Source organism: Leptosomus discolor, chromosome 1 (assembly GCF_034619465.1).
Source record: "Leptosomus discolor isolate bLepDis1 chromosome 1, bLepDis1.hap2, whole genome shotgun sequence".
Classification (NCBI taxonomy): domain Eukaryota; kingdom Metazoa; phylum Chordata; class Aves; order Leptosomiformes; family Leptosomidae; genus Leptosomus; species Leptosomus discolor.
Window position 1 is genome coordinate 72,243,046 of NC_141391.1, and position 478,965 is coordinate 72,722,010.

The following is a 478,965-nucleotide window of genomic DNA, read 5'->3' on the forward strand; positions in this document are numbered from 1 at the left end:
GCAGGATGTCATATAAAAGAGCTGCTAGAGTTACATGGATTAGCGATCTACCTTTTTCTTATATCCAGCCTTGCTCAATTTCAGTACCTCAGAGAAAAGAAAATTTACCCCCTTCTGAAAAGTCATCTCCCTACTGCTAAAGGAGATGGGATCAATCTCTGATTTTTCCAGTGATTCACTGCCATGGTGTCCCAACTAAAGAAATGCGCAACATTTGGGTTACCAATGGGGTGAGTTGGTAGCTTGCCAGGAGTAAGAATGCCACTTAAACTTGTGTACTTATTTTATGCGTTAAAAGAAGAAAACCAGAACTGAATGGATGCAGCCGTCATACTGCCCGTGCTTGCATTGTGTCTCGTAAAGACCAGTCTCTTAAACGTTTGAGTTCACCAGCAATAAAAATCTGTGTGCTGCCACCTCATCCCGCAGGCCATGGGAGAGAGAGGGACCACGTATCTGACGCAGAGGAACTGCTCTGTCATAGTGAGCATGTGAATTGTATTTTTAAAATCTTAGTCACAAAAGATTAATTTTCAGATCAACGTAATGTTGCTGGCTAGAAATGCTAATGATGGCCAGTGCTATGGAATCTGCTCTTGAATCCAGCCACAGCATGTTTTTGATAGCTTCCTGTATCAACACAGGGAAGCATCTTGCACTTGTGAAAACGCAAAGCTGTGCCAAGCTGACATGGGCTGCTACCCACAAAAAGGAAGCCTGTTGTAGCTGGAAGTGATTTGAGAGAGATCTCAACAGACTAATTGAAATAAGGGAGAATCAGTAACTGGGCATTGCTGGCAAGAGAATAGTCCAAGGTGGCAAAGCTGGAAGGTGGGGTTTTTAAATTTTTTTTTTTTTAAAGCAACAATTACAGTGCCCTAACTTGTTATTTCTTAACCAATGAGAAAAAGATGTTAACAGCTCCAGGTTGTTCTGTGGTTTTCTTAATATGGGAACTTAGCAAAATGTACTGTTAAATGCATTTTGGAGCTAATGAGCTGATTGATTACCTCTTTGCCGGTTTAAAATGTAACAGTGTGAATAATGTATAGTGAATTCAGGCCTTAAAGTTTAATTCTAATAAAGATGAAATAGAATTGTTTTCGTCTGAAAGCATAAGCTACTGATCACACAGAACGCAAATATATGTTTTTATTTTTCTTGGTAAATTACTTAAGGTATTGATTGCTTAAAAATTGCCAGGTGGAAAGTGCTACATAAATATTAAGTAATAATATTTTTTTCTAATAGCTTTCTCTGTGTTGAGTTCTCTCAGGCATCTGACATCAAATGTGGACAGAGCTATGGACTGACATAGGCAGAGGTGTGTACTACTCTCCCAGCTCCCTCTTCCCACGCTTTTCAGGCTGGGACTGGAACACTCGTTACCATTTCTTCAATTAAAACACAAACTTTCTCCTTTCAATGATACCCTTCTGAGCTATATCTTCTTTCCCAGAAGTGTGGTTTTTTTTCCTTCACATGGCTGAAGTAATGATGGCACGGTTTTGGCACAACTCTTACAGAAACTCGGATAACCTGAAAGCCCTTGGTGAGGTGTGGTAGGGTCCTCCTTATGTCAATCCAGTGCAGGTAGGGTGGCCAGAGCTTGCTGTGTCGGGAAGGAGGCTCTTGCCGTGCTAGTTATGAGGAATTAAATGCTTGTGTTTTGTTTTAGCTTAATGGTACTCTGTAGAAGGCTTTTATAAGTTTAGTCCCAGTGGCATGCATGAACGTCATTTGGCTGTTCGGATGTCATTTGCATACCGCTTTCAAACTGTGGGTGAATGTCATGTTTTGGGAACTGCTGGCCCAGATTCTTACTTCTCTTATTGTTGTTACAGCTTCAGAAAACAAACTCACATCCTTACTTCGTGCATCTCTGTCTTTTTGTTGTCCTCAGGAGCTTTTGAATCCTCTGGCCCATTTTAACCACATTTTACAAAGGAAAGTCAAGCTCTGGGGGATAGTGATTTGCAGTAATCTTCTTGAAAACAGGAGAGGAAACGTTCTTTTACATCAGAGAGTCCATGCTGTATGTTAGCTTTAGGGAACGTACAGACAGGAAACTGAGTTTTACTGCTTCGGCTCGTCATGGAGCTTCTTGTTTCTTGTGGACTGCCTTCCCTAGTGCTCCGAGTCTGGCCTCTGATCTCAGCTAACAAAGACAAAAGTCATGAATTAAAATATATTCCATGGGTTCGTTATCTTCATGTTCCTTATAAAATTAAGGACACTTCTAGAGATTAGCTGACTGGGTTTTTTTTTGAGGTCTTGAGGTTTGTTTTTTTCTTCCTTGTGGTGAAAATGGATCCAGAATTCACTTGCTTGTGAACCAAGTTTTAAGGGCAATGCCTATCCCCTTTTCTTTTAACTTCAGCACACAGTACATCATCACCGGTGTGCTTTCTGGTCACGTGCCATGAACATGTTTTCCTGTAGTTAAAATGTATATGCATTTTTTTATTTTGGGAACTGTTCCTTAAAAGAAGTAGCTATTCAAAAGTGGCCTGAAAATACAAATTTTTCAGATAAGCATGTCGTTTTCCTATTCGTGCTTAGATGTTGCCCTGTTTGTGCTGAGGATAACAGCCCTCTGCTGCTACCACTTGTCTCTGTCCTCAGATCAAGGAAGCCATCAGACAGCTCTGGCTTTTGTGTAACATTACTTTTTCCTTGAGGTGTTAATAACTTTGTTGGCTGGGAAAGCCACCTTTGATCTTATCTGTGCTCCAGAAAGTTTGCTGAGAGAAGAGTGATTATATAGGGATTGCTTAAGCTTATGTTCTCAGATGAAAAAGGATGTCTTGTCAGTGTATCTGCCTGTCTCTGATATCCCTTAATTGACAGAGAGAGGGTGAATGGTCTTTCTGCTTAATGCCCTTATCATGACTTACACTAAGCCCCCATCCTATTATTACAGCAGTGTGAAGCGAGCTGGAAGGAGGTGTAAATTCAACGTGTGCTTATTTTGAATGTGAGGATGTAAAGGAAAGTTGACACAGGAGTTGGGCCCTGAAGATTTATCATGGCTAATTGTTTGTTATATGTCATCTGCAGAAGCTGGTGCAGTTTCTTTGTGGTCTGCGCTTGAGAAGATTTATGCAAGGTAGAAAGAGGCTTGTGGGTGGTGGAAAATTCCCTTTCAGCCTAAGTTAGCTGTGCGTGTTCCTGGGCTGCTGCCGTGGGGAAGGTTTTAGAAGGAAATGATCCTATTAGCAGCAAAGCCTGCAGTGCTCAGGCTGGCGCGCACGGAGTGCCTCCCTCCTGGAGGAGTGAGTTCAGCTCACACTGATGTTTGGAGCTGACTTGTATAAATCTCTATTTTTGTGCTTTTAATGCAATTGTGTGCAGCTGAGCTGTCATCTTGCTTTCCTGCATGTGGTAGTAGCCTGAGGCGCCTCATCTCATCACCACCAGAGCAGCTTTGAAAGGTCTGCAGCCTGTTTTGCTATGCAGTAGGAGACGTTTCCCTTATGAAGCAAGGAGCATTAGGCCTGTAGCAGTGCAGCTGGTGGCGACGGGCTGGTGTAAGCACAGAAACAGTGCTGTTTGGGGCTAGCTACTGTAAAATCATCGGTTTTCCCTTTTAGTCCAGGCAGGAGTGTAAGGGAAAAAGGATGTGCGTTTGCTTTGAGTCATCAAAAGGAGCTGCGTTTGATAGAAATTCTGGACTGGTAAACACAGGCAAGGCAATGTCTGGGAGAGCGACGCTGAAAAAAGCTGTGGACAGTTGCTTTAAAGCCCCTCAGAGATGCTGGACTCCATGTTGACAGAAAGTTGCTGAAGCTTTATGGGAGGTGTTAGAGGAGCAAGTGTGCTCCCCCATATGGTGTATGTGCATGCCAGAGGAGCAGCTGCTGATGGGACAGCGTGCACATGGCAGGCTGAAAGCATGAAGCATCTGCTGCCGGTGTCTGAAGTCACAGAAAGGAGAGGAAAAAAAAAAAAAAGTGAAAAGGAAGTAGTGAAAAAATAAGCCTGGAGGTTGCACACTTGGAAAGGCAGTGCCCACTCTAACTGTCAGAAACACGTGGACCACCCTGGATGTGTACAAGACATTTCTGAGTGGTTTGTGGCACAAATCTGTAAATAGGAGGGTAAATGTGGACCATAGGGCATCTGGAAAGCGATTTAGTACTGAGAAGCTAGCCAAGGCTCTCAGTCGTGCCTAAGTAAATGGATCTCGTCTAGGAAAAATGTATAGCTATGCTAGAAGCATTCAAGGAGAAGAGAAAGCTCTTGTGGAATAACTAGCTCTTTCAACAACTACGTGTAACACACACCTGCTGTGAGTAAAGAAGTAGGAACATTTAGTCTTGCAGATCTTTTTTTCCCTCCTGTCTACAGCCTTTCTGATTTATTCAGGTTTTTTTCCCGTGTCCTGAGAGGTCTTTGGGTGGTATGCCACAGTACAACCTGTTACTCTTCTCTCGTCAGAAGGGCAGAAGAGGCTGTAAGAAATACAAAATGTTCTGCGTAATTTTGAGGAACACAGAAAATTAAGGGAGTTGTTACCAATCACGAATGACTTGCAGTGACTGTGAAACATCAAGATTGCATGAGCTGCTTCTTAGATGTTCCATGTGTTGGTCAGGAATTGACTTATGGAAAAATTATCACTGTTCTGTTCTGTATTTGGCATCTTTGTTCGTATGTTTTGAATGGCTTCCAGTAAGGTTTTACAGCAAGTAAATTTTGAAATCTCTCGTACCGCAAAGCTTCATTTTGGATCCACTTATTTTACTCTCATTCTATTTTAAGCATTTTGTAGCGTAAGAGTTGACTCTCTGCACTTACTCATTTTCCTCGGTTTCTGACTGTTCTTTGCAATGCTGTACCATTTGTACTCGTGATAAGGCAGCGAGCGAGAAGACTCAGCAAACACTCTGGAGAGAACAGGACTCTAAAGTAGACCTTTATTTGTGTGTCTCTGTCCACAATCTTCTTTCATCTGCCAGTTTGCCTTTTATTATATTTTTACTCTAGCTCTTTGCTGTAAAACCCATCGGAGTATGTATTTATGATTAAAATTAGAGATTTAGAGATGTGTGAGAGGAAAGGTATTAGGGGCAGAGTTGCAGCAAGAAGGAGAGAAGCAGCACGAGGAAGGGGCTTCCACACCCCCTTTCACAGTTCCACACCGTTTGCTCCATTTTATATACTCTTGTTTAGCTCCTTTTAGGGCCTGGGTTCTCAGTGTTTCGGCTAAGGTCAAGTGTAGTGTAGGTGGGTTTCCCATTGGTGTCTGTTGCATGCACGCATGCGTGCGCTTGCTGTTCTCTGGTGTCATTGGGATAGGTTTTTGGAGGCTAGACCTTTGTCCCATCAAGCATTACAGGACTGCATAGTAAAGATGGAGCAAAGGTGGTATTTCTGTGCTTTCTAAGCAGTGGCAGTGTGTTGCTTTGATCTTGACTACTAGACAGTATAAACATAATTTCAGTTTTCTGGAAGCCGACCAGTGATAACAACAGTGTTTTAATCAGATTTTAATCTCAGCACGCTGTTTAAATACATCTCTGTGAGAGCAAGGTACTGCAGTAAATTGTAATTGTTTTTTGTGGGTTTAGGGTTGACTTAATAGATTATTGGAAATGCCATGTTGATGGAAAACAACTTACGTACATTATTGCTATCTCCATGTAAGGCTCTATTATATGATTGCTTGCCAGTCAGAGAAAAATCACTTAATTAGTGATACTTTTTATTGTATTCCACTTATTGATGGATTTGGGACGTAAAATACAGCATAGTAGACTTGCTTTGTGCATGCCTCCCCTGTTCTGAAGTAGTATTGACAGAGTTTTCCTGCTTCGATTATTTTGGGGCCTCTTTTCTGCAGCTTCTGGTTGGAATTGTTTCAGGTTTAAACACTTTACATTGGAAAGTACGTAACTGGACTGTAGGTAGACCAGAAGGACAATCATAGCATCATAGACTGAATTGGGTTGGAAGGGACCTCTAAAGGTCATCTAGTCCAACCACCCTACAATAAGCAGGGACATCTCCAACTAGGTCAGAGATTGCGCAGAGCCCCATCAAGCCTGACCTTGAATGTCTCCAGTGTGAAGCTTTAATGAAGAACTATAAGCTGGCAGCGTTAACACGGCTGTGAGAAAGCTACCTCCTGATTCTGCACGCATCCAGCTAAACATTTCCAGTAATGGCCAATAAGTATGACTAGGGTGACCAAGGCTGTGGAGAGGCCTTGCCGTGACCCCGTTACCAGTTCTCATCAGTTGTGACTGGTGGGGATCTAGCAGAGATGCAGAGAGGGGCTGCTGGCATTTGAGCGGAACTGAGCGCCCACCTCTCAGGCAGCGAACAGAACTTGCTTGGCCTAAGAAAGGAGAAGGAGTATAACTGCTGTCTAAACCTGTACTGGGGAAAATGAAGGAGTGGGAGAAGCTCACATCCAGAGGAGGAGGCGAGCCAGAAGACGACGCAGTCACAAACAGAAACCAGTTTGAGTTGTCCAGGAGCCAGCTGAGGCTGGAAGCTGGGAGGAGGTTTCCTACCTTGAGGCTCTGTCATCATTTTGGTGTATATAAAGGAAGCAAATTAATACTAGGCTGCTATGCCACTGTCTGTTAAAGCAGCAGAAGCCTTGACTTCATGTACCAGCTGATCTTTCAGGTCCCACCTCTCCGACCAGTGAGCTGTGGCTGTGAGGATAGTGGAGCAGGGCTGTTGTGTGAGTGCTGAGTGATCCAGCTGGGAGGAGAAGGATCAGCAGAGGCAGGTGGGGCCACTCTCACGTGGCCACGTACATCCAGCCCAATTGTGTATGCCAAGAGATGAGCTATAGCTGGGGAGCTGTTGTCATCTCCTGCCTCCTTACCTTCTTTAGCGCATGTTAATCATGTTTGGAGATGATGGAAGAAATGACAAATTTTGTAAGGACCCAGGAGTGTGGAGTTAATTCCCTGACTTCATTTCTTTAGCGGAAAGCTTACAGTGCTTCCCCTTGTCAATGCTTGAGTTGGATGTCTGACACAAACAGAAGTGATCTGATAGGAAACAAGAGGGAAGGTAAAGAGTATCATGGAGTAATTTTTTCATTTAAAGTTTTTGGGACCCCCAGCCCCTCTCCCTTCCTAATCCAAGGGAGAGGTTGGGCAGCATGCTGAAACTAGACTTCTGCTCCAGGTCCAGCTATCCCATCCCTAACTGGCCAGACTGACTCAACTGTCAGCATGGGTACAGTGCACACAGATGTCTGTGCAGTGTCATTGCTCAGGAGGGCCTCTATGAGCCATTGCCACTGCAGGCTCTGCCAGTCCCACTCAAATAGGTATCACCTCCTGAAAATGAATCCTGAAGCTTCAATCCACGTCTTCTTCCCTGTCCCTGAAGGGGAGAACAATGAGTACTTTCTGCAGAGGGGAGCTGCCATCATCAGACATGAAGAAGCCATCACTGGGGGGGACAACATACCAAAGAAGCTTTATTGATGACTGCACCCTGTAAACAAAAGTTTTCCTATGAGGCTGGGAGTGCTGAAGATATTTCTAACATGTTTAGAGAAGGCGAAAAGTTCCTGCAGGAAATAGAGCAGGCATAAATACTAATGGCTCTGTTATCAACAGTTGCCTTTAAAAGACAATTGTAACCTCTGGATTCAATCATGCAGAGTGCACTTAGCATGTAGGCTGTCAGCGCTTACGGCTAGTGCAGGTTACGCTGAATACTGTCAGGAGCTTAATTTGATGCATTGTTTTAATTTTGTCTTGACGCATGAACAATCAGAGGTGTACGTGTTTGCAGCCAGTGCAGCAACCTAATGCTCTGGACTGTGAGCAATACTTCCGTTAGCCACCTGAAACTTCAACATGTAGTTGAGGGTTTTCTTGAAATGTATTCTTCTGAAACATACTGAGTCTGCTAGGCACTTTACTGGAGCTGAAGGCACAGAAAGATTGAGCGTAGTCCCTGCTCGGAGAGGGCAGGTGTGGGTGGGAGTCAGGGAACCTGGGGTTTCGTGGGGTTGCTTGAGTTTTGCTTTGTTTAACGCCTGTGTTATCTGAGGTGAGTTCTGCAAGTGTGACTGGATCCTCTTTCCATCAATCCTTGTCTTCAACTTGGAGGAGCTTACAAGCAGTTTAGGGCATTTGGCTGAGGTAGTTTCTGTTACAGGATGTAGAGCTGATAGTGCCAGCTGCAATTAGGTTTCCTAAATGCTTTCTTTATAAACCTTTGGCTTTGATTACTTCTAATTTTGCTGACTGTTAGAGCTAAAATGGCTATGCTGTTTCTGGGAATACCCTTTAGGAAAATTACTTAGGTTGTGCTGCGCCTTTGATGCGAAAAAAATCTTGGTGTGCTACACTGATCTTTTGCAAGGGATGAAGGACTTAAAACTCAGTGAGAAGGTGAAGTCGCTCTGTTGTTTGAAATGTGCCTTTTGCTGTTTGTGTGATAAAACCACTGGGAAAATGTCAAATCTATGAAGAATTCGGGCCACACAAACTGGGAAAAGCCCTACAGCTTTGGTGGCTAAATTCTTCATAAAGCGTATGACCTGTCCCAGCCTGCGAATGGTAAAGAGGGCTCTTCCATCAATCACTGCTCCTCACTGCAACAGCCTGCTGCAGTCTTAGGTGCTAACCTGAGCAGCAAGCCACTGGAGACTAGAGGGGCGAGGATAATTTGGAGGGAATCTGGGATATAGGCATGGATAAGGAGACTGAACACTTTGGGGAAGCTTAGGAGGGAAGAGTAATGGGACTGAAATCCAACAGCATGGGAGAAGGAGGAGAACCAAGAGATCGACTGCAAGAAGAAGACTTGCACTAAGAACCTGTGAAGGATGCCTGGGCTGACAAGACTTGCTTTGCTTTTTGCCTTTTTTTTTTGGCCTATGTCTAGACATTTACGTTCAGGAAGTGCTGAGTTTGCAACAGCTGGTAAAAAAAGGCTGGGAAACGTCAAAGTTAGGGGCTTCCCCCTGCTTTTCGCACCCACGCTTCTTAGCATAGGAGTTATTCTTGTTACATTGTCACATGCTATTTTTTCACAAAATTCATGTCTCATTTATTGTACTGGAGATATGGGGGCTCTGGGCCTGAGCAGGGTCTTGAAGTAAGATGCCAGTGGTTCTGCTTCGTTATCTCTTGCAGAAGATGGAAGGTGGGTACTGAGAGAGGGGAGAACTGCATGTAGAAAAAAAGATAACGTTACAATCTGCCAGCAGTTGCCACAAAAGTTTTGCATGATGCTAATTACGTCATCTAACCCAGACTTCTCACTGGTTATGGGTTCCTCATTCTCTAACCGCAAGCCTTGGGATATGACTTGCACGAGCCCTCTTTGTTCACAGCTGCAACTGAATTCAGGCAAGGCTGTAGTCTGAATATAATATTAAATCCAGTTTCAGGTGCCTCAGCTGACACTCCAAAATGGGTGGGTATTTTTTCCTTAGGCTTTCTGTACACCGCATCTCCACTTATAAAGCAGGTTTGATACATGTTGCTTCACCTCACAGACATTTTGGGAAAATAATTACTGGCTGGAAAACTCTATAGGAATAGAAAAGGCAGGGGTTTTCTCAGTCCTGCTCTGGGGAGTGTCATATAAACATGACCTAAAGAACAAAACGAAGCATGGAAAAGCTGCCATGGAGGAGGAGAGCCAGACGTAATGCATAGATGTGAAGGGACGAGTTAGGGAGCTAGGATGAGCCGGCACGTTTCCCTAGAGGACAGGGCAGTTGGTATGAATGTTGACTGTGAGGCTATGAAATCACGGACTGTCAAGCATCTGTCTTGATACCAGTTTTACTGTGGGTCAGGAGCATGACTGTGAAATGAAGCTCGGGACTGGCCACTCCTTTGATTCTCTGATTCTCTCAAATGCCTTGCTTCTGGGGCACGAGAATTGGGCTCCTCAGCTGAACATGAGCACCTGACGTGTCCTCCTGAAGGGAAACCCCTTGAGCGTGGATGTAGCTTCTTTAGTGCCCTTGGCTCTGCAGATCAGCAGAACACTTGCCAGGATGAATAAAGCCCTAGGATCTCTCTTTGTAAATTCACACCCATTTAGATCACTCTAACTTTAGTGCTACTGAACTTTTGACAGTGACCTTGCAGCCTTGGCACTCAAGGTTGGTTTTGGGCAGAAAGGGGTTGGTACGGATAAGGAAGTACACAAATGGGCTCGGCATGTTTCTTAAGGGACAGTCACACTAGTTCACTCTGGTGGTGAATATGTGAAGAGCATGTGCCAAAGCCACAGTACATAAATCCATTCATCGCTATCTTGATTCCAGGAAAAGTTTGTCTGTGTGATTCTGTTCTGTTACAGTACGTGTATTAATGCACTGCACAAGTCTTCATGCACTGTGCAAGTTTTCGTCACAGATGCTTGGGTCTGGAGGGTGATGTGAGTACAAGACTGCTGCGTATCAACAGTAGAAATCATGAAGTAGACAGTAGAAATCATAGGGACCTCCCTGTGTCGATCAACAGTAGAAATCATGGAGACCTCCCTGATGGTGGGGAGAAAGGTTAAAAATGGCTCAGTGTCCAGGTGGCACAGTGGAGCAAACAGAGCGTCCCAAGATCAATACAAGGGGTTGGTATTGTTCAATATGTTCATCAGTGATCTCTGATGATGAGCCAGAGTGCACCTTCAGCCATTTTGTGGGTGGCATTAGATTGTGTGTTGGGCAGGAGAAGGCTATGCTGGACAGTAGAGCAGCATTGAAAAACCTGAGGGTTGGGCCAGCGGAAACCTCGTGAAGCTCAGCAAGAAGTGCAGGGTTCAGCACCTGAGGCAGAACAATTCCAGGCATCAGCACAGGCTAGGGACCAACTTCCTGAGGAGCACACAGGATATAAACTTACCACCTCCTGCCCCTCTTATATACTCGGTGTTCCTCAGCTATATAGACTATGTTCTTCAACTGCCTGATGGGTGGCTGGCTATAGAAAAGATATTGAGGCTGCAAGGATGACAGACAGTGGTCACAAGTTTTGGCAAACTGTCTGGATATAAGAAAAGAGGCTCCTTACAGCAAGGGTGCTGGAGCAGATGCCCAGGGCAGCTGAGGAAACCCTTGGAGGTGCGAGAAACTTCATTGTACACAGCAATCTTGTTGAGTGAGTGCCTTCATCTAACTTTTCGTTTGGCCCTGTGTTGAGTGGGGCTTGGAATAGATAATCTTCAGAGATACTTTCCAAGCCACATTTTTATGTTATTATGGTCTGGGTAGGCAGTTTTCCTCAACTTAGAATCATAGAATAGTTTGAGTTGGAAGGGTCCTCAAAGATCATACAGTTCCAACCGTCCTGCCATGGCAGGGACACCTCCCACTAGACCAGGTTACTCAAGGCTCCATGCAGCCTGGCCTTGAACACTGCCAGGGATGAACCATCCACAACTTCCTTGGGCAAACTGTTCCAGTGCCTTGCCACCCTCAGGGTGAAGAACTTTTTTCTTATAGCTAGTCTAAACCTGCCCTCTCCTAGCTTCCAACCATTACGTCTCATCCTGTCACTGCAGGCCCTTTTGTAAAAAGTCCCTCCCCACCCTTCTTGCAGGCCCCCTTCAGGTGCTGGAAGGCCACTATAAGGTCTCCCCGGAGCCTTCTCTTTTCCAGGTTGAACAAGCCCAACTCCCTCGGCCTGTCCTCGTAGGAAGGATGTTCCAAGCCTCTGACCATCTTGGTAACCCTCCTCTGGACTCGCTCAACAGCTCCATGTCTTTCTTGTGTTGGAGGCCCCAGAGCTGGCTGCAGTACTCCAGGTGGGATCTCACGAGGGCAGAGTAGAGTGGGAGAATCACCTCCCTCGACCTGCTGGCCACACTGCTTTTGGTGCAGCCCTGGATATGGTTGGCCTTTTGGGCTGCAAGCGCACACTGTTGGCTCGTGTTCATCCTATCACCCGCCAACACGCCCAAGTCCTTCTCCCCAGGGCTGCTCTCAATCCACTCATCCCCCAGCCTGTCTCTGTGTTTGGGATTACCTCGACCCAGGTGCAGGACCTTGCACTTGCCCTTGTTGAACTTCATGAGGTTTGCACAGGCCCACCTCTCCAGCCTGACAAGGTCCCCCTGGATGGCATCCCTTCCGGCGTGTCGACCTCACCACACAACTTGGTGTCGTCGGCAAACTTGCTGAGGGTGCACTCAATGCCACTGTCCATACAACTTCTTACCTTTATCTTTCTCTCCTTTTTCTCTTGAAAACAGAAGTTACATGGAGTAGGAGGAGCCCATGGAACATCCCTGTTGTAGTTCCGTGAAGTGACTTACATGGAAGGTGAAATGCTGGCCAAATGCCATTCACTGCAAGCAGGCTAGAAAGGGACTCTTATGTGATCCTATCTGCTGCTAGCCTTTTTTCAACACCCGATTAACATTACTCTCTCCCTTCACGTGCAAGCAAGGCCCCTTGTAGAATTCCTTGCACTCAAAATCCCCTCTTTGAGACACAAATGAAGCAACGCTTGCTTGGCTGTACTCTTGACCTCCTTACTGTGTTTTCTGCCAGCACCTTCGTACCCAGACCATGTGATCTCCTGCTCACACGCTGTTCTCCAGGTAACATATACTGGGTGTGACGTGCTAAGCAAAACACAAACAGCAATTTCACTTGTCAGGAAGTTCCTCTGGCTTGACAGCTCATGCTGTTGACTCACTGGCAGGTTTTTAACCTGGAGCACCACTACTATGGACCCAGTTTTACTGGAGGGCAGTACCTCCAGCACACCTGAATGGCACTGTGCATATGCTGTGCTTTTCAGAGATATATAGTAAGTGTTTGATGGCTGCTACACATTGCCTTGGTTGAGGCTTGACACCCACATAGCAACTGGGGTGTTCAGTATGTGGTAGAAATGCAAACCACTCTGTTAATAATCCTTTTACAGCTGCAGAAGCCATAGGTATTTGTGTGAAGGTAATCAAATGTGCATGGAGAAAATCCTTGTAAATGGGTAATGGTTAGCTTCCATCATTATTGCTTATTTGGCCTATTATGGGGGCTTTTTTGGGTCATTTTATGGCTTGGGAGGGGGGCCAGTGTCAGACTTCGGAAACAAAGAGAGTATTTTTTGTTAATTAAGAAAAATTATGTTTGAGTTCTAAATTAAATCAGAATACCCTTAAGCTGCCCTGCTGTGAATGCTTTTACGCAGATCTTCTGGCAGAAAGTCAAGCGTTGTCACCACTCCTGTGCCTAGTATTTGTTATTTAGGCACGTACTCAGGGATTTCTGGTGAAGACAGGGCAATATTAATGCCGCTGTGCAAGCCCCGAGTGAAACTTCACCCAAACATGGGCAAACAACTCCAAGAGAGACTTTCCAACCAGAACGAGTGCAGAGAGGCTAGAAAAAAGTTGCGTTAGGGATCTGTGCCCTAGACTGGTTCATAGGTTGTGCAGAGACTCTGTAGTCATCTCTTCCAACTTTCTACATCTCACAGCCATTCAACAGTACTCTTGAATTGACTCTGTTTTGATCATGCGTGTACATTTAGGAAAGCGGGGGAGGAAGGAACTTGACCTGAATTTACAAAGATCCATTAATGGAGAAGTCATTACAGCCCTTAGTCTTAGTTTTAATTACATTCGCAGGTAATTGCCTTCCATTATCATCACAGTTAAATATTTATTATTTATTTCTACTCTAAACTTTCTTCAAGCTTTGTCTGTTCAAGTTTGGGATGCTTCAGTTCACTACAGCCAGAAGATTAGATGTGATGTCTGTTCTGGCACAGACGCTGGTGGAGGATCCTGCACCTTACCATAACGATCATTAGAGGTGGGAAGAACTGGGACTGACTTGTAGCAGTGGGGTTTCTGCCTTTCCTAATATTCTCACTTGCATCACCGCTCCTGTAACCTTCCATGGAATAAGGCTGTCTTACTGGCATGTACTGCAAAAGCACTGTCAGCTTTTCCACTTCTTTGACCTTGTATGTCAGTCCCATGATATGTGGGCTCAAGAGAAATGGAAAGGGATAAATGTAAAAAAAAAAATAAATTAATTGTTTTGTTTCTCAATCCCTGTTTCCAGAAATTTGGTTTAAGAATCAAATCAGGCTAACCAAGCCTGGAATAAAAGAGAAAGGCATTAGGAGCTCTTTTATGACCCTCGTGATGTAAGTCTAAACTCCTGGCACGGTATCCAGAAGACATTTAATTTTGCAGCAGTGTAGCAGCAGTCTGTATCTTTCTGTGAATCACCTGCATCTATTCACACTTAATGGCACTGGTGTTTGTTCTCTTTGACCTGACAAACCAGAGATGAGACGATTAGGTTTCCAGACACGGTGAGTCTTTTTCTTAGCGACTAGTTTGAATTTCAGTCTGAAATGAGCCAGTGGACTGCCTAGTGAGATATGGCAGACCTTGGAACTAATTAGTCTTGAATGTAGTTGTAAGTCATCAGTGACACCTGCCTGAATTACTTTACCTGGTTAGCTGGCATTGTCTCCATGGTACATGAAATCTGCTGACTTTATTGAAGGATTGGGCTTGCTGCCCCACCTAAAAAAATAAGGAAGTTGAAAGACACCATCTAAATCATGTTTATAGAGGACCTGGGCCAAGCATTCTGGAGACAAGAGACTGCTAGAAGAGACGAGAGCGGTGTGGAGTCTGCTGATCACTAGTTTAATAAAACCAGAAAATAGATGTGTGTATGTATGCAGGGAGAATAAAGGTAGACTATGTAAACTACGTATTGTGCACAGGTTGCTTGAGAGTAGGGTGGATAAAGGCTTATTCACGTGATAATATGTAGATTAATGGCCAGTTTTAGTGGTCAGCAGTGGCTATTCCATAGCAGGACTTTATAGGGACAACCATTTAAAATACATCTCCGTATAACTCTTAAAAGTACTGTGCGTTTCTGTGTCTGAGAAACTACAAAATTTTTACTTGTGTGGTTGCAGGAGTAGAGGAATGAGCTTTATGTATGAGCTTCACACACATTTGAAAGCCGTGTCTGGTTCTGCACAAACCTGCCAGCTGTTCAGAGGAAATTCCTTATTGGCTTTAAGAGATCTCATTCTGAGTATCTAGGTGGAAGATATTCTTAACGTGTTTTTACTCATTTTAATCACTGCTGCATTGATTAAAAAATATTTTTAATCAAAATGGCTACAAACTCCTTATGCTTATTTTTGTACTTTTTCCATTTCTGAAGGGTATGCTTGTATGCTAGCTAACACACTGCCATTGCAATTAATCACAGAAGTGTTTTTCCCCTCTCGTCTTAGTTCTTTCAAAATAATTAGTTTTAATTGGGGAGATAGTGATTATTACGCAGGCATTCACTTTCCAGTGCTCTTCTTTCGCTCCTGGACAGTGATTCACAAAATATCTGTCCATTTGTTTATGACAGAGCCAATACCTACATTTTGTTTACACAGTCTTTTTGATAGACAGAGTTGCTTTTAGATATTTCATTAAGGGGGCTGATCTCATCCTTTGAAGTTTTACTATTGGCTTCCTTAAAATCTGGATCAGTCTTAAAATTGATCAGTTCTTGACAGGATAACACTCCAGGAATCTGGAGGAAGATGTTTCATAAAGCAGCATAAAGGATTATCTTTGTTGCATCTGAACCAACCTACACGCACGTAACCATATCTTCGGCTGCCAACTCCCTAAAGTGATTTTGTTTTTCTTCAGTAATGAATGCATGAATCCAGTGGGCTGGTTAGGTTAAGAAAAAAATAATAAACAAAGCAAGTACTTTACTTTGTCTTCCTCTTCTTCTGTTCTACCATCTTTCTGGTCCTGAATTCAGTATTTTTTGCTCAAAATCCTTTCCACTCAGCATCTTTCTTCAAAGCTAAAAGACATACAAGAAAACATCCCAGCCGTTTGAAAAAGCCTGTTATGTTTTATCCCCCCAATGGCACTGCTGCCATGGAAGCTTAAAACTGCTTGCCATCTTCAGCATCTCTTTCCCCAGAGAGTGCAGCCTCTCACCTCCTGCCTTCTCTTACCCTTTACCTCATTCTTCCCCTCAGTTTCTCACCAGCCTACGTGGAAAATGTCACTTCTTGCAGCTGTCAAACAACAGAGTACTGCCCTTCCTGCCTGCCCACCCCTTCACCTCCAAACACCACCAACATGCTACCCAGAGCCGCTGACTTTTATTTTCCTCTAATTCTACTTCAGGTCTCCCCTAGTCTGTTTTTGTCCCCTACCCAATGTGTTTTGCAGTCACATCCTATCATCCATGGAAGTTTGTGACCATTGCCTTCTGATTCCCCTTTCTTTCTGGTCCTCATCCCTTCTGTCCTGCAGCAGAAGAATGCTGTCCCTCAGAGCTTTCCTCTCTAGTGACCCTCTGAGCAGTTAGCCCCAAACATAGCTTCAGCTATTATCTTTCTCTCCGCAGCTAAAGTAAGTCATGATGCATCCTCCTAACAGCCCTTGGGGTTGCCTAGCCGTGGCCAAAAGGCTAGATCTTTTCACACTTGATCGCAACCATCCGTACCACTGTACTTCTTGTTACTCAGACCTGTAATCTTGGTTTCCTATGGTTTGGCCCTAATGTTCTGGCTTTGTCTAAATATTTCTGTTCCTGCCTGCACTGTGTTTTCCAGATGAGATCTCATGTCTCTTCACACTCCTGTATTATTTTTCCTATCACAGCCATGCTGTTCCCCTATGACTGAAATGGCTGCTCTCCATCTCTGGTCTCTTCTCTGGTGGTGCCCATTCACTAATCAGTTGTTCAAGGCTTCTTCCCTTCCTGTTCATTAGTCTCTTAATCCTCTTTCAGGTGCTCTTACTGCCTCACCTCTTCTGTGTAAGTAGAAAATCACGAAGATGATCAGGGGGCTGGAGCACCTCCCCTAGGAGGACAGGCTGAGAGAGTTGGGGTTGTTCAGCCTGGAGAGGAGAAGGCTCTGGGGAGACCTCACTGTGGCTTTTCAATACTTAAAGGGGTCCTATAAGAAAGATGGCGCAATCTTTTTAGCAGGGTCTGTTGTGATAGGACAAGCAGTAATAGTTTTAAACTGAAAGAGGGCAGATTTAGGCTAGACATAAGGAACAAAGGTTTTGCAATGAGGGCGTTGAAACACTGGAACAGGTTGCCCAGAGAGGTGGTAGAAGCCCCATCCCTGGAAACATTCAAGGTCAGTTTGGACAGGGCTCTGAGCAACCTGCTCTAGATACAGATATCCCTGCTCACTGCAGGGGTGTTGGACTAGATGGCCTTTAAAGGTCCCTTTCAACCCAAACTATTCTGTGATTATATGATTCTACGAAAACCTCCCTCAGATTCCTCCATAGCTTTGTTCAGTCCTGCTTGCTTGGCTTTTTGGCTTCTGAGGTAGTGGACACTCCCTCAGTGAAGGCCATTTCTGTGGTGGTGAAGGTGGCCATGGTGCTGCTGCCCTCCCTGATCCCCAGCGATGGAGGCAGGTGGTGCTGCCTGTGTCCTGGTAGCTGAGTGTGGGGAGACATGTGCAACCGCACCTCCTGTCTGAGTGACACCATCCCAATGCTGTCATCACTGCTGACCCCGGCCATGTAACCTCACTCTTCATCTTATCTTGGCATCCTCCTTGCTCTGCAGGAGAGTCCCAGCACACAGGTTTTCACTCCTGGGGCAGCAAACATCCAGTTTGCCTTCTTGGCTGAGATGCTTGGAGCCAGCTCCCTCTCCAAGTCCCCCAGTGACCATCCAGTGATCTTGCCTGAGCACAAGTTTCCATGGAACGGCCCACTGAGTGGAAAAGCTGAAGGCTCTGACTCAGAAATAGCGATGCCCTGATTTGCACAGGCTGATGAAATTCATCCCCTCGGCCGCAACCCACAGAACAGGATGGCTGACCTTTCCGCTGAAGCAGCCTGCTCTGCTATGGTGACCCAAAATTAGCGTTTAATCAAAATACGAAAAACCCCTACACTCTTCTTCCAATTCTTGTCTCTGCCAAAAAAAAAAAAAAAAAAAAAAAAAAAAAAAAAAAAAGACAAACGCTCATTGTTTAGGAGGTGGAAACTTGCCTTGTCCTGTCTGCTCTTGACTGGCAAAGAACAACAGACATATTATTATTTTGCTATGTTCTCTCTGAATTTTGTCTTCCAACCTGCCTATGTATTTTGTGGGCTGCTAGACTTTTAGGGCCAGGGATGTCATTGGGAGGTTTCTAATACTGGAGCTGATGATAGCAATGAGGTTCAAGGTGACAGGTGCTGTGTGAGGGGCCCACACCGAATGCCTTACCGGGAATTGCTTTATAATTGAAATTGGATTGCTACAGCATGGACTCGCAGAGTATTCCTTGAGTGGGATTATGAAGACAGTTCCAAGGGGAACAAGACATTGCACTGCTCTCCACCTGTAGGAACACGATCTCTTTTCAGCCTTAACACTGTCAGCTCTTCACAGTGTTTTTCCCATCTGACCCACATTTAATTTTGTAAGCATAATGTCTGGGAGTTTCGTGAAAATGTGTCATAGGCTGACTCACAGTAAAGAGGCAATCAAAACAGGACAAGAAAGTTTCTTGCAGGCAAAACAGTATCTCATGCCATGTGTCTGATGATATTCACCTTTATTATGCTGGATTGCAACCGACCAAGAATTTTAAAGCAGGGAAAGAAATTCATGCTTGAGGTCCAGCTTTGCCTTTGGTGAAAGCTTTACCTTTGAGGTCCAGCTTTGCCCAGGCAGCAGTCCCAAAACAAAAGCCCCCACACTGCTATTAATGAGGGTACTACCTGGGCCTCAGCACACGAACCGTGGGAAGCTGTGACCGCTAACAGGATGCTTGAGCACAGCACTAGGATGTCCTTCTCCAGGCTTCTAGAAAATCTGTTCCAGAGCACAGTCTCAGAGAAGACTTGCTGGTGTGTGGTGTCACACTGACATTGTAAAACTGTAGGGGAATCCCTTCTGAAATGGGGCAAAGTGCTGCATTTCAATGGGTCCTTTTCCCACACTAATAGTAGTAGTCGGAAAACAAGATGTCTCTCAGTGAAAAAACACCGTGTGAAAAGAGAGATGTAAGATCATATGTACGCAAAAGTCAAGTGTGGCAAGAGTGAAATAAAACATTTGACAAGATAATGATGTCCTAGCAGAACCAGGAGAGCATACCTTGAGAAATGCTGATCCCCATCTGTATTTCCAAGGCAGCCCATCTCCCTGAAAAATATTTGTGCAGCACTGCAGAAACTAGAGAGGCCCCTGGATGCCAATAGATGTCTCCTGTACCCACAGAGATGCCACCTGCCGTGCCCACCATCCAGCTGGACAACCACCCACAGAGGTGGCTGGTAACAGAAGGGATTTGGGATGCCACCAACTGCAGTGTGCTATCCTGCTTTTTAAAATGAGCTCAATGCCAGATGCCAGAAGGGTGCCTTGCCGTGGTGTGTGTCATTCTCACTGAACTTCAGGATGCCCTGGCGTGACATGAGCCTGGGCAACAGCACTTTCCACCCATGCAAGGTAAATGCTTGGGCTGTTAGCTTTCAGCCTGGTCCAGCCGCTGCTGCACTTAAGTGTGTGCAGCAGTCTGGAGGAGCCACAGTTCAAACAGGGATTTCAACAGATGTGTAGTGTAACTTGACCCGTTTTCACCACGGATTTGCTTTCAGAACCCCCTCCAGCTCAGTGGGCAAACTGACCCTGGATACGTAGGGGTGGACGGAGATCAGTGCCCAACAAGAGGACATCCCACTGCAACCCTGTGCCTGCCAAAAGCCCTGATGGTGCCAGCAACAGAGAGGAACAGAGGTCTTGCTATTTCTTCAGGCATTTGAACCAGCACAATGGAAAACATTTGTGATATTCTGAAAATCCAAGCTGATGCTTACCGAAGGAGACTTAAAAAGTCCCTGACTCTGTGCTAGGAAATAGCAAAGCAACTGATGTGGAAAGAGACCTCCTTCAGATGAACTAGCTGTGTCCATAGCTATGTGTGCCAGGAAGGCAGCTGCTCCCCAGCCCACCAGGTGCTACTGCCAGCATCGCCCTCCCTGTAACCCTCCAATTAGCAAATAGGTGCTGTCACAAAAAATGGCAACAGGCCCATGCTGACTGAGGAGAGAGGCTGGACGAAATGTAGAGAATGACAAGAGTAAACGTGTATTCATATGCATGAGGTGTTCCCAGGCAAACCGGGGCACCCTCAGTGTGGTTTCACACAGGATTCTTAAGCCCTTCAAACGTTCAGGTACAACACTATTTGATTGATCACTAACATCCATGCTACCTAATCATAGCAAAACTTTGTAAAGCAACTGTATTTTTGCCACATTCTTGCTGCTTTTCTATTGATCCAGATGGCCCTGGGGTCAGTCTTGCTACAGTTACTTATCCTAGGAGGCTAGACAATGCTGGGAGCGTTTCAAAGACGTGTTAGAGGGGGTAGGGCGCTGGCGGTATCTTGGTTGTCCCAGGGTGTCCTTTATCCTTCATGGACAGCTCTAAGCTTCCAAGCAGCAAAGTCCTCATTTCCAGGGCTGGGCTGTCCTGCAGTTTGTTTTACTTAAGCGTGAACAGTACCAGTCTTTAGTAATATTTCACAACCTCATTACATTACGGTATGTAATGTGAACTAAACATATATTAACAAAGCTAATACACATTCATACTATAAAGACTGATGGATGTAATAGTTAGGGAAGGTGATTTTCTTGACAGTGCTTATCTTGGAGTGAGGAGCCGCTTGCTCCATGCTGAAGCTGTTGGAAGGGAATCCAGTAGTACACTTAATTAGCTCCTTTTGCATCATAGGATGTGTTAATGATTTGTTGGACAATTATTAAGCTATTTAATCTTCCAGTTAGCCCGTGCAGGATGTAGTTAAGAACAATATCTTTTGTACATGATACATGTGTGTCACGCTGAAATGAGATCTGGGATCTTGCAAGGAAGCATGAGAACCTCCAGAAACAGTCCTGGCTCCTGCGATTCGCAGCGGACAGATCAACAGATTACACGTTTTCCAGGGGAAAAAAAATAATCTTTGTTATATTTAACATCAATAGATTTTAGCTAGCACCTTTTTAATCACTGGCACTACCCTGCAACTTTCTTATAAAAATGATACTTCTGAAAAAAAGGCTTTCTTTTTAAAAAACGTAAAAATTTGTATTTCTGCTATTTCAGCTGGGGCAAATTCATTAAGCTGACAAAGACTTTAGTAGTAATAATCATACAGTGACCTTTTCTTTTGAAAGCTGGAAAGCTTGTAATAAATGAGGCAGTGATTAGGGAACGGGAAAAGCAGTTGAGCACTGGTTGGAAGGACTGCGTTCTGCGCTCTGCCATGGGTTTTCTTTGTGCCAAAGTGTGAGGCATTTACATCATGCCTTGGGAGGGGGATCGCTAATTACATAGCTCTCGTTTGCAGAGTGCTCAAGCTGAGGCCCAAACTCGGACCGAAGTCTCAGCAACTCCATCCTCAACCAAAGGAAGCTGTACTTCTGATGTAATCTGCATATCCACTAAATCGGGTGCCCCAAGTTAGTGGCCACTGGACTTAATTCAGCTGTACCTCAACTTCCCAGCTGCTAAAGAGTGTACTATTGTTCCTTTCGACTTGTGCTCTTGTTGAAAAGGTAAATGCGCAGGTACTTGTGAAATATACTATACCCTGAATTTTATAGAAAAGCACATGGGGAACTTTGTAATTCTGCTACTACAGCAAGGTATGATTAATACAAATTAAAAGGTGCAGGGGACTGTGCAGTGGCCAGGGAGAGCATTAGTGTTTGGATGCCCATTAACTGAGTATCTTCTTTCCTGAGGCACGCATCCTGCAGAGAAAATAGTATGTGATTAATTAAAATTGTATCAGGTTAATGCATGAAGGAGACATTAAATAAGCATACACAGCCTTAATTATGCTACATCCTATTTTTTGTGTCTTTGACTTTACAACTTTTGTAACATTTCAGCGTGGTATGTGTGTGTGCCTGTGCACTGATCATATCCTAATTAACATTCCAAAACAATAAAAGACAGATTTCCTCCACAAGATCATCAAAACAAACTGGAGTTTAACACTTCAAACTACCTTGGAATAAAAAAGTGTTAGAGGAATTAAAAATGCCCTCCAAATATGTAAATGCTGTCAATTCAAAGTTGCTTCATCTCTTCCTTTCCCCTTCAAACCTCAAGTAAAAATCCACCCTGGGGAAAACCCTGGAAAAGCTGGGCCTTGGGAAGAGGCTGAAAATTGGACTACAAACTGAAAGGAAACCTCGTCTCAACTTTGAAGTGTGTGACAGTGACTCAGTGCAGTAAGCACCTGTAATTCTCCCCTTGGAAAGCGGATGGCCTTCTGCACGTTGCTTGAAAGAGCGTGATGAGGCCACTCCTAAGTGAAGGCATACTATTAACAGGAAAATAATACTGCTAACGGGGAGCACCTCTAACAACCTGCCATATAGTGGCTAATTTTAGATGGTGGGGTTTTTTATTAAGAAGATGAAGCCAGCAAAAGTTTTGCCATGGTTTTGGTAAGTACGAGAGGAGGTACTTCATCTCCTGTGGTAGGTAACATTTCAATCCTATGCAGTAGCTACAGCTTTTCTTCTAATAAAAATTGTAAATCAACTTTGGTGTTTCAGTCGGCTTTCAGATCCCTTATGAAAAATCCGTTCTGCTTTGTGGCTGTCACAATCAGTCGCTCGTAGTTCATCCAACAACAATCCATAAACCACATGACCACATCGTGGGGCACCTGTTCCACTGGAACTTCTTGGCAGGAGTCTCCTCGGTCACATTCACTGAGTTAGGCATACTACTGACAATTTCAGTGAGAGGCATGAGCTTCTTAAGTATAGATCATTAATAATTTTACTTTAGCTTCTTTCCCTCTGTTTCTTGCTATTTCTTAGACTGTCATTCTTTCCTGCAAAGAATTATTACTTTGTGGTTGTTCCAGTGACAAGTCCACATTTTCGTCATCCATCCAAGATTCGTGGCTCAGTGAATTGTTATTGATGTTGCAAAAGGGAGCTGTATTGAAGTGGCTTTGTTGCTCAGACAGGAAAACAGCAGATACAAGTGCAGGATAATGCCATGGCCAGATGTACAAATGAACCACGTTCCACAGCAAGAAGACCTGCGAAAAAACATGGCCCCCAAAATAGGCATCAAAGAGAAGAGCGACGCAGGTGTACTCAGATGCTGGTGGCAAGCAATTCTGTACATGGGAAAACCAGGAAAAAATGGCACGCTGAGTCAGTCTGAAGAGCAGCGAGGTAATTTTGTTCCCTCGCAAATAGATGTCTTGAAAAAAATAGAGGCTGCATGCCAAGAGGCTATTGATTGCCTTGCTAAATAAAGTAGTAGCCTCACTTTGTGGTAGGTTCTTCTAGAAGCACCTGCTAAGTGTTGATGAGGAAAAGACTGCAGCCATCCCAGCGTGCCGGCACGGCACGACACAAGAGCAGCAGCAAATGGAGCAGCTGACTGGCCACGTTCAATGCCGCCACCTGAGCTGGTGTCCACCGAGCTGCTCATCAGAATGGACGACCAGAGGTGAAGGGCCATCACATAGCAATTCCAAGACATGTGGGGAAAAGCTTCGTGGCAGGTCTGACTCGCCTGCTCCCACCTTCCGCAGGAAAGCAAGGAGGGCTGCTTGGGATTTCCCAGCCAAAGAGCCTAATGGCTGGGGGAGTGGGATGGGAACAATCAGACAAAATGCTGCCGCTCCTTGTCAGGGTCCCAGGAAACAGAGGGTAATGCTGGGGGGTGGCTCAAGCGGTGAGTCTACGTTTTCATCATCTGTCCAACATCCTGTGGCTTGCCCTTGATACGGCAGAGCAGAACTAGCCGCACCACTTCTGTCCTCTATGATATGAATCGTGTCCCCAGGTGACTTTGATAAAATGGCAATGGATTCAATCCCATCCTAATTCCAAGTGAAAATGTCAAGAAACGGGATGATGAAATAGTGACAGGATGCTGAGGTCAGCTTCTGGATAGAAACCTTGAGCCAAGGAGGGCGGTGCAAGTGTCGGACCCATGAGCATCACTCAAAGAACCATTAGTAGAAACATTAATAGTGCAATAATGGGCAAGCTGTGGAACAACTTAGCGCAGATATATTACTGTTTTGCAAAGCAACTGTACATCCACAGCCGTCATCCGCCTGCGTCTTTATTGATCTAGACGTCCCTGGAGTCGGTCTTCCTGTAGTTACTTATCTATGATGCCAGGTCAGGGGCGGGTTTCACCGAGGTGTCGGAGGGGCTAGGTTGCTGCTGTTACCTGATGGTCCAGGGGTATCCTTTATCCTTCATCGATGGCTTTGAGATTCTAGGAAACAAAGGTCTTTACTTTCCTGGTGGGGCTGTCCTGCAGGTCCTCCTTGCCATGAGCTGGGTCTTTTGCTCATACTTACTTAAGCACGACTATGTAGTATGTGATGTAAGCAATAGTTATCTTAAGAAAGTTAACACAATTTTATACTATTAAGAAAGCTGGTACGATTTCATGCTGTAAAGACTAGTTGGTACAGCAGTTAAGGAATGAGGTTTCCCTAACACGGGCTAAGAGGTGGTCATTTGGCCCAGCGCGAGAGAGGCAAAACCCAGAGCACCCTCCCCTGTCCAGCTGCCACGCAGAAAGCAGCTGGACACGGGTGCCTCCTCGTACCACTGACAGGCTCTCCGCTCCACCAAACGGTTTGTTTACAACTGCGTCTAAAATAAACGTTGCCTAACTTTTTTTTTTTTTTTTTTTAAATTTATTTTATTTTTTACTCCTGTTATTCCTGCGGAGCAAGTTGGATTCCTCTCTGACTCACACATGATTAACTAACTTCCAGCTGCATTATCTTTATTGTTGCTGCCGATGCACACGCCAGCGCTCAGCACGACTCGCGGATCCCAAGCTGAGTTGGCAGGGCTGCCTCTTACAGAAAAGGATTTTTTTTCTGGGAGTTGTGGGGTTTGGGAATTTATTATTATTATTAATTTTTTATTTAAGAGAGAACACGTGCTTGCTTTCTCAAGGACCAGAGTAACACAACCAAACAACAAGCGGTAACATACCCCGACCCACCCCGCCCGGTGCTGCTCGACCCACGCCGAGGGGCCGCGTTCGGCAGCCGGACCGAGGGGGTCCCGGCGGCGGGAGGGGCGGGGCAGGACCGGGCAGCCCCGGCGAGGAAGCGGTTAAGGCCGGGCACCAGGAAACGGGAAGGAAGCGGCTGAGCCCAGCAGGGGCCGCACAGCGGAAACCCCCCCCCCCCGCCCCGCTCCCGCGGCAGCAGGGAGCCGCCGCCGCCGGTGGGCCGGGCGCACGAGCGGGCGGGGCGGGGCGGCGGCGGGCGGGCACGTGCGGCACCGGCACCTGGCGGCGGCCGCCGGGCGGGCCCGGAGGGAGGGAAGGAAGGAGCGCTCCCTCCCCGCCACCGCCCCGGGGGAGGGCGGTTGGAGGCGGCTTACACAACCGGCCGCCCCTTACATAAGCCGGGAGCCGGGCCCGTGGGGGCGGTGCGAGCCGCCCCCCCCCCCCCCCCCCCCCCATCTCCTCTCTCCGCCGTTGCTCGTTCCCCTCCCGCCCGGGAGCCGCCCCCCTGCTGCAGCGATGTGACCCGCCCCCTCCCTCCCTTCCGTCGCCGTCCCCTCCCAGGAAGGAGCCGGAGTCGGCAGCGCCGCGGGCCCGGCATGGAGTAGGGCGGCCCGGGGCCGGCGGCGCCGCGCGGGCATGGAGCTGGGCCCGGGGCCCTGCGCGCTGCCCCCCGCCGCCGGGACCGGGTCCGCGCCCGCTGCCGCGGCGGGACCCTGCGCCGAGATGCTGCAGGTGGCGGAGGAGGCCTTCCGCGGCGGCAACTTTGAGCTGGCGGCCGAGATCTACGGTTCGGAGCTGGCGGAGCTGCCGCAGCCCGAGCGGGGCCTGTGCCTCCGCCGCGCCGACGCGCTGGCGCGGGCCGGCCGCATGGCCGAGGCGCTGGACGCCTACGGCGCGGCGGCGCGGCTGGCGCGGCTGCGGCCCGAGGAGCTGCGGGAGCTGGCCGAGAGCTTCGCCCTCAGCATCCGTGACAAGGAGCTGCGCCTCCCGCCCTGGGGGAGCGGCGGACCCGGCGGCGGGGCAGAGGGCGAGGGGTTGGGCGACCCGGCGTGCTGCCGCCCGCCCGAGCTCTTCGCCTGCCCGTTGTGCCGGCGGCTGCTGTGCGAGCCGGTGACCCTGCACTGCGGGCACACCCACTGCCGCCGCTGCGCCGAGCCCGGCGACTGCGGCCGCTGCCACCGCCCGCGCCGGCCCGCCGAGACGACCCCCGCCGGTGCTGCTGCTGCCGCCGCCGCCGCCTCCTCGCCGCCATCGCCCGCCGCCGCCCGCCCGCGGGTCAACGTGGTGCTGGGCAACCTGCTGCACAAGTGGTTCGGCGCCGAGAGCCGGGCGAGGCGGCTCCGCGCCGAGGGAGACGCGCTGCGGGAGCGCCAGGAGCTGCCGGCCGCCCTGGAGAAGTACAACCAGGCCCTGGAGATGGGTGAGCGGCGGCGGGGGAGGGGGCGAGGAGGGCGGGGGGGGGGGAAAGGAGGGGGCGAGGCGGGGGCGGCGGTGCCCGCCAGCCCCTAAACTGCCCCCATGGCCTCCTCCCCAGAAGCCGGGTGGGAAGGGGATTTGTGGTGAATGGTGGGAGAGGGCACCTGGGGGAAGTTTTGAGAATGAATCCTCCCCGCGGGTCTCCTCTCCGCCCGCCCCCCCCTCCCCCCCGAAGTGAATGGCTATTTTTGTTCCGCTGTTATTTTTGTCCTTGCTCTGAAGGTGCCTGGCGTTTAAGCTGCCTGCAGTCGATGACTCATTATGCAGTATTTCCAGAAAACCCGCTTTCCTATTTGTGGGGAAACCATCTTTTAGTAACGGATAGGCGGTAGTGGTCGTGTTCAGCCCTACCGCGGCTTCGGGGAAGAAATTAGTGTGTGGATCGGATTCATTCAGCTACGTGCAGTTGCATCTTCAGCAGAACATAAGCCTTTGAAAACACTTAACGAAATATCAATAGCCACAAAGTCTCAGGAAATTTCCTTTTATCTTACACTGTGCATAATATTCAAGATAAATCTGCGTTTTGATCTCGCGGAGATCGCCCATGTTTTGAGTGTAACCTCTTTATAGGCATGCATTATTTCTGTGTGCAAAGTATTCTCTGAAGAGCCTGGGTTTAAGTAAAAATGGCACCGCCTGCCTTCCTCCTCTGCCAAACCGCTGGCAGCCTTAGTTTATCAAAACTAGGTTGTTTTCAGTCGCTGCGCCGAGTAGTAGGTGGATCCTGCTCGCTCGGTTGTAGCCTTATAGTAGTGCTTGTATGTGTGCGTGCTGCCGGCTTGTTTGCTCTGCAAGCGGTGGGGGTGGTACAACACCGGGAGTAAAAACGCCTGGAGAGAGAGGCATGGAGCTGGGAGGAGCCGGGATCTCGGCAAATCCCCCGGGATCTGCCACTCCTCCACGTCTGAGCGTGATAGATGTCCAGTTTAATTGAGGAGGAAGGGGGGAGATCACGTTAACAGAGATGAAATCCTGCGGGTAAATCTCTTAGGAAGGCAAGCGTGGAGAAGACTGTGCCTCTCCTTGGTGGAAGAGCTCCTTCCCTACTTTGAGTAAAATTGCTTTCCTTGTTCCTAGTTTTTACATCTAGGGATAAATGGCTGTGGTGGTTTGTTTTTTTTTTTTAATTATTATTTTACTGGCTGCTGTGGAGAGAAACAGCATTAATGCCAGTCCCTGACTTTCATTTTTTGCCGCGGTTGCATGATGAGCATCTAAGATGCAAGAATTTGGGATAGCACAGCATGCTATTGCCTTGCAGCTGACGCTGGCTGCAGAAACCATTGCTTCTCTTTTTTTCCACTTTTCCAGCTAGATGTGACAAGTTCTCAGTCCTAGTCGAGTCTCCCTGTAAAACTCTTACGCAGTTTAGCTGAAGTAATCTCTATTAAAGTAGGGCAGGACGGAGAGTCCAAGAAGGAAGGTGAAGCAGAGGCAGGGGAGAGGCCTGAGGTAGGTCAGTGGTGGATACAGTGAGTTTTCAGGAGTGGAGCCTCTTAATGTTTTGGGTTCAGGGTCCCACTGCTGGGGAAGATAGCATCCTTGATGTGATTTTTAGAGAACTGTTACTCACTGTTGTGTGTACTTCTTGCTGTGTCTGTGCGGAGGTGGAAGGCGAGGGAAGACTGTCGTGTGCTGCTAGTGCTCTTGCATAGCCCAGCGTTCCCCCTCCTGACCCTGCAGCACCTATCTCCTGCCGTGGCTACTGTGTGTCAGGGTCTTGAGATAACTCCCTTGCAGTGTCCTGATTTCTGTCTCCTGTAGATTTCCCAAGCACGCTGGGAAAATGTTCAGAAAATCCTTACTGTCAGCAACACTCAAATTGCTTAATATGACTTTAAAAAAAAATTCTAATTAGAAATAATAGCAGGTATCTTGCTAGCTTTTGAAATCCTGAAACCAGAGGCTGACATGTTGTGGCTTACCAGTAGCAGATCCAAATTCCTGGTGCTGAAGGACAGCCCACCCCCAAGCCATTCACCTTTTTTTCCGTTTTGAGTGTGCCAATGCAGTTTTTCACAGGTCAAACTGCTGTCTGAGTGTCATGTTCTGAAATTCTCGCCACCTGCTCATCAGGTGCTGCCTTTTGGTTTGCTTTAGTTGCCTTCTTGCTTTCCAGCCAAGTATTGCAGTAAATAGGAGGGGGGGAAAAAAAGAAAAACATGGCTGTTTTCTAACTGTTGAATACTTCTTAAGTGTTAGCATATGAGCGACTTGAAATGCTTATGAGCTGCTGTCAGGTATTTAAGGCTTTTAATGTGTAAGAAAATAATTGTGTTTTTTTTTTTAACCTCCAAATGCTTACTTACTACTATTGAGAGTCAAGGGCATGGGTGTCATTTTAATTTCTTTTTAGAGACTGAAGGCACATGAACACATTGATTATACAATTGCTGTATAAAGTTAGGTAAAACTGCAGGCTTCTTGGCAGTATGAGCAGTTCGGTAGGATTTTTTTACTAGTGTTTCTTGTGGACTGCTTTCCTGCTCGATCTGCAACAACTGACTTTGTGTGATGTAATACTAAAAAAGGTTTGCCAGTTACCACTTCTCTCGTTCTGCTTGTGACCTCCTGTCTTCTGATTTGCATCTTAGTTCTTGAGGTGCTTCAAGTCTGAACTACAAAAGGCTCCTGTCATGTAGCCAGGTATTTCCAATACGATCTGGAATATCTGCTCCTAATTTCAGGTCTCAGAAGAGGTCTGCATGCCTTTAAGCGGTCAACTTACTCCAGTTGAACTAGTTAGTCTTGCTCTTAGCGAGTGTGTTCGTCTTTTGCCCTTGACTATCGGATCTACAGTGCCAGCGTTGCTCCTGTGTTCCCTCTGAGCCTGCTGTGGATTCAAGTGTGGCTGTGTGTGGGTTTTTGTTGTTCTTTTTAAGGAAATCAGCTTTACTATTTGATCCTTCTGGTCCTTTTGAGATGGCCACAGTTTGGTGATCTCTGCTGTTTTAAACAGAGTCACTGTTTTGGTTTTTTTTTTTTTGCTGTCATAGACATTGGAATAGATCCCTCATTATTGCAAGGTATCTAATTACCACAGCTTCAAAGCAAGCACATGTCAGGCTGCTTGAAAGGAAGCATTTGTTTCCAGCTGGATCGCTCTTTGTGCCAAGCTTTATGCTGTTCAGCCATCATAATATCAAGTATTGTCCAAATCTTGCTCTCAGGGCTGTTCCACACAGAAGAAATGCAGAAAGCTGGGGTATCAGAGGTGGGCTTTCTCTCTGCTATCCCTTGTCTTCTAGCTGTTCTTCTGATTATATGAACTCTTAGGTCAATTAAACTGAAATATGTGATAATACATGCATACAGGGTTGGTTTGGGGTGGGGGTGGGTTGTTTGTTTGGTGGTTTGGGTTTTTTTGGGTGCAGTAGGTGCTTTCTGCACCCTTTTTCCTTTCATGTGCTGCTCTCTTATCGAGATGCTCTCTAGAGGGATTGTACCTGGGAGGAGTACAGTCGTTCTGTGTATCCAGGCTTACAGACCCTTTAGGCTGTGTGCCTGAAACTAAAGGAAGCTAGATTTCAGTGATAAATTAATGTGGGTATTTTGAGGAAGCGCTTCTGGGAGGATGTTTTGGCTTTGTTTTATTTCTTTCTGGAAGGCAATTCCCAGTTACAGAGTTAGCAGGTGGCTGTTACTGCATAGGGAAGACTATGAATAGGGCTTTTCCCAGGTACCATGTGTAACTTTATAAGGCCAAAGACTGTATTGTGGCGGGGGTGGCAGCGTGACAGCAAAGGTCCCTCTTAAGAAGCAAAAAATACTGTCTTATGCAGGCCAGGTAGGAGTGTATTGTACACTTTGTGCTAGTCTGCTGGTTTGAAAATCAGATGCTATACATCTCCGAAGGAGACTGAGCTCCTTGGGGTAAGGGTATGCTCGTAAGCAGGCACACACACAGTGTAAGAGGGTTTGGGTGGCAGTGGCTCATGCCTGCAGTTGGCGTTTCTCTCTGCGCAGACAGCCTGTGAGCATCCTGTGCCTTTTCCTGTAAATAAGCCTGAAGATGCCTGCTTGGAGATAGAAAAACACAGTGGTGCAGTCCTCTGGCTGCTGTCACCGCTGCCATTTTTGTAACACTGCTGGTTCCTGGGCTGTGTTGGCAGTTACAGATCGTGGGTGGTCTCTCAAGCCTGCACCTAGGGCTGCAGCTCTGCTGGGAAGGGCTGTGCCCCTGCCTGATGCTAATCTTGAACGAGCTTGTCTTGGTGGCAAGGGGTGGCTGTGCCTTGGCTCCTGTGGTGTGAAGAAGCAGGTACTTCCTTGCCTTCTGCATGCTGTGCAGTCGTGTCTGGCTCCCAACAGAGTGGCACACATCGATCTGGACACCGGTGTGCCAGGACACCTCATTTCTACATGAGGCATGTTGGCTCCGGTGTGTGATTACCCACCACTGCAAGTGTCCCTTTGGAGTCTGCCAAGCCCGAGAGGCGTCGCTGTTCTCTGGAGAGCAGTAAAAGCTGCAGCAATCTCTGAGTGGTTGTTTTTACTTCTGGTATGATGGGCGCTTTCTGAGCCGATACAGGTTTCTCCAGGGAGTATCGAGGGAGGATATCTGATGCACAGAGCTGCTCAAATTGCCCAGCATTTTAATTTTTTTCCCCATCCAAGGGGTTCAGAAAAAGTTTGTAAGAGGGAAAGCTGAGCTGTATCAAAGTTTTAAAAACACGGTGGAGTTAAGGATGGATATATGTGCAAAGGGTGCCTTTTCCCCAAGCCCTCTGCATGTATCTCTGTTTTCAGTGGGTAGAGAATCGTGTGGGAAGGGCCAAAGAGAGGAAGTGAGTTTGTATCAAGCCCGGCATAGTGTCAGAGGTAGCATGCCACAGGGCAAGTGAGGGAGATACTGCTGCCTGGGTGCTGGAGGTGCTCTGTCTTGCATCTCCTGGGGTGGAGAGCCATGTTCTGACCCCCAGCCCACAGGGTGGTGTTTGGAGCATTGCTAGAAACAAAATGTAGGAGCTTTCCTGAGCTTTGGTGGAAAGAAGAGGATCTGCCTCTCTTGGCTAGACCTTGGGGAGAGAGAGGTTTCTCCCTTCTCATCCCAGCAGAGGTTCACCATAAATTGGCCTGATACAAAGAAGGCTTAATGTGGCCACTCAGCACTAACTTATTTTGCGGTGAAGCAATTAATGGAAATTATCTGGCGCCTTCCAAATTCTCCCCTCATAAGAATTGAATTAAGGGGGCAGCACAGGCGAGGAGGCAGTAGAAAAGAGCCGTAAAGGGAGCATTGGGCGTGCGAGGACTAGGTCTCGGGCCAAAATACAGCTGTTCTGAGGCACACGGAGCCTCTTGGGCAGGTGTCCGTGCTGGCTTCTGTTCCCTAGCCTTGATCACTGGGCCATCTTAGGTAGTGTGCTGGGGGTTCACCTGCTTGGGGTCGCCATACCGCCGTCACTCTCCTGTACCAAGCATTGACTTTGCAGGGTGAGAGGCTTGGTGCTGCTTCTGTTCTCCTGAGCTTGTTTGTAGCTGCTTCTTTGCTTGGTTAGCAAGTGGGATGGTTTGACCTCAGCATAGAGTATCTGTAGACCGTTGTGGTGGTCTTGTCCTTTCCTGTGTTGTCTGGCTTTTATAGAGAGTTGTGCACATTGGTGTCTTTGAAAACAAATTTGTTTATGCTACTCTTGGCTACAGGCTGGGTAGGTGGGTAGTTGATGTGTATCTTTGGCTTTTGCTTCCCGTCTGCCTTCCCTTTACATTGGTATCTCTCAAATGGGTAGAAAAACCTAGCAGTGTTGCACACAGAAAATGTGTGTCTTGCTGTGTCTCTTGACCTTCCATACTGTCTCTTGAGCTGCTAAAGCTATAGACCTTCAGTGCCAGTTGATTCAAGAGCAACTCTGTGGATTTTCCTGCTAGGTAAATGCCAGGTTGTGGGGTTGCTTCCTGGAGAGCACGGCATATCTAAGCCTCCAACCAAGCATTCGTGGGAGCTGAGCTGAGTGCTTATAGCCACAAGTAAGCTAGCTATGGGCAAGTGTTTTGCCATGCCCCAAAAATTATTTGCTGGGGCATTTTCCTTCCAAGCCTTCTTCTGAGTTGTTTAAGGGGGAAAACAGTGATAGGAATTTCTTGGTGGGGTGGTGGGACATCCTCTTGGTGCTATCCTGCTGCAGACCTGGTGGTTGAAGGGTTTCTGTGTGAGTCGTGGGTCAAGATCAGAAGCAGCAAAGAAGAGTCCCTGTCTCAAAGGGAAGCTGCTGAACTCTCTTTAGAAAGCCATGCTTAAATGTTTATAAAGGTGTCTGATGCCATAGTATGTGTTTTATTAATTCTGCTGCTGTTTTCTAAGTATTTGTGCTCCTTAGTGTGATGCACTTGCACTGAAGTTGTGTTCAAAGAAAACTTCTAGAGTGTCCACATGCACCTGTCTGCAAATTATGTGTATTGAGTACATTTTAATGGTCTCTTCTTCTGTATGCTATTTCTAGAAGATTGCTGTTAGAAGATAAGGTCAGTTGTCTTTTTCTGATGTGGTAAAAAAGAGGTTGAGTGAGTCTTCCTTCCTTACAGGGTCTTGGGAATGCTTTCTGGTTTCCAGTAGTAGAGAAGTAAGTCTTTGATGTTGTACCAGCCATTTGAGAGGAAAAAAAAAAAAAAGCACAATGGTAGACAGCTGTCAGGAGTCCTGGAACAGCAAATGGTTCTGTCATTTTAATAATTTATCAGAAGAATATTTAATTTTGTAGCTCCTAAAGGGAAGTGTGACTTCTAAGTGAAGAATGAGAGGTAGTCTTTCTGAAATTGCATGCTACAAAAAATAGTAGATGCTTGCTGCTTAGAGGATTTGTGCTAAAAAAGGAACTTTCCCATCCCTCTGTAAAAGTGCTTTTTGGAATCTGCTTAAAGTGTGTCTCCAAAACCTGTTTGTTCTGTTTTACAGGGCCAGAAAAATGTGTGGAAGTAGGAGTCAAGGCTGGAGACTGTTGTAGTAGTCTGAGTGTTACTTTTAAACGTCAAATATTTTGCAGGCTTCTGTCCCTCAGCCCCACCCCCCCTTTTTTATTTTTTTTACTGAGGTAGTGCTTGAAAAACAGTAGTAAATACTTCATGTATGACACCACTGGAAACGTGTCAAGTACTTCGGGGCAGGAGCTGTTATTACTCTGGATTTGTAAAGAGCTTGCAGTTGAAAGCTCAGATCCTGTAGTTCGATCTTTGGAAGTTTTGCCTGCTTGCAGAGGGTCTGCTGAAGGCAAGGCCTTTGCAGGACTGTAAGACTAGGGCCATGGTGATCTGGAGGCTTATCGATCACAGGCACAAAGGGAAGGAGGCATTGTGCTGTACATCAGACAGTCTTTGGGTATGTGGTTTTCTTTTTTTAAGTAGGTAACATCGCTTACAGTTATGTACCATTTAAGATAAGGTGACTATTTCCCCTCTATGTATGTAACCCAGATGTAATTTCCTATAAATAATTGAACTACTTGAATGAACTATACCTACATATCAGGAAGTCTGAAGAATTTTTGAAGTCTCTTCAAACAGCATATTCTCTTTTTCTTTTGCTCTAATAAAGTATAACAGGATGTCTTTTGCTTTTGGAAGAAGACATTTATAGAACTGACTTGCACTTTGTAATCTTAAAAGTAGTCAGATACTGCACCACTCCTTTTCTCTTCTACAAATGTATTAAGTGATTGGCTCTCTTTGAGGACAGAAGCAGTGAGGTAATAACTTAGGAACAAGAAGGTCCTTTTTGCAACATGTGGAGTCAGAAATTCTGGGCTGAAAAAAGCTTTAACTGGAAAAAGAGAAAGTAATGGAGAATAACTGGTAAAAATGTAGCTTATGTACTGATTGTGACAAACAGGGCAACTAGGTTATCACCAGTAAAGTCATATTATGATGGAATATCTGGCTGTAAGTTGATCTTGTTAACTATGATCACAGCAGACCTACTTGGCTGGTCCTGCCTGGCTGTGAAGCACGTGTCTTTTGGAGTCTCCTTGCAGTTACAGGTTCATGTGTGCCTGGCACAGCTCTGTGTTTCTGTGAGAGTTCAGGGCTTTTGCTTGTGTGCTTTGAAGATCAGGTAGGGGGTTGACCTTTTGGGGTTTTTTGTTTTGAAGCTTGCTTTTTATATCTTTGTACTTCAATCTGTAGACATCTTGCTTTGGGACAGTCTCTGTACCTGCTGTTGGAGAGGATACTTCAGTTCTGAATGAGGCTTTTGTAGGAAACCTTAACGAACCCCCAAACTAAATGCTAGGAGAACTAGTAAGCATTGAAAATGAGTCACATTTCTGTGCTTAATGGTTTTAGTATGCTAGGGCCAAGTAGCCACAGATGGACTTGGGGTAAGTCACCCGAAGCAGTGCCCAAATATCCGAAGGGTAGAGTGGGAACTGAAAATATAGGGAGGAGGTGTTGATTCATGCTATTTTATCTGGAAAGGGTAGCATGTGTCTAGCAAAATGTTGGAAGATTAAAATTTGGATAGGAGGGAGCAATGATCTAATATGCTGGGGCATTCTTGAAATGAGGACTTTTGCTGTACCATGCAATTCATTGCTTAATGGATTTGTAAAGAACGTTATCATTGGTTTTGCAGATGTGGAAATGCAAACTAAACTGTAAGTTAATGTAATCAGGCTGGAGGTACAGCACGGAAGCAAGGGCGCAAAGTTAGCTGCACCTTCTTTGTTGTAGTTCTTCCAGGTAGCATATAATTTCCCTTATGGTGTTTCTACTGAGTAATGATGGGAGTAGTGATTAGCTGTGCTTAGTGGTGATGACAGTCCAGCTTTAAATAACGTATGGAGCTTCCTAGCTGAGGACTTACTGAGCCCAAAATAAAACTGCTGTCAATCTAAAGCATTTTGTCCAGCACACAGAAAAATTAGTTAAAATTAGTTCTTAAGTCTGGGCTTTTGAACAGCCAAAACACTGAGGACTGGAGGGAAGTTAGTTCAGTCTTAAAATTGTATGTTCTTAAGAATAATCCAGCTCATCTGTTGCCAGTGTCTTTCAGTCAAATTGATAATATGAGGGAGTTTCGTGATGTCTCCCTCTCCCCCAGACTAGAGAGCACCTAGGTAAGCATGCTGCAGGGCAAAGCAACAAGTGGGTGGATGACCTCTGTCTGTGGGTGGGAAGGCAAGGAGAGAGCATTGCAGCTTCAGTTCTGCTAGTGAAGTGGTGACTGTGTGATTTGTCCACCGCAGTTTAAATAGGTCTCCCCTGCTTTTTCATCTCTGTGTGCTGTGCACGTAGAGGTGAAATTGTGATCAGGCCTGGACTAGCTCTGTAGCTGCTTAGTGTGAACAAGCCATACTGAGGCTCTCTGGTGGTGTCTGAGTCAGCTTCCCCATGGAGGTGACGGGAGAGAAAACTTTGCTTGGGGTGGCTTTTTGAAATTTGTAGTGGACACTTCTGAAGCAAGAAAAATACGAAGAAGTATACTTCATATCTGCATGAAGATAAAATAAAATAAATAGAGCTTGATGTGAGCTACATCACCTCCTCTGATGGAATCTGTTTTATTTTGCTGGCTGTGGACAACATGAGTGTGGATGAGGAAGGAGGTCTTTGTGTGTGCAAACCAGCTGCTGCCTGGTGGTGTAGGCTCTGAGCAGAGGATGGTGGTGCCCCATGTTCCTCCTCGATGCAGCCTATTTCAGGAGCTCCTAAACTCGTATGCTGCTTTGTCTGCCAGCATTGGTCACCCAGGGGAAATAGGTGTGATGTTTGCCTGCAGAGTGCTGTTTGCAAGTGCCTGCTTTGTAATTGCAGTGGAAGGCTGCTTGGTGGTTAAGAGCGGGCTTACGGAGGAGGGGGCATCTTCCCTTGCATCCTCTGTGTGCTGAAACCTCTTGCACACTTCCTCTGGGCTCTTGGGTTCCTTCACCACCTGAAGACTGCCAGAGATGTAAATGCAGGGAGGAAAAGCCATAATATTCAGAAAATGTTATTTTTTAAAAAATGCAGTTATTAATCCAATTAAGGCAGACTCTTAAGTGAGGAAAATATGGTCTTGTTGATTGCAAGTATGCCCTCACGTTCATTGTCCCTTTTAATCAGTTTTGAGAAGTCTATACTGGTTTTCACCTTTGCGGTAGATTGAATGTCCTGAATGTCTTTACTACTTCTATTAATTGTTTTATCAAGTGTGCTCCTTCTTCTGCTCCCCCTTCACCCTGCCCCACAACTGAACAACCCCTGTGCATCCATTTTTTTGTCATGCTTGCATGAAGTCTGGAGGAGAAAAACTAGCTTGCTATTCAGTTAGTTACTAAACCTTGCTAATTTCTCACTGAAATGAGAAATAAGTGTTCCATATTATTCTTCAAGCTTATGAAAAGGTTTTCAATACCAGATTATTCGGAATTGAATATATAAGGTAACAAAGCAAGCCAAATTTCTTCTCTCCAGGGGCAGAAGTTTCTTTAAAATGTGGGAAAAAATTTTCCCTGAAGTCCTACGCGAGCTGACTTACTAGCAGGACTGAAGGGTGTTTTTGTGATGACACTCTTTCATTCAGTTCTCCTCATGCATTCACAAAATACGCTTAGGATTGAAATAGATTTGAATAAAACATGCTTTTCTAGGAAGAAACGTCAGATAAGGAGGATTAGGGAGTTCTAGCAACTTTAAACTTGTTCTTTCTGTGCTGAGTTCCTGGAAGAAATCTCAGCAGTAGTTTATTTCAGTAAAACTTTTATCATCATCTACGGTCAGTTTGGCGAATTCTCTTCATTGCTTTAATTGCCTTCCTGGTACCAGGAGATTTTTGGGGAGTCCTGTTCTCCTGTCAGCCTGCCAAACTCAAGCGACATAACTTGTTTGGTGGGTTGTGTTTTGTTTTGGGTTTTTGGGGGTTTTTTTTGTTTGGTTGGTTGTTTTTTTTTAACTTGAATGTTTGGCCGTATCTGGAAAAGTGATTTTTTAGGTGTTAGCTTCTGCATGAGTAAAAGCGCAATCTAACAAACATCTGCAAATGAGTGCAAAGGTGGTGTGAGCAGAAAGTTAACAGTTTTGGAAAATCCAAGCTGACAACTACTCTTGAGGTAGGAATACTTGGTGGTCCCAAGGAGGGTCCAGGAGGTGGAAAGCCTTCAAGCCCCTTGGCTCTGGGTGCTGCTTGGGCCAGGGTTTGTCTGATGCTGTGGGATTACGGCTGGGAGGGAGGGAGCTGCGTGGGAAGGCTCCCAGGACCTGCGGTTCTGAGGAAGTATCTCTCCCAGCTGCCTGGAGCCGCAGATCCTGGGAGCCTCAGCAGTAGATCCCTGATGCTGACAAGGATATAAATTTTGCTGTGCAGCTGCAGGCTCCCAGAAGAGTTTGATTCAGGAAATGCCATCTGCTGGTATTGTGGAAACCGTACAATTTTCTATGCTTTTCTTTTTTAATTTGGCCTGAAATAATAAAGCATTTCACAAAATAAATCTTGTTTTTTCTTTAACCTCCAGAAGAAAGAGTGGGTGCATTATTTTAAAACAAACTATTACCTATTGTGTGACTCTTTGGTTGTTTTTTTCTTTTTTTCAAATAAACTTGACAGTATACTGGCATCTAGCAGCATTTGCAAGCTCTGTATGTCCTCAAGCCCTCTCCATCCACCTTCTGTGGCTGTTTTTCGCCATGGCACATGAGGTGGCGTGGAATAACTCAATCTCATGGTGCTTACGGAAACCCTGTAGTTAATTAGGCTGTAGCTGGATATTTACTTTTACTTCCACACCTACCCTAAGTTGGAGTCAGCCAGCTGGTGCTATGGTTCCACTGACAAAGAATATGAGAGTTTCAGTCCATATAGCCTTGCTCTGGGACCAGCTGCAGACCTTCCTGGCATGGTCCCACCTGCAGCAGGGGGCTGGGGACAAGGGGACTGCGTGTCAGGTGTGAGCCGGCAAGTTTTCAGGCTGCACTGCCATGTCTGAGTAGGGTGAGTTTGACTGGAGGCGGCTGGGCACCGGTCCAGCTTACGGCATCTTGTCTAGCTGCTTCATCTCGCTATAGTATAACAGGTTTTCCATAGTTTCATAAATACTCCTCTCTTCAGTAAAGCTGTTGCGATTTCTTTTCTTTTTTTTTTTTTTTAAACCCTCTTTCTCTGTTAACTAAACATTCCTTGCCAGTTACTCATTAAGATGGGCCACACCTTACGCTTTCCGATTGAGACTCGGTAAACAAGAAGTGCAAGTCCTGAATACATGTAGCTTTTTCTGATTTGCCTTGGGGTTGGTTTTTTTTCAGTAACTTGTTATTTTCCCTTCATGTTGTGAGAGCCTTTGGACTTTGCTTCGGGAGGACTTGCAGCCTTTGCCACACCGTTGTGCTCTGCGGTGGCTTTTTTTGCTTCAGACTTTTGCAGTGGAGCCAAGATCCCAAAAAAGAGCCGACGAAGCTGTTCCCTCTCCGAGTCTGCTGAACGTATGAACAGTGCTCAATCATGTGCTGGGAAGCATCAGCGTGGCTGAAATGTGCAGTAGCAAACAGAAGCAGGAAGCTGGTTTGCCTGCCCCCTAATCTCACACTGCTTCCTTTCCCCTATGGTGCCAAAAAATACCTCACCCAGTGCTCTGCCTGGTTGCTCGGGCACCTACCTCTGCTTACTGCATCTACCCCCTCAATGTACTCTGCACAGACACCCTGCAGTAGATACGGTGATGGAAATCCAGAGTATGCATTCATATTTAATACAAAGAGAAGACACAGACTGCTTAAATGGTAGCTAAATTCAATAGTCTCATATTTGAGCATCTACTGCAAGAAAAAAAAGAGCTTGCTTCTGAAGATCTTAGGTTAATTTTTTTTAATTTAACTTGCAGTCTTTTAAAGAATTATCAGCTAGAGATGTGGATCACAGCTGCAGTTTGCATGTGTAATAGTCAAAAAAACCCAACCAAGACAAAAACAAAGAAACAAAAAACTGCACAGAACTCCACAGTGTCAACTAGCTTTTGCAGAGCTGCTTATTTTAGGTGTGGTCTCTAGCCATCACTGTCTGGGACCACTGGGGCAGTGCCACCCCTGGTATGTCATTCTGCAATTAGTGTATCTGGCATTGGTCCACGCTGCAGCCAAAAAAGGCATCAGTCCTTGCTGCCTCTTTCTTTCTCATCCCTTGTCCTGGCACTCGTGTTTGTGTGACTGTACAGTGAACCAGTTGAGGGGAAACTGATCCTCTTAAACCTTTTTATTTATTTGTTTTTATTGGATTAGCTTTCAGTCAATTGACTCCTCGTTCTGGTTGTCTGTTCAACCACGCGAGCCTGGTTTGCTGCACGGGCGCTAGTGTCAGCTCAAGGGAGGGGAGGAAGTGGAAGAGGGAGGCATGATCTTGGGCCATCCCTTCTGGTAGGTGCTTGAACTTAATGAGTGGTGGCACCTGCAGCAGTTAACATGCTTATTTTGTGTGTCCATGCACATGTGCATTTGTGCCCAGGCTTTGTATGGGCCATGTGCTCTTACAGAGGATGTGTTTAGGATGCTCGTGCTGAAGTGAGATGCAAACAGTGAAGCCAGAGCAGGCTGGAGAGAGCAGGAGAGGTCTGGAGACAAGAGCCCTGTGTCGGGATGTGCAGGAGACTGTAGCAAAAGTCTTGAGAGTGCTAGTTTGGAGGTGAAGTTTAAAATTTGTAGAAATGAGGCAATCCTGTCTCTCAGCACACCTTGGAGACTTTTAAAAGTTTAATCCCAGTTATGACATTGTTAACCAGCTTGCACTTGGGTAGGGGTTACTGCACTCAGCTGGCACCATCTAGCAGCCAGCTTCCGGCCCTCTAGAGGCCTTTCCCACCACGTGAAGGTCAAGAGTGACCAAGAGCAAATTGTGCCTAAATCTCATCTCCTGAGATGAGATAAATGCTTTAGTGGACAAAGGCAGAGCATTGTTTGGGGCTTAGCATGCTTCTGTAAAGGCTGCTGACGCAGCCTGCCACGGCATCCTCATGGCCAAGCTGGGGAGGTAGAGGTGGGAGGGGTGGAGAACTGGCTGGACCACGGGGAGCACAGGGTGGCGTTTAATGGCTTGAGGGCTGCTGGGTGGATGGCTACCAGTGGCATTGCTCAGGTGTTGGTAATGGGGCTGACTCAATTCAACACCTTATTAACAACCTCCATGAGTGGGCAGGGCGCACTGTCAGCGAGTTTGTCTGTGACACCAAACTGGGGGAGGAAGAAGCAGTTGATGTGCTGGAGGGCAGGGCTGCCATTCGGACTGACAACCTGGGACATGGGCTGACCTGTCTTGCCTACTTCAGCAAAGGCAAGTGTGCCTGGAACAGAATGACCCCCTGCAACAGGATGGGCTGGGCTGGGCTGGGCTGGACAGCAGCACTGCAGAAAAGACCTGGAGGCCCCAGTGGACAAGCTGAACATGGATCAGACAAAGTTTTACTGTGGTACAGGAGATTTTATGCTGGAGGAAGTTCTCCATCTTAAAGTGTGTTATAGAGACCTTAGGAAAGGACAGAATAATAATGCTTGAGATGTTCGTAATCCACGCAGACCAAACAGTTCATCAGTGTGTGTGGACTGAGGCAATGTGTGTGATCATGAGGTTTGCCTGCCCTGAGGAGGGCAAAGGTACGTGGGTGGCAAGTGGATACAAAATGTGAAGGCTGCATGCATTTTTTTTTAACAAGTGGCTTACAGGAACGTTTTAGCTGCAGTCCTGGATTGGTGATTTCTCCCAAGCAATGCCACGCTTGGGGGAGAAACACTCGGGGCATTTTTTCCTTTTGCTTTCTTAAGTGTCCTGTAAGCAAGGTGAGGGAAAGAGCAGGTGGCGTCCTGTATGTGAGTATGAAATCTGTCCTGCTAGATAAAATGTAGAGGTTGCTTCCCAGCTGAGAGGGATGTATTTTAAGAAGGAAAGAAGAAAGGAATTGCCTTTTTTTTTGCTGTTACAGGAGAGTATAAATGCCACCATTGTTCAGTAGTGCTTTTTAGGTTGCTCTGGCTGGAAATTAGGTTACTGTATTTAGCATGTCCTAGTGCTTCTTTTAATGGAGTTCCTTGCAACCATTTTTGTTTTCCAGCTCCTTGCAAGTGTTCACTAATAGCACAGCGAGCAGAACTCTGTATGTTGATGAAAAACTACCAGCAAGCTCTTCACGACGCGGACATCCTCTGCCGAAACAAACCCCACTGGCCTGCGGTACGGTGCTTGCATTTTGTAAAGACTAAAATGAAAACTACTTGTTCTTGGGGCTTCTCTCTGGTGGGGACATTGCTGCTTAGGGTGTTGTTAGAAGAACGTCGTGGCATTAACAGGGCTGGAAATGTCTACTGAAAGCTAAGTTCTTCATAGGGCAAGTCTGGAAGGTCCTTGGTGTATCTTGAGAGTGTGGGATTTCAGTGGTGGGCAGCCAGTGATGCGGTTTTGTTTGTGCTGGTGCCCATTGATCTCTTAGGGCTAGTGCTGCAGCATGGCAGCAGAATCAGGTCTGTAAGGCTCTGGCAGCCCGGGATGGCCCTGCAGGTCCGTCTGGGATGGTGTGTCCCAGGCAGTGGGTGGCTTTGACAGCCTATTGGCCAATGTGTCTTTCTGAGGAGCACCCCAGACTGTATTTCAGGGTTATTTTTTTTCCCCTCACTTTAGAGTTCGTATCTGTAATTCCTACCTGTGTCACAGTGATTCATGGAGGGGGTTGCTGTTTTTTTTTCATAACAAAAGGAAGTGCTACAAGGAGCACTGGTTTGTGGGCAGTCTGAAGCAAGCATCAGAAATGATATTATGAGAGAGACATGGAAGGAGCACGTGGTGCCTGTCGGTACTGCTGGTTGCCTGAGGCTAGACTGAGTGTCCAACAGCTCGCCCCACCTAGGATTAAACCTCCAGTCAGTCCCTCACCCATCAGTAGCAAAACTGCAGCACAGGTTTGACCAGATAAAGGCTGTTGGTTCTATTTGGAGAGAGGGTAGCACAGGGAATTAGGGAAGGATTTTAGGCAGACCTTGGCTTCCCTGTGAAAGCTAAGGGGGTGTTGCGTGAACCCCTCAGCTGCCTGCCTCAGTATGGGAGGCTCCTGCTAGCCCTCTGTTTCCAGCTGGGGAAAATGTGGGGTGAGCAGAGAGGTGCTGTCTAAAGTATCTAGTTTCTGACATGTTAGATACTTTTTTCTGAATGCTGTCTGTTTTGTCACCCATTAAACCCAAGAAATTTGTCATTGTGGCATAACCGGTAGTGTCACAGACGCATTTCACTTGTGCTTGCGTGTGTGTGAGAACTTCCACATAAGCTGTGGTGATCCAGAATCCATGTTCTCCAGGAGTTCTGGGCACCTGCTTTGTTTTGTACCTTGTGGCATCCAGTGGCAGAAATTAGCTCAAACATGTGCTGTGTAGTTAAAAAAAAAAGATAGACCACAAACTTAAACTCATTCTGGGAGTAGCTCCTGGGAGGTAAGTGTTCACCTATGAGTACCTTTTGGCTTATTGATAACTGAACTGTAATGGCTTGCTGAGTTACTGGTGAAGCTCTTGGGTCCACTGTAGTCGTTAGAGCAATATGCAAGTTGTTTTCTTTTCAGTCGCTATGAAACCGAGGTCCTTGGACTCTTGGAAGCAGGGAGAAGTTTCCAGTTGTACTTCTATGTAGCGGATAGAAACAGATACCCTCCTGCCTCCATCCTGCTTGCTGCACAAGGTCCTGCCTGGACCTTACCTTTCAATCCGATGCTTATCAGGGCCATGTGAAGATAGGAAAGGGAAGGTGACAGCAGTACTTTCAGAAGTGTAGGGCCCTTGAGTCCCTGGGCCTAACTTCTGGTGTTGGATCTTCAGGCATTTTGTCTGTAGACAGCCCAGCTGTCCTTGGATAAGGAAATTACTCTTGTGGCCCCAAAGGACAAGGCCAAACAACCTTGTAGCCTCCCCATTGCAGTGGAGTAATCTTAATAGCGATGTCAGGCATGTTAGGACCTCTCTAAAAAGGTTTTACAGGGGCTGTGCAAGCATCAAGATAAGAAGATCAGGGTCAGGCCTTGCAGTATCTTTCTTCTTACTGCACGCAGGAAGAGAAAAATTTATCTCTCCTTGAGAGATTGGTGTGTACTGAGACTTCTTGTTCAGGTCACCAAATGCCATACGTTAACTAACCTGTCATACACAATGCTCGCTAGTTGCGTTTGGTACAAGTCTCCTTCTTCCCGACAGTAGAAAGGTAAAGATCTTAATGGGCCTCAGCTTGAAGGGCTATATTGAGTGAGGGAGGTACCTGCTCAGGAAGATTACGTGATACTGGATCTTTTGGCATTAGTATGATTATTAGTATTAGTTAGATAACCAGAAAAGTGTATCTGATTATCTAACCAGCCTAGTTAGACTAGTGAAATTGTACTTTCAGCACAGCCTAGGGGTATTCAGGTGGATCAGAGGTGCACTTGCAGAGCACACTTCTGTCTGATAAGCAAGAAGCAAATATTTAAGTGCATAGTTAGTTTCTTTTCATCGTTAAGGAAGTAATTTCTATAGTCAGATTTGAACTGTAAATTGGTATCCACGGTGAAATTCAGAGGTGAGGCATTCCTCTCTTGCTACTAGTAACAAGTAAAGAAGGACTTGTCCCCAAGCTGACTACCATTCCTGTTGGCCATGGATATGTTGTTCTAGGTTGTGGGAGAGGTAGGATGGGCTAAAAGGTTTCAGGTTAAGCATTGGTAAGTTACCCTAAATTCATAATGTTGTTGCTCTTCTCTAACCAAATGAAGTCAGTGAAAAATCATCTCTGTCCTGGTAAGACACCTAGGAGAGAAGTGAGAGTGTTCTGAACCTAAAATCTTTTGCTCCCTCAGCTGCTGTTCTCCTGGGTGTTAAGCCTGGTAGGATAGCAGTCTCTGTCCCTGTGGAGAGAAATGCCCCTCCTCATTCTGCATCAGGTCTCCCCTGAGGAAGAGAGCGGTGTCTTTGGCCGGGGGTGCGGCAGCAGGTTACTGGGGGTGGTTCTTTCAGCAGAAGATACTGACTTCCCTTCAGTCACCTGTGTCAAAGAGGTTGTAACCAAAAAAGCATCTTATTCTTCAGCTGCAGAATGGCGTCAGCTTCCAAATTTGTTTGCTGGTGTCTTGCTGCCACTTCAGAAATGATCTCTAGATTTGTACATTTCCTTTGTGTGAACAGGGCCATTATGTGAAAGCAAAAGCTCTTTCTGGATTGGAAAGGACTGAGGAAGCATTGAAGGAGTTTCTCTATTGTGTTGCCTTAAATCCTGAATGGAGCTCAATGAAGAAAGAAGCCCAAAAGGTATAAAATGTATTTACTGTCGTCCACTTCTTGACCATCACGCTGCTCTTACTCCTGCAGCCAAGTAAAATTCATGTTATTGCAGGTGATAGTAAGCAGCCGAAGGATAATTTGATTCAGTAGATTCTCCAGTAAACCTTATTAGCATTATGCTGTGCAAGGCACCTCTTGGGTTTGAATGATGCCTCAACAGGAGGGATTGTATATTTGTGGATTCCACTTCTAATCTGTAGGTTTGGCTGCTGTCGTTCGTAGATTACGCTTGAAATATGTTGGCCAGATTTGAGTACACCTGAATTTCATAGGCTGAAGGCTGCTAATTTTAGTGCCCGTTTTTAGTACCCAGAAAACCATTTTTAAGTGGGAAGTGGCAGAGGGTTGAGAAGGTGGAGCTATGTGCTGCCCTGTCCTGGAAAAACCCTGCAGTTGCTGTAGCAGTTCATCCCTTATGGGAAGTTAGGCACACTTAGTGCTAACCAACCATCATCAGATTCTACATGACTGTGGGCACTGGAGAATGCAGGATGTCCTGGTTATTGTAAGCTTCTTGGCATCCAGAAGCTGTGAAGTTTGTGTATCTGTGTTTGTATAAACATAAATACCTATATTGTAATTATTATTATTTTTTTTTCTCTAATTGACTAGATAATGTGTGAGATGTTTTTCCCAGCCTTTGAAAATGTGCATGGTAGTCTAACAGCACCTTTCTCTAGTCGAACATCCCATACAAGATTGAAACCTGCGTTTCTGAGTAGCATAAATACGCAGACAGCTGTGGAAGATAGCTCTGCTGGGTCCTCAAAGGTAAAGTAAAGCGCATTCGACATAAAAATACCAAAGTAGCACAAGGATCTGACTGATCTGTGTGACATTGTCTTTGTCTGCGCTCATGTAGGCTCTTACTTTCATGGTAAACCTGCTTTCTCCATTAATGTTGGATCTCTTGTTGAAATGTACTTCTTCAAAAGAGTAAGAGAATGAAACTCTTTCTTCAGAAAACACTGTGATGCCTTCACTTGGGGGTTGATTATGTTTGTGGGTGTGTTTTTTTCTGCTCAGGATTTTAGTATGACAGCAACATAATTTCTAGACACAGGAGCTGTAGGGAGAAGTGGCCCTATTTCATGCAACTGGAGAGTGGCCTTTGATATGAACCTTTCTCCCGTGCTAAGCTCATTGTAGGGACATTGATCTATTGCTGATGAATACAACTAATAGGAAAAACAAAGCAGAATTGTCTCATGCTGTATGCAACTGTTCTTAATTTTTTTAGGATACTGTGTTCAGGTTAACAAAAACCCCGTCCCAAGAATCTGATGTATTTAGAAGCACTGATTCTCCTGTTTCCCATCATGTTCTGGATCTCTATTTTGAAGACAACAAGAAGTCTTTGGGAGCTATTCTCTCCAGTTTACCTGGGGTTGGCTTGAAAAGAAAGCTGTCCAGTGATATGAGGGATTTACAAAGCTTGGATGTCTCCAATAAGATTCCTAAAAAAGGTTTGTGTTGTGACTTAGAAAGGGGATTTCTTTTGCACGTACTGGAAAACGATAAACTACCTTTTTCCTCCTCCTTTTTATAGCTGTCAATGAAACATTCCCTACAGGGATTGGAGTAATATTTTGTTGTCTGATGTGTCTTTTTCTGCTGTAACAGCCTACTTACCTTATTGCAGAGCAGTTTCAATTCATTCCATGAACACTGTATTTTTCTTTCTCAAATGGGTGATTTCCAATGTGTAATCAGCTAACAGTTTAGCCTTTGCGTTGCTGGTGCCGTTTCCGTTTTCTAAGTCTCGGAGGTATAGCTGAACTTCATTGTCTTTCTATATGAAGGAAAGATGGAGTAAGCCTGGAAACTAATCTTTCACTGGCATCAGAAACAGTCACATGCAACTTTACATGAAATTTTCCAAGCAAACAAAGAAGCCTTTTGAAGGGTAATAAGCCCCCCTAGTTTTCTGTCACTTGATAGCTGTGCTTGCGATTGGTATGCTTCTCAGGCTTCTAACAAAGGCCTCCAAAGTGGTTTTAGTACTCTGGGCTAAAAATGCTGAAGGCAATGTATTGCACTGAGTAGCAAACCAAATGGTTAAAACAAGACTCAGACAGTGCTGCAATACTAGTGTGCATTTTTTCACTAAAGGAAAAAACAACCTACACCTCCTTAACAAATCTGACTTCTGCCTTGAAATATTAAAAGTCTTCAGGTGCTGCTGTCTGTCTGCCACCTCTGCAAATGCTCAGTTGTATGGCCAGTTTCTGATCACGTTGCTGTGAAGGGAAAAAACCCTGTACTTGTCTGTGAAGTGCAGACTCAGTAAATAGATTGTGAAACCTGACCCGCCTGTATCTTCACAGAGAAGGCCAGAGATCACATTTTACCCATAACCATTAATTTCTGGTCTGTGCTAGATCCCGATGCCATGTTACTATTTGCAGAATTAACACAGTTAGGTTCTTGCTATTACTAAATGCTAACATGTGAGATGTAGGTTAAAGATAAGGCTGTTTTTCTTTGTAGGCCACCCAACACCACTGCGCCCTCCCCTATCCTGTCTGTGCTCAAGATAAACCAGATGCTGAGCATAAGTTTCCCTTTAACGAAACATGCTAGTGTTTTAACTTAACATAAAAAGATAAGCTTTATTTTTATTTTTTTTTAAATTATCAAGAATTTGGTTAATAAAAAGGATGTGGAAGCAGCATTCATGGTTCTGTTGCAACTCATCACTGAGCAACAAAGATGTGGATTGTAAAAGGAGCTGCAGAATCTGCTTGTATAAATGTCATCAGAAGCTCGAGCTGATAACTCTTGAACTTAAATGCTGCTCCTGTGAAGTTTGAAGCCCATACCCTTTAAGCAGGTTAACTACAGGCATATGTACCACTCCCAAAAAACTAGGGTGGGCAGAATTTTAAGTGAAGCATTTTGCTTCTATGTTTGCAGAGTGCTGAGCTAGTGAAATCAGTATTAGCTAATGCAACTCCGGTAGTCCTTAAACTTTAAGCTGTCTGAAACTTGGGATTTGCACAGCAGCCTAGTCTGGAAGAATGTAAGCTTTTTTTATACTTGTAAGAAAAATTACCCCTGCTGAGAAATCTATAATAAACACTGATGAAATAGTTTGACTGTGTGTAAACAAATTAAATTCTGGACTTGATGTACTTTAAAACATCTGGACTGGCTGATGTGGGAGTGGTGATGGTGGTGGGAAAGCAATAGCAGAGTATTTTAAAAACTAAACTTTAAAAAAACCCAGCCATTTTTGGAGAGGCAAATCATGGGTATTTAGCTCTAAAGTGCTTTCTCTGGCCATAGACATCATCCTTTGCACTCCAGAAGATTATCTACCAGGAAGTCTAAAACTTAGATGGAAAATATGTTTGTTTGGAACAAAGCTTCAAAAAAGAAAAGTGATAAATTTTATCACTTCTATGGAAACCTAACTTAAACAGCATCTGAAATTACAGTAATACTAAAATATTTATTATCATCATCTTCTTAACTACTTAGATGCAGATGTTTTACCTGAAAACACTGCCGTCACTTCAAGTGAAATACCAACAACTCTGGTGGATGCGTCGGATTTTGAGTGTTCCCTCTGCATGAGGTATGACTGCATTGACCTGGGATTAAGATCAGAAAGCCTTTCTAGCTTCTGAAAAAAAGTTTATATGCTGTCAGAAGGGAAACCTGCCAGCGAATGTCTAAATCATTACTCTGCTCCTTTTTTCTGAACCTTGCATCTGGTGAATCTTTATGTAGTTTTCTCCATTATGCATGGTTTTCTCCATTGTTTACTGCTTCTGAAAAATGAAAACCTTTTTTTATATCCCTAGATAAAACTGTCACCTGTATCACTTTTTTTTTAATACCAAAAACAGGAAAGGAAGAGATAGCTAGGTCTAGTCACTCCTTTCCACAGTTTGGGAATTTGTGTTGTTTGTGTTGGCAGCTTAGCTTCTCTGTTCCATGTTTTCATGTTCAGGTTGTTCTACGAACCTGTTACCACTCCCTGTGGACACACCTTTTGCCTCAAATGCCTCGAGCGTTGCCTTGATCATAATCCACATTGCCCACTCTGCAAAGAAAAGCTATCGGAAGTAAGTATGTCCTTGCCTTGCTTAACAAAAATGCACAAAGGTGTGTTCTTCTGAAAGCATCTACATGGGGATTTTCTGTGCTCTACTTGAAAGCTGCATGAAAAGCAATGTGGCCAGCAGGTTGAGGGAGGTGATTCTGTCCCTCTACTTTGCTCTGGTGAGATCCCACCTGGAGTGCTGTACTCAGCTCTGGGGCTCTCAGCACAGGAAAGACATTGACCTGTTGGAGCGGGTCCAGAGGACAGTCACAAAAGTGATCAGAGAGCTGGAACACCTCTCTCATAAGGAAAGTCTGAGAAAATTGGGGTTGTTCTCTGGGGAGACCTTACCGTAACCTTTCAGTACTTAAAGAGGACCTATAAGAAAGATGGGGATAGACTTTTTAGCAGGACCTGTTGTGACAGGACAAGGAGTAATGATTTTAAACTAAAAGAGGGCAGATTTAGCTAGATAGAAGAAAGAAATTTTTTACAATGAGGGTGGTGAAACACTGGAACAGGGTTCCCAGAGAAGTGGTAAATGCCCCATCCCTGGAAACATTCAAGGCCGGTTTGAATGGGGCTCTGAGCAACCTGATCTAGTTGAAGATGTCCCTGCTCACTGCAGGGGGGTTGCACTAGATGACCTTTAAAGGTCCCTTCCAACCCAAATTATTCTATGATTCTGTGAAACCAGAACAATACAATAGTATCCACAGCATCGAGCTGTGCAAAGACCTCATTTGCTCCAGAATATATTTTGTCATTCCTTGGAAGATAAGTGGGATTTGCTGGTGCTTAAAGGAATTGAGACTTCCAATATCACATCAGGCTCATGCCTGTGGAGTCTCAGCCATAGCCCTGTTCATACCACATCCCAGTTTCTGTATCTGCCTGTGGTGAACATGGAATGGTCACTCCTTGGTCAACGCTTATGCTCCAGCAGACATACTGTGTCTTGTGTGTGGAGTACTTCTTGCCAGTAACCTGGTAGCTCTAGATGAAAAGAATATATGTACCTCTGCAGAAGTGAGGAGGGACTGCCTCTCACTGGTGGTACAGCTTCTGCAAAAAAAAGGGCATGCAATTATAGTTAAATGGACACTGGAGTGAACCATGTATCCTAAAGTGGAAGTTTTGATGCCTGAAGGCTTGAGAGGAGGAGGAATCAGTACAATCCTGATGAACATGCTGTTTGGCCTTAGAAAAGGGATGGGTTGGGAGGGAGAGATGTTAGACCTGTCATCTTGTTATCCGACTTAAGAGTTGACTCTTCCTTGCAGTTTTTGGCAAGCAGAACTTACAAGAAGACTGTCCTTACAGAAGAACTGATAGTCCGTTACTTGCCAGAGGAATTATCTGAAAGGAAGAAAGTTTATGAGGAAGAAATGAAGGAATTGTCAAAGTAGGCTCTTTTTTTACTACTGACAGCTGTTATAAAAATGTATTTTTCAATCTAAATTACCGAAGAAGCTTCATTTGCTTATGAAAATGCACAAAATGAATGAATATGTTAATGAGCTGCCAGATATTTTGTATTTTGACATGTTGCAGGTAAATCTAACAATATGCTTGGATGGTAGAGGTGTGCAACAGTATTCTCTAAATGTAATTGGTTTTCCCTCTGAAACAATGTAATAGCTTTAAAAGTTATAATGGGATTTTTCTGTGAGTGGAGTTCAAATTACAAATGGGTTATACTTTGGGTTGGGAGAAGTTCAAAGATCCAGTTTTGTCAGTGACTTGTGGATCTTGTACTGCAACTCAACTAAAAAAGAAAAACATGCAATTAAGCCTGAAAAAATGGAGTTGGATTAGTGGGCTTCTTTGTAATTAAAGGGCTTTACTGAGCTTTGGAATTCTCTACTATGGCTAGTTCTTAGGTAATATATTACTGTGAGAAGTTATCACCAAAATCTTGCTATTTTATTTAATCTAGATATTTCGGTATGAACGCATTTGGGAAACAGGCTATTATTTCCTGACTTTTCCTCTATGAAAGCAGATTAGAAAGATTGTTTCCTGCTGTATTAACAGGAGTCCTGAAATATGTTTGTCTTGTAAAAATGACAAACCTCGACCAGATACGTGTTGACAAAGAATGAATCTAAGGAAACTGCTGGAATCAGTGTCTTATCAAGGGTTTATGCTGAATATAGCAGTACCCAGAAAAAAGCTGAATTTTTTTTTTTTTTCAACAATTATCTTACAGTTTGAATAAAGATGTTCCCATCTTCGTATGTACCATGGCCTTCCCTACCATCCCTTGCCCACTCCATGTCTTTGAACCTCGTTATCGTCTAATGATAAGAAGATGCATGGAAACTGGTACCAAGCAGTTTGGCATGTGCTTAGCTGATGAATTAAAAGGGTAAGGAGATGAGCTGAGAATGTCCAGTTGTTGCAAAGGCTGTTGTGACGCTAATGGAGTACTACAGCGCAGTATACTTGTCTCCCCAAACCACTGCAGTTCCTTCCAGTCTTGTATGAAACAATACTAAAGTTGCTAGCTTTTTAGTTTTGTATCTTTAACGTTCCTTTGGACACAAAGATGAAATTTTTATCGCTCCCCTGTTGGATGGATAGCAAGAATACAACTCATTCTGCTACTACAGGCTCCAAAAATAGCACTTAATTGTCTGTGTGGTTGGAAAGCTTTCTAGCTTGTTTGTTGTAGTGAAAGCTGACTGTCTGGATAAGGTTGCTCCCTCTGTCTATTCAGTTTTAAAAAAAACCCAAAAATAATGATAATAAAAAAACCCCAAACCTTCCATAGCTTTCCTGCATAGGTGATATCATTTGAATGAGACAAAGTATACCCTTGGCTGAAAGTTTGTTTTGCTGCTGAATGTTGAATTTTGATGTTTGTCTTTACTGCTGTGTTGCAATGTCTAAACTATCTGCAATGTGTGGGTTACATTGTCTTTCTGTATGATCTTACCTTTAATTCATTTTTGTGAATTCTGACGCTGGTGGTGTGTTTCCAGCTCCCTATGTGGAGACTGACTAGATGACCTTCAACGGTCCCTTCCAACCCGAACTATTCTATGATTCTATGAAAACCTTCAGGTTTTTAAGTCTTTTATAGATCATAGGTTTTTGGCTGAAGGGGGTAAGATGTTTGTGGGGAAAAAATGAGATGGTCTTAAGAGAGGTCTACCTAAAGAGATGTAATTGATAATTGCTGACTTCAGAAGGTACATTTGACATGATGCAGAGTATGGAATGGGTGATGAGCATGGGAATTATCAAGAACACATTAAACAGGCATCCTCAGGAGCAGCATTTTTGTAGGTGATCATCACTGGAGCTGAGAGGAGGGCAGTCATACAGGGGCTTGGCAGCCTTTCCTTGTCCAGTTCAGGTTTTTTTGGCGTGTTGTTTTTTGTTTGGCTTTTTTTCCCTCCCAGGCTGGACGGTAAGGTGACAGTAAGAATATAGGAGATGCTACAGCTTCCAGTTGGCTTTGACTGTGCTTCATGCCATTTGGTATGCTGTCAGTGCTGCGCTCAGTGGAGTTCAGGCTCCAACAGCAGCTGATGCTCCCTGGTCCCTTCCAGGCCTCTTACCAATTTTCTGGAAGCAAATACTTGTAAGAGTGAGGACAAAATGATGCTAGGACATAAGTAATAACTACCCTTATGTCTGTGAAGGCTTTTGGAAAAGCCAGACTTGCCTGGAGTCAAGTCTAATGCAGAGGACCAAGGGATTACAATCCCAAAACCACAAGAATTGGTTTATTAGATAGTGTTATAAAGGGTATTTTAAAATGCAACCAGTATGGTTAGACTTCTATGTCCTGTTTTAAGTTACTAAAATGATTAAACTTTTTAAGCGTGGTAAATTAAATCAAACACTGAAGCACAGGAAGCCTTCATTTGTAGATACATGGCAGGCTGTTGTAGCTTCTTACCCAAGTAAAGAAATTATTTTGTTTATTCAAAATTGCAAAATCAACTAGGAATACAAAAAGTGGGGAAACTTGTTTTGCCTCATCTACTAAGACATGGATACATACCTCCCTTGAAAAACACAGTGACAAGATGTTCAATACATTATCTTTGTTTTATTTTACTTTTTTAGTTATTTTATTTTAAGCTAAAACTGGGAGAAGAATATAAAATTTTAATTTGTCAGTACATTTTATACCCATCTCCAGGCACTTTCTTGTCTCTCTTGGATTAAAGTCACTTTCTATCCAAAACTAACTTCTCAAAGAATGACAAAATAGAAAAAAATCATCACTTCTAGATTAATTTCTAAATTCAGTATGAATGTCACTAAAATCGTCACTTTAAAACAGTTGTTATGTAGCTGTTTAAATAGTGTTTAGTCTAATATTGTTAAAATAAACTCACTTTTTGTAATCACACTGGTAGAGCACTGGGACTTAGCTGTGTGCAGCTGTATTCTTCTTGCTCTTCTTCAGTTTGTTCTGTACAATGGCCGGGAGAGAACGGTTGTTTACAGTGGTGAGCTTTTTTTTCCACTCCCAAACCCCTGACTTCTGGTAGAGTAGAAACAGGAGTTGTTTCCCCTCAGCGCTGCTGTTTCTTCATCACTCTGCTGTCAGAAATGGTAAAACAACTGTTTCACTGATGAAACATTTATCAGATCCTGCAGGGATTTGGTATCTTGAGATGAGACTAGATACAGTGCATGCTCCTGCTTAGCAGTAGGTTGAGGTGCAGAGCTGCCAATGCTGGCAGATCGATGTACCGTGGTAAAGAGTCATTGTGCAGTCAGCCTCTCTAGTGAACTCGCTACAGCACAAATGTAGAGTAGGTAAGCATGATAATTTAAAATAAAAATTTGTTGCATGCTTGTTTCTAGGGTGTGATTAAAACCTATGCCTACTTTAAATATAGCGGATACAAATGTGTTTTTGTCAAGATGATATTTTGGGTTTGGTTTTGGGTTTTTTGGGGTTTTGGTTTTGTTTTGTTTTATTTTTTTAACTTAAAGGAAACAAATGCAAGAAAAAATGGTGCTATGTAGAAGCCTTTTACTTCTTAAGCCTGTAATACTCTGCTTACACCTCGGATGATATCCTTCCCGGCCCTGCTTTTGTTCCTCAGTTTCTGGACTTCCTTATGGTATCTTTACCCATCGTGTTTTCTTTGCAAATCAGGTGAATTTGCCACCAGCAGCTGGCAACTCCCAGCATGAAACATACTCCGTTTAGTTTCCTGTCCCTTTCCAACCCTCCCACCCCGCAAATAATTCACTCTGAAAATGCTGCTGCACTGGACCTCTGAGGGAAGGCAGAAAGGGTGGGGGTTTGTGTGACTTATGTGAATAAGCAGAAATGTGTTGTCACCGAAGCAGGATCCTCTTTCAAATAAGAAGTGGTGAATTAGGCCCAGTATTTGTCCTAATGTGTATAAACACTTGTTGATGACTTCCACTTTTATGCCCTTCTGTCATTTCAGATTTGCAGATCATGGCTGTATATTAGAGATCAGGGACGTAAAGTTTTTTCCTGATGGGCGCTCAGTTGTTGATACAGTTGGTGTCCGTCGTTTTAGGGTCTTAAGCCATGGCCAGCGAGATGGATATAACACAGCAAACATCGAGTATCTTGAAGATAAAAAGGTGATCTATGGTGCAAAGTTATTCATACCCATGTATTGCTGGATTCACTTAAATAGCCTTTCCTTGTTGCATTTCAAGCTAGCTGTGCATTATTTTTTAAACCAGTATCATTATAAATACTAAAGCTCTATTTTGAAAACCATGGAACAAACTTTGTCTCTTCCTTCCCTTTCTTCCTTTCTGCCCTTATTATCTCTGCTTGAAGTGTTGCATTCCCTTCATGGACCTCAAAGTAGCTTCCGAGACTCAGGTACTGAGGTCTGTCATGATGTGTAGATGAGGTCAGAGTAACATTTTAAAACTGGTACAGGCTTGAAACCCTTTGAAGAGCACATACCCCTGTTGTTAGAGGACTGACTATTCTCTTCTTGCACTGAACAGAGAGTTGGCAGACTTCGTACAACTTCCAAGCTCTCATTTATAGAACAGGTCCTCAAACAAGTGTGGGAGTCCACTCTTAAAATGAGATCTTAGTGACGTGTAGTTAACTGTGCCTGTACAAGCATCCGTCAGAGCTGGCTGAGAGCAGAGAAATGCAGAGAGAGGAGTAGTTTTTAAAAACAAGTCCTTGTATAAAATTTGTATCAGGTGAGGTGCTTGCAATGGGTGTTGGCCAAAGGGTGGATTTTTGGCCATGCTTAATGATGACTTCATGGATCATCTTCAGAGCATGTCTGTAAAACCCCGATCCCTCTTAACATTGAGTTTAGTAGTAGTCTTGTGCCAATTGATGAAGTCCAGTCTGGTCATACAGCTCTTCAGCATGCTGTCATAGTTGAAGTGCAAGTCTGTAAAGTCTTAGTAGGGCTTTTCTTACAGGACGATGCAGTTGTTCACCAGGGCAGGAAAGGCAGATTGTATGGCGGTGCCTCCCCTGCAAAAGGTCAGAGTAGGTAGTCTGCTCAGAGTGAGGGCTCTGCTGTGTTCAAATCCCCAATGAAGGGTGGTTAAACACAAGTATCCAGGCATTGTTTGTAGATTGTGTCAGAGAACCCACCTCTTCATAAGAGTGAGATTTACCTTGTCTCACTTGAGGGGCTGATGTCTATGTTCAGCACCCTGTGTTCATGTTGTATCTGATAGTGAGAAATCTCAGTTCAAAGCTGCCTATTTTACCTGCTCTGTCTTAGGTACCTACCTTAAGATGAGATTAGTTGCCCTCTAGAGCTGTTCCTCCTCTACTGTGAAGGGCATCCAGAGCAGCTAGCTGAGATGTGTGTCTGAGCAGCACAGGTGAATCACACCATTGATGTGTACAGATGACAGAAAAAATAAATAAATTAACAACCCCAAACCAAAAAAAAACCAAACAAAAAAACCCAAGTCACCAGTTTGTAGTGTTTTTTTGCTTATGCTTTTTTCATTTCCCTGATAGCTAACAGTTAGGTTTGTGCAACTAAACCACTCTTTGTTTCAGCAAGGGTTTGTTGGTTTTTTTTTTTCTTTTTAAATGACCGTTCCTGGTATTGGGAAAGCATTTGCTTTCTCTGCTTCCTGCCTGCTCAGGTGTCTGCCCTCCTCCTCCTCCTCCACCTCCTCCTTGGCTGTCCTACCATGGCCTTAATACTTCTATAAAATACTGCTGGTCTCCAAGTGCCATAGACCTTCTGTCTCTGTGCTCGGTGGCAGTAGTGTTTCTTTTGTTTTGCCAGACGATATACCAATGTTCAGAGGTCCTTCTGTGAAAGGGACTCGAGGTTGTGGGTTTGAGATGATTAATACGATGTCCCAGGGTTAGAGAGCGGGTTCTTCTGTTGTGCCAGCATTTACAAATGGATATTAACGAGGCAGTAACTGCTCCAAGAAATGTCACTTCAGAACACCTAGGGGAGGGTAAAAAGACTCCAGCATCACAGGTTTGAAATCTGAGACTTGGGTACAGTTTGCTTAGATAAGGACATTTGAACAGCTGTAGTCACTGCATTATTTTGCTTTCGCTTGCTTCTGGGGAAGCGTATGGACTCCATGATATCAAACTTGTTTTGTTCCATCTCCCTTCTTTTGACAATAAGGTTGAAGGACCGGAATATGAAGAACTTGTCCGCCTTCATGATTCAGTTTATGATCAAGCCGTTGCCTGGTTTACTTCTCTTAAAGACAATATGAAAGTGCAAATTCTCAATCATTTTGGGTCCATGCCAGGAAAAGAACCAGAGCCACAGGTAATAAAACCTTCCTACTTATGCAGCCTTATGATATACAGAATTTTTACACAAGACTGTTTTCTGACAGGTTTTTGCTGTGACTTTGTACATTCTAAACTCTTAGTTACCCAATTTTGATCTGTTAGCACGAAGCATGGAAAACAGTTAATCAATGGAAAACGATAAATGTAAGTTGATATCTGAAGAGATCAGTCTTAATGATGTATATAGACCAGGAGAGCACCTGAAATTAAGTGTTTAGTTGTCGCTAGAACTGTTTTGTGGTGACTTTCTTAGCAAGTAGAAGGTGGGAAGGAAGGTGGTGTTCTTCATGGGGCAGTGCTGGTGAATACATGATTGCAAGTCTTTCCATCCTTTTGCAGAGCAACCCCAGTGGTCCTGCCTGGTACTGGTGGCTCTTGGCAGTGTTGCCTCTGGAAAACAGAGCTCAGCTGGCTATATTGGCTATGACCTCCCTTAAAGACCGTCTTATCGCCATCAGACGCGTATTGATATTTGTGACTCGCAAAAGACCCAGATAACATGGACTTCAGTTGTGAGTGGGCACCGAAAACATCTCACGACAAGTTGTTCTGGGGGACGGCAAAGGGGGAGGGGTTGTCTTTTGGTTTTTGTTTTTAAAGATTCCTTCAAAGAGGAACAGCCCTTTCTGACTGCGTCCAGCATCCATTGATTGCATCGGTTTGTTATCCTGGGTATTCATCAAACCTTGCACTTGCTCCTGTTGTCCTGGTGAAATCTGAGCCTCTACAAAGCTGTGCTACGGTTAGAGTGTAGCTGATAGATGTGGATAATTGCTTCAAAGTACTACGATAGAGTTGATGTTTCTAGCCTGCAAGAGAGTTAAGTACTAGAGTAGCACCATTGGCCTGCATGTGATTTGGATTTCCACTTGGTAGGAAAAGGAAACTGGACAGTGGATTGAAGAGGTGTTTCCTAGACTTTCCTTGAAGGTGGTGAACAGAAGAGGAGTTACGCTGCCCAGCAGAAGTGTGCATGAAGACTATAACCAACAGTACGCTCTGTTAGTGAATCAGTAGGCAGTCTGTCATACGCCCTCATCTCTCTCTCTTCAGCAAATACCAGTCTGTGAGGAAAAAAAAAATTAAGCCGTTTGTGGTGAAGGCATCTGGGGATGTTTATTAGAAAGAATAATAGCTACTGAATAAGTACTCTATTTAGTAGCCTTAGGTAATCCCTCGTGTGTGATTTATGTGTTGTAGCAGATTGAGCATGTACAAAATGTTTAGAAAGGTGTACTTTGGTTTATTTGAAAAGAAAAATCAAAGTAATCCTAGCTGGTCTTATCGCTAAATTCAAATCAAACCGGCTCCCTAAAGCATGATAAACGCTGCTGTGAAATAATGATTTCGCCCTAAGTACGAGGGAGGCGTGCTGCAGTTTACTCTGAACGCCTGCTCTGCGAGTGGGACCGGTGAGGAAGAAATGTGGGGAGGTTTCCATCTCCCTCCTGCCTGCAGTGTCATGCCAGCCTCCCGTTATGTTGGGGTGATCTCTACTGAACGTGTTTCAAACCGAAAGTATTGTAGTTTAGTACCAGTTGCTGTATGTGATGGAAATCAGTCCACAATAACACCGTGAAAGGAGGCACAAACTGAACCTATAAAGGCAAGTCTCAATGCAAGCTTAAGTCAGGTGTTAACCTTCATTTGTCTCTTTAATTATTTTTTTATGTATTGTTAATATCTAACTTTGATAGCTGTTAAATTGATCGCTTGTCAGTCAAATGATCAACATTTGCTCAACTGCCAATGAACTAACTAACAGTGTTACCAATTCAATTGGCCTAGTTTCCTATAAGTAGAACTGGTATTACCAACAGGGAAAAAACGTTGACTTGAATCTCTATGTGCTGCAAGCATAGCAAGACCAATGTAAAGACTTGTTCATGTGCAGAAGTCTGGTAAGGAGAAATGGCTGTTTACCTAAATGGTCAAAGTGCCTGGTGTCTCTTTTAGTTCTTTTGTCCTTATTTGTCAATGAAGATGTATTTAAAGTTTCTTTTTTCACTTTGCACATGAATTCTGGAAGAAGACTGCATTCAAATGCAGTGATTGAGATATATTACGTGCTCTCTTTGGGTATTGTAGTTATAACCTGTGTGGTCTGGAAAACAAAAGTACAAGAGTTTTTTTCCTTTCAGCAAATGGCTACCACAAATGGTTTCTGTAACATACCCTGAATGTACTGTAACTGCCTCTACCTTGAACACGCCTTTTCTATTTAAATAGTTCGTTAAGTATGTTCTCTGAATTGTGAAGTGCATAACTTACAACCAATGATGTCATAACCTCTACAGTAGCCTTCTGCAAGTTCTGCTACCATCACCAAAATACTCAAAATTCAAGGTGAATGCATTTCCTCCAGGATTTGAAGATCACGAAGAGGAGGTCACTAAAGTATAAAGGAATTGCTCTATATATGAGGGAGGAAATGTCAGTCAGTAGGTCTTCAGCCCACTGTCAGCTGAGCTACCGAAGAGTGGTTTCGCAAACTAATTCTCAGACCAGAAGATGGACTGTATTTGATCTCGCAATCCTTTCTGTTCAGCTTCCTGTTCTTCCCGTCCCTTTCCATGCTGTGTATTTCCTCTAGACTCACTCATCTCGCTCCTTCGTGTGTCTGGCCTAGTTTTGGGTATTACTAGTTTAGCTGCAAGGGGGTGCCGATGGTATTTGTATATTGCTGGTCCCTGATCTTACATGTGCTTAATTTTACCTATAGGAGTGCGTTTAAGAAAAAAAAAAAAAAATCAAGGTGCTAGTTAGTGTCTTCTTGGCTTTGCCTCAGTAACTAATGTGAATATTCTTTGCAAAAGTGATTTTTCAAGATATCTACTTTTGAGGTACTTCTGAGAGGAAACCCTATGGAACAAGAGAGATTGTTTACTGCTGTTCTGTAATGTGTAAAGACACATTTTACATGGAAAGTGACATTACTGTGTTCATGAAGGCCTGCATAATTAACGGAATGATAGTTATCGAAGAGAAAGCTGAACTGTAGAGGGATTTTTTTTTAGTCAAGGTTTAAAGCGGTTTGTGAATATTTCAGTGACTGATGTTTTGGATAAATGATAACAACGTAGGAATTGGCTGTGTATGGATGCAAATAATCATATTAGCAGCTCAAAGCTGACATTTCTTCCAAAACATTGAATGCTGATCGAATAGCAAAGCTTTAATAAGTAAACAAATAAATAAAAAATCACCACTGCCCTGTGGTACTTGCTTTCTAAGGGAAAGTACCAATTTCATTGTTACCAAATTCTCTCTGCCATATAATCTCTACAGCATCCAGTAGTACCTCATGGGAAAAGCTAGCTATCTCATTTCTCTCTAGAGGAAACGTCCACGTTACAGCTGATCTACGCTTAGGTGTAACTTGTCGCCAAGGTACATGTGGGAGCATTGGAGCTGAGCTCCTGGAAGAGATAGACAGGATTCGTTGCCTTTCTAGCTCATTACACTTTTCTTGCTTGCTGTCCAAGCAAGGATGCTGGGATATATGATGAGTCTTTTCACTGTGGTGAATGTGGCCCTTCTTTATACATCATAAAGAGGCCAAAAAAAAAAAAAAATCCCTCTACCTCTACACCTGTTGTTCACCTGTAAAGCTTCAAGCTACAAAATGATATATATATTTTAACCTTTTTTTGTCTTTCAGAAGCATACTAATTGTTTGCCACTGAGGCCTTTTATCTACTGTATTTTAATATGTTCATTTGATAGTCATCGAGATCTCTTTGTACTTCTAACCTGTAGATCTTGTCATGTTTCTTACTGCTCCTTTTTCCTCGTTCTCCAGTCCACTTTTAAATTGATAAATAGAAAGCTGTACACTCTCTATTCCTATTACATTTTACACTAGTGGAACTGGTATTTTGGTAGCGCCTTAATTTTGCAGTTGTGAAATGATTGTATCAACTCTTATCTGGGGCTTCTGACCAGATTTAAACGAGTATGTTTAATGTAGATAAACTTGAAACCATTTTTTACTGTTTTAAAGCTAGTTATGAAATGGAGTGTGTACATATGTATAAATATAAATTATTAATCTGCACCTTTTTGTATCTAGTAAATACAGGAGAAGTTCATGTTCTAACCACATTTGCCACTTCTTGTTTCATAAGCAAAGCCAAAACTTTTTTTAAAAATTGCAATGTTCATTTCATGTATATTTGCAATATTCATGGGAAATGTATTTAATTTATGTGATATTTGGAATAAAACAGATTGAATTTATAAGAGTGTGAGTTTATGGGAAAGCTTTATTGCTTTGTGAGGGCTAAGAGCTAGAGCTGCAGTAAATACGGTCTGAACAGAAACATGCCGCTGATGTGATGCTGTCAGAAGGGGGATGATAGATTGATTTCCCCGATGGGAGCCCCATGGCTGAGAGCTGGCCTCATGAGGTTTTAAGAAGCAGTGGTTAGATGTTGGAGTTCATGGCAAAGGTTTTAGCCCCAGTGTGAGAGAAGGTGGGGGGAGGCTGCAGAGGATGCAGCACGGGGGGGGCTTGCTGGGGACCTGAGGCAGCCTGTGGCACTGGGTGTAAGTGTAAAGGGTGGATTTGAAGGGGAGCTGGAGGTCCCCAAGGTGTGCGTGAGGTAAGGAGCCCTTGGCAGAGGTGGGACAGGGGAGATGAACCCTTAGCTCCCCCAGGAGTGGGTTGCAACAAAGATGGGAGAGGGTCACACAGAGGGCGCTTTTTTTGTAGCTCCTTGGATTGAGTATTTTTGAGCCCTAAGTGTGACCTGACTGGCCCACAGAATAAACTAAAAAAATATCGTTACAATTAAGAACACAAAATGCTTTTTTGACTAAGCCTGGTGACTAGGGCCAGAGCACCTCCCCTGTGAGGACAGGCTGAGAGAGTTGGGGTTATTCAGCCTGGAGAAGAGAAGGCTCCTGGGAGACCTTATAGCGGCCTTCCAGTGCTTAAAGGGGACCTACAGGAAAGGGGGGGTCAATCTTTTTAGCAGGGCCTGCTGCAATAGGACAAGGAGTAATGGCTTTAAACTAAAAGAGGGCAGATTTAAACTAGATAGAAGGAAGAAATTTTTTTGCAATGAGGCTGGTGAAACACTGGCACAGGCTTCCCAGAGAGGTGGTAGAAGCCCCATCCCTGGAAACATTCCAGGTCAGGTTGGACGGGGCTCTGAGCAACCTAATGCACCTAAAGGTGTCCCTGCGCACTGCAGGGGGGTTGGACTAGGTGACCTCTAAAGGTCCCTTCCAGCCCGAACTACTCTATGATTCTAAATAAAGTACCTTCAGGGTGCTGTGAGGTGGGGGTGGTGTTCCACACCACAGCACTGGACACAGCTGGCACTGGTGTGGGGGGCGGTGGGACACTGGCCAGGCTGCAGCAGCAGCAAAATGCAATTGTGGCTTGAGGGCAAAGCCAGATTCGAGAGAGTGTATCCCATCCCTCAGCTATGTCTTGCTGCCAGCTGGGCAAAACTGCATTTTTTGTGAATATTAGCCTTTTTAAAATTTTTTCTTCTTTTGGTGTTGGATTGACTTCGGCCTTTGTGCCTGTATGTACTGAATGTCTGAGCAGATAAACATCAGTTATAGGACTGCTCTTTTAGAAGAAGTTGCAAGTGTGTGTTGGAGTATGTGTGTCAGTGCTGCCTGAGCTGTTTTGATATGCTAGACAACAGCTTTCTGCAGGCATCGCTCCCTTCACCAAAGGAAGGAGGTGAGGAAAGATGACTGATCCACCTTTCCTTTCATTATCCAGATCCTTGTGTGCCTCAGGACTTTGAGAGCAATAGAAGCAAAATAGCTGCATGTGAAGTTAGTAAGTACTAACAGGATTTTTTTTCCTCACCCTGTGTATCTTTTGTTAGCTAATGTTGAGCCCTGGAAGGGCAGCGTATCAGAGCATTTCCTGGGCCTTGGAGTGATGCCATTCCTAGAGTGTGGAAACCTTGGTGGTCTGTTGTCCTCTTTACTTTCTGCTTTATCAAACTGGGAACTCAAAATAGCACTGCTTAGTTCTGTCCAGCAGCACTTGCATTTGGAAGGCTGAGCACTTGCTGGAAGCTGTTGGCTATTGAGCCGTAGAATAAGAAAACTGAGTAATCTGGACCAAAAAATCTGAGTGTGTGTCTATGGGGAAAAAAAGAAAAAGTGATCTATGCCAGCACTTTCTTTAGTTCCTTTACAAATGTGTATACTACACTTGCAGCTAAAAGACAGACATGTTTTTAATCACATTTAAGTTACATGGTAGGAACAAGTTGTTTCTAAATTGAGATGACTTTCACTTGCTGACAACTTTTATAGCTCTGTTCTGCCATATGTGGGATTCAGCCTTGTCTGCTAAATTTGGGACTTTGTGCATGCATGGAAGAAATGTCTTCACTTTTAAATGTCACTCACATTTTATTCTCATAAATATCTGCTGTTCTTTTTGTGCAACAGCCGCATTGGAGCCCTGCCCCTGGGAGGACCTGAATTTCGAACACAGAGCCCAGACCCAAAGCTGGTTCTGGGGACCAGGCCAGTTAGCCTCACCATAGACCAAGTTAGAGAAACAGCTCTGGTCCTCTTTCCTCTACCCAGTATATTCCAGAGGCAGAGCTGGAACTTCTCAAGTTATATGTCTGGTGTCCATGGAGGCTTGAGGATGGTACACTGCAAGTTCCCAAGAGCATAATTTTCTTTAACCAACCATAAAAACAGCTGAAGGGAAGCACCTCCACACAGCCCCTTCAGCCCATCAGCCCATTTATGTTTACTGCAGCATGAAATCCTCCCACCCTCAGTTCAGCCATTTTTTTGGCCAAAGCTGCAGTCAGAGAGTAGGGTCAGGCAGCAGGATCCCTCATGTCCTGTCAGAGAAGATCTGGCAGGGAAAGAAAGACACTTTTTAAGCAGAAGAAGGGAGGGATATGTAATGTGGTCTCCTTGATCATAAGAGGAAAGATACGCAACTGAGCCTAGGCTCAGCCTTGCCCTGGAGCAAATACCTCATGCATTCTGTTGGTGGCTGAGGCACCTCACAGTGCTAGCTGGCTGCCCTTGTTGGCTACAGAAGGTGGTTTCTAGCAGATGGACTTGCTGTGACTAAATAGTCATGGTATTAGAAATTGCCTTAGAGTGCTCCATGCCAGCTTCATTTTCTTGTATTTGTAATTATTTGGCTTGGACAGAAGGAGGCAAGATCATCTATTGCCTGAGTGGAAGTCCACCTAGCAAGCGCCCTTGCTCAGCACCAATGTAGTTTCTCCATTCCCTATCCCCGTGAGGCTGCATGGAGATCTGAAACTGCTACCAACATGTCTTTCCAGTTAAATCACTAGTGATCCGTGCTACAGAGAATAGGTCCTATATTAAGATGTGTAACAAGGCTGCCAAGTTAAATTTGGTTTCTGCAACTCAAGTACATGCCACTAGAGCCCAAGCTGCATCAGGTCTTTGCTAAAGGGTGACTCCATCCCCAACACCTTTAAGCAGATGCCTGGAGCCCTGCCTGTACCTTCAGCAAACACTCTGCTTGTTATAATCAGATCTGAATTTTGAATAGCTAATTACTTTTTGTTGATAATTAATTGTTTTTAATGAACAACTAACATATTTAATTATTTCCTGATTCAATTAATTTACGTTATGGTAAGAAATATAGAAAACCTCACTTATGCTAAGAGACAGCAGATGCAGGCCTTACGAAGATGGCCAAAGCTAAAGCTGCTACGGGTTGTGAAACTGTGCAGAACACAGAACAGGGAGGCAGGGAGACAGGTACGAGGGGTGAAATTGCACATTCTTAGCTAGTTATCCTATCTTATGTGATGAAACCATAGAAACAAGGAATGCTGCTGTGAAGACTCTCACATCCTCCCCATCCTGATTTGTATATCAGGGATTTTAATCAGTAAAATAACCAATGATTATATTAGTATAGGAATATTAATAAAGTTATATAATAGGGTGAACCAATCATTGTAAATACCAAAATTAATGGCGGGCATAACATATTAATTTTAACATATTATGTTAAAATATGTTAAAGATCATGACTTTGCAGAAAAAGGGTATAAAGATGCCCGATTTTTGATGTAACTTTGAAGCATGTTAGGTGGAGCTATCCCCCCTGCTTCCCAGCACTGCAATAAAGAAGTGCCGGTTTATCTGCAACTGTGTAGATAAATTTGTCATGATTGCGACCCTCTGCCAACATGCTGGATCATCTGGAAATGATGCTGTTCTCCACAGGCACATCAACAAGTGCTTCTTCATGTGGAGCTCTCTGAGATCAACTTCTATTTAAGTGAATCTGTGAGGTCCTGTGTGTAAATAGTACCCAAAGGATATGGACCCAAATCTTAATTGCCAATGGAGACTGATGTTCAAACAGCATTATTCAAAGAAAGCAGAAGTTACTTACCCCGAGCCAGAATTCACTGAGTATGTGTGCCATGTAGGTTTCCATCCCAGCCTCCTCCCCACTCCTCTTTGGTTCTATGTTTCTTTGGTCTCTGATGGAAGTGGAGTGCAGAAGGACACATAAACCCCAAGCACTGTATTCTGTGGTGGGACCAGAGTAATTCCAGAGGAACGGCTAATACTGGAGTATCCAGCCTGGTTTACTTAAGACACACCACCCCTGAAGTTTAAATTTGTATGTGGAAAAACTGTTTGGAAGAGATGAAGTTACTTTAGAGGAAGGGTTTATTCTCTCTTACTCACTGTTCTTATGAATCAGCGCTCTGTTCCCTCTGCCCCCACCCCAGGTGTAACTACGAAGCTCAGGATCAAGCATATTCAATCCCAGTGGCAAAGTAATTCCTCCATAGGAAGTGGGTGATGTTCCAAGTGGCCTAATGTCCTTTCTCAACGCCGACTAGTACCAGACACTTGAAAAGTACAAGAAATGCTTGAACAGAGGAAAGGAAAAGAATCTGGCAAGATATTTCTCCCAGATCCCTCAATGTAAGTCTTCTATATGTCCTGGAAAGTTTTTTCTTTTCCTCTTTCAAACTTGTGGTATACAGCATTGGAAGGAGGCTCTGACCTTTACCAAGTAACGCAGTATAGTCATGGCATGCATAAAAACTGCCCGTTCCTTCTTCTGCAATATTGTGACCTTGGTGCCACAGTATATCAACAAATTCCTCAAATTAATTGTGCAGAGATGTTTTTATTTCTCTTCTTTTTTTGGTTTTTGTTTAGTTTTGTCCAGTCTCAGAATTTCTATTATTGCTGGTACGTTCTCTTTTGCTAGAGAAGCGCAAATCAACCACACTTCCTTAAATGAAGGCATTGTAAAAAAATGTCTCTCCCACTCTTCACACATTTGAGTGGGTTTTTTTTCTGTGTAGATAGTTACGGGACTGCATTCAAAAGCTGTGTGTCTGAATTGCAGGCTCCTCATTTTGCAGAGGTGCCTCCTTACCAGATGGTGCTTTCAAGCAATTTTCTTGTTTACTTTGCAGCAATGCACTCTGCTTAAGTGTCAGCTTTGGCTGGACCTTTTCAAATACTGTCATTATGTGCTAATTCTACAGTGGAGAAGCTTCTTGATTTTATCTTTATGGGTAAAAACAGGTAATTTCTCTTGGAAGACGTGTACCAAGATGTTGGTAAGAGTTGATGTTCCAGTTATAAGACAGCCTGGGTGTATCTTGTTTTTTTAGTGGAAATATCTAGTCCCCTTTAGAGAGCCAGCTGCTGATTGCAGTTAGCCTTTTGCTCAGCACTCTGTTCATTCTGCTCTTAGTGCTGGAAAATCTCTAGGCATGGAGGAGTTAAATATTTCTGAGTTCTCGCTTGAGTCATCTGTCCCCGGGTCGGGAGTGGGTTTGCTTGCAAGCACGTATGGGATTGGAGCTCGTCCTGGAACAGGAGCGCACGGCTCACGTCTGACATGCACCCACTCTGGCAGAAACCAAGGAACAGCCAGTGCAAATGAAAACACCAAGAGGGGAAGCGACACGCAGGACTCGAGGAGGATTAGCTAAGGACGCTTCGTTGCTTTGCCTCCCTTCATTTGAGGTGGAAGAAGGAGTACAGGGGAAGCGGGGATGTTTTTGGCTGTGCCTCTGTTCATAAACTGCGTGTGAGATTGTTCTCTGGCACAAGCGCTGCCTGGCACAGAGCAGCTGTGTGTGTCCAGAGTGTTAAACCCTCTTTCCCACTCAAAATGTGCAGCTTTGCACAAACTACCTATTGGGAATGGTCCTTATGTTGTGCTAATTACTGAGTTGTGGCTTCAAATTTGGGGGGGCGGGTGGGGGTGGTAGCGTTATCTGGCAGGAGCCTAAAGCCTTCCTTATCTCCTCTTAAATTGCATGGGTTTTTAGGTAATGCAAAGTTTCATGACAAGGGACTCTGGCCTTGGGAGGGGGTAAGAACAGCCAGGAGAGGGGCTGTGAGGGAAGCAGTTTGGCTCTGGCTGGCTTCAGATACGATGCTGACAACTGGCACAGGGAATCCTAGCAGTCATCTTCTAGACAAGCACATACACAAGGCTTTACAGTGCTTTGGCTTGATCTCCCTAAACGGAGTATAAGGTCTTGGTCTGCTAAGGGGAAAGGAGCAAAGAATTGGAGAAGTGGTGATAAATTTTGGATAAAATCACAGGGAAGTGTCCTAAGGGGTTTATCTGTTTGGCGTGTTTCCCATTGAATGAGGACAGGATATGAGGCCAGGCTTGTGCATACAGGGCTGATGATGACCAAAGAGCCTGGAGTACACTGCATCAAAAAGGCGCATAAGGCCACCAGTTTGGACTGGAATAAAGGCTTGTCTGGCCCAGTGTCCTGTTTCCAGTAGCCAGAAAACCCAAGGGAGAAGAGGGCAATACTAATATTTCATCTCCCAGCTTCCAGCACCAAAGAGACTTCCTGAGCCAGATGTGATGTCTGTGTGTTTCAGAGCCCTTAGTAGATCTCTCTTCCATATTTTTTGGCACTTTTTGAACCCATGGGAAGTTTCAACATCCACAGCCTTGTTTGGCGAGGATGTCCAGGCTGACTGGAGGGTGTGTGGAGGACTACTTTTCATTTTGGACTAGGATCTTACTAGATTCCCTTTGTGCTCCCTAGCCCTTGTATTTGAAGGTTTAAAGGTAAACTCTAGGTGTTTGGTTTGTTTAGGGCTTGGGTGGGGGAGGATGGGCTAATGAAGGTAGATTTTTGGAAGAAGTCATGGGCAGGTGGCTTTAACAGCTCACTGTATCTCTCTTCTGATACAGGAACTAAGAGGCAGCAACAGGAGGCACCAGGAGCTGAACAAGGGAAGGGATTCTTCTCTCAGGCCCACAATCTACTACTTTTCTGCTTTTGTTCTGCTACTAGTGCTGGTATAGACCTTCATCAGACCAGAGTCCAGGCTCTTAGATCCCTCCTGTAATTCCTCATGATCAGCATTCACCCGTAAAACCCTGAATGACTCAGCGTTATCAGGAGAAAAGAGGCATCTCCATGCACAAAGTCTGTGGTGCGTTCATGAAGGCCCAAGTGAGGCAAGCAGCCAGGCAACCCCAAATGCAGCTGGACGGACACCATTGTTTGCCTTACATCCAGGTCTTTGCTAGAATAAGCCGGAGATGTTTCTGCTGGCAGCGAAGTTTGCATGATGTGATAGAAGCATGTTTTTAGCCTTTTTTTTTTTTTTTCTATTCAACAGGTAATTTTGCCATTTCCTTTGCCCACAGTTTTAGAAAGCCAAACGGCTAGCAATGCAGAACAGATGGTAGAGAGAAATCTGCCTGAAGCACCTGGATGACGTAGAAGATATTTCTGCTATTTGTAAGGGAATTGGCCACAAAATAACAGATGCTAATCCAACCGAAATCATGCATCTCAATCCCCTTCAATTCACCATAGGAAGGTGGCAGCTGAGAGGTCACCTCCAAGCTTTAGGAGTGTCAGCTGACAGCAGACAATGCTAGTATTATCAGCTAGGCACTGTAGGAATACTTGACTGTTACCTAGTATTTGGGAGAGGCAGAAATGCTCCCAGGTCTCACTCTGTTCAGCCTGGCTTTGTTCTGGCCAAGAGCTGGGCCCATCTTGCATGCTGGCTTCTTCTGCCCTTCCTCTGGATTCTGTGTTTCCAACACCAGTTACAGGCTGACACCTTTCTTCCCCCTCTCCCAACCTACCCAAAGCATCCCAGTGAGAGGGAGCTATTTGCAAGACAAGGAAAAGAGAATTAATGCTGTAAACTTTCCGGCATGGTTTGATTGCTCTGAGTAATGCTGGTTCCTCTGTGAGCTGGATGTGATCCTAGCTGGGTGGGAGGATTGGCAGGAGAGACCTTGATGACCACACTGTGCCAGAGAAAGCACATATTTTGCAGCTGGGGCTGCTCCCCTGGTTCTTTCTTGGGTACAGACATGCCTTTGGGAATGAGAGAGAAAGCTCAACAGAACAAGGTCTAGTAAAGTATTCTTCATTAGCTTGAGTAACCCAATCTCCTTCTATGACAAGATGACCCACTTAGTCGATGAGGGAAAGGCAGGGGATGTTGTCTACCTAGACTTTAGTAAAGGCTTTGACACCGTTTGCCACAGCGTGTGTTCAGTTTTGGGGCCCTCACTACAAGAAAGACACTGAGGTGCTGGAGTGTGTCCAAAGAAGAGCAACAGAGGTGGTGAAGGGTCTGGAGAATAGGTCTTATGAGGAGCAGCTGAGGGAACTGGGGTTGTTTAGCCTGGAGAAACGGAGGCTGAGGGGAGACCTTATCGCTCTCTACAGCTACCTGAAAGGAGGTTGTAGCGAGGTGGGGGTCGGTTTCTTCTCCCAAGTAACAAACGATATGACAAGAGGAAATGGTCTCAAGTTGCACCAGGTGTGTGGGATCTCAGCTGGACTCAGGCCCCTGGACAGGACGACTTTGACCTTGAGAGGATTCCAGTCTACCCGTGAGAAAACAGACAGGAGCAAGAAGAGCTGCAGCTGCAAGATAAGCAAGTCCTGAGAACATGTCGACTACAAGACAAGGCATACATGTCCTTTTGGCAGAAGAGCTGAGTTATAATGAACTGTGCAAATAACAAATGATAAGATTGTATAACAATTCTGAACCAACTAGAAAGAGACACACCTGGGAAAGCTAAGGGGAAAGAGAGTGTAAATGATCAGGCAATAAAGGTTTTGGTACTACCAGGCTTTCAAAAAGATTTGTTGTCTTGTCGCTTTGTCCTTCTCAGCCGCGACAACCAGGGGAGGTTTAGATTGGACATTAGAAAGAATTTCTTCACTGCAAGAGTTGTCAAACATTGGAACAGGCTGCCCAGGGAAGGGGTTGAGTCACCATCCCTGGAGGTATTTGAAAGACATGTAGATGATTTAGTGGTGGATTTGGCAGTGTTAGGTTAAGGGTTGGACTCAATGATCTTTAAAGCTCTTTTCCAACCTAAATGGTTGTATGATTCTATGATTCGTCAAAGTGCTTTTCCTTTCAAGTCCTTTGCCGAGTTCCCCTGCTCTTCTTTCCCTGCACCTTTTCTGTGTCTCTTTCCTGTACTGGCAAGCAAAGAAATTGTAGGGTAATGGAGGGGAGCAGAGGGAGTCTGAAAAGAAGCCAGAACTTGGGTGGTTTTGCTGAGCCACCTCACTGCTATCCCAGTCTGACTTACCACACTCATCCGCTCCCTCCAGCCACTCCTGAAAAACACAGGAGGTCGCGGAGCTGCGTGTAGCTGAGCTGTGTGTAGCTGTCCTTACGGCCAGCACAGTAAGCCTTTGTTTTGGTTACCACTGGTTACCCAGCTCCCCGTGTTGCATATCATCTGTCAGGAACACCAGGCTGACTTGTCACCCTGTCTTCTCTCACCTCCTCTTAGCTCTTGGCTCTTACACAGGCAAAAAGCCTGCTGCTTGTGCTGCATCGAGCCAACCCAAAGGCCTCACCCTCACCCCACCCCTTATCCACTCCCTGGTACCAGAGGAAAGAGCCCTACAGCAATCCTTCGCTCTGCACTGCATCCCACCAACTCTGTTGTTGCCAATAACTTTGTGTCTTTGAAGGCTGTACAGATGCAAGTATTCTTCATAGGCACATTTGTACCAGACAGTTATTGTCCATATGTTCTGTGTCCCTCTGGGGGTTTTAGTATAATATTTGTACTTTGGCAAAAATCAGCTTTTTTTTCTCCTCGGAGCCAGGAGTCCCCTGCACATTCCCAGAAGCATCTTGGGAACAGCCCTGCAGACCTGCTTACATCCACACATCCCGCTCAGCAGCCAACAGGGAAACTTGGTCCCCAATTGCTTCTAGAAAGACACACTGAGGCTCCTTTTAATGCTTCATTTCTCCTGCTGCATTTTTAGATAGGAAACCATGCCTGGGTGCAAGGATGTGCCTCTGCTTTCAGCCACACCAGTAAGCACCCAGGGCCAGTTGACTGAAACCAGCTTCCTCTCCCTACAGCTACTGGGAGGTATATGCATTACCCTGCCCTGTGCTGCAGACTGCCAGGACTGAACCACGATCAGCCACTGACAGAGACCCTGTTATGTTGTAATAGCTACTTATTATTGTGCTTAAAATAAACCCAGAGCACGTAAAACATGAAATATTCCCTCCCATTTTTCTAGAGGGCTCTGAGGGTCGCTGCCAGCAATGACAGCAACAGTGGGACTCCGTAAGGTCTTGTGGCTGGAGGAACAGTCCTTCCCACTGCAAAATTTTAAGCCACTTGGTGATTTCAGCAAGATTTCCCAGCAATACAGAAGTCTCGGTTCTTGTAACTTTGATGAAAATTGGTGGCCAAGCAGAGGAGATGCCCTTAATTCCAGTTCCAGTTCCTGCTATGGAAAGATCTACATTTTTAGATACTATCAATCAAGAAGAAGAAAGAAATATTGAGAAAACTAAGCTGGGATGGTTCTGAGAGCCCTGGGAACTACTTGTTTTAGTAGTAAATCTGCTGTGTCATCTTGTTCCCTCAGAGCATGACTAATCCCTACAGTACACATCAAGGGCCTGGCTGTCCCTCTGACCCAGCACCAGCCATGGCAGGCTGTCTGGCAGTGAGTCTGGGCTGTTGGCATTTTCATCTTGTGCTCAGGCCACTTGTCGAGGCGCTCAGAGCTCCTCTCCGACCCCATGTCGCCTGTGCCTGGACTCTTTCTTGTTAGTAAAGATTGCACCACAATTTTAAAGCTAAATAAGAGAGCAACGAAGAGCAGCACAGACTTTGTAGCTGCTGGCAGCATCACTTGTTTTGGCCTCAGTACCTATGAACAAGCATTCCCTTCTTGTCTCCTACAGTTGGACAGACACTTCTTATCTTCCTCTGCTCTAATTCTGCTGGTTTTTTCCCCTCTTTTGCTCCTACGGCAACTTCTTATAAGCCTGGACCGACTCCCTGAGCTCCAGCGGGTGTTCCAGATGTGAGAGCAGCAATTACATGTTGTACTGCTGTTTTCTCTCAGCAAACACGTTGTCTTTGGGGAAGGAGGGGAGTCAATGTGACCAGAGCAGTATTTGGCCTCTGGACTTGCGAGTGACTCAGCACTGCTTTTATCTTTGTAGGCTCCCAGGCAGGAGCCTGGTGATCCTGCCATTGCATCCCGCCCCCTCGCCCAGGCTATGACAGTTTTTCCTTTACCCTTTCTCCAAGCAGCAGGACACAGCGATGCCACTCTGACAAATGAGTGTTGCCTGGGGGTGCAGTGTGCTGCTGATGGCCGCATGCTGGTGGAGTGATTTAGCCCAGGAACCACGAGGACGCTGTGTCTCAGCCTCTTTTCTCAAGCAGAACTTCATGCCTCAGATGTTGTCCAGGACTATTATATTACTGTAAACAACTGTGCATCACTTTAAAGAAAGGTAATTAAACATCTGAGGGCCAGAGACTTGGATTAATGGCAAGAGAGCTCAATAAAAAGCTGTGGGGACAGTGACAATGCCTAGGTGAAATGCTGATCCCCTGGCTGTGCTGCTGCCATGCTGCTGTTTCTGAAACTTGAGAGAGAGGTTTTGAGACCTGTGGAAATTTTGAAATTATGTTAAGTGATGGATGTTAAGAAGTAATTAAAGAAAAAGAAAAACAAGCAAAATGAACAGTGAGTTTTTTCCCTTCCTCCCCCATGTGAAATGGTAATGGAATATGGTCTCCTGGTGTAGTATAATGCTTTAAGTACTGTGTGTCCCAGTTTCACAATGCTCGGTACAGTGTGTACAAAAACAAATATGAGTATGTTGTGGTTAGGCTGTTTATCAGCTGTCTGTTTTACTGAAGATAAATTTCTATATATGTGTCATTTTCACTGTGAAGTAACTGTATAAGTAAAGGAAAGGAAAAATCCATTACCAGTCAATTAAGTTTCATAAGGTTCTGCAAAAGGCTAAGAGCACTGTCAATGTCAGGAAGCTAAACTATTGCGTTGTTTTTCTTTTCTTTTCAATGGATGACATAATTCTTCTTTTTTTCTCTTTTTTTGGTGATGCTATTCATGTTAATAAGTAGCCCCTGGATAAAGAAAACAACTACAGTGTCATTTTGAAAAGCTTGCTGTGTCTCCTATCCTCTGCTATATCCCTCTGATTATGGGATTATTGTATAGTGTTGGCATCATTCAGCCAGCTCTAATAACTGAAATTGCCAGCATGTGCCAAAACTCCATTAACAAACACTGGTTCACATTTCAAATGACTGTTCATTTCAGCCAAACGTGTGCTCCTTTTTATTTGCTGTTCATGAAGCAGATTGCTTTTTTACATAAACGTAAATTGTTGCTTATGTCTACCCCATGATGTATATGGAAGGAGTATTATTCTTCCTTTCACTTCATGACATTCTGTTTGCAATCCCTTCAGGCTTACTCACATTATCATGGGAGTTACTTTGATTCTTCACCTACCGCAGACATGGACTGGTCAAAGCAAAGACTGCAAAAAGCTTCTAGGCTCAGTGGTTGGTGTATGCTTTGCAGATTTTCTTTTCCATGTCTTTCAGCCCAACTGCAATTGTACAGAGTAACCATAACCTTCCTCAGCCCTCCTTTAGCTAGCAGGAGCAGGACAGCTTCCTTCTCTTCCGTGACAGTCAAAAGTAGCCCATCTCTCCATTTGATCCTCTTTTGAGTTTTTAATATACATGCCTAGAGATACACGCTGGATTATTATACACCCCAGCATTTCCCTGCTTGCATGGGAGAGCCACACCTCCCTTGGGATATACCTCCCTCAAGACTGAATCTTCCCCTTAATGGATCCCAGTGCCTTTGGTGGGTCATGGTAAGCTCATTCTTTCTTTCTTTCTTTCTCTCCTTTCATGATTTCCAGGCACCAGTTCCTAACTTCCAGGTAAGTTTTCATTGCTAGTTCCAACATGTATTTTACATGGTTGAGTTTCACTTCCATTCAGTTCTGTCCTGTGGGTCTTTAGAAACAATATCCTTGTGCTCTTCTGTACTAATGCCTTTCAGCTTTGTAAAACACTCCCATGCTTACATAAACCTCAGGAGTAATTAAACAGGAAGGACTTCTCCCAGGCCCGATCCTTGAGGAAAAACACTAGGTATTTTTTCCCATCTCAAGCCATGTAATTCCTTTTCAGCTCACCACTAGTGCATCCCATAAGCCTTATGATTTGTCCATTCATCACCATCACCTTGAGCTTTATTGCTAGCATCCCATGTTGAACTGTGTCAAAACCAAATAGGAGTAATTAATTTCTTAGATCTAGGAGATGCAACAGTCTGATTAGTCTCTGTTGATTTTATCCCATTTTTCATTTAACTCCAAGTCTTTAGTTATCCTTTCATTGCAGGACTACTATAAAGTCTTACACACTTGTTAAGGTCAGCTTGCTAGGCTTGTAGATACCTAAATAGTTCTCTCTTCTTAAATATTGGCATTACATTGCTTTCAGAAGCTAACATTCCTAACTGGATAGAGATACATTAAAAAAAAACCATCCACCATAAAAAAAAAAAAAAAATAGGATGCATTCACTCCTTCAGGAATAAGGTAATTTGATCTCTGTAGTTAAGTGAATAAAGATCCATGACCTTTTTTTCTATGTTTTAAGTCTCCTTAACCATATCACGTGTAACCTCTGGTGAATATCAACATCCTTATTGAAAATTATGACCTTACCTAGGCTCTGTCTCCACCATCCTTAGCCACTAGTTCCTTTTTCTTCTATTAATTTTATTTATGAGGTTAAAAAAATAAAAGCACAGCAAGGTGCACAGATTTTGACAAGAGAGGTCTGCCAAATCTTCCAGTGTCAACTAGATGTTGGTGCCCTGTGTGTTTATTGATGCTGGTTTTCTGCAAAAGCTACCAGCCTCTTTAGCAGAGTATAGATGAGACACAGCTGCTCTGGTACAAACTTCAGGCCCTTAGCTAACTGCAGACCAGATGTCCATCTATGACTTTGACAGCCATGGCGTGAGGGCTAAACCCAAGTCTAAAATGGCACAAAATCCAGCTGAAAACCAAAGAAAGGTATAGTACAAAGCATCCTGTGACACTAGTCTGAAGATACCTTTTGTCTCTGAACTGATGACTAGTCTGAAAAGGCTTTGAAGTCAGAAGATGAATTTGTTAGTCCATTTGTGGTTATTACTGATATATTAGAAACCAACTTCATGCTTAGTGGCATTTTTAATTAAGGAAGCGCAAACAAGCTGATTTTGCTCAAACAGTTGTCATGGTTTTAATTGGAAATACCAAAAACTGTTCATGACTTCTGGATATGGTAGGATGCTTAATTACTAAACCTGAGGCCCATCCATTTCTTTTTTAAAACAACAAGTCTCTTCTAAAATAACAACATGTAGTTGTTATAAAATGTAGTTATAAAGTTGTTATAAATATGCAGTATTTTCCTTTCTAACTTAAAGATCTGGTACACTGAAATTAGGGACCCAGTCATAAACTTAGCTGAGGAAGAAGGGGTTACCTTAAATTGGTTATTCTTTTGTGAACAGTAACGCATGTATTAGAAATACCGAAAGCAAATCCAAAACTACAGCCAGGTTAAAATAACTTGTTAGAAAAGATTTCAGAAATTTCCACAAGAGGTCACTGTTATCATTAGCAATAGATAAATAGACCTCATTTTAGGACTCAAGAGTGGCATCATTTCTCCCTTAGAGAAAACCTAAGGTCATTCGGAATAACGTTCCCCACAAAATATTTCGCTCATCCGTCTTACAAAACAAATGCAGTGATCTAACACTTTTTTCGTTCCTAAATTTGTCATAAGCATCCTAGATTTTAAAGATTCTGAGACTATCTTACATCTTCCTTGTTAAAGAATGACCTTCGCAAATCAAGACATTTTAATGAAAAGGATTTTCAAGGACATGCTCACAGTTCTGTTCATGGTTTCTCATGGTACTACAGCAAAAAATATAAATAAATAAGCATCAAAATTTTGTCTTCCTTAGCTTGGCAGAGGATGGCAACTTCATTGTGTTACAGGTTCCCTGACCTAGCTGGGACCTTTTCTTAACTTAAAGGACACACAGATGGGGGAAAATGTGTGAAATTGCTACTAGAAATAAAAGCGTCCATTAGGATATCAGATCCATGCATTCCCTTACGGAGAGGTTATATGAAATAGTAACCCGATATCCCAACAGTAAAATTTGGTGGTAAAAAAGGGCTAGTTTTGAACTGGGACCTCAGGAATGCCAAATTTTCAATCACTCAGAAATATAGGGGCTGTCTGTAAATTCCACTGTGCCAAACACAAGGGGAGAGTGGCGTCTCTGTTGAGTATTCTCCTCTTTCAACAAAATTGCTTTCCATTACCTTGAAAGAATCTCCGAAAAGCAGCATATTTGAATGATTACCACGCACACAAGGGTGCCTTTCCTTTCTAGGTCCTCATGTGAAATGGAAAAGAAAAGTAGGGAGGTCACCGTAATGTACTGTGGACTGTAATTCGTAGCAGCAGTGCTGCCTGCTTAGCGTGATCGCTTCAAAGTATTCTGCTGTCAAATGGAGGCAGTCATTCCTCACAAAAACAGCAGTCCGCTGCCTCAGAGGGAAACAGGATGGAAAGAGCAGAGGGATATTACTTTAGGACAGATGCAGATCAAATGAAGCAGTGCTTTGACTTGGGCTTTCTGCCCAAATGACAGTGTAACTGCTGTGTTAATGGAAACCCTGGAGGTGGAATGAATATGGGCCCTTCTCTGGGCAGGCAATTGCTGGACCAGAGTAATTCTATACTGTGATTGAGGCACAGACGACAAGAGACAAAAATAGACTTTGCTCTTTTTTCAGCATCAATTGTGCACGTACGGAAAGAGCTTAGGTAAAATCTTCCACTCCATACCAAAGAAAATTGCTCCTTAACCTCCAGGTAAGTTGGTCCAAGAGCATTTCTAGTCAACACCTCTACTGACCTTCTCTACCTGAGCAAATTGGCTATAATAACTGCTGCAAAATACATCATCTCCCAATAGCTGCTTGGGAGTAATTCCCACTAGGGCATGCTATTTGAAGAAAAGCCACTGTATTTCCAGAGGGCTGTGATTATTCAGGAGAAAGAATCTTTTTCAGGAAAGCAAAGCCACCTGGTGAGCTATTCCAGAGCAGCTATTGCAGCATGTTTGTTTTGGAACAGCTATTCTAGTCTAAAAAGACCAGAGGATTACCAGTTATCCTAACGTTCACATCCCCTCCCAGGCTGGCTGGGAGTGTGCAATTGTGCACCTATTTAGGCAATTATGTGGATAAACTACATGGCCAGTCACCGAGAAGTTTTAGTGGTTATGTGACTGACTTTTTTCGCTAGCAAAAGATGTGCTCTGTACCTAGGATAAAATATTGGCCAAATTTTGTAGTGCCTCTTACACAGCTTGGACTATCTCATGGATAGAACTGGGTTCTCCCAACCTAGAATACAACCCAGTCATGAAGGAGGGGAACAAGGGAATAGGTTGTTAACAGGCAGTGCATTAATACCAAAATATCTCTCAGATGAGCCCTTTTCATGTGACTGTCTCAAATAGTTCAAGCAAAATGATTTCTATTACTGGCATATCTCAACCCACTGTGCTTCGGCCCTTGGCTATAAAATATAAGGCTGCTTTTTTTTATTGAAGTGGACAACTTCCATTTCTCCTTATGTGTCTTAAAATCTCTAAACCTCCCTTTTGACAAAGATCTTTGATATCTGTGACTTTTTCCTGTGAAAAAAAAGCGTTATTACAAACTGTGTCCACCAGTACAATTACTTGACAGTGACATGAAGTACTGCTTGTTTGTGAGCTTTCTCGTGAACAATTTTTACAGTCGCTGGAAAACACAGCAGCATCTGAGCTCAGGCATTGCAGGGGTAAAGCCTATGAATGAAAGAGAAGCAGGGACGGCAGCACAGCACAGAGCTAGAAATCCTTTTGTGGTGGTTTTCCTGTGGAAAGTGAAGACATTTGCTGTTGAAACACAATTCAGTGAAATTAAAATGTTAAAACTGGTGCTTTGAAAAATGAAGGTAAACCTTTCTAGGCCATCTGTTTCCTAAATCTGGGAGGCAATCCAGTCTGGAAGCCTGTTCCCAAACACCATTCATGGTCAGCAAGGGGTTTCTCCCACCTGAAGCTGAAATCTTTCCGAGGACTAGGTGCCCGGTAGTGCTTCGGAGCTAATCGTATTACCGTAGACAGAGCTAAAGGACAGAAACATGATTTTTTTTTTTTTTCTTCTAATTCAACTCTAAGGAAGGGAAATCTGTGGGGTGCACTCAGACATACCTTGTCATTGAAATCTGCATCTGTGACACAGTGTGATTCACAGTCACTAAATATTAGAAAGGCAACATTCATGGTAGTGATCAATATATGTGCCGCCGTTAATGGTAACGGTTCAGGTAATTAGGAAGGATGCCTAGAACGAAGCTGGCATCTGAAACCTCCAGGTTTCCCTTCAGAAAAAGGCATAAAGGAGTAAAGCAGGAGGAATTAGCAGATTTGTCTTTCAAGCCCTGCAGAAAGATCATTTTCACCAGCAGCAGAGGCTCTATCAAATGGAGGAGGAAAAGGATGCCGCCTTTGAACCTCTTTGCTTTCTTACCCCATAGAGCTTCAGATCATACCAAATGAGGGATGTTGGCAAGGATGTGTGCACACACTGAACAACAGCAGGTAAGGGCATTGTAGCCACGAGACAGAAAGGTTTCTTCCATTCAGCCCTTGTAATCCTGGGCAGGGCTTTATTTAGATGTTTCTAATTACCACAGTATGTTTAAGTAGATACCCAGAGAAATCAGCAGGGAGCAACAGCTCTCCTCACTCCCTGGCAGGGCTGATGATGACAAGGGTCATGTAATGGCTTAATATGATGCCACTTAATATCCTACTTAAGCAATGTAATTATGGGGTTTATTTGATAGAGCAAGAAGGTTTATCTCCTGCAGAAGGCATGAATGAGATTGCCAGATGCAGGTGCTGCTGGGTTACAAGATTCATTTTTTTATATTATATAGTTTTTACAGCCTTGACCACTCTGGCGATCTTCGTTTTCTAAATCCAACGCAGTCTGTCTCTTCAGTCTGTCTCAGTGGTGCTCCTGTATAAATAAGCCACTTTCCTCTAGTAGTTGGCAGCTCTCACTACAAATATTTTCTGCCAGCTGCTCTTGGAAGATTTCTTTATTTTAGCTCTTCACAACAAAATGGAGATCTCAGACATTCATCCCATGTTTTAACATAGTGTGCCTCAAAGGAAGTGACTCAGTCTTTGTACACAGTCTTAGTCGACAGCAAAGTTTTCATGCAGGAATATAAAAAAGAGATTTATGTAACTAATATAACACTGAAAACAAACAAGCCCTCCAACCAAGTTCAAAACACCAGGTTAACACGTACTTTCTAAATAAATATGATGCTTTCAAATTTGTCTAGACCTTCTGATCTAATCTTAAGATGCTCGAAGAACTTGGGGGTGTGGGGGGTGTGCCTGAAATGCCATTGGGGATTTTCTATAAGAATTTGCAAATGCTGAGTTCTTGCCCTATCTTCTGAAGGACTGGAAACAGAGAGGTAGGGTGCCTGTCGTTGAGTGCAGGGGGCAGAAGCCTCTAGGGAAGTGTACACCCATCAGTGCAACACCAACTCCTGCAAAAAATACTGAAGCAAATAATCAGACACCTGGAAGGGAGCAGGGAAGGAGTAGCTGCCAGCATGGATTTGTCAAACCGGTCTTATTTTCTTATGTGACAGGGTGACAGATCTCGCTGACAGAAGCAAATGCATGTCTGGTCACGGCGTCTCCCGCAGAGCACTCACAGGCAAGTGCAGCAAGTGTGTGGTCTAGACAGATCTATTGCATGGTGGGTGCAAAACGGGCTGGAAAACGTTACTCGGAGAGTACCGGTGATTAGCTTACTATCAAAATGGAAGTTTTGATCAAGAAGGGCTTGGCAGGAGGCTGCTGTGACCCTGTGATTGCTCAGTGTCTTTGTCAGCAAAGCCAGTGATGCCGATGTTGGACTTGAGAACGAGCCCATTGCATTTACAGACAGCAGCAAGATGTGAGCACCCTCTGTGGTGCTGGGGGCAGGCTTCAAATGGTTTGATATATTTGAGACATGGCCCCCAGAAAAGTGAAAGAAAAAATATGCCGTTTAACATGGAAATGTCCAAAGTACAAATGGCAAATGCTGTAGAGGGACCAGCTCTATTGCAAACAAATAGATCTATAAATCAAAAAAATCTAGAAACTGCAGTAGATCGGAGGCTGAATGTGAGTCTACTGTGTCAGGCTGTAATGAAAAAGATAAACCTCATAGTCCTACATGTACATAAGAACATGCAAAGTAATATTTTAGCTCTATGCAGCACTACACCGTCTCAGCTGGAAGGATACATCACATTTGGGGTACTGCTTTTAAAGAAAGGTGGGACCAAGCTGGAGAAAACTGGAAAAGGCAGAGGCAAGAAAACACGACCTGTTAGCCAAGTCTGAAAGAAATCGGTGTGGTTTAGCCTTAGGAGAGACAGCTAATCTGCCCTTCATGCTTCTCACAGAGGAGACAACTAGGACTGGATCAATGTTTCAGCAAAGGTGGTGTAGGTTAGACACAACATGAGCCCCCCCTTACTGTGGCAGGGGCTGGTGGGAGAGGTTGTCAGACCTTGCCTCTGGTGGCTGAAGAGCTGAGACAGGCATCTCTGGGGAGCAGCCCACATGCAGCAGACCCCAAAGTGGATCAGGGAGGTGGTAGCTGACCCTGCAAGGAGGCTGTTTCTGTGGGTGCCACCCAGCAGCTGCCAGCACCCGTGCACGGGTTTAAAGACATCCACAGTTTTGCTGAAACTGGTGGTCAGGGCAGTAACCCTTCTTCCATGCCACTTGCTCCCCCCACTAAGTGATGAGAAAAATATGGAAAAGGCTACTGAAAGACAAAAAAAGTTGTGCTTGGCACCTGGGAGGTGGCTAGGGCCAAGGGACCGGCTGCAAGTAGGGCCATTGCTATGCTGCCTGCCTTGCACGTGTGTCTGCGCACGAGTGCTTCTACCTAGAGGTCAATAATCTGTGTTTGGGTCAGCACCTCTCTCCAAATTTCTGCAAGACCTATCTGTATGTTACTCAAACAGCACAGTTAGAAGAAGGTGTTTTTTACAAGAAAGAGCCGGTTAAAGTATTTGTGTTCAAAGACTTAACTCTGGGAGGGAGAAGCCAATGAGTCATGTGCTGTGCAGAGTCCTGCAGTTTGAAAGCCTAAAAGATATTTAGGTATCTTGCGGTGAGTTGAGGCGTGGGACCTTAACATCTAACCTATCTTAAAATAGGCAGTCTGTTGCCGTGCTCCCTGTTCCTCCACCTAGTCAGAGGGCACATTCACCAAACTTCTTAGACTTTAAAAGGCAGCAGTGAAAAGAGCCTGCTACCATCCTCACCTCAAGAAGAAACAGCTTTCTATCCCCAGAGAGAACATAGGTTTGTGACAAACTAATGGGAAGGACGTCTCACTCTGCCTGCCAGCCTTTGAAAGCTGTATCGTGCCCTCCTGGCTGGCACGACCAAGGAACCGGTCCTCTTCATGTCCGCAGGGAATTAAGTCTGGCTGAAGGAATGTGGAAAATCTGAAGTGATTCAGACAAGCGTGACTCAGCCACCCTGTCACAGCAAGTTTATAATACTGAGGAAGAAATTTACTCTTGAACATATTTTAATTGACAAACCAGATTATATACACTGAAAGAATATCTTTCAAAATAAAAGATGACAGACTTTCAACATCTGGTCTAATTCCCTGCAACTGTACTAGCAGATGTAAACTGTTATGTATTCTATTAGCAAATATCCTTCCTTTATTTCCTTTTTCTAAGTATATGACTGTACTTATATGTATTCTTATTACAGCTATAATAATCTATCTTAATTTTATATATTCATGCTTGAATTCTGGATTTAAACAAAAACTGCTCATGATGCACAAAATTCTGCTCGTAGAAACGGGTAGGAGTTTTGCTAATTACTTATGTGGGGCTAGGATTTTGCTCAATAAGATTATGCATGTCTCAGGAGTTTCCAGAAGCAATATAAACTGTGAGACTAAAGCTGAAGTTGTGTTTATAGGCAACATAATTGCACCAGAGAAATTCTGGGGGTTTTGTTGTTGTTGAGCTTATTTGCATTTTTTCTGGAGCTGATTGAATGAGGACTGCTTCTGAGCCCTTGTTTTGGCTATATCATGGTGATCAGAGGATGACAGAGTGGAAGAGCTGCACTCACTGCACCCTGTCCCATGAGCCCTCAGGCAGGGCTTGCATGGATGCAAGGAGGGGCTCCCAGGACTGGGAAGTAAAACCTGCCAAGCTGCTGGTTGAACTGATTTTTTTTTTTTTCATTTTTATTTTTTCGTGCCTGCAGCAGTTCTGCCTGCAGAAGATGCTCAGCTTCTACCATCCTTGGACCTGCCAGCTCTCTGCTCCTGTGTGCACTCCCTAACCCCTATCAGCCTCAAAAGCTGACTGAGCAAAGGCCGACCATTTCTGGCTCATTTTCGTGTGGGTAGTTCAGCTGGTAGATTCGGGGGGGGGGGGGGGCAGTAATTTCCAGCAAATCAGTGATGACAAGTACTTGGGGCTGGTGACCTTAGCCACTGGAGCAGAAGCATCTTTTGCACTGTCACCCACTACAGCCGGTGTTAAAATTCCTGCTTTTATTGACCACACAGCATCGGTTTGGTAGGGCATTGCTCAAAGCATCCAGCACACTTTGCAGACAAAGTGTGTTAATGGAGTGGGAGGGGGGAAGCCAGCCTCTGAAACAGCAGTAGGCCGTCAACAGATGCATCACAGTGCTCACTCATCCAACATCAGCCTCTCCAAATATCTAAGCTAAAAAGTAAGCTTTGAAGCCAGCCTGGGAGGTAAAAATTGAAGGAGATGAGAAATTTGCATCTTTTTGTGCATTCAGTCAAAACTGCTCCTGCAAAAACACATAAAAGCCCCTAACCATTATGGATTTGTATATGCAGATTTAGTTCTTCAGCTGCTTTATGGTAAGACACAGAAACCTGTCAACAGAAGCACTGTCGCTATGTTCCATTAGCATGTATTTATTTACATGACTATCAGAAACCAACCACTTGAATAAATCATTGTTAGGGAAGTGGACTACTTAAAGAATGTGTGGCCCATTTGCCCATAAAATACTAATTATCACAGCAGCACCTCTCCAATGAATCACCAGTAATGAGACAGCATTATGGAAAGTATCAATTTTCGGTGCAACTCAGCCACACTGTACATGGTCAAGTAATTGTACTAAAGTGCCTAACAAATAAAACTTTTCCATGAAAATGCATTGTTCTCTGAGCAGTCATTTTCCAAGAGGGTTCAGTGATGTTTTTGCAATTTATATTATGAGCAAACCACATCTTGATCTGTGTGTTGCTTATTGCTGTTTGGAAACATGGGTAGCTCTTTACTTACAGCAAGGATTCTGTCAAAACCTGTCATCCTCAGGTATATGAGGTCACTTTTGTACATCTGTGCTTCTTACCAGGAAGGAAGAAGATTCACAAGGCCTTTAAAAGCAAATGTAATGTGATTTCATGACGTGGATAGGTAAATGAAAATATTCTCTGTCCGATACTTCTAGCCACTTCTTGGTAGCATCCAGAGGCAGTGTACCTTTGTCATGAGGCAGACAAAACCAGGTTTTTCAGATTTCCTGAAAGTCTTCTTAGGATTCCCATGGGGAGTGAATTTCCATACACTGAGGGGGAGAAGAGGCAGTTTAATACTGGTGCAGAATGGGGCAGGACTTTGATTCATGGAAAAAAATCTCCCTTTACTGAAAAGGAGATATCTATCTTGGATCTTCTACGTCAATCAGGAGTCCCTCCTCTGAAACAGCTGCTGTCTACATCTCTGCCCCTGACAGCCTGCGATATTATGGAGAATCAGGTCATTGCCACAGCTCATTGCAACCCCAGCTTCGTTTTAATGGGAGGAAATGGTGCCTCTTGCTGCGTAACATCTACAAGGGCTAGAAGGAAATCTGCACATCAGTTTGCCTCACCATCCTCCTTTGGGAGGAAAGCAAGCGAGGCGGGGAAGTCCATGGCTGCACAGTACTCAGAGGCCACGGGCAGGAGGTGGCAGCCACAGGCGGTGACAAGTTCATAAAGCAGGTGCCTTGACAGCGTATCAGGTAACCCTCACCAGCACTGCAGCTGGCAATGCTTTCCAGGCTGTGAAAGTAGGCAGCAAGGGCAGTGCTTGTGCTAAGCTAGGGAGCTTTTTACACTATGTGAAGCTGTGGTGTCAGAATGCACACAGCTGGGCAAAGGTACTATTAGGCCAACAAATTCCAGAGACTGGCTTCTTCCTATGTACATTAATGAGACAAAGCAGGTCCAGGCTGATATTCATGGTTAGTACTTATCGTGGGGGCTCTAGAAAAGAGAAGATACTACAGTTTTTCTCATTCTTGATCTGTGTGCAGACTGAGGGGCTGTTGTAAAGAAATATCCAATTATGAATGCGCGGCATCAGTCAATAGAGAGGATGGAATATTTCCTCCTGTCTGCTGCAGTTTCAGTGCCTGGTTTAATTTTGAAATGCATTCTGGCAGAGGCATGGATATGGGCTTCTCTCGCATCCTGTGAGGACCACATCTGCACACTCACATGCATCACACTTCTGCATGTCTCATGCACATAGACTGATTTCCCTGAAAAATCAGTTTTCTGGGTTGCTCCCTGTGTGTTGTCACTAGCTGACAATTTTGGTCACTTCTTGTGTTTTCAAGACCACCTCCTGAGTGCCCATGGGATACACAGCTATGCACTGCTTTTGTCTTGCAACATCTACATGAAGTAGCTTATTTTAGAGGTTTGATCTTGTGAGGGACCCTTGGCTACCTGTGTTGTAGTTGGGAACAAGATAATATGGCATTTAAGTTCTTCTCATGTTTCCTCAAGCAGCTGTCTCTTTCTGATCCTCTTGTGTGAACACTAGTTTTCCTGCCTTAATCAAATCTCCTTGCTCAAGTCTTCGTTGCTAAACTTCTTTTTGCTTTCTTCTCCTATACATATCTGTGCTAAGGATATAGGTGTGTCATAAGAGGACAGGTATTTACTAGTTTTCCAGGCTGAATGGACACTTAATGGGCATGCTGCTTGCTTCGCACCAAGTATAACCTTGGGAGTAGGATATTATAGGGTCTGATTTATCACAGGTTCATTTACAATGGATTCGAGCAGATGGCATGAGGCTGGAGTGGAGGGTGCTCTTCCTCTGGTGCACAGGGCTCCGTGGCCGCAGGCAAGGCAGGCCCACAGCTCTCACCCACGTCCTGTTCATGGGTGCTGCCTTTTGTGGCTGCTTAATTGCTTTTGCCACAATCCAATGCATAATGCAAAACTGCTGGTGGGCAGGTCTGGTTTTGGCAGGACAGGAGCCTTCTCTGATCCATGAAATACTTCTGGCTGTTGACTCTGTGCATCAGGTTTCTCCCTGCAGAAACCCCAAGGCTGCATTGGCTGTAGACTTTGTGGGTTGTTTTTTTTCAACCTTTATTTCTCACGTAGCTACCCCTTGTCGAGCCTGGTCCCAGTCCAGGGAACGAGACTCACCCCTACATTCTTAAAAAACATTATATATCTTCTTTTTGAATTATACACCCAAGTGAGCTATAAATGGAGAGTAACTGCCATACACAAGAACAAAGGGGTTCGCTGAGCAGTGATAAATAATAAATTGCCCAGGAAAAATGCATCCCCTACCTTGGGTTTTGTTTTGCTTTAGCTTAGCACAATTTCCACAAAATTTTGGCAATCACACTGCCATTATCTTTTCATGACGGAGGCCCTAGGAACTTGTTCAGCCCACAGCGAGAGCCCTTTATGTACCTACTAATGTGTTGGTTCACAGACAGACGGAGGGAGGCTGCTGATCTGAATAGCAATCAGATGCCAGCGTACACTGCCGCTCTATGAGAGCCGTGGACATTAATAATGTCTCTGGGGAGTGGCTGCAGCTGTAATAAAGAAAAGATATCTGCAGTGTTTGCACAGCTCTCTTCATTCATCCTGATATGTAGTGAAGTGTGATAATAAGGACTTTACAAAATCTAACTGACAGTCTTGGGGGGGGTATTCATCATGGGGGGAAAAAAAGGGAAGAAACATTTGTTTCTGCTAGACATAGTTGAAACATGACGGTATTTTTAAAAGTGACCCTCTGTTTTTTGGTGGTTTATTTTTTTTCGTACATGAGACAACAGCCAAAACATGGTCCTTTCTGAATATAACCTAGGGGGTTCTGATTTTGAGCTTTAACGCTGTAAAAATGTCACGTCACAGGCCTGCATGCATGCTTTAATCCTCCTTCCACAACAACAGTCATGATTAAAGCAAGCTGGGAAAAAATGATTGATTTTCCTCTGAACGCCCAGATACAACAAGGAATCAGTTACATGACGAAAAACTAAAACTGGTTATCGGATAGTTCTGACAATATTACAAACCAGCTCCTGCAAATGCAGCTTGTCCTGATCAGGCCCTTCGTGCCTTCTCCAAGACATCAGGATTTAAGGGACAGCCAGCGTACACAGGTGAAGCACTCGGGACTTGCACTGGCACATAACCTCCTGGGGCTTCAAGAGCTGCTCACCTTCACAGAGCAAAGCAATGCCCCACGTGCCCCTCGAGAGCCACAGGGGCTGAGCTGGGACGTGGTCCCCAGCATTTCCCTCCCCAGGAAGGACAGGCAGCTGCCCACGGGACCATGGGACAGGTCACAGTCAGGCTCCATGTCTCAGTGTTAAATCACACCTTGCAAAGAGTTAAGCAAACACAAGGGGAGACTCGAGGCACAGCAAGGCTGACTTTGCATTATGTTTACAAGCTAGTGTTTCTCTTTTGGTAGCTTTTGGACACTTAACTTTTCATTTTTAATGTAGCAGCAGCATACACTCATCTCCTTTCTCCAAAGACAAGGGAGAATTCAGAAGCACCAAGACAAAAGTCATCTGCCAGCTCAGTGACTCACATTTCTGACTTGCACAGCAGGTCTGTCTGAGCCCCAGCAAAGAGGAGTAGATACGTGTCTGCAGTGGCAGCCTAAGGAGCTGGAGATGACAAGGCACCTCAAGGTGCCCGGAGCACCGGAGAAACTCCTTACAGAACGGTTTAAAGTGCCTAAATGTTGGTTTCAGTGCAAAATCACCAGTTTCCACCAGCAGTATCACTGGGCACCACTAAGAACCTGGGGCAGCTCCACGGCCTCTGGCACAGGAGAGTTTTTGGTGACAGTAAATACAAGATGGGAAAGTGCCTGTGGATGACAGAAAGGCCACTGTAATTAAATGCAAGAAAACTTAGGTGAACACAAAAGTAAGCATGCATGGTGTCAAAATATGGAAAACTTAATGTCTCATAGCAGTGTTGCCAGCTCTTTTTAGAAGTTTCTGGCTAATTGAGACATTTTTTAAAAAGAAATCTCAGTTGCTGGAGTCTTTTGATTATAAGAAAATCCCATCTTACACTTCAAATAACTGTTGGACTGCTAGTCCTTTTGTCTGAGTATAAATATCCTGAAATTATGACTTACAGACTCAGGAACTAAAAGACAAATAAAAGAAATCCTGCATTTATTAATTTTAAAACTCTTTTGACTCTTAATTCAACTGACACTTTCAAGGCCCATGTTGCAATTTTGCGAACGCTTCAGTTATAGCTCATCTGAGCACCTTACACATGCTCAGTGTAAGATTTTTCTTCACATAGCAAGTCTATGACAGGCTTAAGAGTAGGAGTAATCCCGCATGCGCATATTAATGCCTTCCTACATTTTCTGAAGATATCAGGAAGGCAGATGTCAAAAAAGGAAGTCCCTAAGTATAAAAATGTCAGCGGTTTCTTGTACAGGTTGGTTGTTTTGGTTTTTTTTGTTTTTTTTTTTTTAGATTATGACAAGCTAAGATGTAGCGCTGGGCACGTCCTCAGCGCAAGCCACCAGGCTGCCTTTGAACTGCCTCAGGCATAGTCTGGGGCAATAAGAGCTGCACAAACCCGGTTTGAGATGAAAACTGATGCTCTCACAAAACTGCGAGCTGTTTTGCTGGCCAACGCTCCCGTCTGGAGGGCAGCAGCACTCCACCGCAAATGCTTTTCTTCACTGTCAATGAGCAATTCAGCAAACAACATGATCCCTCATCTGCTGGCTCATGTTTGACTTTGTTCCAACTCTCAATTATCCAGGCTTGGCTTAATTCAGAAAGTATGTCTGGAGCGCTCCACCAGCAGCAGTAACGGCAGCCGGGCAGTCGGGCTGGATGAGTGCTGTCAGTCGATAGCCTGGCTGTGCAGCGGGGGCCTTCACCCACACAGCCATCAGAAACGTCACCTTCCTCTCTACCACACAGAGAGATGTCAGAACAAGCCCAGCCAGGGTTGGGAGGGTGTGGGCAGGAGGATATTTAAGCCATGGCAAAGGGATCTCTCAATGGGGTGCCATCGGCAGCGAGCATTAATGAAAAACGGGATGCAAACCCGTCCGTCTTTGTTACGCGTTTCCCAGCCTCGGAGACAGTACCTGCTCTAATCGCAAGAGAGGGTTTGCAGGTCGTGTGGCAGAACGGTTGGTATTTGTTTACATTTACTTTTTTCAGCAGGTGGAGAGGAGATGAGCAAAGCCTTGGAGCCCCCATCGTCCTGCTTAAACCTGAGCAGATCGCAGGGCTGTTGCCGGTGCCTCACTCCAACTAAACATACCTGTGCCTGTGCCCGCCAGGCAGTCAGTTGCCTTTGTGCTTTCACAGCAGCACAGGCATCTGTCAATCCTCCAATATGTGCTTCAGGCCTGGCTTATATAGGTCTAACTGATTAATTAATCTCTGTGCAGCAACTGGAAAATGTAAAGTGCTACATAAAAGGTAAGTATTACTATTACTAAATCTGTACCCGATGAGTGTGACTTGACATAAAGTGGCAGGTTTTATCTTACTCGTTGCTACTATCTGAAAGAGGCCATTGAGAGTAAATTTCTGGAGCATAATTTATTCTATAGACATAGTGGGATAAGTGGTGCACGCGAGCAACTTACACTGCATGCACCACGGGAAGCGCTTTGCCAACAGAATACGTGATTATTTTTTTTTCACACTTTGCCCCACTACCTGTGACTCAGAGGCTCAAATGCAGGGGCATCAGATGGGTACGCTGCGCTCTCTCGGGAAATTTGGACTAATAAATCAATCACAGCATATGGTTGCAGAGCCCCCAGCAAGACGTGGAGGGTGGGGTGTTGTGGGAGTGTGGCAGACTGTAATGGCAGAGGCGTGACTGGAAAACAGCGACATTCGGGGTGCCACCGAGGGGGTGCTGGAGAGAATGAGAGGAGATGAACGGTGTGACAGTGGCCAATGGTGTGGCTGAAGAGTTGCAGTCCTTAACCCTCTCCGGTTGGGCATTTCTTACAGCGCTCATCGGCTGAGGGGAAGGAGCAAGGGTGATTGGGAAGGCAAACTGGGAAGTAATGTGACTGGTAAATACATATATGAACTAATATTTACATCTTGTGCACTTGTGGAGAGCCTAGCGCTATAGGGTGTGGATCCTGACTATTCCCTCTGGGCTGTATGGTAATATAAATATCTAATAATAACGATAATAATAGTAAAGAGCTTTGAAAATGGAGAACGCTGTAGGCAGTTATTTTTATTAATAGGAATATGGAGTATTTGTGACTTAATGGCTGCTAAACACTTCCAATTGATTTGAGTCTAGGAAGCCCACCTGAGCACATACACTGCAAATCACGGCTGTGTTGCTCCAGCAGGAAAACGGGTCAGAATCCCGCTCCTGGATAAACACTCATCACTCCAGATGAAGTAGACCACTGTTGTCCAAACACTTACCGTGTCTTGGATCTGAAATAGTGCAAAACTGTTTTCAATTTTGCTTAATTTGTCAGTATTCAAGTAAGTGAAATAGAAAAGCAGTGGGAACACAACCTTACTAGTTTTAATGTGAAAAGGCAGGAAGGGTGAGAGCTCCTTCTGCTGACATTGAACTCCTGCAGATACCCAGGTATGCCCTAAACTGTCTCTGAAAGAGCAATGAGATGGTGATGCTGCACAACCTGAACTCTTCCACTCCCTGCCTTTGCACTAAAGTCTGGCAGCTTAGTGTTTTACTTAATTTCTTTGAAATTTACCTTCTTTAAAGAAAAATATACTGTGTTACTGCTGCTGGCTTCTTTTTTGCTTTTTTCAACCTTTCCTGTTTCTTGGCATCTTTTTGCAAAATAATGAAGTAGCCTGTCCCGCTGCTTGCGCACAGAGGAACTGCTCACACAAACACAACCTCTGGCTTCTGCCCTTGCCCTAGTTTCTCAGACCCTGTAACCACAGCCTGAGAGCATGCACGCACTTGGCTGCTGTAATGTATGTTGGAGGGTGTAAATCCACCTGGTTAGCGATTTAAACCTCACTTTCTTAGTCAATCAGGTGATACAAGGCTCTGCTTAGGCTCAAGATCCCTCCCCTAACAGATGCAGTTCTTGGTTTCAGACTTCAAAGCTTTCCCCAGCGTTCTCTTCGGTTATTCCTGTTCCTTATCTTCCAGGCTTTCCCGAAGTTGTATAGAAAGTACCTCACTTTTAAAGGGATTTAAGTTAATAAATGATAAATCCAGCCACTGTCAGGTAATGTGTCATAGCCTAAGGAAAAGACAAAGGTCATGAGCAAACCTCAGACGCAAAATATGTGGTTTCCTTGAAAAGCCTCAAATACATCAGGAAAAATTTTTCTTCTTGTGCCAAGCAAGGTTTCTGGACAAGTTCCCGAGCATCACTTTCTTGTGGATCTCCTGCAAATCTGCGCTTAAAAAATTCAGCTGGCCTCTGAATTCACAGGAGAAACAGAAGTAAAGTAACTGTAAGGAGAAGGGGAAAGAGCCTCTGAGAAAATGTCTCTCTTTTTTCATTCTTAGTCAAAGCTACCAAGGGTGTGAGGAAGTGCTGCATAAAAGCAACAAGAGGGGGCAGAGAGTGTACTAAATGGAGGCAAATGCAGGGGAAGAGCAAGGAAGAAGAGAATCTGTGCTGCCAGTATCAAACTGGCATGCTCCTTCTCACCATATTCCACTCTTTTTCTCCTCATGTTAGCTCATTTGGTTATCATCCTAGTTGTCAGCAGCACTGCCACACAGGATTTGCTTGGCAGACAAAGCTGATTATACCAGGGAAAACCAGAAAGAAATTTTGTGTGATCCAAATTTAGCTGATGCACCAGAAACCCTGGCGTGCTATGAAGATGGTGACCCGGAGTTACTCTAGGGCCTTGGGGAATGAGCACAGAAAGGGTGCTAGTTTAACCTGGTGAAGGTCAAAGGTAAGTCAAGACCTTAAGAAGATCTTAATCAATAACTTCATTTATGCAAGATCTTGAACCAGTTCCTGAATTTCATACCAGGGTTTAATACAAAGCTCACTGACTCAATTTAGTTTTAGGTGAAACTTGCAGTATAAACATTTCATTCCCCTAGAGAGAAACAGCAGATGTGGCTCGAAGCTTCTCAGCCACCAACTTGGACTGAGTGTTACCCCCAGGTGGAGCTACATTTGGCCAGGCCGCTCCTTTAGCAGCTGAAGATGGGGGAACACTTGACTGAGGGCAAAGATGAAAGCCTGAGTGAGGAGGGCTCCCTAGACCCACTTTTGCTGGTGAAAGGGGATGGAAAATTTAGGCAAATTCTTTTGTTGGGCACATCTTTTCAACTCTGGTTGCAAAATTGCAGTTTCAAAACCCTTCTTTCTCCTAGCCATGATGCGTCCACTTGTCCAGCGCTTGGAGCAGGAGAGGCAGTGGGCTGTGGGGGATCGCAGCAGGCTTGCTGTCCTTGGCAGCCTCCTGCCCTGTGCCCATGCCTGCAGCTCATTGCTGAAAGCACTGCCTCCTGTGATGGGGCAGGAAGGGAATGCTAAACTCTACCTGCAAGTGGCTTACTTGTTCCCTGCAACCTTGCATCTCTTTAGATGCTGTTCAGGCATGCACACAGGGGAGAGATTTTTAGCTGTCTCAGCATCTCAGAAGATGTTTGAGTTGTGGGGTTATTTTATTAGTATTTTGGAAAGTTGTTCCACTTATTTTTTATTTTTTTTTAGTCAGTCTATGTGAGTACATTGCTAGCTCTCAGTTTGCAACGGACTGTAGGTGTTGTACAGGAGAGTTATTTGATTCAGTATCAAACTGTGCAATATAAAATTATTGAGTAGTTTTATTATTGAAATAACTCTTTCATGTCTCTTACATTCTGGTATTGGACCTCTTCCATTTATTTCTGTATAGTCCAGCATTTGGAAGTAATTTGTGTCTTGGAACAGCAACCTGAAATTATTGGCCAGCATTGTGTATAACGTAATGAGTGCTAGACATTTATAAGCTTAGCAGGTTTGTCAGGAGAATATCAGCTTCCGCTCCTCACCCTATTATTAAAGGTGTTTTGGCTGACCCTGCAGTTGCCCCAGAGTTTTAGTCATCTAGAAGTTTTGGCTTCAAAATCAATACAAGTTTCAATTACGTTTATATATCTTCAGCCATAATAGAAAACAGTGGTCTCTGCATCCATCTGAGGCTGGAGGAAATGTTATCTAACAGCTGACAGAGCAGACAAACTCTCGGCTGGTTTGGGCATGCTCTGCTGAAATAGATTTTGAGACTCTGAACAGAGCATTTAGTTTTTGTGCTTCTTTTGTGGTCCATAAAATGGGTGAGGTGGGTGTGAAGAAGATGGAGGAAGGAAGCAGGGAGAAAAATTCCTTCTTGAGAAGCTTCATTTATTATCATTTGCACAAAACTCTATACGAAGTGTGGTTGCATACATGGCAAATAGATGCTGCTGTAATAGACACTTGAAAGAGTGTCTGCCTAGAGGTGAAGTTTTGTGCCGTACTTGGAGATCTTCCTGATGGCAGATGAGAGAGGCAGGATCTGTTGTAATTGATGCAGTACAGACATGTGCACAAATTCTTGTTAGAAAGTCAGAGAAGCCATGCCATGGACTCAAATGCCCATCAAGGGGAGCGTACCTGAAGGATTCAAGCATACCATCTTGCTTTAGCTGGGCTGCTTCCAGTGTTATAGTTGTATATATATATGTTATTTGGAAACCACACACCAAAAAAAAAAAGGCAAATAAATGCATGTCAAATGTGATAATTGTTTCACTTCTCCAGCATGGTTTATTCAAACTAAGCAGCTGTGTTTAATTTTCCAGAGAAATCTCCTTTTCTTGCATTCACGGCTTGCAAGGCACCTTGATCATAAAACCAAGCCACTTGATGTGGAAAAGGAAATGTTATCAAAGAAGCAGGTTGGACGCTGTTTTGTTATAATTCTCTAAACATATAATAGTCATTGACCTACAATACAATAGTTATTGCCTTAATAGCATTTTTCAGTAGCATAGTTAAACATTGCTAGTCAGGAGTTGGCTTCCACATCGGGTTCTGTTGCGTTTCCTGGACAGATGATGGCATTGTAGCCCTGCTCTATTCTGCAAACCCAGCCAAGGTACTCCCAGAGTGAGATCTTGATTTGATTGTGCTATGCACGCTTTAGCAGCTTAAGATTTTGCCTTTTGCTTTTCATGTCTTCAGTGAAACAGATGAATGCTATAATAGCAGTACTTTCTAAAAGGAAGACATGAAATTCCTACATTTATAATAAAAAAGTGTTACCAACCTCATTGTAATTCAGACTTGAACTGTTCACCCTGTGCACGTCCAGAAACTCATTCTCTAATACTAGATGCAATGATCTCTGGAGGGAAGTTTTCCATCTGTTTCCTTATGATGTTAAGCTGTTAGTGCTGTTCATTATTTATTACATCTACTGGTGTATGTTAAGCTATGATTTTCTTCTTTTCTGGTATTAAGAATTCAACTTGGTTAGTGTAAAAAAACCCACTAGAATTTGCATATTACACGTTGATATTTAGAGTATTTGGGGTGAGGGGAGATAGGGGACTGTAATTGCTCCCAAGCTGCTTTTGTGCTGGCAGATAATTTATATTTAATTCAGTGATACAGAGCTAAATTAACCACTTAAAACGGAGATAAATATAGACATGCTATATATAGGTGGAATTTGCCACCCATACTCAGATTGAAGAGCATTATCTCTGCTTGATTTCAGTGGGACTGCTGCAGGGTAAGATGCCTCTCAGTATGAGCAAGGTAGGCAGAATTGGGCCCATCATGAATACATATGATTCACCTATATGAATGAAAGTGCCTATGTGAGAGAGCGAGCTTTTTGAAATATGAATATGTAGTTACCAGTATGCATATTAAGTGAAAGCTCACGTGTGTATGGTTTATTCTGTGTATTTTCACATCTTCTCCTAATGGAAGGTGCAGAGGACTTAGGTTATTATGTTGTTCTATGTAGAATAAGTTACTAATTCTCTCTTTGGAGTGAGGAATGGTTCAGCCCAATTCTCTGTTCCTTCACAGAAATTACCACCTTTTTCTGGAAATAGAATTCTCGTTGAGTTTATCCTATTTCATAGATAGTTGCATTAAATACTAACAACAGTTTAGGTGTCACGAAATAGCTGGGAGGGATAGCATTTGTGTTATTATTTGCAATTATTGTATCAGGAACAGCTCTTTACATTCAGCATCTTGCTCATAGAAATAGAAGATGTACAGAAATAAGATCAGTATCTTATTACACTGTAATTAAAGCATCAGTTTGGGCTGTGAAACATTATCTAGATCAGCCATTGAGGTTACTCTTAACAATGCCGATTCCTTTGGAATAAATATATGTGTTTCCAAACCGCATAATGGGAAGTTTTAGCATATCATTCTCACATGTAGTGTCTTTTGATGTGATAGAGAATTGTCGATGAACTGAAATGTTCGCTTTCCTGTCATGTAGCTGGTTCTTTATCATAATATAGATGTTATTAAGATAAAATCTGTCTCTCCATATTGTAGTATTATAAAACTCAGAATTAGAAATGCTTTATCATTTCTGAAGAACAAAGACTATGACTGCTTTAAGCAATATCAAAGTCAGACTACCTTTACCAGGGGGGAACATGAAGGAAAGCACCAGTATTTGCCAAAGCATAAGTTAATTCTTGTCAGACTTAACACAGGATGTTTGCAATTACCAGGCAAAATAATTACCAAATGATAAACGAAATAAGATTTCCTAGTGGTTTTTTAGTACTTTTAGTAAGTGGTAGCAGAAAACACCTACCTGGGAACAAGATCGCTTGATTCTACATCTGCTCTTCTGACTCCCAAGTCGGATGTTTATGTGGAGTAAATCAACACTGCTTTGACAAGCCAGTGGAGCTACGTTGACCTACACCTTCTAAACTGTATGTATAGGTTACTAGATTGATAAATATAAAGGTACTATTAAATTCTTGCTTTTGCACCCATTGAAGATTACCTCTGTAAGATTGCACCCATTGGAGCCACTTTAGAGAAAGTTTAGATACAATTATTGATAGATTGCAGCCTTTCTTCTCACAGTTTTCAGAAAAGGACCTGGCAATTGTGGGTAGTCCTCATACAGCCACAAGGCTCTCTTGTGATCCTCAAAACCTATCCTCTGTGCTGAGGATCTGGAGATCATCTCTATAAATGTCTCTTACAGAGACCAGCTTCCCACCCTGGTCTGGCATCGTTTGCTTTTCAGATGGTTTTAAAGGGAAGTTGTGGTACTAAATGAATAGAGGGGTGCTAAAATCAGGCAGTGGAAAGCCAGGAAATGTTGGCACTGGGGTTATGTATGCAGTCACTGAGAAACCATCAGTAACCATGGGAGTTACTTCTCATGCCCTGTGAGCAAAGCGTTGCAACCCTGATTTACTCAAAATCTGCAGCTTTATTAGTGGTTTTTCAAGCTATGAATTCTGTGTTAAAAGAGTTAGAGGCAACGTACATGTTTTGAGATAAAGCGTTGCTGTGATGCTGCCCCAGTATGGAACGCTGCCAGTTTGCAGGGCGAACAGGTTCAGGCCTTCTTGACCCAAAAATGGTTCTTTGGAGTCTGTTCCAGGCTCCCTTCATTGTGGGGAAAAAGAGCTGGTGAAGAAGAGGCTGATTCCCCTGGCTTAAGTGCCTATATTGGATGAGATGAATCACTGCCCTTTTTTTCGTCTATTTTTTTTTATTCCATTAACTACAAGGGAAGGTCAGAGTGATAGCTTAGAAGGAGACACATGAAGGTGGTACCTCCTGCTGGATTTCAGCCCGAGTGTGGCAGGCAAATCCTGAACCACATCTGTCCACGCTTTGCTCAGGCCAGTACTGCTGAAACAAGATGGAGCTCGCAGCCTCTCTGCTCTCCATGCAGGGCTGCCAGCTGCATGCAGAATTTCATACTGACCACCCAAATGAAAGGCATGGCCACTGTTGGTGCTCCTCTTAGTGTATGTTATGGCCAGGATTCTGCAAGCAGCATGTTTGGTCCAGCAAGTCAGCTAGCTTATAGTGGTGCAGTTGCCTTCTTCAGGTGTCCTTCCACTGCAGCTATTTTCTCTCTAAGTTGGACGCATTCTTTAGTCCTGGCTGGGTATAACCAAACCCTTCCAAGAGTTGGTGGCCCACTAATAGGTGCTCTGTGGCTGTGGTTCTCCATGGTCTTGCATGACTATATCAATGGATAGTTATACGTGACCATCTGGTTAGTGTTCAGGGGTGGTTCGGACATCTCTGGATCAGGCATTCCCACATGTCCAGGCACTTTGGCAACAGCAGTGTTCATGTCACTTCAACCACGGCCAGTTTCTGGAGCTCTTAAAAATAACCTTTGGTGTCAAAGTGAATCAGGTTTTAGTTTAAATGTCTTTAGGGTTTGGCTTCTTTTTTGCTGCACTTCAATAACAAATCAAACAGAAAAATGTAAGCGTCCACAATTATTAGAATAACAAAGATTATACAGTATGGTTTGTAAACTGCTCTTTCACAACAGAAGTACATCTGTTGAGACTCACTGAGTTTGCCTGAAACCTTTTAGAACATCTGATGTCAGGAAATGACGTATAAAAGTGTGGAGGCTGCTTCCCTGCTGCTAACAGCGATTTACAATATAACCTATGGCAATTCCTGCATATTGCCTTGTATTACACTGGATATGAAGCGATGTGACCTAACCACAAATTAAATGATTTTGATATTGTTTTGGAAGGATCCTTAACTGTCAATATAGATTTTTACTTTTTTTTACAGTCAGTTCTTCAGTATTTTGAGTTCATCCAAAACGCTAGCTCCTAGAATCATGTACTCCTGTAAAATCCAGTGTGCCAGTCAAAGAAAGAGAGAGAGAGAAAGAATGGGAGGGAGAATTCTAGCACTTACTGTTTCAGGAGTAAGTTGAATATATAATTCAAAAAGTTCCCGAACAAGTAGATAGAGTCCATAATGGATTCTAATAAAAATATAGGATTTTTAACCCTTACAGTTTGCAATGCTGCATGATATATTGTTACTGCAGAGAACTTAGCACTTGCTGGCAGCAGCTTAGGTGATCTAAAAGCACTTTGCTCAGCCCCTTGCAAAGGTGGAGCTACCTCTCACTGCTAATTAAAGATCCAGCCATATCACCACATTTGTAGATGCTGAGAGTGCCCTGGCTTTCTCAGCCTGAAGATGCTCAATACGTCATGAGTTCCTGACCATGTTAAAATGGGGTTGGGGAGGATGATGAGCTGGCAGAGAGGGGATAGCCAAGAGTGTGACAGTAAGAGCAGCTACATAAGATTGAGTGCTTCACCCACATGCTGGCCAGGGATGCTGAAGGAATTAGACAGAAGTTACCTAAGTTAACGCACTATTGAATGCTCACTTTCTATTTCTTCAGAAAGACATCTGGGAAGACCCAGAAATGAAAAGCCTGAAAATGGAAACCTCTGACCCACCCTTTCCTCCTGCTGTTTTCTAGCCAGAGAGCATGGCAGAGCATGACCACTGGTTCTGCTCAGGCCGAAATGTTTGATAACTCTGCACATCTTTGTGGTGGTCTTAGGAGACACATAATTATGTGAGAAATCTGAATGAGAGACTCCTTCAGAGCTTCCCAGAAAAGTACACTGTAAGGATTAAGTTCTGGATTTGTCAACTATATACTTGTGCATATATAAAAAGATGTATTCATTTTATCTTGTTAAATATGCTTTTAGCGGGTGGATTGCACCATCATTGCTGTAACACTCTGAAACTGCAACTAACATGGCACTTATGTTCTAAACCCTTATTTTCAGTTACTTATAACTTTCTGACAAAAGTAGCTTTTGCATTGATTTATTGTGCTCCACCTGGGACCAGACACGATCACTTTACAGAAGAAAGAGAAGTTTTATTAACATCCATCCAGTTACTTAGCCAATTCAGAGTTGTCTGACTGAGAAAAAGCCTTTTTCACTTTTAAATCCAGCACATAAATTCTGGGGGCTGAGAGATAACTCCAGACGTGTTTTGTTTAAAAAAAACCTCCACAGTTTCACCTGGGTTGAGTGGAGCCTTCAGCTTTCCCCTTTCTGAAGAAGAAATGACAAGTGTAAAAATAACAAAATAGCATCGTGCTTGTCCATGCTCACGTATCTGTTTCAAAACTGAATTTGCACAGGCAACTTCTTGAACACGGGTCCCAGGTATTGAAAGGATCATAAATGTGTGCCAGTTTTTAATCTTCTCCTCCAAACTGCCCACACACAGAGAGTGCTTAAGTCTGTGCTAAACTGGAGCCTTGATAACTTAAAAGAAGGGAGATATTAATTATGAGAGTTGACAAATCTCCTTAGCTTTTTGACTGTTACCTGCACAGCGGTTGATAAAATGTTCAAGCTAATGGTATAAAGAAGTCAAATAATGATATTGCAGACTTACAGGTTTATCCTGGGATTAATAAATTACAGGAGTCCACAGTGAGTTGCGTTTGAAGGGATAGCAGCTGGATCCTTGAAAACAGATGGCCTTCCTTGTCTAAGTAGGCTTGATCTTGTCTAATCTTAAAAGCTAAGCAGGTTTGGGTCTAAAAGATCCACCAGAGAATATCTGATGCTCTAGGTTGTTGCTTTTCTACAGCAGCAATTGCTGCTCATAAGGTGATATGAAATTTAATGAGAATTTTGTGAAAATAAATAAATAAATGCAAAAATTATAACTGGATTTTATGTTTTTCATATTATTCCTGGTAGCACATTGCTAGAAATTTGCTTTGTTCTCAGAATGATAGGAATTTAATACAAGCTTTTTTTTGCCTTAGTACACAATGCTTTGTTCAAATGGCAAAAAATTACTAGCCTGTTGCTGTGACATGCAGCACGAGTTTTGAGAAAGATTTCTCATGAAATGGAGAAATTTAAAAATTCCTAAAAATCCCAAATCCTCTGTATTTACATTATTTGTAGTTTCATGAGCAGCATTTTTGAGAATGGTTTGAATGTACTTTTCTTGTAGATTTTCTTAAAAATCTGAGCTGTTAACACACTACAGCATGACCATTTAATCTCGACCACTTAATAGCGACCTATGCATGTAATAGTCCAGTTCGCAGCTACCTATTTGCACTCGTAAGAGAGCTGTGTATGGCCACAGGAGGCTGCAAGGCTCTGCACAGCTCATTTCATGCCTGCCACGGAAGTCAAGAGGAGGTCAGGTTCCTCCTCCATCTCCTGAACCACTCTTGGGTGGGCAAGCTCCTGCCAGGCAAAATCCCATGCGGTCGACCTTAGGAACTTGGTGATTCAGCTTCTGAGGAGCAAATTTCCAGCTCATCTTTTTTTTTTCTTTTTGTAGGAAAGTGGCAGTTACTGAGCCAATGTTACTTGATTTTCTAAAAGCCAGGATCAGTAAAGATTTTGCCTTTGGCTTTGGTGAGAGCAGCATGAAGCCCTAAGGCAACTGAGGAGCGTTTATAGGTGACCGCTGTAGCTGGCTGCCGCTGAATGCTGACTGCTCACATGACAAACACTGGTGTTCAAGACTGATCAGACTAATTAGTCTGTCAGCATGGAAGGATCTGGTTTATAGCCACTTGACTGTTTGTTATGGGGCTTTTTCTCTGAGCACTGTTAACCAAATATAAATGCTTGAAAATTGCACTATTCATGAATCAAGTGAATATGGAGAGAATAATTGTCACTTCCTTAAAATGCAACAATCCAAAATGCTTTATATAAGCATCTAGGATTAGAAAAAAGCTGTTCTTTCCTGGTAATTTATTTTATATTGTACTGTATGATAGTCAGTGCGGTAAAGACCTGTATCAATTATAGCATTTCATTACACAGTAGCACAAAACATAACATTGTATAATAGTTTGCTTGCTCGAGAATAGGCAACTCTATCTCAGACAGTAAAACCCCCCTCAGAAATCCGCAGTTAAATTGCATCAAGTATCTCATACCATTGCAATCAAAAAAAGCATTTTTATAAAATCCAATTGAGCAAAATTAATTACTTCTACATAAGCCAGGTTTCAACAACAGAAAATTTTACAACCAGCCTAAAATCTCGTAAATGCTAATTTTATGCGTGTCATAGAATTTCTGATGACAAAATGAAACCTTTATCTTATAATAGTTTTGTACTGAATTCTTAAAAAAGACAGACTTACAAGCAAGGATAATATATAAATATTTATATAAACGTATTTCTGTATCCTGTAAGTACATAACTGTATATAGATGCACATGCACAACACACAGCTACTTGTGTGTGTGCATGATCACTTTTCCATTGACTTCAGTGTCCCTTGCAACCCATTTGCCCCACAATGTAAGTTCAAATATTTTCTAAGAATTGCAAGTCTCTCTGCAGATGGTGATAGCATTATACTAACTAGTGGTCACTTGCAAGACCTTGTACTTGAATTGCATGTGCCTTTATTTTCGTAAATATTTTTGTTGATATAACACAAGTAATTTTTATTAAAAATCGGTGTTCTTAAAAATAATCAGATCCTGTCCTCCGAGGTGATGTTGATCAATTTTAAAATTTTCATATCACGAGATAAAGAGGCAACCAATAAAACAGTAAGAAATCTGAAATTCTCTCCACTAAAACATCTCTTAAAACTATAGCTCACATAGGTTTCTGTTACAGAAATGCTTTCACAAGTATACACAAACTACCAGATAATTCAAGTGACTGATGAAATTGTACACATTAATAGAGCGGAAAAGCCATGAGTGGAATAGAAAAAATATTCTTTAAAAAGCAAACCTTTAGTGATTTTCTTAATTTTCGTCTTTATGGCAATAATCAGTAATGTGGACCAGGTAAAGTTATGAGTAGGTATTAAATTGACATCTGATTGCACAGCAAATTTATAAAGACAATTTTTAATAACAAAATCTTAATGTCTGCTGTATGTGTAAAATAAGATACGACAACAGTCTTCGTAGGAAGAGAAAAAATCAACTGTAGCTGTGTGTTTTGCCTCAAAGAAAAAGGTAGGTGACCCTACCAGCTCTGAGAATAGCTGTGACAGCAGCACTTTGCATTTCTACAGCACTTTCCACACCACAGTTTCAAGGGGGAAAAAAAAAAAATCGCTGCTTAATATATCCTCCCGTTGGGTGCTAAGTCTTGTCCCTATCTACGTTTGAGGAAATCTTTGAGTGCTCATTGGGAAGTTTAAACTCCTTTGGTTTTTGGGAACCTGACTTCAGCTGGGCAAGCCCATATGTTCCAAAGGTCCTGCGACTCCACCCATTCCATACATGAGAAACATCATGTTCAGGACTTCTAAAAATCAGTCTTCGCGAACTAAGAAAATATTAAGGACAATTTCAACTCTAGTCAAATTAGTAGAAACAACAAGTAGTGAGAACAAATGCAGTGAACCCCTTAATAATTTTTTTTTTTGACTAATTTTTGAGGCCTTCTTTCCAGCGCAATCTTCATTCACTTTGGAAACTGGTGGAAAAGGATTTCAGAAAGTGTCCCAAACGTTGCAAACATTTACTGGTCCATAAACCTTCCTGTGAGACCAGAATGAGTCCCAGCTCACTTAGGCAGCAGCATCAAGTCTTGAGAGAGAGATGAAGACTATGAGGAGGGTGAAGGAGAGAGAGAAACGAGTAGTCTGAGGGAACAGGTAGGTTTATCAGCCCTGAGCCCAGCTACTCAGGACGCTGTTACAAGCACTGTGTGGTACAGCATCAACAACTGCATTTGCTGCTTCCCTAAAGGGAGACCTTGATATAGCCGTTTGTGCATTGGTAGAGTAAGCAAATATTAAAATTGACACATTGTAAGAGGGTTTTCTCAGCTGCACTGAACAAAAGAAAAAAAAAAAAACCTAAACAAACCCTAAAGCTTTGTCAGGTTGAATAAACCACTAGGATGAAGGGAGCAAAGTGATAAAGACCTAGATGCAAGCTACAGAAACAAACATGAAAACACTTTTTTTTAAAGCGAATGGGATGTTGGGTCAGCCAGCCACTGTGTCTGAACTATGTTTTTGAACAAATGTGTGATCTTACAAAAACAGCTTCCCTGATGGAAAAATGGGGGGAAAAAGCTGTTGCACTTTCTAATGCAAAACAGTTTTGAATGGCAACACCAGCATTGAATGGGAACACCAATATTAGCATATTCATTTGAACATAGTTCAACAATTTTTTTTATTTTTTAAAAATAATTTATGCAAAAGAGTATAAATAAATGTTTTGAAAATCAGATTTGTACCTAACAAAGACCATTCTAAAACATACATAGCATTGGAAAAAATGTGACTGATTTTGAATAATCGGTCTACAAAATAGAATCATGCTATTGTTCACTTGCTTTAGAAGGGGAATCATATGTATATACATATTTCAGTCTGTCCTATACGTTATCATTCAACTCATTTTTATATATATATATATGTATATGCACTAGTTTGAAATAAAAATATGCATTAACTACCTCAGTTAATGGCTTAGTTTTTCACTTTCAACTGGAAACTCTAAAACATTTCCCGTATCTTTGGAAGTTATTTACCAAAAGGTAGGAAAGTGTAGCACAGAACAGTTACGTTTTCATAGTCTCTTTCTGTGTATTGCTACCTCATAGATTAATTAATTGCCAACACTTCACTTTCAAAAGAATTTACAACTGCCAAGATTATGCTTCCAGGAAAGTCAGTGAAAAAGTCGATTTCAATAGGAGAAACTTAGCGCAATGTTTAGCTTCTGTTTTTTTTTTTTTTTTTTCAAAAAACCCTCCACCCAAACTGTCAGATCCTGATTATCTCTGAGCTTAGCAAAATTTATAACATTATTTTTCTTTTCTGTCGTGGAATTCTACTGTAGCTCTTTGAGATATAAATTTCACCTGACGTCTCCCTGCTCTGGCTAATTAACACTGGCTTCATCATTCTGCGCTAGGATTATAATTGTCTCAACTCGCATAGTGAGCTTAAGAATATACTCTTAATTGTTCGACCTCATTTAAAAACTCAGTATTCAGCATTGTTTTCCTTTGCTAAAGAGATAAGTAAATTTTGCGGACATGTTCCAGCGCATCATTTAAGTGGGTTCACACCTTAAAATCTGTGAACAGCCCCATGGGCTTCTTCCATCTAAGTTATATTCATCACTGTGATATTTAAATGCTAAACAAAGTTATTTCATAAATTTGCTTTCCCTTTCCATCTTTCCTACTCATCTTCTCCTTCCCTTCACACATACTAGGTCTTCCTGTGCTTTACTGGGGGAAATCTCAATCCAGTAAAGCATTTTGTTTGGAAATCAGCTGAAATCATATTCATAATCTTACAGGTGATGCTGTAGGCATAGTACTCATGGGGTACCATGCCAGGAAAGGTCTTAGGGAGAGCTGCTGCCTTTTACTGCATCACTCAACATGGCTGGGAAAAGCAGGCAAGTTTTCAGCCTCTTCTAATATCCCCGAGACCTTTGCCCACCTTTTCCAGTAATGGCCCAAGTTCAATAGAGGGAATCCCCTTTCCCTGCAAGCCTTGTGTTTGTTAGGTTTGGGGTCGTTCTGGTACTTCTGAGTCAATTCTGTCAGTTTGGGCCAGACATGGAGATGTGGGCCAGCAAGTGTCTCAATTACCGTGCAAGTGCAAGGCAATACTTGGAGCCGAGGTTAAGACAGGCCTGTGCTGTGACAGGAGAGGCTTCTCTAGGCCCAGTTCTGCTCAGATTGCTCAAACAGGCAACAATAATGAAGGAGATCTGACCCATAACACATCTTCAAAGGTGCTGAGAGACCTTTATATGATGTTGCTTTCACAATGTTCCTTGGAGTTATTATTGGTTCCACCTACACTAATTCCTCTCACAGAGCCTGACCCAGAAAAGAACTAGTCCGTGTTTCATCTGACACTATCCTCAAAATTAATAAAAATGAGTGAAAAATAGCTGAAGACGTTATTTCCTAATGTCTGCCTTCAATTGGAAAAGGAAATGTAACTTTTTTTCTTTTAATTCTATCTGCTATTTTGCCAGGTGTAAGTCGTAATTCCATTCATTGAAAAAAAAGTATAATACTGTAATATCTGGGCACAAAAATTGCAAAGTGGAACAATCACATCCAGCAGTCTTTACTTGGTCTTGACACAAAGGTCCTTGTTAAAATGTCAGTAAGGCATTTTTAAAAGAACCAACTGAGGGACTGGGTCAAGTTAAGGTATTTTGGCATCCGTGAAATAGAACAGTGCTCTCAAAGCTCAGAAAAGGCTGTTGAAGCTTAACAACTAGCAAGATGTTGTGTAGGTGTGTTTGTGAAAGAGAGAAGCATGCAAGAAAATGCCCAAGGAAGTCTTGTTTGCCTGGAACTGGAAGCAGATTTAAAACTGTACGGGGCTGACAGACTCAGCAGGATCTCAGTAGTCTTAATAAGCCTGGAAAAATACTTGTCGTGCTCACCAAGCCAAACTGACCTCTGTTACCTCCTGGTTCCTTCTTGTGCCCGCTTATAAGGTCTAAGTTTTACACAATGATATCACTGCCAGGATGGAGACATGCTTTATTGTGCTGAAAATTCTCATCACTAACAATAGCAAACTTCTCTTCTCTGGCTGCATAGAGTGGTCACAACCTTGTTGCCTGTCCACAATGGCTAAAGATAGATTATGTCTGCTGCAGGAAAAAACAAATCAGGATCAACACAGTTCATTGATTTATTAACAGTACCTAATTAACCAGCAATCAGTGAACAATATTTTCAGGATCAATACCAGCAATACAACCGATAAACTACAGCACTAGACTCTCCCACATATGACATAGCATTCACATGACTTTAAGCACACTAGCAGCTCCTTTGAAACCAAATCTATTGCTACATCAAGGCTACACAGAACAAATTATTTGCTTTTAGCTCATATGGGTTAATTAATTCCTTGAAGTGTTATGAAATCATAGTAACTCTGTCTAGTATTACGAAGATATATGGAGATGCCTAGAACCAAAACCCTCGGGTTGAATCCAGATACGGAAGCAAAGCTTTTAGTGCCATGATCAGCTCTCTCTACATGTGGTCCTGATCCGTAATTCCTCTGCCCAGTTTCAGCCCATTCAAATGTAATGTGAGAAGCCTGCACCAGCAAGGATTGCCTTGTCAGATAGCTAATACAGAAACATATTTCATTATTTTTGCTTTTCCTTGCAAGAGCAAGCTTTCAAAGATACTGACCTGTATAATTCCAAGTCTAAGTCACTTGCAGATGTTGGGTTTTTTTGGGAGAGGGGATTTTTTTTGGAGTCAGGGGTAAGATTGCTTTGGAAGTGAATGACTTCTGCAGAGAAAAGGGCCAAGGGATGCAAGTGATACAAGGAAATTTTGAATGCATTTTCTTTCATCTATTTCCCGACAACACCACATGGAATTGAATGACACATCTTCATTTCTTTCTGTATTGGCATAAAACCTCTTTACCCTTCCTTTTCGCCGTCACTTTCTTCTAGTAATGATGAATGTTGTACAAACAGTGCAAGCATAATAAATCGGTTCTTAATTTCCTTCTAGCTGATCTTGGATTTGTCTGGTGGCTATAACTGAAGCAAATGTACTAGAAAAATAAATGGTAGGTTTTGAAAATAAGGATCTGATTGTCATAGCCAAATAGTCATTATGCGTGTTAATCACCAAAACTGAATTCCGGTGTATACTTAACTGCACACCTGTCTGACATCTGGAAAATTGAACTAATCCATTTTCTGAAAGGAACTCCAACTTGGAAATCACATTTGTGCTTGGCAGTGTTATGCCTACTATTGTTACAAATAGCCCTGAAGATGATTAGAATGGAAAGGAAATAAAGGCAATCTCCTTTGTTTTGTGGGCTCTGTATTTTGTGGGTTTGACAGCACTGGGAGGAAGTTATTTGCCTTGTTTTCTCAGTACATAGCTCACACGTGGCACCAAGAGGGCTTCTGCACTGCTTGCCCCAGGCTCTGCAAGCAGATAGTTACAGTACAGCTTTTGGGAAGGTGAAACGGCAGGAAAATCACCAGCAGGGCTGGGGAGGGGGAGCAACCGGGGATGGAGGAGCGAACCCCAACATTTGCTGTGTTGCTCCATCCCTTCCAACCGCTCTGGTGAAAGCAGAGTGAACTGGGGAAGGCTTCATGCTGTGCCTTTTGAAAGCGTTGCAAAATCCTCTGGAAGATTTTGTCACATTAAAATGGCCAATTTGTTAGCAGCACTGTTTCAAAATCTTCAAAGTCATCAGATGAGTTTGTCTGTCTTGAACAAAAAGGGGAGAACTTCGTCTCATACACCACCTAGAACTTCTCAGGACCCCTTGAGCCCACCAGCATCCAAATCTAGGTTTTGCTGGCAAACCATAAAAGTAGTGCCTAAGACTCAACGTGCCAGAGATTAAACGAACACATTCATCTTAATGTGAATCTGTCTTACATCAGCTGCTTTTTATTTTTTATAACTGCTAATTCTTCTCTCTCTAAATAAAACAGTATATCTTCTATCACTGGAAGTGGCAGTTATTATAACATAATGTTGTATTTCCTTTCTTAAAAAAAAATCTAGAGAGCCTTACAGGCCAATGTATTTCTTCCATATGTCTTAGTTGTGTTGTCATAATAGCAGTAACTAAAAAAAATTACACATTACAAAAACTGAATCAGGCAACTGATTTTAATTTTGGATTTTTTAGCCCTCTCATAATGTGTGATTGAAAGTTTGCGAGGTGCTCAGTGTGGTTTATAAAACCCTGTCAAGTGCTTGTAACTTTGGCAAAGAAAGACTTCTTAATACACAGTTTTTAATGTGAAATTACCATATTTTCAGCTAGCAAGAGAGGTCTTTTTCAGCAGCTAAAATTAACTGTTGAAAAACGTTGGAAATGTGCATGGTAATGAGTTCATTCCTGTCAAAATGAAATCATTAATATTAATTTTTACCCTACTTTGAGTGACTCCTGCACCATTTTTCAAGTTAGGAAAAAAGTTAACGAATTTGCAAGACCATTTCCTGCAATACAGGGTTAGCAGGTCTCCCACCACCAGCAAAAGTCCACCTCAAGTCTTGACTTCTTATTTCAGTGTTTAACTTTTCCTTTGACTATTTACAGGCAAACCTGTCAAAATTACTGTAAGCCTGTTTACTTCTAAAACATATAGGATGTACAGAACTTGAGACTGCCTTAAGATGGTCTTCCAAAAGGTTTCAGTTTTTTTTTTTTTGCCAGCTAAGTAGAGCAATACATCTCAGTTCAGACTGTTCCCAAAGGACCTGTTTTCATTGAAGTCAATGGAAAAATTCCCATTGATTTCAGCATGGCTGGATCAAGTCCAAAGTTCAGACATTTCCAAGAGGTCTCTAAGTACAGTAAAAAAAAAAAGCAGTATTTGAAGGCTCTTGATTCAGTAGAAGATTTTAGTAGGTATTTAACCTACGCTGATTTAATTACACTTAAGCATAAAACTACATATAAGCATGAATTTAAATGTCTTCGTTTAAAAGTTCTATTTATTTTAACAGAATCACACACTATACCACAGCTGCACTTACTAAGCAGGCAGGTGACATAGAGTGTCAGTGAAATTAGCTCTTAACGATAAATAGGTTTCATTTCTGTGTTAAAAAATAAAAATTTAATTTCACAGTACATTATAAAACTTTTAAAAGATAGCATTAACAGTGGTATCTTTTCAATTTAAAAATATCCTAGTATTTTTAACTGGATGTACCTTGTTGGCTTTTGTTTTAATTTGAGGGGAAGGGGAAATGATCAACTTTTATCCTCGTTTAATGCTAACTAAATATTCCTTAGCTACTGAAGTGACTTAATGACATGAGTATGTGGTCTTATCAAAGTCCCATTATTGTTCTGACAGTATCTCATTTGTATGCAAATCCACTTGCATGCAACTTATTCTTTGCCAAACGGTGCTAGCAAGCCAGCGAGCATCGTTTTAATTATGTGCATGTCTCCGCGTAGTATATTTGTTACTGCATAGGAACATTATGCTGCTGTAACAACTCCTGTACCTTATATCACGCTTATGAACAGTGGTGCAGATCATCCTGCAATTTTTATCGTGAGTGATAGACACGCTCTGTCAGTCGCTGTCACCCAAGGGTAATCTCAATACATATGGCATCTTTTTAAATAAAATATTAATGGGGCATTTTTTTGTGACTTCCCATCTTTTTCATAATGATGCCCACTGGATATCTGTTCAGTCGATGCCTTGCCTTCTCTCACTTTTTGTATTCTTGACCATAAAAAAAATAGTTCTGTTAGACACAAACTGAAGGGGATAGCCCCGTGCACCTGTACGTAAACTAGTGTCAGGGGATGACTGATGTCAGTAGATCCACAATGGGGGAGAGGAAGGGGGTGGATATGTACACCCAATAGTGGATGCCTACCCAAAAATAAGAGGAGTCTGCTAGGTGATTCACAGGGCCCCCTTCTGACAACCCTGAGAAGGCTTTCCAGGAGATGTGTCTCCTTGCCATGTTTCTGCAGTCTCCAGGATGGGGGAGACAGTCTCTTTCCTCAAGGCCCTATAGGCAAAGTCATACTTCTCTGTGCCTCATCTGGCTCACAAGATAAAGCTAACTCTGCTTCGTGTCATGAAGCCAGCTCGATCACTTGTGATACAATCCATGCTAGGGGAACGCTCTACAGGGATGAATATTGTCAGAGTTGGAAAAATGGCTTCAGAACTGCACGATTTCAGAAAAAAGAAAAAAAAAAAAAAAAAAAAGAAAAGGACTGCATCAATGTCCCAGCTTCGAGCCAGGAAAGTTTTATCGTGAATCTTCAGAGAAAAAAAGAATGAATCTATCAGGAGAAGCATAATGATGCAAGAGCAGTCAGAAGAAATACAGAGGCACATAGAAAGTGTAACATCCTCCTCTGAATGTAGCCCTAGCTTATACGGTTAAATATATGTGGATGTGACTCTATAGCACACCTACGTGTGGTGCTGTGGTTTGATCTATTTAGGAAGACAGGGCTGGAGGAGCTGTCTAGGTCATTATCTCCAGTGCTCTGCAATTGCATACGTCCCTGTATATGTTTCTGTACATCCCTGTGCACGGGAAGCATAACCTACAAAGTTACCTGCATCTAGAGAAATATTTTCTGGCAGGTGGGAAAGAGAGGCTCTAGTCAAACAAGACAATGAAACTTCTGCAATTACTAATAAACCTGACAAACTGATTTATGGCTGTTTTTCTTGCTTTGATTTGTTGACAGATTGTTCTTTATGCAAAAATTATCAAGGTTTAAATCTGTATCATATGGTCTCTAATTCAACTGACAATATGTTACCAATTAAATTCCGCTTAAGCTATCATCAACTAGCGAACCACAGACTGTGTTAAAGAGAATGACAGTCAGATAGCCAGTAAAATCATTTGTGCTGTGATTCTGAAGGCTGGCCTATAGAGGAGGGACATTAAATAACTATATGAAAGATAAAAAGAGCTTTATTTTTGTAGTGAAAATGAAACTGTTACCAGTTTTACACTTAATGTATCTCCTGTTGGAGAAATAGAGACGGGATTCCTGTCCTTGGTATCCCATACTGTCCTCACATGCAGGAGGAGTGGCACAGCAGGATCAGTGGTTAGTGGGAAGAGTATTAATGAAACTTTACAATTTGCCCTTTCATTTGATCTTAAATTACTCTTTGTCTTGATTTTGGCCCTTGCTCTTCAGTTTTGTTGTTTTCATTTGTAGGGAGAGGACACATTTACTGCCAGGCAAAAGAGTTGATCCTGTGAAAAAAAAAAAGAAGGTGTTTCTAAATGAGTTTCACTTCCCCAAGTAATTTTCTTCTCCACTAAGGTGACAAAAGGGCCCAGCGCACGGAGTGACATTGAACACCATAAAGAAGAATACAGGTCCTCACTCCAAATACTGACCTTGCAGCACACGGCATTGGGCAGGGCATGATGCCTTCCTTTCCAAATTCACATAGGCAACCTCACCTGGAAAAGACTCATTTTAAATGTTGCCATGAGATAAAAACATCTACATGTCAAGGACTATGAGAGCTGAAAAAAAAAAAAAAAAATCTGTTCTTTTCTGAGCAGCCATTTGCTGGGTATGTTCCAGGAGAGGTAACTTCCCCAGAGTCGGAGCTCTGCGGCGTGAAGTGGGCTGAGGTTGTCTTACATGGTGAAGGTGGGCTGATTCGCTTTCTTGGCTTAAATGCGGTAGTGCCAAAGCACGGGGTTTAAACAGTACGGTGGGAGCTTGTCTGTAAATGCTGCATTGTATGGAGCTTCCCGCTGTGAGTTTTATCTGCCTCCTTATCTCAGCTTTAATGTTGCGGTTGTGTATTAAGTGTTTGTGTACTCCAGAGAACGGGTAGTAATCTTTGTTTAGAAAATAGAGCCTATCAGTATTAACCCTAGTGAATTGAAAATTTACTCCTTTTCCCACTATATCTTCATCGCAGTCATTATTTACTTAAGAGCTTTTTAATGTTTTGCTGTCTGTGCTGATGACTGTGGTGTCCTAGGCAGGGACTAGGATTTGGGATCTCATCGTGAGGTGTCTCTAATGAATGCTTGAACTCCCCTTCCTTTCTGTACATTGCAATACAACATCATAAGCCAAAAAAACCCCACTGAGAAGCAACAAAAATCATAACACTTTCAAAAATACAAACATCCCTCTTACTGAAGATTACAATGTAAATCAGGCATCTATTATTTCTGTGTCAGTATAATAATTTAAAAAGAATTTGCACATGATAAGAGGCATCCTCTAAGGATGACAAATTAGGCATAATAAAGCAGTTAGGAGAGAACATAAATAAGAAGGCATTTGGGGCAAATCCTCTTCTTCCTCTGCAGTCACGCAAATAAACAGTTTGAGGGATGTATGTCCCAGCTTACAACATGATAGCCAGTCCCAGAGAGGCTGTTGGAGATCCCATCAAGTCCCTTGTCCCAGCTTTCCTCCACAGAAAGGAAGGAGGGGAGCAGCAAAGTCTTTGGTCTTCACCTTGCATCGTGGTCACGAATGTGAGGAGTCATGCTGCCATATTACACCTCTCTGTCATGGGATGGCATGCTGTGCTTGCTCTACGAGTGGCTGGGACAGAAAGACCCAGGGTAGAACAGGCTGCCCCTCCGGTCAGAAAACCAATATAATGATTATGTATAAAAATAGATCTATGTATCTGTAATGTCTGTACGCATTTCTGTGAGGGCTTCATCAGCTCTTGTCTGTACAAGAAGTGCAGGAATCATAGAATTGTAGAATCATAGAATGCATCAGGCTGGAAGGGACCTTTAAAGCTCATCTAGTCCAACCCCGCTGCAGTGAGCAGGGACATCTTCAGCTAGATCAGGTTGCCCAGAGCCCCATCAAGCCTGATCTTGAATGTCTCCAGGGATGGGGCCTCCACCACCTCTCTGGGCAAACTGTTCCAGTGCTTTACCACCCTTATGGTAAAGAACTTCCTAATAGCCAATCTAAATCTGCCTATTTCTAGTTTAAAACCATTGTCCCTCGTCCTATCAAGGATGAGGAATATTCTGGTCTAACTCAGCTGAACTCACTGCTCCTGCATGAACGAAGACTCAGTCCCTGCGCTACTCAATATTGACTCTTTTATACATCAGCATTGTCAGGATGTAATGGGTTTTGCCTATTTTGTTAATCTTACCTGGGCATCTGTGTGTCGTGCTGGAGGAAAAGGCAACCCTGCAACTGCAGGTGAGACCCTTGCCGACAGCTCTGCTACACTACATTTGTCAGTGCTTCCTGCTGCTCTGCCATCTCGTTCAGATTTTTTCCAGCTTATTTTATAGCTTGCCCTGCAGACCATGTAGGAATGCAGATCACTTCTGCTGAAGAAGATAGTCATGAGGGATGTCACACAGGAACAAGGATAGCTTTTTCTTCTCCATTTGCTTTTTAAAAATCTGACACTGCAGCAGCCCTCTGCACCTCAGGTTTCTGTAGCCTGACCAAGCAGATGGAAGAGCATGGTTTTTCATAAGCTGGATTGGTGGTGGTCAGTATTACAATTTAATTTGAATACTCGGGACTACAAGATTGCCACCATTCACTGTGATTATTGACAGTGATACAAACCCACCAAAACTTCATTAATGTCTTCCTGTCTCACACAGCAGATTTTTTTCCCTCCTTGCTTGATTTTTCAGGTGAAGCTAGATTTGGTCAGGGATTCACTGATAGTGAATGCTTGTATTAGTCAGATGTAATGTACAACAGGCTGCATGGTGTTTTGCAAGATTTCCCTTCCAGCTCTACCAGCAAACAACAGAGAAAACTGTTGCCTCTGAAATTTCCATACTCTGTTTCTTTCTGGGCCTGGATCAACTTGCACTTAAGCTAGTTGGGAAATTTCCATTGATTTTCATGGACTTTGGACCAGTCCCTTTTAAGAGAAAAAAAATTAATTTGTACCAGAGATGGACAATTACCTAGTGGCATCTAAGCTGCATGTGCACATAGTGAGGATATAGGGAAAACAGAATCTGCACCATCTAAAACGGTGGCACCATCTAGCCCCCAGCCAGTACATCTGCTACATTTCCTAATTTATGCAGTGATTTAACATTACAGTGGGTCCAGCTCATTGAAGCAAATTTATATGCAGGAGCACTATTTTAATCTTAGACTTAAAATAATTTTAATTAATAATAGCTTCCTTTTCCAGTCTGTCAACATATCTCCACCTCTTGGCTTTTTAAGAATTAAAGTAAATATAGAAATAAAAATATTTAATTATTACCAGGCAACCAGAACAAAGAAAACATCAGAATCCTCAAGTCTAGAGACGCAAAAAATGGCCTAGACTTTTCAACTCCATCCTGTCTACTCAACGCAACTAGACCTGGTTCCAACTTATTTAAGGCTTGCTAATTTAACTAAATATTGAAATGAAATAATGAAAAAACTATAATAGACCATCTCATCCTTTATTCTGTCAGTCTCTCAGGTGCGAAGTTTCTTTCTCAACATGCAACTGCTGACAAATATCACCTTCATGACTTTGCCTGTGGCATTTATCCTGCTATTACTATAATTTTGCTTCCTCTTTGCTGGAGACAGCTGCTCTACACAGGCAGCAGTTCTGCAGCATGGTAGGACATTATCAAAAAGCTTATTGCTGATGCTAATGGAGCTGGTCTAGCCGCCGACACAAGAACATATGGCTTTACTGGTTTTCAGATCCAAAATGCTGACCCTCTTTTGAGAGCAAGGAGCCTGGCATTCTAGAGGACGGGGCTCAGCCACCTACTTGCTGTAGAAGAGTGAGAGATGTACGGGCTATTTCATCCTCCTTGGCTCAGAAGGGAAAGCTAGCACATCTACACGTCCCTCATCCAACTTAAAGAGATCAAACAAACAAAGTTGTGTTCAGAAACCGCCATGCCGATTCAAGTGGGGTTAAAATTTCCCCAGCAGTGTGCCTTTTGGACGTTTGGAGTTTTTTAATATTACTTGGATAAAAAATGAATAAAGATAAGATACACATTTTTCTTTTTCTAAGGATGTACTCATTTAATGGTTAAACTTGAAAAGGGGCTACTAGAAGCATCCTGAATTACAGTTTAAACGAGTTTAAAACTCCAGTTGCTTATAGCTTAAAAAAAAAATGTCTTAAACCAAATGGTCTCAGTGGGGTGATGCATGGGCAAAATGTAAAATGACACATAATGAAATAAAGTAATTTTATTTGCAAACCTGTTCAAAAGGCTGGTACAGAATGTAACGAACAAGCAGAAGCAGTCTGGTATTTCTCTTGGTGTTCTTTTGCAGAATTATGTGACCCAAGAAAGAAAACATTAAGATGTTCTGATTTCACCCTATAGGACAGAGAAATACGCTTTGGTTAATGCTTACCATAATTCTATCTACTTGGCTCAGACAGTTATATTTTTATGAATCTTACGTTACTTTCTGTCACCCTCTAGGCAACAATATAGAGTTATTACAGTATAAAGGAAAATGCTTCCTGTTGAGCTTATACTTGAACAAGTCTTAACTAAGTGGAAGCTCTTCATAAAAGGGTAAATATGCTAAGGAATAAACAGGTAGAGTGAATAAAAAGGAATATGGGCTTTATGGATGCTCAGGTTGATGGCATAGACCAGCGAAACACAGCTGACTCCAAGGTAAAGCTGACGTGCTGAGCTACATCAGAAATCTGAGGGAGTTAGAATTTTGTTAAGTGAATTTAGTGCTCATTAAGGGATTTGTGGTGTCAGCATTATAAAGCAAAGTCCTCTCTCACCCTCAGAATTGGAACAGCACAGTGCAGCAATATTAATTCTGCGGCCGTTCCCTTCTCCAATAAAATTATTACCCAGGGACCCAATTGTTCGGCACTGCTCGGTGGGTACCTCCTCACGAGGAACTGAGCTGAAATCACTGCCTCTTTTCATGTGGCACACGGATTGCAGCGCCCTGTGTCACACCAGGCTTGAAACACAGACAACATCTACCTTTAGCTTAAAGGAAAATATTATCAATTACTCGTTTCTTTATTTAAGTCAGATGGTGCTTTACATCTCCCTGAAACACCCACACAAATTGTTTCCCTCTGCTTTACGTCTCTCTCCCATCATTTCCCCCCTTGTTCTCAGCCCAGTTATTTTGGCTAGAAGTTTATGTTTCACAGTATAGGAAATAGAGATCCATAAATACTAACCAGACTTGGGAAAAATATCAGTACGGAGGTTTTCAAACTAGTTATGTGGAGCACAGGTCTAATTGTACAGAAAACACTGATGAGGTTGAAAATACTGTACTTGCTCTCTCTGTTTGTGTATCTTACTCTCTTAGCCAAAAGACAGCTAGACACAGTTTTCATTGTACTGGAAACTCTTCATAATGAGTATACATGTGTATTGCAAGCCCTTTTTCCCTATGGCCCCATGTGGCTTTTTAAGCCCAGATATTAAGCCTTCCTCAGTATTACCTTATCCTTTCGTCCAGACATCATTCAAAGGTACAGTTGACTTTCTAAATTACATCATATGTAAGTAGATTTATTTTTCCTTTTCTGCAGATATAGTTTAATTTCCTTTTCCAACTTGCATGGGTGCACAGTCATAAATTTTAAATATATTTAACCTCTTTTCAAAAGATCCTTTGAATTTCTCTAAGGCCCGTGCCCTTTAACTTGGATACACAATCTTTGGTACATAAAAAAACCACTAAGACATCCAGAAATATTGCTTTAACCACCTTACTGCCTTTCCAAAAGGCCCTCTCTTTCCCTCATGAAACAAAACATTCCCCTGAATGACACTCCTGGTAGCCCAGAAATGAGGGCTTCAGCTGAGAACTATTTGCTGGGGCTTTGCTGAGCACACAGTTCATCGAGTATCAAAATAGTGAGGGAAGGTTGGAGAGGCTGCCATCCCAAACAGCGATCCTACAAGCCCAGGAACAGACCAGCATGTGCAGCTGCTAGAGGAAGGCAGAGGAAACATTTTGACACTGCAGTGATAGGGCTGACTTGCACCCATGGCAAGTCCTTCGTCACCTCCTGAGGTGTTACCAATTGATGAAACGTTCTCGCCCTAAACTGGTTTCTTTTTTGAAGCGCCTGCTATTTCTGAATAGTCACCTTGTCACCAGGCAGATCACGACCACCGTCGTCTCTTGTTCCTCACCATTAGATGATCCTTTCTAGGAGTAACCCCCCTGGGAAGTCCAGATCCACGCCTGCCAGATGATGATGTCGGACTATTTCCTTGACTCTAACAAACCCTTACCATGCAAGGCAAGGTGTGGGAGGTAAAGGACCTGTCTCCGAAGCCGTACACCTTTGTTTGGATTTGGAGAGGAGTAGGTGCCGGGGCCTTGTATTCAAACCAGATTGTGACAGCAACCTCCATGCCCAGTTTGGGTGACCTGTCTGGGACAGCAAGCAGGGCACAGCCTGTTTCAGACATCTGAGGAGATGACCTGGGGACTACAATGGGTGACAATGGGCCCACACAGGAATGTCATGTTGGCCATACAGCCATCCCCACCCCATGCCCCACAGCAGGTCATGGCTGCTGGTACCTAACCCCAGCTCACAACAGCTCTGGAGATCCCTGGAAAACACACACAAGCCCCTATGGTTGTTCAGCAAGGACCACCTGCCTCTCCTCCTTGTTTTGATTTGTAAACATAATTATCCCAAAACATACATATATATATATTTATATATCTATCATTGTAATCTTTCCCAGATGTCTCGACGCTGGCTTTGCTCAGGGCTTGTGGGTGCTGTGCAGGCAGCGGCTTGAGATGGGGAACATGCACAGTGCAGTCCCTGCCTGCCTCCACGCCAGCAGGCAGGGATTGCGCTGTGCACCACTGCCTTTGTCTCCAGCTTGCCTCTGCCTGCTCGGCAAAGGCAGCCAGGCAGCAACCTCAGTCACGCGGAGGTTTTCTTTAGGGAGCTGCTGCTCTAAGAGATGCTCTGAAAGGATGCAACCTTAAAACTGGCGCAGTCACCAAGAATTATAATTACGGCATTTATTAAAGCCGTTTACAAGGCAGGAACATAAGATAAAAGGCAATACATAGTAATCGCTTAACTGAATCTGACATTGCTCATAAATTCAGAAATCTTTGGAGGAAAGATGAAGGAGAGGTTAAAAACCTTTCTCTTTCAGGTCCAAGGGGCATCATGTGCTGCTGGCAGCAGTGGCCAGCTCAGGTCTCTGTCCGCTGCTCTCTTGGCCACTTCATGAGATGGCCCCTGACATCTGTTGGGGGGTGACTGCCAGGCATGGGCAATAGGGAGCTGTCATTGGGGACGACCTCTTCGCTGCCCCCCACACCCCCTGTGCCTGACCCCAACCTGCAGACCCCTCGCTGGCTCTGCTTTTGGAGGATGGTGTGTACCTGTCGTACTCATCGCCAGTGGGTCATGCCCTCCCCATCGCTGAGAAAGCCACCATCCAGCAAAAGGGCTTTGTTCGACCCAAACCCCAGGGAAAGCCCACTCATAGCATTGGGTTCAGTCCTTTTGTTTCCAGGTTAAAAACTTGACCTTCCCCTCCCCTGAGCCCGAACCAGCCTTCGTAGCGCTTCTGTTCAGCAATTACATTTTCTTTTTAAATCTTTCTTTGGGTCTCAGGTGACAAAAGCACTTTCATAATATAAATAGGCCTCACAGCCTTTTGTGTGGGGAAAAAATTATAGGAAAGAGAAAAACAAGAGAAAAAAAAAATCTGTGTCTCTCTAATTGGCATAATTCCTTCAGCCCTGGCTCATAATTTAAGATGGATCAATTCTGCAGCTGACATGATAGATGTTGTCATCAATACTCGGAAGCAGCGATTTATATTTCTTCGTTCGGGGACACAGCTATCCACCTACCTCTGTGGGGGTCCTATGTGTGAATCAAGAGCAATATGTGGCCAGTAGACTAAGACTTGACTTAGACTTCCAGCCATGCAACTTATTAAAATAATAAATATTTTCATTATCCAGAGAATCCATTATAGTTCTCTGTTTTAGCTATTGTTAACTAATAATTTGGATTAATTACCAAGTTAAATCATTAAAAATTAAATCCATATATTTCGCTTCTTTAAAAGAGCGATAGTTTGCAATCATTTGTGTATTATGCATGTTAAGTGGGAGGGCGATGAAATATGTTGTGTTAACTTAACTTTGACAGCATCTGTATCCATGCCATATTACGCTCTGGTCTTATCAAACCTCAGAAGCTACAGTGTATAAATAGACTGTGATGATATTTGCAGGAGAGAAATCATTCACAATATTTTTGGCACCTTCTGTACAACTAGAGAAGAACCACCTAGCAAATGCAGCAGATAATAAGGCAATAAAGGGGTATATAAGAGCATAGAATCAAGGAGTACTGACACATGCTGAGTCAGTTAAGGTTAGGCATACGTTAGCGATCAGACATAAAGACAACTTTCATCCTAAGGAATTTCAAAGCAGGTTGCAAGTTTAAACGAATAGGGAAACGCAATTCAGAGCTCATTCTGCTCACTGCTGAAGCAACATTGGCCATTGGGCTGGAACTTAGCGTTGACTTAATGAAACATTATCAGGTTGAAGACTTATAGATACAAGGGGAAAGTAGAGCTATTTAGAGAGTAAAATTATTTACAAATGTACATTTTATTATGTTAAGAGTACTAAACCACGGGCTGTGCAACTACTCAAACTGCAAGTTACTGAGCTCAATATGGGGAAAACAGTGAAACTGGATAGGCTGTGATATACAGGTGGCTAGACTAGATAATCCAGTGGGTTTGCCTTGCTGTAAACTACGAGGTTATGAAAAAAACCTACATTTAAAACTCTTTACACTTAAGCCTATAAGTATCTGATTCTAGTAAAACACTGTATTTAAATTTAGACAACAAAACTGTTATAAAGCATATTCAATAGACTACTTTAGAGACCCCTGGAGAAACAAAACACATCCTAAAGCACTGAGGGACTGAGTCTGCAGCACCAACTCTAGTTTAGGATCCCTTGCCCCTGTGGAGACAGTGCCTAGCTGAAGTAGGTACTACTCAGTATGGCGATGAGTTGCTGAAGCAAGGATAAACAATGCTTCTTGGCTTTTCCATCCTTTGGAAGAGGTTTTTGGGTGAGCTTTATGTAAACACCCACTGAGGAACAATGTATGTCCTGTCCCAGCCTATACAAGAGCTCAGAGCAGTTGCTGGAGCTGCCCTGGGCTTGCAATGAGTGCTAGAATGCATCGCACACTGAAAAACGTGTGACTCCGCTTGGTAGCCCTCCCCTTGAGCAATGTAGCAATCTGCCCTCCAAAGGAATTGCTGATCGATTAGGCTGTTTGGACAAGAGCAGGCATGGATTTACTGGAGTGGAGTCGTGAGATGTAACAGCCTCCAATTTGCCCCCGAAACCGCAAGGTGTGACATGTGCGGTCTAATTCTGCACCACGCTGTGTATACACGCCTGTGTGGCTGCCCTAGCAACTGCTGAAATCCACAGGCAAAAAAGCCAGGGTCTGACCGTGTCCCGCCACCCCTGTGTTGGTATGTCAAAAGTGCGGTAAGACGTAGAAAATCACGTTCTTGAGACACACTGTACTAATGCTCAGGAATTTCCTACACTGGCCACCTCCAGAACCACTCTCCTGTTCTTCGAAAGCATTCAGATGAGGTCTCAGAAATTGCTGGGAATTAATTTCTCGCTGGGTACATATTTTAAAGGTAGGTTATACCAAAGAGATACTATGGCGATATTTTGTGTAGAGGATGTTGACTAAGAATGTAGTATTTCTCACCTCCCCCTTATTTTATGTTGCATTAAAATTATCTTTACTCTTCCTCAGGCAGTTGCTATGCCACACTCAAGACAGAGAGTCTGAGAAGTGGGAAATGTCAACTTTCGAGATGATGTTCAGCTTTCTTGTTACATGCATTCTTTATGTAATGGATTTGAATTACATATTGTTCATAGGCCTTCAGCTCTTCTTAGAAAGTCTGCTTGACTGGGCACAGTTGCTTGTTTATTCTTAATGAAGAGTTGTTAACAGAGGAAAAAGCACAATGAGGGGGCAAGTAACGTCTACATGAATCATTAAAAATATATGTACAATGAGCAGGATTAGATAGCACACAGCATATTTTTATTTATATAACGCCACGCTTTCCTGAAGAGGCAGGCTTCACTCCCTACAGGAGCCGAAAATATGTTGACAAGTCACACAGCAAGGGATGACAGGGGAGAACTGGTGGCTGCGGGGAAGCCGTGGGTTGCAACAGGCAGCGTGGAAGGAGTTCCTTCAGGCACGGGCCTGAGCTCCTCTTAAACAGTCTGCGTTAATGCACTGTACGTTACGGTTATGATCATAGCGTGTGTGGTGAGAGATGGGACATTTTTAAGTTAGAAAGCAGCAGGTGAGGTTACTGGTCGATGGCTGGCAAGTGGAAAGGATGTGAGTGGGTGAGACTGTGGAGCACTGCTTCAGCCACAGGGACCGACCATGGTGTTACGCTGAGGAGTTAGCAGAGGAGCACAGCGAAGCCTGCCCGTCTGGGCACAACGCAGGGGAAGCAAAATCAGGGGTGTAAGGTTAACCTGCAGGTGAGGTCTCACGTACAAGGAGTTTCAAAAACGCCATCAAGGCCAGAGGAAAAAAGGGGAAACTTCCAGCACTTGGCAGCTAACCAAAGCATTTGAGATTTTCAATTGACATTAATTTCAATGCAATCAGTCTTGATGTTCTTTGCTCCGCATGAGAAGAGAATCATGGCCATGATGGGAAAGAAAAGAACATCACAATAGTAATATACATGCAAGGAATGTAAAAAAAAAATATGAAAAAAATCTCGTGTGTTAAAACATATTAAAAACATAAAACATGCTGCCTATGTTGCTATCATTATGTATTACTGTTTGAAATTTAATTCACTCAGTGCTGTTCATGCTGTTTGTTTCCTTTTTCTATTGATCTCAGTTTGGATGATGAATTCAGCCTACAGAATTTCACTTCCAAGTTTCCACACGTTCGTGAGCTGCCACTTGCGAGTATCGTAGTCCACCTCGTGCTTTGCAGAATGACCTCCGGTCAGCTCCAGCGCTGATGTAAAGGGGTTCTACCTCTAGTGATTTAGTCTCTAAAGACAGCCTAAGCCTCCCCTGCCGTACATACCATTTCAGGGGTGATTTAAGCACTTCTGCAAATCACTGCGTAAGCAGGTACTCAGGGAAAGAATCAGGGCCACACTGCGAAGTGGGCTGCAAAATCTCCCCTTAAAATAAGAGGAGTGAGGTAACACAGGCAGTGGCTTAAAAAGATCAGTGTAAATAAGCTGCCCTTCACTCCTCCACACATAAGTAATATATTTGTTGAGAATGTCGTCTGCTTTGCAGGCTCAACCTTCAGCCACGCTGAGCTTTACCCCAGCTGGCAGAAAAGGCTGTTTTCAGGTTGTTTTATATGTCTGTTAATACTGGACCAAGCCTGGCATCTGAACTGGCCTGATTTTTTTCATTTTCATCTTCATTTTCTCTGGCTAGACAGGGGGTGGCCGCAAGCCTTCCTGATCTGGGACACGTCCTTGTCCATCCTGCCGGGGAAGGTGAGGAGATAGACCTGGCAGGAGCCGGCTCCCGTGGGTCCCTCCAGGCTGAAGACATGCCACATCCACAGGGTCGGGGGACTTCAGGCAGTAGGAGGCAGCACCACCTTGGCTGTGCAAGGGAACAGAAGCAGCTCTGGAGTGGCTCGGGATTTTCAGATGACTTGCCGAGGGCTGTGTACAAAGGAACGGATTTTCAGACCTTTCCCTTGAAGTGCGCCTATGCTGCAGCCAAAGGTGTGGCTGCAGCTTGTGCGGAGTTACCAACCCTAAATTAAATCGAACTAACTCAGAAGCGAAAAACATACAGCCACAAAACCGGTCCAGAAGCCTGCACAAATAACTCGAGCCTGTGCATTGCTCTGGGCTGCCAGGGCAACACGCATGTCGGCATGCCACTAGTCAGCCGCAAGCTGGGTTGGGTTGGTCTCCAAGAGCCGGGATCTCCCAGCGTGGGATTGCCCTGTGGATGGATATTCACATTGGCGCTGCCACATGAACAGCACCCTCGTTTCATCACGGGTTTTGCACATTTCTTCTCCTGGCTGCAATGACATGGCACTTCTCTGGCAGCTACTCGCTGCTTAGCTGAAAAGCCCAATATTCTGGAAAGTATTTAATGTGTGTTAACCTCTTTTAATGTGATTCAGCAGCTACAAATCAGGAGAGCCTGCCTCCCCTGGCCAGCCAGACAGCACAGCCAGTGTTTCACACAGGCTGGACACTGTGAGGGGTCTTACTTTCTTTGGGTGGCAAGAAGTGATGATCGGCACTTCTATTTTTAACCAGAAATCACTCATTTTCAAAGGCTTCATGCGTACCAGGGCTCTAGGTAGACCTGTATACAGATGGAGCCTGTCGGAGCCGTGATTTGCACAGGTGCAGCTTCTTGCACATTTAAGGAGGAATCAGTGCAAAACCCCATTCACCCAACCTCAGACCCCGAACTGCCAAAGGGCCCGTGCTGGCACCCCCGGGGGGCTGCCGGCTTCCAGCGCTTTGGGACTGGGGCCGTGGCCTGTCCCACAATGAACCTGTCCCAATTTCTTCCCGGTGTTCTCTCCATCCTGGTGTTCACGAGGCGTGAGCTGCTGGCCAGCCAGTATGCCGAGGCCCACCCGAGGGCACCCGGCCGCCCCGTGCCCCACGGGGGCGAGGGGCAGGAGCACACGTGGAGAAGGGGGAGGAGGAGGGGGGGGGGGGAACCCCCAAAACCAACTTCGGCCGGGCAAACCACTGCGGGTGCAAGTTCCTACCAACTCTCCCCGGCGGCGGGCTGGGCCCGTCCCCTTCCTCCCCCCCCCCCGCACCGCGCCGGGCGGGCGCTGCGCGGGCGCTGCGCGGGCGCAGCGTGCGCGGGGCGGGCGCCGCCTCGGCCGCGCTCCCGGCGCGCAGAGGGGAGGGAGGAGGCGCGGGGGAGCGGGGCGGGAGCGGAGCGCGGCGGCGGCGGCAGCGGCGGCCGAGCCGAGCCGAGCCCAGCCGAGCCGCTCCGCTCCGCGCCGAGCCGAGCCACGCCGCGCCGCTTGCAGACGAGCGGTAGCACGGGGCTTTTTTTTTTTTTTGAGGGGGGGGGGGGTGTTCCTTTTTTTTTTTTTTTTATTTTTTAGGGGGAAGCAGGGGGGAAGGTGGTGGCGGGTGGGGGGGTGTCCGTCCCCGCCCGACGCGTGTGTGCGGAGAGGTGCCGGCGGCGGCGCGCCGGGGGTGCTCCGCGCCCTCGCCTTGCCCGCGGTGCAGTTAAGATGCGCCCCGGACGCTGTGCGGTTGCAGCGCGGCGGCGCTGACATCGCTCACCATGGACAGCTTCGACTTCGCTCTCCTTCAGGAGTGGGACCTGGACTCTCTGTGGTGAGTGGTGCCTCCGTCTCCCCCGCCCCCCCCCCCCCCCCCCCCCCCTTCCTGGGCTCGGGGAGCAGCAGCCGGGGCGAGGGGGCAGGTTCTGCGGGGGGTGCTATAACGGGGGAGTGCTATAACGGGGGTTGTGCAATAACTGGGGGATGTGCAATAATTGGGGGTGTGCGTGCAATAATTTGGGATGGGTGTGTGTTTACCTAGGGGGGTGCAAATAAACTGGGGGTGCAGTAATAGTGAGGGTGCAATAAGGGGGGGTGCAGTCGCTCGGGGGTGCAGTGGCTCGAGGGTGCAGTGAGTGGGGCGGCGGGTGCATTAGCAAGAGAGGATGCAGTACCCCGTGGGGGAGTGTCTCCCCTGCCACTTGCTCTCCCAGCATCGCTGGCCCGGGAGGGGCAGAGGGAAGGGTGCCCCCCTCCCCTGGCTTCCAGGGTGGATCCGGGAGGTGAATGTAGTCTTTGACTGGGGCAGTGTCCCCTGCACTCGCCCCCCCACCCCCGCCCCCTCCCCAAAATTCCCTGTGCTTACCCACTGCTGGCACCCCGGGCTGCGCTCCCATAGCTCATCCCCCACCCCTCCTGCACGCCGCTTTCACTCACCCCCACTTGCCCCGCAACTCTCCCCCTGCCCGCCTTTATTGGCTCCCCTCTCCCCGACGCCCCTCTCCGCTGCTCTCTCCTGCCCCTTCCCCCTGCCCCCCCCCCCCCCCCCCCCCATGCCCTTGACCTCCCCCTGCGCACCCCCGTCCCTGCCCGCCCCGGCGGCGGCTGCGGGGCTGCCAGGGAGGAGGGGAAACAATTTCTAGAAATGTCATTAGCGGCTGGAGGTGGGAAGCGCTGCCCTCCCCCCCCCCCCCCCCGCCCCAAGCCGCTGCCTCTGCCAAGTCCCGGAGTTTGCTGCGGGAGGCACCCAGACCCCGGGCGGCCGCCGCTCGGCGGCCCGGCCCGGCTTGGCACGCTCGGCTCGGCTCTCCTCGGCCCCGGGGCAGCGGGTCCCCCGTCGGGGCCGGCTGGGGTCGGCGGAGGTGGTGGGGGGGGGGGGCGACACGACGCCCTCCGTGGCCGTCACCGCCGGGGCCACCCGGTCTGCAGCGAGGCACCCCTGGGCACCGCCGGGACCCCCGGGACACACACACACACACGCGATCCCGGCGGACCCCCCAGCCCCGCGCTGGGAGGCGGGTGGGATGCCGCGGGGCCCCGCTGCCCCCCCCCTCGCCTCCCCCCCCCCCCCCCCCCCGCGGCGTGGGCAGGCGGTGCGTGCCGTCCCCAGCGGGGTGCGCTCCCCGTCGGGGCTGGGTGCGCTCCGCCCCGGGTGCTGTGCTGCCATCAGCCGGGGCAGCGGTGGCGATCTGTGGTTTGGCGAGCTGAGATTACTTTTGCCTGAAATAGGTTAACGGGATGCATTTTTATTTATTTTTTTTAGATCCTAGGTGATCTATAGCTTCTGTCAGCAGGGTGCGCGTTCGACAGCGCCGGCTTATCTCCTCGGTGGCAGGTGTAACAAAATAAGCCGGACCAGCGAGTCCCAGTAGTTGAGCCTCTTCTTACAAAAGACCTCGGGATGTCGAGAACAGCTTGCACTGCGTAATGCGGATGCTTATAAATGCATACATTGATAACATCCAGCCTAATAAAACTTTGATACTGTTATGGGAACTTTAAAGAGCACATATAATACAAAATTAGTTACTACCCCATAAAAGTTTTTAATTACAGTGTTTCTGCCTGTGACACAAGTTAAGGTTATGTCCTCCTTTCAATTATAAATACCAATATTCAGTTTATATCCAAACCATAACATTTCTCTCTGGCCTGATTTTAAGTTTTCAGTCCATATGCACAGTTTTACAATTAAATTACATGGTTTTTCTATTAACCAAGAGCAGGAGAAATAATACTTTCACACATTTGAGTGCTTTTCCCTTTCTCCTTGAACAAAGACAAACTTTGGGGGAATTTTTTTCTCCACCAAAAGCGTGCTGTTCATTAGTCTGTTCTGCAAGCTGGCTATTGGAGTTAATATGGAATTTGAAAAGCTAACAATGTAACTCTGGAAAGCTAGAGCTTTGGGCTGCGTCTGGCAATTGCTCCTGTTCATAACCTTTTTAGCATGCTTTTTGACTGTTGTGGAGCCACTTTCAGATGACCGTTGTCGACATAAAGCTTCCGTATGGGTCCAAAGAGACATCAGCCATTTCCCGGCTAAATTACCTGCTTAAAAATGTCTGTATTTGCATTACAAGCGATCTTGTGGTTTCATAGATCTTGTTGTTTGTTTTCCTCTGTAGTTGTTGCAGTTTAGAAGGTAGGTTCAACAGAAGAGCTTCAGATAGCATGTTAAAAGCCATTGCATAGTGTCAGGCCTGCATTCCTTGCTAAACTCTCACCCCTGTGTAGGGGTTGAACTCGCAAATGCCCAGAGTGCCTAGCAATGGGATCACACCTACTTTAAGCAGAGCTCATCGGGGGGAGCAGGGGGTTTGCAGGTGTTTACTGTTGCATGTTTGCGTCCCTTTGGGGCACTAGGTTTTGCTGAGGAGCTTTGGGTTGTAGTATCTGAGATCACGGGCTGGAAGTTTATTGTCGAGCAGCTGTTTTGGCAAATGGTTCGGAATAGTCATTTTGTATGAGCAGTGTCAAATAAAAACTTACTTTCACGTAGTGAAAACTTCCAAAGTCTGTCGTGCAGGCCAGCGGTGCCTTCGTGCTGTGGTGGCTGTGGTGGCTGTAGCAAAGGACCCTGGGTCGGTCTCCCATCGCAGGCAGGGTGCTTGTCTCACGCTGCCTGCCGGCCGTCCTGCCTGCTCACTGCTTGACGACAGGCAGGTTATGGACATTCTCAGGAAACCTGATGTGGATGCTGTACCAAACTGACCAAAACAAAACTGGTATGTTTATTTTAGGCTCCAAAGACTTGTCAGGGTGTCTTCAAAGGAGTGCAGTTGTTGCCAAAAAGGAAAATAAAATCTATCATGTAGATAGGAAGTGCTTCATGGCAAAGAGCAACACTTAGAGACTTAATTTTCTCTACAGCCAGAATGAGTGTTGTCCTTTATTCTTTTGAATGTAGTCATAATGGCAATTTGCGCACTTAATTTATGACTGAAAATCCACTTTTTGCAGCATTTGGTGAACGTTTTGCTTAAAAGTGCAGTAATTAAATATTAACGTACTGTTCTAAAGTGCTTTTTTTTTTCATTTGGTATGTTCTTGGAAAATCAAAAGGGGTTTCCAGATGAACAGCAGCATGCCGATCAATTGTCATTGATTGTTGCTTTTATACTATTAATGAATTTGCTCTCCAATTAATACGTGCTATGTCTTTTACTTTGTTGTACCATAGAAAATGTAATAACGTATCATGTCATGGCTATAAGACAGTATTTAACTAGTAAACGGCAATGGGAGAATATTGTAAGCTGTTTTCTACTAAACAGTCATTTTTCCAGGTTGTGTTGATGCCAATAACACTTCTGCTTCCCAGAAAACTACTATAATTCAAATAGTGAAAGCTGAGTACAAACTCAAATAGAAATTTTAAGAAAACAACCAATCTGTGGTGTAAACAAAACTGGTGCCCATTTGGTAAGCTCTTTCTGGAACACTTTGGGATGATCAGCCCAACTCAACTCAAGTGCCGTTACCGCTGACTAACACAGTTATCCCAAACACACAGCGCTAACAACTTTGAACCACAGCCCCATCTCCTGTTTTTCTTTCTCCGTGCATTTATTTGTGTGCTATGTGTAGTTTTACTTGTCCAGGCTCAAGCATATGCATTGTCCAGTGCCCTATAGCTTTGTATTTTTTTGCACTAGACAAAAAGAGATGAAAAATCTCAGTTAGAGGTGTTTTATGTACCACTTGTACAGCAGAAAACATACTATACATGATGGAAGGCAGCAAATAAGCAGACCAAAGGACTTAACTGGTGTACCAGGACTAGTTCTGGATTACAGGTGTTTGTGCTGTTATTCGCCTTATTTAACAAATTTAGATCAAAATTCAGCCAGGTCCTTAACTCTGTGCTTCGGTTTAGGCACAGCGATAGCCTTGGTGAAGACCACTTAGTAAAGGCTCTCCTCGCATGCTTATGTAAGATATATGTGTAGGCTGAGTTTTTCCCCGTTCATTGAAAACAATTAGCAGATTTATTAAAGCACTTACTGTGTTGTACCAAACAAGGAAACAATTTTGAGTGTAAGATGTTTATTAGCCACAAACAAAACACTGTTCGTTTAGGTAGAAGAAGCCAAGTATGTAATTGGTTTCTTTGGTACTTATCTGATACTTCTGGATATTTTGAGTTAGCATCAGTTTTGTAGGGGTTGGATAGTCATGTAAAAAATGTATAGCTATACAGCTTCCAAGTTGAGATCAATATCAAATGCCACAGTGTAAGGTGGCCCAGTGTGTTTTACAGACCGTGTATTGAATTATTAGTTCATTTGCTATCTTTGGGTCTGTTCCTGCTCTATTTGAAGTCAATGAGAGTTTTGTTTGGAAGTTGCTATTAACAAAAAGTGGCCAGACATCCAGCAGTCTTATAAATGAACCTTTTGTAACTTCTTGATCCCAGATTGTCTAGCTTTTAGTCACTACAGTTTATATTTGTGTAATTCAAGAGTTTTTTCTCATGTTGAGCGGTGTTTACTGGAGACAATTTTAGAAAGCTTATTCTGCAAATGCTTCTTCAGTCAAAGTAGAATATCAAGATGTTTATTTTCAGATAACAGTAAGCAGCTATTTTGGGGGGAGAAGGGTCATTCCAGCCATTCTCTCAGTAGAGTCTAGACCAGCTTACCCTTTTTACAGACAATACACAGCAATAATATCTTCCTCTCACGAAAAACAATTAAGTTAGTGTCTTCTTCTATCTCCTGTCTCCTTTACAACTGTACTCCGGCCTGCGTCTTGGACTTTGTCCCTTATTTCTTTCCTTTTAGCTCTTGGCCTCTTTCCGGCAGTAATGCTTGAAGTCCTATTTGTCTGCTTCTTATTTCCATCTTTGTGGTTCCCATTCTGCCTTCCTCCCAGTGTCAACTCACAGTTACCACCTTCCCCTCATTGAGATCCCATCTGAAAATTTGCTCTTTCTGTGATGATTACGAGTTGTGAGCAAACAATAACACAGTAATAGCTATAGACTGTTCCCTTCTCCAGCTTTCACAGCATGTTCTTTCTTCCTGATGCCTGTTTTTTAGGCTGGAAGCCCTTTGGGTCAGGAATTACTTTTATCGTTTGAGGTTTTTTTCTTACAGCACTGAAGAAATTGTATGTGCTAAATATTATAAATAATAAGAAGAGCAAGCTTTTTGTGGTTGTAATACTTTATAAACATCAGCTGAATAATATTTTAAAAATACGTCTGTTGTGCCATGTGAGTGCTCATTTGCTGGATGGAATATACCACATCTTCCTTATTTGGTTGAAGTCTTCACCAAGTCCAGAAGCTTTGCCAGTTTATATCAGATGAGGATCTGGGCCATCATCTCTGATTTGCAGTACTCAGTCACTTTTTGATAAGAATAATTACTTTTTTAAACTTCTGCTTTGTTTTTGTCTGATAAATGAAATTTGATACGCTGGTAGGACAATGAATGTGCTTTCATCTCTCTCCCCGAGGACTGTTTGAGCACCCATGCCCAATTCTGTGAAGCAGAAGAACAGCCCTTTGGACTTTCCTCCTGACACTCAGACTTGTAGATTTGTGCTCCTCTGGGGATGTTTTCCATCAGAAGTTGAGGCAGAAACCTTACTAGGTTATTGGAGAAAGATTCAGAAGAGGGCATGAGGTGCATGTGACACTTCCCTTTCTGCGTGAGTATTTTGAAGAAAATACCAGGTTTCTTAAAACTCTAGTGGGAAACAAATATGGGCCATTAATAAAAAAAAAGACAGAAAAAAACACTGGCCTTGGGAACATCTTGTCATCCATACGTTAGCAATAACATCACATTCATCTCCACAACACTCTCATTAGAGAAAGCAACTGTTTAATTGCAATGTTTTTAACCTCATGTAACAAATTAATCCATTGGCATCTTATTTATGACTAGGAAACAACAAAACATGGATAAAAAGAGTTCCAGCAATTATTTGCAGTGCATGTTCAGAGATACCTTAAAGTCTGTTTATAATTTTATTAACAATAGGAATGATAAAGTAAAATCAATAGAAATGAAGAAAAACTGGTATTACATACAGCTAGGAAGCAGGGAGGTTAAATTCTGTATGAGATGGTGTCTTACCTAACAGACTGATCAAGTTGTAACTTTGAAGTGACATCTTTACACAATGAGATTTCAAAAAGTTGATATTTTCTAGGGAACCCATGTAAAGTTTCTTTGTATATGGGCTGGTTAGCTGTAAGGATAATTCCAGTGGAAAACCACAAGTTCTATGTGAAAAACTAAACGTAGGAAGAGGGAAAGCTGTAACCAAGCTTCCTTGGTTTTGAACAAGACTATCTCTTTGTAAACCCTGCCCTTCTGGGGAATGGGAATTACCTTTTCAGTGCTGCTGCTAGGGGCTGGATGTGCTGGCTGGCTGCTCCCGGGAAGCCCACCAGTCCCCTCTCTGGCCAAACCCACCGTGTTCACATCATTACCAGCAGGGCTACTCACTGGTCTTCTGTCTCTTAAAATCAATGTTAAGACACTGGTTATCCTTGCTGATGCCGCTCGAGGCCCCAGGAGAGCAAAAATGGACACGTGTAGTTTAATAATCAGGTAATAGTCTATATAATTTCTGAATAATTTGTGGGTAACTACAACTTTGTATTTAGGCGAAAGAGTGAATGAACTGTAGCGACAGTTAAATGAACATGATGGCAATTATTGATATTCCATGCTAAACATTTTCTATGTCTTTTCAAAAGTAAAAATGCGTAACTTGTGTTCCTCTCTTACAGCTTGGTATCTCAGCTTTCCTAATACCTTAAGGAAACAAAAAGTGGTGTTAGTGACTTAAGTTGACTGTGTTTTATCCTCTTAGGAAGATTTTAACCTGCACAGTGTACCAAGGACCTGGATACAGATGTATCTTGGGAAATATGACAGTAGGAATGCAATTTAAACTTATCCTCAGAGATCCTTTATGTGTTTTTTAAAAAATAAATTAGTTCCAATGCAGCAGTGCTGGTCTCAGCAGTCAGGAAACACTTAAAATTATGCAGAAGGGACCAAAAATCTTTGCTAAGAAGCTTTTTGTTGCTATGTTTTGTTTCCCAATAAGGATGCTCCACAACTGTAAGTACTTAAAACCGAAAACAAGAGGGTTGTATCTGACAAAGCCACACAACTTCTTAATGTAACCCAGTCTTTCTGTGTGGTTGTTTTCACATGTTTTGGACCAAAGAAAGAGTCCTTTGTGGCTCAGCCTGATTTGGCTGAATGGCAGGAGTGGACAAATAGAGGATGAAGGTGGTGTCTTCTTACACTGAGTATGTTTTGATTGCTTTGAGCTGTGATCGCTTCCTATTGTGTGTATCACTTTTGAAATCCATTAGGGAGAAACTGGTGGCTTTCCTAGTTGGTGCATTGTCATGACGGTGCAGTCTAGGTGACAGGGTATTTGTTATGATGGCCTGTGGTGGTATGAGAAATGCAAATATGACAGACAGATGTATCAGGAGGAAAGAAGCATTGGTGAAGAAATGCATTTGCAGGGTTCACATTCAGAAGCCAATCCAGCAGTGGTCTCTCCTACCATCCATCTCCCTATTTCTGTTCTTGCCTTCTTTGCTTTGGTCACTGTGAAGGTTTTGGGGAGCCTGTTCTGATGTACGGGTGTTGGCAGATATCCTAAACCTCCTCTGGGGACATTTAGCTTTTGTTCTGATGTTGCTAAGTGGTATCTACCTCCTAGCAATGCACCAAGAGAAAGTCGATTCTTTCTGTCATTGACCACTTCTGATTGACCAGGAGGGTTCATTTCTCAGGTCTGTTGATTTTAGGAGGGAATGACATAATTTTAGTGGTTTTGTGCTCCTTTATCTTAGAACAGCAAGTGCAGTAGATGGTTAAACCACAGTCCAGAAAAAATGAACAGAGTTTATTGACAGAGATATTCTGGAGAAGATAATTATATTGATATGCATGCAATAGAAGACACTTTTGTAACATTTTTTTGATTCTGAAGTAGTCAAGGAGGGAACCTGTCAAGTCATCAGCTGTTTTTAAAGGACAAAGAACAATAAAAGCTAAGTGTGCATTTCTTCATTTGTGTTTGACAAGGAGAGTGTAACATTTTATGCAGGATGATGACCTTGAATTAACTAAATGTCACCAGTTTAAAGAGTAAATTAACGTTGCGGTGTGCTTTGTTTGTGGTTAGGCCTGAAGACTGTCAGGAATTTCTTAGTACAAAGGTGATTGGCTGCTAGTCCATTTACTCAGGCTCCCTGCAGGAAAACCACCGTGATCCCAACTGATCTGTATTAGTATCACCACCGTTGCCTTGCGTGTGGTGGCTAGCTTGTGGAGCTCTACCCTGTTCAATGTGTAGGTGCGTCCAAAAGGGCCACAGGTTCATACGTTTCTCCTGGGTCATTGAGTCAGACTGCTTCTCTCTCAGATAAAAGAACCTTTATCTAAGAAGGAGTAAATCCCTTCAAAACCCAGTCATGCTCTATCATAAAAGTGGCAAGGGGTTTGGGGTTTGGGTTTTTTTGTCACTGCCACTGGTTGTGAAAATTTTTTCCAAACCCATAGCATTGGTAGCAAAAACGTATGTCTTTCCAGTGTATGCGGCGTAATGGATCCCTGGCCATTTAGTACAGTTGATTCTGCAACATCTGAGGTTAAATGGTGTTGAGATAACCCCAACAAAGGAAAGCATCAAAAAATGCTGTTGCTGCTGGACCTGCACTGGCTTTTGTAGATCCAAGCAAATTATGTCTTTATAACACTCTTCAAGGCTTCGCACTGCACAAGAACTTGCTAGCTTGGGTGCGTGGCTGTGTGAACATGATTACATACTATGTGGTAGAAACGCAACCCTTTTTTTTGTTGTTCTTAGAAGTATGTAAGTAGCAATATCTTGAACTAATTACAGCTGATGTAAAGCACATTTAAGGAAACCCATTAGCGGAGAATTAGAACTTGAGCAGATTAGCTATTCTTTAATGGCCTTGACTGTAGATCTTTTGATGCCTTGGTAGCTTTTCTAACACTCATTGCTCATCTGTCTTGACTAAATGACTGAGAAGCTTCTTTCAAGTCACAGTCTGGTTGTAATGTGAAAAAAATCGCTGTTTTCAGCTGAAAAAATGATTATCTGGAAAGGTAAACTGTACTGAGTTCTGTACTGTATTTGTTGTTGAGATTTAAAGCATTATTTGACTGCTCAATGTGACTGTATAATAGAAAGAGCAATCTCTAATATGCTTCCTTGGAGCTATTAATTATTTACTTTCTTGAAATACAGATCATAGACAATTCTACATGACTTCTCTTCTTACAGACTTTCTTGTCTCTCTCTTTGTTTTTGTATGCTTTGCAAATGCCTGCAAATTCATTTTCACTGAAAGGGGAAATAAGTAATTTAGACTATTGCAGCCGTTTCATAATTAATTAATTTTAATTTAAAACAATCAAGTAGTGCCCGTCCATTGTACTGTGTGCTTTTCTGAGGCACTAAGGTTCACAATATCAAAATAAGTTCCAGATGGAAGTGCATACTGTATAATCAGAGCAAAAAAATCTGATTTTTGTCAAAAACCTGAAGAGTCCTGCCCTGATCAAAACAGAAAGTATTATGCTTGAGCACATTTTTCAAGTTTTGACCCATTACTTTAAGAATTATTAGAAGTACCAATTGGAAATGTTATATAGGGCATTAACTTATAAATAGAACTATAGAGTGAGAGAAGCAGTGCTGTAGGACTATTTATTCATTTGTTTTCTCAAATACTCCTGGCATCTGTTAAAATGTAACATGGCTTAGCACATTTTCCCATTTTTGGCACTCTGTTTTCTATGATAAAGAGAAATATTTGCCATGATAAATCATCTCTTTGCTAATAATCAATAAATAACACATTCTCCTGAGAAAAAATTTACGGTAAAATGAAATGAAAAATACTGAGCAGAAGGAAGGACGATCAAAATGGTACACTGAGAAAGTCCATATGTTCCGATACTTTAATAAATATTAGGTTTTGCAGAAGAACTTTTAACGTGGCAGTTTGCAGTAAGAATAAAAAGTCTTTTCTGAACACGAAAGACACTTATGTAAGAGGTTTATATTATGTAAATGTTACTGTTATTGGCGATAGCCCATTATAAAGGAACACTTTATATTCAGAAAAGCATTTGCAAATAATGGAATAGATGCAGCAGTCTCTAGTCCTGACTTGGACAACTTTCTCTTTGAAGTCAATGGAAGTTTTGCTTGAATAAAGGTGGAAGGAATTAGCCCATTCATTATTATCTGAATTACATCAAGAGCTGACTGCTAAACAATAAAATCATGATTCATAACATAACAGCTTCACTTAATTCTTTTGTAGTCTTAATATATCTCATTATATGGTACTTCTGTTCTTTCCTCTCTGTGCAGTATTCAAATTAATAACAACCACCTTTACATAACTGATGGTTAGAAATGTTTTGCTGCCTTAGCAAGATCAAAGGATTTTATATACCCTTTTTGGATAGATACCAAGAATGGGGTGATCAATCTCTTCTGTAACCATTAAGCACAGTGTAAATATCTCAGGGTACCCAATTAGACACAAGTGGTTTGCCAGATGCTGAGAGCATCACCAGTTGTCAAGAGCTTCCCAAGTCTGTGGGACAGTCCAGAATTTATTAGGGATTAGTGGTGGTCCAAGTTGTCACTCCACTGATTTGTGCTCGTTCAGCTGTGCCCTGCTGCAAGCAGTCTGCATGATATGTGGAGATAAGGTTCAAGCGACAGATACTTCGCTTCCCCCCAGGCACCTTTGAGTGGGAAGGGGGCAGGGATGAACACTTGTGCTACAGTTCCTCTACTGTGACCAGAGAGGGATGGGGGTTATAGTAAGTGAGATAGCAAAATTAGAAGGGCAGAAAAGAAGGAGACTGAAGAGAACAGCCCAAGAAAAGGGACCCCAAGAGGCTTTAATACGAAGCTGGAGTTAACCCCTCACCAGGAAGCCATCTGCAGCCTTCAGGCTTTAAGAATCCTTTTTATCTAGAGATGTAATTGAAACAAGATGTGTAACAGCTGCAAGATGTCAGGTTTGTCAAAGTAACTAGAAAAATGAGTTCTGTGACACACTCGCACACAGCAAAGTAACCTATAGCTGAAAAAAAAAGGAATAAATTATCATATGCGTTAAAAAGAGGAAGGAAAATAGTCAAATAATGAAAGTTGCAGTTAATTCTGGAGCATGGGTGATTTGAAATTAAACTACGATGAAGGTTTCCCGGAAGAGGAAACAACCTAACTCTTTACCCCAGTAGAAACAGTAGTGAAACTCCTCATGTTCCCATCATAACCATATTTCATTGATGGACTGGAATGGCTAGTGCCCTGCACTGACTCCAGGAAAGGGTGGCAGCTATGTTATTTTGCCCTTCTGCCTATTGCTGTTGTTATTCAGGTGCATTACCATTGGACTTCGCATCTGTAGGTAGGGATCCAGCTAGGTGCTGTTCAGACAGGGGACAAAGCCAGTCATGGGACCAAAATCTTTGCAAAGTGAAAGACAAAAGAAAATTATGGATATAGGCAAAACTGGTCAGAAAAGACAGTATTTTAATCATCCAAATAAACAGTGGTCACAGCAAACCACCAGCATGACAGTGCTGGCAAATGCATGAGTGTGAGTATGGTGGGAAAACACAGAACTTTTTCTGTTCAAGAACCTCAGAAAGAACAATGAGCGATTTTGTGCATGTTTATGAGGACTCCTCCCAAGCATGAGTGACAGCACAGGGACACCCTGAAGGTGTTTGTTGGAAACTTGGAGAGTGAATTGCCCTAATGGGTCAGGAGAAGACTGCAGTCAGCCTTTTTGTAATAACTTTCGGTAATGACTTTTCATAATGATGGGGATAGGCCACAAAGGGCCTTCATGGTGAGGAAAGTGGGAGCCAGTGAAAAGCTGTAAAGAAAAGGGCTCATAGTCAAAGCATCCTGCCTGGGACATGCTGTTTGCTGTGGCGTCACAGCAGAAGCTGGCTCTCATCTATGAAGTCCAGTTGTGCAAACTGAGGTGTGTGGTGCAGCAGAAAAACGCCCTTGCCCAAAGATCTCAGTAGATGGGAAAGCTAAGTCTCAGTCAGTAATGCATTGTAGTTTAGCGCTACCGTAATCTCAATGTGTTTGCATGTTTCTGCAGATTTCGTGGTGTAGGATGGTGTATCTTGGTGCCAGGGAGTTATTTGTGGGAGGGTTGGAGCCTGAGGACATACAAGATCAAAGGCAATGAGTGCACTTGAGCAATCTCCATGACCTGACACAAAGAAATGCTGCCTCCATGCACGCGATACTGGAACCTGCGGAATTACCAACAGAACTGCTGCAAAGTCAGATTGAAGGTAACAGGTTCAGCTGCAGGAACAGTGGGGAAGCCAGGCGCTTGTGCAGTGAAGGCACAAGAGAGTTTTCTGGGGGCAGAAAGCCACGGGCTGGGTGAATGAAGCAAGCCCTCTGCTCTGGGTAGGATCAGGAGGGATGTTACATGAAGAAGTGTCGCAGGGGTGTGGGAGAGCTCCCTGGAGATGCAGGTAACCTCTCTCTTGCCTGAGAGCCCTTCCACAATGAGTGAAGAGAGAAACTCCTCAGGGCTCAGCATATTGAAATGATGATAGCTGTTGGGTATTCTTCAAGGCACTCCAGCACCTCATCAGAATACATGTGGCACCAATGGGAACTAACTAAATACACCTATTAGAGTACTACTATGGAGTACTACTAGAGTACTGCTGCTTCGGATCAGAGTGAGTCTTGGAGCCCACACCTCAATGCCAGTCAAATATACCCTAATTCTCACTTTCAGAAATGACTTGGAAATGTATCTCTCTATCACTGAAAGCCTTAAATAAAATGAAATTCAGATTTTTTGAACAAATTCATAAATCAAGTGTTTTCCTTTCCTCAACTCATATTCACATGCAAAACCAGCTAATAAAATTTCAGTGGTGCTTATACTGTAATTTGGTTGGTGGAAGAAAAGTCATCTGTTAAAGCTGAAGTCATCATAACTCATTAGGTGCTAATGTATCTGCTGTGTGGTAGAGAAGCAGGCTAGCTCTATTGAAATGCTGCTAGTTCGCCCTTATCCGCTCACAGTTCCCTCTGGAGGATTGAAAAGTACAAACAAGTTTTCTCACAATACGCTCCAAGAGTATGCTAAAGTAGCTGCGTTTACGTTATCCGAGAAGTCTGTCTCTGCCTGCAGACAAGTATAGAAGCAAAGCGAATCCAGAAGTTTGAGTATGGTTCCTGCATTTCCTCCTAGGAAGTCTCAGGAGAAGAGGTGATTGTGTGCACTCGCAGATGTCCTGTGTACGTGCAGTAAATCCAATGTTCTGAACATGCTGCTGGCCTTGCTGCACCTGGTAATAAACCATGGCAATAAATCAGGTCATCTGCACATGCATAATAAATCTGATGCACCTGAATGCAAGCATACAGGATGGACATGCTGTGCACACACTGGCTGTTTTCCAGGTCTTCTGGATGTCAGGCTTCCACTGTGACTGGCTTGCCTGGGAGTCCTGGCAAAACTGCTGACTTCTTTTCATGTCAGCATTTCCAGAGCATGGCCAGGGGGAGTGGGACGTATGGGAGACTAAAGATTGAACATTAGTTTTCAGTGTGCCCATACTCATTCAAGCCAGGATACCACCCTGAAAGTATAAACAATGCCGCACCCCTAAAGATGCTCTTTCTGTCGACTTAGGCATTTTTTTTGCAAATTACATGTCAAATCCTTACAAGTTTAAATCTATTCTCCAATTTCTTTGCACAAAGGTTTTGGTGTGTCAGGTGAATGCTCTTACCACTTCAGGGCATCAGCATCCTGAGTAATCTCTCAGTTTGCACCAAAAGATTTACTTTTGTAGGAGAGAGCTTTAGTTTAAGAGCTTTGAATGCACAAGAACCTTCCTGAGGGTAATGGAGATCAGGGTGTCTCGGGGAGGGATCAGAGCCTGATAGCCCCACACTGCGATTGCGTATTCTCCTCCCACGTCTGAGGATGTTCAAAAGTGGTAAACTTCAGGCCACGGTGGAGATACTAAAATGGGCCAAGGGTTGCTTTCTGCCCTGTAGGCCAACTGGCTTGGCACAAAGTATCTCCACATGGTGGAAGACAGGGTGGACACATGCAAATTGCCTATTGGAAATCCTTCCTTGCCACTTGGCTATTTGAAACGCTAAGCGTAGGCACAAGGGTTTGAGGGTTTTTGGTCTGAGTGGGAGCAAGAACAAACCCCGTCAAGAAATGGCAGCAGAGAATCACAACTCTGACTGGATCAGTGCTTCCTTTACCGCCACCCCTGCGTTTGTCTCAGAGCAAAAGGACCTCAGCCCTGTAAGACTGGGTGACTTGATTTAATAAAATGAAAACATTCACAGAATCACAGAATCACAGAATGGTAGGAGTTGGAAGGGACCTCTGGAGATCACCTAGTCCAACTCTCCCGCCAAAGTAGGTTAACCTAGAGCAGGTCACATAGGAACGTGTCCAGAAGGGTTTTGAATATCTCCAGGGAAGAAGACTCCACAACCTCCCTGGGCAGCCTGTTCCAGTGCTCTGTCACCCTCAGAGTAGAGAAGTTTTTCCTCATGTTGAGGCGGAACTTCCTGTGCTCCATTTTGTGCCTGTCGCCCCTTGTCCTGTCGCTGGGCGCCACTGAAAAGAGCCTCTTCGCTTTCTCTGACAAATGAGCCTTCTTTACCGTCATGATACAGGCTGCCTAAAAATGAAGCTGGGGACTTTACTGGATTGTAAATCACTGCACTTGTGTTTAAATAAGGAGTATATTCAGAGCAAAGATGCTAGTATGATTTCAATAAACCAGAAAATGTTTGAGGTATTACTAGACCCTGTTGAGTTACAGTCATGCATCTCCCTAGGACTTTCTCACAGTGATTTTCTGTGCCAATTCAGGACACTACCTTTAAGCTAATTAGCAATTCTGAGCAAAGTTGGAGGGAATTCATGTTTTTCTTCGGCTGGGCGATGTGCTTATCAAGTCAGCTACCTCCAGTCTGATACAGCAGGCTGCCAACAGACTTGTCACAATTTATGAAGGGGGTTTGTGGTGGAGATGGAAAGTATAATGAAAACCACATCCACCAATTAAACACCTACATTTCCTTTTAAAGTCCAAACAATGGACAGCTTTCCTTTTGCAAAAGAGATTTCTCAAATCAAAGCAACTCATAGAAGAAATATAAATTAGGAAGGAAGCTTTGAGTAGATCTTTAATGAGTCTCTGGCACAATGGCGTAGTGAGGTGTGACACATTCATGAATATGATCTACTTGCAAAGATTCAGCTCTCAGCAATCAAGCAAAAGTAATGTAAGCAAATATGGGACACGTTTGGGTCAAGTCCTTCGTACATGTGATATATCTGACTTTTCCTGATAGGTAAAGAGTACACCTAATGCTTTTCTTAGTGTGTGATACATGGTTTCAACACCATAAAATTAGCATCAGTCATATTTTTACTCAAGCGAACAGAAACTGACCTTCTTTTAATCATGGCAAGACATAGAAAAGGATCTTTGACAATAACTGTGGACTTGTTAAGCAGAAATAGAGGGTGAGGTAGAGCCTGGATATGACACATTCGGCAGCATTGCTACTAGAAGGGTAGCAACAGGAGCTTGGGGAGCTATTTTCTCTGAAGAAAATGGCTGTTATCAAAACATTTCATTCCAAGGACACAGGGCAGAGCAGACGCTTCAGAGAAAGGGTGTCAAAATTAATTTTACATGATTTTACTGACAGCACTCAATTACCATACAGTTGATATGGGCCAGATGCATTGAAAGACATTACAAAAATACACTGGGTGATGATAAAAACAAATGATATTATTATTATTAACAGTGGGGTTGTATTTACCTCAAGTGACGCTCTGTGATATTTGGCATCAGTTGCACTGAGCATCTCGTCAGTAGGTCTGCAAGCAGTTCAGCTGTGTTCACAGGGAACAACATCTGAGTCGATCAGCTTTGTCTCATGTTTTTTTCAGGAGGCAAGACTAACCGTTTTGGGCTCAGCATCATGTGAGTAACAGCTATGCTTCTCCTCAGTCAAAGCCTGTAGGTCTTTGTGGTGCTGTATGTGAACCCCATTTGGTCTTTGTTAGCTTGGGGATCTCTGCCCTGCTGTGCTGTGTACACATGCCCAAAGCTTCCCGAAGGATGTGGGCCAGATGAACCTTTTTTTTGTGGGCACAGGCACCCAACAAGCTTAAAAGCAGAGGGGTGGAACCAGACTTATCTTTGAGACTATTTTCTAGGCATGATGGAAAATCAGTAGATTCCTCATTGTACAGTACTTCATACAGTGGTGCATCTAAACCTGCAGGCCGTAATCTAGGATGTGTGATTACTGGGAAAGTCAGTCAGTTAAGGCAAGAGACATACTTTTGCTGCTTATGGGGAGTGCAGACTAAGGGAGCACAGCAGAATCTTAGGTCTCCGGTGTAAAGAAGAAGCAAGCGTGTCTGGAAGGTCAAAGTATAGCAAGTAATCCACAAAGGATGAATCTTAGCTGGCTGGAGACATACCTAAGTTGGAAGCTGAATGCGGTACTAACATACTGGCTGTCTATCTATCTATCTATCTGAACTAAAAAAATCACTTTCATTTTATCATTTAATATACCTAACAATTGCCACATCAGCCAGAAATTCCTCTGAGTTATTTGGAGACTGGATTTTGATTTTGTTCGTTGAACCAAGCAATTCAAGTTTATGCCAGGAGATTAATTTAGCTGGTTGTGTGCCACCAAAGCAGATAGCTACTTCAGTCTTTGCAGCTCTTAAGAAAGGTTCAACGTAGTGGTTTATGTGCACAGTTTAGGCAGAATTAACATAGCAAAACCCACAATCCAGAAACCCTACACAACCCAACTAGGCACCCAAGATACCCTTGTTTTCTGGCAGAAGTACACTTAGACATTATCTCCAGCTTTGCTAGTGCACATGCCTAGAGGCAATTTGGGGATTAGCAGGCTCATTAGCCCGGTACATAAGGGTCTGGAGAAGCCCAAGATACACTGTGGCCACACGCTGTCTGTACTCCTTGAATGTCACACATCATACAGTTTTGGGATGATGGCACCAGGGAGGTGAGGGCTGAAACTCAGGATTCCTTTTTTCTAGCTGAATGTTTCAGCCACTTTCATCCAGGTCCCATGATCCCTCCATTCCCAGATCCATTCTGGGGACAAGCTCCAGGAAGAGCATTTGGCCTAATAAGTAGTGCATGTTCCGCGAGACTGAATCTGTGGATGTGAACCCCATGCTGGGGATATATGTGGATCTGGGCTTCCCGTTTTCTTATGCTGGTGTTTTAACCACTAGGACGTTATCAAAACAGTATACTTGGCTGTGTCCTTTGGTTTTCTTTTGAAAGGTGTGCCCCTGTTGCTGACCTAAATGCCCAAGAGGACTCATGGATGGGACTCAGGCTGTGAGTCCTGCTTTCATGGTGGAACCCATAAGTTCTCTTTGACATTTTCCTTTGGCAGGCATAGGATTTGGCTACCAGCGTAACCTCTGGGCATTGAGAAGCTGGTTATTGGGTGCCAGCTTCTCCCTACCCTCAGTACGGGAATCTTTGGCACCCAATGGCACTGTGAGATCTGTTTCAGAAGCAGGGTGCCTAACTGTGCACCCAGCTGTGCAGCTTGTCCCTGTACCCAAGTCTCATAGAAGAAGGTTTAGATCTTAATGTCATTACATTTATTAAGTTTAATCTTATCCCAGCAGATTAACTGAAGACAGCTGCTTCTCGCTAGCGAGGAATGGTAAACGTTATTTCAGAGGAGACAGGAACATTTGTCCTATCTTTTAGTTTTTCAGAAAAAGCATGTTTGCGTGGAAAATATACCCAGTTTTGTTGTTAATGCCAAGATGGTCTAAAAAGACAGAAGATAATTCTCATCTAATCTAATCTATTTAGAGTATTTCTGGAGAGCCCATTACTGGTGTCTGAGTGACAAATGAAGGTCTGGATTGCACCTGCCAGGTATGTGCCTGGGGAAAAGGCATGTGCAGTGCATAAGGGTAAAGGCATGCATGTCCTCATGCTCTCATGCAGGAACTATCCTCTATTCAATGTTTTCTGGTGAGGCATGTAACAATTCCCAGTAGACAGCAGGTCAGATTTCTAAAAGAATATCAGTAACTATGGGCTTCCCTATATGTGAACAACCAAAATACATGAGGATGTAAACTGAGTAGCCTGCTGTACAGTCTGCAGGGTGCTGGCATTGGTATGTGGAAAATTACACACATATGTGCAGTTATTTAACTGAATTTGCTTATATAGATTTATAATATAGCTAATGTAATGCCTGTACCAAATTCTAGGCATTTCTTATAAGAATGAGAAGTATGACTATATAGTAGAGCAGTCAAAATGAGCAGCTTCTATCCAAATTTTGAAGATAGCCTTTATCTGTAATTGGCAACTTCTGTCATACTCCTCAACCTGGTGCAGATATGAGCGTAATGCACAGATTTTTGTGTTAGCAGTAGCAGATGATTTCCTTCCAGAAAGAAGATGGGGACAAATAAGCGTCCTGCTCTGTTCCTGTTGGCAAGAACATCTTTATCTGTTCCTGCTGCAGTCGCACGTTCCTCAGGGCCACTCACACCAAACAACACTGAGGAAACAGTATGAGATTTCACACCTAAGGCTTCATCTGTTCCTCTGCAACCACCTCTAGGCTGTCACAGTGAAGTCTCTAGCTGGTCCAGCTTTCTGTTCCCTCTGTCAGTCTTTTACATAAGCTCCATTGACCACGAAGGGCTAGGACCAAGTCTAGGACTATGTGTGGTGATCAGGTGTGGCCATAGGGGAGAACAAGGATGCAGTGTACAGGATTCCCTGGGTGTGACAAAGAGTGGGAATGTGATAGTGTGAAATGAGGGTTGCTTAAGTCTGGGCCACCATGTAACTGTCTCTGAGAGGCTGGCAGCCTGCCCTCCTTGAGGGAGATGCCGACAGCTCCTCACAGCAAATGAGCTCAGCTCTTCTCCTGCTGCCCCTTACCATGTAGGAGTGGCATGGTCACAGAAAGGGGTTTATTCAGAGGAAGAAGAAAGATAAAAGGCTCCCCGTGCCCTTCAGGGTGCTGGCAAGTATCACTCATCAGGCAACCAGAGAAAACAGGGGAGTGAAGGGATCTTCAGATTTTATACCTCATCTCTACTCTCCTCAGGCTCAAAAGCAGGAGGAGAGGATGGCTGCCTGCAGAAGGTTAGTCGCCCCTCATGTCCCTCGGCTACTTGGCCCTGGCAAAAATGAGAGTTTCACGAGGGTGGCTGGTACTCAGTAGAGAATCTCGCCCATGGCTGCTGTGCTGCAGTGTGCCCCTCTCCTCCCACCCCTGATATTCAGTATTTTTTCATCAGTGAGAAGCAGGTAGGGAGCTGGGCAGCAGCAGAGCTTCCTCCTGGAGCTTTGTGCTGTCAGAAGGCTTCTTAGTGCAGCAACCTTTTTTTTTGCTGGTTGTGTCTGGTCTCTCTGAGTACAGAGCGAAATAGGGAATCTGGCTGTTAGCATGTATCCTCCCTAGACCCCAGCCTGCATTCACGGACGCCAGTTATTTCTGGAACTGGGTACAGTGCAACATGTATACATTAGCAAAATCAAGTCCTTATGCTGTTCAGGAAAATTTGGCTCTGAACTGTATAGCTAAAAAAGCTATCTATCTGTCTGAGCTACTTAGAATACTGCACAGTTTTTGCCAGCTGAATAAAACCAATAGCATTTCTATGAACAGAAAGCTTTTGACAACAGTCTTTGAATTATGAGTGGCAAGAACCATTCTCTTCATTTTTAACTTCTAACCCATGATGTATAACGCAGCCCTCATTTGAGGATAAGAGGTTAGTATCTTATTGACTTGGCTTTAAATTGCATTTCATTGTATTAAAGAGTATCTGTCATTTATTTTTTTTTTTTTCCTGTGGCGCAAGATATACAGTAATGTATGAAATATTTGACTTTCATGTAGCTGTAAGGCTAGACTTTGGAAAACATTCAGCCACAAAGCTAAGTTGGTATTTAGTGAAAACATCCCAGAAAATTATGATTTTACAATTACCTTATTGGTAGTTTGATTTTACTGTAGTTTTGCTGATAGCTACCTTTGTACTTAAGGACTGTAAATTAATTAGACATACTGCTTCATCTACTCAGGAGGCAGGAGAAGAGCTGAGCTAATAGCTATGGGAGTGCTGTACCAATTTGAGACTGAGGCTAAAATGACATGATAGAGGGAGAGGTTAGTCCTCTCCCAAGGTTGTCACTCCTGGTCACATTTTAATGTGAATTTATTGGACTGAAAGAGGTTAAAGAGGTAATTCTGCACAAGAAGAGAGAAATTTCTAACATAAAATGGAACTCATCAATAGTCCTGATGTCTATGGGGAGTTGTCAGATTCCATAATATTAACCATGTAATTAACAGGATATATAAAGTGATGTGCTTTCAAATAATTTATATTTCAGATGCCTTTCGATGTGCTAATAATACCTCTCTTTTTTTCCTCCAGTCTCTTGGAATCGCTGCATTCCTTTTTTTTCCCCTCGTCTGTATAAAAACCCTTCACATCTATCAGAGAGTTCTAACTAGTGCTCATTCCCAAGGGTGACTTAATGGACAAAGTATGGATAAATCCACATGACAAATCCACTTTACAATATGGCACAGCTGGCATTCTCTGCTCAAGTTCAGCTCACAAATAAACTTGTACGGAAACTGCATCGATGCAGAGTGCAGGTCAGTGCATATTGCTTCATTGTGTCCTGGAAATGACCTCTCATACGGGTGGTGGTGATGCACCAACTCCTGCATCTCCCTTTCAGATGAGTCGAGGTGCAAGGGGTCATTTGCAGAGTACTTTGCAAGAGAGTGTGCGCTTGTTGTTGGCATTTTTGTTGCTCTTCAAAACCTTATTGAATACTTATAGGGTCTAACTGACAATTGTTAGAACTCAGTTTTATTACTATTAATTTTTTTGTAATTATTTTTTCAATATCAGTGATCTAGGTAGGTAAAATAAGCTTCCCTGAGCAGTGGAATTACAAAAACTAGGCCATAGCGCTGTGTCTTGTAACCCAGCAGCCCCACTGCATAAACTCTTTGCCAGTGATTGCATCTCCCCCGTGCTCCTCTTCATTGACCTGGGGAGAAAACACCAGCAGCTGGGGTGGATTCAGAGCTGTGCCTGAACTGAACGGTGCTTGCATGCTGATGGACGGCTGGCTGCCGTCAGCTGGCACGGATAAACGACCGAGTTACCAGCACTGCGTAAACAGCTGCTGATTTTCAGTAGGACTTTTTAGAAACCTATCAGATTTGGCTGAAATCGATTAGCAGGTTCAAAGTAACAGCTGGGTAACAGGGAGTAGATGATGGGGAGACACCACAGTCTGACACTTTGCTTCCCAAGGAAGCGCCGATGACCGTGCAATGTATATCAATCTGTGCAACAGCCCTGGGTTAAAGAGAAATTAAAAAAAAAATCTTTCTTGTTTCAAAACCATATTTACTTGGTAGATGGAAAAAAAAAAATGCAGGTTGAGTATCTGGCGCAGAGCCCAAAACACATGCTTGCAGGAAAATTCTTCCTGGAGTAAATGAGGTCTTTTAGGCAAGGCAGTGGGGGAGGTAGATGTAGTCTGAAGGGCAGTCGCTTGTGCCTGCACTGGAGCCGGTGCAGCATCTTGCACCAGAAGAATCCTGAACTCTGGTATTTACAGCTGATGAAGGGGAAAGGAGGGTGAAGCCTGGACCTCAGTTGGAGACAGGTCCACTTTGCCAATGCATATTCAGCAGCATGACAAGGGCCAAGCCAAAATCTATACCCGCACACCCCGCATGTCTGAATGTAACATACTGGATTTATATGCTGACTTGGCTGCTGGATAGTCTAGTGATTACGTTTCGCTGTGAAGAGGAAAATGCCTGGTCTAGTTGCAGGATGCTGGCCTAAATGTAGACCCATGTAGGAACGTGTATCTGCTTAGTGGTATCTGAAGGGTTTCAGCATAGTTTGCCCTGCTACATATAAGTAGCATATGGGGAAAACCACCATTTCCATGCTCATTTACCAGAGTAGAAACATTTTTCTCTTACATCCTTAATATTTGTAACTGATAAACATAGTGTAATGGCATTTTAGACGTATTCTAATAACTGAGTGTATTTCTATCAAATGCTCTCAAAGGGTGATATTTTATAGTAACATTTACAGCTTATCAGAAATTGAAGAGTTTTCTCCTCCTGTGCCCTGGACATACTATTGTGAAAATTCACTTACACAACTGTTTACAGGAACCGAACAATAAAACGTTCCCAATCACCCTACAAGTTCATTTTATAATAATTTAAAAACACCCATTACAACCAGTAACTTTGGTGCTAGAAACCAGTACAGCAGTTATAAAGTCCTGACATAAAACTTCTCATGGAAAGCAGTGGTTTTATCACAGCCATGAACACGCAAGTGACCTGGAGCATAAAATTACTGCTCAAAAGAAAAAAAAAAAAAAAGATTATCTCCAGAAAATGCTCAGATATCTACTTACAACAATTACAACAATGATGATTTCACATCTGTTAGGCAGACAGTTTTAATCTGTAAAAGGTTAAGTATTTGACAGTTACTTGTTCTTACATACAGATTAGCTGCTTGAAGGTTTAACCTTTAGATGTACTTAAGCAACTACTCTTTAAAATTTATTGTGTAATACCACCCAAATACAAACGGTCTCATCACTTGTAACTGAAGAATACAGAAGGTCTGGGATATTTTTCTCTCCCTTCTTACCAAATTGCTCAGCTGGCTTTGCTTCTTCCTTTGTGCCTGAAAATATTTACAAGCACGCCGCTTTAATTTCGGCAGGCACTGCTTCGTAATTAGAGGATAAAAGGAGGATTCTGCGATTAAATGTGTGGAATCAGTTATTTTTACTCAATAAAGGAGTCTGCTGAAGAACATGATTATTCCTGCACATTGAAGTGCCTTGAAAAGCTGGGAAGGGGGAGAGGGAAGGAGGGGATGAAGCTTCATATGGCCTTTGCACTTCACTGGGAGTGGAGGAAGGGGAATTATTTATGTAGCAGCAGAAAGATATCCAGACTCCTGTAGGCTTTTATTAATATTTCCTAAGTATCATAAAACATGGGATGTTTTAAATCTCTCGCATGGAAATGAATTAAATTAAAAACTATCATGTGGAATGTTTGTTTGGTTGTTTTTTTCTTTTCAGGCTGGCATTTACAGTGTGTCAGTGGGAAGGGCTTTCTCCTTCACAGAAACATGGCTGCCTGGCCCTCACTTTTTCCTTGAATAGCAGTATCAGACTATCTCAGTCTTTCTTCTACAATCATGAACTTCTTGTTCTCCTGAAATGGCCAGAATTTGGATCCCCAAATGGGGGATCCAAATGGCCTTGATGGCATTGAAGGGACAGTTTTTTATGGAAAAGAACAACTTCGCTAAACAAGTTTTGCAACATATTGGGCGTGAATATATAGTGGATTCTTGTATCAGGCACAGAAATGTTCTATATCTGTGATTTTGGGGGGGATGTGGAAGGAGGAGACAAACCTTTCCTGTGGCGAGTGCATTGCTTTCCCATTTTTTCCTGCATGGCGTGCCGTGACTCAGAGCCCAGGGTATATGTTGGGTGAGTGCTCCATATAGGAAGCAGTCGTGATGTGCATACAGCTCATGGAGTGGAAGCAAGCCCCAGCACACACACTGGGCAGCAGCTGCATTGTTCTGCAGAGCTGCTCCTCTCCTCTCCTGCTATCTACACACTCTTGTAGACCTTGTTTTGGTCATCTGCGCTTCTGGACACTGGCCCTTGCCCATGCAAAACCATCCATAAGGATACACGCTGGAGGAACTGGAGGAAGCTTTTTTTTTTAATTATTCTTGCAATGACATTAACAATCGTGTTTTTATGCCCCACTTGCCTTGTGTCATTGTAAATGTGACTGTGGTAGGTCTGCCAGCTCCATAATACTGTAGACCATTTCAAACCTATTAAATTCTAATGGATATCTAGTGACTGCAAGTGTGCTGTATGCCAATTAGAATGTTTAAACTGGGCAATAAAAAGGAGTTAATGAAATCACCTTAGAACTTGAAAATATGATTGAAAGTAATGCACTGTGTTTTCTTCAGGTGTTTGAACAATAAGATACTTTTTAAAACAAAATTGATCTGTCATTTTTTAAAGGCCAGGAAACATGCAGAAATATGTTTTCTTTCCCTATTTTCTCAATATATTTTGCTGTATATTTAGTAATCTGGAGAGTCTTTTCCCCCCTCACATTATAATGAACCCTTTCAAAACTGATAGCTAGTGGAGTCATGTGCTTAACTATAGGTTTCATTCCATATATAGAGCGAGAACTTCACTGAAGGTACAGAATGCCAGTGGCATGAATATTTAATAGTTGCACTTTTAAAGTTTTTTCATCCTTCTTTCTCTCTCTGGGATTGCCAAACCCATCTGTCTGGCCTCTAAACCTGTATACAAGTATCTAAATTTAAAAATGAAAAACCCCCTTAGTTGCAGTTTTGGAATTTTAAGATGGAAGGAGGGAATGCTCACCTTATTTGTTAACTGAAAAGTAAATAGAACGATTTATTTTTTGTTCTTTTGGGTTTCTGGTGGCATGCAGAATATTATATTTCAGTTTAATGTGAGACATGCAGTTAGTGGGGAGCTACAAGCGAGATGCATACTGGTATAAATTGGTAAAGCTCTATTGAATTCCATGGAATTAGACCAGTTGGTTGATGGTAGCTATGGCTGTGGCCTACATCTTCATCAGAAATCACAAAATTCATACGCTAGCTGTAGTTGTCATGTGTGGAAGCTATTATTTAGGTTAATTGAATTAATTAAAATAAATATTTATGTTTTAAGCAAAACAGTTTATGTTCTAATAAGATAACAGACACATTTTACGCATCCTTTTCTTTGCTGGATTTTCTTCCCTGCAGATAATGATCTTTCAATCTCTGTTCCATAAATATGCATGTCATGTTCAGGTTTCTATTTAATGCATGCATGAGTAAGTAGCACTGAATTTGATTAACTTCATTAATGATAAATAATGAAGAATACTATTTTAACTGTTTTAGGACAAACACTTACTTACCTGGCTAATGTTACTTTCTTGAGTAACCTTTTTTATCCTAATGGGATTGCACACAGGGGTAAAGTTACTCAGATATGTATGTGTAGGTTCAGTCTTTTATTATGTAGCAACCTTTAGAGCTTTTACTATCTGGCAAGCAATCATTTATATCCTTTTTAAAAAATATTTATGGCTTCTTTGACTAATTGCTTCTTACATGACTTAGAGCCTTTTGCATTGGTACCATTTGTTAAAACATATCCAGAAGCAGGCAGAGCAGAATAATTTTTCAACTTTTTAGTGTCATTTTTATAGACAAATAACACTTGTAAATGATGGATAATAGCCAGCAGAATGCTGTGTTGTATAAAATGAGCATGAATTATATTTGCTGGGAGATAGAAGGTTAACTTGCCTATGAACTAATTGAGGAGCCTCATGGTAAATGCAAAGTGGTGCGTGCACATTATAAACAAGACTTGAACTAGCTAAAAGGGGGATTTAGGTTAATTCAGTATTTAATTTATTTTTTTGCATGCTACCTGGTGTATTCTTAACAAATAAACCCCAAAAGCCCTAACAAATCCTAATGAGCCTGTAGAAGGTCCAGAAGGAGAGAAATAGCAGGTGTGTTTAATAAGATGAGACGTTAACCTGTCACAGTCTTGGGGAGGGGGTCGGGGGAATCTTGTGCTCCTTCAAGTCCAGTGCAGGCTTGATCACTTCCATTTGCGGTTTTGACCTGAACATTTGTTTCTTGTCTTGTAAAATACTGCTTGCTTGGCCAGTATTTGAAAAAGTCATACATTTTTTTGTGTTCTGCAGTTCATAGTTTACACTTATGCTGTGCTTTATGGCAGAAATCAAAATAACTGCCTTTCCTTTACCCAAGTAATATATGCAGTTGCATAGTACAAATGTGTGCAACTGAATAACTTTTTTATAGGAGAGTGCTTGACAGATGCCAGTTAACGTCAAGGGATACAAATGCTCAGTGCCAAGCGATGGCAGGATATACAAATCAATCTGGTTACAAATTTTTTTCTGCATAAACAGTGCAAGACTGTGACCTAAGAGGACCCTGTGCAAGTGTTTAACTTGATGCACAGGAGGAGTTCCAGTGATTTAAATGGAATTATTCAAGTTTTGTAAATCTATGTGCTTATGCATGCACAAAATGGGGGCTACAGGAAGTAAAATGAGAGTTTGGGCTTGCAGATTCAATAGAGACCTCTGTAGATGTTCTTTCACTCACCCTAAAAATCCAAATATTGTGATCACTTTCTTTCTTATTAGGGGGGCTGGATCCAGTTTGTCAGTGCTATGTCATGGGACGTTGCTGCAGAGGAGAGGTAGTCGACCTTTGGTCTGTGCACTGCTTAGAGACTCTTCAGCTCCTTCATTTTGCAGCTTGTTACTTGCAGGCTGTTTACTTACCTCATTGCATTGACTTTTTCAGGTATGAGAACAGAGAAGGCTGTAGACCATCTAAACTGTTCTGATGGTCTACAGCTGGCTTCTGTCTCAAGGGTGGTCAGCATCTCTTCCATGATATGATCAAACATGCCTGCAGCACAGATGAAACAAAGGCATCATTCTTGCGTGACAGCCTTGTGCCAGCTCCTATAATGGGCTGAGCTTTCTTGCACTGGGGCATGTGTAGGGCCTACAATGTGGCAGGTGTAACCCATCGTGTGATTGGGATGAGCCATGTGCCTACTGTACTTGGTGGGAGAGGAGCTGCATAGTCCTCCTGTGCCCACCCTGGCTGCAGGGACAGGCACCACTTCTATCAACTCAGTCATCACAAGTCCTTCCTTGGGGACTCTGCGTGCTCTCTGAAGCCCAGCTCAAACAGTGAGTTTGGGATGACCTCAGGTCTTTAATTCATGTTCCCAGAGCGTTTTCCAGTACTTTGGTAGGGCTAACTTGCCCTTGTGGGTCATTGTAAATACTTAACATTGTATTTACACATCCTGTCTTTAATTTTTGCAATGGTTTCAATTTAACTTTTAAATAAATATTTAGGGTGGGGATAGAAATTAAACAGTTGAGCTCTTGCCAGCATCCATTTTTTTGTCCTTTTTCAAAGGCACTCATGAGACTCAGATGTAAAACTCTGGATAATATCCTTCCAGTTATGGCATCTGGCTTCTTGGCAGACTCTTTGAGAAGTTGGCAGGCTTGGTGTTGCCTTTAGATCCAAAACTAGCTCTCTGGTAATTTTTTTAAGATGCTTTCTCCTTCTGCTTGTCATTTTTGCTCGCTTTACCTTTGATTCGGAGGAATTCATGCATTATTAATCGTTTGAGTCCACAGTGCTTGTCCAGTTTTCCATGCTAGCCAACATCCTATGGTAAAAAGACGTTTGTTAATGGTTTTAAGATGGGCACGTATATCTATTTTAAAGTGGCCTCCAACTGTGTGCAAGAATCTGTTGGTCTGGATTTTTTTTTTTCCTGAGTGAATCAGGAATAAAGGTAATCTTAACTCCACTGGACTAGGGTAGCCTGAGTGTTGTGTTTCAGTAGCTTCTTTATCACTACAGTAGCACTCAGGTCTATATTTTTGATGTGTCAGCTCTTTGGAAGATAAAGTAATAGTTTAGTAAAAAAATCGTTTGTGTAGGGAATATTTGAATACAGCCACTTTTCAGGTCCCTCGCTTGCCTTTTTTTTCTTTTTGCCATTTTTTTCAGCTTTCAGGATCCCCATGGACCCTGAAATCTTTCAGTCTCATGTAACTCCCAGTTTTCTCTATTTTTTCCCCCCCATTGTGTGTAACGCTTAGTGTATGTGTGAGTTTGTGTCTCTGTGTGTGTGTATGGACCAGCGTTGCCTCAAGGTAGCTAGTGAGCTTGTGGAGGGAAGCATGTTTGTGCACACGCACACACTGTGGCCTGCTACTGGTAGCACCAACTTGATGTAGTCCTCGTGCATAGCAAATATTCAAGAAATCAGTGTCTTTGTTTTAGTTTGTGCTACTGTGCTGCTCTTTGATGTGCACCCTTTACCCAGGTGGGTCCAGGGGAGGTGAATCTGGCATGGCACAGTTTCACCCCAGTCTCGGAGACAGAAGGCCTTTCAGTCTGTGATATTTCCTTTCCCACCCAGGGAGAAATAGTCCCATGCTGAGGTCAGTTCTAATTGAAGCCTTTTGCACAACAGCAGCAGGAGCGAGCACTCGGCAGGCTCCCCGGGCAGCAGCCTTGGCTTTCAGATAGTGTCAGATCACAGGCATGGCTTAATGGAGGCGTCGCTTATCCAGCAGCCCCAAATTGAGGATGAGTGCATTTCCCCTTCGTGCTCTGTGCCTGGGATGCTGGGTTAAAATATTATTACTTTCTTCTAGGAGTGATAAAGAACATACGACTGTGTCATGTATTATCTGTCTGTTTGTGATGGTGGGTTTCCACTGGATGCAATACCTTTGGATCATCCCCTTCTTCTTTTGGAAAAGGCAGTCATATCTCAATTTATTTTTTTTAGGGGCAAGAGGAGGAGGAGAAGAAGGGTGTAAATGCAGTGCCCCATAGTCAGCTGGTTCCCAGCTGCACCAGCAAGACAGGGTGCCTGGCTGGCTGCGCAGAACCGGGGCTGATGCGCTGCTTCCCACTAAGCGAGACTAAGTGAAATTACCTGGTGGATGTGGGCTAAAAGTAATCACAAAGCTCTGATCTGGCTAGTATTGCAAGCATTGAGGAAAATACCAGGCTATGGGTTTTTTTTTTGTGTCAAAATACGTTGTGGTGGAGCAGAAAGGATTAGACAAGGGTGCATATTTGATCGGAAAAGCAGTATCATTGCTCTTAGTCAATTGTTGCAGATAAGAAAACCCTGTTGGTAGGATCCATATTGAACAAGTCTAAAAAGAGTCAGCCCACGGTTAAAAGAAGGTGTATGTCAGAGAGAAAATATTAGAGTAAATCAATATATTTTTCTTACAAATTAAGGTTCTTTTGAAGTCTGCTTAATTTAACACCTACAGGCCCCTTTTTAAAAGGCACTTACCTGATTTGCATGTATATATCCTAGCACTTAAGAGCTCAGATTCATTACAACTCTATGTACTGTGCAGGTACACATGTAAGTGTATTACTGACTTGAGCAAAATAATGCAACCAGCATTATTTCAGTTTTAATTGCTGATGCCTCTTCTCTGCTGTTGCAAAAAAGTAACCTACTCACAGAGCCAGTAACAACATACTGTGGTCAACTTTTTCTGACAATGTCCCAGCAAAGATAACTAATTTCATCTCATCAGTTTCTTCTTTGCAAAAAAAAGAAACCCAACGTTTATAGTAATCCAAGTTTTCTGAAAGCAGAGATATTCAAAACCAAGACACTTGAAGAAAGGCCAGAAGTTGCTTGTGTATGGGCTTGATTATGTTAGAAAACACTGATTTCTCCATTTTAATTACTGACTTTATAATAAAGGCGCTGTTCAGAAATTTTGACTAATTGCATTCACTTTCAATTCCCATTTCTTTTAATTAGTTGTGACTCAGACTTGATTTGTTATCTTACACTTCATTATTAAAGATAGTTAGCTATTAGAAATTGCCAGTGCACTTCGTATAACCTCCCCTTCCCCTTCCCTGCACCTCGCATGTAAATAAAAGAGAAGGTGCTATTAGTGAAAGGTCAGAGATGGGGTCCATTGAGTCAGCCTTTGTTATCAGTGACCACGCAGGGTGGATAAAGGCAGTGCCAGAGCAGGGGAGGCACTAAATGCATGAAGTCAGTGTGCATACCTTGAAGTTTGTTAAACCCTTACATGAACATGCTTGGTCCATCCTCAAAGTGATCTTACATCAGTACAGTTGATCCCTTTTCCTCTTGTAGGAAGGATAAGCTGCGACAATGTAAGTTCATCTGACTGGGAACTGACTTCATTCCCTCAGTTGTTTTGCCTTGACTTTCCTGAGAACCCCTGTGAAGACAAATCTTCAATTGCAGCAGTATTTCTCTCCTCTTAACCTACAAAATAATTGCCTCAGCTGAGATGTGTCTCTGTTAGCTTTTTTAAAATGCTGACTTTTTAATAGCAGCTTTTTCTGAATTACATCAGGCTTTCTATTTATGCAGTGTTTTCTGTGTTGCAGTGGGTTGGGAGAAGGTAGGTCTATGATCTTTGGCCACACAGGATACTGGCTTAATTCTTATTAGAAGTTTAGATTTTCATCATTCTTGTTACATTCTATATGTTAAAAAGAAATTAAACTAGGAATGAATTCCCTTTGTGGTGGAAGGTATAAAACGTGGCCCATGAAGTCCAAAGTGTGATCATCTGAATTAATATATTTGATTGTTGTATGTAGCATTGCTGATACACAGAGCTGTTGCACATCATTCCACAGGCAATGGTTGCCCCTGTTTGGGATGCTATAGACCCATTGTAGTCACTTTGAGTGTCATACAGCTGCTATGCCCATGCAGTGGCCATGAGATAGTATAAATGCATTAACCTTGATGGCTGAATGAGACAGAGTGCCTTGCGATGTAGAACTCACTCGGGTTTCCCTCTGGCTTGTACAATTTTATCTTCAGTTTTATTTTTCAGAGTAATGAATTTTGTTGTAAGTACTGAAATAATGTTATTTGAAAGCATCAGTATGTCATACTACCTGCCAGTATCATTTACATAGATTAGCAGCTACCAATTAGAAACGTAACTCTTTTGTGGGTTGTTTTTTTTTTTTTTAATCCTCACTTCAGGTTTAAAACATAATACTAGGTATGAGCTTCAGGGAAGTAATTTGTAAAGAATTTTTATGGCTCTCCTTTTTAATCTGTGAGAGTGGATAGATAATACAGCTTTCACTGGAAAAAACTACTCGAAGAGTCGTATTTGAAAAGGATAAAGACATTAACTTTTTCTTCCCAAGAAGTTTAAATTGCACTTGATTTGCAAATTTATAAATCACTGTGTAATACATGAGACTAGCTCTAGATATCAGTGGATGAGTATCAGTAGTAGTTTCACCTTGTGCGGGTAACTAAATGAGCCGAATGCTTATCTTGTATTGATTCTGAGTTTATGAATGCTAAAGATGGTTCTCCATGTCACTGGTTTAAAATCTTTGATTAAAACAGTCGGGCTTGTTGTTTAAATAAAATGTCATTCTGGTAATCTGCAATTACTGAATAAGCATTAGCAAAAATGGGAGAAAGCAGTGAGGTCACATAGAAAGCGATACCCAGTCACCATATGTATTTATTAGTGTCACCTATGAAATTTATGAGGCAAAGTAGTGCTGAAAGAATTTGCTGTCTTTCTAAGCAGTGCTCATTTGAGGAATTGCTTAAGATAAATGGGTTTGGATAATTGAATCATACACTTTCATAGTGTGCTACATATAAAACTAGACTAGGAAATAAATATAATTAAAGTAAACATGCCCTTCTAATTAGTAATTGTTTCTGCTGTTTTAAGCAAATTTCAATGGCACAAAGTAGCTGTTCCAGTGTAAACCTAATAATGGAGGCTGTAATAACAGGTGTAAATTAACACAATGGAAAACATTTACAGTGTAACATTCTAAATTAAAAATGACATTAACAAGTCTGATTTTTAAAAAGCTGTATAATTAACATTTATTCAACCCCTGACAAATTAGTGCAATACAAATACTAGATGATTTTATTTATAGCTTATAACATTTTTCATGCTTTATTTCTGTTAAACAGTAAATGGAGCAAATGTGGTTCATTTTTGCAAAAAAACATGCCATGTAAGGGCACCAACAAAAGAAAGGCAAAGAAAAAGAGAAAGCAAATATATTTACCCAAAGGCATTATTTTTGTAAGTAAGTGATGTGCAGGAATTGTTTGAATACTTAACAATATCACCCCAGTCAGTGTTCTTGGTTATGTATGCTGAGAAATAAAACATTGTGAATAGTTTAAGTTTGGAGGAATTCAAGTACAAACAGAATAATATCTATTGTGCAATAAAATACTTTGATTATGAGTGCATCCTCAAAAACACATAATGTACTGCTAAGTGCTTAGCATTGATGTTTGTCTCTACAAATAAATATTGCCAAAAGTATTTTCTTTTTATGATGGACCTTAAAGAATGCCGTGAACAAGCAAGCAAAAATATGCAAAACAGTAAAAAAAAAAAAAAGTTTACCTTAATTTGTGACAAAAGATGCTATAATTTTCACATGATAGAAGATGTCTCATCAGATCCCACAACCGACTGTTGTGTACCTGCACCATACAGACAACTTGTTTTCCTCTTTTTAAATTTTTTTTCTAAACCTGTAAAAGTAAAAGAATTTTTCTGACAGGGGCTGGGGTTGTTGCAATTTTTTTTAGCTTGCCTATCAAAAGGAATTCAGCATTGTTTAATTTCTTTTTTGTACAATGTCTTCTGATGTGTCATAAATTGTGACACATGGTAGGAGAATTCAAATATCATGACTTCCTATTCCAAAAGTGAGTGATAGACTGTATTTGCCTCATAGTTGCAAATCCTGAGAGAAAATGAAAAAGTAGTCCTTTTAGTGTACAGTCTACAGTGAACTTAAACTCCAGGACTCAGGTTTTGAGGTGGTTAACTTCTTGCCAGCTGTGATTTTCAACCATGTATCCTGGGTGTCCCCAAGGTCCACACTGATTAGAATCTTCCTTAGCTGGCTCTGAATGGCTGGTGCTTTGTGTTTGGCTTTATATGTATACAGTTGGGCATAATTAAGATCTTACTCCATTCTCATGTGGAATAAATTAAAATAGCACCCTTGACATGAGTAGAGTTATGCCATTCACATCACCTGAAGATGTTAGGAGTTTGAGTTTGGTGACTGAGGGAGCAGTTGTGATGTTGGGTCACAAAATCATCTTGCTCATCCCTTGCCTTTTCTGTCGTTGTAAAAGAGGATTCAGATATTTTGTGCGCCACCGAGTTTGAGGGATCAAAAGTAAATTTCTAGTAGCGACTACAAGCTGCTGTGAGTAGCACCCCTTCTGGAATTTTTAGTGTCAGAGATTGCTTAGCGTTTTTGATCACCAATGCATGGTATTTTAGAAAAGCTCTACTTGTTTTTTGCATATATGCCCCTTGCAGGCCCTGCATGTCTCTGTATCAGCTAAACATGGTTCGTTCGGAAATGATGGAAAAGATGTTCCTGCTGTTACATCTTGCAGATTAGTTTCTGAATTTGGTGACTGAATAGAAGGAAGTCTCTCTGTCTTTTAGCCTGTATTAAAAAAAAAATAATGAAAACAAACAAAAGTTATTCCAAATGCTGGACTGCATAGAACCTTTATTCCATCTCTCAGCTCTAAGGCTGGACAAGCAAACCTAGGCCAGCCTGATAGATAAGAGTCTAACCTTTGTAGCACATATAAGTCCCTCAAGATTGTGGGGTAGCTGCATAGGGACTTCCATAGGTCCCCGGCTCAGAAATAATCTGTATTTCATGCATGTTCCTCATGGAAAGGTGTCTTAATTGTTAGGGACAACTAGTCTTACTTTGGTAAGTGCTAACAGGCAGGTACTTATGAAGAAAAGGCATGCCATACAATACTGTAAAGCACTGTCACTCACCTGGAAGGAGGGAAGGCCGCTGTGTTGTTCAATGGATGAAGATTCCCTGTTCTTGTTTATTTTGTGTATTAAACCTGGCTGAGAAGGAGCAATCTTAACAATAACTGCCTGCTGGTGGGGACAGGGTCAGGGCGAGGACCTGTTCTGAAATAAAGAAGCCGTGAAGGAGGCTGTGGAGTAGATAGCCAGCCTCTTCCAGCCTTTCCTTTTTAAGTTAGCTAGCATTTCTAAAATCATATCTAAATCTCCTCCGCTGCAAATTAAGTTGTGTGACCTAGCAGACTGAGAACACAATTCATCATTGTCTGCTCTGCAACAAGTTTTTATAGGTGGGAAGATCATTATCATGTGTCTCCCAGTCTTCTCTTTTCTAAACCAGACAAACCCAATCTGTCCTTTCTCATACCTCACTCCTGTATCCATCGGTCTCTTCTCTTCTGAGCTACACTGCCTCTTTCCTACAGCAGAGGTCCCCAGGGCAGACACGCCACTCACTGTGTGCATTTTATCAGTGCCCCAGCTGTAGGTCAGTTTGGGATGAAGTTTGCTATCAAAAAGACATGGGCAACAGGAATAGAGTAAAAGGAAGACCTGGAGGATAGGAGGCGTTTTGTGTGCTAGGCTTGCTAAAATGGGACCCAAATGGGACCATGAATGATTCAGCTGGTTCTTCTGCGGCAGGATGCTTTCTGGGTCACATCAGATTCAGGGAACCTGCTGCCTTATACCTCCTCCCTAAGACCAATGTAGCTTTACATGCCTGTTGTATTTTAGCTGGAAGTTCTGTGTGGCTTTGAAGCTGCGTACCAAAGAGATTGCTCCTCCTTGCACGCTTTCGTGACAACGGACATCAAATAGGCTGCGCAGTACAATGGTTCCCACATTGGAAGTGGGAGGCTGTTAATGACAAAGTGCTTTCCTCTTTGATTTCAGAGAACCAGTTAACATTTTAGAGTTATACATTTTCACAAGCATTCAAGCAAGTAGATTAATTAAGGGAGGTGAAGTTCTGGAATTCTGTTTAGTTTAATTTGACCCTGGGGAGATACACAGAGCGATATTAGTTTTTCTGTTTTGTGTATTAGAATGAGATATGTTGGAAGATGGTAAACCTAGGCTTTTAAATGGCTAGAGATCAGATTAATTTGGAATTAATAAGTTTAAATAATATTATCTTCAGTTGATAGATACATCTACCCAACTGGACAATTCCTTTTATCTAGTGCATTATCCTTTTCATGTTTTCTTTCCTGAGATTCTAATAAAGTTTTATTGGTCTTTCTCATGGTATGTCATTAGTATCAAATTAGGTAGTCTAGGTAATTCCCATGTCAGGAACAGCAAAACGTTCTTTAGGATTACCTAAAAACTCAGGAATCTTTGACAAACCTTTGTCATTGAGTTACTGAGATATTATTTTAGTTCACAGCAAAATTGAACATGTGTATTACACGGTTCCTCAAGAAACAGTCCCAAATTGGAAACTGAAGCTTATTTTCTTTTACTAGTAGTAAAAAACCCCAAATGGAGTATCTTTACATAAGTCTTTTGCTTTTCATTGCCTAGAATGAAATAATTGTCTGCCATTTCCTTTGTTACTGAGAAGCTGTATCAGCGTTGCTACATAGGAAAGTTTTAAGGAACGGTAAATGTAGTAGCAGTTTTCTGCTTAACATGGCATGCTAGCAACAAAATATTCTCTTGCTAATAACAGCTTCTGTTTATTTTTTGCACTGGGATATTCCAGTAGCAAGTGTGAATTATACTGTGCTTTGTTTGGAGTCAAATAAAAATAAAGTTCACCTGCAGTGGTCTAGTTTTGTGCTCTCTCCCACCCTCATCCATGTCATTTTTTCCCCACCATGGGGCCATCTAGCAGGGGTTGGAGAGGGGATAGCAAGCAGCTCTTTTGCTTTCTGTTCTGTGCTATTTCAGGTTTCTGCCAGCAAGTAACACTGATGGAGTAGTGACGCTGTTTGCTGGTGTTACAGCCCACTCCCGGGACACCACCCCTCCGACGTGCAGAGATGTGCTAGCTTTTGGTGGGGAAAAAATGTGCTATTAGTTCTACCAGAGTCGTCCTGTGTCTTTAAAATGTTAAACTCCTTCCACGAGGTTCAAATGTTACTCCTTAACAAGAATTTGGGTATCTACTGTGGGGGTTATGATTGTCATCACTTTTAAGACTGGAGAGCCTGAGAGTGTGTGATCAGCTAAATCCAAAGTGCATGATTAGCGTTCGTGTAAGTGCTGGATTTTTAGCAATGTGAACTTCATGGATAGTGGTCAGGGCAGAGCTTGCCTTGTCTTCAAAATCTTATCCATTCCAATCCTGTCCCATCCCCAGAGGACTGTGTGATCATCGATTGATAATCCACCAATATGAAGATGCAGGATATGTTCCTCCTGTATGGATTTTTTTTTTTTTTTTTCCATTGGAGAAGTTCTCCTATCTTAAGCATCACCATTTTGTTAGCTTTTCTGAACTGGAAAATCAGGGGAATTTCCTTCAGCCTTTTTTCCCCCACCTTTTTTTTTTTTTTAAATGTGTGTTTTAACTCCTTTTGGTTATATTTTATTATCTTAGTGAAACAGGAGAAAATGAAATTCTGGCATTTTTTATGCATGACCTGTCAGAGAAGGATTTTAGTCCTCCTAAGTCGTTTCCATGAAACCAGCTTTGGTGGGCTTTCTATGAAGACACACAAATTCGATGTTCTTGAATGGAATGAGAGAAGGTCAAACTGAAGTCCAGTGTTTTGAAACATTTAAAAAATTTCCAGGAAAAATTACCCAGAGATTTCTAAGATTCCTAGCATAATAAAAGGGGATTTTTGTTATGGAAGATTCAAATAGAAATGTTGTAGACATCTCCCAGACCTGTGCTTTTAGAATAATACATACAATTTAGATCCCTCCTCATGCTTTTACAACAATATATAGAATTTAGATACCTCTTACCACTTTCAAAATGAAACACTGAAATATTTTATACCTTACACTATACAGGTAAATGATATCCTGATAATTTACTGTGACACAAATATGCATTTATGAACTGAAACTTCAAATAAAGTAGAGAGTAAAAATTAAACCTTTCTTATAAACTTTTGTTATTGCTAAAGCTAAAATTTGCTGAGAAAAAGTTGTCAGAGTGAGGCAGCTGTTAGAGTATGAGGGGACAATGTATCTGACTTCATCAGGTCGCTTGTTCTCCACTTTGGACTGGAACAAGGCTGATCCCCTCCAACAGACAGCATCTTCTCTGGCACCGTCCCTGCATGGGCATCTCTGGAATGACTTCCATGTCTTTTGTAACCATTAAAACTTCTGGATAATCTTTTTTAATTTTTATGTCATTTCTTCAGATTTGGAAATATTTAAATAAATTTTAACCTACTTGAAAGTGAAGCACTCAAACAGTCATGCTGTTTCTGCAAGTTAAAATACAGGAGCTTATTTTGGACTTTATTATGTCCAGGGTTTTGTATTTCAAACATGTTACATGTTGTTTTGGGTTTGTGGCATGGCCGTGTCACTACCCCTCTTCTTAAGCAGCAGCAGTGTCAAGCAAGGCATGAACCAAAAAAAAAAAGATAAGTTTGTTTCAGATGTTTATTTGGGTTTTTTTCTATAACAAGAAATAAAACACCTCACTTCACATTGCATGTCACTTAAGGAAGGGAGCACGTGGGTGCTTCTCTGCAGCTCTGAAGGTGAGCAGCATGAATTATGATTTAGTCATCTTCATGGGCAGGAAGAATTGGGACTAGAATGGTTAAGGAACTTGCATGAATTATACCAGTTACAGGGCATAAAAGTGTTAACTTTTTCATCATTTTAACATGTACCCATTTTTATTCTTTTATGCATTGGTATGCTAGTTTTGGCTAACTTCTCTTCCTAATTTTGATTGCATATCCCTTGGGGCTACACATCAAAATATGACAGAGCCACACAGGGCAAGCAGGATATAGTGAATAAGAAAAAAGTCACATGGTGTGTGTACTGTGTACTTTTCTTGTCCAGGTTCCAAGGATATGTGGTCATACTGTTATTTGGTCAAGCATAAGCCTCAGGTCCAGTTTATGGTTTTGATTTTCAGAAGAAAACTGGGAAGAAATTTGCGTTTTGCTGGAGTTTAAATGTATACAATGGATTTTAGAGAAGCTAGCTAGCTGTATGGTGCATTGCAACATGTTTGTCTAACACCAGTTTCGTGTGAAAGAAGAGTGATACATCCTCTATATAAGCCTTTTTTTTTCACTTTGTAGCTTAAAGTTATATATGAACCACAACTTGCTTAAGTTGTTGAACCCAGACTTCTTATAGTCCTTTTCGTTCTGTGAAAGCAACCTGTCTATGCAGGCACTAGGTAGGTAGATAGATTTGGGTTTAGGTTTTTATATGTGTATATATATATATTTAATTCCATTTTGTAGTTCTATCTCAGTTGAACAGAATTAAGATGGAACCTCATAATTCCCCATAATAAGATTTAATGTTTGCAGACTATGATACAAACAAACTATTTCTAAAAACAATCACAATTTCTTTGTACAGTGAGCTACATTTCAGGTGTTCATGTAAGCAAAAGTACAGGTTTTAGTGGATTTATTATTTACACATTTTACAGTTGCTGGTTCTTTTTGTATCTGTACAGCTGGCTTAGGGTTTAACTACTTCGGTTGTTGCTTTATCTGCATGTGCACTTATTAGCATCATCCAAATTTATTTTTATCATGTAGAAATGCCAACTTACATCTGTTTAAAACTCAGTTCAGCCTTACCTGTTGTGATGGCTCATCTGTAATATATAAAATGCTATAATAATGTCTGCATCTATCTATAAAATACGAAAGAAAGATAAATTAAAGCAAGGCATCTCAAAACATTGATTCTATTTCTACAGAAGCCAAACTCAGTGACTGTCTGCTAAAGATCCCAAGAAGTGATTTTCTGCAAATACGTAAAAAACTGATGACTTATGCACTGACTTGTTCATAATTTTTTTTTTCCACACTGGGGCTGTTGTGTGGTTTCCATAATGCTGTAAATCATGGTTAAACACATAAAAAAGATTGTCGTCCAAGATCCATTTTAAGCCAAGTGAAACATAATACAATATAAAATTTACATCATTTTCTTGATTAACCCTGATGAACCTTCAGTCATTATCCATTATAGTAAGAGCAAATTGGAAATGTTGCTTTGTTAATAAAACATCTATAGACGTTTTCATGAGTCATAGATTTGATGGTTACTAACAGCTGACACATTCATAATGAAAAACTGTACTTTGGCTTTCTGTGAAAGTACAGTACTCCATAAAGCTGCAATCCTGTGTCCTGTACTTCAGTGCTGTATTTTGGTGCCTTTTGGACATCAGATAATTTTGAAAGTTGATCTAAAATGAAGTGCACAGAATATAAATATAGGCAAGAGTTTTCACAACCTTTACATTTAGGTACTGAATCTCTGTGTGTCTTTCAGTCATGTTTCATAGGGGTTCTTAGTGGTGCCAAAAGCATTTAACAACTTATATTAAAACTACTCATCTTTGTCATCCATGGAAGTCTGTAAAGTTTTGCTCTTTTTCCTACTGTGCCAGGAATGTTTTCTAATAGACACTGGTGTTATCTCTGTAGTGGCAAAGTGCGCTTAGATCTGGCCTTAATGATTCATTACAATCTTTGCTTTTGCTTCTTTAAGTCAAGTTGCAGCAGGGTCAATTGCATAATAACATTTTTGTACCAGTTACAGAGCTTTCCATTTTTGTGTGCTATGTGAAGTATACCTCGGTGTACTTCTCAGTCCAGCAATTAGCTGTGGGTAGATGGATCACTGTACAGAACCCATGGAAAGAACAGGCTATTTAAATTACTAGAGAAAAATGGGAGCAAGGAGGTGGTGTTTTTTTCTGAAAAAGAGGTTTTTTCAAGAGAAAGATCATAGAGACAAAACAATTTTTTCCATTTTTCAGGATACCTGTTTTCATTTTTTCACTACTGAAACTAGCACTGAAGATCTTTATTGACTGAAATCCAGTTTTCAGCAAACACATCAATAAGAAACTCAACAAACATTTTGAATAAAGTATTAAACACTTGCTGCAAAATGTCAAATAGATTTTTAAAAGGCCAGACTTTTTTCATTACATTTAAAACGTTTAGAACATCCCTAGAAATCACGCTGTGATAGGAGTAAATTCAGTTTATTGCAACATTCAGTCTGTAAACTCTTCAGGATATGCACTAACACTACATGAATAATTTGCCTATGTGTACACATCCTCTACAGAGATGAGCCGGGTGGCTGATCAAAAAAAAACCCTATCATTTTTGACTAATTATGACTGTAAGGAGCCCAAAGAAGAAGTTTCAAGGAAAAAAAATCACACAAGCTTGGCAGATGATAACTGGAACAGTTTCCCATGCATAAGGATGCCATGGAAAGCAGAAATCATTGTGGAGAAAAACAGACAAATGGGGCATTTTGTCTGACATCTCTGGCAGGGAAGCAATGTAAGAAGAAACTGGATCAGATACAGGCATCACCAAGTTAGGTAAGGCCATGTGTAGCAGCCCAGGGAATTCAGCAGTGTTAGGTTAGGCAGAAAAAAAAAAAAAAGATTCCTTATTGATCCCCTCAGCTGTTGTATTTTTTAATTACAACAGGAAAGTAACATTAGCAGAATCAAATGAAAGGGCTTCACTGTGCTTTGTCTGGTTTGTGCTCTTCAGACATGGTATTTTTTTTCACTCCACTTGGAAAATATGGATGAGGATATAAAAGGAATCCTTTCCCCTATCTCATCTACAGTGTCTGTTTCTTGACAGCTAAGATCTTCATTTAATTTCTGGAGGTTTTAAATATCATTTTGGATTGTGAAGAAAAAGAAACACCCATTCCAGATGTAAGATTATAAATAGTGGTGAATTTGTAACTTGTGAATACACTTTCAAACAATACATTTGTTAGCGCAGTGCAAAATTAAAAGTAATAGTAATGTTCTGTTTCTAGCTTGGCTCAGTGTCGTTATTAGATCTTCATCTGTTTTAGGTATTTTTGCTAGCAGTTTTAGGGTTATAAAAAGAGCACCAGCACTTAACAGCAAAAAGAAAATAGTAGGGCATTGAATATAGAGTTACCCATTGATATTGAATGGTGAATTTTTGGATATTTGTGTATGCTGTAGGTAGGGACTGGTAGTTTTTTAAGAATGTGATGAAGTTATTTTTCCTGAAACTGAAAACCAATTTGAATTATGTCTCAGTTTCTCTCATTGGGCAGAACTCCAGCGAGGGAAGAAAATGGGCATGTTTTGTCTGTAGCAGAGCTGGAAGAGGTACTCTTGTACAAGCAGATGTTGAACTGAATTAGATTTTTTTTATGTTCCTCTGTTGTGATGTTTACTGCTCTGACTCAACAGCCTAGATCCCAGTCTCAATTGCAACCCTAGCTTTTCTCAATATTTCAGTACATATTTAAAATTCAGTCAGGTTGCGTGCAAAGTACCCACATTTTGTGAATATCAGATGTGAGCACCTATAAGATAATAACTGCACCCACAATTAGTCCTTCCCTGGTTCCTTCCAGTTGCCAGTGTGAGCCCTCAGAAAACCTGCCTTGAGTGCTCAGATGCTTATTCTGCAGATATGATATGTATATATGCATTCATTTGGTAGATGCGATATATCTGCCGCTGAAAATATAGCTCCTGGTTTCGGACTCAGAATTTCCAGGCAGATAATTAAAGCAATCTCGCACCTTCTAGCCCACACCTGCCACCACACGAGTGGCCAGCCCCAGCTCAGCTCCCCCTGATCATATTCATGTTTGGATGGTAGTGTTTCATGGTTAATACAAATCATAAACAGGCTGTGAAAGCTGAAGCGTCAATGAATCCTAGCTTTAAAATTGCTGGAAGCTAAAGTTTTAAAACTGATACTGCAAAGTGAAAAATGAAATTTAACCAGGCATTTTGGTGAAGGAAAAATAATTTATTGGATGTAAGATGAAAAGCTGTGAGAGTAAACATCAATCTCATCTTAGACACATGTCATTGATTGATGTTTGCTCTGTGCTGCTGCCTGGAGGTAAACTCTTTGAAACAGCAAAGCAGGTACTTTATCTGTCTGTGGATAGGAGCACAGTTTGTTAAGTTACTGCTTTTTTGAGACCCTGCTATATCTTTATGTTCAATCAAAGTGAAAACAGTAAATCAGAGTAATTGCTTTACCCCATGGCGTTACTGTTTGTAAATGGGAAAAAATACTGTAAAAATCCTCAAATTAACTTCTGCTGTTTAAGCTAGATAAAAAGTCTGAAATGTCATTTGCAACCTAGAAAAGTATTTTATTGATTATGCCACTTGTTCATCAAAGGCAGCCCCTTAGTTATAATTGAACTGATAGTTCAAATGTCATTAGGGAAAACATTCAATGCTCAAAAATGTAAGGTTGCCATCTCTAAGAGCTCCCCATAACCCATTAGCAATTAGTTACCAAACAAGCATCATTTACACTTATCTGGATATGGAACTGGTACCAAGAAATTGGCCAGTGAAAACCATGGACACGAACACTGAAATAGAAAACAGGCTTTAAATGATGGCACTTCCGTGTTAAGCACAGCAATTCAGCCAGCAAAATAACCTGAATTGTTGTAATTAAATTGTCAGAATTAAGACTGTTTTCTAAAAATGTTTGGGGCTATTGCCTCTACAAGGTCTCAGGCTGGTTAGTCCTTTTGTGATTTAAGATATTGCAGAGATACAGAAATGAAGGCATGTTTAAATTCAGAATCCAATTTCCATTCTGAATTCAGTTTCATAATCACTGTCCTGCATCAGGGTTGGACTGTTTTTTTTATTGTGTTGTATAAGTTTTTCCCTTGAGTTACTCTATTTAGCTACTTTGGCATAAATGTGGTAATTCAGGGGAGAATTAGGCTATTAAATATTTAAGAAAATGTCCTCATTTCAGCCTGGAGTTTAGTATATTGACTTCTGTGCCAGGTTACTATTTGTGCAGAAATGCTGAGAATAACCCGTAAACCATTTTAAAATTTATTTTCTTGAAATATTGCCTGTTTTTCGTGGTTTTGAAGCAGTTCCAACTTTGTCCATAATTCAGAAATGACCGTGTGCTAAAATTTAATTTCAAAGATATATGTGTCCTCACAGAAAACTTGTTCATGGGCCTAGTTTTATTCTTGAAATGCATGTATCTTTTAGTCACTTATAGTATGGGTTGTGGTTTTGGGTTTTTTTTTGTTTGTTTGTTTGTTTATTTGGATCATGATCAGCTCTGTACACTCCCAGGGGATATTCAGGGACTGCACGTGGCAGGTGGATGGTATCATTTCCATGATGCTGGGAGCGGCTGTTGCGGTCTGATGGTGTTTTGTGTGGAGCCTCTCAATCTGATTATGGAAGAAGAAGGATCAGTTTGGGCACAAATGGGGAAGTTGAGAAAACCTGGGAAAGAAGCTCGGCCCTTGCAAATGGGATCTAGGTCTTCCCTAGCAAAGGCCTGCCAGGAGCCTGTGGGAATGGTGGTTTTGCCAATTTGAGAAATTGCTGCATGTTAGCATGAAGTGTCAGCTCTGCTTTTGTTATTAATATGTCTAGACTTCAAGTTCTGAAAGTTTTGTGCAAAGTGCCACGGCAGACCTGCTGGAGTGAAGGAGATCAGCCTCCTGGGTCAAAAACATTAACTGCAAGTAAACAAGCTACTCCTGCTAAATCTATATCACAGTATTTATGTGCGTGGGGAGGCAGAAGGAAGTGGGGGGGGGGGGCGGGGGAGGTGTGGTGAGATGAGGTGGTGCTGCAAAGCCTTCACAATTCAAAGAATAATGAACTAAATCTTTGGACTGGAAAATGATATTGAAAGGTCTGGAAAGGCAAAGGCAAGATTGCAGGTTACTGTAAACTATAACAAGTTCAGTCATTGTTGCCAGGCGTGTGTATAAGCCCAGTAACACCTTCCTCTGTCATGCTGGTAGGGCAGCCCGAGCCACTGCCCCCTTCCTTTGCCAGAAAATAAGCTGATGCAAGGCAAGGGGAGCATCAGCAATCTTGCTTTCAATTTACCTACCTATACCTTTTACAGCATCGAAGATGCCAGCTGTTGCGAGGATGGTGATCTCGTAACAAAATAACGGTATCTCTGCTTAGTGATGTGGCAATTTTGTGGCTTCTGAAAAGGTCATGTAGCGTCATTAATGCACTCCATACATCTGCAAAGGCGTGTAATTCCTTAGTGAAGGTGCAGTGCTTTAGTTTATGGAAAAGGACATCTTCCTCTGAATGCAAGATGTGGGCATTCCCTAAAACTGGAGGACAGGAGAATACGTGCATGCTTTTTCTCCACCCAGTTCGTCATGGAGATTAGACTTTTTTATTTAAGTTGTTCCAAGTAGTGATAGTTGAGATAGGTAGATTGAGTCAGAAAAAGTGTGCTTTAAAAAAGAAGGAAAGAAAAGAAAAAAGAAAAGAAAAGAAAAGAAAAGAAAAGAAAAGAAAAGAAAAGAAAAGAAAAGAAAAGAAAAGAAAAGAAAAGAAAAGAAAAGAAAAGAAAAGAAAAGAAAAGAAAAGAAAAAGAAAAAAGAAAATAAAAGCAAGCAAGCAAGCAAGAAAGAAAGAAAGAAAGAAAAAAGACTCTTCAACACTTAAAACTTCAGGCTTTTTATATGATTGCTTTCAGCCTAGCCTGAGACTACATAACTCTTTGGACTTTGTAGGAGATAAAATCCAGTCCCAGGTTTTTCAGGTAAGGTTATGTAGGAGATAAAATCCAGTCCCAGGTTTTTCAAGTAAGGTTATTGCTCTGCTCCTAGGCTGTCCCCTGAGCCATCTCTGTCTATTTCTAATTAAGGACTAAAGGAAGGGGTTCCTTCTGATGTCAGGAGTAGCGTGAAGAAAGCTATGAGCATTTCTGTCAGTATTGTGGGGATGCTGGTGCCACAGCCACCCTCCCATCAGGCACCAGCGTGTCTGGGCTCTCCTCTTGAGACTTGTCTCATGGGGAGCCACGCTCACCTAGCAAATGGCCAAAGAGCAGGTAGCCATCGAGGTAATCTTCCAAAAGGCATCGCAACAGACCAAAATTTGTTAAACATACCTACTCTGAGAAGTTTGGCAATCCATTGATATTCTGATCTGTAAACTACCTGAGTGAAATATTCAAAAAGTGTCCTAGAAGAAGCGGAGAAGGTAGGGTGGCTGTGACTGGGTGGTGGTGGTGGTGTGCTGAAGGTGCTTTGAGCCTGAGGCACTGGTATTTGGATGTAATTAATTGGCATGTCCAGTATGTCTCTTGCCTTAGGGCTGAGATAAATCAAAGGGTGTTTTTAAAGCAGTGTGCTAAATTTGAGATAGTGTAATTTTTATAATACAGTATTTATTCATATATAACTTATGCAAGTATTTGACTTCTTACTCATGCTTCAGTCCATGTCTTTTGAGCATGAATTAGAAACAGGTGCAGCATTTCAAAAATAACAATATACTGTTTAACAACTGTTTAAATTCATCCTTTTGGAGTTTGACCTGTATGAAACAGATATAAGTGACACTGACTTTTGAGAGATGAATGGTTACACGTTCTTTAGTTTCCAAGTCTTGCAAAATTGATTCAACGTTTTGGCCCATACTAGCAAAACTCTTCATCAATAAACTGATGTGTGAGCATGCATATGATATATGTATATATATACATACATCACCCACATAGGCACACATGCCCCAATGAGGAAAAAAATTGAGATTTTCATGAACCTGTTCTTCATGGCTTAGCTATGTAAAAGAAACACACTGTAAATTATTAAAAAGGTACATGTACGTTTGGGATTGTTTTAAATTACAAATTTTAAAGAAAGAAAAAAAAGGAAGAAAACTATTAGAAAGGATCATTTTCCACTAACTGAAGTGTTTGCCATAAAGACAGTTAGAGCACTTGGCTGTATTCTCCTTGAACCAAAATAAATAAATACATTTGGTGACATACGTTTAAGGAAATGTGATTGTTGCAATGTTCATGCAAATAAGGAGCAGCCTCACAAATGCTAGAGATTTTGCCATCTGGTATTACCAAAGGAATACAACTCTTAACTTCTAGCTCTTCCTAACTTAACTGATTATAGATGGCATATTAGGCATTGTCACACAGTTTTGCTATTTGCATAATCATTCTGAATTATTGCAGGTTTTGCCTTGCATTGCCAACGGTGAACTTCTTGTTCAGGAAGGGGGTTCAGAGATCTGACGACTTGTATGTCTTCATTAAATACGTTTCCATCAAATAAAGGGATTAAAATGTCCTTCCACTTCAGTAATATCACACCAGTGCATTTTTAAATCTGTTGTGAGGCCTAGTGAAGAATGTTGCACTTGTTTACTTCCTAGAAACCAGGTAGAGATCAGCATTATAATTAATCTCAGGGGAGTTGCCCATCTCTATTTGACTGCAGGCTAGAGTCCAAATGCAAAGTCTCGAGACTCTCAAAAGAGTCAAGATGTTCTGGATGGGGAAACGTAACTGAGGATGAAGTTATAACCTGATCCCTACCACTCCAGAAAAACCCAACCAAACAACAGCTATTCAGTGTGGCAGAAAGTCTAGTTTAAACACTGAGGTTGTTGTTAGAAAGTCTTTTACCCTGACTTAACTGATGGGAGTATGCTCAGATAGTGTGATGCAGTAACTGAGGACCATTGCTCACGTAGCAGTAAATGACAACTGCTCTGCCTTTGGCCTCAGAAGCATGTACAGCAGATGAGTTCTGCTCACAGGGACCCAATGGGGAGGCCTTCTTTATCCCCTTCTTCCTGGAGGAAGGCATCTTCCATGTCCAAAACTCCACTCCTGTGATCACCTCCTCATGACACTGCTTTTCAAAGAGAGCGTGTTGGCGTGAATAACATGCATTGCTCACCAAAAATATGGGATAAAATCAAAAAAACCTCAGCCATTTGTAAGTGGAATAACCAAACTGGTGTTTGGAAGGTATCTCCAACCTGCTGTACTGAAGCCCTGTGTTCACAATAAAGCCCTGTGTTCACAATAAACCCCCGTGTTTGAGAGCCCTGCTCTGCATTTGTCATCTGCCCTCAGATGCCCTCAGAACCATCAGAAGGGTACTCAGCAGTCCAGTTTGAGTCAGCAGCATTAACAAGTAAACATAAGATTTTGTGTTCGTTTGGTGACTGCTAAGGCATTGTTTTTAAATACTAATAGAGTCTAACATGTCATATGTATTTTCAGCTCTCTCAAGTCTTGAATTAGAATCAGATAGCTGTTGGCCTTTTGACTGCCTTGCCTGAGGCGTACTAGGTAACAACATCACGTGGGTAGCCGATGCAACATATGTTTTGCTAACTGGGAAGCTGGTTAGCAAGACAATCTTTTTCTTATTAACACATGGTGCACTTACATGACATTAATATATATTTCTACTTTACAGATTTACAGTGCCAGAAGAAAGGCATTAGCTGAGCTAAGCAAAATAGGCAATCAGCATACTCATCACATTGTCCTGAAATAACACGTAAACCTTATTAGACACATTGGTTTCCTTTGTGAGGAGATTAAACCTAACAGACTGAAATGTGCGAACCTGTGTTGTTCTGTGGAAATTCAGGGAAAGGGTTCTCTGTTTTATGTTGTCATGAATTAAAATAGAATTCTGGAGAAAAAAAAACAGTTAATTTTTATTCTGGATGTCTATATTGGAGCCAGACTAGTTAATTTCTGAAAATTAATACTTTTGTGTGATGCAGTGATCTTATTCTCTCTCCATCTACACTCTACCAGCCATACGTACACTATCATGCCAGTATTCATTTATTCATGCTCTGAAGTTGTGATAGTGTCAAATCCATCAGAAAGAGGAATTGTTTCAGTAGTAGTTTCACGACTTGGCTGATTAACAGAGATCAGACGAAGCAGCCTAACTGTGGAAACCACTACAGCATGTAGTTTTAACAGCTCTTTAGGGAGCTAGTTAATGAAAGAATCACTACAGAAACACATCCATGTGAAAAAAGGAGCATTCTCATACAACACTCAGAGGATATGTCATAAGTGGAAATATGTTCATAATTTCTATTTACTCATAGCTGTAATTACCATCTGCCTTAAGAGTGCTTTCAGTCTTTGTCAAAGTTGCTTAGATATTTCCTTTGTCACATTTCAAGCAGAGAAGTTCTACGCAGACTGGATCCTGCCCTGTGATTTCTTTTTTATTCTTCTGTAAGAATTTAATTATCTATTCTCTGTGTGAAGAAAGCACCAGCATTCCCAGAGACCTGAGCCTCCCTAGCCTGCTTGGACTGGCATTCATCTGATTCATGTTTTTGCTTATTTTTGCCATCTGTCTGCAGACCAGACTTCTTCACTTTTAAATTCACGCTGGTTTATATGTTGCCCGCTAATTTTTAACTCTTAAAAAGCTATTCCTCCTTCTTGCTGCAGTGTCTACGAGCCGGATAGAAACGTGCTGCGAAGGAAAGAATGGGAAAGGAGAAACCAGGAGGCCCAGCAGGAGGATGGTGCGTTTAACACGAGTTACTCCCTCTTCAGTGAACCATACAAGGTAGATGCTTCCCAGCTGGATGGCTATTTATTTATTTATTTATTCCACAGTACAGAAATGCAGCCTGGAGAAGGCATTGTCCAAGCTTCAGCACCCTCCCGCAAGTGCTAGCCTCACAAAATTCACAGAGAACATTTATGGTTCATTTAGAATTGGATTTTATCTATATCTATATCTATATATCTATACCTATATTTGTATAAGCTTTTTACCATGTTCAGCAGCACACGAGAATGAAATAACCTAAAAATATCCTAACAATATTTGAGATGGAATTAAAAATAGGAGGTGAAGGTGACAGTGCCCTGTTTTGGCAACACTTAGAAGAAAACAATTGTGTTACAATTGTGTGTGAAGGTCAGGCAATACAGTAAACATTCTTTGACCAAGGTTAATGCAATGAAATATCTTGGTGTTTGTTGTTTTTTTTTTCCCCTATAAGCATTACCAACAAAATTTGTCTGCTAGACATATTTTGCCCTCACCAAAGGCAGAAGTAACTTATGAGTCTCAACTCCCTATTTTATTCTTCATGGTAATAGTAGTGTGATGAGGCACATCTGTCTCTCCCCACTCCCTGTTAGGACTGTCAAGCAGGATCTTCTGCACTTCACAGAAGCCTGCAAATCAAGCCCTTGTGAACAGGACCAGAGAGCAGTATCCCATGGCGGCTGCTTCTCTCCCCCAGGTAACCCAGTGACTTTGCCTGTGTACATCAAAGCATCATCATGTATTATTTACTGTGCCCTTCCAGTAATGTCCAAGTTACTGTTTCAACCACCACGTGACGCCTTTCCCTCCATGCAGCATCAGTTGTCCTTGATGCGTTGGGTGCTTCAGTGTCTCTTTCCAGCAGTCTTGTTTGGGTTCTGACACTTGGGTTCTGCACCTGACTTCCGTGTTTCTGCCCATGCTCCAGGGTCAGCTTTTAGGTTGCTGTTCTTCCAGATTGTTGTTTGTTTCTAGTCCCTAATAAAAAAGAAAGATCTACCACTTTCAAACCATGTCCCTTGATAGAAGACAGCTCTGTCTGCCTTTAAGCTGACCTCCAGCTGCCCGCATTTCAGATTCATTACAAAGGCATTTAGAAACCATGGGAAATGTCTTGAACTCCTCAAGGCTCTACTTGAAAAAGTCTACTGTGAGACCAATCAAGGGCTAATCCATGGAAAAAAGCCTGAAAACATTAAGTCAACTGTGTCTTGGCATTTCATTTCATGAGGGCTCTACTGCAATGGGGACTTAATAATTTTCCATTTGGTAGGTCCAATCAAATAGACCCCTCACAAAAAGGGTCTATCCTTTTGCTGTGTCCCTGATGCTGTTTTGTTTGTGGTACTTAAAGTTAGTAATACTGAAGCTCAAATCACTTATAAAAGTGATATAGTTGGAATATTTTATGCACTTTGATTATTGTGTGCCAATATATTGACTGTCATGGCACAGACTTAATGTATCATGGACACACCAGTAGTTTCTGAGTTATGATGTCTGAAGGCACCTTTATGCAACCACAGTATAATTCCGTCCATTTTAATAGCAGTGGATGAAAAAATCCTTGCCATCTCTAGAAGCAGAGAGGATACTGAGTGGGTATCCTATGGGGAGATCAGAATAATGACTCCATCCATGCTTCTTATCTTTAAACACTATGTCCCTATTTTGGACAAGTGTGTAAAGAAGGTGCTGCAGAAATACATCCTGCAGCTAGCTTTGTGAAGGAAACGTGCAGAAAGGCAACGCCCAGGACAGCAGTATAACTCACTCACATCACTGCTGGTGTGACAGTCACAGCTGCTTGGGATGACCAGTCATTCTGACAGTACTGGACATCAAAACTTCAGTAGTGGTGTACCCTGAACGTCGTGTCTATGCTGGCAATGGACCATTGAGCTGTCTGAACTCATCCAAGCATTTGTGAACCTTCAGTGTGGGGGTGCAGAGCTGTGGCTTGGGCATTTTGATCTTATCGTGGAGAGAGGCTAACTGCAAAAGAAGAAACCTTTCTGCAAAAACAAAGCTGAAACCCACTCTTACTGTCTTTAAAGATCATGTTCAAGTTTTAGGTGTTTACAGAAGGGAATGAAGTTGCAGCAGACATTCACTGCAAGCTCTGATTAAATTCAGTATTCCTCTGCACAGCTTGAGAAACATGACCTAAAGCCAAAGGATTTGCCATTCAGAAGGCCATATCTGAAAATCAAAGGCAGACTGGAAATCTCTTAAATCTTACGTCCTCTCTCACCTTGACAAATATCACTACTCCTGTAACATCAGACTTTCTGAAAAATCCTGACTCTTTGGGTTGCCCCTTATCCTGTTCAAAGTATCCATAGCAACCCTTTATGAAGGATTACAGGAAATCCAGTATCTTTTACTTAAAATGTCTTTTACAGGGGGTGAAAAAGTAGGAACTTCTTTCTGGGTATTTCCTGGACAGAATGCCTTGCCTCGTTAACCATATCAGTATTTTTAATGAAGAAGAAATTTCCAATGGCCTTCCATGCAACCGTGAGGTTTATTTTAGAAATGTTGGATCTTGCAGTCTTCAAATGCATTGATTCATCTTGCATGGCAGAAGAACAGTAGAGCACTGTAAGTTCTAAATGTTTGCACAGAATGCTTTTCCTACTTATTTTATGATCCTGTTTTCCCTGTGTGAATGATTAAATAAGGCCAACAATATTTCAGAGCAAATAATAGGACAAACTTTTACATCTAAAGCTCATAACAAGTTACCTCATATCCCATCTTGTTCCCAAAAGGATGTAGATGAACTTTTCTGGATGAGATCAGCTCAGCACAAAAACTTCTCACCTCAGGTTGTCCCCAGTGTATCCAGAAGAAACAAACGACACCAACCAGTTGTCAGCATGTGCCGTGGTACTGGCGTTAGATCAGTGTGCTGCAATTATTCTTGTGCTTTTCTGGGATCTCTCGGTACAAGGTGTCTCTGTGTGACCTTCACATCACATCCATGTAGAAGACAATCTACTGACTTTTCTGGGCTAGTGGTAGTCTACAGATAATCTGCAATTAGGCTTTTATTTCCTTCCCATCCAAATACCAGCCATCAGGAAGAATGACCTTCTGTTAGGGAAGCTGGACTTCCTAGGGGCAAAACTTGCACATAAATTCTCTTATGTTCATGGGCCTAGAGGCAGCCCAGTGGAGAGTTGCCCCACAAGCTGTCTGTGCTGCAGGAGACTTGTGGGTGTCAGGGACCCTGTTCCATTTGGTGGTCCTTGTCGCTGTGCTCCTGGCAGGGAAGGAAATCTTATATACACGCTGGCGGAATCAGATTGGATGCAGGCCCAAGGGCATATCTCCCCCCATAGAGGGAAGCTGGAACAATATCTCTCTACAAGGTATCTACAGGAGGTGGAGGATCCACTGGAAGCATAGAAGAGATACACTGGGTAAAAAGAAAATTTTCTCTGCCTTCTGGAAAATAATTCTGCTGGTCAAGGAAATGCCCAAGTGTAGAAGCCATTTCATTGACGCCAGGAGAACCATGAGTATATCTCAAAACTTCTTCCTTTTCAGATGTAATTCCCAATTTTGAAGCCTCATTAGTAGTTTCCTCTTCTATAAGACGTTGATGTGATTCCTGTGAAGCAAAGGAACATCCTTTTTCTAAGCCACTTGCTGTGTGTGAATTAATGCTTCATATTTCTTTTCATAGCAGGACATGGTCCTTGTGACAACCACAGCTGCATATGCAGAGAGATGAAGCTGTAGTGATTGACCATCTTATTGTAAAGCAGTGTTTCGGATGAAACACTTCTGAGTTTTTCCCTCCCCACTTCCCTTCCATATATATTATTGATATCTTGTCAGCTCTGTTAGCATTGTAACAAATGCTTATCAGAAAGCTGTAATGTATTTTACACAATTGCAAGGTAGTGTCCTTGAAATTTGAGGGGACAAGTTTCAAGCAAGACAGGACTGTCTGATTTAGGAATACTTCCACTGTAGTCCTCTGAAAGTTAGCATGTGGCAATCACTGCACTCATTTACAGAGTGTTTTTGCTTGGATTCAGGTTTTTTTAACAGGAAACCCTGAAATAAAAGATTCTGAACTAGAGGAGTTTCCCTTACATTTTTGTTTCACAGAATCACAGAATGATAGCGATTGGAAGGGACCTCTGGAGATCATCTAGTCCAACCCATGCTAAAAAAAAATAATTGAGTTTGAGTGACTCAATTTTATTTGAAGGCTTAAAAACAAAAATATCCTCAATTGTCCAGAGTAACCAACATTGCTGCTACATCTTTTGTGTTTTTTCATATAACTTTAAGGGGTCTTCTCCACTCCCTTTGCTCCCTTCTTTCTCCTTCTTTCTGTTTTACTCTAAAACAGAGAGTCTTGAGGTGAAAGCTTGGCCTTCTGAAGCCAATGGGAGTTTTCCCATCCAGACCACATGTCTGGAAGAGAGAAAGGAGAACACCACTGGCTCATTACAGTCTTCCTCTGAAAATGTAAAGCAAAGAACAGAACATCACATGCCTGAATCTTGGCAGGGTTCATAAAAATCTCTGCTGCATAAATGCTAATGATACACCCTTTTGCTTACTGTGGCTTTTTAAAGCAAGAGTTTTCAATCTTTTCCAGAATGTTCTATTTGCTTGTTTTATTTCTTTTGTGGAGCTTTTGCCTTTTCAGTCAGGAAGTAAATTGATGATTTTAAAGACAACTATTAATCTTAAACGGGAGGGAGGGAGGGTGGCTGTGTTCCCCCTGCTGCACACAGCAAGCAGCGAGCAATGTGAAGAATTTCGGGAGTTCTGTTCACCTTCGTCTTTTTTTAAAAAGGAGAGTGCCTTGGAGCAACCATCCTTTCAGAGTATTTTTGAAGAAGGGACATAAACATCTTTAGTTTTCCATTGTCTCAGGAACTGTCTTCAACTCACCTCAGAGTATTTGGTTGGCTTAGACTGGTGAATTCATTCAGTGCTTACACTGGATGTTGCGTGCCTTCCCAGATGCCATGTGAAAACTTAGGCAGGCAGAGAAGGAAATTGGGAATGCAATGTTTTCATTCACGGCTGAAGGAGAGCTTGCACTGGGCTATAGCAAAAGTTTTATCATGGTCAGATTTAATCCAAACCATTCTGTGTAGTCGCAATAATAAATTTTCTAGTTTCCAGGTAATATACTTTAACTACAGCATGATACCAGTGATAGATTTCTTTTTTTATATACTCTAAGGCCCTTTATAGCTTTTCCAGTTCAGGGTAGATTTAAGATGTTGACAAGTGTCTTCAGAGACAATAAGGATTTTCGATTTCATCCCTCAACGCCGCTGCTGAATAAGGCACTGCTACTTCAGTAAGGATTTCAGCAGAAGCATGCAGGGAATTTTGTTGTTCTTACATTGGCTGTTGCAGAACACTCGATTTTTGTTTTGCAGACTAACAAGGGGGATGAGCTCTCAAATCGTATCCAGAATACACTGGGCAACTATGATGAAATGAAAGACTTGTTAACTGACCGATCAAACCAGAGCCACCTTGTTGGGGTTCCAAAACCTGGGGTTCCTCAGTCGTCTCTCCCCAAGCCTGATGAACATCATATTGCAGACTCCAGACCGCCACCTCCTCCTCCCATTTCCAGCACTACTTCTTCCACACCAGCAGCTCTGCCTGCCCAGCAGAGCAAAAGCACCATGATGGGTTGGCAGAAGGCTGGCCACAATGCCGCTTCAGATGGCCAGCAGAGAGCGAGCAAGCATGGGCACCGGTCACTGGAGTCACACAAAGGTGACTTCAAACTGGCAAACCAAAAATCCAGTCTGGAGAAACTAAAACGCTATGCATCGAGTCCCACCTCCTCCTCCTCCTCCAACACTGCCCAGCAAAGTTCACTGAGGGCCACGCTAGGAGAAAACGTCAACAGAGTGCAGCAGCCGGCAAAGCTCAATTGTAGCTCGGAAGGAGGAGCTCAAGCACAAGAGAGGCCAGCAAAGCACAGTGGTGGGCACTGCGTCCAAAACTTCCCACCCTCTCTTGCTTCGAAGCCCAGTCTGGTTCAGCAGAAACCCACAGCTTACGTAAGGCCAATGGATGGTCAAGACCAGGCTCCTGATGAATCTCCAAAGCTGAAGTTACCAGCAGATACGACCAAGTCATATAGGGGAGTGCCTTGTAACAAGCCCGATTCGGCTAGGACCAAGTCAAAGATAGCCAAGTTCAACATTCCTAAACAAGAAGAGGTAAGTGTTTTTACGCTTTTTATGACATCCACCGTTGGATGGATGATGGTGGCTTAGAACTGCAAATTGCATCTGTCACTTTGCACGTTTACTTTTTTAAATAACATCAATATACTATATTGCAAATACCAGCCTCACAGTAAAGGCACCTCAACAGTGAAATGCTCACTGTCTTCAGGACTACATCATCTCCTACAACGTCACTAATAGTATATATTATTTCACTGACTTTTTTTCCTTACTGCCCATATATAAAGTCTGGATATTTTTTATTTGTATTTTTTTTTGCTAGAGTTGAGTATTAAGTCTAACTGTTCATATTTCATTGACTTTTTTCTCTTTGGCAATGATTAAATGAAGTGCTCATGGTCAGAAGTCGTTTCCCCACCTTCAGTGTTGTCGAAGTAGTTTCACCGTCTAAATAAATTACTTAAACAATATGAGATCTGTGGAATAGATGAGAATTATAGCAATGAGACTCTCCTGTTAGTTTGTAGTATTTGTTTCTGTTTCAAACCATTTTCTAAGATGATTGAGGTTTTCTTCCTAAAGAATCACCATCTGTAGAAACGCAGCCATGCTACAAGTATGAGAACGTGTCTGAAAAAGCTTCTAGATAACATTTCTGTTATCAGTATAGATATTAAATGTATTTCTGCTTGGACTTATTTTATGTTCATTTATTTCATGTTCTGTTTATGCCAGTAGGACACCTTGCTTTATCACTTACAAAATCTGTGATGTGCTGTTTGAGCTTTTTGGATGGGGAGGAAGTGACTGCTTTTGGCAGAATGAAGGGTGATCTTTTTCCTTAGGTGTATTTAGAGGCCTGTATGTCAATACAAAAATGGTCACGTCATCCTCTTGTGCAAATTGGTAGACCTCCCATGGCTTAAACAATTTAGAGTATTTATAGGACTAAACTACTTTATTTGGCTGAATCACTGGGACTTTCTCAGAGCAGAGATAGTGATTGTTTACTCTTATTTGACAGCTGTGGTGTGTCGAGATGTTTTTAGACTTAACATTTTTGTTTCTGGCATTGGTGAAGGAGAGGAAAAATCTAATCTTTGGTGGAGTTCACTGGCCTCTTAATGCCTGTTTTTCAGAAATGGAGTTTACTGTTGTATTCCCCCTTCGGTTCGGTTTGGGAATGAAATCTCTCTGGAAGCAATTACTTCTCTCAGCTCTTTCAGGCATTATACCCATGTGGTTTTTCTCTGAGTTAAAGTTCCATCAGTTCCAAACAACACAGAGGTGATATGTTGTTCCTGAAAAGGAGTTGTTTTAGGCTCTTAAACCAGATTTGATAAGCAAACTTAGAATTCACAAACTGCTGTAATTGTGCGGATAGATCAGGTAATGGCAGATACTAATATCCATTTAGCTATTATCACCTCTTTCAGACTTGTGCTTCTATCTGCAAGTGGGATGCATTGTTAGAATTAAAGATGCCTGTGGCAGTTGTCTGGATCTTTCAAATTTTCCCCCTTTAAATGTATGCAATACTCTAAGGACTAGTTTGGAAAGGAGTTTTGATAGGCAATCATTTGTTTGTCTGAAATTCAGGTTTTACCATTTGCATTCCAAATTCAACTACCTCAGGAAAGAAAGCTTTCATTTGTTGTGTGTAATCCATACTGATGCATGAGGGTAAATTTATACTGCAGTTTCTAGGCATGTAGAAGTATTTGAGATACCTTTAAACTAACCTGCTTAAATACTGATGGCAATGCAGGGTATGGTAGGAGACAGTGGACTGCAGGGTAGCTACTAAAGTGTTCACCACCTTCTTACAGATTTTTGTGGGATATAGTGTTTCTGAAACAGTATTTGATAGCATAATATAAACAGCTGAAGTTGAAGGAAGTGGACAAAAACCATTGTCTGGTAGGTTAAAAAAAAGAGATAAGGGATTGTAAAAAATGATGGACATACTACTCAGAAGAAAATAGTTGGTACTATAGGTGTTGTTGGGGTTTGAAACTTGACCTAATGAAAGACAGTGTTTAGATGTCATGTTGGAGGGCTGAGAGTCCTGATGATAAAAGCCCAGCTTTTTTTCTTTTATCCTGACATTTCCTTTGTTCTAACATTTTCCATCCCAAGTAGCACAAGATGAAATTGGTAACCCACTGGTATTGCTGCAGGGAGAAGTATTGACCAAGACTGAAAGTTTTTTCAGTCAGTATTGCCTAATCCACCGTCCCTTTAATTTTCGATCATACTTCTTTTTTGTTTCAAAATGTTTTTCCATTCTTGTTACTTGTATCATACATCTCCCAGTACATTTTTGTAAGAATTTCCATGTGTTTTTTAAATTTCTTCTTTCAAACTCATAAAACTCTTTTTCATCAAATGTTCGCTGCCCCCTACTAGGGACAGAAGTTTTAAGCTGCTCTCAGCACAAAAGCTGTCATGGTCCTGCGAACATTTGCAGGCAAAATGAGGCCTCTCTTGTTCAGGGTGGGGCTGTAGGTGATGGCCAGGAAAGACCTTGTATCCCCTAGTGGCCTCGGGATGGCCAGAAGAGTAGAGATGCCATCATGAGGGAAAGCAGGCGACAAGTAGGCTACAACAGTGTCTGGGAAGCTATATGGAAGCAGAAATGAGAGTGGCAGAAAGCTGCCTAAGAGCAGCCCTGAAAATATGGGAAGCAGGAGGGGGGCAAAGAGCTTGGGGATAGGGTATCTGGAGTGCAGGTAGTAGAATGAAGCTTGATGTCTGCTAAAATAAAAGGTGTGCCAGAGATAGGTTAGGTAAGGCAGGTAGTGTGCTCTGGGGGCTTAATGCAGGCAACACTGTGAGGCTCATGGTCAGTTTGTTGTCCACCAGGACCTTCAGGTCCTTCTTTGCAGAGCTGATTTCCAGCCAGTCAGCCCCCAGCCTGTGCTGCTCCTGGGATTATTCCTCCCCGTATTCAGGATTTTACACTTTCCTTTGTTGAACTTCTTGAGGTTCCTGTCAGCCCATTTCTGCAGCCTGTCGAAGTCCCTCTGGATGGCAGCACGACCCTCTGGTGTATCACTCACTCCTCCCAGTTTTGTCATCTCCAGACTTGCTGAGGGTGCACACTGCCCCATCGTCCAGGTCATTAGTGAAGACCTTAAACAGTATTGGCCCCAGTATTGACTGGCGGGGTACACCACTAGTGACTGGCCTCCAACGGGACTTTGTGCCACTGATCACCACCCTCTGTACCACTTCCATAGCCTTTGCTTTCTGTCTGTAGGCCTAATTTTGCAATTACACATGGTTTTTCTTCTACTTTCAGCTCTTAAATAGTGATGAGCAGTTCTGTGTGACATTTCAGTTTTATTTTGAATGTCACATGGCTATAGGCAGCTTCAAGTTCCACAGAGAAAACCAGGAAACAAGAATATATTGTTATAAATCTCCTGATTTGCAAGTCCACTTACTAATACATTCAAGTTGAGTCCTCTCCTTCCATGCACTTGCATTTAGCTTATAGTACTTTTCAGAGACTATTAGTATATCTAATATCTATGCACTTTCATTTGTGTTTACCAGTTTGAAGGAACCACTGGTGGAAAAATAAGCACATAATGAAACCAAGTTAAGCCTCCTTTGTAAGAACTGAAAAATAAGAAGCAATGTCATGCAAAGTGTGTGCGTCTTCAGTAGGATACAAAATCCTCTTCTGTACATCCCTTGAGGTTTTCAGAAAAACAGGGCACAAGTTGGCTCCAGTACAATTATTATTCACTGGAAATAAAATCACTTGAATACAAATTATAGACCATTACTTTTCAATATAAGAAAAAGGTTGATTTTTAATGTAGTTCAATACCTCATTTAATATTTTTAATCAGTTTTGGAAAGCCTTCAATATCTTGACACAAACTGAAGCTTATACTTTTTTTTTTTAATTGTTTTAATGAGAATAAGTTAGATAGACCTGTGTGTAGAAAGGTACCAGTTACTCATTTGGGAATTTAATCTTTAGGAGGTAGGTTCATCAGTGTTAATTAGAATCCATACCCAACCTCCTGGTCCTTCAAAAATTATTGTACTGCTTTGTAGAAATTATAGCTCGTCATCTGAAGTACTGCTGTTTCACATTTTGAACTACTTAGAAATTGTATTGCTGTAGGTAAAAACTTACTGTACTGGATAGAAGGAAAGAGAAATATGATACCAGTATACAGAGGAAAAGAGGCAGGAATATCAAGTGCCTCTCTTTTCTAAAATTTTGTTATGAGTGAGACAATAAGAAAAACCTAAGATGACAAATCATATTCTTTATATCTGAGTTCTGTATTTTAATTTCATCTTATAGGCTGCATGCTGCTTTTTTTATTACATTGAAGAAGCCTTATCTGTTGTCCTTTGCTTACTTCTCTAAGGGCTATGGAGCAAGGAAATTGAGGTTGTATTCAGGAATGACTAGCAGTCTAATGGTAAAAAGGATAGATTTGGTTCTGTTAAATTTGGGAACACGTTTATGTGAAATGTAGATAAGGTCATCATGAGGACATGTTCTTTTCCATTTCACAGAGTACTTACACAACTTCTGCTGCAGCAGAAGTAATGTACAATAGATTAAATGTTGAATCTTTTTTTTTTTTTTCTTCTTTGCCCTGGCCTTACTCAGGCAAATTCCTATTTGCCTGGCTAAGATACTCTCCGCAGTCATTCTCATTCGAGTGGCTATATATAGCTATCAGCATCTGGCACATGCACTAGCAAATGTTCTTTAAATCTGCAATCTTTTTCTCGCCTATCAGTTCTATCCCCGTATATTAATGGAAAGCAAAATAACCCCACGACTCTTTCCTCCCCTTTTTTTCTCCCTCTGAAAAAAACCTCCAAAATATGGACTTAATGTCAGCAATTTGTTCACAACCAGACTCTTTTAAGGAAAGCTTTGGTGCATAGCACATGTAATACGTAGTTCCATTCCAGTTTAGAATTGAAGGTGGAAGTTGATGTGTGAAAGAACAAGTTCAGCTACATCTCATTTGACAACAGAAGCTCCAGCATAGACTAAATTGGGAGGATTGTCATGATCAGTGCATGCTTCCCCTGGAAATACTGCATATCTGGATCTAGAGGAAAGTACAGGTGAGACAGTGTCCCATGAGAAAGGAAAAGGCTTAGAGGAGATCTGAGTAAGTGCTTTTCCCCAGAGGCACAATGCCACCTTCCCCTTGCTGCCATGGAGCCTGTTGAACTGTTGCAGTACTAGGAGTTGAATCCACGTTGTTCTTCTCTGCTTCCTGGGGTGTTCAGTTCTGTCCCAGAAACACAGAAATGAAAACAGAAGAGCAGTTGGAGGTGCTTTTAGATAAAAGGAAGGGAGAGGATGAATGCATTAGCAAAAAGGTCTCGAGTTCTTCCGGCACCATTCTAGAATGCACCAAAAGAGGCTGGAGACAGAAGCACAGAATTAAATGTGTTGATACTCCTCTACCATTTATCGACTTTATTGAAGAATTGCAGTGCATGAGAAGCCAGTTAGCAATCACAGCACTCAAGTACTGTAAGTACTGTAAGTATGAGCCAGTTGTAGATGTTTTATTTCCCAGATGTTCATGGGAACAAGTTAGCAAGCTGCATTTACAAGAAGACACAGCTCAATTCATCCCTGTAATGGTACCGCTGACCTTCCCTGCAAATAAAGCATGTTTTCCCACGTTAAACAGGAAGAACAGGACAACAAGAGCAGTGTGGTGCAAAGATCCCCGCTAATCGTAGGTTATTCAGGACCTTCGAGTGTGTCCGTGGGAGGGCTGTGCGTAACTGCCTGTTTTTATGTAGGAGAGTTCAACAGACTAGGGCTGCAAAGAAAGAGTGTATTAAGTAGACAGAGCAGTGTTTGAAATGCTCTGAACAAATACAGCGGAGACCACAATGCGCAAAGATGGATTTTTGGTATAGTTTTCAAATTGTGACACAAGCCTCTGCTTTTCTTGCATTCTGCAGTCCCTGAGGCACACAGTGACTGTGCATGCAGGCAGTGTCACCGAACACAGTGGGCCTAATCCATCCGGTTATTCTTGCAGGGTGGCTTTTGTAGAAGGAAAATACTGTTTAGACACCTTTACTTGACTTTCAGAACTCCCTGGTTTTACTATTTCTACCCTCAGTGAAGAAAGTTTCTTTTCCCTTTTGAATTAAATATCGAAGTGTTTTTCTGGGAAAGGACTAGCTAAACTTCTCTATAGGTTTTTCAAAACAAAGAATTTATTTACATAGAGCCTAAAATTTTCTGTGTGGATAGATTACCATATGGTATGTGCTATGCGTTTGTTGCTATGGTGAATCGCTTGTTGTTCCTCATTGTTTTTCACTGTTAGGATGACTGTCATCAGAGAAAAATCTTTTAAAACTGGATGTAAACTTATGATTGTTAAGGGAATTCCTTAATGTATGCACCTGCCTTCTTGCAAGTTTTTCCCAAGGTTGCTTTTTTTCCAATAGTTTAAAAAAATACTTTGAGTCATTCACTGAGGTCTCTCATAAATCAGATCCTCCCTTTGATAAAACTGGTCTTTCCATCTTTTCAAAAGTTGGAGAAGTAGCCACTTTTGGGATAAGGAGAGCTCAATGAATGTAAGAATATGGTTCATTGTGAGAAAAGTGTATACCTCACACTTCTCCTCCCCAATCAAATGGATGGTTTGATTTATGAATCAGCTCTGGAGCTGATACAAAAGTGCATGCATAAAAATGTCCACAACCCTGTATAATTGCTTCTTTGGTTCCTTTTGGTAAGCACTGAAGTTACTGATGAAGGAAACTTTAGAACTACAAAACCAGTTTTTAATTTTACGTTTTGTCTGATTTTTTGGAATCCGTTGTAGTGCTTATGATGGTGATAACTGGATGTATTAAAAATCCTCCCTACCAGAAACAAAGCAGCCTAATAGACCTCCTTTGTGAAATGCATCTCAGAAGGTACATGGCATTACTATTGCTTTTCCACCTTTGGCCACATTAACATGGATTGCTCCCAGGCCTGTAAAGGGTATTCAGCAGTTAGAGAAACTGGTCCTTTTCTGGATGTGGCTGCAGGAGCTGTGTGCTGTGGCATGGCTCTCCTGCAAGCACAATAAGCTGTCCTCTGCGTGAGGTTTCGGCTGAGCATCTCCTCCCTATGTGCTTTGTGGCTCCTTAAACAAAGGAGTGCTTAGAAAGGGTTAGGGTGCAGACAGAGAGCAAGGGTGGGCTTGCTGTGGATTTCAGATTACCAGTGAAATACTTAGATGCACTCTGCTTCTCAGACCATTACATTGCACAACACTAGAGTGTTTTATCAGTGTGCAGTCAGGTGTGGAGTCCAAGCCTTCGTTGCTCCTGCAGAGCGGTTATTAATGCCAACTCACATTCTTCTTTCCAATAATTTTAGCAGGGTAGAGCGTTCTGTCTACTCTTTGTCTTCACAGCAATCTACAAGGGATCATGTAGGATGTAAAGGCTGTTAAGGATATTTTTCAATTTTTTTTTTAAATATCCATGAAAAATATTTTACTGCTTTGTTCTGTAGTTTCCCAAGTCTTTCATGAATAAGAGTGACATGAAACTGTCACCACTGAACATACATGCTCATGGAGGTCAGTTACGACTGATAAGCAAGAGAACCAAAGGAAAATACAGTGAGCTTCATGATCACTGTTAATTCCAGGTAAATAAATAATGTATATGTGCCAATTGATGTATAAGGTTAAAGAGGTCAGACCTCCAGTAATTGTTGTAAATGCACCCAGTCAGGCCAGAAGCAGTCAAGTTCTTTATTGTTGGTCACATACTCACTTACAGTAAATGAAGACAAATATGCCCTTAAATATCTGCATGTAACATACTTTATTCACCCTGCACGTCGTAAAGTTGTCATTTCCGTAGCACTTCTGAATATGGAAGATCTATCCCTGTGGTATCACAAAATAGCTTCCTAGAAAAGTAATTAACAGAAGGCTTTTTTTTTTTTTAAGTTCAGAAAAGATAAATAACGTAGGCGTCTGATTTCCTGTCACTCTTGGTTAACTTTGAATGAAAATGGATAGCTTCCAAATTAAAGCAGGCACCGGCCTGTCTGGAGAAAAATGCATCTGTAAAGAAATGTGTACATTACATATTCATGTAGCTCCAAATCTCTTAATTTTATTTTATATGTAACAATCACATGTTCTGAAATATGGTACCTTTTTTACTTCATGAGTTAAAACCAGCATGCCAGAAAGGCTGAGGTTGCTTTTACACGGTTGAGGATAAGCATTTCCTTTCCCAAATTCCCTCATACATGCTCCACTCTCTTCTCTCCACACCAGCATGTTTCTCTGAGCAATGGAGGCTTGGTGTGAGGTAGCTTTACACCACATTTTATTCAGTAGATAAATACACAAAAAGCATTCAGACCTGTGAGCCACAGGATCAGGAATATTGAGATCCAGCATTTTCTCTCAGAACCAAAAATTGCTGTTCGTATTCCTCTGCATTTACTACAAATGGCTGTAAGTGAAGCTTGTGTAGCTAGGAAGAGAGGAAACCCAACAGTATTTCTTGTTAACTCTTATCACTAACACATGTTTAAGGAGAGATGGGATTTAAAATGCTCTCTCTGCTTTGTAACTGTTTTGAAATGAGACATTGAAGATGATGAGTTTTTTTCTTGCACATGCTAGAGATTATTAGTATTCAAATACCAGCAGCGTAATCTATTGTTAATCAAATTTTGCATTTATTTAAAGCTAGTTGTACAACTGCATTCAGATGCAGAGGCAGGAACAGCTTTATGTGACTGCTACAACTTCTAGACCTGAAGTAGAAAAGGGGAAGACAGCTGCGTGATTATTGATTACAAACACGGTCAAAACCAATATCAATACAAAGTGTGTAGAATGGCCATGATTTGGCAGTTATGCATTATTTTCTAAGAGGCCTTCTCTGATTTTAATTACAATCTCAGGGACATCTGATACAAGAAAACATATTAGCTAGTTAATTTCTGATTTCATGGAAGTAGCAGTCCAGAGTGGAAGTATGCTGTCTAGAAAAAAGGCATGGGATGGAGGACCAAGTGCAACATGAGAGGGACAGTTTGAAAAATACCGTAAGCAGGTAACGAATGTCTTTCTTGTGCCAAGTCGTAAATGTTTAGCATGCAGGAAAAGTTAAATATGCATAGATAGAGAGGATATAAAAATGAGCTGGGGCCCATAAGAGTGAGGGAGTCTGAGAAAAGAATTACGTGGGAGCCTAAAGAGAAAAGAATGAAATTATGCTTTGAGAAACCCACTGAAAAGGAGGAGTTAGTCACGGTCTAAATTTTGTCCTCATGGGAGGACCAAGTGCAATGTGAGATGAACAGCTTGAAAAATACCATAAGTAGTGGTCGTAATTTATGATAAAGTCTACGTGCAAGATCTTTCAGTAGCTTAGAGATGGCTGAGCAGGCCCCAAAACTTTAGTTTTTTGCTGCAGTGTGTTTGTTCCCACGAGGAAGCCTTTGGGAACACCCTTCCTTCCCTTGCAGTTCCTACCCCAAATAGGAATGGACTTATGTCCAGAGGACACCCATGACAAAGAATCAAACTGCATGATTGCAGTTATTTCTAAAGAAGCTTGTCCTCTCCCATGAGGATAAAAATTTAGATGGTGGCCATCACCTTCTTCACAGATGTGATGTCACTGTCTTAGGAGGAAAATGTATTAGCCATCTCCCCCCATAAGCAGTATGGCAATATGCACAAAGCTGGGCTTGGGTGTAGACATAGCTTTTGGTTTGTTGTTTTTTTTTTCCCTGCTCAGAGCGTTTATAGCTTCTGGTAATACCTGGTTGCATTTTCATCGATAAACCAAAATGTCTTTTAGTAGTGTAATCTTTTCAATTCAGGAATTTCAAAGGTCTTCATAAGCATTAATGACAACTCTGAAAAGAATATATTAAATCGGGCTACAGAGGGGTTAGCCGAGGTGCAGGCAGATGGCAACACTGTTCTCGATGGTGCTGTCGGCAGCTACCCTGCAGACCAGGCATGCTCCCTTTGGCCCCATTTGCTGGTGATCTGGGCTGAGGGACCAGCTGGAAGATGATGCAGGAGGCTAGGGTAGAGGACAGGATGGTGCACCCGGATCATGCACATTATCCCATCCCCAGACCAAGGCTGGAAACACTCACGGCTGGCCACAGGCCCAAAGCAAGCATAGCCAGCATGAATCAGTGTCAAAGCAGACAGCAAAACTGAAGAGACCGAACTCCCAATTCTGTGTTCGGATGTTTGCACTACAGCTTGCCATGTAGCAGAGCGGCACATGAAAGCCTTCCATAACTTTGTGCTGGAAATGGAAGTTTACACAGAAGCATAAGTAACAGCTTCTTGATAAACGCTGAATTAATGTTTCTCACTGTATTTTTTCCTGTCATTTAGGTCACTTGTGGCAGAGACATTTCCTGAGTGATTATGTCACTTATGGTTTACCACTTCCATCTGAGTTACTCACTCCACATGCTGCACTAGAAATTAATAGGAGTTCTGCCATTGCATTCAGTGGTAGCAAGATCAGGGTTTGACAGGGATGAATATTTCTTTTCTACATTGTATGAACTTCCCTTGGTCAAGAAGATAATTGCTTGAGGGAAGACGGTCTTTTTTCTTCAATCTTTCTTTGTTTTGTTCCAGAAACGGAGATGTAATACTTGTGGCTGGTTTTTTGACATCATTATTACTTTGAAGCAAAGTTGGCAATAGTAATACAGAATAACAACTGGTGGCACAAGGTGGCATTTGAATTCAGAAATGCTATGCTGCGTTAATCTATTAACTTCAGGATGTATCTTTAGAGCATCAAAGGAGCTTCTTGACCAGTCTTGAGTCATTTTTTTCTCTCTTGTAATTAAAGTTTCTAGCTCCCTGTTCAGAATCAGTTTCCTCACCAACTCTTCAGTGAATAAATCTACATGAGTGATTTCCTGACAGTTGTACATTAGGAATTATGGTGTATCCCTGCACATAACTTAACAGAACTATCTCAATACACAGAGACCATAAAACATGCCGAATGGAGATTTCTCAGATATGCTAATTGCTGCTATATAAAGAGCACAGGATGAAGAGCTGACACAGAGGCAGTTCAACTAAAAAGTACCTGCCACAAATCTTTGAAAGTTCACGGAGGAGCAAATCCTGCTGTTGCCACTTCACGGCAGAGCTTGGCTGAGCGAAGCCTTTGTAGCTTGGTGAACTCAGGCACAGAGGGCTGGCATCTCTCTGCAGACCAGTGCCACAGCCAGGCAGGGGCTGGGACAGGAGTCTGTTGCCCCCAGGAGCTGCTGCTGGCATCAGGGGGCCGGCGGGGTCAGCGGTGGATTGGCATGGGAGCAATTCCCACCTTCTCGGCTCTTCGCTGCCTGGGTGTGGTGCCCAGGCTGGGTTCTCAACTTTTCCTGAAATAGACACAAATGCAGGCCTCATTTATTTCTCTTGAAATGGACTGGATCGCATTTCCCAATCCCATCTTCTTGTCTATGAGCTTGGCTCTCAAAATAAAGCTGCTGTTTTCCTCAGACTGAATTTTTGTGTATTCAGAGCATGGACTGGTCAACCAGTTGGACATCCACTGCCTCATCTGTGAAGCTTAGGTTTGCAGTGTCACAACGATGCTGTCCACGTAAATGATCCTCCAGACGTTTTGCAAAATTTGTACTAAATTGACATCCATGCCAAACTTTGCAAACGAGCTCCGTGTTTGTAGAGCACCACAAAAGAATTTACAGCATCGAGGGGGAGATACAGTTCAGCAAATGTGCTATAACCAGGTGTGAGTTATACTCCTGTAGCTTTTTTAAATGATACCTTTTATGCACTGACTACAGATAGGTATTTTTGCACTCAGGGGCTAGATCACTGAACTCATTTTAAATAGGCCATTAAACATCACTGCTAATACTGATTTTTAGTCATTGTACTTGAACACTTTGCCTTAGGTTGACTTGGCGGACAGAAATCAAAGTGCTGCACCCCAGCAGCTAACAGCTGCCCTGCTACTTCTACCGATACACCTATACACTTTTTTTAAAAAACAGTTTTCTGTATTATCTGTGAAGTGCGTGTCCTATAAAGATAATAATTAATGTGGAAAGATGAAACCACAATAGTTATTATTCAATAATTTTAATATAGAATACTTTTTTACTATAAATCAACTATACAAATCAAACAGTATAGAAATTAAATGCGCCTTTGCAGGCCCTGTGGGAAATTCAGCTAATGAACTGAAGATTATCAGTTTGTAGACAGGCAAGAAACTCTGCTTAATTTAAATAAATAAATTCAACTATTTGCCTTCTTATTTTAAAATCATGGTTTTGGGCATGATCGCATAATATGAACAAAGTAACTTCAGTGAAGCCTGTGTGGTTTGAAACACCAAGCAAAATACAATTAACTTTAAAGTGGCAAATTGTAATGCTATTAAAAAAAAAATCTTCTGCCTTCCGGGTGTGACTATCTTTTAAATGTGATGATGTCACCCTGTGAGCCGTTAAACTGTTATCAATGAGCAGGCTGTGCATTTTCTAATGATTACCGTGGAGTTGAAAAAGACTCTATAATGTTCCTTCAGTTTGTTCATCATTTTTGTTTGATAATTGTCCTAAAAATCAATGACAGCTACTGAGTACAGAAATTTGATTGAACCAAGTATAAATATAGGCAGCAATTTAGGCTGTTCTTACTCAATAGGAAAATGTCTTTGGATAATAAGTGGATTCCTATCTAAATTCATGAGTTCTTTTATGACATTTTGGGTTAAGCCTGAAATAGATTAATCTTTTTCTGATAAAGTTGCATAAGCTGTGATTTCTCCAGTGACCACATTTAATTGGATATTAAATAAAGTGCTTATCTTTACACCAACAGGTTTTATAGGCTGGATTTTTTTTCCCCCCAAACTGTATTTCACAGAGTAAGTAACAAGTAGTAGGCACACACAAAAAAATATTGATTAAACCATGATATGCTCAGATTAAAAAATTAGACTGTCTCGATTCAGGTGGGCTTTTGAGGTCCGTGACTGCAACGGGGGGTTAAATGCACAGGATAGAGGGAAACTGCAAAATAGTGCCAAGAGCCATGAGGACAGGTCAGCTCTGCGTATTCTTCCTTTCCCATGTATTCTTCAGCAAACTTACGGTGGAATGGTTTTCTGTTGGGTTTGACAAGAAGCTTAAATTCCTGATAACATTTTTGAAAAGCTTGAGGTCAGGATTCATTATGCAAGGTGCTGTACAAGCACACAGCAAGAGGTACCCTGTGATAGAGCCTATCAGCCCTGGAAAGGCAGAGGAAAGGTTAACAGAAGCCTGGAAAGTAAATTAACCTATCACGTCTGAAAAACGGAGATAGGGACAATGCTGAGAGAAATACCCAAATGGAAAAACGTAGATGGTGTTTGGGAGGAGGAAGTCTTAGTAGGGTGAGCAAAGACCACACTTGGGAGGAGGAGTGAGACAAGGAGGAAAGGATGCAGAAGGTGAAACTGAAAGTGCAGCCCATCAGGTACGGGAGACATTCGTCTGGTACTCTGCTGGCTCGAGAAGGTAGACCAACAAAAGGGCTCCAAAGAGCAGAAGATACTTAGGACTCACTGCATCTCCTTTCATGATAATGAAGGATGCTGTTTGGACACTTTCTGTCCCAGAGAAGCGCAGAACATTGAAAGCATTGAAAGAATCTTGGCTGGAGGGCTTGGGTGCATGTGTGACATCACTGGAAAAAAAATACAGCAGTTGTGCAGAATAAGACAGGAGGGGAACCACCAGTTTGAGCCAGAGGCCTTTCAGGGGGAGGAAATAAATGAAGATGTTCGTGTTGAGTAAGCTGTGCTAAACCAAGTGATGTGGAGCTCACATTAATTGCCATTTTTTCCCCACTGGTATGACATATTGTGAATGTGAGAACAAACTGATGCCTGCCTATATAATCAAGCCTACTTTTGACTTTCTGCACGTGTTGCTGGCAGCCCTCTGATAGCGTTTTGTTGTTTTTCTTCTCATACATGTGACAAGAGAATTGCAGTAGCACTCATCAGTCAGCTCAGGAACTTGGACAATGCCTTCTTGGTGGATTTATTTTGACTTTGGCAAGATCAACGAGGAAGAGGTGTGGTGTGGGTTCCCCCCCGCCCCCAAATAAAATTTAGCCATTGCACAAAGCGTGTAATTGTTCCAGAGCTAATGTCAGACTTGGAAATTGTAATTGCTCGCTTCCTACAGCAAGTAGGCAGAGGCTGGCAGAACTACAGGTGCCATTGCCGTGCAGGCTGCCGTGACTCCCGGCTGCTGGCATCTTTTGGCTGAGATTCAAGGCACAAGGTGTTAAAAATCCCAAGTGTGTTACTGAAAGATAAAAATGGAAAGTAGTTCCGCCGAGTAATGGGGACATTCATAATGGCCTTGTGCTAATTTCAGTCTGGGGTCACTGGGCCCTCTCGTTTTTGCATAGTTGAAATAGCTGTGTCCAGATGATAAAGATGTTGACAATTATCTTCTCCATCCTCCAGAGACCACACAAAGCTAAGCCTTTTCCTTTTACTTTCTCCTCATTTTCTTTTATTCCTGGCTTGTCATGACTTTTGACATTGGCATGAAGCTATTTTCTAGAGGAATTTCCTTTGCCTTTTTGGCTTTTGGTAATGTAAGCATTTTGTTAAGAATTTTTCTTTGAAGCCGTATTTTTTTATTAAGACTTTTTAGTACGGTGTTCTCTTTTCCACCTTTCACAGAAGTCAGCTTGTGAATTAGCAGCCATTATTTCCCCTTAGGCTTCAGAAAAATGGTAAATTACTTAAAGTTTTTCTCTGACTTGTTTTATTTCCAATAAAACACCAGGAAGGGATGACAAGCTTCAGAGCTTATGTTGCTTTTGGAGACCAAGAGCTGGGTCAGGGGCTACATCAGCCCACAACCAGTGGTTTCTGTGGCGAGGAAGGCTGAGCAGGGAAATCTGGCAGCAGCTGCAGCCTGCCCTCAGAGATGAGCCAGGATGCATCCCTGTGCCCAGCTGGGAAATCCCAGGGATGTCTGCAAGCCAATGGCAGACATCCCTGTGCAGATGAGGCAGTGGCAAACTGTTGTGTGACCAGCTTGGAGACTTTGGGACTTTTCTTAGTGGAGCTGTATCTGTTTTTAAACCTTGTGCAAAAACAGAGTACATGGGTAAGCACATAGCATACTCTTAGAGGCATGGTTTGCAAGGGAGCTGTTTGCATGTAGACCTCATTTCTCCCCTAATAGGTAGACCTGTGGAATTGTTCAAGGGGAGGAATATTTCTATAAGCCTCTCTGGTCTGTCAGCATAGCAGTGCTGAGATTAAAAAGGCAGCATCTAGACCAGCTCAAAATGTTCCGTATGTTGCATTTGTACATACCATGGACCAAGGGCTCTACAGGTATAAATTGGCCTCATGCCACCAAGATTTACCTCTTTACATGCTTGTCTCTTACTAGATGCAAAGAAGACACACAAATAAGTTCCCAGTGTCCATGCACCTAACAGTAGTTTAATCTCTGGTTTAACAGAGGGTCTTTGTAAAATTCATGTACACAGATACAGCATTTCTAAATTGCCAACACAACAGAAGAAGCTTAAGTGCAATTTTTATTCCAATAAAGATGTGATGAAATTATGCCTAATGGTCTGCAGACTGCACTTTTATGTGCACTTGCAATGCTCCCATTGACTTCAACTGCTGTTGTCAAGGTATTTCAGTACTACTGAGCTAAGGATCATTACCCAGTGCTATTACAATACATTAAACTAATGCTACCATTTTTCCATTATAACAACAATACCTGGCGACTGAAGGCTACCTCCGACCCAATAACTTGCAATCAAATATTTGTTTCAGATTTCAAAATGCATATGAATTATGAGACTTGACAAAAATGTCCAAATTTGACTACCCCATGCCTCCACCCTGGTCTTTAATTCTTTGCATAGAAACAAAACAAACTTGGCATTCATGAACAGTTTAGAGATATAACTGGTTTTAAGAACATGAGGATTTTAGTTTATAAGTAAGTTGAGTGAAACTACGTTTGAACTAAGCTTTCATTGACTTTCATGCAAACAGCATTGGAATGATATATCTAGACTGTACATAACCCAACTCCCAAAGCTTGTGTCCTTCAAAAGCAAATTGATTCCCTGACTGCTGTTGATGCAGCATGCACCAGGGAATACTCATACAAGTGTCCTGGAGCCGAGCTCAATTATGTGATTTCTGATATTAAAACCAACCCACCAATTTTTCCTGAGTCCTGTTTGCTCTAATATAACTGAAAATACTGTATTTAAGTACTGTGGGGAGATAATTTTTCAGACATTGCTTTACTGGTTGCTAAGAAATTAATAACTTTAAATACATAAAGGAAAGAAAATTCATTGATTATGTAGCCTTTGCTACACTTTCTTATTGTTTGCTACTTCTCTTTTTTTTACTGCTTAAAAAAAGAAAACAATAAAAAAAAAGGAACAACTGCAAAAGGTTTGAACAGTTGACTGGTATTACCTTTATGATAAAGTAGACCACAGACTAGATAAAAAAAAAAAGAAATCATAACCCTGAGTTCCCTTGGAAACCTCTGCAAACTCATCTTAAAAATGTACATACAACATCTGCCAGACAAACAGGAATGAGGACTTGATAACCAAAACAGAATCCAGACGTGCACAAAAATGGGCTTCTTGATGTTTCTTCTATGTCACTTGCGCTGCATATCTACAGCTGAGAGATATGAAAAACTGTAGTTGATACATATATCAGGTCCTTTCGCTATTGTTTACTCCCCAAAATCCTGGAGTTGCTTGTTTATTGTTATGTGACAGTTGCCATTAAGATGGGAAAGGCCTTTCAGCATAGCTAAGTTTTCTGTACCCTTTTCCTTTTAAGCTTTTAAGAGCCATTCTTCAAGTTGAAAATATTGTTATGAAAGAACAAATAATAAAGTTATGCACAGATCTGGAAAACTATGTTTTTCAAGACATCAGGCAAACAAGTTTAATTGCAAAGGTATTTCATGGTTCAAACACAGGGCTCATTCCAAAATGTCAAAGAGTTTTGCTTGTGGAACAGATTCAACCTTGATTGCAGAAGTCATAATTCGGCTTCCTTTTTCTGTGCATGCAAAGTTACAGATATAGAATCACTTGCCTGCGCACCTTTGCATCAAGTCTGATACCCTTTTATTTTAAGTGACAGATTATCAGCACCTAAGGTCTGGTACCCTGCACACCAGTATTCACATCACAGATATCTTCAAACACAACATCACCCAGATGGTGTGGCACCTCTCATGTCCCTTGCTGAACAGACAAGTAAAACAAGAAAGAAAAGGATTGGCTGGTGCAGGATCAGTGTAGTACTGTGCAAGAGGACACTGAGTTGCAGTGCTGGTTAGGTTCAGGAGACTTGGGCTCCATTTCTGGTTCTGTTACCTTCTGGTGGGTATCTCCCACTGCCTGTGGAGGGCATGGCCAGCAACAGAAAGTGGTCAGCTGCTATCCTTGGGGCTGCACAAATGGCCTCATCAGTGTTATCACACTGGGTGGGAGTGGTAGAGGCAGCTGGAAAGTTAAAGACAATATCTTGCATTATCTGGAGGCCCTTACTGCAATACATGAACAAACCGTATGTGGTAAAAAGCGTACATACATATCAGCACCACTCTGCTTTCCTGGCTGTGTAGCCCCCTTGTTATTAATGGAGATTTCATTTGAATTCTTTGCACGCTGGTTTGCCGTTAAAATCTTGACATTTACCGTTTGCAGATAGTTATATACTTCTGTGGAATAGCACTGATGATGCAGTGGCATTAATTATTTGCCTTATAAAGGTGTCCACTGTCTAGAAACTGGTTCTCAGGCAATAACCTGCTTTTGTAAGCATGCAAAGATGTGCATGCAAATATCTACAAGAACACTTTACAAGTCCCAACCCCTCCATGTAAAGGTGCGTATCACTAAAACATGCAGGTTTTAAATCCCACCGCTTGTAATACATAGCGTATCAGCTTCTGAAATGAGTACCAGAAGAGAAGGACTGAGGACATGGAGGTTTGAGTACCTACAGTAATGGCTGTATTCAGGCTTCTTTGATCAGACATGCATCTGTCTGAAAAATAACTGTGCTCCAACTTAATCATCTAGTTCTGCACAATACTTAAACAAATTAATTCTACAGAGGGATTTAAATTGAACAAATGTATTCACCAGGGAAAGCGTAGTGGCATGCCTGAAGGGCTTAAAATACATCTAAGGTGAAACTGTTCTTCAAATTATCAGCAGATCTGCAGATTTGATCTTTAAACAGCCTATGGACCTTGATAATCACATTCTTTCTTTAATTGTCACAGATTTACAGACAGGAAACAATTCCAGAATACAGTTATGAGAGTTTGCATAAAACCAGCTAGGTTATTTCCCTATGAAATAGCCATAGCTCAGAAAGATGTATCACTGGAGTGAGGAGAAGCTAGGGCTCTTTTTCTGTTGTAAGAGAGACTCTCGAGACACTGCATGCAACTTCTGATGGACATGTTGCAGTCATGAGGGTTCAGTCGCTGTTGCGTTAATAATCCCTACTTTCACAGAGCATGATGCTATACCCTTTGTACTTTAAAAGGGTTGCATTTCTTCTCTACTAGATGATGCTATGTGACCTTTTAAAATGTGTGGATAAATGCAGGAGCAGTAAATTTAGTGCATGTCATGATTAAAAGAAGTTGCTATCACTTTTTCCCATTTTTAATCTTCTTTTTAAAACACGTCATTTACAAATAGAAGTGCTAGAGGAGAGTTCAGAAAGCAATTTGAAGTTGTATTTTATTGGACATGATAAATTTTGGTATTGGATTGCGCTACTGAAATGTGGACTTATTAGGTATTAGTGTTGCATTATATTTCATATACTGACTGAATGAGTTTGATGAGCAAAGACAGAGGATTAGCATGCAAACTACCCCCATTGTTTCATATTAAAAAGTGAATATTTAAGAGCTGAAAATGCAAATTTGTTTCAGTTACATGGCGCACATTTTTCAGTATGCAAATGTGCCACATCTGTGTATTTGTTTTGCTGCAGACACAACCAGCAAGAGTTTAGTGATGAAATCTGTTCTTAATTATGATAGCAGCTGTTGGAGCAGTAGCCATTTTTTTCCTCCTGATGTGAAGTTGCCTGATTTACTCATTTTTGTCTGCATTTGTCAGGGCTGCCAGTGCAGAGAGAGAACTCTTTGTGAGGGGTTGCAATTTGTTTTCTGTGCGAGAGCCAGTGAAAATTGACTAAATCTGCCCAGCGGGGTAGTTTTATCTTTTCTTTTCCTGCATTGCAAGCTGTTGTACCTCTGCTCTAGCACAAGAGGCCTATAAAACTACCAAACAAATGAGGGAGCTGTTAAGTGTTCCAGCAAGTATCTTAACAGCAGTTCATGTAAACGAACTATGCCTTAATGAAGAAGGAAAAAAAAGTCTGACATCATAGCTGTGGGACAGATGGCATTAATATAGTGTATTGATAAACACTTTGGAATCTTATTTTTCCTTCCTCAATTATTTTGTTTCTATATATAAGCCCAGTTGATTACTGAAGTTTGTAAATGCCAGAAAGTTTAATACTCTAATTCCTCAATATTTTGATAATAGAAAGAAAGAGTGGGAAGATTATAAAAGGATGATAAAAAATCTCCTTTCTGGATACACAATCTCTTACAGTAATTTGTTAATGAGGCAATGCTGTTACAAATCAACACAGAAACCAAGAACACTTCATAGCGTAATGAAAAATTGGCTAAAAATTGCAGTGCAAATGAAAACAGAATAAAAAGAAGACATAAGTTATTGATACTAAAACTTCTGTGTTAAGAGCCTGTTGAATGAAACATTTATGGTCTCCCTACAATCACAGACTAATAGTCTGTTTCACACTGGATTGTTTCCACACCAATATTTTATGCCTTGTTTTTTTCTAATCTAGGCAACACTAAATTTAAACAGATTTCAAACCTGCTCCTTTTTTTGGTTCACTTTTTGATGCCTTAACCTGCATCACTGAAACCAATGCAAACTTGGCCCCAGAATATAGTGAGAGCAGGTATAGGCCTTGAAAGGATATGCAAAATTTGGCATTCTTTATTGAGAGAAGCAATTTGGTTTTGCTTCCACAAACGGAAAGAGTTCAGTGAGTTGTATATCTCTTTATTTGAAAGAAGGATTCTCCCTTTATTTTCTGCAATTCAACTTTTCCTCTTTCTCTTTTGACCTTTAAATCTTACATTTAACTAAAAATAATACAAGATCATGAGAAAATGAGAGGGCAGGTACACAAAGGGTATCTCAAATTTAAGCTATCATCTGAAGTATTAAATCTGTAAATATAAAACGAGTTGACTGATGGATTGTTTCTTAGCGGAATGGTCATAGTGGGAGTTGATGTATGGGCATGGGTAGGATGGGATAGTTGTCTGGAAATCTTGTCCACAAGTAGTTGCTAACTTAGGAAAAAAAAAAAAAAAAAGAGAAAGAGGATTATAGAGTGGATTCTGGTGAGGAAATGGAATAGTATAAACACATAGTAGATAGGCAAGACATAGTGCTTTATCAAGTGATAGGTAAAGCATACTATGGTAGGGCTCACCTTGGGGTACCACTGCCTGTCTGCTACCAGGGCAGCCACCTTTGTGGTGGATGACTGTGGGGCATTGTCACTGGAATAAATGGCATGTCTTACAACTTACAAATTCCTAGTTTACTTTGTTTTTCTGAGCTTTACAAGATGACTGTACATGGTCAATTTTATCCTTTTAAGCTGCATATATTGTTCCTATTAGCCTGAGTATTAGAATGCAGCCATGAATCTCTCCAGTTCCCCATATTTTCTTTGAAGCGTGACTTCCTTCAGAAAGGTACTTCACCTCCTGTCAGGAAGCTCAGGTGCTATTGCTACTGGAATATAAAAAGACATAATTCTTGTCTATGTCACATGCATGTTTCCATGTCATGTGCTTGTTTTCATGAGAAGGAGAATTGGGAAAGCAGCAAAAGTGATGAAGTTAATGGAGAAGTGAGGAAGGTCTGAATTTTCGACTGAAGTTATATTTAAAATGTGTCTTCTCTGACTTTTTGTTTTGACCATTTCATGTCTTCTGGGTGGACCTACTATTAGATGTTTCTAATGTGGACGTGGTCATGTGAACTAGTGACTCAAGGCTCCCGTTGCACTCAGTCGAAATAAATAGGCTATTTTTAGGTGCAATTAATCTGACCTTCCCAAACGTCATTTAGAGTAAGATAAATCCTCAAAAGCATGTAACTCTCTCCATCAACCAGCAAGGCAACATAGAGCAGTTAAATTACATATAGATGTCTACAGTCAGTCAAATAAATCCCTTGCTTTCTGTGTCTGTTTTCTATTGCTGCTGTGCCAAGCATGTTGCATACCTAAATAATTACTGTAGTTTTGAACAGTAGTCACTGAGCCTGTAGCTGTGAATTGCATATTATTCACTTAGTGGATTTTTTTCCCCTCAAAAATGCACCATTTACAAGAGGCTATAGGTTTTAGCAAGGTGTCTTCATACTTTAGTATCGTGCTTACAGTAATAAATACACAGAAATGTTGCTCTGTAGCATTATGTCACTGAAATTTGCTGACACAGTAAATTGAAAATGGGATACAGTGATTTATGACTTATGACTTCAGCATATGTTACAGAGGGTACTTTAATAGAAGAGGTGCATATGATACTAATTACACTGTGAAATCACACTATAATAATACTTCAAGTAATCACACTTCAAAGTGACAAAATTTTCTTAAAAGGCATCTTCAGAGGGATACTATGAGTTCCAACTTTTTATGCCTTTTCCTTATTACATAAAAAAGCATTTACTTTTGTGTTCAAAAATGTTTTCAAATATAATCTATATAAAAACAAAGGTCTGATACTGCATTTGGATCAATCCATGGGGTTGTGTCATGGTTTGACCTGGCAGGCAGCTAAACACCACAGAGCCTTTCACTCACTCGCTGCCCTCTCTCCCCCAAGTGGGATGGGGAATAGAATCAGAAAAAAAGTAAAATTTGTCAGTTGAGATAAAGACAGTTTAATAGGACAGAAAAGGAGGGGGAAATAATAATAATAAGAATAATAAGAATAAGAATAAGAATAAGAATAAGAATAAGAATACACAAAGCAAGTAGTGCACAATCCAGTTGCTCACCACTTGCCGACCGATGCCCAGCCAGTTCCTGAGCAGCGGCCCTCAGCCAGCTTTCCCCCTAGTTTATGTACTGAGCATGACATCATATGGTGTGGAATATCCCTTTGGCCAGCTGTCCTGGCTGTGTTTCCTCCCAAGTTCTTGTGCCCCCTCTAGCCTACTCTCTGGCAGGGCAATATGAGAAGCTGAAGAGGTCTTGACCACTGCTGAGCAGCAACTAAAACATTACCCTCATCCTAAATCCAAAACACAGCACTATACTAGCTACTGGTAAGAAAATTAACTCTAACACAGCCGAAACCGTGACAGGTTATAAAGCACTTGAGGCAGTGAAATCTTTGATACCCCTAGATGATTTGGTGTGAAAATAGGAGAGGTATGGTCTTCCCATTTAGGCCCAGAAAAAAAGACGTATTATAGATGTCACCTCCTGCTGTCTAGTAACTTACTGGCTGTCAGCCAAGATGAGAGAAAAAGATGCCCTATATTCAACACCCCAAAACACAAGAAACTTGTTCTGTCAGGAATTTGGACAGGAAACCATGCCTGGTCCCTGCTGATCCGAGGAGCAGCTTGGTAACAGTCTGCCAGGGCTAGGGATAAAAAAGTTGGGCATGTGCTGCACTCTGGCTTCTCCACCCCACCACCCCACATTCAAATATGGCACATTTAAGGATAAAGGAGACAGCCCTGCGTCCCTGGTGGAAGTGCACACAGAAATACCCTGGGACTCACCTCCAGCATCCCATTCCATGTGGGATCATAGAATCATAGAATGTATTGGGTTGGAAGGGACCTCTAAAGGTCATCTAGTCCAACCCCCTACAATAAGCAGGGACATCTCTAACTAGGTCAGGTTGCTCAGAGCCCCATCAAGCCTGACCTTGAATGTCTTCAGGGATGGGGCTTCCACTACCTCTCTGGACAACCTGTTCCAGTGATCCACCACCCTCATATTAAAGAACTTTTTCCTAATATCCAACCTAAATCTACCCTTTTCTAGCTAAAAACTGTTACCCCTTGTCCTATCGCTAGAAACCCTTGTGAATAGTTCTTCCCCTGCCTTCTTATAGGCCCCTTTCAGGTATTGGAAGGCCGCTATAAGGTCTTCCTGGAGCCTTCTCCAGGCTGAACAACCCCAGCTCTCTCAGCCTGTCTTTGTAGGGAAGGTGCTCCAGCACTCTGATCATTTTTGTGGCCCTCCTCTGGGCATGCTCCAACATGTCCACGTCCTTCTTGTGTTGGAGGCTTCAGAGCTGAACGCATTTACTTCAGGTGAGGTCTCACCAGGGCAGAGCAGAGGGGCAGAATCACCTCTCTCAATCTGCTGGCCACACTCCTTTTGATGAAGCCCAGGATGTGATTGGCCTTCTGGGCTGCAGTTGCACATCAGTAGCTCATGTACAGCTTTTCATCCACTAGGACCCCCAAGTCTTTTTCCACAGGGCTGCTCTCCAGAATGTCTTCTCCCAGCCTGTATTGATACCAGCACTTGCCCTGGCCCAGGTGCAGGACCCTGCACTTGGCCTTGTTGAACCTCAGGAGGTTCACCTGGGTCCAGCTCTCCAGCCTGTCCAAGTCCCTCTGGGGACTAACTGCTTTAACTGGAGAAAATAAAAACAGAAATGTTGAAATAGTTAGTTCCAAAATTTTGAAGTCATATGGTTTGAATTTTTAATGTGAAAGAATTCTCTCATTTCAAAATTTTGCTTTGTTTTTTACTTTTTCACAGGATAAAATTATGAAATCAGAACATTTGGTTTCAAGTGTAGTATAATTAATTTACTGTTCCTTCTTTCCTATTTGAAGAAACAACAAACGGAAAAAAAAATTCAGCTCAAACAAGAAGAGTTTTCCTTACAATTTTCACTTAATTTACCAACCCAGAAAATCCATTATTTTCACATTTTTAATTCATGGTAAAGTCTTAGGAGCTATTTTGGCCTGTCACTTGATGGGCATATTACATAAAATATCTTAAATATTTATGAACATATCAAACTCTATGACACAAGTAGCTTGACTATCAGATTTATTTTATGAAGTAAACTTTACAGACATAAATCTGTATAATGAAGAAAGTCTTACTTAAACTGATGTCAGAAACATTTTGTTATAAAACAAACGGTTTAAAATAGAAGTGGGGGGACCCAGAAGGTATTTTTTGTCCTTCCTATCTTGGGTCACAGCAGACTGAACTATACTAAGTGTTTCATTCATGGCCAAGAAATATGTGATTTTTAGTAGGTTTTCCTGCTGGAGTACAGTTCTCTGTGACTTAATTGGAAATTTAATTTAATTTAAATTGAAAAGTGTTTTTCATTTGTGAACTATTCCCATCAGAAATCTAGGATATCTTGCAGAATTAAACTCTGTATCATTGTTGAACTCTTACTCGACTATTTCTCATCTGTGTTCTCCCATAGTTGTAAGTCTCTGTGTTTGAATTCTGCATTGTGTGTACTTGATGAGACATTCCCTTCTTTAATACATCCATTTTTTCCTAAAGAAAAAGTGACAATGCAAATAAATAATTAACAGAGAATTTGGAAAGTGATTAATTTCTTGAGCATTTGCTGAGAAAGCATTTCAGTAAATCCAGAATATAGGTGTTTTATATAAAGAATAAGCTAATATAGAAGGCCCCAACTTTGTCCCGAGGGAACCTGCTGGCACCTTTCCAGCGGCGTCAGGACAGTATTTGCATTCCATGGAATGGACAGTAATTGCAGTTTTCATTAATGTGGAGGTAAGTGCTGGAGAGGTCATCATGTTTGGAATCCTCCATCTGGATCGGAGTGACTGCATTTTCCTACCAAGGTGGAGCGTTGCTTCTTGGGGCCAGAAATCCTAAATGCCTTATAAGGCAGAGGAGGCCTAAAGCTATAGCTGTAGAAGACAAGAGGGATACAAGCTGTATGAGAGAAGTGTATACCTGTGGTCACACTTCAGTAAGTCCTGTGTTAAGCTTTAGGGGAAAACCAATGTTTAATCGTCATTTAAAAAAAAAAAAACCCAACAAAACCTTCTATTTCAGTCAGCAGTGTCCTCTGGAATAAATTTAGTAAATCAAATCCTAGCATTTTGGCCACACAAATTGCATCCATCAGTGCACTTTATGTGTTGTTAAGGGAGTGACGGAAGGGAAGAAGGAGAACAGGACAAAGTAGCAGGGGCGATAAAAACAAACAAACAAAGAAAAAGTCAGCTACTGCATTTCTAACTGGCCACATTCCCACTCAGGTGGTTATTTCTGTCCTCGCTGGCAGTCGGGCTGCTGGTACAGGGAAAGTGTTGCTAACCATGTCAGTGCTCTGGTGCTAGTTCAGTAGCAAGTCCGGTAGCGGCACTGGAAAAGCTGGAGAAAGGTGGCTTCACTCATGGGGCTTGTACTTCATTTTCCATGAGGCTGGAGGAAAAGCTGCGCAGAGTGGTGGACTGACATTGATACTGGCAACACTTGCTGCTGCACAATACTAACATTTGAAGGCCAGGCCCATTTTTTCCAAAATTGGGAAACTAAATACTCATCTATAGGCATTGACCTGATGTTCTTCTGTTAGTTTGTCATTGCACCCAGTGATCACTGCTGGTGTGAAACAAAACTATCTGAGGTTTTTTGCAAAGAGCAGGAAATGGTGAAAGGGTTTATGTTTGGGGATTGCTGCTTTATGTGTTAATTTGGCAGCTCTTGCTGTTGCTTTAGTTACTTGTAAGCTGGAGACAGTTCATGTGGATCTAGCACAGCCTGAGTCTTTTCTGCACTGAAGAAGCGCAGCCCAAGGAGTGCTACAGCTGGAGTGGAGAGGAGCTTAGGGGCTGGTGGGTACCCAGGCTCAAAACCAAAACCCACCAGACCCCTCATACTTTGAGGGACTAATTCTGAAAGTCCTAGCCCAGACTTTACAAATAATAATGAAATCCATGAAATCGTTTTCCAAAGCATGGTGCAGTGAAAAAACAAAAAGTGGGAAGTCAGTGGATCAGTATGAACTATATATGGCCCTATTTTTATTTATGGTAAGGCCCCTCTTTATCTTTCTTTTTATCTCCATTATAAAGGAGGCCTAAAATTAGTGTAGAAATTGCAATTTAAATTCCATTACATTCACTGTAAAGAGAGTCTCTGTCAGGATGAAGGAGGAGAGGCATGGTTTAGTGATAATGAGAATCAGGCCCATTATTGCCAAGAAATTCATTTTGTTTGAGTGAGAGAAGGGGAACTTCTAGGTCATTTCAGTAGTTATTTTATTCTGTAAAGAATAAATAAAGGAGACTCTGTACCACTGGCAAATTTGATCTATAATGCCTCATGCACTAATCAGATTGTTCAAATGAACCTTGATGGCTGCAGAGAAGCATAAGAGAGACTGACAGGGTGCACTGGTTTGCAGAAAGTAAGTCTTTGCTCTGCAGCTGATTGACCTGAGAAACGTGTTTTACTGGTGGGTTTGCAGATACCTACCCCTATACTTAAGTACGCTTTTTTTACTGGGTGCATTTGAGGGACAGTATTTGTATGTGGATATCCATACACTTCGGGAAATACTGTACTTCGTACTCTACTAAACCACTTTGACTGTAGTTTCCTCAAGTCAGGAGCACTTACTGTCATTGATAAAAATGCTCACCATGTTTACCAGTGTTTCAAGGGCTTTCTCCCTCTTCAGAAAACAGTAGTAAACTATGTTTACTCACCTTTGTCATGGCTTAAAGATGGCTTAAGGGATTTAACTGAAGCAACTTATCAGATAAGGACAAATGTGAACCATATTAGCCCAAATGGTAAATATTTTGAAAAGCCATGAGCTTACAAAAGCAAGAAATTATTATAGTGACTATTTTGGATTAGATGCAAGTAGATGACCCTTATGAAATCTGGTGATAAAAGTTTAATTTTCTTCTCCCATTCATGACATTGGAGAAAATTAATAGAATTTTTACTTTACCTATTGTATGTACGCTAGCACTTGTTAAAAAATATAATGTTTGTATACAGCAACCTAATCCAGTGCTAATTATAACACTAATATAATGTATTTCTGTTATCATGCCCTTCTTGCTTTGCGAATCATGGCATGTAGATCGAAAAAACCAGGTATACCTTTCTGAGTTGTCTATTCTTTGCTTTTAATTCCATAAGGGGTGTTAATACAATTGGTTGGTGAACATAGAAAGGAGAACTTTGCGTTAATAGCTTGTAGATCAGTCTCTCAATCTCCCTGGAGGATTTTATCTTCTAGCTACAGTAGTATGATGAGGTATATGACTGGGTTTTGTTTTAATTAATGTTTTAGGCTTCTTATCCTGGAGAGTTTGAATGGAGACAGTGTGATCGTATTGCACCACACAGAAGTGTTGAATAACACACTTATTTCTCTGCTTGGAAAGACTCAATAATGAGTTCACAGGTGTCAAATTAGAATTATTTCAATCTATTGTATAAAGTCAGGCGCCAGTTAATTTCTCAGTGTTGGTTAGGGCAAACTGAAGAATAATCAGGTAACAATTTTTAAGTCCCGTGCTAAATTGCTTCTTTAGTCCAAGGACTGCAGCCCTATACCTAACAAGTTTCGGGTTTATGTTTCTAAAGAAAGAAAGACTAGCCTTATAGGTAGGAAACTCAGTTGGCATGTGACACAATAAATTTGACTAACTGTATCTCTCACTGTAATACATAAACATCCTTCTACCCCAAATCACTGCTAAGGTTAAATTCCTTTTGGAATAATATTTAAATGCAATGCAGAAATGGTGGCTTCTGGAATTAATGAATGTTTCTGCTGGTTTGGGTGTCTCTCGTGTTCTGATTACAGGATTTGACGCAAGGCTCTTATTAAGAAAATGTCTCATTAATACACTACTTCTAGAAGGGAAGAATCCTCAGCAGACATTCCCTCCCATTCAGCAGATCACAACCCAAGGTCCCTGCCACAGCCATTTAAAAATGAAATGGAACCAAGCAACCTAATTAAAATAGTATCTGCAGAAGCTCTATGTGCCACCGAAGACCCATACATGAAGTAATCATTTTCTCTGAAAGGTTTCATAAATAGAAAACAAAAGAAGCATCTAGTTTCAAAGAAAAGAAAAAAAATCCAAAGGAGGCAACAAAATGTTTATTTGTGATTAATAACACCTGAGACCAGCCTCAATCAAAACTGCATTTAAGACAGAGAGAACAAGATTGAGAGTGTGTCTGTTTTTGCAATATATATTACCCCAGGTAATGTTTTTCAAAAACATTGAATGCTACAGAATTGTCAAAGGCTATCTAACAACCTTGACAAGATCCAAACCCATGAATATATGCGTAAACAAGGACCTAAAAAAAAATCAGTAGATAAAATTTACCCTTCCCTGAGCATTCCACTCCATTTTAAACCTCTTTAATCCCGCTGCAAAAGTACACGAGATTTGTGCTGGATTCAAGCACGGGTAAAATCATCTAGTCTGAATTAGAAGTATTAGCAGCACTTCAGCAGAGAGATGGGGAAAAGGATCCTTTCAGAGCTTGTTTTAAGAAAGCTTGCACTCAGTGAATAAGTAGCTTCTGTTAATAGGGCGCCTACAAAAATCCCTCCTTTATCTATGTTTGCATTCAGTTAATAGTAATGTAGAGATAAGATGTAAAACAGAGGAGAGGGCTTACTTTTGAGAGTTGCTTGTGTAGCTGATGACAAGAGATGATAGAAGTTCCACCAGGGATGAGCACGGGTGGAGGATGCTGAGAGGAGCAGGTTTAGCTTCACTAAGCAATCAATATATGACATCTGAAGGTCAAAGGAACTTGAGAGTGTTTGAAAAATATATAAGGTATGTCAAGAAACTTGAGGGGATTGCAAACTGTACAACTTTCTTTGGGTCATTTTCTGGGCAGATACAGAGTTTGTATGATGTTTCACAGTGTGTGTAAAAGTGTATTTTGGTAATGATATTAAGGCCAGTTATGACAGTCATTACCACTTCTGAATAACAGTGCAGGTATACTGGTAAGTTGCAACAAAGCAATTGCAGGTGACTTATTGACTTCTTACATGGCAGCACTTGTTCTGTTTATTGTGATGATGTGATTAGCTTGGCCTTTTAAGGAGTGATATCTTAATTCCATAGGCAGAATAAGGTCTGGAAATCTCAAATCATTCCTCAAGAGCACAGCAGAAATCCTCATCTCAAATCATACTCTGCGTACTTGGTTGAAGTACCAAACTTGCATATCTGGTTGAAGAAAGGACTGGGTGAAACCACAAGTTTCCAATTTGCCATAAGTTTTGACATTTCAAAAATTTGTCATGCTCCTATTCAGAACAGATTTTTTAGACACTGGTAATGTAGGTATTCTATTGGCATATCTCAGCTCCTCCAACAGGCAGCTCCCAAAGTCCCTGGCTCATCTGGAGGCCCAGTAGTGATTGCTCCCAGCTCATCTGCCCAGTAGCATTGTTCCCCATCCTGGTGAGCTTTTGGGGAACCATGTTGTCTAGTGAGAAAACAGTCCAGCTTCAAGCAGGCCTGGGGACCCCCACTTGGGAGATGTGTGTCTAAGGTTCACAGTGTATTTCAAATGTAATGTACTACTGTGAGACAGACTGCAGCACTCTGAAAACATGGTCCCTCTTCAGATAGCCCCTGAGCTGTAGCTGAAGCTTGAAATGTACATTATTAATTCAAGTTGCCTTGTTCCATCTGCTATGTATAAAACTGGCTCCATGGTTATTATCAAATATGGATGTACTTCTAACAGCTTCCTCTTAAGTGAACTAATGTAATCTGAAACATACCTATGCCTGTGTCAGATACCTGTGGTTGAAAGCAATAATTTCACTGAAAGTCCTAATACATATTATTTTGAGTAGTGTTTTCCAAAAGTGCTGCATTTTATAGATGAACCAAAGATTCATCAATACCTTTTAGACCATCTGTTTCCTTTCCTGATCACCTTTTTCACAGTACAGTGTGGTTTCTGTCCAGTTCCTTTTCTACATTTCCTTTCTTCATGAAATGGAGATAAACTCCACGTATCATATATTTGCTTGGCTTACAAAGGCAAGAATTTTGGAGGATCATTATCTGTAAAGTTCAGTGCCAGGAAAGGCAAAAGTGTGCTTTGCATATATTCAATGTATGTTATACATGGTTATTATTTAAAGTAAACCTGTAAAAGAATAAAATAAATACATGGTAAGAGTTTTTAAATGTTCAGCACTGGCCTCAGGTCCCACTGACTCAAATGTGAGTGGAGGGAGGTTGAATTCAGCCAGTGCGCTCTTGAAAATCTCACCCATGTTGGGTTTTTTTCCAAAGAAGCCTAGATTGGAGGTGGGAAAACAGCGAGCACGTTCTGGTCTCTTTCAAATGATGTTTGCTGTCACTGAGAGCAGAGAAAGTAGCAGCAACAGAGGATATTTAGGGGATGCAACAAAAATACCTTCCTTCCCGTCAGGACTTTGATAAATAGTGTGCATTCTGCTGTGTTTCTCTTGCAGGGCATCCAGAAGGGGTAAAATGACACACACATACTCATTTTGTTTCTATGACAAGTCTTCCATTTGGAAAAATGGGTGAATGAAATGCCACATGTACGGCAGCGCAGGAGATCTCATTTCTCCTCTGGCTGGAAAACGCTTATTTCACTGAAATCATGCAATTGTGCGTGTGAATGTGTGTGTGCGCACAAACAGCTGGCTGCTGCTTGGGATGACTGTGCACGCCTGGGAGCTGTGCAGAGAAAGTGCATCTCAGGCCTTTGCCAGAGTTGCCTGCTAACACCTCTTGCAACAAGGCAGTGGGGACAGCATGTCCCTGGCCTTGCCACCTCCTTTTCTGCACGAGGGGTGGTCTTGCTTTGCTACTGCCCACCCGCAGTGGCACCGTTGCCTGCCAGAGCCAACCCTGCCAGCCTTGCCAGCCGCCATCTGGGCTGGACAGTATAAAGGACTGGGTACAATTTCGCTGTAGCTGACTTGATACAGGTGAAAAGATATACCTGCTTTCAGGTTTTGGACTCCCATTCCTTCTTTGTGTCACCCTACAGTCAGTTGATTGTGGTCCCTAAGCTGCGTGCAGCTCCAGAGCAGTTTGCACGTGGCTCCTGGGCTGGGGCACCTCCTGTGCCCCCCCGCCAGGGCACTGCAGGCAAGGGGGAGGAGGGGTAACACAAAAAGAGTTACCCCTCCACAGCCAGGTAGCAGGCAGAGGGCTCAGTCACACCAGTCCTATCTGCCTGGGGGCCAGGCTCTCCAGACAGCTGCCTGAAGTGGGTGGTACATGCCTGGTGGGTCAGTGAAGTGTTTTGTAGGAGGCCCAGAGCGGCGGGGAGGTTGATAGCACCACAACAGCTTAATGAGCATTGCACTGAGCTCCTGTATTTAATTCAGCAAGGCTCCAGCTCCAGCTTTGACACATGGCATCTTAAAAGTACTGCCTAAATGATGTGCCATATCATCTCACCACTTAACAGACTTAACCTTTCTGGCCAAAGGACGTGGTCTTTTTTTGCAAGTGCTTGTCCTTCATCTGGCAAGCATGCCCAAAAGCTTGCTTTTCCTCATGATTACTGTGCCAGGGACTGTCCTTCGCACAGATCCTATTCGTGATTACATCATTTCTCATTCCATCTCCTCGACTGCCTGTAAACAAGTCATTTCAGAGGCTGGAAGTCTTTGCCTTGCACCTTTCTCAAAGGTCCACATCTCTGTTGCATACAGCAGGACAGAGAGCGTGCATGCAGAACAGTCTCGTTTTTGCATCTCAGGAGGGTCTCTTGTCTCTCCACATAGGCTTCATGTTTCTCTGGGGCAGTGGTGCCAGCACAGTCCTCCTCACAGTCCCCTTGGAATAGTCATTCTCCTCCGTGGTGACGCTTCTGAATTAGACAAAGCTATCTGTGTTTTCCATTTTGCAGCTTTCTATTTTAGTGTCTTCGCTGTCTGGTGTTTTTCTTTTATAGAAGTCTATGCCATTTTGTATGCATCTGACTGTGGTAAAATCCTCCAGGCTTAGCCCTGTTTTCTTTTGATACCTGTCTAATCATTAGCAGGCACATGTGCAGATGTACATTTTTCTTTTCTTTATTTTTATTTATGCTTGCCTCTTGCATCAGGTGCAGTAGGAGATGGGTGAGCTTTTGTCCCAGGAATGATCACAAAGTTTTGCCTGTAGAAGTTTTGGAAGCTGACCCTGTAAACCATCTCAGCAATATCTGAGGGGATGTGTTTGACTATACTCACTATGTCTGTGCTATCTGCCTCACAGAAGCTTGAATTCGGGCAGATGGATTATTTACTTGGGGCAAAGGCATGTTGGGTCAGTGAAGGGGGAAAGCAGAGAAGCTAGGGAATTTCTTTCTATAGCGTACATGCTCTACAGAAGATCAGAAAGGCAGTGATTTTTATATTTCAGGAGCTTCAGTTGTCCCTCGACATGGGCTTCATGTTGTCCAGGATGAGCGGCACCAGCTCTTCTTTTGATCAATGCGTATCCCACAAGATGAGGGCCCTCCTGGGCCGTGAGCTTGAGGCACCACTTGGATGCATGGTAGGGCCGTATATCTCACCTGTGCCTTCTCTCCAGACTACTGGGAAGGGCTTGGGCCCATGGCAAACGGCTGAGTGGTTTTGAAATTTTCTGCTTGGAAATGCTTCAGACTCAGCCCTAGCTTGCATCCCTGTGTGTGCTTGGCCTCACGGCATCCCTCCTCCTTTGCTACAAGAGGTTGTCTCCATTCCCCACCCTAAGTGTTTCTCTCTCTATCCAGCCTCCACATCCCATCCCACCCCACCAGGTCCTGCACTTCTGTGGAGGCCAAATGTAACCATCTGAAATGTAGAAATCACCTGCAGTGACTGTGCCCTCCCGACCCCACCAAGGAATGCTCGAGGTGGGGAATAGAGACCATGTCTTGTAGCAAAAGAGGAGGAGGCCTGAGCTATCCAGCTTGAAACTGGCCAACAGTCATAAGAGAAGCAGAATCAGAGCTGTTTATTGTAATGACATCATCTGACATGAGAAAAAGAGCTGACTGATTGTGGCTGTAGTATGAGTGAAATTATTTGTTTGTTTTTTTACAGTGTGTGCTTATATTGTGTTACCTGCTACCTCACCTCTTATTTGTCTTCCTGCCTGCAGTCCTTAAGTGTCTCAAATCCAGGTAGCATCTGCTTTTTGTTTGGGAAGTGCCTGGTGTATTGGAAATGGTCTTGAAGTAAACAAATGAAGACAATGATAATGGCAGTGTAATGTAGACAAATTGGGAAGCAAAATTACAGATTCCCCCAAAGAACATTGAGGTCTGGGTCAAATTTGGCTCTTCTTAATCCACATAAGACAAGTGAGTGGAAGCTGCTTGGATTTGTGGGGAGGCAGAAATTTGATTTTTCTGTGCTCCGATTTAGATTGGAAGGAAAAGCAAGAGAACTCTGCTCCTGATTATGCTGTAAATCAAATTAACTTTACACATCTGCTATGTCTTTCAAGTTTAGTGTTCTCTGAATTACTGCCTTCATGTTTACACTGTTAAAAGTCTAATGCATTAGTAAGCAGCAATCACCACAGCTTTGCTCTGCATTAGCAAAAAGCAAGGGGGAAAAAAACAAACCCTCTTTACCAAGAAGGACTGTCAGGGATTACTGCGTGTGCACGTTGTGACAAACCAAACAGCCTCCAGGGTGCTTATCTCCGCTGCTGCTCACTTCATGTTTTATCCATTAAATGAACATGATGGTGGTATTTTTTTCTTATTTCTTGACATCACTTTTACCACATTGGAAAAATTCAATAAAATGCAGTCACCTTGGCTCAGTATAAGCAGCAATGTCGTATAAATTAGTTTTGAAGAAATAATTTTATTGTTAATCATGGAATTAAAAAACCTGCCTTGTTCATTGTGTGTGTTTTGAAGAGAAAGACTTGAGTTGAGGAGGTTTACATTTGGTGAGATTAAGACAGGTATGCAAGGCTTTTCTCACATTACCAGATTTTTGTTATTGCCCTGTTTTTGTGGGAAGTATATGTAATTTAAACTTATTCCAATAATACAGTTAGGTTAATCACATAGAGAAGTCAACTGTTAATATAGTACTACTGTGATCTATAGCTATTTTTAAAGGGTCATTCAAAAAGAAGAGGAATTGTTCGAGGAAATGGTTTTATTATAAATGTATTTGGATTACTTTCAATAGCGGAGTTGATGTTCCCTGGGAAAAAGCTTTCCCCTTCTTCTCTGTTGTATGTCACTCCTTATTTGCATTTTTAAAACATTTTCATTGCACTCTATGGAGTTTCCTCACTTCTTTTAAGAATTTAACATAGCTGAAAGTGGTATTTGTCTCCAGTTTCTCTGGGAAAAGAATAACAACTGCTACTGAGAAGACAGAGAATTTCTGATTGTTGGATTTTCCCATAAAACTAATTACAAAATTGTATATTGCCTGGCATGATAGTCTTTGAGCTGCAGCCTTGGTTGGTTGTGGCAGGATGAGAGGGCATACATGCCCGGCCTCCCAGATGGGATTTGTATTAGCAGGAAAATTCTGGTTTTGACAGGGCTATCATAGTGTCCCGCTGCTCGCCTTCCTCAGTATTGTACAGGCTGCTCTCTTCTTCAAAGGCTGGCTCATCTCTTGTGCTTCTGATGTAGAAAACACATCAGACACAGCAAGAACTTCCCGGATCCTGAGGTGGATTTCCCCTGAAAATGATTTAGCTTGCTGCCTTTATCTTCAATAAATCTTGGCAGTCAGACAGCACAATCCGTTGCCACTAACATCTTGCTTTGTATGAAAGTTACCCTTAACCTAACGGGAGCCATTTCATCCTTTTAAAACTGCAAGCTATCTTTGGTGAGGTCCTGCTTTTCAAATACTGCGCTCTGTCTACAAACAATTATTTTGCCCTTGTCATTACCATCATCATCCATTGTTCTTTTTTCCACAACGTACTTAATCTCCCATATTGAAATCCAGTCTTACATGTAAATAAATAAAGGAAAATTCTCTTCATTTGGTTGTGTGTGATAATGTTTAATAAAAAATGAAAGTCATGCAGTACATAAACATTTGGGAATGGTACAGGTGCACATTTAATCTGATACTTATTTATTGAATGAAGAAATGCTGCAGTACCTTCCTGACCAATACCTTCTACATTCTGTAGAAACAGACCTTTGCTTAAAAATTGTCTGTATCCTAGAGGAGCAACCAGACTGATTTTGAAAAAAAATGTTGGATTTTGTGGTGATTTAATACATGTGGATATTATTAATGAGGAGATGTTGCCCATAAGTAGGGCTGCTTTTGCTGGGTTCTGTCCTGTAACCCTAGTGCACCTTTGTAGGGTAGCGAGAGCACTCTCATCCCTCCCATTAGCGTCCATCCCTCAGAATCATGAAGCACCCTTATATTTTTGGTGTGAAACTAAAAGATCCTGTAGTCAGAGACCCATGCTCTGGGGACCAGAGTGGGCGTGTTATGTCATCCAGAGCTTAGCTCTTCTCTCCATCCACAGCTGCATGCTATGAACATCTACCAGTTCACATCCAGTGGGGACAAAATGTGGTCCCACGTACGTATCCCTGAAGGCATTTGAAATGTAAGACAGTGAGGTGTCCTCAAGGGGTGGGCAGATATGACACAGGACCTATGGTACCCAGGCTTGTCTGGACTGAGAGTCAGAAGCTGAGGGAACTTCAGAGTCCTCAGATGGCACCAGACCTCACTAGTAGTCATGCAGTGCTAACTGGCCCAGGGATTGCAGCTGCCACCAGATCTTTTTTAAAGCAGAAATGTAATATATTCAAGAGTAGTATTCTGCTTTGAAACTAGATGAACTACATGAACTTAAGTCATCTAACATTAAGTTTTTCATTCTGCGTTTCAGATTTTTCAAGCTCATTTTGCTTTACCACTCTGTCTTCCCTCCATCAACAAAGAAAGCACTTTAATTCCTGCAGCTTTTGACTTCCTAATTAATAACTTTGATTTGCTTTTAGTACAGGATTTGCAGACACTGATTCTATTTGTAATGTTAAAAATTATTTTCAAAATTAAGAATTAAATCCTCAATTTGAATTAAAACTGTGTCATTCCAGATTGAAGTAATTGAGGATTGGCTCCATAGTCCAGTTTGTAATTGTTCTTGTCTCTGGTTAGTTGTCAGAAGACATTTAAAAGGCAAAGTCCATATACAGTAGGAATGAAAGCTAGTAAAAATTTGTTTTTAAAACATTTTTCAGTGAAAAATTAAGATTTTTGCCTAACAACATATTCTTTCTTTAAAATTCTGTGATAGATTCATTCTTTTTGGGCTGAAAGAGCCAAAGCCTGAAAAATACTTTAGGTGTTACATATGAACAGCTTAAATCTTTGTGCAGAAACTTTGTAAGCAGTTCGAGTAGCAACACTGAGACAATAAAGCTTGCCTGGAATTTTGGATCATTAGTCAATGTTCTTTATACAGAAATGTTGCTTGAATTGGCACAGTCCCACACATTGATGGAAAAGAACTGTAGAATGAAGAAGTCCTTTTATTTAAAAGCAAAAAATAACACCCCAGAAGCATGACTAGCAATATTATACTAAAAATAGTTGCTTTCTTTGACTTTTTAGCTGATTAATTGGTTATGTAAGAGAAATATTTATAGCATAGGAGCAGCCCAACCTGCTGCATGCCCAGAAAGCATGGCATGACATGGAAAATTTGGGGAGAATAGCTGAAATAAAAAAAAGACTTTACTTTCTTGTCATTCTGATGATATGATATGATACGATTTAGCACTGAGGCCGAGAGGCACAATCAAAATCAAAATCCTTTTAGCCCCTTCAGCTGGTTCTTGGGATGGCACATTTTTCTTTGAATGAATGAATGAATGAATGAATGTCCTAAAAGCAGAGCTGGTTGGTAGATCTAAGTTTGATTGGTGGATTGTAGTAAAGTGAACATAGCAATGATAATGTCTTATAGTAATGACGGTTTCTCAGATGGCGGTGTCATTCCTTCACAATTTCAACTGACTTTTCTACATCTAATATTTTTCCTGTAGAACAAGTGAAGGCGCCATATGCCAAATATGTTTCGTGTCATGGCGTCTCCACCAACTCACAACAATGTATTACATCTGCCTTAAAAATTTGACTCCTGTTTAGTAGTCATTTTATGTAAGAATGCCCACGTTTTCTCAAAATGAGTGAAGTCACTGACTTACCAAGCTGTTGCCAACACACTAGCAGTAGAGGAGGAGTAGAGCCTAAGAAATATGTGAAATGTGTTCTTTTTCCTCTTTCTAAAATTTTCAGCACTTCTCATTTCCTTGATTAAGGATAGGCTCAGGAAAATGAAGTTTTGTGCTCTACATTTTGTCTGTTTCCCTTCCATCCCTTTTATTCTATGTGGGTTAGAACAAAAATTTTCCAAGTAAATAGAATACATGATATTAAATATGAAAGATGAGAGATGAACAGCCAAATGACTAGCAAATTTTTGCTGCAGCCAAAGCAAAGGAGGAGAGAAGGTGATGCAGAGGGAGTGAATAAGGACTCCCAGAGTGAGAACACACAGAAGCACTGTCTGCAGTGTGGTGTCACTTGCCTTTGCAAAGCGGACTCATGCAATCTTCATCGTTATCATTGCCCCTTCTGATTCTGCCCTGCCATTAGCACTGCCCCTAACTCAAGAAGACTGTGTTCCATGTAAACACTCAACTTTTATTTTTCTTGAAGGCAAACTAAGAGAACAATTTCTTCACAAGGGAATGAAATGCCTATCCTGCACCTTAAAAAAAAAAAGGAAAAAAAAAAGTTAAAATAAAATGCATAAAGCTGTTTTTCAGTTGGATCTATGTTAGTGCCCTGTTTTGGATCAGGAGTTGCATCTGAAGTCAATCTCTTGGTCATCCCCACTTACCAGATTTTGGTTCACCTCACAGAGAATGTGCAAACTAGATTCCTTTCAGATAAAAGTAAACCAAAAATTAATTCCAGAAACACACCTAATGCACTCCAGACACTAATGGGCACTCTAAGGAGTAGACTGATAGTCTGAAGTCAAACACCCTGAAATGCAAGTAGGGGTGGGTCTCAGCACGAACTGTTTCAGTCTACAGCTCCACTTCAGCCTCACTTGCCGATGAAATACTCTTCGTTATTTGGGCTCTCTTTCACTTACTGTGACCTTGGTTCAACCAGTCTCTGTCTCTCCTCCAGTTCAGCCTGTGCTGAGGCTAGTTCCTTCCTTCACTGTTAAAAATCAGCAAAGCATGAGGAAGTGAGTGAAGTGATGTAGCTTCACACCAGCTGAAGATATCAGCTCTTCTGCTTTCATCTGCGAGCACTGGCTGTCTCATGCTCAAAAGATTTTTAGAAAGAAAAGCTGATTGAAGAAGGATGACTTGTTGGGACACACACACAGCAGCGTTTTTTATGACAGCTCCAGCCAGTTTTACTTCAAATTAACTTCAAGCTGCAGTGCACCTTTGGTTCGATTTTTAAACGGTAATGTTTACTTCTTATTAATACCAAGTCTGCCTTATAGTAGACAATTTTGGACCAAATCTCTCCAGTGCTCACACTTCTAAACAGTCACAAAAGAATTTTAACAGTTGCCTATAAATTTAATAGCTTCATAGCAATTATTATGTCTGCATTACAGAATAGTATATGTTTTTTATTACCCTTAGGTCCCTTTTTAATAGGAGTGCTGTGCTTTGTACAAGTCAATTATTTTTGATAGTTACAGTAATTAATGTTTAATTATATTTTATTAGCTTCATTTTGTTCAACTACCTTGGAACCAATCCAAGCATTTCTAAATGCTATACTTTGTGCGTGCATGTGTGCACACATCTGCATATTCTTCGTATGTCCATGTATGCAACCAGTGAGTGTGTTATTCTCACAGAGGAGGAAATGTAAGACTCATCTCAGAAGACTGTAGAAACATATGTTCTGTCCTCTTTCCCATGGCTATCAATGATATCCCTCATGCTCATCTCACAACTGTAAGCAGATCTCCCAATTTTCTCTTACACAGTCACAGGTGTGAGTGACTTTTTCCCTCGTACTCCTTTATTTTCACTTTCTTCTCTTTCTTGGCTTTCTGCCTCCTTCCCCTTTTACTTCTCTTTTCCATCAGAATGAATTTTGCTACTCTTCATTTCTGATCCCTCTTCCTTCGTCTGTCTTTTCCTCTAATCTTTCATTGGTCTCTCCCTTTCCTTTTCTGTCTTTCTTCCCCACTTCAAAGGCAGCAGGAAGCCTCTGTCTTCCTCTGAAGTCTCTCTCCAAACTCTCACTCTCCACCAGGTGTATACTCTGTCTCAGAAGCTATACAGCTCTAGCATTTTATATTTTGTTTCACTTTTTCTGGCTGGGGTGGTGCTTCTGTCCTCCTCTCTCGCTTTCTCCATAGACTTTTGTCACTCTGTCATCTCTCTCCTCCTTCCTGAATATGAAAATTGTATTTAATTTGTTCTTTCAAAAAATGCATACTTTTTAATTTCTGAATTTTCATTGACTTTTTGTGCCCTTCATATGTTTGTCAATTTTCCTGTGAAATAAGGGTAGTACCACATAACTGTGTAATCATTTATTGGAATTTTTGTTCTTAGAAGAAAGTACGACCATTTGAATTGTGGTGACCAAGCAAGATTTCCCAGCAAGATGAGGAGACTTGTGACCTTATGGATTATTCTCAAGTCCCAGAGAAGGCTCCACAATTAGGGAAAATCTGTTGGCTATGCGGACATTACTATCTGCTTTCTTTCCTGTTTGGTTTTTCCTAGTTTCCATGGTTGATCTTTTTCCATCCGTGCAGCAGCTGTGACTAGTTTTGTTCTGAGTAAACATTTATGTTATGGGAGTATCCAAAGGCCTTAATCAGTCTTGGAGCTTCATAACCTGGGTGTCGTACATTCGTAGAAAATAAAACTCCCTCGTACTGCTTAAATAGCTGGAATGCAAGTTTTGCTGTGTGCTGCTTTCAAAGCTAGCCTTTCTAGCATATGTGCCCCTACCACAGCGCAGCAAAAGGCAGCTGCACACGACTTCTTTAGGCTGTCAGGTGTTTTCTGTTCCCTTTGGTGGTGATTAAGTTCACCACAGTGAATTTTTCACGTAAATCAGGAATCAGAGTCACCAGTGAAGTTGGGGAAGGGACTTAAGTCGTTTCACTCATTAATTCCTCTTCATTGGTATAACCATGGTAAACCAGTGTTGACATGTCAGATTTTGGGGATGGATATTTTGTGTGTTGAAGGACAGCTGGTGTCTCCTAGGCACCTCTGCCTGCTGCCTGTTCCTGCTTCCTTCCACTTTGCTGTGAATGTTTGTAATGCAGTGTGTAAACTTGGACAGAGACTCCACACTCCGGCAGGGAAGTTGCTGCCAAAGAGTTAGCTGTTGAATACAGTCCTTCTCACACTCGTTTTCTAATGCACATTGGGCATCAGTTATGAAGAACACAATGGGAATAATAGAAATAGTTATCCGCTGACCACTTATTAAAGAACATTTTAGAATTGCTGAAAGGAAAGCTGCTCTACACAGTGTATTAGAGCAATGGAAACTGAAGAAAACAATCTCTTCTGAAACATTAGAAAAAGTTAAATCAAGAATTATTTCCAGCAGTATAAAAAACATTTGCAAATGCCACAAAAAGGTAGAGCTCTGAAAAACAGATCACATCTCAGAAAGACATCCAGGAGAAATTACAGACGGACTACAGGTCTCATTGAAATGCTTCTAGAGGCAGACAGAGAGCAGTCCTGCTGTCCTACAGATACTGCAGCAGAATGATGGTACAGGTTCACTTTGAGACTTTTTTAAGATTTCTGTGATGGAGAGAGAGATCCTTTCCTCCCTCCAGGCAGAATGCTTTCGCTAGTACACGTTATCGAATCAGACCAGATATTTGCCCAATATATAAAAGTTCAGATTCTGCCTCAGTAAAGCAGAGTGGAGCTTTGGGTGAGTACCTAATTATTCATCTACTGCAAAGGCTTACAATTTTTTACAAGTCCATTGTGCCCTAAGGAACCCTTCCAAAAACACTTAATCGAACCCAATATGTTCCCATTAAAAGCTTGAACAAATCAGCATTTTCCATTTCTTATCATCAAAAGTTTACCAGCCGGCTCTAATTGCCAAATCTAATTGCCAAATGCCAATAAGCATTTGTAGGGGGACTGAAAGTGGGCATTGCTTATCCATCCTTAACCCTTTGCCCGAACAAAGGCTGCAGAAGGCATGAACAGCATTGGCAAAGGCACTGCTGGTCCATTCTACCAAAAGCAACCCTGATAGCACCACCACATAAGGATCTGCAATGAAGTACTCAAGGGGGTTCTTCAGGCACATAATACTGTTCAGGAATTATTCAGCCGACTGAAATGGTCCCTTCCCTCACTTCACTGCAGTAATGCTCACGGGCGTGACATTAAACAAACTCTTACCATGCATCTAATTAAATGGGGGCTGAGCACTGTATCCCTCAGTGTTTTAATGCAGAGCGTGGATTCTTCCGTGGCTAACGCGTATCAAGCCAGCGATGGCTGTTTTGTAATGAGATTACAAGACCTGATAATAGCTCCCCAGTTATTATCTCTATGCCAAGACATTTGTAACTGTAAAAGGTGTTACAAATAGGAGACTGGAGAGCGCACTCCAAAACCTTCTAACTAATATATGGGAAGCAGCTTTACAGCAGATTTACTGCTTCCCCCAAAGAAATCTCTGTCTTCCAGAACTGAGAATGAGAAAGAGAAATCGCTGGAGAATGCCCAGATGTGATTGTGTGCAGCCACTTTTGCTCCTGTCAGCTCCAGTCCCATGCGTCTGCTTGCAGGCTTGAACCCAAGCAGCATTGATCAGATGAGCTGATACGGCACACGAAGAAACACCCATTCTAAAAAAATACATGGGAATTTTGTAACTTATGTTTCCCAGCAGAAGACTTTAAAAAAAGACTGAAAACATTGATATTTCCAGTGTGGTTGGTGCTAATCTAAGAAGGCAAAGGCAGATTCGAAGAGATCACTAATTAGAAGAGATAGCACTTGAAAATAGTGAAAATACCAAGTACTGTACAAACTATTTCTTAATCTTAGTAATAAATGTAGACTGTAAAATATTAACAAAGATAATGACTAACAGATTAGAATTTATTATGCAAGACTTGATTCACCATAACCAAGAGGGATTCATTAGAAATAGATTACAATGTACAGTAATAATAACAGACAATTATTGAACATAATAAATCTGTGTAAAGAGAGGGATGAGTTAATGTCTGTCTTTTCCGTTAGAGAAAGAAAAAATTCACTGGATCATGTAAACTTGAGTCACTCTGCTCTTACTGTCTTCAGGTTTTCCAGTGAGAACAAACAGGTCTATGTGACAAGGAGGGCCATGAATAAGCAGAAATGGACTCTTGTCTCAAGTAGCTGTTGTAGAAAGAGGCATAAGCTCAAAATGTACCTCTCTTTATTTTTCAATTATTTTTCTGTATTAAAGTCTAGCCTTACTAACATAACAACCACAAATAAATGGATTGGGCAAGGATAAAATAAATTACACCAGTAAATAGTACATTAGACTTTCTGTCACAACCAACACATGCTCTTTGTAGTATTCTATTTGTTTTAATATTTTTCTTTCTGATTCAGTTCAGTTAGATGGTAAGAAAGGAGGTTGTGGGGTTTTTAACACAGCTTTAATTAATATTCAGAGCACATTGTGGCATTATATTTCTAACATTAAAATTTTGGTGTTATTCTAAGTGTTTTATTAAAATATTGATTCCACTGGGAACTTCTTTTATAGTGCTTCAATATTTCAGAAATAACAATTTTTGTTATCTGTGGCAAGCTTTCTTCAATTCCACCTCCGGGAAACATCTGCTTTGCAAATTGTTCAAATAGTAAACAGTTCTTTCTAGGTTCTGTCATCTTCATTCTGGTTTTTCTCCTGCCTTTCGGTCCTGTACCATTCAGCACGAGAGCTAATCTCTAAATGATCCAGTAATCATATTGGGCCATTTATCATAACCCTAATAGACAGCCTTTTCTGGATGTTTGCCAGCTGATTGTGTGGGACCCAGCATGCTGGACATAACCCGTGAAGCTTCATGGATTTTAGAATCAGTCATACTTTACATCCAACTTATGGGTTACACATAGGTGGACACTGTAGTCTTCTGCTGGAGAGGGCAGTCTCTGTTCCACTAACTGGCGACAAATAGTATTGTTCTTGTTATTTCTGATATTACTGACAATAACTGTAGTAATAAACATCTTGCTAAGAGTTACTTATTTAGACAAATGTCTTTCCTTCTGCTTTTTCACTAAATATGTATGCTTTCAAAAATGGTTGGGTTTTGGGGGTTGTTTTTCACTTTTAGAAGTTAAATGCTTTCATTTTAATGAGGCAGTCCAGAGCGGCTGGCAGATACTCACTGTTCCTCAGAATGATTGACCTTAAGCAGGATGGAACATTCGTAAATTTAAGATTAAAAAAATCTTGACTTTGAAAACAAGGCTCTTGATGCTATCCTGTGAATTTTAGATCTAAATCTAAATTTCTGACCTCTGTAGCAAAATACAAGTAAAAGCTGAGGAAAGCTAATAAATCACTCTCTGATCTGAACCGAGCTCCATTAGAAATAGAAATTTGTTGCTTATAATGTACACCTCTTGGCTCTCATTAAAGCCTTGTAGAAATGATACACTGTACTTGAAAACCATAGATTGGAAAATAAATACATTCGAGCTGCATTGCTGGGCCAGTGCTCTGTATCCCAGTGGTAAACTTAGCCTATTAATGGCTAATGCTTTAAAGAAACACAAAAGCCCTAAGGCTAGACTTGTATTGCATTGTAGCTGCATAGTAGCTGCAAATATTAATCAAAGCTTTTGAACTTGTGAAGTAGCGCATTGTCCTTGATCATCTGTAACTGAGTCTAGACTAACTTTTGACATGCGTTGGATAATTGCTCCTGCCTGAAAATGTCTGGTATTTTTTTCAAACAGCTTTATTCTCCACTAAACTGCCCAAATAAAAGAGACATGCTCAACAGGACAAGCAGCAGCGATAGGCACTAGATGCTAGGGCCCTGATTTTGCAAACATGGAGGTCCATGCTCACTTGCCCCATGGAAGTCCCCTGTCCACCCTGCTCTCACATCTCCTCCCCGACCTTTGCAGTAAGCAAAGAACCTCAGCATCAGACCTGTCTTTCTGACTTTCCTCCCTCTCTCCTGCCCTTGCCTTCCTCCCACCCTTCCTATGCAGTCTTCATCCAAGGCTCCTTGTGACAGGGAGAGAGATCTCTCACTCCCCACGGATGCTAGAGAAGAGTATTTGCACCTACAGAGAGCACAAGAATATCCTTTTCCTCCTTCTCCTCCTTGTCCCTTCCCTGATAACAGAGCACAGGGCTTTGGGGGCTTTGCCAGGGTATTAACTCTCCCTGGAAGCCCCAGTCAGGGAGAGAAGACAAAATCCTCTTCCTGGCCTCTCTTTTTTTGCTGAGACCAATGGACACAGAGACACTGGAGGAGCTTTTCCTTCCACCCTGATGGTCTGTATGAAGCACACAGTGCCAGTGGATACCATACTGCCTCTCGACTGGCTCAGTAGAGCCAAGAGCATCCATCAGTGCTCCTGGCTCAAATCTGAGCTTGAGGGACCAAATGTTTCAGTCTTCCAGCTCTGACACATATATTATGCAGCATTCAGAGGACCAGCATGCAGAACCTGGTATATGGGTTTCTATACTTTTTTGCATGGTATAATTACATTGAAATCCTAACAAGCAGGAGTGTTTAGGGATGAGGCAGTCCCTCACTTCCAGACCTTCCTCACGGGGAGTGCACTTGTCACCTTGTGTGTCATGAGCGGCTGCAAGGCTCTGGTGAATTAAACTACGGTAACATGGAGAACTTGTGTTGCGTCACTGTGCAAAGAAATAGCTCCAGTGACGTGAAGTGAGTCACCTTGGAGTGGCTGGCAGCTGGCTGAAGGCCATAGTACGCTTCCTGGGAAAGTAAATGCTCAAGCACTTTCTTTTCACATCTCTTCTTTGAGGAAAGAGGAAAAAAAAAGTATTCTGTCCACTTTTCAAACTCCAAGAAGGATGTCAGTCAATTGGACCTTTACCAGTTTTGAAAGCAGCCGAAGACTTGCTCTCCTACCCTGATCTATTTGGGCAGACAGCAGGTGTGGGGTTCTTGCAAACCCCAGGCTCCTTGTTCTGAGTGTGGGAGCTGTTGGGCTTGGCTTGGGTCTTTCACTGCCTGGTTTGGGTTTTGTCATTGATTGCTCTATTTAAATCTGGTTTATGGGTGGTGGTGTTGCACTGTGCATTCAAACCACTGTAATGCATTTCTTTTTAATTTTGGTACCGCTTGTCTTCATCTGTGCACAGCCTTTTATCTCAGGATTTACAAATCTGCAGTGTAATTTGTTCACAGCTAAGGCTACACTTACTCAAAGCAAGAGCTGAGAAACAGGAGTCACAGATTGCTGTCAGAAGACAGAGACTGGTGTTTTCAATATTCTTTGTACAAAGCCATTTTACTTTGCTCATCCAGTGTTACATGGGACAGTGATAAGAAGGGAACTATGAGGAAACATGGTGGGAATTTGACTTGAAAAGATTGCTTTTCACTAGTTAAGGAGAGGCAGAGTTATATCATTTCACCACCTTGTTCCAGGTTCTTTTCCAAGACTTAATTGTTTAGAATATGTCATTTTATTCAGACATGTACAGCACCAACGTGTTGAAGATGACCTCTGTAGTCTCAAGATGAAAAATTGGACAGTAAAAATGATCCACAAATTTAAGTTGATTTAAATCTATTCATTAGTAAAAAGGATCAGTTAATAAATATTCATAATGATAAAGAAAATGTAAGTAGAATCCCCAAAGGACTGAGCTTATATCCTGTATCAGTGACTTGCAAATTTGCTTTTAAGTGTGTGTGGGGAGGACAATAAAGCTATTTTTTAAGTTATAAATTAAAAAGAGGAAGCAAGTAAACCAGCAAATATGTAAAACCACACATGGTTCTGCTCTCTTCCAGATTTGTTTGAACTGATTAGGGAGTACAGTAAAATCTATTTAACAACTCAGAGAATGTGAACAAATGGTTTTTCAGAGCTGTAAAATTAAATTTCAGTGATTCTTTCTCACATTCAAGCTCTAGCATCAGGCTTGAGAATAAACATAATTACAAGAATTAATAAAATTAGTTGGGGGACATACCATCTTACTGAAGGTTTTCAGTGAGCAGAAATATCCTCAGCTAGTATAAATCGGTATGGCTCCATTGACGTCAAAGGCTCTGCAGCAATCTGCACTGGCTGGGGAAGCAGTCTTCTGTGGCTAAGAGTGTTTTTCCCCAATCCGGACCCGCCGCTTTAAGAATTTTAGAAAGAACAGAAAAATGCCTTATGGTCTTGTAGCAATTTCTTGTTACTTATTGGAGAAAATATTATACTCTGTATGCCTCGGCACAGGCTGCCGGAACAGAAAGACACTTTAATTTGTGAGAATTATATCTGGGTACTTTGGACATTATTCAGTTTTACTGGGCTGTATTTACTTTAACTGGTTTTATTTATTTTCTTTCCGTACAAGAATTTACCGCGTACACATAATACTTTCTCTCTTCTTTATGATTGGGTTTGCTTTATCAACTGATCTCACTCAAATTTGTTTTGGTTATAACTGAGCTGTTACTTTTTACATATAAACACTGAAATGTAGGAACTGCCATTCCAGGCAAGACCAGATGTCTCTCTGCTCCAGCACCCTGCCTCTGGCCTCAAGGCAAGGCACTGAGGTACAAAGTCACCTGCCTGGGGGGGGCAATGCCTCCCTGGTCTCGAGGTTTCTAGTTGCCTTATATGCTGAAACGTGCGGCTTTACGCTTCTCATTAACAAAACTGTGTTTGCCAACTAAGGTAATGGAACATGTTCTCATTACATATATAAAGGTCCAGTCCCTCTTTAATCCTGCTAAGCTCCAGGCTTTTCTCATTACTTTGTGACAGTGAATGCCACAGTTCAATTATGTTTCACCTAAAAAAGTTAACTCTGTCTTCAGTGTCATCAACTTCCCTTACATTGTTGTTGCCAGAAAAGGCAAATGGCAGCATCCAATTGACTTCTGCTGCAATAACTTGTGGTCCATTCTTCCTTCAGCTAAACCATTCAAATCTTTCCCATCCGTCTTCATCTGGAAGTCCACCCATGCCTCATAATTTTTACCAGTTATTTCAACTCCTATTTTCACTCTTATGCTCTTTTGGTCTCTGTCCCAACTGTAGGGCAGTTGTGTTCCTCAAGGCACCTCACAGTCCTGGTCTCCCAGTTATTTGGGGGATTTCTGGAGCATATTGTGGTTTCCTTTCTGCCCACATACCTTCTTTTCGACTAGAAATCTAAGCACTGGATGGTGCTTAAAAATCTAAGCAAAAGATGTTACGTAACTGGGCATTAACAGGTCTTCTCCAGTCGAGACACAACCATTGGGATGTCAGAGCTGACAAGTTCTAACACAATCCAGAGTTAGACAGCAAGACCTAAACACCATATTTCAAGGAAGGGCATGCCACTGACATATGTCAAAGTTGTTCTGCTGACACTTCACAGGACACATTTTGCTTGCCTGCCATTACGGCATTACAAAGCCAAAGTCCTTAATTACACTTTTCCTAGACACACTGACATTTAGATTTTTTAGGGACCCTGATTTTTTTTTTTTCTTTCAAAGTAGCATTTTGTTCTGAATTATGACCAAAACTGTAAGGAAACACACTTCCAATCTCAACTAAATTGTTGTTGGTTTATTCTTAATATGAGCATGTGTCGGGGAGAGGAGCAGGACTAGCACAAAGTCTTCATGTTATTAGTTTCAAGTGAACCATTCTGAACTCCTGTAGTTGGAAGGATGGAAGGGATGTGAGATGAAGGCTCTCACTAGGTACAACCTTTTACCTGTACCTAGTGAGATGTGTCCTTGTACCTGAAATTGAGCAAAACTGAATGTAATTTGTGCCATTACCTTCACAGTGTGATGACTTTCTTTTAGGTATATTTAGCAAGTGTACAGAGATTGGAGTGAATAATCTAATGATATGACACATTCTGTATGACACATATGACCCAGATGTAAAACAAAAAAAATTTGCCATTACAATGAAATCAGTGTTAAAGCAGAACAGAAAATGAAAGGTTTAGAGCCTTTAAGATTACCTAGGTAACATAAAATCCATAAAATGACTTGCAGCAGTTGGGGAAAAAAAAAAAAAACACAAAATCACCGTGCAAAATAAAAGATAAGCGCATGGCAGAATTATAGCCCTTTAGCCCATACAGTATTTATGTATATTGTTTTTACTCGTAACAATGTAAAAGAGAATAAATGTAAATATTTCCTTCCTTTTGATAAAAAAAAGAAAAATAATGTCTTACTGTTGCCTTAAATTTATAAACAACTTTTCATCATAAAGGATCCCTGACTGACAGGGGAATTGAAATGCAATATAATACTTCAGAATGCCATACTTCGTAATTCTGATAGCATTGTTCATTTATTTGAAACAAAAGCTTCTTAAAGCTCTCTCTTTTCTATGTTCAATGTAAGTTGAACATTTTTGGATCTCAACAGATAAAAATATCCAGTTGAAGGTGATTCCTCTTCTAGTCTTGATAACTAAACTGAAGCCCAGAGAAAATCTGTTTGCTCAAACTAATGGCATCAATTGGTGTGTCTTGGTGGCAAGGCCTCCCTCTTTTGCAGGTGACAGAGAGGTTGCACAACAGAGATTTTGCTATATTCCCAGCAGAGCTGTTTAGAATTACGATTCAGTTATGCACCTTGTCTAAGAGTGTCCCTTGCCCTCTCTAAAATCTAGTCCTCTTCCCCTGAAGCTAATACTGACCACAGTGTTGAAAAGGAAAATAATCTTGAGTTCCAGTTAGGGTGAGCACCTCAATTTAGTTCAGCTTGTGGCCAGGAGGGAGGAAGATTCCCTCCTCTGCTGCAGAAGAGCCTTGGCGAGGCAGGGAGAGGCTGACCCTGTGGCCAGGGAGGTGCACAGGCAAGCAGGTGCCCCACAGCCTCCCCAGCAGTTCCCTGGCCTCCAGCAGCCTGGAGAGGAGGGCATGCACACCCACACCCACAGCAAAGCTGTCTCTGGTGAAGACATTTATGGAGGTTATGGCTAATGTCAGTTGACGGGTACAAAGGACTCTTCCTTTAGCAGTGGCGATGGCTGAATCATTAAGTCTCCATTAGGGACGTAGGTCTCTTGCACAAGAAATGGTCCCGAGCTGGTTTTTGAACAAGTGGAATTTTTCAGAAGTTCGTTTTCTCACTGTGTCATGGGCCTTGAAATCTATTGATATTTAGCAGTGTTTCAGCAAAAACAATGTTTTTGAGACTGCATCCTTCTTTTCTCTGTTTTCTCTTTATTTTCCAATACTGTCAGCTCACTCCTCTAAATTGCCAACCTGTGCTCTATGAGTGTCTCAAGTTTTGTTTTAACCAGTATTAATACAGACAGGCTGTCAGCAGCCTCATTGTGTAAATACTCCATTAGTTCCCTAAGGGAGCCATCTTGCTTTGAGCTACTTAGCACTTGGTCTAGAGGAGGGCGGCTGTAAGGAGGACGGTGTCCCTGAGGAACAAGGTTAAACAAAACCCCACAGCTCGTCTCGTCTTCATTTTTCCCCTCCTGCCTTAATGAATGCAGAGTGCTTTTGTTGACGGCTGGGAAATGGATCCCTTACATAAAAAAGCAGCAGTTTCTATCACTGATGGCCATAAGGCTGAGTTCGCCTGGGAGAGGGCTGCAGAAATAGTCATTATGGATAATGGACCTTAGTTTGCATGTCAGAAGTGTGTGGCGTCAGCAGGCTTCGACCATATCGTGCCTTCTCAGCATCTCCCCCAGTCTAATGGCAAAGCAAAAGCAGTTGTCAAGATTGCCAAGAAAATATATTGAAAAGGCAGACTGAAGAGATAAACACACACAGACCGTGCTGCTGGACTGGAGCAGTAGTGCACCAACAGTAGGTACTAGCAGCCTAGCGCTACATTTCATGTCACACTGTTGTGCAAGCTTTCCGTTGCCTGCAGCAAATAAACTCTCAAAGCCATAATAGTGGAGAAAGTGACAGGATGAATTAAAGAGCTGCAACAGCAAGCCAGTAATGGAAGCACAGAAATGCTCATTGGACACAGAAAGGACAACCAGTAAGGCTACAGCCAGCATCTGAGGACAAAAAAAGATGGCAGGAACCTCTCTGAAGAGTGTAGGTAGCATTATGGTCATAAAGTAGCATCCATGCAGTGTTACATGGGAAGCACTAGTGAGCCATCATCCTCTTGGGATGGTCCAGGAGAATCTTCCCATATGGGTGCTGTTAAAAAGAAATCAAGCACTGACTTTGAGATAATCATATGCCTATATGCGATCCTCGGGAACTACATCTGTGAACACCAGTAGGACAGAAATCTGTGGGAGAAGTGCTGGGATATTCCTTAGAAGCTTCAGAAAGAGCAGAATTGATTAAAGCTATTTGATTTCTACCACAAGGTAGCAAATGTTGTCAGAGGATTCTATATCCAGGTCTAATTAAAAATAGGTACATTGTATGTCACTCCAAAAAATCATATATGTGGATGTATAAATATATGTATATATATGTGTATGTAAATATATGTCTTTATATGTGTATGAATAGATACATAGCATCACAGAATTGTTTGGTTTGGAAGGGATCTTCAAAGACCACCTAGTTCCAACCCCCCTGCCATGGGCAGGGACACCTTCCACTAGACCAGGTCGCTCAAAGCCCCATCCAGCCTGGCCTTGAACACTGCCAGGGAGGGGGCAGCCACAGCTCCTCTGGGCAACCTGTTCCAGTGCCTTACCTTATGGAACAAAGCATCCTGCTCCAAACCAAAGGTAAAATGCTGCTGCCTTGTGCTGAAAGCAAAGGCAGTGTCAAATTAGACTGATGAAATGGGCTGAGGAAGAGATGGTGCAGGCAATTTCATCTAAAAGCCTTTGAAAGACTGTTCTAACTGCAAACCTATAGGATGCTCCAGAGAAGACTGAGAAGAGTTTTCCACCCTTTCATTTCATGCTGCTCTACTGTCTCATTGCAAACTGGTCCCTGGCACAGAGGGCAGAGCCCGGGCATCCCGTGTCCTGAATGAATTCCCCGTCAAGCTAAGGAGTTACTTACTCGCTCCCTCTCTTGTTGAATATTAAATATCCAGTAAAAAAAAGTAGAATAGCTTTAATAGGAGAAATTGCATATGTCCCATCTCCACATAGCTGAGTGTGAGTTCATCCTTGCTGTTACTTGGACCAGGATGGATCTAAATGTAGCTCTCCTGTCTTCCCAATGAGCATCTACTCAGCACGCGACATGCACAGCAAGGCCAGGCTTACCCAGTTAGTTCTGTGGGAGATATTAAATTTTTGGACCCTACTTAAACATGCAGTGAACCAGGGAGAAAAAGTGCGATCACCGGGGATCAAATCCCTGCTTGCAGTCAATCAAATTAGCAAGTAGATTTGAACCTGGTTCTCATACGTCCTGTGTGCTAAAAGTGGGGCTAATGGTAAACAGATTGCTATCAACGGTGTTGTAAATGTAGACCTGATTTTTTATTTTACATGAAACAATTTAATGAGTTTATAAATAATTCTGTGAAGGTCAACATTGTATTTTTCAGTGCAGTGAAATATTTCTACCCTAAAATTTTCAGTCTCTTGTCTTGAGAATGTGACCCAGGATGTCTAGGACTTCACAGATCCATTGCTGAATTTCCATGCAGAAGCAGCATGAATAGCCATAAGCCTTTATGCAGAATGATCCAGGCATGATGTTCCTGTCAATAAGCTGCAGAAAGCAAGCCTGTGTTTTTATTCTTAGAAAGCAAAAGTGTACTTCTTAAAGCGATTGAATATTTTGCACCTCCATTTCTATTACTCTTCACTAACCTCCAGATCCAAACCAAGCAATAGTTCACAGACTATCCATCTGTGTGACCTGGACCTGTGGTCTCATAGGCAGGCCATAAAACTGACAAGAAATTTCAGCCAGCGATGCAAGGATTTTACAATGTAATGGGGAAATCATTAACTAAATCTAGTATTGTATTCATTTAACTATTAGCAGTAGGGTTTTTCTACATAATCCAGTGTGGGAGTGATGACGCTGTATTTTAGGATGGCCACACGTGTTGCTTTTCAATAGCCACTAGTCATTAAATTGTATTTTGGAGAGAGATTTCTTTTGTTACTGTCTTTAAATATTTTACTGTTGTTCTTTCAAAGTTTTAAGGGTCAACAGATGAGTGTCAGCCCTCAAGATCGTTCACAGGTCACTGTGTATTCATCACACTTTTAGTTGAAAAATACAGCAGTGAAAATATTGCAAATGTACCTAGAGACCATTTAACCACAACCGTCACCAGCGATCACTGGAGCAGAAATTAGGAAGACATCACACCAACAGCAAGGCCGGTATAGATAACATACTTAGAAGAGTTTGATATGTCTTTTGCCTGCTTCAGAGTGATGCACTAGCATAGATCCCTTCTATAATGAAGTAACCATGCTATTTTAAAATACTGTGACACCTGAGATTTGAATGCAGTTCAGAATCTCTATGTGATATCAAAGACAGTAAATGAGTGACTTTGACATTGTCATTAAAAAGATTTTAGGGGAAGGCTGTACAGGTCATGTAATTCATCTCAGGAGTTTTTAGATTCACTGTTACTCCCCCACTGGTAAACTGGTTTGAAAAAGACAATTTGAAAGTAAAAATTAAATTGTGGGTTGCTCAGCTGAAGATACCACTAATACTGGCATATGCTGTGCCATTTCATGCATTCATTTTCATTCTCATCTTTTAAAAAATATTCCTCAAATACTTTAAAGATGCAAACATTTGGGGAAACAGTGTAGAAAACATAAAAGTTGGGGCTTTTTTCTTTCTTAATGGTGAATTAAGGCCTGCCTCCAACTGAAACACTGTATTATTTCTTAGGAGAACTACTGAGAGTACTTCATCTGTGAAAATGTGAAAAAATCTGCTAGGTGTAAGCATTAACTAAATGCCTAGAGCATAATTTCATCCTCTAGAAACTGAGGTACTTGAGTATTTAAGGTTGTTGCTCTCTAAGAAATCTTAGGTTGTGGAAGTGCTGGGGATGCTCTATCTGGGGGATGGGGAAGCTCCTCCATGCAGCCGTGAGTGCTAGACCATGAGCAGTGTTGATGCCGCACCACACAGGGGTATCTGCTGGCCGACACTGTGTGGTCCTCTGTTAGATATGGTCACCTCTAGTGTCAGCAGGCTGCTCCAACCTTCCTCTGCAGAGTTTCCTGACAACCATGTCAACTGCAGTGTAGTTTCTAGCCCGCTGTGAACCACTTTGACATCACCAACTTGTGTTTAGGTATATTAAAAATACATGTCAGTGTCTATAAACTATGTAAGGTTCCCGCTTGAAAATGTGGAAAATTACATCTAAATAAATCCAGGTAGCCCATACTGGCTTCAGAAATAAGGAAGATAAAATGTACACCTGAATGCTTCTCAAGCTCTCAAGTGAGCTCACTTGACCAAGGGTATCCTTTCTGTGCTTAAAGAGGAAACAGATTTAAAATGGTCAAAAAGTAAACAAAGAACGCTTCATGTGGTAAATGCAAAGTAGAGTAAATTTTTTAAAATAATAGGAGAGAAGTACTGGATTGAACAAGCAGTAAATTATTTATTCCCTTTGGACAACTAAACTACTCTGAAAGAGAAAAGCTTTTATAAGAATTGATTGTGTACTAGCACATTATGACTGGAGCAATACCACACCATACTAGTTCTTTAGAGTTTTTATTTCTGTAATATTTTTATGTAATAGCCAAAACAATAAATAAACCCCAGAAATTTCTTTGTACTCTTTGTGTGGTGGGATAATGCAGCACCCTTGTCAGGTAAGAAACTATGCAGTTTGTAATTTATTCTTATTATTGACTAATATAATATCTGATGTGGGGATGTTAATTCATGAGAAATCTAAGCAGGAAATAACACGAAAGGCTGTTAATCCCCATTAAGAAGGATAACAGTGTCATGAGAAATACAAGGACACTCTTCCATTATGGGTGTTAAATGACGGGGAATGCGCCATCCCAAGAAGCTCTGGCTAACATCCCTTCTATCTGTGGGTTTCTGTGAAAGTGCATTTACGACCCTTTGCACAACATTTGTCATCATGAACATAACCTTTTGAAGGTTTCCCTAGTTAGTGCCTCTCTCCCCCCCTTTCTAACACCTGGTTTGGGCCGCAATGCATCTGATCCTTACCACTGCAGGCGGATGGAGGACAGGAGAGATCTGTGTTTGCACACATCCAGTGCAAACACCATGAGGATTACAGCCTCTGGCTGTAGGGAGAAAACGATGTCTGCACAGAGGAGCAGGCTGTGACCTTCTGCTTGGTTTTGTCACGGTCTCCGATTGCTCAGGAAGAGCACCTGCATTTGAGACCAGTAGTTTAAATATCACAGTTTGATCATTAATTGCTGTGCAAGCATTAACCCTAAATCAAAATCTATAAAATGACAGCCATAAACTTTAGGATACAGATTTCATTGCTGACCTCTCAGTGATATCGTGGCCAATTAAAATTGTTAAGGTGTGCTCACTATGCTACATAGAGTCTGAAGTTCAGATCTGTCTCCAACGTATAAGTTGCAAATGCTATTGCCCCGAATACTATGTCTGAATAAGAGACTGAAAATGTCTGTAACCTCAGTATAATTAAGGAAAGTAGTTAAAATAGAACACTTGAATGCATAGTAAAATATCACTATGTGCGTTTTTCAAAAAGTACTGTTTCAAGCAATAAATTTTAAAAAGCATTTATGGAAAATGACCTCTCATTTTTTAGAGATCAATCAAATTTGTATTTTCAGTCTGTCACATTTTAGATTCATTCTGTGATCTTATGTATCTAGAAAGTTGGGGTTTTGATGGATTTTGATTGTTGTATATTCCTATATTCAGTTTAGTTTCTAACAGTTTAAAACTTCAACGTATTATAAACTTTTGCCTCATTGGACATTACCTGAAAAAAATAAAGATTCTAAATTGTTAGAACAAAAAAGTTATTTACTGTATTTTTAACAGGATAATTAAACATAACTATAAATCAGAAGACCTGCTGAAACAACTAATAATGTATTTTTGTGTGGCAAGCCAGGGGTGTGACTCTTTGCTAATAATTTGTACTAATCCAAATTATGAAGTGACATTTATGAACTGGATTTGGCATAATACATAAAACTTTAGCTAAATGTGGAACTATTCATCTGCACTTTTGCAGGCAAATACTTTTCCACAGGTCACAGTGGCTCCCACACTGAGTATTTAATAACGCCAGGTTGTTAGGTTGTTAAGTTAATAAATGGCAAGTTAAATTTTATAGACTCATCACTTCCACTAATCAAAGTTTACTCCTGTATAATAAGGAGAACACAGCATTTTTTATACATTGCGCTTTACATTTCTAATAACTGTTACTTTATAGCATGGCTTTTGAAGTTAGTAGCAATATATTACATCTAGATAGCACAATGCATGGAGAGGCCCATGTGTCTGGGAGTAGGGTCCAGAAGCCCTACCAAAGCTAGCCAGCTGTAAAACCTACAAACAGGGCTGTATTTTGGGGCTGTTCTCCTCCCCAGGGCTTTTGCCTCTGACTCTGGGCTGCAGATAGGTGCACACCTAGCTACTCCAAATTCACTTGCTTGAGCCACTACAAACCCTGGCGAGCTTCTTCTCTAAGGCAAAGCTGCCTGAGGTGCTCCCTGTTACCATCTTTCCCCTTCACTCACTCCCTCTCCAGCAGCAGCTCAACAGTGAGAGTGCTCACCTGGAAAAGGGAAAGCCCGTTTTCCAATCTCTCCTTGGTCTGGCATGTTTTCAAGTCCATGTTATCTGTCTGCTAGATGCTCACAGTGTCTGCCAGCTAGTGCTCCTTCCCTGAGGGCAGATGGCTCTGAATCTGTCCCCACTGTGATTTTTCTCTTTAAGAGTGGCTCTTCAGACTGCTGACAGAACTTCAGAGCTGCTATGTTCCCTAACCTTATGGTTTAGGTTAGGAGCATCCTCGCCATGGGGGCGCTGGCTCAAAGTAAGCACTCCTTACTCCTGAAGGTCATCTGTTTTGTGGTACCAGCCCTGCAGGTTTGTTACAGAAAGGCTCCTCATGGTGAGATGGGCAGTCAGGGAATAGCAGGGCTGGTAAGCCTGTTGCAGGGCTTTGGCTTTGTCTATGGAGTGTGCCACATCTCCAGAACCTGAATGGGAAGGTCCCTGAGCCACTTCAACACAGTTGTGGTGCCTACGCTTGGTGATACCTAAATCCCATTATAGACCAAGCCAGCATTTTTCCATCTAGGGAACATCTGTTTTCCCCAAGGCAAGGGACATGGAAATGCTTGTGGTGGTGGTGGGAGGAAGTGGGGAGCACATCACCCCAATTTTGATCATTTTGGTACATCCAGGGGTGAAAAAGACACAGTGTATGCAGGGAACAGGAATATCTAGGTGCAAGAAAATCCTTCTAAAGACCCCGGGCTGCCATATAGTGGAGAGACTGAGGTGCCTGTGGCTTCATGGATTGGGTCTAAGGGACACTTAGTAGGTTGTTGACAGTTTGGCTTCTCTCTGTTTTTAATATGGGGACCTTCTTGGATCATTTAGTTGTATCAGCTGTATTTGTATATTCTAATTTGTCCAGTTATTGCGCTTTGTTTTGGTCTATTACACTTTGTTAAGTTATGCATTTATATGTTTTTTCGTCCTACTGCTAATAGGCTTAATGGAATGCTCAGAAAATCATCATATAATTGGATTTAAACTTAGAAACATTTTTTCTGGTTTGTGCACTTCACAGTAATGAGTCTGTTTGTATCTAATAAAGTCCAATAAAGGTAAGGAAGAAAATAAAATCCGGGCACTTGGTACTTGTTACTTTACAGAGGAGAAGAAAAAAACAACCCAAACTGTTGCAAATTCATTTACCAGAGTAAAATAAAGGCACAATTAGTGCCAAAACCATCTGACATAAGGGCTATAAAATTGTCTTTACCAAGGGCACATGAAGGAGGCTGAACCTCAACAGATCTTCCAGAAGTGGCTGGTTTGTAATATAAAATTAATTAGCCGTGATACAGGGGAGAAACAGGAAGGACTGTGAACAGCTACAAAGAGTTAGGATTATGCCATGCAGCCCACGATGTAATTTTTCAGGCATTTCAGTCAGGTAGGAAGGAGCATATTCAGGGAGATGTAGGCAGGGTAGAGGTTACAGAGCGCAGGGTAGGCAAGGGAGAAGGTGCTTGCACCACAGATGTCGTGGCCCTGCCTAGGGCTGATGGCAGGATGGATCATGCAGCTGGCAGGTGAGGACCTGCTCTCACTGTCCTTCTCACTAGCTGCTTATTCACTTCTGGGTCTCATTCTATATTATATGATGGACTCCACTGAAAGGCTCAGATGTCCAAATTGAAAATTGCATTGACAAGGGAACGCACAAATGCCCGTGATATAGGAGGGCTACACCAAGCCCCTGAATTGCAGTTGCCAAATCACAAATCCTATTAAAATCCACATCTATCCCGTTTGTTTGGATCACTGTTGACCGTCTGAGCCCAAGTGTCCCCTGTACAGGTGTCCCATTCAAGGCCCTTGGAAATAAAATGTGCCTCAGGGCACCAGACCATATTTACTCAGGCACAGGTAATATATGAAGGAAGGATGGAAAATGGCATCTGTGTCAAATCTAGCCCATGTTGAAGTCCCAGAGCTTTGCTTCCAAGCTCTCAGCCCTCCTTAGTCTGGGTGGGGTCTGCTTCTGCAAGCACCATGGGCAGTATGCCACCCAGGTCCACTGATCCTACGTGTTTCAGAAGGAAAGTAGTATTTTTAGAAGTATTTGAAGGGGGGGGCATAGGAGATTTATGACCATGGACATGTTTGTGCTGTTTAATTTGTTTGGCAATAGTTGGTGGGGACAATCTATCTGAAGTGCACATCTTGTGATGGAATAGAGCCTTTTATGTCCATAATACATGACTATTATATTATAGTAAAAAGCAGGACAAGGAAATAACAAATGGGAAGATAAGAGATTAGTATAGTCTTTAAAAAATGTCTATTATTATTCAAAACTGTATAACTGCCATTGCTGAAGACAAACTGTATTATAAAAATACAGTATAATATTATCTGAATTAGGGAATCATGGCTTCTAGAGTCATAAATACCGTCAGTTTGGCATTTAAGCTACAGTGTCAGTACGTAGTTCTGCTTGTTCCATAGAATATGGAAAAGCTAAATCAAAATTTCTTGACAACTTCTGATTCAGCAATTTTTACAATAAGTAAAGGTTAGACCTACCTGAAAGCCTGTTTTGGGGGAATTTGAAGGATGAAATAAGCAAGCCAAAAGAGAACAGGGGAGAGAAAAGGAGAAGGCAGCGAAAGAGATCAGAGACCTTAGAGAGGTGAAGGAGAAAGAAGTTGTGGCAGAATAAGAAGGAAACGTGATTTTCAAATGTACAAATCAATCCAGGTTAATTAGGTAAAGCTGTCAAATTGTTAAAAAGGTAGGGAAAAGACCAATTTAAGACAGCAAAAAATGAGTTGCACGTAAGATTGATGATGGCGGAATGAAATAATTTTTGCCTCTGCTTATCCACTGTGTTTGTGTATGACTTCTATTAATAACATAACTATTTTAGTGATGCTGCTCCATTACCATTCATTTTGAAAGTTCCTAGATATTGTTTGCAATACATATTAAGTCGAAGTGTCTCAGACTTACAGTGTTATGTTAGGATACTAGGTATGGCTTAAAACTTCAGTATTTCCAAGCTCTGTCATTTCTTATTTGTCATGTTTGTCATTGAATACCAGACTGAGTAAAATTTGAGGCCAGCAAACATGGTTAAGGTATGATTATTATCCAGTTAACTCAAATTGACTTGCACACGGTTGGAAAGTGTGTTCAGCTGACCTGGTTAATGAGTAGTTCATGAACTGTCACTCTTCCTGTTCATAGAGAGGAGAACTGGGTGTTCTTTGAACAGCTTAAATGCCTGAGCATTTACTGTCATTTCAGTGGCATCTGCTCAACTGATGTAAATGACCTGGGATACTTGGATTCATCAGTAAAGTTTATTTCCTGTCTTCTCTGACCATCTTCTAAACAGACCAGAACACATAGAGAAGCCTTAGCTAGAGGGGAGGCAGACTTTCTCAGCTTCACAGCAATACAGGTTATTAGGGAGACCTGCCAACTGATGCAGCTAGAAGGCTGCAGGTTTTCAAGTGGGACCTAAAGACCCAATGCTAGGTCAGGAACCTCCTGGTGAGTGGGACAGCTTGCAGCTTGCAAACGGTTTGGGTACACATGCCTCAGAAAAGACAGATAAATAGACTGTGATACTCAGGAGACCTTTTAAGCCTTGTTTTACATAAAGATGCTTATCATTTTTTGTCCAAAGCAAACTGCTGCTTAGGCTTCTGTAGCCTTTTCCCTCTGTGTGCAAAGTTAAGTCACTAATGATCCGGGTAAACTTCCGTTTTCCATCAAAGTCTTGACAAATACACTTAAAACAGGTATTTTAATACTGGTTTGTGTACATATAGACTTTTTTTTTTAAACTACAGTTATTCACAATATTTCTTTAATATGTGAGTGCCTTGCAATGTCATACAGATTTGGTGGGTTTTGGAATAGCAGTGGCCAGTAAGTTGGTAAGCCAGCTTGTCCTATGTGGTGCTGGGGGCTGATTTTCTTAACTTTTTGAAGTTATTGCCCAAATCTTTCCACACAAGGAACCAACTTATTCTCTGTTTTCCACCACGGTTTGTAAAGGTGGGATTGATCTGATCAGATGTATATTTTCTATGTCGACATCTGAGCTAATTGTCTAGACTCTTCTCACTGTCACAGGAGAGAAATGGGGACTCATCAGTCTCAGTTCACTTAAGGCAGACAGCTAAAACAGGCCAGATGAGTGACACATTCTCACTGCACGTTTCTCTTTGGTGACTCTAAAGTGAACCAAGATGATTTGAGTGTGGATGTATCAATGTAAGTGAGTCTTTACCACCTGTGAGTGACATTCTGCAACAGGAAGATAATTACCCTTTAGCAAGGAGGGAAGGATGAAGCACAGGTATAAGGAACTGCAGCCCTTACTGAACAAAACAGGCTTTTCATGACTAATTTCCTGCTATTTTTCTTATATACACCTTGGCTCCAGAAGAAGCATGCATTACAGAATCATTTTTGCATGCTGGACTTCTATTGGACTGTTTTGGGCTTGAGGAGGGAGCTGTTTTGCTTTTCTTCTTATTCTTCCCTTGAAATATTTAACTGGGGTTTATTCAGACAGAGTTTGTTGTGCGTCTGTTGCCCAATTGTTCATGTGCAAAGCACAGAAATCCTTGAAGTCATGGCACTGAATTTCATTGCTGTTTAAAGGCCCTTTAGCAGATTCCTAGAATCAGCTCGGGACCAAGAGGAAACAGTGCTCTGAATATTCACGTTTTAGCACAAGTTGTCATTCAGTGGAGTAACATCTGCTGCTTCCTTAATGTGCTGGTCTTTCCAGGAAACTAAATCAGTAACAGTTAAGTTTTATCTGGAATTTGTGCTCATATTGTGATTCTTTGGAGGGGAAGAGGAGAGTTTATCTGAATGGCCAGGAGCAATGAAGAGCTCTTCAGTTTCTTTCAGGTATTATGAAAAAGTTAAGCAACCTATTAACTAAAAGGAACCAGCACCAGCTATATCAAAGAAAGAAAGAGCCAAAACAAACCCTACCTCTGGGTGGCCAGCTGAGTGGATCTAAGGACAGATTTCATCCTTGCTAAGTAGCTCAGATGCTTGCCATGGTTTTGCGGTCTGTGTATACAAGAGCAAAGTTCTGCCTTGTGCTGTTCTGATAGTAACCAGGGCCAGATCCTTGATGACCTACTGGTTATTATTTGGTCAAACAATATGTATTATTCAACAGGCTTCCCAATTAATTGATTTTCTACTATTTGGTGTATAAGAAATCAAGCTGATAATGTAGATATTCTTCACGATGGTAACGCAGCCAGACAATGCTAAAAGGGAAGATTTGGGAGATTTTTGATTTTTAACTGATGCGGCTAAGTGGGTTCATTTGTTTATTAGAAGTGCATTTAAATTGGCTTAACCATATGTTCATTTTGCTTTTCATAATACCTTAATACAGGCAGGAGTGAAGCCTCCCAGAAAACAATTCCCTTATGCTTTGAAACGTGATGTTAACCAGGCCTGCTTTAATATTCTTTCACTGCATAAAGCAAATGTATAAAGCAAACTCATTTATCAAATGCAAACAATACAAACACTGAAATACGATTACTTTTCTGATGGCAGTTGAATAGGTGTTATATTTTAACATATGATAGAATACCAAACAGATTCATTATGATTATGGCTCACCATTACAATAAAAATAAACTTTTTTAGGATCTGATCCTTCAAGCATTTGTACACCTGCCTAACTTTGCAGATTACTTTGAAGTAATGCCCAAGGGCATGTTTTCAGGACTGAGACTTTTATGCCTGGACTCTTAAATAATACAGCACTTAGAGTGTAAGAAAGTGGATGAGTTAATTATTTAGTTTGTTTATTGCAGTCTTTAACACAGTTGCCAGCAAATAGGACAGATAAGTAAGAAGAGTCACAACCTGTAGAGATTTTAAAATACAGAGGAAAACAGAAAGCACTGTTACCATTTGTATAGATTCCTCAAAGTTAACAGAGAAACTCAGACTGCGAATCAGAAATTGTGAATGGATTCAGCAGGTTTGTCAAATGACATGATTTAAAAATAACTGATGGGTATAGCACATGTCAAAACAACCCAGGCGAGACAGCTTCACTGCCCTTGCTCCTTCTTCCATGGGAGTCAGCAGAGACTTGATATCTGCCTTACTGGGGAGGGAGGTTTGCCTCTCATTCGCTGGGAGTGGGTGGCCTCCCTGGAGCCTGCCTGCACCCTTACCCGACCCCACCATCCCTCTGCAACCATCCCAGGGCACATCTGCAGAGCTGTGCCCGACAGTGGCTCTTTTCACCTCCTGTTAACAGAATTTCTATCCTCTTTTGAGTCAGTTGCCTTCCCTGTCCTTTATGTTTTTGCTCAGAAGCATGCTGCTTCTTCAAAGCTCTGCAACAACAAGCGTTTGACAATCTGTTGGTGTTAAGCCAGGTTTATATCAAAGCACAGCAGTGAAGTCATATCTCATATAGCGGCTGTGGGACTGATTTTTCCTTTCAGAGGTGTGGCTGATTTGCCATCTTTCCCAAACATACGTATGGTCTTCACAGAACAGCATTACAGAAAGGGAAGAGTTGTTTTGTTGTACAGTTTGTGAGCCAGAACAGCATCCCAGGCCATAGGAATCATGCACTGTGTCATATATGAACCAGTGGGCAGCAAAAAATTTGGGGAAAGAAATAAAATTTATAGCAGAAACATATTTATGCTGAATATATACCCTGATAACTGAAAAATGTTTGTATATCATACATTAATGTTGTTGCTGGAACACGGGAAATGTTATAGCTCTACTGTTTGTTTCCAGTTACTGTTGGAAAATTAATGGTTTGCTGAAGCAAATAGATCACCACTTGGCAGCTGTTACTGGCAGGACAGACAGTAAAACACACATATGCTGTGCATAATATTTCTGTCTCCTTTTCTTTCTTCTGGCTGTAAATGAAATAAAGTACTGGTACATGTTTCCAACTGATGTTAAGTTGCTCTTTGTTAGTCTTTAAACAAGATGAATACGTAAGGATTGGCTGCAGTAGGTTTTCTTTAGCACCCAGCCCTGGTTGATTCAGCAAGCTGAAGTTATACACATGGCCAGATTCAGACACGTGAACAGTTTTCTTGAAGCGTGTTTCAGCAAGAAGGGTCACAATGAGTGCGTGAGAGGGACCCTAAAGCTGGCTGATCTTCATTATTGAAAAGTGAAGTATCATCTTCCCCTGCTGAGTTCTCCAGAGGAGTTCATGTGTGGGAGCAGGAAAACTGCACATGACAATCATCTGCACGTGACAATCATCTGGGATCTCTGCTCCACGAGGGGAGGTCACCTGCACGCAGGTGAAGTTTGTCACTCGGTAGCCAAAAGCAGTAGCTGCTTTCATTGGCTTTCATTAAGGCTCTGTCACTGTTAAAGACTACACAGTAAGTCAGGGTTTCTAGCCTCATTTTTCAAAGCCAGAATTAAAATACAGAGTTCTCTGGAGAACAACTCACAGGATCTTCTCCTCTTAGGTCTCTGAGGCAAATGGTATATGTCCTATGGCTCTAGATGGGCAGCTAAAGAACTGGGTGGCTGTCTGGACTCCTGATGTTGTCAGGGGAAACTTGGATTATCAGCCCTTACTGCCTTGACCTGTCTCCATAAGCCTGTAGGATACGTAAGGGCTGCCTTACTTTGACCTTAGACAGAGGGACTAGAAAGACCCAGGGAAGCCATAGGGGCTGTCTCACAAGACCAGGGTACAGTGGTACTTCTCAGGTATCATTTGAGATGTCAAATCAGAGTTTGTTTCATGGAGGTTAAGAAACACAATCCCCAACTATGTCAGTGTATTTCTTTCAGCGGAAGTTTACATGCTAGATGAAAAGGAAACCTGTTTGTTTATTAAGTTGTGTCAGCTTCTGTTAGCTCTCCTTTTCTTCATGCCCTTCAGTTTCTTTCCATCAACCACATAGCACAATCCTTTTTTTCCCATCAGCAGCTTTTATTTAGCTAGCTGTGCTTTTGTAGTCCTGCAGACTTTCAAAAGCCTCTGCGTCTCACCTCTTTCTTTCATAAGAAAGCACCTCTGCCTCTCACTGTGGACTTCTATGGCTGTTCACGGTGAAGTTTTCATAAAGTTGCCTCTCCTTGTTTCTCCCTCTGCCTGTCTCTCAGTCTCTTCCCTGTAGCTGCAATGCCTTAGATAAGGAGCTGTTCTCAGAATGCTCACTTTTCAGGGAGAGTGGAGCACTGCCTTGCAAGTTTTAGTGTGCTGCTTGAGGTGAAATCAAGACCTTGATTGCTCTGAGCAACCCCGTGCTTTTCCACAGGCAAAAGGGTGGTAGTGTCTTCGGCAGCTCTCCCCTGGGTTTCTTAGGAGCCTGCTGAGGGCTCATTAACCCAGATTTTAAGAAAAAAGTACAAGAAGAAATTCATTCCAGTCTTGTCAATGATGTCTTCATTCAAACTCATGCAACTATTTCAAACTGCTTAAAGTTGAAAACTATCTCTATGTCCCTGGGTTTTGTTTCTGTTTTTGTTTTTGATTTGATGACTACAGGAAAGACAACTTTGCTTTTTGAACAACTACATACTGATCTCTCGCTATGGTGAATTTAGGATGTCTTTCTTATCACTGATACGTTGCATAGGATTCATTTCCCTTCACTTGCAGTTTTTAAAATTTGCTTGCACAAGTCTAGCCTAGACTCCTTTTATAGTCAAAAGACCAAAGCAGGTATCTCCAAAGGGCAATTCATCTCATCTTTCTTAGGCACAGGCCTCTGAAGATGAATCAGTCTCAGAGTCTGCTTGTTTCCGTTGACTGTGAGCAGAGCAGAGAGTGACTAGCCATGAGCTGAGGTGTCTAGTTTCTAAATACTTTAATTCAGATGGATAACACCCGCCTATTACCTAGGTATCATATAAAAAAGGTTGTACACCTTCTCTGTCATTTTATCTTGATGTCATTGCATTTTTTCTGTTGATTTACATATATGGCTTTACAAAGTAGACTCATAGTTTCTCACAATGACAGCACTTTCTTATGTCTTACACAAACCTCATATTTGTCTTAATATTCCCTTACCACCTTAAATTCACATCGTAATCACATTGTGGCAGGCTCTGCATGACTTTTGCACTATAATCTTTATAGTATCATTGTGACTTCTTGAAGTAGCTGTTATCTTGCTCACAATTAAAGCTACATAGAGTGACTTCAGAGCATTCTCATTACTTATCTCATCAACTTGAATACATCAGTTGTTACCAAATGTTTTATTTTTTAAATAGCAGAATGCATCAGTACAACAGTTGCACCGAAGATTCATTGCAAATACAAAAATAAAGGCTCTTCGCTCTTTTCTTTTCCCAGCATGTCAGTATTTCCTATCTTGTGGAATATTCTACTTTACATACAGTAACACTCATCCTAATTCACTGAGTCACATTCAGAATTGTAAACTCTGCATTGTGCATCAATGGTTAAAACACATATTTTGTCCTCATTGTTAGTACTCAAAGAAGCATAAATCTAATCCTGATTTTGCAGCTCAGTGCTGGCAAACTAGGTATTTTCACATTGTTCTCAAAATCTTCTTATTGATAGTATTTCTTTCATGATAACATTTATTTATCAAAGTTTATGCTGCTTTGACTTTTTGTAAAATAACAGCAAAGATAAATGAATCGATTGACCCCAAGAGCAGTTTATTTATCCCTTTAGTCACACTTCAGTGGCAAATCAATACTTTTCTGAAATATCAGATATTACAGTGGTTCCAGTAAATACTGACATTCCTGAGCTATGTGAAGGGGGAACAAAAATTTATTATCAACTTAGATTTTTAGTACCTTTATTGATTTTTCTGGGGATGCTTGAATTTTTATTTATCTGTAGCTAAGTAAGTGACCTTTGTTTCAAAAAAAAAAAACAAAAAGCAAAACCAAAAAGCCTTACGTTTAAAGCCTGTAAAAAGTAAAAGGGGAAAAAACACACATCTAACACTGTCAGTGACAAGGATCTGGGCAGAAGAGTGTGTCTGCTTTTAAATGATGCATAGCACACCACTGTGTGTTCTTTTTCATACTATCTCTGTATTTGGCATAACGTAATTTTTTTTATACTGATATTGTTGACATCCACTTTGTGTGACAGCTAAGATGTTTCTGAGTTTTGCGTTGCTACCAATTATTTTGATACAAGGATGGAAGAGATGAGTAACCTGAAAGAAAATGAAAAAGTACACAACAGGTTATGTACTTCATCCCATAAACAGATCTAACTCCTGCAAGCAGTAACAGGAATTATACATGCATATGGAAAAAAAAAAAAAAATCTCTCTCTTATCCCTGGAAGCTTTGAACATATAAAAACTGGATGAGAAAGGAAAGATTCAGGGGAGTTCCTGAGGGTGACATGGAGTTTCCAGTTTGGGGGATCTTGCCAAAACAGTGTTTGTACAGAGTATAGCAGAGAACAACTTATTTTCTCAGTTGTGCTAAACTGAGAGGAGCCCACCGTATCAAAATTTGGAAGATAGGTACTCCTAAACCAGTCTAGTGTTTGGGACACAGATGGTCTGGAAAGCCTAAGTTCAGCTGGCACCAGGAAGTGCAGGTTCATCCCAGGTGGACAGAGGTGGACAAGAAGGGGCCATCAAGGGTCTATTCCAGCCTGGCCATACTGTTCTCATGTGCTCTGAGTTGTAGGGTAGTTGTCCCAGGATTTGGCAAAGATGGACTAACAGACACTACATGGCTTGGGGGATTTCATGTGACTCTGCTATCCCTTCTGAGCAGATTGATAAGGATGAAGAAGATAGGTGGAATGAAAGGGATAAGTGGAAAACTCAAGGTATAAATCAGCTTTCCGACTGTTTTGTATCCTGGCCACTTGCTGGACACAACCCTTGTTACTCAGCTGTGCATAAAAAATGGAACGTAAGTTTGAAATGCATATACAGGAGGTGCCTGCTTCTGCATGTTTATATAAAACAGTGGAGCTCCTTAGGGAAGTTATCTTGGAAGAAGAATGACCTTTTCAGTAGCAGACTATTTGAAACCTGAAAAAAAAAATTGTAGAAACTGGCAAAAAAACAAGCCATAGTTTGAAGTTTGAAAATTTACTATTTCTTGCCAGTTCTTTTTCTATCTGGGATAAATGTGCTCATTTCTGAACTACCTTAATATTATTTAAGCCACAGCTAGATTTAAGTCTTGAACACTCTTCACCAAACTTCACCAAAAAAAATAACTGATAGTGAGTGCTCTAATTTGGTTGTCATGCCTTCAGCTGTCACTTTGTTCAGTGCTTATCTCAAACAGGTTTGTTCTGGCTTCCGTTGCCATCGCTCCTACAGAAACACAATCTGCCATCAGCAAGAACTAATGATAAATGTTTGTGGTTCCTTGGTGGAAGTGTACTTCTCTCCAACACTGCTGTTAAGAGCGAAAAAAGAAGGCTCAGTGGCCCTGTACATATTTAGGTTGTAGACTGAAAGGTGTGAAAAGCCAGCACAAGCTGTAGCCATCAGATGGTAGGTACCACAATGAGTCTTCAGTAAAGCATAGGTCTTCTGTGAATAAAATTCTCTCCAAGGACTTGTTGCTTTTTCCTGTTTCCTGGTGCTGAAGTGTTCGACAAACCTGCCTAATATTAAAAAAAAAAAAAAATTCTGATTTTTTTCCATTCATTTCTAGCTGCACCCCTTGATAATCATTAACTCATCCAGAAAGAATTATCACACTGTACATTTCCTCCTTCTTAAGACCTGCCAAAAGATTAGTATTCTCCAGAGAAAAGGAATTCCATAGCTTCATTACATCTGTGTAAACCAGAAAATCACTTTCCTTCAAAAGACGGTATAATTAAAATACATTTTCAGAATTTGTATGAAAACCAGAAAAGTTTTAAGTAAAAGTTCTGATCCAGATGAAAACTAAAATGCATACATGGTCTTTAAGTTAGTCATTGCATAAACTTCATGTAGACCACAGGTTAATCATGACTTCATTCTTTGCATGATCAGAGATAAATAATATTAAAACCAAGCAAAAACAGAAACACAAACCTATTTCAAGTTGTATAGCTAGAAGGGAATTGCCTTACAGAAGAAAGATCTGGGAGCAGATAACTTTCCAGAAGTTTCAAAACATTGGGACAGTCATTGTAAAGTCCTGAAGCTATGAACAGGGCAGTGTAAATAAGGCTGACCTACAAGTATTTTCATGCTGAATCTAATATTGAGAAAAATTTTTCCAGAGGACAAAAGAGAGAAAATAGACAAAAAAATCCATTTAGAATGGCTGCTAGATGATGGAGCTTTACTCTCCAATTGTTGCAATACTCTTTTTCCCAGAGGTCTTTCCGGGTGTGTTGCTTCTCCAAAGCACTCAAAAGTTTTGCCTTATTTGCCTGTCCTATATCTCTAATGTCATACTTACAGTTACAATTGTGCTGAAAATCAAGTATATTTTGAAATTTTTAAAGAAAGTACTGCTGGAAAATACCACATACATTGCAGATCTGGAATAAATTTTCTGACGGGAACATTCCTCCACATTTTCTCTTCTACTTAAGTCCTGTTTCTCAGAGTTCATGCCTGTAGACTGAGTATTGATTGCTTACTACACCAAGACAAAAAAAAAGAAAATCTATTTACCAATAGGTTCAAAATTGGCTGAACTTTTGAAACATAGGGCTATTTATAAATGAATGGATTTCTGCACTTTCAGTTAAAATCAGCAAGTCTGACCAAGCAGAACACATCATAATTAGTAAATATAAGACTACTCAGTTTTACTTCGTAATAGCCCTGGACACGAAATTATTTTGATGCTGGCTGCATGAACAGTATTCCCCCTGCGGTTTAGCGTGTCAGGTGCTGAAAGGTTGGACTGGACCAAGGTGGTATGTGCATCCTCTGTTAAATATAGGAAAATACAAGGATGTTAACAGACGTACAGGGAGGTAGACTTAAAAGTCTCTGCATGCTTTTCATTTCTATCCTGTTCCCTCTGTGGCAAGTGCCAGCGTATGTGTTTGAAGCACCAGCGAGGCTTCTTGCCATATGCCAGCCCATTTCAGTGATCTTGCCTGTATGTGTTTGCATGTGTATTCATATGCATATATGCATACATGTGCGAATGACATAAGGTCAGTGTTCAGTGCCAGATGCTGAAAGCAGTCGGTGTGGAGGAGGGGGAGATTCATAACTTTGACTCCTTTGAACTCAAATTAAACGTGAAAATGAGTAGTTACTTGAAATGGATTTGTCAAAATAGCCAAGGGGAGTTTGGTCCTCATCACTCATATTTGAATGGCTTATGGACAACTAAATCCCTTGGCTCATTTGAAAATCCCAAATTTAAAGGATATTTTTTAGAGCTAGCAACGAGACTCAGTGCCACTGACATACTTCTGAGAAATCAGCATCATGAACCTTCAATCTGATTAGTTACACAGGTACTTGTGAAATTGCTTTATACCAAAGCCTTAAAAAAATTTGCAGGATGTATTCCAATGCTCAGAGAAATCATTACGGTAAGAAACACATTGTGCCAACAGGAAAAAACAAGTCAGTATGCCCCTGCCTTCATATCTAGGCAATCTGCCTATCCACGTATTTTCTGTAAATTTAGAATAAATTTAAAAGGTTTAAGGGCATGCAGTTGTATCATCATTTTTAAGGCAGCCAAATTAATTCTTTCATGCAATGCTTGAACCTAATGGAGATTGACTGTCCTGTTTTCCTATTGTAATGATGTGTACCAAGTTGAAAATGAAGATGTTGGAGAATAAAAAATAGTGCTGTGACTGCTATTGATTAGCTGTCTTGTTTGCTTCATTGTTCAGGCTCCATTGGCCTCTTGGGCAGAAGGACACCCAAGTATAACATCCCTGACATTTTCCTGAAAAGATGCATGCCTTAAAAGTGACAGCTTTACTTAAAAAACACAGTTTTGATGTATAAATGTGGTAGTTTTAGCTGAAAGGATTCTGATGGATTAGAACAGACAAAGAGAAAGATTTCTGAAACATACCTCAGGTCAGCCTTGTATCGAGAAGAGATTTAATAGCAAGTGTCTTACATGATGATGACACTCCTAGTGTCTCTGCATTTCAGTCTATATGGGAATGAGCAAGAAAAGCTGAGTTTATCTTCAAAGACAGAGCGATTAGGTTATTCTGACTAATGTGCTCAGCTTTCATTAAAGGCTTTGAGTGGTCATGAATTCCAGAAGACTTGACTGTGTGCACTGAAGAAGAAAGTGGCCCTTGAACTAACACGTAATTTTATCAAAAATACTGCCTGTATTTTTAAAAGCCCTCGTATAGATTGTTTTTCACAGTCTTTGAGCAGTAGGCTGTTTGATACCATTTTGTTTATTCTCTTGCCTGTTTTTCATGCAAAATATTTGTTACAAGAGTCATATAATTAAATTTGTAAAATCTATCATTTTTAACTGCATACATATGAATTTAATACACATGAATGTGTATATGCAAATATGGCTGTTGCTTACACAGAAAACAAGTCACTATTTACCTTACTCTCTGTCAAGGTATTTAAAGGAGTCAAGTACACTAAGTGATTTCATACATCACCTTTAATGAAATGCACGAACATACGAGCGTGACTGTAGGACTGGGTCACAGCTAACATTAGAAATGCCTCTGCTTTTATCAATGTTATGTTTAAAAGGGCCACATTCTGCCACATGTACTGTCATATCTGGGAGAATATGGATTTGCTCAATGAATGACCTGTAGCTCAACAGGGGTGGCTAGATTAGTGACTCAGACTGCTAATGATTCTGTGGCAAAACTGTGCTTTTTTATTAAATCCTGTGACTAGTTTGCAAAAAGCTGGGCAATCTGTCAGGCAGTAAGTGGAAGCCAACCAGGAAAAACCCGTGGTTTCTGATGTGCTTCAGCTGGAGGTATTGCAGCACAGACCTGACTCTTCCCTTCCTCTCATCCTGCGCACCTGAGAGCAAGCGCAGGTACTGCTTCTCTCCCATCCATGCTTTATAGTGGTCCTGGCTTCACAGAGCATGTCTAGCCCTGCCAGTTTCTTGGCCTGGCGTGTCTCATTTCCAGGCTCATGACAAGATCTTTTCATTCCGCTCTTACAAACACCTCTCACAAATACCACCTTCTGTCTGGCCACATCATCCTGTTTCTTGTTTACCAGGTCAAATATGCAGTTCTTCCTTTCCCCTTCAAAGTCACTGATTAAGTCTGTCCTACCCTCTTCTCCAACCTTGCCCCAATGGGCTGAATGCCCTGCTCTGGCAGGGACATGATGTCTCCCGCCCTTCTCCCTGCCACCACGGACAATGGGGCATCTCTGATGAAATGACCCACAAGATCACCCCTCTTTCCTTATTCAGGACCTCCAAGGAATTCATCTAGTCTACAGCATCCACCAGAGATGTTTTCTCATTAAAACTCTTAAAAAGGCTGACAAATCTGAGCCAGTCACCAGTCAACTCAGGTCACTGGTACGTTTTGTTCCTCTCCATGCATGCTGTACCCTGTGTCTTTTTTAATGGCAAAGTGTTTTGGGGACAGAATCTGCCTCTTGCCTTCTGCTTGCTTACTTTCCGGTTAGAATATAATTAAGTTAAAAATGAAGCTCTAAGAAGTAAAGTAGTAACTCAATTTTGGCAATGGCAATCTTAATGACAATCTTAATTTCTTTCTCATTAGATTTATGCATTGTAATTTGATGTTTCATTATATGGTCATGAACTATTTCTCAAATAATGCAGCATATATTTTTGGCTGAACTAAGAACCATTAGATACATATTTGCAATATCCTACAAGCATGGCCATGCGTATATGTGATCATACAATTACTTGACTTATCTAAAAATCTTTGATAGATACAGAGTAGATGCAGTGGAAATGGCATGTGTAGAGAGAAAACATGTTAAAGTTATTTCAAGGAATATATTAGCAGTCATCATTTATCACTGAGTTAACTACACGTGCATTATTTGAAGCAGAATCTCTGTTTTTAATCCTGTGAGCACTCATTTTCTAAAACTTCAAGTACAGGATGAAAAGCAGTGAGGAAAAAGGTGTCTGATGTATCCAATGTCCATTTGCATCCTGTGGCACTTTCAAAATATTTTTCTTCTTCAGCATTCACATTTTACCCATTCTTGCTGGGTTTTGCTTCTAACTACTTTGTGCTTTACAAGGACATTTGAAGAAGGTTTGTGACTTCCAGTGGAGCAAAAACTGCTAAGCTGCACTCTATAAAGATTTTTTTTTTCTTCTCACTCCCAAATTCTCTCTGTACTAGTGATTTTTTGAGCCTGTACAATCTAGAAGACCCTATGGAGGAGCTATAGCTAATACTGCCAGAGTCAGACTCACAAATAGCTCCCATGCAACAAGCAGCAGCAAATGAAACCGGCTGAGGAACACGATGTGTCTGCTTGGGGGAGACAAGAACATTTTACACAGATGAGCTTAATTCTGCTACTGTCTTCGTGTTTTGATCTTTTTCACTTCCATCATTGATGTCAACATTGTCATGATTGTCAGTGAGATGAATCATGCAAGGATATGGCCCCCTTGCCGACCCAATGCCATCAGCGTTCTGTCCTGTCATTTTCTTAAAAAGGTCTGTTTGCGCCTGTCACTGCTGATCTTGGAGCACTGTTGAAGCCTGGAGTGATTTGATGATTGCCAAGCCCTCCACAGGGTCCCTGTGTAGAAGTCCTTTGTTAGACATTGATTGTCCACCCCTCAAATGCCGGGGAAGCAACTGGAGTGAACCAGGGTTGATAGAGGTTGTGGGAGGGATCATTAACAAACATCGGTAAATCTGACAAAATAATTCCTGATTTCGCCCTCCTCCTTAGTTTGAAGCAGTTGCTGAAAGCATCAAACTACAGCACGCCATCCTCCTGCTGTCCAGAGGATGGCTCCTCAGCCCCCCGTGTTTCATTGCCACTGATGGTCTGTCGCTCATCATGGCAAATGTGATACCTCCAGGTTTCACCTTGCCACTGAGCCATCTAAGACGTGGTGGTGGCAACTGCCGCCCGAGGGTAATCCAAGCCCTTCCTTACTGTAGCACGAGTGGCATGCAGCCAGGAGCTGGAGGCTGTTTCATAGCTGTGGACTGCGACTTTCTTGGTGCCTGAATTAGCAACAGCAAACATAATTTCAAATTTAGCGACCAGCTTCTTGCATTGTACCTCACTTCTGCAAGGGCAAAGTAAGAAGGAAAACAGTTCACTGTTTGTCAGGACCATACCTGGGTCCCAGAGGAGAGCAATTATTTTGGGCTATGTTTTAAATGGCTGCAGGTGCCAAGGAAGAGCAGAGGTTGCAAATTCTGTGTGGCACCGACAGCTAACCTTCAGGTAGCCTCTCCACCCACTGCAAGAAACACTGAGGCTTCAGTGATGCTGAGGAAAGCCAGAAAGACTCAAGGGCAGATCAGTCCCATTAACTTTTCCTTTGTTGCTATTTCTGTTAGGTTTTAAAAATCGAATGCAAACTGATAAAAAAAAAAATCTGCAATACTTTGCCCTGTTCATTTCTAAGTAAGCAATTAAAATTGTGGTATTGTGGATGAGATTTTAAATAGTGAATCTACAGTATTCTTTTAACACCATGATGAAATGTATCATCTCACTGTTTTCTGGTTGTTAGAGAGTCAGAATAAAGAGTTTCCATTGCTTACTTTCTCTTTTCTGACTTCTCAGGTGGTCTAAGGTATAACAGGAAGATTTTCTGTAGCTGTTGTTCCTTCTTTGTGCTTTGGTTTTGGACAATTGACTTCAGAGGCTCTCATTTGCATCAGTATATAGGATCCAGGGATCTGTGTTTCAACTGTAGTGTAAGAAAATGAGCTAATAATAGGTAATTAGATACATCACTGTTCATGAAAAGGATTGTTAGTCAAAATACAAGTAGTGTACCTAGGTGTGTTGTATACGCACAAGCATGTGAAAGGCAGGCCTTTATCTAGTAGCTCCTCTGTGTTTGAAGATTAGTCAAGTGAAACATAAACTCCGATATCTTTTGCATCATGCGACTCTTTCCTACAAGTTGAGTATATTTGAAGTATCTTCAAATGTATTTTCAGCTTCAGCAACTTATTCTGCAGGCATAAAGTCTGTCCTTAATTTGTAAATTACTGTCTTCATTTATAAACTACTATACTGTACGCATTTATTTTAATCAATCACTGCAGTTGTGAATGCCAGTCTGATTTCTGAATCAGCACTCAAAGATAAATGATAGATGGTTTATTAAGTTCTCTCAGCTAGGGTTCATGATGCTTAATTTTCTTAAGTGGTAATATTTCATGCCATAATCCTGATCTTTTTTCTCTTCTTTCTGCTTAGCGGAGTTTAACCTAATTACATGTATGGTCTCTTTAACAGTTGCAGTGTGGAGCCATCATTGAACTTCCGTAAATCACCATTTTAGCTTTTTTAGGAGAAACCCTTCAAAAGGTCATCTGTTATCAAAGATATTCTAGGTAAAAGTTGTAACACTTAACCCTGTCTTTAGGTTCCTTTAACTCAGTTACACCAATGCATCACTCATCTCTCTCTGGGCTTGCAATAAAAGAAGTATTGGTATAGGGCCATTTTTTGGATCCCTGGCAGCAAGACACTGTACATGTACTTACCTCTTTCACAGCTGGATGGTTTCATTGTAACCCCTGGTGTCTCTCTCCAACATTCTGACCTCATAAAAGCATAATGTCACTGAATGCTGAGATTTTTTGTAATTTATTCTGAAGAATGTGGCTTTTAAATCTTCCATATGCAGTTTAATAACAGCATTCTTGTCATCAGGCAAACTTTGCTCTCTCTATTAATATTTTCATTTTCATTTTGCACACACACAAACATATATACATACAAAATAAGCTGAAGGTGATTTACAGAAGCATTAGAGAAAGGGAAAGGGAAGGGAAGAGGCAGAGAACAAGATAACTGAAGATTAATCTTACCAAAACCAGGCATGCTTTTGCTGTTTTTTTTTCCATTCCTGTTACATTTTTGTTTGGATTGGCTCCAGAGAAGTCCTGTTCCTTGTCACTCTTGTTGTTGTGTGTGTGCTCATGCATAAATTCAGGTCAAGTATGAAACCTCTTTTCTGCGTTGCTGGTAAGAATGTGTAACGTCCTTATCAACAGATAACGAGAAATCTGAACTAATTTAGCTTATGACCCTGGGTTCTTTTTTTTTTCTGCCATTACCAAAAATATGGTGTTTGTTCAGTTGTTAATGTATTCAGTTCAGTAAATTAGAGCTGCTTGAAATTTCTACTAATCCTTTTCCATTGAGGTTTTCCCTGGACTAAGTGACGTTGAATAAAACAAAAGCCACATGCATGCACAGGTTTCTGAGATTTTCTGGATCAAATGTAATTTAGGGGGCACAACATTTTTAAATGAGGTTTTTTTTTTAAATTACTGTACGAAAAGCACCAATGAGTAAACAGTGTTTACTGAAAATATACTTTGCTTGAAGTTGGCCATTAAAGTATACAAGGGCTGAGGGGTTATTTTGCAATGAAAGAATGAACCAATATATAAGGATAAAAGTAGAAAAATGGTTTAACACACAGTACAAAGATGTTTTTGAATGAATCAGTCTTTGCTATTTAATTTACATTTTGAGGGCTCATTAGGATGATGAATGACACTGCTGGAGAATAAAACATACTTCCTGAACAAAAGAAAATCTCTGTAGCCTAATAACATTTTATGCCAGCACTTACATTTGTCAGAAGTGGATGCTATTTATCCCTATGATTATTTAAAAATCATTTTTATTGTCCTTTGTGCTGTGTCCTCTTCTGGGAATTTTAATTCAGAGTTTGACACCTACTTATTAACTTCCATGAAGTATGGAGTACAAAGGCTTATACTATATAAAGAATTCTAACCAGCCATGTTTATATTGCCTGCAGCTGTATACAAATTAGCTGAGTTTGAAGTCATTTCTCTTAGAAATGGAAAAAAAATTGAGTTGTGTAACCTTTACAGCCTCAGCAAAGTAAGTGTGAGTTGAGCATGGCTGACCTGGGCATACCAGGAGACAGCAGTAAGTCAAAAGAGCAGAGAGGAGGAATTTATGGCATTAATGCCATGAATTAGGAATCTGTAAGAATCTGAAACTTTCTATTTTGTGCCTCCTTCTTCTGCCTCTGGAAGGGTGAGGGTGAAATAGGAATGCTAATGTTTCAAACTTCAAGCCCATCCACTCCTTAATCAGTAAATACATACTTGCTGTCTTGTCTTCTTCATGCTTATACATGCCTATACTCTGGAGTCAAAGGTATGCAAATACTGGAAAACAGACTATGTCTGGAAAAATGTCAAAATATTTTGCTAAATTATACACTACAACAATAATTGTATTTTTATGGTTTGTCTTAGAAGACTCACTGCTTTTGTATCCAACATTAGAGTTTAGACCCTTATTGAGTGCAAACCATAATTTCACCTGTACTCTCTGTTCCACGCGTCCTGCAGTAGATCTGCTCAGCAGCAGTGATATCCGACCTTAAGGGTGAAACAAGTCAAAGATTTCATTTTCCTTGCTGGGGCAGTGCACCAGTTGCTGTTAGCTTTTCATGAGAGCATGTAAAACAAGATGACGTACAGCTTTGCTTTGTTCATTGTGATATGAGGTGGGAATGCTTATCTTGTTTTCCTTCCCCTTTCCAAAGCCATCCTCCACGCCTTGCAAGAAGTCCAGCTGACAGTAAAGCAGATAGCAATATGCAGGAAAAAGTATTTCCTTATATCTAATTCTACAGATTCTTATATTGATTTTTCCGTGCACAAGGTGGTGCTGATCATCTGGAACATGAGATCCTAATTTTAGTTATCTTTTTGATTTCTGAAGAAATTGCTAGTCAGCCACCAATATATTCCATAGATTTTTGCTACTTGGTGTTTTGTGGGCAAACAAATTATGGGACTATTTTGTAACACTGTGACCTGACTGTATCCAAGTAATGGGTGAGCAGACAGAAATATTTGGCTACTTTTCTTTACAAAGTGCGCTAGAGCTGTTTCTGGGCACCAATGGCAGACTGCTGTTTGGAGAGCTGCTGCTAAATCCTTGTAGACCTCTTCTTGGTGGCACCCTGTGGCTGGACCTAGTTGCTGTGAGTGAAGGCCCTGGGGATACTGCTCCAGTGTGTACCATGCCGTCTCCTGTCTCGTGGAGGACTGAGCCTGAGAAATCAGCTTAAAGTCTGCAGGCTTGATTTGGAAAAGCAGGGGTCTTGTGGACAGGCCTGTTTGTTCTCAGAATACCTGTTTTAGGTTTTTAAGTTGTTGGGGGGTTTTTTAGGGTTTGTTAGGACTTTTTTTTCAGTTGATACTCTAATTTTCTGAGGGAATTACATTCTACCTACCTAAAATACTTCCAGCCCTTTAGACTACAAAATGTACTCTTTGTTATCCTTCCTAAAAGTATACGGTGTTGCCCATATAGAATTGTAGTCATATTCTGTATCTAAAGTTATAAATACCACTGCATATCTAGATGTACTATATTACATACACATCTGTTTACGTGTGTGTTTCTGAGTGTGTGCTTGTAAAGTGCTATACAGGCCTTCATGGTAATGTGCATGCATGCAAAATGCAGATTAATGCAGACTATTTTCTATCAAGACATCCGCATTTAATCCGTTGTTGGTAGCATTGATCGATCTGTGGACTGCCATGAGACACAAATAACGGGTAACTTTGGGTATGTTCACACTGCAGTCTCTGCTGTGGTTAGTGCTTGTACGGACTGAGAGGTCTGACGCACAAGTGGGCACAGATGTGGAACTCCTGCCTCTGCTGTAGGGATCCATCAGCTGTTTATGCAGCAGCAGCAACTGCATGACTGCAAATTGCCAAAATCAGTGCTAGTTTATTTTAATATGCCAGACTGTAAACTGTAGCAATTCAGCAGCTGCTATGCAAGCAGGGACCTCCGAGAGAGTATCGGTACAGAGAGATAAGGATGGAAATGTAAGCTTGGCTTCTGTCTCATTCTTGCTGTTTCTTTCTTTTTTAGCTTAGAGGTACAGATATTCTGGGTGGCAAATGAACCAATATCACACTTTTGCAAAGGCAATGGCTTGATTTTGTAATTGTTTTCCAGGAATGAGTAATGCAATTGTTTCCTTGTATCTTGAGTTTATGTATAGTGCCATCAACAAGGTAGCTTGGGCAGTGAGTAGGTGGTAACTGTTGCTCTCCTGTGCCTGAGACCCTAAGCACAGACCTGCGTAGGTGATTTGTGCAGAGGGGATGCAGTCCCCAGGGATTAAGTGTTATAGTCCATAGCTGTTGACTGATTTCCCATCTGCAGGTATTGAAAATCCTGTTGTGTTTATAGTATAAATGTATATAAAATTTAAATTAGGCAGGGACTGCTCTTTAGTGTGGATTTTTCCGCCAGCCCTACGGCAGAGTCAGTAGCGACTGGCCAATTCCTGACTGCTGGGGCTGTGTCTTCCCCTGCACAGAAACAGCTAGAAGTCTCTGCCTGCAACCCTCACTGGAGTATCTTGATTCATAGCTGTATTTCTCCAGTAGAAAAAGTATGATGAAAATAGAGAGGGTTTTGCCAAGAACATTTCATTCTGTTCCTCACGAAGAACCTGTTGCTGCAAATGGCACAGGAGAATCCATGTTTTGATGAGACTTCCTCATCCTCTACCTGCCCCAAAATTTAGCTGGGCTGCAGGTGACTTAGAGCAACATCTGCAGATAAAACATGCAGGAAATGCTGCTGGAAGTATGGCAGGGGAAAGGGACCCAGAAAGCTGAAGGAAGCTCTTAGAATATGCATAGCCTTTTGCATGTCCTTCGTTTTTCTCTGGTGTTATTACCTAATGACCCTACATGGCAACATGGGCACACGATTAAAAAGCGGAGCCCAAGAGCAGCTTTGTCCTTCTCTGCTCTCCAAGAACAACCGACACCTGAAACTCTGAGCCCTTCACGAAATAGTTAGTTCTCAGGGGAATGAGCCACTCATCATTCCTTTCATAAATACACAAATAAATAAAAGATACAAGGATTTGATCTGTTTAAAACGCATTCTCTGAAAACCAGGGTGCAGACTAAACATAGTAATCTGATGATTACAAATTATTCAGTCCTATAAACAAAGCATGACAATTGATGACAATGTAGTATCGTATATCATAAATGCAGAGCATCCTCTCTCATCCAAAACAAATAGTTTGGAGTATTTCAAACCCATAACAAATATATTTAATGCAGATCACTGTGAAACAATGTGTGTTTCTCTGTTTATAATGCTGTATACAAAAGCCAGCCAAAAGCTTTTTGTGTTTTATGCATTATATTCATTTATGCTGCCAATTCTGCTTACTATTCTAGTATTCTGATTTGAAAAATCAAGATTTAATGTATTTCAAGCAATGCTTGATGCATGCACGTCTAAAAATTATAGGAGATGGTTTATAAAGTAAATTATGAGACCTCAATATAATTCCTGAGTTTCAGATAGATTTTTATCTCACTAGTTGAAGTATTGATCACAGCCCTTATATTCTATCGGCAGCTTGTTATGCGAGGCAAATCAGCTGCCATTGTTAGCAACACTGAAAAATCTCCCTGAGTAACCCATGATAGGTTTATTACATAGGAAGCTTTGATCCTCAGGACTCAACTAAGATATTCAAAGTTCTTATAAAGGTGTCTTAGAGTCTGCAATACAAATTCAGATGTCTGCTGTCAAACGACTCCTATTCAGCAAACCTGTATGAGCCACCTTTGAAAGTGAAACAGCAAGATGACACCATTCATAGCGTGACTTTTGGAGAGGTCTTTGTGCTCCCCTGCCTTTCTGTACCTGACAACTCGTTCCAGGCCGTATCAAAATTGCATAACAGAATTTGTAAAAAGCTACACAGAAGGGTTTAATGTGTTGAGAACAAATAACTTCTTTGTTGATATCCACTGCCAGATCAAAGAGATGGAGGGTAATAGGCCCAGGACTTCATTACCTTCAGTTACACCAGGGAACAAAAGAATAAAATAAAACAGTGAAAGGCAACAGAGAATAATAAAAAAGGAAAATACTAACAAGTTTAAAGGATTCAACGTCCTGAAACATGAATAAAAGCCACAGAAATAAACTCATCAAGATCACATAACAAAAGGGAAGCATGTGGCTTCTCAGCTCAAAGGCTTTCCAACTGTACTCCTGTTTTCTGTGCATGTTGTTTTAACTTGGGATACCGCAAGACCTTCCAGTTTTTACAGGAACAAAGTGCTGCCTCTGCCACTTAAAAAATGCAATTTGTTGTACTTGACCTAGATGGAAATGTCTGTAAGCTGTAGCAGTATTACAGATTTTCTCTCCATTTAGCTTCCATTTAAAATGAAATGGGGCTATATTGAACATTTCTTCCTCTGGAGACAAAATAACCTGTTTTCAAGTGGAGGATTGCCTCATCTGTTAAAAAATAAAAAAATTCAAGAGGCAGCTCACTTTTTTGAATAAAAATAATGAAAGTTTTGGAAATCAAACTCAAACCAAACCTAAGGGCAACCTAACCTTTCTGAGAAAGTTCACAAACCTCTCTCATGAAGCGTAGTACTGGTTTTGGTCTGCACTGCAGTAAAAATTCAACTCTACTGTCACTGTCCATTTCTTCCTTTAGTTTCCCCCCACTGTACTGCATGTTGTATGTGCACCAATGCTGGTGCATATAGGATTTAAAATCAATTTTTGTCGGTAAGGCTGTTGGGAGAGCAGTTCTCTGCAGGCACCAGCCAGAGCTTTGCAGTTCATACATCAGTCATGCCTCTGTGGCACTGCGCTTTATAAAGTGACTTGTTACTCATTTTCTGTATTAAAAAGAAAACTGTTAATGTGACATTAAAAAGTGGTTGCTGCCCCTGAGTAACATGGCCAATAGTCGTGGTCTGTACAGTTTTGTGTTTCTGGGTTTTCTAAGTGGTGCCTTTAGCTGTGTGGGAGAGCTCAAGGCAAACAGTTGGGAACTGGCAAATGTCTACTCTACTTGAAGGACAAGAAAACTCTTTCAAAGACACAAAACCTGGAAAAGCTGAGGCAAATTTTTCTTTCTACTTTCTTTCTGTATTTCACTGTTGCTTGTAAAAGCAACAGGCAAAAAGAAAATCAGAAAGCTTTGTGACTTTCAGATGCAATATCCCCTTTAAAAGGGGATAACCTGAGACTATCTGGAAAGAAGAGAAAAGTGAAAACCAAAAGAGAAAGTACTAAAGTACTAAGATCATTTTAAGCCTGAGGGACCAGTGTGGCTTCCATCAAAAAATGTTAACTAGTAATGACTGCTTGGGAGCTACCTGCAGCCTTCCCCAAGCCTGGGAGAATATTTATTCTCTTGCTTCTGGTCTGGTGATTGCCCGATCAGGTGCTGACACTCAGAAAAGTGGGGACAAGTGCTGGGCAGCTGCCACTCCTTGGGGCAGGTGGTTTTACAGATGTGGAGGTATCCTGACTTCTGGAGGTAAGTCCTCTGCGAGGCAGCACATCAGTGCCTGGTTCCTGCCTAGCTGGCCAAAAGGCTTTTTAGCCCCCACCAAAGAGGACCAATGTGGGCCCAAGGTGAATTGACGGGAAAATAAATCTTTTGGTGGGATTTGGGAAAGAGAGGACAGCAAAAGTAAGGAAGGTATTTGTCTGCTCTGCAACTTCATAGATTTGCTGAATTTATTGATTCCCATATTAAGGCTAGAGTTGGTAAGATCTGACACTTGCTTGGTTGGTTTGGGCATTTTCAGGAAACTTTTGCAGAGGATTTTTGTATGGTGTATACATATATATATATATATATATATGTATATATACCTTGAAATATACATGGTGTCATTCTTACCTGGAAGGAACTTACATGTCTGAGCCCTAAGACATTGCAGCACTGACATTTTATTTGAAATTTTACATGTCCTATTAACTCTGGAAAACCTTTAGAGAATACTGTTTTCAGTAGCTTTGCAGTTGAGTGGGTTTCCACCAGTCTGTCAGTGACCACAGTGTGGCTGGATTTTTCTTTTGACTTTCAGGAATGCTGAGAGCACGATAAAGCTCTGACAGGATTTTTGCTACAGTTTGGAGAATTGTGCTATTTATCTTATTCTAAGAGAATCCACCTGAGCTGACCAGAGGCGTCAAGGGATTGATTTAAAGATGCAGATGCAAAAAATTTTTGATCTTCATTGATAAAGCTTTGGGTATCCAGTAGCAAATTATTTCCCCCTTGGGCAAGTAGGTGTCTAGGTTGTGATTGCCATGGCTAGAATACATTTTTGCAGTCCTAGCAATGAGACTGAGCAGTTGTTCTTAAACTAATGCATATGATGCTCTGTTCTTTACACAAAATAGGCGCTTTTTTTCTTTAAACTCCCAATCCTGATCCATATTTTCCTTGAAACAATTTTATTTTGTGCAAATCAGAGAAAGCAGTGCAACGTAAGTGTCTCAGGCCAAAATTAATTCACTTTTAAGTCATGATCCAGAAAAGAAAGGCAGTATTCATCAGCTGCGCCCAGACAAGGTAGATAAAGTGGTTTCTCTCTGGATTTGCAAATAGGTTGTTTAGCTGTGCTGGCTTTATCATCAGATGCTCACTGGTCTGCCTATACCTGTGACCTGGTCTGTCAAAGGTTCATGATGATTGCTGCCCTCACAAAAGCAGTTACAGTGAAAGGATGGAAGTTATTTTACTGAGGAGGAGACACTGTCAAAGCCAAAACTGTCAGATGTTGGTGACATCCTTGAGCTAGCAAAAGACTTTAGTAGGAATGGAAATGTTACTTGATCTCCAGATCATGGGGAGTTTTACCTGTTAAGTCTAGATTAGGTCTCAGTCTCTAAAATTGAGAAGGCGGTTTCCAGCAATAGGGATTAATGAGAGGGTGTCTCTCCCTAGGAAACATTTTTTCAGCTCTGTGTAGCAGCGTATCATGAGAAATAGTCCTGTGTTACCTTCTGGAGATACAGGCTGCTGCTCAGTGTTTTGGGCTCTTGGCTGCCACATGAAGATCCTGTAATCCTCTTTTAGACCTCTGTGAAAACCAGACCCTCTTTTGCCCTAATCTTTGAGTGCCATATTGGATAGAACAACATCTTTGTTACCTGTCATGACAGAAACCACCCTTGTTCCCTTTGTCCTGTCCTCAGCTTTGTTAACAGGATGCTCACCCAGATTTTAATTGCATTGCAATATTAATATCTTTCCTTTTGACTCTTAGCGATATTGTTCATATTATGATATTTTATCAATATTGAATTCCTCATGCCAGGCACCATTTCTTATTCCCTCCACCACTGCCCAAAGGGTAGATTTTTCCCCATGAGCCGTTTCTAAATGGATGTAAATAGGCTTTAAGGAACGCCTGATAGATGTTACTCTTTCCATCAAACAGTCATGTACAGGGACTTCTTTCCATCAGGGGCCTTTTGTGGGAGAGATTTCTGCAGAGTTGTGTACTGTAAAACCTTCTGTCTGTAAGAGGTTTAACCCTTTCTGCACGATAGTTTGTAATCACATAACCTTTAGCTCAGTTGGAATGAATACCAATTATCATTTATAAACAGTTCCTCTCATTATGCGCCTATTTATGGCATCTTTTATAGCTTGCTAATTACAAGCACACAAAACAGAAATGTTTGGAGTTAAATAATGTAAACAGGGATGTAATTGATTTTCATGTTGAATAGTTTTTATTGATTTATTGTTAATTAACATTTTTAAAGGATCTCTTGGCAAAATAATCCATTTAATTTATTGAATATTATACTAGCTGATGGTAAATTCATATTAAAATGTCACAAAAAGATTAACACTTCCATAATACTTGTTTTTTCCAACTGTTGCTGCTATACAGATGTTATATATTCTCCCCAAACAAACCCAGCCAATGTATTAAATGCAATCGATCGGTCTCAGTCCAGGTCATAGCAGACAAGTGTCCACATCACTAAAAATACCACGTTCCAGTTGACACTAATTGGCCATCTGTGCAGCAGGGAGGACAGGCACCTATTGGGGAAAGAAGCTGATCTCTATCGCTCCCAGGGTACGGTCCTTGGGGCGGCTGTTGAAGGATTGTGTGGGCTGAGGGGAGAAGCTTGTATCTTCGCTAAAAAACCTTTCCTGCTGCAAAACCAAAAAAATCTGGTGTCCCTAATGAAAACTTTCTAACAAATAAATAGACCACTGTGTCAAGCAAGCAGTCACTTAATACGTTCAGAGTATGCATACAATGCTGCAGAAAATGTAGGAAGATGAAGGCATTTCTGGAGGTCCCCACTGGCTTTTTCCAATTTTTGGGTGGGAAGAGGGGCTGTGGAGTCTGTTCAGTGGGTTAATGACAGCACTTTGGTGAATACCAGTGACCTTCAGCTCCTGTTGACTTTGCTGAAAGCCAGGGTCACTTACTCAGCACCTCCCAGGATTGAGCATATAGCAACGAGTAAAATTGCGAGTTACAATCTACATTATTACCATCCCATTATATTTTTCAAATGGGTAGTAGGAGAGTGTAGTCACATCAGACCCTGTTTTTTCATTAGTGAAGAAAAACATTAATATACTGTGACATGGTATTGATTTGATACAATCAGTCTTTCCCAATAACAATAAAACCTTTATATTTTATTAATAGAACAATGCAATTCTTCTCCATTACAGCTCCCTTTTATTGTTCTGGGTCACAGTGTAATTCTGGCATGTTTGGATTTTTATTTTTATGAATATAATGTAAAAGCCTGTAAAATTGCTCCACTGATCTGCAAGTACGTTTCATTCGAGGCTCCCAAGCATCTTTTATGAGATGAAATGTTACCAGTACAGCTGCAGTCATTGATTGTTCAATGGCTCTTAGGGGCGAAGAAGGTGGGGAGGTTTCAGAAGGGATCTTGGCCTTTCATTCTCTTGGGGGTTTTTTGGTGGTGTGGACACTGAGACTTGGACTCAGACCATCTCATCAGTTTGAAGATGATCTCTCAACACCTGGCTGGCCCCAGCACTTCTAAATCACCTCCAAACTGGGCTGTAGGTGCCTAAGCTCTAGTGAAGCTCCCAGCAGCCATCCAGATGGCGGCCCTTCACCATCACCCCACTTTCTCACTCCAGCCTTTCCATACTTGGTTCAGGTTAGGCGCTGCATGGGCAGGAGGTGCTTCAAGCTCTGGGGCATGCACTGGAGGAGTTACACTCTAACCTCGTCTCCCTGATATAAAAAAAAAAAACCCAAAAACCCAATACATTGAATGCCTTTACTTATACATCCATAGTAAAGCCATCTTCAACTAGATGCCAGCCTGAACCCCAGAGGCAGGATCCTTTCAGGCCCCCCGGGTCTGTATATAGGGCCAGCAAAGCTTAAAGCTGACAATGGTGTAGATTATGGCTTTATAAACTCCTCTGTGGTCTTCATTCTTGGAGGCTCTGCTCTCCAAAAGCTGCTGTCCTACCTTGGTTTTGGATGGAGTGTTGAGCAGGCTGTTCTGAGCGAGTATCACTCATCAAGAGCAAAATATGCTCTTGTCCATTTAGCACCTCCTTTCTAGTGCACACAGCAAGTCTATGGGATCATTTGGTGTTTCTCTCTATCTACAGATATTTTTGATTCATCTTCTTCAATTAGCCGGAATATCTTCCTCTTCCTGATACAAGACTGGGGCATCATGATATTCCAGTTGCAATGAGACCCCCAATTAGCATAGCAGGATACTTTCATTAAAGCAAAGCTAGATGACTTTCATCACTTGCTCTTTATTAATGTTTTTCCTTGAAATAAAATCTTTGTTAACCTTTCTTCTCTTCCCTTTTGAACCAAGAACAACGTTGCAAGATCCCACAGTAGGAAAAATATTCCCCATAATAAATATGAAGGCTCCATTTCAAAAGAGAATGGGCTTATTAAGGGTAACAGTTTATTAACAGTCACTGTAAATTAGTTGGATTTAATAACTTTAATTAGTGCAACACTTTCTGACACAGAGCTTTAGGAGAATTCGACTCTTCATCCCCATCTCCCTCCTGCACATCTCTGTGTCTAAGAAAACATCACCAATTCCTCGTAGTGAAAGCAAAATGGCTCCGACTCACAGCAATACAAAGCACAGGAGAAAACTACAGTGTCAACAGACTGTGGCCACTGGCAGCCCAAATTAGTAGTAAGAAACAGCATGAGAGCAAAGTAAAGCTTTCAGATATCAGGAACAACAGAAAATCAAGCTTCCTGAGCTGTGTCTTCATTTCTTTTTCCTTGGCATCACCCTACCCAGTTCAGCCCTGCATCCCTGCATCCTCAAGGAGAGACGAGGATTCTTCTCTGTTTAAAGGCTGTGAAGTTCCCAGCAATACTCATGCCCGTCAGTAAAATGAAGGCAACTGGAGTATGCTGTTGCTCCCTGAAGGCTAGCCCTGTTAAAGTAGATGGAAACATTGCTGGTAGGTCTGATATCACCCATCAAGATGGAAATGCCATTCTTGTTAGAGAAAAAAAAGAGAGAAATACCATTTTTAATTCCATTCTGGTCAGAAGTTTTTCCTACTCAGTCCTTTTCCCATGGGACATTCCAGTTTATCAGAACTGAAAATGTCTGCATCTATGTTGATTTTGACCAAACCTATTTTCATTCTTGTTTGAAGAAAATATTTTCTTAAAGTAAAAAATACTGAATTTGGAGTCAAGAGTGAAATTTTCAATATTTTGTTTTAATGACTTCTTGATTTAGGCCATGTCTTATTCTGTAACTACAAATGTTATTTATATTTCTTAGAATTTGTCGTTAAAGCTTTTTGATCTTATCAAACTTTGATTTCTCAACTGAACTGAAGGACACTTCTTAAAATTTCATTTTGAAGGTCATGATGTCACACAATTACATTTTTAGTGGGAGCATAGCCAATGGGATAAAAACTACATGTAGATACCTGCCAGCCACACCCACCCCCTGACCCCCCACTGCCAATTCAGAATGAAAATACATTCCAAAAAGTGGGCATTTCCTGCGGGACAAAAAAGTGAGTTTTTAACCAGGTTGAGGTCTGAACTTTTAACCAGCCCACCGCTCCTGGGGTCCAAAGTCCTGCCTTTTCTCTCCAGAGCCATGTGGGTTCAGCACAGCCATCCCTTAAAGAGCCTTTTGAGGATGTAGCACATGTAAGGAAATCAACAGCAAGTTAAGCCCTGAATGTCTAAGATCCCTTCCTGGGCGTCTGCAAATGACCTCTCCCAAAAAATACTCTTATACGGCCTGGCTATATTTCCACAGAAACTGCAGAAGTCACTTCTCTGGTCTCAGGCACATGTCCCTGTTAAATTTTAACATTTTATTCCACAACTTAAAGGTGTTAAGATCTCTTCAGAGAAATGATCGAAGGGAAACTTTGTTGAGGGCAATGGTTCTCCACAACCCAACAGGCAGAGGCTGCGCATATGAATAAGTGAAAAGATACTTATCTTCTCCATACTGGGAATTCCTTACTGGTAAATAGATTGTGTAGAAAATAGTGTATATATACATATGTGCCCTGGAGGAGGCAGAGGTGGAACCCAAAGGGTGGACATGTGGTGGCCGCTGCCATGCTGCTGGTTGCAGATGACTGGCATTCAAATGCTGACACAGCCAACCTGGCTCCTACCAAGTGGAAGAAGTGAAGTATGTACCTCAGCCTTCTGGAGATCTTAATCATGCCTAATTTATACTGGAGACAAAACCCAAATAACTTCTGGAGACTTTGTAAAAACCCTTAGCACAGTCCAAATAATAACAGCACCAAAAGCTCACACCGTAAAAATGTCTTAGGCTAAAATGGAAACAGATACTTGCAGAAGGTTTTTCCTTCTTTCTTTCCTTACATAAAGATTTGAAAGGAGGGAGAAGTATCACAGATAGGCAATTCCTTTCAGAGAGGTTTCTTTATATATCTCCATGTGAAAGCTCTTGGTGAGGGAAGAAAAAATGTAATGCTCTGAAATAAAATTTGTACAGATGTAGCTTTTTTTGAAATGACATCCTGTTTCTCAAGGATTTGATGTAGCCTTTAGTCAGCCTCATTTCTTACAGTTCTCTGTGCTTTGCATGGTAATTAGCTGCTTGTGTTATCAGCGGCATGATGCTCCCGGCTATTTTTTCAGCAGCCACTGCCGTTATCCTCAGCGGCTCCTCGCATCCTCCTGCCAGACTGCATGCCAGCCGCACGTGTGTGCAGATGCTTGGCGTTCTTCAGGTTGCACTGACTGAGGAACGAAGGTAATGGGCACAGCATTGGAGAGGGAAGAGACTGGAGCCCACTTCCCCCAACAGCTCCCCGAGACTTGCCAGTATTTTGCTGATGGTTCATTGGAGGTTCAGTGAGGCGAGTTTCTTATGACAGATCGCAAAAGGCAAAGGGAGGCAAGTGAGCTAGGTTCATCAGTGTCAGAGTAAATACAAGGTAGCAGCTCCTCAGCTTAGTTGGGAGCAGCAGCCTCAAAACCTTTATTTTGTTTTAATTTTTTTTTTTTGAACTAATTAAAACGTTTATTGCACAAGTGTACTGTGGCGTGCAGGCTATCAGGAGGGTGAAGGGACTGCTTTGCACAGGTTGCCGGCACTGCCAGCCTCAGCCTTACACAGATGCTGCGTCACACAGCCAGCGCCGATGCAATAGCGTTTGGATCAGGCAAGTCCACTGATGCAAATAGCACATGGAGTGCTCTGTGCTATTTGTTGCCTGCAGGTAATGCGATCTCTTCTTTTAATTCAGATTTCAAGAAACATTTACCAGCTTTTATTTTTTTATATAATAAAAATATGGCCATGAAGTTAAATTCAGGTTGCCAGATTCCCAGGCAGTGCGGTTTCCTCTATAATGTGAGTCGAGGTGTAGCAAAGAAGAGCTTTTAAAGTGAGAATGGGGTCTTTTTTCCATACCAACATCTACAGACACTTTTCAGACATACCTTAGGTCCCACAGTAACACTCTGCATTGTGTTGTGCGATACCATGACAAAAAATTATATGGCCCCAGGCCATATGAAATTGAAGTTGCTTGCTGTATGCAGAGCATGGTCTCTTGACTTCCCCACCCTTATTCTAGAAAGTTTGGTATCAACAGTAATGTAAGATCCTTACAAGTATTCAAAGCAAAAATAAATTAAGACATTTATATTTGGCACTCAAAAGATGAATAACAAAGAGAAAAATGTAGAAATTGAGGTTTTTTCCAAATATTGTTTTCAGTTTTGCATATCTTGTCTTTGGTTTTGTCTTTCCAGATTTTTTTTTGCCTTTGCGTTGTGATGATATTGAGAGAGAGATGTGAGAGGTTTATTTACTCCCTGCCCAGAGATATGATGTGCTAGGGAGAATAGCTAAAGTTTTGGTTCTGGGGTAACGGAAAGTGAAATTTCTTGCTGATGAATATTTGCAGACCTATTTCATTACACTTCTAGGAGGGATATTTAAGTCTCTTACAGAAGCTTGATTCTAAACCTAGTCTGAAATAGCCTATTGCCAAATCTACCTTCAGTAGTTTTGCCCTCACACAAAAATAGAAAGCATCATTTTACCATGTGTTCCATATTGTATACAGGATACAATGGCAGATCATCTCATCCCTCCTTCTGTAAGAAGGCAATGGACTAGAATAGTGAACTTGAGATTGGGCAGTAGATTCGTTGCTCTGTAAACAAGGCGTTCATTATGAGGGCTTTACACCTTCCACTATTGTTTATGGGGTAACAAGTCATAGGCTGGGGTTTCGGGAAGGAAAGGGAGAAAATGGAGGGAAGAGCACAGAGAAAAGAGAAATAAAAATTAGCTAATAGGAATTTAAAAACTCTTAAATATCCAGAGCTTGTTGTGGTGTTTCTGTCTGTCTTGTTAGCTTCACTGGCAACATGAACTCTTGCGCTTGCACCCCTGCCCCAGTGGCAGGAAGGTCACATGCAGCATTGTGCAGCTCCTCGGGGCCAGGGCTTAGATCAGAACAGGGCTATCTGCTCAGGGCGGCAGCTTCTCTTCAGCATCCATACACCAGATATGAGTAATTCTCCAAAGGCTGACTTTATGGCATGCTTAGTTCTTTCCCTTTGAAATCAGTGGTGTAACTCCTGGTGAACTGTAAAGCTGACTGTGTTGCACCAAAAAGAATTAAGGCGATTCATTTGTTTAACAATCAAGGGCTATATTCATCAAAGATTTAGCAGGAGTGCTGACAATAAAGCACTTACGACTTTCTATGAACTGATATGAAATAACAGCCACAAAAAATTATGAAACATAAACTGTTCCCTTGCATATACATCGCTGTTGTTCCCTTGCATATACATCGCTGTTGTACTTCTGACCTTGGTTAAAGCTGGTAGGCTACGAGCGCAGACCTCCTCAGTCACTCAGCTCAGGCTGGGGAGCAGCAGTGGCAATGTCCAGGAGCAGGACTTGCACAAACTGGCTAGTGGGATCATTTAGGTCTGGTAGGCACAGAGGTATCCATTTTTGAAAGTGTCTTGTGATTTTTTTTGCATGCCCAAATACAGATGCAGTAGAGAAGCGTGATTTCCAGGTGAGCTCAGCACTTTGGAAAATCAAATTGCTTTGATATTTCTCCAGGTGGGCACCTGAAAACACAGAACCTCCAGGGTTTTTTTGAAAATGAGAGGTGACGACCAAGCTCACCTCCCTGCTAGCTCTTTGGGGACAGTAATTAAACATACTGGGTTTTTTTATCATCCCCCCATTCCCACATGATAAGACATCAAGCCCCAGTCTCCTGCTTCCTGAGTCCGTTCTGTTCTGCAAACTTGTCTTTGTGGAATTGTCAGGGAATTTAGTGTGGCAAAGTAAATCCCCAGAAAACTTGTTTGATGCAGCAGGCACCTGTATCTTGTGGAGAGCTGCATGAGACGGGCACCCCCTCTGCATCAGTACCCTCACCAGTTGTGCTGGGCAGAACAAGGGGACTGTGGGCAGGGGGCAGGCAGGAAGGAGGGGCATAAGTATGGCAGTCTGGTGTCTCGCACTGCCTGGTCTTTGCTGGCAGAAGCTCGAGGCCTAACGAACAACCAAGCTGAGGATGTAGGTGAGGCACTGGCTAGGTGGTTCCTATAGGAGGACAGCTGCTCTGCCAAATCTGATTTCCCCTCTCCGGAATGGCTGTGGAGGAAGCCATACCATCCAGGAGAGCTGAATTCCTTTACACCTTCAGTCCCACAATGTACGGGTGGGTTTAGGGTCGGCATTTTAGGAAATTGTAGGCTTCTCAGGACTGCTGTGCTGCCTAACCCATGCTCAGTGGTGCTGCCTGTGTTGCAGTCTCTGCAGCTCTCCCCTCAGCATCACAGGTGCCTCTACCCTATATATCGTCAGGCTTCACATAGGCAGAGTCACTGCAGAGTCTTTCCTGCACAAAGGATGCGGTTATTTATTTAAATAAATGCACGGATTGGATCTATGTACATGCAATAACTGCTTTGCTTATGCTTACTCATATACAGTATAGCCAAAACAGCAGGAACCGCACCCAAAAGTGGTGTAAATGAAATCCTATGAATTTATACAAATGTTGCAATCATGTGTAAACACTGTAAATATTACATCTTCCTGTGGTGCTGATGGGGAATAATTTGAGAATTTTAAGCAGTGCAACTTTTCAGATGCTGAAAAGACTTGGCCTCATTTCGAAACTGTAATAGAGTTTGGAATATATTTCGTGTGACAACCATGTCCTCAAAACTGCTATTTGTTATTTCTTTTTAAAGCACAAACAAACTGTTTTCTCATTTTGTTTGCAGGACAGTGGAACGGGAGATAACAGCTGCATTGAAGAAATATTGCGGGTAGGAATCCTTAAAAAGGTTTTTTTCCAGTGCCATTTTGTTTACTCTAAAAAGACAAGAGAATAACAAGAATATTGCAATTACTGCTGTTAAAAATATTACTCCTTTAGTTTGTCATCTTTCTAAGGAAAAAGTAGGCAAAATTATTTCCTCATGAAAAATAATTGAAAAAAATCCGTGAAAACAACCTTCCAGAGTCTCTGGATTTCATTGCTACTTTGTGCCAGTACAGCTGACCTTCATGCATGCAGAAGCAGATAATGGGATAAATTATAAACTGAAATGTACAATGATGTTTCAGGTTTACAAACCATGCAAAGTGCATGTTTCCATTAATCATGACTGTCAAAAATCTTAATTTTGAAGGGAGGTCTAGGAAGGTCATTTTCCACCTGGATTTAATTAGAATCCATTATGTAATGTCATTATGTCCATTATATAATGGTAATGTGCAAAATCCATCGTTATTTCCATATTTCATTATTATTTCTTTTATCTTAGTAATTTCTAGTTTATTTTCATGGAGAAAATTAATACACATACAGATAGATCTTGGCTTGAGTCAACTCTGATATTGATTATTTTCTGAAGCAGACAAATTTATAAGCAATGAAACATTTCCATACATTTTAACTTGTTTTTTTTTCCAGTTCTTTTTCTAAACTGATAATTCAATAATTCACAATGCTTCTAAGTCTGATATAATAATGATTAAAACACCAAACATGGTAGATGGAATGGTAAAACCTCCCTATTACTGTGTGTGTTTCCATCTCTTGGATATCCACTAGCCAAATATTTCAGATTGTTTATAAACTACAGGGCTATAAATATTTGGTTTAGAGATTAGTGGTGCATTAAGCCTGTTGTTTCTAAAGGCATTTCTCCATTCTCCCTGAATATGTTGCGTATGGCTTTTAATTCTTAAACTGGGCAATGACTGTATCAAAGGGTGATGATGGATTGCTTATGACTCCACTGGCAGAGCTTTTACTTAGCTAACGTTTACAAAGTGGGCTTTAGTAGGACTGAAACACATATTTGACAGGCTCTAGCCTCGGTCCCTGCTGTTTTGTTACAAATTAGTAACAGATAGCATGAATTCGTGATGTGATGTGAGGCTTATTCAGCCCTTTTTTTTGCAAGGCTTTCGAAATGAACAGTCAAAGAATGTGGTCTTCCTCCTTAAGTTGTGCAATTTGCCTTGTGCAATTCGGCAAAAAATGTAGGAGAGACATGGTTCCTTCCATGCAGAGGAACATGGATATTAAGAGGCCTCAGCTGAGCAGAAAAATGCACTGTATGACTAGGGATAGTAAGGTGCATCTCCAAACCAGTGAACACAGCTGCTGCTATCTCTTTTTTTCCCCTTGGGGATGTTCCTCAAGAAACATTTTTGCAAAGCTTCATGGTGAAGCCTTCAGGGCATCCTTGGATGGATAGGACCCTTTTGTTCATGAGGATTTGTTCACAAATTCTTTCACTTTGCTTAAAAACTGAATAAAACAACCCACAGCTCAAAAGCCTTACTTCATGTCAGTGTCTCGCTATCTGCTGAGACTTAGCGTGGCTAAAATAGAGAGCGTACTGTTTCCATCCCTTAGGTCTTGTCCTCACACAAATACTCGGTCATCATGGGTAACCTCTCCAATCTGACAATCCTCCAGGTCTGCAACACTTTCTATTCTGGACTTCCCTTGTGTCTCTGTGTCTAAGAATACATGTACATCTCTCAGACTGTTACGTCTTGTGGACTGTTACTCTATAGCATTTCTAGGTGAAGCTCTTTATTCACAGAGGTATAAGTCTCAAATCCAAATTCTCCTTACACGCCTTGATTGCTGCAACATCCTTTCCCTGGTTTTGACAAATGCAGTGTTACCCACCTCTATTCATGCTGCTGCGCAGATCATTTTCCTAGCTTGACATCTTGCCCAAAGACATTTGTCTTTACATCTCACCACTGGCATCTCCTTCTATATCACATCAAGTACAGCTGCTTGTCTCTGATTTTAAGCCCTCGAGTCTACCAGTCCATGCTAACAAATTAGCTCCCACTTTAGCTTACCTGGTGATGCCAGCCTCCGTCACAACATTCCTAGGTTTTACATCAATTACCTTCTCCTGTGCTTCCCATCAGATCTGGGAAGAGCCTTGAACACTTTCCCAGTTAGCTCCATACCTACCTTCAGATCCTCCCTTAAGAGCCTCCTTTTTCACAAGGAATATGGAAAAACATTGGTGAGATCAGGACTATACCACTATTTCTCATCTTTGAACATTGTTGTCCCACTTGTCCCTTCTACTGGCCGCTCAGGTTGGATATGTCCATCTGCTCTCTTTTGTCCTGGAAAATGAACTTTCTGTGTCAGGGAACTGCTGAGTAGTACAAAAGCAGTGCTTAGGTACTCTTCCAATACAAATCCACACCAGCAGTGGTTGTTGTTACTGATAATTAGTGAAACAGCAACGGTAATAATGCACCGTAGCTACTCACTTTGTAAATTACTGGCATCCAGACTTTCCCAGCCCCGTCCATGCCCTCTTTTTGTCCTGAACGGATCCATTCAGTTTTAACACAGATTTTCTGGTTTTCTGAAACAGACTGTTTATAAGGAATGCCATTTCCATGTTTTTGTTGGAGGTGCTATTCATACAGTAAAGCCAAAGTGTAGCTTCTTTTTGGACAGAATATATGCAGTTCCCGTCAAAGTGCCCAAAGGCAGACAATGAAAAGCCACAGAGCTGCAATCCTTGTGTTCCCCTCAGAAAAGATGGCTGGCACACTGAAATGTGTTTATTAAAGGAAGAGCCACTCTACTGTATGGAGCATTAGCAAGAGGAAGAAGACAAAATTCATCTTTTTAAGGAACATTGCACTCTATTTTAGCTGTCCCTTGCACAACACAAAGCAGAAAACCTTCTCTCTTTCTAGATAATGTGACCCTGCATAAGTCAGCCTGTGGCTTTTCCAAGGGATAGGTTCTTCCACAGGATGTCCATGTTTCCCCCGTCAAGACCAAAGGCAGCAGAAATTGTGCCCCAAGTCTGCTCCATCTGCTACCATGTGTTTCCTTCCGCCAGTAGGTGAGAGGAGACAAGTGCTGGTTTGTACACAGATCTTGTCACCCTCTGGTTGCAGGACATGGCCAGAGCTAACATCTGGACCCAGGCTGCAAAATCAGTTTAGACATAGCTTTAAAATCACCAAATCTTATTTTGCACTAACTGTGACAGGAGTTTATAGTCTGTGCTGTCTGGTGCAACGCAGGGTGCCACGGCTTAAATCTAGCCTTTTTTGATGTTGTTTTACCAAATGTATCGAAGCTCTGTAGACTTTGTAAATTGACAGATCCTTCTGCATGAAACTGCAGCTTCCAGAGAAAGCCCCCAAGAACTGAGACGCAGAACCGCTTCCAGTCCTGAAGGAGGTTGATTAACAAGACAGTAACCCTGTCGAGATCGGAGCTGTTGTAAGGATTCCTGCTGAGTTTATAATCACTGCAGGAATCCTGAACCTCATCTAACCCTGTGCACTAATTTATAGCAACTTCTTCAAAGTGTAGTGACTTCTCTGTCCAGCTGCAGGCATGCACATCAAGGACAGAGAAACTTCTAAGAGAGCCTTCGATGTAAATAACTCCAGTAAGATCAAGTTACAGATGTAATGTCAAATCAAGAAAGAAAAGCCTCATTACTTGACAGTAGCTGTAAAAGGCAATTCCTTTTAAGCTTTTGCATTGTTGGTAGAGGACATGGTACAAAACTTTGAAGCAGAAAATAAGAGTTAAGACTACACAAATATCTTTTATTCCACCGTGCTCAGAGCAGCTGCTACCTGAGTTCCTGACACAACTCCAAAGCCAACCTGTTCACTTCCTCACTAAAACATGGGCTTACTAAGACAGATTAGTAATTTTGGCTGATTTCTGTTTGATTTTATTAGTGTGTGGAACTGTGTATTTTGTTATGAGTGGTGGGGTTTGGAGTAAACATTTATTTTGGTGCAGTACATGTGAAAAATGAGAGCAGGAGGAGTCCTGCCTCTCCACTAACCATTGCAACCAATATCAGATGCACTCTCAGAATATTTGCTATGGATTTAAGGAGAAGGGAAGTGTGTTGAGTGCAGTCTTAGTTTGTAAGATAAGTGGTTGGAGATTGATCTGGCTATTCTTACAGTCTTAGCTGCGATTTCCTAGAGTTGCGGTAGTTGAAAGGAAACCCACAGGCAAGCTGAGCTTTTAATTATTGAAGATGTTCCTTGTGAATTCATGGGGTTTTTTTGAGATGACATGAGAGATGTCGTTGAACTGGGGAGAGACGGACGTAGTTTGAGTGTTTGGCATGCAAACAGTCTTTGGCTGCAGGATGCGGAGACAGCGGGAAGCCGATGGAGCAACAGGAATGCAGAGAAAAGGCTGGAGGAAAACCAAGCACGGCCAGTTAACATGGAAGAAACCACCACCTTTGGGATGGCATGAAGCAGTGAGGAGGCAGGATGGGGTGTGGGGTGGAGGACAGACAAGTTTCTTTCAGGGAAGACAGAAAAAGCAGTTGGGGAGGCAGTGGAAGGACTAAAACTATAGTTGAGAGCATCCCTCCCAGTGAAGGACAACTCTGCTTGGTGCCCTGAGCTTCCTGCCTGGGGGTGAGCACCCACAGGTGCCCTTGCAAATAGGTTGTGAGTCCCCATGGCCACAGAACATCCATTTATGAAAATGTGCCATTTTAAGTGTGACAGCTTTGATGAGTAATTTACTTGAATCTCTCTACCCTGTGAAACTAACCGAAGTATGTAAAGCACAGTACTTCTTATTTGAGCAATGTAAAAAACTGAATGAAAACAAAATCTAATTCTGTATTTTTCCCCTTCCCCACTTGGGATCCCTTGGCTCATTAACAGTCTTGCTAATTCTTTAGCAGAAAGCATTAAGGATCAGCCCATCAAATATGCAGGCTTTTTTTCAAACCTGAACAGCCATATGTGCCGTGAGATCAGCTGCACTCCATCAGCTGATTGAATTAAAACAAGAGCAGAGGTAAATTAGAAACTGTCTGCACAAGACAAATCCTGTGAAAACATGAAATCCTACCAAACACACTGTCACTGTGAATAAGCATCACAGTCAGTAGAGCACGTGTCAATACTTAAAGGGGAGAAAAATCAGTTTCTTAGAGGTAGGTTGTTAGTTCAACAACTGTGAACTGCTGCCTTGTAAATGTTAATGACTGTAAGATCCCACTGGCTGCAGTTAAGCTCCTGGTGGAGTCGGACATGTGAAGAATTACAGAACACAAATATGGTAATCAGCAGTATATTTCTAAACACTCCTCTTGCTTACCAAAGCAGAAGGAAAAACCTACAGGTGGAACAAGCCCCACTTAGCTGCACAGTGCTAGTAAAATAGCTACCTCTGCACTAGCAGAGCATTTTATTGCAGTCTCACTGCTGGAAAGAAATTGCTGGGTGTCTTTGGGAAGGAGGTGAGAAGGCCGCCCTCAGCATGGCACCTTCGTGGGGAAATTCAGGTTGGCACTTGTGACTGAGCCCGGTGGGAAACTCCTTGAAAAGTTTCAGGAGGAACAGAGCAACTTCAGGCGAAAGAGACGCGGTGGGGGAGGGAGAATGTATGGAGACTTAGAAGCAGCCCCAGTTTGCTGACACTACCTTTCTTTCTCAGTCTTATTGAATACAGAATTACTCCAAAGTGTCAGAATCATATTAAACATGTATCAGATGCATAAAATAGCATTTGTTTTCATTGCAATCTTTCAGGAGAACTTTCACAGCACAGCTTTGCTTTTAGTACCCTAAATTTCAGAGCAATTAAAGCATTGTTTTGGCTGATGTATAGTGTTCATTGCATTTCTTCAGAATTATTCTTTTTGTCTTTCTTAACTCAAATAAATGAAAAAGCATACCCAAGAGTGGAAAATGTGTCATTTTACCCAAGGCCCTACATCCCAGAAACATTAAGACATAGTTCAAGCCATCTAATCCAATGTCCAATACTCACCTATTAACACCCTTCTTACCACACTGTGACATCCAGCTTGTTTGTACAGTACCTTTCTACAGCAGTCACTGTCTGCAGCTATTTATCTCTCAGCTTTCCTCCAAGCCAGCCTGGGTACCACTAGAGGTGTGGATGGCAGCACTGTGGAGCTTCAGCAAGTCTTCCTGGAGCTTCTGCATCTTCTTAGTGAGAATTAGCAGGCTGTATAGTACCTTGTGCTGCTAGAGCAAAATTGACAGCAGTACCAGAGCTAGCTAAAGGTATTTCGGCTTTGTCCACATAAGCTGCAGTGACTATAGAGGAGGCATACCTGTGTACACCATCATCCCCTTGACTCCTCACACCTTGGCAGCTTTCAGGAGACACTGTCTATATGTGGTACCTTGGACTTCTCTGTGTGTCTGCTGCAGCCAGGGTTTCTTCATTACCTCTTTCTACATCCAAAAGGCTAGAGGGAGATTCCTCAACTTTTCACAGCTTTTATCCCTTTTTAGGCTTTTTCAGATCATCAGAGTCTCTCTCCAGGTGATCTGTTACTTCTTGTCAGCTCATCTGAACAGAAACTGCTCCTGGTTTGGGCACCATGCATCATACATCCTTTTTATTGCTCACATTGTGGTTTTCAACTGTCAATAAACCTTCACAGCCAACACATTAAACCCAAACATATAAACATCACTTCCCTGGCCCTTAAAGTAAGAGTACAGAGCACCGTGTAAAATGGCACTAAAATACTATACTAACAGTGATAATGTCACCCAGCTATTAATTAGTTGTGCATCGACAGCCCCCCTGAATTGTCACACTTCGATTTTTGCTGCTGTCACTGCTGCTGTTGAAAATAGTCTCTCAAAGGAGTTTGAGATTTGAAGTATGCTTTATTTTTAAACCTTGAACTTAATAAATCTCAGTTTTAATGAAAAAATATCACCTTACAAAGGCAAAAACTGTAAATAGTTTTGTGGAAACAGGAGATCAAGCTAGAAACTGGTGGTCGGAATAAGACTTACGACAAATGCCACTCTAAGTTAATCTGCCTTTCAGTCTTCCAGGTCATGAAGCAGGACATTAAGGCACTTTCTGTAGCATTAGCCACCCATGTGCTGGGACACTGGCATTTTCAAATACAGCAAACTCTGACCTGTTTTGAATCAAATAGGGTTGTACAGAGGAAAAAGACCCATATTCTTTTTAGAACACAAGTAGCCGATGTGCGAAGGCTTTGTATTAGGAAAAGGCAGACCAGTATAAAAGAGCTGGTGAAACACTATCGTGCTAATGTGGTTGAATTAATTTTCAAAATTGCTGTTTTGTAGTGAGTGTATACACCCTGTTATTTGACAAAGCAAGAGAGAATCCAGAATGAATTATCCAGCCTCTCTGCTGTACAATAATAATACAGTAAAATACTTACTAATTTTTCCCTCTGTTTCAAGTGTTTCACAAAGCTGGAAAAGAGGCACAATCACCATCTTGTTCCAATACAGAAAAATGATTCCTTGTTATTAATGGCAAAGGGCCAGATAGATCCTCGTTTTGTGTATCCCTGCCACAGCTCCTCTGAGGCTAACAGAATTATGCATATTAATAACAGAAAGGATCTGTGCTATCAGTCCTAATGAATGAAGAACAAAATTTGGGTAATAGCAGATATCCGCTCTACTGGGAGCCCGGGGTTTGATGCCTTCAGCTGCCACCTTCAGCTGCCACCTTCAGAGAACAACCTACTTTCTACCTCCTTGGTAAGATTCACTCAAAACAAAGTGAGACCACAAAGGAAGTGTGACTTAAGATGACAGCATCCTCCAGTAGACCCTGTGGTGACAGTGATTGCTTCCTTGTTTAAATGGGCATTAAGGAAGGACACTTAGCAGACAATAAAACTAGATGCTGTTATATGATGTATTTTCCACCCAGGTTAACATTCCCATTTTCTTCGCCATGTTTCCAGGGACAGTTGTAGAGTAGGGGAGTGAGAGACAGAAGGTTTCCCATAGTGTGCATGTGTTCTGGGCTGTAGGCTGTAGCTGTGGCTGCAGAGCCAGGCAATCATTGCCCCACAGTCCCTGATGGCTAAGGACACAGCCCTGGTTTGCCCTGTGAGCCCGCAGGGTGACAGACCTACTACCATCCCCACCTTAAGATGTGTCGCTGAAAACTTGCATTAGATTGAGTTGAGGATTTCAGTGGCTGATGTTACATGTATACTTTGGCCGTGCACCTTTTCATGTCTCCTACACTAATATTTTCACTAAACGTGCTCTCACATCTAGAAAATTCCTCTGTGGTGCCTGATTTTCCACAACAGAGATGATCAGTGGGAACTCTCCCACCATTGTCACATTTTGGTTTGACCCAGAAAGCGTGAGCTCTCTGTTTATGTCTGAGAGAAGCAGCTTTCCTCATCCGGGAGCTGAGACAAATATTCTTTTGTTAATCTTATTTAATCATATTTAGGAGCAACACATGAGTTAGCAGTTAGCTTCACTTGGCAGAAAGACTTTAAGGAAATTGTGGGAGAAAAGAGGAGTCGGCTAAAAGGAAATTAAATCATTTTCAAGAATATTCCATTGCAATGTCTATGCTAATAAGTAAAATGGACTAATAACTGTTCTCTTACCCTAAGGCAGATTGGCATATTATGGCTTGTGTCCAAAGAGCTAAACTCTCTTATGGCCACAATGCAGAGTGACTTCACCCACGCTGCCTGGTGGGAGAGGCCGCTGGGCATGCAGGGATTTTCTCTGCAAAAGTTGGCCCTGGTCAAAATCGTGCTGGTGTCAGTGATTTAATGGTATGCACAGTTGTGGGCCAGTGCTCAGGTATGTGGTCCTGTCAGTGTGTAAGGAAAGGTGTGGTCTAACTTTTCCACACAAGGCGCTGGGCTTTCTCCTGCCTTGTGCAAAAACTCAAAGACCTTGGAGAATACCGTACCAGCCACACTGCAAAAATTGTGATTGAAATCTCTAGCATTTTTAATTCTATATATTTTGGCATCTTTTTGCCATTGTAGTTTTTTGCCCTCGGGACATTCTGGGTTGTTTTTTTTCTTTGAAAATGTGAAAGGTAAAGACTGTTTTTGAAGGAAAGACAAGAACTTAACCAGTCATTTGTCTGCAGGACACAAAGTGCTGTTAATAGAACGTTTTAAGAGAGACTCACTGAATACTGATCAAGTTTTCACCAATCAAAATGCCATAGTATCTGTCCTTTATGATTAGTGATAAATGCCATTTACTGCATATGGTGCATTGTGTCATTCTTAGAGTTATCTCGGATTTAGTAGCTTAGGTATTAAAATGCTATATCAGGTGTGCTTCAAAAGTGAGGTACTTGGAAAAGACCAAATTATTTCATGCACAAATTGTTGATGTTGTCTTAAATGGTGGGATTCTGACTCAGTCATCCCAACAGTACCACTGTGCAGGTTATTATGAAGATGGTGATAAACTATCACATTTCTGTCAGTTTCTGAAAACTGATTTTTTGCCTACAGAATTAATTTAATTAAAATATATATATTCTTTGCAGTAATATTGACTACACTTAGAGTCACCCAGACATAAAAGGGCTTACATACAAACTTCAGTTAAAAAACATGCAATTTTATATAGAAATGGCAATCCTGTCACTTCACCCTTGGGGGAAAAAAAGTTATTCAGAATAATGACAATAGCTTGGTGGGAGAGAAAGTGGGCTTCACACAGTAAAAAAGTTTCTCTCCAGCTGTGTGGGTTTTCCACCGGCTTTTTTTCATCAGTGTTATCAAGTTATTTGTTATTTACTCGTGAATGCTGAATAAATACCGAGCAAATTCAAGATATTATTAATTTTCCTTGGATTGCATGTACGCATATGTGATGGTTCATTATAGCCCTGAGTTTTCAACGTATTCCAGTGTAAATGAGAAGAGCCCAATTAAAAAAATTGTAGACCCTGATCCAACCTTTGTTGACTTCAGATCCTGATGTTGAATTGAGCACCAAAAGAGAAAATTATGCCTATTAAATTGAGTAAACATTTTCTTCATTTATCTGGGTGGCTTTTCTCTGTCACTGAAAACTATTTTTTTGCTAAAAATGCCAACCCTTAGAAACTTAATGAGTATTAATGAAAAGCTGGAATAATTTAGCACGGACAAAAAAAGGGTAATTTTCCTTAGACATTTCGTTAGTACGAACAGAATCCTAAAAGGCCTATTCTCCTTGTGATTTGTCAGAATAATTCTCATTATAGTCAATAGGAACCAGGTATGGATGCCTCAATAGCAGAATAGACATCTAAATATAGTTGCTGCCGTGGCAGCTGGTTCCCCATCTTGTTCATCAGATGGGGGAGCTGGAAGCTGCAGCAGCCTCACAGTGTAAGAAAAATGGTGCTTGAAGAAATTTTTTTCCTGGGAACAGGGACCTGAGCTCAATTTCATACTTCTAGGCACTTTACTTTTTTTCCCCAAGCAGATGGACAGTCTTCAGCCTGCTGTGTTTGGGCTCACCACACAGGGCTGATGGTCATGCAAGCTTCCCTTACCCTGAGCAGGCTACCCAAGTTTTCCATATACATTTCCAGGCTATGTGACCACTGCAGGTTGTACAGTCATTCCAAAAATATAAATGGTCGGGGCTTTTTTCCATTAGCTGGAGAAGCAGTGTATGTCTCTAGACAAAGCAATAAAAGATCTGCACACTTTGCCTCGTCTAAATTTCCCCATCGCTTTTTGCTGTCAGTCCTCAGCTCCCTTGCATCCAAAGGTGACATTTCCACCATGTCTTCCGGGCTCAGCCTGGCTTTCCCTCTCCCTCCCCTCCCGGGCAGCAGCATCTTTCATCCTCCCTGGTGTCTCCCTGCTCAGAGAGCTGCCCCCAGGCTCTCTTCTACTAAACAAGCTGCCTTTATCTCTGGGTCCTTGGAGTCCCACAGGAGTCACTTAGGCTCTGTGATTATTTTTTTAAGACCCAGGATTAGTATCTGATATTTTTTTTTTCTTGTCTGAAATTTTCCACTATCCAAATCTAGACCCCTGAGGGGAGTCAGGGGGAAAAAAAAATGGCCCTTAACCTTTTGTTTTCTTTGGTTGAGATCTATTCAGGTGCTGATAATCTTTAGCTATCGACCTTTTTGTGGACAGACATTAACTTCTTTTCCTTGTCTTCTTAGCATACAGGGTATAAAGCATTACACAGTAAAAGACAGCCATAAGGAATTCATAAATTATACATAAGCAGATTTCCCAAATCATCAAACATTCCCTTCTGTAAAGGATGTTCCCTATCAGTTATTGTTTCTGTGGTGTATGTACCTTTCCGTATCTTGTCATCTAAGCTTTCATGACTTTTTTTTCTTCTTTTTTCTTCTTCTTTTTGTTATTTCAATGAGTTCTGATTTAAAACAGACCAACAGGAGTCTGCTTTTTTACCACTCTCTCTGTCCGTCTTTGCCAGCAGAAACCACACAGGTCAGACAGACAGGTGGAGGGAGTTCTCATCTGAGACAGCCACAGACCTGGAGTCTTTGGTTTCGGTGTCCCATCTCTTGAACCTATGATGCCAGGGAAGGGGCCAGCCTACCCAGGGATGCCTGTGCTTTGGGTACTCTCACGTAGCCACGGGCAGTATTTCTGGCTGCAGCAGCTTTGTGGATGTGCCAGGCTGTGAATCCAGCTTGAGAATGTCCCTTCTCACATGCTTCACTCAGCAAAAGAGAATTCAAAAGTGATCTGGCACTGAAAAAGCCTTGCCAGCTAAACAGTGTGAGTACTAGCAAACTCAACACATGCAGAAATAGGCTGATCCATGATGCATCTTGTTCTGTCTGTTCAAGTGCCTCTATCTTGGCCAAGAGCTGTTGAACTGGTAAGCATTGTAGAGTACATCCTAGGAACCATGCAGGATTTGGGGCCAGCAAGAAGTACCTGATTGTGGTAGAACCATAACTATATGGTCCATTGCAATGCGTTCTCAACTTTTCCACAGAAGGTACTGCTCTTACCAAATTTTTAAGAACATGTCTAACCCTACGCATGAGTTTTCCTGCAGCAATGGTAGAATCAAGTCTTAGAAGTAAAAACTTAGGTGTCTTTAAAATACAAAACAAGGGTTTAAAAGCATTGTTGGCTTGGCGGATGCATTTTTATGAAGCTCATATCCCAAAATAAAAGCACTTTAGGAATCCTTCAACTTAAAGTGTGTTAAAGTATATGAAAATATAGCGTTCTGTGAAACAAAGATAAGGGGAGTTAAATGCTGAAGCCAGCAGAGGTAAAAGGGAAAATGTAGCTGATCACACACCCATCTGCCCTAGCCATTCCTCTCCAGCTCACGTCCGCTCATCTCTCCACTGCTGTATGGCTGTTTCTGAATCCAGATGGCTGCAGGGTCAGTCCAGCCAAGCACTGCACTATTTTCCTGGTGTGCAACAAGTCAGGCTCCTGCTGTGAATCACCTTCATGCTGCTGCCTGCTCTCGTTCGCTGATTCCTGTGAGAGCCTAGAAGGAGCAGGCACCTAGCCCCGAGTTCAGTGTCAGAGGCAGCCACTTCGAGCACCTGTTGCAAAACAGACACAGCACTGACAGCTAAACTCTTTGCATTAGTTCCAAGCAGGACGGGTGCATGAACCTCCTGGCAGATCTAAAATGTGAAACATTTTATAAGGATCTGCAAAATGAAATATGTTGTTTAGCAGAACACCATTGGTGCGTCTGACTCCATCTAAACTGGTGGTAGCCAACAGGTACTTCTGATCTCACATGTCTGGCTGCGTCCTGACTGTACAGCCAGCAACAGACCTGCATAAATCAGCCCAAGCAACTTTCCTGCACCCTAGTTTCAGCCCAGAATCCCCTGGATGCATGGGTTGAAGGGAGTCCCAATATAGCTCAGCAGGTTCTTGGTTCTGGTTAGTGGGAGGACAAGGAGCATGGAGAGCGATGCACAGCACTACAGGTGAATTTAGACTAAGCCAGAAAGAAGTCATTATGTTCCAGAGCTGTCCCATGTTTAAGTCATTTACCTCAAAAAAGAATTAAGGTGTGAGAAAGCCTATAAAATGCACAACTGCATTTCTCTGCAAAAGTACAGGGTTTCTTCTGTTTGGAATAATGACTGTAAATTCCTTGGTATCACGGAGACTATTTAAGGTCACATCTACCAAAGCATATTTAAAGAAAGTTCAGACCTTTTGTGTCTGACACTTACATTCTGATTATCTGTCTGGAGGCAAATCTCCTCATTTTGATATGTAATGAATAAAATGCACAAGTGGAAGGAATAAAGATAATGAATTTGCAGGATAATTTTACTAATTATCTTGTTGCTGATCATAGAACCAAGGCGCTGCAAGTCAATCCTACCACAGCTATTAGTATGCAATGCCTAAAGCTGTTCTTGTAACATTTATTACTCATCTCACTGGTTCTACACAAGTTGATAGTTTTCTATTAAATTTGTAAAAGTGAAGTCACTAACATGTTCCTTGTTCTAAGCATAAATTATACAGATTTACCAAAGTCTAAAGTAAATGAGAGTGTTTAAAGTAAGATGTGTTCTACTGCATGAATGCTATGTGATGAGTTGAGATGGAATTTCTCTCGTCTCATTGTAGTTATTTGAAGATAGGTATCTAATCTAAGTTAGGAATTTAATCTCCCTAGCTAGTCATGGGAGAGAGGGTGAGACAAATTGTCAACTGAAGATACCTCTCTCACTGACTGCAGAGGGATCCCACTCGATTTGCTGAAACGGACAATGAATTTTTTATGACTAAAGCTAAGAGAGATTAAAGTTTGCTGTTGGGAAATGGTAAATAGGAATCTCCTCAACAAGAAAAAAGCCAGAAACAAGTAATAGCACTGTAAGTTTATGACTGGCCCACCAGCCGCTTGTTTGGCAATGCTTAGAAGAAGATAGCTGGAGAACACAAGCATAGAGTCTTTACTGATCATCTACCTTTGGGAAGAGCTCAAGAACACAAAGAAGTGTCTATCAAAGTGAGCCATTGATACCCAACTGCACCGATGAGATAGACAAGTTCAGAAGCCATAATAGGATGCTCGGTGTGGCTTTAGCAAAAGGAACAAATATGGACAGGGATGAGTGAGGATGAAAAATTATGTTAAAAATACATGCAAGAAAGACAAAAGCAAACACAACGCTGGAGAAGTGGCCAGTGGGAAGAAGCAGGTGGATCCTGGCTCGTGCCTATCTCTTCTGCATCCCAGAGGACCAGAGGGAGCTCAGTCTCCTCGCTCCCTAGAGCGATGCAGAGTTGTCTCCCTGTATCATCAACCACAAATCTTCTAAACTGCGTGTGCAGCCTTTGCTGCTTTGCCCTCCCCTATGCCAAAGTTTAGATGTTGCCTATTATTTATGCCATGTAGAAAAGTCTGGAGTTTGGTTCATTATGATGCAAAAGGAAAAGAAAAGAGAAAATCTGGAGGCATTAGAAATGCAGAATTCCATAGGGTGGCCCTAAAGACAGTGCTCTGGGAAAGGGGCACTGCAGATCCTGACCCTGTAACCTCATTTCTGTATCATCCTGGCTGGGCTCTGTAGGCACCTTGTCTCTGCCTTGCTCAGTATTTGTTTAAGCAGACTTAGATCTCCAGCCTGTAGTCCTTGGCACTGCCCATATGATGGAGAGCATTATAATGGGTATACACTTTTTGCTTAGAAAAGAATAAAAATCCTCCCAAAAAATCTATTCAGACTATTCCTGCAGCAAGCTAAGATACCATAAAGTTTTTGATAACTAAATCCATTTAGTGCTTTTATCTCTCCCCTGAAATCATTTGCCTTAATATTAGACAAAAGTACAGCACAATAAAAAACAATAATGGGCAGGCACTTGGCTTAATAAAAGAGTCTTTTGAACTGCTATTATAACATAGAAAAGAGGTCAGTCGTTTCAGCATAGATCTTAAAGTTAGCTGGAAATATTTGTAATATTAACAGAAGAATCAAAGCTGCTTCTCTGCCAACCATGCTGCATGTAAGAATGCTGCAAGTAAGGACTTTAGAAGCCCCGGAGGACTCTGCTTTAATAAGCGAGTCATCTAAAAGCACTGTTGCAGACAACTAGAGGGTACAAAATAACCCAGACCAGAAACGATCTGACTGCAGAGAGACATTGGAAGGCAACAGGTTCTCTCTAGATAACTGGATAAAAACTGAGACAGTTTTGAAAAATAAGCATTTATCCTGTAGCCTTTTTAGTTTCTCTTTCATGGTTTGGTTGGGCTTTTCTCTCCCATAAAAGTTCATCAGAAACATTAAAAGCAGAAATTGAGTGTTATTTGCAGATTTTGTTTTTGTTGTTGTATGAAATTGAGAGCATACTGTGCTGTAAATAAAAGCTTGTAGGTAAATTCCCAGCACATTAAAACCTGCCTAACAGGAGATTAAGATGGTCTGAAGTCACTGACTCAGATCATAAACAGTGCCACCGTTAGCTGAAATGATTAATCACTGTGGTACGAAAGAAAAGAGGAAATTTGTTAAAAAATAAGCAGGGGGCAGGATGCTAACTCCAGGGGCACGCTGATTGGCTCTTTAATAATGTATAACGAAGCGCAGGCCAGATCAAAAGCAAATCACATGCAGCTGGCAGAAAATGAAATGGCATTAGGCAAAGTATTTGTCTAGCTATGAGGCTATTTAGGAAACTGCTGTCTATTAATGTAATGTCTATTAAAGCTTTTCAAATTAATTTTTGCTCATAGAAACTCCGTAAACAGAACATGGTGTATGCATTTTTTATATATGCATGCAAACATATGGGGATATCCATATGTATGCATTATATATTATAAATACCACAAACATTTAGTCACAACTTTGCAAAATTACCAGGCGTTATTTGCAGCTATTCAGGCTAATTAAATCATCTTCCCATTCTTATTTTAATTGTTACTGTGTGTGAGTGCATGCTGAATAGTGACTTGGTTGTGTTACGATACTATTTTTGGTGTGACAGAATTTGACAATCTATGGCAGAGGGAAGAGAAGAGATGTGCATTGATGTCACATCCCTGTTCCTCACAGGTTACATTGTTGGCTTTTAAAATCCAGAAGGGATGCACCTGTCTGCTGAGCTCCTTCAGCTTTGAACGGGTCAGCTTGGGAGCAGCTGTGGGAAGCCAGGGAGCGATGTTTACACGGGGAGGTGCTTTTCCGTCAGCATTTGGTTTTTAAGACACTGATATGCCCATCAGTGGCAGAGACTAGGCTTGTACAGAAGTGCAGAGGCACATGCTTCTGCATCTGGGTGCAGCATGGACCTGTTTTTAATCCAGTGAATGCCTAAGTACAACGCCTGGCCTGAAACTCTGGGGCCTGTCCCTCTCCAGCCCCATGGTCTAACATTTAGGCTGGAAACGTGACCCTTCATTGTGCCTCCTGGGCTACTGGCTTGGGCTTTTCTGCCTCGCCAAAGATCTGGCTTCGACAGGAGGGAGAAGGCAGTGTTCCCTCTCAAACCTTAGTGTGATCCAGAGGTCTCCTGGGGAGACCTGAGGCTGACGGGAGCCTGCAAAGTCTCTGCTCCTGAGGTCAACCCAAAGACTGGAGCGCCAGCCAGCCTCTCTGCCCTCTGCACTCTCTGCCGCTAAATATTTGAAAGGCAGCATGGCTCTGTGCCGCTGCACAATAAGCAATACCACTTTGCCGTCACGCCGCCCCATTCTTGTCACCGCACAGCAGAAACCGTCAGCCGATGCAAGCGGCACGCATGGGGGAAAAAACAGAGCTCACGCAGACTGGCAGCCCCGCGCCTTTCTGCAATTACCAACAACAGTTCGTGTCTGTCACCGCTTACTAAAAACATGGCATAGCTACTGAAGTAAGTGAGCACTTAAGGGAAACCCAGACCTTTTATATCTGCCACTTATTTCCTGATTATCTTCCTGGAGGTCAGGCCCTTCATTTTGACACTTAATGAATAAAATGCCCACGTTGCAGGAAATGGGATAATGAATTGTGAAAAGACATAATCAGCAATGACTAAATAATTAAGGGAATTGAAATGTAGAGTCATGTGGGAATGTATTAATAATAACATGATTTTTCCATATGCTAAAAAATTCTGTCTGTTTTTAGAAAATCAGTCATCACACATGCTCTGTGGCAAAAAAAAAAAATTAATGTAGACTAATAGGAACTGTAATTAGATGTTCTGCTTTTAAACAGCTGAATAAAAGATGAAATCATATAGAAAGTATATTTAGATACAAGCCAGAAAGTAAACTGATTATTATTCATAGTGCTGTTAATAGGAGCTGTAATTTATGCATCTAGTGGGAATCATGTTAGGCAATTAGGAAAGGGAGTCACACTTGACTTCCCTTTATGCATTTACATATTTATATATTTTTCTATATCTTGCCAATGTCTCCATCTTTCCAGTTACCTTTAATCCACATAACTGCCTAGCATAATATCTTTTACAGTGAAATTCTCTGTTGGAGTTCAAAAGTTGGCCTTCACTTAGATTAAAGAAAACTGCACAAGCTTCTCTTTGATCATGTTAGTCTCGTGACATTGGACTTCTGCAGGTCCCCAGTACTACATGAAGAATGGGACTTTTTAATTTCTCTCAGCACTTCACCTTCAAAGGCTTGCAGCAGAAATTATGGCAGTTGGATGGGATTGTGCCCACTTCTGCTCCCCTCTGTCTATGTTACTCTCTCCCTGCTTACCTGGGACCTAGGTTCAATTGCTTAGTCTCTGTAGTCTGCTCCTAACAAAACCCAGGTTCCTATAATTCACAACACTTCCAGCACTGAAATCCCGATGATCTGGATTTTGGTTCCGGTTGGCATTGCGGTGTTTGTGGAATATATGATCCTTTATATATATTTAATACTTTCAACAGTCCAATGCAAGAATACTTTATTCTTGTTTTGTGCAACAACATGGTTATTGTTTTCATCTGAAAGTGTCCTAGTATCTAATCACGTGTTAATGCAGCCTCTCAGCCATCCCATAAAATGTGGGTCAGCCAGAAGGGGTCACATCGCCAGATACATTTGAACAGATGGGTAGGCTGAGGTACGGAGAGCTGTTGTGGTTTGCTCAAGGTAAAAAAAAAAAAAAGCAAGTCAGTGGCAGAGCAAAGATTAAAATTCAAGACATGAGATCAGCGAAGGATTAAGTGCCGTGTTCATCTGCTTCATTTCCAGACATATATAACATGTACCTCAGATAATCTGCAGGTATCACAGTTTGGAAATATTCAGCACAACTCTCAAAAAGGAGAGGCAGGGACACCCTCCAGGGACAGGGAAGGGACCTCCAAGGACCTCAGGGAGGGGTGGGTCAGTGTGTGGGATGGGTCTTCTCCCACAGGAGCCATGCTGCTAACTGTGGGTTGCAGGGCTGTTTCACACCTAACCTGCTACTATGAGTACTCAGGAACAACGCAAGGTGATAACCTGAGCCAAGTCCCCGCTCCCAGCAGATAAGCAAAGTCTCTTTTTTCCTCTCTGTGTAATGCTGACCTAGGCAAAACTGCCCCATAAATTAGACCCTGGTTACTCCCAACTGTGTCTGAGATGACTTCCCAGCAAGCCTTGTAACATGTTACCCATTCTAAACTTTGGGTTATTCTGGCCTGGTTTTACTTGCCGTGTTCTTCTGCTAAGGCCGTTCTTCTCACCGCTTTGCTGGGTGCGATGCCTCAGAGGGAAAGTGCTGGAGCCTCCCCAGGGCATGGGGCACTCTTCCCCACTCACTCTGTCCCCCCCGCAAGGCCTCCTAGAGACAAGGACCTGGTTTCTTGGCACGGCCCTCTGGCTGCAGGGCTTGGTTTTGGCTGCAGACCATCTTTTGTAATTGGGCTGGCGAGCGCTGCCTCTGCACCCGCTCGGGGCCAGGGTTGCCGGTGCCAGCTGCTCCTCCCATCACTCGAGCTGCAGATGGCCCCACCAGTACCTGGCAGCTCATCCTCTGATGGTCCTCTCCTTCCCCCTGTCCTGCCGAACCACCTTTACAATACTGCTTTTAGCAGATGTTATTCAGTAACAACCCGCTCTTCGGCACACCCTGCCTCCTTCCTTGCCTTTCCCGTTCCAGAGCTGGAATGCAGTAGGTACTCCATGAGCAATATTGTGTTAAGCTACAAGCCACAGAAAAAAGTGGTTAAAAGCAGTAAATGCACCCCCATGCATTCCAATAATGCTATTTTTTTGTCAGACGCGGGGTGATTTTAATTCGCCCCCCATGAGCATCCATGGTGCATCTCCCTCCCTGGCCATCCCGGGTGTTGCACGGCTCTGGCTCGTTGCATTTGTTCTCCATCAAAGTGCAATATCTTGGGATGGATTCTGCAGGCTTAAAATAGAAACATTCCTGCTTGCTGCTGCTGATGTATCATTGGGTAATCATTAAATAAATTCAGTGTTTTACTGCATTAACAAAAACACATGATTGTTTAACAGAGTATATTACAGAAGATGGAGGCTTTAATGGTCTCTATGGATTTTTAGTTTGTAAGAGTACATTATGAAGCTGTCTTGGTAGGGTGCTGTTTTCATATGTGAAAGAAGTTACTGGCATTATACATCATTTTTATATCTTGTTGCTAGGCAACATATCATAGTGCGGTTATTGCAAAGGTGTCTGCTTCCTCGTTAAAAATCTTCATGTTGCTCCTTAATTCTGCAAAATTAGCTCTGTTATTGATCTTATCCTGCTTCCTCAGATATCTATTGATTGAGGTTTCATTTGTTAGATTTTGGAGAAATATAGCAGGTATTTCATTAACCAAATTTGGGGTCGAAACCTAAAGCATGTGCATTAGTGCTAACCTTTAGTTTCCCCCTTCATCGCAATTTGTTTTCATGCAGGGAGCCATGCGTTTCCGTTCATTTGGGATTCAAAATCAGAGAAGTAATTTGAGTGGTGGTGTGTTTAAGATACGGCCTATGACAGCTAGGCTCAAAAAACCAGCAACAACAAAAAGCAGGGGCTACCTAGGGTGTTCTGGGACAGATCTAAAAATTACCTTTAAAACTCATTTCTTTCTCTCTCCAAAATAATCCACGGTTCCCGCTTCAGCATAGTGCTGTTGCAAACTCCTGCCATACTAGCATTTCCAAATCTGGGGGCAGTTTTGCCTCATCTTGGGTCAGGCTGTGCAAGATTTGGGGCTTTACAGGACTGAGCTGACTTCATCGCCTCACTTCATTCTCGCCTGGAGAAGGCAAATCTATTTCAGAAAAACGCAGTTGGTAATAACAGGCAGTATCACTCACAAGTATCTTCAGCACAACAAAATAACTTTTTTTTTTTTCCAAGTGCCAGCATTTATTCCCTTCATTACCACTTCTCCTGAGCTTCCTTGAGTTGGAGAGCTGCCTGCCAGGGCCATATGTGCTCCCCAGAGGCAGGGGTGGCTCTGGCACGTGTCCCCACAGATGCCTCCGCAGGCTCATGTGGAGCCAGGGCATGTGGAGGGGCTGCCAGCACCAGGCAAGGGGGGAACTAGGGGCTTCCACAAACCTCTGTGTGCAGCAAATGGGTCTTTATTATCCTCATCCCTCATACCTTTGTTACTGGCATATTGTAATTACTTTCATTAACCAGAGTTAACGCAGTGGCGGTCAGTATAGCTACTGTTCATTTTGGGGCAAATGGTACTGTTATAATATCAGGTTTTAATTAAACCATTTGAATAAAAGCTGGTATGCTAAAAGCCTTTAAAAATGGTGTTCCTCAGTACACACCCACACAACAACAACCAGTAAATCAATGGGTTTCCATCTAACCTCTCCCTTGGAAGATAACATTTGGCATGTGGTATCAGGGCAGTTATTTCTAGGGCATGTGCTCCAGAGGAGGGGAGGAGTGAAAGAAACATGAAAGAAGTTCATTCTCTTATTTTTTAAGCTGTAGAAGGTTAAAAATAGATATAAGACTGTTATGCTCTAAGGCATATTTTTCTAAGGAAAAATGTGCAAATAATTAATTTATAATGGGACTAATTAATTCTGTGAAATTTTAATAGATGAAGTTGTAAATGAAGGAAAAGAAATTGCAAAGGCCACAATGTTTAACTTCATGATCAATCAATGTACTTTCCTAAAAAATGTCTGCAAATAATTTTGACAACATTTTAAAACTGATAGTTGCCTGTTCACTCTTGAACAACTGCCTACACACGGATTTCACCCCTGGAACTCACTGGGCTATTTCTCAATGACCAAGTGGCTCCATTTGCACCCTATCCGCTTCCCTGTAACTTGCAAGGGAAGGGATAGAGTGGCCTTACACTACTCTTCCATTGCTTCCTGCCACACAATTTGCCTATAACCTTTGGACCCCTGGATTGTACAACAGCTTTAGCTCTGTTCCTCCAACATAATTAGTGAAAACATTAGCATTGTTTTCCCACTAGCAATTCCTCTGCTCTGCACCACTGGCTGACCCTGTTAATAGCAAGTGATGAATAACCAACCTGACCAGATTGGTCTAATTCCCACCCCCCCCCCCCCCCCCGCCCACCCCCTGCCATCTCTGATCTTTCTGAGGAGACACTATTAAAAGAGTTGCAACTCACTGTAGTCCAAGAAGTGTTGCCAGTGTCCAGAGGAACCTTCCTTCCATTTCAGACCAGAAGGGAGTTTGGGGAATCAACTTCTCTTTCAGTATCATTTATCCATAAAGTCGTATTTTGGTTAAGCAGTTTTGCCAGTTGATCTCTTCTTAGCTCCTTTGGTCTATATAGAAACCCCTGCAAAGGGGATAGAATCCCCTCATGGCCAATGAACTCATTTATCAGTCAGAATCAGCTCGAGTGGGTGATTGTTTCATTCATGGGAAATTTCTGCCATAGGTAGCTGATTTGACTCAGCTAATCACCTGTTGTTTCTCTGTGCAAAAGACAGAGAATTCTCTCTTAATCCACATTCAGATTAAAGAATTAACCAAGACGGTGCCACAGGACAACAACAGCATACCTGTGAGCGCCGAAACAGCTGTTAATTCTCACCCGAAAACTCCAGTACAAAATGGAAGATACCCCAGAAGAAAACAGAAGATGAGCCTCCAACGCACATGCCACATCATGTCCAATATCTACATTGTACGTTATTTCACTGGTTTATAAAAAATACAGCACTGATTTCCAAACAGACTAGAGATCCATTGGCTCTCATTGCTTTGGAAGGCTATCCTTGCTGGTCAGCAGACCAGATGTGCAGCAGGATTCCCCGTCAGCCTCCCATCTACTACAGTATCTCTCCTCATGTGCATCTGCAGGTGTCAGCTCAGGAGGTGAAGTGACAGCCTCCCTCATCTCATTGACAGGCATGAAACTGCAAACCACTCAGTCCTCACTCCAGGACTGTTCAGGTGCTGACAGGAAACCTTAGCCCTGTGCTGTTACAGCCACAAAACACTTTACCTGGGTCCTGGGGAGCAAGAGTGGTCTTCCATATTGTCAAGGAGACATATCTTTCAAGATGATGCATATTTCTGGCTGCTACCAGTTGGCATGGTCTGTAAAATGCCCTATGACGTCAACTCAGCTTTTCAGGGTTCTACATGGTTTTCTGGATGAAAAAAGTCTCCGTGACCAGGAAGAGCCATGTTACCAGCTTCTATTTGCTATGCATTTCATTAAAAAAAAAAGCCTGGATGTTTTACTCCAGTAAATTCTCTGCTTCCCCACTCTCTGGATGCCCATAATTCTTAGAAAACTGAAGTAGGCAGGATAAGGATAATTTTGTTTCTCCAACATGATGAATCCGCCAGCCCTGTCTGTTGCCTTTCCATGAATCTAAGTATCCCAGAACCAGAGCCAAATTTGACACCTGGTGCCAGCCAATACCTGATAGTCCGAGGTTTTTTTGGCCAACACTCTTCAAAACATCTTAGTGCCAAGTGCAGAACCCTCTACAAAGCTGAATGTAAGAAGTGTATGGACTGGATTTCTTCCCAGAAGCTCTCTGAGCAGCTCAGTCAGAATACATCTATCACCTTTGTTGTTGGAGCCCAACAGCAGGGTCTCACCAACTCATGTCATGATGTTTTTGGTCTTGCCACTTTCATTTCAGTCTGAGTTGCCAGGGGAGAAAAAAAGAAGGAACACTGAGACAATCTGCAACTTCAACCATGGGACACTTTTGCTGGCATCCATTTTCCTGTATTGTCAAACATGGCATTTCTTGGCCCTTGCTGGTCTTTCCCCCAGCTTACTTATCATCTGTTGGTTAGGATACAGAGGTGGGTGATGCCTTTGATCAGCTCACTGGTTAAATGTGCTGTGATACTTCTAGGGAAAAAAAAAAAAAAAAAAAACCCACGAAAATAGCAAATATGCCTGGCAGCAGCTGGGCTGCCAAAATACTGTTACATAATCTTAGTGAGGTAAAGACTATTTTGCTAGTCAAAACGAAGTCATTGTTTCCTTGTATTGTTTCCTCTGTCTGCATCTGTCTTGAGTTTTATCTCAAGTATTTGGACTGCCAGCACTTTGGGGCAGGAACTGCTCTTTCAGTGCCTGTGTGGGGCGCTTTGCTAAGTGGGTCCACACTAGGAATCTAGATCATAACTAGGCATTTATACCTCCCATTCACAACTATAATGCAGTTTCACATCCGAAGATTTGCACATTATTTGCAGAGACCTTGTGTTCCTAGCTGGAAGGGACCCTTTATCTTGGCATTTTAACCTGGCTTGCAACAGCCTGAAAGGAGCCTTTCCTAGAGAATGGTGGAGAGATCCAGGATCTGTTGGCTTGCCCACCCCGTGCCTCATCCTTTGAAGGACAAAGTTCAGCCTCATCTGAAATTGTTTCCTCAGTTTGAAAGATTCTGACAGGTCCCAAATCTTAGGTCCCCTTGCCAAAAGTTGTATAGCTGTAGTGTCACTTCTCATGAGGCATTTGTCCCCACAGAAGTCTCTCCACGTCATTCCAGCTTCAGGATGGAGCTCCTTGAAGGCTCTTGCTATGTATTCTGAAAGTACAGAAGTGAATCTTTAAAACATGTATATTTGGGGAAAAAAATTATGATCGCTTCATGACGATATAGCATTCATTCTTCTGAGAGCTTTCAATAAAGACCAGACACAATGTAAGTTCAACACTGGAAATGTGTTTAGATTATGTCACAACCTGCCGATCTCACATCGATCTCCAACTCCATCAGTTTAGCCTTTTACTTGTTTTCTTCCCCCAAACTTCAGTCCACTCACAACAAAGTAAGACAGTGAGATGTCATTTAATGTGTATAGGATTGGTGCATTCAGGTGGTCCCCAAAATTGCTCAGATGTCCGGTATGAAATGGTCAGAGGCCAACTTATTCCTATGGAGACTTGTCTAGGTGAACTTTGTACTGTATTCCTATTTCCCGTGGGTTACTAAAGAGTATCCTCCAGACAGAGCCCATTCTCCTCTGTTTGCTGGGGTACTCAGACCTGCTTCCTAAGCTTTATTGACTCACTTACTTCCAAGTCATCAATTCCAGTTGGTAAATCAGAGACCAGTGCTGATAAAGTTGTCCCCCATTGTTCTTTGGGTAAGATTTCTCCTCCCACATTTGGATTTAAAATGAAGCTTGTTCATTACCAAGAATGAGGTCTCTGTAGATCAGCACTTGGAGGAGGGAAGCAGCTTCATTGGCACTAACTGTGGTTTTTCACAAAGAGTTTTCCACACAGAATCCATGACCCACCTCCCCTCCTGCTGACTTGGAGCCCGGTGCTCTGGCATACCTCACTGGTAAATGGTAAATGTAGTGGTAAATGGCCTCCCCATGACAATCTTACCACTGGTGCTCCTGAAGGGGTCTGAGTGGGGACGATGCACCTGGGACTGCCTCAGGTGTTGCAGCTGTAGAGGAAACCAGTGTCATCTGCAGCAGAAACTTGCCTCTGGAGCAAAATCTGTGTGGACAACCCCTCTTCAAGAACCACAGTTAATGTCGGGTAAGTTACCTTTTTTCCCCCCTCGTTCTGTAATTATACATCCCAATTATGTAGTTTAATCTAATTAAAGTAATGATGCAATTATACAATAATTGATACATAATCGGCATGCAAAAACCTGTGTAAGTGCTATTTAACCAACAGAACAAATTCTAGATGAACCTTTTCAGTTTCTTAAAAGTATATCATTTTAGCAGCCAGCTTGAGGAAGGGGTTTTGCCTACTCAAGCATTTTTAAATCCTTACTGCTGCTAGTAAAATTTTTTTTTCCCTTTTTATGGGCATTCAGCTTCCATTGACTTCAACAGGAGTTGTCTCTGAGCACCCATAGTCAGAAGTAAAGCTTAGAGCCTCTGAAAGACTCACCACAAGTATCTCATCCAAAGATGGCAAAGTGCTACAAAGCCGTTTCAGGAATGCCTAATACTGGATTGCCTGCTGTTAAGAGATGATGAAAAATAAATCTCATTGTCAATTGCAAGAGAAGACAGCTCTGCAGTACCTGTATTGGCACTGTCTCAGCAAACCTTCCACTTAAGATCCTTTTTTTAAAAATTAATTAAAAATTACTTCCTCATTATCCAAAATAACTGTGAAAAATATGCATATTGCATATGCGTTACACTTACAGATATATAAATTAAGCCTCAACTGTGCAGACACTCAAGGTCTCATGCACCAAAATCATGAGAATATGCAGGTGGATGCAGGAGTCCTGGCTCTAATGTCATGAACAGGAATCTAGTTTTCTGTATTGGCTCGTTTTTCTGAAATAAATAAACTGAGAAGTGCGTGTCTCATCATATGAGGATGTTAGCTGTATCTGTAACAGCCAAAGGCCTGTGTTCTGAAATGACATCAGAGACCTGGGGGCTTGTCTGATAAGAAATGGGATTTCTTCTTGTACTTGGATAATATTTCCTTTAACCTGCTCCCCATTCCCTTACTGTTGTGCAGTCAACTGTGTACCCTATATGGCTTTTTCCCACCAGTGACGTGGCAGATCAGCGATATTTTACCCTTGTTTCGGAAAGCACTGTGAGATCAAGCACATCCACATTTATATAATGCTCTATAATTAATACAGCATGTCTGGATGCATGAGGAAACAAGAATGGCCTGTCCTTTTCTTTGTCTCTGTTGCATAACTCTTGGTTTAAACTAGCTGCATTATCTTGCGAGATGTTATATAGTGAGTTAGTTCAAAATGCCCCAGTAGCTGTGTCGGTAGAATTATTCACAAGCAGGGAAATTTCAGAGGAAAATGTGAATGTTCCCTGATAAGCAGTCACTTGGGCTTTTTTTGTTGTTGGGTTTTTTTTTGCATGATTTGCTGCTAAGGATCTAGTTTTAAGTGTTATTACCCATGTGTGTGGAAGTATAATTTTGATTTGATCCATATTCTCTTTAATGCCAAAATTGCTGAAAAGAACTTTTTTAATTTGGTTTCAAATTCAAATATGATGGTTTTACTGTTATCTTTTAATTGTCAGTATTCATATTGCTAGTATAAGTGTTTGTATAATCTTTTTCATGATAGACACTGAAAATATGTAAAAAAATAAAGCCTACAACTGAACAGCTGTTCGTTTGTGGTGATATAAATTCAGTTCTACATGTGGAAGTCACTGAGAGCCTGCACATATGGCCCACCATTTCCAAGCTTAAGAAGAACTCACAGGTGCTTAGGTGACCCTCTAATACTGGTAAGGGTCACAAAGAGAGCATCTTTACCTTCCAACATTTTTCTTCCACCCATTTGGTGGTTTCAAACTGAATGTAAGGGGACAGACTCAGCTGAGCAGCATATGAAGAAAGGTTCTGGTGTGGGACTGAGCCCTAGTTCCTTCAACCTAAAGGGTGCAATTGCTTCAGAGACAGAAAAAAGCCATTCACGTGCCTTTCTGAGGTGAAATTCTCTCATTGATGGGCTAGAGAACATCGGTATGTCCATTCAGTAACAGACATCTGGAGACTGAAAGCAAGCTAGATAAATGCAGCTAAAAGCTATGGGAAAATTCAGCAGGCACACTACTGCACAAAAAGCCCCCAACCTATTTATATTCCATGAAGAAAAATCAGCATAAAACACTAACATCCCATTATTTCATGGCTCTGCTTACATTTGTTGATAACAGAAGTCTCTGTAATGTAGCTCACAGGCAACACTATTGTGTTAATTTCCAACAATCTTTGTCTTCATCGTTTTAGCAGTAAACTCACCCATATTTGACATAGGTTCTTGAGCTGAATTTGCCAACAGTTTGGTAATTCTGATGGGCCAGGGGCTGCTGTCTTTGGTCAAGATACAATAACAGCCAAAGTACAGCTGATTTCATATTGCTGAGTGGGATTTAAAGGAAAATCTTTGAAAGAAGTATAACTGCCTGAATTACTACTCTTTTATATGTTTTTAAATGAGAATGTAAAGGCCAAGGGCATTTTTTCCTATTTAATACTATTAAATCCATCATTAAATCTTGTGCTGAACACTGGGTGAATTTAATGGTGCCCTCAAGTGCCGATGCTGATGCTTGACTGTGTTAATATTGTTGTATATACAGATACAATAAATAACACTTAGCTAAGGTAGTATTTGCAACCTTATTGGGTATACCAATACAAATAGCTGTACTAATGAGATTAAGCATCAGAAACCAGTGGTGACATGAATCTAGGCACTGGGGCTAAAATATGGATAGGGATTCAACACATTGAATGTATCAATAAAACCAAACAGACTCTACTAAAAGCTTTACTGCTAGTTGGCATTAAAGGATTAATTTGAAAGTACAGTTTTTATCTTTTCTCATCTCATTTTATAACATGCTCTATCTTAAAACTTCAGACTATCTTGCACACAGGTATTATGAGTTTTGCCGAACAATCAGCAAAACCCCTGGCAGACCACTGTGCTTTGCCTTGCTGTAACCAGAGTTCCCTTTGATTGACGTAATTCAGCACTGGGGACGGACCGGGTTTGTACTACTGGTATTTTTTATGGCTGGTATTCTGAATACAGAGTTGCATTAGTAGAATCACCTCTAGATTATTGTTTTTCCTCTCAATGTATACCAGTTGGATGCAATTGCCTTGCCCATGCAGATTATTTTAAGCCACCTGGTGTAATTCCAAGAACCCATTTTGCTCCCACAAAAAGCATGAAATGTTCATGATTACAGCACTCTTTTACGTTGTAGTAATCTCCAACTCTCTCTGTTTCGTTTTGAGGGTGTTCCTTATGTATGCTTTTGTGGCTGGTAGGGAGAAAAGATCTAGCTGTATGTTGTGATCTTTCTTCTGATGGAATTCTACACACACTAAAGCTTTGAAAGATATATCCACTGCTTTGTTTTACTAAGAAACTTTTTCAAAGTGAAAAAAGAACTGACGTAAAGGACTACCTTTAATCAACAGGGGTGAAATCCTTCCCTGGGTAGGAAAGTCATTGAAGGCTTGAGTGGGAATTAATTGATATGTAGACATTACGTGGACCTTCTTATTATAGCGAATTGCAGTTTGATGGTTCTTATGAAGAGAAATCGAAAGAAATTATCGTTTTCTACCACAAAACAACCTTTCCTGACTTTTAATATTTTGGATTTCCAATGCTAAGGCAGCTGTTCCTGATTCTCTGCTCTCTAAAAAAATAGGTAACATAATTAAAAGCTAGTAATGGTATGTCCTGTTTTCTTTTTCTTTACGTATTACTTTAATTTTTCCACATGATTTCTATGAAGTTAAAAAAATATATATATACATCCTCATTTTTTTAAATGACAGCCAAAGAATGTTAATTTTGCTGTAAAGTGGCTGAGTAAATCATGTGTGGTTAAGAGCTCAAAAATAAACAAGCATTTGTAACCATCTTACTTCCTTGCGTGCCTCTGTCACGGTGCAGCCTATAATTTCATAATCACTTACTGTATGCTGGCAAACATCTTGAGGAATGTTTTAGAGAGTTGTAAAAACTTTTGTTAGTGTCATTTTTCGTTACATTCTAGCTGTAAAACCAAGCTGTCTTTGTACTGAGAGTCTGGTACAACATCAGAAGAGGATACCTAGAAATGGTGAGGCAGTGTCATATGCTAGTCCATGTAGGCTTTCTGTGCATACAGGAGTTTCTTCAGTTCAAGTTCAATTATTGCATAACCGGTCTAGTTACAAACTGTTTTGAAGATCTATTTATTTTTCTTTCCATTCATTTCATTTGGTTTTCACCAAGTTACATAAATCTAAATGTATTTGGTTTTAGTTAAAGTAGTTTAAAACCATTGCTTTTTTAAAATAGTTGCAAATTTCTTACGCAGACAGTGCTTGCAATAATGAATAAGATACTAGTGTTACTCTGCTTCTTAATGAAATAAACAGTATAATGGATGAAGCCAGAGCACATGCTTTATGAGTAGAGTTAAGACTTCAGTGTGTATTTTCGTACCTTCTACTGTTTTTCCCAAGTTGCATCGCAGAATGGCATTGTCACCCTTGGCGCCGTTTGTGCTGGGACAGGAATTTTCTTAAGGGATTTTATGACTCAAGATTCTTTCAACCTTAATTCCAGTTTTATGTGTTTTACTTCATAATAAGAGTACGGTACTTATAGAGATTACAAAGGTGCTGGGATGCTTAATTCAGATTTGCAGAATACTTTGCAAGTGAAAGCCAGTGTGTACAATAAGCACTAAATATTGTTTCAGGGCTTAAAGCAGACAGGGCTTCAGACAACGATAGCTTTGAAAAACCCACTTAATATAAACGCTGGATAACTGTGAATTGTGCAGCTAAAGTACGATCTTCTTCACTGCTCCATGGGCGTGTTTGCAGCTAGAGAGAAGCACAATTTAAAATCTGTTTTAACAAGCGATGCCAGATTGCCTAGGGGCAACGGGGGCAAACAAAGGGTTCTCCCTGCCTCCAACAGCTTCCCAAAGGCCACCCCATGTGTAGCGGGAAGAAGTGGCCAGTGCTGTTTCATGCTCCTGGCACTGGCTCCCAAGAACATGATGGTGAGGAGCAGCAGCCCAGGCGGGCTCCCTGCCTGTGCATAATGCCCTCGCAAGGGCTCCCAGAAGCACCACGCTGCTGGCAGGCCTAACATTTTTCTACACAGCAACAAGGGACTGGCCTCAAGCCCTCTCCCCACCCTTGCCAGTCTTTTCAGGGTGCAGGTTTGGATCTTTTGTCTGAGGGTGCCTCTGAAGTGCAGGGACTGTGATTGAGCCAGCTCCTCAAGCAGGGGCAGTGCCCCGTGCGCTCACACTCTGATTTGCCCTGTCACAGGACTTGTCTCCTAAACATCCAAAAGAACCTGCAGATTAATGGGGAAAAAGTCAGTCTGTACCTGCTGGTTTGTTGCTTTGACTCTGTGAAACACATAAAAATAACAGGAGCCCAGTGTGCTCTGCTTACCAAACCCTTTACTGTGATGCAAAAGGCCCTGAATATCTGCTTTTTACCTCAATAAGCCACGCAAAGAATGGAACACAGCAACAGGACTTGGATCTTATCATTTTCCAGGCTTTATTTTTGCCTTTGCCCTCAAAAATGAAACCTTTATCCTTGTTGCGTCCAGCTTGCATTGGCCAGAGTTCACGGCGTGCCCTGATGGGGGTCTCCAAAGTCCTTGAGTGACTTCTCTACTAAATTCTTCAGCCATTTTGAGTAGTCTTCCAGTACATATTTTCTTCATTTTTTCCTATCCCGTATGCCTTTCACACACATTTTGGACAAAAACCTTCAAACATCAACACAGAAAGATGTTAAAAAGAAAAAGACCCATCTAAAATGCTTTCTGATTATCTTGTCCACAAAAGTTTCTGCCGATTCACAGATCACTAAATTCAGCAGTTCAAGGTGCAGTAGTAGTTCTGAGGTTGTTTAACTATGCATTTTATCCTTGGTGGAGGCTAAAATATCCTTGGTAGAGAAATTCTACCATTGCACTGTGCAAGCTTTGGGAAATAATTTTTTACTGCCTATTAAGTCCCAAAGTTATCCAGTAATTTATCTAAGAGGGGTTATCCTCCAAATCTCTTCCCACTTGTACTGGTATTTTTATGTAAAGTAGAAGTGACATAAAAGCCAACAAAACCTGCTGCTCCTGGTAACTTCTGGACAAATCATAGCCTAAGTGTGCACAGTGACATGTACATGCTACAAGCCAGTGCTCATCCCAGAGAGATTATAACCTACATATACATATAGGAATTGGACTACACACAGGCAAAAGGCAGTGCTAGTAACTCACTTTTCCAAGTGCAGCAGGAACTGGCCAGCCTTCTGCAAAGAGCCTTGGAGCAGGCCCAACAGCCTCTGGCCCAGCTTTGCCACCTCACTGGATTTTTTCCAGTGTGAGTGGCTGATTCTCTGGGAGAATCCGAGTTGTTAGCCCAGGGAGCCCTGGAAGGAAGAGGAAGATGTTTCACCTGGCTCCCACTTCTGGCCAGGGCTCATTGCCCTTGCCCAGGGGTGAGAGCTTGGTAGTACAGAGACCCCCTTTCCTCTACACCTACAAGGGGAAGGAGGGCATGTGCATTAATGAAGACAACAGAGGCAAAGAGCCACCCTGGGTAGTGTCTGTGCCTACATGGACCTGCTGGAATACTGTTCTGCACACCCGCATCCTGACCCCAGGGATCAAGACTGGGCACCTGATGGAGAGCACCTCAGGTCTCCTCTGCCATCCAGCTGCTCTTCCAAGCCGAGACCGAATCCAAATACAGCTCACTACCCACAACATTAAAACTGGAAAACCTAATATTGGGTTGTCTATATATTTAAGGAAAATGTTTTAGATGGTCACAGATGACCTTTCTGGAACATCAGTGTCTTCTTAATATGAAGGTATTAAAAGGTCAGAGAGACCTGTGTTCCAAGAAACACAGGGAGGGTGGGGAAGAGGGCATTATGAGTGCTTGATGCACAGATGGCAAAGATGCAGAAATGTAGTAACACTCTCGGATTCAGAGATAGAGACGTAACCTAAGGGGTGGTCTAAGAAAAAGTATCAGAGCAGCCTAGCTGAAATAATAGCACTGTCAGGAAGTCATCTCTGAATCCTCCCTGAACTTGTACATGTGATTGTAGCAACTAGAGAAGGCCAGCACTGATCAAAATCTCTGTGCTAAGTGCCATACAAATATGTAAGAAATAAAGTTTTGCTCCAAGGGGCACAAGGCCAGACTCAGTCCCCCGAGCTGGAGGCACTTTAGGACTGAATGCAGCAACTGGGGCTCCGTCTCTAGGCAATACAGAAAGTTGCTTCCAGAAGATGCTTCAGATCTTAGGTCCACTGATGTGCCCCATGCTGGAGTCTATCTTTCTGCTGACTACAGCAAGAGCATCGGGCAGATGCCTTCATCGTGTTGATCCCTCAGTTAAATACCCAAGTTAATTGTGATGCATCTGGAACTTATACAATCGAAAGCAGCAGGGAATAACTACGGGCAATAGGTTACTGATACATAAGGAAAGAGCAAACATTTGTTTCTATCTTTTCTAAAACACAGTGGAATACCCCTTTCTCTTAATCACTGCCAGCATTCACATGTGAATACAAATGGATCACATGTTTTCTTGACTTACAAAGCCTGTATTGAGAGCCATAAATGCTAAGGATTTTGGTGGACTTGAAAAGAAGCTCTAAAAATAAAGAACAAGAACCCCACTTAGGTACATTTTAGGTGTGAGTCTGAATGGTGTATTTTATCACCCAGTCTGACTAGCATTCTGACCTGTGTAACAAGCCAGATAACTGCAGCTACTCTTCCCTGTTTTGAGCCCATTATCTTGTATTTGACTGAAGCATATCATTCACAAAAGCATCCTTTCTTCATCTTAAGACTTCAAGAGATGAAGACAGGCGTTTCCATAGCACTGTGTCCCAGCAGTGCTACCACCAGTTCATGAGAAATTGTCCTTTCTTTCCTAACTTCAATTTGCCTTTTTGTCCTTCTATCCATTGTCTCATGATACGGGAAGTTAGTGGGTTTCATCTTTTTCTACCATTGTGAACTGAAAACATTTTCCACTGAGACCTATTTGGAAATTTTGTATACACGGACTCCTATTAGGCATGAACAATATTGATTTTTTCGGTCATCTCTTATGAATCCTGTTGAAGGTGTTGAGTAGAGATTCTACCTTTTACCTTGGCACACTTGACAGTTGGCTACAAATAAGTTTTCTAAAAGTCATGTTAGAGGCTTTTTATCCCCTATGAAGATGCTTATGCAAATCAAGCATAGTAGCTCTTAGTCTAATACATCTCTGTAAATATCTATGATCTTTTTTTGTTCCTTTTCTCACCTTCTCAGAATTTCCAGCATTTTTGAAGAAATGTGGTCAAAGAAACAGGCTATTCCAGCATTGGCCTCATCAGTTTTACTGTGCTACTTACTTCTCCATTTTCAAATGCATAATGATGGAATGAGCTCTTTGGGCAAGAGCATGAGATGTTGGGAGTTTATTTTCAGTTGCTTGTCCTCTGATGATCTCTGACTGCTTTCCGGGTCCAGTGTCCCAGTCTACCAGGTATATATATTATTCTTCATTTGTGGACATGAGTTTGTCTGTGTTCAACTCTGTACACCTCTGTACTCTTAGCTGAACTGGTCTCTGTCGGCTTCAGACATCACATTGTGCCACTGTGCTACTTCTAGAATACAAACCATCAAGATTTAACATCTTTCTGTCAATTCAGATCTAGGAGGCACAGGATGCAACCTTGAGAACAGATGGTTGAATTCACATACACTGAAGCATGCAGTGCTACACTGATTTCTTAATCTCATTCAGAATAAATGACTTGTATATGAACAGATTCCCCAAGTTGTCAGAGCATCATAAACAAAATTGTTTGCTAATTGCAGCTACATCCATGCAAGGTTGTCTGGGAAGGATTTACAGGCTGCTTTGCCTTGCAGAACCTCTCTGTGCTATGGCAGGGAAAAGGGAAGGAGAGTCCCTGCCTTGATGCTCAGCTCCACAGGCTGAGGTCCCAGCCCGTTGTGATTTTCACCTGTAAATTGAACACATTTCATCAAATATCATTAAGAAACCACAAGTGCAAAACCTCTTGGAGGGATGCTTTATAGAGCCACATTTGACAGCAATTTAACTTCTAATACTTAATTCTGACTTTTTTCTTTCTGTGGTGTGTCCTTACCCCCTCTATCATCTTTTCACACCGACCAAGAATTTTGTCTTAGTGACACAGAACAGAAGCTTTCTTTCTTCTTGTTATGGTTGGCAGCCTTCACAGCTATGTTAGCCAAAAGGCATTCTGGTAGCACCTTAAACCTTAACCCAGAGGACAAGGTATTTACTCCATGTAATGTCTGCCTGCAACTTGCGCACAGGCACTGCTATGTTATCCAATGGTTCATGAAGCTTGAAATACTCAATCAGTTGGCTGAACAAGTTGAGCTAAAATTATAAATTTATACCCACTGGTAGATCTCCACTGTAAATGCACAAAAGTGCTCTTTGTACAAGCCCTCAGGTTCCCAGGAACCAAGTAAATCTTTATGGTACCTTCAGTCCTCTTAAACTGGCTTCAGGAGTATTGAAGACTGGAACTAAGAACAAATCAGGCCAAAATGATGACTTACTATTACACCTTGTGTCCAGGGAGTGAACCAGGACCACTGATGTACCTATCAGGAAGCTTCCAGCCTCCCACAAAATAAGAAACTTGAAAAATTTTTCTAGTTTCAAAAAAAAAAGGATTTTTTTTCCCCACAAATCTTCCTTCGATTTAGCAGTGGTTTTGCCTGGAATAAAAGTATGTTTATATTAGAACATTACACACATTTGTGGCAAAGATATTTCAGTATTGCTAAATATTTACGGTGATGTTATTTTTGTCTTCTCCAAGCCACAGAAGTTTTCCTTAGTAAATGTGTCTGTTTTTTAGCTTCAGGCATTTTTTTTTTATCTGCTCCTTTGTCCATATTAATACAATCATCCATCAAAAACGTTGTAAGACCCTGACCAGTGTCCTGGTCTTTATTTTCAATAGCCTTTGTTTTAACTTCTTGAAATATTTCCAGAGCAATCCGGAGGCCACTACCATTGCTCTGTTAGCAGACTGCAAAATTAACATGCTTGTTACGATCTCTGAAAATGTCGACTGTGTGCACTTTTTCATTATTATCTGAAATCATGCAGAGATCTGGACCTTGAAGTATCCTAGGTCCCTTCCTTTCCTCTTTCTCCTCCTCCCCACTCCCAAGAGGCAGCTATTCATCTTCATTAGCCACTTCTGTTAGCTTGCTGCCAACTGAGACTAGAAAACTAGCTGCATCAGTCTTGCATGGCAATTCGGGAACTAGAATCCACGGTCCGTGGGTGCAGGAGGTTAATGCACTAATAAAGATTGTACCTTGATTAACCACATCATCTCAGCTTGCCCAGGCAAGGCTGGTTTTCAGACCATTTGTCATATTATTTGGCCCAATGCATTCATCTAAAAACATAGCTTCTAAGAACAGATACTCATTGTTACAACTAAAGGATAAATTTCGTCTTTTTTTTTTTTTTTCATTTAAATTAATGATACTTAAAAGTTTTTAAGGAAACCCTCTAAATTCTGTTCTGTGATTTACCTATAAAGGGGCACATTCTTCCTTTCCTGATAGTTGGAGAGAAATCTTTTTGTCTTAAACTCTGATGTGAGAGAGCATGGCATAGGTTATACACTAATTAACACTTGTTCTTAGAATCAAACCACATTTCTCTTAGGTATCCATAGATTCTTCTGGGCTTACAGGCTCATTTAGTCCACTAAAAATTAATAAAAGTTTGCAAGACTCTTTGTTAAAGAATTATAATCATACAATGAAGGACCTAAATAAGTCAGTTTGATACGTAAGCAGCTGTAGCCTTCTTTTATATTTATCTGTCCTAGATCGCTGAACCTTGACTAAATGTTGCAGGTTATTGGCAGGATGGTTCCACTAAAGCAGAGATAATGTATTCCAAACATAAACTTATTGCACTGGCATTTGTGATTTGTTGTAGAGTGAATTGACGCACAGATCACGTTGCAAATGTTCATGATTTGGAATGGTTTAGTTCTGTAGATACCAAATATCTGGAGATTTAATGCTGAACACATTCTTTAATGCTGCAGTCTGCAAAATCTCTGACCTTCTCCCTTTCCAAGGGCCTAATTTCTCTCTTTTTTCTTTCCTTCTCCCCAGCCCACAGGCACACAAACACACACACACACACAGAGTCCTGTTTCTATCAAGCAATTTCAGCTGATGCCCATCTGTGCAGGTCTGGAGAACCAAGCACAGCACAAATGACACAGTCACAAGCTACACAATTACCTTTATTTATTTGCTTAGAACAAAAAAAATTCTTGACTAGCACTCTCCCCTGGATTGTCATATATCTTAGGATGTTATACCGATGAAGCCTATTGAAAGAAATTCATATTACAGAAAGCAACAGGGCATTTGAAGGGTCTTGGGACTGGAGCCAAAGGGGAAATGTGGTAGAATGTGTTTTGCAGCAGATTGCTATGGAAAAAGTGACTCCTTGAAATCATTTTAGCAGGAGTAGGGGAGACAGAAGAACTGCTGACTGAGGTTCAGTGCTGAACTGGCACCCGGCTTGGCGTAAACGGTGTCCTTATGGCTGTTTCAGCTCCATGACAGGGAGCTCATAGTAGTTCCCTTATTTCATCCTTTAGTGAGTGGGTGAGTGAAACCACGTTTGTCACTTATCTCAATTTTAGAAAGCATTTTGCATCATATGTGACATAAATATTAACTATCAATTAAAACCTGGCCAAATAAGTGGATGGAAAGGAAGTAAAACAGGAAACAACAGAAGCTGGAAAATGACAAGATATTTTGTTGGGGGTGATGTGTCTGAATAACATGTTGCCAAAAGGATAATGACAAAATAAAAGATGCTCAAACAGAAAGACAAAAATTACCAAGTGCTCAAAGGAAACTACAGGGCTTATGAGGAAGAAAAAAGAGTTAAGTAGATGTAGTTTGGATAAGTGACATCGTAAAGAAACAAGAGGAAACAGCTTTATCTTTCTGTGATTTTACAGGTGTATATTTGAGGTTTGGTTTAGAAAAGTTGCAGCAATAACAGATACTAGAGGAATCAATTTTAGAAAAAGAAAATTTGCCTTTCACATCATGGGAACCTTATCATAGTGAAATGCTGTCAGCTTCAATATAGTCTCCAAAAGTTTCAGTGTCAGACTCTTTACTTTGGATGTTTGACACTAAAATCATAGCCATGTTGTCAGCTAGTGGCAGTGTAGCTTCACTGAACTGAAAGGGATCTTCGCCAACTGACAGCAGTTAATGAGAGAGTCTCCTGTGTTAAAAAAAAATCTACTTTATGAAGACAGGGGAGTAACTGGATTAGAGGTTCTCAAACTGTGTCCTGTGATCACTTGCTAAAGGGTCTTGGAAAGCTGAGCGTTAGCTTTGTGTTGCCTTGACTTCCAGCTGAATAAATATATCTAATACTTCCCTAAAATCTGCATTTTAGTGTAGGTGACTACAAAGAGAGAACCTCTGCTGTCCCCATGAGCTAACCAGCAGAGTATTTGCAAAGGAAAATTTGTCTCACCAATCTCCTGTAATTCCTGTGACATGTCAGTAGAGCAGTGGATGAAGTTGAGCCAGCTAAAATAATTTTCAAAAGGTGTTTGACAGGGTCCTTTATGAGATGCTACAAACATTTCTTAAATCGTCATCTGTGGAGAGACAAAATATTATGAATCAAAAATTGGCTAGGTGAGCACAATCAAAGAGGAGGATTAAACAGTCAATTTTCTTAATGGCCTGATGATAAGTTCTGGTTTTGGCAGTGAATGAACAGCAAGATAATACATGTGGCTAGACTTTAAATCTAGATGATACTGGTCTCCCTACTTTTATTAATTACAATTTTTTCTGAATCAGTTCAACCACTCCTGGTATCATGTGCCACACAGAAAGATTGATGGCATTAGATAAATAGCATTGCCTTAAGTCTAGAATGAATACTATTATTTACCTCTGCGTGGTACTTTTCCTGAAAAATTACCTACAAGCTAGGGTTAAAAGCCCCAAGCAAAACACTGCCAAGCAGTCATTAATCCACAAGAAATGTCTTGTTACTTAATTGTTGCTGCGGAAACTGAATTTGGAGCAAGGATACGCAATACTATAGATTTCTTTCTTTGAAGGTTTTCCCTTCAGTAAGAAGAAAAGCCAAGTTGGCACATTGACTAAGATTAACTAGGCTTGGACCTTTATAGCTTGTAAAACTGGACATTTATGTATAACTGCTGAAAACTGATTTACTACAGGTGGAGTCGTGTAGAATTGTAGAGTTACAATACGTGTGTGAATGAGCTGCACCATCACCACCACAGCAAAGATGTCAGTGCGAAACAACATCCCTGCAACCCTCACAAGGAGAAATACGTGTTAAAAAAAAAAAAAAAAAAGAGGAGGTCTCGGAGCCGCCTCTCAGTCTCGTGCATCTGGCCACAGGAGGAGGAGGGTAGTTGTCGTCATCTTAAACAAGCTGTCCTGCAGTTGGGCACACATGCTTATCTACATGTATTTTTAAGCAGTCTAGTCAGAGCTTCCTTCTTTGATCCAGAAATCTTTGGTTTCCCCACTTCTGGACCCCAAATGGCTTCTCAGTGCTTCCTTTAATTAACATTGTTCAGGACTTTAACATTAACTTAATCAAGTTTGGAGAAAGATCTAAATTGGTTTTAAATTAGACCGTTATCTTGTAGTGGCTGGAACATTTTCTGGTGCCAGGTGTTTCAGATTTATTTTTTGTTTGATTTATGCTAAAAAAAAAATCCCTGTTTTTTTCTCTTTCTGATGTCAGTAATCTTTTGTGTCAATCAGTGTTCTAACACCAGTTTGAAGGTGCTGAGGATCTTCAGTACATTTAAGTTTTCATCAGTCCATTTGAAACATTGTTTTCAGTCCAGTGGGTGCCTTATGCCAGTACTGCGAGTCCCAAACTCCAAAGACAGGCAAGTTAGCGGAGCAGAAAAGAGAAGCTGTGCATTGAAGTTTCTTTTAATGATAAAAGTTGAGTCCCTTATGTTTAGTTAGTTAGATAGTTGCTGTTTGGGCTTACATTTTCAAACATTTCACACCATGTACTAAAAAAAGATCTTGATGTCATCACATGTCACCAGTAGTGCTTTTAATTAGTGTCAGATATCTTCAGATAAGAGTCCAAAATCATGAGATTTGGCACACGGTAACATTTTCTGGATTTGTTTCTACCTGACCTTGCAAAGTGTTAACAGTTGCTGGACACCTAAATCCTTTCTCCTGATTTTTGAGATTCTGTCCTTGGCGGCCAGAAGGAGACTGTGCACATGTTTCTCTTTTCAAAAATTATTTTACTACGTTTAAATCTTACCACTCCTCAGTAGTGACAACCTATAGTTTGGGGTATTTTTCATGTTAGTTTTCTGATTTTTTTTTAAATTTAATTCCATTTTATAGTTGTCTGAATTCCAAAGGGTAGTGATATGATATAGACCATATGTTCGCAACTCAAAATATTATTCTAGTACATTCACATTCAGATATTCATGATAATGTCAATTATTAACCCTGGCAAATATCAGTGGTCTTGCTAAATCTTTGTGTCAGAAAGGGTTACATCAAATTTAAATTATGTAGAAAGCTTTATTATATACCACAACTCAACGTAAAAAGGGAGAAGAGAAGCTAACTGAAAAAAAAAAAAAAAAGACCATTAAGTCCATTTTTCATTGAAGTGTGGATGAGAAATAATCTTGGGGAAAAGAAGAAATGAAAGATTTTGACATGTCAAAAAAAAAGGTCACCCTTATTTTTAATCAGTCCTCTGGTCCTTTCCCTGGTTGAAGGCATACTTGCAAGACTCAGGCAGGCAAGGTGGGAGGGAAGAGCTCTGCTGCTGTAACAGATTGGTTTCTGCATGGCATATAGCAGACTTCTCAGAAGATGCTTGCCTGAAGGTGACAGTGGGGGTCAGCCACCGTATAACCTGGAGGAACTGCTTCTTGGGCAAATGGAAATCATGAGTACTGAATAGCATATTTCACAAGTAGGATAACTTTAGGTCAAAGCCACCAGACATTCCCAGTCTGGCTGCCCCAATTCTTCAATCAGCAGAGATAACGTAAAGCATTGCCCTTCAGAAGGGACACATAGTTCATTCCTGTGCATGCTTTTGGGCTCAGCACCTCAACTTTTAGGGAAAAACACTTTGTTTGGGATCAGGGGTTTACCAGTGGAAACACCTTTAGTCTATATGCACAACATCCCATTTTCCAGAAAGTAAGCAAATGGTCCTGTAAGGCAAAAGCAGAGAAAAGCAGGTGAGAAAACAATACTTCTTAGATCACAGCCTTAGGATTACTGTCCACTTGCAAATATCCTTTTCATCAATTTATTGTCATAAAGCTTTACTGTTGGAATATTTCTGAATATGTAATTCCTTGATCTTTTGAAAACAATAGCACGTGTGTCAGGTACTTGTAGCAAACAACAGTCTGGTTGCCTGTGGTTTTCTTGCCTGAGTGTAAAGAACTCACTGTATATTAAAAATTACTACATAGTATTATTGCCGGCACTTTTCAGATACGGAAGTCATAAGATGAACAATCCGCGTCAAAGAACTGAAAAGCAAAGCAATTCTGATACTGAAACTGCAAACCAGATGATTCTCTGATTAGAGGCATGCACATAGATTACAGAAGTATAATAAATCATGTAACTTTTAGCCTCAAATAAAATAAAAGAATGCAGTTTTTATTAGGAAATAAACTGTTTATTAAGAATACTTTAAAGGTGACATTTATTACTAACAAACTATGTTTAGAGGTCTGATCCTTTCATTGGCAGAACAGCTGAAGACTTTCCTCTATGTAAAAAATGCCCTGGCTCAGTCTGTGCCAGATCAGGAAGCACTTCCATCAGCACTAATGAAGGATGGGCAAGAGACTCACAGAGACCTTTTTTCAAACAAGAACGTTTTCTTTTCTCTTTAAAAAGGAATGAGTCATGGAAATATAACTCCAGTATTATTTGGGGACTAATTGTGGGTCTCAGCACGACTCCTTGGAATATCACTGAGAAACAATTCCACAGGCAGCTAATGGTATCAAAACCCAGCAAAGCATCTGCCAGGCAAACTCTTGATAGTGTCAGCGAGCCCCCTGCTTAGGCAGGATCTTATTTGCTCTTCAGCTCTTGAAGCTTATGGGCCAGCTCTTCAGGGTTGTCACGTTCTGTGCTACTTCTTGTATTAGTTCTGTTAAGTTATTGTGTACCAAATATTATGGCTGTTGGTACTGAACATGTCAAAAAACATGTTCGTTCTTTAACAGTCTGCACTGGAGAGGAATATGAAGCATCTCTCTTAACAAACTTCTTGTCTGAAGTGTTTAATTTATACCTCCCCAAAAGCAGCCTTGCTTTGGAGACCAACTCATTCAGGCCTGAATGATAATGGTATTGAACATGTATCTACCTGCTACCTGAAGCTGTGTCAAGGAACTGCATACAAGACAGGTCAAGTTATGAAAGTCTCTTAGCTATTAAAAAATGTCCTTCAAAACAACACGGGGGGGAGACAAAGGTAGAATGCAGCACACCTTGTTTAGGGCTTGGCACATATCTGTAGCCTGCAATTACAATGATAAAGGCAATTTTAGGAATTAACCATTGAGCAAGCGTTAAGCATTTATCATTCTAGCCTTGTCTATGAAACCTATTTTGTGATTAGTCCATATTGTGTACCCCATTACTTGGTCATGAAGTGAAATTTCTGTTCCCATACTACAAAAAAAAAGTTCTTCTGTTAGTCTCACCAGACAGAATACATTGCATGATTAAAATGTGGTTGCAGATTGTCAGAAAAATCAAACTTCTTTCACTTAAGATGTGTTAACTCTTCAGAAAAATGAAACTGCTTAAGAACTGCTCTGAAGAGTCTATGATAAGAATTAATGTAGCTTATGTATTGTCTAGGTTATATGTAAACTGGGCATTTCCTAGAAGCTGCAGTAACTTAAATATTCCACTACCCAGGCACTCTTGCTGGTATACTATCATTGTCTCACATTCCTTTGACTTTCTAAACAGAGTTTGCTGTACAATTCTGTTTTTCAGGAGATGACCCATTCATGGCCTCCACCACTGTCAGCTATTCACACACCAGGAAAGGCAGAACAAAGCAAGTTTCCCTTCCCAAACAAGGTAAGACATGCAATGTCATAGAATCATGGGGTCATAGAATAGTTTCAGTTGGAAGAGACCTTCAAGATCATTGAGTCCAACCTTTGTCCTTGCTCTACCAACACCACTAAGCCATGTCCCTAAGTACAACATCTACCCATCTCTCAAACACCACCAGGGATGGTGACTCCACCACCTCCCTGGGCAGCCTGTTCCAATGCCTGACAACCCTTTCAGTAAAGAAATTCTTCCTAATATCCAGCCTGAACCTCCCCTGGTGCAGCTTAAGGCCATTTCCCCTTGTTCTGTCGATATCACGTAGAACCATACCTCCTGCACCTCAAAATATGTCCTACATGAGCCCTGACTAAGCGTGTGAGGTCTCTGGGCTGAGGTTGGTGCCATGTTGATGACCTTCTCCATGTTTGTGCCAGTATCCCCTGCCTTTTTTCCTGCTTACAGCCTCTGCAGGGCTGCCCGGGCTTGTTTGCGTGTCTCCTGGCAGCAGCAGTGATGCTGGTGTGTGGGTCACAGGTTCCTCACCACAAGGCAAAACCACAGGTGTCCCTGGTGGAGTATCCAGATATGGTGCCTTCTCCAGGCACCTGCTGAGGCTCCTGACTGACACCTCAGGGCACATACAGCTGCAGCGAGTCAAGAAGCTGCTGCTCTCATCCATTGCTCCTGCTTCATTTGGTTTTGCTACCTGCGTTTCTTTGTTGAAACCATTGAGTTCTGAGGTGGGCTTTACTAATACACTGCCTTCTGCAGTCGGGGGCTGAGGAGTGGGCATACACCCCCTACCACCAACCTGGCTTCAGGGGGAGCTCTGCTAGAGAGGCAGGCAACCCAGTGCCATGATGCCCAGAGGGGCCACAGAAGGATTTGCCAGGGGAGTATTTGGTCCCTGAAGGGACCAAGGCCACTGGTCCTGCTGACAGTCCCTTGAAACTAGCTCCAGTATTGTACATGTATCCCAGGGAGAACGCATTGAGGCATGTTAAAGCTCATTGGCATAAGCTTGGGGAAACCGTGTTATTTATACTTGGTAAGTCAGAAGGGAATGAAATCAGCTATCCTATGCAAGAGGCAATAAAAATTTCACATTGTATCGCCATAATCTGTTTGTATGCCACAAGCATACTTCATGAAGTATTCAAGCTTGAAAGACAGTATTGATGCTGTTTATAGTCTTTCTCCTGTTAAAGCAAGCTCCTTTGGTAACTTTTAAGTCCATTCTGCAAAATTTAGTGCAGGGAATAATTATAACCAGAAAGCCAAGAAACCTTCAAGATTTGCCTACGGTAAGACAGCTTTTCCATGGATGAGAGTGTCGTGATTTTGAAGTACCAGGGGTGTAAACCAAAACATGTCTGCCATGTCATGAAAGAAAAAAAGGGAAATAACTGTCTGTTTGCTCATTGAAGGCAGACAGCTGGTTGCAGATGTAAGGTGGGCTAGAGGCTTGTTATGTTAGAGTAAGTCCAGTAGGAGACAGATGCATCAGCAGCTTACAAGCAGATGAAATGCCCAGATATGGATGACAAAAAAAAGTGGTGCTTGCAGCTCTGCAGCTTCTGCCATAATTATCCCCACGCGATGTGCTTTCATGGCATGCATGCAGGCATGCGTGGGCAAGGTATGCACCCATCAGCGTACCTGTGTGGCCATCATGAATGAACTTCCTCACAACTAAATGTATTGTGATAAATATAGGAATGGGAGAACCACAAACCGTAGGGCAGAGATATGTGAATAATGGTTGATATTGACTGTCTCGTCTTCTCTCTGCCTGTTCATCCATCTCTCTGGGAAATATTCTAATATTCTAATGCAGAGCTATTTCAGAGATCTACCATTCATTTTTAAACAGCTTTTTCTAGGTGGTTTCTTTATCTCTTACCAAAGTAGAATTTCCATTTTATTTAAGCTTAGGGTGGACAAGATTTAATCTAATAATATATGAGCATACTTTTGTACACATAACATCACAACTGTATTGTGGTTTGCATGATCAGAATTAGAGTGCTTTGTGTGAGATGGGAAAGAAGTACCTAACAAAACACTCCAGAGTCCTGAAAAATCCTGCATTACTGGCCACACCTCTATTTTTAAATGTTTTAAAATAGTTAAAAGCTATTCTGTGGCTTATTCTGAAACTATACAGTCACAGACTTAGAAAGCATCTGCTCTTCAGGCTCCAAAATGCAAAGAATGGTTTCCTAATTTTTCTAACATGTTTTTGAAACTTTTGTAAGCTAGCTGTTGCTTTTCACAAAGTGTGGTGTAAAATCTTTATTGGATTTCGTAGAGGATGCCTCCATAACTCTTAGGAAGCTTTGCCACAGGTAAGCTATGCTACTGTCCCAACTTGTTAAAACCTAAGGAATACACCAAACTGTTGTGGATCACACATTATTCAGATAAATGGGCCTGTCAGTTAAGTAGTGGCCAAGGCCAGCAAAGAGGCTAGAAGGCTAAATTCAGGGCATTGGTTTCATCTCTTAGTTCCAAGCAATGCATGGTACTGTGAATTCATTTTCAGTCTTTATGGCAGTGTTGAGAGATCAGTTCGTTTGCAATGACTCTTCCAGCCAGAGAAGCAAGCAGGATGCAATCCTTTTTAACAGAAGACAGTTCCCAAGTGTAAAGATACTCATCATTTGGGGAACGAGACAAAGAGAAACTTGTAGGTCTCCTGCCCTGTTGCAAGGATGCAAATCATCCTTACTTTTCTGTCTATAAAAACTGAGTGTCAGCATCATTAGTTCCCATATATGCCACACAGCTTTTAACCTGCAACTCAAGTAATCAGTGATCGGACAACTTGAAACTTATTAATCAGACTACTAAAGTTGCAAAGGCCACAGCAACTGTAGCTAGACTGGTTTTGAAATCAGTCTAGTGATAAAAGTTAAATAACTGAGGTTTATATATCACAAATATAACAGAATTGCATATTTGAAAACGCGCATGTGGATGTGTCCTTCTATATAACTATATGCTCTGTGAATCAGGGGGATGTATGTGCGTATGCTGTACCTGTATATGAAATCAGACCTCATTAACATGGGAGGTCTGCATTAATGCACAAGAATGGAAGGAAAGTCCAGGTCAGGTTTGACACACACAGCAGTACCCAGTAGGTTTCCCAGCACAGTGCTGCTGGGAGAGTGTATTTAGTGAATTGTCCTTTATGTAATAGAGGGCATAAAGTTACATTTCATCCTTAACATTAAATTTTCTTTCTCTGTGGAATTAATTTGTACTCTTGAATTTACTAGGAAGGGGCAATGACAGTCTCTTTATTTCTTGTTTTTCAAAGCTTAAGGATAATTGAATCAGTGTGTGATGTGACAGGCTGTGTGTGCTTTCCTTTCTCCTATCTCTGTCACACTTCGTTATGTACAAATGATCAGGCATTATTTGATTGTAATTTTATTAAAAACATCTTAATAAATAAACTTTAAATGAATAATTAAATTTGGTAAATAAGAGCTCACTTGATGCTTGTGCGAATGAGCTTTCATGTTCAGGCATTAATTCTCTTGTGCAGGAAAAAATGCTGTTAATTCTGCTGCCTGCTTTGCCCTCTTTCTTCATTTTTACTGTGATTTCATGTCTTGAAAGTTTGATCAGGAGTTTGATTTCTAGTTATGTTTATGTAATATTATGGGATCAGCCATCACTTTGTTATTTGGGAATTAATTTATCCACTCTGAGAGAACTGGTGTCTTGTCACAAAGCTATTGGGTGATTATTCTCAGCAGAAGCTAAGTTATCATAGTGATCTTATTCTTTACTTATCTTATTCATTTACTTTTTCCTTTCTTGTTGTTTTTAACAAGCTGGAGAAAATACACTGGAAAATAATCTCCAGAAGTGAAGACTTCACCTTTGATTTTTAAGTTACATAAAGCGTACTTTTTTTCTACCTCAGTGGGACAATTCTCTATTTCGCTATGAGATTTTGTATTAGCCTTTTTAATTAAGAATAGTTTGATGAGAAGCAAGACACTTATTTTAAAGAATGACTTGAAAAGTGGAAATGTGATAGCTTATATATTTTGCTGATGTCAAATTTGAGACTATGCAGAGCCAATGGCAGAGGTAAGATACTGTGCTAGGCAGTTAAAGGGGAGGGTGCATTCTTCCTGAGGTCAATGAAAATGAGTAAGAGTGAGCGAGATCCTTGTTTAGCGGTTTCAAACACTTTTAAAAACCCAAGGTTATTTCCATCAAAATTATTGTCTTTCCCAAAACTTCTCTAGGTACATAAATTCACTATTCTGGAAACTGAACATGCTCTAAAAGCCCACCTTTATTGGCAGGCTGGTTGGCTATTGGAATAGCATTTAAATTCAAGTGTACATGTCACTATATCACCACTGCAAGCTGATCCTGACTTCTTAAGATTACATTCAGTCACCAGAAAAAAACAGTCTTTAATATCCCTTCATCAGAAGCATTCACAAAAAGCTGAGGCAATTTGTCAAAAGTAGACAATTTCAAATTATTGAGAAATTATTGTCGACATGTGAAACATGGTACAGATCTTTTCATACTGCAGTTGAAGGCAGAAACTCTTAGAGCTTGCCCAGAAATTTGATGTCTCGTATTTCAGGTGCGTAGGATGGCAGTGAATTGCAGATGTGTGTTACTGCATAAAACTTACAGATCAAAGCCATGCAGTCTGGAGAGCCTTGACTCCGCAGCAATTGGTGCAAAATCTCAGCTCAGCTGAGTCGGAGCACCCATGAGCTCTCTGGGGACTTGCAGTTCCTTTCTTGATGAGCTGTGCCTTCAGCTCATTGCGCAGTCTCTGTGGATCAGGGATCTCATCCAGCACCTAATTCCTCATCAAAAATGACCGGGTGTGCTGCTGTGGGTGCCTGGCCTCCCCAGTCAGTCTTTATCGCAGCTGTAACTGCAGCGTGTATACGAGGTGGTATTCCTGTATGTGTCTGGGTTATTCAGAAGTAGAGTTACATACGGGACGCCTTCCCTGCTGTCATCGATAGAAAAGTGTTCTTCTTTTCCTTATTTAAATATCTTTTTGTTAAAGTTTGTATTTGTATTTCCCATCTACTTATAGGCTTCTTTTATATTTTTATGAATGTAGACAAATTGCATGAGTAAAATATGTGGACATTTGCACATGAGGAAAAAATTGTCTGATTTATTGCACCATAATCACAGATATTGCACTTGTGATACGAGGTTGACCTTGTAATCTCAGGGACCCAGAACTAAAGTCTGTATTTCCATTCTCTGGTGCTGTCAATATCAACATGTGAAAAGGAAAGACCAGCTGTGCTACTACCTCAGGAATCCAATGGTCCATGAAACAATATTGGTCTTCCCTCTGTCTCCTCATCTAAACTTGTAGATGATAATAGACGAGTTTTGGCTGATCGATAAATGAATAGTGAGCAGGAGAGTCATAAAAGCTATACAAGGAATTGCACCATTAAAGGATTGTTGTGAAATAAGTTTACAAGCCTTAGAATTAATGGATTTTCAAAGAAATATTGGATTTATTCTTGTAATTGAAAATTACTTTGAAACCGAATGAACAATTAACAACGCTGTTTGTATGGTTAAGGTAATGTTCAAGCAAGTATTGCAGCTAAAAATTGCTATAAATAATAACACACTGTACCTTTTTTCTATTATTACTGTAGGAGTCACAACAGGGATCTACAGGACACAGCAATACAAGTAAGTACCAACCCATTTTTTGGCTGCATTGGGTGGAAGGGATGACAATGACTGTGAAAAACAAGTGACTGATAGTGTGAGGAATCAGTAGCAGACTGGGACAGCACAGAGCCTCAGCAGGCAGAGCTCAGCTATGGCCAAATGTGGAGAACTGAATTGAAGAGTGACCGTCAGAACGTCAGCTCTTTTGGTGGACTGGGAAGAACAAAAGGGATTAATTTCGTTATGGCCATTTCATTATATAGATGAGAAAGACTGAAAGGGCAAAAGAGTGGCTTTTTTAGAAAGCCAGAAAAGAGCTGACCTAGTTGCACAGCCAGATCCAGACTGCCAGAAAATTCTGCAGGAAGACTTGTTATCATTTGTCTTTCATAGGCAATGGTATATTTTGTGGCTATTGCTCAGTAATAAGCTACATAAATCCTGCCAAATTAACACCAAATAACGTCTGAAAGACCATATGGCCATGGGTCTTTTTGACTAACACTGTGGGCAGGGGAGCAATGCGTGTTTGTGTGGATGCTGGTTGGGGCTTCTCAGTGGATCCAATTTACAAATCATGGTGCAGATCAGCCGCACTTTAATTACATTTAGTTACAGTAAAAAACTTAACAGCTGTATTGAAAGGAAAGATTGAATTGTTCTGCAAAACAAAATATTAATCCTCTCCCCTGACACCTTTGACTGTTGTTAATGTTGTCTTGCATATTAAAAATACATGAACCTATACGACTCTCAACATAAAATCATCTCAACCAAAAGAACTATTTTGCTAGCTTCCTGACCTGTCAGCCGGCACAGAGCCCTGTTTGCAAATTACAGGGCTGTGACTGAAGATGAAAAATGCCCTGAGCTGGTAGGTAGGGCTTCGAAAGTAGCTGGTCACCCACTGCGTAAGGGAAAAGGCATCCAGAGAGACAAGGCTGGGAGATGTAGGCTATTAAAATAGTGTGGCTCTTTGCTGGGGAAAGGTCAGCATGTGGAAGACAATGTTGTGAAGAAACATGCAGTGGTGTCACTTAATTGCTGGCATCGGTTTGATATTGCTGTGAGTACCAGCACTAAGGAAATAATAAAAGGCAAAGGGGATGAGGTTCAGTCAGAAAATAATGAATACAGTAATGAGAGAAGGAAGCACAAAAAGGCCATAATAGAGAGGGCTATGCAAACACTCACACAGAGTCATGAGCATGACAAACACACCGGCTAAGCTGAGGGCTTCGTGATGACATCAGAGGCCACAGTGTTTGGTCATAGTTTCATTTTGAGTATTTCCTTCTTTCAATACTTGCATAAAATAGGTTGTTCTGCAGAACTAATGAAATCTGCTTTCCTGTGGATTAGGACGTTGGTCCTACCTCCTTACAACTTTCCTCTGCTACTTGCTCCGACCTCACTTTACTTCTGATTCCCCCATCTGCCCTCCTGCACCACAGCACCTCCAGCTTCTCATCTCATCATTCATCCTGCTCAGCAAAATCAGCATATATTTGCAGCTGGGCTAAAGCTGCACTTGGTACTGCCTGGCTGATTGCAACCAAACCAAAGAACAGCTGAACCCATGCAGAAACACTTTTTTTCATTGGTAACAAAAGTTAGGGTTGCTGTCAGACACCCAGACACCTTTCCTAATGTTGCAGAGGGAATTTCACTACCTCTGAGACCTGTATCTGTGAGGATTCCTGTCAAGGTGCTGGAATAAGACATAGAATAAAACACAGTTAGAATAAGACATAGACTTTACCAGTCCTGTGTGTCAAACTCAAAGGAAATTTGGGAGAAAAATTATTTGGATGTGTGGTGGCTTGACCCTGGCTGGATGACAGGTGCCCACCAAAGCTACCCTATCACTCCCCTCCTCAACTGGACAGGGGAGATAAAATATAACAAAAGGCCTGTGGGTCAAGACAAGGACAGGGAGGGATCATTCACCAATTACCATCATGGGCAAAACAGACTCAAGGTGGGGAAATTAGTTTATTACCAATCAAATCAGAGTAGGGTAAGGAGAAATAAAAACTAAGTCTTAAAACACCTCCCCCCTCACCCTTCCCTTCTACCTTAACTTCACTCGTGAGTTCTCTACCTTCTCCCACCCCAAGCAACACAGTGGGACAGAAAATGGGGGGTGCAGTCAGTTCATCACACATTGTCTCTCCTGCTGCTTCCTCCTCAGGGGAAGACTCCTCACACTCTTCCCCTGCTCCAGCATGGGATCCCTCCCATGGGAGGCAGTCCTCCATGAATTTCTCCAATGTGACTCCTTCCCACGGGCTTCAGTTCTCCATGAACTACTCCACTGTGGGTCCCTTCCACAGGGTGCAGTCCTTCAGGAACAGGCTGCTCCAGCATGGGTCCCCCGTGGGGTCACAAGTCCTGCCAGCAAACCTGCTCTAGCGTGGGCTCCTCTCTCTGCCCAGGACACAGGTCCTGCCAGGAGCCTGCTCCAGCAGGGACTTCTCAAGGGGTCACAGCCTCCTTTGGGCATCCATCTGTTCCAACACAGGGTCCTCCATGGGCTGCAGGTGGATATCAGCTCCACTGTGGACCTCCATGGGCTGCATGGGGACAGCCTGCCTCACCATGGTCTTCACCACAGGGTGCAGGGGAATCACTGCTCTGGCACCTGGAGCACCTGCTCCCCCTCCTTCTTCACTGACCTTGGTGTCTGCAGAGTTGCTTCTCTCACATATTCTCACTCCTTTCTGTGGCTGCAATTGCACAGTTTTTTTCCTCCTTGAATATTTTATCCCACAGGCACTACCACCGTCACTGATGAGCTCGGCCTTGGCCAGCAGCAGGTCCATCTTGGAGCCAGGTGGCCTTGGCTCTGTCAGATGTAGGGGAAGCTTCTAGCAGCTTCTCACAGAAACCACACCTGTAACCCCCCTGCTACCAAAACCTCGCCACACAGACCCAATACGGGATGTGAGGAAATGCTAGCAAATGACCCTATGTGGGAAAGAAATCTAATGGTCTATGTACTGTGTTATCCAAATGCACATCTTCAGAGTCCAAATTAGCTGTTATTTCCCATTGCACCATGTCTTCTTGGAGTGGCTCTTGAGCCTGTCATTTGCAATGGTTTTACTCCAGCTGCAGTCATTGTCTTTCTTGTGGATAACATTTGCATTTCTATCATCCTTCCCTCACAAGGAAACCAAAGCATTTAAAAACCTATAATGGCTGGAGTTCTACTGCTCTGTCACAATAAATATTGTTTATCCCTCTTACCTAGAAAGGGAACCTTGGCCTGGTTAGGTTGAATGATTCACGGAAATTCCAACTCAGGGGAGAGAAAACTCCTCTGACCACTCACTACTCAATGGGGAAATCCTACAAAAATTAGTTTGAAATTTATTTTTAAATGGGAGAAATCTGGACACGTTTCCTCTGGTTGTGTCTAAAAAAATTATGAAAGGAGTTGTGTGAGATGACATAGAAACTAACAAAGAACTCCAGCTCTGTGGCTAAGGATCTGGACACTGATGATTTCCACTGTGTGTTTCTAGAGGTGTGTGCATACACACATCAGCACACAGACACACCCCACACATCCACACCTGTTTCAGGAGACATACAGAGTGCTTAGCACCTGAAATAAAGTGTGCTGGCAGCAGTCCCACAGCAAGGTGGATAGCATATTCTTTGTCAATTCCAAAAAGACTAAAAAAAAAAACAAAGGACAACGCAAATTTGCCCATAAGAAGAAGCCAGAGCTAGAGAGGATTTAGAAATATGGCAAATGCCAGCAACAGCACCTGCATGCATTTGGCAGGTTACAAGGGAAATGGAAAGCAAATCTTAGTGTGGCAAAAAGTGAGTGCGAAAAAAACAACTTGTTCTGACAGGTAATTCCGTTTTACATAGGCTTATCCAAAACTCTTAGCTGTACCGTATCTGTGACACTCAACTATACTTAGTCTATACACATTTTTAAAATTTCTATGATTCTGTCAAGTGAGAACAAAGTTGGTAAGAACTGATAAAGCATTAATGGCCAGATTTTCTACTCTGATAGGCCGGACTGTTGTGTTTCTACCATCTGTACAGTCTTCGTCCTTCCACTCTGCACAGAAATATGTTAAGTGACGATTAGCATAAAAGCAGCTGCAAATGCCTACTGTAGGGTAATTCATTAATATCCAGTTTGGCTAAATCACAGAGATTTCCTTTTCTCTCTCCTCACAGTACTTACGCTGTTTCCCTTGTTGCTGCATTAACGTACATTGCTGAAAGTAGAACTGATGTGAACTCTGCTGGCAAAGCACTCAGGAATCCATATTCCCTCTCACACTCAGACAAACCAGTGTTCATGGTAATAATTCATCACTTATAAAAAGCCTAAGTTACGAATAGAAAATCTTTGAATATATGCCAACTGTTACTGTTGGTTTCTTGTTCCGAATTACCATCATGCAGATGAGCTCCAGGGCTCCAGGCACCCTAAGGCTGACAAACGTATACTGTAGCAACAGCTTTCTAGCCAGAGAGTTCATCATCTGGATATACTCTCTGAAGTCTAAAAAGTGAAAAGTGACCTAGAGGTTGTGGAGTGGACGTGTTCCATCCTGTGTGGATGCTCCGCTTGTGCCTGAATTTTAGGTGCCTTTACCTGTCCTCCTGCAGTAAGTGCTTAGCTTTCCTAGAGGTCCATGGAGAGGCATTGGTGTTTTTCAAGTCATCCAGAGCTTCCCCCATCCTGTTTGCTAAAGTTTAGGCACCTAAATTGACACAAACCCTTCCAGAGCAGAGGATAAGATCTAAAAACACCACGGCAAGGGTGTTTGCCATACCCAGAACTACAAGAGACATGCCTCCAGAAGGTCACTGTCTAGAGTGAGTCCTTCAGCTTGCTTCTGTGCAGCAGTGTAAGGACATTGGTAGAAACACCCTGCCTCTTCTAAAGGCAACAGCAAGTTTTCCAGAGGTGCCCCTTATAGCCATTGCTGGCCCCCTGACACTGTACGGAAGCTGAAGGTGAGGACTTTGTCAGCAGCATACGGATGATACATAATGTTCATGTGCATGAAATAGGTTGGGGGCTGATCCAAAACCTGCTCAACTCAAGTCAATGAGCAGAAAATCAGACAGCACCGAAGCAGCCTGACCAAAATAAGCACTTCCTATATTTTTTTCAGAATGCACAGGTGGATTTTTGTTTAACAAAGCTCATTAAAAGGTAATGGAGAAAAACACATCCATCAGTAAACCAGTCACACTCAACCTCTGCGCCACCTTGTCTGCTAGGCAACATAAACTCATGTGTAGACAGCTATTAGCATCCAGCGACACACAAGAGGAGCAGCAGCTGTGCAGTCGCTAGGTCCAGAATTCAAGTTCAAGGTGATTCGAGTGGCATACCCTGTACCTCCACGGTAGAGCTAAACAAAAATCTTACACTGAAGTGCAGCTCTCTCGGTTACTTGGAGAGCAATAATTACAGCAAACGACATCAGTCTTACTTTTTGGGGGGCCGGGGCAGAAAGGAAGAAGGACTTGGCTTGACTGAGCAGAAGCAGTACCACCCCATCAGCTAGCAGCCAGCTTCATTGGTGTCTGTGCTATATAACTAAGTTGTGTTGGGCAGATATATGATTGTGGACCCAAGAAGGGGATCATCACAAGCCAACATGCTATGCCAGGCCCCATGTGAGTCATAAAGAAATGTGAAGAGGCATCCCTTAGGCCTCTGATACTTCTCAAGTGTTTGGTTACCTGACTTCTCCTGGGGTTGAGTGCCAAAGCCAAAATATACAACATAGCAAAGAGGGCTTCCCCAGCCTTCACTTACAGGAGCTGAAGATTGGATCCTTAAGCTGTCAAAATTAATGTGAACCAAAACATCCGTTGGCAGAATTGTGTCCTAATCACTGCCTTACTAGCTCCCGCTGATGCTGTTTTGCTTTGTATGAAATAATTACTGTTCCTGGAGCAGGGTTTTGGAGCACATGCATATTAGATGGGGTGTGCTCTCAATAGCAGAGCTGTAGAGCCCAAGAGAAATCCTTTCCATTGCTCCAAGGTCTGCTGTCCCTGCTAAAGCGTGTGTCCTCTAAGCAGCCTCTCTTGTGGAGTTTCCTTGCCTGACATTTCCAGAGTACATGTGGCAGTGACAAGAAAAGTCAAGTCAGGGTTGACTCCCTGCTTGCAAATGCTCCAGCAGTGCCCTCGCAGCCCTGTGACTGCCTTGGCGGCGGTCTGCACGTGTGGCAAGAGTGGTCAGTGTTAGCAATGAATAAAGCGTCGACATGTCACATCTGAGCAGTTTCCATATTGACCCATTTCTGATGTCATTTTCTTCTTCTCTTTTGAAGGGAAAGGTGATGTAGAGCCAAAGAGTCCAGAGAAAAGCGCAACCCATACATCGTAAGTCAGTTTTGCGTTTAAGATCGGAGAATGCAGCTGTGTTTTTATCAGATTTGTTGGGCAAAATAGAATTTGTTTGTTTTCATTACGATAAAGTGCTTTCACTGATGCTTTTTTTAAAATGGCTTTTTAGATAATGACTAAACATTAATTATTCCTAGAACTTTTGCATGCTAGCGAGTCAGAGATCTTTGCAAGTGAAATGGCTCCATATCGTGCTGAATAGTTATGAGTCGGTTTTTGTGGGTGTGCGAGGCTGGCCTTTGCACCCTGACTTCAACATTACCTTAATGCTGCTGGAGTTTGTCACACTTGCTAAAAAACATCATGTCACATATGCCTTTGATGTACTGATGTAATTTTAAAAGACTGCAGTCTGCAGCTTCACCTCTGAATTACTTGAAATCCAATTACAGCTATCTCTGGTCTCTCACGATTTTGTTGATGTTTTTGAATTAACAAAAGAAGTCGAGAAATAGATAGGAACAGGCACTTGTAATATATCAGTGTTCACCTTCACTCTAGTGCAACAATAGAAGCTTTTACCATTTTTAACTCTAGTATACAAAGGACTCAATTGTTTTGCCAACATAAACCAGTCTATGAAACAGATGGGCTGCAAGTTAAAAAAAAAAAAGAAACCCGAAAACATCAGTCTCCCAAACTGAGCTAGATAAGTGAATTCCTTTAATAACTACCAGGCAGGAGCATTATGAATTTCTGCAAAACCATTCACCTTTTTAATCTCATTTGAGGGAGGGAAGTTCTTGTAACAGTCAGTCATGTGAATTTTAGAGTGCAGAGTGCATCTTGCCCATAATTTATATTTTCTGATTCCTGTTATTTAAATTCAGAGCATTATATCATGTAAATCTTGCAAGGTGTCACCATTTGTTATATGGCCAAAAGCAGTCACAGAAGGAGGTACAATAACGGTGATTTATTGTGGGATGTTTTGATTTCTGCTGCAAATACACATTAAAAATCTTCTGGAAATGAATCTAGAAAAAGATTTGACATGGTGTAAGAAATGGCTTGTCCTGCAGATTGTGTTGTGGAATGTAATTACAGTACGTTAGCATATTTAGCCAAACTAAATAAATGAATTAAGCATTAGCAGCCTTACGCCTTCTGATAGTATGATTGCTGGGAATGGTTAATAGAATGATTCCAATAATTATCATTTTTTAAAATAATATCACAATAAAGACCAAAAGAAGAAGGGTTTTAATGCCATCTGGAGGTATTTTGGAGAAATGAACACATTTATTTTTGCCGATATTTAACAATATGTAAGATGTGAGTGTCCTCCAAAGTGTTTTTTCTAGTTAGATGGTATTTTATTGATGAGGAATGTTCTTTACTTTCCTTTCTTCTCTTTAATCCCTTCATTGGATTAAAGTCCTGTAAGACCTCTGAACCCACAACAGGGGTATCTCGGAACCCAGAATACAGCCCAATATATTTGTGGTTTTGGTTTGAGGCTACATACTATAGCATATAGTGTGCTGTATTAGATACAGCAGGCTTCAGAATCTGGTTAGGTGTGAAAAGTTCCTTGCCTAATAAGAGATCTTAGTGTCACCTTCTGAAACTGTGCTGTCTACTAGATATAGTATATTTATAATGTTTATCTTATATTATTACTATATGCTAAGGCTATGCCACAGCAGATATTGGTTCCCACAGCAATTTTTAGAAGTTAGAACAGCTGGTTACCACTGATAAATGACTGTGTTCAAGAAGAAGAGGCCCCTCTAGTTAGAGAAATTGTTTGTGTGGAAAAGGAGGCAGGAGAGAAAGGAGAAGATGAGAGGAAGGTAACCAGCAAGTGCTGTGCTAAAAGAGGAGGAAGAAGATGAGAGGGATACAGCTAAGAAGGAGGAAAAGAAACTGCAAACGCCAAATTTTCAGAAAAAGATAATAAAACGGAGAGCAGTGGAAGAGAAAACCAGAGGTCAGACACTCAAAATGAGAAAGAAGGGAGAGTGTTACAAGCAAACGCTATTAGTAAACTAAAATGTATGTGCTATCAGATGGCTGGATACCTGAGTGTTACAGTGAAGTAAATTAACTCATGTTGATATGTAGGTGCACACTGATGTCCCAGTTCCCTTTCAGCTACCTTCTGTTGGCCTTCCCTGGGTTTCTTCTCTTTTCCACCATCTTCTAGGACAGGCTTTTACCCCTGGTTCTCATGCATAAATACAGACTTTGTTCTTTTGGGGTTGTAGCACTCGCACCTGTGCACAAGATGCATGACCAGAAGGACCTGCAGTGTATGCGTACACGTGGATGTGTGAGCTCATATGCCTGCGTCTGTCTACAGTAATGGATGTACTCTTCCCCTGTGTACATGGAGAAGACCAGCCCATTGCACAGCTGGACAAGAGCCCCAACAGTGCCCAGGCACGCAGCTGGGAGCCAGCGGCGGTGGTGCAAGGGGAGAGGTGTGTGAGAGGACACGAACGCTGCCAGGGGTCTCCATAGGTAAAAAACCTGCACCCTCTTGCGAGGTGTCGCTCTCCAGAGAGTGTCAAAGGAATCCAGTTGGCATCTCCTGGCAGGGCTGCTAAAAAGGAGCGACACTGATGTAGGAGAGGAGGCATGTTCAGACCTGACCAGGAGAAACTGTGGATTTGTTTCACTGTGAATCAGTGTTTCACTGTGAAAATGGAACAAACAGCTACAAAAAAAAAAACGCAAAGCAAGTCGTGTTGGCCTAGATAAAAACAACAGAAAAGACAGGGAGGAGCAAATTAATGTTTCTTTCTTGCAAGTGTCTTTTTTATTTTCCTCAGGCATGTTACAAGCCACACACTCAAGCCAAGCTTATATGACTCAATGGCAGTTAATTCATCCCTGGTGCAGATTTACTACCTCCATCCAAGCATTATTTATGCAGCTTCAAAGGACAGGTTGATTACCCTCCTGAATCAGCCGGTGAGGCATTTGTGAACTGAGCATTTACATGAAGTCTCCCCTCAAGACGTTCCTCCTGCCTCCTGCACTGGTCTCCAGGTCCTCAAAAACAGATATAACCTTGAGAGCTGCAGCCCCAGGGCCAAAGGTGCTACCCGTAACCTCTGAGAGTATAGGAACCTAGAGTGTCGGACATGTGGTGGTCTGTTTGGAGGGGTCTGGGTATGGTAAATGCATCATTCTGAATAGCGTTCTGCATAGGGTTTTTTTCCTGTATGCATTAACTCCCTAGATAGGCTTGGTATGACATAGCTCTCCACTGATAATAATATTAAACATTAAGAAACCGGTATGCATTAGATGATACACATTAATTGATGCAACATCCTAATGAGGCAGATAAATAAGGACAGTTATTACAATGCTAGAGATAACTGAGATGGATGTAGGAGAATAAGAATGATGCAAAAGCGGGGAGGAAGTCTGAGCAGAGCTGTATCCTTTTGCACGATATTCCTATGGCCTTCACCACCTCAGCATGCACAATAATCACCTGAGCTGGCACTGAAGAATTGCAATAAAAGGTGCAAACAATACAAAGGTGTTAAGCTGTCTGGAGTCTTCCCCAGTTGATACATGTTCCTTGTAATTGAATGCTTTTAAAGCCATGAGAATTCTGGATTTGAAGGGGTTTTGTTGTTGTTGTTGTTGTACTCAATATATATAGCTCTCTATGGGTCATCTGGTTACAGCTTTGCTGTGCATTTCTAAAATTTTAGGACTGTTCACAAATATCCGGCAATGTTTTGTTCTTTTGGTTTTGTGATAAAAGGTTCAATTTTCGATGATCAGAAAACTTTCACAGATTTTGTTAAAACCACCTAATTTTTATTCAAATCCTTTCTCCCTCTGGTTTTACCAGTTATAGTCTGAAGGGCTGCAGTAAGGAGTGGGGCAGGGATGAAGAAAGAGTGCTCTTTTGTTCTTTAATATTTTCAGATACAGGATTTTAGTCTTTCTTTGGCAAAAAACGGATCCTTTCAGTAAACCTTGAGTCACTGCAATTAAAACTTTTAATTTTATAAAACTTCTGTGCAAGGAAAAGTGATTCCAACGAGATCACATGTTTCAGAGGACCTTGCAATTCCATAGAAACTCCTCCCCGAGCTGGGGGTCTGCGACCTTCCATCCTCCCACGTGCAAAATATGACAATAATTCAAAAATGGCACAAATACGCAAAGCACTCAGCAAGACTCCCGCTCTTGGGATGACTTTCGATGTACTGTCTGTTGTGATGTTCTTCAGTACCTTTGTGTTTGTAAATGATTTCCAGTTCAGACTACCCAAGGTTAATCATGCCTGACCGTGATTCACTGCTATGCATTTACCTCGACATTTCTAGTGCACTTACTTAATGATATCAGGGCTAGCAACTAGATACCTCGGTGCTGTCTCTTTATTATCCCTCCCACAATTGTTTTCATGCTGACTTGCTCCAGATTTTTCCCTCCCTTTTTACAAGAGAATTAACCAAGATTGAGGGAGGCTTTTATAATTTATGGCAGTTATGCAAGTTTTGTCCTTTGCTAATACTCTCTGAGAACTACACCGATCTTGGTGCGTGTATTTGCTTGTTTGCTTTTGCCAGGCAGAAATAGATGTTGGCTCTGTTTCTTCCCTGCACTGCTCCCTAGCATGCTTGGAGAATAGTTTTCTCAGGAGGATCTTCATTAACAGTACTAAATTCAGCAGCTTCCAAGCTGCCCATTTGCAGACATAAGTGCTACAGTCTCTTGCCCATCCAGCAGCTGCTCGTCATTCTCATCACCCTGATTCTCCTTGAGGAAGGAAACAGGTACTCAGAGCAGCATCACTGTTGTTCTTGCTTGATGTGACCTATGTCTGTATTGGCATAAGTGTCACCTGTCGGTTTCTTGCCTTTTCTTCCTCTCTTCTGTCTTGCCTCTTGTGTCTTCAGAATGACTCACAGAGATAGTTACTCAACAGAGGGATTACAAGGTGCCTCCAGAGAACAGAGACAACCAGTCTCAAATACAGGAGATCAGCTTGAGCAAGTGCTTCCAACACACCATCCAGCTCTTAGCCCCCAGGGAGCTTGGCCTCTCACATCTGGCTGACGTGTGATCTTGACCTTAAATCTCTCAGGCAACAACTGCAACTTGATTGAGTACTGGAGTTAGAAGAGGAGCCTTAATCCCACCTCACTTCACCGAAAGGACTGGTGCAAGTTATTTAAAGTTAGCATTGGCTTTCCCCCATCTAAAATAATAATTAGACCTCCATGAACACTCTCATTAATATTTGTACAAAGTGTTGAAAAATGTAGCGTTCTGTAAAAATGGCTAAGGATTACTCGCCTAGAACAGTAAAGGAAATGAGTGGTAGTTTAAGTTTTTAAAGCAGACTTGGGTAATAAGTGGTAAATGTCCTGAGGAGTGCCAGGTGTAGGGAGAAGGGGAGAGCAGGAGCTGCTGCTTCTCCCAGGCACCCACAGACCTGGTGAGCATGGGCAGCCCCTGCCCCATCATCACTCTCCTATCCTCCCTCCAGAGTTTCAATCTTGGGACAGGAGTCACACGATTTAAATTAGAAGGATTTGGCTTTTGTCTTGCTGAACTGGAGGGAGGGATGGCAAATACAGGGAAGGGGCAAAGCATGCAAGCTGCAGAGGAATAAAACCCTCTGGTGGTACATCTTTGATACCCTTCTGTTTGTTTGCCAAAAGGGTTATGATAGGTCAAGTCAATTGAACCAGAAAATAGCTAACAGATGGGCCTGGAGGACAATGGAGAGGGTCAAAACCATGCAACTGTGCAAGTTGGTTCCAAGAAAAGGGCTGCCCACAATTTTATGGATTATAATCCACATTTAACTTTCAGATTAAGACACCAGGGCAACTTCCCCAATAGTTTTCCACAGCTCAAGTTGTCAGCATTTTAGATGGCAAGAAATTCTGCAGCAGACACATTGGCCAATGATTTGGTGATATCCCTTTTAGTAACTCCACAGACTCTGTGGAGAGCCATCATGAGCATATCAGCCTGCTCGTGAGCCACAGATGACCCTCCTCTGCTGAGAAGCACAACTTCCAAGGGATGGTAGACAGTATGAAATGACATCCTTTAAGTTAATTTTTGAGATATGCTGTTTCTGAAAACACCAGTGCAAGGATGGCTTTTGATGTATATCTGTGATGTTTCTGAGAGAAGCCTTGCAGTCCATGCTACAAAAAAAAAAAAAAAAAAAAAAAAAAAAAAAAAAAAGAAGGAAAAAAAAACCCTGCTATGATGAATGAAGGCAGTGTTTTTCAGAGCAATGGAGGTCTTGAAATCTGCAGAAGTAAAAGTCTGGTGTTTATCTACGAACCAAGTTGCTGGCAGAAGAAGAAGGCTGGCTTCAGTGCACTATTCCACCTGTTTACTTGAGCCTCAGCTTGCAGAGCTAACCCCTAACACTGCCAGACTGTCACTCTGCTCAGCCAGTCCAGCAAGAACAGCTAAAATTTTAAAGCACACTCCTCAGCTCTCATATTCCCATGAAAAAGTTCTTTTTTTCTGTCCTCTCCCATGAAGAATTACCCTCAGTCCATGTACAGAACGTTTCTCTATGTATTAGATACATAGACCGTTAAAAAATACAATTCCACCATAACTTCCCGCTCCAAGTAACAAAGTGATTTCACCTGTGGGATGCATCAGAGACACTGTGGTATTGTCACAACGCTGATGTGAACCTTGCCTGCCAATTCCTAACCTTTTCTGAGCACAGATTTTTGGATTTACAGTGTACAATGCTGCTGATAGTTCACAAAAAACTATTGTAAGTTGATACTAACAAATCTATTTTCTTCAAATGCTATGAAGACAGTTTCTTGGAAGACATTTGTTCACATGGGTCTTGACTGAATATGTCTTTGAGGTTTAGCAGAGTTAAGGAGGAAGAATGAATTGGTGATTTTTTTTACCATGTAATTATAGACACATAGCAGTCAAAGATGACACAAGTAAAAAATCTTTAAATAACATATAAAGTCATATAAAAAGATCTTAAAAACATGATGTCCATGAAAGCAGATGAGATGGGGCTTATTTGTTGGGTTTAAAAAGAAAATACCTGGAAGCCAAATCTGACCTTAATTGCATCTGTGGTGTTCCTGGGACAAAATTTAGCTTCTGTTGAGTTTGAGTCAGACAAAAAAAAGCTTGATCTGAGATGTCAACAGAGATGAATGCTGAATAAAAGCACTACTGAGGTCCGGGTAAGTTTTGTGATTGACTTACACGGGCTGAGATAGGGCCTTCGCTCTTCTATTTTTAAATGCTAGCCCTCTTGTATACCAGATATAGCCAGTAGCTTGAGATAACCACCCTTATCGCTGAAGGGCTCAGTGCAGAATTCTATTTATAAAGTCCCCTTGGTTCAGGCCCTCTTGTTTAGCACCTTCATCTTTACTATCTACCTGTATTCTGCACACTGGACAGAAAAATAATTAGCCACGGGAAGCTGCCCTCGTTTTGATGCCACCCTTGGCTCAAAACTGAAGGGAAAAGTGGCTTAATGCAAGAGAAACCCTCACTTTGAAATAGCAGCTTTTGTCCTGTTGGAAAACTTACTATAATGCTGGGCATCATTTCTAATTTTATACCAAGTCAAAAATGCTTCTGTAACACTGGTATTCATTTAACATCACTTAGAATAAAGCTGACCAATTTAACTGGCTAAAATATCATCATGCTTGAGGAAATGTTTTCCTGTATTGCACCGAAAGCGTATTATTTTTCTCTTAGGCACTGTTTTCCTTGGACGTTGTCATTTGTAAGGGACTAATTGGGAATTTTTAATGTATTATATAGTAGCTCTGAATATGGTGGTTAAAGAGGAGTTGCCAGGAAAATCAGCAGATGTGAATACCTGGGAAGAAGTCTATTTCATCGGAAATGCCAGAGGAAGGCAGGCACCATCGACCCCGCTCCGTATTTTTTCTCTGAAGAAAATGATAAATGGAAGCTCAGCGTCTCACACATTGGATTCGCAATGTGCGTGGTGGTGTTTTTGCTGGGCTAAAATTCCTGGTTGCCGGGGTAACATGTTTTGGAAATCCTCTACCCTGGGTGAAAGCCGCTGCAACTTGAAACCCATCGGGGCTGATGCTCGGCAGGGGCACCACCACTGCTGGGTGCGGGGGCTGCTGGCTTCGCCAGGGGATTTTAGCCAGGGAAACGGCATAAAATGGGTCCAAAAGAAGAGAAAGGTGATCAGGAGCGTTCAGTACTTACAGGCTCTCATAACCTGATTTTTTTTCTCACACCATCACCGTGTCCTGTCAGCCAAAGGGCGGGGGGTTACCTTGTCCTGGGCTGAATCGCTGGGTGATGGAAAGATGAGAGGTGTGTGTGCGCCTGGAGGGTGGGGAGAGGAGGAGGGCGAGAGGGGGAGAATGAGAGATACAGGGTTCTGGCCAGCTGCCAAGAAAAATAACTAACATTTTGCAAAAGAGAAATCCTAAGACTGAGGTCATAGGATGGAAAAAGTCTGTTTCACAGACTCTTGAGCCTGAATACAGGCCAAGTTTTTTTTATGTTGGGGGTTTTTTTGTGTGTGTGTGTTTTTTGTTTTTTTTTTTTTAATGTAGGCATCCTATTAACATTTGAACGCTAAAGCTCGTCCAGGAATGGAAAGATTTTGGAATTCGAAGTGCCTTAGTTTTCTACTTTGGTGGTACACAGATATATTTTTTTAATTACAAGGAAGTGAGGTTTTGAATGAGAAGCTCCCTCATTTTGCTTTTAACTTCTTTTACAACTATGAAGACTAAATTAAGGGAATCTAAGGAAATGCCTGTTTCTCCCACAGAGTGACCAACTCAAAAAAAAAAGAGACTTTTCAAGCTTCGTGGACAACTTTTTATTTACCATGCAAAATACAAAAAGATACTGAAACCTGAAATGATGATGTATTTTCCTCTGTGGAAAAGTCCTACTGTTCAGCCATGAATATCTATGATTTTTTTAAACCTTTATAGTAGCAAGCTGACAGTTTCATGACAAATTACTCTTCATACCCAGCTAAACAAATTATTGAAGTTCTTCTGCCTTAATTTCTGGATTTGGATTAAATGTCAGAGTGTGGATATTTTTTAACTAGGGGAAAAAATAACTCTTTGGATTTGTTAGGATGTTATTGCAAGCAAGTTTTCTGGTCTTTGATTTGCTAAGCTACAACTGGAGTCTGCCTTCCTCAGGGTAAGAATATTTCCACATTATCATTTCACCTGTGGTATTTTAAGAGGGAGAATATTATATCTCAATGTGAATCTCAGCTTTGTGCATTCTGTTCTTTGTTTAGCATGCATCTCCCAAAAGAGATGTGGAATATATTTATTGGCAATTTAGAACTGATGATAGATTTGACGAGCAAGCAGGGTGACACACTGAAGCAATCAAAGCTGGAGATGAATCAGGACAAAGATTTGGATGAGGTATATTGTTCCTGAGATTCAAAAGGGTTATATTTACAGATCATTCCAAAATCAAGGCAACTGTACCATTGACTTACAAAGTAAAAAGCTAAGTTTTTCCAAGAAAAAGAAACATGGTTTGATTGGCCCACAGACCCTTTATGGCAAAACAGTGCAATTACAGCTGGCATTTCTGCATGCTGATTTTTATTAGTTTTGTAAGATACTTTGTCAGGATTCATTTGTGCTGATTCCCTCTTTCATGGCATAAACTGTAAGCAATTGTACGTAGAGAGAAGGAATCTCTTGACATATTTCTACAAAGATACACTCCAGGAGGTGCAGTAGATCTGGCATACAAAATTAAAACAGAACCAATCTGTTATCTGATAAGTATGTGGACTTACTATGTATTTAATTGTGTTAGAATTTAGTGCAATTGTGGGTGAAAATCCTCTACATTCACTATCAGCTTTCCTACTATCAAAGTGAAACAGACAAATCAGCATAAATAATCTCTTAAAAGTATTTAATAGCATGATACAGACAAAGGATGAGCAAATTACCCATTTGTACCTTGTTTGATGAGCAATTTTTGTGCCATTTATAATGGCTGAAGTTTGGGGGGTGGAGGAGGCCTTCTGTCCTGAAGTCCCCTAGGAAGATGAGGCAGGCAACCCAGACATGCGACCTGCCTTGCTGTAGTTCAGGTGGAGGCCCGGTACAGCAAAGAGTGAGGAAGAGGTCTGGTTGGGAACTCCAGAACATCACAGAACGTAACCTCAAAAATAATTTGTCATCACTCCTGTCTGTGCTGCTTTTAACTGCTGGATTTAAGAAAAAATTCATGTGGCTGCTCATGTAAAAGCCACGTTTTCCCCATAACTTATACAATAAATGTAATATGAGACACAAACTTTAATACTTGCAGTCTCTCTGAGCAACACAGTTTCTGAAGAATTCTGTGGAAGAAAAGGTGAACCCTTGTGCCACAAACTTAAAAAACCCTGGGCTTGTCGTCTGTCACAGACTAAGGTTTTAATCTCACAAATAAGTATAGACAAGCATGATGCTTTCCAGCAGGACTTCTTTCAGCATTATTGTTTGAAAAACCAAGAGTTCCTGTGGGTACCTAGATTCATGTTTATGCTGTGCTGCCCATCTCCAATTCAGTTAAAAAACATTTCCCCGTGAGCTGCATGCTTTACTGTTGAGCAGTCTCAATAAAGCAGGATGATGTTTATGTGTTGAAAAAGTGGCCTGCTGCAGAGTGACTGCACATGGAAACACCAAGGGAAAGAAAAAAGGAACCTGTGTTTGTCAGGGTGGAGGTTTGCTTCTTCTCCCCATCCCTCACAGCGCAGCTCTCGTGAGCAAGAGGTCCAGCCCCAAGGCCAGGAGACAAGTCACTCACTCGGGAGGTGCATCCTCTGCTCCTCTGAAGAGCTTCACTTTTTCAGGCTTTGCATTCAAGAGGAAGAAACCTCTCCCTGAGCCTTTCGCTAGGTTTCATTGCTGTCTAAGAGTGGCTGGCTGATACCACTCTTTAGCAAGCATGCTAATGTAAGGAGCTCTGCAGCACCCACAGCAGCCTCCTGTTGTAGATGCTGAATAGCCAGGAGTCAGGAACCAAATTTCCAGCTCTGAAGCCTGGGAGAAAGTGGAATAAAGAGGGAAGAGGGAAGGTTAGAGTTATACTAACAGACTTGTCAGCCGTACAGGATTTTAGGAGTTTCATTATTACATGTAACACATAAGACTAAACAAATACAAAGACACATATAATACATAAACAATGAGAGGTGGGCACAAAGCTGGATGTTGAAGATTAGACTGGTAGAAGGACCTAAAATATCAATATTATTCCCAACTTTCATGTATTTCCTTAAGACCACAGTAGATGGATGACTTAATAACCATCATCTCCAGGCATTATGGAAAGATTATGAAAAGCAACAACCTTCCTTTAAAAGTTATTTTGATTTATTTTTATCTAACAGAAGTGGCCAAGTACATCTTTAGCATGATCCCATTTGGCTCAATGACATTGCAGAGCTATGAATTCACTATGAGAAGAACAACTCTTTCTGTGCCCCGGAGAACAAAAAAGACTTGGTGCCTAGCTGGAAAGCAAATACCTCTTGCTCAAGTTACTGATGTTTTTCTACTTGAGAAAACATCTTATGTCTTTGCATGCACTTGTCATCCACTCAGAGTTTTATCCACATAAATCTCTGGTTCTTTTCAAAGACTATCTTCCGTATGAGTTTCATTAGCTTTAAAGACTCACCAAGAACAGAGCGGTCCAGGCTGGCACTCTTGGTTTCCAACAGAGAAGCAACTGCATGAATCTTATCCTGCAATTCTGCAAATCAGTTAATTAAGTATTTGATGTCCTAAGAAGCTGCTGCCTCCCAAAGCTAAGGAGAGGGAGCTGCCAGGCCCTGTTCCCGTCTTTGGCCACCAGACACAGTGACGTTCAGAGACTTTCCACCCCTCACACCGTATTACGCAACTCTTCCCCTCTCCCCAGCCCACAGAGTTGGTGAAATTAAATAACATGAAAAATTAACCCCACCGTTATTGGAATGCAGCTGGGTAATGTGTGGCCTCATTTGCTGCTACAGGAGAACAGGCATTTTCTGCTTTGGTAGTGGGGGCTCTGCAGACAGAACAGAGAGGAGTCCGCTAGCACAAACCCTGGGGAGAACCTCTGCAGCCCACTCTCTGGGTATCCTCGGGCACCTCAGGCCCTACGCACAGGATGATTTCTGATTTCTCTTTCCCTGTCTTGTTACCTGCTGTCCATCCCATGCCGTCTACCACCCTTTCTGCTTTTCTTTCCTTCCTTTTTCTTTCTTGCTGCACTCTTTCTGCTGCTCTGCTGCTGTCCCATCCCTGTTTTTGCCAGGTTCGTCACTTGCAGCCTCATTTCTCCTTGTTTTTCACTTCTGCTGGCCCTCCCCTTCTCCACTTTTGTGCCATAAAACGTGTTGCCATGTCTCCTGAAAAGCATAAAAGAAATGAAGAGATATGTGTAACGGGAGATGCACAAATATACCACAGTGGCTCGGGTTCCTGGATTGGTGCATACGCCTTGTCGCTTGCTGATTTCTCCTTTGTCCCTTGATTCCTCCATCGTGTCATCTTTGCTTCATGGTAAATCACTGGACTGAAGACTAACTTTTAACTCCTTTTTCAGGTGTCCAGGTATTGCCCAAATCTTCCTTTGGGGCACATAGTTTTCCATTACTTCTCTTTTAAGAATCACAGAGAGGAAGAGATAGATTAATATGGAGAAAAGTTTTACTTAGCTGCAAAATGCTTTCCTTTTATAACTTTCGGCATGATTGGCAGATAGGTTTATTTAATCAAATTGCCTTTTCTGTCAGTGTATTATTTAATGAGCGAGTTCTTTTTTTTGATTGCATAGGAAATGTGAAAGCGTTTGAGAATTTCTGATGTGCTATTTACTCATCCATTATGTTGGGAATCAGTTTAATTTCAATGTCAGCAGTGGAATTAATAATCATAACAGTTATCTGTCACAGAATGATCTATTTGGGGATTTTCTCAGCAAACCGGGATATCTCCCCCACCCTTTCACCAGAGAAGGAAGTTTTAAAAAATAAGCCAATTTTGAACGTGTTTTTGTTTTGATTATCCCTTCCAGGCTGATGGTAAAGGCACAAATTTTCATCCTTTAATTCAGAGTTAAGTCACTGATATGAAATCCTTTACTAGGATAAATTATCCCTACATTTTTTCCCACTTATTTCACTCTAAGTTTCTCAAACACTTCCATCAAGGATTGCTCCCCCATTAAAATGCACCCTCCCTTCCTGAAGAAAAAAAAAAAAAAAGATAGTCCTAGCTTTCCAGAGATAATGCAAAATCCCCTTTTGGCAGTCGTGTTAATTTGGGCTGACTTCATTCTATTTTTTGTGTTGTTCTTCACCGTCAGATGAATAGGCTTCCCATGTGAGAGCAGGGCAGTGCCTGAGTGGGCAGATGCACATACATGAGGCAGGCAGACGGAGCCCAAATCTGGTTCTGCTCCCTTTAGGTTTCCTTCAGTTCTGCCATTATGTGCAGCCCCACATAAGTAAATAACTGATAAATGAATAAAACCTTTCAGCAGATACATATGATAAGTACCAAGACTTTTTATATGACTCCAAAGTAAGGGCAGTAACTGTTAAATGAATTGCTTTTTAAATAAAACACATAAGAGAAATTTTTTAATCCTTCATTGTTCCTTAAAATGTTTTAGTGCCTCATTAATTCTTGATTAGCCTGGTTGTTAAGAGGCCATTATTATGTGGTAATAAGGTGTAGGAAATTACCTCTAGGACTATAGTCATGTCACACAGACCTGCTATAGTTAGCACCTCATCAGGTGCTGAGATCAAGTGCCAGTGGTGTAAATGAGGAGTTTGCTGCCTGGTGATGGGGCTCATGGTGGTGGTCCTGTGTGACAGGGTGTTTGCTGAGATGATGTGAGTCTTCTGGTGCAGAAAAGCAGAGAAGACCTGACAAAATATATTCCTCTCAGCAGCGTCCCGTCCTTCAAGGGCTCCCCAGTCTTGCCTCTGGCAGAGCATGGAAACTGCTATAAAACAGTGGAATAAAATTATTTTGCAATTACATTCATTTAAGTCATTTCAAATACGCCTGGAGCTCACACAGATGAAAGTCCACTCTTTCCTGTATCATTTGTTAGGCAGAAAGTGTCATAGGAGATTTGGTGCCAGTCCAGCAGAATATCCCCAAAGTAATGACCTCCTCAGGTCACTAGTATTTCTTTTGAACACACAACCCCCCTCAAAGCCTGCTACTAACATTGGTAAAGATAATCATTATTACCCCTTTACTAATGGGAAAATGAGCCTTAGGGGCTATTTTTATTGTGATTTGATGCAACATTAATCAGATTTCTGAAGAAGAGACATATTTGAACTTGCCAGGATGCACATATTTATTTTTCAGTGTGTATAATGCTTTTTTTTTTCCTCTAAATCACTTTGAGGATGATGCTCCAATGCTCACAGTATGCAGCTCCCATTCATTACCTATACAGGGAGCTAATGCGATACGGCAGCATCACCATCTTTGAAGAGCACCGAAGACGCTAATAATTAAAACCAAAAAGTGTGCTCTCACTAGCACTTTCCTCCTTATTCCTTCCTGGGTTTCGATCTTCACACAGCAGATGAGGCACAGTCCTCGGACGACGGAGAGCAGCTTGACGCCAGCGTGGCTGCTGTCACTCTGCCAGCTTGCAGGGGTGACACCCCGCGGGGTGTGCCAGTGCCTGCTCACCTACCTCTTCTTGCTGTTAGATTTCGGAGGGTGTTCATACCTCAGGAGCGGTGTCAGAGCAAAGCTGGCAGAGAGCCCCACTCCCGAGAGGCTCATGTTGTGGCTGAACCCCCAAAACGGGGCTATGGCCTGGGTTTCAGTCCTAAATAGCCATGTTTGCTGTTAAATAGCGAGGCACACGTTTCAGTGTGCTTTCACCCAGGTCTTCAACCTTTTCAAGCCCTTGGTGTGGTTGTCGCTTGCTCTTGGGGCCATGTGTGACTGTGTCCCTTGCCCCATCCCCAAGCACCTCCCTGGCACTCCTCAGGGATGGACCCCAAGATGCAAGCAGGTGGAGAAGGGCACCAGCCGCGTGGCCCTGTTTAACCCTTTGTCAGAGTCGGGTCTGCAGTGTAAAGCCTCCATACTTCCTATTTCATCTACTTCAGAAGCTGAAGTAGCCCCATGACCCATGCAAGCCATGGGCACTGCTCCCCCTCATCCCCAAACCACCAGATCCCAGAGCAGCCCAGAGGGCACGGGTACCCCTCCAAGCCAATTTTCACCCACGGCTTCACAATATGATGAAGGACATCCCACAGCATGGCGCTCAGCTTTGGCTGATTTTGGGTGTGCCTGCCTGCCTACCTGCCCGGTCACGAAGCCTTACCCCTGCCAAGCCGGGGACAGACCTTGTCCCCACATGGAACGCCATGCCGGCAGAAGACCCCACCCCCAGTTGACAGGCGGTTGGGCACCATCACCTCAGCTCCAGTTGGCGTCCCACACACAGCCCCAGTGGTCCCAAGCAGGGGTGCAGAAGGCATCTATCTGCTGCTTCTTCATACATCTGCTGAAATGTATTTTTTAGTATCTCATTACAACAATTAGCAGCAATTTGTCATGACTTTTACAAGGATGGGGGAAAAACTCCACCAATAAACAAGTATTTAAAGGACACTTCTCAGTGCAGTTTCAGATCTCATGAGAACAAATGGAAGGAGCAATTACAGCCCAGACGAAAGACTGTTAGGAGTTAATAACTACGTCTGCATAGCAGTAAAGAACATCAAGAGTTAACAGTCCCAGCGTGACAAAAGTTTATTTAATCCTACTCTAAACAAGCAATACAACAAATCCTTGTTAGGAATGAATGATCCCTCACATGTAGCTTAAAATAATAAAATTTTGATTTAAAATACCAAAATAGGTCAAGTGTTACAGGTTCTTCTGGAAGAAATTCAAATTGTCTGGTCCAATTTTAATTTTTATTTATAACATTTTACAGATGAATAAAGGAATTCTTTACGTAAAACCTGCTTGCCCCGTTCCTTGTCCTTTGCTGTTCAGCTAGAAGGAAGAGTTGGAGAAAGTATTGATAAGAAGATTCTGGCAGACCTTTCATTCACTCCCAATTCTTCTCTGGCACTGCTTTAAATTGCTTATAAACTTCAAGCACGAGACATTTATAAAAATATGTAGTGAGGGCTGTTTCCTGCATCTTTGGAACAGTAAAAACTTTTCTGCTGTTAGTGTGAGGATAGTAGTACAGTGAAAAATACAGAATGATTTCTTTAGACTAATAAAGACTCTGCTGGAGATAGTGTAAAGGTTTATAGAACTTCTGGAAAGTTATTTACATAATTCAAAGGTCTTTATTGTCAGTCTCCTACATTTTGCCTATTTTATTCAGTATTTTCATCAGCTATCTCTGCTGTCTTCAGTGCACTAAAAACACTTAAGTGCCTAATAAACCATGTAGATCTGAAGTATTTTCTCTTGTCAGTAAAAAATCATTTGCCTGGAAGGTAATATAGTGGTCTAAATTAATTGCTGATGAAACTCTTTTTCCTAGAGTGACACTGATGATGAAACTAACTCAATACATTTAGTTTAGGAGATCCACTTTTGACACTAACATTGTTACTACTAAATTGAATTCTTTAGAAGTCAAGTGTCATACCTCACATACACTATTTTTAAAATATATATTGCCTCGTATAGCCACAACATTTGCTTACAAATTATTTGAAGTTTTACTAAATTAACATATTATTATCTGTAGGGTTTATTCTTACTTAAATATCAAACAGATAGTTAGCCACAGCTCTGTTAGTATTGTCTTGCATATTTTATTTCCACACCCAAGAGTACTTCTGAAATATTAATGGTTGTTTTGATTGGACTCGATCTGACATCAAATAATAACAAGGTAAATGATACTTAATGCCATTTTTTCAAAAGTGGAGGCCATAGGTAGATCCCGTAGGACACTATGTAGAATTCAATTCCTGGGAACTCAGTATCAGATAATCATAAATTTCAAACATACAAACCAACCAGCCAGTTGTATAATGGAGCAGATTTGAGCAAGTGATCTTAATTCTAATCCGATTTTGTTTAAAAAAACCCCAAAACATTGAATTTCAGTCATATAATAATCTGAGAATCTATTTCCTGAGTGCTTGGTTCATACCAACACTTGCTTATAACACTGCTATGGTATAAAGTTTGCTCCTATGGATGGCAGTCTGACAGCTGATGACAGAAAAAAATATTTCACAGAAAGCTTCAATTAATAGCCAATGAGTGGGGAAAAAAATGAAAGGAACCAGTATGTTTTGTGGATGCACATGAAAGTCAAACCAAGGCTAGTTTCAGTACTTTTCAAACTGAATTAAATTAATTTCTGAATCAGCATGGGTAACTGATACTTTGTTTGATACAATAAAAGATCATATGGGTCAACTGAAAAAAATAATTGTGTTCATTTTCTCAGCAAATGAGAAATTTTGAATTTTTGAGGTCCCTTCAAACCTAGTATTCTATGATTCTATGAAAAAAAAATACATTCAAGGCTAATCATTTCATTTAGGTTGCCTCACTCCAGAGAGTGCTTAGGCAGCCTTGTTACAGATCTAGCTACAAGCATATTTTGAAATAATGTGTTTGAAAGAAGAAAATGAAAGCATAGAATTTCAGAAATGTTGTAATCAATAGTTTTACATAGAAATTAATTTTTTTTTAGTTATTTAGGGAAAAGCATTTCTCAAATCTACCAATTGCCAAGAATTTTGGCCAGTCCTAACACTATTCTTGATAGCTGAACTATTTGTCAGAAAAATTCCCCTCAGCTCTAAATCCCTCACACAAGACTCTAGTTAGAGCCTCATCCACACTCAAGCTTTTGTGAAAAATGATTGTCGACATTTTTCTCAAGATGACTCAACATTTCCAAAGATTTAGGATGGCAGAAAACATTATCAGACATCATTTAGACTTCCACATGATTATTTTTTACAAGATGGTTGTGGTAATTTGCAGCTGGGTGGTAGAATTTGGCAATCGGAATACAATTGTGTCTAATTCATTTTTATACACTACTCCTATTAGTTAAAAAAGGATATTTCTTTGGAAGTGGCATTACGGCCTTGACAGACGATTTTTGAATATGACGTTTTCTCAGAAACCACCAGTGTGGTACTGCCAGCATGCCAAGCTGGTGTCCAGAAGAAAATTTAAGAGCAGTGATAAAATGAAAGGGGAAAATAAAAGTCCTTCTTGCAAACAGGGGTTTGTAATAGATATTCTGACACTATATGAATGATGAGGGATGGAAAATTCATAATGGTGTGTAGAAGTGCAACACACACTCTGTGCATAGAAGACTGACCTATAACTCATAAGATAGTGTGTGTCGAGTGAGTTATGAGAGTTGCTCCCTGGTGTATATTTAAAAAGAGACATTAGAAAGGAGATATAGCGTGGTTTACTGTTTGAGAGCTAACTTCATAATTTTGCCCAAAGAGTGTTTTTAAAGAAAAAATACATGCCTTTTTTAAAATATATATATATATATTGCAGTCCAGGTGGTATATTTCTGCACAGCACGTGCAGTATCTGAGTGCTGGGAGTAAAGCCCTTCCCCTCTCTGAAGAAGCAGCCATCAGTTTCTGCTGTTGCAATGTCCAAAGGTGATTATTTCTAAGGAAGACAAATTTCCTATTTTGACTCCTAAAAGAGCTTATCTCAAAGTGAAACAAGCAGGCCAGAAGTGCTCGGTGCCATCAGACGCCAAGGCAGCTGAGGGTCTGTGCCATAAAGCCCATGGAGAACCCAAGCGCACACCTCAACCGGAGCTCCAAAATGCAATTTGAATGAATGGGATCCCACATGAGCAACCATCCCTTCAGTGCCACTCTATGTGAAGCAAAGGAATTATCTGACCACTCGTTTTTCTGCCCCTAGCAGTGAAGTTCACGGCCACATGCTCGCCCCAGGTGTGAGCGCCTGCCTCCAGCTCCCCTGTCCCTGCAGCACCTGTGCCCCGAGCCCTGGTGCTGCCTGAGCAACCCTTTCCCTCCCTCAATCCATCCGCAGGAAAACCTGACAACTCCTCCTGTATTTTGGTGGGGCTGCTATCAATTCGGAGATGTCTGCCCTGTTGGGGTTATCTTCTCACCTTTCAGCATCTTGTGATCACAACAAAAGCAGAGAGGAGAAAAGAGAACACTATTACTGATGCACCATCTCCTAATAAGTTTGTTAGTGTGCTGAGCTTAGTAAAAATGTTGGAAACACCCTGGCCATGGAGGTAGCCCCTTCGAGAGCAGTGCTACCCCTTTCTCTGAGCAGATCACACAGGGTGCAGGTCTCCATAACGAGCAGCGATCCGTTTGCCCCGTGGGGCAGAATACTGCCTGGCGTTTTGGCTGAGAGCTGCGGTTTCCTTCTGTAGTCTGCCTCATAAGGAAAAAAAATGCATTTTTCCCTGTGCCTAGCTTGGCTGGAAATAAAAGGCACTGAGAAACCTGCTTACAGGAGAGGTTTAAACCCATTCCTGCAGAAATTTGAGGGCTGGAAATCTTAACAGAAATCACAGCAGCCCCTACATATTTAGTGCACAGAACGCTCTGCAGCTCCCTCCTCAGCATCAGGTGATGGTGCATCAACCTGGCCATACATGAGCTTTCAGGTTTTTCTGCCCTGTGTTTCTTTTCAGTTTTTTTTCCCTCTTGCCATGCACTGAATTAATTATTTGACAATATATTCTGTCATTGTATTATTTCAACAATAGTGGAATGTAATGGTATGTAATTAGGAGCCAGAATATAATAGTGGTATGAAGATGATTTTGGCAATAAGACTTTTTTTTTTTAGTTAACATTTTATTACTGAAAAAGTGTCGTGCTATTGCCCTTTCCAGTGTGTGAGCAATATTGTCTGTGAGTGAAAGAGATGACCCCTGGGTTTGATAGCATGGTTTGCCGCCCCTTGCATTCCGGTCGGGGATTTTTCTGAGGCACTGCTCTTCCATACCATCAGAACCTACAAAGGCAAAATATATTTAAAAGTCTCTATAAAGTATTGATTTTGCAGTGAAACTGCTTCCACTTCTGGGGACATGGGGGTGGTTTTGTTTAGGAGGGTGTCTGTGAAGCATCTGGGGTTGTGAGGAGTCTGTTGCACCACAGACCTGTCAATTTTCTATATTTTATCCTTGCAGCCCATATCTTTAAATGAAACGATATGCTCCCTTTCACAGTAGCCAACTGGGTTCTTGTCTGTTTATTTGCTTGTTTTAATCATTTTTCTCCATCTAGTCAAATAAACCTGTAAATTCAGTATGTACACTATGGAACCTCGTCCAAAACTATACTGTCTCCTTCCTGACAGGGCTGACAGAGAGTATAATCACTTGTATTGTCCAGAGTACTGTTTACATAAAGGAGCAATAAATACCTGTTGAAATTTTTACTGGAGGCCTCCCAGATGGATGGTTCATTTATTATTACAGACAGGGTTTCATTTACTTAGTTATTAAAAGAAGCAGGCCGCTACAGCCCATTTATAACTATATTAAAACTAAATGAAGCTATAAGTATTGCAGACGGGACTGAGTAAAGCACATATAGTAGCTTTCCAGGAAATAGCTAGGAAAAGTATTTAAAAGGAAATGCTGAAAACTCTGGGGGTCCTGCTGTGTCTTTCAGAGCCGTGCTTCTACTGGCTGGAGCTCAGGAGGTTATGGAGGAGGTATAGATCGCATATGTTCCTATCCTGCTGCTCAGCGCCATGTATATTCTGCAATAGCCTCTCCGTATCTGCCTGTCAGCCATGTGCCATTGGGAGGGACTGAATTACCTTTGATCCTCCCCTCCTCTAGCCTTTAGTGACATGAAAAGCTCCATCTGGGGATATAGAATAATCTCTTTCTTTATCCCAGGGCCAGAATATCATTGAATATCAGCTCCAGTTGCAGGAGGGGATGGAGCTGCTCCATCAGCATGAACCTCTAAAGCAAAGGCAGATTCATCAGGTGGATACCAGAGGTCTTAGTTTTGAAGGTATCACCAGAGGTCCAGCACAGCCAGCCATGAAATTAAAATAAAGGTTGTGGATGATCTTTCTGGCACTTTTCTAGCACTGAGAACATTTCACCAGACATACTCACCCCTGCTTTGAATAAAAAATAAATCAGTCATTAGATGGAAAGCACATGATTGCCTGGGAACTAGATCATGGTTTTGTTATGTCCAAGCTAGACACATAAAGGACAGTCCCAACAAGGAAAGGCTGGTGTCCCAAAGTGGAAGAAATTGTTTACCACAATTGATGGGGTAGAAAAACCTAGAAACAAGGAAGTTTGAAGGCTTTTTAGCAGACCCTGTTAGATTAGCAAAAGGCTACATTTCTACAATCAAGGAGAAACCCAACTTTTCTGAATGCTAGCTCAGCTTCAGTGGTGAAGTAAAATAAGCAATTAGAAACAAAAAAGCAGTTGCTGCGATAGAGAGGAAATATAAAATACATGTAACATGAAACGGGAAGTTAATAATTATTATAATAGCAATAAACAATAAAATTATAAAATACAGAAGATGGATAAAAGTAATGGAGGATACCAGAGGAAAGTTCAAGGACAATGAGAATAAGGGTTTCCTTAAGGTATATAATGAACAACAACAATAAAGAAATTCTAGCAATAGCCCCTTATTAGCTGGAGATATTAAAGCTATTAACAATATTAGAGTCAATAATTATTTTTTTTTAATGGTAAAAAGCAGGGTGCCTAGTAGACAGGCAGGAAGCTGAACAGTGTCTAGAGATAATAAATTCTTTTAAATCAGTTATCCTAGATACAAGTATCTGTAACCCTCAGATCTTCCATGCTACCATATAGCCATGAAGGCCACTGGCTAGCGAAATCTGAGGGTCATTTGTGATGTATCTAGAAATGTGGGGTAAACCCCAGGTGACAGCTAATGCTGTGCAATATGCCAGAAGGCCAGGGAAGAAAGTTTAAGGACAGGTCATCTGGCATCTCCTACTGGGGGGAGCCCAAAGAAGGTTCCTTTAATACCACTGAGAAACTGAAGGATGAGAACATAATTATTTGTGTTCAACGTTTTACTTTCAAGGCAAGAAATGTAGGTTCTCACCCATCAAAGCTGATTTCATCCTGTGAGGAGCTGGCAACTAGGATGTGGTAGGAAATTATATTCACCGGTGGTAAAACTTTGTGGAGGATGACAGAGCAAGAAATAGTGAGGATGGAGCAGGTTATCAAATACTCTGAATAATTTAATAATTCAGCCTCACTTAAACAAAGGAGGCTTGAAAGAAACCAACACGAAGTTGTGTATCCCAGAACAAGGAATGTCCTCCTAACTCAATTTTTCAGTGGGGACTCTACCCTGGGAAGCTGCAATTCTGAAAATGCTTGAGAGATAGAGGTGAGCGGGCAGCTGGGAGTCAGCACCAGCAGGATGCCCTGGCACAGAGATGCCACCAGCCTCTGGCGTGCAGGGCAGGGCCCAGGGCATCACACAGGGACACGGAGCTGCCACTTCCGCCGTCGCTTTGGTGATACAAGACACTTCTCATTTCGGCGCAGCAAAGTTTGAGAACCCCTAGCTTAAACTTTCTTACTTCCTTCGCCCAACCATCGAGATAGGAATAAACACCACTGCAGCCTCGGGTATGAGCGTTGCTAAATGAACGGTCAGTGTTATACAGATGACTACAGTCATCTGCAAGGGAGCACAAGAATACAAATGTGTGCGGTGATGACTCCAGCATGAGGACAGATGCTCGTAATGCTGGGGATTAGGCAGAAGGAGGCTATTTGCAAGGAAATAATCACCAAGTACAAAATCAGATGCTGCACCTTCAGCAGGGAGACTTAGCAGTGGAGGTTCTGTCTCAGACACATTAAATTCCCCAAGATTTCTGCCGCAACGGCTGACACACAAGACGGTAGTGCAGTTCATGCACTCTTATTTCATTTCGCATTTGAAATTAATATTTTGTAGATGGCAGCATCAGCAATTTCTAGGAAATCAGAGGGAGAGAGTTAGTAAATAACTGCTAATCACACCCAGAGAGCCTGGGGGGAGCAGGGGCAGGGAGGCAAGAAATGGATTGGAAAATTGCAAGTGGCACATTCAAAACTTTTATTCCCCAAATATGTTTCCTCCTGTCACACAGGGCATGATTAGCCATGAAACTTTGGTAAGTCCTCAGAGTGATTGGACTACTTAGGCAAGTGCTTAGGCATGAGCTCATCACTCTTCCGTCTCTCTGAGTATTCGTGTATTTTTAGGTGGCTTCTGTGCTTCGTAAATGGGCTCACGTGGGTTTGTTTCTCCACTTTTCTGAAGAATTTCCCCCATTTTTAAGGAGGTACTCTTGAATTCTTCTGACCAAACATCATTCTGAGGAAGCAGTGTGGACTGTGGGGCACTTTCTTGCCGCCCTGCCAAAGAATTAGAAAATTCTGGGTATGACTCAATTGCACTTGTTCTCCCTTTCTTTAGAGGGGGGGAAAACGTCACCGGAGCAAACACAGTCACTCACCAGGGCAGCTGCTGTGGAGGAAACCTTTTTTTCAACTTCTGCTCATCGGAGAGAGTGATGGCTGTATCACTTGGAGAGAACTGCCTTGCATTTCTAATGAGATCGTCAGTGTAATAGGAATTTAGCAGAGCATTTAGCCAGTTTAAATGGTTTTGGATAGTGGTGCAGACCAGCCTAGATGGATTCAAGTCAAGGACAGAGAACTTTTCCTTCAGAGCATCTATTTTTTATTGGAATTGCTAATTCTATTTCTATAGACTGAGTCCGTTTTTCAGGCATTTAAATTCTACACTCTGGAATTAAATCTCACAGTGATATATATACTTCATTCCAGCATTAAGTACATTAATATTTCACTGGTCTGATTTTACCGGCCTTCTCCCTCTGTTTTTAATTAGATTTGATGGTATTCTATATAATCGTGTTTTCCTACATGTTTCTGTGTAGCAGAACTTGCACAAACTGTTTGTTGAAGGGGTTTTACAGCTTAAACATCATATATTCAGAGTGAATTTTAAATGCTGCAAGCACTGCTTGCAGAGGTCTTACAAGCCTGCTGAAAGCTGTATTACAGCGTTTATAAAATATCCTCTTGATCTAGTTGTTTACCTCAATCCATAAGCTTTTGACTTTATTTCATATAAAACACGAATAAATACTACACTTTTCAGATAATATAAATGCATGAGCTTTTTTAAAGTGAAGCATTTGCATCAGTTATAGCACTAAAGTGAAAAATAATTCCAGCAATCAGAATCTAATTAATTAAAATTTACTACTGTGTAAAAACAGCTACTCCTATATTTAGGATTAGTAAACAAAGCTATTTGAAATACCTGTTTTGGCTGTAGGTAAGTAGCAAATATAACTGGCCATCTGTTACGTGCAGGTAACCAGGGTAATAGCAACAACATTAGTTTCCCTTTTTCTTTTTCCTGTTTTTTTAAGGAAGGAAATATGTTCATCTGTTTCTTATGAATTCTCCGTACTTCTTACCAGGCACAATTTTGCTTGCATTTCTCTTTTGGAAAGCAACTGAAAACTGAAGGTACATTTGTTTTACTGGAACTTAAGTGATATTACGTACATGAGAACTTGTAGCTGAAATATTCCCAGTAACATAAGGGCACAGTCTGGATAGGAAGGGCAGATTCCCACCTGGCGTGCTCTCTCATTTTGCTGGAAATAAGAGTTAAAGGTCTTGCACAGCACTGTGCCTCCAGGAAGGTTTTGGTTTGTTTTCATATGATGTGAAGCAGTACTTTTCTTCTCTCTATATCAGTGCATCAGTTGTGACTTTAAATATCTGGAGCCAGTCTAAGACCCTTCTAGCATACTGCTACTTAGAATAATACCTGTTTTCTTTCTGAGTTTCTGGTAATATTGAAACTAATGTCCAGTTCTTGAAAGGTCACTATGCATTTATGGGAAAGAAAATGAAATGTCAGTATTATGCATTAAAAAATAAGACAATTTTCCCAAAACAGTCTCATTCAGACGAAACTGTGGTGGCATAAACTCGTATGAGCACTTAGTTATCTGATTTTCATATTTCATCACAACTCTTTGCTTTGTGGGGTTCCTCTTCAGCTAAAATCAAAGTATTTTTCCACTACTGAAGTTCCTTTCCTACATAATGAGCAGAAATCACAAAAGTCCTTAATAAACATGGTATTCTGACTGAGATGCTGCCTAGCATTAAAATGGAACAATATACTTGATCAGATTAACACATTCATGAGATCTTTCACAAATTGCAAAGATGGTGACTTCTGAATTTATTTAAATGCCAATTGCAACATACATACATTTGTGCCCTGGGCTTGCAAACCATTGACATGTTCTCTCCTAAAGCATTACTGTTAATGATTTAATTACTATCAATATTTTTCCTTTCCCATCTCAATCTTTTTTTTTGTTCTAATTATCATAATTCTCATGAAGATCATGTCTCGTATAGTCTTAGACCGCCAGAGGGACACAAGGAGGGTTTTGCCCCTCATTTTCATAACCTCTCTTGAAAATCTTCAGGGCCCCTTTTCTTGTCCTTTGATTTACATGCCAAAAGGGAATCTCTCTAATCACAAAAAAATATCCCACAGAGGCATTTTTTGAGATTTTTACGCCTCAATAAGTAGTTTGCAGGGGGGGAAGGAAAGAATTCATTAGGCCAAGGAATGTAAAATGTGTCAGAGGTTAAAGTAAGACGCAAGGTGTGATGCTTGCTGCTTCTTTCGTGTGCACCAGCAGATGTGAAGTTTCATTCCCAGGTGTCTTCACCCTAGAAGAAAATAGGTGTCCTAAGCACGACTATGCTGGAAGGGTCTCAGATCGGCTCCAGACGTTAAAAGTTGCAGCTGATTCCCAGCGGGCTGTTGAAGACTGCCTCACCCAGACACCGCACCATCAACATATCCTTCCCCAGCAGCAGCAGCTCCTTCTCCAGCTCTTTCAAACTCAAAAATCTTTGACCTGGGCTCTGGCTGTACCCTCACACTTGAAACTTGATGTTATTTTGATGTTAGTTCCCGGAGGGGAAATTAGGTGTCTTCCTGCTGTCCCCTGGACTCTGGCTGGGGCTGAAGGTAGTCCTTGCTTGGGACTTGTCTTCCCAGCCACAACAAATCAGGAAAAAAGACAGATGAAACAGTGAAGCTGCGAGTCTTGACTTGAGCATTCCTTTTGAACAAGGTGGTTCCCAGGTAGCCTGTGATGGCCTCCCATCCCAAACCTCGACTACTTTCGACCAGGAGCATCTCCTGGCCCTTCAACATGCTGGGATGAGCAGGAGTCCTGAAAGGTCCCTCTGCAGTGCCCCACATAGTCACCTCACCCCTGTAGTTCTGGTAGCCCAGAACTAATGCAGTGAGCAGCCCCTGGATGAAAGAAGTCAGTAAGCTGTAGAAGATTTGGACATGCAGTCACATTGGTATTGACAGATACTGGATACTGATGCACTCTAGAAGACTTTCTGTCTATTTTTCATTACCTGTAAGTAGCCCCTCACTACCTTTCTCCTTTCCCACCATAACTGAGTGGCCCAGCAACCTGGCTGCAACCCCTTAATTGGTTAGTGGAGAAAGAAACCAGCTGGCCTGCTGAGGCATTTCTCAGTATCCCAAACTGATCCTCATTTCCTTTCATTATGTCTCTACCTGTCACGTTCTTTGTGAAGAAAGGAACAAATGCATTAATTAGAGTGCAGTGAGCACTCCTGCCCGAGCCTCCCACCCTTCTCTGCCTCCGCGACCTCACGGAGATTTCACTAAAAATGTGTAATTAGGTTCTGCAATGTAACTTCCTGACCATACACACTCCTTTCAAGTGCAGGAGCCCTAAGTGGTGGATTGTGTTTTTCGGAACTGCTTCGAGTGCCACTTCATTTTTCTAGCTTTTGTTTACAAAAAAAAAAAACCCACCACTTTATTTACTTATCTTTTTACATCAAAGCCAAATCCATTTCAAAAAATCTTTGAGCCCATGGATGATGTCACTTGCTGGCCTGGATTTTGCATATTCTGAAAAAGGTGTTACAGAAAATAGCTATAGATAGGCTGTGTTGAAAGGGCTGTGTCCTGGTTTGAGCTTCTATGTGTTTGTCTGTCCATCCTTGTACTAGTTTGCCAGAATACGTAAAGAAATTCTATCCCAAGCAGGGGTTGATTTAAACGTGATCTGAACATAGGGTGCACCAAAGCTCATTCTGTGCTGAATCTGTGCCAAAGTGCTTTTCAGATAAATTACAAATTAACGTAATGCCTCTTAGGAGCTTAAAGTATTTTTCTTCTCTTCCCTACTCACTGTCTTCAAGTGGGGTCTGCTGGTCCAGTTATGGACTTTTTCTTTTAACCATCATCGTTGTCATGATGGAGATGAGTTGTCGAGGAGGAGTGTTCCTCGGAAGCATCCAGACTCAAAATTGGTCTAGCTTCCTTAAGACACTTACTGCAAACTGGAGTCCTTCTGACACAAATATCTCCTCCTCACGCAGGACATGCTTCAGCCTGGGCTTTGAGAGCTGCCTGATGTCCAAAAAGCCTCACTCTCCAGGACTGCTAGTGGGTGAAGCTGAAGTCCAGTGTGACAGCGTGTCCCACTCTGGCTGTAGCTTTGTAGATCAGGGCTGAGGGTCTCACCTGACAGAGAAAGAAGTCTGGGAACCAGTGAAGACTTGTAGGCACAGAGGTTATACCTGCACAGTAGGAAAACAGCTCCTGCCTTTACAAGGTAGACCTCTACATTGGCAAGCTGTCTTAACCTGATATGTCTTTGTAATGAATACATGGATCAGGCGGGCCAGATCCCTCTCTAGGGGGAAAAAAGGGCAAGCAAGCAAGCATGCATTTTATGATGACCTGTTTTTTCCTATCCCCAGTGTTAGGAGATTGTTTGTATGTTGATGGTAGTTCCAGAAGTGGCCACAAGCACTGGGCAGGCAATGCTTTTCTTGGAGAGCAGTGCTTCTGAAATGAGAAACAGACAGGGAAAATAAAGATGGGCTAAAACATATGAGCAAGAAGAGGCTGATGGGCCAGCTCTGAAGTTTCTTTTTTCTTTCGTGTGGATGGTTTATGCTTGCACTCCTGGTGCCTCGCCTTAGCTCCAGTTACACTTCCTCACAACCTGAAGCCTTTGAAGCGTCATAGTTGCATCTAATCACAGGCTCACAATAGTAATTTTCTGTGTTGATACAGAAAGTCAGGGCACTAATAAATACATAGAGATACCTAGAACATTTCATGAAACACTTCTGGTTTTCAGTTTCCCTTTAGGAGAAGAGCTAAATTACTAAATCTTAAACAGTATGCTTAGCTGCCACCTCACTAGCAGAAATTCATGCACTCAAACTCAAGGGAGCGCAGGCAGTGGTATCATGTGTGCTCTGCTTTTCACAATAAGCACGTCTCCCTGGTTAAATAACAGATTTTGTCACATTTTATTGCATAATGCCCAGTCCCAGATCTTTCTATTTTCAAGCACTATTTTCTCAGGGATGCCCTAAACAGATCTAACTGAAAAAAAAACAAGCAATTAAAAGATTATTTGGATACCTGCAAGTGGTGGGATCCAAAGCCAATGTGGATCTTGCAGTGTTTATAGTATACTTTGCCTCTCTGACATATTTTAGCTCCTATGACCTAAATCCTATGTCATTCATACCTATCCCACTTGCTTGCCTACTTCTCAGCAGGGCTTGCTAACTTGGCCAGTGGCTGCATTGGTACCGCCACCAGAGATTTTGCTGACTCAGGAGATGGCAGGGCAAACTTTTTCCTGACTGTGGACATATTTCTGGATAAAAGCTGGGTGAGACTTGCTGTGAGATTGTCAAGTCTCTATAACTCGATGGGTGTCTTATATACTTGAGGTGTCTGCATTGCAATGAGATTTTGCTGAATTTGATATGTTGATTTAACAGAGGAAAAATCTTGGCACGAGTAGAAGGAAATGTGGGAAAAAAGCAAGACAAGAGTCTTTAAGAGATGAACTAGTGGGAGTTTCTGCTCTGACCCCCGATCCTGTTCTTATACACCTACGTTCCCTGAAAGGTGCTGCAGGGAAGTAGGGAAGCAGCTGTGACAGCAGGAACAGGCAGGGCCTACATACAGCGAGGAGCTGAGAGGGGGGTGGTTAGGCTCAGTGCTCTTTTAAGACACAGCACACCATGTTGCCCATGTAAGAGTCACGCTTTTCAGGCACGCTCCTGGAAGATCTAGGCACAAGTATAAGGAGGTGGTTTGAAATTACTACATATGTCTTCTTGATATATTTACACTCCGGGGACCACCCACGTCACAGGATGTGTTTGAATTGCTCACCAAGCTTTCTGGAGTCAAGACAAAATTACAGATTCTCTTTTCCCAGAACACAATAAAAATTAGAAACTTTCTGAATTATTATTACAGAGGCTTTTTTAAAAAAATAGGTCCCATTCTTGAAGACCTTTAAGCACTGTAGGAAATCTTTACACCTTTTCAACTCCTTTAACTGTTGGTTACTTAATCCAAGCTTGTAAAAAAAAATGCATAGAGGTAAAAACAAATGCCTCCTCTTTGTGAGCCAGTGTAAGCAAGTTGAGAAAAGGTTATGGGAAGGGAGGATGGAATCCCCCTTAGAAAAGATGCATTATTCTCTATGTTTATATGACAGTGAAATCCTTGTGGGTACTCTTGTGCACTGAGACAATATATTTTAGTTTTAATTGTTTCAGTCAATGTCAATTTTACATCAAACATGCAATAAAGTAAAAATGGCCTTTGGGAAACATCACTGAATCTTATTTTGTGCTGCAGTACTGCCAGTGTAAATATCTACTTCTGTTTTGTAAGCTCAAAGCCAAATGGAGCAAAATTTTCCTTTCAGAGATACTACTGACCTGTCAGCATCAAAAATATTATTTTTAGCATATAAAAATTGTTTGTCAGTGATTGTAATAACAAGAATCTTTGCAAAATCTGTTATTACTCTGGTAAACATTTTCCCTTAGGCAGTAATAGTGAGAAATGAATTAAGAAGTTAGTTGATAGCAACTGGATAAGAAAAAAGTTGTAAAGTGTCACATCTACAGAGTTACTGGGATGAAATATATTTTCTTTCTATTTAAATTATTAAATGTTTACAGTAGCTCAGAGAAAACATCGGATCTAAAGCATTTTGGTAAATTGTAATTTATTCTACTGCTTGCTTTCCAGAATGCTAGAAGATGACCTGAAGTTAAGCAGTGACGAAGAAGAGAATGACCAGGTAAGAACCAGACAACTAACATGTCGCTTGTAGCATGTTTCGTGTCGAGACTGAGCTACTGCAAATATTTTGCTAATGCTTTTTCAAAACATACATAAAGGTTATCAAAATACATGGCAGTACTGTAACTGGAGTAACAGATGTTGCTGCTCAGAGCCAGCCCGTGTGTGCTAACTGCTAGATTGGTGGGGAATGGTCTGCAGTGCTCTTGATTTATTACCTTGATGCAACCCAGAAGGTTTTTGTATCAGTCTCCTCCTGATTTAATTTTGTTTTGTTTTAAAGAGCAGCCAAGGAGAGGGGAAACAGGAATTCCGGATTAAGGGTTCAGGCATAACCTTGCAATCACGAGCTAGCCCCAAGGTTTAGCTGCTGGGCTGCTTACCTCTTATCTGCCTAGAGCCTTGCTGGCATCCCCCGAGCCCTTGCCTGTCCTCTGAGCGTTTTTCATCCTGTCTCTGCGTGGCCCATGTGTACTAAGAAAGCTAAGGACAGCTAGGAGAAAGCCTTGGCTATGCATTTGGTTCACTCCATAATACAGCAGTTAGGGCACTTGCCGGCGTTTTAACAACCTCAAACTACCTGGCTGGGAGCAGATACATCAGCCAAAGTTTTCCTTGCGTCAGGAGAGCTGGGTTTTGTTGGCACAGGGAGGTGTCTCACAACGTTTCCTTAAAATCTTGCTGTGTTTTCTCCAAATAATTAAGTACTCACTAGAATAGGGCTGGATCTTGACTTTCCCATGGCCAGCCTAGTGCCTCATTGCCAAGCAGTGCTATGCCATGCTCTCTCCTTTTCAGTATACTGGCATGGGCGATTTGGTTGGGGATGAGAGGGTAAGAGCCGCTTCCCTTCCTTCTTGCAATAAAATGGATGTCCCGTGCCTTCACCGGAGTATACGAGGGCAGTACTGCCCCTGGTTGCATCTCCCAGATGGATCCACACCTGGATATAACATGGGTTTCAAGTATGATTATTTCAGTCAAGGGTGACTGGAGCTATCCAGACTTCTGCAATTCAGGATCATAGACAAATAATTCTAGGTATGTAGACGTGAAGCTCTTCCAGGGTTTTCTTTAGCTCTTGTTTTTAGAAGTCTCGATTTTACAATGTATTCCAAACAACCGGTAAATCAAAACCTTTTAATTTTTATACTAAACCATTATTTCATCTATTTTGAGCAAAGCTGCTTGGTGTTAAGAAGATTCAGCACACAGATTCAATTATTTACATATTTATACAATTTCTTTTTGTTTAATGCATTTCATCCTGAAACACTTCACATTTAATTACTCTTCCTGCTTGTCTAGATAGTTTAAAATACAGCACATATAGACAGCGTAGGGCAAAGTAAAGTGAGGGACAGAAGGGATGTCTGAAGAATAACAATGGCACACCAAGATGCCGTGGTGCTTGCAGCGAGGCACTGGGTTGTAGGGGAAGGGGGAGCCAGTGGTCAGGAGAAATGACTTGTCTTTTGGGTAGGAAGGCAGGTGGGATCCTGCGTAATGGATGACAGTGTGAAACAGGCTGGCAAGCCAGAGAGCTGAAATTCTGTTTTGCTTCATAGCAAGCAGAAAAGGACACATGAAAGTGTTTATCATGCAGGAGATAAAAGAACATTAGTAGGTTTAGGCAGAGAAGGGATTGTGGAAAGGTACTGCTGTTTGGGCATGCACGCATCTTCAGTTTAGCACTGCCACATAAAAGTGTTAACATTTCCTGCACCTGGATTGCTCACTATTATGTGTGCTACACAAGGTCTTTGCTCAGTAACCAGAGCTTTAAGGTTCGCTGATATAGCCTGGGTCTTTCACCTTGGTGCTCAAAAGAGCTCTCCAGAGCCAAAGCAGATTTTGCCACTCACACGGCAAAAAGCAGAGCTGAGATTCCATTACTCACTTTCAGCTGTCACGGGCTCTAGCATGAGCAACCTTCGGCAATTACTTTGTGATTTGCTCTCCTTTCCTAGTCACCTTTTTTTCTAACTTGACTGTACAGATAAAAATCTCCTGGAGGCACAGGCTGGCTCCTGCTATATGAAATGCGTTGCAGAATCTCAGCTGAGACCTGCAGATTTGCTTAACAAACAATCCTAAATAAATATGCCTGCTGGATAAACAAAACACTACTTTTCCATCTACATAGCAGGAAATAGGCCCAAAAAAGAATAACACAGACCCCCTCTGCTAATAAATGCATAGATTACAACAAGGATCTGTGTCTACGTGTCGATGGGAGAACCTGTTTCCTTTTACTTCCCAGTTCTGAGGCTCTTCAATCTCGGCTCTCCTCCATAGCTCGGGAACAGGAAAGAAAGAAATTAAAGATGAAGGGATAGGAACAGTACATGAGTGATTCCCCGGTATTCCTCATGTAATTAATTAATCTTTGAGCAATCAGACTCATTTAAGTGGTCCAATTTCTCAAAGAGCTGAAGGTGAGCTTTACAAGAAGCTTTTCATTTTGCTAATTTCTAAATGGGGAAGTTTAGGGGGGAAGACTTTGAAAACTTTGGAGGAGATTTTGCATTTGTGTCTAAAATTGCCGAGCAGCGAACAGAAAGTTTCTGAAGAGGTGCAAAGGGGGATAGGTGCTTCTGCACTCCCAGGGCTGGCATTTGGAGGGCTGTGACTGACCCAGGGAGCATGAGCCATGGATGAGGGAGGCCAAATGTGAGACAGAGGCATGATTAAGAGCTTCGGGACCACAGTGGGCAAGGCATTCTCAATCCTTCCCTCTGTGCCAGCAATTAAGGTAGATTCACAGACCCAGGAGAAGCAAAAGAGGCTGAGTTTGAGCTGAGTGTGTGCGCGCCCACAGTAATTACATTATCCACACATATTAGTCTCTTAATTTTAATTACATAAATGTATTTTTCCTCTTTAATGAGCATAGTTTATCCATTTAAACTGATCGTTTTAATTTTACAGGCAGTGATCATAGGATCTAATATGCAGAGGGAAAATTTCCTGTTGGCATATTTTACATCACACAGATTGAAGAAAATATACTTTTTAATCCCCAATCAATATGTGAAGAGCATGCAATTAACAGATACCAAGGTAGTTAACATAAATCTGCAAGTTAAAGACCCAATTCATTTTGATTTATAACACATAGAGTAATAATTTCATCATCATCTCTCCCAGAAAGCATCTGAAGCTTTGTAGCATGAAGATGTCAAAATTGTACTTAAGATTGTTCGGAGTACTGAATTGTAGTGGTTATTGCCTTTTGGTTCCTTGAAGTGTGGCATAGCACATGAAACAGTCCCCATTATAATACCCTGCTCTTCTCCGTAGAGGTCACTGGATAGCTTAAATCAGTCTTGGGTGAAATATTAAAAGGAGATTGTCAATTGTAATATGAACAATTCCCTCTTTTTTTCTGCTGTACCTGTCCTTTTACAATATGAACATTTTGTAGTAGAAAGTAGCTCCTTTAAGGGGAAAAAGATCCCTGGCATCATTTGTGCAATTCATGTCTATCGATAGCCAAATAAATTAACTGACTGGTACACATACATGGAATAATAATCTAACATATTTTTGCAACCCAAGTCTGCTTCCTTGTATGCATTTTTTCTGCGCGGGATCAGGTTGGTTGCCACTGAAGTTTTGTGGCTGTGAAAATTTATTACCCACAGAGTCAATCTGCATTCTGGCTGCCAAGTCTGAATAAATAGAGTCATTGTGCTTGTCTGGAATATGTAACCAAAGTTCATCGAGTCAGCTTGACTTTCACATCCCATGGGATTCATAAAAGCCAACACCCTGGTATGTGCTCTTGATTCCTGCCAAAATTTTGTAAAATTGTATAAACAGAAGTTGAAGAAGCAATCAGAACACACTCCCAGGGACATGGCTCCGCACTCCAGTCCCTACTGTATCTCAAAAGGAAAGACACAACTTTAGTACTTCTTTTTTTTTTAGACAACCTCCATGCACAGTGCACAGGGAGGCAGCGAGCAGTCCTCTCGGGTTTATTAATTTTGCTCATGTGCCCTACATAAAAGGAAGAAGGAAGGCAGCGTTTGGCTGCAAGTGGCTGCCCTCCTTCAGAAGGGACAGGGACATGCTGGCCCTGCAGGATCTGAGTGGTGTGAACAAAACCGGCCCCTCCGCTGGCAAGCCAAGACAAACAGAAAGCCGTATCCCTTCAGAGGAGACCTCAGGGGAAGAGCAGCCTCGAGAAAGTTCACCAAGAACAGCTTCTGCACAGTGAAATAATAGTCTCTGCAACCTGGTCTGGCTCGCCACCCAGAGCCCCACAGGGCGATGGCAGTCCACCCAGGTCGGCACCCTCCCAGGGGTCCCAGGGCTGCCCCCCACCCACACCAGCCTGGGGACAGCCAGGGTGAGCTGCTGAACCTGGGGGACCCCTCCGTGCTCCAGCATCACCCTGGTCATGGCTGAGCCAGAAATCTTGGTGCTAATTCAAGTTACACCCGCAGCTCCAGAGCGGACATACGTGCCTACGTTTCCTCCCCATCACGTGTGCGCTGAGGGATGCCAGGGCTCAGCGCTGGAGATGCATCTTTCTGGCAGGACTGTCTGCAGCATAGGCATTTAGGACCAGCCAAATCTGTCCTGTCCTTGGAACAGGACAAAAGTCCATGTACGTGGTCAATGGCAATCGGTGTGGCTGTGTCCCTGTGTAAATAGCATTAGGAATTTTTTTTTTTTTTTTTTAAGTCATAAAATCATGTTTCATTTCTTTAATAGTAACCAGAAACAAGTGAGAAAGAATGTATGTAAAGACAATCTTTTTAATACTTTTCCCTCTCATTTCTGGATATGGACTGACAATCAACAAAAAGGTAACAATTATCCTGAAATTGACAGTCATGCATCCACCTTCTTCCAGAAGGAATAATTTTTTGTAGAGTCTTTATAAACACTACTTCTGCATATGAAATGTAGCATTCCAGCTAATTTGAAGCCATCTGTAGTGAATTTTGAAACAAATTGAAAAGGGGCAAAGCAGCTACAAGCTTTCTTTCCATAAGACCTCCTCTGTTAGGATGGCACTTTCTGAAGTCGAAGATCAGCTGAGCAGAGGCGCAGAGTCAGATACATCTAGAAAGAAGAGTTATATTGGGCAAATTATAACGCACCACTGCGTAGCCCTGTTCATCATTAGAACTATTTTTAGGCAGTGCTAATTGCGTTCACCTATGCCATGTCCGAATATTTTAACCACATTAAGTCATTTTAGTGTTGTGCTCCCTTTTATTCACCTCTTCATTGGTGCAATACTTGATGCTTGATCAGAATGGAAAATGAGTGAAAAAGGAGATGAGAACATTCAGCCTTGGGAAAAAAAAAAAATAAAAAGCACAGAGCCTGCATCGTTGCTGCAAATGAATTTCTCTCTCAAAAAAGGCCCTGATAAACTTGGAAGAAAAAAAAAAAAATCTTTTTGATGAGAAGTTTCTCTCTCCACTGAGCACAGGAAACTTGTTTCATGAAGTCTGGCCATGTGTAAGTCTGACCACAACCAAAGTCGCACAAAGCGGAGATAAGCAAAAGTGGAAAAATTAAGTTTTGGGTTGAGGAATGGCTGGAACCTCAGGTGGTTTTGTACTTAATCCAAATGCTCTTCTCAGCCCTCTGTCACTATAAAATGAGTGCATTTTTAGACTGGAGGAATAGCCACTGTAACAGCCTTACTTAACTTGAGTAAGTCCATTATTTCCTGTGTATTAGAGAAGCAATCCTTTTGGTATCCAACTTCACTAAAATCCAGAGTAAGATTTAAGACAGCTGAGCCAGGGGTTTTTTTGTGGTTTGCCAGCTCTGATTTTAAAATCTCTGTGACATCTGAATTTGCACTTCCACAAGGCATAACAAGAAGACCAAGATTGCCTCACTGAAAGTGTCAGATGAAGCAAAGTAAGAGCTCAGTCTTGTCCTGCCAAACTTGGCTGACATTACTGCCTATCTTTTACAAAATCAGATTCAATGTCTGGCATGCACTGGCAAGCAGGATCAAGCTCTGAATTTGAATGCTGCCACCATGAATGACAGAGAAAAATGTAGGAGATCAGTTTGGCTCTTGGACATGCACAAAATTGGGGGGAATTCAAACACAGCACTCTGATCTCCATGCTCCTCATTAGCAAACCTCTACAAATAGACTGGAAAATAAACTTAAAATACAAGGGCGTCTTCCTTGTCTCTTCATGTGAATGCCATGACTAAGCTAAGTTTTAGCTCTGGTAAATCTCCAAAGCCTGCCTTTTTCCACTGATATCACCTTTTCCCAAGTCTAACAGTTTCTCTCTACTGTAACTTCCTTAACCCCATCTTCCTGAAATCTTTGGTTAGGTTTTTTTTCCCCTTGTGAACTGGTGTTACTATACAAACGTCTGTTTTGACTGGCATGGGAACATATCCCAGTGCAGTCAATTCAGCAGTTTCAGCTAATTTGAAGCATAAAGAAGGGTTAGGCCCCACATCTCCAGGCTGCTTTCCCTTCTTCCTGTCTCTTGTGAGCCCTTCAGCCCACACGCCTTCTCCTTCTGCTGCAGAGAGCCCTTGCTGAAGCCAGCCACCCTGCCTGAGCCTTCACCCCGCTCAAGCATGGCCACAAAGTGTCTGTTTGCCTTCAGGCAAATTCATCCCAGCCTGCCTGTAAGAGAACAGTTAAATAATCATCAGTCACAAATAATTTAGAGCACAAATTAGTGTCATTTGTAATATTGCAGCTATTAAAAGCTGTAAGAGGAGAACATACCCCACTTGTATCTCTCTCACACATGCATGCACGCGCTCATGCATACACACAAACACAGACTCCCAGCCTCTCTAGGAGCTGCCTGTTGCTTTCTGCAAAGCAGAAGGCCAAGCTCACTTCACTCCCTTTGGCCATTCAGCTCAGGCTGGGATGGTGTCAGCACGAGGAGCTGTGTGAAGGAGATGTGGTGCACAGAGGTGGATGACAGCAGAAGCAGAGAAGCTGAGAGCATGTCAGAAAACAGAAAGGAACATGAAAAGGGAAAGGGATTAAGGGAATAAAAAAGAAATTAATGAAGAAAATAAATTGGAGAAAAAAAGGATTTTATAAAGGGAGCAGTAGCTATATTAGAACACGATGAGAAATAAGCAAAAAGGGCCAGCAGCCAATCCATCAAAACTAGAATTTAAGAAAAAGGGACTGGGAAACCGTTGCTACAATTTCTCCTGCACCTAGGATGAAATCTCTCTCCTCTGAAGTCAGCAGGAGTTTAGACACTGGTTTCAATCAACTTAGGATGTTATCCCCCATCTTCTTTTTTATTTCCTAGCACAATCCAAGCAGATAGTCAAGTAGTAGCAAATGCATCATAGTCAGTTGACAAAGCACCTCCCTGGGCAGAATTACCACCATTTGGGGAATTCAGGCTTGTGTTTCCCCTGTTTTCACATATATGGGCTTTTAGAAAAATTCTGCTTTAATTTCTGAGCTTTCAGACTTCCCAGTAAATCTTGTAAAGCCTGTGGCACAACACTACATTTTTTTTTACCTGCAATACCCTAATTGTAAGCAGCACTTCAACCGAGTTACCTTTTCCTGGATAAGGAGACTATTTCTGTGGAGACAGAGGTTTCCCAAGGTGACCACTGCTTCACTTGCAATGACTGAGACCTTCCTCCAGTGTCAGTGAAAGTTAACCATTTTATTAACATAAAGTACCTAGGACTTTCCTTCTGCTCATCTTCACTGAAAAAGATTAAATTTATCTCATCTGGGTTGAAACCCTGTGTGGTTTTTAGGGCCAGGCTGCAGGAGAAGTCTGAACAGATGCAGGACAGAAGACTCAACATTTACAGATATATAAAAAGCTCTGTATGGTTAATACCCATGCTGATTATACAGTAATTTGGAGATCCAAATCACTTAACAAGTATTAACTACTAAATACAATGCCCCGGAGAGGTATTTAGGTAGAGCTAAGCAAGAATTAGTATCTCTGTAGAATTGACAGGGAGAATGAGACTGAGATGTGGCTTGTTTGAAGCCACATGGCAAGTCAGCCGCAAAGCCAGGATTAGCGCTTGGGTCTTTCACTCCCAGGTGCCATGTTCAAGTCTCTAGACTGTGCTGCCCCTGAAGATTAATAAGGATTAATGGGCAAATCAGAGGAGAAAGAACAATGTACACCAGCAATATGATAATAAAACTCCAGGGTGAAAAATTAATACTGAGATGTTAAAAGGTCTGAAGAAATCAGGAGATCCAGAAAGAGTTTTATAATTTCTTAAAAGATGTAATGCTGATGATAATCAACATCAAAAGGGGAAGGAAGGAAGACCCTTTTAAGTCTTACAGCCTGTAAATCTTAAATAAATATCAACTGGACAGTGAAAATCGCATTCACGGATTTATATTGCAAATTTACAGAGAAACACTCAAGTTGCAGTTTACAAGTGATTTTAAACCCCTCAGAAATCCACACAGGAAAGCAATCCTCAAACAAAGCCCGTAGGAACAGCAAGGAGCACAGAATAATGCAGTGAGAGAAGGCACTTTAGGAATCAGTTAACAATAAATTGCTTGACCTGAGCTCCTCAGGCAAATTCAAAACACTCACGGGCATTTAAACAGGGCAAGTCTGTAGGTGCGAGCGGGTTTCATTACCTCTGTTTTGAGCCCTGATGAGAGCATCATTGCAACACTGTGCAGCTCTGCAGTCTTCAAGGAGAACACCAAAAACTGAAGAGGGTTTCAAGACGAGGCAGAAGGATGCCTAATACGTTCAGTAAATATGCCTTGGAGTGAAATATACCCATGCAATGAACTGAGATTGTCTGAAGCAGGGCTGGTGGCTGGCTTGGTCACAGTCTACAAACATCGATGCTGGGAGAGGAGCTTTGAGGCTGGAAGGCAGCTCTGTCTCACAGGCAAAGGTATAACTTTCAGCGCAAGAAGGTGCCTATGAACAAAGCTGGACTAAACTCACATCTTATCACAGAAGGTGAAAGACTGTGCGTGTGGTTGAACTGAGGTGGGTTCACCGTAACAGGATTATCTAGAAGTTTTTTTCTGGGTCCACAACAGCTCCCAGATCTGAAGCTCGAGAGAGTCCTGTGGCCCAAGTTACAGCATGCGATCATGTTGTGCCCTTCACAGAATTTTCTTTCTGGCTCCACTAGTTTAGGTATAAACTGCATTTAAAAAACCAAAACCTTAGGAAATTAAAACAGAATCAATATAGAAGACATATGAAGAGTGAAATGTGAAAGAAGACAGACATAAAAGTATTTGTTCTGGTCTTGTTCCCAAATGGCAGTATATAGTAATGACATCTTTCCTTAACCCTCGCTTGGAATAAGTGCACCTACAGCTCACTAACTGCAGTCCAACACAGGGTGACATCCAGCAGCGTAGGTGGTTGCTAATATGGGAGATGCTGACTTAGAGCATAAATGGTTCACTGCACAGTTCCAGGGCAACACCTACCACTCGAGGAAGACAAACAAGATGCTCTGGAAGCAACGCAATTTACTCATGCACAGGGAGTACATATTGTTACACTGTCACCAAAGAAATGGTTCAAATTCTCACCTTGTGTACACCTGCGCCATCTCAGTGAAGTCTCTGGTATGACTGGTGTAACTCCATACAATTGCTGTAACTGAGCTCTCTCATGATAACAGCAATTAGTCCACAGGACAGGAAAAATGGAAAGCAAAATGTCTGATTCTGCCAATGGTCAATTTATTGGATTTTATTTGCCAAAGCGTGGCATGGGTGAGGTATAGGAAAATGCATCCACGGTCAGCCTGCATTGCCTCCAAGACACTCTTCCAAGCCCAGCAGAACATTCTTCAGTAGTTCTCATTTGTTCCTTATCCAAAAGTGCCTGCAAACCCAGAAGCTTATGAAGCAATTCTGTTCCAAACAGGAAAAAAAAAAAAAAAAGAGAGATTTCTGGGGACAACTCTTAACACCCCTGTATATCCAGCTCAATAGCTGTATTCAACCTGTTCTGCTCACTGCTCGATCCCAATTACAATGAACTAGCTCACTGCTCAGTCCCAATTACAATGAAAGTATTTAATTTCCTCTTTGATTTCCCTTCAACAACAGATTGCAACTTGTGACACTTCAAGTAATTTTGGTAGCTCATTTAACACACACTGAAACCTGAATATCTGCTGATTATGTTCCCAAGCTCTGACTCATTGCAATAAAGGATGGAGTAAGGAGATGCAATCTCTGGAGACTGAGAACCTGAACATCATTACTGCTGGCTGAAAACTTGTTTTGTCCCAGTAGTCTTGGGGTACAGCTAGAATCTTTCATGAATGATTAATGAACTATAGGTAGATCAATGAAACTCTGCCCTAAATGTATCTGTAACCAACTCAGGTGGGGGTCGAAGAAGTCTAACCAGCTGGTATCCTATAATTTACAACTCTTGATGTAGTGAAACGGAGTAATTCATCTCATTTACTGTGGCTGGTTTCTCTAGCCCAAGTACCTGAATCACCTAAGTGATTTTTTTTTTCCCTTCCTTGCTTCCTACTCAGCGTTAAAGTTATTATGTGGCGAGTTGGCTTCCAATATCCGTGTTCGTATTGAGGAGAGCCTTCCTCCATCAGTAACCCCACTGATTCAAAGAACTGAAAATTCAGGATTATACCCATTACTGTTACAAACATTCAATCACTTATCAAGAGAATATTAAGCTTCCCATAAAGCACTTTTTAGTGGTAAGTCTAAGAGATCTTTAAATTCTGTCAGCAATATCAAACTTCAAAATTATTCTTATCCCTAATTTCTATAACCAGCATAGTCACTTACTTCCAGGAATAATGAAGACTATAGAACATATTTTCGTCTTTCTTGGTGGATGATAAGTTGGCCTCAGTAAAGTTGTTAATGGTGTAAAATAAAATGCAAATTAAATAGCGCAATCAAAACCAAGCTATTAAAAAAATAGTCATGCAGGCAGTATACGATACTAAGTACAACCCTTTTGCTTACATTGTTATATAGATAATGCCAGCATATTAGAAACATAATAAATCACAGAAAGCTGTTTCTATAGCTGGGAGTTTCTCAAACCATGGGTCATGACCCTCCATGGGGATTCAGGAATGAGTTTGAATGGGGTCACAAAAAACTGTTAGCAAGAAGCGAGGGCAGATATTTCCCCCTAGGTTGAGCAGCCCAGTCCTCTAGCAGGGGAACAAGAGAGCAGACTGTAATTAGTGGCTGCAAGTATTTATACTTGCTAGGGAACTCCTAACTACCTTTAATTACAACAGCTCGCTTTCTCCAGGAGAGAGGAGCAATATAGGCTAGAATTAAAATTGCCAGATAGTTGCTAACTGCCTTTCATTGCAGGCAATAGATTTGTTTCTCCAGGGAGGGAGAATAAACTTGCAACTGGATCTTATTCCCCCATCACTTAGAAATGGGGCCATTACCAACTCAGGGGGTCACACAAATATGCAATCAAACATGGTTGTATTTTCAAAAGGTGTAAGAAAGAAATCAATAGTCTCATTTACAGAACATGCGACCACCAAGCAAAGAGCGAGGTGCCCCATGCAATCTGCATTGCATCCTGGTGAAGAAGGACGTTTATTAAAGGACTTAAAATGAGAGGCTAATTGAAAAAGTAGAATGATCTCACTGAAAAGCACTTGTACATTTCTCTCTGCTGCGCTGCCTGTCATCTGAACCCACTTTCTTACCCAGAGGCGTTCACCTTTTCAAAGCTGCCAAGACGGCAGTACCAAGATGGAAGCTGAAGATTGACACTTGAGGCTGCAGTCCAACACCACATGGCCTGGCTTGGTTAACACACCAAACAGGTCAAGACAAGAGTCCTCTCCTCTTCCCTCCTGAGGGCAGCTTTCATCAAGACTGGAAGAGAAAGTATCCGGCTCTTCTCCCTTTCTCAAAATTGGGGATTTCAGGGAAATAAAAGGGTGATATGCACCCCACATCACCACGTTAGGGGCTTTCAGTGACATCAAAGTCCATGTTTGTTTTCTTGAGGTCTCTGTAAGGTCCATGAGGCCTGTGGCTACAGAGTACCCTGTCTCCTTCAGTGCTTTTTGGCTACTGCAGCCACCATGTACCTTGCTCCAGGAGTGAGAATAGTGTCAGGTGAAAGCAGCCTTGCTGGTGGACATGCCCGTATCTCCGCAGCAAAGGTCTCCACTGCATGCTGCCCCCCACGGTCCCGTTCCCATTCTCACACTGCAGCCTGCAATGTGACACACTTTCCCTGGGGAAGCAGCTCAGAAAAGGGATCCAGATTACATATAACCTGGGGAAAAAGAAAGAAATAGAAAAAAAAAAAAAAAGCGCACAGAAGGAGAAGTGTTGTTTTTCAGCTGGATCAGTTTTCCAACCTGTTGCATTGCACAATCACATGCGCACCTGTGGTGGCCTGAGCCAAGAGTGGGAAACACTAGAAGTGTCTTAAACATCACTGCCACGTAGTGACTGCTTGTGAGGGAAAGACTAGCCCTGGCTGCTGGTGGGAGAGAAGGCAGAGAGGTGACCTGAATGGTGTCTACGCAATTTGGCCATGGGGAAGGGTTATGACAGTGAGAGGAGACTCCTGAGTTTTGCAGGCAAAGACATAACACAGCACAGACCTCAGCATCGAAGCTGGGCAGCTTGAAACTCAAAATGGACATAGCATCCTGCTGGTGAGGGTGATTAGGCATGGAAGGAGATGAACTTGCATTGGCCCAGGGTATTAAAGAAGAGATTAAGCCATAAGGCATTCCTAAACCTAAGGTTTGAGTCTTTCCTGTGTTGTGTGCAAGAAGTGGGATGAAATTGTCATAACGAGCCCCTTGCAGAGAAGAGAGTAAAAATGGTGCCAGCCCGTTGGACTGGAAAGTGGCTGCTCCTCTTAAAGCCTGCCTTGTACCCAGTGGCCTGCATGGCGTGGATGGCATTGTATACAAGGAGCGTGCAAATAGGATGACCTACTGGAGACAGCAAAAAATACCAGGCTCCCCATACTATTTTCCCAACACTAAAACCAGCATGTTTGTGCCATGGGCACACTCGACCTTCCCAGCCCTTCCCACGGGTTATCTGCCCACTGCAGAAAGTCGACACTAAGGAAAAACCCTCCTGTGAGCCATGCCACCTTGCCTCCTGACAATTTGGTGTGTGATATACGGCAAACTACTTCTCCTCAGGGATCCCAGGAGGCACAAGTTATTCCAGAAAGTTCCCCAAGCAGAAACCCTGCTTCCAAAATCAAGTAGAAACTCTTCCCAAAGCATTTCTGCACTCCTGTCAGATCTTCAGGGATCCACTCAGGGGATCTTTTCACACCTTTCTGCGAAATGCTCCATAACTGCAACCTCAAGTCAGGTTTTATCAAGTTTTTCTTTGCAGCCTGTCAGCAGCAGTTTGACTAGCCAGAAAGGTTACCTCCCATGTTTTCTGGTGCTGAGCGGGATGCCGCCAAGCTGTGCGGCTTGGTCAGGAATAAGGATGCAGCCCCCAGCAGCCTGAGAAGCCAGAAAGAACAGTTTCAAAACCTATTTACTGGTGACTGCAAAGAAAACCAACTTTTAATTCCCTGCACATTGGCTCACCCTAATGCTTAGATTTGTGTCCCTTCTGTACCAGGTGAGGCACAGCCTGGACAGGTACAGCTGGGAAGGGGACGCTCTGGGTAGCTCCAAGTAGAATGAAGGCTTTAAAGCAGATTTTCAAAACATTATGGATTTCATCTTTGCTTAGCAGCTGGTGACTGTGCCAAAGCCATGAATCACACCACTTGAAGTGATTGAAAGAGGGGAAAGAATAATAATAATAAAGTGGCAAACTAGCTCAGGGAGAGGCTTGGGAGTCCTATTAAACTTGAGAGGCTACAGTTTCTATTCCCAAACCTGCTGGTTAACACAAGAACAAGCACGATGCTTCCCCACCCCATCCAAAGAGTTGTACTAGGCAAAAACTGAGGAGCAAATCAGCAACAGGTCAATCCTGCACTGTGTAGTCAAAAGTTGCCAGCAGATTAACATGGCAGCGCTCATGAAAAGTCTGCAGCAGCTCTGGCAAGCTTTGCAAAATTTATAATTATAGCTACGGGCTTCATCGCAAAAGGAACCAAATATGTGATGTTTGTTTCTGTGGAAGAATGGGAGGAGACTAATGGTAAAGGAGAGGGAGTGGGAGTGCGGAAGCGGGGAGAGGGGAAGGCAGAGAACCGAGCCCTGCCGAGTTTTCAGGGACCCACAGAAAAAATCGTCTAAATAGAGTAGTTCAGACCTCAAATATCGTGCGGTGCTTTGACAATCTTCTAGTTTATGGCGTACTTAACAAAGTGTTCTTACATTTACTAGGCTGGAATGTCCATTTGACTATAGACTCTCTGCTACTTTGCTCGTACTTTAACATTTTGGACACGTGACAAAAATGTGTGTAACGCATTTTTTAAAGTGTTGATTGTGCTCGTAATTTTCAAGTCAGAATATAAAATAAACATCTCTGCCCTTTCTTCCAGCAGGCAGCACAGAGATCTGCTCTCCGCATTCTATCTGACAGGTACATTTTGTCATTTTTATGAACTATAAATTGCTTTATGAAACGTTGAGCCCTATTTATTGTGGCATATAACTCATAATCGGATTTTGTCCCCAAAGTATCTGTGAACTGGGATGTTAAACATTTTGCATGCTTGGATTTGTCATGCATGTGTAGAGTTTATTACTGCAAAAATCACAGTCTTGTTGTATTTCATACAGAGTATGCAGAATCCCTTGTTGTGATACCAAACGAGAGATAAGAAACTTACTGGAGAAAGCATGAATGATGCAGTAAATTCTGAGCTTTAGAGTTTGCTGAGATATATCTGAGCTCATTTTTCAGCCATAAGTACTTCATTTATTCTGAGATGTTCTCTTTTGACTTTTTCCAAATCCTTTCCCTGGGAATTACTCTTCTGTTGATGAGTTCTCTGTACATCTTAGGCACAAAAACAATGCCCTTTTTTACCCCTTAAGTTTCGAGGGATTGGTATTTTGGAGGAATTTAATTCATTTTTTCACTTCTTCTGGAACTGCAGCAGTGCTCTAGGCAGATAAGCAGGGGACCAAATCCTTAGACAGTGTTCAGTTTTTACTCAGCTCTTTTTCGAGCAAAAATCCATTAACTTCAATGGGAAACTTGCCCAAGTGAGGAATTCAGGATTTGGGCCATAGTAAATGTTATAGTTGGGCCGTAGGTCTGCACAGGTATTTACCTTAAATGACTTTTATGAAAGAGGATTGATTGAAATATAAGGCAGCTTTCTAAGACAGTCCTGATTTCTTTTCCAGTTTTGGGAACGGGGGGAGGGAAGGGGGAGGAGAGACTGTACATTTTAGTGCCTGTGAAAAAGAACTAGCAGATTTACATTTATCCACAAATGAGGTACTGTGTCATGCAGGCTGACACAGAGTAAATTTCCCCATGCCTTGTTGGCAGCCCCCTCTGCTCTGTCTGGCCCCCTGCCCCCCGCCTCCCTGGGAATAAGCAGTAATTGACTCTGGAAGCCAGCTCAGGCCAGGATTTCTCCAGAGCAGAGCCTGTCACTTAGGCTGAATTATATGTTGTGCATGGATGAATAACATTTCTCTCTGCTTGGAGGCTAAGACAGCCAAAATTATCGACCTTCTCCCCCCAAGTTTACAAACACCATTTTGTTTAGAATTTTTTCCCCCCCTTAAGGAAAAAAATTCCCGAGTGAAATGTATGGGATGCGGGTGAAATCGCTGGCACAGTTGTAGGGCATACAAGTATTTGCTGTAACTAGGACGAATGCAAAAAGAAAGTGGAGTCAGAGCCAGCATTATACTCCTCTCCCTGGAGGTGTGCAAGCTCACCCCTGAGGCAAAGCAGCTTTTGCACTTGGTGGGGACAATAGCCCCAAACTCTGCAGTGCGCTCTCTGTATCCCCTAGGAAGAAAAGTGTCGGTGATGGATAGATAGTTCCTACCTCATCAGTGGGTGGTGAGGGAGCTGGGCTCAGGCTACCCTCATCCTCAGGGCAGAAGGGCCCGTCACACCTCAGATTTCGTATTTATTATCAGATAGTCCCCTTTCTGCCCCTAAAAGCATGCCCAGAGACTACAGTTTTCCCACCTGCTCTGCAAACATTCGGCTGCCAGGGCACCCTCCTCCTCTCCTTCTGGAAGGGGTGCTGGGAAGCCAAGGGTGCACCCTCAGCGGGGGAGCCTCCTGTCTGCCGGTAACCTCACCGCAGCGAGTGAACGGGAGGGCAGGGGGCCAAAAACCCACACTGTGACAGCAGTTACTGTCTAGTCTTGACTAAAGCAAGGATGCCTATGGTATTGCTGCTCATTACTTCTGTGTCAGTAGCAACTAAGAGCTCCTGGTCACACACCAGCACTTCCCAGCACCAAGGGAGATGGCAGCTTAAATAAAGCTCTCGGTAACTTTACCCCTTATTTTTTAAAAAAAATATTCTCCAGCAGTCCTTGTTGCAGTTTTTGCTTTCAGGTTCTGTTAAAAAGGTAGCAGTTAGCTAAACTGAAAGAGGAAAAAAAAAAAAAAAAACCAAAAAAAAAACCACCAAAAAAAGAGAGTTTTTAAATCTGTAGCCATTGATTTCTTTAGTGTATTGCACTCAGTCTTGTTTTCAGAATGACACAGTAACCCCCAGCAGATTTATGTGCAAACACAAAGATTAGTGACCCAGAAGCTTGACTGAAACAGCTTTTCTGCTTCCAGAAGACAGGTTGCTCTGCACATGTACTGACTATTTTGTCAGGAAAGATGCACTGGCCCCATTAGCTTTTCATTCTCTCATGAAAAACCCTCGGTGTTTATACAGCACAGCTTGGCTTTAATTTTATTGTGCTCTTCAGTGAAGTGGTCTCACTACACAGATTGTTCAGTTTCTGGGATAGAGAAGAGGAAGAACTTCACTCATATACCTTAACGGTATAGCACTAGCATATCTTCGGTTGTCTGACTCTCACATCCACTGCCTGACTAGCTTTCAAATGAAGAAAAATGCGTGTAACTAAAATATTCAGTGTGTTCTGTTGTTATTTAACAGTAAGCAGTGTGGTTAAGCCAGGTCTTAAACCTGCTTAATCCCACTGAGCTAAATAGATTTTATTATTGACTCCCATGGTCCCAGAACTCTGACCTTAAGGCTGAAGTTAAAAGCTAATTTTTTGCAGTCTGTTCCACTAACCCAGAATCATTTGCTTGCTGGATACATTTGCAAGGGAGAATGTCCAGCTGTAAATTACAGCTGTTTGTAATCATACCCAAACACAACACTCATTATTATTCTTTTGTTCTTTTTAGGCTGAAAAGCCCACCATGAGGGAGACTGCATAGTACTTAATCCACACATTAAATTTACTTGCAGCTCGTATTCATGTGCAAGATAAGATTTTCCGTGAAGTAAAGATTTACAGCGGTCCTAGGGCACTTTTATTCCCCTAGCTGCTTTTATTTCTCTGTGCTGTGGTGTAGGCCAAGTGGGTCTGCTGAAGAGTTTTGAACGCTTAGAGGAAAGTGTTGTACCAGCACTGAATTTCTCGCCGTAACAGGGGAAAGATAGCCCATTCACCGCGGCGCTTGGGTGGTACTTAGGAGACATGCTTAATTCACAATTGCGGTCTGTTATCCTTTCTGTGTACTTCCGCTGGAGGACGCAGGCAGACCCTGCTAGCTCTGCCCGTACAAAGCTGGTGTGTAAGGCAGAGGGAGAGCTGAACCCGCTCAGCCCAGCAGCCATATGGCCGTGCTGGCAAGCCTGCCCGTCCCAGCTGATAAGTCCTGTAAAGAGTCCAACTCACTAGCTTACGCTCAGCACCTGATTAATATATACATGTCATCCAGACCTGAACTGTTAAGTACAGGCTATGGTAAACCTTTTTGATTTACCATCTCGGGCTGTTGATAGACAAGGCATCTCAACACTAACATCCGTTTGGCATTGTAGACAAGCCCCGTTCATGATGGTTGGTGAGTTACACAGCCTGTCTGAGCTTCAGTCCGCCCTCCTGTCGGGCAGAAGGAATAGTACTTTGCATTTCCATGTGACCATACCTTGTCTGTCAGTGTCGGATCATGGTTAGGATACTGAAAAGCAGGCTGTGCCAGACATGAGCTGGTTTACCCTGATGGGTCTGGCCAGTTGCACTGAAGATCCTGAAGGGCAGACAAATATTCCCTGTTGCCCTCTGGAGCAGCGAAGGGTTTGGGGAGCTGACAAGCAGGTCATGCGAAGAAGCAGAGCCCCACATCTGCAAGGAGAGAGACATCTGCTGCACCGCCTCTCATGGGTGCATGCACATATTTAGCTCTCAGCTGCAAGGAAAATCTAATGGAAAAGGTTGACCTGGAACGATCCAGTCCATTCCCCTGATCAAGTAAGCAGCCACAGGATCAATGATTAGTCCAGTGCGATCTGTAGCATGGTTCTTCTTCTTCAGACAAAGCCACATTGAGATACACTATTTGGGTTAGGAGGCCTGGGGAGCAACTGCCTGTAAAGTATTAAGGCAACAATAAGAGGCAATTTAGACTTTTAATAGATCACTTAAAGCAGGAAAGGCAGCTGTCCAATCAGCCTTAAAACTTTCAGTGGACCGAGCCAAAGATTTCTTGTTCTCAAGTATCTGCTTGAGCTGTGATTAAGCAAAGCAGTTAAACTTGTGATACCCTAAAGTAAGTAAATAGTCCAGTGGCAGCTAGCAAAAATACTCATGTGCTTCCTGTCACTCACATACTTATGTTTGTGTTGGACTGAGTTTTTCAATAACATTGCCTTTCACACCGTGAGAGTCCTCCACATGAGAAGATACGTGGTCAGCTTATCAGCAAAGTGACTCAGCTAGCTGGCTGGATGGAAGGGCTTCATGTGACAGGTCTATGTAATCAGTGACAGCCAAGGGGAAGCCTTGGCTCAGGACAGGTGATCTGGGTCCCAGAAGAGAATGACGGAACTGAGATCATGGGCTCCACAGGAGGCAAAGGTTGGCTGGAGAAGAGTGTGCACACACAGCGTTCACTGCCACAGAAACAAACAGACTGCTCTCACAGCATTAGCACATTGCTTAAACTTTCTGGATTATCTTTGAGAGGAAAAAGAGAATACCTCCAGCCAGGGATATGGATTTATCATTTATGCCTTACATGAAAGTTGTCTGTTTGGAAACACTGGTGTCCCTCAGTTGCAGCCCTCCCACATAGTACGGGGTAGCAAAGGGCAACTCCTGCTAGAAATGTCTAGAGTTTCTCAGCCCTCCTAGTTACAGACTTGAAGGAGGAAGAGTAATGATATGTACTGTATATCATAAAATTATAGAATCACAAAATTGTTTGGGTTGGAAAGGACTTAAAGACCATCTGGTTCCAACCCCCCTGCCATGGACAGGGACACTTTCCACCAGACCAGGTTGCTCAAAGCCCTGTCCAGCCTGGCCTTGAACACTGCCAGGGAGGGGGCAGCCACAGCTTCTCTGGGCAACCTGTGCCAGTGTCTCACCATCCTCACAATGAAGAATTTCTTCCTAATACCTAACCTAAACCTACCTCTTTTCAGTTTGAAACCATTACCCCTCGTTCTATCACCACACTCCCTGATCAAGAGTCCCTCCCCACCTCCCCTGCAGGCCCCCTTTAAGCACTGGCAGGCCGCTGTAAAGTCTCCCTGGAGCCTTCTCTTCTCCAGGCTGAACAACCTCAACTCTCTCAGCCTGTCCTCACAGGGGAGGTGCTCCAGACCCCTGATCATCTTTATGGCCCTCCTCTGGACCTGCTGGAGCAGGTCCATGTCTTTCTTGTGCTGAGCTACCCAGAACTGGACGCAGCACTGCAGGTGGGGTCTCATGAGAGCAGAGTAGAAGGGGAGAATCACCTCCCCCAGGCTGCTGCCACGCTGCTTTTGATGCAGCCCAGGATGCCATTGGCTTACTATTTCCAGTATTGGAAACTGTTGTGAATTAGTGGAATGGTGCTTTAAAAGAAGAGCCTGTGTAGAAGGCTTGGGGTGTAAAGTAATAGATATATCTATAAAACTGGAACTCCATTTCCCTTTATTTCACTTGTGAGCAAGATCTGTAGCGCTCGTCTGTCACTGTTGGATGTTTTCCCATACCTTGACTGTTGCTCCTGTTTGTTTAGAATTGTTGCACCATAGCTCTGGAGATGTGATTTGGATGTATTGCAGCTCTGCATGAGAAGGTAGAGCAGAGCTGTCCCAGGGAATTGTAACAATTTTGAGCCCTAGCTAGTGATACTAAATACTGAAATTCCTTTGATGTTTAGAGAAAGAAAAAGAAAAGTTAAGATGTATTTTTTCTTCATGGAAGTAATAGTGTTTTGCTAGCATGACAGCCAAACATTTCTCACCTCCCCATGGGCAACCCCATGCCATTCTCAATGGCTCCCCAAAGATATCTTGGGGGAGATGATTGGTTCTAGTTCCCAGAAACATTTGCATTTTGAAAAATATCTATCCACTGACAGAACAGTCTGACTAGTAATTCTCACATATTTTCTTTGGCTTGCTAGGTCTTTTAGGAATCAGTGTGTGGATAATTACAGAATTAACGTGGAAGGGAAAAGACACAAGGTGCAGGTCTGTGGTCTTTCGTGTATTAGTAAGGAGAAAACAGGTCCTATTGCTGGCTGGCAGCATGAAGAATATGCAAAGTGCTATTGGGAAGAAGAGTGTATATGTGTGCAGCATATGAAGTGCCTCAGCATATGATTAACCTCACTGGGTATGTAGTAAATAGTAGATAACTGTGATCAAAAAAGTATTCATGTGATTTATCAAACTGAGCAACTGTGCATTTTGCAGTGAAGCAGGAGGTCAATCCTGAAATCTAGGGCAAGTAGAGCAATAGGAAATTGCAGGGACTAAGAAGTTAATCATACCGTTGGACTGCTTCCATCTGGTTTTGAAAGACAGAGTCAGTACAGTGCTAGCAAGGACGCTTCACAGCAACAGATCAGGAATTAATTTTTTTCAGCAAATCTTCAGCTATCATTTGCGGTAACACAGGCTTATAAAAATGTAATTTAATTTCTTGGGAATAAATCACATAGGACGAGAAGTGTGAGAGTGGTTTTTTAATGTGTGTATCTGAGGGGAAAGAAAAGAAAGAAAGAGAAGGAGAAACAGCAAAAATCCAAGAGGAAACAAACATTAATGATATGAAACCTGGAAGGCATAAATGGTCGTCTGGTTAAATTGTGCAGGCAATTGGCTTTGAAAAATCAGTTTGCAGTTGGGAAACTTCTACATTTTTATGACCCTTGGAGGCATAATCTTGTCTAACCTGTCTGTCCATCTTCATCAGCGTGGGTCAAAGGAGCACTGACTCAAAGTATTGTTGAATTGATGCTCTGAACGCCACTCCCATATATCATGAGTACATAGCTATGGGCAGTTTGTTAATGAATTCTCTTTTCCTTATTATTGATAGTACTTACGATATTTCAATAAGACTTGAACATTATTCTCCCTTTGGGCAATGACGGTCCCCCAAGGCAATGAACATGTAAAACAAAGGGGATTTTAACCTTGATAGTAACCCCAGTAGCTAAAACTTGCTTTATTGAAAGAGGTAAGAGGACAGTTAGTTGATAACATTATGCCTTTCTTACTTCAGCAGTGGGATAAGAGAATAGAGACCTGTACTATGAATGATGCATTGTGCTATTTTTAGTGCTATGCTGCAAAAGTGAAATCTTATAAATACATTTGTATCTATTTCCTGGCAGTCTAACAAAAGAGAGCTCAGGTTTACGCAGCACCAATAGCAGGAAACCAGCGACCATGCTGTTCCCACAAATCACCACACTTTCATTACCACCTTATTTTAAGAAAAGCTGAAAATTCATAGCAAGCAGCGGCACCTCAGCCTGGGCCAGTTACATGATGTTAGCTTGGGACTTTTGACCCCTGTGTGTTTGTAAATCATGTCCTAGCTGTAGCTCAGGGAGTCTCCAGAGCGGGTGCAGCAATGCAAAGGAGAAATTTCAGTTCCCTTTCAGTGAAGCAGTAGCCCATACAGCAGATGGAAGGAGATCCCCCCTTCAAGCTTTAATCACTCAGTAATCAGCCAGGCACAATAGGGTTTTCTGGCATCAGCTCCATGGATGACATGCTCACTCCAATTGTTTTTTCCTGCCTTCTTGCAAAGGTGGTTTAGAAATCCCAGATGAACTTTGTTTGCCTTTGTCACTGGCAAGGCTATCTGCCTACAACCCTCTGTATTTTTTCATTTTAGTTTCAAGAGCATTTTCTCCTTGCTCTTGGTTTTGTTCTGACCTTGGCAACAACAGAGACAAAAAAGGAAAGGGGAGCCTTGGTTTGCTCGGGGGAGTGCAGGCATGTTCTGCAGGAAGCCAGTCCCACAAAAGAGCTGTGCTTGTGCCCAAGGTGGGCAAGGAACTCCTCAGTACAGTGTCTTAATGAGGCCTCAGTGAGGACAGCACATGGTCTGTACCTTGGATGGCTCTTTGAGGGGTGAAGAGGACACTACACAGAAGAAGAACCACGGCCAGTTTTCTTTGCAGGCAAAAAAAAAAGGTGAGTATGTACAAAGAAAGAGGTGTCCTGTGATTTCCCCCTGGGGATGAGCGTGTGGCTGAATCACGCCTGCAAGGAGATTACGTTGTCGTGTTCTGAGATACTTTGCTCCACCATGCAGTCCCATCCAGGTGTCTCCTCCTTTTTCTCATGGCTGCCTAAATTTTTATGTAGGTTGCAAGAAAGCTTTTATCCTTTCCTTTCCTCTGGGAGAAGAGTTGGATTTATTCTGCCATTGAGGAAGGGTTCACGCTGTTCTAGGTTTTTTGCATCTCAGTGAAAGAAAATGTAAGTGTGATCATTGAACAGTCTGGGTTTCCTCCCAGAGAAAAACTGGAACATTTGTGAAATCTGACAGAGCTCTTAGGTTGGAGGAGTAGTTTCCCACTTAGCTATTTCACATATGCTGGTACAGCAGCAGCCTAGTAGGGTCCTAAACTTGTGATCCACCAAATCTCATACAGATGCTTTACCTTGAAAAATATCATAGCTGAAAGGTTTCAGGCATGTTTGGGAGTACCTCTAGAGAAGTCCTTGGCTAAGAAAGACTCACACCCAGAACTTTCTACAGAAAGGATTAGATTCACAAAACTATTTTTGTCTCCTACCAAACTCTTATTCCTTTGGCAATGCTTTCATCTTCCTCCCTTATCAGAAAGAATCAGTGCATGCTGGGTGATATATACAGGCCATCTCACGGCTACCCGTGATTTTGGGCCAAAAATACCCCATCTAAGTCTCCTGAGGACCACAATCTGTACTTGCAACCAAATTCCTATTGAAAAGTCTGTGAAGGGGATACTTTTCCACAACTCCAATGCAGACCCCCATCGGTCTTACTCCCAGAATCCTGGAGATCCTAGGTGTTACAAAAGTCTCATCCCATCCAAGGAATTGTTTCTTTCCTTCCTCCTATTAAAACAAACAAACAAACAAATAAAACACCTACAACAACTAAAACCTCCTTTCCTTCTGTGAGTGCACTGAATACTGAAGCGAGGCAACATTCAAAGAATTTCTATGCCCTGCACAGCTTCCGAAGTAGGGACTTGACCCCACATTCCTGATATACCCAGAAGCCAAATTAAAATTGTTGGGAAGTTTTGGTGAGAAAGGAATGTTATACCTAGCTGTAGGGCTTGAGCTGGTTGAAGAGGAATACTTTTTCCATGCATGTGAAAAGTCTTTCATGCAGACATCAGGAGAAGGAGGTATGTTATACACATTTCAGCCAATGTGTAAACCTAAAAATGCATGCAAACCTTCTGGTTTATCCAAGTGGTTTGTGGAAGCAGGGAGCATTTTTTCATGGTAAATGTGAAAAGTAAATAGAAAAAATGACAAGTTTCTGGTTTAGTTTGATTGAGAGATTTTTTTCTGCACGAATTGAAAGCTTAAATCATATAATTGTTTTTAACATTTTGAATTCCACAGTAATTCTCTTTGTGGTTCATCAATGGCTCTGATCGGTGCACACTAGCAATGATTCTTACTGGACACTGACTGTAGACTTTGAACTCTCTTTTAAACTTCAGTGACCAGTGACTGGTACAAAATGAAATAGTTTCACTGATTTCAGTAGCATTATCCCAGTTTTCACCCTTTGAGGATTTGACCTCAGCACTTTGGACATATTTCCAGCTTTTAAAAATCACATCACTACCTATTTGCATTTCCAAAGGCTTCACAAGTACATTATTTTAAAGGAACACACTCGGTGTGCAGTTCAGACTCCAGGATTTGCTTATGGTTCCACTTCAGCTCAGCCTGACTGTCTACCAGCTGCCTCAACACCCTCGCTGGCAACCTGATGAGTAGGGCTCCAGGGAAGGTATTTGGGCTCCTGAACCATTGGAGCTTTTTTGATGCAAACCAAGACCCCAAAATGGCTCATTTTCCAAAATTACAAGGTTTTTTGCTCAGTCAGCATTTCCAGGGGGGTCTATCTGGTGACATTTTCTTTACAGTTTATCAGAACAAACAGGTTTGCTTTATTTTTCATTATTATTGCTTTATTTTGGGGTTCTGTTTCATGGGAAAATTCAGAATTGGAGAGCTTTGTTCCAAACTGGAATGGCATAAAATTTCAAAATCGTCCTGAAAACAGAAGACCTTCCTCCTTTCAAGGATTCTATTTATAGTAGGCTGCCCTTTTTGCAGTCAGAGAGGGGCCAGATCACATTATGACTGTGTGCTCTCATGTGTTTTTAACTTAGATGTAAAATTAGGTCTGGCTTGAAACTAGGTGTAAAGAGTCTAAGTTCAGACATTTCATTTTTGTAACCTGAAAATGATATTCCTTTGAAAGGCAGAAATAAACAGAAAATACTTAAATTAAATTAGATATTTTTCCATGGGGTATGATTTAAACGTGACACATGCTATCTTTATTACGGTCTGCAATCTTCTGGCATTTTAGCAAAATAGAAAATTATTTCTTTTAAAGGTAGGTATTCTATACCTGATGGAATTTACTTTGCATACCAGTGTATCTTCTGTATTAGATGGCTATAAAGATTTTAAAGGTCTTTTTCGTTCTTGATTCAGGCGCAAAACTTTTCTTCTTGCTGAGGGACTGCTTCTCACACACACATTCACACAGAAGAGAATAGGCCCTTCTCTGTGGAAATTTAGCAGCCAAATAAATCACAAATAGCTCTCACTTATTATTTACTTGCACAATCAAGCATAACTGCTCTAAATGAAAAAACAGTTTGTCAAATAAAAAAACAGGGGAACAGAGTTAAATAATTGCATGATTCTGATTTACACAACAGATAAAAATCACCCCAGAAAAGTCATTGAGACCTGCCAAGTAAATTTCTCGCTTTGCAATGATCCGTTAAGACACTTTAATATGCTTTTGCGAAGATCTACTCTGGCCCTGATGTCACACATACCCAGGGAGGTCTGTGTTGTTTCATACCCGGGCAGGTGATGGCTGCTGGCGGTGCAGGCACTGGTGAGGGGGCAGCTAGAGCCTGGCTCCCAGCAGCTCTGTGGGACATCACTTGCCATTCCCATCTTCCTTTTCTTCCTTCCTACAGCTCCTTTGGATAGAAAAGAGGAAAACCAGACACAGAGCCTTTCTCACAGGCATCTCCCTCTACTCAGTTTCAGATCTCCAAGATTTTGGCTTTCCAAGTTTCCCAGGGGGACCTTCTCCCAGGGCCTCTGTTGCTGGCTCTCTGGCTGCACCTCATGGATCCTTGCTGTCTTGCTTGTCCAATCTGCCCTTTCCCCATTCTTCAAAACCACCCTGACACCACTGGGGTGCCTGGAGCCCTCCACAGGCCCCCCATCTCCAACCAGTCTCCTCCAGCTGCCCCCAGTCTCAGAACCACACAGTGAGAGGCAAGCCCTGCTGGCTTCCAGTGTCATGAGCAAAGCCTAACAGAGGCTACCCAGGTACCACCCACTGCTGAAAGGTTGACATGGCCCCCATCGTTGGAGGGGGACAACCTCTCTTCCTGCTGTGCAGGAGAAACAGCTGTGGTAGGGGACCAGCCCATTGTCTTGTTTTGCAGCCCCATGGACACCAGCGTAGGGTGTGTCAACAGATGGGAGAAACTTATCTTATAGGGGGAAGAGGATTTGGGGACAAAAGTTGGCAGGGCTCGTTGAGAGAGCTTTAAACTAGATTCAAAGGGGGTTGGGGATGTATCTGGGCCTGCCAGAGGGGTGCCTGGGGATAGTAGCTTAGTACTCATGGGGCAGCATATTAGTATTTCTGAGTACCAAAAAGTCTACCACCGCTCAAGGGTGAAATCTGTATGCTCAGCTCCCTTCCTGAAATGCTTGTACACCAATGCACACAGCATGGGGAATAAGCAGGAAGAGCTGGAGGTCTGTGTGCGGTTGCAGGGCCATGATCTCCTTGTGATTACTGAGACATGGTGGAACAGCTCTTATGATTGGAACGCTGTCATGGATGGCTATGTACTCTTTAGGAAATACAGGCCAACTAGGCGAGGTGGGGGAGTTGCTCTTTGTGTGAGAGAGCACCTGGAGTGTATTGAGCTCTGCTTAGGGTGGGATGACAAGAGAGTTGAGAGCTTATGGGTAAGAATTGGGAGGCAGGCTAATATGGGAGACCTTGTTGTGGGTGTTTACTATAGGTCACCTGACCAGGATGAGGAGGTAGATGAAGCCTTCTACAGACAGCTGGAAACAGCTGCACAATCACAGGCCCTGGTTCCCAGGGGGGACTTCAACCATCCTGATATTTGCTGGGAAAGTAACACAGACAAGCACCCACAGTCCAAGAGGTTCCTGCAAAACATTGATGATAACTTTTTGACTCAGATGGTGGTGGAACCAACAAGGAGAGGTGCGCTGCTGGACCTCGTACTAACAAACAAAGAAGGCCTGCTCAGTGATGTGAAGGTTGGGGGCAGCCTTGGCTGTAGTGACCATGAGATGGTGGAATTCAGGATTCTGCGTGGAAGAAGCAGGGCAATAAGTATGATTGCAACCCTGGACTTCAAGAGAGCTAAATTTGGCCTCTTCAAAGACCTACTTGAAGGAATCCCATGGGCTAGGGCTCTAGAAGGTAGGAAGGCCTGAGAGAGCTGGTTGCTATTCAAGCACCACTTCCTCCAAGCCCAAAACCAATGCATCCCTGTGAGGAAAAAATCGAGCAAAGGAGGAAGAAGGCCTGCTTGCATGAGCAAGGAGTTCCTGGAAAAACTCAAAGGGAAGAAGGAAGTTTACAACATGTGGAAAAAGGAACTGGCCACTCGAGAGTAATACAGAAATATCATCAGAGTATGCAGGGGTGCAATGAGGAAGGCTAAGGCCCATTTGGAATTAAGTCTGGCTAGGGATGTCAAAGACAATAAGAAGGAATTCTTCAAATACATCAGTAGCAAAAGGAAGACCAGGGAAAATGTGGCCCCCCTGCTGAACGAGGTGGGTGCCCTGGTGACTGAGGATACAAAGAAGACAGAGTTACTGAATGCCTTCTTCACCTCAGTCTTTACTGCTAAGGCTGGTCCTCAGGAATCCCAGACCTTGGAAGTAGGAGAGGAAGTCTGGAGGAAGGAAGACTGTCCCCTGGTCAAGGAGGATTGGGTTAGGGATCTCTTAGCTGGACTGGACACGCACAAATCCATGGGCCCTGATGGGATGCACCCACGAGTCCTGAGGGAGCTGGCAGATGTTCTTGCTAAGCCACTCTCCACCATCTTTGACAGATCATGGAGGACAGGAGAAGTGCCTGAGGACTGGAGGAAAGCCAATGTCACTCCAGTCTTCAAAAAGGGCAAGAAGCAGGATCCGGGTAACTACAGACCAGTCAGCCTTACCTCCATCCCTGGAAAGGTGATGGAACAGTTCATACTGGCTGTTATCTCTAAACAGGTGGAGGAAAAGAGGATTATCAGTAGTAGTCAGGATGGATTCACCGAGGGTAAATTATGCCTGACCAATCTAATAGCTTTCTATGATGGCATGACTGGCTGGGTGGACGAGGGGAAAGCAGTGAATGTTGTCTACCTCAACTTTAGCAAAGCTTTTGACACTGTCTCCCACCACATCCTCATAGATAAGCTTAGGAAGTGTGGGATAGATGAGTGGACAGTGAGGTGGATTGAGAACTGGCTGAAGGACAGAGCTCAGAGAGTTGTGATCAGTGGTGCTGAGTCTAGTTGGAGGCCTGTGACTAGCGGTGTTCCCCAAGGGTCAGTACTGGATCCAGTCTTATTCAACATGTTCATCAACATCCTGGATGAAGGGACAGAGCACACCCTCAGCAAGTTTGCTGATGACACAAAACTGGGAGGAGTGACTGACACACCAGAGGGCTGTGCTGCCATTCAGAGAGATCTGGACAGGCTGGAGTTGGGTGGAGAGGAACCTAATGAGGTTCAATAAGGGCAGGTGTAGGGTCCTGCACCTGAGGAAGAATAACCCCATGCACCAGTGCAGGTCGGGGGGCAACCTGCTGGAGAGCAGCTCTGCAGAGAAGGACCTGGGAGTTGTAGTAGACAAGTGGACCATGAGCCAGCAATGTACCCTTGTGGCCAAGAAGGCAAATGGTGTCCTGGGGTGCATTAAGGAGAGTGTGGCCAGCAGGTCGAGGGAGGTTCTCCTCCCCCTCTACTCTGCCCTGGTGAGGCCACATCTGGAGTGCTGTGTCCAGTTCTGGGCCCCACAGTTCAAGAGTGACAGGGAACTATTGGAGAGAGCCCAGTAGAGGGCTATAAAGGTGATGAGGAGGCTGGAGCATCTCTTTTATGAGGAAAGGCTGAGAGACCTGGGGCTCTTTAGCCTGGAGAAGAGAAGACTGAGAGGGGACCTTGTAAATGCTTATAAATATCTAAAGGGCGGGTGTCAAGAGGATGGGACCAGACTCTTTTCAGTGGTGCCCAGTGACAGGACAAGGGCCACAGGCACAAACTGGAGCACAGGAAGTTCCACCTGGATGTGAGGCGAAACTTCTTTACTCTGAGGGTGACAGAGCACTGGAACAGGCTGCCCAGGGAGGTTGTGGGGTCTCCTTCCCTGGAGATATTCAAAACCTGCCTGGACGTGGTCCTGTGCAACCTGCTCTAGGTGGACCTGCTTTAGCATGGGGTTGGACTAGATGATCTACAGAGGTCCCTTCTGACCCTCACCATTCTGTAATTCTGTATGCCTTTTGCTGACATGTGGTGGGGTGTGACCCAGCTGGGCAGCAGTGAGGGGCTGACACTGCCACCCACCCAGCCAGGGCTGCCCTTTGGCTGCCAGACCTGCAGTGGGGCGGCTACGCCATCAGCTGGACATGGAGGATTTCTGTCTGCACCTTTAGTCTTCTCCATTCAGCTCCCTGTAATAACCATCACTCTTCCCTGCTAATAATGCCCTCAAATACTGATTTCCTGAAGCTACTTCTTTTAAGGTCATGGTGTCCCTTTTCTAAAAGTTAATAAGCTTGATACTGACCATGTGGAGTTAAAGTGGGTTTGTAAATATTTGTATCTTCGGTATTATTCCTTTGATAGCAGACACTAGGACAATATTTCCCACATTAAAAGGGCTCTTGGGGAGGCTCTAGGAACTCTGTCCAGGCAAAAATAGTTGCCTGAAGGAAGAGGAAAAACCTTGGAGAATTACCAGACTCTTTTTTTAAATTTTGAGACAAATGGACTTTTCAAACTTTGCCCTGAAAAGAGATCTGGTCATGACCTACTATAAATCTCATATGGCCATTTAAAACCTCACAGTGCCCTGGTTAAACAGCATTGCACCAGACAAAACCTCCAGGGCATGGGGACATTGCTGCGGTTTTTCCCTTTCAAGTTTGTATATTGTCCCCATAACATATTGCCAATGTTCACAGGACCAAATGAGACTGTGGCCTTTCTTTAATGTACTCAGAGCTCTTGTGTCAAGAGCCTGTGAGGTCAACAGGAAAACATGGAATGAAATCTCGGCTGAGTGCCGGTCTTTCCCAGGCTTCCTGGCAATTTCCAACTTCTCACTCTATTGTTTTCACTTAGTAAGACAGAGCTTGTTCTCTGCTCAATGAAAAAAAAAAAAAAACAGCTGAAAGAGCTAAGACTCAGAAAATGAACAGTTTTGTAAAAGCCCAGCAGATTCCCACTCTGCTGAACCTAATAACAAGCACATTTATTTTTCCAGTTTCAAACCTTTTGGTGCAAACCCCTCATGCAAACACCTTCTGGAACTTGTGGGTAGAGGTACAGTGTACAGGAAAGAGGAGTGCTGGGCTTCTGACATGAAAGCTGTAGCCTACGTTTTTGAAATAGGGATGTTGAATGGTAGAGCTCTCAGAAGAACCTAATTTGGGGCTTCTTCTTCTATTGGATGACCGTCAGCTTTCCTCTTGTCCTCCTCCTGCTGGAGGGATTCGCAGCACAGCACCTCTCTCTGTTAAAGCTGAAGAAGAAAGCAACAACTGCAAAGTCAAAAGTGCAAACCCAGAGAACAGTTTGAGAAGACAGCAAAACCTAAACACTCCTCTGAGATTATCACTCTCTAATTGATGCAGAGATGTACTGTGACCTCTGGTTCAACTTCTCTTTTTATACCATTTTCCGTGTTAGCATGTTATCTGCTTGTCAGCTGCCACCAAATTTTAACCTCAGACTGCTGATATTTTCTGAGTATTGTGTAAAAACATATGTATTTTCCTAAATAATTATAAAGGATTTAATGCTGGTGAAAAGCTCCAGGTTGACACTGATTATCCAGGAATTTCTCCCTTGTGTTGCAAGCATATCTGCCCCCCTCCTGAAGCCTTGCATTATCCCCATGAATATTCTTTATGTGCAGACAAAGGGCACTGTTAAAGCAGACAAGTGCCTTAGCATTCAATGTAGTTAGCTAATCTGAGCCAACACCACATTATTTTCTAAGAAATGTATTTTATTCTTTTCTCCAATTTCCTCAAAAGGTAGCATTAACCATTCATTAGTATTGCAAGAGCCATGACAAATTTCTGTCATTGGTTGCTGTACATTGCTGTCCTCCTCTGCCTGTGTAAGGTCTCCCAGGTTGGTTAGACCAGGCGATTACCGCAGAATTGCTCTACCCAAATTATTAGGGTTGTTTTTATGGCCAAAAGTCTGGTATCACTATGGAGCAGCAGTAAATTTGGGATCTGGTTTGAATTGTTCATATGTCAGTAATTTACCACCACAGCCTTTTAAATACATTACAGCAAACTCTATGAATACCTTCTCTGGTTAAATGAGGGGAATGTATGACAAATGAATTCTCACTGCCCCACATGGAGAAGACATACTAGAGTGTCACAGCACACTCCTCGGCTGCTCTGGAGTTGAGCTCCACAGGGATATCGTGCACCAGTGTTCAGCTGTTGAACTGGGAGGTTACCTTGAAAGGACTGGTAACTGCAAACTCCATAACTGCATGGACCCACCAGTCGCTTGTCCAGTTAACCGAAGAGCCACAGGGATTAAAAAGTGGTGAAACATGTGGGTAGTCTGGTCAGTGTACAAAGGGAGATCATGGAGGGAAGGTAAAATCTGGAAGGAGAAAAGATGAGCCTCTGTTAAGAAATTCTATGCTACTTTTTATTAAGGCCATACCATGCCTGAAAGAATAGATTTCATGACACTGTTTTCAGGTTGTGATAGGCTGCAGTTTGATTGAGTCAAAGCTTAGCTTGCGTGAATGTTTAGGGCTTTCAAATGCACTTTCTGCACCTGTGCTGAAAAAATAATTACCCTCAAAAGTCGCACTTTCTTTTTTTTTTTTTTTTTTTGAGGTGACACCCAGCTCAAATGGCAACTGCAATTGTAAAATTAACAACATATGTTTCCAAAGCTGAGATGTAAACAGGGTTTGCTTAGTTAGGAAGTGATTGCCTTAGGTTTGTTGTGCATCTGGTAAAGAGCTTGGTAAAGGTAGTATTACAACCTTGAGGGGTTTTTGTCTAATTGAGAAGACAGCATTTTAATAGCTTTGTTTTAATCTTGATACCATCTTGTGGGGGGTAGCATTATTTATTTGGTTGCAGGACCACAGGTCTGGGATGTATCTTGTTTAAGTTACATACATCTTTAGTTGATATGACTCATGTTACAATTGGACTGAATAAGCCAGCCCTGTATACTAAAAATAAGCAAACAAATGTAAAACACATCACCATATTAGCAGAACCACAACAAGATAATTAACAGTGGACCACACAGTCATCAAATCAAGGTCACAATCAAGACCTGAACCAATGAATCAGAGCTTTGAGTTATGAAACAAACACATTCAATGTAGAATGTGAGCAGCTTTAAATTATAAGCTTGACATGAACTACATCCAGTTAGTTTTGCATCAGGAAAAAGTGAAGAGAAGCCAGCTCATATTTCAACCAAGCTCCACACAAACGTTCAAGTCAACACAAGGTATTGAGTAAGAATATCAAAAGGCTATATTCTTCAGTCCTTGCCAGTGGTGCATGGAGGACTGATGCTGTTACGGTTCAGCCCAGGGAAGTACACCCATCAGAGTGAACTGATTAGCGATGCACAGTTTAGCATTTCCTTCTCATGTTATGTGATTATCATGTATGATTAGTCTTCTGCTCTTATCCTCTTCTGGCCATCAAACTCGAATCAGAGGTCACTGAAAATCATATGCTGTTGCAGCTTTTAAATTATTGATGCAACATTTATGAAAATACTGTTTGAATAATTACTAGGTAAGAATTATGAATAACTTTTGGAATAATTCCCCAGCAGTAAATGACAGATTTAAGAATCTGGCATTTGCTACTAGACTTGGAAACAATTAATATAGACCTTTTACCCTTTTTCTTTTTTGGCCAAATACCTGTGTGCTCATGCACATGTGAAACAAAGAGGGATCCTTCCCTTAAAGGAAAATAAAGTGTTTGGACTTGTGCTTTCTTCCTAAGGACCTTTATTTCACATCGTTGCTGGCTGCCAGCACAACGCAGCAGAAGCTTAGGCGAACATAATGACAGAGCTTAAAACTGGCTTGGTGATCCAGAGAGGTGGCAGTGCTTCTCACAGCCTCATCCTTTTTCCTGCTTACTTCACTGCATAGATGGAGCCTGGTTTCCTGGATGTGGTCGATACAGCCTGGTATCTAGTGTGTAGATCGCTGCTGAATATACCCGTGGCCTTGCAGGCAGGAACTACAGACTGAGGTGTAACACACCAGTCTCCTGTGCGGTCCATGTCCCAGCGACTAATGACAACCTTCCCCTGCAGGCAAAGCACTTAAAACCCACACTCAGCAGGATCCACCTCCTCGGGACTAGCTAATAACCTCGTCAGCACATAGTCTCTCCACGCTTTTTCTAATAATAGACGCTTTTTTACCCTAAGTTAGGAAGCTAATATGAATCCGTTCACAGCTTGCCCTGATGACTTTTAGTCTGAGACCACAGCTGGCCTTTGCACTTTTTATCAGATGAATTCCAATAACCATTAAACAAAGTTTTCTCGGGCCTACTTCAAATCCAGGCCAACGTATCTCACAGCCCTTATTCTTGTGCCACACTGGCCATGGTGTTTCGTCCTGTAAGATCAGTGATGGCAACATGAACAGTTAGTTGCTGTATTTGTACAGCATCAGACTTATACTTATTTCCAGTTGGCTATACTGGTTTTCTTTGTATCTAGACCCACACTGTCTAACCCTGGAAAGCACAAGAGCAAGTCTATAAAGTTTTAGTCCATGAGGTCATCCCAGTAATTTCTTACTGCAGGCACTGTCTGTCTAACTTTATTTCCCCATGTTAAATAATTGCGATATTGTTTCTTTACAACCCTTGACAACAAAAATCAAAACAACCGTAAATAATCCACAGGCATATGGAATTGTTTTCAGAAAGAAAGTAAACTGCTGAGACTCCTTAAAAATGGAAATCTACCAAGGAAACCCCAGCAGTCTCTTTGACAGTCTGCTCTAAAACTTTTCACTTGCTTTGATGTTGTTTGTAATTTATGTTCCTCAGAGGCTCTTACATGAAGGAAATCATCTATTTTAATAATGTGAAACCTTCTCCTGGCTACCCGAGATGGGAATTCCTGCTCTGTTTCCTGTGCCTCTCTGACAGGGCCAAAGGGGGAAGGAGGGCTTAAAAATTGCATGGCTGTTTGTGATCAGAGCTGTGGCATCACCTACCATTCCAAAACGTCTGCCCAAATGTTACTTATCTCTCACTGATGAGGTTACATGTTTAGGAAAACTGTCTTTTTAAGCTCACTCTCTACAGTAATGTTATTTCATTGTATTAGTAATTCATAAGGATAGGTTATGTGGTAACTATTATAGTACAAAAGCAATTACTGAAATAGTCCCTTTAATTCAAAATTATTTTAATTACTAGTGATGCCTGTCCTTTTTTTTTTCCTGTGCTAAGACTCTTCATGATTCAAAAATTGCCACTAGGCTATCACCTTCAGTAATTGCCGTTCTCTGAGCTGAGGGAACAAAGGAAAAATTGAACTGGAGTGTGTCAGGCAGGCAGAATAGGAAATATATGTTCCTGCAGGAAAGCTACTTTCCTTCTAATTACCCTGCAATTGCCAGGTTCAAAATGTAATTTATGAGCAGCATAGATAGAATGGCCACATTAGTCCATTATTTCATGATGATCTTTTCTGCTCTCAATTTCAGAAAGGATGGATTTTGCAGTTTTTGGTGCATTGGCATTGCACCAGCAGCTGCTTTGGGCAGTGATGCTAGACAACTGCACTTGAGAGATACTCCCAAAAAAATGTAAAGCAGTTTCCTAACAGCAAGGTTATATAGAAAGGGGAAGGTGCTGTAAAGTACAGTTAAATAAATAATGCATGACCTGATGGGCTGCCTCAGACACTGCTGACCACATTCGGAAACAGGACCACAAATGTTTGAGGGAGAAAAGTTTTCCAGCCTGCAGTTGCTGCTGCTGCACCTTCCACCTGCTCTAAAACACACCAAATGCCACAAATGAACCTAATAACACCCCCAGAGTCCATTTTACTCTGACAAGCATGGAGCAGCCCGCAAAAGGACGGAGCAGTGAGTAAAGCTGCCAACATATGATATGCAGCTGGCACATGGTTTCAGCTGCAGTACTGGTACCTGAGGCCAAATCTACACTTCAGTCAAGTTGGGGCAATGACTTGTTTAGTCATCTGAGTGAGCTTTAAACACACAACAGGGGGACACTCATGGCTAAAAGGAGCTCAGGAACAATCCAGTGCCCACGTAGTTATCCAGCTTCTTGGGCAAGCGTCATATTGCACTGAGCTTTGTGTTCTCAGAGGGCACCATATTTTGTGGTACCTGCGCTAGTCCCACAGGGTCACAGGATGGCTGAGGCTGGAAGGCATCTCTGGGGATCATCCAGTCCAACCCCTGCTCAGAGCAGGGTCAGCTAAAGCAGTTGCTCAGGGCTGTGTCCGATTGGGTCTTGAATATCTCCCAGGACAGAGACTTCACAGCCTCTCTGGGCAACCTGTTCTGGTGTTCAACCATCCTCACAGCTAAAAAAAGTTTTTTTTGTTGTATTTAAATAAAACTTCCTATATTTCAATTTGTGCCCCTAGCATCTTGTACTGTCACTGGGCACCACTGAGAAGAGCCTGGCTCTGTCTTCTTTAATTTCTTCTATCAGGTATTCATCCTTCCCAGTCATCTCAGCCTCTCCTTATGGGAAAGTTGCTCCAATCCCTTAATTAACTTCATGGCACTTTGCTGGAGTCCCTCCATGTCTCTTTTGTACTGAGGAGCCCAGACCTGGATGCAGTACTTCAGATGTGTCTCACCATTACTGAGAAGAGAGAATCCCCTCCCTCCACCTGCTAGCAACGCTCTTCCTACTGCAGCCCAGGGTGCCTTTAGCTGCCTTTGTCACAAGGGAACATTGCTAGCTCATGGTAAACTGGGTGACCATCAGGACCCTCAGGGCCTTGTCCGCAAAGCTGCTTTCCAGAGAGTTGAGCCCCGTTGCTTATACTGGTGCATGGAGTCTTGCCTGAGTCTTCCCAAGCCTGGGCCACAGAAATCAAAAAGTTATGTTGTAGGGACACACCTTGCTGGGCAGAAAATCTGCATCATTCACCCACTGTATGTGTTTCAGTCACCAGCCCTACAGATCACAGAGAAACTATCTCTGAAAACTTCTGCTCCTTCCCACCACCTACAATTCTCCTCCATCCTCTTTTTTGCCTGCCTCCCAATTCTTCATTCACAGGTTTTTTTCACCATTGAAATCTTTCCAGTTAAAGTAAGAGAAATTAATGCTCACATTTAAACTACCATTGTGTTTTGGAGTCAACATCCCTATAAAAATAATTTTGTTGGGAAAGTTTGTATGTTTTATCAATAAATAAAATCAGAATCAATTCTTGTTGCCTTCAGACCCTGGGAGATAGGAATGCTTTGTTTCACATTTGGGCTGCTTTGGAAGGATTTCTTCACAACTGCGAGATGACAAAGTTAATATGGGATTCAGGTACCTTCACACAGGCTTCTAAAGTCACTTGAGAAGCACTAAGATATGTAAGACATCTGTAGGGGCCTGACAGGTTCATATGGCAAAGGCAGCTAAAGACTGCTGGGATAGAGCACAGGCACTAAACAGTGACATAGAGGCAAGTAAATGTAATCTCTATCCATCTAAAAAAAAAAGGCAAAGTAATGCAAGGGGAAAAGAGAGAGGCAAGGGGAAAGAAAAAATGTGAAAGAGGAAAGCAAAAAGGCAAAAGGGGAAAGCTATCTTGCTGATTCTGGATATGACATGCAAGCCTCGGAGTCATCTGTCTGCAAGTTCAGTGCCTCTGAGCTGTACACAAAGCCAATCAATATCTTTCCTTGTTGCAGTCTAAGTCCATAAGAAAGTGCTTGCCCCTTCCCTGAGAAAGAATTTGGTTATGTTGCTTGGGAGGTTCACTCCTAAGTATTCCCTTTCAGTTCCCTGTGCAGAATGCGAACAGAGTGCTCTTAGGAATGGGAGATGACTGCCCTGATTCTTCTGAGGTTTTGTTTTTATTTTGCCCCTGAGGAATTGGCTGGTTTTAATGACTTTTATGATTAATAAAACTGTCTGAAGGCCTGGTGAGGTCTTCAAGCTAGTTATCAACAAAGTCATCTAGCTCTTTCCCCTAGTGTCTAAGCTAATGGCAAAGACCCAACACTTGATCTTTCTCCCCAAGCTTAGTCTTGTCTAGCAGGGTTTAGAGTCATGTCAGGGTGGTAAAAAAAATCCTGAAAAGTTACTTTCTTGCTGCACAGACTACGGAAAACCATACTCTCCTGGAAATCTATCTATCTGTCTCATCTTCTCCACAAAGCTCTTGTGCAGAATATTCCACTTTCCCCCCAGCTGTTTCCCAGCTGCAGGCAGGTGACCTGATACACTTTTAAAGAAATGCTGAATGTATATCCTCACAGCTGGGCACTGAACTGCTAGCAGCAATACACGTTGACTCCTACACCTTTAACAGTCTCCCTGCTGGATCACACTGCTAGACGTAAATTCATGCTCTGAAGAGGCCCACCACTTCACGCAGCACATCCTAGACCATGCAGGACCTCAGGCAGGCAGAGGGGCGTTGAGATACTACAGTAAGACCAGGGTGTCAGAAAGGGACTATTAGCCTGGGGGCAGAGAGAGAAAGGAGGCAGCAACAGCTTGTTGTGTTGCTGGGAGGGAGAAGCAGCACCAATGAGCAGTATTTCTCTCTGTTCCCATGCCCTCTCCCCACTATCATGCGTGCATTTTCTTTTTGCCCCCCTGGGAGAGGCAGGGAGAACGAGAGAGATAGTGAAGAATAAGCAAAGGCACCTAGGCATGCCTTAGTGATATTGTAAATTCATAAGAAACCTAAACAGATGCATGGTAGTTAATGAACAGCAAAACATAAAAGATATGGATTAAAAGGTATATTGGAAGATGTAAGTTTAACTATGTCAGGACACAGCATGGTGTAAGACAAATTATTTTTCTTAAAATGTCATACATTTCTAGTGCTTTTCCTACTAGTTGGGAGGGCATTTCACAGAAATAAAGGATTGATAACATCCTGCAGGAGAGTGCAGCTGAGGAGTCACTGAGTCCAGACACATTGGTACCACATTCTAGATTAATAAAGCAAGTAAAATTATATTTACTTTGTAATTTACTTCTGCCTCCCCTCATCATCTGTGTGTGCATGAACAAACCTCAGGTTTGGTTTCCATAGATGACATCTAACAAAAGGATGCAAGGCACATTTGGTTTTTCCTTTGAATTGTAAAGGGCAATTTATATAACTCTTTCTTAACATAGATTTATATATTTGTGCTTATCATACTTATTTATTGTTTTTCACAGGCCACATTATACCTGAGGAAGGCACTGCAAATGCTACTAGTAGGGGCTGCTCTCTATTTTAAAATCCTTCATCAAGTATCTGCACACCGTGTTGCTGGGTTATAGTGGGTCAGATCCTGATACCCTCGCTAGACACACCATTCCTGCTCTTCAGGAGCAGTTCTGGGTACTCCAACGCAGGCTGTAAAGTGCAGTGCTACTAAGCCAGAATAAGGGGTCAAGAATCTGAGCCTGGTCAGAATGGGAGGAGGTTTTTTTCCCAGTGGCTCAGACCCCTGAATACCTAAGGCTGCACCACAGGCAAATATTGAACAGCTGAAAATTGGGTTTAAATATCCTTTATTATTGAGCTAGTATGTGGACAATAGGTAAACATCATATCCTGGGCAACCCTTTCTAAAAACGTATTAAAATAGTTTGGGATGTTGCTGGAAAACAGGCTGTACTTACATCATAAAGGAGAACAGAAGAACCTTTTACAAGTCTTCAAATAATCTCAAACTAATTAGCTTTTAACATCCTCTCTGCTACAATTCTGGGCTTTATTAGCTGTTCTGCTTGCCATTCCTAAGTCTGCCTAATGTCTTCTGTAGAACAACTATGCATTTTTTCCAGGCATTTGTCATTTCTTGAAACATATAAAAGAAAGCACTTGGATTCAACTAACAGATCATCTAAATGCTGCTCTGCATAGGGAGTGATATATGCTGACAAGGAATAGAAGTCAAATTTTCTTTATACGGTTCTTTATGGTGAGCAAACCTACTTAAAACAAGCTCCTTCTCAAGGCAGCATATTGATTAGAGCTGACGGGCCGAAAAGACCTTTGGGAGACAACAGAATATGGCTTGAGTCAAAGAGTAACACTAAAGCTGGCAGCAGCAACATTAAGAGTCTGTAAAACCTGAGAGAGTTTGTCTCACGCTGAAATTTATTGCACCCATTTGGACAGCCATTATGGTAGTTAGTAATTTTATCTGCACAAGTTCATCTGTATTTGGACTCTCAGCTTAGTGAGAGGTCTTGCAAGGCAGAACCGTACCCAGGGCCCTGCTGACTGAGGCAAAAGACTGCCGTGCTGAAGTGGGGTACAACTGCGTCTGAAGATTACAAAAGGCTGTCCATTTAGGCAGCCAGCCACAACATGAGTTATGTGAACAGTAACTCTGAAATAAGGTGATGGTAGGCCAAGGCAGACAAGGATTTTCCTAGCCTGCACTGCAGTGGTTGTCTTCTGCAGCTTGATGATGCTGTCACTCACAAGCAGAAATAGCCATTTTCTTGGATAGAAGTGCATCTATACATTATGTTTTAGGAAATAAGTGAGACAAGAAAAGCAACACACAGGCTAATTTCCAGAGAAGTTGTATCAAATTCTCCTGATGAAATTTGAAGATGGTGGATTAATGCCACTCTACAGAACATTTTGCATTGCTCCTTTGCCTAATCTAGTTTCTGAAACTACTGTGACTTATTTTCCATATCTTCACTGATGATCTCTTCCAGTGCTTTTTTACCTTTATCTTTGCCACATCTCTCTCAGTGGGTTCAAGCCTATCCCACCAAGACCAAGCTACTGGTATCAATTCAAAATGTTAGTGAAGGATCTGTTCCTGAGATGGGTGGTACTGATATCATTGAATCTGACAAGGGATCAGCTTTTAATAATGCTCTAATGAAAGAGTGGAGTACTGAGTTGGGAGTGGATAGAGGTCTTCATATTGTGTACCACCCTCAGTCCTTAGGACAGGTGGAGAGAGTTGACTGAACCCTGAAAGGGAAATTATAAAAAGAAATCTGAACTAAACCTCCCTTGCTTCCCATACAAATCACAATGTGCATGGTGTTGGGCATACCAGGCATGCTGTTTAAGCTATCCTTAGGCTCCTAGACCCACTCTAGTCCGTCAAGAGAGGTAGGAATCTACAGAGGACATTTTTGAGTGCTGAAGTTTGGCAGTAGTTAAGTGCCCTTGTAAGTTAAGGGCAGAAAGCCCATATGGCTACAAACCCACTATTCTTTAACTCACTGGCCAGCTATATCAAGATCTGACCAAGAGGGTCCCCCTTGATTTAACTCAGCTATATTCTTTTTTAGTCTTTAAGCCCTGCACAATAGGTGGAGTCCTGACTATATGAGTCTCATGACCTATTGACTTCATTTAGCCCATACCTGGAGCTAATCTATAGCAGTAATGACCCCTCCCCAGTTGAGAAGGGGAATCAGGAAAAGGAGAGGAGATCCAAAAGTTGAAGCTGAGACAGATTTAATGAAATAGAAAAACAAATAAAGCATACAAAGTTACACTTGGCCTAGAACATCTGGTCATCACAGTGCTCAGGAGCAGGACAAACATCAGCAAGAACCTCAGCCAGAACTCCTTCCCACTTTATAATGACCATGACATTACACTACAGGCTACACCTGTACTTAACTCAGGTCAGCTGCCCTGGCTGACTCAAAACTGCTAGGAGTCTGCTGAGCATGCCTGGCCTGTGATTCTGTCCCAGACAAACCAGGACACTTATTTGTTCACAAAGTCAGAAAATTGGCTTGGTTGAGGTCTTCAGGTGACCACCTAGCTGACCTTTAAACAGTCCTTAGTCCTTGTCACTCTTTGCACTCTGTATTTCCATTCACTCATCACTAAATTAGAGCCTTTCTTCCAATTTTCATTGGTTTCAGATGTAACTTCCTAATTTTTTATTTTGCTAAAGCACAAAGATCTTTCCTCCTACTGTCTCATATGTTGTCAAGAATTTGTGGAAAAGGGACCCCTGTAGAGCTCTTCCTCTCTCTTAAAGGGCCATTGGTCCAGAAGTCATTCTTCAGATGGTAGGATTTAGCATCTTGAGTGCTTCCCTGTGACCAAAAGAACTTGTGCAGAGCCTCATGACATCTTTACTTTCACAATAGCCCACTCTAATGAGACCTTCTGACAGCTATGCCCTGAGCTACTATACCGTATCTGACTTATCAGGCAAACCAGCAAAATGCAGGCATGTTTCTACCTCGTGATGGGAAGTGGAACAGAGTTCATCATGGCATTTACCTTCTTCAGTGAACCTAAGTAATCTGATCTCCCTTGGGCAAATATGCTCATGTTCTCTGGAGAATATTGGCAGTTGTATGCAGCAACTCCTGATGCTGCCAGGAAAGGAACTTCCTCAAAGCGAGAAGAGGAGGAGAGACACATGGAGAAGAGGAAAGATTGGAAAGTAGCAGTGTCCAGAAGAACACTCTTGGTTATTACAAGGAATCAATGAGTGCCAAAAAGACATCCAAAGCTTCAATATTGTTGGATATGGAAAAACTATGCCTGACTACAGTCTCAGCCACTAATACCATATATCTACAAGTGCTCAAAGAAGTCCTTTTTCCTTCTTGCAAAGTCTGTCTAGGTTTCTTACCCCTTCCCTGAGCCTTTGGATCTGATGTGAGGGCTAGATTCTTAGAGGAGAAGAGGAAAATGTGTATCTCCCAAGAGAGTCCTTTGGGTAATGCTGCTTCCAGAGTGTGGTTGTCACTCTTAGCCACCATGAAGGAGAATCTTCACACATCAAGGGCATTAAAGGTCAAAAAAGTGTGTGTTCTACATTCCCTTTCAGACGTGTAATTCAAAGACACTGATTCTGATTTCCATCCAACAGGAGAAGCTGGCCTCAACCAGACAACAGAGGGGATCTCACAGAATCACAGAACGGTCGGGATTGGAAGGGACCTCTGGAGATCATCTAGTCCAACCCCCTGCTAATGCAGGTCTACCTAGAGCAGGTTGCACAGGATCACATCCAGGCAGGTTTTGAATATCTCCAGGGAAGGAGACCCCACAACCTCCCTGGGCAGCCTGTTCCAGTGCTCTGTCACCCTCAGAGTAAAGAAGGTTTTCCTCATGTTCAAACGGAACTTCCTGTGCTCCAGTTTGTGCCCGTTGCCCCTTGTCCTGTCACTGGGCACCACTGAAAAGAGCCTGGCCCCATCTTCTTGACACCCACCCTTTAGATATTTGTAAGTGTTGATAAGGTCCCCTCTCAGTCTTCTCTTCTCCAGGCTAAAGATCCCTAGATCTCTCAACCTTTCCTCGTAAGAGAGATGATCTCAGATAGAAAGAGCTCAAATAGATGACCTCAAGTAGAAAGATCTCAAATAGAAAGTTCCTAACATGACCGAACCAATAGAGAGAGAAAATTAAAACTTCTGGGGTACATGTGAAAGAAAACACACAAAAGCCATTGCCCATGGTCTCAGGGGGAAATCAAAAGCGGTGTTGTCTGACTGAATCTTCTCAACAACTTCATCCGTTTACAAATTATTTCTGTCCCTCACCCCTCCCCCCCCACAAAAAAAAAGTCTCTGTAGAAATGACTTCCTGATTTCACACTGAAGGCAGGAGGGTGGCTGTTCACAGACTATTCTCAAAGCTGTTCATCATTCTCCAGGCCATTGGTCCAAGGGCACGTTCCAAGGACAGCATAGGACATGTAGGCTGTGCCTGTCACTTTTTAAGTCACCACATTTCGAGCCATTAAGAGACTAATTATGCTACCAAGGTAAAAAGACCGTATCACTCCTCTTCTACTAAAGAGTTAACTTTCCAGGACCAGAGAATCTCTCTGCTCATATTCAGCTGATGCAAGGTCAACGACAAACACACCGAGGAAGTCAGAGTTGCTTTATTTTTCTTGCAAGCAGGTCAAATAAAACACTGCTGATGCTCCATTTATCTGGAGCGACAAGCAAACACTTGGCAGCGGTGGAAAGCATACACTGGAATCTGGCACCAGGCTCCTAGCACAGCTGTCAGCCTGCTGACTAATCGCTTCATCCCCACGCTAATGCTGCTCCAGGTCTATTGGACCCTTTCATCTCGGATACCCCAGCTCACGCTTCTCCTGATAGAGCTATTTATACAGAGATGTCACTATTAATTGTTATGTAGCATTTTTTTTAGGAGGGGTTTTTTAGCCAAGGTTTTTTTCAGTGGTTTTCTCTTTCCTACCGTATTCCTTCAAGGTGGGAACTGTGATTCTGCTACTCACAGTATCAACAAGGCCTTAAGTAGATACCCCCTTGCCTGACTGAATTTCCTTGAGAGTTTTTGTCTGTGTGTGTGCATGAGCTTCGTAGCTTGTTTTTCTAAACAGCCTTTCCTATGAATTTGTTTTTCTGTGGTGACTATTCTGGCAATTAAGCTGCAATCTCACGGGGCATACCTGACTCTGTGAAGAGACCTGATTCACCTTAGGTTTGCATTATTGGGTGATACTTGTAGTCTTATCAGCACAAACTATTTAAGCAACTCCCAAGGACAGTGTTAAAATATAGGTGGAGTCTATGAACTCTGTTCTTGTCAGCTGTGCTTTATTAGTTGTGCTGTGCAAAGGTGGTGCGGCTAAGGTAATGCAGTGCTTTCACAGAAGCATTATATATTGTGACAAGCCGAACAACCTCCAGGACTCTCACTCATCATGACTCCCATTTCATACCTCATCCATTATAGGAATGAGGTATGAAAACATTTCTCTGTTTCCTAAAGATATTAACAGACTCCTGGGAAATCGTTTACCTGGAAAAACGAAAGTGCCCAGCCTCATTTTTTTGCGTTCAGGCCTGAACAGCTGACCATGGCAGGGCTAGCTGGTTTTTTTGTTAGTGAATGATAGGTTTTGACAATTGGTAACTGTAAAGAACTCAGACAGTTAATTGGTTTCTTGCTCTCAGTTAGCAAAGGTACAAAAACATAAATTTTTTGTACCATACTGTGTTCGGAGCAAGGATATCCGAGTGCTTTTTAAAGAATAACAAAGGACGTCTCCTAACGCACTGAAGGTAGGCAAGTTCGGTCATCCCCATGTATGACTAGGATGGTGACTGGAGCCCTGGAAGGGTTGACTGATTTGGTCATTCAGACTCAACATGGCAGAGCTAAAAACAGAGCAGAGGCTCTTTATGCTCACATTTGTATCTTAAGTACAGAACCAGACTTCGTATTTTAAACTGTGGAGGTATCTGCAGTTCTTAAGCAGGTGCATATTCTAGAGTTGATGGTATCATCTCCTTCTTCTCAGCATGATTTTGGCCTGAAACGAATGGACGATGTCCACATTCATTCTGTAGGCTATCCTTATGGTGCTATTTCTTGACATTCTACAGTTGCCTCAGAAAATATCCCCATATGTTCTGTTACAACATTGGGATGGCCTGATCTGCAAGTCCAGATAGACCCCCGTGGTAAGCATGCTTCAGATGTCTTCGCTGAAACAGAATTTGAAAAATACACAGGGGCAGCAGCAAGAAATAGGCATTTCCGTTGCCTCTGTGATTCATTCACAATTATCGACACAGGAATTCCCTACTGTGTGCATGGGAGACGTGCAATATCTTCAGTGCCAGGCAGCAGAGATAATTATACAGATCTTGGCACGATGTTCTCAGTTTGTGCTTTGAGGAAGCACCATGTGGAATTTTCTTCTCACAACAAAGGGATAAAGAGTTTTCCGCAAAAGACCTTTGCGAGTTTTAGGTTGGCTTTAAGGGAAGAAGGAAATGGTGGTTCAGATACTTGAATCTGGCATAAAAATAGATACCCTGCCAATAGAGCTCCTTTAAACCATAGAATATGTTTTCATCACTGAGTCTGAAACATCATTTCAGAGTCTTGGTCAGATTTACTGTTTGGTTTAAATCAGTGTAGCCTAATTGAAGTCAATGTAGCTATGACAGTTTGTATCAGCCAAGGGGCTGGTGTGTCTTTCAGAGTATTGTTTTCCCACAATTGGCCTTGATCTTCCAGTGTCAGATTTTCTGGGTATTTCTAATACTGCGAGCATTCCTATAGGCTTTCTTAGGATTTTCTCAAACACTTGTGACATCTACAAATTCAGATCACCTTCTCCATATTTATGTGTCAGTGTTGACAATGTGATCCCTAACAGTGTCATTTGTTATTCAAGTCAGATTTTCGCACTAATTGTTGCATTCCTCTTTCCTGTGAGGAGTTAGGGCCACTTGGTAGTTGCACAGTGCTTGGTGGATGGTACCATAGGGTGAGATTTAGAAGAAAACTAGATTAGTTTAGATGACTGCAGCTATGCAGATGACACTGGCTAAACGTCCCATCTCCAAACACGAAAACATATACAGCAGATAGTGTCTGATAGTGTTACTAAGCTTTTTGATAGGAAGGCTCTGGATACAATTCTTGCAAAGGGAAATTACTCCAAAATATGGAGTGTGAGCATTTGCATAGCCTTTGTTGTGGCTGGAAAAGTATTTCAGAGGCTACCTCTGATATGTTTTCTTGGCACAGTCTTTCCTTCAAGGCCTGATTCTCCCTTGCTTTGCGTTCTTGATAATCATACCTGTGTAAAGTAGGTATAAGGTGCCTTCATATTATAACGCAGTGAAGAATTGGGATCACAACTTCTTCAGTATAGGATGGATTTTTCTCTTTTGGATCCATTTAATACTGTTACCAAATACTTGTGGTTTGGTAAAGAACTGCATCTGTTTTGCTTGTACCTCGATCAGGCATCCATGCTGTCTGTCTTTGAAATACTGAGACTGAATTCCTGCAGTGCAGCATACGTTTAGCTGCCCAGGAACTTCTTGTGGCCAGTACTGGATGCCATGATTTATTATCACAGAAAGTAGTGCAGCTGTAAGCAGCAGCTTAGTATGAAGCATAGACCAGGACCCAGATCCAGCATGATTAACCTCAAGAGGTCTCCTGAGAGTCACTGAAGCAATCTGGTTTGGGAACCTCCCTCTGCTGACTGAATAGAAAGCACCTGCACCTTCCTGCACAAGTGTTTAAAACACCTTGGTGCTGTTCAAAGGCTGGCCGTGGCCATGCAGTCTGATGGAACCAATAACTGGTCCCACCACAACTAACCTCTCAGGCTTCTCCAGGGATTGAGATGGCTCTGCCTCCCAATTTGGATCACAAATTAGTTTGAGTGGGGAAGAAGTATTAATCTCTCCAAATCACTGTGTTTCTGAACCTGCACATCTGAGAAAAATTGAGGCTACAAGATATCTAGCAGTTTTTCAGAGAAGGGTGACTTGTCCACTAGGCAGTGCAGGAGAATGGGTTGCTGGAGACTTGCATGGTGTTTAGGTGCCCAAGTCCCATGTAGCCAGGATGATGGGAGATGCCAGATCAGAAACTTCAGATTGTGTGTTGGTTATTAAGTGATCTTGTTACTGAACTTCTGGCAACTTTACAAGGTATTTACTCTCTCTCTTAAGTCAGAAAGTCTGATCAAGGGCTTTAAAGAAAAGTGGTTCTTACCCAAATTGTTGTTTAATTGCTTAAAATAAAAATACCATTCCTATGATGTAGTAATTAATTCTGGGGCATAAGCCGGTAGCAAAATATGCATGAATGTTATGTGCCACAGTCATTAAAATGTAAATTGGTCTTTTATTTTGACTGCATGATCTGGCTTACATACTGTAGAAAGAACAGTCCAAAATGGAAGTCACCAATTTAAAATAAAGGTCACTTATTAATAAGAATGCATGAAGAAACATGAAACTGTTTTCACCTTGGTCACTATAATATAATGAGGATCCTTGGAAGAATACACTATATTTAAAAATTAAAAAGGTAGAACGGGGAGAGGAGACTTCAACAGTATCAGCATAAATGGGAAAATATTTTAATGTTAATTTTTTGTAGTATATTGGCTACCATTAGAGCAGCAAACATAGATTTCCAGATGTTTGTGAAGAGTCCAACAGTTACATTTTATATCTATGGCTGTAGTAGCAATTTCTATTCAGCAGCCTAGAAAAGCATTCCATGTCACAACAGGAAAGAAATATTACTGTGGGGTTTTTTTCTCCCTCATCCCCTATATAGCAATTCTGAATACTTCAGTCAATGCCAAACAAAAATGATGGTTTAAAAATTAAAACCACAGTCACTAGGGGCAGGACATAAATGTGCAGATGTTTTGAGATGTTGAAGAACTTTTGTGGAGAGGACTGGAAATCCATCAGTCAGACACTGTCAAAAGCATTCCCGGTCAGAAAAGGCAGTTACCTTTTTATATTCCCTTAAGGAAAAAAAAATAAAAAAAATCAGAACCAGAAAGCCTACTCACAATGGCCTTTATATAGCTCTTACTATTTTATTAGCAAAGGATTGACTGTAATCTGTTAATGTAAGTGAGCAACTTATATCTAGAGTTTACTGGGCAACCTGTACAAGTGGAAAACTGCATTGTCCCAAGGCAGTGCACAAAACATCAGTTTTCCTTCTCTGGGAAAGAAAATTTTTACAAGCTTATAAACTGTTTCTGTCTCAGGCATCTCTATACCTTAATGCTGTTATGCAAATGGCTGCCTGAAAATCGTGTATTTACCACACCTACCTGGCTAGACAAAGAGACATCATGAATAACAACAAAAATAGCAGAGGGCAAGTTTTTAAAGGCATTCATTGTAATTGGTACATTTAATGCCCGTGCATGATGACAGGCTTCTTACCTCCCAAGAGTTGGCAGGCACTGCTAAGAACATACATGTAGCATTGAGCCGTCCTGCCAGAGCTTGAGCTTTTACTGTTGCCTGTCTCTTCCGCCTGATGGTTACAAGGATGGAAATAAAGGTCAAAAATATAAATGGACGTCAGCTCCTCCGTCTCCTGTTTATTTTACTTGCTTTAATTAGTAAGGTGAGGTTTTCTGCACTGCCTGGCCCTGCTGTGGCTCAAAGGGTGCAGAATTCTCCAACAGCAGCACAATTCCCCAGGCAACCAGAAACTCTCTGGAGCAAGGAAGCCATGGGCAGCTGTGCCCATGCGAAAGGCAAGGGGGATGCTATAAGTAAAGGCAATGTGGTGGGAGCACTGGCTTGTGCAAGACAGGTGGTCCAGTGGGGAAAGGTTGGCATATGTTAGCGGAGGCGGGGATGGGGCCAGGAAGTGTGCGGCTGCGGGGAATCATGGAGTTGAAACCGCATCTCTGATGGCCTGTCCTCTTTTCAAAGCCCCAGAAATTGCCTGTCATATGTGGCTGGTGTCAGGTGTCAGGTAGCAGTTTTCCAGAATGAAATGCACCATTAGCAGGTAAAGACAATTCATTAGGTGCAACATAGCAGAACTGTAATTATTTATTAGATATTATTTCTCACAAAATGCATCTCCAGGATCACATTGCATTAGCCACGATATTGGACTGATGGAGCATAAACAAGGGTAATGATAAACACCGGTGAATGGAGTTGGGAAGAGATGGTTATTAGGGTACCGGTGTGTTTTATGTGGGGTTTATTTAACAGTCTCATTAATGATCTGGAAAAGGAAGTGAATAACCATTTAATTAAGTTTGCATTTGATACTAAATTAGAAATTGCTGCAGACACCTCCGAGGGCAGAGAAATAAATCAAAAGGAGCTAGAAGCATGTGCGGTAAAGAAGAAAATGAAATCTGGTATGAAGAAAAAAAGCAAGCTAATCTCTCTGGAAGCAAATAATCTAAAATGTAGCTATGGGTGGAGGAATTCTGGAGAAAGCAGTGTTGAAAGAGATGTAGGAGTGTTAATGGACTATATATTCCATCACAGCTCGGGTATATGTTTACAGAAGCAACGCATCAAGGAGCAGGAAGGTAATAGCCCTTCATTGTAGGGCTCTAGTGAGAACCCATCTATAATGCTGCACTCTGTTTTGGGCATCCTGTTATCAGAGAGATATAGACAAATTGGAATGAGTTCAGAAAAGAGCCATAAAAATGATCCCATATCCCTGGAGATAATGACTTATGAAGAAAGATCAGAAGAAGTAAATGTGTAAGGCCTTGTCTGAAAGATGACTGAAGTAAGGCAGGAAAACGGTCTGCAAATATGTGAAAGTGAAAAGGGAGGAGGATAATTTATCATAGTAACTATTAGTAATAGGATGAAATAATAAGTAAGAACAATAAATTTTAAAAGGGCAACTTCAGGTTGAATGTAGGGAGAAATTTCTGACAGTGGAATTTGGGTTAGTTTGCAAAGAAGTTTCCCATGGGTAAAAGTAAAAGCTGCATTCAAGTCATTTAAAATCAAATTGGACAACTCACTAGAAAATGCACCCTGCTATAGGGAACAATCTTCCATTGCCTGGGGAATAAGCTAGATGACTTAATAGGACATTTCACACTGAAGTCTTTATGACTGTGATATTTTTAATATGCATGGTCAACTGTTTCAGGGAAGTATGCATTTCTTATGCTGTCAAGCCTGATAATACAAACACTTGGATGCAAACATAACTTTTCAGAAGGCAAGTAGTTCTGCTGACAGCACTGCACTGGTGACGTGCAAAAACACAATCCTGACCTCTTCAAGTTTTTGCAGCATCAGAGTCTTAGATCTTGCAGTTGTCAATATTAAGATGGTATATACAGGTAACCACGTCATTTATGGGTAGGTGAAGAAGTGTGCAGAACAAAAGATGGGGGTCGAAAGCCCCAATGAGGATGTATTATTATTGTTATTGCTATTACTACTTATAAATGATTGGTACTGTGGAGTTCAGCTCCGCTTCTTAACTGTTCACCTTTTTCATCTCCTGCTTTCACCTCTGTGCAGAGTCTTCATTAGACAGTGTAAGACTGCTTTCTACACTCTGTTTTTTAACATTTGAAATTTTTAATATATCCTAAAATGTCTGTTGAATGAGAAAAGAGACAAGCTGAAGTGAAAACTTGGCCCTCCCTCAGGTGAAGAAGAGATGACAAAGGCTATGGATTTAAATGGATATGAGGGTAACCCTGTATTTTCCCCCCAGTTATAGTAATATAATGTTGAACTCCACCATACGTTAGCAGCAGACCAGCTCACAGGCATTCAGATAGGTATGCTCCCTAACACTGTGGCTTTTACATGTGGTTTTTTTATGTCCTTGTTTTCTTCTCTTCCCTCCCCCTCCTCGATGGGCTGTGTGTGGGGCTGGCAGCCTGGTGGTGCCGCAGTCCAACGCCCGAGCCTCAGGACTCTCCAGCAAGGGGTCAAGCAGCAGCAGCTCCAGTGAATCCGAGACCAGCTCAGAGTCTGACTCAGAGAGCGAAAGCAGCTCCAGCGAGAGTGACGGCAGCAAGCCCTCGCATTACTCCAGCCCAGAGGTAAGGGCTTCTGCTCTTTATGATTTAGGGCAGCAATCCATTATTACACCCACTCAGACCTTTTTCCAGCCAAGCCAACACAAGGAGGCTGTGGAAAGATTCACAAAAATTGGAAGAGAAAGGCCCAGGGATCCTCCTCCTGGCATGCTGTGAAATGCAAGTGGCAGGGGATCCTGGGGCAGATTAAAGCATTTGAAACAAAAATGAAGCAAGAAATAACCCTGTGATGTTTTCCTCAAATTGGAGATGAGTGGAGCGCCTTGCAAGGCTCACAGCTTGCTTGAAGTTTTATGCAACTCTGCCTCCATAGCAATGGCTTGCTTAGTGCGTAAGTCCTGATGTGGGCTCCCAGCACTGCGAGGGAACTAAAGGCTTCTCTACACAGGGAAGCTATTACAAAATCAGTTTGAGGGTGGATTTTTAAAGCAAAACAGTTGTTTTTCGCTCACACACTTCCCTCACCTCACTCTCTAAGTGAATTATTCTCTGCTACTGCTGCCTTTGTGTGATTTACTTTAATCCACCTGCAAAATGGACTAAACTAAATTACTCATGGTGCAAAACATTAAGCCCAAACTTGTCATCTGGAAAGCTAGTACTGAAAATTTCCACATGTAGACGAGCCCTAGCCAAATTAAAATTAAGCTGCCAGTGCTATGCCATCTTCTGCTTTCACCTTTACTCAGTGCTCAATGGACAGAACAAGGCTGCCTTCTCTGCTCTGCTTTTCTACCAGGACTGACATTTTTACATGTTTTGGTCAATACACACCTTCAGTATAAAACCATGAACTCCACAGACACATCATGCACATTAATGTATGTAAAAATATTCAAAAATCTAGCAGCAAGATTGTAAATAAGCATGAAATACAGTCAGTGTATTTTCCTACTCCACATAAAGCATCCAATCACCAGACTCCTCCCCCCAAAACTATGCCTCACCTATTCTGTCACCCTAAAAAATTATACTAAATAACTAGCAAGCCTTTCCTCATCTTTTGCTCAGTTATTTGGGCCTGTGTTTCCTATCAGGCAAAATGCAGCACTTGCAGAAACATCCTTAATATATTTTTCTCAGGTTCTGTCACTTTTGTTTCTTATTTAACACTTATCTTCCTTTCTGTCTTTCCTTCACAGTAGTTTCAGGTCCATTTCCAGTTAATTTTCCTCTCATTTTGTCCCTTTCCTAAATCTCTCTCTCTGGTTCTCTTTCATTTTGTCTCTATTCTCTTCCTGACAGTTTCTGTTCCCTGTTGCCCTCCCTGCACTACCCCATGTCTTATTTCCCATCCTGAGCTCTCTCATCCGACCCATTAAGACCTTGTTCTCTCTCTGCCTAGTTCCCCACTGGAATTAGTGCAGAGATCTCACGCTCGGTCTCTCCTCTCCCTGTGGGATCTCAGAAGGTGGAAGAAAAGGGACAAAGAGAAGAAAGAGAAGGAACCATTGTGGGGGGAAGGAAATATGAGATTAAAGGAGGAGAAGCATAGAACCCAGGAAGGGAGGAGTATTTTCTGTCTAGGCAGATACCCATGTTGCTTAGTCCCGAGAGCAGGAATTCCTCAGGGAATGTGGGAAGTTAATTAACTGAGGCAGGTCATGGATTTCATAAAGTCAAGCAGGGGACTGAGAGTCATGGAAACGTGAAGGAAGTACCTGCTTTTAAGCATTTTATACATATTCTCTTGAGATCTGTGGAACTACTTTTGTACAGAGCCTGAGTTATCAGTGATCATTGTCACAAAACAGCGGCACTGCTCCAACAGATTGCATGTCTGTTTGCATTATATTTGTGTGGTTTGCCTTCTAGGACATGCTGTATGAAACATGCTTACACAATGTAAATGACTCCAAAAAACCATGATGGCTGCTAATACTGAAAATTTCTGGTGGTTTTCATAGGTCACGCACTGAGGTTTCCATAGGTCATGCCTTGATAGGGTACGGGAGAGGCCGCACATGGACAGCCAGGGTGTCCCAGAGAAGCAGAATACCTGTGCCTTCCCCAAGGGCCAGTGCTTTCCCAGGCCCATCGTATGACCGATGGCAGCAGTTCAAAACAGTCTTATGTAATATCACTGGCTGGAAGTCCTGTCTGCTTTGCATTAATGCTTTAACTTACATTTATGCACCCAGTGAATCCATCTTTCCAAAGTATATGCCATGTTCTTACCTGGTAAATGGAGAGAGAGACAGGTCCTTGGAAATTCTTTAAACGGAGGCCCTGTCCACCTAAATTTAAGTAGTGGACTCAATTCCAGTCCTAGTCTTAAAATGAATTTCATCATTGCATTAGACAGAAAAAAGCAAATACATCTTTGCTTTTCCTTTGGCATAAACTGATAAATTCAGGTGCAATGAACTTGAGTACTCCAGCACAATGCTGGGCAGGGAATCCATATCTCCAAGTTAGGAGGAACTTGATCTGGAAATCTTCAGACCATTATGAGGCTTTCATTCCTCCTTTTTTTTCCATAATCTGAAATATTATGTGCATATACTCAAAGATTTTTATTTCTAGGACAGTGTGTCTTCTGCATTTGAGGTTATATAGAAATTCAGTTGCTGTTTCATGTCTTCTGTATTTTTTTCCTCATCTCATTTTGAGATTTTGAGTTGCTATCAGGTGTCTAAATGCAGTTGCCTAGAGTGTAAAAGCAGTTCATTGTAAAGCATACATATAAAATAGATGAGATGAATTGCACCCTAAAAGTGTCCATTTCTTTCCGTTGACTATTTAGAGCCTGTAGTGACTAGCTCAGCTGTCTACACTTTATGTCTGCAGTAAACTAAGAATAATGGCTGGGCTAGAACAGGAGACAACATTCAGACTGGTTTCAGTGATGTGGACAAATTAAGGTGCCTCAGACATTAATGTGAGTAGTTACAGTTTTGTGGACTGCCAAACCTGAAATTATGAACAAGGGATTGAGGCTTCTATCTCCTGTTTCTTTGCTGAAGTCATGAATTCTTTGCATGACCTTAATTAATGTCATAAATGAAGACTCTGGAAAATAATGACATCTTGTCCTTGCAATTATTTCACATGATAGAAAAAAACCTTGGGTGTCAAATCCATAGAAAGAGCTACATTTCAAAAGCTAAGAATTTGGTTTGTTTGTTCTTTTTTCCATTGAATTATCCTGCAGGCCTTTGATAAGGCTGAATCTGGTTAGACAACTGGGAATTCCCAATATGCAGGAAGGACAAGAGGGGTGGATGGGCAGGAAGGAAGCAGAGAAGCCATCACATGGGACAAAGCATCTGTGGCTAGTCAGCAGTAACCAGACCAGAAGAGAGAGGTGTCCTGTCCTTGGCCCCACCAGCTCCATGCACCAGATGCAATGTCCTTTACAGCCTCTGCTGTTGTGACTAGTTCACAACAATTAACTTTTTTTCCTCTTTTTCAAGGATTCACATATACTTTTTGTCCATGCTTATTCCATCATCACAGGATATACCCTTTTGTCTCAAGTCCCCACGGTGTGACTGACCAGGTCAAAGCTGAAGTGATTTGTAGGGCTATGCTCTTCCCCACCCTCCTCTCTCATCAGCAGAGAGCCACTTCCTGACCACTGTGCACCAAATCCTTCAAGTGCCTGGGCATCAGTACCAGTGGCTGAGGACCCACTGCCTGTGAATCCCTGCTGTTCCCTCAGGTGCTCTGTGGCATTGGCTCTCTTCTCTTTAGCTCGGAAAACAGGAAGAATGTGTGTATCTAACAGACTAGGTAACTGGTGAGCATGCTACTGCCACCTCACCAGCCTTTCTTCACTGAGAGATTTCATTAGGGAGGCAGGGGTAGAAGAGCTGTAGTTTTAGGGTTGCAGGGTAGGAGGTGTATGTTTTCTGTATCTGTCTTGTTTTCCAAAAAGCTTTTGTTTCCCATCTTAAGTATAGCCATGATTTGATTTCCTGAATGGTACACTCAGAAGAAAAGAGGATTTTACCACTAGACCAACTGTAGACACTATCTTTGCCTTTGCAAATAAGATTCATGGGCTTTAGCTGTCCTTTGGACTATTTTTGACAATTACTACAAACTAACCTCTCCCTTCCCTCCAGAAAACTCTTTGTGGCAGGAACCATCTCTTGTAGTATATGAGTGCCATGCCTAACACTTGGGAATCCCCAGTTCTGATTTGATAAAGCAGTAGCAGCAGTGCTGATAGTAGCAATAAAGTAGTAGTAGTAGTAGTAGTAGTAATAATAATCATCATCATCTTCTTCACCATCATCATCATCTATACCTTAAATACAATGAAAAGGCACCACATTTGTATGGGGATTGCCCTGAATGAAGTATTTGATAGCAGGGCAGCACAAGCAAGTTATCATAAGGCTAAATTAGTACGTGGATTTACAATAGGTGGGCTAAGTACATGTACATATTATAGGCTATCTAATCTCTCAGTGAAAGTGGTGTCATGCTTCAAGTTTACCATGGTATTAGCTACACCTTAAGTCCCTCTCTGTAATAACAAGCATAGAGTGACCCCATTACGCTTGCACTGTTTAACAGCCCTTTACCCCGGAAAGCGTTCCTGGATAATGTTTTGACAAAGGTTTCTTTTGGATGCATGCCACTCGTGCCTCTGGTTGCACTTGTAGCCTTGAAGAGATCTGAGATATATAGATGTGCTGTGTGGGAGACATCCCACCTAAATTTGGACACTTCTACGGTAGATACCTACATCTGCTCGTCACCTCAGCCTCCCCTTTATAGGCAGTGGAGAGAAATAGACGTTTTCAGGGCTTAGCTCATCTGGCTTATTTCAGATGTCTATTTCAAGAGGGAATTTTTCACACCCTAGAAGAGTAGTCCACTGGCTGGAGAAGGAACTCGTTGACTAGCTCAGATATAGGTGTCTGTGTTGTACAGATGAATCCACCCACAATTTTTAGGGAAGTGTATCACATCCTTCTGTTTCTCGATGAAGCCTGGCACACGTGTATGTCTGTGGTACGTTGGTCCCTAAAACTATCTTTGTCTCATAAAGTTTCTTGGTTTGGGTTTTCATGCCAAATCTATATTTCACTGCAAGTCAGCTTCATCACAGACTGTTATTCCTATTACTGCTGCCCATCTGGGCACCACCAGCTCTACCCCAGTTAAAAACTGTCCAGTTCTCTACAAAGCCTTGAGGGCAGCATATTTCCATGACACAAGAACCAAGGGACAGAGACCATTCTGCTATCTGATCATTCTGGATATACATTCATATATATTTCCACCCTTACATGCTGATGAAAATTTCCCACTTTGAGTAAACCAAATTTTCTTCCATAGAGTGGTATGTGATATGCTCAGGGGAGTGACATGAACTGGAGAATTAGGGATCTTCTTTTTCTCCCACAAATAATTGCAGTTAGGCACGTGAAGTGGACTTGTGAAATCTTTCCAGTGAATTCTCCCAATCCTTTTTTTTTATCAGGCCTGCTCTTCATTCTTGGCTGTCATGATTTTGTTGTCTCACAAGAAGTTTTCTTAAGTGATTTCAAAGTACATTACTTTTCAGTTAGAGAAATCAATTGAATAAATTACTTCCAAAAGTGAATTGGCATCACTCCTCTACACAACAATCTCAAATATTCCAAAACTGTATCAGGGCCCAAAAATAGTGAGAAAAGTTTTAAATTTTTAAATTTTTTTTAAAACTTGGATTCTTTAATTTACCTGATGGGCTGCAGGCTTTTTACTTTTAACAGATGCATCTTAAAGGGTTTTTTAGGAGACACGTGTTAAGGTTTTTTTCAGCAACCACAAGAATTTGAATTTTTATTTCAGTAAACCCTGGAAGTGCATCTAAGCCCATGATTCTGAGAGCTGAGGCTTTAAGAAAAAATGAGTGTCCTGACAAAATTAGTAAAGCTGGCAACATTGTTGATCCTTTTTATTAGACTTCATAGTTGGCTTATAGGTTGGTGGGACTGTAGTTATTCTGCCTAAATAGCAGACATATCACTCTAGGAAAGTACCACATTGCCAAGTTACGACACTGTAGCAGTTAATGACTGTTTTCTGCTGGTTTACTGTCATCCCTTGAAATCCATATTTTGTGAACCTCTGTTTTCAAGAATTACAAGGTACATAAAGAGACAGAATGGAATGTAACAGAAAAGCTGAAAGTTTTTTTGAACTTTCAAGCTGCCCTCACTCTGACCTATACTTGTGGGCAGAGGTGTATTTTTCCCCACGTGCTGCTGATGTATGTCTTTTTCTTAAATACACCTGAACAGTGGAAAGACCTTCATGTATAGTGAACCTTCTATTATATATCTAGTAAATTCAGTATGTGCACAATGAATGGCACCAAACAAATATATCTATATTTTCAGCAGCAAACCAAAAAAATGCTGTTTATTTTAGATAAACAGTTAAGAGTTGTAAAAATATATCATCATCCAAAAGAAATATTGCCCATCCTTTTTCAAGATTTACAGCTCAGGAAAGAAATTCCTCATGTAAGGTATTAGAGAGTATGGTGAAGAAAAAATAAACTTAAAGTAATCCAGCAAACTTCCCATAGGTATTGGCTAGCTTGATAACGAGTAAATTAGACACTTTTGCAAGTAGGAATAATTGTATCATATGAATTTGGATGTCTAACTTTTTTTCCACCCTCAGTGGGTGATTCTGGGGATGCCCTTAGCTATGCAAGAAACCTGTGTTGCCCTCAGGCACCTACTTTAAATAAGGAGTAAGAGACTCTTTTAAGTTAGAGACTGTGGATATTCTCTCTTAAGCAAATTTTCTTCCAGAGCCTTGATGGTTTTCATGTTAGACTCATGACATGCTTTTTGATTATTCATATGCAATAGGCTACTGGATCAAATTTTGGTTCCAGTTAAGGAAATTAAGAAGACTTTTCACATTGACTTCTGCGGGGTTAGGTTATGGCTGGCCACCTACTCCATGATTTATTTCTTTTGGGTTTTTTTGCCTTTCCTCTTCATTTTATTACATTCAAATTACTGATTGCAAGAAGCACCAGAAAACACTTGCACATTGTTCTGAAATAACATTATCTGAGCTGTGGTTACATTTGAAATCATAATTATACCACTTCTTCACTGTCCAAACACCATTATGTTCTAGATGCTCTCTTATAGCTTGATCGTGTTGTGACAGGAATGAAGAGAAAAACTAACAGCTGCACAATACTCACAAAATGAGCACTTGACAGTACCACCACACAACAAATGTTTGTGGGATCTCACAGGACTATAACGTCAATACCAGACAGATTACATGAACCGCCTGGTTAGGCCTCCAAGTCCGCACTACATGCCTCTCTGTATACTTTTTAAATACTTTTTGTATTTATTGCGATCGTGCAGGACACAAAATACAAATCCCTAAGCTTTCCTCCAAGCTATCCTCCCTCAGCCTCAGCCTACCCCTGCCTTGTTTTCCTGCCTTCCTATTGCCATTATATTTTCTTCTATTTGAAAACTTGGGAGTGTTTCCTGGTAAAGCCAGTGCCAGTAGTGCTGCATGAATCATCCTTAGAAATGATGAACCATGGAAGCCATCCTCCTTCCCAAACTCACTGTGAAACCAATAATATCCCCCCCTTACGCAGCATGACTCACAGTCTCCCGTCCCACTGCACAAGGCCAGTGCCAGGGGCTTGCCATGGCTTGGCGGCGGCTCTTTGACCAGAGGAAAATCTCTGCAGTACCAGGAGGTACCCGGTGTTTCGGTGTCCCTGAGGGAGCCCCAGGGAGGGGGTAGCAGAGTCTCGGCACTAAGCTCATTGCCACCTGTTTCCCTTTCAGCCCGAGCCACCCTCGTCCAACAAGTGGCAGCTGGACAAGTGGCTGAATAAAGTCACCCCGCAAAAAGCACCCATCCTGACCCACCACGATGGCCCGGCGCTGGAGGCCCATCCCTACTACGGCCGTGTGAAGGCAGAGCGGCAGGAAAGCGAGAAGACCCCAGCGGCCGGCCCGACCGAGCACCGCAGTGGGGAGGGCCGCACCGCCACTGCCACCACCGCCATCGGGGACGGACCGCGGCCCAGGACCGCCAACAAAGCACCGGGCAGCAAAGGCAGCCGGCAAAAGTCACCCCCCGCCGCCGACGGCGGGCCTCCGAGGAGGGCAGCAGGGAAGAAGGCACCGCGGCGGGCCGAGAGGACATCTACCGGGGACGGCCCCCACTGCCCCAGCGCAGAGGAGCCCCCCGGGAGCCACAGCTTTCCGGAGAGCACTGCTGGCGACGCACCAAGGGCCCGGCCCAGTGGCAGCAGCAACGGTGCTGGTTGCAGAGCGGGGCACCGCCGGGAGCCCCGCTCAGCCGCAGCCGGCGAGAAGCGTCGGGCCCGGGGGCCAAGCAAAACGGCGCCCAAATCCAAGGAGTTCATCGAAACTGAGTCTTCGTCCTCATCGTCCTCCTCCGACTCGGGCTCTGAGTCGGAGCGGGAGGCGTGCCCGCTGCCCAAGGTGCCGGTGGTGGCCGGGGCTGAGCCACGCACCAAGGACGCGGGGACCGGCGCCGCCAGCAAACCTCACGGCGGTTGCAGTGCCTTTGGCTCCATTAATGCCAGGACTAGTAGTGAAATAGCAAAGGAGCTGGAGGAACAATTTTACACCCTGGTTCCTTTCGGTAGGAATGAGCTCCTGTCTCCTCTGAAAGACAGTGATGAGGTAAAGTCGCTGTGGGTCAACATTGACTTGGCTCTTTTGTCCAGGATTCCAGAGCGTTTGCCCGAAGAGCCACTGGCCATGAGCGCCGCAGCAAACCAGGCGCCCAGCCTCCCGCAGGGTAGTAGTGCTGACCCCCCCGCAGAGAAGGGTTTACCGAAATCTAGAAGGAAACGCAAGGTGAGCTTTGGGGGGACTGATCGGGGTGGGTGGGGGATTCTCCTGAAATGGGAGGCAAGCATCTCTTGCATCCACATCCAGTGCTCGATGGTGGTGTCTTCTCTGGGCCGGCACTTCAGAGCTGTGATTTGTCCCCCACTCGCCAAGCCCCAGGGGAGATGCCATCCCAAGAGGTGATGAAACTCTTGGCTATGAAGGTTCACAGCCCCTTGGAGATGGTGTTCACTGCTGGCACACAGCTTTCCATGCCTTAGCAAAGGCACTGCCTTTTTAGTAGGATGGCTTCACACCCACCCCTCCACCCCATCTCTCCCGCACACTTTCTGAGCCACCACTGGTGCCAAGGAGAAAGCCCCCTCCACCCCATGGCCACAGCTGTCCACCGAGGAGGCTTTCTGGTCCATTTGTACTGATCTGACCTCAAAAGTCACTCTGAACTGGAATTGCCACCTGCCCAGTTTCTGAACAGTTTTACTGTGCAGTCATCTGTCAACCTCTGAGATACCATATGTGTGCAGATTGATCTGTATATTTTTGAGGACCATTTATCTAAAGCAGTCTTTCCTTTTTTCATCTTTTTTCATGTTTTGGTTCTTTTTTTAGTATCTGAAAGGTGACAACCCTGTTCTGGCCACTTGTAGAGCCATAACAGAGAGCCCTGATAAGCTTTGAGATGTGTTTGTCTGCATTTTCTTTAGGAAGTAGCATGGAAGTGATTGCACAGTACAAAATGATGGGAAACAGGTCAAGAAAGAGTGGCAGAAGCAAAATATTTATATATTGCCAGTGTGATAGTTCCAGGCTGTACACCCAGAAGGAAACAGGAGGACATGACAGAAGGGCAAAATAAATGCAATCATTCTAGAAATGCTTAATCAGACTTTCTGTGGCACATATTATTTTACTCTTCTGTCTTAAAGCACTGCTGTTGTTGTTGGGTTTAGTGATATAACAAATAAATATAATAATAAATATATACTATATAATAAATGTAATATAATAAAGGCATCCCTGGCGTACCAAATTGCCCCTCAGCCTGAAATAAGAGCCTCAACAGGCAGCTGCTATGCAAACTCACCATATATGATCACCCTTCCCAAAAGGCTTTATGGGTAAGACTAATAAGTATGGATTATCGGGCATAACTGCAAAATTAGAAACAGGTCCTTGTCACTTCCACCTCTGTCATGATCTCAAGAAGATGGGCAAAGTAGAGACAGAAGAGGATGGTTAAGCACTGAGGTGTGAAAATATCTTCACTCCTGTGGGGTGTAAGCTACAACATTTACCCTGTAGCAGCAGCCACGGTGGCTGTGGATAACAGAAAATGTTGTTGCCATGCAGCAAGGCAGTAAGTACAGCAGAATCAACAGATCACAAGTAAAACTCAGCCAGTACTGGAAACTGGGGAGTTGTTAGAAGTGGAAAAAGATGTGGACGTTGCAGGAGATTGGGAAAGCGGAGACTTTGGGAGCTGATGATAGAACCTAAGGAACATAACATGAAACTAAATAGTGTCAGAAAACATTGGCTGTGTTCATACTAGTAGGCCAGATAGGGCCAGGGTGGAGTCCCAAGCGGTGTCACACAGTCATCCGCTTTGTTTAACTGTTAACATGCTTGCTAACATGGTTTTGGCCTGGGTCAACTTCTGTTCTTCCAGACAGTGCCTGACCCTCGCTCAGGAGCAGACTAAGGTCCCTTCCCAAAAGGCAATCCCAATGTGGCATACCCTGGTTTGAAGGCGGAGCAAGATGAGCGCATGAGTGCGAGCTGTGCCATGCCGGTTGGGCTCAGGACCAGTGGCTGATCTGTTGTATTTACTAGTATAGGGATAGTCACTGACGCCAAGAAGAGAGAGGGAGAGACAAAAGAGGTATGAGGTTGAGGACTAGGCAAGAGAAAAGCACACAGAAGATGGGCGAAGAGGGCAATATAAAGAAAAAATACCCCAAAGTGCAAGTAGGGGAGTGGTGGAAACAATTAAAGTTTTATATTCTGCTCCTTTTTTTTTTACGCTTACCTCTTTAGATTTTATTTTTTTAAGACATGGGCCAATCCTCTCTGATCCATGTTAGGTATATGCTCAAGGGAAGTGTCATCATTAATACCAAAATGCCAGAAAATACCAGCCCCTGACTTGCTGAAATACTTTTGGATCTGTAGTAAATCCAAAACCTACAAGATCATTATTTTTCTTTTCATTCAGTGTGAGAATGAGGAAGAGTGCAGAGACATCAAAAAGACTCACTTAGAGCGAGAGAGTTCTTCACGTTTAGCTGCCTCTGCCCACAGCATCACAACAGCAAATCACTGCAATATGAATGAAAACAGGTAAGCATTTTCCTTCTTATTTACCACTGAGTCATACAACTAGTTGCAGTTTAATGCCATGTGTTATTTTTTCCCTTTAATAGGATTTATTTTTTAATTATCACATTTTATGTTGAAAAATTACTCCCTGCATTCTCCTTCCTTCTGGTTTAATGAACAAGTTAGCAGCTCCTGACACATTTATGTACTTGCATTTTTGTCCTATTGCACAAAGAAGTGAGTTCAAGTGTGAGGCTCATAGAATGAGTAATTATAGGTAGAGCAGCGCGATTGTCCAAGACATATTCCCAAACACTGTGTTGTAGGTACCAGTCCACACATGCAACCATCTTATAGCCTTTTCCGTCCTTACAATGTTATGAATTTTAAAGTTTGACTGTATAAATAGAATTATCTATAAACTCTGTGCAAAAGATTGAGAAAAATAGTCGTAACAATGCCTGCAATACTCAGTTCCAAAATATATCTGAGATCAAATATTTTTGATATTACAAGCAATCTGTTCTGTGGAATTAGTAAGTATTTTAGGACAAGGAACTCAGACTTTAAAAACAATGAGATTTTCAAAGGATGCAGGGCATGAAAAAAAGGATTAATATTTAGCATTTGCTGGCATGGTTTATGCACACAGACCCCTATCAATGTCAGATCAATCATATTGAGTTTCTCTGGAGGCTTCCAGCAGTCAAACTTAGACATGCATCTTTTCAGAGTTCAGCTGCATGCTGCTTAGCACAGGCTGGTCATCAGTATTTTGAAAAAAATCATTTCCTGGTAGTATCCGGGTATCGTAGTAGGCTGATGAGTTTGAGGAATCCTTGTCATTAATACTGGAAAAAATCATGGAGAAAACTAATATATAGAGAGTGCTTATTCAAAAATATGCATTCAATTTCTTTGTCCTGACATGTCACATATGTTTCATAAGGTGAAAACAATACACAGAACAGTTTGCTTTATTGTCGGTGATTGCATGCAGGCATGCCGTTCCTGTTACCGCAGTGTCGTATGTTTTATGTCGCATTCATTTTCAGAGAATAGCATGGCTGTCATAGCTTGCTGTGTCACAGGGTTAATTCTGTGCTTCCTGGAAGCAGGACAATAATTTGTGTTTTGCTTGGCATTATCTTCAGTACTCCTGGTAGCAACTGTACATTAAAGAAACAAAGAAGAAGGTCTTAAATGTGTGCTTGCCTCCTAATTCTTCCCTGGTCTACCCTGCTTCCAAGATGTTTCTGTGGTTTATGCTACTGTAGGACATGATATCAAATGCTAATATTTCCGCAGCTGAGGAAGGGCTACTGAGGCTGTAGGTAAACCAGCAGTGCAGATATCGGGACCTCCTGTCCCTCTTGCAACCGGAGGCTGCTCATGCTGGCACATCCCCCCTCCAGTTATGCCACCATAGCTGCCTGTAAGAGTCTCCTGTAAATTAGGTCAAGAAACTTGTCTGAAACCAGAATTCTTTCTTTTTTTCTTTTTTTTTTTTTTTTCTGTTGGCCGGGTTATTATTATTCTGCTCCCAGCAAAACCACACAGACAGTTTTGTCAGCACAGCTGAGAGCTGGTAGCAAAGAGAGGAGCAAAAACACCTTCAGACACGAGCATTTTCTACTGTGGGATTACAGTCTGAGGTGCAGACTAAGCAAGGCCCTGTTTGACAAGAAAGTCTGCAGCGTCAGGAAGAGATACCCCAAATATCTTGCACCTATGTCAGATGCCACAGTCTGCGCAGTCCCAGCAGATGACAGCTCACTGCAAGTTGTTCTGCATGGCTTCTCTGTATAAGATGATTGTTCTGCAGTTTGACTGCTCACAATACATTTAGGTGGGCCCTACGCAGTGTGCCAAAGGCCATGTAGAAGGTCTGCAGCGCAACTAGAAATCATAGCTACTCCTCACAAGCTCTGGGCCAAGTTTTTGAGGTTTGGGTACACTGCCAAAGAGCTCTGGCTTCTCTTGGATGCTTTAGGTTTACACTTTGACAGTGATGTATAAACATGACTAGCCAAGGCATGGGTTTGTGTTTGAAAAGAGGAAAAGAAATGACAGCATCAGCCTGTACTTTCAGAATAGTGCTACAGATCTTATTTTTCTTGGGGTGACGAGAAGAAGGGCACAATTTTCCATCTTACACACTCTGATTCTTGCTTTTGTAAACAGCATTGGTCATTAAAGCAAAACAGTTCACGTTGTGTTTTAAAGGTACTACACTGTGGGAAACAGGAAAGGTTCTGAACTATGATTCATGGCTTCTTTCACAGCTAGTTTTTAAAGACTTGCCAGATAAATGGACAAATGTATGATAAGAGCGTATTTAATTAGCTCTGTTCCCTGAAATTATGTGCAGAAATAAAGTATAGTTTGTACCATATTCTTTTTTGCGATTCCATTAAGTGTATACTGTCTGATATACTAACTATAAAGAAGTGAGAATTGTCCATAAAAAGTAATAGGCTGAATAAAGGGGACTGTGACAGGGAAAGGTATTGTGTTAAAATACTCTGTCTGACCTTAATCACAGTTTTAGTCTCAATGCAAACTGTCTCCTTAAAAAACTTCTATTTTGTGTGTGTTGCTTTAAGATTTTCATCTAGATATTTTCTTCGAATTAATGCGTCTGAAGTTTATTTCTGGGCATATTTTTACAGTCTGTCTGACTTGTCCGTATCCAAAGCTTCTTCCAAAGAAATGAAAGCTGAAAATACTCTCTGTGGTATAACTTTCTGCTTTAGAAGACAGAGCAGCTCACATTTCTCTGCGTCTACTGTTTGCATATGTTTCCTTTTGTCTGCACTACCAGCCTATCTTTCTTTGTCTTCAAAATCTGTATTAGATTAGTATAAACAGTGCTACCAAAGGCTGGGCACTGAGCACAAAGACAAGCCAGTCGTCTTTAAGCACATTTCCTGTTTTAGTTGACATATGGTTTTATTGCCATGGCTTATAAATTGTCACCTGTAATGGTGAAATAGGGCTCCATAACCTGAACTTACACTTCGGAGCCTAATCTTCGTCTCCAGCTATCCCTTAAGAAATGGTGAGCAAGTGGCCATTTATCTCTGTATTTTTTTTCAAGTACTCTGATGCAGACTTTATATTAACTCCAGAATTACAATTTGCCTTGAAGGGAAAGAGGAGAAACATGATACAAATTTGTAAATGAACTCTTGGTCCCAATACTGTAAGCTTGTTTCCAGATACCAATAGACTTTATCCTGCCAGCAGGTTTTAAATTCAAAGTTTTGGTAATATATAAAACATTTACCTTTCTCAAACCCAGCTTTGTGACACTCCATTACTGTAATTTCCATTTCCAGCTTGGCAATACCAATAAATAAAAATGAGAAAATGCTTCGGTCACCCGTCTCTCCCCTCTCTGATGCATCAAAACACAAATACTCCAACGATGATTTAACTCCCTCCAGCAGACCTAATGGCAGCAGTCTATTACCTTCCATCTCCTCCAGCAAAAAACATAAGGGTGAAATCCAGTCGCAGCCACATCCTGGAGACTTCAATGTAAGTTTATGCTGTTGTTCATAACATAAAGCCTAGCTGAATATTTTTCGCTTTGTATTGCATTCTGTGTTAGTTTTGCAGAATGTTATGCAAAAAAAACTGTAATAATGAATGTTGTAGTGTAAGTTCAGTTTTTCTGGTTTGGAGTTTAGCCAGGCACAGAAGAAAAAAAAAAAAGAGGGCAGTCTGTAAAGCGGGCAAATACCAAAGCCTACATAAGCAAAAGGTGAAAGCTAATGGCCAAAAACTAATGGCTTTAGGCCTCCAGAGTATTGCTTGGGCATAATGCAAGCCCCCTACATCCAAAAGTGTGATGCATGAGGCCTCGACTGTATCAGGCCTCTTCTCAGCCCCTGCCTAGCCATGAGTGTGCCTGCAAACAAGTTTTCCTACATGTCTTACAACCAACTTTCTCCAACACTTCTACTTACTCTTGACACCGTTGAACAGCTTAGCATCAGCCTCACAGCTCAGCTCCATCAGAGCCCAGGTATTCACATACTGATCAGAGAGTCTTGCTCGCACTAAATGTGTCCAGCGTGCTCTTCCAGATAAGGCCTTATTACTACACCACATGGTAGCCACTGCCTCCAGAGCATAGAGAAAGAGGAGTAGATGCTGCTCCCGTTTATGCATGAGTTCTGTGATTAGGAAGCTAGAGTAAAGAGCCTGTTAGCTCTTCTGAGTGAAGCAATTCACATCTCCCTCCCTCTCTCACCTCTCAAAATCATACCCTACCCTCCAGCCTACAGGACACTGCCAGTAGAAGACCAAGGGCAGGATATTGTCATGTCCTCCCCTTGAAGCTGTTCTGCTCTGTGTGAAATACCTAGAAGAGGCAATTTGGGTACCATCATATTGATGTCCACTGCTGGAGTGTCTAGTCAAGCTGTTAGGGCACTCTGCTGCTGCTAGAAAGGCCCATGCTCCTCTCCTTGCTACAAAAGCCATTTATATATTTTATCCTATATCTATTTGTTGTATTTGTTATTTGATACATAAGAGGCTTCAAAAGCCTAAGTATTAGTGCCTAAGCGACTTTCAGAAAAACAAACTACCTGAGTTGTAGCAGTGGTCTCTTCCAGTCACTTTTGCTGTGGGTAGCTGGCGCCACAGTATATGTTAAGTATATATTAGTTATATATGTATATACTTAAATGTATTTATTTTTTGAGAGTGGAGGGGGAAGTAGTAACTATAATCTTCATTTTGGACACTTTTTAGAAAACAAGCTATCATAAATTCTGTGTTTCAATAATATCTCACAGATGCTTTTGATAAATTCAGATAAAATTAATTACATAAAAATAATGCAATAAAAAGTCATTTTAACATATCTTAGTTATTAATTTATTTTTCCACAGATTAACTATAATTTTTTAAACATTTTAACTTCTAAAACACAAGTTTAGAGGTTTATAACCCATTCAGAATTATAATTATATGATTCTTCACTGGGTATCTTGAAAACAATTTAAATTCCTTCACAGGCAAATGTGCTGGAAATCAAAAGTAAAAGGTGATTGCTTTATGATCCACACTCTTAGCAAATGCGTTTCACTGAAAATTTCTGCATAGCCTAGCAATGCCCCATTTGGTCAACATTTTAACAACGTTTGCAATAAAATTCTTATGTATCTGGTTATTCATCTGAAAACTTTAGCCTGCTGAACTGATCTGCATGTGCCACGTAGAAGATAAGAGCTCATCAAGTATAAATGTTAAAGTTAGCTTTGTTTTATCCTGTCTTCCCATCTGGCACCTAACTGGCACACCCAAGTTGTCCTTTGAATTTCTGTCAGAGATGGCAAGCCAGGGCGTGGCTTTTATCCATTTGAGCTTTTTGTCCATTTCCCTATTGCGTTTCTGTCTGTCACCTGACGAAGAACAGTGTTTTCTGGCAGTGGTTATCAGCCGAAAACAACCTGGGGCCCTCTGCTTTGCACTTGCACCAGTGTGTAGTAGCCCACACAACAGGTCACTTGGTAGGACAAAGGGCTCATGAGGCCACGTGAAGAACACGGCTGCAGCTGAGGGAATGTGTGAGACCCTGCCAAAAGACACGTGCTTCCGCTGTGGCACATCAGCAGTGATCGTTCAAGCTGATCAGGGACCCTGAGCAGAAAGAAACCTGAACCTCAGGCTACAAATTCATACCACACAGGCACATCAGCAGTGCAGCGTGAAACAAGCCAAACAAGTGGGCCTTGCTCCCCTGAGGCAAGGTACAATGCTAGTTTGGAAGCTGAAAACTAGAGATATAACTTGATCCTCTAAATGACCACAACAGATCTATTATTTAATAATTTCACTTACTGTGTTTCAGAGTGTTTTGATAGTTACTAATAGTTCAGCTCAATTTCTTCTGTACATCACATTGAAACTCAAGCCCTTTACAAAGTGCTCTGAGCAATATCTGTGAATTTGTGGCTATCGGTGACAGGACAGTTGTACATACTCCCTGCTGAAATAGTAGGAAAACTAACTGCCAGTTTACAACACAATGCAAAGACGCTCTGTTGTTTATTAGTTGCTTTTTTGAAGTTAGTAGCCAATTCCTCAATGTCTTCTCTGCTGTTTGTTGTCTAGAAAGCAATTCACATCAATTCAGAAAATGTTCTTCTCTGCAATAAGCCACAGTCCCAAACAGAGCCTTGGTCACCTCTGTCCAGCACACCCAGGGACTGCAGAAGGACAAAGCTTATCTTTGATGATATGTAAGTACAGATGACTTTAAAATAAAGAAAACAATGCCATTTTCTGCATTTAAAGAGAGAAAAATACAATTTGACCAACAGGAACTGAGACACGTCCAGAAGTATTATAGTAATACTGTACATTGAGAGATGAATGAGACATACTATATAAACTCTTTAATTTTTCATCACAAATTAAGCCTCTAATCATCAAGGAGCAGTGAGGACTGCCTAAAGGATGGGGAGCCAGGAGCCAAGGGGCAGAACACAGCTGGGGGGGCAGAACACAGCTGGGATGGCAGAGGCCATGCCAGCCAGCCGTCCAGTCCCACAACACCTGAGCGAGGTGATCAGGGCAGGTCCAAGGGTGGAGTCCGGTTCAGTCAAGAGATCCTCAGGCGAGTCCACGGTGACGAGGCAGGTCCGAGGTCAGGCCAGGAAGACAGGTCAGGATCAGGTCCGGTAAGGGCCAGACACGGCCCAATGACTGCCAGGCGTGCGTAGTGACAAGGCTGGTCCAGCCAGGAAAACAGTCCTCAAGTCAGGCTCCAGATCAATGGGGGCCATGGCCAGGCACAAGCATGGCTGTGAAAGGGCTGAAGACAGGCATACTTAAAATGAGTTGGATGGGGAGTGAAGGCCCAGACCTGAGCTTCAATGGATTTCTTTAGCCCATGGGCAGAGAGAGGAGGCCCCACATGAGGCAGGTCAGGGCCATTAAGGCTTTAGTAGTACCCTTGGGGCTCTGCCATTAATTATGCACACATCAGACTATTAATATACAGAACCATAGCAAGGCGGGGTGAGAGGAGCACCCTTCTTGTTCACCCTTTGGGGCAAGGGGAGAGGATATATGGGAGCCTTGCATCCCTGAGCCTTGACAGCTGCTACTGTCATTGCTACTGCTGCTCAGAAAAAGGTATCACAAAAGCAGGGCAAGTAGGAAGCAGCAGTGGTTAGCATGAGTACCTGGAGGGATACCTGGCCCTCCCCACCTCCACTACATTCTTCAAACATCCCCTGTTCTCCTTCTCTGAAAATAATTTAAGCTTCTTATTGTCTTTCCTTTCGGTAAATTAAAATTGCTTCTTTGTTTCTCAAGGTCATTTAGGATGCGTTATTTAGATCAAATATAAATGTGAAACTGAAGGTTGAAATCCTAGTATCTAGAAAATCCAGATTCTTTTTGATTGGTAATGTTCTGGCCTGGAAATATTGTTTTTCTCTGGCTAGTGTAGAAGAGGTTCTCTTCAAGCTATGCATCAGACTGCCTGGAGCTTTGTAAGCTATATGACCTTGACACGACTTTTGTACTCCCAGACTTTCACCCACAACATCTCTAACTCTTTCATACCAAAGAAAACCCTGAGATAACAGCCTTGTTTCCTCAGGAACTGCCTTCTACCAGAGCTGGGATTTTATAATAATAGTAATAGTAGTAGTAGTAAGGTTTATTGACACTACCTGGTCTCAGGGACTAGAGGGACAGCAACCTTTCATAAAGAGAATCCAGGCTTCCTAGTATAAGGCGTGAATAATTCCTACACACTTCAAAAGTATGTTAACTGTTTTGTATGTCAAGAAAAGAAGGTCGGTGAGATTAATTTCTGTATGTATTCATTGCAGTCATAAAGAGATCTAAGTTGAATAAACGTAATGATTTTTTCCTCCATTGAGGAAATTTGAAACTGTTTAGAAGTACTACGTAACTCTTCATGTCTCTTAAATTACTTTATCATCTATAATTTACTTGCAACTGTTCGATTTTTCTGCAGTTTAAACATGTACAAGGCAGACAGGTATCAGTGTGCCTAATAAAAGTCAAAATTGCAGGATGTGCTTATCTGTTTGGATTAGAAAAAAACAGTCAGAAACAGCTACAACAGAACTATTGTATCTTCATCTGATTTTCCCTCAAGATGCTCACAAAAAAATAGGGGGACTGGCTTGTTTTGTTTTTCCCCTAGAATACTGTCAGAGGAAAACTGCTTTTTTCACTGTCTCTATCATCCAAGAGGCTTTTATCACTTGCTTTCTCCATTAGTGATACATGTGATTTCTCTGGCAGGCATCTTCAATAAAACTGTTTCACCTTTTCAGAGGGAGGTACAGTTAAACTGTTCATGTATAGTGTCCCCAAGCAACTTGTGGCCCATTAAAAAAAAAAAAACTATCTAAAAAGGCAAATAAGATAAAACACAGAATCAAACAGGTCTTAATTTGCCCTTAAAAACCAGAAACAGTTAAATGCCTGTTGTGCTAACTAGAGGAGGGAGATTTTAATGTACTACAACTGTCATCCACAACCTGTATGTAGGAAACACCACCAGAATACCAGCTATACTAGACCTTGATTCTGAAATTACTGTGCAGAGAAGTCACTGAAATGTAGCGGATTAGACTGGCTGCAAATGTTAAATGCCAGCAAATTTGACTTATATGTTAGAAGGATCAAATTAAACATGGCAGCCAATGTCTTTCAAATTCATATAGTACCACTGCAAAGGATTTGAAGAAATGCAATACAGTAGTCTAAAATGATGTAGTAATCCTAATGGCAGCATTTGTCCAAAATGATGCCTATGAAGTATTTCATCTCATAATCCATGAAGTTCTGAATTACTGTAATCCAGCCATGGCTTTAAAGTCTTCATTTTAATCAGTTTTTAAGAGACTAAATCCCTTATATTTCATTTAAAACAACAACTAATTTTTTTGACCAATCAGTGTCTCTCTGCTTTATTCTCAATTTATTTTCTCCAGAACATTGACAACAGCTGTCACTAGCAATAAATTGGAACACAGTAGGTCAATAAAAAGTATATCTTGCTTGGCAGAGTGCTGCATACACATACACTGCAATATAAAGTAAATATAGCTAACAGTCTTCAAAAGGCAGGCAAAATCCTACTTCCCCTGGTTTGCCATTGTTTACTGCCTGCTCTAAATACGCTTCGAGGTACCCAGCATGCCACATGTATAAGTGACATCAGTGCTTTTTCCAGTATTAATTCTTAACAAGTTTTCCTGGATTTTTGGCCATTTCTGACTCTATTAAGAGAACATTTTCAAGGCTACACAATAATGCTTCAAGCCAGACTCAGTCCTGCTGTAATTTCAATGAATGATAGAATTCCCAATAACTGCATTTAGGAACAAAGTCTGTTGTCGTTGAAGTGATAAGCACAGACATACTGTGGGTGCCCGAGGGCACAGTCCCGCACCCTTCTCGAAATACTGCATGTGTGGTATGAAAAAGAGCAGAGCACACCCAGCTTCCCAATTTTCTTTATAGCTAAATCAGAACATACTCCTCAGGATTATTTTCTCACTTGCATTGTGGGTTACCCTTTCAAACTTGGGGTGTGATTTTTCTTCACTTACATTTATTTTCCTTTTTTCTGGCCTTATAGGGGCAAGATAATACATCTTCAGTTGTTTGGGGTTTTTAATTCATATTTTGTTGAATGTTTGTTCCACCTTTATGGATTTAGCTGCTACACACACCCAACTGCTTTACATTGTCCAAGGGACATATGCTGCTGTGAGACAGCTTTCCTGTGTTTGTCAGCCAGTAAACCATATACCCAGAAAATATTCAGCCTGTAAAGGTGTTATACGTAGAGCTCATAAAAAGCTCAAAATATAAATTCTTGGCGCATCTCTTTGTTTTGGTTTGAACCCCAAGTCTCTCATTTTCAGTCTTCTCTTCATTATTGTTCTGCCTCAGAGTGGAAAGGAAAAGGAGTTCTTGGGTTGTGACTCCCATACAACATCTGGAAGTCATCTCACTTTGCATTGCTCAAAACACCTCAAGGACTCCTGGTCTTCTGAAGTAGAGAGATTTTTGTAGGGCTGAGCACATCCTCAGGAGCACAGTTAAGGAACAGGGCTTGGCTCCCCTTTCTTATCATCAATCTAAAAAAAATCACTGGTCAGGTAGACCAACGTTTACTACACTAAGTTCCTCACAAATTCATATGCTTACTTTGGACTGCTCCCAGTTTCTTGTCTTTGGGAGATTTCAAAACTTCATCTGACCACCCCATTCTCCCTCTCCTTCCCTTCTTACTTCTGGTGTTGAATTTTCTCATGTGTACACTGCCCATGAGAAAATAACATTACACACTGCCTCCCATGATTAAGTAATTAAGCTGCCTGTTCTCTGCAAGACCACCTACCCACTTTCTTTTTAGGGGCACTTGGTGAGAGCTTGCTCTGGGGGGAAATAGATGCTTAATCGGCTCTAGCAGGAGATTCTCACAGGATAAAGAATTTATAGCCACTATTCCCTGACATCAAAGAAGAACCAGAGCTGTGGACCTCATTTGAACTTACAAGCTATGTGCATGCGCCTCCTCTATTCCTATGGACAAGTGGTCCAGCACTGCTTATGTTTATATGATTAAACTGTCTTCCCTCGCCAAAACAAAGAACACTAACTGCCTCCTGAGAACAGTCCCTGGCCTGTGGCTGTCCCCCAGCTGTGCCCAGGCATTGTCTGGGACCAGGCTCAAAACTATGCCAGGGAGAGTATTAGCAATTAAACAGCACGGATGATCAAACGATAGAGCTGGTATCCTTGCCCTGCTTATTTCACTTGCACAGACATAGCCAAGGAACGGTTTTATTGACAGATTCAGATCTGAAATATCCTCTGATAATTTTGCCACTCAGGAAAGAGAATTTTTTTGCATCAATTGATTTTGTTGTGCCTTTTCCTTACTCTACAGTTTGACTAGGAAAGACCTTTAGTCCACAATGAATGGTAACAGTGAGCAGGACAAGGGTCTTCTAATGAGGCTCAGCAAACTCTCCTCCATGCCCCAGCAGCAGAGCTGAATCTTTCAGATAGGAGAGGACAGTCTCTCCCACCAGTCTCTCCCAGTCTTTCCTCACCTCTGCAACTGGTGAGCAATGAGCAGATGCCTACAGCAGGTGATGAGCACCCTCCAAACCCTGCAGCTCTTTGACTAGTCTAGGTCTCATATTGAATTTAAGGAAGTCTCATCTAACCTCCCATGGTGTTTACCATTCTATCCCACCTCTGGTTCTTGACAGCTTGCTTTCTTCAGGCTTGGTGCCAAACATTGGTTTCTCCTTGAAGAGCTAAGAGTCCATCCCAGTGTAACTCAGGGTTTGTGTTCTTGTGCTGGATCACAGAGCAGAGTAGGTTTTCATCACCCTCAATGCCAGGATTCACAGATGTGGTGCATAAGAGATATTCTAATGCCTCTATTTGCAGCTTAGTTCCTAAGTCAGCCTTGCTGTCCCTGTAACAGTGGAAAATATCTTTACATATGTTCGAAGAATGTGCTTCAAGTCCATTTTCCACAAAATAATTACTCAGAAGTTTCCCTTTTGGACTAGAAGGCTTACTGTAATAGCCCTAGGGTGCAAAGGCTGTGATTCCCCAAGGAAATCTGGGAGCTTTCCTTATCATTCCTTCAAAATATAAAGCATATTTTCATCTTTAACAGGTTTTTCATTTTCGTTAACAGGTTGCCCAGAGAAGTTCTGGGTGCCCTCTCCCTAGAAGTGTTCAAGGGATGTTCAAGGGTGGATGTGGCTTTGAGCAACCTGGCCTAGTGGAAGGTGTCCCTGCCCATGACGGGGGGGGGTGGAACTAGGTGATCTGTAAGGTCCCTTCCAACCCAAAACGTTCTATGATTCTGTGATCTTCCAATGAAGAACCACACTACCAAATGATCGTACCCACTTTAGCCTAGCGAATCACAGTTCAAACTCATTTTTAGCCTGTGAGTACCCTGTTCATCTGTACAATGATTCATGGAGCTGGAAAGGGGCTATGATGGCTTCATGCACATGAAGAACATGAATTCCCAAAATCCCTGTCAGATGCTTTCTTGGTCTTCTAGTCCCTGACTATGATTTCTTTCAAATTGTATGATTACTGAAGTTTCTTAAGACAGGCATTGCAGGACAGGAGCCCTGGAGAGAGTCTTTATTTCAGGATCACCTGCTCCTTTCAGCATAGATACCCCATTCATTGACTCAGGTTTTGCATATACTGTCACTCAACAGTTTCATCAGAGCTGGCTGCCAGGTAGTCCCTCTCCCAGAAAGGTCTTTGGTTTTCAGCTGCCTCTTGAGAATTCAAGGTGTGATCCCACAGTATTTTAAAACAACATAGATCCGGACTGCTGCAGTCCTCCGCTCTCTCCCTAAGTCCGACTGTAAAGGCTTTCACCCCACCTTCGACGGAAATTAGTTGATTTCAGAATATCTATTTAACATACATCGAGACACAATTGTAGTTTGTCTGCAAGGATGTAATGTTTTATCCCTCTGCTTTTAATACAGGAGCTCAAGTCCCTATTGTTACAACTACTTTCATTGCCTTCTCTTCTCTTGTACATTGTGCCCTTGCATGTTTTAGTCTAGCTATTGATTTCACATGGATATCTTTAAGTCATGAATCTGGGTCATGCCCAGGAATTTGTAGTAGATTTTGACTCTTTCTCATGGTCTCTTCTATTTCACTACATTGACATGGTTAGCCTGGAGGATTTTGCATTTTTGCCAAAATAGGAATACCCACTTATTTTATCCTTCTTCATTTCATTTAAATTAGGTGCCAGGCTTTAATTTTGTCTGCTATTTTTTGCAACAGTAACTCCGTCTCTAGATATCTGTACTATTCATCTATTCATCTAATCTAAGCTATTGACCTTGTTATATTAAGCCCAGCAAGATAGTAGTTATGTAGTTGTGTGATTGACTAAATTTTTCTTACATTTGGCCTGACTCCAATCAGATCCTTTGTTCCTGCCTTTCTGAAATGCCTATAGCACTGTCGTTTAAATGGGGCACAAATACTCTCTCTGCCCTCTCCACTTATATACTCCTCTGCTGAACTTCCCTGACCTGCTGGGTCTGACAAAGTGAATATGAGACTCCCATAACTGGATACCCGCCTCGTACAGTGCCATGGGCTCTCTCCCACTGTGTGTGCTGCCGTGTGTGCCATGCCCCAGACACAGTAGTGCCACGTCGCATAAAACAGCATTTGGTTTAGGTTGTGGAATGGGGAGAAGGCCGTGATACATCAGGTGAGAACACCATTTTGTACAGTAATACCTGCTCAGCTTTATTCTTTAGTTCAAGTTGACCACCCTGAGCTGTGACCCAACATGTCAGGCACATGTCCCAGTGTCTTGTACAGCAGTACGAGGAGTAGAACAGCAAATAGGCAGGGCTATGTACACCTGCCTTTCACTTTACGTGGTTTTCTTGCTCTTGCAGGATTTTCTTGTCTTCTTGGGCTGAAAGTTCAGGGCCTACTGGCACAGCTTCAAGACCGGACATGGGCTAACACTGGCTATGCCAGTTTCTTCTGATTTGCCCCTAGCTCTGATCAAATTTTAAAGTTGCTCATTTTGCTGTTCTACTCCTTTCCATCACACGCACTTTTTTAGGGTCTAAATTACTAAAGTTGTGAAACTGGTCCTATATTTAGAATTATGATTTAAGCTGCTTTTATTACGTGCAATTGTTGTACACTGAGGAAGCACTAGTTGGTTTTTTTATAACACTTCAGCAGCATTATCTCTGAAGGGTATTAAAATATGCACTTGGCTACATTTATGATGTTTAATTGAACTTTTATTAGTTTTTTTTAATGTATCCTCATAAAGCACCATACCATGGTAAGAAATAATGTACAAGTGGTAGATTATGTAAATGAAGCAGAAAATGCTATAGTTTAGTATTTAGTTCATATAAAACATAAAAATTAGATGAAAAATGTGGTTTTGAATGCAGTTATAATTAAAATTGTATATTGGAGTCTAAGCTACACTGTACTCTGTAAATACCAGCAGTTGCTCTGCATTCTAAGGATATTATGTTGCAGTAGATGCTGATAAATTACTGTACAAAGTAAGGCTTTTATTGATTCACTTCGTTTGATTTTCTTCCCTTTTTTTTACTGCATGAGTTTACATTTTTGCAATTATCTGCTGAACTGGAGTAAATTAAATTCAGAGGAGGCAGCAAAAGACAAAGGTGGCAGAGATGCGCTGTAATGGCATAGAGCGAAATAGGATGAGAGAAACATATATACACACAAGCATTTCACCCGAGTAATGGTACCACCACTCTTAGGAGCTCAACAGCCTGGAAATTCTGAAAGGCTGCTTCTGGAAGGGGAGTAATTACGATGCCCGCAGCCATCTCACCTCACGCTGGGATCCCGCGCTACATAACAAGCAATGGAAATGCTGTCTTTCCTGCTGGTTTTCGACAAGCTCCCAGAGAAAGTGGTGGCAAGGCGAGTGAGAGAAATTCTGGACAGTAGCGGATTGTTGGATAAATTTCATCCTGGATTCAGCCACAGTCATGCTTCTGAGGCTGCCCTTGTCAAAGTCATAAATGGTTTGAATGCCGCTGCTGAAAAGGAAGCCTGGCCTTGTTTGTACTATCAGATCTAGCCATGGGGGGGTTATTCTGTAAAAGGCTGGATTCTCTTGCAGTGCCTAGGTGACTGGCTAGTGTTGACTGAGAATGTGTTGAAATGGTTCCAGCGGTACTTGATTGCTTTCCCCAATCAACATAGTAGGGTAAATTCTCCTCGAGAGCAGCCAGTTTCACATAATGACACTTGATCCCAGGGAGAATTCACCAGCGGCCTGACTTAGTTGGCACTGATGCTTTACGCTCTTTCTCTTGCCTTTCAGAGAGATATATGAGATGCATTAGAGCAGTGTATTAGAACCCCTTTTTGGCTTTGTTGAAGAGGACTGTATTTCTAAAAGTACCAACAATCAGATATTCAGAAACAAAAGACTTTCTTGTGCAGTCAAGATTATTAATAGAGATAAAACACTTGTTGGTACCTGTTAATTTGAAGTCAGACTTCTTTTTAAAAAAAATTTTTTTTGAAGGAGGCCTGAATTCCATTTGTAAATCTGGAGTGACAGTGCTGACACCAATAGATACATATAGTTGTAAATAAGAGGAGAATCTGACTCAATTGTCTGAAAACCAGAAGTCACTGAATAACTTTCCGTGGGACTTCAGTTTACATTCATGACCAGCAAGACTAACAAAGAGACTCCAGTGCTGCTTCTGCTACTCACATCCATTCCAGTTCAGCCAGTAGTCTGGTACCATTTTAATCCTGTAGATATTTTCTCTATTCTCTGGCTTCTCAGGCTGTAGCAAGGCTGTGATCTGCAGGGGGACTGCAAACCTTAGACCAAAGACCTGAAAAGGGGTTTAGCCACATATCTTTCTGAATCTCGTTGGTGGGAAAACAGATTTGCTTCTCCTCAGGATCTCTCCCATCAATAACATCTAGTATCTGACATTAGCATCTAATGAAGTTACCTGCATATTTTCCAGCCTGCGATTATCACCAGTGTAACTAAACAGGCCAAGCTGCAGAGGAAATTTGGATGATCCTTCACGTTTGTAACAGATATGGGTTCTCAATCCCTATAACTTAAGGGTCTGTAAAGTCAAAATATGATCAACAATCTTTTGTGAACTTCATAGATACGAAATGTGCAGCATGCAAGAGAGCTATCCTCAGTAATTAATTCATGCATCAGCTTTCTCACATGCCTTCATGTGTCATGAGCTTAAGTAACCTGTTGTCTTCAAGGACCCTATTAAAGGGGGGTGTGGGGGGTGTGAGTCTGGGTTTTTTTACTTTATGACATAATAATTTAAACTAATATACTAGATTTAAAAAGACAAATTATGTTCATGAGCAGTGGGAACCTAAACAAAATTTGAAACCTGTCTTTCTCAATGAAAGTTAAAAAAATATATATATATCCAAGCACAACCTTATTTGCTTGCTAAAATAAGATAAAAAATGTATGCAATGTGCATAAACATACATTAAATCATTAAATCTATAGGACATTTCAGCTTTACGCATTAGTAATCTGAATAGGAAGTTTATTAACACATAGTGATAAATTGAAGAATAATATTTCATAGATGGCATAAAGAGATCAGAATTTGGTTTGGCATGTTTATTAACACTATTTAACAAGCTCTGTTTAAGAAACTAGAAGAAAACATACCCTGTTCATTTTTTCCCAGTGCATCTTGATTTCTGTTAGGCATCCACTGATTTGTAAACCAGTCTTGTATTTTTCCTATGGACATACCTAAACATTCACATTGAGAATATATATGCTTTGCTTTAAAATGGCTTTTTAATAGTTTCTTTTTTTATATTAGACTTCCAAAAAAAAAAAAAAAATTTACTTAGTACAATCCAACGTACTCAGTTTTTGCGCGTTGCATTATGGTTAACCACCCCATAGCAGGGCCCTCAAAGCAGGCTTCTTGGTTCAGTAATGTGCATGCTTCTTGCTAATACCCTCGAAGCTAATCATAACTCAGGAGAATAAACCCTTCTACAAGGTGAAAACCATTTTACAATTAACTTATAAATAAGTAGACCATACTTACATTGTGTTATCATCTCACTTTTTTTTAACAGCCTCTTACCATGCTTCAAACAAGCAAATTAGACATACAGTGCTGGGTGATATATGGGATGGAATGTTGCAAAGGACATATTTTAATGACCTGAGTTTGAAAAGATCATGTAAAAGTTCATCACTCTGGTAATTTCAGAGAGATGAGAGCACTGTCTTATTGATTTTCTCTGCTTTGCTTTGCTTTTTGGCACTTTGTAGTAAACCGTCTTACCTAGGTCATGGCACAAGACAAAGAGAGATGGGACTTAACATTTTTTTAAGAATTCTTCCAATGGTTCTGAAAACATAGTTATTTTTCTATATCAAGCTAATACTGTTTCAATGTCTAATATTTCATAATTGACCAAGACAAAATCCAGATGGTTCATATTATTAAGATAATGGTAGCATCTTGATGGGCACGGGAAGTATTTGCAGCTGCAATAGGTTGTGAGATACTGGGACACAAACCTGTCTTTAGTCCCCTTTCTGACCTACTGAGTAGAGTAAACTCGGGAGAAATTCCACTCTGAGGGAGAATAATATTTTAAAGAAAGTTGGAGAAAAGGAACTGTTTTTCTTCATATCAACAAGATTTTTAGGGCAGATCTGTGACCAAAACAGCACTGCTAACACAGGGATGTTTCAGTCACTGCTGAGCAGGGCTCGCACAGCCTCAAGGCCTTTTCTGCTTCTCACCCCACCCCACCAGCGAGCAGGCTGGGGGTGCACAAGGAGTTGGGAGGGGACACAGCCTGGACAGCTGACCCCAACTGACCAGAGGGATGTCCCATACCGTAAGACATCATACCCGGCATACAAAGCTGGGGGAAGAAGGAGAGAGGGGAGACGTTTGGAGTGATGACGTTTGCCTTCCCAAGTCACCATTAAGTGCAGTGAAGCCCTGCCTTCCAGTAGATGGCTGAACACCTGCCTGCTGATGGAAAGCAGTGAATGAATTCCTTATTATGCTTTGCTTTACCTATTAGTCTGTCTTTATCTCAACACATGAGTTTTCTCACTTTTACTCTTCTGATTCTGTCCTCCACCCCAGTGGAGGGAAGTGAGTGACTGGCTGCATGGGGCTGAGCTGCCTACCAGGGTTAACCTACAACAGATTGCTGCATGGCAATAATACCACATCATTTACAACACCAAGAACTTAAAAGCATGAATGGTAAAAACATCAGAATTCTACTCTGACTACTCAGGAATATCTCATTTTCATGAGATAAGGGCAAAGGGGTGACACTCCAACCAATACTAAGAAAAGGCAAAACTTCCCTCTCTGAGAGAGACGAGGATATTGCGGTAACCACGGTATAAGCTGAGAAGAACCAGGACGTGTTTTAGCTGGGTAAAGAAGAAGGCCATCTCCCACATATAGGAGACTGGAAGAATCTGCAGGGTCAGGAAATGTGAAGACTTTTATGAGAGGCAACAACTGAAGATGCAAGGTTATGGCCCAAAATGACATGGCAAATGGCTATTCTCCACAGTGACTGAGAAAGGTACAATAGGGAGAGCTTGTGAGAGGAGACGAAGAAATTTGCCTCAGCCGTGAGGAGCTCACTGACGTGGTGACCAGATATTGCCAAGGAGACATCAGTTTGTGTTTTCAGTTTGAATGGAAGTGGCTAAGTCTGGATCAGAAATGGACTTGTGAGTTTCAGCACAGAGACAGCAGTTGAATTTGTGCCTTGCAGTCGGTAGGCCAGGTACGCTGAGGAAGGGATGGAGTCTCTGAGATCTCTTTGAGGAGCAATCAATGGAGAAATTGGCATGAGCCGCGCCAGTGGAATTGCAGCAGACAGCCCAGCACCGAGTCGGAGATGAACTGCAGGCAGCAAAAGCAAACAGCACTCTCAGCATGCTTGCAGATAAGAAGGAGAAGGCGGGTGAGATGGTAGTTGTGGAGACAAGCAGGTTCGATGTGTGTTTTCAAAGTGGAGAGATTAAACACACACTTGTTTTGAGAGCAGAGAGAAGCAAAGGCAAATGACAATGTACAGAGAGGAGTAGAAAAAGAGGTAAGCAAGCACCAGGGAGAGGAGAGGACGGAATAACTTGTTCCGCTTAATGCTTGCATCCGTTTTGCAGATCAAAACTGCACTAATTTGGGAAGCAGTTTATATAATCCATAAAACCACATTTTATTAGCTTTCTTTTGCTTTGAATCACTGACTTCTAAAGAATGAGAACAGCCATAAATGCTATTGTCTCCACAGGCAGCAATTTGGAAATAGAAGATGCATGGTTACATGCTAAGTGTATTTTCTTCATAAAAAATGTTTGCAAATCAGGTTTAAAATAAGGGAAAAATAACTTGAAAATATTCTGCACTTCAGAAAATAATAAAATGTCTCCTTATTTTCCCCTGGTAGGCCACGCAATGCAGATTACTTTATGCAGGAAGCTAAACGGAAGAAGCATAAAGCAGATGCAATGGTGAGAACATTTTCTTTCCAGTTATGTTGCTCCAAATTATTTTTGTAATGCAGTTTCTTCATCAGTGCAGTATTGCTGGGGTAATTATAAAATCTATTCTAAGGATGGCTAGGCTTGTTAAATTAAGAAATGTTTATATAATCAAATGTTCATAGCCCAATAAACTATGACTTAACAAATAATGAGTTACTGAGATAAAGGCCTGGATAGATAAAACTTTCCATTTATTCCTTTGCTCTAATTAGTAACTATAGTAATGGAGGCTGTGTAAGGGTTGCACATACCTATCTTCTCAGTTTAACTAGCTGGCTAGGTCCTGTAATTGTATCCCCAAATTTGGTCCGGTGGCTGAGGTCTTTGTACTTTTTTTAAAGAGCTTCAGCTCTTCGGTGCCAAAAGAATCCCGGTTTCATGGCAGATGTTTCCTAACATAATGAGAAGCACACAAGGAACCTGTGTGAGGAACACCTTGCACACAAAGGACTGTTGCAACAAACAGATCCTTGCCCCTGGCTTGGACCTTTCTAAAAATGTAGCTGGTAAGAAAAAGGGGAATCTGAGGTTATATGGAGCACTAAAGAGATGCTTCTCTTTCTGAACAAATGGGTGCAATGCTCCAGGAGAGCTCTGCTTAGCCATCTCTCAGCTTTCTCCAAGGCTATGTTTGTCCAGCACTATGAATAAGCTAGCACAGGCTTAAAAACATTAGGCCTCTGGGATGGCAGGCACAATATATGGGGTGGGACCCTGCATTAATATGCTGTCTTGCAGGTGGGAGTAGCTGCAGTCCTGCCTTGCTCTGTCAGACAGACACTTTGTTGTCACAGCAGCAGGAAAGGAGAAACGTAGCTCAGAGCCTCTGTTTCTTCGCTTCTTTTTCTCAGCTGTTCAGAATGTAAAAAGGCCAAGGAAGCAGAAGCAGGCCCTTAATTTAGGACACTAACACTGAGTTTTACACTCTACCTGAGTTTATTAGCGCAAATTTCCATGGTTTATTCAGTTCCATATTACTCTAAAGTGAGTCTTAAATCAGAAATTATTGTGGAGAAGTACAAATGGTGCATTTTAGTGTGTTGCTTTAAACAGAATGGAAAAGATTACTTAATATGCAAAGGAAATTCTTAGCCTGAAGAGAAATGTTTTTATGGTAGACTCACAGAAACAGGAGGTGCAAGCATTATTCTCTGCCCTGCCACAAGTTTCCTGCATGAAATTCACTTAGGCACAGTTTAAATAGCCTCCCATCAGTATTAGGTGATTGAAATATCCTTCACACTAGCTTCCCTACACAGTGGACCGGGATCTTACTTACACCTTGTGAATCACCCTTTGCAGGTACTTCCTCTCCCTCCTTGACTGTGTCGGGATCCTGGAGGAATTGCCATATTGCCGAAGTGCCTCCGGGCACTTTAAATCACCTTGTTAGGCTTGATGTCTCCTACTTTGGCACTACAATACCTAATATAGGCACTTAGAATGAGCAGCCTGAAAATTACTCTAAGTCTCTCTGCTCCTTAGTCCCCCATCTGTGAAATTGGGATAATAGCACTTCCACCCGCACAAGAGCGTCGGGGAGAGAAATATAATAAAAAGTTTGTGAAGTTCTCCACTATGATCGCAATGGGAGTCGTATAAGAACCTAAAATAGATTGAAGCCAGTGTGCCATTCCAAAGTTACTATTTAAAATCTTTACCCCCTGGAAAAGAATAAGGTCCATTAACCTTTCACTGTGTGCATCAGATTTCAACCAAATGCATCCAGTCCATTAATGGGCTTTATGTACTGCAGGAGTTCTGACTAAAGAAAAGAGAAGTCAGGATAGAGAGGTATTAGGATGATTCATCTCTACCCACATCAAAAATGAAATTTTAAGAGCAGATAAGTGGTATGTAAGTGTATATATATATGAACATTATGTGCATATTTGCATATACACCATCACTGAGGGCATATAGGCACATATATCCATGTAAGTACACACAGACAGAGTCAAAGAAATACCAAAAATAGGAGAAGAAATGGGGCAAGGAAGGAGAATGCGGAAGAAGCTGAGGGAGCAGAGCAGTCCCTGAAAGAGGAGGATATAGAAAGCTAATTCCTGACAAGAGGAGAGTGTGGTCAAGCAGTGCTGAAAATGGTAGGGAAAGAAGACATGAGAACAGAGATGAGCCTTTAAATAAGAGTTAGTAGTCAAAGCATTTAATTCTTACTCTCTTAGTTCAAGATAATCATTACCTTTCTTTGTTGAGTAATGAAAAACTACCTTTGCAAAGATGTGTAAAAGCCTTTTTAATGAAAGCTGGAACAAAAGACCTGATGAGTTTGTGGAATTTCCAGCACTGCAAGAGCTTTGACAAACATCTGTCAGGAATGTCCTAGGTAGAGTTGATCCTTCTTTGGACGTAAGAGTGTGGACCAAATAACATCTCATAGCCTCTTTCAGCTCTACTTTCTGTATCTTATGATTTTCACCAATGCACAGGGTCTGATGGGTTTTAGTTTTCTCAAAGGAAAAATTGTGAATCTGATGATATACCAACTTGTGTCAAGTTTACAATTCATGTTGAGAAAATCCCATCAGATGTAACTATATCTTGATTACACTATTTCTCTGTGTCCTTATTTTTTCCCTCTAGGTGGAAAAGTTTGGAAAGGCACTGAATTATGCGGAAGCAGCGCTATCGTTTATTGAGTGTGGAAATGCAATGGAACAAGGCCCAATGGAATCTAAGTCCCCTTATACAATGTATTCAGAAACAGTTGAGCTCATCAGGTAGGAAGGGCGGACATGACCTCGGGTTACTTTGTTTGTGCAAACACGCTCATCTACATTATCACATATTTCCCTAGAAATAGCAAAAGGGGAGATGTGAGGTCCTCCCAAGTGCCTGGTAATGTGTCTGTATTATCTGTGATTTCTATGGAAATTAAATCAGAAAACTGTAGAATGAAAAACAAAAACAAAAACAAAAAAAACCTCCAAAGCTTTTCATATTATTTGAGTTGCAAATTATTTCGAGAGTTTCATGATATAAGTCCTGTGCTACTCAAAAAAGAAAAATAATAATATGTAATATCAAAACATTCTCATGGTGTGGTAGTTTGCAAAATGTTGCAGCATGTTTAAGACTACAGTTTAAAGGTTATCTGAAAGAAGATGTGAGCAGTGATAGAAAAATGGACACTCAAGGTCCATTTGGTGTGTATGCTTCTACTGTGGCCTGTGGAGTCCCAAAAGCAGCCCAGCTCACACTAAAGCTACCCCCATATTTAGTCACCTTCATGGCTCTCCGAACAGGGCAGTCTAGAATTCAGTGCCTCCCACAGTCCTTATGAAGAAATTTTGTCTCTTGAGCCCTTTTCTCCTATGAGCTGGTGCTCATAGTTAACATCATTGACAGTGTCAGTAGTGAAAACAAAGGTCAAAATCATCCCAGCTGCTGAGTGAGTCTCTCGGCAAGAGAGCGAGCCCAGCCACACTAGCGAAGAAAGCTGCACTGTCAGTGGCCACGGCATCATTCCTCAGGACAGTCAACCACGTAGCTCTCATCAGGACTATGTTCATAGGAAGTAAAACATTTTAATTATTAATCATATTCATAATGAAGCAAAGCTTCTAAAACAATTATGTTCTTTTGGACTTAGCATTGATGTGAAGTTTTTCTCCCATGTTAATAATTCCATTGGCATTTTAGTCCACTTAGGGCTGTCTTCTCATGCATTTCAGTGGATTGAGGCCAGCTTTCTAACTGGAAGGTTATTAGACAAGTTCAAGTAATTTTTTTCAGCAAGAGAATAGTACATCCCATCTCCGCAATACTTCCCTTCTTTTTTTCAAAAGGCAGAAAGCTCTTTCATTGTCTGCCCTGTCTTTTCTCATGATACTAAATATATGGTCCTAACTCTGGAAATGAATTTTGTTTGCAGATCCGTAGCTTTCAACAACGCGTGTAGCTGTGGTTGTGTTGTAGTGTGAATCGCTGTTGATCTCACTTGCTGCAGCTCAGAAAAATAAGTGGTTTGCTAGGTATGCCTGTTGAAACAAAATGTTCGTACTGAATCTTTGCACAGATATCAGGATTAAAGTTTGAAGGCAAAGATAAGAAAAAACCACAAGCAGCTAATTATGGGGAACAGGTATTTTTCTGGAAGCGAGCCCAGAAGTGCTGTGTCTTGTCCTAACCTTGTCCATTGTTCAGGTATTCAGCTGGAAGCTGAGATTTCCAGAAACTAATTTGTGATTGCATAGCACATACACTCTTGAAACAGCAGTGCTACCTCTGTGGATGTTTAATATTTATAGAATTTGAATGTAATGCCATATGAGCAAAAATAGCTCTAAGCCACATGTTCCCCCCTCTGCTGTGCTCTGCTTGGAGGAGCAAATCTGGGTAGACACGCTCAGAAGTGGCAGGGTGAGGGCAGCACCAGCTTCAAGGCACGCTGTCTGCCTTCAAACGCTATGAAAACTCTCTGTAACTGGGTCTCCACCGCAGCAGAGGTTATTTTGGTAGGACAGCATCACCTCGCCAGCTAGGCTCCCCTCTGGACTGATGGATGTTGAAGGGAGTTACTGCTGTTTAAAGAGTGCGGGGAGGCACTGCTAATGGCAAAATAGCTCCGAAACACAACCAGAAAAAGCACATGTATGTCTGGTAACTTGAGCAAATAAGTGTAAGGGGCAGACCAAATGACATCGGCCAGCTTAACTCTCTGATCAGTAATATAAAGCTGTCTCCGTTAACTCACATTGGCTTTTTTCTTTTTGCTTAAGGTATGCAGTGAGACTAAAAACCCACTCAGGCCCCAACGCCACGCCAGAAGACAAACAGCTGGCAGCACTATGGTTAGTAGATCAAGATTTCCTCAAAAGGCTTCTTTTCTGCAGTAAGCCAGTTCTTGAAGATGAGATGCTGGACACGGCCAGATAGGATTAAGTTGTCTGTTGAAATTAAGAGAATACTTTCTGCTCTGGGAAGGCCCAGCCCTTGTATCACTGTACCAGGTCTGCGTTCTGTCTCAGTAAATAAGCAATTCATACTTATTGACTGTGACAGGTCAGCTATGGTACGTCAGCGTAATTAATTTTTAAATGCCTGATGGTTTGTTGTTTTTATGAGTGATGTACTTCTGTACCAATAGCTCGGTAATTTCTTTTGTGACTGACATTTTAGGCTCAATAATCATAAATTATATTTACATTATATGAAGGGAGATATAGTGATGGTGATAATTAAGCCCCTTGGATTACCTTCCAAATTGAGATTTCTAGACATATATGCACACACCTTTGATTCTATAGGGTGGTTGCTGATTGCTAGTAAAATAATAAAATGTTATTAAAATCAAATTTTAATTTAATATCTGTGTAGATAATACATAAAATGCCTATTACATGGTTGCTGATTCCCAGTAAGTGGACATTTACAATCAGCAAGTGTGTTTTTAACATCTATTAACCATCTGTTAAAAATCCAAATTAAATGCATCTTTAGCCTCCATAACTAAGGAGTCTTAATTAATCATTTGTACAAAAAGGAACAAAATATTCAAAGATGCCTTTTTTTTTTTCCTTAAAATGCCCTTTCTTTGTCCCTGGTTTGCTGTGCCATCGGGAGGAGCACAGAATGCATTCGTGGCAATTGCTTTAAAACCGCTTAGGTGGGAAAACGACTAAAGAACAGTTCAAAAAAAAAAAAAATTAAATAAAATAAAGCCATATTCCAAAGGGTTGCTCAGAACTGCCGGAGCGCTTCGGCGCGTGAGGAACCACGTCCAAATTCATGGAGCCGCTGCATCTGTTTTCAGCAGAAAGGTCAGCGTGAGGGAAAGCAGACGGTGCCTTCTCTGCGCGATGAATAGCAATCTTAACTCACCGTCTGCCAGCCAGCAGATGAGCTGACACCATTTGCATATGTGCTGTACCTGTGAAGGTGACAGAGTGAGAGTTATGGTGGCTGCGAGGCCACCGCATCCCCTGGCTGCTCCCAGCGCCCGCCGGGCAGGCTGCCAGGCAGGAGGCGCACCCGGCTCCGCTTCTCCTGAGGAGAGACTGTCCTCCAGCGGCCAAAGGCAGAAATTCACCTTCTGCTTTCAGGACGGGAGGCAAAGAGGCTGAGAAACCCTGGCTGGGAATTTTCTCTTAAGAGCAATTTGCTAATTCGAGGGGTTTGCTGAGGTTTGGGCAGCTCCTGGGCGCGGGGAGGTGGGGAGCGCTCGGCGCTTCCAAACTCAAGCCACCTTCTGGTGCTTCGGGTTGGCTCGTAGACTAAATACTGCTGTTAAAAATGAGGCCTCTGCTGCCAACGGAAAAGCAAAACACACCAGATTTGTGCTTTGAAAGCTGTGTTACCGAGGGGCCATCCCACATGTGCTGATCAAAAAGCTTGCTGGGAAAAGGTAGTGGTGAGTCTTGATTCAGAAAATAGACCTGTGCACCTAAAGCAAACAGCAAGGAAAAGAGTTTGTGTGTCCTGAATGCTGATTATCAGTTATTGTGATGTATAATTACAGTTAATAGCTATTACTCTCATTTAATTACATAGCATTAAAGGTGTGCAGCACTCTGCAGACTAACGAGGAGCATGAGGGCAATTCCAGCACAGTGCGTTGAGTTTTTCAGCCCACTATTGGTTTCCTCTGGGGAACAAGTCAGGCAGGTGGCCTAGGAATAGCCTCCAGGCTCCAACACAACCTCTGTTCTGGTTTTCCACAGAGGAGCTTGGCCAGTAAAATCTGGGCAAGGCCGAGGTTTCCCTGTTCCCCAGCTATGTCCAGCTGCTGGAAGAGGCCACTGAGTGTACACAAAATAGACCCACTGTAACTCTAGTTCATTATGCAGGCTCTAGGCTGATGTAATAGAGGCCCAGGATAAGACACCCCAAAAGGCTGCCTTTGCATTTACAAAAAGAAATACCAAAAAATGCCTGTGTCGGGTTCCAGGCCTGTAATAATCTTTTCACGGGAGAGGCCTTTGGTGAAGCGTGCAGACTTCAAGTCAGAGTCAGGGCCTGGGAACCCAAACCTGCAAACCCTTCTGAGTATCGTTTGTTCAGTACCTGCCTGGTAGCATTTGTCAGTGTGACCTGTCCTGGCTGTAATACCCAGCCTTGCTCACGAAGCCGTGGCCAAGTGTGACGTACCGTAAACAAAGGGTGATAAAAACCATAAGCAAGGTGCTGTCAGCCTTCCACGCTGATTTAGTTTGATAATTTAAGGTAATTAATTGGGATTTCTGTTCAGGGGGGCACACCTCACCTTCTGCTCTCCCTTTTGTTCCAGTTACCGCTGCCTGGCCCTTCTGTACTGGAGGATGTTCCGACTCAAGAGAGACCATGCGGTCAAGTATTCGAAAGCGCTTATTGAGTATTTCAAGGTGCATTCTTTACGGCATGCTTTTTGATCAGTCTGTCATTATAGGAAATAACAGTAGCTGTTCTGGGCTTAGTTCTTCCCCTGTGAAGTCAGCAGAGTTTTACTACAGACTCCCATGGCAACACCTGATCTCTAGTCAGTTCTGTGGTCTTCACAAGGGCCCCTCTTTGCAAAATACACACCGTGTCCCTTCATGATGGATCAGAAATTTATTATAGTAACAAACAGGCATTTTCAGATTATTTTTGGTCGATTGGCTAGCGCTATCCAGCTCTGTTGTGAATAGGTTTTGCAGATTTTGCTCTAAGAACCCTCTCCAGGATTACACTTCCCACTAGACTTACCTGTGAGTTGAAGACTTTGATCTAGATCAGTCCTCAGCTGCAGGGCTTCCACTTAGGAGCGTCGGTAGGTAGGGCAGTGCAGTGGGACGTGTTCTTACCAAAGGAACTGGCAAACAGCCCACGCTGACTTCAGTGGGAGTTGTCCAAAAGTATCACGGGACAACCAAACTGCCTGCCATGTACTTGACCCAGTACTGCCGGCTTCCCTTTCCCGCTTTGCTTTGCATGCTACTGCTTCCATTTTCCACTCTCTGTCAGGTCCAAACCCTGGTTATTTTGAGTAAGACAGGAAGTAATTTGAAGTATTTTAATATATTTTATTTGACAGGCAACCTTTCTCTGCAAAGTATCTCAAGAACAAAACCTTTCAGGTGGAGCTCACCTAGCAGTCAGTCCATCCAGCATTTGATCTACAAACACAAAATTAGCCTTTCTCTTTCTAATTAAAAAAAAAAAAAATAACATTGACATACAAGTGCTTTAATACAAACTGCTTTGGGGACCCGAACAGCCATTTGTCTTCAAACACAGGGCTCATCTGTTGGGGTTTTTTTGCAGAGGGAGGTACCTTGAAATGAAAAACATCCATCCTTTGACATTTTGTTAAGAAAAAAAATTCAAATACAAGCACGAATGCTCATGACCAGATTCTGAACACGTGAAGACAGTGAAGGAAATTGACAGATCCGTTATTGTCAAACTGAAATTGAAGTCACTGTAATTGCTTCTAAAAATTTAGCAATATATAATCCAACACGTTACGTTTCTCTAACAATGACTTGATTTCAGGGGAAAGAAATATATGCCTATTACAGTACTTTATTTTTCTTTACCAGATCAGAGAGTACCTGCATTAAGAACAGGATGGTCAGGCTCTCAACCATGTAAAATGTCTCTTACCAGCAGACAGAAACTGTTTCACAGCAAACGTGAAATGGACTTAACACTCTGCTATAGCCCAGATGAGCTTGGTTTTTTGCAGAGCTCCTGCTGATACAATGAAAGCATAGTTTCGCATTAGAAAGTATTCTCACCTTTGAAAGTAAAAATAGGAAAAAAAATCCATTTGCTATAATTTTCAGTGGAAAACAAGCCAATTCTCCACTCATTTCATATTTGGTATCTAAAAGCTTTCAAAACCAAGTGACATGAAATTCTGACTGCATTAAGAACTTCCACATATATTATCAATAAAAGAAAGATTTTAAACCTTGTCATACACATTTGCAGGGGAAATTAGACACACTTTTCTTTTAGAAAAGAAAAAATCATTATTTAAATCTCCTTTGAAGTATTTTATTTCCATTATAAAAAAAAATTAATGCAGCAGAGAATTAAAAAGAAGCCACGGATATTCAGGGGCCAGACACATGTGAGAGCATAAAGAAACGAGGAAAATGGGTAGCAGTGAGCAAACTGGGATAAGAGATGGCCCTTACAACATTACACTCTTTAGAATCCTTACCCCCACACCTTTCTGGTGCAGAACTGAAAGGAAGCTGGAGTAATAAACATAAAACATGAGATAAAAAGGTGTGGGAAGTTGTATAGTAAGGCAGAGGCTGGTTACATTTACAGCAGAAGTATCCTTGACTCCACTTCAATTTTTATATTTTCCTTCCTCCAACTCTGTAAGTAAATAACATGTACTCAGTTTCCATTACACCAGAGGGATGAAGGCCAGTAGTTCTGAGACAGATCAGAAAAGAAAGGAGAAAAACAGAAAAATAAACTATTCTGTAAGAGAAGCAAGTGCCGAGGATTCCCAGGTTAGTTCTATTTAGGATGGTAAATGAGAACTTTTCATTTTTTTCCTTTCACACCTTAGCCCTTCCTGCCAAAAAAAAAAAAAAAAAAAAAAAAGAAAACCCATTGAGGGAAGAACCCGCTGTGGGACATTCCAAAGCTTATTCTTCATACCACTTACCTGGGATCTAGAAGGCCCAGCGTCCAAATGCAGGAAGAATACCAGGGCATCCAGAGCACTGATGTGATCACTGCTAAAATACAGCCAGTGTTGGTATGGGCATGAAAGCCGTGGGAACACAAGAGGCAGTTCAGAGGACACATCAAAACTGAGAAAGCAAACTTTTTGAAGAGAGGCTCCAGAGATGTGTCCAGCCTGCTGAGAACAGGTTAAGAGAGGGTGTGAGCATTGTGTATGTGGAAACAGGGCTGATAATACCAGGCAACATGCAGGTTTACTGGCATTGGACCAACAAAATCCAAAAGCTAGAACTGAAGTTAAGAAAATTCTGTCTTGAAACTCTGAAACAGAATCTGTTTTTCTATCCGTGAAGCCTGATAAACATTAGAACAGGACACAGGAGAACAAGGAGGATAAATAGTGTCTTAGGATTTCTTTATGACTCACTGTCCTTTTTAAAAAGAATAAAATAAAAAAGTAATTTAGCTTCTGATAAAAGTTCCATGATTGGTGGAAAAGGGAAACTGCAGACCAAGTATCCTGGGGGATTACTCCGGGCCTTGAAATCCGCAAAGTTCTGAAGCCCCTTGTTTTTTCATTTTTCCTTCCAAAGCCATGGGAGATCAAGAGGTTTTGTACTGCTGTTAACGCTTGTAACTCCTGCAGCTTGCAACACCTGCAGCCTTGCATTTAAACAATATCCACAACCAGAACTCGAGCTGCACCACTTCACTTGGTCTCCCGTGGTTGTCAAGAAGGGAGGGCTGTTCTCCAGCACACAATTATCTGCATTTATGGTTTCAGGGGAGAGCGCAAGGAGGTCACTTTCCTCAGAAGAATCAGAGACTGGCCATTGCTGAGCATGAGGCTGTGGATGGGATGGACTAGAAAAGTTTTGTTTCTTAGACTTCTGGTTTTTACATCCTTCTTTCTCACGGGCCCAGGATTAATCAGTCACTGCATTTAGGAGAGGGGAGGAGTTTTTCCCACAGGTCAAATGGGCAGGAACCTGCCAGTAAATTCCCACCAGCTCTTGCAGATTAACTACTAGAATCATCGTAGCTATTCAGTTTCCATTATTGCTGACACCTGAATTTCTCCTGCTTTGTAAACATAGTGCTTGTACAAGGTAGTCTCTCCTGAAGCAATGAAATTCTTTAGCCTAAGCACAGCATACCAGTGAGAGTCTTAATGACTACAGATATACAAGAGATCACACTAAGTGACATAATATTCCCTTCTGAGGGCTTCTGGGGAACCCTTCAGCTGGAAGAACCACAAGTCTACAACATAGTCTTTCTGACCCTATGAATACTGCCATATTCAGACCAAGAGGAGCAACAGTGAGAGAGATTCTTGAGCCTGGGGGTTAAAACACCAACCTGAGCGGAGGGAGCCTCAGATTGACATCCCTGTGGTCAGCCAGGCTGAGTAAACTTGCACAGTTTCGCAGGTCCTAGGAGAATGACATTTGTCTTTGGGGGCAGGAGAGTGAGAGGAAATACTTCTGGTTTTCTCTGTCATAAGAAATTCCAGCCTAAACCTCACAAGAGTGCTGGCAGCACTTTCTTCTGAATTCTCAGGATTTCTGTGAAAAGTTTCAGTTTCACCTAACATGTTTTCCTAATCAGCCCGCATCCCAGGCTGTTTCATAGACTGAGTCTGTGCTGCAGCACAGCTTCATCCCAGCACCAAACTAGGCTGACTGGGTTTATTGCATCATGAGACTTGAATATGTCTAAGTCCACATTTTTTTCTTTACATTTCTTTACTTTTATAGTTTAATGTTCTTCATTTTGTAGTCCTATATAAATCATATGCATTGTGAATTATTTTTTCCCTTACAGAATTCATCAAAAGCTGCCCAGAACCCATCTCCTTGGGGTGCCAGTGGAAAGTAAGTCGCAGAGAAACTTACATCAGATTGGCAGTCAGAAATTATATTTTCTTACCTGCAGTATGTTCTGATACTCTCATCTTTTTAATCCCAATGCCTTTTAAGTAACTGTATTAACATCTGTTTCCAGGAGCACAGGAACTCCATCACCCATGTCCCCTAGCCCTTCTCCAGTCAGCTCTGTAGGATCCCAGGGGAGCACAGGGGCCCCTTCCCCATCTCCTATCATCAGCATCCCGCAGCGCATTCATCAGATGGCCGCCAACCACGTCAGCATCACCAACAGCATCCTGCACAGCTATGACTACTGGGAGATGGCTGACAACCTGGCCAAGGAAAACAGAGGTGAGTGAGTCAAGGCAATGGACTGTTCTAGAAGACTGTGGCATGATTATATGGAAAAATAACTACTTTGATAGGAATCCTGTCTGCAAAGTAGGACTGCAGAGGTGATTTTTTTCTTCAGTCTGCTCCTAGTCTATCCAAAACGTCCCCAAAAGGCAGTTTTGATAGCTGTCTCGCTCAGAAGCATCTATTTTTTCTCTTTGTTTGGCTGGTCAGGACTGGTGACAGACAGGTAGCAGGCATAGCTGTGGGTAGCATTCACTGCCATCTGTGTCATTCTGGAGTAAAAAGGTTTGTGGGAGGCAAGGCAGGTTCCTGCCCCCCCAAAGTCATGGAGCTGGATGGGATGCGTTTAGCCAGACCACGTCAAAAAGCAGGAGCTTGCTTCCTTTCTGCAGAAGGAAGGAACAGGCCCTAGCCCTCCCCCATCTGAGCAGACACACATGGGAACGAGGTGCCTCGCTCCCTCTTCAAAGCAAACCGCTCCCAGCTGAACTGGTCTCCATGAGCAAGTGCCTCAGCATCTGACTTGATGATAAAGTATTCTGTGGTTTTCAGGCTTATTTATGTATTTAAGGCAGGGACATAGGCAGGATTCAAATCAAAATGAGGAAACCTAAATGTCGGGGTGTATATATGAGTAGGGGGGCTAATGTCCCATTGCAGTTGATGGACCTTTGTTCAATACAAACAGCAGAGCTCAGAGACCTGTTCAGTTCACCCTGCAGGGGACAAAGGAATACAATTCGGTTGCCCAACCATAGCTGCCAAATGCCACTTGAGGTATCCTTTCCTACACTGCCGCTCCAGAAGTCTCCTGTACGTCCTGTGTTAGATCTGCCAGTCGGGGCTGTACATATCAACTGCCTGAGGGCATCTCAAATGGGCACTACATACCTCTAAGTAGGCAACTGAATTTAGTCCTTAGTGGCTAGTTAGCCAAATATTACTCTTTAGGCTGGGATGACCATGTTATACAGGCCTCTGTTTCTCTGTCGTGGTAGCTTAAATATCTAGCATATGTATAGATAGACACTTGTGTGTACATTTTTTGATTTAGTTGTCCTTAATCTCAAAATAAAAATTGCCCAGCATCTGTTTGCTTTATCAAGACTCAATGGAAATTAATGAAAAGCAAAGCCAAAGAACTCACTGTTTTGTTCTTTGAAAAGAAAATTGTTGTGCATCAGCCTGTAACATCATGAACCACAGGGCTTTAAAATTAATCTCACCCGCACTAAACTTTCACTCCCATGAAATGTTCATCTTGACTCCATTTGCAAGAGAATAAAATCTATTAAAGGGTGACAAGTAGCAAATACAAGAGCTTTACTCTTCTGATGCTGGATCTTTTTTTCCCTGTAGATTTTTTTAATGACTTGGATGCATTGATGGGACCTATCACCTTGCACAGCAGTATGGAGCACTTAGTTCAGTACACTCAACAAGGACTTCACTGGGTGCGGAATAGCGCCCACTTGTCATAATGACTGTGTGCCATTCACATGGACAGTATACCTTTCATGGATAATTCAGTTATTCTGGACACTGTGCTACAGAAATAGTCAACCACAGCATTGATCCAAACAAAGGTGAATATTACTTCAATATTGAGCGAAATTTTTCTGAGCGTAGACACGTATGTGTGCATATGTACAATATACAATGATGTCTCTTCAGAATGAATTGTTCCGTACCACTCTCCAAACATTTTCATGCAGTAGAAATACTAGAAAGAACTGATCTTAATGCACAAAACATACCCTTTCTATTCTTGTGCTGAAAAACTCAGAAACCAAAATCTCACGGGCTGATTGAATCAAGTGCAATAAGCACAGATCCCTATTCAGGAAAGCTCTCAATAGATTCTTAACTTTAAGCTTGTACTGAAATCCCGTTGACTTCAGCAGAGCTTAAGCACATACACAAGGGCTTTCCTGAACTGGAATGAATGAGGGCAAATCATAGACATGGAGAACTTTTACTGCGAGCACGGACGCATCACGGAAGTTTCAATATTAACGTGCCATCTCCCTGTTACTTCCCCACTGGGGCACACAGAGGAGTTGTGTAGTCTGCATTGTTGGAGACAGATGGCATTCCTTCATGTGCAATAAGTTTCAACAAATTGCATGCATTTCTTTATCTCCTGTCTTTAAATAACTTTACCTCTTGTTCAGCTCCTCACCAACAGTACAACCTAGAGTAGAAAGCAAAAAGCCTGAAAACAGATATGCTGATAGCAAGAACTTAAAAGAGATGGTGGAAAATCGCATTCTGTTACTGACAGTGAATAGATAAATGAAAAAATACGGCAACCTGCAAGCCACTTAGTAAAGAAAATGTGTTAATTTCAGCTGCATATATACAGAGAGACAGAAAAATATCTGTAACAGTTGTTGGCTTTGCATGGGAAGGCTTCATCCCACAGATTTTGACTTTCATATATTTTTCTTCTAGCAGAAGCTTGCGGCATTTTCTTCTAGGCTGTATGGGAGCATTACATGCAATTTCCTTTATCTGGGAAGCTGAGTTTGCTGCTCATCAGGCTAAGAACTATTTCCTATCATAATCCTCTCACTCTTCGTGCATAATCCTCAACTAGGCTTTAACGTTTCTTGATTTATGGGATGTTTTCAGTTCCTGTTGACAGGCTGTGTTTTTCATGCCAGAAGAATTAATCCCACAATAATTGGAGTTTAATTTAGGTTAGCTGAGGTCAAGGCCAGTTCATATCAACTTGCATTCAGTGCATTTTTGTTCATTTTCAGTGGTTTTCACACATTCAGTTTTCTTTTTCTATATTGGAAATATAATTTTTTGCAATCAGATTTGCAGCCTTTAGTCAAGTCAGCAGCTTCAGTGACTTTCAATGGACTGTTCTTGTCCGAGTCACTGGTTGGACCCTTTGTTTGTTGTTTTCTGATCTAATTTACTTATATATTAAGGAAATGTGAGTACAAAAGACTCTTTCAATAGAAGATACAAGTAGAGGTAGCCACAGATATCGATGGTCAATTGATTGGTCCTTGCTCCCTTTTTTTGCTTCCCCTATTTTTGAAGAGCTGCGTTTTGCAAAAAAGATACTGAACCATGCGGGACGTATTCTCAGTAAAACATCTGTGGTAACGCAGGCTGTCTGTACCCTGTGGTAAAGAGCGGGCTTGAGAGCACACTGAGCCCCACGTGCCTGCCTTTCGTTTGTCAAGACTGCTTACCATGACTCCAGCTATTGTTCAGAGTCAGAGCATTCACCCCGCTCTTTGAAGCAGCTCAGCAGGGTAGCTACTGAGGAACTGCTCAGCTCCAAGCCATCCTGGGCCTGTATTTATGTGCCCACTGGTGCTCAGATACTTCCCCCCTCCCAAGAGAAGTCCTGAGCTCAGGCTGTGGTCACCTCTTAGCATGGACTTGAGCGTTACAGCATGGCTGGCTTTAAGAGTGAACACGGACCTGCCTTTAAATGACAAAATATACCCCGCTCCGAGCCCTTCTGTCACTCTTAAGTCTGGCTGTTACCCACCCCAGAACGAACACAATTTGTTTGGTCACAAGTATCTTGGAGAACTTGATCGGTGCCTTTCTGTTTATCAGTTGCCTGATCTCCGGCTGTGGAAGCGTGTCGTGATTTACTAGCCTAGTAGCAACAGATTCTGTCAGCTGCTTCAATACCATATGAAGGTTCTGTGGGCTTTCTCCTCAGATCAGGAAAGTGAAATTCCAGTTAGATTAGCTTCTGTTTTCTTTGATGGTGCCTATGACGTTTATCTTCAGATAAGTTTGGGGGTTTGGGAGCCCTTACTGCTATTAAATGTTGAGAAATTTTAGAAGTGACATATATTACTTGCCTTAAATGGAGTTTAGTTTTATTGCACATGTGGCATTTGAGTTTCAAATATGGAACTTTTGAAGCATGTTTATTTTACTAAGATCGGGATATTTTTCTTAATCACGATGAACTCTTTGTATGGATGTAATATGTCAAGAAACTTCGAAGAAATGCAAGAATTAATCCTGTCCTGTTGTAACATTTCCAAGTGCTAAGGATCTCTTGTAGATAATTGTCCTTTCTTGTGCATTGTTCTTATATTGAATTATTCCAGCTAAAATACCCATTGCTTCCATGGAAAAACACACTGGTTTTTCGGTTTTGTGCTGGCATCATCTGTGTTGTCTTATGAGCACACTGAGCCCTAACTTCTGGTGGTGTAACAGGATGAAATGGCAGCCTTTTAAACCATCTAGACATATAAATGGATTGGAGGTTTTGGCCTTCTCTCCACAGGGTTTCTTGCAGCTATACTATTTTGGTGAGGTTATTTAGAATACTCTTTTGTGCAGACAATTTGCTGTATAAGGTTGCTGCTGTTTAGATGACTGAATGTAGCATGATGACAACAAATACTACATTTCATCTTCGTAGGGCCTGGTCTGGCAAAGTGCTTTTGGCTTTTACACCTGGTCCAGTTAAGCGTGTGCTCCTCCTCAAGAACCTGAACAGTCTTAGGTACTTCACCATGAGTTGAAGGTGCTCTGTGTGTTCTGGATGGGACCAGAGGAGACTGTCCTTCTTAGGGGTTCCATGAAAGACACCAACTTGTTTTAATCTGTGGTAAAAAAGTCCACGAACATGCAGGCTTCTTTACGCCATAGCAATGTTCAGGTTCATTTTGGGAAAGCAAGAAGTCATTCTGTACAAATCCAGAAGGATTATGCCTGGAGGGAAAGGTTTGGTTACAAACAGAGGCTTCTGAATCAGTCAGGGCTGGTAAAGCAATGGGAATGGATTCAAAGGAACAATATATTGCAGGTGGGTGCAACAAATACAGAGCAGCCTATGGGATCCTCAGAGATAGCAAGATCATACAGACCCCTTGGCCTTAATCCTTTATAGTTTTCCATGGTGGCGTGAGTGACAGGTAAGAACAAAGCACACGCCGAGGTTCAAGTGCGGCCAAGAGCCAAGCATAGTCCTCCCAGCCACATGGCAGGATATGCCAACACCTTGTTTGCCTGTTTCTTTTATCCAGATATCACAGGGCTCCAAAGGAAGAGAATATAGGGAACAGAGGACTTAGGTAAAGGAGGTTAAGAAGATCAAGACCTAAGTGTAGATACAAACACATATGTATATACTGTAAATCTAAATAGTGATAAAAGTCACTCAGCATGAAGGATATTACTAGTGCCTACCATTGATCATCAAGTACTCATCACTGAACAGCCATATCACCTCAGAAGTGCAGTAGCTGTTATCAAAATAATTCGTGTAGCTAATTAATTTATAAAAAATGCACCTTTGGGACTGTGCCATAGTATCTCTTTTGTAATACAAATGTTCAACCATTTTTCATGGCTACTGATTCAAATCTACATCACTGAAATGTCAGGATATCTTTTTTCCCTAGATGAGGACATACACTTAGACCTGCCTAATCTGTGCTTCGTTTATCTACCCAAGAGACTTTAGTAGTCACCAGCCTTAACGCATGTACAACATATACTACTCACTGACTTAGTTGTAGGTTTTAATCCAAATGAAATTGGAATTTGCAAAATGACTTGGATTAATGGCATCTGCCTCAGATATCCTGCAGATGTGACATTAAATGATTCATGATTTTAAGCAGGAAAGGTTGAATTTTATGTAAATAACAGTGGATGAATTCCTTGATCTTTTTACAAGAAGATTTTTTTTTAAATTAAAAGATTGTCAAAGCAATAGGGTTTTTTTAACTCTCTTAAATTTTCTGGAGGGCCATGGGTTCATGGTACAAGCTATATTAAGAACATCTCCTTCTGCAATATGCCTTGCCTTTACATAATCCTCTTAATGCTTAATATGTCAGAAAGAAATGTTTCTTTTTCACAGTGATAGCAACGTTTTCCCTCCCCCATTCAGGGAGAATCCTCAAACTAAAGAGTAAAATCTCCTGGCACAATAGAAATACAAACAATGCCTGAAGAATATGGACTTGTTAAGATAACAATAGAAGTTTGGCTGGCGCAGACCTGACATGCCTTTCATTTTGGTATCTTTTTGTTAGCATTTACATCACATATTTGAACTCATTGTGTTGGAAACTAGAGAATTAGTCTGAGTTTCATGTCTTAAAAAGGCCTGGTAGGTCTGATCACTATCGTAATTATAATTGTTACATTAGCTTATGTGCTGTGCACTGAGGGCTGGAAAGGCGTGTAACCATAGATAAATTTGTCAGAATGCATTCAGAAAAGCATTTGGATGATCTTACGTCTAGTCTGTCTCGAAAACTGGAGAACAGCGTTTCTCACCCAATATTGTTAGCATGAAAATTTGGCTACTTTAATGCCTCTCATAAAGCTGCCATTTGCCCTCAGTAAGGCCAAGACTCCATTTCCAGTGTTACTGGTTGCCACGCTGTAAATTGTTCTTAAGGTTAATTAACAACCCGGGGAAGTCGCTTTAGGCCCCGTTTGTGCTTACCTCACTAAAACTACATAGAGGAAAAGTGCTAAGATTTGGAGCAAGTAACCCAGAGGTTGCATAAACGGCCTCGCTTTCCCCCACAAAACCAGCAGCAAATACAGCAAGGCTCCCTCTCTTTTCTGATCTGTGTAGCTTGAATCTCACATGCTGTAGCTTGAATCCCAGCCTCATCCCTGCTGCCCTTGAAGGACTCCAGAAGGTCCAAGGCAAACAACAGAATGACGAAAAAATGGGGATTTCCTCTGTCCCAAGGCACATATTCCTTTCCGGGAGTGAATACAGAGAACAGCGTGGATCACGAGGCACTCAGGTCTCATGTTTCTCGTATGTACTAACACAGGGATACTTAACACTTATCTGCCTCATAGGGCTTTATGAGAATTAATTAATGTTTGCAAATCACTTTGTATCCTCAGAAGGAAAGTGCTGTAGAAGAGCTAGGGAAAAAACTGCTAAGTACACTGGATGAATTTCACCCCTGAGTCCAGAGCTACAAGACCCTCAAAATCCTTAAATACCATGTAAGCTCTCAGCGTAAGCGCCAGAGTTTATAAAATTTGTGCTTAGCGCCGAGGGGAGTCACAGCCTAGGTGAAATTGCTGTTCCCAGAGTATCTATAACTTTGATCCTGGTAGAGAGCAAGAATCACAACAGTCCACAATGGGACGAACGGCACAGGTTTACCAAGTGCTGTATAGCCATCCTAAGAATTTCAAATCTTTTTATGTCTTTGAGCCACTTTGTATTTCTGTGAAAGAAATTTGCCTCCCCAGTTGTACCAAATGCATTTCTCATAACAGAAGTATTCAAATCATTTGTTATTCCAAATTAGCTTCAAAGAACTTCCAATAAATGAGAATTTTATTTTAGAATGGTGCATTGCAGAGAGGACTGGTGGCTTAACGAAACATTAAAAAAAAAAAGGCGCTCTCGTAACAAAATAGGTGTCTGTTTGTGACACACATTACCAGCAACTGAGCTGGGAAGTCAAAGATATGTTGGGAGCACAATCTTCAGGGAGTTACCTTCCCAAATCACACCATTGTTAGCCAGCATCCCTGGATCAAACTCCCAGCTCTGTTCTGACACATTACCTCTAGAAGTCATCAGGAAAGCACTTCACCAAGGACTGAACACCAGTCAAATCAACAAAATTTTTCTACTGCTGTTCATGTTATTCAGGCAATGCTAACAAATCCTTCCTTCCTTAGCCGTGGTTATCCCTCTCTCTTTCACCTGGCATTCTTAGATATGGAATTCTCACCCCATCAACAGACATGAAAGGAAACGTTTCCTGCAGGAACAAGCTAGACGTAGATAACATTTACCAAAGGACAGGCCGTTCTTAGTCTTTTTCTCACTTCCATTTTGAAAAATATTGTATTGAAAAAGGATATTTTCATTTGCAGTGTAGATTTACCATGGAATCATAGGATGGTTTGAGTGGGAAAGGACCTCAAAGACCCTCTAGTTCAAACCCCCCTGCCAAGGGCAGGGACGCCTCCCACCAGACCAGGTTGCATAAAGCTCCGTCCAACCTGGCCTTGAACACTGCCAGGGAGGGGGCAGCCACAGCTGCTCTGAGCAACCTGTGCCAGTGTCTCACCACCCTCATAGGAAAAAATTTCTTCCTTATGTCCAATCTAAATCTACCCTCTTGCAGTTGAAAACTGTTGCCTCTTGTCATGTCACTACAGGCCCTCATAAAAAGTCTTGCTCCATCTTTCTTATAAGCCCCCTTTAAGCACTGGAAGGCTGCCATAAGGTCTCCCCGGAGCCTTCTCTTCTCCAGGCTGAACAACCCCAGCTCTCTCAGCCTGTCCTCATAAGGGAGGTGCTCCAGCCCCCTGATCATCTTCGTGGCCCTCCTCTGGATCCACTCCAGCAGGTCCATGTGTTTCCTATACTGGAGACCCCAGAGCTGGACGCAGCACTGCAGGTGGGGTCTCACCAGAGCGGAGTAGAGGGGGAGAATCATCTCCCTCGACCTGCTGGCCACGCTGCTTTTGATGCAGCCCAGGATACAATTGGCTTTCTGGGCTGCGAGTGCACATTGCTGGGTCATGTCCAGCTTTTCATCCACTAGTACCCCCAAGTCCTTCTCGGCAGGGCTGCTCTCAATCCCTTCACCCCTCAGCCTGTATTGATATCGGGGATTGGCCCAATCCAGGTTTGGGACCTTGCGCTTGGCTTTGTTGAACCTCATGAGGTTCACATGGCTCCTCTCCTCAAGTCTGTCAAGAACCCTCTGGATGTCAAGGTCCCTTTGGGGACCTTGCCTTCGCACATGACAAACATCCCATCTTCCATTTGCATAAGGTACTGTACGGAAAGATGGGGACTTCTGGCTTTCCCCAGCAAATCATGCATAGCTAACTAGTGCCATGATCAATATAGTCATTCATTTTTCATTTCCTCAGCCTTTCATTTTGCCTTACTGGTCGGTCCCACAGTCAGCTCTTCCTGCAGTTCTAGACATTTCCTTCCTCAACCCCATTTCCCAGCCTGGGCTTGTGACATAGAGGACAAGGTAGCGCTGAAATTACTCACAGGAAAAAAGAGAGCAGTGTAGAGCTGCTCTGAGCAGCTCAGGACCTCTCAGCTTTCTTCTCGTTCCCATCCCACCTGTGGGACTGGCGCCCACCTTCTCCCATTAATTTCTAGCAAGAGTTCTGTTCCCTCCTGAGGAAGAGACAGTGAGTGCTGATGACTCCATGCACAATTTCTGACCAGCTCTTCTTCTCTGAGTTGGAAGGCAGATGGGAAAGACCAGTAATCTAGGGATCAAAAGCCCCTAGCTCTGGTAACTCAAACACCCCAGTTGAAACAGCAGTGTATCTGGAGGGGTTACAGCAGCATCTCCTGGCCCAGTACCATTGCCTAACATTGTGTTACTGATCTGCTTGAACGAGCATTGTCGCTATACGGCCCTGCAGTAGAACCAGCAGGAACTGGTGGGTCTCACACCTGTGCAAGGACCTTTTTTAGGCCATTGAGGACACACAATCAGCCTTGTAACAATTCACTGGGGTTAAATAGCAAGATAAGGTGGAATAGGAGAGAAAAAAGGTCCTGATTTAAACACAAAAGTTGGGATTCACCTCATCTTGTACTGAAGGTCTAAAATAAGCACAATGAATCACACCCTAGAAGTGCTTGTTTCTGTCCAGTGGCTACAAAGTGAATTTAGGTGATGAGCTCAGCTATAAATCCCACCCCAGGTTCACAACTGTACCTGTTGCTAACAAAAGTGCCTGCTAAAATTGGTAAATATCTTAGGATGCACTGATGTAGATGGGGCTGAGATCACATTGGGAGGGAGCAGATATGCGGGAAAATAGGTAAATGGTAAATACATTTATGGCTCAGATGTTTAAAGCATACATTTTAGACTTGGACCATCTCTTGCCCACTCTAGTTCACTGGGCCCAAATCCAAATAAGAGGTTCCTCGAGGACTGAATGCACACCTTTCTTCTATTAAGATTACTGAAACATCAAGAAAATATACTTTACAGTTTACTAAACGCTCGCAGGCAGTTTTTCCATGTGTTGTCTGGAAGTAGAGCTGGCTTCCTTTAAACAGAAGAAACAGTTTTTCTGTAGATGGCAGAAGAGATGAGATTGGCTGTGAGCCCACATGAGGCCACTATTACTCTTTTTTTATGGAAATTCAACAGCATTTTTCAATTCCTTACGTGAAAATGGCAATTTTATCCATGATGAACGACCTGTAGGCCGGCCACCCAGGGCCACCTAAAGCTCGTGGGCTGCCTGCAGACCAGCGGTCCCATAGCAGCTCCTAGGGCTGGCCAGGCAGCGTCCCTTGCTGTCGGTGGAGGCAGAAAGCGTGGTGTTGCGTTGAGAGCTTCAGAGCAGCCAGATTAAGGTGTGCTTGGGGTGCCATTGGTAGGCTGTCTCTTTCCGCAGATGGCAACAGGAGGAGCGGGAGCCAAGGCAGAGGAGCCAGGCGGTGTGGGAGCTGCTCTCTGGGCAGGCCAAGGCCCTGACCCCTGGTGCTCCTGTGCAGGGACACCGCTCCGTGCCGACCATGGCAGATGGAGATGGTAACTGGTGTAACAAATCATGGCTGCACACACACACTGCTTACGGCAACTCCCTGCCTCCCCGGGCTTATTATTAACGGAAAGCTGGACTGCGGTGGTGTCCGCTGACAAGAGCCGTGCTGCGGTAGGCATCCTACAGAGACTCTCTTCCATGCAGTTGCCACCGTGCAGAAGCCAAAACAAACCACTGCGGGTGGGTGAGGGAAACAAACGGGTTGGGAAAGCAGTACAGGGTGGCCAAAATAACAGGATGCTTATATTTGTCATTACTTCTCCAGCCAGTTGCAATAATCGCAGTAGTCCTAATTCCCTCCCCGTTTCCCATGCTTGCACGTAGCACCAGCGACTGAAGAGGCAATGCGGCGGTCCCAGTGTGGGGTCCAGCCACCCACCGTCCTCCTGATGGGCACGCTGGCAGTGCGACGGCGCACGGCAGGGTGCTGGTGTGTCACGACTCTTCCCCACCTCCCCTTTTCACTCTGCCAACTCCTAAGCGAGGGTCCCTGGCCAGACAAGGTACGCAGAGATCAGCTTATGACCAGAATTATTTTCATAACAAACCGCAGAGATTCACTTCCTAATTTCATTTATAGCAACAAACGTCAGCAGATTTTTTGTAAAATTATTTGAGTCAGGATGGCTTTATTTGCAGCTCATAAAATATCACACATGTTTCTCTCTGAGCGTGTGCTACGCGAGGCCTCCCCCGCCCAACCAAAGCTATAGCAGTTTATCTTTCCACTGGCCATAATCCCGCAGTCCATCCCCATACAGCAGGCAATATTGTTTACACAGGTTAATAAACGGAGTATTCTGTACAGTAATTTATGCTGTAAAGTATGTACATATATCATGGTAGCAGTCACAAATGCTTTAAACTGCCTTATTTATTAGATTGGTTAGCATTTCCCCCCTTGCTGCAGAATACTTTAAATTATTTTTATCTTTTGCATTAGAGGGTTTTTTTAGTTACTGCATTTTGACCCAATTATTGACAAAAAAAAAAGGTCTTTACAGTAAATAGATATCTAAAATTCAAGTAGAAATAGCAAATTCACTGCCCATCCAACTAATATAGCTCTGATTATGATTAAAAATAAATATGGTATACTCTTATCTGTGTATCATAGTATATGCCAGAAATCATATTCTGCTTGTGATCAATACAAACAAGAGCTTTAGTAACTTTCACCTATTCCATTCTTCCATTGTGAGACAAAAAAAATAATAAACTACTTCATTTAAAATGTTCCCCGTGAGAGCCCTGGTCTTATTGCTCCCTTAGGCAACAGTCCCATCAGCTTTAGTGAGAGCTTTACCTAAGTAAAAGTACTACATAGGGACATTACAAAAATAAATATATCACATATGAACAGTACTTGTGCTCTGTAGTCATTCCTTTTCTCTTTAGTAAGAAACATAGAGTAAACACTACATCTATAATGCTTCTCTGTCTCACTCCTTCCTTTTTGCTGTATGAGTGAAAAATTGAGATTCAAAACCAATTGTATTTGTTCCATTCGCTCAAGCAAAATAGAAATCTTTTGGGGATCAGTTCCAAGCCAAACTAGAAAACACAAGAAAATTTTGCTTTTGTTTCTTTTCATGTTAAATTATGTTACGCAACTAAACAGGTTCGTGCATACAAAGGCAATGAAATTATTAATGACTTGGTTTACTGTTTGGAGATTTTGCTATGTCCACAGTTCATATAAAACTCATGTAGCACAGTTTCTGGGATGGTGAAAAATCCTACTGTAATGTAACAGAATGAGCCTTAAGGATTTGTAAGAATAAGCACTTTTATATTAAAAAGCAAATATTAATTCATCAGTAAGATTACTTTTTTAATGTGACAATAAACCATGAAATCAACATCCTTCTGTCTCAATTACGCGTCATCTGTCTCTTTCTTAAACCTTTTTCCGAGGGAAAAAATTGCCTGGTTTTGTGTTACGGCTTTTGGGTGCCATTGCAGTCACCTCTTCTCCTGCCTAAGCCACCTACCCTTCTCCACACTTCCTTCACAGGTGAGCTCGTTTGAAACCTTGTGCAAGGAAAGAGGAAAGGCTTGTTCATCAAAGCAGATCTCAACAACACGGCACCGGATTTAACTGGGGTGTGTGACAGAACCAAAGATGTGAAAAGAGGCAGCTCTCTGGGGGAAGGAGAACAGTCACTGCTACTTTTTAGTGAGGCACAGGATGAGCACATAACCAATCCAAAATTTCCTTTATTCAGATGTGGAAGACAAGCCCCTGTGCCTTAAGACAACTAACATATGTAAGCAGTGCCAAGAGAGCCATGATCTCAGCAGTTGCAGAGCAGCAGTTCACATTTTATAGGCCAGTATTATGACAAAACCACAAGAAATACCAATACCAAGTCACTCTCCATCCTGCCTTTCCCTGTCCACACACACACACACACATGTTCACCAATTATTTCTCGATTCCTACATCTTCTTCCCACATGGGATTGCCATCTCTCAGAAGTATTTATTCCAGCATGCTTTTTGGGGCCCAAACTTAAATGGCACTTTGCAAGTGGCAGCTTCTGGTTACTCTTTTCTGCTCAATCAGTACCTGAGGAGTCAGAGGCTGGATGTTTTCCTACTTCTTACTGGGGAAGTCACGTTTTCCCAAGCAGCATCTGACAGCCAAGGCAGGTAGAGGCCGAACATCTCAGGGGTAGGCCAGAAGAAGTGAGTTTCCCAAAAATTGTTCTGCACTTTTGTGACTCACCACCATACACGACGAGCATGTGCAGTCCTACACACCACACACAGCACCACTAACTTTTGCCAGGCTGGACCTGCTTGCTTCAGCACTGCCTCTCTCCCTGAACACCTCAGTGGTTTACTGGTAATCCTGCAAAATATTCATGCAGAATTTTACCTCCTGACTTGCTCCTCAAAAACCTCCTCTTCTCAGCATAATTCAAGGTCAGGAAAGAAATCAGGCACCACCGAGCTGAAGACCTGGAGGGCCCATTACGATGATCTAGTCTTTCTTCCCAGGAAAACACAGGCCATAACATTTCATCAAGGGATCCCTTTATGAAAGACTAATAACTTGATGAAAAGAAGCCTAACCTTTTATTAAGGCACCCAATCTAGATTTAAAGACACAGAGCAATGAAGAATTTACCGCAGCTCTTGGACTGCTCTTTGCTAAAAATTCTGCGCCAGGGCTTCACTTTGAACGGTATCAAAGCCAACTGCAAAGCCAAACAGAAAAAAAGAAAACTCAAAAGCTGAAGATGGAATATGTGTACGGAAGGAAAGGGGAAAAAAAATTATGGGGAAACTTTGCATTTTAGGGAAGTTCCTGCTCTTAATTTGAGTAAAGAACATATAGACAGTAGCATTTGCTATTCTGAAATAGAATAGGCTGTGATCTTGTTCAGTAGACAGGCAAGCCCACAGACAAAACACAAAAGGAAACATTGCAACCAGTACTGCTGAAATGCAGACCCTGTTGTGGTCCTTTCACATTTGCATCAAGCTCACATTCATAATAATGTGACTCTTATGTTTTCTTTAAGGATAGGAACCAGCAACATGTGTGGATGTTTCTTAAAACGAAACCCAGGATACCCAACTGTCTGGATAGGGATTACACACAGAATCACAGAATGGTAGGGGTTGGAGGGGACCTCTGGAGATCATCTACTAGCTTGAAATCTCCTGTACTATAAAGAATTCCAAATCATTAGAGACGTACTGTTATAGTGTCTCCTAGGACCATTTATGCAACTCCTAACAGTGTGAGTTTCTACTGATTTGACTTTCTGTAGTCATTTTTCAAACATCACTATTACAAACCAGCTATAAGAAGCTAAGGTTACATATGTCAAGACCTATGACTTTATAGCACATATGCCTACACGTAGTTTAAAATACCGGAGGACACAGTTTTATAGATTCAGATTTTTCTTCTTTTTTTTTTTTCCTATTCTCCAGAAAATAATTTCTCAGTACCACGGTGCTACTGACAGCTTATGATTTACAAATCCCTCCAGGTAAAGTGGAGAGAATGGACAGTAAGCACAAGGAGTATATCCATTTTGCAAAGCAGCTGGGGAAAAGGTACCCATTTTTGAAAGACTGCATTGAGAGGTATCCCCAACCCTTTCACTGCTAGCATGCTTCTCAAAAAGTACTAAAAGCTAGCTTTTGCTGCTATGGCTAGTTAAGGGTTTAGGTATTGTAACAAGAGACATCATTTTAGGTGCCTGGCTCCAAAACCCTGTGTCAGGCCCAAGGCCACCCTATGCAGTATGTGAAGGGATCTGGATGACTTGGATGAACTTTCACTTGAGAGAAGAGCTCCTGGATCCAGGCAAGTAGCAGTGCCTGAGCAGGGCAATAAACTCCAGTCTAAAGCATCGGCACCTGATGTAGGACCCCAGTCAAGCCCTTCCACCCAGACAGACCTAGGCAAAGTATGTTCCTGCAGGCATTCTTCAGGGTAACGAGCAAATATCTTGGGAAACGAGTGAGCCAAGAGGCGATAGTTCCAGTATTTATTTTTTTGCAGGTTAGCAGGTTACTTGTTACAACCTGGAAGCAAGCCTTTCTTAACATAACTAGGCCCCATCTCAGGAAGAGACCCTACTCCAAGCTGCACATTGTGACCAAGTACTTATTTGTAATACTGGTGTTTGAAAAATGACCATGGAAAACCAAATCAGTAGAAACTCACCCTCTCAAGACAGGCTCCACAGCCCCAGCAGCAGCCACAGCGCACCCTCTGCCAAGGGCCTGAGACATGTACCACCACAGCATGTGTGCTCCATCCTTACGTCCGTGCTTGCACATCCCATACTGGCAGCGGTCAGAAAAAAATTCATTAGGCTAAATGGTCCTTTGATGTGATCAGGGGAGCAGTTCTTACTGGCATCCTAAACTGACTGATAAACTGAAAAGAGAAGCAGTTAAGAGTGATAAAAGATCTTCAGACTTCAAGGACACAGAACAACAAAAAAGATGTCATGTTTTGGCGAGTGGCTGCAACCTGGCCAATCTGGACTCAGTGGATTGTTTTCATAGCTCTCTTCATGATGCTGCGTGGAGTGAAAGCTTCAAAAAGGTTTAGATGGAGCGCACACAATCTGTTCTTGCTTCATCAGAACATAAATTTTGACTAGGGAGGGATTTAAGGATCTAGGCTTAGGTCCTGTTATCTAGATTGAGCTAATAGTTTCTAATCAAAACAAGGTATCCTCCGCTGTGTATTAAGCTGCTTGAGTTAAAGCAATGCAAGAGTGGAGGATTTAAGCTTAAACTCAGTGAATGAGGTGTACACAAAAAATTTATTTTGTCTTGTCTTGCTGCTTTAGGTCAGTCTCACAAAACTCGTCGTCATCCAGACAAAGCCACAAGAAGAGGATAAAGCTATATTGTCTGTCCTCAAGCATAAGACAGGGGTAAACTGATACCCACTTCACATGCTTTCATAAAGCTCCTGTGAAAGCACGAATAGATGCTTTGAGAAGATGGGAGGCAGTTGGAACCCTGAAAGCAATCCAAAATTCTCTTTTGATTATACCTTTATTGTGCATGTGTTCTGAAAATTTTACACTAAAGAAACAGAAGTGACCCAGCTGGGTTTGCTTCTTCAGCTCAGCTATTCTATTCACCTTTCCATTTGCCTTACAAGTGCCAAGATAAAACATGCGGGTCAGGCACAACTGGCTCATAATGAAGAAAAGGGATGACATTCAGATCACATTGCATTTATTAAAGTAATAAAAAGACTCCACTAACCAGTGTCTTCCTAATTTTAAGCAGTGTTGCAAATTGTTCACCATCCTAGTTGCCCTCTCTAAAATTAACTGGGCATATGCTAATGCCTCTACTGTTCCTTTTCAAGTAAGGCTGCAGAAACAAATGCTTTTGTGGATTTCAGCACAATGTATCACAACCTCAGCACTAAATCCTCTCACTGGCACTTTCCCAGGTAATATTCTTCAGATACCTCCTGAACTTCAACTCAAGTCAACTTCCAACTCACTCCCAACTTCCTACCTTTGAGAATTTGCTCATTTCCAATATTATATACTAACATGAAAGTCACCTCGGTTTATCTAGCCAACACAGCAAAACAGCACTATAGTATGAAGCAGGCTCAAAAAAAAAAAAAAAAAAGAAACACTTGAAAGTCAACTCCTTTTTCTGCTTCAGGAATGTTTGGGATTTTAGTTCTAGAAGACAGGACTTTGCAAACAGGGCTTCTATACAAAAAACACAGCCCACAAGAGCTGCATGGGAGAGACACCTTCAGCTCCAAAACTCCAAGAAAGCTTTCTGCACTGAGTCGTAACGGGATGGGGAGTGGGATAATCTACGTAACTGAGATGCGTTTGAGTGCCTGGCTCCCCTGACAGCCCTGGAGGTCACTGTCTAATCCTACATGAATTATTTGCGACTCTCCAAGGAGCAATCCACATGAGCAAGGAAGCATAGCCAGAAAACAGAGTGTCTCACCATCAGAGCCTTTAGTACATCCAGGCAAACACATACATGGTGAAGTAGCTGTGGCTCTTTTGACACCGAGGAAGGCACGAATTCGCTTTGCTTGTGTTACCACTCCATGTGTCAACCTGGGCCGAGTGGGCTGGAAGGGATACACCTCCTACTAAGTATCAAGGGGAGCTCCACCTTCATTGTGCTGCGTGTGCCCTCACACCTAGGCACGTCTTACAGGCATACCATGGAATATTACAGACAACCCTGCATTACCACCCGTTATTGCGTCTTGGAGGTATTACCAGAAAAACTAGACTTTAAGGATGATCTGAATGACTACAAAGTGATAATATTAAGAAATCTTGTAGATCAGCAAAGAAAAGCTCTTACCATGGAGACTGCATGGGCAGTGTGGGCAAAGCATGTCAAAACTACTAATATATGAAAAGGAAGCCACAAATAGCTTGAGGATGGCATAAAAGCAGACAGATAGCAAAAAGAAGCATTAAAAAGGCCTTTTTAAAATAAGGGTAAGACCCTTCTTCTTGATGTGGTAGAAAAAAGGATTTAGGAAGGTGAGATAAGGTCAGGTTACTGGATAATGCAGACTTCCTGGGTAGCAAGATATCTGCCAAATGAAGTGAGACAGCAGGAATGTTAGAGATGCCAGAGAGGAGCTGGTTACAGTAATTAAGGTCTGAGGTGATGAGCTCAGCACCAACTACCTAAAAAACATTACAGACAGCTCAGCGAAGACATCTGCTCAGGGTACAGCTGCAATCCAAACAGCTAACAAGACGTTTGGCTACTCAGTGAATGATGTGGTGAATAATGCAGAAAATATTCTCCCTTTATACCAATCAGTGCTGAATTCTTCTCTGGCATATTGTCCGTGCCCCTCCCCAAGTGCTAAAAGATCCTACAGAAACAAGTGGAGGTCAGACAGTAAGAATGAGAATAAACCCGTGGGGGGTGGAGGCAGTGGCAGGGACTATCACAGGAAGGGACTGAAATGAATGAGATTTGTTTATCTCAGAAAGGGGACAGATAAGAAGGGACACAGTAAGATAAAATACCAAATAGTCTAGAGAAGAAGTATCTGACACTTCTCTTTACCTTGCTGCATAACACGAGAATAAAGGAACATTCAACGAAATGAAGAGCTCATGTATTCAAAGCTGATCAAAGGAAATTCTCTTTCACATAATGTGTAATTGGACAGTGGAAGATACCACCACAGGAAGCACTGAGGTCAAGAACTGTGTAGGATTCAAAGAAGGATTGGACGGCTATGTGGATCACAGGAATATCCAGTCAGAACAATTATGCTAAACTTCGGAAGAAGCAAAAAGACAGGATTTCAGAATTCAAGTCAGTACCTGACTATGGGAGAATTAAAATTAGGTTTCTATAGATTATCCTACATCTTTCTCTGAGGTCCTTCTGTTTTCTTTGCAAGCAGTTGATGCTGGTCCCTTTAAGGCCAGATCATCAGCCTACATGAACTACACAATTTCTATTTTCCCACTTCCACATCAGCTTCAGAGGCACTGAAAAGCTTTGTCTAGCTGCAACAACGTCAGCAAATTCAAACCTGCATTTTCCCACTAGTGATACAGCTATGGCACCACCTGTAGTAAATCAGCACACGGCTTTTTTATCACAACACAGTTTCCTTTAACATTGGGTGGCTATGACTACAGAGCAGCAGCCGCGTAGAGTATGACTCTAAATAGTAACAGAGTTCGCTGCCTTCCTCACCTCACCCCAGAGTCAAGCTCAGTCTTGCCTGCTCCTTTTCACTGTCTTGCATTCCCTTTTACAGAAAGGGCAAAGCTTGATCACAACCTAAGCTTAATCTGCAGCAAGTAGCTCTCTGTTAGGAGGCTTGTGCATATGAACCTCCTATTTCCTGAAGATATACTCCTAAGAACTAACCCTTTCTAACAGGAGTGGTATAGTGTCTTCTCTGGCTAAATGAAAGGAGCCCAGGCTTTCTGTCAAGGTCCATACAGTTAATCCGTATGCTCTAAACCGTATCTACCAGCTTCAGGACCTCAGAGCTAAGCAGGAGAGATGGGCTCCATCCAGCTCAGCCCAGCTGCAGCGGCAGCAGTTCTGTACCTGCAGCACAACACATGTCAGTAAATTTACTTCAAGTGCCTCTCTGATGCCTACACAACCAAGCACAGATTTTCTACACAGTGCTTCTGGTAGGCTTAGGTCCTTGAATCCTATTTAATTGCAGTCTAAATGCTTACAGCCCCTTTTGCAGGTACACACGCTTCCAGTTTTCCCCTCCTTCCCTACCCTTGTAAACTACCCGCTGACCTCAAATTCAGCCTGTTGCTGTCCCATCTTCTTATAAGCAGCAGCCCAAAAACTTTTCTCCCTGAAGGTATCTTATTTTCACATGGCATGATCCTGAGCAGGATCAACAGGGCAGGGCACCACTTACTTTCCCCCTCCCCTTTTCTCCTCTTTGAATGTAGGCCGGAGGAACCCACATTCATCATGGCTTATGTGCAAAGGTTAATCTATTAGCAGACAGATACAGTTTAGGAACCTGCATGAACTGAGTCCAAATAAAAACAAACTCTGAAACATGGGGGAGGGACTCTTCCCCTAAACCATTTTGCTATTTTTATCTCGGCCTTTACTGTCCTCCTGCTTGTTCCATGGGACAGTTCCACGTAGTGTAATTATGCATCACCCAGTTGACTGAGTTATGTGTTCCCGAAGCTGTATTCACCCTTAGCTAATTCAATGAAGTCAGAAGGTAATTGTCCTTATTTTGTGCAGCAGTTTGTGGAGTTTCTGCTCTCTGCTCAGTACCATTTCCTTAATTTTTATAATCTCGTAGCACTATGAGTACTGTCTGGTAACTGTACTGATCATCACTCTAATTTTAAAATCTCTTTCAGGTCTCTTTGACCCCTCAGAATGAGCCTTAGAACTTTGCCTCAGAACTGAAATCATCGAAACCATTAGAGTTTAGTTGCTTTATAATGTACCTTTCGCCAAACATAACCTTCCTGAGACAGTGACCCATGCTCCGTGCAGTATTCTGGAGGGGCCTAATAACCATCTTCCAGAGGACTGTATTGCCTCTTCCGTGGTGCATTATAGCTCACTGTTCCATCGGTCTAGTGTCTTGTTTGCCTTTTTTATTGCAGCTGTGCACTGAAGTGACAGTTTCTATGATTTTTTTCCACAGTAACCCCTTTCTCTCTCTGATCAGCGCGCTGGATGTAACACTCATTCCCTACATTTGCTCTTTGTTCCCAGACTAATTACTTTTCATTTTCTATACCAAGCAGCATTTGCCATCTGCTGGCTCATCAACTAAATGATCCAAATCCCCTTTGAATCCGCTTGCATTGTTCCTTATCGCTTCTCTGTGCTTCCAGTATTACCCTCCAACCAGCGGAGATTTCACACACCCAGAGCTCAGCTGAGGCACAGGAGCAGAGACAGGGGAATCCACAGGATCTCCTCACACCTCGGGCAGAGCATCCCACCTGGATTTGCCACTTGCTGCATTCATATAGGAAAGAAGGGTTAGCTTTGGCAGAGATTAGGCTCACATATGCTTCAGGCTGCTTGAGATAAAGGATGGCCTTAAGCCCAGGCCCTGCGCTGGAGGACAGTGCAAGGCAGTGTCTTACACACCAGGGATCCCAAAGATTGCGGATGCGCTGCTGCAGCTTTCAGAGGCCCCACCTGGTGTGCCCACAGCAAGATGCAGCACGTACTCCACTCCCCACCTCACAGCTCTTACTACTAGTATTAGAAGGAGAAGCACATGCCACATCTCCTTCTCGCACCCTGTCCTGTTTGTGTGTCTGTCTGCACATGTCTGCACATGGGGAAAGGGCAAAAGGAGAGGAACATGAAAACAAAATGAGACTTGACCCACGTAGAAACCAGCACCACTATAGCCCCATAGGCAAACCTAGAAATTTCTTCTCAGCCCAACAGTGCAATTTCTGAAAATCCAGCACGAAGAACTTGTTCTGAAGCCCCTCAGGAAACGCCCCATGCATGGAAGGCCAGATGTGCATGTGTGGAAGAAGCAGGGGATCTGCTGGGGACACACGCTCTTTTCCCAGCTCTGAGCACCAGAACAGCGCGGGCTAAGCGCTGATGCTTTTAAAGCAGGGTTTACGGGCAAGCCTTATGCTGTGCTGATGCATGTGCCACATGGCATTCTCTTGGAAACTCTTTTCTGTCTTAGCAACGGCAAGCCTGGCTTGCTGGTCTACTGCCTTTGCCTTATTTTGTTTGTCATTTAAGGAAAAAATTGTCTCGGATTACCCAGAGTGAGCAATCTCTTGGATGATCTTTTCCGGTCTTCCCTTGAAAGCATTGCACACACTTGAAGCATTACCAGTTGCCTATCCAAGATACATTCTGCTAAGAGAAGAACTAGACAATCTGTGCATTTTCTTGCAAATTAGAAGCACTTATTTATGTGGAAAATGACCACAGAGTGGTCAGTTCAGAAAGTTAAGACTTTGCAGCTGTTTCACGGTCCAAATGTAAAAAGAACTATTTTTCCTTAAAAGTGCATTGACTTTTCTGAATGCCAAGTTCAGACAGACTGGGCTTGATTTCAGACAGCATTTGCTGTTCCCACTTACAGTGTTTTTACACGGTGATTCGAGTTAGGAGCACAAAACATGTATAAATCTTTAATAAGCTACAAATGTCAGAGGAAATAATTTGTGCTATGCCTTTCTCGGGCAGGAAACCAGCATACCCAGCCTAACTAACTTGCCCTTGGCTGTAATTGTGATTTGAGATACTACATTTTATTCCAACTTTCCACACACTTAAAATCAGCTAGAATCCTAGGTGCTCAGCATTTCTGAAAAACAATTTTTACCTCTATTTAAGCATGGAAAAATCAGCATTCACTCCACACTACAGTCATATCCTCTGTTCTGCTAGTATAGAGTAGTATGAAAAAAAGAGTTTTGCTAATTCATGGCAGCATTCTGTTACTTTTTATTAATATGTAAGTCAGAAAGATTCATCACGGGCATGAGTGGCAGGATTTTTCATAGTCCTCCTCTTAGTCTCAGGTCTCTAAGAAGAGAATGAAGCTCCAAGCCAAATTTCACATAGTTTCACACCTGACGCTTGTATTCCAGGAGAACAGTGACAGCAAATATTCAGCCTTTTTTAACAATAAAACTCCTGCAATCTGGTTTAGACCTGCTCCTGTACATCAGAGCTGTATGATTTGGGCAGCATGCAGCCTCATAGAACTGCCTGGAATCCAGGAGTGTGATTTGAGCATGCATCTCTAATATTATTCAGTTCACTGGAACTTTTGAAAACCTCCTCTGCCACAACATTCAGACACAGCCTGGCACCTCAGTCTTGCCTTCCCTTCTGGCAAATTTGCATCCAGTGAAAGTAAGACAGGAATCTTGCAAAAAGAAAAGGATTCCAGTGTTTCATCAATGAAAGTATGGGTTTCCCTTTCTCATCATCCAAAGCAATTGAAATTCTCTCCAAGAGCATTGCAAAGGCCACTGCCTACATGCAAAAAAATCCTGTATTGATCAGGCTCTTCCTCTGGCTCACAGACATCCTCCAGATCTTTTCCTACCTTTAGTCTCAGCACAAGATTTTTTCTTTTCTACTACTTTCTACTACTAGCTCAGCTGTAACATTCACGCCATTCCATCCTGCTGACATGCTGTCCTCTTTTCCCTGTGTTACCATCCACATTCTACTTGTTTATCCCTTCCTTAAGTGTTTTGGCAATTCTGTCTCTCTCTGGGAATCGACACTGGGCTGAGAGCCAGAGCAGGCCAGACCAATTCAAGGGACTGCTTTCTCAGGAGCTGTCAGTGCGTTTCCCAGTAGCTCAGAACAGCCGAAGGATGAAGTGGTCCCTATTGCCCTTAATGTGCCTTTCGACGCACTGAGACTTGCAAGATTCACAGGAGTGTCCAGAGTTGAGTTTGAAGACGCTGTCTTACTTACCAAGTTTTTCTCATTTCAGACTCATTCATTTCTCCCACAGCACATTTCCCAGGTAGCCGTTATATGTGATACTTGGATTTGTAGCAAAGACAGACATTTGTTTTGCCTTATCCAACTGTTTATTTTCTCCCTAACCCTTTCTTTTCCCTTTTTGCAAATACAACAGAGACAGGTTCTGATGCCATAGCCCATAATCTGCCCTCATGTAAGAAGACTGTGATGCATGGCAGAAAAGTGAGAAGAATATAAGGGACTGACTTTTATGAGTATGATTCATCTTAGTTAGTATCAAACATTCCAGAGCATAGACCTTTACATATGAGCCAGTCACCCTAGAGTCTCTTTATAGTCAGTGGAGAGAGGTACATTCAAGGCTAGCTCAGCTGTAGGTATCTAAACTAGGAGAAATCAATTCAATCCTTCATTTCTGGTTCCAATTGCATCTTCTGTGTTAGCATTCACTAAATCCACTGCATCCACTTCTCTGATGTCAACAGCATTTTTCCACACTCGCATTCTTGGAGATACCACAAGACATATCATGCAAAAATATGCCAGAGTGCAGCTCTGTCTTCCGAATTACCTCAGGATCCTTCCTGGCTGTTAACTGGAAGCTGCAATAGATTCTCTGTAACTTGTTTTTCCAGATATGACACTGACCATTATTCAGGTACCTCAGACCCTGAGAGACAGAACAAAGGTATTGACTAATTTCCACTGCTGAAAAGCTGAGCTCTTCTATGGCTTTATAAAGAAAGAACCCCAGCAATAATGCTTTGCCGTCTGTGCAGAGAGAAGAGAATACATAAGCCTGTTTGAATATTGCCAATGGCATCCATTAAATCCCTGATCACAGTGGAAAAAAAATGCCCTTGGCAGCACTGAAAGGAAGTAAAATGTATGGATTTCCATATAACTGAGATCTCAAACAATTCTGAGGAGAAGGAAGACACTGACACCAAGCAGAAAAAGGGAAAAAAAGAACCGGGGGTAACTGACCTTGTAACAGAAAAATCCTTCCCCTGGCTTAACACAAATACAAACTACCTGGAATTTACAGCAGCAACCAGTGAGAACTCTCCTTCTATGCAACTTGTAAACAGACCGACAAGGGCCTGCAAAGAAGTCCTGCAGTCAGCAGGGAGTTCATCTGCTTGGTCGCTGTGAAAAGAGATCCCCATTTCTGAATATGGAAAAACTGGAGAGTTAGGTCACAGACACAGTTTTAGCCTTCTTTATATTACTGTGATCCCATACACCTACCTAAGGTTTTGTTGTTGGTTTGGGTTTTTTTCCAGTTGCCCAACAGCGACTCTTGTTTTGAACAGACCATTCTGTGTTGTAGCAAGCACCTGCTTTTGGCAAAACTCTGTAAGAATGTCTGTGTCCAACAACGCTCCAAGTTCAGTGGGAAGTGATGAAGAAACTACAAGAAACAGAGCAATTGAAATCAAGGACCCCGTCTCAACTTCTCTTTGAAGCGGAGACGCAGAACTTATAATCAATAAGTGAATACTAGCCCAGGAAGACTATGAAAAGGTCAACGTCATAAAAGCACCCATTATCTTGTATCTATATATAGCTAGTATGTTATTACCTAACCATATCTTTGAGCACTGAGTCATGGCTTCAGATTCACTGAAAGCAGGGCTGCAGGTGGCAATCCGCTCGTGTGTATTTGCTCTTCACAAAACCAATTTTGCATCGAGGGAGTTACTGAAATGGAGATGCCAGAGCACTATCAGGACGATGTAGAAATCTTTGCAGATGTGCAATTTTCATCTAAAATAAGTTCTACTGCAGTGTCCTAGAGTGCTTGGGCACAAAATTAGCCAAAATAAAATTTATGTAGTCTTCCTAGTTCCAAATGCAGATGCAGCCATGACGTGTGACTAGGGGAGGACTCTTCATCACCCAGCTGTGACCACAGAGTCTGCACCAGTTAAGAGTGTCGCACCTGTCAGTGGTAATGAGCAAGGGGAGGAGAAGACTGAGGGATCTTAAGACTCTCCAATAAATCCACGCTTTGTGCAAAATAGGCCTGATGCATTGGTCCATTCTGGCCACTTTTGCACCACTCCAAAACCACTACTGGGGAGTAAAGTAGGTTGGTAAAACAAAGCCATCAGAATAGGCTCACTTGCCAGCATTTTTGCTCTTCTTAGTTGTACAGGCTGAAGACACAGGAGAAGTACCTACTGGTGACACCCTTCCCTTCAACCACTGGTCTTGTGGACTGCAGCAGCCATATCTCTCCATCATTAGCAAAACACCTGGAGCTAACTGTTGGCTGTGATTCTTTCCAAATCAGCCTTTCCAGGTTTGTCCTTTTTTCATAATTGTTTTGCTTCCCGCCATTTTTTACCCAGGTCTTTGTTCTTGTCTTAAGAGTGTCTTCTGTGCAAAGAGCCCCTCAGCCATTTCCCCTAACACCAGCCCCAAATGTAGACTGCTGTTCTATGTAAGTTTTGATCTTATGTTGTTTTATCCTTTCAGAACTGTTCTTAGTAACATGCTCAGAAAAAGATAAGGAAAAAAAAAAAAAAAGACTTTTTGCAAGTGTGGATTATCCTACAGAGATTACTTTTTTTTTTCTGTGATGTTTAAAGATCGTGTGAGAGAGACAGTGACTTCTATCCCTGGCTTGAAATCTTCCTTAGCTTCTTTCACTCTTGAAAGAGCCAGAGCAGCTCTGCTCAGCAGAACCAATTAATTACGATTGTAATAAAACACATATTCCGCCTAAAAATACGGGGCTGCATTGTGGTTTCGGAGCTAGCGAAAACTGCACCGCGGCCAACAAGTACGTGTAGGTAGCGCTAGGCCGTTTGTCCCGGACTAACGCCGGAACCGGCTGCTGCAGGTGAGGTTTCGCCACAGCCGTTTCACCGGCTACCACGAAACAATAGTGCTTGCCCAGGACATTACTGCAACGAGCCCGCAGCTTTTACGTGTCGCTACGTGGGGCATCGCTACAGCCGGCCGTGTCACTACGGCACTGCGGGAGCTGCGAAACGCGCCTCTGCCGCCCGCGGTTACCTCTGCCCTGCGGAACTGCCGGTGAGCGAGCGCTCTGCTTTCCCGCCGGCTGACTGCTCCCCGGCGGGGGGCGTTCGCCGGGGCTCTTGAACCGCGACCCCGCTGAAGGACGCCGGGGGAACGGCGGGACTCTACCCCGGCTCCCCGCCCTCCTCTCCGAGGCGGCGGGCCCGCCAGACCGGCCGCGCTGGGGAAGAAAGAAGGCGGCCCCGGGGGTGGGGCGGGCCGGGCCCGCAATGCAGCACCGCCTCGCCGGGAGCCGCCGCCCGGGCTGCCCTGCAGCGCCGCCGCCGCCTCCTCCTCCTCCTCCCCGTTAGGCGCTGCCGCCGGAGCCGCCAGCGCGGTGCCCTGGGGCAGAGCCTGCCCGGCGCCAGCCTGCGCCCGGCCTCCCTCCCTCCCTCCCTCCCCGCGGGAGTCTGGCGGGGCCGGGGCGGGGGGCGCACCCCGCCCGGGCGAACCCCTCCGGCCGCGGGCAGGCGGCTGTTGCGGGCCCGCGTGTTCGCGCCTAAAACGGCGCCACTCCGACGGTCGGAACGGGGCGCGGGGCGGGGGGGAGTTTGGGTGTGGGGGCCGTTGTACCAAACAGCGTTCCCCTTGCGCGTAGGAAAACGTCTGGGGGGTGAGGGTGGCTACGCGGCGCCGAACTGCTGAGTTACAGGGCCGAACCTATGGGTATGAAAGGGCCCGGAGAGCCCAGCCAACACTTTTGAGGTGAATTCAGTGCCCCCTATTCTTATCTCCGTGCTGCCTGCGTGGAAAGCACCTCTGCATTTACTGCTGGAAACTGACCGTGTGTCAGGAGTCCCCCACCTGGTGTGAACTCAGCATGGTGACTCTCCTGAGAGCTCCTTGACGAGGAGAACTACGGGCTGAGGAGTAAGGCTATACCTACCCTACAACAAGAGTCCATTAGCCGCTGCGTGGCAGCCATTCCTCAATCGGTGATTTGCCTGTTGGGGACCACTCCCACAGCACAAGAGCTACAGCAGCTGCAGGACGGTGGTCGGTGACTAGTGTGGAAAATCAGAGAGCAGCAACTGGCTGTCAGCGTCACGTTATTGAGCCTCTCTGTTTGGAGATGGGATGAGCGTAGTGAGCCTTGTTTTACTATACGATCAGCTTGGCTCTAGAAGAGTCAAGCAAATGGCAGTGCTTGTCCCCTTAAATTTCATAGAATCACAGAATGGTTTGGGTGGGAAGGGACCTTAAAGGCCACCTAGTTCCAACCCCCCTGCCATGGGCAGGGACACCTTCCACCAGACCACGTTGCTCAAAGCCCCATCCAGCCTGGCCTGGAACACTGCCAGGGAGGGGGCAGCCATAACCTTTCTAGGCAACCTGTTCCGGTGTCTCACCACCCTCACAGTGAAGAGCTTCTTCCTCATACCTAACCTAAATCTACCCCTTTTCAGTTTGAAACTGTGACCCCTCGCCCTATCACTACCCTCCCTGATCAAGAGTCCTCCCCACCTTTCCCATAGGCCCCCTTTAAGCACTGGAAGGCCGCTATAAGGTCTCCCTGGAGCCTTCTCTTCTCCAGGCTGAACAACCCCAACTCTCTCAGCCTGTCCTCACAGGGGAGGTGCTCCAGCTCCCTGATCATCTTTGTGGCCCCACTCAAGCAGCTCCATGTCCTTCTTGTGCTGGGGGCCCCAGAGCTGGATGCAGCACTGCAGGTGGGGTCTCACCAGAGCAGAGTAGAGAGGGAGAATCACCTCCCTCAACCTGCTGGCCACGCTGCTTTTGATGCAGCCCAGGATGCAGTTGGCTTTCTGGGCTGCGAGCGCAGATTGCTGGGTCACGTCCTGCTTTTCACCCACCAGCACCCCAAGTCCTTCTCCCCAGGGCTGCTCTCAACCCACTCATCCCCCAGCCTGTCTCTCTGCTTGGGATTGCCCTGACCCAGGTGCAGGACCTTGCACTTGGCCTTGTTGAACTTCATGAGGTTTGCACAGGCCCACCTCTCCAGCCTGTCAAGGTCCCTTTGGATGGCATCCCTTCCCTCCGGCGTGTCGACTGCACCACGCAGCTTGGTGCTGTCAGCAAACTTGCTGACTTGATCCCACTGTCCGTTTCACCAACAAAGATGTTAAATAGCACAGGTCCCAAACTTAACTACCTCCACACCAGCAAAATTGCAAGCAATCGAATAGCCAATGCTATTTTTTCTCCTCTCTCTCTCTGAAATAGCAAAAGATAGACTCTCTGTCAGCCCTCGTGTTTATACATACTATGGCAGCCCAAGGTTATTCTGGGAACCGCATGGGACTGGAAGGAACAGCACGGGGAGAGATCTTCTGTCGGTGGCTTGACATGCCTTTTCTGACAATAGAGACCCAGAGTTGTTCTATATTTACAACAGCAGCCTTCAGAGGCCGTAGCAGCCACCACCACTGCTCGCTCATGTCTCCCATATTAGGCTGCAAGTAAGCGTGCCGCAGAGCCTCTCGTATTTCACCTGGGAGTTCCTTTGTGCTGAAGTTACTGGAATTACAACAGACGTACTTTTTGTAAGTCGGAGCAGGTTTTGAGTCAGAAAGTGGGATTTACAGGTAGAGGTTGCTCAACAGTAACGCTTACCTCCTTGAGATGCCCCAGCTAGGACCGCAGCCCTGCTGAACTGAGGCCTGTACGCACACTGCCTCTCTCCCCCAGCCCTGATTCTGAGCTCGGCGGACAGCAAGAATGCTTTTACTGAAGTCAGCCCGCCTCCAGTCAGGCTTCACCCTGTAAATATTTACACAGTGAGCAGGCGTGTGACCCCGTTCCCAGCCTGGCTACTATAACCTAAGCTGTTCCTCTGTCAGCTCCAGTGCCTGCTGGTGCAAATGCGTTGCCCTATCAGGGCTCTGCAAGACACAGAAGATCGTTTACTCCTGTTAATATTTGGCCCTTTCCCTAAAGTTTCATATTTTTGTCTTTATCCTCTTTTTAACATTAATTCCTTTCCTTTTTCTGTTTCTTCTTAAACTAATATTGGCCTATTTTAACTGATTGTACGTAATCTTTGCTGAAGGTATAGTATGGCTACCTCAGGCTTTTTCACTGTTAACTCTTACCCCAGCTTTACTTCACAAAACAAAATAGTTGTCCCCACACACCTCTCTAAATAATTGTTGGTTCCTCTTATAATTTGCTTACATGTCAGCTTCTATTTAAAAATAAAATACAATCATTGACTAACCATTTTAAAGCTGTTCTTGCTAACCGAAATTAATCCCTGTTCCACTTGTCTTTCTGCCTTTCTGCTCCACAACTGCCCCCTAGAGAAATAGCTCTGGAAGGAAAAAATAATACACACATCCAGTCACGCGGTACTTTTAACAGTTAGTTTGCTCCGGACTGGCAAGGACTGAGATTGGTAGAGGTGTTCCTCAGCGAAACTGGAAAATGCTGACCCAGTGAAATGGATACATTTTAGATAACATAACTTCTCTGAGCAAAGTATTTTTCAGAGCAGTTTGGGTTTTTTTTTTTCAGGTGACATAATTGCTGATGAAAATTAAGACAGAAAGCGACCAGCCACAAACCAGACAGGCTGAAGTTGGTCAAAACTCTAGTTAGTGCTTCCTTCTGTCAGGGAACACCCACATTTTGAAGATGAAAGCCAAATATTTGGGGGTTTCTTATGAAGGTGCTAGAAGGCTTCCCATCAATATTTTTTCTAAGTGAAATGAAGAAACCACATCCTGGCTAAAATAGCTGATGGTCAACTGCCCCAGGTAAACCTGAACTTGACTTCTTATCCTACCTGGGTACCTTGAGCAGTATGTAACTTGCAACGGGGAAAAGTCTGGACATTCACAAAGGTCTTGGTTTTCTCACACAGTGCAGAGCACAAAAATACTTTAAATTGTAACATTTTTCACAGAACAAGAGAAGTGTCCCTCTGCTCTGGCAATGTAGGTGGGGAGAGGAAGGTTCCACATCAGCAGTTTTGTGAGACACACGTATGGCTTCATCCCCAGAACAGAGTCCATGTGGGTAGAGTGATGTGCTTCTAGCCAAACAGGAGTTTTGCCCAGTACCATTGAGGACTCCTAGCAGATCTAAGTGGATACAGTTGTAGGACTGGGGCTATTTTGTATTTATAAAACAAACTGCAGATAACAGAATTAGAACAGGTAGCTCGGTGACAAACAAGTTTTCTGCATGTAGCACAACTAACAAAGCCTGGTTTCCTAAGGATCTGTATCTTATTTCCCCTACATTCCCATACCACAATAATGCCTACTTTCCTGTACAAGGATCCCCACAAACCCTCTGTTTTCCCCAACTGGTCTTTCCTTCTTTCCAGCGTCCCCACAGACACACTTCACAGCATGCCCAATGCCCTCCCATGAGCTGTAAATGGGGAAGAACTGGAGAAGGGCCACACAGACTGTGACTGTTTTGGCACAGGAACGTGCTGGCTGGTGCTAGGAAGCTCAGCAAGTAAGTTACCTCGTGCTCTCATGCTACCTCATTGCTGCTCCTTCCAAAGAAACTTGTAAAGCTTCGTGTTGTTGAGGCCAAGATCCCTTTGTGGCTGAAATGGCCACTGGATTTTAAAGTTACCAGGGAAGAGCAGGTAGCACCGTTGCACTTCTTTTAAAAACCTAATTAAAAATGCACAATCACAGGTGAGGAGCCAGTGCGTGTTATTCCCGTGTTATTCCCGTATCCAGCGAGTGACAGGAACAAGCAGGCCCTTTTCCTGTGGGAGACAGCCCTTCTAGTGGGAGGCTGGTGAGGCCTGAACCTGCCGCGGCCCCACTTCAGCCGCCAGGACCCAGCCAGGGCAGGGACAGGGCTGGGCCGTGATCCCCTCCTCACCCCGCCATCCCCTCCAAGGGCCCCAGTCGGGAGGCGGACGCTCCAGGGGCGGCCTAGCGCAGGCCCCTCCGGAGGGCCCAGCCGAGGGGCGGCTGGAGGGGCCCGGGGGGGGGGGGGCAGGCCCCGCCACAAGTGCCGCCGCTACAACCCAGCTCGGGCCTTCCCTGCGCGCTTCTTCCCTGAACGGCGGCCCCGGGAGCGGCAACGGGCGGCAGAAGGGGGGGGAAGGGGAGCGTCTCCCTCCGTCGCCGCGGGCGGGCCGTGCCTGTACCGGGGTCAGCAGACCTGCCAGCCCGCCCCTCCCTGCATGCCGCCCGCCCTCACCGGGTCCTGCCCTCCGCCGCCTGCTGCGCTTACGGGAGACGCGGCCGCACTGCGGGCGGACGCGCACTTCCCTCGCCTCCGCCGGCCGGCGGATGGCTCCCGGCGGCCCCTGGTAGCGGGATGGCCGAGCTACACTCGGCACAACGACCCCCTCCGCTCCCGTCCCGGTCCCGGTCCCGTCCCCGTCCCGGTGTGAACCGCCTGCCCGCGCCGCCGCTGCAGCAGCCCCCGCACTTGCGGCGCGCCCGTCGGGCCACCAGGGGGCGCCGCCGCCCCGCGCCCTCCACAGCCCACCCAGGCAGGGGGGGGCGGGAAAGCCGGAGAGGCGCGCGAGCCGCTCGCGCCCGCCCCGCCCCTCCCCTCCCCGCCGTCACGTGCCCGGTGTGAGAGCTCCCCGGCCCTCTCGGCGGAGCGGGGACGGCGCCGCACGCGACTTTCCGCGGGGCGCGAGCCGCTAGGG

At 42.2% G+C, this 478,965-nt stretch overlaps 2 protein-coding genes across 2 annotated transcripts; both read left to right on the plus strand.

Annotated features, from left to right (window-relative positions):
• The first annotated feature begins 25,657 nt into the window (after positions 1-25,657).
• LONRF2 (LON peptidase N-terminal domain and ring finger 2) lies at positions 25,658-57,069 on the plus strand. The gene is made up of 12 exons (XM_086482182.1): positions 25,658-26,441; positions 41,500-41,618; positions 44,582-44,704; positions 45,350-45,508; positions 45,978-46,203; positions 48,221-48,317; positions 48,696-48,810; positions 50,072-50,193; positions 51,001-51,159; positions 54,221-54,383; positions 56,396-56,545; positions 56,911-57,069. Exons 1-12 carry the CDS (start codon positions 25,658-25,660, stop codon positions 57,067-57,069), a joined length of 2,376 nt encoding a protein of 791 aa, XP_086338308.1.
• A 66,248-nt stretch (positions 57,070-123,317) lies between these two features.
• On the plus strand, positions 123,318-448,807 carry AFF3 (ALF transcription elongation factor 3). The gene is made up of 21 exons (XM_086481828.1): positions 123,318-123,370; positions 171,768-171,888; positions 177,303-178,103; positions 270,065-270,109; positions 312,214-312,300; positions 317,964-318,000; positions 324,318-324,369; positions 354,623-354,674; positions 369,160-369,200; positions 404,973-405,138; positions 412,923-413,969; positions 416,179-416,303; positions 419,624-419,825; positions 422,415-422,542; positions 435,369-435,432; positions 438,070-438,206; positions 440,208-440,279; positions 442,715-442,808; positions 446,926-446,975; positions 447,106-447,320; positions 448,686-448,807. Exons 1-21 carry the CDS (start codon positions 123,318-123,320, stop codon positions 448,805-448,807), a joined length of 3,711 nt encoding a protein of 1,236 aa, XP_086337954.1.
• The last annotated feature ends 30,158 nt before the right edge of the window (positions 448,808-478,965 follow it).

Coding starts and splice junctions, on each gene's coding strand:
- LONRF2 (XM_086482182.1), top strand. CDS start 25,658: ATGGAGCTGGGCCCGGGGCCCTGCGCGCTGCCCCCCGCCGCCGGGACC. Junction 26,442..41,499: donor CAACCAGGCCCTGGAGATGG/GTGAGCGGCGGC, acceptor TTTGTTTTCCAG/CTCCTTGCAAGTGTTCACTA. Junction 46,204..48,220: donor CAATAAGATTCCTAAAAAAG/GTTTGTGTTGTG, acceptor TTAACTACTTAG/ATGCAGATGTTTTACCTGAA.
- AFF3 (XM_086481828.1), top strand. CDS start 123,318: ATGGACAGCTTCGACTTCGCTCTCCTTCAGGAGTGGGACCTGGACTCT. Junction 435,433..438,069: donor AGCATAAAGCAGATGCAATG/GTGAGAACATTT, acceptor TTTTCCCTCTAG/GTGGAAAAGTTTGGAAAGGC. Junction 447,321..448,685: donor CCTGGCCAAGGAAAACAGAG/GTGAGTGAGTCA, acceptor TTTTCCCTGTAG/ATTTTTTTAATGACTTGGAT.